Below are 576716 nucleotides of genomic sequence, written 5' to 3' on the forward strand. Positions count from 1 at the left end.
CTAGAATACAGCAAATATTAAATTCTTTTTAATACACCATCCACCCTGTCAAATTGAAGCCAACGCCTATTCCGAATTAGGTATTCTTCCTCAATTTTCCATAGGTGATGTATCTATCTCAGCTGTTGGTACATAAATATAAAATAATTCCATACAGAAATTTTTATATGGCAATATTATTTTATAGGTAAGCGAGACAACTTAATCTGCATCAGACAAAGACATTAAAAATCAAATTGCATTGTTACAAAATATTGAAAAAGTCGACCAGACAAAGACACGGTATATTTCCTATGGAATATTTATTAAATCATACACCTCAAGTAAAATTAATGTACAATAGAATATAATCACTTTTAAAATCTCTCTAAATATTGCATTTATTACTATTGTTATTACTCACCAAGTCTAAATGTTGTTAGAAAAAGTATTGCCTCTATGAAAGATTTTCCATTAGATCTACTTATTGGTATCTATTTAAATAAATAACAAACTTAAACCAATAGTTGATATTAAACTCAACAAAGTAAATGAAACATTTTAAGTACTATTTAATAAATAGTTGTTCAATCGAATTAAAACAAATGACTAAGAGAACTTAGAAAGTCGCAAAGAGAGCCACCAAATCGTACCACTTGTTTATACATGTGCAATAGTCGGAGGTAGGACAAAGTGCTGTAATTTCTAATTCCATAAGTCGATTAAGACGAAGCTCCTATAATAATGTATTAATATTATCCCAATTCGCATTAAGTTTTCCAAGACAATTCTAATATTTCATAAAATTTAGTTACAACTTTTTGCTTTTAAATTTATGCTTGCCCTATTGCACGAAACACATATGCTATAAATATCTACTCGATTTATATTTTTTTTTTCTTTACAATACCTACCACATAATTAAATACAACATCCAGAACAATATGTTAATAATTACAAAATTCAACCGTGCAAACAATTACAAGTCAATACACAAGAAACGACTAACCAAGAGAATCAATGAGAAATTTATTTATACCTTTTATTATAAATTTGTTCGGTCTTATCACATTGTATTTTGCGGAATATTTGCGAACTTCGAACCGCAGATGATCAGGCATTACTAATGTAGCCCGTGTACCTTACATGTGAACCTATTTACAACTTTAAACTCAATATCCACATAAACAATGATTACTTTGCTGAAAATTATCTATTTACAATAAAAAAGTGTTTGATCGTTAATTAATGTCAGGAGATCGATAAATAAACATTTGTATAAGGCATAATAATATTCAAGTAATTGTTTCGCTAACACCCATAACTATAAATCTGATTATTTTATATAGTAATTCCATGAGCGTAACTGGAGTAACAGTTCATTGTATATATTGCTAATATAACACTACAATTAGAAGTGTGGCACTGTTATAAACATTAAAAAAGGGTTTGATCTTAGATCATTAACTGGAAAATAGCAAAATTATTATTTTCTCACTTTTACTTTGAATGCAACAAAACTCCACTTCACAAAGTGCATTAATTGTCCGCACGTCGATATAGCACAGTTATATTTGTGGCACGACCCTACCAGGGAGTACTCCAGCTCCGATAAACGTGCTAGGGGGAGACGTGCGACGCCCGAGCCGAGTGGCGCAGCGCGAATATTTCATTGCTCTGGTTTACACGGCTTTATTTAAACATTTGAAAAAGACTCTAAATGTATATTCTTCTAAATGTATAAACTTCGACTGATTGCGATTACGTACTTAAATTTTAACGCGTAACTCACAACGACCACTTTGAGCTGACAGATATTTAATTGAAAACTATAATATCGAACGCTGTTCGTAAGAATGAACACATCGCAGGGCTTATGGTTAAATCAAAATCACTGATGTCACCTATACTCGTGCCACACGGGTCGTCACGCGGACGTCGTCAATAGATGACGATCATAACAAAGAGTTAATGATAGTATGTATGAATACGCGATTGATAAAATCGCATTTAGTCGGTTTGATTAATTGTAAATTTCGCACTTATTAACAATATATCGAAATTATGCAAAATTACGTTGATTAAAGCCATATAAACCTTGCAGCTCTAGAACTACTTATACTACTCGCGCTGACGCTACACGGCTTGTTCGGAGCGTATATAAGAAGCACTACTTGATGAGTTGCGCGGCGCTCTTGGAGCGTCGGAACATTTTGGCCCGCGGGGGCGCGGGCGGCTCGTGCTAGTTGCCGCCATTGTGCGGCCGCGACAAAGGGCCGACGACTTCCTTGGAGCCGTCCGTGCCGTAGATCTTGCCCGCCTTACGCGCCATTGACGCGAGCAGCTCCTGTGAGCATTTGTGCGCAGAACGCAGCGACAGCGCCCACTCCTTCAGACCGATTTCATCCTGCACAATAGATTTTGTATTAATGATCTAAATAATGCATAGACATACTACTTACTCCTCGAATTACTTTTTTAAATGCTAAATACTAATTTATATTAATGAATATCTTAAAATGTTATAATGAAAACGTCGACAAGGCAATACACTTATCAGAATTACATTTTTAAATCAAATACATCTCTGGACCTTATTCACAAGCAAAATCGGTCTAAAGCTTGTTGATAGAAGGGCTAAGCTTAGGATTTCTCTACAATATCGAATCAGAATTGAGGAGATCTGTGAACATTAATTGATAAGTTGAAGAGATATTGGGCAGTTCAAGTAGCGCGCAATTTGATTCCGCTGGAGTCTTAATGTTTTGGGGTGGAGACCACGGACCGACTGCCGCAGCGTAGAAAGGTGAACGAACCGATGTCTCCGTTAAAGGCGTCGGAAGACAATAGATGCAGGCCGGTTTAAACTGATCCTATTGAATCTGCTTATATCCACTCTAACCACACAAATAAAATCACATATATTATTTTATGTAAAACATGTCAAATATGGTGATAATAAAAGATAATTAATAGTCCAAATGTGTTATGCCCAGTGGTGTACAAATTTTATGTAGGTGTGTATAAAAAAAAGGAAAAAAAAGAATGTCAGTTATTTGTACAAATTTAAATTTACATTCACAGTAGTCATTATTTTAAAATTTAAAATGTCAAAATCGAATTAATTAAACATGTATTGTTTCGTAAAAATCTTGATGCTGCTAGCCCCAAGTCTTTTTAATTTTAGCGGCTTTAACTCATGTTCGATGTAGCTATACTACATTGAGCATGAGTTTACTGAACAGAAAGGTCCGTAAACTAAATTAATTATCTTAATAATAGTAATACACAATCTAAATAAAAAATTATCATTTAAAAATTCGTCTACGGTGTATTGCTTTACCGACCAAGTGTGTGCAGGTCACGGTTGGAATGAACAGTCGATTCGAACTCGCGAAGCGCGCGGGGCAATATGTTATATACTCGCACAGACATAACGAGTATATTTTGGAAAATGGTTGTTTTAGATTTTGTATAACTAAGTTTTATTATTTTCAGCTGACCAGAAAGACATTGATGCAAGTGTATATTAGCCTTCGTGAACACAGAAGTCGCGCAGATGTACAAAAACGTACGGCAACATAACCTTAAATTTCATTTTTCAATAAAAAATACTTACAGTGTTAGTGAGCACAATCTTGGTATCATTTCTGGTACGGAGCACAATACACTGCTCTCCTTTGATAGACACAAGGTCAGAGGAAACCTCCTCTACCGTGTCTAGAAGAATCATCTCTGGTTTTGCACTGTTCTCGAGATGCAATTCCAGTCGATTCGGATATAACTTTGCGTAACGCGTTTGCCATGCACTGGCAAACGGACCTCCCAATTTCTTAATATATCCATGCAGAATACAATCTGATTCTGTAAAAATAATTATTGTTTATAAAAATACGAATTCTACTGTTTAACTTACATTCAATGAATTTACTTCACTTCTAGATCTAGATAACAACTCGAAACAAGGCTCCTAAGAGAGCTAGGTCCTTTAATAAATAAAATGCGTGTGCTTTATCAAGAAACTGTTTCTTGCCAGCGATAAATGTATTTCGACTTGACTACATCATTGTGAACATGGCACATGACAAATTTAGGGTGTACGAAAAAAAATATTTATGTAATATATTTATATTTTCGACGGTTATTTCATAACAACTAACCAAAACGTATGATTTTAATGATTTTATATATCACAAAAATATGTATACAGAAAGAAAATTTAGTGTAGTAAGATCCTGAAGTATTTCTTGGGGCAAATAAGTTAAACTTTCAATTGTCTACAATATGATACATTTTACTCTCAAAGCGCATCTCTATAGTATCGTATATATGCAATAAATAAACTTTAGTGTCAACTTAACCCAACCTTTCTCATCAGCATCAAACTTCTGTTTCTGCTTGGATTTCTTTTTGAGCTCCATCTTATCGGCTTCCTGATTGATTGTTTCAAACACGGTCTCCGCCACTTCAGCTTGCCAACGTTCAGAGATTACCAACGGGAAATCCTTGTATTGCATTTGATCGGCTTCTGTTAACTGTCATTAAATTAGATTACTTAATCTGTTACACCTATACTAGCTTACAGGAACAATTATAAGATGTGTTATACTTCTCATCTAGATGAGGTTTATTAATTCTATCACTATGCACTTGGGATTATTTACAGAGGACCCAATTTGAAAGAAACTAAGATCTTAGATGAGCCCTCAACAAGGTCTGCTTTTTATAATCACTTTTACAAAATCATTTAATTAATCAGTTGTAGAGCAATTTATTGCCAAACTTTATTATCACTTAAAAAATCTCTCACACAATTATGGGATGTCTGGTTTTATAAATTTCTTAAATTTATTACATGATAATTTGGAGATATTACATGGGAGTTTTTTGTAAAACTGTATACAGTTGCCGACAAAAGAATTACTAATTTTAAAGCTTAAAAGATATAACAAGTTTATTTGAATTTCTAGTTTGCACAATGACAAAGCATCCAAGAAAAAAATGTGTTTTGAAAGTAACTTACTTTTATACCCTTAGTGTCTTCTTCATCGAAGCTTCCGATATCAAATGCGTCTGCTGCGTTAACCTCCCCACGTGGTGGTATTAGAGGTGGTGTATATTTCTGGTGGTACACTTGCTGCCAGTCTATGCCCGCGAAGAACACGTGCTCTTTTAACTCGTCCGCACTGAAACAAATGCAAAACAAATATTAAAACAAATCAACATGATATTAAATAGGGATTTCTTGGCTGTAGACAGCCATTTCTTTAATATTCCACAAATACAATGAATATAATGCGATAATGTTAGTTGAAATCTATATAAAGGAATCACCAAATGTTTCTAACTTTAAAATTTTATTACATGTACAGACTTATTTTCTTTTCTGTTAAAGAAAAAAATGGTAAAGTACTCTTACACTAACAACAGAGTAAATTAACACGCCTATTCTATTGTTTACCATTAAGCATTACAATGAAAATTTTATTACATCATTATCATCAAGTATTACATCCTATGAAGTGGAAAAATTATATTTTGTAAATAATCGCCTTTTTATTAAATAATAAATATTAAAAAAATATTAAATAAAATAATAAAAAATATTAAATAATGAATTTATCTGAATTATGTTTTATTTATCATTTTGTTTTATTAGACTGCAATAATAAGCTAATAACTTTTGACATAAGGATGTCTGCCGAGACAATTAGTAGTGTAACAAAAAGTTAGTACAATTTACTTACCCCCTGCCCTTACATCCAAGACGCTTGTTGATATCCCTCTGCAACAGCCCCTCCAACAGACTTTTAAGACTCGGGCTGAACGACTCGGGCAGCTCCACGTTCTGAAACATGTTGTAATTCTATTGCAGGAATAATTCAATCTTTAGAAACAACATTATATCATATAATTAACAAATGAATTATTATTAAATAATCATTTTTTAATACTGATACCAGCCGTTTAGACAAAAGAGTAAGTTTTCGTCTTATGCTTTTAGTGGTTAACTCCTGTCTCAGTCTCTATAATTAAATTAATACAGTGGAAAAAAATAATATTTACTGTATATGTAATAATATTCACTGTACATGTTATGTCTATGATTTTATTAGAACAATCATTTTCTCTCAACTTTCGATTACTACTAACTAGCTATTTTAAAAAGTTCATATATTAAAATAATATATACTCTAGATCTTTTTATTAATTATAGTTAATTATTGTTAATGAGGTCAATGAAATTGTAAAATTAACTCTAATTAATTTAATTAAGCAAATATTCTAGGTATGAATAATATAAAAAACTGTTCTTATACTTGTTGTCACAAAAAACATTCAACTTCATAATATTTAAGTTTTGGATAGACATAATACTATTTGAGATTGTTTGTTTAAAACTTGTACTTTTTATTTAACAAGTTATAATGATCATTCAATTGATGTAATTATGTTACATTAAACAAAGATCATTTTTGGATTTATTTGTTATGTGGTTTCTAGTATGTGAGACATATTTGGTTATTTTGAACGAGCAAAATTTAGTATTGAAAAGGTGGTGTCAGCACATAGCGAAGCAACATGAATCTAGATATTTACCATTGTTAGCGTCATCCTGTCGATCTCGTGTTTGTCCTTAGTCTTGTGTTGTCGGAAGGGTGAGTGTCCTTTGAGCAGCTTGTAGAGCATGCAGCCGAAGCTAAACCAATCTGCTGATGAATCGTAACCTGTGCCTTTTGAAAGCACCTCCGGCGCCATATATCCATGAGTGCCCCTGAAAATGAAAAACAGTATAAACTATCACGACCTGTTCAGGCGTTCACGATGGAAATAAATAATTCTCCTTGGAGATTTAGTATTTCAGTATATAAGACAAATAAACTACCACCGGCCAAGCTTGAGTTTTTTTGTTAGAAGAGAACGCGGGCCGTGAACCAAAGAAAGTGTAGCTTATTCTCACATCTTATTGAGTCTTATTAGATTGGGTAAATAGACCTTTTTGCCCAAGATCTTATCTATATCTATTTGTTAGCAGACATGATAGTCTAAAACCAACGTAACAATACTTAACTTGTATTTTTTTTTATTTCTCACCCAACTTTTTAAATACAGATCAATATGCCCTAAGAAATAAAAGTGACATAATCATCTTCATCGTTTCAACTGAAGGACGTTCAATGCTGACCTTCCCCAAACATTTCCAAAAACATCTGTTGGAAACAGTCTGCGTCCAAACTCTCCCAGCTACAGCTGGCCAGCTCAACAATGTCGCAGGTCCACCTTATTGGCTAAATATCCTTCGCGAGGCTTGGCGGGTCCACGATTTTCATCACGAACCTTAAGGTTCCAGCTGCCATTAGTTTTGAGCGGTACATGGCCTCCCCATTGTCACTTGAACTTGTTAATTAGCAGGTCTATGAAATTACTTTCGTTTCGCTCCGGAACTCTCGATTCGATTTCATAAAGAAATCTCGTAGAGCGTAGCCTTCTCATCGATAAGCGACCGTGAGCATGCCAATGGTTGCCAGAGTGACAGACCATGTTTCAGCGTAAGTAACCACTGGTAATACACACAGTGATGTAATATAATTTACAAAATACTTAAATGTCTGTCCATAAAATAAAAACTTAAAAAGATTGTAAATAAGACTTACACACTGGCGTGTGGTTTCTTTTTAGAGAAGTCGCAGGCGAGCCCCAGGTCCGATATTCGCACGTGACCGTGTTCGTCTAACAATATGTTCGCTGGCTTCAAGTCTCTATATACTATATGACGTTTGTGCATATGTTCCAAACCTGTACAAATAAATAATATTATAATTATTGAATATTTTGTTCTATGTGTAAAAACCATATTCTTTATTTTGTAAAGGGTTGTAATAATGGACAGAGATTATTACTACCTTTTCTTTACAATAATAAGCCTTTTTCCTCGTTTCCCACTATGCCGCGTTTTTATAAGGCACGGTATAACGGTTTTGACAGAACTACACCAGAACCAAATTTTCATATAAAAAGTCAGCTATGTGACAACGCGTAAGCTTTCTACAATTAACTACAGTGATGTACGTACGAAAAATTACTGGAGATCGTTTAAAAACGATCCGATCCGAAGATTGAAACTTTCTGCTTTGAATAAATTCAATACCACATTTCTTTCTTTCTTTTTTTGGATTGGACTGCCACTGTTGCTCAAATGGCATTTAGAGATCCTGTAGGTTCGAGGCGGCAGGGCGCCGATGGCTCCTGGCCTAAGACCTTTTTAAAGTAGCGTAGCTCGAGGGATCCCGGAGGACCCTCAGTTCGGGCTATATACTACTATTTAACCGGATTTGGAGGTTGCCAAACTCTTATTGACGAGGTGACTCAAGCCGAAGGCCGCTCGTAAGGGTCCTTTACCTTACGAGCGGCCTTCAGCTTGGGATGTCTGTCACTCTTCGATAATAACAGTTTAGTATTACGACACAAGGCTGCCCGGGAGAACCGATGGTCTGTTACTATTGCCTTTTAGTGTGGTAGTAGTCGTTATTTTTACTAGCTAAAGCTTTAAATTAATGCAAATTCATCGTAACACACGCGGCGATTTCATGACATTAGATCAGTTGTAAAAGCACATACCTCATGAAGTAAACATCAGATTCAAACAATACGACGGAGGAGAAAAATAATTTTTACGCTGGCAGCTTTATGACTACATTATTTCACAATGTCAAATCGTAGCTCGAACGCCGAAACGAAGTGTCAGAAAAAAATGAGATGCCTTCGCCTTACAGTTATTAATTGTCGATATTGTAAAATAACTTTATTCATAACAATCTGATTAGCTGTTACACTGTCTATAAATTATGATATATAGCAAATAATAATGTTAAACGATATTATAAAAAAATTAACTTCACAGTATGCAAATTATAGTTACGAAAAGTTTTTACGTTTCTTTAAATTTTATGACCTTCGTGAAACATATTTCCGACTATAAAATAAGACTAATTAAAATGAGCTTCTAAATCCATGTATCTCCATTTTTCTATTTATAGAAAAATAAAAACGAATCATAAGATTTGTCCATCCATGTTCCATTCCGGACAAAAGACGAAACACAGTAATTCCGTTTGGAAACAATAAAAAAACTAATGCATATCTTTCAGTCATTGGTACTAGATCACAGAAATAGTCCGTGCTATATACAGTTAATATATTATGCTCACCTAAAATAACTTCTGCCGCGTAAAATTTCATTTCCGCCTCGTTGAAGACTCCGTGCTGAGACAGGTGATAGTGGAGGTCACCACCGTTCATCAGGTCGAGGATGAAGCAGAGTTTATCGGGGGTATGAAAAGCGTACGTCATACAAACGATGAATGGACAGTCAACCTGTGAAATTTACAATTTTATAAATAATATATCTTAAAATGATAACCAACGTTATTATTACAGCCGTATAACATTCATAGCTGGACATTGGCCCATCTCTCAGGTATCCAACACGACCGGGTTGGATTCCTGCATCCGACACGACCTTAACAAGGTCATCTGTCCACCTTAAATTTGTCTAACGACAGGGAGTGTTCGTGTTATGTTCAAACACTTTTAACACAAGCTATTCCTATTTTAGTTCCAGAGAAAATTACACTCCGAAAAGTACTTTAGTGTTTTCAAGAACTTTGCAGGAGTATATCATATCAATCAACTCCGACGCAAAATGAGCGCAGAGTCGCTCGGTTGCGGACACCAGCCCGCAAAGACAAGACGTGACAAGATATCATTTCAACATCCGTTATCATGATACGTGGATCGAATTGATTGCCCATAAGATTCCGGAACTAAAAATTAAAATTCCGGAAACTCGTTACTGGTTGAAGCTGATCGGTGATCATCTATGATGGCTCCGATATAATACAATTTTTCGATGTTTCCTGACATCAAAAACATAGTCATATGTAATGATTTCACGGCATTACAATCAAAAATCTTTATGTATTTCGATCACTGTTCATTACAATATATTATTATTGAACATTATAGCTGCAGAACCTATTCGATTGTTAAGAACTTGCAATGAAAATAGTGTTGTCGAAACCGTTGTACCGCACCTTGGGGATATCGGCCGCTCCGTTCTATCACTCCGGCCTCTTACTGACCGCGCTTTCCCAAGGCACCTTAAAGTGGTTTCGGTAGTATTATAATACAACAAGTTTATTCAGTAATATTGGCTTTAGACAATCATATTAAACTAGCCGTAGCGAGTCTTGCGCACGCTCCCGAGCCGAACGCACCGGTCCGTAACGCTTTAACGCACAAATAATCAGTTTAAATTCGTTTTGAGTGGGTTCTAGTGTGAAAAATTCAATAAATCATATATCAAAAAATCCGCCTATAAACACCGAACATATATCAGTGAAAATTATAAAAATCGGAATTAAATTGGATTTTTAATAACCAAAAGTTCGAATTAAGTGCGGAACAGTGATAAAACAAAAAGGACCCGCCGCGCGAGAATAAGCGCTGTAACACCATTTTCCTGAACTGCTATCTTGTGCGCGCTCGCGTAAGCTTTGCGAGCATATAAACCAAAAAATTTTTGGACAAAAACCCAAAAAGTTATTGAAGAAGTAACGAATTTCAATTGGAAATTTTCCAATTGGAAACACTCGACGACGCCGGACACCCACTGCTAAGCGAGGCAGAGGGTTTGAGGGTTGCTGCCGGGAGCCGGGAGTGCTGGACATAGTATAAGTAAGGTAGCCGCCGAGTATTACAAGAAATTACAAAGAGTTTTATAAAATAAAAAAGTGGTGGGTAGACATTTTTCTTTTCCGCCCACCACAGAGGTTAAATTCCTCCAGTAAATAAACATAGGTCTGGCATAATTATTAGGAATAAAAATACTCGGCGGCTGCCACTGGGAGTGAGGTCTTTTTGACCTATCCCATAGTTTTAAGAATTAGTATAAATAGCAATAGAATAGTGGCCCTATTGCCTTAGGTTAAGAGCCTTTTTGCACTAGAGTTAAGTTGACTAAATTATATTTTATTTAAAAATTGACACATAGAGTTAAACAAATTTTATATATTGACATATCTATAAATTATATATTGACATATTGATTCTACAAGAGTACACAAATTATATATAACTTTATACAAATAGTATAATAAGACAAGCAAGCGTATACTTATATACGAATTTTAAGTTACAGACGACTACCCCTAAAATGTACCGGACCCCCACAAAGACCACCGACGCGGGCGAGGTGAGCCAGGCAGGCGCCAGCCAGGCGTGCAGGGTGAGCACCTCGCCCATTAGAAGCGTCCGGAAGAGTGTGGGGGAGTGGGAAGGGCAGGTAAAAAAGCCCAGGACCTCTCCCCGTGTCGTCGTGCCGGCCGTGAAGGTAAGGGCGCGTACGTTGCCGAAAGCGGTAGAGCCGACACCTGCTCCCGCGGCGGCCGGGCAATCCCCGAAAGGGGACAAACCGGCTTCCGCGGACCGGATGAAGGAGGCGCGAGCGTGCCTAACAAAGGCGAAATTGCACCTGGGCAGCTCGCGCAACCTAAAAACGGAAATAAAGGAGCAGGTGATAATAGCCATTAATCGGCTCTACGAACTGTTTAAGGAGGCGGAGCTCGCACATAGAGAGAGAACCCAGGACCCAAAAGGGGGTCCAGTAGAGCAGCCGGCGAGCGGGGCGAAACGGGTGGAAGCAGTAGTGAAGGATCCACCCGCAAACCCCCTGCCGGCGAGCCAGTGCGAGCTCCTTAAGAAATTAGACAGCCACGCGAGACTCCTTGAAGCCAATACCAAAGAATTGGAGGGCTTGAGGGAGTCTCTCGTGGCTGCAAAAGTACAAGAAAAAGTGAAGCCTCCCGGCACGTACGCGAGCGTGGCGGCCGGCCCGGCAAAAAGACCGCCACCGGGGTGCGAACCTAAGCACTCGGTGGCGGTCTCGTCGGGGACCGACACGGGCGAGCAGGTCCTGGGAAAAATACGGAAAGCTCTAAACGCCACCCAGACCGGCATAAGGGTCGACCGGATCCGCAGGGTGCGGGACGGTCGGGTCATCCTGGGCTGCGGCTCAGAGGTCGAGCTGGAGAGGGTGCGTGAGGGGCTGAGGAGGGCAGGCAGGGACCTGAACCTTGCAGAGGTCAAAAACAAGGACCCACTGGTTCTGCTCAGAGACGTAATGGCCTATAATACTAACGAAGAAATAGTAAAGGCCATTAAGACCCAAAATAAACACCTGCTGGTCGACGTCTCTGAGGAGGATCAGAGGGCGGAGGTAAGGTTCAGGAGGAGGGCGCGAAATGTGCAGACGATCCATGTGGTCATGCGCGTGTCGCCTGCGCTCTGGGGACGGCTGACGGCTGCGGGCTACATGCACGTGGACCTCCAGCGAGTGCGGGTGCATGATCACTCCCCGCTAGTCCAGTGCACTCGGTGCCTAGGTTACGGCCACACCAAACGGCATTGCGCGGAGAGCGAAGACCGCTGCAGCCATTGTGGTGGCCGGCACCTACGCGCCGAGTGTCCGGATCGGCAAGCCGGGAAACCTCCCGCCTGCCGGAACTGCCGACTAGCTAAGGCAGACCGGTGGGACCACGGCGCATTTGACGAAGACTGTCCTGTGCGGAGAAAGTGGGACACCATAGCACGGGCGTCCGTAGCGTATTGCTAAGGGCACCCAGGTGACTCACCGCACTCTCCGCGCAGGGCACCACCAGTACCGCGTGGCGCAGCTAAACCTGCAAAGGTCCAAGCTCGCTACTGCCGAGCTGATATGTGAAGCGCCGAAGAGAGGCTGGGCGTTCGCATTGGTCCAGGAGCCGTATATCGGCGCTATTGGCGAGATGAGGCACTACCCAGGGACAAGGGTGGTACAATGTGTCGCGCGAGGCAACGGGGAGGTTGTCAAGGCGGCCATTGTGCTATTCGACGACACTATCGATATCACTCAATGTCCCCAACTCACGTCTGGCAACGTTGCTGCGGCCAGGCTGAGGACTGGGGCTTGGGAGATAGGGGTGGTGTCCGTCTACCTGGAGCCTAATACGCCCGTCGGACCATACCTGGACCGGATCGGCTCGGCCGTGGAGGGCTTGGGGACAGCCAACGTGGTACTGGGTGGCGACGTCAATGCGCATAACACCTGGTGGGGTAGCCGGTCCACGGACCGAAGGGGGGAGGAGGTCGCAGCCGCCCTCGACCAACTGGGAGTGCACGTGTTGAACCAGGGGTCTGAGCCGACGTTTGATACGTATCGGGGCGGTAAGCATTACTCCAGTCGCGTCGACATTACTGCTTGCTCGACCACCCTGCTCGACCGAGCGGTGGGCTGGAGCCTCGTGGACGACATATCCTCGTCGGACCACAGGGCAATTGTGTTCAATCTGAAGTTTGAGAGGTCCCAAGGCACGGACGTCAAGCGGACCACACGGCAGTACACTACCCGTAGGGCAGACTGGGGCGAGTTCCATCGAACTGTCGCTCGGCTGCTATCGGATCGCTGTCTGACGCCTACCGAGGTGAATCAGATCACCGAAAAGGGGGCGTTGGACAGCACGGTCGGTCGGTATGTGGAAACCGTGAGGGACGCTTGCGAGTTGGTCCTGCCGAAGGTCTCCAAGCGGAAGAGAACGGAATTGCCCTGGTGGTCCGAACAGCTCTCTCTCCTCAAGGCAGATGTCTTGAGGAAGAAGAGAAGGATCAGGGCCGCGAGGCCGGCTCGTAAGGAGCTGGTCTGGCGCGAGTACTGCGACGCGAAGGAGGCATACCGCCTTGAGGCGAGGCGCGCTCAGACCCATAGCTGGAAGCGTTTCTGTGAGAGACAGGATCGCGAGACCATGTGGGGCGGGATCCACCGTGTGATGCGTCGCACGGAGGTGAGGCGAGAGGACGTCCCCCTCGTCCAGTCAGGTAAAGTGCTGGACGCAGCGGGATCAGCCAGGTTGCTGGCGGAGGTTTTCTTCCCGGAGGACGACCCCGGGAAGGACAATGCGGACCACAGAACTGTAAGAGCTAAAGCCGATGAAGTCAATTCGGGGGACCATGATGGAACATGCGACCCCCCGTTTACGATGGAGGAGCTCCGATGGTCCGTATCGACCTTCAACGCCAAGAAGGCACCTGGCTCTGACGGACTCACCGCGGACATCTGCCGTGCGGCCGTCGCCGTGGACCCCGTTCTGTACCTCGCGCTCTCCAACCGGTGTCTCGCGCTTTCCCACTTCCCCACGAGATGGAAGGAGGCAGTGGTCGTAGCGTTGCGGAAGCCGGACAAGGAGGACTACACGCACCCGAAATCCTACAGGCCCATCGGACTCTTGCCGATTCTCGGCAAGGTCCTTGAGAAAATGATGGTCCGTAGGATCCGGTGGTACACTGCACCGTATATCAGTAGCCACCAATACGGCTTCATGCCGCAGAGGTGTACCGAAGACTCCCTGTATGACCTGATCCAGCATCTGCGAACCCGGCTGAAGGAGAAGGAGATCGCAGTGCTGGTATCATTGGACATAGAGGGAGCCTTCGATAACGCCTGGTGGCCTGCTATACGGTGCAGACTGGCAGAGACTCGCTGCCCCGCGAATCTGCGGCGTCTTGTTGACAGCTATTTTAGCGATCGCAAGGTGTCCGTACGGTACGCGGGGGCAGAGTGGGCCAGAGAGACCACCAAGGGGTGCGTGCAGGGATCCGTAGGCGGCCCAACCTTCTGGACCCTCCTCATCAACCCTCTCCTGGAGGAGGTGGCAAAGACCGGGACACACTGCCAGGCGTTCGCAGATGACGTCGTGCTGGTCTTCTCGGGGCAGAAGGCCCAGGACATCTCGAGTCGGGCCAACGCCGTTCTCGCCCATGTTCATGAGTGGGGGGTCAGGAATAAGCTGAGGTTCGCACCACACAAAACCAAGGTGATGGTGCTAACCAACAAGCTAAAGTTCGACTACCCATTACTGAGCATGGGAGGTGAGCCGCTTGGACGGACTGGGGAGGTCCGGATACTAGGCCTCACAGTTGACGATAGGCTCACGTTCAACAGTCACGTGAAGAACGTGAGCAAGAAGGCACAGGGCCTCTATCGTCAGCTGTGCAGGGCTGCGAAGGTATCTTGGGGTCTGAACTCGGAGGTGATCAGAACGATGTATCTGGCGGTGCTGGAGCCGACGATTTTGTATGCAGCGAGTGCATGGGCGCCGGCGGCTAGGAAGCTGCTGGTCCGCAGGCAGTTGGGCGCGGTCCAGCGGGGCTTCGCGCAGAAGATCGCGAGGACCCACAGGACCGCGTCCCTGCACTCGGCCCTTATACTTGCCGGGTTGCTTCCCCTGGACCTTCGGGTCCAAGAAGCAGCCCGCTTATTTGAAATAAGAAAGGGTCATTCCCGGCAGGTGGTAAAGGACCGAGACCTGGAGGTACCGGTCAGCTACCTGAGACTACCACACCCGTCTGGTCAAGTTGGTGTGGAGTTCTCCTGTCTGGGGGAAAGTGCGGAGGAAGTCCGACTTGCCACCGCGGCTGCCGATCTGGTAATTTATACCGACGGCAGCCGCATAGAGGATAAGGTGGGTGCGGCGTTCTGCGTCAAGCGGGGCGCCGTAGAGTCATACACAAAGAAACTCAAGTTGGGCAACTTCTGCACCGTATACCAGGCAGAGCTGCTGGCTCTAGCTGAGGCAACAGGGTACGCGGCCGGCGAGTCGGCGCAAGTCTGTGCCGTACTGAGCGACTCGCGGTCCGCTCTCGAAACTGTCGCAAGATCGGACACCCTCCATCCCTTAGCGTTAAGAGTGAAGGAGAATGTAATGAAAGCGAGAGAGAAAGGGAAGGATGTAAGGTTGTTCTGGGTGAAAGCGCACGCGGGGATGGAGGGGAACGAGAGGGCGGACCAGCTGGCCAAGGAAGCGGCCCTGAAGAGTAAAAGACGACCAGAGTACGAGAGATGCCCTGTTTCATTCGTCAAGCGGCAACTGAGACTGGAGTCGCTCGACGAATGGAACAGGAGGTATGTGGAAGGAACGACGGCTTCGGTAACGAGGATGTTTTTCCCGGACGCCGTCTCAGCCTACCGCGTGCTCCGCAGCATCGAGGTGGACGCGGTCTCGGCCCAGCTCTTCACGGGGCACGGGGGGTTCTCTGAGTACCTTCATAGGTTCAAGCTCAAGGAGGACCCCTCGTGCTTCTGTGAACCGGGCGTGGACCAGACCGTGATCCACCTTGTGGCCCGGTGTCCCGCATTCGGGGGACTCCGGTTCGGCTTCGAGTGCCGGTCTGGGGTTCAAATCAGGGAGGAGTCAATAGCCTCCCTGATAGGCGGAGAATACCAGCAAGATTTCATAACCCTCTGCAAAGAAATAGTTAAAAGAACAATAGAAATAAATAAAAGACAAACATAAGTAAGTAACAAAGCGACAATAAAATGGGAAAAAATTAAGAAATAAGACTGTGATAAATAAAAAATAATTATAAAATAAGAAATCCAAATGTAAATAAAAAGATAAAAATGTAATTATTAATAAGAAAAGAGGGAAGAATGAAAGCTGAATAGGGCGAATGAGAAAGAAAGATGAATTGTGGAATGAAAGATAGAAAATAGAATGAAAGAAATGACATTATAAGGAAAGAAAGAAGAGAAAGAAAATAATAAGAAATGTGAAAAATTATATTGATACAAAAGACCCTGTCCCAAACTAGATAGGGGTACGAATATAAAAAAAAAAAAAAAAAAAAAAAAAAAAAAAAAAAAAAAAAAAAAACTAGCCGTAGCAAGTCAAACGATTTACCTTAGAAATTTAAGTCAATAAATTCATATTATAATATATTTAAAAAAAAACAATGAATATTTTAACATACTGTGGTTAGTTAATTATTTCCTAGTTTTTTTGTTAAACATGTGTTTTGTAGTCTGTGAGAAAAATTGATAAAACATTCTCACGCTTTTAATTACATATATTTTTTAAGTATTCTCACATAAAAAAATATACCCAGTTCTTAAGTCCACGCAGCTCGGAACGTGTACGAATTAACTTGATAAGCAAACAAACGCGCGGAGATTCCAATCTTACGAAACGTTAATTCGTAATCAATTCTGAAAAGTGACGTAAATTAAAATGAATCAAGAATGCAAAGCGACGAATATAGTCCAAACGGACGTCCAGTAACGAATTGCAAAATAGCAATAAACCGTCGGAATAGCGCCGCGTCACGCCGAGCGGAAATATTAACCGTGCGTATGATGAACGCAACGCCTTTGTTTACCCAACTGCCGTGTGATGAGAACGAACAAATGAATCATACGCGAATCGGTTACAATGTCGTCCCCTGCCGGAAAATGTGACGTCAGCCGCACAACGTACGCTATACAACTCGGAAAAGTAGGTTTTTAAATTCGAATAAAACCAATAGGTTCATTATTTTAGATTGTCTCTTTGATTAACTTTTCAGATTGTTTAGCTATAGATGTAAAAGCTCTAAAGGAGTGAATGTATAACTCATTTAGCGTCAAGTATATTGACACACTCTCTCCAGACGCGGCATGGGTATGCTCTCCATTAGGTGGATCAACGACATAGTGAAAGACCGTGGGAAGTAGCCGGATGCGGGCAGCGCAAGATCAGTCATCGGGGCGATCTTTGGGTAAGGCCTCTACTTTGCAGCGGGTGTTTATCGGCTGATATAATGATGATAACACCTAGTCCAAAAATCAATAGATTTAAAAAATAATAAATAACGTGATAATAATATAGTAAAAAAAAGCATTTATAAAATTCATATTACTACATATTAAAGTTAATTATGGTTTAGCATCTGACTCTGCAGGTTTTGTAGGCTTTTGCCATTGTTTACCACAACCTATTTGGTTTTGTCGCATTCCAATAGAAAAAAAATTACATTCTCTTTTTACAGGTGACTAGAAATAGACGCAAAACCCTTTAAAACTTTTACAATTTTTGTGTATAATACAAAACTGTATTCAAATTAAACAGAATTCCTTGACCGCTAAATCTTGAACTTGTATTCTATTTATAATTAAATCATTACGTAACAGGCAAGTAGAAGCAATAATTACTATATCTTTAAAGAAGTAAGGATACTTTCGAGGCATAAAATGTGGTGTAATTATCATTCTTATTAAACTTTTATGTTCAAAAATATATGGTGTTTCGCTAAGTCATGATTTTTATTTTGAAATAACTTTTTATATCGACGTATAAATTCGTACGATTTTTACTCATTTCATTCCTTGTTCTAGATAAAAATTCCTGATTTTAACAATTTACCGTAAAAACTATTTAATTGTTATATTAATAATAAATAATAATGAAGTTTAGATGAAGATATCGTCGATTTTAATATTGAATTGTCGTTGCGTTACATTCAGAAACATCGAGCTATGTGAAAAAGTTGAATTATTCATGAACCATTTGACGTCGATGTCTTCTTGGTATTAATAGGGTTAGTAGGTGTAAAAGCTTTAAAGGGGGCAAATAGCTCATTTGCCGCCAACTATTGGATCGAACACGCTATTCAAAAATCATTGGTTTCAGTTCAATAATACTGTAATGATGACACAGTAAGAAAAAGAGATTCCAAAATTTGGATATGCAGTATATAATGCAGTATAATAAAATTGTTTAATTATCGTTTATTATGTGTCACAAAAGGCTTCCAACTAGAAATCAACGCGACATATTTGAGACTATTTACACAGGATGATTAACAACAGATGTAAACGATTTAAAGCTTTTTGATGACAAATGAGATCTATTTTCACCCCTTTAAGACTTTTACACCTATAACTAATCAACTTGTATATTGTCGTAATAAGCAAAGCTATTAAATTTCCAATTTTATAACGTTTAATCTAATCAGTCATCTATTTTACTGTAAAATATTTTAATATTTGAAGACTGTATAACCCTTACGCAAACTTAATATTTACAAGGCAAAAACTATTGGAATAGGTATGGAGAGGTCACACAGCGTCTGTTACGCTATCGACTGGACTTTATTGTGGTAAGAGGTTAGACTCAATGGCGCCGATCTCCCGTCTGATCATAAAAACATGCCATTGAAACATCTGCGTTATTTTCACAAGTAATCATTGCTGTAATAAATATGCGATATACGATTCAGCATATTTATTATTCAACTGTTAACACGGCGTAAATAACGTATGTGTCTATGGTTAGCAAAGGTTAATAAAAAGTAGAGGAGCTACACGATAAAAAAAAACCTTTAGAATGAACATTTACACTCATTTTATATGTTAATATGACCACGGACTGTAAATCATCGACTCACAAGGTAGACACTTGTTACGGTCGTCGAAAAATCCTACTATAAACGGTCCTATTGGAAATCTCAGGGTGACACCTACGATCGGCAATGGACGTTTCTAGACGAAATAATGATGAGATTTCTCTTTAAATTTAATAAAAGCACGTTACATTTCGATACAACTGTGAATATGTTAAAAAAGCTTCCATATGTTCATTTAACTATATCAATTGTTCCTGTATATTAATTAATATAGTATATTTTCTTCAAAACGAAACAAAATGTTAAAAGTCGTAAAATAAAAGTTTGATATAAACCCATACACAAAAGTATATACACGGTTGTATATAATTTTGTGTATAGTTTTAATGGCTTATTCTATAGATGTTACGCGGAATTTATTAAGTAAACCTGAGAGCAATAGGAGGAAAGACAGACACGTGATCGTTATTTGTAATAAAAAGAAACCCCGATTATTACTCACTCTCACGTCCGTTTACCGGGTAATTGCTCTTCTCAAAACTTTTGGCTTGGCCCGCTTTAAAAACATTTGAATAAACCGTCAGATACACGCAAAACGAAATCTATTGCTCCTACACGCTCTCATTTCGTTTAAAAATAGTCTAAACGTTTATTAAATAAATGGGATCGTCTTATCGATTAAATAAACGTTTAAACTAAAGCGCGTTATTGAATTGAAATTAGCTTTTAAAAACCACATTCATCACGTCGGTATTTTTTGCTACCATGGTAGAGTAGTGTAGCGCATCATATGAATATCCCACGTTAGGCTTTTATTGTTAAACCCAAGGAAATTTGCTTTTGAAAATTTAAGCTTTTAACACAGGGTTCATTGGTTTTAGGTGTAAAAACTTGGAACAGTTGAATGTTTTCAATTTTTGCTGCCCTATCCAAAAAAAAGTTTTTGAAAAAAAAAACGCAATGTGAAAATGTTTTGAAGTTTCTGATTATTTCATATTATAAATAATATACTGTACATCATTGTAGACTACATTGTCAGAAGTTATTGGTCTGTCGCATTCCAACAGTTTATATACATGATAATATATGATCGGAAAAAGTTGGAAAAGCTTTAAAGCTCTTTGCTTTTAAATTTTTAACACCTATAAACAAACATCCTATACATCTAGAAATCTAGGGCTAATTACGCATTCGTGTATTTAAGGGAATTACACGTATAAGAATAGATTCCCACTGCTATAGATCAAAGACGTGGAAAGTGTATTCCTTTTCAGCGATGAATTACGTTTTGGTATAGATCAGAGGCGGACGGTCACCTTTCTTCAAAGTAAGCGTGCAATAAAAAAATATATCGCTGATGGCCCTTGTTGTTTTTAATTATAGATGGTAAATAAAATAATGTAATAACATTATTATAGTCATTATAACATTATGTGGCAATTTGTAAAAATAATAATGTAGAATAATTTTAAAAACTAAAGATATTTAGAAAACCTTTCATTGAGCACATTACAAATCAAACGTGGGCGCACTGGCACCGTGGGCACGGGAATAGACAACCTGTTCACAATATTTCTTAAATTTTAAGAGATGAGTAAGATTTATAAAAAAAAGTTTTTGATCGAATAACATGCGACCTGGAAGTGTTAAAAATATAATTTGTCTAAAATTAAAGAGCATATATTTTCTATAAAGGTATTTTAGTTGATAATAAAAACTATGTCATTAAGTACAAAATAAGTAATTATATATTACCATAATTCAAAGAATCTAATACGAAGAATTTTTACAAGATAGATTTGTTTTTCATCATTTAGTGAAGCTACTCTCGACGTTATATGGAAATATTAAAATTTATATTCGTTGTAAAAAATAAATTTTTAGATCTATATTGTTTTTTGATGGACGGACAACGGGTAATCCCCAGTCAGTAGTAGCAACTGAGACTTCTTATTCCAACAACATGCGTGGTTGTAATACAAAGTCACAAAGAAATATTAATAAAGAAGTCCCCGATATACATAAAAGTTGAAGCAAACTCGAAACAGTTTTGGGCAGTGCAAAATTCGCAAAGGAACGGCCTTCAGAAGTTTCAGGAGACGCTTTATATTATTCAGAAATCGAATTGTCAGATGTTACTACCATCGCGTTTTATTTCTACTTCGGTCCATTTCTTTTGACGAAAATAAACCATATTTTTCGTGTACATTACATTCGGTAAACAAATTTGAAAGTGTTGTTCGCAAAATTTTAAATATAAAAATACCGTTCATTTAAGTGTATTATAGTGGCCGCTTACATCTAAACACCAATTCCACATTTCGGCAATAATAAAAAATTACATGTTATAATCTCAATAATATAATATTCGCTTAATTAATTAAAGATGATTATCATAACGGACGGTACTGATCACAAGGTTAAAAAAATATGGACGCGCTTGATTGTACAATTTTTTTCTAAAGTTGTCGCTTATATCAAATATCCAAACAGATTTCACTCTGGCGCTCGAGTAAAAGTGAAAAAAAAAATTCAACTTATAAAAAAATAATCACGAAATACCCTATAGGTGCTAAGCTCAAAATTCAACGACTCGACTTATTCGCCTTTTTCGTTTTTTTATTATGGTGCGAAGAAGGTTTTCACGTAGAGAAAATTTGAAAAAATTGAGAGGAAAATTTAAAATACTACTTTTCTTTTCTCATACATTCAGAGTAAAATACAGAATATTTGACAGTAATCAAAAAAGCCATGTATGGATGTATTTAATTAAAAAATATGGTGTACCATAAACATGACAATGAAAATATTCTGACTAAAGTTTTACGGTGTGCCAAATTAGACAAGTAACTTTTTGTGGATAAAGTATTCTTTTATATTTAAACCGTAATTCAATGAACTATAAATATGTTTTATTTCGTTTATATTTTCTATTGGATTGCGACAGACCAATAACATTTGAGAGTACGAAGTCAGTCGGAACAACTTATGTAATAAAAAAAGTATTGGCGTGGGCAAAATGAAAAACACAAACACAAACCCAATCACTCATTCGAAATAAAGTGCAGCGGAGGCGGATTGAGCTGCGACGACAAATTGAGGGCGAACCAATTCGTCTCAATCCAACTGGCTGGCTGTCATTTAAATCCCGATGCTGTATCGGTTTATAAACATATCTCACACGTATAGTATCACATTATTTTAATAATTACTTTATCCACTCATTACATCGTGTAGTAAATTTGTTACATATAACAATCTTTAAGCTTTCAATTTAACACGTCCCGTGCTACAACAGTTTTCGATGATTTTCTATTCAAGCCGTGTGGGACGTATACGACCCACACTGTAAAAATAAAAAAGTCGTTTAAGAAGTACGCTTTACTGTTTCAATACTGCAAAGCTATATTATTAGCGTGAAAAGGTTATTAATTTTAATATGCATTACGTACACGCATGCGTGTTATGTAGTTATCTATATTCGACCCTGCAATTCATTTTTTAAGAATCCTTTGTTTTTCCATGAGAACTGTAAATGGCCTGAACGGAAAGTGCAACGAGGGTCACATATGCCCCACATGGCATGGAATGTGTGTGAATAATAAATGCCATTGCACTCGGTGCTGTAACTTAAAATTTACATTATTAGTGAAATAAATTCAGAAATTTTATTAAAATTTATAAAAGAAGTCAGCCAGTAAAAGAATAGAATTCAATAAAGAGCCAATAAGAAAAGGCCCACGGCCAACAGACGTGACTCACTCTTTCAACTGTCGACTGGAGGGTTACAATAAACTGCCCATTGATTGAGAACAAAGCTTACTTAATTGAAATAACCTATGTCTGATAGCTACATTGAAACCTACGTGTGTACCTATACATGCATATGCTTTTTTTGCTCATCAGTGTTAAACTAAGATACAGCAAAAAAAAAATAATAAAAAAATATTTTAAAAAATGTAACATCATTTCAGCAGTAGGACGTCCATTACAAAGAACTGTATATAAATATTTACACCGCAATTGTCCAAATGTAAAACCGTGTCTAGTATTTGTGACAACTAAGACAAGATTCCCTGTGAAATTAAAATGTATAATAAAACTATATTAAATAATTATGTTTACAAACAACCAATAGAATAATCATCATCATGACAGCTGATGGACAGCCATTGTAAAGAATAAGTCTCCTCTAAATATTACCATATAATATTGATATATTTATGTATGTATCTATATATATGTATATATTGTATTCAGCAATTTTTTTTTGGTTTAGACTAATGGACGTAGCGTAGAACGTCCCCCATGCTGCAGACCTTGTTAAACTCGTCCGAAGATGATGGATGCAGCTCTTTTCTTAAAGGTCCTCTTAGAAAACTGGAAAGGGGACCATGTCCAGTGGTGGACGTACTACGGTTGAAATGATAATAATGATGATGAAAGACTAATGAAATTTCAAAAGAGAACAGGGTTTTTACTAAATTTGACAGCTTACTTTGACAGCAATTGAAGACACTTTTTGGTATCGAAATATTAGCAAGGTTTCATTCAAACTATTAACAAAGCTTTGTTCAGCAACACATAGCAGACGTTCCATGCTTTTATTAAAAATCTAATAATATTTTAACTATTATATTAATTATGTTGAAATAGTTATTTTTATACTATAATTGTTTAATATATTAATTAAAATATGTCAAGATTTGACATGACTTACGACGACTATAAACATAAATTTTTATACATAATTGCATTTTTCGACAAAAAAATTATTTTTTGTATATACTTGTGACAATAATGTATAAATAAATCAAGAAACTTCTAACAATGTTTCCGCAACTTGAAATTTCCTAAAAAAACTGTTAGAACACGGTTTAAAAACTTCTTTGCTTTGTGGATAAAAGTAAAGACTCATTTTGTGATCAAGTGCCCAATATCAGGGAAACTATATTCAAATAAGTAAGAGAAGGACCAATATTTAGCCACTTCCGCACATGCAGTGGTTGTCGTGTCCGCCAGCCCGCTAACAATGCGAATTACACAACTGCCACCGTTAAATCACTCAACACGTATTTCCCCTCCACGGGGCATCTTCCGGAGTTATGTTACACCGATTAGTGCCAAACGCAAAGTGAGCACAGTCCGTCGCCGCTTTGTTATTTATATGCCACCTCCTCCCTCACTACATTACATGTAGTGGCTAAATATTGGTCCTTTTCTTACTTAGGATGGACTTCCGCAAATTAACGCCTGTTTCCATTAAATATATTCAAATAAGTTTACTTATAGCCAAAGTTGGTCACCGTTCAACCTTTCCGTTCAGTCAGTCCGTCGGCAAATTTCGCGTCGCGGTACAGCGGTTACGATTACGATAAAAATATCATTGGCAAATACGCAGTAGTCAGTAGTAATCGTTATTAGCGGAATATCGGTAACCTATATAAGCGGTTGAAATTTATATTCATCGCATTAAATCGGAAGATCGTCAAGATTTTAGGCTGCTTGGACGAAAGAGCTTAAAAACAAACAAACACAAAAGGTAACTTGAACCGCGTGATTGACTTTTGTAATTCAATCAGGTTATTGCAAAAATATCTGTAGCTAAGGTTATTACCATTTCAGAGAATATTAGTGCTGGAAAAAGCGCCAAAGGAAATTTGCGTAAAACTTCTGCTAATGGGTTCAAGTACAAAAACTGCTTAGTGTTTGGCATTATTTCTAATTAGTAGTACATTGTACTAGTATGTATATATTGCTGTATAAATTATGCTTAAGTCTGTATATTTTTAGTCATAACAAAACTGATGTTTGCACCTTTCGTCGTTATTTCAGCCTCTAGACTGCAAGGAAAGGGTCTCTTCCGAAGATATCTACGGAATATACCATAAGAACCGGAGTTGGCAGGCGGGTAGACGATTAGATGTTGTGGTATTATGATACGCAGAGAACGCCGCTGTCTATCCTCTGGAAATTTGTTTTTAAACAATTTCGATCCTATATAATTAATGCATGAATTATATAAGATTGCATCCCGACAATCGAACCCGCGACCAACGATCGCAACTATCGGTGCTATACCACTGGGCTACCACCGCTCTACAATATTACTTTTTTTTAAAATAGAAACTAAAACTTGCGTCATTTTATTAATGATGTTATACGTAAGTGTATTACGGAAGCAAACGCCGCGAGAAGCGTCTTTAATAAATCTTTATCAGTTATAATGGCAAACATTAATATCACTTACCCCGGTACTGACTAGAGACAGCATGATCCTTTCATTCAGCGCGAGCGTTTCGCCCTGCTTCATTTTGATGCGTTTCTTATCGAGGCACTTCATTGCGTACATCTTGCCCGTGTCCGCTTTTCGGCATCCGTAAACCTGACAATGAAAAACGACTTCCATGATTTAAGTGAGGACGAAGAAAAATCTGGTAAATTCAGGGCATCAAAGTTTCAACCAATTTCAATGAACCATACTATTTGTGGGTCCACCCGACCAGACAAATTTTAAAAATGTTCTACGTGTTACAGAATTACCAATCATCATCATCATTTAAGCCGAAGTCTAAGACCAAATTGAGTCACTCCTCGACATAGGCTTTCTATAAGAGTTTCCCAAAAAGACCGGTAGGATGCGGTCCGTCATGTAGGTGGATGCCTTGCGCTATTCTAGTATAATTACTAAACATACTTTGATCATAATTCATAATAGAAATTTAATCAATTTGCATTGCATATAAATAACATAATAAAAATACAAAATAAACATATTTGACACACTAACCTCTCCAAAACCCCCTCGTCCTATAATCCGGTGGACACTGAAGTCATTCATTGTTAGTTGTATATTTAATTCCAAATTTTTCCACTGGCAAAATCTCGTGTATTTGTCGCTATAAAAATATACACATTTAGAAATAAAAATAATTTAGAAATAAAGAATATAATTAGATGGAACTTAAATTTGCTAAATAATGTTTAATTCTAATTGATTATTTTTGGTTCAGTCAATAGTATTGTATTCAATAATGTATAGACGTCATTAAGTAAGCTTGTAACCTAAATATAATGTGTAATAGATATAAAATTAACAATTGTTCGGTATTTTGATACATTAGCTGTACGCCATATGACAGTATAAAAATTACCTTTCTAAAAAGTTTTTAAATGGCTCTCCTCTTAAATGTTGAAATATTTCTTCGATATATGGCTGAAAGAGAAATTGTTTTAATATGTAAAAAAGATTAATTTCATCAATTATGCTCTCATAAAGGAACTTCCAATTGGAAACAGCTTTTCAGAAAATTGGTCTTGTTTCAAAAGTCCACGGTCACAATTTTAGCAGCATTTTAAATTCTTTAAAGTTGGCAATCTGCATATTTTCTTCCATTTAAAATTCTATTTCTTAAAGTACAAGCAACACTAACCGACGCAAATTTTTCCAGTTACGTTTGACATATTGTAAAATATATGTATACAGTAAATATATTAAAAAATCGTAAAATTTTTTTTGTAAAATATTTCAAGTTATTAATAAAAAAAATTATAAAAAACATGTCGTAATATTAAGTAATATGACAAGTTTATATTTTACGCTTTATTTAATAACAGCAAATACTAGAACTTGTAACAATAATCAATAAATTTAAAAAATATTCAAGTATAGACCATGACGTGTCTTTCCATTAGTCGTACAAAATTAAGTGTTTCTATTTCAAAAATCTAAATTAAAAATATTGACAAGGTTCTTGTTTTTGTAATAGTTATATATCTACTTAACATTTCAAGGACACATAAAAAAAAAATAAAAAAATACCTCAAACAAATTCGGTGGAACTTCGTGCTTCATTAAATATTTTTGTACGTGCGCAACACACTCTTTAGAATAATCCTGCAAACAAACAGGGTAAACTTGGTTTATCAACACATCAATGAACGAGACATTTTATTTCATTTAACAAATTTACTACGCAATTGTACGATTTCGTTGTTTTTCGATATTATTTGATTTGATGCGGAATTTATTTTGGCACACCGAACATAAGAGTAAGACTTACAAAGATTGGTTAGACTGGGTTCTATTTAGTAGAGAATTGTGCTCCGCCCATCGATTATGTTTATAAAATATATAAATAAAGAAACTATCGTGTCAAGTCTTATTTTGTGTACTCTACTGCATTATGTCATTTGAAACTATAACTTTTTATATATTCATGTAATATAATTTACGAAAGTTTACCTGTCGAAATATTAACCAGATACAAGAGACACGAATGCTTTTGATGTCACCGCTTTCCGACAAGAATGCATCTCGTTAGGTTATTAATATCAATTAGCCACAATTAGTTGAAACCTAAGCACTGTTGCTTGTCATATAACTATTTGTACATTCTCCTTTACGTAGCAAAATATATGAAATATACCAGTATCCCACTGGTGTTTCTGCTTTTACAAATATATTCGATTAATCAGCTATAACCCAAAATTAGTTATTATAATAATAATTAAAACACTATAGTAATAAAGTGATATTTTCCCCGTGTGCAATGAAGTGATTTTTTTAGCTAAACATGATAAGATGATCTACGGTCTCATAAAGAAATGTAAAATAAATGTACAATAGTTATAAATGTATGTTTGGTCCGGGTAACATATCATTAACAACATTATTTCAGCCGTAGGATGTTGCCGTTGGACATCAGACCTGCGTTTTCCGATGATTTTGTTAACCCTTAAATGCATGACTTTTATACTTTAATAAAATATATATCTTGTTGATAAATACACTACTATGCAGGGAAAAATACCTAATATCATTTATTACACATTTATTAAAAGCTTATGTCTTAGATGTGCACTACTATGTATTTACTTTTAAGTGTAGTATATTTTACGTTTAAGTGGTATGTTACAGTTTTTCATCATTATGCATTTATGGGTTAAGAAGGACTTTCTGCGTTGAGCTTGCTGGACCGCGACGTCCACTCCAGAACTATAAGGCCCGAATGATAATCAGTACTGTTCTAATTCGCTAAGCTTTGTCGATTAATTTCGTGCATCTATGGAATCTCTTCGTTCTCGACTCGATCTCTAAAAATGATCATCCCAGTCGTTCAACGAGCCATGGAGGTAGCCGTTTCGTTGAGCTACTGTGAGCGTGTATCAATAAGGTATATTGTGTATAAATAAGAGAAAGAGATTACGTTTCAGTGCCTTAGGTCATCATATCTACATTTCTTGAATAACAATTATTTACCTTAACGTGGAACAAAAAAAAACCGCTCTGAGCGATTTCTCCCACAAAGAGATTTTTAACTTTCAACAGCTTGGTCGTGCAAGCGGGTTATATCAATAAAAATATCGGTTATTCTCGATTTATCCTCCGAAATATTTTAAGCAAATAAACATTTGGACAGAATAAAGCATAACTCTCGTGTTTTGTTTATATAATTTTAACAGATTTGAAAAACGCAGAAGGCCCATATTTATTACATTATTTCTGTGAATGTATCGACATTTTGGGTATGTAATTTCTTTTTTATTATTTATTTGGTTAAATATTTACACTTTTACAAGTTGGACAGACCACCTTGTAAAAGGTCGCCAAAAGACGGTGAATGTTGGCGCCCCTTCTAATCTATCTTTTTGGAAATATATGAGAGAGAAATATTTCCAGCAGCGGACATCTTATCACTGAAATGATGACAATGATATCTTTACTTAGTAGAATACGCTTTCGGAGGTATTGTTTAATAACCATGCATTGAAATTTTTTTACCTTTTTAACCCTATCTCGTTTCATATATTTTTAATTGGTTGGTAGACAAAATTTTTATTTTAATTTCTAAATAGAGCACAAGGAGAATTACTCTGAAAGTAACATTTATATTCAAGAATTCAGCCTTTTGTGTAAACGTTTAAGTTATCTTATATAGTTTAGATGAAGAATGTGCTAAAACACAATCGCTTTCAGTTCCACAGAGCGTTATAAAAAGAAATCAACTTTCCTATAACTTGCAAGATAAATAAATAACAAATAGTTTCCTGTAATAGTTATTAATTAAAACATTGGTTTAATATTTAAAGGATCACTTCTTAACGATTTATTAACGAGTTAATAATGTTTTGTAATTCATTCGCCATTAAAATTCGATTGTGAATACGAGTCCAATGCGCAAGCGCTATCGGGCAACGTGCCAGCGTCGTCATTTTAATAAGGATCATTATAAAGACAAATTTCATAAAAATACGTCGAAGATTAATTATCCTATTGTCTAACCGGTTAATAACCGACGGGCTGGAATAAAAACGCGATACTTTGAAATTCAAGGATTTCACACAAGACGTTTCATTAAACTTTTGTGTAACTTATTATTCAAAGACTAATTTTACAGGGACATCCAAAACTTTGGTAACTACATGTTATATACTAAAATACTACATACATGTCCCCCAATCATGATCTGATACAATTATCATAAGGTGAGCGAAATGATTTTGTCGTTTAATGAGAAAAAAACTATTAAACATATTCGTTTTAGTTTAGGATAGCTGTAGCGTACTAAAGTTGACCATGAATCAAATTTATATTACACTAAAATGATTCAGTCCTTCGAAAAAATATTAAAACGAAGTGGTACTCACATGGGAATGCGCCAATAATTCCTTCATAATAAAATTGTCGTAAATGTCCCTCGCGATCCGCCGCCTTTCTTCTACGCATTCTTGTTTCTCATATAACTTTATCTATTTATAAAAAATGTAAACACATTACGTTTGACTTTGATACAACACAGTAAAAAAATATAAATGTAAGGATATTTTTGGTACTCCCTTACCTCTTCGTAAAATTTTAATTGTGGTACTGGCTCTTCTGACGTCTGTTCACAGAATTCTTTAAATAGTAAATAACCTGAAACAATTAAAAACATTTGTTAAAAGATGTTATTTAAAAAATCTGCATTATACGATAGAAATTTATAAATCAAACTCAATTTTGATTATTTTCCATAATAATCAAGTCTTTTCGTCAATATACACCGCTAGCTCAAAGTTAACCATAAGCTTACACACGCGGTCTAGCCCTTTCCATCAACATATAAAAATTAAAGCTGAATATACAAAGCAACGGGTTTAATTATTGTTATATTGGATAAATTGCAATAAAATATTGGGAAAAAAATAGAAACTCTTGTTTACAAAAATACATAAATCAAGAAGAAATGAAAAAATCAAGAAAAACAATCATTCATGTTAAAACGCAGTTCATATTTAAAAAAAAAATTATAAAGCTATTATTTTTTATATGAAATATATTTTTGGTAATAATGTTCAGCTTCCTCATAAAGCCAGCCAGTAGTTCTTTTTGCAAGGATGGACTACAAAAACTCAATCGCTTTGAAATTAAAGCTCTAGAGAGGCAACATCATTTAAGACTCCTGCTCCTTTATTATAGGCCAAATATTAACAGTTTAAAATAATTCCACATTCAGTTATTCTATCGAATATAATCGCATCAAATTCGGCACGGAACAAGCAAAACTACTAAAATATTTAGAAAAGGCATTGTCTATGGGTTGTTAAAATTTAGTAAGATAGCCAGTACCAAGACCGATTGACCAAATTGATTAGTTCACATCGTTTCTTACAAACGCAATCTCGCAATACTAAAAAAGGAAATATAAAGTAATTTTTCTTTCGTGATAATATTGCATCTCAGCGATAGAACCGGTTTAAGGCACTGTGGAAAATTCTACCCTATACACTTGACTCGCATAGCTAGATTTATTTAACACGTTTTCGGCAATAGATTTGTAGTGCTTTGATTTATAACGAGGAGGTGAAAAAATGGCATTTACAATGTTTTACCAAAGACGAATATATTTAGAGTGCTAAATGCCACACTAGAAGTTCAACTGGAGCCTAAATTCAATACTATGATTTTAATTTTTGTTGTGTAATTTGTATTTATTTTTTGGAATTGTTGATATATTAGTAATTGGCATTTTATGTTAAATTTTATGTATATAATCATATGCATAATGGTTTGCTATGGTGAATTAATTATGGTAATTATTGACAACTATACTTTTCTTATCTAATATTGTCCTAAAAATGGTAAAAACCTTTTTAAATATATCTTTAGCTAATTTATAGTATTTTATGAACTTATTTATAACTATGAGGAATTATTACATGCAAAATAAGCTCATAAGAAAGGTTTGCAAACATGTTAAAAATGTAAATAATATATTTTTATTTGTTGTTCATTTGAATGTGTTTATAATGTTGACATATATAATAAATAAACAATAAGGTAGAAATTGATTTAATATTAATTTGTATCGTAATATATTTTCCACACTCTGCGCTAAATCGATTATTAATTAACAATATTGACAACAATCATTCCACATGTTGTGTTAATACCACCTATCGCAAAAGCGTATAAACTACTTCGTCACGATTGTTTGTGTTATTTCTTTATCGATTAACGTTTAATAATATTGAACAAATTTAGGTTGTTCGAGATATTTAAAAGATAAGAAGCAACGATTTATGTTCAATTCCAATTGGTAAATGTAAACCTTTTTGTTGTGGAACAAATTTAGTTACATCTTGTAGACTTTATGGAATTCACTTTGCAGTTAAGAATATATATCCAAAAGTATCGCTTTCGAACATAACTTTTGTTGAGTTCAGACAGACATCAATTTTATAATTCAATGAAGACGGTCAGTGTATGGCCACATAAAGATAATCAATACGTGCATAATCATTTCTTATATATACATTACCGTCCTAAATTTGGAAGCAGCGAGATAAAATCAAATAAAACAAAATTTGACGATCTTCAATTACCAATATTATTTTTTTTAACAAAAGTAACTTAGACCAAAGAGAAAATTAACAAATAATGGGAAACGTAATCAAATTATAGCTTCATTAATGTAACCACCTTTTACTTTAATGATTTCAGCACAAATTTTAAGCATTCTATCGTTTAAAGTTCGTCTAACTTCTTCCATTCACTCTCTAATAACTGCCATAAATGTTCTGAACTAGTAAGAGAGCAATTTTTCACTCTCCTATCGAGTTCATCCCTGACAAGTTCTATTGGAGACAGATCAGGTGACTGCGATGGCCATTTCATGATTTTTAAAACCTTGTCATCGGTTTTCTTGTTTAAAAATTTTTGGCACAATTTGAACGATTCCTTAGGATCATTGTCTTACTGAAATGTAAACTGGACAAGCTTCGGAAGCTCTTTCTTCTTTTGATCGGCATACTATTGGATCCGAAAATTTCGATTCATCACTCCATAAAACATTTTCCCATTGAACTGTAGTCCAACTTTTATGTGTCTTTGGCCATTCTAGTTTAGTATTTGTCTTGTGGCAAATTGTTAATTTGGGCTTCTTAGCAGCAACACATTCTCTGAGACCCACAGCCAGAAGTCGTCGTTTGCCAGTTGAGCAACGAGAAACGGTACAGTAACAACTGAGATGAGCGTTTCTCGCGTGCTATTCACTGTTGCAGTAATTTGTGATGTTGCTTAATGTCGATTCCGTTTAGACAGAACTCTGATGAAGTTATCTCCTTGAGTAATTGTGCCAGACCTGCCAGGCCTTTTTCTGTCTGCGTTTGTCCCCGTTTCTTGTTTACATGCAAGAGTATAGTGAACACCTTTGCAAGAAGTTCTAAGCCTTACTGCAATTTGACGTTCATTGTATCCTTCCTCTCGAAGCATAGAAATAGCACTTTGCTGTTCAAGCGTAATTTTCTTGCGTTCTGCCATTCTCAGAAGAAAACATGCGGAATAGCTGTAGTCAATAATTTCCGAATACAGATAATGTTAGTGACACAACTTGCGCATGCAAATACTCAAGTGCGAATAAACAGGACCCGAATAAGTTAAATATAAAAAATAACACGGACAAGAACACTTGAAACCACAAAAGAATGCAATCGTAGTATTTCATTTTGCCAATAACAGGTGTGCAAATTATGAACGGTAATATACATGTAATTTAGGGGGATGGGAAAGTAATGTCGTTTCTGTCCGCTCCGGCATTGAAAATTTGTATATTTGATGGCAAAAGATTGTTAAAAACGAAGGTGAATATATTGTTGATTATAAATGAAAATTTCTCAAAAATGTAGTCGCGTGAATTAAAATTAAGAAAGCGATTTTACTTTCCGGCCTCCTTTTAATATATATGTATATATACTAATGCTAGTATTTTTTAACAGAACCTAGACATAACAATAAACGAAGAAAAGCGACATAAAAACCGTAAAGCAATTTATTTTCGTAAAAGAAATCAAGTTAAAAATTGTTTTGCTTATTCTAAACCTGATTGTCTATTCTACATAAATAATTTTCCATACTTGAAAGCGTGAAAAGTAAATGTTATATAAAACCAACGTAAATGCCTTAATAAAAACAACTTGTTACTAGTCGTAAATACGACTCATATTTTATAAATACCAATTTTTATATGTAATATCTGGCTATAAAGTTATCGCTATAAAAATAATTTAAAAATGTCATTTTTCAGGTAGCATTGTTTTCGTAATACGTAATGTTAAATATGTAATAAGTAATAGCCCCGAACTTTTTACTTCATAAATTTTTATAGCGTTTTCACAACTTTTCAAGTCAGCTCTTAAAGAGAGGAAATAACGTATACGACAATAAAAAAGTTTTACATTTATCTTTTGCAGACTACACGAATTAATGGGTTACTGAGAGCTCTTCTTTACATAATATATAAACCACATTACTGTTGACAATTACAAGACTCAAGAAACATCAGACAACTTACAACTGATGACATGGAGTTAAAATTATTTAATAGTTATTGTTTTAACATATAGGCAATTCTGTAATTTTAATGTGCAGCTTCCAAATAATTCATAAGCATTAAATGATCAAACATAAAAGTCGTAATTTTTTAAATTTAAATAGATAATATTTAATATGCCAATAATCCCTTAGAACATTAATAATTACTGATTGGTATGTATTAGCGAGATCCATATTTACGTAATTGTAACGTAAGGCTTAAGATATCTTAATACACGTTCAATCACATTAAACTCTTGACATTAATGTGCAAATAAATACATAAATCAGCAATGCTGTAACTGGCAAAGTTATAAGTAGTTCTAATGTATCACAATCCTTTACATTAATATTCGGGTTAGTCATTGACTATGATGGTGTTGAAGATTAAAAAAGTTATATGCATTTATAAAAAGAAACGTATTGCAGTTTTTAAAGCTTATGAGAATAAAAACCTTGCTGATCTTGTAAAAAGAAGACATTTAATTGAATCAAGACAAGCGCTGTCTTTTCGCAAATTTCGTGAAAAACATTTAATTTTATTTAGCATAAATAAAAAAATTTAGTCTGAATATCTCTCATCTAACGTATCTAATGTCACCTCTGTCTGTCTAATCATTATCTCGACTGGTAAAGAACACATATAGAGCATTACGTCCGCCTTCGCCACAATGTGTAATGAGAATAAATAAATGAATAGGAGTACATCTACAATATTTTGTAGATTTACTCCCATTTATTTTTTTATCGTTTTAAAAAAATGTTAAGTGAAATAGACTTTTCATTGTTCATTCAAGCATCTCTAACTATTCCAAACTACTTAAAGTCTGAAAATAAGGAAACTTTAATAAAATACTTTTAAAACTTGAAGAATACTGATGCATTACGTTAACAATATTAGTATGCCATGCAATATGTTTGGAGCATATTCATGGCTAGAAGTCGCTGGATGCGGGAGGCTTCGATTCGTCCGAGACGTGATCTCTCGGGAAGGGCTACGTCTTACAGTGGGCGTATCACCTGGCGTACATGACGATGATGATGATGATTATGAAGTATTATAATGGTAGTTGTTTTCGAATCACATGACTTATGACATACTAAAATCTCTGTAATCTCTGTAAGCTCGTGCTAATGTTGTAATATCAAAAATAAGGTTGTCTATTAATAGTGATACGCGTATTTAATGTTGCCAGCGTGGATTCTTGATTTCATTAGTGTTGCCAAGGGCAGCGAACAGGAACTTTGTAGAGCATTACAACTGTTTTGTGTCGAACATAAAACTGTTTTGTTAACAATCGACCGTGTTTGTGTCTCATCTGCCTTGAAAGGTTACGATCAAAGAGGAGAGAAAGTGGAGAGCAAACAAACTGTTTGATGTTAAGCAAATATAGAATGCTAAACGTACATTAAGCTTATAATATACCATTTCGATAGTTATTAGTTTCAAGAACAATAATTCCCATCATCAAAGACCAAATATATTCTCATCATAAAACAAAGTATATTATTCTTTATTTCGTCTACCCAAGTTTCTTCAAACTACAATACATGTTACATTTCTGTTATTTACATGTTATAAAATAGCTATTTTATATTCCACTTGATAAAATTATAACATGAGTTGTCGAGATTACTTATTACTATTAAAAATTAGTGCAAATTCTTACGCAAGTAGCTTTCATTTAAAAATTCTTAAATGGTTATGCAGTAGGAAAAGCGACAAGATAAAAAAATCTGTTATGCCCGAAAGTAAAATGAACCTAAATTTTAGTAGAATATGCTTTATAAATTATAATTCTTCTCGTCGCCTGTTGTTATTTAAAATATGGAAAAAATATGAATTTCAGATTGTAGAAATGTCTGCGTAAGAATACGATTAGCATTTTAATTGTTATTTATGTTACGGTTATACAACTATTTTCGTTATTTACCTAATCTTATTAACCATGTCTTATACAAATATTTTTATTTTACAGTATAAAATTGACTATAAATATTATACATTACATATATAGCGAGTAATTTGTGAAGATAAACGAAGAATTTAGCAACGAATTTTGTGGAGCGAAATGCAAATGAATTTAAAACAGAGACATTTAAAACTCTTTCCTTTTCAGTGAACCTCCGAGAATCATCTGCGCTTCTTAAGTCGTTAAAGAATTCCTAATAGAAAATGTAATTATTCAGTAAGAGGGTATTATATTTTACCCAGAATGTTTAAAGTTTAATACTGTCCAAAAATTTGCACGAATGTACATAGTATTTTTAACTTTCTTCAATCATAGCATTTCATTCGATGTTAAAAATGTTGATTATACCCAAATTATTTTTACTTATATTTGGTAGAAGAGGGCTTTTTTAATATAAAAAACGAGTAGTTAAAAGTGAATAAACAAATATTAAATAATAATAATACAATAATGAAAAAAATTACGGTAACGGTACTCTAGTCCTTAAAAATACAAGTCAAGTGTTGAAACTTCAATACGGGACCAGTGACAAACATTAGTATGATAAATTGAGTCATTTGTCTAGGATCTTAAGGCGGAAAATATATTTGAATAAAAATTTACTATCTATTTTGATATTTGATCTTTTTTTTGTAAGATTTTGATGGCTATTTTTTCATTGTCTTAAAAAGCGAAACCTTTCATGCATCGCAAATTTCCAAGCCACCGGAGGATCATTTCTTATAGACAAAGGTCCATAGGTACAAAAATTTAAAACAAATATAATTCCCTAAGGAAACAATATTGTGAACCTTTATTGTCGATTACCCGCACGGAAATGACGTCATCTTTTCAAATTTTATCTTTTTTATTGACCGTTACCATACTAAAATAAATCAATTTATCAAAACTATGAAGGCGTCGCTGCAAATAACTATTTCAGTTGTCTTCGAAGTAAGAAAAAGAATAAAGTATAAATAGAGCTAATTATGAACTACACTTTATTTTCTTCATGAACCTTTAAACTTCAGATTTAACTCGCTACTCATACGAAATTAATACAAGATATGAGATGTAATAGCTTTATCATCTACGAAACCTTATTGGATCCAGTTCAATAATAATAGTGTCCAGTGTAAGTCTATACTGTTCTCGAATGCCCCCGTGTATCCGATAAAGTTATTTACTGCAAGTTGAAATGGGGCCACCGTAAATTGCGTTTCTCTCTCACTTTAAGGGTTGCTACATTTAGTGTGTTCTATCGTTTAAATACATTCAAAACAAAACCAACTTAGTTTTTCTATAAAAAAAATATATAAGGTGAAGTAGAGGCTGAACTAGTTCGAAAGGTGTATATATATCTATCTGAAATCTATTCTCAAGTATCAAAATCACCATATATTAAGAAAACTTATGTCGTCATGCTGGACACCGATAGTTAAAAATTATACATAGATTATTAAAAAAAACAATAGTTTAATGATGATCATCAAAGCTAAATAAAATCCTTCACAACACAACATCATAATGATTTTTTGAAATACAATTACAGTCTTATCTATTGTAATCAGATAATGACCGATCGAACCGTGTTTCGGCCTTCTCGGATATCCGAGAGGGCCGAAGGGCGAATCGGAATGCCAAGCACGTGTCGAGTGACATCCCAAGTCTGCTCTTACTTAGGAGGCATTATACGTTGCCACTCCATGAGTATTCATTTTTGAAACTAAAACCGTAGCGGCCGCCCAACCCATTGGAATATGAAATGGAACGGCCCCAGCCGAGGCCTTTGAAGGAGCCCTCGGAACAGTTACTTTAAAGAGATTTAAGTTAACCCCTTGGCGTACTGCCTTCTCAAATCCAGTAGAAAACCCCAACGGACAACTGCAGTTATCAAAAATCATAAGGTAAACTCGATGCAGCATCGTGCCTATCATCTCCAAGTAAACCATATATTACATCATTCGCTTAGTGACTTCACTAGACGTAGTCTTAGAATTAGACATTTATTAACTGCAATTTATAATTTATTTATTTTATTGTGTTATAAGTTACATATAAGTGTTACATTTAGTGAAATAAGTAGTTTGGTATTAACCTTAGATTTCTATGACCCTATAGATCCATACTAAAAACTATTTACACTTTTTTTAAAAAAAAAAACCTAAATAGTTAAGCGAACATTAATTTCATAAAAATAAATGATATTTCCGTTTAAACTAATTCTCAAATAAAAATAATGGGACATCGGCTTCCCATAAATTTTTATTGCAAAAAAAGTATTTATATATAAATATTCTTTAGGACAGTGATTGGTAATATATGAAATTAAAAGAACGAGAAATTTTTGCATTATTACGAGGTCACAAAAATAATAGCACCAGTGCAGACGAAACGAAGTCAATAGTGACGTTAAATAAAACATTTTACAGCCCTAATCGACAACACCGTAGCAATATCACGCCGTTACAAATAGTCTATTATCGGTTCTGATATTGTTTCCAAGCATTTTTCTATCATGTTCTTTATAACTTAAATCATATTAAGTTAACATTTAATACAGCAACAAGCATTCATAAATTTAATACATTTTCTTTTTCATTTTCTTTTCAGTGTAAGACTAGACAGACAGGCAGGACGTTGACCTGATAGAAAGTGATACGGTATGCTCATAACATCGTAGTGTTAGTTTTGTGATACAATATCCAGCGTGACATCAGGCTTCATTCGTTTGAGACATTATGTGATATATTTCATGATCCCTTTAATGTGTATATATATATATACATATTAGATCTAAATCCTAACTACTTTATACCTTAGTAGATATTTACATACACTAAAGCTAGCAGAAGGACAACATGCCAAAGGCTATAATATAAATGCTTTTTAGGTTTTATAGCTTTACTATTTAACTGCGACATTTTGTTATAGCATTTAAGATTATATTTATAAATTCCAATTCCTCTGATTTAACAACTGTCTAAAGGATTTATCATAAAACTTGTCGCAACATTTTAAGTTTTCATACATGATAACAAAAAAAAGTGTAAATATAATGAAAAGGCATAAAGAAATTAATAACTATCTCTAATTGTTAGTTGTACCGGAAACAAAAAAATTGTAATTCAAAAACAAAACTCCCGATACTTGAGTTCAAAAAAGTTAGTAATATATTTATCATCATAAGTATAACAAAAAACCCATTTACACGCAGCGAGTTACTAACCTGCCTACGTATACAAAAATTGTACTCGCATGCCTGTGCCAGTTGGTATAATATAAATAAATATTATAGAAAAATGTTAATGACCGTTATTTAAACTGTCTCCAAGTTTTCAAAATGTTTGCACTGAAATCGAAGGTGGTATAAAAAAGAAGGAAGAGAAAGGTTTGGATGAGAATTCGGATGCACAAAATGCAAAATGGACAGAATTTTTAAAGAACTATTTCATGAAGACTTGAAAATATCAAGCTGTGTTAAAAGTGTCGCCTACACAAGATGAAATTTTCTTAAATTAAATAGCACCAAAAATTTGGATATAAAAATTTCCAATATTTGTTCCATTTATGTAAATTACTTTAAAAAGTATTGTACAAAATCACAAGAAAAAAAAGATTAACAAAATCAAAAAATTATGTTTAATCAGCACTGGCATACGAGCTACTGGAACTGCACAAATTCAAGCAAATAGTCGTCCGAGCGGAGGGCGAGTGGTTGGAAGGAGTAGGCGAGTTGCGGTAGCAACAAAAAAGTTAAAAGTAACTGGCATGCCAGTAGCTGACCCACTCGCATGTCCGAGTTTCTGGTATGATAAGTTAAGCCGAGGCGAGTAACTGCAGGCGAGTCACTCGCCCCTCGTTAATGGGTCATAAGAATTTTAAATTACTCATAAATATCTTACAATAAAAGACAATAGTAGACAAGTTCTCTGATTGATAAAAAAACACGTTAATTAAAATGTAAAATAGGTTAAATATTACGTAACGCCGAGATATTAATTTGTCGCGATTTCAGACTGAAATGAACATTTCTACTAGCACCAAGAAAAATGTTTTGAATCCGTTTTCATTTACCCTGTTATCAGTGCAATAATAGACCGTATTAACCATGGCTAGATTATCACCACTAATTATAAAATTAAACAACGCAGCATTTTAATTTGTTTTAACAAGTTATTATCATCGGTGGTGCTATTTGCGCAGTAACATCGATTTATCAGTTAATTTGCTTAATTAGACGTTTAAATGCCTAAAGTTTAAAACTGATTAATCTGTTCATTCAAGTTATTAGAAATGAACAATAAGAAATTTTGAAAATTTCAGGGAGTTTTTCGTCAATGTTTATTTTTAAAAACATTACAATTGTAATTGCCCGAATACACGGAGTGAACAATTCCAATAATTAAATGTGACATTAGAGAAACGAACGTTATAGGTGTAAAAGTTTTAAATGCTTGAATATAGAGCTCATTCGTCAGAAAAAAGCGTTAAAGCTTTTACATCTATTTCCAATCAACCTGAAAAGTGATCACTTTGAAATATGTAACATTAATTTATATTTTGTGACAAATGCGACTGGCTAGTAACTTCTGGCAATAAAGTAGGCCCCATAGTAAACAATTTATAATTTTGATACGTAGTGAACCGAATTTTGCACCGTTTTTCTTACTGCATTATCATTACGTTATATATAATTCCTGAAACCATTGATTTGTTGTCAAAGTGAGCAATATAAAAATTTTAAATTTCCGACTGTCCTTAACGAACAATTTACCTTTTTTCAATCAGATAAAGCCTATTATCATTCTTTTTCGCGTACAATTGTAGACCTTCGATGAATGATGTGATTGTACGGTGTCGTTATTATTTGACGTTGTTTGTATGACGTATAACTAGCTTAACAGTCATAGACTTGATTGACTAACCAACGTGCCAATACAGACGGCGAATACCACTGGCGAAAAATAAAGTAATATGAATTGCAAAATGAAGAGCAAATTTACATATTAATTATGAATCCAACGTGGATAATGCCGTAGGAAAATTTGCAAGCGCGCACTTTGAAAGCGTGTACAGCTCTTAACTTTTTTTCTGTAGTGCACTACAAACTATGGTGTTGCGTTACGCCACAGTGTTTTAAAGCATAAAATAATTTTTATTTGTATATTTTGGATGTTTATTTCAAGCATTTCAAATATGGTTAATTTAAATTAAGTATTTAAGATTTTTTTGTAAATTCTTAGTTTAATAAATATTCTTAGTTGTTTTTTATCCAGGCTTACACTGTTGCCCCAGTGGCATTTGATTTCGCGGTTTGGGGACAAGGGCGCAGAGCTAAGCACCAGCTTAAATCCTCTGTTAAAGCATGGGAGCCCCGACTCCGGGCCGTTACATACTACATCACCGGGTTGAAAGGCCGCAAAGCTCGATCGCTTAGGCGGAGTACCTAGGCTCAGGGCCTCGGCTTGAGCTGTCACTTATCGATAATACCCTTAAATATTTAATGGAATCAGGCGTTACCTCGCAGAAGTCCATCCTAAGTAAGAAAAGGACAAATATTTAGCCACTTCCGCACATGCAGTGGTAGTCGTGCAATGAAATCTCTGTGAAAAGGCTCTGTGTTTGGCACTAATCGGTGTAACATAACTCCTGAAGATGCCCCGTGGAGGGGTGAAACACGTGTTGAGTAATTTGGTGGTGGCGGTTGTGTGATTCGCATTGTTTGCCGCATACGCATTTATCAGCGGGCTGGCGGGCGGTGCATTTCATTGCACGACTACCACTGCATGTGCGGAAGTGGCTAAATATTTGTCCTTTTCTTACGATAATACCCTTTTAAATTCTTTACATTCACAAAGACAATGATGATACATAGCAAACATAATGTTCACAACCATTAATCAAGTTAAACCTACATCTGTTAGAAATTATTATAATGATTCCGTAAAACGTTCTGTATGAGTGTCTATGAAAAGAAATGTGTTAGAAGTGAAGGCATTATTAGAAATTGTGGGTAATCTTATAGTGTAGTCGTAGAGATACCGTTTAACATTAGTCGTTGTGAGGCTCGCGCTGCAATAGTATATGTGCAAGGTTCATTATAGATAAGTGATTTTCTTATACGAAACTGACTATTTGTTATATGACTGTGGAAGTATAAATTACAAAAAGCATCAAATCTTTAATTTCCAAAAGAGTTTTTTTTTTAAACTAGGAAAAAAATCCGTAAATAAAGGAAAATCTGTTTTAAAAACTTAAAAGAGACAAACTAAAATCAAATGGAACCACACGAGTTCTATCACTACATTCAATAATAATTTTGACAAGTAAAGAAAACAAAACGCCGGGTTCGAAATATAAACAAGAGTATTTGTAGATTCTTAAATAATTTTGGTAACAATAACTTGTCTTCGTCGTGAAGTCATGTACAATAACAATTTTATTGACGTTCGTACCGGATCATCATTACCTACGAATGGTCGCCAAACTAATAGAGTTAAACGACGTTATTGCCGCTCATTAAAGCAATTACTCCTAAAAACGTTACTTCCAACTGCGAAGAATTTGCCTTACGATGGATCAAGCAAAGACACAAATAATCGTCCTGGTATAAATAGCTTAACATTATGATAACAAACGATTGTAATTATAAGAATATACTGCGTGCAGAATTTTTATATGATCCACGGCACGTATGTCTTGGACCCGCGGTGGAGAGAGCTTATTCTGTTCGCGTCTTTATGACAACAGGTGTGGTGCTACACAGCTATAGTCTAAATTGTTGAGGAACTAACCCAACACGACACGTAATATGCTATCGAAAGCGTTTCTTCAGTTCCTACAGTTTTGACAGGAGTCCGGCTTAACCCTTTCTTTCATTTCTTTCTTAATATTCGATTTTGGTTTGAAAAAAAATTGATGGAACATCATCCGAAACTAAATGATAGTATACAAAGCAAATTTATTGCGGACTTCTCTGAGTAAATACTCGCAACCGGTCGGATGCATTAAGGACACCGTCACTGATAACTAAAAGATAATTGTTTATTATATAAATAGTTTACGTAAAAAAATTCAGCTTTTAATTTGTACAGCATAAAATTTGTTTAATAATACAAGTAGGGAAGCAGTAAGTTGATGGTAAGTACTGGAGAATGCCCATAACGACTCTTTTTTATTAAAACCAAATGTATCTGTACCTTTTGTAGGGTTAGCACCAGGTTTGTGGCCATAAAAACATAATATAGAAATTTGTAATACAATACCCTATGCTACTGTATCTGCGTTTATATCTTTAGGGCATATTCCGTCCCACTAGCGATTTCATTACCTACGGTGCCCTCACGCCGGAATAAAATTATGCTTAGGTTAGGTTTCTCCCTGGTACATATTTAAAGGATTTCAACAAACACATTACACCAATATAAACTAAAAACATTTGTTTACTATTTAAATACTCAGTACAACTTTATGTAAAAATAGACTAGATTAAAAATTATCGATATTCTTAACGATAATGATACCAACCGTATCATTTAATTAGATTGTATTACTTAATTATTTGTGTACAGACAGTGATAACTTTCTGCATTGAAACGTAGCCTCACTTCGCGCTCCAATGGCAAGCTCACATTCCTTAACGAGCCCTGGGGCGGGCCATACTCAGGGTTTCTCTACGTAATAGACTCAGGAATGATTAAATCCGTAGACAATTGATGTAACCGACATAGCCTAGTGCATTCACAAGTTCAAGTGACAATGTGCTGGCCATTTACCACAGAACAGATGGCTGCTGAAGTCTTAAAGTTCTGGCGTGGAGACTACGGACCGGTAAACGTAACGAAGGATGCCTACCCACAATGTGGCCTTGAATGCAGATAGCTTACAACCTGTCTTATTACAGAGTATGTGTAGGAGGCCTATTAAAAAACTCTTTTTTGTGGAAGAATAATTTCTTTAATATACTTTAGTTGTGCTAACAAGAATCAGGCAAACCCTTATTAATTACAACGCAACAAATCCTACTCTGTTACCAGCACGTATTATGATTATTTATAATATAATACAGGGGTGGCCAACCTGCAGCTCGCGAGCCACACACAGCTCTTTGAACGATTAGTTTTGGCTCCAATTGATTGTAGATCCAATTGATTGTTTATTTCAATATTTACATTTACATTGCGTATATCATAGTTCTTGGCTAATTGAAACAAAATTTCAATAATTTTATTCTAAATATTATTAAAATCCAAATACCAAACAAAATTAACTGTCCGTCATTTGAAATAATTACGGTGTGCTATCGCCATCATTCTGTCAATGTCAATTTCTAAATCTAAATTCAATTCTTATTCTGCACTTTAGTCAACATATTTTTAGTAGGTAATTTAGGTTCTGTAAAAAATTATACCCTTTTGCATCTTTTAAATGCGTATTTAATTGCGGTCTGCGATAATTTTCAATTTCGAAAAATTGCTGCAACTATCAAAAAACTTGGCCACTTGATACATAATAATAGATATTTCACTGGATTGTCAGACCGTCAAGATTTTGATGATTTTGGCGGGCGCTCTATCACTCCAGTCACTACGATTTGGCTGTATTTACCCCCGAGAGAGGGCTTCGCCTGGGCTGTCACTAATAGTTACATTCCGATTCGAAGAAGCCCTAAAGAGCCGAACTTTGGCTACGGGTAGCTATAATGGCACTAAGAAAAATAGCAACTAGTTCAACTGATTAAAACCGAACTACTGACACATTTCTTTAATCTCTTATTGTGGCATCATCAACTCAATCATATCATATATAATATTTATTAGAGCGTAACAAAAATGATGTATAACTGTGCCCTCAAACACATGACGCGTTTGATATTTAAAACCGCGATAAATGAAAACAAATGACAGATACCATACCGGGAAACTCATGATCAAGTGTTATTTACGTGATATACAATGCAACCAATAGCGAGAATTGGTTCATTTAAAATTCATTATTTAAAGAATTGTAATTTGTTTTTAAGCTTACACTGCTTTGTATATTCGTCTACAGATTTTAATGTACTAACAATCTTTTATGACTTTTTAATGTTAAATTATTTATGATGTAAAATTATTTATTGTCTGACTATATATTTTTGCATGATTATCATTATTCCAAATCGCAAGATAATCATTTTTTTTATTCTAGCCAACCTATCTAAACATAGCCGACGTAGTGGCCTAAAAGTATAAATAGTTTACCATGGCTGCGAATTGTGTTATGAGTTTGAAATTTGGATATGACAACAAGTACCGACATTGCTCGCCTAAACCTTTACCATATTCCATGCCATGGTGTTAACTACACCACCTAAACTCAAGAATGTAGTGATAATAATAGACTTGATACTTAAAATACTTGAATGCAGCCATTTCATAGAGAAATGCCACAGAGCTTTCCTTTTAATTAAAAAAAAAAATATATATATTTGTTGTTAAACTTACCTAGAACTTGATTGAATATTTTGTCAAAATTTACTTCGTTCTTTTTCTCCATGTATTTGTGCATGACACTCCGTACGCTGCAACAATAAGAACATTTAAGACGATTATTAAACGAAATCTTAACAGCAAATTTTCGATGAAACTTAGTAGGCGATAGGTGAGTGCTAATTAATGCCAGCCAAGTAAAATTTCTTAATAAATCAGAAATTAAAAAGTCGTCGTCCTGTTTGTAAGTGACAAACACCGAGACCTTTTTACATTTTAATTTTAAAATCTGAGGCATTATTATATATAGACATATTCCTGTCCATCGTGGTACCAATACGCATATATATATCATCAACATAATGTTAATATAATAAATAAAAATTAAAAGACTTTAAGATAAGAGAAAAAAAAAAAGATAATAGTACTCAAAACATACAAAAATTATTACAATTTTTAGAAGAGGTTTTTTTAGCACTTAGTCTATTTAACTTTCTTTTTTATTGATCAAGTGTATTAAATGCACACCTGCTTTCGGTTCAAGTCGACGCTGTTGGATTTGTAGGGCTGTTCATAGTTGCGTTTCATCGGTATCAGATTTGTAGCAACAGCTTTAAATCCAAAATACCCAAGCTAAATTTAAATGCACAACGATATGCATGATTATAAAAAAAAAACTAAACACATCAGAATGTATTAAGTAATCTATTAAGCCACCCAATAAAGGAAACAGATGACGTTGGTGAAGTCACCAGAAGACAAATATGACCAACCCCTTAGACTTTATACTGTACTAGCCGGAAGTATATGGGGGAGGCCTATGACCATAATGGAAAGTCCGTCGGTTAAAATGGCGATGATGATGAATAAGCTTCTTGATTTAAACTATATTATGAGGAGTTTATAGTTTTCTGACGAAACCTTTACAAACAGGAAACAAAGGAAACATTCGCAACGCAAACATTCAGCCGCATCAAGATCACATATATACAACATTCTCCCAACCGTTACTGATAAATTGTAAAATAACATAAGAAATCACTAAAAAAAATCACTATAACTAACGAAGAATCACTAATGAACTTCAAAAAGATTTTCAAAGAACGTTTACGTGCCATAGGCTGCTACACTGTAAATGTCTACATGGGTGATACCTTGAAAATAATGCTTTCGCCTTCAGGCTAGTTCAATATTTATTAAATACATGTAATTTTATTATATTTAAAAAAACTTCAAATCTCGCCGAGTTTCTTTAGTCAGTTCTTCTTAGGTCTGAGAAAAACAGACATGTCATTTATCATCCGAACAGGTGGTAAACTTGACTTGACGTCAATAAAAGATGTAATCCATCGTAAATTTAATGAAGATTGTATATAGGATATAAAGAAATATATACAGGAAACAGATTTAAACTCGTTCATATCATTTATGAGTGTAAATAATATACCGTACACCGTAAATTATTTTAAGAACTTAGACGACACATACATTATCAGCAAACAATCTTTCAGAAAATGTATTCTACAACAAACGCGTTTATAACGTAGAGTTTAACAACACAAAGAACGTAAAGAGTTAATTAATGTTTTAAAGTGTTTGAAAGTATAGAAAGCTTACTTTTCTCTGCAAAAAAATATGCAGTTCCAGTGTTAATTATAACATTCTTTATTAAAACTCCGAACAAGTAAATAGATGATGTTTTTAAAAACAGCAATAACGATAAACCTAAGTTTTTTAACGTTCCCAACGAAACTAAATTCCAACCTTATTCTTACATTTATTAGATAATGAAAACGAAAAAGTTTGATTCAGTTCTTAGGACTCAATGATAAGCTTACCTACTTATTATAACTATATTGGTATGATATGAATTTTTTCCTCGAACGGAAACAGAATCTGCAATAAATATAAATATATTTCCGTAATTCAAAATACTTTGACATGACTGTGATCAATTGACGCACCTAACCTCTATGGTCATAGTAAGCATTAACTTTTGAACACTTGAGGTACGTCTGTACGTGGTGTGTTCAAAAAATAAAGTATGAATTCTACACCAGGAACTACTACATCTACGTCCATTTGTAATAAGTATGTTCGATACTCTGATTCATTGAGCTAGTCTGTAGCAAAGTTGAACAAGTTGCGTGTTGTGTATCAGCTTCCACAGATAGAAGAATGGGGTCATATTCGCTGTATTTTTCGCTCACGATGAATTTTGAACGACGACTTAAAATTTAGTTTTAAGATAATGTAGTGATTTTGAAGACTATTTACAAGTGGTATGATCGAATCAAAAGCGGGAATGAATCGGTTGAGGATGCGCAAATGTCGGGGTGTTCTTCAACCTCAAAAACAGACGAAAACGCGCAGCAAAATTGTTCGATCCAATATGCCATTGACGATTCGAGAGCTTGCCAAGGAACTGAACATCCCTCTTGGTTCCGTACAAATCATTTTAACCGATGAACTGCGCGAATTGAGAGTAAGAAATTAGTTCCTAATCTTTGAATTTGACTTTGAATGACAAGCAGAAGAAAAATCCTATGTCAGTTTTTGCTCGGGGGTTAAAATTATAGCTGGTGATGAAAGTTAGGTGAATGGCTATTAGCCTGAAACAAAAATACTGAGTTCCCAATGGAAGGCGAATGTGTCTTTTCAGAACCGTTTCTTCCTCGATTAAGCCGATGACAATGCACTGTGTTATCATATCGCCACCGATTCGCGAGTTTTTGGCAAAAAATAATGACTGTACCCCGTCTTACTCTCCGGATTTAGCACCATACGATTTCTGGCTCTCCCCAAAAATAAAAACCGCGCAGAGAAGAAATCGTTTTGACACAATTTCCGACATTAAGACTTAGGACAGAGCAGCTGAAGGGCCTTTCGAAGAAAGCATTTCAGAAGTACTTCCAATCGTGGAATCAACGTTGGGATAAGTGCATCATTGGCCAAGGGGAGTACATTGAATTAAATTAATGTAAATTGGATGAAAGCTTAATACTTTGTTCGCAATGAAATTAGTCACGGCATTTTAATCATACCGCGCACGTAAAACTATCGGTAGAAATACAGTTCGTTTAATGTTATAAAACTTAGAGCACTTAGGGCTAATAAGTACGCGAAGTTTAAGTGTTTACGTGTATATGTATATGTAGTTACGTCAGTAGGGAATATAATTTTAAACCTTTTATAAATAAATTATAAAAGCCTTGTAAATAATGTTGGCAAAAGTCAGCAATGTTAGCAGATGAGGTAAAAGCGGCTATGGAAGACAAAGGCGTTTAATTTGAATACAATGTCTTTGAAACTCGGAAGCCATTTAAATTCCATACACTTGCACCTTTTATCTTGTGTTTATACACTTCCTGAACACTGTCAAAGATTATTTTTAAAATATCGTGATTCGCTTCAATTGTAATGTTTTTATTTAATATTAATTGAAACAAATATTTTACTTTACTAAGTAACCAATGACAATTTTTGAATGCTAAAAATCTCTTGCAATAAATATTTTGACAGAAATCTTATTTATCTATACATATTATAATTCCACTTGGGATCTTATTCAATGATCACTTGGGTAGGTCAGCAGAAGAATATTAGGAAAACCCGGTTTGAGAAAAACTAGAAACAAATTTACCCTATCATAATGGTATTATTCAACTTAAGCCTCCGAGGGTTTCAAACGCACCTTAATTTGAGAGCTCACAACGAACTGAGACTTTTTTTGTGTGATCACTTTTACAACTTCCTTAAGAACGTAGTTAGAGAAATTAATTGCCAAGTTTATTGTTACTTATAAATCTAATACATTTTTTTACAAATTTTTCAATCTATTAAATGATAATTCGAAGTCAATAGGCGTGAGTATATTGTAAAACTGTAGACAAGTTATGACGCTTTTATTAACATTTTTAGACAAAGCAAAATCTGAAACGAGATTTTTAAATATGTGTATTCAGCACTTTTAACGTCACGGTTATAAAAATTAAAAGTTGCAATATTACAAGTTATAAATCAATCACAATGTCATTAAAGTCACTATATCGTAAGTCAATTGACTATACGTACGCGTCGTTACATATTATAAGTCGACATTACATATTATAGGTACAAGTTTCAAAGATATTAGTGAAACAACATAGATCTTAGACGTGAATGCATGTATTACATGTATACGTTACAAAGGCTAAGAAACAAGCTTTCCGGACACAAAGAAACTGCATCGTAATGCAAGAGCACTATAATCTAGTGTACGTTATAGGTTATAACATCGCTGTAATCGTGGTTTGCGTCAAAATAAATTTAAGATGACACGCGTCAACTCATGTTATTCTTCGTACGAATTGAATATTCTTTGTGAATCGATTGCTTTAAATTCAAGGGACGCATTGGTAAGAAAAATGAGTTTTACAAGTGAGATTCACATTGCATATAAATGTCTTATTGAACCACATTGGTGGAGTGAATATTTGATAAGTTTTCTGTAAGCAAATTTCAGAGTGCATATCTTAAAGCAACCGACTTCATAAATTTTATAAATGAATGATCACCTTCTATTTATCACTAATATCAATAAATCTACGGTGTCCTATTAATTAGCCGAGGTCCCCCTAACCATGTTTCGGACCTTCAAATCTTAAGGATAGTCTTCCGATTTTCAACAGAAAGTCGTACCCAAAAGTCGTATCTTCGCCTTGATTTTCGGTGATTTACAAGATTTTTTTCTTATGTTTATACTAACATATCGTCTAAAATTCGCTCGACTCGCATTATATTCGCTCTATGTTTAATTGCTAAAGAGAATCTGTGCCACGAAGGTAAAATTTAGAAAGCGCAGAGGCATATTGTAATAAATTATAAAAAAAATATTATTACGAATTTAATTACACTGTCTACACATTGTCTAATGGGGAATTCAATAAACATAATTTTACATTTCTTAAAATCATTTACAGAGTGCCGTTCATTAAGACAATTTCTATTTTTGATAAAAAGGAAACCGTTGCAGGTATAACAACCAAGATACTCTTTTATTGAACTGCACATAGCTCAGCTAGATAGCTCATAGATAAAACTGGTAAACTATGCTTAAAACCTTAAGCATTTTTTCAAGAGAAAAACAAGCTGGTTTTCTTCATCATTTAATAACGTAATATAGGATAATACTCGTAAGTCCAAAATAACATTTATCTGCAGCGTAAACTTTTCTCAATCTTATTTGTTTGTAACATAAATAAACATAACTGGACTGGATACTTTTGATAGCGCTGTCCCAGTTTGGTAAACTTTGGTTATAGTTCGGTAAGTTCGAAAACTGATATCAAACGAATATTACCCTAATTACTTACGAAACTAAAGATATTAAAATATACGTCTAATGTGGAATTTAGAAACAAAATAGTGTGGCCAAGCATACCGGTTCCTACCTTTCGACGAGATATGATTCAAAATTATTTTATTAGTTATAGTCAATAAATCATTCTAAATTTCGAAATTTGTAAAAAAGATATCCCAAGAAAATGGTTAAAATTTGGATTTACATCGAATACATATTTCCTAATTAGTTCAATTTTCCTTTCTTTACATCAATACGTGTAATACATGAAACGTTTCTGAATAATTGCAATTTATTTTATATTTGTAACGTTCGTGAGTAAATAACAAAACAGTGGCCTAACGGTTAAGGACGGTAAGTAACAATTGAAGTTCGTAGGTTTGCATTTCTACAAATGCCATAATCATAAAGTAACATTTACACTATACAGTTTTTCACCAAAAGAAATTTCCGCAATAGTCGCATCATGTCTATTGATGATTCTGAAAATCGTAACAATAAAATTATATCTCATTTTTAATCATCAATAACTAAAAAGACATTTATACTTTCTTATCTAATATTCATCGTGTCGTGATTATAACATTTACGTTCATGACAATTAAATTATATTAATCATTTCTTTAATAACCATAATGTACCCTATGATGGACAAAGGTTCTTTTTTTACAAGCTTTATCGCTCCTGCACATGATCTTGGCAACTTTCCAGAAACATTGAATGGGAAGTCTTCTTTTTAATATTGGATAAAGCTCAATCCCCCCCGCCTAATGCTATCTCTTGCGAGTTAAATATATTAATTCGCTTTCATTATTCACTTCAAATTAATTTCCACATTACACTATTGCTGAATTAAGAGATCTAGGATCGTCTACATTTATAAGTGGTTCTACAAATAAAAATCCGCAGACATGCAAACACGTTATTGTTAGCAAAATATATTTACAATTCCCCGTTGATGGAGATCGTTATAAATCATTTCCAGCTGTTAATTTCTAACGTATTATTCAATAGCAACTTTGCATCTTTGACATGTTTATATGTTCCATATTGGTCCAAGGCCGGGCATTGTGGCGTCCCGCTGACGTTAGATGCCTAATCTCTATTCACAATCGATCCAAAGATTTTTCTTTTTCAATCCATTAATATTGAATGAAACGTAATACAAATTTATCGGTATTAAAAGGGTTCTATACGACAGTAGCAAACAAAGACGTGAGTTTTAAAAAGATAAATTGTTTTTTGTTTTCTAAAACAAACGTCATTAATTTATTACAGTTTTTAAGAAATAAGCCCTTCCAGTTCATCATAAACGTCTCTCCCATAGATTTCCATGGACTTAAAGGCTCGACCATTTGTTCTGTGCGCTATGTGGAAATCCCAAGCATAGCCCCTCTTCGTGTCTTGGGTTATTCATAAACTTGACGAGAAATTTGAATACAAAAACATACTAATAAAAAGTGAAGTACGGAATTTAAAAAAAAATTATGAGCCTTTCTACTCAAACTTTTGTTTAATTATATTTATTATTAAAACACACAGATCTAATAAAAATCTAATAAAAATCAGAGATAAAGTTTATTGCAAAAATTTCAAGGGAACAAATAACTAAAAAATGTTACAGGCGTATGTAGGCTAGGTTCGTGGTAATTAATTTATTTAGTAGTAAAATACATAATGGCATCGTTTATTTATTCAGCTTTTGATGGATACGAAAAAGTTTGGATAAAAATAATAGGTATTAAAAAACAGACGATATTACGCAAATGGTATTGAATTAGAAATGTATTATTCCGGTGCATCGTTATATATATCGGATATAGGCCTTCCTCGTAAGTTTAGAGTAGGACCAGTTAGAAGAGTCCAGCACCTTTCCATGACCGTAACAAGGTTATCTGTCCACCTTGTAGGTGGATGACCTATGCTGCGCTTGTCGGTTTTCGCGACCTCCACCCCAGAACCATAATACCCCATCGGTTATCTGTTCCACGGCACGTATTTGTAATTAAACAGTTTAACAGCTCTTTTGGCTTTTTAAAATAACAATCGTTAATAAAAAAAACTATCCTTACGCGTATTGTTATTAAATTAGTATTTCAAATAGCAACAAGCATAGTAACAATTTCCCACGAATGAAAGAATATTCCCTAAGGACGAGAGTCGCTGCGTGAAACATGCTCCCACTGCGTTCAACGCGGCGATAACGCCGGAAACGGAAACTAAACAATATTCAATGGTTGTTAACTGCATCTATTATATTGGTGCGATTTATCGCGCGCGAAAATACCAACCAAATAAGGTTTAATTTTGTTTTTATCAACACAACTGAATTAAAAGATAAAAAATAAAAAATATAGATTATCTATAGACAATATAGAATTAATTTCATCTTATCATTTTTAATAGTGTACAATAATATTATTGGTTGTATTAAAATAACTAACATTTTAAAACATTTTTAGGTAATGTTACCATTACCTTGATACCTTGCCATAGTTTTTACTTTAAAAAAAAAAAACAATACTTATTAGACAATAGGAATGAGTTAATTTTGGTTTAAGTGTACTATTTTATCATTTATTTGATGCCATTAAGACATGTGTTGCTAGTACAAAAATGTGAAATAAATAATTGTCTTTTTAAATGTATAATAAATCTGTAATTATAAAAAATAATCATAAGAAATCTGCAATTTTAAATTAGAATTGTTGTATTGTATTATGTTGTTGTATCTATGGGGATGGCCTTTGTCCAGCTGGTGGAAGTCTTGTGACTTATATAATGATGATGATTTTTGATGTCTATAATTCATTGTTTACTACTAACTTTTCTCGTTTGTTACTTTGATTTTGACAAAAAAGTGTTTATAATAGCTTTAATTGCATGTTTGTGATAAATACTTGATTTCATAATCAAGTTTTAGTTATCACAACTACTTAGTTTCTTCAATTCTGTTTTTGGTTATTTGTCTACTATATAGCCACAAAAAATATTTGTAAAAAAATATTATCAAACTGTAATAAATAAATTATAAGACAATCAATTGTGCTATATCAACATAAATTAGATATAAAAGACTATGTCTAATCTATGACTAATTTAATGTTATGTTTAATACAAAATTTACAGCAATATTTGAGGTATTGATAAATTTTTAATTTAATTTGTCATATTATAGGGGTATTATCTATGTTTAACAGGTAATTACTATGTTTGTCTTAGAATGATAACAATTAAATTTAAATAAACAATTTTTATAAATAGCCTATGGATGGCTGAAATAATGTCAATAAATTGGAGGGGGAGATGTTGATATCTATAAAAATATATATTTAGTACAATTTAAGGGTAGATAAAGAGAGAGAATAGTATTTCATTGGAATATAATGTGCTAATAATACTTATGGACTAAAATTTTTATCTTATAATGTTTTAATTACTATTAAAACGTTTATTATTCAGTACCGAAATAATTATTACAACAACTAGAAAAAAACATTTGACAATTATTCAATAACATTGCAAGTAAATGTGCAACCCCATATTTGAAATATAATAATAAATATAAATATGATTACTTTACTTTTCTTTACAAGATTCTTTTTTAATTATGTTATCCTTCGTTATTACTTTTCAATAAACGTTTTGATAATTAGATATTGATAGCGCTTTTGCTTTTCGAAAATATTCTTTAACTGAAAATAAGTATTCTGTAACAGGATAGGTGTAAACTCACTATTTATACTGTAATACGTTAAAGTCAAATAAGTTAATGGATATTGTAAACAAGGTAGGTAACATTCTACAGTAAACATTACATTTTATTTTATATCTCACTTAACTAGGTCTCATGCTAAGGTCGCATACTGATAAGGGGTATTACCTTGGATCAGGCAATACGATCTTTTTACTAGCTCGTGCAGCAGGGGTGCATTTCGACTTCTCCATTGCCATCAAGTAGCTGACGTCGGCCAGCACTGCTTCGAGGTCCGCCATTTTGATACTGAATTTATCTTCTTTACCAGACAAAAGCGCAACACTCGCTCACAACACAAACACTATATTAACATTGACTTATTTCTCAACTAAGAGTCATAACCTTATTCACATGACGACTGCTCACTGCTTCATTACACCATTTGTTGATGGGGACTGACACATATCCATTCTCATAATAACGTAAATGGTACATAGAGGCACACAAAGGAAATCTTAACGAGAGTCATTTGATTTAATTACGAAATATTACTACACCATTTTCATAATACTACATATATGTTAGAAAATCCGATCATCAAAACGGCTGTGCAAATCCGCCATCACCCGTCTGCAATCCGTCACTACATTCGTTTCACACAGTCACACTTCTACTAACACTAAACTGCTCAAGTATATTATATTAATTCAACATACAACACTCAAAAATACAGATTAAAAATTTGACATTTTAAAAAATCAGTTACTTGGAGAGGATTAACTTCAAAATCATTGCTTTTGAAACGAATTCAAATGTTTTTAATTCTTAAATGTGTTGGTAAGATTTCTTTAAAATAATTTTACCGAGTGTTTTAATGTTAAAAAAGGAAACATGTAAGTGCGCACATTTATTACGCTTTTTGTGGTCCAGTATAAAAGTTATGAGTATGAAATTACTAAAAACCCAAAGTTTTACCTGTTAATTTTATTATTGTTATTTATTTTACATTGTTGTTCCAAATACCAGAATTAAGATGAAAAAAAGTAATTGGAGAGATACATTAGTTTGAAACTCCATATGAAAATTGTTATGGGAAAAAATGTCCTTCATTTTGTCTCTATAATTTTGCAAGAAATAAAAAATAATCATAGAATTTGCGGTTTACTGTTTTATGCATTCTGCCCGACAACGGATGACACTTTGCCGAAAGCTCATTGACAGATTTAAAATGTCAATGTTAAATGTCAATCTAGGGTTAAATCGTGATTAGGGTATTTTGATAAGTTCTTTATGTGTTTCATTAATTATCAAACGTGTCAGTTGTGTAATGTAGTTATAATACGTGCAGCGTAATTAAGTGCTTTGTTCTACGATAATTTACGATGCGTAAGGATCTTTTATTATTTTTAAGGGATCACCTTGAAGACAAAGCCGCTTCAAAAATTACTCTATAGTTTTTAATATATAATTTTACTTTCAATATGCATAAGGTAATAACATAATACTAAACATTTTTTTTAGATTTTCAGATGGAGTACTGTCCACCAAACGTGACTTTGTCGGAGATATGGGTAGACCATGGAATTTCACAATGTTTCATGGAAACAATTTCTGCAATTTTTATTGGAGGATTCTTACTAATGTTTGGATTATTTCAAATAGTAATGTATAAGAGGTCAGTTGTTACTAACATTAATGAAATGTATTTTATAAGTAAGTTCTTTTAGGAAGAAATGTTTACAGGTTTTAAGAAGTTCAAGTTTTATAATTATATTGTTTATTATTTTTTCAAGGTCTCTTAGATATTATTAATATACTTTTTACACAAGCAAAGGTTGATGGATGGATGGATATGTCTTTTAATACATTTACATAAATAATAGGATTATAGAAAACAAGTTAAAGCCTGAATTGCTTGAATTTTTATGGTATACCAGTAGTAATGGTATGGATAACTACAATTTTGTTATTAAAGTAATGCCTCATTGAGAAAGATATGAATGGGCAATTTTTTATACATTGGGAGTGAATGAAAAGATAATGTCTTTAGATAAGATGCGGGATTGTCATGAACATCAAAACTTCTATTATTCTTCATTGTCAGAATTCACCTCTGGACACCTTTGTTTATTAAGAATTACATAAAAGCTTCTATAGATTAATAAAGAAATTCATTATTGTCTGTAATAATAATGAGATTAGATTGTTGTGACAACTACTAAAACATAAAATATAACCTCACAGTACATTTGTAAGAAATGCACTAATTAAACATATTAAAAAATGCATATCATTGACAATGTATTCAGATTTGGTATGTGCAATATGATAGTGTTGTTAAGTATTCTGTCACAAGCTTTATTTTAGTTCTGTGTAATGAAATATAATCTTGTGACATGTGGTTTTGTAATAAAAATAAAATAATGTGATTTAATATCATTGTTTACATTGAAGCATTATGCACTGATATGAAATGTAAACCGATAACTAATGTTAGTGTTTAAAATTCTGATGATGGGAAAGGTTCTGACTCACACCAATTAATTTAAAAATCTTTGTCTCACACTTTTAAGTAATCATTTTAAAAAACTTCTTCCACTCTTTTCAGTAGTCCCATGTGTTTATACTAAAAATTTGATTATTGGAGTATAAATTTTTGTCTCAAGAGAAAAGAAATTTATATTCATAATGGCGACTTACTTGGCATATTCCTTGTAATATGTAAGAAACACATGGTACCAAAAAACTATGTACTTTTTTGAATAGCAATACTTTTAATAATAATGACATATTAAAACAAATTATTTAGTAAAATGGGGTCAGCTATTTCTTGTCTATCACTTGATATTATTTTATTGAAGGATAAAATTCTCCTGTGGATATTTATAGTAGATAGAAATATACATATGCATAGTACATATCTATATGTGTGTGTGTATATACATGTAACATGTAGTTTGATATAAATTTGTTTAATTAAAACAAAATTGCATAGTAAATACAATGACAAAATTATAATACAATAACATGAACTGCATTACTTGCTTGTGTTTCTTTTGACTTACAAAATTAAATAAAAAACAGTGAAAGTAAAATATTTACAATAGTCATATAAAATTTTAAGGAATTGTAATAATGCATAGCAAATGTGATATTTTATTCAAGTATCTGATGTTGGCCTAATGATGAATATTATGTCTTTCAGATATGCCACTGAAATAATTGATGCTAGATCATCAAGATGGTTTGCAGTGCAGTTATTTTTCACTTTGTTTGTACCTGTCTTAGCTGTGATAAGGTTCTTGTTACAGGCATTCATTTTTAAAGGAGGACATATCTATGGTTACATGGTATGTTGTACACATAATATGCTCAAATAAGGAGTGCCCTAACTAAACATGATAAATCCACTTCTCATAAAAGAATATAGCAATGAAATTCAACAGAATACCATCAAATTATTTCACTTGTTAGGCTGGTATAGTTTAAATTGTGTTTATTCCTGTTGTAAATAGCATCTGAAGTTGGAAGTTTAATGCAAATCATGATATCCATATTCAAAATATTAAAAAACAAGATTGGAACAAATTATGATATATTTCATACATTTCTGGTATTCAGTAGTTTTGCAAAATATGATATATCCTAACAATTTGTTAAAAATTATGATATTTCGTCAGATCTGATCAGGACTTATTACTATTTTTATATAAGAATATATATGCAATTGGAAGTAAAAAAAATATTTAAAATTTATTTAATAAGCTTTAGTTTTAATGAGCCATAGTAGTTGCAGGTCATTAACTTTTTGTGTGAACATTGAATTATCATGTTTCATTATGTCACTCCTCAAATAAACATTTAAATTTCATAATTTAACTTAAATTGGATTTTTATTTTTTTTTAATGAAAGGGCTTCATGATTTAATTAATACAAATAATGGTAAATAATAAAACTAAGATTAAACGTTAAAGTTATCTGTTGGTTTCAGATTTTAGCTTTAGTGGTCACCTTGGTTGTGTTTCCATTGTCGGCATATTTAGCAGTGTTAGAAAAACGTTACTTATTACCTTCTGTACCTCCTAGAGGACATGGATTTGTGCTTCTTGTATTTTGGGCCATGATATTCGTGTCAGAAAATTTGTCATTTTTGAATCTTAACAAAGAAGGATGGTGGTGGCATCTGCGGAAGTATGTATTATTTCCTTTCTAGATATAAATATTATCAAGTTATTCTTTTATATAAAGTGTTAAGAAATGTTAAATTACAATGTACTCATATGGTAAGGTATCACAGTCTATCATCTAATATTGTTATTGCCAAAATTAGGTGAACCAAACTTCAACCAAAGGTGAAACAAACATCCATACAGATGGGATAAGCTATTCCTAGCATTGATTACTGCATCACCAAAAAACTGCCAATTCTCATCACCAAAAGATATTGTTCATTCAACAAACACATATGTGTTATAAAGTTTAAAGTCTTCATTGGACATCCTGTAGCTGCAGTGCCAAGAAAGTGATTATGCCAGACCTCTACTAGCTACAACTATAACTAAACCATTTTTCTTTTGATAACCTGTTAAAACACGAATGGTTTTATATTATTAGTTTTATAATTTTTATGTACATACATTAAATTGACGTACATGTATTGTGAGATCGAATAAATATAACAAATTTTTAAAACACTAAAAATAATCGTTTTTTCAGTCTTCAAGATCGCCTAGAAATGTCCCTATTCGTAGGACGATATGTTTCTTGTATGATTATGTTTATCCTCGGAATGAAGGCACCAGGTATTATGCACCAATTAGAATATTTAGAGAATGACGATGGCATTCGGCGCAATGTACCACCAAGGGTATGTCTATAATTTTTTTTCTTTAACATTATACAGATAAATATTAAAAAAAAACATGTTTGACCTGTTACCCTTGCAGCTTATTTATACATGTTTATCGGTTATAGTATCGATTCGTTAAAAATGCAAACAGACGGATAATCAAATGTATATTTACATAAATTAATATAGCTAACAAAGTATGAAAACGACTTTAATAAGTTACCTTAGTGCTTTCGAAACCGCTGTAACTAACTATACACTATATTAACTGCTTGACGAAATAGATGGAATACGATAGATTGTCATTTGGAATAATACAAATGAAACGACACATTGATAAACAATATATCGGAATTAATGATCTAATAATTGTTATTAATAGAAAAGGTTTACACAGTGGTTTAAATATTTTCTTAAAGACTGTAAATGTTTACTAATGTTGCTGAACATGTATCTTCCTCATAGTTACCAACAATCGTTTTGTTCAATGGCCGCATTTTTGATGCCTCTCGTTCAACCCCTATCATAGATGGACTTGATCTCTATGTACATTATAATTTTTCATTTAATTTTAATTAATTTCCATACTATTCTTTCGTCCTTCTCAATTACTTTCATTCTTTCCTCTAATTTCCTATAAATTTCATTCCTTTCTATACATCGGCTCACTTCCTTCACCTTCCGTCCTGAGTTCTAAAATTTTTACGTTTATTATCTTTATCATTTAACAATTTATTCATTCTTTATTCCGGTTTATTTTCTTACTGTCTATATCACACTTAATTTACATATCTTATATAACAGCGATTCTATCGCTCTTGTTCAAAAAGACCGGTTGAATACGGCCTCTATCCAGCGTCTCCTGATGACCTTAGGGTCATCTGTACACCGTGTGAGTGAATGTTCTACATACTGGCTACATTGCTAATGAAACCGTAGATATTACGACCCCCATTTCCTTTCGCGGTATAGTGGTTACGGCAGCAGTATAGATGAGTTAGCAAAAGGAACCATTGTCGAAGTTTATGTAGTTTGTCTCACTTTTACAAGCCGCTATTATAGCTAACTGTCTCACGCTCATCTTCAAGTAACAAGCGAACACTATGTCTAGTTAAAAACAGTTCTATATCTAGAGATTAACTTTTATATTTTATGTGTTGTATGCTTCTATATTATTTGTAATAGTTTTTGGGTATTTAGATTTAAAGAGTAGCATATTAAAAAAAGAAACATGACAAACGTAAAAAATAATACTCTGTAGTAGTAGACATAATCGGATTGTGACGTACTAATTTAATTGCTATCAGCAATGTACCGTCGATATTTAAACTCCTTGGTTAATTAAGTCGAAATCAAAGAAGAAAAAAGTAACAGATATTTTATCATAAGTTATAGGCTAAGATGTCATGTCCTTATCAAAATTATTTAATTGTACTACCGAGTGAGAAAGATATAAAGAAGGTATTATTGTGTTATCGAAATGTAGAGCATCATTCATTAAATGATTTATTTTCCATACTCGCAGGATGACAACAGATCGACGTTTCGCAATGTTTTTGGTAAACTGCGGACGCTCCTGCCTTTCCTCTGGCCGCGTAAGAGCCTGCAACTGCAAATCTATGTGTTTATTTGCATCTTGGCATTGTTGGCTGGGCGGGCGATCAATCTATACGTGCAAATTTATAATAAGGAAATAGGTAACGTATATTTATAAGTATTTTAATTTAACTTAGATTGTTGAAGATCGCTACCTATTGGAAATGACTTTTAAGTATATATAACAGTGTAAAAATTAGTGTAGTACCTAGTAATGTGTGAAAACATTATAAAATATTTAAAAAATGGAAACAATGTGCCTCTTTCTCCAAAAAAGTTATTATTCGTTTTAAATTTATAATCCAAAAATATATATTTTTGGAGGGAATTTTTGGTTATAAGAGAACTATAGAATGTTACGTTACGAAACTAAAAAAGTATTGAAAAATTGTTTATTAAACAAATGCTGTAAGAATTATTGATAAATTTACGAAAAACGTTTGTAAATACAAAATTGAACTCATTTCAAATACATATTATGAAAATAAAGAATAATTCTCCGTCATCATCGTGATTATCATTACAGACGTTAGATATACACTGCTGGGCATAGGCCTCCCAAAATGGTCAAATATCATTCTCCGATGACCTTACCAAGTCGTTAGGTCATCTTGTGGGCTGATGATGAATGTACGATAAATTAAACTTAGATGATTTCTATTGCAATCAGTCTGTACACTTGTTAGTATTTAAAAAAAATCATAAAATATATTTAGGTTTAATATTTTATACAGGTTGCTAAAGATAGTTTAGCCAGCTTTGAGATTATTTAATCGATGCTATTTCCTGAAAAGTTGATTGAACCTCAATACGCTGTGTAAATTTATTTATAAAAGAATTTGTTCAATTTTTAAGTTTCAAAATCTTTCACATTCAAATTAGCACCAATTTTCTATGGCTGTCTTTTTTTTAATCGATGTTCAGCAATATTGTAGTTTAAAAATATTTAATTTAGGTTTTCTTTTTCAGTGAATAGTTTATCTGTACCTCACGTGTTTCGATGGGACCTGGTCATTATTTACGTACTATTCAAGTTCTTACAAGGCGGTGGTACAGGTAGTATGGGATTTTTGAACAACCTTCGATCATTCCTTTGGATTAAAGTACAACAGTATACTACCAGGGAGCTTCAGGTAAGCTTAGTTTATTAGATTAGTTTTTAAAATCTCATTCTTATTATACATGTATGTTCCTATTGAATTGTCCCAAACAACCCTTTTGTTAATGAGTTTCTGGAGTTTCTTCAACAATTCGTTCTCAGACGTCTTAACAATGTTGTAGACGTTTCTTTCGAGAATACTTTATCATAAAACTCATTTTTAATCTATGTGTAGTGCCAGTAAGTGATATTGGAATCCAAGACGTTGTTGCTTAACATGGGCTTCATAAGAAGGCACAAGTTAACCCAGAGAGCGATGGTAAGAGATGCTCGGAATTTCGCTGCGAGATCGAATTAGAAATGAGATCCGCAGAAGAACCAAAGTCACAGACGTAGCCAGAAAAATGGCTCGTCTAAAGTGGCAGGGGCACATCGCTCATCATTTTTTTTTTGTTATTACCAATGTACAATATTATAGTGGTAAAATCATTAATTACCACACGTGTATTGATTACTATTTCTGTAATTTAAATTTATTACACTTTATTTTAATTAATCGATGCATTCTAACGATAGCAGTTTTAAATTTATGCAGATAGGTATTGATACATTTCAAATTGAGATAACGTGTAACATGTGTAAACAAATGATATCGTTGTAATGTAAACACGTTAAGGCTCGTTGATCATAACTTTAGTGTTTATCTTTCTCCTCGACATTATCACCGTGTGCGGTAATCAAATCCTAAAGCATTGAAAAAACGTAAAAGTAAAAAGTACATTATTTAGAATTATTAACATTCTATTGATATAAACAAATGTCCGTTTTATTGTGAGGCGGCATTTCCAGAACGCAGACTTAGAGCGGCGCTCCGCTTCTACCGGCTATCATTGGCCTCCCTTCTGTTCAAATGTTTTGGAAAAAGCTTCGTGTCTTTCATATTATGATAAACATAAAATTTATTTATTCAATATTGGAACTTTTAACAGAACTCTTTTTATATTGTCTCATTTTCCTGCTTAGCATGGTCAAGGTTTAGGTTATAGTTGTGGGGTATTGTTGAGAAGCAGGATGAAACACATCTTTTGAACAAAAGTTGATGTGAGATATTTCTTTTCGACTGTTGTTTAACTGAGACGTAATTTCTCAGCATTAAATGGATTCGCCGTACTGGTGAGTCCAAAGCTTTGTCAGAACACTGGCAGGGTACGGACTGACGAACCGCGTAGCAGATTTAAGAGGGCCTCCTACCTATACACAAGGCATCTCTTTCTACCTAACGAAACGTTCAGGATCGTACCAATGCTGTTTTGCAAGCTCGTTCCAAAAAATTTGCCCATGTTCACACTTGACTGGCCTAAACCCTTTAACAGGTTATAGAGACACTGTCATACCTTTTGCAATTCCACCGATATTCACGACCATACGTGACATGCTTTGTAACTGTTGTTCTATCTTCCAATGTTGACAATGGTAATTTTTTTCCACTATTTATTTTTTTGACATTAGATCTGCTGGCAAACTGTTTTATAGTACATGCAATATATATACGCATAGCACCTTGTAAGCAAGTACAAAAATCAAATAAACTTGGAAGAGTTCCTTTTTACAAACAGTTGTCTACGTATAGGTTTATCTATGGCGGTTCTTCCAAAAATGTTTTGCGTCTATAAAAGAATTTGTATTTCAGAACCCTCGGTAGCACCATATTATACAGATCACGACGTATCACTTTCAATTACAACTTTTCTATTTGAGTTTTAATGTCCCATAAATTAACGCCGAGTATAAATAAAGTTATAAGATAGGTAGTGGTGGCTAAACACTAGATAGTTAATAATAGTTATCTATCTCAGGTATTTATGAAATAAATTCTGTGTTTTTTGTATATTTAAAATTTTTAAACGGTATTTATAACCAAAATAAAAATTATGTTGCTTCCCCACAAGCAAGCCGCTGAGTTTTACTATAGTAAGATATTAGAAAGTGCAATATAATATAATGAATGACATGTGATCTCTTCACATTATCTATAAAATAGTTTAACGCGTCAATTACAATGTTGAATATAATCAGAGTAATTTGTGGCCAATTAATATCTCATGTATATTGTATGCAGTTTATTATGTTGTTATTATTAAAACTAATCTGTATGTTGTTATGAGACTACAATTAATTGCGCTTGTTAGATCTTGTTATGTTTCACATCATTTAAAACCAATAATAAACAATTTTCTTCGTTTTTATTTATAACCCTTGGTGAGTCCTGGCCTCCTTCGCGATCCTCGCTTTATCCTTCGACGCTCTTTGCCAAAGTGTCTTCTTCGTTTCGATACTCCTAAGATCTTCTATATAGTCCAGCCACCTCTTCCTTGGGACTTCTTCTAGGTCATTTTGTTACAGGATCCACTCGTAAATGGTCTTATCAGCTCTGGTCTTCTTTATTATTAACTTTTTTTTCCCATTACTTCTAATAGTATCCGTTGGTCGGGAATTTCCTTAATTTCAAATTAATAGAAGCGAACCGACGTTTTTAATAGGCTCTACCTAAATCTGTAATCGTTTTAGAGTGAATATTATGTGCTATGAAAGTTTCGTGTTATACGGAGAGGTACTTTTTGGGAATGAGGTCTACATTTTATAATGAATAAAACACTTTTATGAACATCTAATTTTAGTCATCTATCAAATAAATCATCATCATAATCCACGTCCACTGCTGGTCATAAGCCTCCCCCTTAAAAAGGTTGCCTGCCTGGATGGATGTTCCATTCTGCGCTTGCTGGTTCAGGGTCATTACAGATTAATAAGGCTTCAGCGGCAATCTGTTCTGCGTGCTATGGTCTATGGTCTGTTCACTTGCACTTTAACTTGCCAATACGCATGTTTAATACGGTTACTTTCACTCGTCTCCATGTTTCTTATTCTACTTATAGATTAAAATATTAAAAGCGCTTATGTATGTCAAAAATTATATTTGTTTTTGTAATTTTTTTAATATTTTTTTTAGCTAGAGCTGTTTAGGCATCTCCATGATCTGCCCCTCAAGTGGCATCTGTCCCGTAAGACAGGCGAAGTGCTCAGAGTGATGGATCGAGGCACGGACTCTATAGACAATCTTCTGTCCTATATACTGTTTTCGATTGCCCCGACACTAGTGGACATTTTGGTAGCAGTAGTTTACTTTGTGTCGCAGTTCAATGCCTGGTTCGGGCTTATCGTTTTCTGCACTATGATGCTGTATATTGGTAAGTATTATATTTTAAATTTCCTAGTTGTTTCATCTCCGAAGCTATCGGTTTTTTTTAATGGTGTCTATTTTTCTATTTATTTCTTTAAGAACGTTTTTCGTGGCCTAAAAAATAATTGGAAAGAAAAATAACTATGGCCATATGCAATCGTAGAAAATATATAAACATTAAAAATGTAATTTTTCTACTAGTTGCCACCATTATGGTGACGGAGTGGCGGACGACATATCAGAGACGTATGAACCAAGCCGACAACGAGCAGAAGGCGCGATCCGTTGACTCTTTGTTGAACTATGAAACTGTTAAATACTATGGCGCTGAAGGGTATGAAGTAGTCTCTTATAGAGAGGCAATAGTCAATTTCCAAGTAAGTTTATCTGATAAATATAAATTCCTGGGCCATTTCTACTTTGCATTTAATGTACTCTTGTCACAATACCTCTGAAACTACAACGCTTATTGATTTGAAACTTTATAGAGTTAAAATTAACTTATTCAGTGTTGGAATTTTTTTTATAAGAACCATTAAGAAACTTCACAAAAAACAAATCTTTTAAACAAAAGTTTAACAATATTGATTTATTTATATACATTTTCTGACAGATATAGGTTAAATAAAAACAAAATAATCAACCGACTTCATTGCCAATGATTCTTGTCATATAAAAATTTGTTTATTGTAATAGGCTTTGTTTAGAAATTAATTTTTAATATGTTTTGAATTAAGTTTTTGGAAATTAAATAATGTTTTACGGAATTTCATTAAAAAATCGGATTCAGCTTATTAGAAATGAGTAGTTTTGCAGAGTAGACATTAGCCAAGAACGGATGTTGAGAGAGCGTTCATAAAAAATGAATTATTTAAATCTGTCACTTTTGCTGTTACGAAACTTGATCTGAATATAATATAAGCATGTTAAAGATTTATGTTTACGTTAGTTCATAACGCGTCACTTACTGAAAAGGACTAACTACAAACTCAGGATGATTTTTATTTTTTTTTGTTTATTTAACACAACATTTTTTCCTTAAAATTAGAATAATTCATTTCCAAACAACTTTATTGTGAACATAGTCCGAGTTTAAGAAACTTCTTAAAATAACGAGAGAAATTTACTGCGTCGGTTGGCAGTTTTTTTATAAAATCGTATACATTGTCCTACAAATGAATGAGACACTTTATGAAGTCTAATAGCGGTTATAGTAAGTTTATTTTATAAGCTTGTAAGGGTGGTATATGCCCTTTTATACTAAAATTACACTGTCTATCAAAACTTAAATCAAATTTTTACATTTACCAATTGAAGTTGAAAGAATGAACTTACCGTTTTTTTCCATGCGTCGTGGTACCTGACCTTTTTAAAAGTTATTAATCAGCCTCAGTAATATAGTTAATACGTGTAAAAAATGTTGCAATTTTATGGACTTTGAGAGTTTTCAAACAATTACTATGAAATTTTCTGTTGTGTTACAATAACCTCTCGTAATAATTGTATAACAGATAGTCATTTTTCACTATTGTTATTTTACCATATACGTGTTAAACGTATTAAGAGTCTCTTTGGGTCTTAAGTTAGAAGCCTGGTGAGGACCTATTTTCACGGATTCTAAGTTAGGACTAAAACAATCATCATCCGATATCCCTCGAGTTGTTAACTTATTCTCGGATACGACTTTGGATGTTTACACTTTATACAGGTTACTTACTAAATCGTACTGAACGGTATACAGGTTATGTTTTGCTAAGCTTGTGCATTGGTCTCCAATAAGCCATCTATCGTGTTAATAACTAGGTATATAACTTATTTTTCTAAAATAATTAGAATTTTTGTATGCGTTAAAAAAACTTGGAGACCTCAGATTTGATAATTCGTTTTTAAATTTTAATTTATTAATTTTCTTTTATATATAATAAATAAGTTTATTAAAACAAAGTTAACATTTTGTTAAACATTACATACATATTACATACAGTCTTTCGCGTTAAAAATGCAGTAAATTATGTCCGTGGTTCTCCACTTAGCTGTTGCGTTCGAAACTTTTCACTTGCAGTGGTTATAGAGGGGTATGGCGCTTAGTCTAAAACCTCTTATGGTAGCGAAGCACGAGAGTTTCTTGAGAAGATTCGGCTTAGGCTGTCTATGCGTACAAAGTATAATTTCACCGCATTATTTTGAAAGTGTCTTTAACTAGTCACTGTGCAATTACTTTTCTAATTATGAACAATTTGGACATGGTTCTTCCTCGTATTCTGATCGTGAATGGACAGCAGTCTCGCCGAATATTAATAACGGTTATTTAAAAGAGAACTTACGTATCTAAAGCAATTTTTTTGTTAAAACCCAGATTTTTGAGACGATAATTATTAGACAAATTCGTGCAAATTATTTTCTTTCCCTAAAAGTTAAAATGCATTTCATCTTAATGAGACGAATTTAAATTTATTTTTAGAAAGAAGAATTCAAATCTCTTATTACGCTCAACATGCTGAATACTCTACAAAACGTTATAATCTGTGGAGGTAAATCTTTTTTATATAATTACATTTATATGATCATATCACACATCATACGTAATTATCATTATTTTCATTACCAACATACACTTTAACATACAATGTCTGACTAAATAATCCATCGATTGTAATTTTGTAATAAAACCTTTTTTACTAAATAAATTGTGTTTTGTACTTCTGTGTGATTAAACGAATAAAACCACGCAAGATAACGTTTACGGTTTCCGTTGCACGATGCAGTTCCAAATTCAATTCAGATTTAAAATACCTTTACTCAAGTACGCATTATTTAAACACACTTTTGGGTCGTTAATTATTTTAATTATAAATAGCAAACTAACAGTCTCTGAATACGGACCTGCTGAGAAGAGCACAAAACTAGACAGTTTCTCTTTGTAAATAAAATTTAACAATGTTTAATGTATACATAATAATAACAGCCCTGTTAATGAGTAGACTAACCAAATCCCACAAATTTTTATCAACTAAAACTATAATGCTGTTATATATATATTTAATTTTGGACATAAAAGTAGGAAAAAGAAAGTCTAGAAGCTTACTGAAATATTTTGTAGTACTTTGTTATACTTATGTGTACCGCTTTATAAGTTTATTTTAATTTATTTTATTTATCGGAAGTCGGTCACTATAATATATAAGCATTTAATTTTTTTAACAATATATACAAATGCAAATGCATTAGAAGTGTTCATGTGTGGTAGTTTTATTGTTTGACGTTTGCAATATACGGGCCGAGTTGAACTGCTAATCCGATGAAACTGGTGTATACCTTCGTTTCCGCATGACCATTCGAGGAACCTTTACATCTAAAGAATTATTTTGTTTCGTTTGGGCAATCATCCTGCGAACATAAAAAACTATTTTTTTTTTCATTTCTCATACAAAATTCTAAGCGAGCTTTTTAGATATGTTTTCTTGTGATGTTACCACAGTTTGGACATAAAACCTAAGAAGGCGGTATAAAATATTGGAAGATAAGTAGTCCACTAAAAATTCCTGCCCAATTAAGTCCTGGGTTATGCAAGATTCGATCAATATGTTTTTTACCTTTTGTGAGCAATGACGATTATGATCAAACGCTGGAACTACACGAATTCCTGCTCAATTTCTAGACACTATCATCATCATTTCAGTTTATCTTCTATATATCCTCCAGTTGAAAGCGGCTTGCATCCAAAGTCTTCCGATGATCATAACAATGTCGTCTGAAATAACACAGACTAAAAATTAATTTTAATCTTTTAACAGAAATATACCCTATCTATTTTTTAATCTGTAGGACTCCTGGCGGGCTCCCTGCTGGCCGTGTACATGGTGGTTAGAACGTACGAGCTGACCGTCGGCGACTATGTACTCTTTACGTCGTATATCGTCCAGCTATATGTGCCGCTTAACTGGTTCGGCACGTATTACAGGTACGTATCTAAGCGTGACATACTAAATAGATTATCTAAATTTCGTCTTTTGATTCACACTGGAAGAAAAATGTCCTATATTTGCCCCAAACTAACTAAAAAAAAACTTTAAATTCTAATGTTAATTTAAATACGCTTAACTCTTTTTTTATCGTAGATACGTTCCTTAATAAATTATGCAAATAATGATATATATGAAAAGAAATGGTTTTAACAATTTTAGGGAACTGTTATAGATGAAAAAAAAAACAGTAAAGTATTTATAAAAAAATCGATCAATTTTATTACAAAAAGAGATTAAAATTAGGGTACAGTGAAAAAAAATAAAAACAAAATACGAATTGAAATAAGAAACAAAAATAGATTTTACAAATATTCGTCGTTACTTGATAACAAGCACGCAAATGTTACCATCTGTAGATACGTCAAATATGTCTAGCACAACAGTTGGGTTAGAAGAATTTCGTAGTCGTTAGTATTTATTACCGGCCTCTGTAGGTTTTTTTTTTTTTTAACAAATACCCTTTTATTATTAGTACCTGTTTTTGAGGTTGCCTATATAAATCTTGATGTCCAGGTAAACAAAACTTAAGAATACGTTGAATTGAAATTTTAATGCATGCTCCATGCAGTATTAAAAAATTTAGGGATTCGTAGTGTATTTATTGTTAGTCGTGAACCGCATTATTTTAAAACAAAAAACATTTAAAAAAAAAGAGTTGGTGTATTACTCTTACAAGGAAAGTTATATCTTGTGTCATTTTTTTAAAGATTGGTAACACTTTTGATTGTCTGTGATAACTTACGGACCCACGACGTGGTCGCTTACAGTGGGTTTTATAAGTAGGCTCAAGATAAGCCAGGGAGCAATGGAGAGCTATGCTTGGAGTTTCGATGCAAGATCCAAGATCATCGACGTAGGTCTAAGAATTGCTCAATCTGTAGTACCAGAGAGAGGAGTAAATCGCTCATGCAACACCACCAGCCGGTGGACGCTGCGTGGTTTCTGCCCCCCCCCCCCCCCACTAGATGGATCAACGACATAGTTAAGGGCGCGAGATCGGTCATCGTAGTGACCAAAGAGGGAAGCCTAAAAAAACCTTTTAAAGAGCGTCTATACGCTGAAAAGAAGAGGAATATTTTTGAAACCATTTAAGTGTAATACAGAGTTTTTTAAATGTAATGTTCGTTCATGTAAAATATAGGCAGGCAATGTATTGTAGTAGTATGGTTGCGAGCTCGTTGCGACATGACATTTACGCCTGTTGTTATATCAATCACTTACAACCTAGAATGTTATTTTGTTTTCGTTTCATTAACTATAAATTTATTTCTGCAAATAATTAAACACCTAATTTAAATTTATCGATAAAGATTATTTAGTTACACATATAAAAACAATTCATTTATATCAATACTATAGTTCTATTTTGTAGTACCACTATAAAAATGTTTGCCCATTAAGATAAGAAATACTAGAGTTGTAATATGTAATGACTTAATAGTAATTTGTTTACACATTGTTCTTATTGTCAACGATTTGTAAACAAAACGATTACGTTCTTTACTATAGACAGTGAAAATGTACGATTGTCAAATCGTTGTCCATTTAATGTATTTAATTATTACTATTTGAGTGTTGCATTTTAATGTTATTTATCTTATTTTGATTATATATTATACATAAATTATACATCGTAATTATATTTTATTTAAGTTAGGTTTTATATCGCCAACGACTATGTTCTAGATCCATAATTCATCACTGGCAACACAATGGTTAAAGACATTAGTTTACAGACTTAACGTTTACAAGGCTTATAAGACCCGGTAAACGACACTAAAGGTTAACGATGAATTATTTATCCTATAGAGCCATTCAAAAGAATTTCGTGGACATGGAGAACATGTTCGACCTGATGCGTGTGGACTCGGACGTGTGCGACGCGCCGGGTGCACCCGAGCTAGTTGTCCGTCGCGGCGGGATTGAGTTCAAGCATGTGTCTTTCGGCTATGGCCCCGAACGTCTCGTCCTCAACAATGTCAGCTTCCGCGTTGCTCCCGGCTCCACCGTCGCACTGGTCAGTTATTACTCTATCTCTATATTACTTCAACTCTTCATCATCATCATCATTATATATATGCCCTAGGACGTTGTTGGATTGGACATGGGCCTACTCGATAGATATCTCATGTAAAGAAGTAGTATAGTTTAAATAGTGCCGAAACTACCGTACAGTGCTTTAGGATAGCGCGTGTTGGGGGATGAAGACTAACAACAGAACAGATAAATCCCTTTCTCTTCACGTTCGTACTTAAGACGCGGTACAGTGGTTGATTCGTTCAACTATTTTCCAACATTTCAGCCGTAAGGCGTTCATTGCTGGACACGACTCTACCCATAAAATTACCAAGCACTGAAATGTTAATATTCGATATGTTTACCTATTCACCAGGTGTGAAATGATCATTAAGAAAGGTATTTATTTATTTATTTCATGCATTTTTTGAATTTATTCAAGTTTGTAAAATGACCATAAGGTCATCTTACCACCTTGTGGGCGGTCGTCCTACGCTGCAGTTATCGGTCGGTGGTAAATCCTTGAGGCCCTATCTGCTATCTGTTCTGCGCGCTTTGTCGCCAGTCAACTACCACTTCAACTCACCAATCTCTGTTGTGGATCTCCTAATTTCTAATTCGATCTCGTAGAACATTCAATAAAGTTATAAACGCGGTGTCAACTTCTGTAACACAACACAATATGCTATTTAAATACGTTGGGTTCGTACAACTTGATAGATCGTGTAGTTTTTATTTGGCACGCAAGCTTCTCCTATCATCAAAAGCGATTATCTAATTAAATTTATCTGTTGCTGTACTCGAAACTGCAGGTGGGTCCTAGTGGTGCAGGCAAGTCGACGGTAATGCGACTCCTGTTCCGTTTCTACGACGTCAACGAGGGAGCGGTGCTGGTGGACGGTCAGGACGTGCGCACCGTTACGCAGGCCTCGCTTCGTTCCAATATCGGTGTGGTTCCGCAAGATACCGTACTATTTAACAACACCGTACGGTGAGTACAGATACTATCAAGATTCTCTTCATCTTGATACTTGAGACAAAATAATGTCATATTTTCATTGGGCAAATAGACCGGTTACGCCTCGGGGCATCCCCTAAATGTGAATAAAGGGGTCATTCGAGTGACAGCCACTCCCATAAAGTAACATACACTAATTGTCTAAGCATTCTAATAAATTCACGATACCAATTAACTGATTGAACGTAAACGTGTCGACCACGGCCGAAACAAATTTAATGGCCCAAGCTAAGGTTCCCGAAGTACCCTCTTTTAAAAAGGTCAAAACTAAACATCTATAAAATTTTCATTTTCGCCTCTTTTAATCATTCCGGCGTTTTGGATCCTCTTTAAAGCACCTTGTTTGCGCAGATATTACGCGGAGTATCCACTCGAATTTAGTCATTACATCAATAAATAAGTAATTTATCCATGTAGTGGTATTCTATTATTTTATGAAGTGTAACTAATTGAAATTATTAAAATCAGATGGCGTTGTATATACTTGTAAGCAAAGATCATTTAAAAAAAATTTAAGTAATATAATATTATCAGTATCGGTTGGGACCGAAATGATCACGATTGGCGCTCACGAGCCGAATGACGCTGCGTGGGTAGGTGGATCGATGGCATAGTCAAAGTTGTGGGAACCCGCAGTGCAAGACCGGTCATCGTGGTGATACTTTTGGGGAGGTCCTATGGCTAATATGATGATAATGATAATATTATCAAAAAGTCTATACGTATAATGTATATTTGATATTTGAAATATTGATAGATGTTTATAAGATAGTGTACTAATTTTTGTGTAGGTATAACATTCAATACGGGCGCCTTGACGCGCCGATCGCAGACGTTATATCAGCGGCCAAGAACGCTGATATCCACGACAGGATCCTGACGTTCCCAGACGCGTATGATACTCAGGTAAATTTATTCTGAGCACAGGCTCGGAGAAGAAAGTGTAAATTGTTAATGTATGCGGGGTAGATTATTATTTACTCTAACTGCCTTATTAAATACGATGTAGTGAAGAACACGAATGAGATTGAGATTGCATTGTGTGGATAAAAGTACTTGTTTTAAATACAGATGTAAATAAAACAAATTGACACTAAGGCAAATTATAAATGCTTAAAACTTGCATAAATTTGTCAAATTTGAACAGTGTTTTTGAAGGAAAAAGGCACATATATTTTGAAAAGATAGATAGATGTATTACATATTATTGCAATCATTATAGTTGCTCAACTCTACTACTTATAAAGGTTTATTCTTTAGCGGTCTACCAAAATTAATACATAGCCATATTTTTATAAGATTTCTATAATTTTGTTCATAGAGTAAATACTTATTTATCGTAAATGTTGTGTAGAAATAATACCTCAAGATTGTTCTGTTAAGATAAAAAAAATCTGGCTAAATGATAGTATTATATCTTTAGAAAACATTGTTGATATATATTTTAAGAAATTAAAATGTAACATGTACTGATGATATGTGATTTTTTTTCAGGTAGGAGAGAGAGGCCTGCGACTCAGTGGCGGTGAGAAACAGAGAATAGCTATCGCGAGAACTATACTCAAAGACCCGGCGATCGTGTTGTTAGACGAGGCCACTTCTGCTCTTGACACAAACACCGAAAGAAACATTCAAGTAAGCTTCTTCATAAACTTTATTTTTAAAATAAAACTCTTGTTTCTAGTTGTGAACTTGTCCATATTATTGGGGCAAACAGTCAAACTATTAATCTAACTTCAAGAAAGAGGTAGACTCGACTGGTCAGTGTTCGACTATGTAACATCAATATCCCTCATTGGTGGTGATGACTTTCAAAATTGAAAAATTGAAGAAAGCTATGAAAATCTTTAGGAGGACGCCTATAGACCTGGATATATCCAGAAGTGGACGATTCACAGCTGAAATGATGATACTTTATATCTTTGTTGTACAAGTCCTTGTGAAAATGCCATAATGTGTATTATAGTTTTTCATGCGAATTTTAACCAAATGAAGTAGCAGTGGGCTACATAGAACGCTGAATAGATGGCCACTGGGGCTTTAAGTTTCTGGAGACGAGACCTGGTACTGGTTCGTCTACAAGGTGGACAGGGTAACCTTGTTAAGATCGTCCATAAAACGCTGGACGCAGGCCGCTTCCAACTGGTTTTATTGGAAGTCTAAGTAACAGGCCTTTGTCCAACAGGAGAGGTCTTACGGCTGAAAAGATAATGATGGTGTAATGATATATTATTAATTACAGGCAGCGTTAGCTCGTGTGTGCGCGAACAGAACGACTCTTATAATCGCGCACAGGCTCTCCACCATAATACACGCCGACGAAATTCTCGTGCTCAAAGAAGGGGAAATCATCGAAAGAGGAAAGTAAGTATACCATAGTAAAATATTTTACAGTAATCACTATTAACACACTAATACTACATTTTCGTTTAGACCGGGTGATTAGAAATAGGTGTAAAATCTTCTAAGGAATATAACATTAGTCAACATTTTCATTTGAGGCAGTACAAAATCTGTAGGGGCAGATAGTAAATAATTAATTTTAATGTGTAGTAATTCGAATGTTGAAATCACTTTTTTTACATTATTACCATTACGTCATTAGGTATACTATACAATTGGCTACAAGTGAGCTATTATAACATTTTCTTTCATAAATAACAGAGGGTGATTATAAAACAACTTTATTTTACAGTCACGAAGCACTTTTAGCTCAAAATGGTGTCTACGCCTCAATGTGGCAGCAACAGCTGGAGAACCGTAACAATGGCAACAATAACCCTGAAGCGAACAATAACAGTGATGCCCGACCGACGAGCCAAGCCAACGGCTTAAGCATGTTTGGCCACGGGCACGGCCATGGCCACGGTCACTAGAAAACCTGAGGAAATTATGGGTGCACTCCGCTTGCTCAATAACATCAAATATGGACGCAAAATGTTAATGTATAAATAAATATATCATTTGTACACCAATGATTTGGTTTACACAATATTTAATATTATTCTACCAATGTTGCCTGTGTCATCTAAGAATTTTTTAAAATGTTGTCTGCTCAAAGATTTGGTCTGATGTAATTTGTTTCGTTTTAATCAGTTAAAACTTAATGAGTCAAAAAGGATATGCTAGTTATATTCGTAGAGTGATATCACATTTGTAATAGACATCAATGATAAAAGTTTTTATAAATTGAGTAGTAATTGTTTTGCGTACCCTTATGTATTTATTGAAAAAATATAAATTACAAAAATTAAAAAACGTGTATGTGTACATATATTTTACGTGAGTCTTTTTGGGAGCACGCCAATTTTCGTAAGTTGCAAGCCCTTATTTTTGGACCCGGGGGGCATCCTGGAAAACGATGTGTTGGGAAACATTTGGCCTTAAAATTCCAAATGATCTTCATAAGGATTCTGCAAAATATTTTGTTCTTAATTGTTTGGTTTCCGTTCTCTAACTTTTAATGGCAACTTTTCGATGTTTTCGAAATTTCCATTGGATCACCACGGGTCAAATAAGCATATTTATATACACATAATACATTGTGTGTATACACATATATATATATACACACACACACAAACAGGCAGCTTAAGCACAACATACATATTGTGTCCATAAAAATAGTAATCATTTTAATAAGCAAGTAGAATTAAACCCTAATAATTTGAAGGTGCTACTTGATAAATATATTGTAAATGAATCAAAAAATCGTACCACTATGCAACCGTTTCGAATTTTGATTACAAGGGAATGCAATTAGTATGTAAAAGGACACGACTGATCGGTTGTAGCCACACGTTTGGCAGGACATGTAAATATATAGCAACTCTTTTTTAGGACAAACTGAATGTAATACATAAGTTGACATTGTGATGATGTAACTATAATGTACCTAGTAGTATTAATAATTACATTGTGGAAGCAAATTTTATGTGCAATTCAGTGTTAATAAAGAATGTTTTTATTTATGTGGTATTATTCACAACCTTGATCACAAATAGGACTTGAAAACGTTGTCCTAATTGAAATGAACCACTTATGTGAAGTAAACTGCATAGCTGTACCAACAAAATGACGTAGCGAATTATGCATGCACCCAAGGGAATAGTGTTTCAATAGTCGTGCACAGATGGCGAAGTATATGGTTTACGACGTTCCAAGTATGCTATTAGAGGACTCTAGGGTTAATTAATAATTGTGCTATTTCATGTAGCTCCTAGAATGGCAGCTACAATACAACGGAAATTTATTGTGTAGTTTCAGCATAAGTTACACACAATCGCAAAACTATTAATCCGGTGGCTCTTTAGTTTCTAGATGGACAAAATGGTATCTCTGGGGAGAGTGAGTATGTGGGATGGATTCCTACCCACTAAAACTCCATTGGCAGTCTTCGGTACCTTCAAAGCCGCCAAATCTACGGATTTTGTAGGTTCCTCTCAGTGCTGTGCCAAGACACATCCCGTGGCGAAGCTAAGCCTCCCTCAGCAGCCTCGCTTGCTGCTCTTCTCGGGTTCGTATTAAGTGGACGATGAATGCTTCCGCCCCCAACACCCGTGAACCCGATGCTCTTATATTACTTTATATCTACTAAAATAGATTAATTTCAATAAAACATGCGGGCAATGAAACGATAAATTTATTACAATTATAAAAATTTCTAAGTTAAAATCGGGTTTCTTTATCAACGCGTTTTTTTACCTGAAACTGAAAAATATTGTTTATCTATCTACTGCATATTATTGCTTTTGGAATAAGGGCCTAATTACTTTTGGATAGTACTTATGCAAAAAACCGTTAAAACTGCGGCTATTTACACTTCAAAAGGCGCCACAACTTTTGTTATACGAGGAATATACATATCCACTGAGAATCATTAAAAATGATCACTTGTGTACGTCATAAGAATGCCAGAACAGAGTTTGATGGAAATTAAAATAAAATTTAGTTCCCCTGAAATGATAAATTTAAGCGTAAAGCTTTGTGAATTACAAAAGCGTCCTGTTCTCACAAAAGCACATAACAAACAAACAGGTTTTTCGGATGTTAACATATGAATGACGATATTGCTTTTTGCTTTGCTTTCTCTGTTGGTGTTAATGCTGTTAGCACTAAGGCTTTTACAGCTTCATCTGAGCTGAGTTCACGAAGCGGAACGGTCCGTGAACTTAAAACTAAAGCTGGTAGGGCGGCTACCACTTGCGCGGTTACGTCCGCACGTTGCAGAGGCTCTTCGCGAATAGAGCTTTGATCGGATGTGTTGCTAATGTGTGCTTGCGGTTTGGGACGGCAGCGTGGACCACAGGCGAGCCGAGGAGGGATCCGGAACAAACCACGGACAGGCCACGCTGTTCGAGGTTATAGAGCGGGCGGCCGCTCTCTAAAAAAGCGTGTTGTAGCGTGGTGGGTAATGTTTAACGACCTGTGTGAAGTGTTGCGGGTGCAGTTGTTGATGAGGGTGCTGTGAGGTTTGCAGCGGGTGTGGTGTGGCGAGTGTTCTGTGGGACGTTACCCCGAGGTATTTCACCGAATCCTTTCAAGGAATAGGACGATCGAAAAGGGAGACGGTGCTCCGGTCGACGAGACGCGTACGCTTGCGTGCCCGGGGGGGCTGTGATCTGCGGGAGAATATTATCGCCGGGCTATTTTCAGGATTTACGTCGATTCTCCATTTCCTATACCTAGGCTGGCTGCGGCTTGGAGGTGACGCGAAATTAATGAGCGCGCTCTACTGGAGATGAAGAGTGTTGTGACGTCCGCGAAAAGCGCGAGTTGAACTTTGCTAGCTCTTGGTATGTCGCTAGTGAATAGCGAAAAGAGTAGCGGAGAGTGGCAGAATCCCTAAGGGGCGGGGAGTGGAGAGGACGACTTCCGCTCGATAGCGGAAAGTGCGGTTCGACAAGAAGGCTTGTATGATCGTTAAGATCTAGTCTATCAACGTACTGGGTTGTGTGGGTACAGTTTATATAATAAACCTTAGCGATATCGAACAAGATAGCGCCTGTGTCTCTAGGCTTGCGTAATGCGAAGCCGGTGAGAATGGATTTCGTGAATCTATGTGCTTGATGGACGCACGAGCGGTGGTTACGGAACAGAGGTGGCTCTAGCTCGTGTAGCGCCCGTGTGCAATGGAACCCTGGCGCCCGTGTGCATTGCACACCCTGCACTATAGGTTAAACCGCCCCTGTTACGGAATCCGATGATTATATTGCTTTATTAGCAATACTTATAAATAACTATAGTAAATATTAGAGCCGTTGTTTATACGTTATTATATTTAAAGGCGCCCCTAAGAATGTCCGAATTTTTAGATGAAATAAACGTATTTTTATGATGATCGGCACAAGGTATGAATTTACCTTTTTTTGTTTCTTTTTCCGACGCCTTTTCATGAAGTAACTGATTTTTCTTTTGATACTGTGAAATAGACAGCGAAGGCCTTTTCTTCGCAAATTCAATACTGCGTATAGAATTTTCAAACTCTTCCTCTATCTGTCCTATTGTTTTTACATAATCGGAGGAAACCTTTCGAACCATTTTCTTGCCGTGTTGTATATTCATGACCCGGTCGATAGATGGCGTTTCCATTTTGAGCGAGGGTCGAACGTATTTCTGAGTATTGTCCTCACTTTTGCGAGCTAAGTAAGCCGTGAAAGTTAACAGCGGATTTCCTTGTTTCAATTCAGACAACGGTCTGAAATGTGTAAAATAATTTATGATTTTCAGTAAATATTCATATTAAAGAAAAATCATTAACTTCGCTAGTTGAATCTGGGGCGCACGATCAATACCCGTGTACGAGGTAATGAATTGTGTCGGATTCCTACCGGCTAAAACCTCATGCTCTGTAACGTTTGTTATCGGAATGACGGGAGCCCTTTCGCGCACTGGTTCTTAAGTAATAACTTTAAAATAGCGTTTGTTTGTCTATATAATAATAATACCTTATTTACCAGACAGAGTTGATACCAGAAATTGCACAGTTTGTTTCAGTCTCTTGCTTGTATTTTTGATTACATATGCAATTTTGGGATGATTTTTATTTAACCATTTTTTGTCTGTGAATTATACTATTTCTTGGACAATTTTGTACGTAATTTTACAAAATTACGTCTTCTTTCAAAGTTAAAAAAATAATCATGTAAACATATCTTTACATTTCTTCATAACTGCTGAAGCCTATTTATATTAAAAGTCAATTATCAGTTAATCGCATGCGTAGAAAGACAGTCAAAAGAGACTCATTAAAAGTCTATATTCGCCAGACAGATCTGGCGAATATAGATGCCGTTGGGGCAGAAAGGTTCTTAACAACGAGCCGGTAGACGTGGTTTCAGTAGGCCAACCACTAGGCGGACCAATGACATAGTCGAGGTCGTGAGTAGTTGTTAGATGTGGGCAGCGCAAAACTAGTCATTGTGGCGGTTTTTTTGAGAAAGCTTATGCCTTGCACTAGGCGTCTTTTGACTGACATGATGAATATAGTTTACCTATAATCCTTAAGAGTAGGTCCCGATTCGTCAACGGTAGTAAGATCATTGAGGAGTCGAGTCAGCACGGACTGACGACGCACTTCCAAGTCGGAGTCGCCGCTGTACTGCTCGGAGACCGTGCGTCGTCCTATTGCACCTTGTACCGAACGCACGTTCGGTGCTATGCGAACTTTCCTGGAATCAATGGATTGAACCGCACTAATGCAGTTCGTATTGTGTTCATTAGTCACAGTGTGGTTATGTGTGTGTTAGTGAGTTTATGGTTATGGTCTTATTTCCAAATAGTAAACTTATCAGAATTGTAACGAAAAACATTTTGAATTTGATTTCAAATAAGAATTTTAAAATAATATTCGGCAAATGCGCTTTAGATATTTGAAAGAAAAATGAAATTTTGGGTAAAACTTTAATAAATTTATTTACGACGACGTCTTCTTCTATCAGTTAACCGTTTCAGTGGTGCAGACAAAAATTAATGAAGTTTTAAGAAACAGGCAAATATTGTTAAATAGGAAAAATAAGATAAAATGTTATCTAATTCGTTAATTATGAAAGTATAAAAAATTTTTTAATCCAAAATCAACGAAACTCCTTATTTATATGAATATTTAACGTCTTAGTAGAAAGATTTTAATAATCTATTGCTTTATCATTGTAATTAATGTTTTGGTTATTGATCGTCATTTCGCCGTCAATCGTGATGGATTAAAATTAAAACAAAAAGAAAAACTAAACAAAAAACTGAATGTTACGTGGATTAATTCTCTATATATTTACGTCATAATTATTAAATTTGCATATGTTTTATTTGTAAAAATACTGCCTTCTTAGTTTCCGAAGAGCTTATTTTTATTTATTCTTTGATAATATTTCCTACTTGAAATTATTTACAGAGGTGACTTGCGACGTCATGACAAAAATGCCAGAAGATTCCAATTTGACATAAACCAGAATCAATTGAAATTACACTGTAATTGCATCATTTCACCAAAATCTAAGTGGCCAATGCACTCTGATCTGAGAATATCCTGAAGCAAAATGCTTAAAAGAGCTCTTATTTCAAAATGAAATGATTTCGATAAACACTTTCTGATGGTAATGACAAATAATATATGAATAAACACCTAGGTTCTAATAACTCTTCATCTTCTTCGCTTTCTTTGCTTTTAATTATATTTTCGAGAGTCTCTGGTCGCGGAAAGCCGGTTGGACGTCTCCTAATCTTTTCGTGAGGCTTGAGTACTTCGGGTGCAACGATCGACACTTTTCTATATAAAAAAAAACCAAATAAAATGAAAAAAATATTAGTCACGAAGAATCTTTTTTGTTGGTTGCTTTCAATGTCTATTAAAATTGTGTCTGGTCAATTTTACCTATTATGTTACAAAAGTATACATTTCAGTTTCAATATGGAAATTGCACAAATCCCTAGGTTTAGGTAGTATGTTGTATGTTTACAATTATTAGAATAAATCCAAAAAAAAGAGAACGTTCATAATGTATTTACAAGCCACTGTTACATTAACGAACCCAAAATTTCTACTGCTAAAAATCTTTAATTCATTTGTAATTATTTATTTTAATAACATTTTGCAAAATATTGTTGGACTACCATTTATAAAAATGAAAAAAACGTTAAAATATATTGTCAGAATGGTCTGGAATATTATCAAAATCCTTGGCAATGATGTCGCTTGATTATTTTGCTTACATTAAGGTTATATCTGACAGAAAGTGTATATACATAAATCGCTGTTAAATTAAAAAAAAAATCTTAACGGAGTTTCTTCTTCCTGATTTTTCTCCATAACTAAAATACCTTGCGAAGCAGAGAAGGCAAATATAAAAAAAATTGACAATTAATAAGAGTCCTGTTGAAAGTTCCAATTTTGAATAGATAAATTTTATCTTTATCTTTAACTCACATTATACTTGATAGACGAAAGTATGATATTGCCCCGTTCGAGAAAAAAAAATCATGGTTTCCTAAAAGGCAATACAATTGGCCCATTTTAATAATTTTATAAAACAGATAAACTTTTGTTCCGTGACACAAAAAAGTGTAAAAGTAGCCAATGACTAAGAATAGATTGAACTTCTTTTGCAATATAATTTAAATATAAATATAAAACACACATTCACATGTTATTATTACTGTATTTCTTGTTAGTTAATACAAGCTTTCTATGCGATTTATTTAAAGCAGGGATGAGCAACATGCGGCCCGCCACGCAGTTTTAAAATTGAATTTGGTTCATCGACTTCCCCTCGTCAATATATTGTTACAAAATTAATTATAATAAAATAGCGATATGTTCTTAGCAGAAAAAAATAATAATAAACAACGATCGAACAGTGATGCACAATTTGAGAGCTGGGTACCATATTATATGTATGGTATGCTGGTACCGAAAAAAACGGTATAATATGGCTTTTTGAAATTTTTAAATACATTGTTTATTTTTTTACATGTTTATTTTTATTTTTCATGAAAATTTGTATATTTCCTTATTCTAAAGTTTATAAAAAATAGAGTTTTGTAAGTTATTAATAAGTGCAACATTATATGTATCATATAACTTGCCCCCCTTGATTATTTAAAAGGTTGGTTACCCCTGATTTAAGTTACATATATTTAATCGTTAACAGGATACTTTGCCACGATTTTATCGTGTGTAATTAATGGGTGATTAAATAAATATTCTATTATTAATCTAAAAATGGTATATGTGTTCTCATTTAATAGACCCGTTGTCAATCATAGATAAAAAAGTTAAGCACCTAGGTTCTATTGGCTCTTCATCCTCTAGCGATATACTATCTTTGCTCTTTAGGATTTTTTCCAAGGTCTCCGGCCGTGGAAACCCTGTAGGACGCCTTTTGATTTTTTCATGTGATTTAGGTAAATCAGGTGCAATTATTGACACTTTTCTAAAAATAAATGATATAAAAAAATAAACAAAAATTATAATAAAAAAATTAATGAAGGTAAGTATTTGTTCCTTACTTGTCATCTTTTGCCCGAGTCATCGAAGAAAATCTGAAAAAATATTTCCTACGTAATGATTTTGGTACAGTATTACGACAAACACGTGTTTCTTAATCTTTTAGTAATGAAACAACTAGAGCTAATTAAAAACATTTAACGAGGATGAAGTATTTGAAGTAACCCAATTCTCTACTTAATAATGTAGGTTTGCTGATGTTGAAAAAAAATACCCGATGTAAATTATAAAGGTTTATTGGTTATCAATGTAAAAGCAAAACTTAATATATCAAAAAATCCATAATTTCATTCTAAAAATCTATGGATTTGGAAATAATATGTAAAATAAAGTAAGAAAAAGCGTTTTAAAAGTTTGGATTAGTCAAAATTAATACTATAACATCTGAACCGAAACGAAATGTTATTGGGCTGTTGAATTGTGTGGCAGTGGCAATCCTATATATATCCTATAACAATATATTGTATCTCGGGAATAGAACCCGCGATCTACGATCACCAGTCTTATTTCCCAACCGCTAGGCTATTACTGCCCGAACTTCACTTAAAATTATATTTGTCTGGATTTATTACACTATTATTTCAAACATAATAACATTAACAATCATTTACCGATGCAGTACCTTGCTTAAAATCAGTTTTTACAGGAGATCGTTTCACTAAAAACCAGGCTGGCCTTTAGTTGAAGTATAAGAAACAGTAAAATATCATGTTCCGCTTTTATATGGTTTCGGTGAAAATACTATTGTACGTCTTATAAACAGTATCGTCTTGTGTCAAGTTTGTAGTTGTCGTTGTATGTAGTCTTAATATCTGGATACTTTAAAATTAAAAGATTGCTCATATAATATCCTGGTAAAATCGAGGAAAAAATCGAAGCGAATTAGAGCAGTTAGGGCTTTTGACTCAATACTAAGCGTTTTAAAATATGTGTAGTGCTGGTTTTAAAAAATACCTTACATTATATATTTTGGTGATTATTATATTTGGTGTTAGATGGAATATAAAAATATATAATAATTAGCCGAGATAAATATTAAAGAAGTAAAATATTCTAGCTTCTTTCTAAAGTAAAAAAAATAATCATGAAAATCGCAACAAGGTTTACCTTGTCCGTTCTTTAGACCGATGATCTACCGAAGCTATCCTAAAAAAAGATTTGTACATTATTATTTATTATTCAAAAAAAAAAACAAAGTAATATTGAATAAATTTTATATTACCATATAAAAATTATATATTACCTTAATTTCCGAAGGTCTTCGTCTGTGATTAACTCGGATCTAAAACAACAGTCGAAAATATTCAATTTATTATACCCATAAAATTCTACGCCCTAAAAACATTTTTACAGTCATAATATATTGTCTCATTCTGTTTTAATTTCACCATTATTATTTAAAATAGTACTATACTATAGCGCTACCAAAATTGCTGTACCCTTACGTAAGTACGCGGTGAAGCGGGGGAGAGGGGAGAGGGCTAAGGCCTTGATGATCGCGAGCGGAGACGGACTAATAAGAGCAGCGAAGGACATCCATCTAAAAGTTGTTCATTTCGTTGGAACACGCTAGATGCAGGGTCCCACCCACGGAAAATCGGTGGGTGATTCCTATGTCATGATGAATGAATTAAAAAAGGTGTATCGTGAACTTTATATAAAAATTTAACTGTATCTTACTTTCTGGCATCTTCGAAAAGGTTCAATTTGCTAGAGCCCCTCGCAATGCTCTTTATAACATCTCCAGCGAAGCTTATACGATCTACATTTAATCTGCAAGAAAAGTTATCAGTTATATCCTCAGTTTTTATAAAATAATTTGATGACAATAGAAATTACTAAAAGATTACTTGATGTATCTTCTAATCTCCTTTTCTTCGTTTGAATCCAGTGAACTAACTGCAAATTAAAAAAAATATTTTGTAACTGTCGTCAGAACTAACTCTGTTAACGCAACATAAACTTTAAAAGTTTTTGAATTTACCATACAAATGACGAATGTCAATTTAAGCACTTTCCACTTAGCTTTATTCTTAAACTAATAGTAAAAGATCTCTCTAAAGATCTTTGTTCATTGACATTGTGTCTTTATCCATATTAATTTATTATACTTCAAATAAGGACTTGTAAGAGGAATGCTTTTATTGAGCTGAAGGGGTAAATGCTCATAATCTGTCAACAGTATGGTATGGTAGATCGTATCCGAAAATCCATTTTTTCAAAAGCATTTTCAATATTCAGATTACTATATATCAAAATTTATTACTGTATACTATCCGTACCTGCTGATTTTGTACTGCAAAAAGTTATTGGTCGCATTTTAATAAAAAAATGAAATAAAAAATGTAACATATTTTAGATTACTCAGTTTATACAAGGTGATTGACAAATTAGCTACACATTAAGCTTTTACTATAAATAACCATCCTGTATATCGGATATTCGTACTATGAATATCTAACGATCGTACCGAACAGGTGTACCGTATTTGAACGCCATTTTGCGGAAAACAGATTTCCGAGTAACGGTTTCTATAATGTTTGTGCGGAAAAAAAGAGTCACACTGCACTCGGTGGATTGACAGTCTAACTCGGTTTTTGTACCGCGAACTTCGTGTATAAACAAACACGCTGAAAACTCGCATGTAGTTCACTGATCCTTCCGCTCCGTGAACTCAGTACCGATGAAGCTGTAAAAGCCTTGGGGTTAACGGCATTAACATCTTCAGAAATAATATATGATACACACGGAGTACTGTAAACGGTCGTCATACGATTTTTTTTGTTTTAATCAACCAATACATGTATTATATTTATTCCTTCATTCATTCATGTCTGCCAATAGACGCCCACTGCAAGGCCTCTCCCCTTGATCCCCCTTGATGATCATAACAATGATCGGTCCTGCACATCCAACGCCGTCCTGCGACCTTGATTACGTCGTCGATCCACGTTATGTTCAGTACAACAAAAACGAAAGTATAAAATCTTACCTGAAATATCTTCAGATTCAAAGGATTGGTCAAATTGAAAAATTTCTGATGGATAAGACATCTTCTGATATTGGACTGTATGGTCGTGCTTGACGTCCGGTTCCGGTGGTTTTTGCACAAGGTCCGTTTCAAGACAATAATGTCCTTTTATAAACCTGTACATAATAAAATATTGTATATTGCTTTAGAATTAAAATTAATGCTAAAAGATCAACAAACCTAAAAAAATCATTTTATTGCAGAACAGTAGTTCATTATAGTATTACACTAGAGAAAGAGAAGATATTAAAAAAGAGTATGTTCATACTTTTTTAAATCATGTGTTGAATCAACTTCGCCAGGGTAGGGTACATCAGTTAATGGAAAGTAAACCCATCTGTCTGGTTTGGGTACTTCTTCCGGAGGTGGACTTAACAGGGGCACCGATTCTTCAGTTTCGTAGTCATAGGACGATTCGTAGCCTTCGACGTAGTAATCTTCGTCGATGGCTGATTCAATGTCCACTTCTGCCGTCATCGTACTTGCCTTAAACTGCTTATCTAAGTCTTCTTTTTTCCTTATAAACCTATTAAATCACAAATTTATTATGTTGCGTTTATAACCCCAAAAATCCGTAATAAAGGCCAACTGATATTGTTCATAATATTAGAAAACCCCTATAGCAAGAGGTTCTATGAATCGAATATATTTGATGAGCATTAGGAACGATACAACAAAGGCCTTACAAAGAAATTATGAAATATATCTAAAATTATAAAAAATGCATACAGAAGAAGTAACACGTATAAATCAAAAACGATGATCAAATTTCAAAAAAGTGCAACATAATACGCAGATTAATATTAGTTACAAAAATGTGCAATTATATGCTAAGTCCGCCTAAATAACGAAAAAAGCTTGCAAATACCTTTGAAAGAATTTTTTTTATCCATCCATATACGTGATCAAATTTTTTGCATTTACCTCTTTCACCTATCGCCAGGAGTAGTTGAGTTATACTTATCATCTCATCAAGTTACATGGTAGAAGCCTACGGCAAGGTATAAGCCCACTTCAAAGATCCCACTGTAACTGGTCAGATGCCGTCGAAAACCCTGTACGAGGGTGAATCAAAAAATTCTTGGAATCAATATTAAAAAATGCAAAGATTGAAATAATAATATTTTATTTATCTACATAATCTCCCTCCAATGCAATGCATTTAGAATAACGCGTTTCTAACTTCCTTATTCCTTGTGAAAAAAAATTATTTTCTTGACTCTCGAAATAGTCCTCTACGGCAGCTATAACCGCGTCATTATCGTGAAATTTTGTTCCACGAATTTCCTCTTTTAATTTTGGAAATAAGTGAAAATCACTTGGGGCTAAGTCCGGAGAATATGGTGGGTGGTCAAAGAGATTGAAGCCAGCACAGCGGATTGCGTTGAGCGTAACTTCCGATCGATGAGCAGGAGCGTTATCTTGAAGGAAAAACACGCCCAACGACAGTTTTCCACGACGTTTTTCTTTAATCGCTTCACGCACTTTCGGGATTAAATTTGCATAATAGGGTCCAGTAATCGTCTGGCCTTTTGGCATGTAATCAATAAAAAGGATTCCTTCACTATCCCAGAACACAGAGGCCATAACTTTGCCAGCGGTAGGAGCAACTCGAAATTTCTTAATGGATGGAGAGGATGGTCGTTTCCAAGACATGCTTTGTCTTTTAGTTTCAGGATCAAAATGGTGGACCCACGTTTCATCCATGGTGACAAGACGACGGCAAAAATTATCCGAATCACGCTGGAACATTTCGAGATTACGCTTGGAAATTTCCAAACGTCGCTTTTTGTTTTCGTCGGTTAACATTCGTGGCACCCATCTTGCAGACACTTCTTTGAACCCCAGTGAATCAATTAAAATGGATTGAACGCTACCAAAAGATATCTTTAGGATCTCAGCTATATGTTTTATAGTCATTCTTCTGTCTTCCAAAACCAGATTCTCAACCTTTTTGACATTTTCTTCTGTAACGGAGGTTGAAGGCCGCCCAGAACGCGGATCATCTTTACAGCCTGATGTAAAGCCTTTTAAATTCAGCCACCCAGTACGCAACCGTAGAATAGGGTACAGCATCACCCCCTAATGTCTGCTGAATGTCCAAAAAAATTTCCTTTGTAGACATTTTTTTCAAACTGAGATATTTTATCACCGCACGTAACTCACTTTTATCCATAATTTTGACTTTTTAGCAACTCGTTGCACAAAAAAATTAATTACATGCGAACGAACTGACAAAAACAAGTGACAGTCTGCATAAATATAGTGTGATAGACACTCTTTAATTTGAATATCGAACTTGATCCAAAAAGGTTTCATATATATGCACTTCTAAGAACTTTTTGATTCACCCTGGTATGTAAATAAATATCTAATACCTTTTCGTCGCCCGCACGTTCCTCCGATCTCTTTCACCACGACTTTCCTCTTCTTCTTCCTGAATTCTTGCCAGCTCTCTGGCCGTTAGTTCCGCCCACAGGTTTTCATACATTAACTTGAAACAAACACAAGTATTATCCTTTTAAATCTAAATCTTAGAAACGATCATGAAAAATATCAATTTGTAAAAAGATTTAAAATTATCAATAAATTATAAATATATTTACTTTTATTCTATAGGATACCAATATTTGAAACCAACTATTACCGAGATGAGCAAAAGAGGCACCAAACGTCTAAAGTCGCGTATACTTCTAAAGTACCAAAGGACATTACATATTTGAAATATTGTATTCAACATGCGTAAGATAATGAAGATATTATATTAGACGTCCTAACTCACTACCTATTTTTAAGATGTTTAAGAACTTATTACTTGATCTTTGATTATTTATCCGTTAATTCACTACTTTTTCTTCCTCTGTTTCTTTTTTCTCTCAGAGGCAAGTGCGATGCAAATAAGTTTGATGTTTTAATGTATTATTGTATTATATTTATAATATGTGTTATACCTTATTTATTATAAGTATATATGTAGTTATGTTTATGAATGTATGTTTGTAAAATTGTATGTTTTGTACACGTTAACTACCCATTATTTATACTTCTAGTGTTTTCATACTATGGTTGTCTGTAAGACATTGCCTTGTGTGATAAGACCGCCCATTGTACTTTTTTGTTTATTATTATGAAACTATTTTAATGTTAACTAGTGTGTACAATAAACAATATTAAATTAAAATATTTGTTTGCTGGCTACCCAAGGCTTTATCTAAAACATTCACACTGGCTCTGTAGCCAGTAATACTCATATTATAATGATATAGTGATACTCATAATATAATGGTAACTTAGTTTGTAGTTTATTATTAATTTCCAGAAACCAGAGGATAATTTTATATTTAAGGTTGACATAGCTATCTGAGCTACACTTGCGGGACGTGAATAATTCAATTACATTTAGCCATGTCATCACGTAAACTATTTTATCTAGATCAGAGGTTCCCAGATCTTTTCCTGATAAACCACTTTATATATATACCATGTATATCTACCATGTTCTAAAATTCGACAAAAATGTGAACATTAGATAATATTATGGAAATTTGCGTTGCGATGGAGTTCTAACATTCAATTAATAGTTATCGAAACAAAAAAAATGGTTTCTAAATGAATTAATTGATTATCCTGTGAGTTTCAGTCAAAAAGTTGAGTCCCTTTGCACATCTAAACATTATGGAAGGCGGCGGCGTCTTAAAACGTTATACTGAATATGGAACATTGAATATTATCAGCCTACATTGGTAAGTGAAATCATGCCAATATTTCAACTTTCGTGGACCCCTGCTTACGAATTTTGAACCCTCATTTTTTGTCACGCCAACGTAAACCTCCGTCGAGCCCCCTTGGACACCGGGGAGTCCACCTAAACCACTTTGGTAACTAAGGATCTAGACAAACTAGAATAAATTAAGAGATCTGCTATCAAATACAATGTTACATGATAATGTAAGTAACATGATTTTAAGTAGGTTACTCAATTATCCTTTAAATAGTTTTTTACTTACGTCTTTAAGAATCTCAGCCACTTCTTTCAAGTTTTCGATATGGTTATAGATATATTCAAACGTCCCTCTATTCACGACGAGGTCTTGGCAATGCAAATTCAAAATACCTGCTTCGAATATAATAATTTCGGAAGTCGGCGATTCGTAAAATGTGGGTACGTTTTCTATTCTTTGTAATGTTCGTTCCCCGTCAACAAGTTGACCAAATGCAACATATTTCTTTTCCATCCATGGTGCCGGTTGCAATAATACGAAAAATTGAGTTGAACAGTCTGTGTGTCTGTAATTTAAATAAATAGATTAAACTTATATTGTTCTTACTTAATTTCAATTCTCTATTAAACTTAATTAATTTACAGATAATATGAAAATTTATCACACTTGTAATCAAATAAATAAATAATAAATATTTAATAATACAAAATTTGTTTTGTCTTCCGACTTCTGTGCTAGGTGTAGATTTGTGTTACAGAATTGAGGGTCCTCATTCGTAAACAGTGGATAAACACAAATTTAATTTATTAATCCACCAATAATAAGAATAAAGTAAAAAAGAAAACAATATAACATTATCCGTAGAGTAAGGATATATAAAAATGTCATTGAAAACAATTTGTAGGAAATTATCAAGGGTGTTATTAAGTTCTTGCATTTACTAAATATGTTTCAACTTTCCCAACGATGTATTAAATAGAAGTTACGTCATATTATTTATGCAAAAATATCTAAGGGGCTATTTTTATAAAATTCAAATTCTCCTCTAATATACACAATGTCTTCGCATTTCCATGAAAATACTTATCGGTTAAAATAAATATAGATTCAAAATAGTTTATTGTACTCTTGTTTAGTCAGTTTGGAGAGCTATAAAAAGTCAAAGTGTCAACGGTAGTTTTATCCCTGCCCTAGAACAATAAATTCTTTTGTTTGATATAAAGGGAAATTTTAATGGCGCCAAAACTTAACTGACTTGCATTGCTGCCCAAGTGGCATTTACATATTCCGCGGGTGCGGGAGAGCGCGGTGCTCAGGGCGTTTAGCCTGAAACTTCTTAAGGTAGCGAAGGTTAATAGCGCCTTGTAAAGCCTTGGCTCGAGCCGGTACGTACTACAATTAGAATGGATGTGGGGGCCGCCGAGCGTAGGACTACTAGGCGGACGCTCCATAGAGTGACTAATCTTAAGGGCCCCCACTAGAGGACCTCTGCTTAGGCTGTCACTTGTATAACACTTGATAATACACGCTTAGCATTCCAACTCGAGGGCGACCAAGGGTCCAGACGTCGACTTAGTCGGTGGCACTTACTTAGCTACCACTTCGGAAAGCGTTAGCGCTGGTAGAAGTAGTGGAAGAAACTCCAGCAATGCTTGTGTAGAATGATTTGAAATTTGTGTAGAAAGCGGTGAACGTTTAGCTCATTTGCAACCAAAAAGCTTTATAGCTTTTTTCTCCTATTTACAAACACACTAGTAAAATTTGTTTCCTTTTGGAATGCGACAGGCCAATAACTTCTGACGAAGTCTGCAGGCATCTTATATTGTTATCCTTGTGTTGTTCATTATTTCTGTTAACCTTGAATTGTAGATACGATGTGCCAAACGTTAATTGACTGGAAATGAGCTACATTTTCACGCATTTAAAGCTTTTACACCTATAACCTAAATCCTATCACCATAAATCAATGCATTTTCATTAATTGTTATAAATCTACCAAAAACTAAAACTGGTAACAAAATAAATAATATATCACCTGCCGTCATTCGCCATACAAAGAACTCCCCGTCTGTCAGGAGGTACAATAAAGTTTTCGCAATCCAAAGGAGTTGTTTTCAATCCATAACCACCGCATTGAATCCAACCATCTTTTACTATGCGGTGAACAGGGGTACCACTGTAGCCTCCTCGTTTCTCCTTACACAGCCGCAAAAAGTTTTCACATGTCAACGGTGCTATATCGGAATATAACTAGAAATTGTTGAAAAAAATTTTGAAACGTTTTTATATTGGTTTATGTAATTAATATTAAAAATTATTATCTACCATAAATATCAATGTTCCCATAAAGTCGTCATCGCCCTCTATTGTTAAGTGCATATAAACAAATGGTCTCTGAAAATATTAAACAAATAATTAAACTTACATAAAAATAAAGATTAAATAAATATAAAGATTATACAAAACTTTTGAAAAGCTTTTAAAGCATATTTTGCATACATATATAGATAGATTTTATTATTTCCATTCACTCTGTATAAAGTGATCACTCTGAAACTTTATTGTAATGCGACATGTCTGCATTCCCAATCATTCTCTGTATACATCCTGTGCAAATTATATTTTTAACTAACTAAAACATAAATGTCACCGACTTACACCAGAATTATCGGCGAATTTTATAAACGATGTTATACCTTCGTGATAGTAATCGGGACAGATGTAATAATTATATTTTGTTTCGATCAATTCCCTTAATTCCTTTTCGCCTCCAAGAAATTGATCGTTATAAAGGATAGCCACATCACCTGATATGCAATAAGCAATCCCACCATAGTTCAATTTCAAATCTTTAAAAATTTGAGGCCATTCTACTCCTGTTAAACCTATCAAAAGAATTTATTTTTCCAATAAATATTAGTGGAGATGACAGATTAAACTAACAATTAAGTATACTACTCAATTTGATCATAATGGTGTAATAATATAAAAAGTGTATATAACAAAAACTGTAAAAACGATATTGCTACAACTGTAGTTTAATAGTAGTAAATACATTTTGTATGAATTATGTAACATCGAATCTGCTTTCAAAAACTAAAAAAAACAAGTGAGATAAAACCTGTACGAAAAATATCCAACGAAATCAAAAGTACGTGAAAAATCTTAAAGGGACGCTGCTTGCTTGGTTTTGGTTGAAGTTGATGCTGTTAGCCCGGGAGATTTTACAACTTTATCGTAACTGAGTAACTTAAGAATAAAACAAGAGCTGGACAGACGCATTCCAGTTGTACGATGTCGTTCGCACTTAGTAAATCGCTCTACCCGAGTAGAGCTGTGTTGTATGCGGCTTGGGACGGCGGCGTGGACCATCACAGGCGAGCCAAGGAGGGATCCGGTTCCAACCTTGGTTCGCCCACGCTGTTCGCGTTTAGGGAGCGGGCGGCCGCCCCATAAGAGCAACATAAATTGTATAATCAATATACTACCTCGTATGACAGGGACATCAAAATGCTTTTTTTTATATTTGTAAAGACCGGTTATTAATTTTGCACAGTAAGTAAATTCACTTGTAACCCTGTTTCCAATAACAGAAAACTTTGATCGGGTATATGTTTCTACTTGTTTCTTTGGCATGTATGGAAGGTTATATATTGAATTATGTCCATTTTTAATGTATGGTGCAAATTTGTCTTTAATGGTCGCCTCCCAAGGATGTCTTTTATGATCTTCATGTTTCTTTAACGGTTGATTTTCAAAACACATCATCATTTATATATGTTGTTGATACAAATTTTTGTTTAATATTTGAATTCTAAGAAATTTCTAAAAATTGTGACGGGAGATAGCTTTTTTATTATTACTATTAATAAAAATAAAAGATTAATTTGACATTACATTTTCAAAAAAAGGGCATTTAAAATAGGTATATTACCTATCAAAACTAATTTATAAAAATTGAGTCTAAATTTAAGAGGCTCGATAATTATTTATTTAAATTCCTTTTGAAAAAAGAGTTGTTGTTACCACTACACTCTTAATTAATTTGGTGGAAAAAGAAAGATATTATTTTTTTCATGTCCTCCGTGTAATATATAACATTTTCTTGAAATGTTATGTCGTGTAATTTCTTATTTTTCTAATACATTCAGGATCTTTTACATATACGGAATGCAACTTCTTACATAAATTGTTTAAAGAATTAAAGATTCATACGGACCAGGGAAAGAACACCGATGTACATACTTAGTTGTGGTTCAAAGCTTTTTCGTTCTGGAATTTTTAATCAAAAGCGAGCCTTTTGGACCTTCGGGAACTTATTAATAAAGAACGGAATGCCTTTGTAGGAGTAAATTTAAATTAAACCACATTAGAGTTAGCTGTAGCTTTCGATGATGATGTGAAAATCTCAGTTAACAAAGATTGAGATGCCATCTTGTGTTATTTGTTTGGCTCAATAACAGAAATCTAATTTTGTTATGATAATGGGATACGTTAATTAAAACCGCTACGCCCTGCAATTGCAAACAAACATGAATAGACTCGCCATTTCACAACCGACTCTGGTCAATGGTCGCAACCCACTGCTTCATTAGGACATCACACGATCACACTCTACACCCAACAATTACTGAACCCAAAAATATGCCACTGGAAAACTTATCATTCATTTTTTAACTAGTATCCATTTTTCCAGTCTGGCCAAATTTATGCAAAGAAATAAAGTAGTCAAAGGCTATAAAATATTTTTTACAATCACATACAATCAAGCAAAGAAATCGATAATGTTCTCAAAAAATGGCAGTAGTGTATTTTTAACGCTTATGCATACTTCAATTAAATAGTGCACAATTTACATTTTCTGTTTTCTATTATAGATTGATGTAACGATCGAATATATCTATAAAAATCTCTATTTTTTAAAGCTTTTGGCAAAATTGTAGCTACGGAGCACTGTGATACTTATTTTTAAGACGGTAGGTGTGCCTATTGCAGTCTGCTATCTACTACCATAGATAACACATTTAGTCTATATTTCACGTTGTTTTTGTGTCAGGTATACTTCTAAACGTCAATAAGTAAGAACTGCAAACGCAAGTAGCAATGGTACCGTATGGGTAAAAGATTTAAAAAGTTAAGATAAAATAATGGAATACTCTTTTTCTCAACGTTTTTCTCTGCTTTCCAAAGAGCTTTGCATTGCACTAAGAGATCTGACCCGATACTACTTACATGTAGACGAACTTTTAGACCAACTAAACGCTTTACCATATAAAACTGGAACTATTGTTGTAAAAGCGGTGAGTTTCTCCACCTTAATATTTTGTTTATTAATATTTATTATTATCCAATATGAATTTCAGACAATGTTAAGTTAACTTGTGTAAGGCGTAAATTTTGAATATTTTTTTGCTTCCATTATTCTATTTATATTATTCATTATTACCAAAATAGTTGGAAAACAGTAGTTATTATAAAATGTAAATGGAATCTCAATTAGCTGTATATGATGCCTACAAATGACCTGTTACTGTTTATCTACTTGTAATTCATAGCACTCAAGCGTTTCTTGTTCTATTTAAAATTGGTGTTAAACTCGGGGCTTTATTATGATAACAATGCAAATAATTTTCTGCTTTTAACGTAAGAATAAAACAAATCATTTTAATTGTATAATTTTTCTTTCATTGTAGATCACACTGTTTCTTTTCTTAAACAAAAAATAATAATAACATACAAGCCTTTTTTAATGCACATATTGTCCTACATGTAAATATGATCATTTAATGAAAATTGTAATCAATGGAATCTAAAAATTTGTCATGGTATCAATTTATAAGAAAAGTTAAAGTTAATAGTTAATCATAAGATATCTCCTCATGTCTGTACACTTCTAATTTTGAAATTTATTTTTTAAATTATTAGTAATATGTTCTTTATTGTATAGTAATACTTAAACAAATTATTTTTTCTATTCGAGTTAACTTTTCAGGATGCCAGTCCATTGATTGATACAATATGTCTTAAAATACAACCTACAGATCAAAATCTATCACCAAAAGCTTCACTATTACTGAAAAATCTTATTAAATACCAAAATATAGACTTTAGTGTTGATTTTTTGAGTAAAGTAATATTGTGGCTTATTGAAAGTTTTAAGACATGTCATGAATCAAATAAATACGAGATATTGGAGAATGTGCAAGATGTTTTACAAAAAAATTTTCATGTAGCAATTAAGGTAAGCTATAGTGACATTTTCATTGTTAACATTATTCTATGCTTTGGTGTATTTGACAGATATACCTAAATAAAAAATTTGATTGTGCCATTGATCTTCCAACACCAATATTAAAGTCAATTATACCAAAATAATATGATAAAAATTGTAACAGTATTTACATATATGGTGCCACACTGAATATAAGAATGTGCCAATAGTTTTTTTTTTTTTTTGTAATTGACATATGCTTTTTGCTGTTATGCATTTACAGCTCCAGAGCTTGTATTGGCTAAGTACTGAAAAAGATCAAGATATCTTTAGGATCCCTGACTTGGCCATTAAATTAAATACTTAATGGGATTTGGATGTTGAGTCCTTAGGTGCTTAGGAAGCCACTCTATAGAATAACAAAGGATATGGGCCCTTGAGAAGGCACCATAATTTAAGCTGTTGTTAATATATGGTTAGCATTTTAACCATGAACTTTCTATAACTGAGGATGAAGCATGTATCAACTATATTCTATTATGTAATTATTTACTAATAACTATACTTTTTAAATCAAACCTCCTGGGTTTTGGTATTAAATTGAAATATTGCTAATTAATTTTCAATTTTCTTATCAAGCTCAGAATTTGTCTTGAATTGGATGCCAGCTTTATTTTATATTCATTAACAGTGAATACTATCATGATATGAGTATTTGATTTGAAAAGAGATTTAAATTATGGCAAGTATGAGAAATGAAAATGCAAAACCTTTTGATTGTTCCTCGGTTTACTATGTAATTCAATTAAAACCATTTTACAAGGTCACTCTTTGAACTTGTTCTTCTGTAATATATTTCTACAAAATATCAAGAATAATATTGTGAGTTCCTTTTTTTAGATGGATTTAAAAAGCAGCAAATGATATATATAAAGATAAACATATTTGCATAATTATAAGGAAAATAACTTCAAAAAGGATTCCTGTAAAGATTTTTTAGATTCAATAGAGTGCTTTGTTATAATAATGACAGCTGTCAAACTCCTATTGCAAAGCATAGGCCTCTACCTAAGATTGCCGTGACTGGTCTTGAAATGCAGTGTACTTACAGTTGATTATTAGTATCATTGATATTCAATGGCATACTTATGTAGTGTTGTGCCCCAAATGTAAGCTTCTTCGCTAGAGAAGTGTATTAGAAGGGCGTTTTTGCATGAAAATTTTCTTATATTTTGCCATGTCTTGTAATGGCTTTGTAGCATTACTATGATCTAAGTAACATGTCTTTCCCTATATAATTTAAAGGTACATGTATTGTTTAAATTTATCATTCAATGAAGTTGAACTTCTTATGTATTAGTATATATGAATACCATAATTGTGTTCTTACTGGTAGGCAAAGACAATAGGTAAAGATTTTAATTATTATTCATTATTTTTATTATTATTATTCAATTTAATTATTATTTTATTATTCTATTACCAATACTTAATGATTTCATTGTATTTATTGTTCTTTTAACATTTGTTAAATTCTTAATTTCAGTATTCAGAATTATTCATTGGTGAACAAGGAATTTATGTTGAAATCTTGGATATAGATAAAAGTTTAGAAGGTAGTAAAAATGACTTTGAATATGGTGGACATCTGATGTACCCTCATAAATATTACGAAAATTCTTTACTTTCACTTAAGGGTATTTTGTCTCTTATAACTATAATAGAGGATCTTAAATTGAATACTCATCAGTATGCTCCAGGGTGTAAAGAAAATATCACTCAAGTAATCACTAAATTTCTCATGATGGATAAAATGATGTTGTATTATGAATTTCTCTATTGCAAAGTAAGTTTTTATTCAATGTCATATGTATAATGGGTTTATATATACTTTTAATGTGACTATTAATTGTTGATTTTGTTGGCACTAATCAGTAAATAATTTTTTACTCACTTGGCGCCGAAATAACAATAGCCATGAACGATATTTGGCCAGTCAACACAATGTAACAATTTAAAAATTATTATATCAACTTATTATCAGCAAATAATTTTATGTCTTTTGATCAAGTGATATGATATTAAATATTCTCACTTGTATGTGAAACTCCATCACTTTAGTATTCTTTATAATATGTGAAATAAAATTTTGTGTTAGCAAATAATTTTCAAATTAACTTTGTTTTTCAGGTTTTAATAGCAGCATTCAGAGTTTTATCCCATATATTTTTCCACGATTTGAGTATTTGTGGTTCTCTACCAGAATTAATAGGTATTTGTAGACATTTCATACTCTATGGTTTAACTGGTCAAATTACTAAACCGGAAAGAATTATGCCATCACAACAAACCATTGCATCAGAAATAATAAAAATTACATCCAAAGGAGGAAAGGTAATTTATCATTTTAAATTTAATGGTCAACCATTCATTGCTCTTCAAATATTTGAAAAATATTGCAATAAAAATTTTAATATTCTTTTAAACAGTTTTACAAGTTAATTTTAAAAATAATGTAACTTTTAGAAACAAAAGCTCAGAAAACCAAGAAACAAAGCCAAAGACATTTTAAAGAAGGAAATTCCAGTATCTGATCATAGTTTAATGTTAGATATTTGTGATTTTGAGAATAATTCGGCATATAAGCCGATAAGTAAAAATTTTTTGCAAGTGCATAGACAGGGAAAATCCTGGACATTAAACAGTGACTCTGAATTGTCTGATGTTGAAAATGGCGCAGAAGCTAAAATGATAGCACTCAAATCTAGAGTGCGACAAAGTGCAGCCAACTTTTTTCTTGTTTTATTAAAAGTAAGTTTTTTCATGTGTTTATTTATGTAAAGGTCCTTCACAGGTGACAGATCCATACATAGCAAAATATAAATAGTATAATATATTATATAATAGATAAACTAAGCTAATCACGAAGTCACATTGTTAATTCAAAATAATAATTATGAAAGTAGACATAAAAAAGTTGGAAAACTAATCATAGGATAATGAATTTATTGAGTGTATATGTTGAGGGTATGTGTTTGAATTAATGATGATGTATTAATTTATCTTAACATTTCATTCAAGATTTTCATGTGTTTCATTACTTCAATTTGTTTTCAAATGATCTAACATGATTTTTCATATAGAAAATGTAATATTTTCGATTAATATGATTGGTTAAGTAAACAAATTTTCCTAAAAAGAGGCTACTCTGTAGCTTTAATGCATTTACTGGAGCTCTTTGGAAAAATGTGTCGAATACATTTTTTAAAATAATTTATAATATTGTTATATAATATTAGCTTGTTATACATGATATACTCCTAATTTTCATGTAATGCTCTCTAAATGTTACTATTTTATTAGGTGTAAACAAATAATATTCGACATAGATTTAATTTAAGTTTTATGTATTTTAAGGTAAAAGAAAAGAAAGAAATCTTTGGATATTGGTGGGCGCTTCTGCCAAGTTGCCCAGATGTCGATAATTGGAATACTGATCAAAATGCTAAGATGACACTCGCATATTGTGCTGTAACGGACCTTATAGCAAACGGTCGGGTTAACGCACTAAGCATTATACTGGCATTGCTTTCTGGTTCGAAATTATATTTAGCACAGGCTGAAATATGGTAAATATCCAAAATTTTACTTTATGTTCTCTAGGCCTTCAAACCATGGCTCACAAGCCTATAGGGTCAGCAACGATTTTGTTGTCATTTTAGAGCAGTGATTCCCGAAGTGGTCTATATCGACCCCTAGGGTTCTATGACACCCTGCAAGGGGTCTACGTCAGCGAAAAACTTCTTAACACATACATTGAAAGTACCTATTTACTTACATCATACTATCCTATAATATCAAAACATTTACATTATTTATGAAAGTACCTATGAAGTAAAAAATTTATTATATTACGAAAAAAAGAAAGACTGGACATCATTAGCCGAGGAGATTTAAGATTAACCCTTACAAAATTTACGCCAAATTTTGATAATTTATTATTGAAGCATCAGGTTCATCCTTCTCACTAAAAATATTGACTTATTGCTTATGTTATTTTATTCGTAGTTTATTTTATGTTTATTAAATGTTACGTATATTTTACATAACAGATACAAAATTTTATTTTGAGTAGTTTTAATTTAAATGAAATTAATAATTATATAAATTAACATGTGCTTTTACTTTAAGTTTTTAACACTTAACTTCACTACAGTTAGAAATTTACAGGATATCAATGTCAGGTAAGTAGGGGGTCTACCCAACACGGTAAAACATGGTAAGGGCATAGGTAGAGGAACAAAGTGCTTATAAAAATTAGTTTAGAACTAATTAGGTCTTGATTAAACGTTGTAAATAAAATGTATTAATTTAGAAAATAAATTAATAAAAAGCACAAGTTATAAAATTTGATAAATGTATATTATCTTTTTTTCTCTGTGCTATGTGGCAGGTCTATTGCCACTTCAACTTGCACAGGCTGATCTATGTCGGTGGATCTATAAGTTATAAGTTTTGTTTAAAGTATTGTTGGCAGAGATCCAATATATTTAGTAAAGACAAGCAATAATTTATCTGTATCCCCAATTACTTCTTCAAAAATTGCTATAATATGTGTGTGTAACTTAAAATTTAATTTATTTAGTTTGAGGCTGTATCGCAAGGGCATAAAACTTTTAGTGTGAACCATAAATATTATAAATGTTACTAGGATACTGTAAGAATATATTTCACAATTATCACTAATTGCATATTAAAGCGACGAAGAGTCGCAGTCTATAGTCGGCTAGGGCTTTTTCCTGTTTAGGGGCACCCGTTGAGAATCTTTAAGCTTATTAACCAGGCTCCTTGACGGTTCGGTCATTGTTCGAAATTTGAAATTTTTAGCATGCAATTTTTTACTAATTTTTTTTTCAAAAATTATATTTATTGAAATTATATGCCAAAAACACAAAATATGTGTATTGAAGTTAGATATATTGGCACACGTATATGACAGCATATATATATGAGTATATATATAGATTTATATAAACCAGTAATTTATTTCGATATCCCAGGAGCAGACATAGGTTATATATATCTGAATAATTTGACAGTCAATCGGAGCCAAAAATATTTGTTCAAGAAGCCGCAATTTGGCAGCAAAGTCAGTTTTATAATAATTTCTCATTTCTCAGCTCTTTCAAAATAGTCATTGCCCCAGAAGTTTTAACATTTTTATTAATACCTTTTTAACTATCAATAATATAATTGTAATCCACAGCAAAAAAGATACGGCGTCTTTTATACCGTTTTCTGTATCTCTGGGGTATATGATAACATGCATGCACAAGATATTGATTGATATTTTAAACAACGAGCGAAATCACCCTGCTCTCTTATGTGCTTTGAAATGCTGCGCTGCTTTAGTGCAGGTGACACCATATCACAGGATGCAAGAAGGACTGATTAGTGATTTGGTGTTAACAGTAAAGAGGTTTCTGTTTAATAAAGGTGAGACCTTCAATATGCTCTTACAATTTACAAATCTTGGCTTTTTTCTTATATAATATATAAAAAATCTTTTCTTATGTTTCAATAATTTATTATGATTTATTAATATTATTTTACGTTTTATTTACAAATAATATATGCCTATTGACATGGGTTTGAGGTGTCTAAAAATACGAAATAATAACTGGTCGCTAATTTTTTTTATAAATCTATAATACATATTTGATTTATGTGTGTAGTATTTGGCGAAAATAATTAATAATTATTATGTTACTCAATAACAATTGTTTTTAATTTTGTACCTTGTTACATAGAATGTCATTAATTATAATAATTTTAATTATATTAAATTCAGCTATTTTCAGGTTTTGTTCATGTATGCTTTTAAATTCCTGTGTTTAATTTTAAAATAACAATTTTTAGATGTGTCATTTCAAGTTGGTGCATTAATAACATTTGGCTGTATTGTGTCAGTTGAACCAAAAGTAGATGAAGTGCTTATGGCTATACAATCTGATATCTTACCAGACGCAATGGCGGATTCATCAAATAGTAAAGAAGGAAAGCCCGATAATGAAGAATGTGATGATTTTGAGGAAGGTTATTCTGATGATGAAATGTCTGTAGTTGTTAATATAACACCAAAGATAGCTGAGAAATGTGTTACCGAATGGAACTCTAAATACCGAACAGGCCGTTACTTTAATTCTTGGATCCTCGACATTTGTTTCAAAAATATTGGTTGGTTGTTTAAAGGCAACGAGAGTTTTGTAAGTAAATTTTATTATTTTTCTAATTCAATTTCTTACTCCTGAAAATTGTAACGTTTGCCACAAATAACACTATCCCCCAGTAATTTAATTTTTTTTTTACAAACACAATTACATTTAGGCCGCTGTTAACCATACGATTATAAAGTAGAAAGTTGTAATATCAAGTGGAAGTATAATCTAAGTAACATTTTCTCTTAGGGAGTAAAGGTTTGAATTTCTTGTTTCAAATTAAAAATGATGTAATTCAAAACATTAAACAACTTATATTTTCTTATCACATATAATCAAAACTTGATTTAATATTCGTATTTTCTACAATTCGTATTTAATATTAACAACGTGGACGGCGAGTACATCACTCGTCTTTGGTTTGAAACCTCATATTTGTAATTTAAATAGAATCTTAAAATATATAATATTAAGTAAGAAAGGACGAATAGATAGCTACTTCTGCACATGCAGTCGAAGTCGTGCAATAAAGTGCACCGCCCGCCGGCCCGCTGTTAATGCGCATGCGGCAAACAATGCGAATTACACAACTATCACCGCTAAATCACTCAACGCGTGTTTCACCCCTCAACGGGACATCTTTACGTGTAATGTTACACCGATTCGTGCCAAACACAGAGTCCAAAGCATGTGCGGAAGTAGCTATATATTGGTCCTTTCTTACTTAGGATGGACTTCCGCAAAATAACGCCTGATTCCATTAAATATATATAATACTATTATACATTTTATAGAGATGCAACCCTGCAGCAGTTCCTGTGATGCTGGAGTCTTTGCAAGTGATATCAGCCATAGCGTATCACTATCTATCAGATTTACTGAAAGCTCATGTCATTCTTCTTGCCGATGTATTGTGTGATCTGCTGCAACAAGGGCATCATGATCTTGTTTTGCAAGCTGCAAAACTTGTCAGTGTTGTTGCTGATGGTATTCTAAAACTTGGTAAGATTTAAAGATATATTTATCTTGAATTCAAAACCGTTCATAAACATTTATATCGGACGCCTTCGGATAGAAAATAGTTCCACCGTTTTTTGTAGTAAAATATTCATTAATTTAAGTATAAAATAAATGAATTGAGCCTTTTGAACTAATTCTTATTAAGATTCAAATATTTACGTGAAAGAAGTGAACTGTTAACAAACCAAGTTATGTTATATGTATACTGTTTTTAGTGGCCCCCGCTATTGGGGATCTCCCGTTCCACCCCCTATTTTGTTGGGAACAGGGTATTGGTGGGCAATCATTTTTTTAGTTATCTTTTTATTTCACAGTTTCTTTTCTCTTCTTCTGCTCTTTAACATTTGCTCTATTACATTTTGCACATATCTTTATTCCATTTATTTGTCACCTTCTATCCTATCCTCAGTCACTACAGTCTAGGTCTATTTTATTGTTACAATGTATTACATTTTACTTAGATTATTTATATATACATGAGTTTCATTTACATTTTATTTTGTTTCCTTATTTTTATATTTATTCACATTAATATTGATTATTATTATTTACTATTGCTATATGTATATTTAGTCTTGCCATAAAAAGAGAAAAAACTTCTTTTCACTATGCGTAACATTTAATTCTATTACAATGTGTTAGTTAAATACATTAATATTAATTATTCGAAGGGGTCTCCTTTGGCTGCAATACAGTCCTTTAAATGATAAGGCCAATTATCAATAATAGTATGACAGATTCCAAAATCAAAAACACCCGCTGCAGACACTCACAACACTGCAAGCGCAAACCACACAGCGCCAGCAACCACTGCACCTGTAAAACTCTGCATAAAACATCGTGCAAACCTTAACAGAACAAAACACTACGCACCGCAGCACAAAACCTTTTCTTATGGGGGCGGCCGCCCGCTCCCTAACCGCGAACTACGTGCGCGAACACAGGTTGGAACCGGATCTCTCCTTGCCTGTGGTTGCTCTGCTGTGCTAAACTGCTTATACACAACATAAAGACTAGAGCGGCTTACTACGTACGAACGACTTCGGGCAACTGGAATTTGTCTGCTCCAGCTCTTGTTCTCCACTTTCCCTCCATGAACTTAGTTACGATGAAGCTGTAAAAGCCCCCGGGGTTAACAGCATCAACTTCAACCGAAACCAAGCAACCGAGCAAAATTTAAAAGTAATATTTTGTTTATTTTTAATTGTAAAAGTATTAATGGCAAGACTAAGTATATCTGTCAGACTTACCGATAATACGTTAGAGCAATGTCTGTATCTTAAAAAAAAATATTTCTCAGTAAAAAAAATAGAGACCAGTTATACATGATGATTGGAAATAAGTGTTATAATGTTACCAGGGTGAATGTACAGCTGTTTTGCGGTTAATTAATGTGTATTACACTCTGTTCAATATATCAAAGGTTTCAAAATTAAGAAACAGTAATATATTAAAAAAGCGTTTTTAAATCTCGGGCTACTATATATTTAAATTTAATGTTGGATACCATCTGTTTCTGCAAACTTAGTACTGCCAGAAATTATTGGCTTGTCGCATTCCTAGAGAAAAAAATGGTTAATGTAACATATTTCAGAGTGATTACTTGTTGAACGGTTCCTGGAAATAGGTGTAAAACATTTAAAGCTTATTGCAGACAAATCATCTATACATTATCATTTAAAGCTTTACAATCACCTTGTATAGGACATGAAAGAGAGTTCCTTTCTATTCATTGTATAATTAATGTTAATTTTTTTTATTGCAGAAGAAATTGACCAAGCACCGCCACTACAACAGTGTATGTATATGTGGGAGAAGCTGCTAACTCCACTCTCTACAATACTTCAGGGCCACGAGAACCCATCAGCGAAGGCAATTGCTTGTGACTGTATTGCCAACATTGGTGAAAAATCCTTCCAAGAGTTACCAGTAAATATATATTATTTTTAGTTTTTCAATTCTCCAAACAAAACAACAACAATAATTTGTGATAGATAATTTTGTATATTGTAAATATGTTATTGACTCCGCACTACCTACCAAATAGGAACTATAGTTTGGAAATTGGCATTTCTTAATGAAAACCATCATCCTACGGTTAAAATTTCGCGATATCGTATCTTCGTAGCTTTCACTTGGCGAAAGGAATTTTTCTAAATTTCAAATATATGTCTAGATTCAGAGATATCGTGCCTACATAGAAATATTTATTTTATGACTATATATAAGATTTAACAGTTACTCGCGTCATAGATATTCACTTAACAGTTTATTAAGTTATAATGCAATGTATGTTATGTTTCTATATCTTATGTAAAGAATATATGTCGAACAGATCAACCGAAGCATCATACTGTTATGGAATAATAAAAATATTAATGAATTTTGATTAAGGAATCAGATGAGCCTTGTTATACTTTCAGAGGCAGAAGCAGATGTTTTGTTGCGCGCTGTTGATGGGCTCGTGCAGCGACGAGGAACCGGTTGTCAGGGCAGCCGCTGTGCGTGCTCTTGCTATGGCTGTAATGTTTCGTACTCTAAGAGAGGTAAGTAGGATTTTCTATTCGTTATTTTGCTATTTATATATTCTTTTAACAAATTGTGTAATTGTCGACTTAATTCTACATATATATCTTTGTGTCTATGTTAGTCTATTTTTAATAAAATTACACAGCGTATCCAAGGCCTTCCGTCATAGTTTTAAATATGAAATTAAAATGCAACTTATTAAGAAAAGAGATTTTAGGTGATCGAAATCTGTGGAACTTGGTTTGTTGTCTTATTTATACGGTCTGTAAAATAATCTATACATTACATATTATTAAATGTTGCTAAGTGTCTGACCGGCTCTTAGCAGATTAAGATTCCTAACGTAACTTACTGTTTATAATGTTTAAATAGGTGATGATTCAAAAGTGCGTGTAAATGCCTTCTTGAATTGATATATTTTTAATTTAAATTTGAATTGGTATTCATTCTCTACTAGAGAACTGTGTTCAGTGGTGCAGTGATATTTCGACAAACACAAAGCACAGTTTGATGTATTATGTATTTTTAAGGATATCGGATTCGTAAGCGATTGCGGCGAGAATATTTTGCGTGCGTTGGCTGAGCCAACATTGGTCGTGCGCTTAAAGGGTGCGTGGGCACTCGGCAACCTGAGCGATGCGCTCGTTCTTAACATGTAAGTATTTTATGTCATTTGTAATAATATTACGCTTTTCAATAAAAAGAAAACAATTGAAATACTAAGTCAACTGCGCAAATCTGACCATTCGAGACGTAAACATATAAATATTTTGCGTAATCACTACGGTCGATTCATACTATTGAGGTCGTTGAAAGAAGGGTCATAACCTGCGGACTAAATAAATCCAGTAATTGCTATAAACAGATTTCCTTTATCTCTCCTTTAAAATTGTTTATTTTTTTCTTGAACAGCGTGCGAAATGTTATTGTAATCTTTATACAATTCGTAGTAAATAAGTGATTATAAATTCATTCGATTGTCATTTTTAATATATTTCTTATTTTTAATTGTTAGTGATTTACGATTTCTGTAAGATGTTTTTTGTCTTCAAGTCTAATATTTTTTTAATAATCCTATGTATGGTATTTATGTGTCAAAATTTGGTAATATCTTGCATCTACTGGACAGTATAAGTTATATGGACCTCATGTGCTCTATAATTTAATGGGAGGTATGGCGGTTCTGGATAAACTATTTATTTACGTGTCAAAAAAATTATTTAAGTATTAATATTTCATCATTATTACGACAGCCGTCACCGGTGGACACAGGCCTATCCCATAGTTTTCTACTTAGACCAGTTTAAAACAGGCCCCAGCCAATGACCTTCCAACCTCGACCGTCCAATGACCTTTCAAGTCATCTATCATCGTGTTGATAGACATTTCGCGTTTAGAGGTCCATGTTCTCCACTCCAGAACCTTAATGTCCCAGCTGCCATCTTTTCTGAACACTAAATTTCCTATAAACACGACATTTCAATGTATTTTTTGTGCAAATAAGTCGCGTCGTATTTATGTAATATCGACGTGTTTATATATCTATATTTATTACAATCCAATGCAGGGAACAACCGGAACTTGAGGTTGAGGGCATTGACGATGAACTACTGATGCGTCTACTGGAGGTCAGCGTCAAATGCTCCAGCGATAATGACAAGGTAACAAGTTCAGGATCAATAACGCTATCTCTTTCGTTTGCACAAGTTATCCAACTTAAATGAAATGGTGTTAAATACTCGAATTAAACGGATCGACAACGCACCATCATATTTGATAAAAACATTGCCAGAGTTTTTCTTCTGCTTTGTAACCCACAATTATATTTTGTTAAGTGGTTATAATTTAAAGCAGGCAGTAGCAACCGCTCTTTAGTCTTTTGCTCAACGGATATCCAATAATAGTCCAAACAGATCCAGGGGGCCTTTGTGCAAGATTACGTTACGAAGCATTAAACAATCTTAGATCTTGGCGGCCTCCCAATCAGGTTTATTTAGTTTACGTTCCAGGGAGATCCCAATATAGTAATACATATTTCGGCCCAGCTGAGGTTTTTTTTATGTTTATAGCCTGCGATAATTTCGCTCTCCCTTATCATATTTATAGGACAGGGCATTACAATCCTTTTTATAATATATAATATTCTTCATTCATATACATATTTAATTTTACATGTTATCACAATTAAACCAGCAGCATTGTAAAAGTAAGCAATAGTCAAGAGTTGATGGCTTGTCGCGATCTAATAAAAATGTCTTAATAAAATGTTACAACCTGTGCTGAATAATATGATTAATTCACTCTTTCATTAAAATGTTAATTTACTTTGTGATTTGTTTGGGGAAAGAAAGGTTTTATTTTGATTTTAAATTTTCAATTAACTTCGTAATTTTTAAATATTTTGCTTATTAAAAGGGCACATCGCTCGTGCAACCGATGGCACTTGGGGTCAAAAAATTCTAGAATGGCGACCTCGAGTCGGTAGATGAGACGTGGGAGGATCCGCCACTAGGAGCCACTAGGTGGACCGTGGTACTATGAACTATGTCGTAGCTAAAGACGCGGGTAGTCGCTGGATGCGAGCAACGGAAGACTGGTCATCCGTGATCTTTGTAGGAGGACTGCGCTTGTGCAGTGGTCGTCTATCGGCTGAAAAGTAAAAGCCTAATTTCTTGAACCGTTCTTGAGTTTTTCGCTTAGTAACTCATTGGGTAATTAATTTTTATCCATGGAGATTTGTATTATATCATAATACGTCCTTAATATTAGCAACTTTGATCTCATATCTACTTTGGTTTGGAATTTCTAATTTAAGTTTCATATTAACGCAAAAAATATAAATCTAAATAAATTGTTAATTTTTGCTTTATTTCATATTTATATACACCTAAACATTTTCTTTCGATATACAATGATATTTTCTCATTTCTGTTAGCTTTCCAGATAATGCATCTTCACTTATAGATTCTGTAAATATCTTTTATTTCTTTCACTAAACTAATCGATTACATAAACTGTAGATAAAGAAAATATAGGTATACGATTTCCCAGATATGGGCATTTTCTGTAATAAAAAGTTAAATAGGAGATACCACTAAAACTTGTTTTAGGTGAAAATGAGCGCCACCCGAGCTTTCGGTAATTTACTGCGTCTCATCAATAAGGAGATTTTACATCGGAATCCTAAGATGAAGAATCTGTGCGAGATGGCTATCAGCAAGCTTTTGCACTGCGCCTGTCAAGTGAACAATATGAAAGTTCGTTGGAACGCCTGCTACGCACTCGGCAACGCTATGAAGAACGTATACCTATTTGATTACTTTAACGAATGGAAGGTGAGTCAGCTTAACAACTTATTTAACTTCTTTTAAGTTTTTTATGTTAAATTGCAGTGTAAAAATACAAGGTTTAAATGAGTGAATGTAATTATTGGTCAGCGAAATGTTTTAAAGTTTTTATACATATTTTAATCAATCCTGCATAAAATGATCTCTGTAACATAATGTTCATCATCATATCAGCTGATAGACGCCTACTGTAAAGTACAGGCTTTCAACAAAGATTGCCGCAATGACCGATCTTGCGCTGCCCGCCCGCATCCAGCGACTTCCCACGACCTGAACTATTTCGTTGGCCCACCTATGGAGGGCCGCACTTTGTCCACCGGCTCTTGGTTGCCACACGAGAAATATGTTACATTAATTTATAGTAACTTTTCTTTTAGAACAGTTAATAATTTTCATATGTTGTCATTCACATTTTAAAAACGCTTTTGTCTCCTATATTATCATAGTCCTGTTTTTAATATTTTAAATCATTGATTTCACTTCACAACAAATGAGCTATACATTCACCCATTTAAATCTTTCAGGTTGATTGGAAATAGATGTACAAGCTTTAAATAAAGCTTTTTGCTAATTTTTATTTTTTTTATTTACACCAATAACCAATCGCGCTAGATGTGATCAAAAAATTTATTCAATAGATTAATATCTATATAATACTTTTAAATATTTTTTAAATTGGTTATATGAAAGGTTTTCCAATATTAACCGATTATAAACATTCCGTTTGGAAAAAAAAATACATTTGCCTCTTTAAAGCTTTTACATCTATAACCAATCAACGTGTATTTGTAATACATGTGTAGAACAAGGTGATTCAAAGTTTGTGTGCGGTGGCCCGAGACTGTAAGAACCTAAAAGTGCGAATAAACGCTGCCGCCGCCCTGCGCTCGTGTTCAACACGCGCAAACATTGGTAATCACATGCCGGCAATTTGGCGTGACTTGATGGCAGCCATGGACAGTGCTGCCAACCTAGATGACTTCACAGAGTATAAACACAAAGATAACTTGGTGGAACAGGTAACATTAATTTCATTTATACATATAAACAGGTATGTATGCATATGTGTGGTAAAAACAAATAATGCTAATAACTAGCAAGGCAATGTTTGACGAGTATAGTTATAATGTTACTGTTAGCGCTGTAACTCGCCTTAGAAAAACGTGATGAAATTGCAATCTATGAATAAAGAAGGTGAGTGGAGCGGTTGATACCCACCGATACAGCAGTTATGCTAATACTGTAGTACGTACTTAATAGAAATCGGTTTTAAATGGTCCAGAGTTTAAGATTTAGTTTATTATAGAAAGCAGCATTGAAAATACCTCGGGATTCGCGTGAGCAATTGAGACGGATATCTAACTAATCTATGTGTGAGAGTGAGACAATAAGCTTAGCCGCTTATTCCTACGGCGAGATTCCCATGATAAAGCCCTTTTGTTAATTTAAGTATTATTTTTTAATCGCCGCCATAATTCAATTATTATGGTAAATGTCCAATCTAGAGTGATAAAAGTTGGTAGGATGTTGACAATTCTTAGGTTGTTACATTAACAAATTTACAATGGAACTTTGTGGAATTTTATAGCATGTCCCCAACAATTTTAAAAATTAATAACAAGCTAACAATTAACATTTGAAACAATTTAAATGTTTTGCTGAGTGTGGTTAAGAATTTTTGTATTTATATGTCCGGGGCCCACCTTTTATTAATCTAATTAGTAATTTTTTAGTTAGTGGAGACTGAATGATTTGTTGATAATTATTTCCAATGTTCATGTGTTAAGTTTAATGTTGTTTATCAAAATGATAACAAAAGTGAAAATGAAAAAGTAGACAACAGCCTCGTGGCCTATTTAAATTTTTAGAATACAGGGATCAATATAATTTTTTTGTTCTATCCAAAGACGTTTTAAAATTATTTGAATTTTTCAGCTCTGCGTGACTCTCGCACATTTTTGCTGTCTCCTGGAGCCTTCCGATCTCGCCGACATTCAGGACCCGCTTATATTTCATGGGGAATGCGCTAAATCTCTATATTCTCAAGTGTACCAAAAACTCCCTCCGGAAAATGCGTCCTGCCTTAAAATACTGCAGGCTGCAAAATTCGTCACAATGGATCTCATACCGGAGAATGACACTCAGACCCAGGCTCTGGGAACCCTGCAAGATATATTCATATTAGATATGTAACTTTAAGTGTTGTATGCACTTGTCATTAATAAATAATCATTCAATGTTTTTAAACTATCCATTTACGTATTTTATTAATAAGTAATTGATGTATTCTATTTGTTATTGAACAATTTAGACCTACCGAAACCACTGTACCGCGCCTAAGGTGTGCGCTTCGCGAGACGGGAGGGAGTAAAAGCCGCTCCGTTCCGTCAATCCGCCGTATCCTAAGGCATGGTACACGTGGTTTTGGTTACACAAAATAATATCAAATGTGGAAATAAAACTAGAACAACAATTTTCATTAAGATCATATTAGTTGTTCACGTTTGTCGTAGTTTTTCTGAAATATGACTTAAAAGATTTACATAGATATAATCTCTAACGTATCAAAACATTTATATGACATATATCCAAATTTAGCCAGAATTATTATGACTGGAGTTCCATTAGGTTATCAGAAAAATGCCCTGTGAAACTCGTTCTTTTAATTTAATGGAATTTTTTTAACAGATACGATATTTATGTTTGTATCGAAAGTAAACTCAGTCTACTATCTTTTTACTTTTTAGAAAATGGTGGCAAAGTCGTTCTTCTTTTGTTGCAAGTTTATGTAATGACTAAATAGTAATTTACCAGACAGATTTAATAAAGTATATTGTAATGGGTGTCAACAATTGTAAATTTAAAGGTGCGTTTACACATTACTACTTATCAATAGATACGCAAGTAAATTTTTTTTTTTAATTTAACTCAAAAATTTATTATTGTTAGATGATTCATTCACCGTCAGTTTTTGAGTTTCATACATTAGTGTAATAATAACGTTTTTAGCCTTCATTTCCATGTTATGGACCATGCAGTCATTTTTTATTCTTTGAGCTTTACAACATGAAACTATTTTTTCATTTGGTAATTACTTTTTAAACATATTGATTCAGTCATTGTAAATTTTTTTTTCATGAGATAGCTATTATTACCTTAACCCATATTAGTTTCAGGGGAATACTGCAGAGTAGCTATTAGAATAATGTGTTTTATTATTATTGATTGGTTGTTAGTTTTTCCATTAAAAGAATTGATTAACAATATTCAGTAGTAAATACAGACTCGAGAGTTTATTTTCATGTTAGGAATGAAACTGCACTGGTAGCATTTTTTCCTTCACAGTTTCGTATAGTGATTTGAAGTAAACGCTTATAAATGATGCTATTGAAGCCATAACTTCATTATTCGTATGCACCGTGCAATCGAAAGAAACAATAATTTTGCCACCATGTAAACGTATCTTTATCTTGATATCTCTAACCAATCAGATTGTGCAATTCCCCGTGTTAAATCTGTTTGAAGAATATCGCTAAGAAACTAAAGACCGTAAGAGCACCGATGCTTTTTAAAAATTTATAAACTGTTTTATAACATACGATATATATTATTACCATTTCAGATCTAGGACTTACCCTCCTAGAAAAAGGCCCCGCCTATAGATTTTCAAATGGTCCTGTCATAGGCTGTCTGCATCTGATTTCTGTACACCTTGTAGACGTTCAAACGCACTAAATGCATGTTTGAAGCTAAGTCTGAACTCTATTCAATTTTGTATAATATAACTGCTTGTATGCTACAAATGTTGTAACGTAAACAATATTTCATAAACGTTTATGTTTTTGAAAATTCAGTATTAGAAATTGAATTTTTTAGACGTCATAACTTAATCATCAATTCATACAAGTAGATGTGTATTAAGTAATTCATGTATGTAGTGGAATATTGAATATAATAATATAGAGAAATTAGAAAACGTGGTTAGTAATGTTTTTAATTTTTTTCTGTAAGAAAATCACAGGGTTATGTTCTTATCCATATTATTAAAATATTACTTTTAAGAAAATTAAAATCTCTTAATATATATGAGATTTAAAAAACCCAAAACATATAGTAAAAACTTTTTTTATAACGCTAATGGAATTTTTATTTAAATTTCATTATAAATTAATTCTAGTTTTACTTTTACTAATTTGCAATGTTTTCAACCCTGAAATTAAAGTTGCATTTAAGTTTACGAAAACTTATTTATAATTTGTGAATAATAAGTGTATTTACTTGTTTTATATTTAAAAAATGAACGAAATAAGAGTTTATACATATATTTTTATTTGATATAAGTGTCAAGTGTTAAAAAAACATATTTAGCTTAATTTATTTATTTTAGTATAGTTTAGTTTAATTGAATCGAAAGTATGTCAATAAAATAAAATGTTTATAAATGCTGATCAAAGCCACTGAACTTTGAGCCCGTGCTTGCTGACTACGCAGCGATAATATGTCTAGAAATTTAAAGTACACTAGACTACCGTTTTATTTTCATCTTCAACGTAGGCAAGGTTATTTAAATTTTTAAACATGTGTTATGCAATTTGTTTATTGTAACAGTAAAGTTATTTATGATTAAATAAATAATATAAATGTGACCATAATAATACTTTTTTTTTATTTTGACCAGTAATAAGAACAAGCTAACGGCAAGTGCTCTTCCCAAATTATGTTTTTCCGCAGTGGTTTCCAATCAGAATCACTTCGAACTGAGACTTGATGGCACAACCCCGTTTTGACATGTTTTAGATATTACTAGCTGTCTCCCGCCTACTTCGAGTAGCGTACGTTATAGAGAAATGTATTCAATTTTGTTACCTAATTAACTAAACGCAGAAAAACGTCTAAGGTCTTATATACGAATTTGGAAACACATTTTTTTAATGAACATCTCGTCAAATGTTGGCGACTGACAGGGTCGGGTCCATTTAAAACCTCTATATTTTTATTTGTTTTTTATTTTGACAGTTTGTATCGCCATGCAATTTTTTTTGTTCGTTCTGTTATTCTATTATTGCGTATAATTTTATTGTTACCTAGTTTAGTAAAATTATAATTAAATTACTAGCATCATTTTCATTTATTTAATCCGTTTATACAGTCCACACGTTCGCCACACATTTTTACCCCATTCGATTGGATTTCGGTAGGTTCCGTTCTTAGCTAACCTCTAAGCAGCTGAACTAAATATTCCTACCAAAGTTTAAGAGATTCGTGTTCTTATGTTGGTCAGAGCGCCGAAGGCAATATAATCCTCATTTACATAGCTTAGCTTGCTAGCTCTCTGTGATATCTTAGCTCAAGCAGTTGTGTCACATATATTACCTTCTTTTAATAAACCTCGCCTCGACTTTTCAAAAATAAAATGACGATCAATGTCAGTACATATTTCCTATTTATTTCATCTAGTACTTATCGTATTTGTGATACGCTTTTAACTAGTAGAATGCTATAGTAAAATCTAAATGACCTTTGTAGTATTATGATAAAACTAAGGTTTCAGAGGCATAGGGCATTCTGGGCATATTGCATCAACGATACAGGGCCATGGGTCAAAGATGCATTTTATTTTTAATAAGAAGCGCACTCAATGAAAATCAAGACACATTTTATTGGCATTTCCCTAATTAAAAAAAAAAAACATTTTAATCTTTACGTTAAAACAAATAATTAATTTATTAAATACAGTAGCATTTATCGGTATTTTTTAAAATACAATACTAAGTTATCACAATCTTATGTTTAAAATAGACGTATTAACAGATTATACAAATAGAACGTGATGATGTTGTTGCTTTATTAGTCCAATGTAAAAAGTTATATCACGTAATGACACATAATAATATATCATAGTTATAATGATTTTTATTTTCCGTCAAATAGCACATGCAGATTTTACATTTTATCAAAAATATTCGATAAGCTGTCTTTTTAGTCTTTTCCTCATGACTGATGGTATTACTTTCTAAACATGTCAGTTACCGTAAACTTTAGTCCGGGTTTTCCTGTGCTTTTTGGTGCTGTTGCACGCTTTAGTACTAGCTATAAGCAGGGCCGGATTTAGACATGGGCCCAGGCCCAAGGAGGTCTATAAATATTAATATTTCATTAAAATTAAGAAAGATTTATGGGGAATCTTTGCTTTCACTCAGATTTATGCAGTAATTTAAAAAGTTTAAAAACAATTTTGTAATACATTAGATACGCACTTTGCTCATTTTTGAATGTTTCTGAATGGGGACCGCATAAATCTTTGGGACCACGGGTGCCAAATTCGTACATCCGTGTCTGGCTATAAGCCTCTTCATCTTTTCTGATTCCTTCCGGTCAATGTAGCCAACAAGATGTGGGTAGGAAATAAACTATTACTGCAATATAAATCTACGATTTGGACTAACGAAAAGCCTTTATATTTTCAACAGGCGAACGCCACTGAAAGGCATAGGCCTCCCCCACAGACAACAGCGAGGCGAGGGATTCCCCGCGATTTTAAGTATGTCGTCGGTCCACCTAATGGGGGGTTTACCTACACCGCCTCTATCGGCTCGCGAACCCTTAACTTGGGAACCTTTGACCCAAACAGCGGTCACAAAGTTTAGTTCTTATTAAATATTTAGAACAAACAATTGTTTTCGTATTCCGCGACGAAATTAATTAGTCTTATCAAATTAGTGCGCCGTGATAGATAGATCGTAATTTCCACTGTCTTATACAGGTCAATGACGTAAATCTCTTAAAGATTAAGAGAGGAAAAGGTCCGGCTGATTGCCACGCTTTAATGATTAGATTTAATTGGAGAGTATTTCACGTTCACTTTCTTGATAAATGTTTCACTTCTTGTTATCGTTATTAGTACTTGGTTGATGCGCAGTTACATAACAAACCTCCTAACGGATATTTGAGCAATAAAATTATTATTCAAATGGTTGCATTATAAAAATTGTATTATTTAAAACTTCAACCATACACTATATTATCATCATTTTAGCCGTAGGTGCTCTTTGCTGGATGTAGCCTTCACCATAGATTTCCAACAATACTGTTCGGAAGAAGCTTGCACCTAGCATCTTCCGACAACCTTAAGAAGGTTGTTTGGCCCTATTTTGGGTTTATGTCCTTTACTGCGGTACTCGATTCATGGTTTTTGCTCCAAAACCTTAAGCCCCCAGCGACCACCCATTTCATGCACTATGTGGCCTGCCACTTCGACTTGCCCATCCGCTGGGCCATGTCGATTCCGTTCGTACATCTATCTAATTCAATCTCGTAGAGAAATCCCGAGCACGACGCTCTCCGTGGCTTGTTGTGCGATACGTACCTTATCTTGCCAATAGGGTCCGAAATGAGAGACCACATTTTACGCAGACGCTCAATGAGCCGAAGAGCCTATGTTAGGAATTCTTTGGGATATAATTAGAAATGAGAAGTTTAGTGGGCAGGTCACAGCACACAGGTCGTGGGTGTCTTTAAGTTTTAGAGAGGACAAGGGACAAGGACCGGCAAGCGCAACGTAGAAAGTCCATGTACAAGGTGGACAAAAAATTAGATCGGTAGAAGACGCTGACAATCGTTCCAATTGGAAATCCATGTAGGAGCCTTATGTCCAGCTTTAAACATCTCTCAACTGAGATAATAACGAGAAGACAAATTACAAAACCTTATAAAGTCCAGCGTTGTTAAATATTTGGAACAACTACAGCAATCGATTTATTTTAGCTAGTGTCCGAATGCTAAACTTATTAAACGATTTAAGAGCTCGGCCGCCTACCATTTTAAAGAAAGCTCTTTAATGTAGAGACGAGATTCTCGTGGCAGCACTCAGACATAGTTATTGAAAAAGTTTAAACTAAGCGACCTCAACGCTGCGTTACCTCCAATCCGCGGAAATTGTAAATGTCAATAAAGCAAACAATGACTTTCCGTTATCAAAAAAAAAGCAACATACACAATGCCGACCCGAGTCTTCGACCTTTGTTTTGCTTTCATTTCTTTCCAAAAAAAAAATTAAAACTTTTAATGTAATATTCGCATATTGAGACAAGATTATGCCTTGTATTTTTCTATCAGTTTTCTTTTTATGTTAAAATACTTATAAAATCAACTTCCATTTGGTACAAGAGTAATACAACATATAATAACATACACGAATAATTTAGGATAGGTTTTTGGGCGACGATATCATTAAGTACTTGTAATATGTAATATATTAAAAACACATTACGCTGTCCAGGCTAGTGCTGCGATATTAACTTTAGTTTTTTTCTAACGAATATGCTATGTAAAGTAATTGTTACAATAATCTATTTGTACATGTATAAACTGTTTCGTAATGGATGTATGTTCCCGGAGTGCCCTATAGTTCAGCTATCAAGGGCACAAAAAAATATGTAAAAAAATTTTTAACCGGTACCCAAAATATAAAGTTTCGTTTTGTAAACTTACTTAACTGGACATATATTTGCAATAGCAAGTCACTTAGGTTTGATACATTTTTTTTTTCATCAAAGGCCTTAAAACTTTTTCTTTATAATTTTTAATGAAATTATGTATTAAAATTTGAAGGGTATTATCATATATATTTTTTACAAAAAATACATTAGTCCTCAAATCAAGTAATACATTTCTATTAAGAATATCTATGAGGAAAAAAATAACACAAAACGAACCAAATCTATGATTAAAAAATAGTTTTTCATTCAACATTCTTAAGTTGTTGTTAAATAGCTTAGTAACTCATTTAAAAAACAGCTAAAACGCTTCTTGCCGTTGAAACTGGGGGCTATAATCATCCGCTCAAAGTGAATCTGGGGTGAGTAGCAACTCAAAGTGGTCTTCTGTTGCTCCGGCCCGGCAAAGATGCCGAGGGAGATTTACTTTCCATTTGGGTTTCCATAGGCACGGTACTGAGAAGCGCCTAAGTTCCATAAAAGATCAACGGGGCCCCCTCAAAAAGTACAGTAGACAACCACCGAGGGGATTTTAAGAGAAGGGGAGAATTATTCTCCCTCTTTGGCTGTGTAGTGGCTGTTGCTGTTGGTGGCTTATGTTAAAGAAGGTTCCCAAGGTTGCCACATAAAGATGATAGTAAGAAATCGTGCTTAAGTTGGTGCAAGTCCGTCATAGCCTGTCCTGGCTTCGCAAGGTCAACAAAGGTTATGTAAAATAATTTCCCCCGCGTATAACCAAAACAATAGGTTTTTCACCAGAGTACATTTTGTTATTTATTAAGCAAATATCTTCAGGAGTAGTGATGGTTCTCTATTCTGAAAAAAGACACTATTGTTTGAAGTAAACCGCATGGTTCTTTCATAGGGTAGGCTTTTACGGATTGCATACATTGACAAAATTATACGACTATGTTTACATGCGGGTCTAATATCATAAAGGGCTCCGACGGTCGCACAGCGGTGTGCTGTGCTGACTTTTGTCAAAGCGGTGTCCAGTTGCTGCGCCAATACTCGAAGTACGTCGTCCATTGCGACAGTGTTCTTGAAGGCAAGTCGCTTGGCAAATATGACTGTCATTTTCTTTTCGCTCGAAGCATCGTCTGTTGTTGTTTGCGGATTAACAATTATGCGATGTATGTAGCTTTTAGTGCGGTAGCTAAAGAACTATTCTAATAAAGATAGCTACAACTTTAGCCGTAGAGGACTAAAACTTGCAATCGTATGATTGCGGATTTGCTTCCCGGGATACAATCTTGAATTATTCACACTTTATACATTAATTATATAGAATTGAAACAACTTAAAAGTTCCCAGAGGATGGGCAGCAAAGTCCACTACGTACTACAATACGACACAGCGATTGCCAAGCCGCTTGCCAAGCGTGACAATTATGATATATCTCCCCATAGAAACCTATGGGGATGGCTAATACGCAACTGCTAATACAGTTTTGAACTTGTTCAGTTCACCCTAACTTTATTGCACTTAGGATGCACGTGTACACATTGCAAAAAGGTCATCAGGCCTTAGTAACTCTTATCTTTACAGATGTTTGCCAGTAGCGAAGTGTAAATATAGTGAATAAGTAGAATTAGTCATGCAGAACCACACGCGTCAATTATTATACCATTGTGTATCTAAAAAAAAATAAGTAGCATGCGTTAGATACTTAAGTCATTTCGTACATTTCTACTAACCATTTGTATAACATACACATCGCGCGGTTTAGCAGATTTCAATACAAATCAAAATTAAAACAAAACTTGCCACATATATTTATATTACCTTAATATGTTGTGAAAAACTGCTTCAAATATCATAATTTTGATTAAACAAAAACTTGTAAAAAATCCTAATACCGTGTAAAGGTTTTTATAAGATAATAAAGCTTTAGAATGAATTGCGCTACTAATGTATTAACGGATATTTAGTGTCCATAAAAACCGTCTTATTTTAGGGTATGCTCTTCTTAGTTCATGGCACGTTTGGAATTCTCGTAGCTTTAATTGAAATACTAGCTATTATAGGGGAGCTTATACTGATTCTAGCTTCTATGAAATCGGCCATTGTTATACTTAGTCTTGCCATAAATATTGTTATAAAGAAAAGCACGATTTTTTTTTTATACGTAACATTTATTCCTTTCATAGTGAGTTAGTTTAATACATCAATATATAACTATTAAAAATATACAATGTTTATTCGAAGTGGTCTCCATTGGCTGCAATACAGTCTTTTAAACGTTGAGGCCAGTTATCAATAGCAGCACGAACTCTTTCTAGAGGAAAATTCTTCACTGCCAACCGAATGGATCGTTTTAGGGACTCCAAATTATCATGGCGTTTAGAGCAAGCCTTACTCTCTAAAACTGACCATAAATCATAATCCAATGGATTTAGGTCAGGACTTGACGACGGCCAGTTTTCAGTGCTGATAAAGTCCGGAACGTTAGTTTTCAACCAAGATTGGGTGGATCGAGCTCTATGACCCGGTGCCGAGTCTTGTTGAAAGCACCATTCTTTGTTATTGAACATGGTGTTATTTAAAGGCTTAACTACCGTCTCAAGAATGGTATTTTGATAAACTTGTGCCGACGTTTTAATACCTTTTTCACAAAAATATGGCTCAGTCACCCCTTCATAGCTAACACCCCACCAAACCATCACTGAAGTGGGATAATGCCCACGTTGTACTCTGTTTACTAATTGCGAAGCTTCTTTAGAGCTTCCAGCATAAATACGGTCATTTTGTTTATTAAAATACTGCTCAATTGTAAAAATTTTCTCATCCGTAAACAAAATTTTTTTGTGACCTCCCTTTGCGTACCGCTTAAGTAGTTGTTTGGATTTTACCACCCTATTCTTCTTTAAATTATCAGTTAAGAAGTGACCAGTACGTCTCTTATAGGCTGCAAGTCCTAAGTCATCTTTTAATATACGCGACATGGTTCTAGGAGCTATCTTCATCTCCCGAGATAAAATCTTTTGCTTACGGACAGGATTTCTTCGAATTCTTTCCCTAACTGCTTTAATCACCTTTTTCACACGAACGGTACGTGGACGGCCAGATCTTTTTCTGTCACAAACAGAGGAGGTATCATTGTACCTATCAATAGCCCGGTAAACAAACATTTGACTAATACCAAGCGGGTGGAGGGTTTTAAAAATTGCACTTTTCTCCATACCTACTTTATGTAAGGCAATCACAGCGATTCGGTTCTCTTTATCACCCCACTCCATTTTAATATAACAAAATATTTAACAATATAATGGCGCGAAAATAAGAAAACACATCAAGCAATCATATAAAAATGACAGATTCCAAATTCAAACGTAATATTTTCTTTTTTTGAATAGTAACAGTATTTATGGCCAGACTAAGTATGTACGTACAATATAATATTATGAATAAATTAATGAGTAGTAAATAGACATTAAGAAATCTGTATAATTCGAAAGAGTGTAAATTACTAATTTTGTAGAGAATTTCTTAAACATTAATTTCTACGTACAACAATTTAAATGAAATTTTATATTGCTTAAATCGAAATTGACCGCCGTGTTAAAGGTATAACCAAATTTTAAACTTTTCATATTTTATCTCCAAAATATTAGAAATTGCAATAAAATTTCTTAGTTGTCTACAAACAATTTTACTAACAGATTGTAAAATAACTTGTAATCTATTGCACAGTTCTCATTGTTACGTGGTAAGTATAAAAAATACGGAAACTTAAGAAGATAGATAAGCCCCTTACGTATCATATTTTTTTCTAGCCCGGTAACAAGCTCTTTGAAATACTCCTCAATTATAAATTAGATAGCTCGTGCTTGTATTTGATACGCATGTTAAAACAAAAACAGCTAAGAAAATTTAAAATATTGATAAATTACTCGAAAGTTATAGGTGACAAAATGTCTGATATTAAAATGAAACATATTATTGACGAACATATGTCATTGTTAACTTTGATAACAACTGAAATAAACAACGAAATTTCAACAATTATTAATATCAAATTAAATGTTTAGTAAGTAGTAAAATCAAATGTTTAGTAGAAATTTACGCAATGACTAAGTATCTAACGCATGCTACTTATTTTTTTTAGATAAACATTGGTAAAATAATTGACGCGTGTAGTTCTGCATGACTAATTCTACTTATTCACTATATTTACACTTCGCTACTGGAAAACCTACGTAAAGATAAGAGTTACTAAGGCCTGATGATCTTTTTGCAATGTATACACATGTGTACACGTGCATCCTAAGTGCAATGAAGTATGGGTGAACTGGACATCTATATGAGTGCCAATTAAAAGTAACGAATTTAAAACGGTATTAGCAGTAACGTATTGGCCTTTCCCACGGATATCTATGGGGAGATATACCATAATCGTTACGCTTGGCAAGCGGGTTGGTATCATTTTGGTATTAAAGTACGCAGTGGACTCTGTTGTCCATTCTCGTGAAATTGTGAGCTGTGGCAATTCTATTTAATTAATGCACATAGTGTAAATAATTCAAGATTGTATCCCGGGAATCGAACACGCAATAATAAGATTGCAAGTTTTAGTCCTCTACGGCTAGCTAACACTTGCTTTAATAAAAAACCTTATTTAACTTGCCTTTTTATTCTATTGTATTAGAATAGTTCTTTAGTTGCCACACTAGAAGCTATATACAATCGCATAATTGTTGCCCCGCAAACTACAATCTTCGAAGCTTCGGGTGAAAGCGTATAACAGTGTAAACATGTTTGCCAAACGACCTGCCTTCAATAATGCTGTCGCATCGGACGACGTACTTCGAGTAATGTCGCCACAACGGGACATCGCATTGACAAACGTCAGCACAGCACATCGATGTGCGACCGTCGGAACCGTTTATGATATTATACCCATGTATGAACATAGCCATGTAAATTTGTCAGTGTAAGCATTCTGTAAAAGCCTGCCCTATGGAACAGCCATGCAGTTTACTTCAAACAATAGTGTCATATTTCTGAAGGTCTATGCTTAATAAATAACAAACTGTACTCTCATCAAAAAACCTATATAATTATACGTGGGGGAAATTATTTTCCATAACCTTAGTTGCCCTTGCGAAACCAGGACGGGTTATGTCGGATTTGCACTAACTTAAGCGCGACATTTCTCTCATCTTTTTATGGCAACCTTGGGAACCTTCTTTAACATAAGCCATCAGCAGTAACAGCCACTACACATCCAACGAGGGAAAATAATTCTCCCATTCTCTTAAAATCCCCTCGATGGTTGTCTACCGTACTTTTTGATGGGGCCCGTTGATCTTCTACGGAACTTGCGGGCACTTCTCAGTACTGTGCCTATGAAAACGCAAATGGAAAGTAAATCTCCCTCGGCATCTTTGGTGAGCCGCAGCAATACAAGACCTTGAGTTGCTACTCACCCCAGATTCACTTTGAGCGGATGATTATAGCCCTCAGTTTCAACGGCAAGAAGCGTTTGATTTTTTTTTAAATGAGTTACTAAGTAATTTAACAACAACTTAAGAATGTTGCGACTAATGAATTGATTCTCATATTATTGTCACCGTTAGCCAACTTAGATAAGCTTGCTGGACTGACATCTCTGCAAACACTAGAACCCTTCCCGAAACCTTTTATTCTCCTTTTACAGGCAGGGGATATCTTAATCTTTTAATGAACCCGGGCAAAGGGAAATATCAAAGAACTTGAGGTATCAAAATAACGCCAAATATTAAAATACTTATAATAAATCATGTTAGCTTTAGGAAAAAATATATCAGTAATATTTTTCCCGTATGATGTATTGTTGAGTATACGTTTTATATTTAACACAACTCCGCGTTTGCTTACCGTATCTTTGCTTACCAAAGTGTATAAACCAAAAGGAAAGAGAAAAACAAAAGGTACAATTAAAAGCATTCTTCATAAAAACCCAGCTCGACTATCAACATTTTGTATAGTTTTCTAGCATCCTAAAGAATTCATAGGAGAATATTTATTTTAATAACCAAATAACAAAGTAATTTAGTCTTTTTACCCTAACATTTTACATTTAAATTAGATTTACTACATTCAGCCCTCTAAGAAGTTTTTGGTTTTTCTCGAGATAAAATCATTATACTTTTAAACTATCAAACAATATTTTCTTACGTTTTATACTTCCTTATACGTTTAGTACTATAACGATTTCGATAACAAAGACCAAAGTACGCAATGTGGGTTTTTTGGTCGTTGTATTAAATAGCATAAACATTACAAACATATTTAATAAATTTCAAGTTTAAACAAATTTTCCATCAATAATTATATATAACTAGGTGCTCTACGTCCTCTTTGCATGACCAGAGTTGTTTTTTGTGGTTGTAATTTCACAAAAGATTCTTGGTAATTTTAACAAACCAAAAAAATGTTGTGACCAAGCTTTTGTTTGAAAATGTCCATATGCCCTATACACCCACTGCTAGTGAAATTTCGAAAAATTCTCCTTAGTAACTAGTACTCCTTAGTACTAACTAATATTTAAAACCTCTAAGCTTTACAGTTCCAGAGATATCATATTATATACAGACTGTCCCGTAATCAACGGATTATCACGAAGTGCCTGTTAGTACAGATAACAAGGGCTCAAAAATATCATAAAAAATTTCAATCATACATAGTTTAATTATAAAGTTACTTAAAACACACACACTTTTATTGACCTTGCCGTGCGTACGCCATGATCACAAAAAATAAGGAAATTTATTTCGTTTTATGTGTTATCTTATTCCTCATAAATATTCTTAATAGAAACGCAGTAAATTATATGCGGACTTTTGTATTTTTGTAAAAAAAAATAGAAAAATTTTTAATTTAAAATTTGCAAAAAACTTTGAAGGTTTTCAGTGAAAAAAAATATAGAAATCTGATTATCTAGCATCTATTGCAAAAATATGTCCAGCTAATTAAGTTTACAAAATTGTAAAACATGTAATTATGCTTACCATAAATATGATTGCAATTAAGATGCAAGAGTAAATTTAACTGAGAAATCTTGTGAATTTTGTGAAATAAAATATTAAGTTGTGCATAAATCAATGTTTATTTTATAGTAGCTAATACAATTCACTGCATTTCTATTAAGAATGACTATGAGGAATAAGATAACACCAAAAACGTGGCTTATTTCAATAATAATTTGAGACCGTGGTGTACATTAAAGGATAGCAAGGTCAATAAAAACGTGTTCTTTAGAAAATTTTATATTTTGGGCACCGGTTGAAATTTTTTTTGCATATTTTTTTGTGCCCTCGATAGCTGAACCATAAGGCACTCCGGGAATATACGTCCATTACGAAACAGTCTGTACATAGACAAATAGATTATTGTAACAGTTTCTTTACAGTGCATATTCATTAGAAATAAACTAAAGTGAATATAGCACGCAGGTCTAGCCCAGACAGCATAATCTGTTTTTACAATATTTTTTGGATATACTCACATTACATATTACTAGTTCTTAATGCTATTATCGCTGAAAAACTATCCAACCTAAATTATTCGTGTATGTTATTATACATTGTTGTATTCTTATACAAAACGTAAGTTGAATTTATATACGTATTATAAAATAAAATTAAAACTGACAGAAGAATGCAAGACATAACTTGTGTCGATATTTGTTGCTGCGAATTTATATTAAAACTTTTTAAAAATTTGTGTCAAATGAAAGCAAAAAAGTCAAGACTCGAGTTGGCATTGTGTGTATGTTGCATTTTTTTTTGGGTAACGAAAGTCATTGTTTGCTTTATTGACATTTACAATATCCGCGGATTGAAGGTAACACAGCGCTGAGGTCGCTTAGTTTAAACTTTTTTCAATAACTATGTAAGGTTTCTCACGAGAACCTCGTCTCTACATTAAATAGCTTTCTTCAAAATGGTAAAGAGGCCGAGCTCTTAGATCGTTTAATAAGTTTAACATTTCGATTCTAGATAAAATACTTCTTTTAAACATTAAGCAATACTGGCCTTCACAAGTTCTCGTAATTTGTCTTCTCGTTATCATTTCAGTCCAAAAACATTCAACCATTACCCCACTATTTTTGTGAGTTCCTCGTCTCACCGCCGAGTACTGATACGGGTTCGGAAATTCGAATCCTGTAATTTTATATTGTGTTTATCGGAAACATATTTTATATATGTTTCCGATGTAGAAGCTGTAAAAGCCGCATGGCTAACAGCAAAAACTTCACAGGAGACAATAGACAATAGACATAAGGCTCTCCTTATAGATTTCCAAAAGGAAATGACTGTTTACCAGAACAAAATCCAATGGATTATTTAATTTAAACGACTACAAATAGTCTTACACGCTATAGTAAAGGCAGTCCTTTCGTAGCAGTATTATAGCTAAGTCATAGTTTAGTCTCTAATCAATCTTAGTATAGATTTAAAGCTAAGTGTTCTTTCTTTGCAATTAATATTACTTTGCGGATTTCATTTTCAAGACCCCTTTCTGACCTCCGAACATTACACTTGAATGACCACTGTTGTCTATACCATAATAGCGCTGTAGTCTTTACAGTGCAACAGTATTAACAAAATTATAGAAAGTAATTAAAACGATGGAAAGATACAACGCCGTTTATATGTTTTTAAATCTCACTGCATTTTAAGAAGAAAACTATTATTAATATTCAGCTCTAAAATTCCAAATTAAACGGTGATCTATTTAAGCTATTGATACGATTATTTATTTAGTTATTTAGCATATGTTTGACGTTTCTCTCTGTATGTATAAGAAATGTGTTTGTGAGTCGTTTTGTATATTCATAATTTGTAGTAGTATCTGGTTCAGTGTTGGCTTCAAAACGTATGTTTGTAGTTTACGTGACCATTTCTTCCTGTTGAAACAATGGTTTTGAGTACTTGCTGTAAAACGATTCGTTTCACCCATATTGTCGAACGTTTTGTTCCTGCTTGTATCGTACAAACCTGATATGTCATAAGAACGTGCTCAAAATCAAATTTATTTAAAAATGTCGTAGATTAGACGTGACTATCTATTTATTTACATACTTATATCTTACATACTTTACTATTGTATTTGGAATATGACTTTTCGTTGAATTGTGGTAGCGGAATTAGTAGTGATAAGTTCAAACATATTTCGACGTCATCTCGTGATAACGAATGTTAACCAAGTACACAAATAAAAACTCATTTTAGAATAAAGATAATAAAATTTAAATTTATATCATCCCGGTAGTTAAATTATTTATATATATGTTTATTATCTATAACGTAACAGCGTTTTAATACTTGTAAGGAAATTTTTGGCACTGAAATGTGATTTCTCGCTTCGGGCTTCGTTGGCAAATTCAAGTCGTAGAGCCATTGAGAGGGCTATGCTGAGGATTGCTCCAGGAGACCTAGTCATAGATGAAGAGATCCACAAAATTACAAAAGTATCTGACATAGTCTTGAGGATTGTCAAATTGAAGTGATGGTGGAGGCCACATAGCGCACAGAGCAGATGGCCGTCAATGGTCCAATGATAATGATGAAGTTAAGAAACATAAAAGATGTAATTGATCGTTTTTGTCACAGATTAGCACAGTTTGATTGTTGCCAGTTACAGCTTAACCAGTTTTTTTTGTAGTAGAGCTCTGAAAAACCTCTAAACTCTTTTGCATTAATAATAGAGGTCTTCCTCGAGAGCCTCTGCTCGTGTTGTTATATTTAATATACCCGAGAGTAAGGAACGGAGCTGCTCCTGTTCAAGCAACCTATAATATGAAAGAGAAAAGTCACTCAATACTCGGTTAGTTCGAGCGTTTACACAGAGTCACGACTCTATAAAGTTTGCTAAATACTAAAACAAATATTCAATTTTAAATTATAATAAACGAACATAAAAAATTGCACCTGGAGGTGATTGATCTTATTCTATCCGGAAATAAACTTGTAATTTATGGATACAATCACCTTGCTTTAACAGAAAAGTTGTTTATGATATTAGAGAAGGAAGTCGCTCCTGTTCCATTTATGGGGAGTTCTATAACTGCGTATATAACAAAGAAATATTAGGAAATTTCTCGAACCTTAAAATGATTTAAACTGTTTATATTTTTAATACGCTTGTTAGAACACCACTGGTACATATTTGAAAAGAAAAAAAATATTATTGACTTTTTTAAAGCGGGCATCCAACGCCAAAAACAAAAAAAAAAATGATGCCAGGGTGGTCAATCTCATTAAACGGTTTCAATGATTATTATTTTTTTCCCGTAAAGGTATTTCACTATATAATTAATAATACTTATGAATTTACTCATTAAGCTAACCCTGAAACTATAACCCTTAGAGACTTAAAATTAAGTACAAATATTCTTCGACGAATGGAAGTTAACTAAAAACAAATTTTATGAAATTCTACCCGCAAGGAGAATTGACTGGGTCGCCCGTGGGGAACAGCTAGTTTATTAAAATCGTATATTTACAAGTTATGATGATGATCCAGTACAAATTATAGTAAATTTATAGCGAAACATACTGCTTCTAATGTCACTCTTAATTTTGTAACCGTTGCTTTACTCCTAGAAATTTATAACCCCGTCAACGAAGGCCATAAGATAAATTTTCATGAAAAAATAGAGGTGAACGTCCAGCGCACCCAGATTCTAGGCCAGTTTTTCTCAGCTTAGGACTTCTACTTATTCATTCATTCATTGCCCAGATGCCAATAGAACAAGCAAGTAAAAACTAATTTTTCCGGTGTATCTAGATAATCGGTTATGGTGAATGTTTTTTTTTACCTTATACTTGTGATATTTGAGGAGCGACCCTGTCACATTTAGAAGGGAAGAGATTGTCTTCCACATTTTAAGCTTTATTAGCAAAAACATTCTTTGTTACATAATCTACAAGCATGTCTCCGAAGTAGACTCAGGAATGACTACCTTGATTGAACAATGAAAGGATTAATTAAACACAATCTTTCGTGTATCCTAACACGTGTATCCAAACGTGCTATCAAAATTTCCTTATTACGAGCTATAGAAAGTTACTGAACTGAGCATATCTATTGAACGAACGAGTCATTTTAGTTCAAGGAAACATCTGAGTAAAGATCTTCTAAGGCGCCGTTTAGGTAGATAGAGCATTGAACTTAACCTTTCAATAGAATATTGTCAGGATTTAATAAATAATCGATTTGACACAATAATAATAAATGTCATAACATTGAGACAAAATCGCGAATGTACCTACATACCGTATTTGTAATGAATAATTTTCAAGCTTTTAATACAATTATGAATAGTTATTTTCATTCCAAACTAACTGTTATCAACCATTACGACATTATTTTTAAATTTACGTAAATGGCGTTAACTGTAAATATTGATACGGAGGTATATTCTGTAAACATTATCAAAAATATAACCGAAAGCGCAACCTCGTTGGATATTGCGTTTATTAATAGAATTTAACCAGCTTGAACCAGTTATCGAAGTATTTCACCGGGACGCTGCGACAACTGCGACACTGACGCAGGTTCTAATTTTAGTTGTGGACACGCTTCAGGACTTCGATAATTTATGTTTACTAACTCCTTTACAAAACATGTTTTATATAGGTGATGGGTTAGAGAAGTAAAAGTTTTAAATTGGATAATGCATATTGCAAAAAATCTTTAAAATATTTTACAACTATTTCCAGTCACCATATATAAAAAGCGGTGACACTGAAATATGTTAGGTCGATTTATTTTTTCGATTGGAATGCGACGACCAATAATTTATGGCGATAAAGTGGGCAGGAAGAGATAGTAAACAATAATTAAATTTGATATGTTGAATAATAATTTTCAAAATGCTTTTTCTTATTATTTTAACACGGCGATCTTTATTATTTCTGAAACCATTAATTTTTAGATAGAGTTTACACCATACATTAACATACTAATAGCATATATTAATTGACTGTAAACAAGCTATAATTACACTCCTTTGAAGATTTTACACCTATAAAAAATCATTCTGTATATTATATTTAAGCAAGGTATTCGCCTATTGTTATGTAATACGCGGTATCTATTCAAAACTAGTGTTATTCAAGTTTTTTGATATAATTGCGCGTTAATAATTTTTTTTTAATTTGAAGCAAAAATTGTATTAGTAACCTAATAATGTTACTACTCCTATATCAATTGTAACTACAATTAAACCAAAGTACCGGAGTCCGAATGGACGGTTATTTATTCTTTATGTACTCGTGAAATGGTTAGCTACGTAAAGGCATTTTGAAGTGATAAACCAAGCTGAGTCAGAAACATGGCGGCCTTCAGACAGAATAGATTATTCCTCTTAACTGACAAAAAATAATTAAAACCTCTTGTCAATTAGAGAATTCGGTAGTTCATCCGATGACAAAACATACAAGCTACTCCAAGGATCAATCATTCAATATTAAACTAACAGCTTGGTAATCTTCCAATCTATAGCACTTGTACTTAATTTTTGAAAAGAGATTTAAGCTGTGTTGTAACCGCTTCGCCAATTCAAACCGAGCCAACGGGCAAACATTGTCAGTAAAAAAAACAATGATTCATTTATGTAAAAATAATTTGTTCGTTATAATTAAGAATAAGTTTATTTTTGAGGGAAGGTCGCTCGTTTGAAATTAGAATTTAAAATTTGAAAACAGAGCATGGAAAGCGCTTACCCTAGATTTCATTTTAGATAGATTCGCTCCGTGGCCGATGTACAGATGACCTCAGCATTTTATTTTCAGTGCCGGATTAGTCGAAAGAGCACTCTAGCTTGCGTTATCTCTTATCGAGTTTATTATTCAAATTTAATGCTGCACGAGACATATACTATCATTTCTAGGAAAAGAAGTGGAGGAAGTTACTCAAACAACGCTTCTGTCCACAATAATTGTGAATTGTCCTTCCCTTGTTTATGGGTCGTCCTTGCCGACGAGAACTGCTTGTTTTGACTCTCTGCGAATTGTTTTATAAATAGAATTAGATGATGGACAATAACATGCGCTTAAGGTTAAAGTTTAAAAAAAAATATTTATATTAAGGTAACGGGTATCACGGTTACCTTTGATTGGTACTAACTGTACGCTAAGTCGACAATTATGTGATTAACAATAAATAAATAAATGAGTATAATATATTTTTTTTCCGTTTATAGCGTTAATACTGTCAATGATAGGAGCATTTTATTTAAAAAAAATATATTAATGAAGCTGCTAATAATACAAAGCAGAGTACGTTTCATTACCTCTGTTTCAAATTGACTTTAAAATTAATTAAAAAGTAATTGGAAGTTTCTCATTAAGGTAAATTACCTTCTTAACAAGTTAAATGTGTTATTTAACTACAAATACTTTCTGAATAAATGTTTACCTTTGTGTCATAAGTAGACAACTATTATCAAATATTCGTTATGGTTCGTTTGCGTATCGTTTGGGAAACAAAACGTCGGTATACTGTTATCTTTTATTCGCGCCGTAAATTCTCAGACAGTGTCTACTTTTTGAAGGTTTGTTTATTAAACAACGACTTCTGGGAACACGGTTTGCTTTGGTTACATAAGCGGTTATATGGTTGCTTATGTATTTAAAGCAAAACGACACTTATCGTCTGTATTGAATGTCTGGCTGAATCTTTCAAGTGTAGAGGTTTATATCGGGTAACATATTATACAACAGGCTAGATTTAACACATCTATTGTATATATGTAAATATATATATGGTAAATTTTTAATGGAATGCGACTGGCCAGTACAAAAACAGCAGGGATAGATAGAAAACAATAAAGGTATATCGTTTATTAATTGGCTGTTTAATGAGCAATCGATTCATCTCTTTCACTCCTATAAATAATCACCTTGTATATATAGATGGTTAAAATTATTATTATTCCTTGCCGAGTTGTAAATAATCTTTGGACATGTATAAATACGGTAATCGTTACAGAAACAGACGAAATATGTGAATAAACACTTTGTTAATTTTACAGAGTATTTGCTTAGACGGTACAATACGGAGATCAAATTGTTTAAATCTTTTGTAAACAGAAATAATCTTATCATCTCGAATAGCTAATACAATAACACGTGCTAGTCGTGTGATAAATTTTATCTACAAATCTGTGGTAATTACAAATTAACGCTGAATCACTTAGGTGATAAATATATAGGTTAAGACGGTCATCACTGTAGTAATTTTCTTATTAAATTCTTCCTCGATGGTGAGGAATAAGGAAATCCATAGCTCAGCGGATTGACAATTTGAAATGGGCAGACCACAAGTCGCTTAGGAAGGATGACTGCTGGAGCTATAAACTTATGGACTAGACTCTGGACCAATGAAGACCCTGTTATGGTCTTCGGAAGACGCCGGATGCAGGCAGCTTTCAAGCCGTCCTAGTTGAAATTTACGGGGGAAGTCTGTAACAAGCAATGTATGTCCTACGGCTAAAATAATGATAATTATTATAATTTATTTGTAGGGGAGACACACAATACGAAAGAATTAATACAGTGCTTCTTAAAGACTACGCACTTTTTAGCAAATGAAGGAGACAAATAATATAAGTATTCCTTTGTACAGAAACTTGAATTTTATTTTAAAGATTTGTTAATAAAAACTTAAGTACTTTTTTGTTATCACGGTCTTCTCAATTGTCAAAATATCTCGATCTTTTCCGATAAAGGTACTAAGGCACAAATTAAATAAGAAACAATCAATAGAAAAATAATAGAGCTTGCCCGCAACGTGTTAATGACCGATACATGAAAATCTATCCTTAGATAGACATCACTAACCAATAAAATAAATTGTACATTTTCTTATATTATCTCTTCGTAAATTTTTACGACGGCAACCCCCAGTGTTAAATGAAGTTTGTTTTTATTATTTATATGAACCTGTCTGTTAGCGAAGCGGACATTTTGATTGTTTATATAACTTGTGACTGTTTATATGATTGTATATATAACTATGAGTTGTAGTCTATACATATAAAATATATATATAAGAAATTTCCATCTACGTACTGACTTATTACGATACCTCTGGGACTATAAGCCTTGGAGACTTGGATTTTCTGAAATTCCGCCCCACAAGCTGGTTGAAGGCGTGTTCATCAAGTTCACGAAGCGGAGCAGATGACAGCTAGTTATAGTATACAGGGTGATTGGTTTTAGTTACAAAAGAATTGAAGAGGTGAAAGTATTGCTCATTTCATGTCCATCAATGTCTGGTACTCCTCATCCAAAAGTCAGCGACTTCGGTAATATCGCTATGAAACTACAGTAAGAAAAGACATTTTAAAAATTTGGATTACTTCATATTAAAACTAATTACTGTTTACTAGATAGTAGCTTGCAGGGACAGATGTCCCTGTAGAGTTAGTACTACCCGAAGTTAATGGCTTGGCTTAATTATTTACAGGTTTAAACAAGGTGATGAGGAATTATTTAAAAGCTTCAATGATCTGATGAAAATGATCTGTACATTCTCCCTTTTAATGTTATTATATTTATAACGAATCATCCTGTATATAACAGAATTCCACTTATGTATCGCAATAATCTCTGAAACCATGAGGCTTACTTTTGCCGAATAAAGATTAGCTAATAACGAATTTTACCAAATTCTCTTGAAAAAGGGGGTTGTTAAGTAAGTGGGTGACAGGTAACAATTATTGATATTAACTTTCTAATTTAAACAATCTTTTCGTAATTAAAACAATCATTCTACTAATCAGGACAACAAGATGATTAAAACTTGTCAAACGTTATGCAATACAAATAGGTTCAAAGTCTACCAAAATAACAAACCCAGCGGAGCCGACTGTCGAAGGACGTTACAACCTAAAAATAGCCCATAAATGACTGCTATATTTCTTTTTAATTTTATGAATGACTATTACTACTTTCCTTTTAAATTTTTGTAAACATCATTAATTTAATATATATATTTAAGTGAACTGAACAGCAATATTAAACTGAGTACAATTTAATAAAATATCTCATATTTATGACAACAAAAATTTTAATGTCGATACACGTCAAAATGCGTTATATTATTTATTAAACTTGGATGTGTTAAACAGTGAAGTTTTTTAATTGTATACATCTATTATTTAATAATACCGAATCTAAAAATTCTTTAAAATGTTAAAAAAATCTCTTTTAATAGTAACATGACATTTAATTTATTTTGAATACCCTTGTATATTTAGCTCTGTTCAGCATCGAGTGAATTCACTGAGGAAAGTTTAATTTTAACTCTGACCGGCGACGCACCAAAATTCTTGAATCATGAATTTATTACATTTTTTTTTTCATTTTCAACATTCCAGAAAAGTAATTAAAACTTAAATTTTGTTTCGAAATAATTTTATTATTATAATAACATGCTACCGTATAAAGTTATATTGACCTTTATAAGTTTGCGTGAGTCAGTAATGGAATTTTACCGGTATTTGTTTCGCCTTGTCACTTAAAGTGAGCTTATTAAGCCACTAGACACAGGGTGTCTACTCCCTGTACAGAAAAGAGGACAGTGACGTCGGCCTCGACGTATTAAAACGTCGCGACGCATGCGTAATATCTTGTAAATGTGTGAGTGCGGCACGCGGTGGCTGCGTGCAACGACAGTATCCACGATTTAAAATTAATTTTCAAGACAATGATTTTATTAAACTTCTGAACAAATATTTATTTACACTAAACCGATTTTTACCTAGTGGTGAAAGATTAACTTTTAAAATTAAAATTTAGGTCGACGATAACAGTAGGGTATAGATCTATGAGCTGGTCTGATCAAATCGAGAACGTGCATGTCACGGAGAACCAGAAGAAATATGTTAAAAGACAAAATAATTATATGAGATCATAAGACACAGTATCGGAGAAACGTCGCAGGGAAGAACAAAAATTAACAAAAACATAATCCTATAATTTAAGGAGGAGTAAAGACGTAGAGACGGGCATAGAAAGACATGATGTGCTACTTTTACATCTAGATTTAGAATCATCTGTAATCTTTTAAATGTACCGTTCAAAGACAATTTTACGCCATTGAATGATATTTAGGAGAAAATGTAAAACCTGAACTTCCTAAGATTTACAAAGTAGTTATACATAAAATCTTTACGTAAATAAATCTATCCCATAGTTGTCTGGAAGAAATCGCAATTTTTCAGAAGACCGCTTTTTGTGATTATATTTGAATACCGTATCTTGAAGTAAAATAAACTGTTAAATTAAAACAGTTCTAATTGATTCAGTAGAACTTTGTTTTAATATCCATTGATAAGTAAGTGTGATTTTTTACTTTATCTTGACGTACATTAAACAGGCAAATGAAAAGAGTAGTGATTAAATCAAAAGTAGGATTTTATTTTTATTATCTTTCGATATTTTTTTAACTCGTGTCTATTTTATATGATTGCTATTTATCTTGACAAATAAAACAATTACATTTTTTTAAAAAGTAGTTATTGATTCAGTACAGATTAGTCTTAATATACTTTAATTAAAAAAAATATGTTCAGCTCGTATCTGTAATAAACTGTTTGATATATCTTAGGAACATTGAAATATCAATTTCAATAGAAAACTTCCTTTTATCTTGCTTGGGATAAAATAAATTAAATTTATGGACACTTTACGTGCCCTACAGCCATCTCGCTCATTTCTTATACTGTCATCCCCTTCCTGTAAGCAGTTTGCAGACGAGGAGGGCCGATTACTCAAGCTTAAAATACATTCAACGTTGTGTGATCGTTCAGTTGTGTTCGAGTTCCCCGGCAGTACGCTTGTTTCCTAGCATCATTAATTACGTCTACGAAACCGTCGCTGCACTTGTGACAACTTTTTTGTATTACAGACACACCAATAGTTATCCACTGCAACAATAAGCGCAGGCCTGTGCGGAGCATACAATATCTGATTTTTGTCGTCAAGGTAAGCCCCTTCTTAAATGGTAAAAAAGAAGTTTCCTGTAACTGCATGGTCATTTGCGTCTATAGAAATATGAAAAAAATACAGGTTAAAGTTTGATAAAATAAACTGTTTTTAATAATCAAAGAATGTTCTAGTAAGTTAACGAAGTGGTCGAAGCAAATGGCCGACATAGTTGAAATGCAAGCACGAACGCTTTCTCTCGACGTCGCGTAATATACTAGAAATAAAAACAACTTTCAATAAGTGAATCTCAATTTTTGGTTGGAATATTTTAGTTTTGAAATAAAGAAAATTCTCGTGATTGTAATTTTAATGTTTTGTAAGATATAAACTGTATGTATATGTATATATTTTTGGAAACATTATTTTAAAATTTCGAATTTTCTAATATGTAATATTTTAATATATATACCAATATTCGTATAAAATATTTATGGTGAGGTAGATTAACAATTTTAAAGGTTCATGGTAAATGTGCCTACCTGTTCGAATGCAAGGAGGGTTCATTTTTTGTGGGGGTTTACATTCGTGTCCTTTTCAAATCAGGTACAACCGTAAGACACAAAGGATTTTTTTTAAAAATTCTGAACGACTTAGGATGTTAAAACTTATTTTATCAAATAGTATGTCTTTAAAATACTATGAAATAAATAACAGTTGTGCAAACTAACATTTAATATTGCTATGACGTGGACATGCAAATAATTTCTGTTGAAATATTCGCTTTGCCGTTGTTTCGTAATTTTATGAAATTCAAAATAAATGATTATAAATTTTGTAAACACCTTAAAATATTCCTTTCAGAGTGAACATTTAAGTAAAAATGTTAAAATAATGTACTCACTTTATATACGGTTTTTAGGTCACCCTACTTCTGTAACATAGTCAAAACTGACCAATAGATATCGATTCCATTTTGTGTAGATAGTTTAGAATTTAGAAAAGATTTATTTTAGTTTTCAGAAATAAAAATGAAGCTATGAATTTAATGTGTTATTTTAACAGTATATTCACAGACATACTATTTTAACAAATATTTTATTCGAATATAATGTTAATAACATATATAACGTTATCAGTTTTTTTTATTGTTCTCCGCTTTAACGCGTTTCCGTGCCGTTTATTACTAACGGTTATACAATGAATTTCGAAATTAGTGGAAACGAAACGTGATATCTAAGTAAATAAATATTAAAACGTATAATTACTTTACGTATGTGCGTAAAATTTGTTTATTATTTATTTATATACCGGCGGTCCCACCAATTAATTCCGACTATATGTATAAGGACACGTAGTAGTTACCCTAAAAAATCAATAAAAAACTTGGGTTTTTTAAGTCGTTAAATTTCTATGTAGTATTACTGCAACCAACACAATCAAAATTAAATTATTAGACAAGTCTTTATTTTCTAAAAAATAAGGCAGTTTCAGTAGAGCTTTTCTATCGTATATTTATTCTATTGTCTACCCGATAATGACACATCCGTAAAAATAACAGGTTATATAAAATGTATTTACTTTTTTCATTGCAATAATTTTACATATAATTAGCATAGATTTTTTTAATAAACTTTCTTGAGTTCATGGGACAACATTGTGTATTTTTGCAAAATACTCAAGTTTTTGGTGCATTTATAATAATTCGATGTTTCATAATATTTTGTAAGAATAAAACCTTTACGCCCGGTATTGTTCGCGTCACCTTCAGTCTTGGTTCTGAATAATAATAATTTTAAGTAAATACATGGTTACAATATAATATATACGTACAATTTTCGCTGCCAATATTATACATTATCAGCACCAGTGTTGTTTTTGTAGCAATTAAATAATATAAAACGGTGGTTAGAGAGCTTACTTTAGACATAAAGCGTCTCTTAAAAAATAGTGGTAAGAAAAAGTCCATTCCACCATTCCCCTTTTTTTCCAAAAACATGAGTTTTCTGCGAGTTACTTTTTCATAAATGCCCAACTTCATCCGTGAGTTCGGCTATCACCGATGGTCTTATATACAATACGTTAGATTATATTGTTATATAATAGTTTAATTTCTATTAAATTAAATATTATAACCCATAAGTTGAATAATAAAAAACAATCTTTCGGCCAAATGTCGTTTTGTTTTAATTTCCTACTTAAGACATTCGAGGACATGCGGGCCAATGAGACCAACGTATGTGTTAGTAATTTCGCCACCGTCCATTCGTATTAACAATACAATGACCGCCGCCCTAGCCACTTATATATGATTAGTTCGACGAAGGACTGAGGACAATGATTCATCATCACTGCAAGGCATATGCCTCTCTGAAAGATAGCGACGGCGACTGTTCTCTTTAATGGGGAGCCTACCCGCGCCACGTCTATCGGCTCGTGGTCGCTACACGACAACCTTTCGGCCCCTACAATGATTATTCACCGTTTTCTTAACGCAAACGGACCGATGCTACGGAACTCTCAATTCAAAAAACAGTAATCCTTAGACATTACTGTTACGTCCCAGACAGGCATCGGCACGGTGACGGTTTTTACCTAGACGGTTTTTTTTAAATAGAACAGAACATCTGGAAATAAACAGACGCTATCTCTTTTTCTATCGACCTTACTGTATATCTTATTTAACCGTGTTAGCAACCGTGATAGCATCAAGTAAATAAATGGGTTGAGGAAACCATATCCCATCAATCGTAGCGAGAATGTCCTCCAAAGTGGAGAGCCTACCTGAGAGCGTCGGAAGATACTGTATGCAAGGCCGCTTCCTAGCGGTCTTTTCGAAAGTCAATGGGATAGGCCTATGTCAAGGAGAAGACGTCCTACGGCTGATGATGATGATGAAAGCAGCATGTCCAATTTACAATTCACTTATGCTAAATCCTTATGTGAATGAGCAACACAAAATTCGAATCAAAAACAAAAATACCATCTGTCGTTGACGTTTACATGTATAATTCGATTCCTAAAAATTCCTAACTGAAGTTAAATTTATACTAATTGGGTTTAAAATGTCCTTTGTCATTTCACAAGCTTTTATGATATATTTTAATATAGCTTTTTCACAATGAGTTAAGGGTTATCGGAATTTTTATGAATCTTGTCATTATTTTATTGCCTGTAGTAAAAAATCTAAGTTACAAGAATATTAAACAATTGATTTGTTAAGTATAACCGTACAAAAAATTTGAATTTAAGATATTCTGAAAAAGCTTTCTTGCCACACAAATCTAAGTTAGGTCTTTCATAACATTTGTCTTTATGTGTCGGTATTTATTAGTCATGTCTTAATAACGGCGACTTATTTACCTTTTTTATCGTTTTAAACGTTTTTACGCCATGCGTTTATGTAAGCTCTGTGATTTTTCCTCCTTTAGCACACTGGCGTCGCCATCTTATGACGAAATTTTTTTAAAACTGATAATAACTTCTTTATATTACCTATACACGATTATAATTATGGAATCGGAATAGTTACAGGATAGAGTGTGAGATCTTTTGTTAGAAAGCATTAATAAGTTTTAACCTAATGTCTTAAGTAATGGCGTTGTTGATTTCGCCATTAAAAGGCGAATCCGAAATTAATCCAGTAATTTTTCTAGGTATAGCGCTATTTAAATCGGACCTCAGTATCCAACCAGCTATATAGCTGAGGATAAAATAGCTTACGTAATTCGTTTCTTTTTATTGATATAATAGGATCGTTTACAGTGACCACTTGTGTGTGTCGCAAGACCAATGCCAGAAGAGCCCAATTTGATTTAAAAATAGAATCAAATTGAGCTTCCTTATTATGGCATCCTTCAACTTAAATCTACTAAACTACAAAGAATACCAAACGTATCCTGATTAATAAATAGCCCACAAAGAACAAAAATGGGTTTTTGCCAGGATATTTTTACAATATCCTTGATACAGTAGTAAAGAAATTCATTCCTGAGCTGTATCACCTTAAAAAAATAACTTCAACTTTACATAATTATAAGTTTTTTTTAAAGTTGTTGCTTAAGAAATTTATTATATGATGACTTAAGAGACTGTACACGGAAGTGTACAACAATACTGTATGGAGATGTCCTCAAGAGCTACCAATTTTAGTATATTAATATTAATAAATAGGTACCATCGGGTAGATATAGCGAAGAACGGAAATGTAATTCATCAGATTATACTAGTATTTTGTAATTTGTTAAGTGTTATAAAATGTATGGTTTTTAAGTTATATGTATAACGTAGTTACGCAAGAATAAAGTAGCAATTTGATAAAGATTATTTTTTATTTGGACAGCTTTCAACTAATTGAAGAAAATGTTGGCCAGCCCTGCAATGGAACTGCAAGTAGAGGAGACTCCGTTGGCTCTACGAAGATTGTGGAATCTTACTCGTGCCCGTCTAGCCGGTACCTCAACCACGCTTGACGAGCCCGCTCTGGTCGAGACTTTACCATCCGCTCAGGTAAATTATTTCCTACTGATTATCATACAGCCACGTGATAACCTCTATTAGTTACGTTTAATTTGTAACGCGATGGAAATTTTAGTAACACTTATTTTTTTTCTTTACAAGAGATTTCCACCTCATTACGAAATATCCTAGAGACTTAAAATTTGGTAAGAATTTTTCATTCGCCTTTTATAACATACTATATATATATATATATATATATATATATATATATATATATATATATATATATACTATAACATAAAACTTTTATAGATAAAAAATTTGTCAAAGAACATTCTAGTGTAGTCCTTTCGATGAATATAAAAAAAGACGTGAAACGATTTCTTTAAAAATTAACGAGGCCATTGTGACCTCGTCCCAAAATGCCTTGACGTTATTCAATGTTATAATCGTATATCAAGAATTTCTTCGGTCACAATAATCTATAGTTTTTTTTTTTCAAAGAAAAATAAATCTATTATTTATTATTTCCGTTTCGTTTATAGGTCAAGGCCCGATGTTATTAATGTTAAATATACAATAATAAGCAATTGACCTTATTTACCATATTTCTTACTGTCAATTGTTATTCATAATAAACATCAATTTCTAAGCTGATAATAAAAGACGGCATCTACGTATTTATTATTAGAGTGACACGATGTTTATACCGTTTTATTATCCATGTAAAAAAAGTTTTTAATGACTCGTAATGTGTATAGCGGGTTATATTAGATAAATAAATTTATGAAATACATAATATCTAATAGATATGAAACAATATATTATCGATATGAAGGTAGTTAAAGCTTTATAGGGGTGAAAACAGATTATTTGTCGCATTTGTCATATATAACATGATCACTCTCTCTCTCTCTCTCTCTGAATGTATTCCAATAAAAAAAAAAATTAATATTATGTTACATTAATTATTATTTTTATTGGAATGCGACGGGACAAGTAACTTCAGACAGTACACCGTCTATAGAAACAGACGGTTAATAATAATTAATTTTAATACGTAGTTATCCAAATTTTGAAAACGTTTTTTTTGCCATATTCTCATTACTTTATTTCTGGTACGAATGATTTTTGGAGAATGTACTATATATTAATTGACCTCAAATGAGCAATACGTTCATCCCTCTAAATCTGTTGCATCTATATTTTATCATCCTGTGTACGTTACCTTAATAGTAAAAGTTGATCGATGAAATTATTAATAAAAAATTAAAGAAAGATATATTTAGAATTATAACTTGCAGGAGCCTGAGGTGACATCTAAGTCATTGATCCCAGCACCAAGTGACTATGAGAGTGATGGGGAAGAAGCATTCCCGGAGTTGGACGTGCCGGTAAGTGAGATTTTTATGATTATACAAATGACAATGAATTCGGTTGACTTCGGTCCCTCCGGGTAATTGAAACCTCTCAATTGTAGAAATTATATGAACGAGTATAAAACATGAATGTCTTTAGTATTTTGATATAATGCCCGTTTTCTAACTTAACTTATATTAGGACTGCCATGTCGTTATGTATTTAATTACAAAACAGTAAATTGCATTCAAATATTACTTTTGCCTTAAAATTGTTTATCTGTTCTTCATTGTATTAACATTGTATATAATATAAATGAAATAGACGAAAAGAAAAGTACAAAAAAGCGGTCTTATCGCAACCGTTAGTTCGACTTCATTAAAAAATAAAATAGAACAGGCCGGTTGAATGATAAAAGAAATAGGAAATGTATACACATACATGTTACCGATTACTTATACTTTATTACTGCTACTGATAAGAAGTTAACATCTCAATTTGTGATAGTAGACATTTTTTTATCATCTTTTTCTATTTACGAAAAGTCAGAAAGCTTTAATTAAATTTTATTATCAGGTTAGTAGTAAATTAAAAACATAAATTAGAAAAATTGTGTAATAAAATTATAAATGAAGATGTTGACTTCCGCTTTTTTATTTTGCACAAAATAAAAATGGAACCAACGTTTTAAGTGACAAGTAGTTTTACCACTTATCACTGTAAATAAAGCTAAATATTACATATATATAAATAAAACGTTTTGGGTTTAACATACAACAACGGATAGCGATAATGAGATGCCACGCACACCGACTTGGATTGGCGACATCCTACAATGAATGGCCCTATTATATTTACTGAAGCATATGTAAGGTTTAAATGGTAGCGGTTGATTCCTATACGTACGAACATATATTAAATATCTTGAGGTTTCACTAATGGAAACGAAGCCCATGCAAATCTGGAGCAGCATCATTTCTATAAAGAATGAAAAACATATAGATGTTACAGAAATAAATTCCACATTATTTCAGTACAGTCGACTAACTACGCCGTACGCTTGTTCTACAAATAGACTTCGATCGATCTCCTGGACGGACAACGCCTCGCTTTTACAGCGCATTCGAATTAAATCAATTTGCCGCGATTGACGATTTGCGTCAGCAACGTATCACCGATTTTTAATAATTCTCTATGAAGTTTTCATTTCTTAAGGTCAACATGAATTCTTTATCTACTTTAAATGCTTTTTATCGTAAGGATATATTATTTTCTTGCCTCAGTTTTATGAAATAAAATAACTTGTTGGTTTGTTAGGGAAATCCCCCGGTTAAACAGGGAAACATAAATCGAGTCATGATTTATAAATAATTCAAACTTTAACCCTAGAAATACCTTTAACGTCAAATAGACGACTCTGTGAAGAAATGTTTGTTTTGAAGTTCGGTATTGTGTAGACATAAGTCTTAGATTTTTAATATTTGAAAGTTTTAGCTTTTATACCTACTTTCAACCACCTTTTAAAAATTACCACTCTGAAAAAAACATATTAGAATGCGACATGCCGTAAACTTGTGGCAGTATAAAGTCTAGATGGGCAGACGGTAATCAATGATTAATGTTAAAAACACTTTTTTCTTATTATATTATCATTGCGTTATCTATTATTTGTAAACTCATTGATTTTTGGAAAGCATATACCATACATTAATCGAAAACTAATGACCCATACATTCACATACTGAAGACTTATAGACCTATATCTAATCACACTTTTAATCAATGCAGGGTATTTCCTTAAATTTATGTTAGATATTTTATCGTATCACCTATTTAAATAATAAATCAATAATACATATTATTGAGAAATAAAACTAACTGGGAATGATTCTCAGATATCAAACTTTACTCAGGAGAGATATCTCCAATAGTTATGATAATGCGTTCTTGGAGAGCTAAACCAGGTTATTATTGCGTCGTTTATATTAGTACTGTACTGAGACGGTAATACTTTTTTCTTGGCAAGTAGTCTTAAATAATAATGACATATGGCTTGCACAATGAATGCCAAGGCGAGCTTTCTTTATTCCATCTCGTAGTGGCAGCGAGTGTAGTCATTATTTAGATTATTAAATATTCTAACTCCGAACATGCTAGCTGCCGTTCTATACGAAGAATGTGACATCTTTGTATGCGAAACAGTTGATGTAAGTTTTAAGTTACAGATTGATTCATACGAAGAAAAAAAATTTATTGAAATTTTTATTCGTTTATTTTTATCTTGCGATAAATATTTTTTCAAAAGAATTTGATCAAATTATATCGATTTTTTTGGTCTTTAGGAAGTGCCCGAGATCCCTTGCAAAGGTTACTGGAGTTCCAGCGTGTACGACAAAGAGGTCGTATTGGACGCGAGCACCTTGGGAGATGTTCCCGCTGTGTACCGCGTACCTCAACCCGCCCTTCATCAAATGCCTGTTATCGGTGTTTACATCGATCCAAGAGTGAGAACTGGCTTCAGATACAAAATAAGACCAATGCAGGTGAGGAAAATATTTGTTTACAACTAATTAAAACATTGACTCTCATTTCGTTGCACCTTCAAGAATTGTCGCAATTGTTTCGCTTCGCAGAAGTGTTGATGATTGCAAAGTGAAATTAACACAGTAAACGCAATCCTCCACATTTCATTAAACTTTATATAAAATCATAATTTTAAACGTAAACAAATTCTAGCGACAATTCTTCGAAAATATTTAATGTGGCTTGTTCATCGATCAGTCTGTATACGTTCAGAAAGCTTTTGTATACCATGTGAACTTTACATGTCTCGAAAAAAAAAAAAAAGAAAAACTATGAAGATCCATATAAATCAAGGGCAAAATTTTCCGACTGGACCGCGAAAGAAACGGCTACGCTTTTACAGTCTTTTCATTGAACTTGGACTTGTATATTTTTACATTTCAGTCATCTTTTAACATATGAGTGTATTTTCAACTATTTATTTCATTTAAAAATATTTTTAGCTGAAACTTAACGACTTTAAACTGACAGTGGTAAATCAAAGCTCGAAAAAACATTTTTGTATGATTCTTCTTTTCAGAAATCGAGAGGATGGTGAGTTTGTTTCCGAAATAATCATACAAAAAGGTTAATGTTATACGCGAAAATTCTGGAACTTTTAATTTCGTTACATTTAATTAATTATAAAAAGATATTTTTTATTTATTTTTTTAGAATTTTCGCTATGCTTATTATTTGACCATTGTTTGTTTAATTAATACTGTTTTGGATTCCCCCCTCAGTATAATATAAATTGGATTTTTTTTCTGAATTATTCAAGTAAGGTTGTCATCGTAAATAATAGTAATGATGTCACAAGGAATGTTTCGAAACTTCGGTTTGTTTTATTGCAAAATTATGATGCATAAATGCGCTGTCAATACGCTTGATGTTAAATGTTTGTGATATTGATGTAGGTGTTGCAAAAGTAATAAAAAAGCAATTGTAATGGCAACCTTACGAAACTGTTAAAAGATGCTGCCAAAGTAGTGATTGTAGTTGTTTATTGTTAAATTCTTATTACTATTGCGTCCAAGTTCAAGCATTGACTAGGCTAGTCGGTTTCAGCGGCCCAGTTCGATTTGGTGATTAGTGGGGAGTCAGTAAGTGAGTAGCGGTGTCCGTTGCTGAAATTTACAGAGCGACAAATCTCATCAACGACCAACACTGTTGACTTGCGTCTCTTTCGCCACTGGTTGTTTGCACTTGCCGTTGTAGGCGATGGTATGTGGATCGTCCAGTTTTTCAGAACCACGCCCAGTGCGGCGTTCGCATACAATGATTGTTCTTCAAGAAACCTCGCGGAGGACAGTGACATTTCTGGCCGCCAGCATGTTATGTCTCTAATAGGTAAACCATAAGTATCATTCATAAGGGCACCATGCCATTTTTCATGTAACTTTTGTTGTTTTTCAAAATAACTGGTCTGTAAATGGTTATTTTTCCACAACTTTATCGTTTTTCTGTGACCGAAAAATTTACAATTAAAATTGTAATCAACTCATTTAATAATTTTCATTTGTACTACTTATCAAGGTTGCATGTAAAAAAATAATCATTCTTGGGCCGTTTCTTAAGAAAAAAAGTTATTTTAAAATTTGTAACTATAACGGAAAATAAAGATTTGAGTTATCGAGGAATATTTATTAAAATTAAAATAAAATAGAGAATTCAGTAATGAGTATTGAATTTTTTTGTTGTGCAGAAAATAAATTAATTTTTAATTTTCCAGGCTTTGGATGCTCCTCCTCTGTCGGTGAAGCCGAGATATTTATTTGGAGAGAAGGCTCTGACTCTGCAATCTATCGGGCGTGGATTTGCCCGTCGTCTTACGTTTGAACCGACGGACTCTACGCTTAATGACAATACTAACTATTTCTGGACTGACTCGAGGCCTGAAGGTTTCTTGTTTGAGATTGAGGCAGTTTCTGTTGGGGACAAGTTTACCATTTATGACGCTAACCATGAACCGCAAGGCATCTTGGAAGTCGTTCAACAACAGGTAAATTTCTACTACCTTGTACAAAAAGTTATACATATTACATTTCTTATTTACAAATAAATTACGATTGCTACAGCCGAAAGTTTGGAAAAAAAAACTAACTAAGCTGTAATTATTTAAATTTCAGAAGAATCAAGTTGAGTTGGAGCAAACAATATCCAAAGAAGGCACCATAGAGAAGAAAGTTAAGATTAACACACTTTGTAAAGTGGAGTGGTATGAAAACGACGGAGCAACCAAATTAGTGCCCGTTACTGGAATTGCTCTCCTTAAGAAAACGAGTGGAAATGCCAAAGTTTTAAGAGTCATCAATGTTGCCATCGGCATCAAGCAATTGAAGAAAGGATATGAATTGAAACCTGGCATACAGTCTTCATCCCGGAGGATTACCGTCAATGGAGCTGACATTAAAGACATTCCTTGTCAGTATTGTGTTGTAGGGCTGGAGAGATATGAACTTCCAGTTATAGGTACATATATTTTTAATTTTTTTACTTTATTTAATAGTAATATATATTACCAGTGTGTCTTGCCAGTGATAATTTGCTGATCTCGAGACATAGTCCCTCACAGTGGACCTTATAAAAAGGCTCTAGGTCACACAAAGAGGAATGAAAAGAGCTTTGCTCGGTGTTTCGCTGTGGGATCGAATCAGGAATGACGAGGTCAGCGGAATAATCAAGGTTACCGACGCAGTTCCGGTGTACGATGGGGCTGAAAGATTCACGAGTGGCGACCATGTACCGGTAGACGCGGCGCGGTTAAACCTTCCAGTAGGTAGACTGTAGGAAGTCGCTGAATGCAAGCAGCCCAAGACCGGTAATCGTTTTCGGTCTTTGGGGACCTATGCGTTGCGGGCGTCTAACAGTTGAAAAGAAGTAAAAAAAATGTTGTATTTTAATTAGTTTCCAATATTTGTACGGCCAGCTCCAACACATCGCTTGATTCCCACCCGGTGTATTTTTCTTTCTAAATCAAATTTATCTAATTGTCGTCTTGAAGAAATGCGTTTTGCAATAGGTGGTTCACCAATTACGCTATTTTTTGCTTATTTAATGTGATTTCATGTCTTGTTAATATACAGTTAATAAATAAATACAACGTACAAAATTGTTCTACGGTCCAAATAAACATAGAGTAAGACGACCACCCAAAACATGGACAGGCGACCCTGTTGGAAAATGCTGGCCACTCCCAATCGGCCCTTTTGGAGGTCTATGGGGGAGGCCTAAATTCAACATTAGACGTTCTATCGACGATTATGACAAAACATTTGATATTTTTAGGTACATACGTCGATCCCCGCATAATTCCCGGTTTCTCGTATCGCGTGCGTCCGGCCTACAGTCGGCGTCATCTTTTCGAAGGCCGTAGCTTGATGCTGCAATCTGTTGGCATGGGTTACGGGAAACGCATTACCTTCAAGCCAGACTCTCTTAACGCTCCTGAAAACTACTTTTGGTCTGACTCTCATCCCGACGGTATTGGTATGGAGCCCCGTGCTGTCCATCCCGATATGAAGTTCACTATTACCGGAAATGGAGTGAGTAAATAAATATTTTTTAACATTCCATTATACATTGTTGGCTACCAACCAAATCTAATAGATTATTTTTAGATCTGGGCAAAGTCGGAATGTTTATTTGTTTACAACAGTGCAACATGGAGTGTGTTAGTATTTTTGGCCCATGTCCAATTTTAAATAGCGTTTTATAACAGATAATCTGTTTTCTTATCAGGGTTTACTCGGCGAAGCCAGTGTCTTCCGGGCTGATTTACCGCAGATCGAAGAAAAAACCGAATACATAGATGTACCAGGGAAGAAAGGCAAGGCGGTTGAGAAATACATTCAAGTAGATGTTACTTGCCATGTTAAGTTGGCAACAACGGGTGGGGGATCGGTGGATTCCGAAGTGCATCTCATGAAGGTGTCAGGAACAGCGCTTGTTCGCAAAGAGCCGGGGCAATCTTCAGCCAAATTAATAAAAGTTTTCAACGTGGGATTGGACTCTCAGTTGAATCTTCTGTTCGCTCACTCACAGACCGAGCTCACTTTCCACCCAGTTCCTTAAAGTCACTACCAACACTGAATGGTACTACAATACACGCGAGTGCGTATCTTGCGTTTCTCAAGTTGTATTGTGATATCCAAAAAACTCACTTGGCGCGACATGGGCTCCGTCACATCAAACGGTTTGGTTACGAATTTGCAACCTAGAGGTCTTTCATTGGACCCTTGCTGGTCGCAATTCCGTTGTAGATTCGTTACGACAAGGAAAGCGGAATAAATAATGAGCCTTCAAACATTTCTAAGCTCTTAAAGTCAGTGTAACGCTTTCTTTAAATGTTGTTACTATTTTATCACTAGGGGTTCAATAAATCTTTTACAATTGTCAGTATTTAATATTATTTAATTTTTACATATAAATCAAAGTTCATACTTGACATACGATGTAATTTTTTAATGGAGAGAGTAGAAAAGACTAGTGACTGACCAATGGATTAAATTGTATCTATTTCCTACATAAATGTATTGACTCGTGTATCAGAAACTGATTGATGTTCTCTTCACTTTTTGTGTTTTATCTTCAATAAACTGATATGATACTATTTGTGTTATTTTCATTTCTTTGACCCTTGTAAAAAGTAGATAGCTTTTTATTTTTCGTTTCATGTATGTATTGCATGATGATGACAGTAAATTATTACGAAAACTTTCCAAAATAATCCATTTTTTTATTCGTTTGATACTAATACTTGACAAGTTGATGAAATAATTACGATTATTGGATGTTATTATATTATACCTACATATAATGAGAGTTTTCATTTTTGTTATAATTTTCCTTCTCATTTTGATTTACATCTGTTCTGCTCCGTCCAAACGCTTAACTGGTAGAAAATGCCACCAGCATTCAATTCGTCATTATTGTAGTCGTCGATGTACACAATACACATTGTATAAGAATAAAAATTGTTTGAATAAATATATAATACTATAAACATTTTATTATTATTTTAAAGGATTTCCAATGTAAAACGTTGGCCTCTTCCACAGACTTTCAATTGGACCGGTTGGAAGCGTCGTCTAGCATCTTTCCACAAATAACAAGGCCATCTGTCTACCTAATGAGTAGACTACCTGTGTAGCGTTTGCTGATCCGTGGTCTGTTCTGCGCGTTAGACTTTACAGAATTAAACTTTAGTAAAATATGAGATTACAATTTATATATACTTTGAAAAACTATTTCACTAGAAGTTAAAAGGGTTGAATGTAGTTGTAATTAATTTTTTCCTCGTTTTACACAGAAAAACGCAAGGGCCCGAGTACGAGCCGCTATGTACTAATTTATTAATGGTTTACCGAATAACATATCTCTTAGAACTCGAACTACGGAGCACCCGTAGTGACTGTGACGACTCCAGTTTAACTGATTTCGATTTTTTTTAATTTCTTAGCTCACGGATCCGAAATCCGCGAGCTCTGAGTCCGAACAAGCTGTAAAGCTAGAACGGCTAACAGTGTCCAACACCAATCAAAACTAGCCTAGAGATGTTAAACAATATGAATCAAAGCCATCCGAGGGCGGTATCTCGACTCGGACAGTTGCCAACATTAATATCACTTCAAACCTTTATTGCTGAGCAAAGAAATTTGAGCAATTCATAATGAGAAACATACATTTCGGAATTTTATATTATTAAATATTGTATGGTATACTTATAAACAAGATGTTGGTATTAACGTTTTACATAATAACATTTTTTCGGACATCTATCGGATAATCCGTGAATTGTGATAATAATTAAATTAAATGTATGCATATAACGTACACACCTTTTGTTTTACACTACTCATGCCACAGATGGCTCTGTATTTAGATATTGTGATGTTTACTAGTACAAGGTTATGCAATATTTTTAAACTTGTGTAGTATTTAACTATATTCAAAGACGTTTGGTTCCGCTAACAACTCTTTCGAACTCGCGGATTTTGGAGGTAGAGTTTATACATTACGTTGTAACCTCTCCTATAAATTTACTAAGAACTATTAATAATAGTTCTTATAGTCGGTACGCCGATTTATTACTTTACACTGAACGACACCTTTAATTATCCTTATATTAAGCCACGATAAAACCTTCGAGAATTCAAAAGTTTTTTTTTATAAAAGATGGGTTTGCAAACTCTAAATTAAATTAATTTATAAATACATAGCAGCACCCACCGTAAATCGAAAACAGAAACTGCAAAGTTTGTCACCAGCTTAAATATATATTATTCTACGAAACAACTGTATTATAATATCTTATTTAATAATAATACAAATAGTGAGATAATTAGATTCAAGGTTACTGGTATATAGCATCGCTAGATGGCGCTTATGATTATTCTTCGTCTGATGTTTTATGAGTTCACTCGCCTCTGTCACGGGCGCTCGCGCTGTAGTGCGTAAAGTATGTAGAGTCAACAGAAACGTAACAAAACTTTACCGCGAACACAGAATACTCAGCCGGCGAGCGGCAACCGTGCTGGGGGTCTCGTTGCTAGTCGTGTTTAATTTTGTTTTATAGTTTACGAAAACCGCGATGTGCAAAAATATAACTGGTGGACAGTGATTTTGTGCAACATTATAAATTATATTACGATATAGTCACGAACATTATCATGGCTTTGAAGGTCGCGTGTTGGAATGTTTTATTTTTGTGTATTTTGCATAAAGCTGCCGGTTTTAACCTGGAGCCAAGGATTCCAGTGATAAAGCACGGGGAGACAGGTTCTTATTTTGGATTTTCAGTCGCTGAACATCTTACAATCAATAACACTAATGGTCTTAAAACAAGCTGGTAAGTTTAGAGTTATTTTCAAAACATAAGTGCTTGACATCATAGTAGTGTGAAGGTCACCGGTCTCCATGTGTTCGATAGCGTATCGCAGATATGTTTCTTTGAATTTTAATACGATGATTATTATAAATGTATATATCAACTATTAAGTAGATACTTTATATCCGATAATATGAAGATAATGTAGCATTGCTTATATATTAAATAAATGATTTATTTAAAATTTTTGAACAAGTTGTTGGAAACTTAATTTTTTTTATTTCTTGTACTAACGAAACTATGAATTATTAACTTTAAGATATGACTTCTCACAACTTCACGGAGCAACTGTGCCTGCTGCACCGCGTCTATTAGCTTAGTTTGAATGTAACTGTTTAGCTAGAGGTTACCAACATTTCAAGTTTCTTATCTGTCAAGAACTGGTGCGATAATAGTTAAGCTCTCGTTTACCGGTTTGCATCTGAAGCAGGATGTTTTGAATGGATTCGTTTGATTTATTACATTCATAATTATAGTTTAGAAAGTCGATTAATATTCGTTGATATTACTGATATACTAAAAACTAAATTAAATAACTGAAAGCACTGAAAGGTGCCAAATGCATAGCGAGCTTATTCGGGATGACTGCATCACGGGCCGCGACTTTCATAGCGCGATGACCTATATTATCCAAAAGCTTGTGTAACAGGACAAAATTTTCTTATCGTATCTTATACATACTTAGGCATACTTCAGCAATGACTTAAGTTGTATTACATGTAATGAACGCGCACTTAATTAGATTCTTTGTGATGCAACATTTTATCTTCTTCACTATAATACGTCGTCTCAATTGTCTGTACTAGTTCTTTTATTGTATTTCAATTAAGGAAAGGCACTCGATGATTGACTATTTTACCACGGTTATTGAATAGGAATGTACTGAAAAATCACTTACGACTTTATACTGTCACAAATTATTAAACAGTCTGGAATACGACTGAGAAAATAAATATATGTGACATATTTCAGAGTGGTGATTTGTGAAATCGGTTAATGTAAAATTAATTTTGTGATTGTATATTTATAGATTGCAGTTGTTAAAAATCAATATAAACTAGAAGCGCGTAAACTAACAAACGCGCATAAAAAATTTTAGCCTCGTTTTATATTATTAATATTTGCATAAAAACCTTTTGCAAAGTATTAGAAACCTGAAAAAAGATGAATGAAGGGAAATAAACATTAAACTTATAACGATTAGTTTAATGAAATTGTGCAAATGATACTTATAATTTCCGTACGTCCAATTTGTAATTAGTAAATGTTCAAATAAATCAGAAAAATAGAGAGAGTTCTTTATTTAAAAATGAGCTGAGCATTTTGTTTTAATATTTCCGGTTTCGACTTACGAAAACTTTGTGTCAAAAGAATGAGTCACACAAGAATTATAGGTAATGTTTGAGAAGGAAATATACTACCATATAACATAACTTGGATAGCTTCCAATGTACACTATTTTCCCGGCTCCCTAATCTTTGCTGCAGACATCTTTATATTCACGCGAAATAATATTGGTAATGCTGCAAGGTTCCAATTTTAAAGTAAATTATAATCAAATGACAATCAATAATTCTTTGCAAAAACATTATCACAATGATACAGCAGCAATGATTAGGATTGCTTATTTGATATTTTTAAATATTATACGTTTATTTTCATTATCCGTATGTTATCTGTGTAGGATCACATTTTTACACAATTACATTTTTATACAAGTAATGCCGTTGGCTCATGTATTTATAACTTCACAGGATATGAAGAAATAGAACGTAAGCCGAAATTTTACATTCCTTTGTTTTAAGCACACGTCAAATATTTTATATCAAAACTTCATAATTGTTACGTATTTATCGAAGTAATAAAACTTATAATTGTACAAGACATCTATTTACATTTACTTTACTTTATTATTACTTGTGTAAGTCATGAGAAGAATGTACGAAGAGTTCAATTTATTAGAAACTAGAATCAGATTGAGCTCTCCTCTAAATGCATCATTCAACTTTAATGGTTCCCGATGGAGATCTGACCTGAGAACAGCCCACAACAAACTCATGTCAATATTTCCAGTTCTGGATATTCCTTAACTGCCGAGAAAATTCTAGATGTGTTTTTATCGGTTTCTCTATTGACATTTTATCGATCTACAGAACCGTCTGTATTCCTTTAAAGTAAATATTGTCAGATTTATCAACTGTAGATACTAAGGCGTGGTATATTGTGATAAGGAAGCGATAATATCCATTGCTCTAAAATAGAATATGGATCGTTTTATTACAATCATTCAGCGAGGGACGCTATCTCATCGATAATGTAACAGGTCGAAACGCATAAACTACATTTGCTAAGTAAATCCGTTGCTGTAGCTCTTTAAAAAATAATACTCATTATGTAATAACTAATTATATAATAGAAATGTTTGGCAATAAGTAATTTTAATTAATTTATTTTACAATTATTTGAAATACATGTGGATAAAACAAAGCTATTTTAGTTACGAAAACATTTATTTTTCCAGAACACCTATAAGGATTTTTAGGATATTTAAGTTTATCGATTTTTCTTTTATTAATTTAAAAAAATCATAAAAAATTAAAATATCAATCGGCCAATATAAAATATTAAAATAAATAATTTGGTATTAAATTGTAAACCCAGACTAATTTATGGGAGGTTAGGCGAAATGAAGTTATAATATTACAGTAAATTTCCGAAATATTTTATTTAATATATATTATATATATTATAATATATATTTAATATATATTATATAAATATTTAATTAGGGCTAAAATTTTTTTTTATCCTGAAGCGAGAGACATAAGAAGAGATCAGAAATTCTGAAGCATATTTTTCGATAGAGCTGGCTTATTATGAAAAGTTATTTCTGAAAAAAAAAATCAGGTTTCGAATAAGTCAGTAATAATCGTACCTAAAATGAATGTGGACAAGATGAAGTTGATCTCTAAAGTTCATGTTAAGCTTGCTCCAGTAATTGTCGCAAGTGCTACGCTCGTAGTTGTAGACGATTTTATATATACGGGACAAATCGAACGAATAGGTAACTCCAACTTTGAAAAAGAGGTCACTCGCCATCCAAAATTCTGCAGTATCTGAAGATGTTGCTATTAGGGCCAAAAGTTTCTCAAGTGGTGACCACGAGGAGGTAGTCACTGTGTTCTCCTACTGGTTGGACCGACGACACTGTCAAGGTCGCGGGGGTCGTGGTGATGTTTAGAGGAGACCTTTGCTTTACAGCGGGTGTCTATCTGCTGAAAAGAAGAAAAATAATTGTACCTAAAATATAATAATACAATATCTTTTATAATTTACCTATTAGTTACTGATCAAAGCCGCCTCCATAACGATATGTACTTGTAATGAACTAAACAATAGTCCATTTTAAAATTCATGTTATTGCATAATTTATTCATCCATGTGTGTACGTGTATGGACTTTTCTATTTCACAATGTTTATCAACACGGCACATGAAAGCCACGTGGGAGTAACACGTTGCTTCGGACGTTTGCTCACAAATAAAGACATTTCTCATACTTTGACATGCACTCGTAAAAAGTTTGTTTACGTGAATAATTTTTTTACCGTTTTGGAAGTAATAAAAGAAACTTATGATCATCGAAAATAGCACCTACGTACAAATGCACTTGCGGCCGGGTACGTTTCACTAAAACAACGCTCTGACACTTTATTATGTGTGTAGCTCGGCTTACCGTGTTTATACGAATTCGAGGAACATGAGGTTAACTAATTAAATACCTTTACATTAAAGGTATGCATTTGAATAAGAATGACTTGTAATTTACATAAAATGTTAGTTTAAAAATGTATAATATAAATGTAATACGTTTTTGTCACCATCATGATTTCAGCCGTAAGTAATCCACTGTTGGACAAAGGCCTCCTCCAGAAATTTCAAATAGAACAAATTGGAAGCGTATCCGGCATCTTTCGTCGACTTTAACAGGGTCATCTGTTCATCTTATGGACGTCCTGAGCCTTGCTCGCCGGTTCTTGGTTTCCTGTCCAGAATCTTAAAGCCCCGGCTGCTATCTGAACTCCGACTGTTTTTTTTTTCATTTTGTTTTTTAGTTTTTTCGTAATGTAATTTTTTTTTCTTGTTAATAAGTTACGCCCAGATATTTAAAGTAATTTCCCAGGGTCTTTATTATGAAAACTGAGCAAATATCTATACTGTAGAAATCCTCGCAGCGATAATTTTTACCGTCAAACACATGTATGAAAGAATGGCGTGGTATCTCAATTAGATTATTGAGATGTATAATTTAAAGATTAAATGAAAATATTACCGCGCCGTAACTTAGATCGTTAAACGGGAACTATGAAATTAATGTTCATTGATATTTTTTTAAATATGTATTTTTAAAAAATAAACGGATGTATGAGTTTAATATATAGGTGAAAGCCATTTATTTAAAGTCTAACTCCACTTTGCCTAGAGAGTATAAGAAACTTGAAAAGTCGCACAAAGTCGTAGTAAAAATGTGGCGGCCTGAGCCAAGGCTCCCGGCCGACTTAGTTACAGCAAAGAATTTTACATTTAGCGTCTTTAGTGTCCGAGCACTTCAAATCTGACGTAGCTGTCGTAGTGAATGCTAGAAAAAAATTGACAAAGTGACATATTTATTTTTTTCGCTATAAATTGTTTTTGTACAAATATGGCAAACATTTGAGATGAACTCGACTTCGTTATTATTTCCGGTTTGATGCTTTGACGCGTGCCATTAAGTACGCAGTTTCCAATAATCCTATTTCTGTTTAGCTTAGGGTCGTCCCCCAATAGACGACTCTGTCCAATTAAAATGTTCACACGTCATGCTCAGCGGGGTGCCATAGTGACTCTCCTCTACTAGCGAATGACTCTAATAGGAGCACATTATGCGGAAGAGAATTCAATGAACAAATTCAAACGGCTTAAAGTGGTCCCTTCAAATTTGTGTTTTAATTATTATAAGGTTTACCTTCGAAAATAATACAAAATAGGGAGAAGTTAATATTGTTCTTTATTTGAATATTACATAAAGAGCATTGTTAATCAAGAACTAAATTTTTTTTATAAGCTGCTGTTATATATGTTTATAGCGGCAAAATATTAATAATAAATATACATACTTATGGACATACCAAACCACGTGAAAAAAAAACATTTTTTGCTTAAAACGATGCAAAAAACTATTTCCGTTTTAAATATAATGTATTTTAAAAATATTGTAATTTTTTTACGTGCATTTATTGTTTTTAGCAATCTTCAGCAAGAATCATATTATATTCTTTATTCTAAAGGTTGCCATAACTTCCTTGACTAACCAAGTTTTAGGATGATTGTGCTAAAATTGTCGCCAAAAACTGTTGTTGTTGGTGTTGTTTTATTTACTACAAAGTTTAAATTTTCATCATCATCATCATCAATCATGTGAAACAATATTCATAGTGTTTTATTAAAGAGATTTTTTATATTAACATTGATTTTGTTGCTGGTTAGCTTAGCTTATAGACTGATATAATTAAACATGACACACTGCTTGTGAAAATGTGTTTTTTTTGCAAAAATTGGCGCGAAAAAAAATTATCTCCATTATCAATAATAAATGCAATATATATGTTCTTTATTAGCGTTTTCAATAGCGACAACATACTTTCTGTGATATAATTTACAAAACAAACTACGTTTCGAAATGTTTTTTTGTTAAAATAGACGTCAAAATCTACCTGCGTTTGTGTTATTATATTAAAAGTTATTATTTAAAAAATTATAATTTCCTCATGTGCGTTCAATATGATAAATAACTTTTATAGCGTTTGAGTAACGACCGATAACATACTTTACGCCAACAGTTTATAGGCTGCTATAATTATGTTAGGCAAGCCTCGGGACACAGGTTAGCATACGCCCACAGTTGCGTAGGCGCTTTGAACTCAACAAGCCTGGTAACCAGTCTTAACCGTATAGCACAATGGGGCTGGATCAACTGGTAATTCAACACCAGCTATTTATTCAAATTAAGTGCGGACAGTAGCACGCATGCGCAATCAGGGCCAATGATTACAAGAGAAGGGGGCGCTGTGTAACTTAGGCCATATTCATTGCCTTAAGACGCTATTATTTTATGCTCAGCATCAATAAAAGTAGTTTACTCCAACCTGTTTTTGTGCGATGGTTAGAGACTGAATTATATAAATTGTATAAAAATGATGAAAATCCTCGCGAAATGCTATAAAATAGTTTTCGCAATACAATAAATATGTATTTTTAAGCGGTGAATAGGTGAATATAAGGCACCGTAAATAAGTCTCACTAAGAAATTAATTCAAACTCTTACAAATGTATAACCATTATCCTTAGTAGTCTAAAATTATAGTTCGCAGAGCACTCTGTTTCCGCGAACTCATTTCAGCGAAGCTGTGACAGCCCTAAAAGGGTATCAGCGTCGACGAACAGAAAGAGAGATAGAACAGTCTAACAATATGCGAACTTTTTTATAGCAAATTAGTTCAAAATCACTCTCGTCACTTGAATATACCAACTTGCACTCGTACAGATTTTTTTCAGCATAAGGTCTGATCAGTTTTTACGACGACTGTTGTTTCACTAGACGATCGTATACGTATATGTTTTGGTAGCTAAGATAAATGTGCAAGATCATATCTACTTATTTTTATTTATGGATAACTTACACAAAGCTAAACACATGCATTTAAAATCGTTTAAATAGGCCGCACAATAACAGGTTTGAGTATACATAGTTTTGTAATAAAATAAATTTATTTGGGTAGTCTTTAAACGTTTCCGACATTGGATGTAATAATAAAGATGGTCTAGACACTCGCAGTAAAACAAACGAAATTCGGTGTCTGAGCCATAATATGTTCAGTATTTTACTTCAGGTGACTTCTAGAATATTTAATCACCTACAGTCCGTTCATTTTAAGAATGCCGTGAATTAACTATGCCCGTTAGTCTACACATGATATTGTTCCTAATTAAAAAGTCTAGTTCAGTGACCAATTAAAGAAAAACGCAACGGTTAACAAGAGCGTGATTAACCCGGCGGAAAATGATGTTTAAAAAAATAGGGGACATTTATAATATATTTACAAGGCACCGTGAACAACTTGCTGTACCAAAATTTCGATTGCAAAAATCTTAATTCATTTCTAATGAACGTGAAAATTTTATGATAAAGTTCTCTATTATAAAATATTGTTAATTAAGTGTCAAAAAACACGTTAAAAATAAATTAACTAAAACGGCATATTATTCAATAAATAAGTATGTACATTAATATGACCATTTTGTTCTATTTAGGCCTCTGACAAAAAGCGTGTATATACACAAAGCGGTACTGGTAATCTTTTTCAAAACATACGTTGGTTGTAGAGTTTCTTCCTGCTTCATCTTTACAACAACAACATTGCGAAACAGAGTCAAATAGTAGATTTGTTTTAAAAAACGTTGTTAAATTAATTAATTTTATTTTATACGCTATTTGACCAAAGGAATGTTCCCTCCCATTTAAGTCAACTAAGTCTTTATGGGTCCAAAGATATCGTAATATAAAATCAACTAAATATACATTAGTGTATTGTTTGATAATTAATTAGAGTATTAATGATGTAAAAATTTCTTTTGTCAATTATCATATAAATTGTTACTTTTAGAATATTGTTTTATATTTAAGATATTGATGTTAGATAAACAATAAATAAAAACTTTTATTACGCAGTTCAAAAGGGGAAGAAGAATATATCTTTTTCTTTTTGATTGGACACTTAAAGTTAACGGAGTGTTTTATTACGATACGTTAATAAATCTCTTTTATACATATGTATTATGACTAACATAAAAGTGTGAAATAATAGAATTCAGCAAAATACGCTCGATTTATTGACTCGTTTTGTCGATTTATTAAAACTTGCGTTTTTCAGGAAATATTTTTTCGATTACATTCGAGTATACCGAAATCTTGTATAGCTAACCGAAATTTTACAGCTTATTTTGATTTTTTATTTCAGAAAGTAATAAACATAATATATATTTTTTATTGCATAGATCGATTTTGCGGGTAGTAAAAGTAACAATTTACGAAAAAAAGTCAAGACGAATTCTTCTATAACACACAAATGTAACATATGTGATGAAAAACGATATATTAAGTTTGATTAAAAGTATTTACAGTTATTTCGTTATATGGTTCAACTTAGATTTAAATTAAAGTTAGTAAAAAATATATCAAAAAACTAGTTTTTATTAATATATTCACATTATAATCCCAATAGGATCATTAACAGTGACCACTTGTATGCGTCATGAGACGGATACCAGAATTCGCCAACTTGATAGAAACTCTTTAGTTACGAGGATTCCAATCGCACTCTGATTAGTGAAGATCCCACTTTTGTAATAACTTTAATGAAATTATAGAGAAACTTATTAATTAGCTTTTATTGAATTTCTTTACAGCTTTTTGTATTACGGACTTATTTAAGCGTTAAATTATTTTCCTAATTTTTCTACAAGATAAATATAATTTAAAAACAAACTCCGACATTACTGAATTTAGATTAATTAGTCTAAATATTGCAATAATATGATTGTAGAATTATACGCGAGCAATGAAAATATCGAAGCTTTATTTTAAAGTTTCACAACGCTGCCCGGGGCACGCTTAGTGTAATCATTAATGTTAATTATGTATGATGAATCTCCATGTACACCAAACAGTCGGAAAGGGCCTTGTGTTTCACTATTTTCTACAATTAACGATAATTGGCATAATCATGCTTGCACGTGTTGGAAATTCCATTGGATACTTTCGGAGAAGGGAAATGATGAAAGTTTTCACAGAAAGCTTGGGAGTCAATGCTCAAAAATTTATAACATAATACAGACAATAAAATGACCGTTGCGTGCTTATTTTTATAACTGAAGCTGGTTGTTTAGAAGCCGTTACAGTACACGATTTAGTTTTAAAAAGTCACTTTCCATAGTATAAGTAAGCATCAATTTAATAAACATTTATGTAATGATATTCATTTTTTACCCATAGCTAAATTTTATAATGTATAATTACGTATTACATATATAATAGCGTGCATATACTTGCTTATAAGTTGTAATTCTAAACACGTACGTAAATATTAGGAACCTTAAATAATTAAAATTTTGTCTAATTACTTTCAATATGTAATATATGCAATATTACTAATTTCTGTAACAAAATTATTTTATTTTATATACCAATAATTTATTTTAGGAACTAGGTTTTGGGTAATTACTTTAAATTTCTTAAAAAGGAAAAGAAAACGATAACAAAGTTTTATCGTATTATTTTCCTCGATTCCTAATGCAGAGTTTTGTGATTATACGAAAATAAATAATGCCGCGTTTTTGTATTTTGGCAATCGCAATAACAGGTCACATCCGCCGACTCATAAGCGATATTTATATAGTAAAAAATATAAGTTACTGCTGTTAAACAGGATTTTTTTTTTATTTTAATTACATACACGAATTATTAACACGTATAGTCCAATCTACATTTGACTACTGTCAAAACATTTATTTAGTGTGAAAATATTATTAAATATACATATGCTCATTCATATCATCAGTATCTGTTAAATGTGTGCGTGTAGTGGTCTGTGAATATGTTTATCGTATCTCAGTAACCCAATTCTCGTCGCATCTGTCCCGTTTATAAAATACCAGATAACTTACATCAAATAATCTACGAATTTAATATTTTTTGCCTGATATTTATACACGTATATATAGTAGTTTCCGTCAATCTCGATGACGACAACAGATAATAATGATTCGGGTGCGAGCCCTAATGCGGCTCTACAGATAGTAATTTGTCTTAATACCACGAGTGGGTGTAGAGACGGCCTGCGAATTGTGTTTGAAAACGATTTTATTTAAAATAGTTTAATGGCACACATAACGCCTGGATATGATAGGTATTGGAGTCTTAACTTTCTGGAGTTTACGGGCCTGCAAGTGCCATATAGGATGTCCTCTCCAAAGGATGTCAGACGAGCATATTATTTAAATTAAAATGTCACCATTCAACCCGAAGCTTTCGACGGTCATCTATGTGTTATGTAGTCTGCCTATTAACCTGCCAAACCGTTTGGCTACAGTGCTTACTTGCGTTCATCTACGCATCTTTTTATTGCTGATTTGATCTCGTAGAAAAATTCCGAATATAACCCATTACATGACTCATTGCTCGACTCATGCAACTGCGAAGTGCAAAATGGCAATGACTCCCATCTTTGTATTAAAAATGTTATAAAAATAATATATAAGATGTAACCATGTGTCCAATAGGTTAACTATTTTATAGATATGTTCCCACACAGAACGTGTAAGTTTGTAAATTAAAACTAAAATAAAAAAAAACGGTTCGTCGCACTCGCGTTCCGAACATCGTTCGTCTTTTATTAGGTTTTTTTTGTGGTCTTTATGCGTAGGGTCTATTATTACTTTTTGTTGTGGCCAGCCTTGTATGGAGTGCAGCCTTCGTTAGCGAGCACAAGGTCACCCTGGTTTACATTAAGGACCAGTCTTTTACAGATAAGTTGGACAAAAACTACTACTTGTGGAATGAAAATACTATTCTTTGTTTTCTGTGGTTTATAAAGGAATGCTATTTTGAGATAAAGGAAATCGATTCGTAAACTTGTTTGATGAAACTAAATTTTTTGCGTGCATTTATCTGTAATTATTTACAAAACTTAGCATACTTTGTGATTTTAATTTAACATTTAAGGATATCTGTACTCAATGATATTCTGTTATTTAGAAAAGTATCATCTGAGACTTCTAATATTATTTATGTTAGTCATAATTATTCAAGTGTTCAACTAGTGGAGCGCTCATTGAATTGTTAATGTAATTAAAAGTAATAACAATTGCTACTTAAGCAATATTTTTACTACAAGATGGTTCGCAATTTTAAACGATTTTTTTTATTTGGGGACATAATAATTTTATGTTTTTGTTAAAAACTATCTTCCTAATCCATTTACGAATCACGAGTAGTTCGATGTATATCTTTGTCGATCTTTCATTTTAATCTTTTATTTAATTTAGATCCACTTACAACTACATCTATTTTAAGCTTTTATCTTCCAGTCCTGTTGGAAATAAGAGGCGGAAGCCTATATTCAACGGTAGGCAATAAATTTTACAATTTATTACAATATTTTTTACTATTGTCGTGGCCGGTACTAGTCCAATGGTAGATGTGAGACTTCCTATCGTAGTCCGCGGGTTCGATTCCCGTGATACAGTCTTAAATATCGTTTATATTTTGCGCATTAATTATATAGGATTGACACTGCTTACAAACAAGCTTCCAGAGGATAGGCGATAGCATCCTCTGCGTAGCGATTATGGTACATATCATATGGTACATATATATCTTTGGGGGAGGCCATGCAGTGGGCGTCTACGAGCTGAAATGGCGACTACGACGGATGTTGTTATATTATATCAAACAGTTGATTAAAGAAGTAAAAGACTGAGACGAAGTAAGAAACAGGAAAATGGGGTTTTTAAGTTGATTCCAGTGACATAATTTGCGGCTATGGTTTGACGCGACGATAAAGTTAGGTACCAGACACGTCGCCTACGTTAAAGGCTGTTATCGCGTCCATATAAATAGTGATAATCCCGGTGATATCATATTTGGCGACGCTGCTGCCCTCTGTTTGCTTAGCACTCAACGAACTATGACGCACAGGGCCCCTTGAAGTGACAATGTAAATGAAAGAGTGTGTTCGATCGCTCAAGTTATTGATTTCATGAATCTTATTAAATAACCAATATTTTTGTATAACGCTGTTTAAATTATTATGCAAGAATCATATACAGTTGTTTTTCATTTTTAATTTTTTATTACAGATATTAAAAAAACATATTCTTGGTTTTATAGCCCTGTTCTTAGTTGTGTAGTAATAGAGATTCCTTTTCGATGGTAAAAATAACACTATGAGGCCAATGTTAAATGTCACGAAATTCGGAAACTGCTCGTGGAACCAATGCATCGATACTGATGGAACTCATAGTGGACAACTTCGCCTTTCCGCTATATGCACAAACTGGATTTTAAATTTTTTGTTCACCAGGAAATACGGTGATAACTTTAAAAGAGCTTTATATGTGTGTGCTTATATTAAGTTGTTTTTGTAAGAAATTTTAAAACACCAACTGCCAAGTTACAGGGACAACGGATTCTATTGGAAAAATGAATTACCGTAACATTTTAGAGCGATCTGTTAAACGAAGATTTAAATTTGCTGCTCGTGAACTGTCAAACACGTGAAGTTCAAAGCCAGCTGTTTAAGGCGCAGTTTCGTCTTTTAATTACGAGGAATTATTCAGTTTTTTTCCGTTAGAATTTCCTAAAAAAGTATTAGAAAAGTTACAAAAAAAATGAAATGAATCAGTAAAGTCGTTCTAAAGTTGTGACTTAACCAATTGAAATAGGTATTACATTTATAAATATAGCGAAAAACAATTATTCTAGTTTAAAATTATGTATAAATTTCAATTTAATTGCTTGTCATTAATTCCGTTTTGTTTTAAGAAAGATGTATAAGTTAATATCGTATATGAATCGAACGAATGCCAAGCCATGAATTAGACGTCTGAAGTCAAATGGAGATACTATTATTAAAAGATCGATCGAAGCCGTTTCGGGTACACATAAATTTATGATTGCAACTATTGCTGTAAGCACTACATTGTTACCACTTGCTCATTTCTCTTGAGACGTCTGTAAAGTTCCATTTAAAATCGATTTAGACAGTCGAGCTGGCCGCGGTGTAATATTTTCTTCTCAAATGAGTCGGGTTCCCAAGCTATTGTCGACGCCGCCTTTTATGGTTAGCTTCGTATACAGGCATATCACAGACGTTATTTCGGTTTTAATCGCCAAACACTGGCAAGTTATCTAACGTTGTTTTCTTAATTTATAGAGTATATTTTAAACATTTATTTTAATAAAAGGAATGCTATTCACTGATGTACATACATATGCAATATATATACCAATTATTTTACAATAATCATTCCTTATTTTTGAAATAAAACTTGTTGATTTAAAAAAAATATATTACCAACATTACCTTGAATCGAACTATACTAAATAACTAGACCGTCGTATTAACGGTCAAGTGAAAAAGTTTCTAAAAGAATTACGAGTAATTGTCAAGATTGCCGTGTTATGGTTAACAAAAATTTATTGGTCCTTTACGTAAGTTAATAGTGCAGTAAAATTACTTATTCTCGTTTGGTATAAGGTGAAAATTTGTTTAAAATCTTTTGTGCTTCATTGTCGTTTAATTTTAATTAAAGTTAGGTGTTGTAAGTATTGTATCTTTAGAGGTTATAAATGAAATGCATACGGTTATAAAATACAACTACCTGTGAAGAACGACCGTCGCAGGGGCGCGCATTCCCTCTAATTGGACGTTTGCGCGGTCTGCCCACATATGGATTAGAACGACTGTCCGACACTGACCACTTTCGCCCGCTCGTACGTTGCGAAAAAGCCACAGATCTATTTTGATTTGTTAAGATTACATTCTATATAAGGCAGAACACTTTCCATAGACTTCTTAATTAATGTCTACACATCAACAATTGAAAAAAATATGATAAATTTCAAAAGCTAATTGATTTGTATATAATATGTTATCCTTTACGTCTTTCTATCTTTTTCAAACAACAAGTAATATCTGTGTACGAATATTGTAAAATGTGGATTATATTTTATTAGTTGGTTAACATAACCAATGTTTGCAATTAAAAAGACATGACTTGTTTTAGAATACCGCACTTAGACATTTTTTTAAATTAGGGTAATACCAACATCCAAGCAGCTGATATCAAATAATCACCGTTTATACTGTATATATATGATTTGTGTAAACATACTTAATTTGAACCATAATTATTCGATATACTTTTTTACAATACTGTTGTTGCGTAGCATAATTTTAGTGCGCAGGACTCATGTTTTTCTGGTTTTTGATACAAGGTTAGTGTGCAGAATTACATAATAAGACAAATTGAACCGTTTCTCGTGAATCGAACATAGGACCTCCAATTCTAAGTCACAGTTTTTAATCATAAGGCCATCACTACTTTTAAGACGTAACTTTTAAGCATTTCATGGATTCACTGTGCCAGTGCCGGGCCCTTCGCGTTGTACGGAGAAGTGCTGAGTACGGGGTTCGAGATTAACGACCCATCACTAGGTGATTTCTGAAAATCAGTGGTTGTATTCGTGGTGAGTGGTCATATATCGATTACAGCCGCTTTTGATTTTTGTCACCTCATGTATGTGTTTTTGCTGTGTCTGCGATGAATAAACTTTTCCTTTTTTATTTTTTTATTTCGTTTACAATCCTACCTGAATAGCTAGATCGAAGTTGAAATAAATTTACTTAAATTTTGTGGATGTATTTATATTATTAATGTGAATGTTTGTACTTGTGTTACCAAAGTTAATGTTTGTATGTGATCCCGTTCGAGGAACATAGCGGCATAAAGCGGGATTGTTTTTAGAAGCGAACAATACTCTCCGTTACTATTTTAAAGTGTTCGGTCACGTAGCCGGTCGCATTGATTGTCCATTGTTCGAGAATCAACGAAATGATGGATTTTAAAAACTATGGGAAAGTTCTTTTATTGTGTTACAAGAACACGCGGTTTTTTAAATTGTCATATTATGTTGAATGTTTGCAACTATTTTTTATTTGAATTACTAGTACTTAGTGTTATTTAAAGTTTTACTTCATAGGGGTGAACGTATAGCTTATGTTGTTAAATTGGTCTTTCTGAAATATGTTACATTAATTTATATCTTTCATAAGTAGGCAATTGGTCAGTAACTCCTAGCAGTACAGAATCTACAGGGACACAAATAAATTTTAATATGTAGTAATCTGAACTTTGAATACGCTTCTTATAATCTTTTTTTATTATTTCTAAACAATTGATTTTTGAATATGGTGCCACTATATATTAAATAAGAGCGAATGAGCTATACTTTATACCTTTTCTTCCGTATTTATTGCACACAATACATACAACAAAAACAATATTATTAAAAAGATGAAATTAAAAATAAAATAAAACCGACTGTACAATTATAACAATTAAACTAACCATAGAAAAAATTAACTAAGTTAGGATTATTTAAGTCGCGCAGTCATTAATTTGATTTTCATTATGAATGCAATCGTTTCGACAAACTGAAATATACCATAATTTACAGTCGTATTTTTTGAAGTTTACAAATATTATTAAATAAAAATGTGTACTACAAAATAATATTTCTATCGTTATTAACAGTTTATATTCCTTTATTCACTCATTCATCATCAGCCGATAGATTGTAAGGCACAGGCCTTCCCCAAAAGCTCTCCCTAATGACCGGTCTTACTCTACCCGCGTCATGCGACTCTTCGCGATCTTGACTGTGTTATCGTTCCACCTAGTGGCGGGCTTTGCCACGCTGCGTCTCAGTTTCGTTTCAGCTCATAGACTCCGATTACAAGACTAATCTACGGTTACTCCAAATATAACCTATTGGATATATACCATACTGTCACGCTTGGCAAGCGAGTTGGCGATCGCTTTGTGCTATTACGGTAGGCACAGGACGCTGCTGCCCAAACTTGGTGAGCAGTGGGAATTCTACATAATTTATACAAATAGGGTGAATTATATAGATTGCTTCTTGAGAATCCAACCCGCGACATACGAAAGTGTTTCTTACGTAACGTAGCCTCTCTTACGTGAGTCTCATTCCTCTATCGCTGTGTTTACACCTAGTAGGGGGTCTACACTGCCTAAAAAGACATTATATGTTTAATATTCTAAAATCATCGTTAGTGTATCTGAGATGAAAAACTCTATATGTTATTTCGACTAATCGTGGACTAGTGTTAAATTATATTACTATCTCTAGAAAATCTGTGAAAGAGTTTTTACGTTTCAAAAGTATTTCATATGTTTTGTACTTTTTTTATCACATTTACGCACCTGCCTATTTTTTATCTCTATTCCACTCTAGGTTGACTGATAAATAATGCGTATAAGGCATTAAATTCTTCGTTACAAAGTGTAATAAGACAAAATTAAATAAATCGATTTATAATTGGACATTTATGTTATGTTATAAATATATTGCAAAGCTAAGTTTCCTGAAAGATTTAACGCTCCCAAAAGTTATTGGCCAGTCAAAGTTAAACAAAAAAGTACTTCAGATTGATTAGATCACTTTTTATTTATTTAATATCTGTCTGTTTTTTTATTCAGACACTGCTAGAGCAAAATTGTAATGTAAATATATTTTCATAATAATGTTACAATGTGAGTATATTTTTTCAACATATAGTAACAATATATATCCTAACACGCCTTTTCTGATTGTGTTTAGTGACAAATTTTTGACAGGGACACAGAAAATTTTTGGTCTCCATTCATGCAATAACAAAAAGTCGAGTTTTGCGCATTTTTGTAGATTCTTTTTTATTTACATTGATAGACTATACAAATCATGTATAACAAATTAGAAATGTAGGTAATGCCATGTTCGTAAAGATAAACAAAACATTAATAAATTCAACACGGTAAACCACAACGTAATTTTATGCTGCCAAACAGGATAAAAAAGATCTTTTTAACTACGTAAAGCTGTGGGATAGAGATTTACCTGCTCAAGTAGAAGTATTGATGGCGTGCCTCTGAATAGTGCCTCGGTGTTACAACTATTTCCGAGAAACACGTCCCTTTAAGCGTTAATATAAAATAACATTGGAAATGTATATTGTCGAAACTATCCCCCTCGAATCGTTTTTATAACACCTTTTGTCGTTTGTAAATGGCGTACGTTTTGAATAGACCGCGTAGTGAAAATACGGTATATTAACAATGATAATTTACATTTAAACTCATTAATTATTATTGTGGATCAACAATATTTTTATCAAAATCTTATTTACTTTACTACTTTAAGCACAAAAATTGTTTCATTTAAATAAAAAATTTGACTGGAGGTAAAAATTAAGCAACGATAATCTTACTAATATTTCATGAAATCAAAGCACTTAACGTTCACTAAATAATATATTTTTAGCCATCAAGACATGTATTTTTGAATACGTTACCGCTAACTATAAGACGAAATTATTACCAATTTTCAAGAGAATGATTAAAGAGTATATTCTTGACATTTTATTGACTTTTAAAAGCACAATTATTAACTTCGTCTTTGCTTATTTAATGTATTTTTTTTATTATTTTTATACATCTCCAGGTATTTGTCATAAGTATATATAAATATAAGTTTGTATATATTATGTGTACTTGAGTTAATGTACTAGTCTTTTGAGTACATTATATGCTTAATATAATATAACTACCCCGTTTGATGTACACGTCAGCCCCTTTACTTCTTGTTAAGTTTCCACACAACTTTTATGTTATTATAACTGAAATTTAATGAAAAAAATAACTAAAGTATTGAAAAATCATATTTCATCTTTATGTTGTAAAAATGTTATTTTTTACATGTGCAATAGAATACAATAAACTATAAACAATCCTAAAACAGACCGAAAATTCTAAAACCTTAACAATAAATTTAGATAATTTTACAAACGCCACGCTTCAGTGAAACGCGTGATATTTTAATGGTTTGTATAACAATGTACTAACAAGTAGCGCGACTTGACGCCGCTAAGCGCTTGAAAAGCAGGCTGTAGCCTCAGGCCAAGTATTTACCATAACAAGGGAGGTCATACAATGGTCGGCCTGTGGAAGAATGGCGTAAAACCCGCTGTTTAATCTGCAGGTTTTAATACGATACGCCCTTTCTATTTTTCGAACTATATCCTTCGGTTACACGTTACAACGCTTTTGTATATGCATTTACAATATTTCTGTGGAAATAATAAGGCAATCATTGTAAAGTTATGTTGTGAAAACTGCATTGGTTAACACTGCTAGTCAAACCTAGGTAATTACAGGCAAACATTTTTTAATATCTTTATGAATATATAGCAAATATTAAGGGCGATTGCTTACTGGTGTAAGAACTTTAAAAGAGTGTATGCATAGTTCATGTGTCAGCGTAAAACTTTAAAGCTTTTACTCAGATGTCCGCTTACTCCGTGTAAAGAAAACATTTTTAAATATGTTACATTAAAATATTTTTTCTAGTGGAATTCCACAAGCCAATAATTACTGGTAATAAAAAGTATGCGGTGATGGATAGTAAGTAATAATTAGTTTTAATATGTAGTTACACGAGTTTTAAAAAGGCATTTTTCGCTATGTTACCAATAAGCTATTTTAATTTCTGAAATCGTTGATTTTTCGTTCACTTCTTAAAATATTTTATACCTAGAGCCAACCACTCTGTACAATGTTGTTGCACACATAAAAGGTTATCTTGTTTTTTTATTGAAAACAATTTACAAAGTTGTTTAACGAGACATGTATTATAAAATAAATTAAATGTCTATATATAGCTCCATCGATCAACCGTTGTCTTTTTTACACAACAAAGATATTAATAGTACATAGGAATAAGCTTAAAGCCCTGAACCTAATGAAGTTACTAATGAGGTGAGCCCACAAATAACTTGAAACTCGTAAATCGTTTAGCTTGGTTGCTAACAATGTATACGTAGGGCATGTTTAATGTTTTGTTTCCTATGTATAGATGTAAAAAATTACATGTTTATTTTTATAATAATATATTTTTAAGCGTTAATTTCATATTCTTGAAATTAATTCAATTATTAGTTTGTTTTACGTCATCGGGTGATAAAAGATAAAAAAGATAATTTTAAATTCATATGTAAACTGTCATGATAACTGTTACAAATCAGAAATAATGTAGTGGTCGGAGGGCAAAAAGGGGCCTTGAAAATGAAACCCGCACAGCGTGACAATAAATATATTATTTATTGCAAAGAAATAACACTTAGGCGAAAATCCTAACTGTAGGTAGTTAAAATATTAAATATATAATGTAATTAATATACTAGTACTCGGACTTTATATATACTGACAACAAATATCTTAGGATATATTATAATAATTAGTCAATAATAAATAAAAAACTCCATTAAACGAGTAATGACGAAGTTAATGTCTGTGTTTTTTAAATGGCAAGAAAATACTCTTTAATCATTGTAATCATTTGAAAATTGGTGATAATTTCATCTTATAGTTAGTAGTAACGCATTCCAGAATACAACAGTCTCGATGGCTAAACATTGTTTATCCACAATAAGAATTAATGAGTTTAAATGTAAATTATGCCACGTCATTTTGAATGTACCGTATTTTCACAACGCGGTCTATTCACAACACACACCATTTACAAACGACAAAAGGTGTTATAAAAACGATTCGATGGGGATAGTTTTGACAATATGCGTTTCCAATGTTATTTTATATCAACGTTTAAAGGGACGTGTTTCTCGGAAATAGTTGTAACACCGAGGCACTATTCAGAGGCACGCCATCAATACTTCTACTTGAGCAGGTAAACCTCGACCCCACACCTTTACGTAGTTGAAACAGATCTTTTTTTAATCCTTATTTTGCAGCACAAACTTACCTTCCCGTTCAATTTGAATAAATATTTTGTTTATTTTTATGAACTTTGCATTACCTATATTTATAATTTGTTATAATTAATTTATGCAATCTATTAATGTAAATATAAAGAAATCGTCAAAAGGACGCAAAGTTCTGTCTTTTTAGTTAAGGCCCAAATGGAGAGCAAAGTATGAAAATTTTCCAAAAAGGAGGAAAAAACAATTTTCTGTGGTCCTAAGCTTCTGCGAACTAAGAAATAATGTGTTAGAATGTATACTGTTACTATATTAAAAAAAATACAACTACATTATAGCTTTACTACGAAAATATATTTTTGCAATATGATTTTAGTTAAGTAGTGTGTGAAATTAAAAAAAAATTAGATCAAATCGATCTGAAGTACTTATTACATGTTTACTCTTTTTATTTTGACTGGCCAATAACTTTTAGAAGTATCTTTCAGGGAAACTAGTTTTTCACCATATTTGTAATATTATAAATTCCGGTATCAAATTGTAAACGGGTTTTTTGGTCATAACCTCAACTCTAATAACTCTTCCATAATTTTCCTTAAGACTATATAGATATTGTAAAATAAAATCTAATGCTAATGTGTTTGCTGTACCTAACCAGTAATTTTAAAACAATTTAAACGATAAAACAAAGCTTACGACCTAATATTTCGGGGCGAGAAGGTCAAATCTGATAGATGAGTCAGTACAAACTTGACGTTGATAGCACAACCCTAAAAGGTCACTCGAGGCGGACCGTCAAGCTGTTGGCGTCCAATTACTAGTAATGACCTGTCGCTGAGTGTACAGGCGTACGAATAAAACGCAAACTCACCTACAAATTCGAATTTATCAGGGAAATAGTTTAAAAATACTGTAATATATTATAAACTAAAAAATGCTAATGGCAATACGATTTAATACATGGTTTAAATATCCAACTTGAAATTCAGAATTAAAATTATTTGTTTCATCATGCAATAATTACTTAAAATAATTTTAAGTATAATCATACTTATATTAGAACCATCTGCCCTTCCTTAAACAAATGCAAAATGTCTACTTATTAAGAACATACAAACAAAATCGATTATATGTGTGTGTGTTTGTATTTGTGTATTATATTTAAATTATAACTCTCAAAAGGCATTCGATTTGTTTTAATTGCTAGCCAGGTCATGACAGCTTACATGTTTTGTGTGTCATGGAATTTAATTTTATAGCTGTAGAAATTAAATAACGTACTCAAAAAATAATAGATTGTTCTGTGTAAAATCAAAATATTTAGTTAATAAATCGAAATATTTATTTCATTGAATAATTTTTCCTTCATAACTTTGTCATCTGATATTTGAAATTGATAGATCCTCTATGATTTATATTGAATAAAATTGTTGGGCGAAAAGTTCAGGAAACATTTATATCAAGAATACATATCAATTATTTATATTGTAGCTAACTGTCATACTATTGAATCGTAAAAGCCCTTTAAAAGTTTGTTACAGATAATATATAACATAAACCCTTGGTTAGTGGAAGTAACTCATAGATTTTTTCATTTCAGCTAACTTTGATTTCCCCTCAACATTTCTCTTAACATATAGTGAAAAGCGGTGATATTGTTCATCTCATTGATGACGTCCATTTTAATTTTTTTATATATTTACATATTTAATTTTTTTGTATTGTCGTTGTCCATTTTAAATTGATATATTTATTTTAGTTTCACTACACTTAGTCACGGCGGATATAAAAGGCATTAAGCCTTATAGGTATTATTTATCAGTCAAACTAGAGTGAAATAGAGAAAAAAAAACATATGAAATACTCTTCAAACTTTAAAGCTTTTTCAGAGATTGTTTACAGATAGTATATATAACATTGACCCACGATTAGTCGAAGTAGCACGTTGAGTTTTTCATCCCAGCTAAGCTAATAATGAATTTTAAATATTTCATTGTACGATAGATATTTCACTTCATACTTCATGTTTTAAAAAGCTTTGATATTGTTCATCTCCTCCATAATGTTGTCATTTTGTATTCAACAATTTTTTACTTTGATATTTGATTGCGGTGGGCTCTGCGTTGTAGGGTGATCATCTCTCTGTGTAAAAGAAGAAGATATGGAATGCTACATACTATATGTAAATCATATCTACTAAACGATTTATCTAATTACTGATAAACACATTAAATGGGTGCACATAAAATACACATATGAATATTTAAGAACATATTTCTATAAGCAATGGTAGCTTGCTCTTAGAAATATGAATCAGCTTTAAATTTCTAGCGATGCATTTACTTTTCTAGGAAGTAAGAATTTATTTAACAGATAAAATAAAACTAGAAGTTCGATCATGCGTCATCACTATTTTATACTTCTTGTTATTGTATGAGTAGTGCGCGCGATGACTAAAATCATCGTCAATATGTTTCTATCCTTGTTTCAATATCCAATAACATTATAATATTATTTGAACGTTTTATTTATTCTTAGGTCGCTTTTAACAAATTTTAGTACATAAGCATATTTGTTCTTGTTTACAGAATAGTTAACAGAGGGTTATCTAAATGACTGCACCAATTTTTGAGATTTTATTGTTTTTAGATTAGTCTTCGTCCTGGATAGGATAATAAGTTTTAACAAAAATAATTCATTATAAATATGATATCAAAATGATTTTTTTTAAGAAATCAGTCACTTAGTTTTAACATTTTTAGCTTAGTCTGTGTTTTTTTAATTTATTTAACGTTAGAAAGGAAGAGCTGCAAATTTTTGAATGTAAATAGCACAAGAAACTTTAGTTTATATTAGTGTTAGCAGAGTTGACAGTGAGTAAAAAATAAATTAATATGTTAAACAACGGTAACAAGTGAAAACGGACAAGCCTCTGTTTGGAGGGGCACTAGGTGTCAAGATATGCATTTAAATTCGTTACTAGTTAGATTATTTAAGAATAAAGGTTATACTGTTGGTGTTAATCTCGCAATAATGTGGTTAAAAATGAGTTAGAAACGTATCCAAACTCAAATGATCGTTAAAAGTGTTTATGCAAATCATTTAATTGCTTACTAATCTTTATATACTGTAAGTGTAATGATAGTGTACTTCTTATCAAATTAATGACATACTCTCAATGCTCGTTATATCAAATCTCAAGCGTGCGTCAGCTCGCGACTCTTGTCCTGTCTCTTCATTGAATATTCTTGATACTAGAAATAAATGGTATTGAAGTAGTGAATGCATTTAAACTATAGGACAGATTCGACGAACTGATAACTGTTAGCGTAAGTAAGATGTGGGTTTAACGTTTTATACAAAAAAATAAATTACATGTTGGCAGCTATTAGCAATATTAAGTTTCATTAAAAATGTAATATGATCATAAAAATCTTGACGTAAATTATATCAATTTTTTTATACTAAAATTATGATTAGTATTTTTTATATATTCATTATAAAGTTTAAAAAGTAATGTATTTATATGTTTTTTTTTCTTGACAAAGTAAAAATATTCCTTTAAAAAAAGATTTAAAACATTTGTTAATCACTTTTAATTTATATACAATTCTGTAAAAGGTGAATAACACTTGATCATATAACATAGTTAATGCCATAATGAATTTAATTAAGTCTATATTGTGCTGTGAAAAAAATTTAAGAGATTTAATTAATATTGTTTTCGATTTTATGTTACGCTAAATTGTATATACATTTTATTTCTCCGAATTGGTATCTTCCATCTCTACGCCTGTGGCATTGACTTGCAGTTCGAAACGGCTCAATTATCTCGAACATTCGATACTATTTAAGCATATAGTCCCGCGCTGACGTTGAGTGCTTTCATTTATGTTTGCTTACATTTAGATGAAGGATTAAGTTTCTGTAATTTAAGTTATTTCTCTAAAATGGAACGTTGCTTATTTGAACACAATGGTAAATTTACAATAAATATTTTAACAGCATGTGATAAGTAATTCGAGAAATTGGAAATTAATTTAAGAAATAACTTTTTAAGTTCTTCGATAAGTTTAGAATATCGTCTATAGATAAGTTCTGAATTATATAATATTTAATTGTATAACCTTTAACATAGCTAACGTATATATTATTTAGTAGCACCATGTATGTCTTGAAGGACGAGAACGTCAAAATCGATGGACTTTGATAGACAGTGATCCCTTATTAAGTACACGTATAGTTCCAACTCAAGAAGGAAAGTGGAGGAAGCTAGATGTCCGTGATATAGCCCGGCGACTTTAAATTATTGGCCGTATTAAGGAGAACCAGTAGCTGACTTGTGGCATTGTAACTTGAGCGCATTATGTACAGTTAGGTGGCGCTAACGGTTGTCAATGCGGTCCGCATGTAGTACGGGATCATCTGTTTATGGTAGGAGATGCTGTTTGTTTGTTAGTAAAGTGAGGTGCCCAATCTTTCTCTAATATCGATTACTCTAATCTCTCGAATTATATTCATATAGGTTCATTTGTCATAATTATATTCATACGCTTCATTGTGAGATTTATTTGCGTACGACCTTTTTATTTCCTTTTACTTTGCGTACACTACGATAGCACTAAGCTCTCATTAGGTGTTTATCAATGATATCTTAATTATACATTTTTCGGATTTGAATTTATGTTAATACGAGAGAGTTTTACAGCGTCATGTGTTATAATTTAGTTTTTTAAGTTAATGAACACCTCCTGAAGCACTCTTGCGGATGCAATTTAGAAATATACGTTCGTAGTTAGCCTTTACTCGCTTAAAGAAATATTTTTACTAAATTTAAAGTATTTAGACCTTATGATCCTAGAAATATCGTGATTAGTCAGAACACAGGAGGAAATCTCTATTATCTTTATGTCAGTCTAGGCCACCCTCAAAGTTCGCCACTATGACCGATCTTTCACCCGCACATTTATTATATATAAATAATGAAATGTTACTATTTTAAATTAAATTTGTCACATTATTTTAATGAAGCTTAAGTAAGTTTTCCAAAGAATTCTTTAATTTTATCTTACAACACGTCTACTAGTTTTTCCTAGCTATTGACTGGGTCTTGGCTCGCGCCCGTTACTCGGTCAGCGTCGCAGATTGACCAGCTTCCAATGTTTTTTACTGCACGCAGAACGTTATGCGTTTTACGTAACTGTGCTTCTAATGGCTTTAAGTTTTTCCGACGATCTATGTAGCACAGCTTCATAATTGATTGTGGTTTGCGGATGACATAGATAGAGGTCGATCGTACGTGAAGATATACAGGATTTATATAATCAGGTTAAGAGAATTCTTAACTGTATATCATATCGAGTTTTAAGTTAATCACCAAATAAAATCACGGTGTTGATAATCTTTAACATATTAGGTGCATTTATAATTAACGTTCAAAGATATAAATAATGCGGTATAGTAAGAAAATATAAAGTCTTCGAGAAATTCCGACGAAATTTGAGGACTGTTAATAACAGGTAGAAGTTATTTCCGATTAGTTATTAAATAATGTTATTTAACCGTAAAACTATCGTCGCTTTTAGCGATTCGTTAGTACAGTAATAAATTACAATTAAGTAGACGCAATGGGCGTATCAAATAGTTGCTGAAGCAGGTTTAGAAGTAAGCGATACAGTCCAACAAAATTTAAAAAGTTGTTAATTGAATTGAATGCGCATGTAGTACAGTTTGTCACGAATGTAACGTTTGATAATTAATATTTTTTGACGGAATTGATTTCCATCAATCATGGCGCCTAGTAAAGAAATAATAGATGTTTTGGAATTTTTGATGAAATATCTGTCCTGAAAAATTGTTGATAATGGTTTTGCAGATAAGAATACAAGTCTGATGGATAATCAATACTGATTTAGATATACTGCTGGTGAAATTCATCATTATCTTTCAGTCGTTGTATGTCGAGTGAAGGACATTTTATCTATATTTCCAATAAGACATTAAAGATTTTAATGTCCACGTTTTTAGGGTCTCTCATTCAATCCCTGTCACCTGTCGACTGGGTTTTCATTTACATTAATTTTTCAAAGAATTTTAAATAATTTCATATTCTTTCATCCCTCTCAATGTCTTTCATTATTTCCTCTATTTTCTTTACCCATATCTTTTCGTTTCATATTTTTTATTAACTGTTTACTTATTTATAATTCCTGTTTATTTTCTTACTATCTATTTCGCACTTAACATTTCTAATATGACAGATATTTTATTACTGTTGTTAATTATTTTAATAATACTTATTATATATTTATTTATTGGTTTTCATTATTTTTCCTATTACCTTTTTTTAGAACTCCAAAATAGTCTGGTGGTACTCCAAAAAGACCGGTTGGAAGCGGTCCAAGTCCTGCGTCTTCCGGCGTCCTTATCAAAGTCGTTTATCTCCTTTGTGAGCTACGCTTCGTTTACCGTCCGTAGTCTCTAATTCAGAACCTTAAAATTCTAGCGTGCTATGTGTTCTATGGCAGGGATATGATAGCTAAGCTTGAAATGATAAAATTATTTAAGTGGTAATCGACGAACAAGCTAATGTAATTATTAATTTGTAGTGAAAATAAATGTTATAAATATTTTAGTATGAGTAATCATTTTTAGGTTCCCTAATTAGAAATGATGTCAGGCTACAGCTTAAGATTTACTACATCATCCGCTGCTGAATCATACGAAGTTCAAAAATCTCATTTCGGTCGTTATGTTATTAAGTGGAATGTTTCACGCCGAGTAGTGACTTGTTGTGTTGTTGCAATTGACGGGAATAAAAACGCGTTACACATTTTGTGAAGCTGGAATTGCAATAACTCTCTCAAAGAAATGTTGCATGAACAAAATATTATGACGGAACACAAGCGATATATGTATGACAATTTATAAACATTCTTATGCAGATAGACCGGTGTATAAGGATGTAGATAAATTAAAAAAACAATATGTACACAAGGTTAACACTGGAAATACATATACGTCTATTATACGTTTCTCTAAGTTTCGTAAAATTTATAACCCTTTTGTGGGCATCTTTGTACGGTACTACATACAATGCACTCGCATATAATGTCTCTGAATGACTTTGTAAAAAATTTAAGAAGTTCAAAAAACAAAAATTTGTAAAAAATCCTATTATAGTGTTAATGATGTTAAAAGTAATTATAGAAATAACAGAGAAATTAATTGTTGTTATGGAGCATTGTCGTGTAACAATATCACTTTTCCATGTTTTCTTGTCCAATCCTGTCGACTATGACTCATTGTTAATATTAATTTTTAAAAATTTTATTATGTAGGTAAAGCATCGGAACGGTTATGTTCTTATTTGCTTTTATATACTACAAAATAATGTATTAGTAGGGCGATAACATAACAGTTAATCATATTGCCGCATTATAAGTTATGTAAAGAGTTTTTTGCTACAATATATTTCGCCAACTCACGTGCTATAATAATCTTTGAATGAGATAATATATTCTTTACCTCATTAACTTGACCAGCTAGAATGTCTTCCGACCAAAGTACAATATTGTTTACGCACTTCTGTTCGGGGTCGCTGACCTCGTAATTATTGCACTAAAACCGCACTTGTTTACACCAAAACCTTGCTTGGTCAAATGCGTGGCGTTATATTTAAAATTGTTAGTCATCGGCCATCTGATATATTCGGACCCATATTTATTTTAATTAATTAACAATATATAAAATATGATATTAAACACAAACATTAAATCGTTTACAATAAATTACATAAATGTATAAACTAAAGTATGTACCCCGGTTATAAAACACCAAATGACATAAAAATAAATAAAAACTTTTTCAACAATAAATTTAGGACCAACCTTGATATCTACATTAAATCTTGATATCCCCCTACCCTAATTTCATTTATACATAGTCGCAAGACGAAGTGATTGGCGACCTGTTTGTGATACAGGATACAGGATGATTGATAATTGGTACAGGTGTAAATATTTTTGATCAATTCAGATTTCGTAGAGGAATACTGAGCATATTTATGGCTTACTGAACGACTGTCAGTTTGCCAAATAGAGTTTCAGTACCGTAAGATATCACACAAACATTGATCATAAATTTTGTCTTAAAGCACTTTTACTGGATGAGAGTATGTTTCGTAGTTGTTAAACTTGGTTTAAAGGTAGTAATTAGTTATTTTACGTCGAAAGTAACCACACAATCGACCGAGGTCCAGGCTAAGTGGTCGAGGAAGGCTGCCATACACGTTGAGGTGCATACTGCGCTTAGATATTAGCATATTCCATTTCAATTAACTTGCTTGTCAAGTTGACGGAAGCCGTCATTTAAATACCCACCTCACGATACTACCCTCCCCAGAATTACACTTGCTAATAACCCTCCATACATATTTTATGAAATATAACATTGGAAAGTCTGCGAATAACGTCGATTTTCTTACAAAGTTACTTTTGGAATAACATTAGGGGAGTTTCCCATTCACTGCTCTCGCAATAAAAGTTCCGACATAATATTCAGTCGGTTGCTTTTGAATGAATTATATATACTGATGTTTTTATATATGAAATGTAGATACTAGAATCAGATTGAGATCCACTATAATGGCATGTTTGAAGTAAAAACTATAATGTCTCCGAATGTCGCGACCACAGAATTTACAACAAACTTGGAAGGTTTGTTTTCTTGTGGTCACTTACTTAATCTCTTAATCTAATCTAATACATTAGTGGAGTAAACCATTCTCAAGCTTTATTATCAATAAAAATTCTTTACATCGGATAAAATTTTTATAAAGTATTTATTTTAATAAGTTGTAAATTTAATAAAATAGTAAATTAGCATTATCATAATATAATCATGGGTGTCAACATTGAAAATCATTGTATACATAAAATAATAGAAAGGAAGTGATAAAAACTATTAAAAAACTAATCATTTTTTATGGTCAATCATAGAATCATAAGTTCGGAATGCAGTGCAGAATTGGATTAAATTATATTACATATACGAGATAGAGCCTTCATCGATGGTAATAAAAACAAATCAAACAACGATCGGTCGACGAACGAACTCAAATCACATAATTTATACTGTATATGGTAGTGCTAATAGTGAATCAATTATTTTCAATGCGATATATTTATAGTAAAAGTGAAGCTTTATCTGTATAGAATAATTGAAAATAGGTGTAGCTTTAATGGGTGATAGCTCATTTGTTGTCAGTTTAGTTATGTATGGTCACCCTTCCGAAAAATCAATTAATTAAAAAATAATAAATAACATTATTTACAATGTATTAAGAAGAAACGTTTTCAAAATAGTGATTATTACATATTAAAATTAATTACCTTTTATTTAATTTTCTTTTTAGCTTCCTTCCCTACAGACTGCAGACTTCACTACCAGAAGTTATTGCATTCTGACAGAAAAATAAATCAGTGTAAAATATTTCGTAACGATCATTTTATATAGGGTATTTAGAAATAAGGGTAAACGTTTTAAAGTTTTTTTTGGTGAAAAATGAGCTCTTTAAAGATTAAATTTTATTACCAATATCCAATTAACCTGTAGATGGAATACCTTATTAAATTATTTCTGTATATGTGTTAAAAGAATAACGGATACGTAATAATACGCTATAAGAAAAGCAAGTTATAGTTATATATAAAGAGTATATAGAACTTCTTTTGAACTTTAACGATAGTGTCTTAGCGCCTTGCTCTTGCTCACATTGCAAGGAATTTGCGTGGGCTCAGGCCCGGTTGTTGACGTTGCCCTTTGTGTCTCAACGCTCGTTAGCTAGATGCAGCTGGCGCGTCTGTTGTTGATCTTCAAGGTAAATTCAGATTAAAACACTGTATATGTTCATGATGTTAAAACTAAATCTTATAAAGATAAGTTTAAAGAATATTTACATTTAGGTATATACCGGAGTGTAAATTATTATTAATAATAATAAAATGGACAATATGTTTACATACGACATTGACTATTTTAAGATATATAATCGGAAGGTCGACAAATTTGCACCCATTGTTAGAATCTGCCTGTCAAATCAATATATGGACTCTCTATTACTATTATTCTGAAGATAGAAAAGGAAAGGATGACATGGAAATAGCTTGTCATCGATTCCGTGAAGGCGTTTAAAGACGGACTCGACCTATAAAAAAATTTTAAGAAACGATGAACGAAGAGAGAAATGAGAAGACGTTAAGAATTTGCACTCGCCTTAAATAAAAACTAACAAAACTTAGAACTAATAAAAAAAACTTTGCTTGCTTTTGAAAGCATCAGTATTCATACTATATATATTGTCTTCAAAATATATGTACATAATATCTACAAAAAGTTTTGAAGATTAAATCTAGCAGTAATTTTAATCTACATAAAATATAAATATTTATAAAAACGAATGTTATGTCTGTTTGTCCTTTATCTCTATAAAGGACATACAAATCGTAAATTATGCATTTAATCATATAATAATCTTTAGCAAAGTTGCTTGGTTTTTTTAATCAATAAAATGACTCCAAAAAAAATTAAATATTTGTGTAATGTCTTACTTTCGAATTTTATTATTATTTATTTTAGTTGCTGGCGTAGCAACCCCCGCGCAAGATATAAGCTAGTTTTGCCTAAAAATTTTTTTCTTTTCTACTAATGTTAGACTAATATTAAATTCAATTATAAATATCTATTTATAATATTAATATTTATATATTAATATCAATTCATAAGAATAAAATGACTCAATAATTAAACGGACAACCACAAAACTTATAATAAGTGTTTCAATTTATATTTCATTTAAATTTTATTAAACGTAAAGAATTCAATGTTTATCGAATATTTCTGTTTATTTTTAATGTCACATCACTTTAATATTGTGGTTAAATATTCATGCATTATGTTTTAATATAATATCAGAAATGTGTAGTTCCGTTTTAATTTTGTAAATACAGATCGTAAAACATATATATTGTATTTGCTAAAATTATTCATCATGCAGGATCAATGGTAAATATAATAATAGTATATATTTAAGTTTAATGGGGGTGAAAGTATAGTTCATTTTGTGTCTATTAATGCATGGTATACCCTATCGCAATCTCTACCAATTAAAAATCACTGCTTTTTGAAATAACGTACAGATATTAACATATAATAAGAAAAAGCGTTTTTAAAATTCGGATAACTAAATATTAAAATAAATTATTGAATACAATTTGTCCCCGCAGACTTTCTATTTCCAGAACTTATTGGCCAGTCGCATTCAAATAGAAACACTAAATTAATGTCAGATATTTGAGAGTTATTACTATACACAAAGCGATAGTAAACCATACATTTATTCCTTCAACGCTTTTACACCTATATTAAATTACCTTGTGTAAAGTATACGATACATAAGTATACATTATATATTTATTACCTCATAAAAAAATATACCGGTTTTGTCACTCTTTTTGTAGAGTCTAGCATTGTTTTGTACATTCGATAAGAGAGTAAGTATTACGGCAAATATGGGGATTGGTTTTGTAGTTTGCGTTGCCTTTATCGCACAATGTAGCGATAGTTCAGTATATATATATAGGGTTGTTAAAATTGATATTAGATTCAAAAGATTATTATTTCCGACGTGCCAAACTATATGTCGGTGTTATAAGTTCATATTTATGTTATTATATAACATGAATAAATTTTTTGGTAATGTGGAGAAATTAAAATGGATTATCGATTTTAAAGCTTTTAATTACGTTCGTATTTCGAATAATTAATCTCTCTTATACAAATAACAGTGTGTCTCTTATATAGTGATAATAATGTAAAAGCTTGAATTGTGGTTTGGAAAGCTGTATTTGCTGTACCGATATGATTGAGCACGAGTGAAAGTAACCGGTGGACATAAATTGACGAGCATCTTTACTTTTATCGACATGTGCTGCGTAAGAATACATCACGCAACCGCTTGCTATGTGCGTTGTTAGTTAATCGTGCGGAAAATTATATTCCGACTAGAACCGCTATACTGCCGATTAGGTTCAGCATACGTAATGCATTTGCTTCTTGAGAAGAACGGCGATTGCTGTGTGGTATAATGGTACGCAGACGACGCTGCTGCCCATCCTATGGAAAATTGTTTTATGAGCAGTGGCAATCCTGAACAATTGATGGACAAATTGTAAATTAAATAAAATTTAATCAGTCCTCTAACGCTGGGCTACCACTGCTTTAATCCACGTCTACCAGTTCGTGGTCGCTACTCGTGAAGGGGCAAGCCGTTAGGGTCGAAAGGTTCTCGTGTAGCAATCATTATTCAGCGATCATTTTGTAATTTTTCAAAAACTTTTTTCACATTCTAAGAGACTTTCTAGCTTTTACAGCTCTTATATACTTGTAGTATAGTTTGCACAAACAGCTCTCTTCTGTAGCATAAAAATATTATCAATTTCAGTAGCTGTACCCGATAAAAGAAATCTTTAGAACATAATGCTAAAAAAGAATGAGATAAATAAATGCTTTGAAAATAATTGATATAGATTAATCGAGCTGTGCTAACATCCGTCAATAGAAGTTTTTTTATGTGTATAAGAATGTAGTTTGTTTTATAAATCATAAGTATGGGTTGTGTCAGAGATTTGCCCGAGAAAAACTGCAGCATCGAATACACTAATCACCAGGCCCGAGTCGTACATTGATGTTATTATTATTTATTACGCTTTTTCGTGTTAAACACCTCAATCAAAATATTTTTAAGGTTTTTGAAAAACTATAAACTGTAACACATAAATTCATTATACGTATTTAACTATTCAAACATTGAAACAAATGTTTGTAATCTTTTCCGAACTTTTTTTGAATAAATTTTGCACATTCGTAAAGAAAGGATATTAATATGACATACATTTAAGCATGTATTTAATTTTTTCTTCTTTTTAATATGGAGGAGGCAGTAAGGGGTACTGCAACTATGCCTTGTCCAAACGATGACTGGTATTGCGCAGCTTACATCCAGCGACACTACATATGTGTACATAGTTTTATTGATCCCAATTTCCTCCATATATTCGATTGATTTTGGGCACCTTTCTAGCTTTTAGTGTTTCGTCGAACTATATAGCGCAGAAACTCGACAGTCAAACTTTTAACATCAATTTTGTCATTTTTTCATGTTATAAATCTATTTGTCACATGAAAATCAGCGTGATGCCAGGCATGTTCGTCGTCAATATGCATATATTTAATACATTATTATATTGGTTTAAAAAAAGGCGTATTTGCAAATACTTGAGCAACGTTTACGTGTGCGTAGTGTCGTTCGACACGTTTAATTATACCGTTTAAATTAAAATGCCTAAAGCCGGCGAGCGATTTCACTTCTCAACGAAAGAAGGCTCAATCCTTTTATGGGAAACATAACGAGATGAATTCCCGCCGAGAGCGTGGCATTGTTTTTTCCGGCTGTCCGTGTTATTTCTGATCTGTAGGCCGACACAACTGCGCTGTTCCCTTACGGATACGTGAATACCTCCCTAAATTACAACGACCGACAAGGACCGGACTATTTCTGGTTTACAATGAACGCCTCCTACATAAATATGTGGCGCGCGGAGATCTTTAATTAGTCTGAAAGCTTCGATAAGGCAATCTATAGCGGTTTGTATAATGAAGTTGTGTTTAAACGCCGGTTAGAGATCAGGATTTACGTTGTTAGCATGAATGGCTGATGCGGTCGTGTTTTATTTTCATTGGAAAAAATTGACCGATCATTAAAATAATTGACTTATTGATATTCATTTTAATAATGTTATATTTAACATAATTTTTACTGATAATTATAAAAAGCAGAGCAGATGTTTATGGATTAATTATATCTACGAAACATCTTCTCATAAAATGAAAATATGGAACATGAAAGTCCTCGAACTGTGTGGAAGGAGCTGTGCTCACGATTTATCCACCAGTTTGAATCAGTGATAAGGTGATCCGAAGACGAATGAATGTAACCGACATAGCGCAGTGGATTTACAAGTTGAAGTAGCAGAAGAAGCCTCCATATTCCGTGCAAAAAAGACTGCCGTGAAAAATGCAAACGTCCACCTTCGAAGAAGACTGACAACCTTGTCAAGGTCGTCGAAAGAGGTTGAATTCAGACAGCTTCCAACCGGTTCTGTTGGAAACCTATGAGAAAGACTTATGTGCGGCGGTAGGCGTCATACAGCTAATTTTATGATGATGATCAATTATAGTTTTTATTTAAATCCGAAGGTTTTATTGGTACTACTTTTGGAATACTGGGAGCCATTTAACTGGTTTATAAATATAAAAAATAAATTATAGGCGTTTCGTGCCATGAAAGGCAACAAATTTGACAATTATTAACTCTTCAAAGATCGCATACACGGCGTTTACAGTTTTACGGTTATCTCTTTCTGGTTCGCTAGTTGTGCATCCGACCTTGGGGCCGGCAAAGACTACGTTAACACATTGGGTATTATATCCAGTATATCTTACGTGGTTAAAAACTGCAACGTAAGCCGTGGAGAAATGTCGACCATCAACAATGAGTCGGAGCGAACGGAAGGATTACGTTTTATGACCGAAAAAAGTATTTACTGAATTTATGGCACTGAGCCAAAAATATGTAAGTGTTATATCTATGAATCACAAGTAAATCGGTGGTTTTACGTTTTTATTTCGAGATCTAAGTAAACAACATTAAGGTTTATTGCAAAAGTTCTTCTCCAATGAGTCTTGTTTCCAAAGGGTCGACTTCTAAAGTCGAAACTACTGAACAAAGAGCTCATTAAGCTTAAATCTCCCCAGTTCGTTTCCCCTAGTCGCATTTGACTGGCGTGAAGTAGAATACAATAGCTTTTCAGAGTGGTCACCGAACATAAATTGTCAGGATAAGAGCGACGGACTGTCAGCCAATACTTTTAATTACTTTTACTTATGCTCCCCCAGTGCCGCAAAGTAAACAGGGTAGCGATGCTCACGTAAACAATTTACCCAATTGTTTCCCAACAATGGACACTTAATAAATTTACTAAGTTAATTGTTTTTCTTTGTTACAGGTAAGTGTTATCGTCGAGAAGCAACTGCCGGTAAACTGCTTATGGATTTATATAAATAAAATTAAATATTATAATAGGTTAGTGATTAAATTTGAATGACAAATTTGCATTCGTGTTGTATATTCTCTGGCATATATTTTTAAAACTTCCACTTTAGTAATTTACCCGTTATAATCTAAAGTTTGTCATTATATTACATGTAATGGTTTCCAAAAGGAAAGATCTCTAATTTCTTTATGTTATTAAGTATTTCTTTGATTATGTTTAATTAATAAAACTCTTTATTACAATTGCTATAATAATTTCGTACGGAATTTTAAAAATTTATTTGAAATGAATACACACGGGATTTGGAACGATTTTGTCATTTCCCAACTCTACTTTTCATGTGAAATCAAATTATTCATGTTTTAGTATTCATAACCTCGTCTACTTAAATACGTTCAGCGTCGGTGTTTTGGTGCGGGTGGTGTGTATGAGTGTTATATTCATGCGGATATTGAGTGGAACAAACTTAGCTTTGTTCCGCTTTGTTCAGTTCGTGAAACACTACTCGCTTTGTTCCAATTTGTCGGCAACGCGCAGCACCTGGCCCTCTAAATTAAAAGCATCAGTCGTTATTTGCACGGTTTTAATTTATTTGGAATTAGATGTACCTTTTTCCTTGCATATATGATGCAGAGTTAAATCATGAAATTTGTATTAATATCACAACAATATTATATAATCTACATTTGTGTTACACTATCGAAAGTGTATATACAAAAACTTAGGGTACATAAATGACTTTGTATGTGAGATCATCGACCTTTTAATGTCTGACATTTTACCCAAAAAGGATTATTAATAGCCATTGCAGGTAGCGCCTTATAAAAAATGCCCATATTGCACTAGACAAAGCCAACTTTCCCCGACCCCGATATTCATATGCACAAAAGTAAATATAATAATGTTTAGACGTGATGAAATACGCGCGCTAATTATTCGTGTTGCATTCAGACATTTTTTAAAAATCATCATATTCTACACTACAACTATATCCTTTGTTTTTACTAGCTGACTCGACAGATCATTTAAAGGGAGTCTAGAGTCGCCTGTCGCAGAGTAACAAAGAAAAGTAATCACTTTCTTATCATTTAATTTTTAATGACCTACTAAAATTTACATATTTCTTTTCTGGATACTTTATACGCTAAAATCTTTAAGTTAATATTACTAAAGTATTATTATATTAGTATTAGTAGATTTTACCATAATTGTAGTGCCTGGCACAATATTTTTGAGATTTGAGTATATCCTTTCTGCTTCAAATTGAAGTTATGACAGCTATGGATAGGTAGGTCAATTTACTCTGCAGTTTATATACAAAAATAACCGATTTGTTTTTTCTATTTTCCATACAATAAATTTCATGTCTTCTTCATGTAAGTTCTTTGAAGAAAACACGAAAATTGTTTGAATCGTCTGAGCTGTTCTCTTAATATTCGCGTTTTGCAATATATATTTGACAATTCATTTTCATTTGTAGACTAAGTAATTAATTATATTTTTACTTATGTTTTTTTTTCTTAGGCTAATTTTACCACATGTAGCATATATGAAAATAATAACTGCTGTAAAGCTGTTAGGATATACAGAAACAGTAATTAATAGTTTTTATCTCAAGTGTTTTATCTATAGTATTGAGCACTTTATAACATTATCCTCTTATGTTGTGATTCGTGGGCACTTTTATTACGGCCCACTTTCTGCAACACTGAGCATGTATCGAGGGCAAGCGGCAGGCGTTCAGATTTATTTAGCTGCGTGCCGGACACTGCGCTTCTCAAATTGATGATCGAAAGCGAAGTAATAATAGCCGGCGGTACCATGAACTAAAATAGCATTCATTTATTCATATTTTATCAACAGCTGTTCTTTAGAGATGCTTTGCTTTCTGTATAACAGCTGGTAAACTTTGTTTACATCCATATATTATAAAATAATTTTAAAACTACTTTTAATAAACGTTCCATTTTTATAATTTATTGCCTATTTGACATATATTCATTATAATCAAAATAGTCTCTAAAATATTACAAAATTATTTTTCAGGAATTATTTATAAGGAGAAATAGAGTTAATTAAATAGTATAACATCTTAAATAAAAAGTTTACATGCCGGGTCGTTATTTTGTTGAACACGATTTCTTACGGGCTGAGCCGCAGGTAAAACGTGTTTTGTTCTTTTTGGTTAAGGTTCAGCTTACTTAGTAATCGATTGAGATAAATAAATTTATCATGATTAAAGCGCCGAATTCGTTTTACCGAAACATTATAATATATTAGGCATTAAATATTGAAGTATGATATATATCTTAGTGGTTTTAACATAAAACAAAAATAACAAAAAAATTACAATACTAAAAATAAAAATTTGAATTTGTTATTTATTATTAAAGAATTAATTAATTTACTATCCAATTATTATCATAATGTTGTCCACTGCTGGACATACTCCTTCTCTTTAGATTTCCATTAGGACCGGTTGGAAGCGATCTATGTTTAACCTTTGCCTAAGGCCTTAACCTGTACGTCTGTTCCCTTAGTTTAGTTCCCGTCGGTACCGGTCTTTCGCCTTCACTCCAGAACCGGACGTCGGTTCTGCTGTGGCTAGCCCATTACCACCTGAACTTGCCAATGCGCTGGGCTTACTTATTAGGCATCGGTAAATATCGCTCCTCTACGGATCTTCTAAATACTGATTGATAAAGATTTCATAGAAAAATGCCCGGAATAGCTATATGGCTCTTTTTAAAGAGCCATATAGCTATTCCGGGCATTTTTTATTTCTTTTAAGAGTGAGTATGTTATATTGCCGTATGTCATCACTGGTAACTGGCACTTTTGACGAGAAGATATACAACAGGATATTTTATAGCATTTAGTGTGTAACTTTGTGAATCGCTAACGTTTATTTCCATTTCGCAAGAAAAAAATTGTTAAAACGAAGCGTTTTTCTTCGCTTTCCGTGGCTCATTCATTTTATCGATGTTTACGAACGTTTCGAGCCTGATACGTAAATTGACTGCGTTGAGATATTGCCTGAGCCACTCGCGCCGGAATGTTTATATTTGAATAGCAATTTGTTTTGTTTCCACAGAGGAATATCAAGTACTTGAGCGATTTTTATGTTACGAAACTTTGAGTATAACAAACAATGTTGATTAATGTAATCGACCATTGAATCTTTAATGAAACAATGATTAAATAATATTTTGTTTGCAGTAAATAATTACATATGATATAAAATATAGCTGGTAACATTGGTTTATTTTAAGTTTATTTATGTCCTAATTTTCGATTCGGGATGATTTGCTTACATAATAATTATTGTTATTTAATTTTTTTTAACATATATTGTTTTATAAACGGTTTTTGTTTTATTTTTTTTTTCATATAATGGGTTTTTGATTTAACAACCACGATATACAATGCATTTTGGTTTGTTTTTCTTTACAATTGTTCGTAAAACTGTTATACTCTTTTCAATGTAACGCGTTTGAGTGGGTAAAAGTAATCACACTCCCTCGTCTATAAACGTGATAGTGATGGAAACGTTGATAAATTAATTAAGATGACTTTGCTCGACGGGTGGCCTAAATTTACAATTCTAGTAGCATGTTTATATTTGATATTGTATTACTTTTCCGACTTTATATAATAAAAGCTTCTGGACTTCTGTCTTCATAGATAAGCTCAACGAGCCACGGAGAGGGCTATGCTAGAGATTTCTCTAAGATTTCGAATTATAAATGCGGCAATCTGTAGACGAATAGAAGTAACTGATGTTGCCCTGCGGATTAGCAAGTTGAAGTAGTGGTGGGCACGACACACCGAGCAGATGGCAGCCGAGACCTTAAAATTCTGAAGTGCAGACCACGTACCGGCAGGCGGAGCATTATACGTTTATCCACAAGCTGGACAGATGACTTTTTTGTGGACGTCGAAAAGCGAGGAGGGAGTTAAACCTAACAATGGACGTCGTATGACAGAAATTGACTCTAAAAATACGCTTTATTATTACTGAATTTTATAATGCTGAATTAAATGGGCCTAAGATTCTATACCTTTGTATCTAAAATCATCACCATAATATTATGAAGTAAGTTTTTACTGCTAAGGTAACGGGCAACCAATTAAGATTGTACCATTGTTACATTTATTATTATGTTAATTATGGATTAATATGTAAATGTTATAAATAGCACGGGGAACAGACAGCCGCCGAGACCTTCAAGTTCTGGAGTGTAAAAGTCCGGCAAGCGTTTTTTATTTACAATGTGGACAGACGACCATGTTAAGTTCTTCGGAAGACGCCTGGTGCAGGTCTGTTTCCAACTGGTCCAATAGAAATCTTTAGGAGAGGCCTATATCTAGCAGTACACATTTTGTAGATGAAATTACGATAATGGTACGCACTACTAAACATAAAAGTTGCAAAATATTCTAAGTAATGTTCTATTGTTTTTGGCCACACATCACTTTGTCTATTCATTCAAAAATCTGCTTTACTGTGAGCGTGTTAGTGTCTATTTAAGGTTGTTTGAAAATGAACGAATATATAATAGCGTAAACGAAGTTGGTAAGCGATTGGGCGGCGCAGACGGCCCCGGGGCTACCGTGTCAGCGATATCGGAGTCCGTTGCATTTCCGCGGCGTCACCGTGCCGTATTTAATTTCACTTACCGATCGCCTCTTGTCATTCTGTCCTAGATACAAGGAAAGCGGGTCCCGGCCTATCATCTACGATCCCGCTACTTTGTTTATAACGAGCTTTGATTTTATTGAATACTAAGTAATAACTATTTGACAAGATTATTTAATGATATAATTTTACAGAATATTGACGAAACGGTTCTAAATTTTGTAGCCAACCCATGAAACAATATTTTAATTTACGTAAAGCTATTAGAAATAAAGTATATCACAAAGAAATATCACAACCTATTTAAAAACTTTTTTTTAAAGAAAAAAAATTTTGGCACCAAAGTGGATCATCGATCATCGTTTCAGCTCATAGATGCCCACTGCAAGGCATAGGCTTTTACCAAATTTATCTATGGGGGATATACCATAATCGCCACGCTTGGCAGGCGGGTTGGCGATAGCAGTGTAGTATAAGATGCCGCTGTCCATTCTTGGGAAACTTGTGAGCAGCGGCAATTTTGAATAATCAATGCACAAAGTGTTAATTATATAAAATTGTATCCCGGGAATCGAACTCGCGACCTACGATCGCAAGTCTCAGTCCTCTATCCTCTATCACTGCTCAATGAAGCATATATCGGTGTATATAATAAAGAAAGAGATATAGAAGATATCAAGCCTGATGTGAGGGCAATTACTAATTCTGCTAAAGATATTACAAATTATTTAATCATAATCATGCAGGTCGTATACTGGTAGACATAAGCCACCTCGGTAGATTTCCAATATATTCGATATATGGGAAAATGGAAATAGCCTTCAGCGTTTTCCGACTAACTTAACAAGGTCACCTGCCTACCTTGTAGTTGGCCGTCTTTCGCCGAGCTTTTCAGTCCGTGGTCTCTACTACTACAGTATCTTAAGGCTTCAGCGGTCATCTTTTTACGCGCTATGTGGCCTGCCTTCGTAACTTTTTATTACGTTATGCATTTAAGCTGAATTAATTCACGTAATTTTTTGTAAAAAAAGATCGAAAAAATTTCATGCCATAGTCTTAAAACTGTTCTAGAAATTCTCGTACAAAACATTGTTTTAATAATATATACAAATAAAAACAAGATTGAAATAAATTGTTGTCATAATAAATCGTGTTAATATCACGTATTAAGTACAGAAATATGGATATCTGAGCTATTAAAAACAAATAACATATGTGTCACTTCCCAAATTCGGCTATCTCGTGACAACAATGATGCTGCTTGTCTCACCGCATGGTACCAACCATTAGGCTCGTATAGGATAAACAACTTAAAGGATAAACGCCGTTTAATAACATATTGTCTTCCATAACCGACAGATTATGCTTTTGTACTTCAAAGGTTCAAGTAAATAAATAAAAGTAAATAAGATTTAGACGTCAATCTTGGTACATAACAGAAAATGTTCGTACCTAGAACTTTAAAGAATATGAATAATAAATGCTGTCTGAAAAAATTAAGAAGTTTGATAGTACAGCGGAAAATTCAGGTCGGCAACTTTTTTATATTTCATCGACTAACCACACGTTATCATGGATTACGAATTGTGGTCTGTTTTGAGTTCTTTTTTTATTTGGAACTACTAACTACTACAATGTATATGTATTTAATATGTATCTTTTACATTATTCCCTACTTTTAACCCTTTATTGGAACTTTGAAATGGATCTTGTGTGTTATAATTTGATTACAAAATTAAATGTTTAATATCCAATAAGACACCAAGAGTGACATCATCAAATCTTGTCTACATTTAGGTAAGTACCCACGCCCATAAAACGCAGACACATTAGCTTGTAAAAACTAAGTATTGAGAATAAATTAATTTTTGAATAAACTATAATTTATAATCATTCTGCATCATTTGTCAATATGATATAGAGTATTTTTCACAATAAGCCGATAGTGCCGGTGTGGTTAACATTCATTGTGTCGTTTAAACGCAACGAGAATAAGCTATAGAACCTAGTGCGGAAACGTTGCTATGGCGCGGATTTTACGACTTCGGTAGCAGGGCTGTTGAGAAATAGACAAAAAAAAAATCATGACACAATAAATTTAAATGTTAAGTAAAAAGTGATCCTCCTTTAAACTATTGTGTAATGCGAAAAGTGGAATGAATTCAGACAAAACGTTTATAAATAAACGTTTTTCGGATTCAGTGATGATAGGTAATTTTTCTATTTAAAAAAGATAGCGTATTAATATACTATTAATTATAATTATTAATATATTATTAATATAGTATTAAAATACTAAGACTCACAAACATGTTTCCAGTGGATAGGTAGCAGCTTTCTCTGCGTACCATAATACCACATCGCCATCCCACTTGCTAATAGTGACGATTATAGTATATCCCCCATAGATATTTTTGGGAGAGGACCTTGCAACAGGCCTCAGTCGGCTGAAAGAACCACGGCGACGACTACTTTGAGGAGAAAAGTACAGTATTTTGTTAAACATTGACAAATTTACGTCTTAATAGTGTAAGCAACTAGCTTACATTTACCACTTGTACGATGTACGGACACTGGTTTAAAGTAATTTGGTTAGTAGCTAATCATCATTAAATGTTTCCAAAATATCAACATTATTAGTAGTATAGGACTTCTTTTTATTTATTATAAGGTTCTTCAACTGATTATACATTATAGGTGTGGTAAAATAAATTGTCATATTATGGTATGATATGCTCATGCGATTAAATCAGTAGACCACATTTATAAAAGTTATCCACACAAAAATCTTAGTACCACAAAAAACAACAAAATAAATAAAATAAAAATTTCAATATTACAAGAAATTTAGTAAAATTTGAGAAGACATTGTTATCTTTGGAATTCTTTTTTGTTATATTAACTTATTAAATATTGCATTTTCGTTTTCGTATAACATTTGTTCAGTCGGTATTAATAAATTCCACTAAATATGATAGATTAAGTTAACGAAGAATGTGTAAGTTTTTCGGCAGCCCTGTATAAAACCGGGAACACTTCCCGGTCGATATTTAGGAGCGGCAGTAAACTAAACAACAATGCATCGTACTACTTAATGCTGTTTCAGACCACCGCAGACTTCATAGCTTATGGAACAATTTCGGACGCCTTGCTATATAAATGCTGTATTATCAAGGACACATTATTCTATTACCTTACGAAGTCATCTCAATAAATACTGTGACGTATTTGAAGCTTGATATTTTGCAGTATATTCGTAATAATTAATTAAATTTATTAATTTATTAAACATAGCAACTTGATAAATCGATATTTATCAAGTTGCTATGAAACATTTATAATATATAAAGATAAAATACATGCATAATGTATGAAAAAGAAACAATATCAAACATAACTATCAAACAGTGTGCAACTGCCTTTTCAGACATATTTACAAAGCATAACATATTTATAGGCTTTGTTACATTCGTTGTACGTACCTGTAACTATAAACAGATTGTAATAAAAATTACATGATTTTAAAGGTAACGAATTATGGTACACGAAGGGATCATCACGTAATCAGACAGACCCCAAAAAAGATGCCTCTACTACTGTTCTTGCGTTTCCCGCTTCCAGCGACTTCTTGCGACCACAAAATTCTTTTTTCCTTGCAGCTCTGATAAATTTTCTCTCCACAAGTACTTTTCTTGTGATTTAATTTAACCTAAAAATATGGATAAGTTCTCGATTCACTAGCGACTTATTTGGTGATTTATTTTTATTTTCAAATATGTCGTTGAAATATTCTTAGAAGTGTTTTTAAAAGACAGATTTGCAAACATCACTAAATTAATTTGTGTGATTATTCTTCTTTTTAGTATAATGTTTTTATAAGACGATTATTGGAAATTCTTACGGTACAGTTTCTTTTAGATTCACGATACGTAATTCGCTGTCATTGAGTGACAATTATATTACCAAAGCAGCCCCATCTCATTAACATTCACGGCAACCATCGACATCCGACCACCGCCTCATTGATTGACGTTTGCGATATTTGCCGTCAATATTATACCATAAAATTGTAAAAGCTTTAACGGGGTGAATTTGTAGCTTCTTTGACAGCAAAAAGTTATTGAATCTTTTACACTTATTTGAAATCATTCTGTATAAACACGCTACGCTTACGCTGAAATATGTTACATAATTTTTTTTCCTTAGAATACAAGAAGCCAATAACTTTTTGATGTACAAATTCTGCATAGGATAGATAGTAAATAATCAGGATTTTGAAGTTTTTTCTTACATAATTATAACTAAGTTATAATATGTGTAAAACCATTGAATTTTGGATAAGGTTTTAATTTACATTAAAATACATTATGTTAGAAAATGAACTATATTTTCATCCATATAAAGCGTTTAATCTTATAACCCAGTCACCCTGTATGTACGGCTTATTGAGCATCTTTTAGGTGCAATTTTTAGCGAATCAACATAATTTCAAGCAACACAACTTACTTCGTACGGACACGTCTTTCGCATGTATGATCGTCGTCTATCCAAATATGTCTTCTCCTCTGAGATGATAGAGTGTAAGCGATAACATAGTGATTACCATTCTCGATGTGAGGATATATCCAAACGATTTTTGAATGCTTGCGCTATATTTTAACGCTGAAAGGAACAAGGTTCCCGAAGTTTATATTGCATATACACTATTTTAACGAGACAATTATGAAAAGATGCTTACCAACATACAACTATGCGAGCCAACTCTATCCAAAACACGTACGTAGAGTATATTAGACAGTTCGTTTCGGCGGGCTACATTAAAACCAATGATAAAATATTCATTTCTGGTATATGCGTTATCAATTATTTGATGGTTGTAGATTTTACTTTTGGTCTTACATAATACAAATACTTTTTAAAAACCGCTTATAAGAAACCAGATTACTAAAACAATCTTTTTCATAGGACTTATACAGCACTTGTCACACAGTAAATTGATTTTAATAATTAAATCCCAAATTGTAATTGTGTCGTTAGCGTATTACTTTAAGGATGATGTCAAATTAAAAACTTGAGAGCATAAATACAAAGAAATATCTTTTTTAAAATGAAACATTAAAAAACTTGTTTTAAAAAATAAAAAAAATCGTCACAGATGTGGCGTTTGCGTCATTTATGCCGCATGTGTTTAATACTATTGCCTAATCTATATGGCTTTATAAGTCTCGACTCTTGACTGATTTATTGAATGACGCATCTCGATCTTCCGGACTGTGTGATCATGCTTTGAATAACTTAATTCCAGTTGCAAATAGATTTGATAACATTGTGTGTAGCGTTGTATCATCAAGGAAAACTAATGGTCACAGTAACATATTAAATAAATTATATAAATTACAGTAAACATGTTTGGTAAACATTACGGAAACAAAATGTGGTGTGTTTTAGGACTGTTAACTTTTAAAAATATACTTAATTACGTAATCAAAACAGAACAATTTTATAACTTGTTTAATTAAACAGTAGCCCTTTGTCTTTAAGCAGTAATTTACTTTGCAATTTATCCTTGAAAAGTGCACTTGTGGCATGTCCCACGCCATGTTCCACAGCTATATTAATTAAGAGCTCTATTCGGGTCAGATGGTAATTATGGGCTACGCTAATGTCAGCCGCTAAAACGGATATTAAGTGTATCGTAGAACAGGTTACGTGGACTCCGTTACAAGAAGCCGTATTTTCAATTCTAAAATTAATTTAGCGAACCCACGCAGTTATTTAAAGACATTACTGGGTAGGCCGCTGACAAGCGGCTGTAAAACAATCGTAAAGAACCTTTTAGTGGTACTAAATTAAACTATTCCAAAAAACTTTTTTGTTATGTTCTTAAAAATGGAACTATGATTAATTGAACTTTACTTATGTATTGTTATATTTTTAAAAAAATATTAGGAGTAGTTGTTAGTTTAATGAAACAAATTATATTCGATCGGTTCAATCTGCTGATAGAACCGTCTGGGAATGTAGACACCAAGCCTCACCGGCAAGCTCTCAGTCGCTATACGAGCCACGGAAAGGGTTATTCTCGGAACTTCTCTTTGAGATCCAATTAGGCTTTTAGGTTTTGTAGACCATGAACCGACACAGCACAGAACATTCACCCACAAGGTAGACAAATGACCTTTTTAAAGCTGTCGGAAAGCGCTGGATATAGGCTGCTTGCAGTCCGCTTATTCGAAATCCAGAAAGAAGCTATAAACCCAGCAATGGACGTCCTATGGCAGAAATGACGAAGTATTGTAGACCATATCACTATTGTATTACCGATTTTCAAGTATCTAGTGTGTTACATATATACACTTGTGATTTTTCTGTTCTTCATTAAGTTAACAAAAGTTAACTTAATTACCGTCAAAAGTACACAGTGTAAAAACTATAAATCATCGAGTCTATTTTTCTCATTTTGTAATAAACGAGAAATATAATGTAAAATGTGAATTAATTGTAATTTAACGTTCTCTACTTCTGTTTTATGATCTCATAATCCACTATTTATTTAAATAAAGATCGTAAATGTGACACTGTTAAACACTAAAAATTTTTAACGTCACTCTAGAAAGATTAACTAATGTATTAAGCGATAGGAGGTTACACTTTTATTACAACTGGCCTGATTATTTTATTCAAATTTTAATAGGAAGTTTTATGTTTGAAACAGGTCACAGGTATGATCCGTGGTAAACTAGCTTTGAAAGTTAAACGTATTACTTATTAACACTTTGTCCTCACTACCAGAGAATTGTGAAAACTTTTTGAGAGACGATATTGTTTATTTGTCTAATATTTTGTATCTTTTTTTTATTTAAGGATAAAGCGAAAGGCCTCACTTTCTACGTTGGGGCGGTGGGCGTATGTAGACCACTTTGGTTCGAATGTAGTGTTTAGATTACGTGGACTGTGTTTTTATTTAGGTATAGATATTAGCGATTATGGCGTAGTGGTGTAAAGAAAGCAGTAACGGATCACTAAGATTGAACTTCAACTGAATTACAAATAAACATAAATTTACTTGAAATCGCTGTTCTGCTTATCCAGCCTCTTCTTCCTGATCTTGTTGTGGCACAAACATTGTAGCGGGTTCTTTAATGGTTCATCACTTCTTTTCTATTATTGACATGTATATATATATATTAATACGACTAATTTGCGGACAATAGCGGTTAACGCGTAACACGTGTAGCGTACTGTATTGACCAATCACTAGTCGTTTTCTTCTCAGTACATGTTTAAAAGGAAGGATGTTCTTAAGATTTGTACCTACGCATTTCATTGAAAGTAGAAATTGAAACCAAACATCACCCAATCTTTAAAAGATCTAGATCTTTCAACACAATCACAAAAAAGTAAGAGAGAAAGGGTTTGGCGGATGGCCATACAAAGATCTTAAAGAATAGCAATTAGCGAATGACCAAATAACAGTCTTAAAGAAAATAAAATAAAATAAACCCAATTAAAACTAAAACTAAGTCCAAAAATAGAACAAATATCAATATAATATGTTTTTACTGAGATGGTGTACCATCCGATTTGATATCTGGGCGAATATAACTCTTTTTCTTGGTTTAACTTCGGCGACACGAATCACGCACTCATCACCTAGCATTATTTTCTTTATAATTCCAAGTAGCGTTTTGATAAATCCTATTTATTTATTTATCTATTTATTTACACTTTATGTCAATAAAGGGATATTTGACAATAGAGGGAAAAAAGGAAACCATTCCTATGGTACAAGAGGCGGTCTTATCGCTCGTGGCAGTCTACTAGACAACCTTTGAATGGAGATGAGAGACATGAATTGTACCTACAGTTATAGGGGATGTAGGAGTATTTCATTTTTCTAGCATTTGTAATGTATGTCATACACATACATCATACTCGATCCGACATCTTCAGGACATCCAGGGGATACAGGCCCCTCAATATAGCGCACAGCTGGATCTCAAAGACGGTGCAGTCATTCTCAAGCTTGAATTTTCTTCCATGGACCTCCAGGCCATCTCGCCAGACACCGGCGCCGACACTGCACTGGATATTGCTTCCATGAATGAAGATCTGGAGCTCCCTACCCTCCCGATCTATTCTCCCAACCATTTCTGGAAGAAACACTGGCACCTGCACTTCAATATGGATATCTTAACAAACGACGCATTGCTCCCCGTAAAACCAGCGGCAATGCTATTGACGAGGGGCAATATCACCATACTTTCATATAGGGGCGAGGCGAGGGAAGTCTTGGTTAAACTATAAAACATATTCTGTCTGACCATCGACAACCGACTATCATTCAGACCACACGTGTTAAAAGTATGTCGCGAGGCCACTAACATATATGCAGGTTGGCGTAAGTACTATATGCGGCAAACGTTTGGGTTCCAGCTGCGAAATTATTATTACTGTTATTCCCTGAGCGCCTTGCAAAAGGGATTGGCTCGCAAGATTGTCAAGTCCTACCACACGGTCAGTCTCAATGCGGCGATGATCCTGGCGGTGATACTGCCAATGGACCTGAGAGCCCTTCAGTTTACCAAGTTATAAGTTAAAGTTATACTGATAAAGAAGGAGTTACATGATTGACGGCATGGGTGAGGAAGTTCGAGAAATAAGTGAGCTGCCTTAAAATGTCTCGCCCTACCATGGTGGAGATTGAAGACCTTGAGAATTCAGAAATGACTAGGATGGTAGATCGGTAAGGTGAGGGACTTCAGATATACACAAATGGAAGCAAGATCCAGGTCTGGGTCGATGCCGGTGTCTCAAACTGGCGGGATGGCCTGGAGGTCAGTGCCAGAAAAATTAAGCTTGAGGATTACGCACCGTCTTCCAGGCCGAGATGTTAGCTATTTTTGGAGCAGTGAAGGGCAATTGGGGACGTCGTGAAGATACCGGATAGGGCAATCGAGATCTTTAGGGACTCGAGATCATAGCTTGAGGTGTTGAGGGATCGGACTTCGTGTCAGCCGATTGCGTGTTTGAAACAAATTTTTCTCTAATTTTGGTTATCATTTTAAGTTTAAGAATAAATATGGCGGCCTTCTCAAACTTAAAACTTCGACGTAAGCGTAAAAAATACAATTTTAGCGGAGTTATATTTCCCAGCTTGTACAAAATATGTAGAAAATTTACGTTCAAATAAAAATAGCGGTTTGCGAGCATAATTATGAAAAACATAATTAGGGATTTCAGAAATGAATAGCGGAATTATAGCGAAATTAAGTAATATATGTGCTCAGATTATGTAGGTTTAATAGGACCACAATAATGCGATTTAGCTCGAAGGACAAAAAACGATGGCGAATAAAGCAAAATGCTTCATTCTCCACTTTGGCACGGTGGTGCGTACGTTGACCACTTTGGTTCGAATTTGTGTTTAGGTTATGTGGACTGTATTTTATATTTAGGTAAAGATATTTGCGTTGATTGCGTAGCGTGGGTAATATGAACTGCAGTGCGGGAGCACAAAGATTGAACCACTGCCGATTAAATGACAAATTAACATGCGCACTTACTTGATATCGCTTTTCTGCTTACCTTACATCTTCTTCCGGATTTGTGTTGATTATGTGACACTAACACTGTAGCGTGTTCTTTAATTATAAATGACTACTTTCTTACTTTTGCGATGTTAAGTGACGTTTCAAATCAGTGTTCGGTTAATTCGTGACGCGCACTGTATTGACCAATCGCGAGCAGTATGCTTCTTAGTATATTAAGAAAAGGAAGGATGTAGTTAGGATTATGACTTACGCATTTCATTCAACGCAGAAATTGAAACCTAACAAAATTAAAAAAAAAACTTATTTTCATTGGTTGATGCTTTAAATATACCTTTATTTAAATCACTATAATAATAACTAAGAGACTAGAGATTATTTCTTGGTAATTGGTGGTTTAATTGTAACATGTCTAGCAGTGAAATTCATCTAACTGAAAAAATTATGACGTTAAGATAAAAATAATTACTGCTTTTTTAAATATGTTTTAGTAATATATTTTTGTTCCCTTATATATTATTATAGTCCTTATAATATATGTTATACAGGCGAATGGTGAAACTTATGTTAAAAATGTAAATTAACATAACGTGTAATAATAAACCTTTAATGTAAGCATCCATTACCGCGATGATTGTCCTTTTTAAAGGCATCACTTGGGTGTGACTTTAAGGTTCGGTTGTGGCTTAACACGCAACCTGCCGACTGGTGGCGTCGTGAATACTCGCGATCGACACAATAAATGCATTTTAAAGTGCATTGCACTATTAATAAGAGACACGCCCTTGCTGTTGGTATAAAGTATGCTTTCTATGTTTTTTTATTATTTCTATATAAGTTCACAAGTATATATTATGAAGAAAAATTTGAAATATTTTAGTTAGTTTTGTACTGTAGCTGATAATTTTTAAATATCTGATTGATAAATATTAAAATGTTATCTAATTCAGACGTTAAAAAAATGTTCTCTCTGATACAAAATGCGTGTATGTAAACAATTGTTTTGCGCTTTATTAATGTTATGATAGCATTGTATAAAAATTACATTAAAAATTAGGAAGCATGCTCAAATTGAAATTGTTGTTTTGTCACCGTGGTATAATAATGATAAAGTTCGTGTGTTTATTTTTTGTCTGTGCAGACATAAAATTATAACTAACTTATAATATAAATGCTTGTGCTTCCAGAGACAATAAATTACTTTTTTTATGTATAAAGCAATAAAATAATGTAAATAATGTCTGTTGTGGCGCTTTTAAACCGGAACATGACAATGCTTTCTAACTACTGTTTGGCAATAAAAATGCCGTAATGATATATAAGATGTGGACTAGACGATCTACTGTAAAAGAGTTCAACATTTTTTTTTTTTACTTTTAAAGTTATGATATTATTCCACTTTTCAATATTATGGATTTGTTTTATTTAATATCGATATTTGTGTAATTACCATAGACAAATTAGGAAGTAAAAACGAATACACGTCTATTATTAATATGTGATGTCCAATATGGGGAATTGTAATATAAAATATATTAAAAAATATTCATATTCAATTATTTAATTATTTTTGATTGGCTACAAAACTTTCAATTGTAAATGTATAAACCGATACAGGACAGTTTTAAGTTGCGAAATTGATAGATAACCACAACAAGACACAACACAAAATAAAATAAATAATAATACAAAGTAAAAAAATACAAAAAGTGAATTTTTGTTAAAGATAAAAAATATTCAATAATTTAGTAATTACGAAATAAACCTTACTCTACAACAAACCATTTCTTCATAATTTATTTATTAGAGTTATTAAAAATTATATAGAAATATTGATTTATCATTATTACGTCGTAATTTTTTTCCTTAAAAGAAGACAAGGCATCATCATAAATATCTAAATTATTTATTTTCATGGCAACTTTTAACTTAATACATAAAATAACTAATCTTTTTTTTAAAAAAAAAATGTGATGACAAGCATAAAAGTAGAAAATAATTTAAATTCGACAATTTTTTTATATTTACTTCGATGTCAATCAAAGCCAAAAAGTGATGTATATCGTTTACCAATAAGTATTAAACTCTTTCAGAGTGTGAAATATATATATAATTTATTTTTGAATTTTTTTTACTTACGGAAATTATGTATTGTTCAGACATCAAATCAAATATATATATATATTTATATATATATATATATATATTTAAATTTATATATATATATATGTATATATATATATATATATATATATATATATATATAAATTGATCAATCTAAACTTTATCTAGTATTTTTCTCTGTATATAACTGACAGATCAATTAGGTTTGACAGTAAGAGTTATGTCGCGGTCTCTTTTTATAAATATAACTTAAGTCTTATATTTTAATCATAAAAACCTTTCTAATATTTTTGACGATCACTCCCTCGTCTTAAGTACTGGATCAACGGGCTTGTAATTCCCAACCCTTTGTTTGGCTTGTCGAAGAGATTTAGTCAAGGTTGTCAAAGGTTTTTATGGCTTCACAAGAAGGATATGCGTGGTATTTAAAACAGGCGGTAGGTATGTTAAGGTTCCTTGAACAAAATTATGTATAACGTACATTTTTAAGTTATAATAATGTCATAGATTGCTAATTTTATATTCGATAAAATTACCAATAAAATGTGATTTTACGGATTATACGCAATGATTACCATCCTATGAACATAATGTTGTCTTTGATTTATTTTTTAATCATTTCAATGTCAAATGAATGCAAACATAAAATAATAGTATTTTGAATGTTCTATTTGTGAAACTACCAACTCCTTTTCTTTAATACGTGTTTAATGTTACCGTAACCGTTGAACCGCGTCTTAGAATAACACAGCGAGCTGGGGTCTAAAGAAAAGAACGGAGCGACTCAAACTCTTCCTCGTCTCCCCCCCCCCGCACGTAACTATGGCGCGGGTCAACGGTTTCGGTAGCATTATAGAAGAATAATAAAAAAAGCCTCTTGTATTAAAAGGTATTTATTTAGTAGCATCAAATATTTTTCCATTTATTTTATTTGGTGAACATTATAATACAATGTTCATGCAATTTATAAACACAAGACTAAGCTATAAGGGATAAAAAATTAAACTTTGAAGCTGATACAACGATTATGTTCCCTAAATAAGTTCTTAAAACAGTCAAAAAAACTTGAACGACGCGAATACTACATTTAAACGTAAAAGACATAGCATATTTTATTTTTCAAATTGTTAGTCGCGATAAATTTTACACGCATGGTGTTAAAATTTGTTTAGAAATTCCAGATCAATAAGACGTCTCAAATTCTTACATCCGGCGAGGTACAAAAATAAACTGACGCGATAGAAACGTAGACATTTTACTTCCGTAATGATAAGATAACGCTTCTATAAATATTTTAAGGCGACGTCGTTCTAATTTCTTTTATAAATAAACTAAAATTAGTTTGTTATTATTATTTACGGTTGTGAAGTAAATGGTCTTTCTTAATACAAAAAGGTGTAATTTCATTTATATTTATTTGAATTAATATACTGGAATTAACTTTTAAAGTTAAGTTTTTTGTCAGTTGTTATTTAAAGAAATGTGAAATTTATTAGACTGGTAGACATATTCGAATTATCGACATTTATAAATACATCGATTATAAGTACACCTGTTCTAATTTATTACTGTCGTGCGGTAATGTAGATTTGTGAGATTATCTGTCTGAAAAAAATTGGATTAAACTGACATCTAGTACATCTGTTAGGTTAGAGAAAAAGTCACGGATGTTCTAGTTATTTGATGTAATACGACTTATAATGTTAACGTTCAGTATAACAGGATACAGCTGTCTTCAACGCGAGAGACCTGTTACTAATGAAATAAACATTTTAGTGCTTTGCGGCCTCGCACTGGCTGCGAACTTGGTGCATCAAACTTTTAAATACAGTTTCTTCTGAAAGGGATTCTCAAATGTCATTTCTTTTTCTTTTAATAAATGACTTTCGTGAATGGCTCGAGTTTCCGTTTCGTGCACGTTATATTTTTCAAACCGAAATATTTTTTATTATGAGCTGTAAAAGTTTCGCATCGGATGAATAATATAAAACTGCAGATAAATTATTTTTCTCGGCACAAATTACGTTAATTTTTAAAAGCCGGTTAAATAAATGAATATCAGTAATATTAATACATTTGAGTTTACCTCACCTATAAACTTAAAAACACTATTGTTTTATATATTTGAGACAAATGATTACATTTAAAGCCTTTGAACTAAAAACCGTGCACCCGATGCAGAGATTTTAAGACGATATCTTTAAGATGACATTGGAGGCCAAAACAGGTTTTATGATGAACGAGAAAAAGACCGAGCATGTTTTTTTCGAGCGACTTTGGCCTCTGTTGTATAACATTGCATAATACTTGTACATTATTATTTACATTAGCAAACAGTTAAATCGAAACTAAATTAATCTGTTCTTCTATTCATTAAATGTCGTAGATAGTCATGAATCTGCTTAGCGTCAACATTTGCGATTTAGATATAATTCATTGTGATATCGTGGTTGGTTTAAGCGAACATGTGTTGTACATCATCCAAACGGGTACAATGAACCTTTATTATAATTGCCTGCTAGATACGTATTTGAGAAGATACCGTATAAACATTTAGTTATGCTACTTGCATAATAATTCTTCTTCTTTACGAGAACACAGTTAAGACAATTATAACTGTTTTTTTTTTTAAAAATAAAAATGTTGAAGAATTATATTTAGAATGCCTTATAAGTGATCGATTGCTATGTTTTTGGGTTTGACTCTCTTTAGTTGATATTTCTATATTAAAAACAATTCTATTTTAAAAAAAATTCTTTACTAATAGTTCGTATGTACATTTATTATATGATTCTGTCAAATTGGTAACAAATTAAATATTGTGTTTCAGAGTTATTATCGATTTGTGACTTGACATTTTGCGTAATATAATTGTATGCATAATGTTGTACTCTAAAAATGGGAGGGACAGTAGGGGGGAGAGGGCTTGAGAACAAAGTTCAAGAAGTGGAGTTCCATCTTCAACAGGACATGCTTCAGCGTTTACGGCTAAACAATCGAATTCAGTTGTCGAATTGTTAATTCCGTGATTAAGCCTTATCTTTTATATAGCGATATATAACTTGTTGTGTGTAATACACAACAAATTAAATTATTAATGTGACTGGACATTCTCAAAACCTTAGTATATCTATAACTTTCGCCCTTTTTTAATTCATAAGGTAATTAATAACTGGCATAATTATTTTAATTACATGTAATACTTCTTATTGTACACACTAGTAGTAAGTAATTAGTGGGAATAATATAAGAAATAATTCAGATCTCAGTAGTTATTCACATTAGTTTATCTATACATTTTACGTAATTGGTTTAGATTGCTATGCAGGTGTTCAAACATCGTCTAGACAGCGTTTGTGTCATTTAAGCTATTGTTTTGTATAATGAGGCGATTTAATTGAAATTAACAATGGTATGGAACTTTACTTTAAAAAATTGTGTTCAAATATAAAAATAATGTTTTCAAATGTTTTCTATCTCTTACATTTCCATATGATTTAATAATTAAATGTATTAAGTAATATTACTGCAGTTATTTTTGTAGTTGTCATTAGATTTTGAATAGTAATATTATACAAATCGAACAGAGAACTACAAATTAACGTCTACAAATCAAAAAGACACCTTGGTCACATATGCTATGATCTAATTTTATCTAACGCGTAAACACTTTTTTAACAATGATGTCTACGAGAGGACTTCACATGGTAACGTTATAATTTGGATATCAGTCCAGACGTAACGGAGAGAACTTACACTATACACCACAAGAATGTGAAAATTATATTTTTTTGCAACGTTCATAAGAAATAATAGATATTTAACCCTTAAATGCATAATGTTGAAAAACTGCAACATACCACTTAAACGTAAAATGAGTATTACACTTAAAGGTAAATGTATAGTGTTGTATATCTGCAACTCAGGCTTTTAATATTAAAAAAAAAATCAATAATTATAAATATATATATATAATAAAAAATAATAAAAATCAATAATTATAAATATATATATTTTTTTAAAGTATAAATAAAAGTCGTGCATTTAAGGGTTTAAAAAACTATACATCACATGTTACTTTCGCTAAAGAAATCGGGAATGTCCTTCGTGCGTTTATTTTATTTGTCATTTAATTCCAGTTCAGAAAAGAGTACGAGTGTCTTTATAAATGTTCGTTGTTTTAAGCTTGTCTATGATATTCACGTGGATAAAATTTACATAATAGCTACAACGTATATACGAAGTCTTTTGTTTATAATTACGAATAAAAAGTGATCCTTCATTTACCTGTTAAAATAAATCCTCATCCCTACAAGTTTTTGCTCAAATATAAACTCTTTTTGGTTATTTAAATTTTATTATTAAAGAATATTAGAGAAATATTTAGTTAAAACTACAAAACGTTTTTGTTAAAACAAAGTTAAAACTAAAAATGTGTAAAATGATAAAACACAGTCCTATCTCCTTGCTCCTTGTTCTTTGAAATTCTGAGAGTCGTGACTTCCTCTCCTTGGCAAAAAGTGAGAGGAGTATTATTGGAAAAATGATATCGGTGGGCACCCACTTCCTTATAGATCCTGTTTTATGAGGAGAGTCCTCACGGCCATTGGGTAACCTTTAATAGGGGTGGCTATGGTTTCAGATTATTTCCCGTCGCTTGAGGTTGAGCGATGACTTTTTACGGTAGGTATGCTTCCTCGTGCCTGACCCTCCGCATCCGGGATCAACTGAAAAAATTCAACCAGGCATCGCTTGAATTAAAACACACTAACATTCCACCATTATTTTAACTATGTTATGATTAAAAGAAATAAATACGTGAACATAGATTAGTCATTGTTCTTATAATAAATAAGGTTTAAGTTGTTACTTTCAACAATAAACATGTGAAAAATTAAAAGGTCAATGGGAATTTGTATATATAATGGGTTTCAAAGGCAAACAGTAATTATTGGGTGCAGCGAACTGGGAAATGGGATACGATTGCGTTGGCGGATGGCGACTTGCACTATAAAGTACAGTCAGATGCGATGACGTTACTCTAAATGTAAATCGTTTGATTTGAGCTGTTTTCCATAAAAGTGTAACATCGATTATTGTTTTAATATTTTAAATATAAATTAATCAAGATATTTTTTAATTAGAACATTTTGCATACACCTTTGTATTAATTATTATTCAGTTAACGATCAGATAGTTTAACTAAGAAAATATAGAGGTGGTTTGTAATAACTTACTCATACATGTATCCACGACGAATTAGTTTTTCCTTGTCTCCTGCCGAGAACAAATACATGTAGATTGCCCTCTTATTCGCACAAGCAAAAATTTGTATCATTCGCTCTCTCGCAAAATGCATTTCAAATGCACTTCTATACTAAGCTATAACTTTAACATTTGGTTAATATGAATTAAATAAAAGCTTTTTGCCAGCATAATATAATATTAGTCGTAGTCCATCCACTGCTAGAGATATCAATAGATCCATGAAGATCGGTTGAAAGGATCTTGTCATTTTAGTTGAATTTAAAATAGTGGACATAAGAATACATCACATGTTTAACTTTGTTATTTGTCCAGTTAGTCATGATTGTATGTATAAAAGTTTGTCGGTGATTGTACGCTACGCACGACTACCCATGGATCTTTAAACGAAAAACGTAACAAAACTAACAAAAACGCTTCGTTCGTTTTGTTCGATACGAAAATTAATTATTACATTCTGTTAGTCACATTTAATGTATTTTTAAAAATAAAACTGCTGTACTTGCCTTTTGTTCTAATTCTATATCGAATATTTTTACTTTGATAATATTATTCGTGTAGCTTTTGTTCAAATGTGCAAAAGAAATTTAACTTGGAAAGGTATTTTTTTAATTTTGAATTACATCTCGTATTAAGCATGTTATCAGGGATATCGGGAATCCATTATTGTATTCTACGAATGTACATAGTTTATTATTGTTCTATATATCATATATCGTATGAAGAATTAACATATTATGAGTGTAAATTATTGTACTGAGAGATTTAAGTTGATTGAATTTGCAACACTGCCTCATCTTTACCTTGCAATAGAAAGTACATAGAGTTACACTTATATACGACTTTTCCCAAAACATATTTGTATGGAATTTTTAAGTCCTTATCACGAATATTTATTGTTAAATTGAATTAAAAACATGTTATAGATGTGTGTAGTGTAGTGTATTACATATATAAATGATATTTTTCACCATTTAAACTACAGTTTTATTAAAAATTAAATTATGTATTTTAACTCTTCAATCCCTCTTTCTTTTTGATAATAATACGAAAATTAATATAGCATTTTATACCCGATTAACATTAAATATTATGATGTTAAATTATTATATTAAACGCTAAACGTTGACTTAAAATCCTTGCTCTCAGTATTCATCAAGCGTTAGTCACAGAGTGCCTTATCTTTAACAAGTTTTAAGGCGCCTCTTGTTTGAAGGTATTAAAATGAAAAAGCCAGGACTTTTGGGACTGACAAATGCAATACCGCAATACAGCACAAAATTTGGTTTTTATTTCAGAGAAACTAGAGCTTTATTGTTAACAAAATTCGGTCCATTTTGCTTTTATTTGAAATTGCTCCGTTGCTTGTTTTGACTGCGAATTTCACCGATCGTAAGTTTTACGAGAGATCCCAGGTCATCGCCCTCGTGACGTCACCTTCTGAAACTACACGAAATAATTCGACTTTGGATCAGTTATTCATCTGAAATAGCATATTTTATCTTTATTATTATTTGTGAAACTGTTTAACAAAGACGGATTACGTTTTGATTTTATTCGATGATTAAACATATAGGTATTTGTCGACCAAAAATTGCGTAATAACTCTCAGTAAAAATGTTCTAATCGTTGTAAAAGTTAACGAAATATGAGGTATTTAACAAATTTTGCAATAAAAGACTAACTACTAGGAAGAAGAAAATACCTTGTTACGTGCAGGTTCCCTTCAATTGGTCCTGTCGAGAATTTCTGGGCAAAGCCCATGTCTAGCAATGTGCGTCTTACAGTTGATATGATGATGACGAGGAAACTAATAAAAATACCCATAATCTTAAATTTATCTCATAAATTTGTTTATCATTTAAAGTTATTTATTATAAAATCTTAGCATATCTAGAAGTATTTATTGAGACATTTATTTCATATTTTTCACACATGTATCTGCCATGTTATTTTATAAATATTTATAACACATCTTTCCCCTAATACGTTAGCTGATCATTTGTAACTCTACACTGGGTCCCTTATAAACATCGTCTTTCATCCTGCCTGCCTTATTACCACGTAGATTATACTACGAGCGTTGCAATAAAAAATAAACAGGGCGCCGGTAACCCAACGTACATTTAGGTAGCTTTGTGGTACATTTATGGAAGATGCTACTGAAATTAAACACCGGTTAGTTTGGCTTTGTAATATAATTGAAACCTTCGTAAAAAGATTTTTATGCATTGTAACCGTTGTCTATGGACAATGTAACGGATTCAAATTTCAAATTAGAATTCAATTTTTTACTAGTTTTCGTAGTTTAATATATAATTCTTATATGAGTTCCAAAATTCTGACCATTATGGTAAATAGCTCAGAAAACGTGGCATTTTTTTAATACCATGTCATAAATTGAGCACAAATATTTTACATATTCTCCGCGAGATCTGAAATAACAAGAAATTTTCAAAATTTACCACAATGTTGAAAAACTGAATGACTAAAAAAAAAAAAAAACAAAAATGTAAACATACATAAAAATGATCCCCCAAAATACAATGATTTTAATTAATTTATGCATTATTCAACACGTCGCATTTGCCTTACATGCCTTAGATAGAAATCGTAAAGCCAGTCGTTTTAAAGACACGCTTGATTTCAAGAGGCGACGCTCGGACAACAAAGGAGTTTTAAAAACAATTTACTTTCGAGGCACGCCGTAACAATGTTTACTTGGCGGCGGCTATCCTATGGTATCGCGTCATAACCTACAATTATTATATTTAAATCAATTACTGTAATTATGTTCGTAGAGCTATCGGGCGCACGTAGGCGTCTCATCTCGGTTCACTATAATTAATGCTGGCATGATAAGCGGTAAAACACTTTTAAGCAGAAGGGCTTATTATTTTAACGGACCAGTTCTTTATTTAAAAGCGTTAGTCAATCAACTGTCATAATGAAGTTTATTTAGATTTCACTTTACAAAGCATACAAGCGTACAAGCGTCTCCACGTGCTATTATTTGTAACTTTGGATTTTTTAAGTAAATACTTGTATCGGTGTAAAAGTTTCATTGTTTTATAAAGCTGAGAATTTTGCAGCGCATGAGCTCAACAACAATTTGTTTTAGGTAGCAATATCTGCCTATGAAGTTTGGTTGATAGTGGTTGATTTTGCAGGTAACATGTACCAAAGGTGAAAAAAAAATTTTAATTCGTACCAAATTTTAAAAATCACGTTATCTTGTAAGATACTTAACGAAATTGGTCCTTGCCAGACATCTACACTTTTATGAAATGCAATAAAAATAATGTTAATTTACGTTATAGCATAGAAAATGAAATTTCATGTTACTTGTTTAAACCGTAAGACATTGGCTCAATAGTTGTTACAGGTTGATCATTTACAACCCATTTTTATGTCTTGTCTCGTGGGCAAATCCTATACGGGAATTTCTGTGGCGAGAACGACGAAAAGGTTATGACGGATTAAAATCGACATTACCGGGTACGCTTTCGCTTTGTATTGCAGTTTCAACAGCATTGGCTTAGTGCATCAACGTTTTATGGTGGAGCTTAAGCTCCTTATTCATTATCAAAAAGACGTGAGCAAAATTACCTCGCACCCCACCACATGCAAAGACTTACAGACAGACCGAAACCGCCAACGCTTTGTTATGGGGTTAAGGTGTAGTAAGGACCGGCTATGTAGCCTCCTTTAACAACATTATTACAGTTACAACCTTTTTGCCTTACCTTATTCCAAGTTGATTTCCTAAACCATCAAGAGTCAAATTTTATGGTCGACCTGATTGGAAACATGCGCAACAGAAATCCTAAGCTTATATAAAATAAAACAAGGTCCGGTGCCTACGAGCTTCTGCGCTATAAGTACACAAGTTTATTTTCGTATGAATGAAAAGAAATTACAATTAGTTTATTAGTAAATTAGAGCGGAAATCAATGATTGATTGACTGTACTCAATTACTTAAAGACAAAACTCTATTTGTAGAGATGTGCTCCACATTCATTTTAATTTATTACTCCTTTATATCAAAGCAATAATAAACGTTATTTGTGTTCTATAATTAATGTTAAGACAGTACAGGAGGCGGTTGATATCGTAGTTCAAAAGAAACAAGAGACGCTCGGGTGGAGTCCTGCTGCGTACGTCATGTTACTCTCGAGTAGCATTTATCTGTTGAATGGACAGATATACACTGGCGTTCTAGGAAATTTTGTGTGAACCATTGTTTATTATGTAATCATTATCGTTAATAATATCAAAACATGTTGCCTTCATTCAAATTATCAGTTTACTAGTTTTTGGTATTCATAAAACAATTCCTTTATATATTTTCAATAGTGAAGTCCTTTACTTTATGATTTTTAAAAACGTTTATTATACACGTATCGAAAACGAAATACAAAGATTTATAATAACTTAAAAATTATAATGAGCGGTTTTAGGTCAAGACAATTTCTTACGGACTAGAAAAAGGACAAGTAGCACGTGGCCTTCTTCATACAAGCAAATATACACTTACCTTTAACATACATTTATTTATTTATACTAATAATAAATAAATTCGAATATATAATTATAAATACAACAATAAATAAAATCATCTGAGAGAAAAAAAAAATAAAACGGAAAGGTATTAAGATAAATAATTAATAAATTATCACTTGACAAGAATATATTTTTTTATATTTTTTTAAATAGATGTCGATTTCGCGCATTTTTTATTTACCGGTAACGCATTCCATAATCGAAGAACCTAATTATAATGCGATTTGTCATTGAAATAGGTAGTATTCCACTAAAATTTTTATCGTGGTAGGTCACTCTTACTACGCGGCATCGAAACCAACAACCAAAGATTACTGAGTAAGCATTTCTATGTTCTTATATAGTTGTGCCGAAGATAATGAAATTGGTGATGAAAATTATTGATTTGTACAGGATCGTATTTATTACAAACAAATAATTCTGGCTGTTATTTATACTTCTTAGAATAAAAAAATAAAATTACATTAAAACTAAAAGTTCCGTCACTCTATGTCAAAGAAATCTTGGCTGAGTAGATAAATTATTCTCAGAAACCAGAAGAAAAAAGCGGAAAAGTAATAAATAAAACATGTTATAGAAGTCACTTAAAGGTATATACAATATTATAAATCATTGTTCGTATATCAATTAATATGTACATTGTATTAATATATATGTATATGTATATTATGATATATTTATATGAGTAACTATAGTGTATATCAAGTGACGTAAACTTTTTATAATAAAACTTTCTTTGTATGAAACATACACGTATTTAAGCTATAATTCGTGGTTCATTATACTGTGACATTTCGAAGATAGTAATCTGCATTAAGTTCGCGAACAGAGGATTACGACAAGACCCTTAGAAAGAAGGCTTGTGTCCTAATAGTAGGTAGGTACACTAAAAAGCTAAAATGCTAAAATTAAATTTGATACAAGTAGTCTAAATGTTTCTGCTCTCTACGCAGTACAGTTTATGCTTTGCTATTTTAATGACATTAATACTTTTACGCGAGGTATTTTTGTTTCAAGTGGCAAGATCAAATAAATTTAAGCAACGGATATTAAATCTATTTAAGGTATTACGGTTATCTCGAGTGGGTGTTTTAAAGTGGCAGACCGCTACCACAGTTTGAGCACTTCCTTTAAAGAACTTGTGTGGTATTACTAATGCATATTTCTAGCTCTATACAAAATGAAATCGTCTTTTTTATATCATTACATTTTTATTGCGTGCGAAACTCGCATAAGGAAATCAGCACTCCAATTGCTTCCTGTCAATGTCGTAAGTGAATTTTTGTTACGAATAGGCTTACCCCATATGTGCCGTAAATAAAATTTATACTCCCTGTGGTGTAGATATTTGTAACGATTTTTCTTGCTCTATCCCTATTTTGTTGAGAGAATTAATTGTAATACATAGACTAAATAGTATAAATAGCTATAAAAACTAATGTTAGTGGTTAGATATAACATGATCGACTACGCGGATGCACATGGATATATGTAGTTGCTACAACGGTAAATCGAATTCGCTAAAAGAAAGTAAATTTTAGTAATCCGTGAAGCTAAAGAACGTCACCGAGTAATATTATAAAAGGAACAATAGCATAATGAACATTAAAAAAGTCATCGATACTTTAATATCAGATAAAAATTATAAATATTTTTAAAATTTTTAAATTGTTTTTTTTTTACAATAAATAAAAAGTTTCATAATCTTATCCACTGTACACGACTGTACAAAAGCTTAAAGTAAGTGAAGACACTGTCTCTGTGCGATGTAAATAGACGCCGTTTTACCTAAAACGTTGTATTTCGTCAGATAATCCGAGGGGTGATGGTTATCGACCACCCACTTCGATATCTAGACAGTTTTCACGTTCGTTGATGAAATAAACAAATTCATTGTGTACTGTTGTGATTAGTAACGTCTATTTGTTTTACACGAAGTATACTTGTCTGCTTACGTTGTACGTGAATCATGTTTTCTTTGTAAGTTGCAATCTATAATTTTTTTATATAGTTGCAAAATATAATTTGAGAAGGTATATTAAATTACGTTGAATATTTTAACAAAAGTTTACAATGTTTTTTAATATTTAAAATGTAATTTCAATCAAAGTATTTATAAATTATTAATTTGATGTTAAAAACAATATTAGAACTCAAAACAAAATATATATAATATAAAATATCCGCCACTTTTTATAAATGTTGGTGTTTTAATAGATCGGTTAATTTTAGCACCGTCATGTAAAAACAATATTCAAAAATCGAATGCGTACAAATAAAAATTCCGATTTTTTTAAATACGTGGTGTCGTGCCAGTGCAACTATTTAAGGATCGACTGCATACATTTATACTTTTATAAAATATAATTACTATAAACTACTAAAGGAATTCTGAATTGATAGAGTTTGTGAATATTTACTTTATAGCAAAGATTTTCGCCACCATATTGATGCATATTTACTTCGTTAGTATTAACCAAATTTCCTGGTATTAATTATGTCTGGATAATTTACTATGAATAAAAAATGTTAAAAAAGATAACCCGTTATTGAGTATGGGAGTGGAGCTGCTTAGCCAAACGAGGAAGGTCAAGATACTAGGGCTCACAATTGATAATATGCTCACATTCAACAGCTACGTTAAGAACGTGAGTAAGAAGGCATAGGGCTTCTATCGTCGGCTGTGCCGGGCCGCGAAGGTATCTTGGGGTCTGAACCCGGAGGTGATCAAGACGATGTACGTTGATGTACGTTGCTGTTGCTAATGATGGTATATGTTTTGAGAGCATGGGCACCGGCGGCCACGAAGCTGCTGGTACGCAAGCAGTTTGGCGCGATCCAGCGGGACTTCGCGCAAACATTTACGAAGACCCACAGGACCGCGTTTCTACACTCGGCCCCTATTCTTGTCGAGCTGCTTCCTCTGGTCTTTTCTCTGTAACTCGAACGTAGACCGGACCGTGGTGAACGTTATCACCAGCTGTTCCTCTTCAGATTATTAAGAAGAGAATGCCATTTTCGGCCAGCAGAGAGTAAAGGAAGACCAAATCGCCTCTTTGGTAAGCAACAAGGAGCATCGCCATATGTTTCTCAATTTCTGTGAAATGGTTATAAGAACATTAATAAAAGGTAATCACTAATAAAAACAAATCAAAAATCGGCGATAAATTTTTAAAATAGTGAATACCGCCAGTAGGAAATAGAACAAGAAATAAAAATTAACCAAAATAAATAAATATTAAACCAAAGAACAAAAGTAATAAAATGAATAAACGTAAATGTAGAATCCAGGAGAGAATGTGATGAAAGTGAGTAGATGTGTCATATATATGGAAAAGAATAGGAAGGAATGAAAGATAATGTAAAGAAAAGAGAACCAAATATCTACATATTAAGAAGAATGTAAGATGAGAATGATAATAAAATATTACATAAACAAATTATTATTGTATAAAATACTTGGTCACACATGGTGCTCCAGACCCGAGATAAAAAATGTTTAGAATTTATTTATTAGACTTTTGTATAGTAAAAAATATATTGTATAGTATTTCTTATTTTATTATACTAGTAGTAATTATAATATCAATAATCAGATAACAATATACTTAAATAATTTATGATTGTTTTATCTTAATACCTATTCCCGTTTATTAATGTTATAGCTTTAAAGTTAGATAAATCTTGTTACAGATAAGTGAAAAACATTTATAAGTAGTAAAGTCTAAAAATAGGCATGCGCTTGGAGTTAAAACACAAAGTATGCTATAAATCAACATCAGCACTTCTAACGGACATCACTCATTCCACCATTGATGTGGTGTCCATTAATGCGGTTGATGCTAACGTCACCAAACTCCTTGAGAATACAAAACTAAGCCGTGTCACAGACAAGGTCGCCACGCAGTTGTGAATTTTACGGACAATCCTTATAAAAATAGCCTAATCGTGACCAAATTATATTGAAGACGCCTATACTAAGATGTAATGAACCTTAACCAATTTACGCGTAAGGAATAAATATATGTTAAAACTACAATTTTATTCCCAAGCTTTAATATCGATTATAATTCTAATACAATAATACGATCTTTATCTAAGTTTTTATATGATAAAGTTAAAAAATTAGTTATATTAAGTAATAAAGTTACTAATTTTATGAAGCCTATAGAAAGGTATTAACAACATTATCTTAATTTCTAGCGATGATCTATGTACTATCTCTTTTTCATAATTACCAATTTTCTTATGCAACAAGGCCAGATTATAAAATATACAATGTACCATTGTATTTTATTTTCACTAATCTTCTCGAAGAAAGTCATAAAAGTAAACCCTAGGACGATAACCTTATTGATAAGTAAAACATATGACCGCCATATGCAGTTGGTATATAATAAACGTTTTGATTAAAAAATTAATTCATGTTACGCCTCTTCAATGATTATCATTATTGCTATCGAATTTTAACAATACATTGAACACGTCGCCTGTCATTGTTATTAGCCGTGATATGCTAAATAGGTTTTGAAATATGCTTACTTCTTAATTTAAATATTCTACGACTATTTGTTGAAATTATTTTGTTAGATATTTTTATTTTTAAATAATTGTCTCTCATACAGAAACCGTGGTATTATAGGTATGAGTATATAGTGGTGTCCTATATTTCCGAAGTAAAGTCTGGCAATCCTTGTACATACAACGTACGGACCCCATGTGACGTGCCGCTTCCTTTTGTGTGACTCATGCGCGGTAGTAATGAGAGTAATTGCTTCTTTTCTCACATCGTGATTCAGTTATTGATGCAACAAGGAGAGAGCCGCACTTCACTTTATTTATGCTCCCTTAAATGATCTGAATCAACAAAATGATTGTTTTTATGCTCGTACATTCCAGTGACTTGTGGTTCGTTATAACATTTAAAGATTTCATTTCCAATAAAAACGTTTATTAATAAGGTATTTTTATTCATTTTCATCCCATATGAAATGAAAAGAAATTAGTTGAAGTATATAACGGGCGTTCTTATCGAAATCGGCGATTTGTTCCAGACAACCTTTAGATGGACTCGATTAAGGAAATATAGATCAGGCCGTAATCAAGTTATAGAAGGTGGAAATGGATGCACATACAATAGATTACTTATAATACAAAATAATAACAATACATAAATGTACAAAATAAGTACATACTATAGGTTACATTCAATTTCCTTTTTATAATTGTAATATTAAAAAAATTGTTGCGTAAGTGTTTTAAAATAAATGTCTTAATAAATGACTGTACTTAAATAAATAAAGTATTTAGTTAAAATGAAATATATATATTTGAAATAGTGACTTACAGAAACTGCACTAACCTTTTGAAAACAATGTTCGCAACGATAAATTATGTATGTTCTCTGTAATCGGGGATAAATATTTTTTCGGTCGATAATTTTCTCAAAAGATTTTTTTTGTAAATATCAAAACTTAAGCTGTTAACGACTTAAAAAAAACCTTATTTTCACTTTGTGACATTTATAATAATATTCATATCTGTACATATTTTATAGATTACATAGCACCAGGCAAACTATATTAGAAATGAAGAAACGACATAAATATGTCAACAATGTAGAACTCATACAATTAATACGATATAAACAAGATTTGTTTGCGTTTGTCGATCACGTCTCTGCGATGTACATAGCGCCAGTGGTTGATTGATACTTGATGTACAAGGCCACTTACCTCTTCGTATAGCAGTGATTCAGACGAGAGATTGTAATGCGATTCACAGAAGTTCGTTGCAAATATTAAACAATTATTTTGTATTTATAATGGAGTGCTTAATATTCTTAGTAATCTTCGGGTCGCATGGGTAAGTTCACAGTTACTCAACGAGCCTGAGAGATCTCTATGTTAGTCATCTATGTTCGGGATTTTTCTTTAATACTGAATCAGGAATAAGGTAAACTAACAAAAAATAACCGGTGCAGGGTTTCAGATTCCCAAGTTGCAGGCCGTCGGGATCTTAATGCTCTGCCCACAAGGTAGACATGTAATCTTAAAGTCTTCAGAAATCGCTGGACGTAGGCATTTTTCGCCCAGTATTAACGGCTTCCAACGATCGAGGACCAGCTGTTTACATTTCAACAATAAGATCTTTTTGATTCCGATATGGAACAGATATAATTACAATTAAAAACTTCGTCGATGTAGCGTTTATTTTGCCGTTAAGAGTGGAGCGGTGAGATTAACATCTGTAAATGATGGTAATATGGCTAGTTGACTGTGACCGTAGGTTCGGGTCGCAGGTCGAATTGGGACCAACGCTGCCGTACGCCGAGCGCCGTCTCGCTTCTAACCGACAATAGTTAGTGATGTACTATGCGGTAAAAATACAGTTTTTATACTTTCTAAATATTAATTGGCACAATGTATTTGGACCTTATAACAAATGACACTGAAAGACAGCTTAAAAATATATTGGAGCAACTGAACTATACATATATACTACATACTATTAAAATTGTGTTATTTATTTGGTTAAGTAAGGTGAAGGCGGTTGATGGTCGTTGTCTCGAATCATTGTGATAGTACCACCGGGGTTTCAAGAGAATGCAAAAAAAAATCCTAATGAAATTTCCGGAGTCCATCAAAGAGACGAGGCGATCACCAATTTAGAGTACGAACCTACATAGTTTTGTCCTCCCCTTAGATAATAACAATCTCCTAAACATCCAGAAAACCTTTCCCCCACGAATCAAAAAAGGGTTAGGTTAGGTTAAAATGTACGACATTTCCTTTTTTTCTCTTTATCTTTTGTATAAAAAACTTTTCATCACATATGTAGTATATTTTGATTGATTAAAGGAAGAAATTGAAAAAAATGTATTAAGCTTAGTAGTTTAATTGGAACATCCCTACTTACCTGTTTTAAAATTCGAATGAAAATGATTTCGTTGAGAGGCTCGAATGAACATGTGATTATATCATTAGTCGTTAATTTCGATAAGGATTTTATCAAACCATCTGATAAAGTCACTAAAACAATTAAATTTACCATATAATTACAACACGTGTTAATTATTAGGAAATATGAATTAAAACATCGTAGTTTTTACATGTAAAATGTAATTTATATAATTATACATTAAGCTTAAATATATTTGATAAATTATTTAACAGGAATTTCTAAAGAACTTCTCGGACTGCTTCAGGTAACCGAGCATTTAAAAAATAATGCTTTTTTGTATTCATCTTCAGTGATGTTCTGTGATGACATTCTTTACAGCTTTACGTTAAATTAAAAGTATAGTATAATAGTAAAATCTTTTTTTTTTCTACTAAAAGGTGATGTAGAATTTCAAACATTGCGTTCATTTTGCAGCGGTAATATAAAGTTGAGATAAATATTATTTTTGATGAACATCTCTGGCTTAAATTTAATGTAATTAGAAAATATGGTTTACGATACTTTATGGATTATTGGCCATATGGAGCGTTCACGATGTACACTGATTTTTTATATTCCGGTTCTTTCTTACTAGATGAACGTTGTACCCATCTTGTCGCTTAATATCAAATAGGCTAAATAGTACTAGCGTATACTTTAATTCGTTATAGCTCTAGCGCGAAATATCTACGTTTTATTAACGTGACCGATTGAATCATCTAACGCCGCCATATCCATTGATGAGTCCGGTACGTGTCATTTCAAGCTAAATATTAACCAGGCAAGGCGACACAATTGTATGCAAATAATGTTACAATTTATTTTCGCATTCATATTTTAATGCTTGCCAATTTAAGTGTCATTACGATTTGAATTGATGTGATATACGCGTTTCCCAATATTAATGGCAAATTAAATCTATTTATTTATATATGATCGGTTATAGGTGCAAATACTTTTAAGAGGTGTATGTGTAGCTCATTTTCCGTCAATTAAAATATAGAATACCTACCCGAAAAATTAATGGTTTTAAAAATAATAACATAACAATAAAAGAGTTAGCATTTTTAAAATTAGGATTACTTCATAATAAAATTAATATTTTTATTATCTGTCCCTACAGACGGTACTGCCAGAAGTAATTGATCTATAGCATTAAAATATACAGATATAATTATTGTAACTTATTTCCTAATAATTATTTCATACGGTTTATATGGTTGATTGGAAATAGGTGCCTCTTTTGTTACTCCTATAACCAATCATCCTGTATGTTATATATATTTATTGTGCTCTTTAATAATTCTATCAATAATAACGCTAAACTTGCTAAACAGGTTGCTGTATGGATCTTTAATTATCAGTTCATCGTTCCGCAAATTTTAACAAATTATTGGTTTAATTAATGATGCTGTTGGATAGTTTATAAGACTAATATTTTTTCATCGTTTTAAGTAATAACGTCAGTCATATCAATCTATATCTTTGTAGATATGTTAAGTAATATTTTTAGGCGCTGCAACTACAAACAAAAACACTTTGAACTTTGCTAAAACTACACGAGTTTTGTAATTTACTGTCTTTTTAATTTATTTTTCACTTTACGATTAAGTAAGCTGGTCATCTTTTCTGCAGTATTCCGATTCCTTAGCGTACACCAACTGGATCTTTGTTACGAAACGCGTTCGCCCACGTCCAAATATCGAATCGACTTCGCTATCGAAAAATAGAAAGTCACGATTTGAGAAGGGCCCGCTTTCCAGCCGTTATCTAGGTTAACGCAATCTTTCGAAGATACTTAGCTGTAAATATACATGTTCAAACATTGCTGAGTTTACGACCGAGATATGGTGAAAATGTTGGTTTTCTAACCAATTTATTAATAGAAAATTTTAATGGTCTGACAACGATTCTGTGTGCCAATTGAAATTGGGACGCATTGATAGAAGGTGAACATTTACGATTCCAAGTGTGTGGCAATCGACCTATAAATTGAAGCAACATATGTTGTGCAGTGATTTCGATGCAGTAAAACTGTACGTACTCTACTTTACGTTTGGCTACTATTCTTTCATAATCTATATACAAAAGATTGTCACCTACATAGTTAGCCATTAGGACATCTCTAGAACCATAAGGCAAAGGTAATTTGAAATTAAGGCCCTATATTTCTCCTGTCGAATAAAGTGTAGCTAGGATACAAATTTAAGAATTTACACTCGTAAGGAGATTGTGGGGGCGTTCATTAAAATGCATGTACTTTACATACTGAAGATCTTACAGGTATAAAACTTGTTCAGAATATTTATTTTGGCATGTTAGTAATTACCAAGCGTAATTTTTATGAAATACACAAAATTATTTTTGTACAGCTAGTAATAAATAATATACGTTATAATATTTGTAAAATAAATAGTTCAATGGTAATTGATCATGATCGAGGTCTTACTTATTATTGACAGGTATTGGCGCTAACGAATGTTTTTTATTTGAAAGCCTCTTTCAAGTATTATGCAAGGCGTAGACTATTTTATTATGTATTATATCATTTATTGGCTGTAAAGAGGTTTAACATATGTTTATCATTGTTCCGAGTTCGTTTCCCAACAAAAGTAAATCTTATAAATTATCTAATATATCTACTATTACGAAAACTTAATTTTAAAAGGGCGATAACAAAAGTATACACATGCGAAACTATCATAAGTTAGATTACATAATGAAAATAAAAGTGTAAAATTCAGGTAAGTATTACGCAAATTAATGTTTCTTTTTTTAAATTTTATTGACTGATTTACCTGATTGATATTATTATAATACATGTTCATATGTATATATGAATGTACATAAAAAAGATTAAATTTAATTTAAAAGATCTGTTTGAGTTTCTGGCTGGCTCTCCTCAACAGATCAGCGTTACGACGAATCGACGATTCAAATGCCCACTAGAAAAAAAATGGAAAATGAATTTCAAGGTTACTAGATTACCTCACGTAACGCAAATAAACGAGCGCTTATTGTTTTCAGTGAAGTGAAAGCATCAGCAACAATTGATTTTGTCCATTCAACTGTCACAGCACAAGAACCTTTGTTTTATAAGAGTTAAAAGTTTCGCTTTGCATGTCCCCCAAGACAGGTAGACGCGATAGGAAACTATGCATTTTAACACATGGCAGCGTTGGCAGGTAAAACAAACAAAGGTTGTACAACAACGCAAAACTTTTAACTTCAAATATATCTTCGGACTTCCGAAGTAACGTTATTACTTAAGTCAATAAATATAAGTGTACTACGTTCTGTTTTCTTTTGTGTCTTGTTATTTTTCCAAAATTATCTTAAGGACTGTGAAAAAAAAGTAATATGCAAGACGATAAGATGGCAATAAATATGACAAAAAGGTCTTATCCTAAAAGAAAAAAAAAAGATTTACAGAGAAGTCTCGGATTCTTATTATTCTACATATGTTTTGTGAATTCAAATAAAGGGAATTAAAAAAATTGTAAATAGGTTATTTTATGTAAAAGGTTCAATGTCTAAATAATAAGATAATTCTACAGTAAAATAAATAAAATATAAATTGCAATGCGTTAATTACTAATAAATTAATACTATAAATAAGGCTCTTTTTTTCTTCATAAATTTGGTTAAAATATATTGATTTTGTATTTCTCAGATTTTTTTAAAACAACTTTTTTAACGCAAGATTTAATAAGAATATTAGAAATATATGTATATATGTACATATATGGTCAGTAATATTTTATATAATATTAGATAAGTATTGATCAAAACAGAATCTAGTAGGAAGTAAACACAGCTAATGCATGAACTATATTAGATAGCTTTGATGTTTCGTTATGTTACAACTCGTCTTTAACAATGTTAGTAACATTCTTTGATGAAACTTTTATCTTGAATTTTCCTGTGGTCTAATCGTTTTAGGGTACAGTATTGTTTTTTTATTTAATAAAATTGAAACTTTTTTCGGCAAGAAAAAATGAAAAAAACAAAGAATAACAAAAAACGAAAAGTTTCTTACGAATTTATACTCGAGGTTTCAATTACTTCAGATTTTAACAGCATCTCACGATGGTTGCCGCATATCGGGCGAGGTGTAAGTCTCACGTCTTCTACTTATCATAACAATAGCAGGTACCAGTACACGAGACACGGACGAAGCTATCCTCTATAATTTATGGTAATAACTGCGAACAAAAACACATGACAAAGGTGTCTACTCAAAATTAAATAGATGGGTCGAGATTTGTTCACCATTGTCTAACCATTGACTTTTCTAATCGTAAATATGAACCACACTCGCGCCGCTATTGTGATGAAATACAATACGTCTTATATTGACCGTGGCTTGAGAATTGAAAAAATCGAGTTTAAGCGCTCATTGATAGTTTTAGTAATCAATTAACTTTGACCAATAAAATTAATATTACATACTTACTGTATTGTATTCCAAAGATAATGCTAGAGAATAGACAATTTATTGGAAAATCATAATGACGTAAAATTGTATTAACATCAGTGAAAAATTGTCAGTTTAGCCGAGGGTATAAACAAATCGTGTTGCTTTTTTTACTTATTAATAATGTAAAATATAACGAATAATTATTTATAAAAAATCCATTCTTGCACTCTCTCTATAAACGGGTACATGTAAACACATTCTTAAATAAAATTAGAATCGTTGACGTCCATTGCCACTATCTGTCTACAAGCTAAATGTAGTATAGAAGTTGAGAAAGAATAACATTTTTAGACTGGTTTCTTTTAAGGAATCCCAGAAGAATTTTATCAGTTTACGAAAAAGATTTCTTCAACTCCTCTATGAATGGTTTTTAAAGATTGTTACGCTGTCGAAAATTATTAAAAAAAAACTGAAATGCTTATTTACTTCAGTTTTCTTTACATCAAGATGAGATAAAAGCCTTCACAAATTTCTAGAATAATAAATACGAGTATTAATATTTAGCGCAAATAATGGAATCCTGTAACTAAAAAGTTAGAACACATTTATCATTCGTTATTAAGAAAACTTGATACATATCTATGACTTGTGCACACGCTCGTTATAAGGCCGTGGCGGTTTCAGTTAAGAGCCGGACTTGGCTCTGTCGTATGATACACCGCCTGCTAATTGGTCACAATTCATTCTTCGGCCTTCGGAAACCGCTAGCTTCTTTGTTTATCCGAAATATTTATGTCGACCACACAGTTCGTAGAGACTTGTACGAGGGCCAAACTGAAAGTTTTTAGAACTGGCAACTTAAAAGCATTATGTTAAAAAAATAAGTTTAAATTTTGAAAATAGAACTCTTTACCAATAATATTGAGTATACATTTGATTCATTTGTCATTTGTTTTACGATTTGGCGGCAAATTGAAAATTGTCTGTGCACGTCAGAATGAATTTAAGCCGAGGAAATTTTCGTGCAATGATTTTTTATGACTTTCGATGTCTTATAAGTCAACAAGAAAGTTATGATAGACTTCGATTGGCTTTTCACAATGAAGCCCCATCTCGTGCCACAGTTTACAACTGGTTTAATGAATTCAAACGTGGTCGAACTAATCTCACCGATGATTTGCGTGAGGGACGGCCTTCTACAGCGACGACTGAAGACAATATCAGTGTTGTGCGGCGTATGATAGAGACTGACAAAAGAGTGACCTATCAGCAGATTCGGACAAGTCTAGGCATAGGTATGAGTCAAGTGCACAAAATCCTCCATGAACATTTAGCGGTTAGGTAGCTTTGTGCCCGCTGGATACCGCATAATTTGACCGAGGCTCAAAAACTCCGCCGTGTTGATTGGTGCCGAGAAATGATCCAAAAATTTAACGGAGGTGACTCAAATGCTGTGTTCGACATACTAACGGGTGACGAAAGCTGGATTTACTGTTATGATCCGGAAACCAAAAGACAGTCTGCTCAGTGGGTGTTTCCTTCCGAAGAGTTGCCAACTAAAGTGAAGAGAGGTCGAAGTGTTGGAAAAAAGATGGTGGCCTCGTTCTTCGGAAAGACAGGTCATTACGCGACAGTTGTCTTAGAGGATTAGAAAACGGTTAATGCAGAGTGGTACACTAACAACTGTTTGCCACTCGTCTTGGAAAAAGTTCGAGAGAAACGACCTCGCAGCAGGATCCTCCTTTATCACGACAATTCCTCGTCGCACACCGCCAGGCAAACGATCGACTATTTGGCGACCTCAGACGTGGAATTACTGGGTCACCCGCCTTATAGCCCCGACCTCGCACCCTGCGATTTTTATTTATTCCCGAAAATAAAAGAAAAACTTCGAGGAAAACATTTTATGGACGCCGAAGATGCAGTGGCTGCGTTTCAAAACGCCGTCTAAGAGACCCCTAAGGCCGAGTGGGCAAGGTGCTTTTCTCAATGGTTCCATCGAATGCAGCGATGTATTGATGTAAATGGACGCTATTTTGAAAAGTTATAATAAAACTAATAACTTGCTAGAATGCTTAGTTTTTGATTTTCTAAGAACTTTCAGTTTGACCCTCGTATCATGGCGTGCAATAGAACTTATAGGTCTAACATCCAGTAAAAATAAACCATTATCACATTTATGACAATAAATGTAAAACTAAATTCGCTGAAGCACAACCGCAACCTGCTTATTATCTGTTCGTTCGTGCATCGAATAATTAGTTAAAGTCGGCTCATTGTTGTACTTAAACAACTTTACAAGACCTTATTGTACTTCTTTAGAATTTTAACAGAGCTTAAACGAGCCGCTAGCAGCACATACTTTCGTTAATGAGCATCCGTATATGGATGTAATTAAAGAAGGAAAGTACTTAAGGGTTAATATTCCTCCAGTTTTATTCGAAGCAGGTATTGTTACGTCGCCTGCGCTTCCAATCAGTTTCAATTTCACCATATAAGGACTACTTGAGTTCAGTGCGGTGTTATTAAGGATCATTCCGATTGCCTTCTAAAAAGGGATGTTATAAAATTTGCATTTTTGATTTATGTTCAACGGTTTTAGTATAGATTTAATAATTATAAGCCATATGGTTTTAATAATTCTTATGTTTTTTATAAAATTAAAATGAACGAATAAATAAACCATAATAATATATATATATATATACATATATATATAAGCTGCTGGGCTATTCTATATTTTCTTTCTTAGTCTTTTCGTCTTGTTAATAATATTTTAAAACATCTTTACATACTTTTACAGGCTAATGAACTCGTGGAACTAATTTTAACAACTTTGTCCCTGGAGTTTTGATATGTATATATACTTTTTAAACATCATTTCATTACAACAAAACCAAATTAACCAAATACTCCACACTGGCCACAGCCTGTCTCGTAGAGTGAATTAGATGGAATAAACATTTTTGATTGGTGTTCAGTGTTAGACAGTACTGAAGAAACTTAGGTAAAGGTGAAAATCTATGTACAGTAGATTAATAACAATGCATATACTAAAAAGACAGATTCAATATTTAATAAAAATATTCTAGATTGACAATACCAGTACATGTTCGTAAGTTACTATAAATAGCATACATTAATCAAACCGGTGAGATTAAGCGTATTATTTTTGCTTATATTTGCAAATATGATTATTTTTAATTAACATAACGCATATAGCGTACTCGGGAAGTGCACACAACAGGGCATTATGGTCGCGGAGAAAGAATGTGGTAGGTGTAAATTTTCATGTCAAACAAATTCACCTGAATATGTCAGCCAGGGTTGATCTTCTAAATAACTTGTAGACAAAGGTCGTTGTCACGGTACAGTGACCTATTTCTCACGTGATGAGGCCATTGAACGGTCTACAGTCGGCAGTTGACTGCTACTTGATTCAATTGCCTCTTCCTGTTAGCAACATTGCGGCTAGTCAAGGTTAGCTATATACGAATGTGTGGCTTACGGTGTATTATTTGTATTGAATTAAAAAGCTGATTTAAATCGACATCGAAAAAATATTTTACAGTCTGAGTTTTTGTACAAAGGTTTAAACAGATGCTGATCGAAGTGATCTTTTCACTGTTAGTGATTGTACGATTCAATGGTGAAAAATATATATCAGTCTGACATGTTAAAATTTGTTATTTTTTTATTACAAGAGATATTTTTAACTAATTTCTAATAAACATTGTCAACGTGAACAGGACAAAAATGCGTAAGACGTATATAGATGTGTGCACGTATGGAAATAATCATTAATTAAAATTAATTTATTTAGAAGTGTGTGCTGATCCAAAGTGCATATCAGGAATTGTATTACACATAACTCAGCACTAGTTGACCTGAATCCTGTATCCCAAGAGAAGTTCTAAAATAGACATCCGACACCGAGGGTCGTTGCTTTTGTGTATTTTTGTCACTACGTTCCGGCTCACGCTGGGTCCAATTTATGTTTATTAGAATTAATGTATACATTTCCAATGCAGACGAATATTTATTTAAGTCATTGATTTATTCTACTTATTAAATCTTTGAATAGATAATTAATTAGCAGGACAGGGATTTTAGAGTAAGTTTTTTAATTAAATTACTAATAAATATTTATTAGTAAAATTAATCTTTGGCAAATTTTCATAAATTAAGATTTAATAGAAGAATTATCCGAGATATCGAAAGGGTAATTGGTTACATTTATAAAAGCTTTAAAACTCAATTGCTATCAGTTAAACTATGGTACGCCCTATCTTAAAATTGAAGGTTTCAGAAGGAATAAATACCGTAATGATAATTGGAGCAAGAAAGACCATTTCATTGATTCGGATAGCTACATAAAATGATTTATTCTTTACTATCACTCCTTACATATTTAGTAGTTTTGTCAGAATTTATTAGCCAGTCGTTTTCCATTAGAAAAAAAAATAATACAATATGTTTCGGGGCTGGCATCTTATTAGAGGTAATAGGTGTAAAAACTGAGGAGCTTTTTGCTGACAATTGAGCTATGCGTTCACCTCTTTATAGCTCTCAACTCTTTAAAACTAGCAACTATTTCCTATGATTGTCTAAAAATATTTTGGTCAATTATCTTCAATTTTAAACTTGAGTCATGAATTCCTATTCCAGAATTCATCACTTAAGTTATTAAGTTAAATTGCCACAATAAACAGTGCTCCGGCATATTGACACTCACTGATCGCAACTGCTAGCGGCGTGAGAAAGGGTCGACTTACGTCAATATTGGCTCTGGTGAGCGCATATTTCGACTTCTAGCACGGAAAAATTTTTAGGCTACGTAGTAAGTAAGATATGTAGTTAAACTTTAAACATCCTTTCAAAATTGTACCTGCAAATACCTAGACCATAATAGACTATTGTATTTGGCTAAATGAGAGCAGTGTCAAATAAAAGTAAGTAAGTAACTTAGAGGACGAAACCAAAACCTGTTGATCTTAATGATTTATTTTATTTAATTGGTGAAAGACATTTTTTTTTATTTTTGCTTTAGCTATTATGTAATGATAATGAGTATAAGCATTTAAACAAATGTGGGTGGCAAAAACTTCGTTTTTTTAAAAAATTTAATTAACTTCTGCCTATTACTTAGTTCCTGATAATGTAGATAGCTTATTTTGGTTTTTCCTTTTTTATTGCCTTTATTTTTTATTTTTATTGTTTTTAGTAATAATTGGAATAAAGTCTTGTTGCACCAAATTGAAATGAAACTTTTGTATGCTTGTTGTAGAGGTGTCTAATTAAATATAAAAAAGTATTTTTTTCGATGTTTATACATAAGGTTGAGATGTTTCTTACTTTGTACGTTATTAGTATTGTATTTCTTATTGCAGCGAGACAGTTTATAGGTCCGGTGTAAGGTTTTGTCGCCCACACAACGGGGGTCTATATCTGACTAATGCATACCAGCCATTATTTAGTTGGAGCCCGCAGAACAGGTTTGCGATAATCTGCAAGGGCCTCGTCCCTCGCTGCGTGCAGAGCTTACGTACATTGCGTTTGATTTATATTTTTGCGTATCTCGTGAATCGTAGATTTATAGAGGCTATTTGTTACACAGCCTACTTGCATTCTACTCTTGAAGGATAAAGCTGATTGTGATACTTGCCGGTTAACAATTTTAGAGAGTTATGCAATGTACGTCGACAGTAAGGAACTTCATATGACAGTAGTTGAATATTTATATACATTGTTATAATTTGACGCCCTCTTAACCCTTGCAGGTGAAATTACGTAAAATTTCGTAAGATAAATATTTTGCTGATTAAAGATCGGCCAAATTTCAAGTTTTTTAACATTATAAACCCCGAGATATCGTTATGAGTCAATACAAAGCTGAAAATGCCTTATACATATGTACAGAGTGATACGTTATAAGAGTAATAGTTTTTAAGTGATGAATATACAGCACATTTGTCAGCAAATCTATGAAGCTTTAACGACTAATACTATCCAGTCACCCGGTACAAAGTGATTGCACCGAAATATATAACATTTATTAATTTTTTCTATTCGAATTACTTCCATTCCAATAACTTTGGACAGTACATATACAGGACAGGTAAGCAATAATTAATTTTAATGTAAAAAATTATAATTTTGAAAATTCTTTTCAGTTCAGATAACGTTATTTTTACATTGTTAAACAGATACAGTAACCAATCATGCAATATTATTTATACATACATGCATGTGTATGTATATATATATATATATATATATACATATATATAAGGAAAAGGATAAAAGGTAAAATGTTCCTTTGAATTCCAAAGGGTTTTCAATTGCTGATAAAGTAAGAGTTAAACATACTTTGTAAGAAAAGCATTTTTCAAACACCGAAGCAATCTATGTAATGAATGCTTCTCTTTTTGTTTCAACTGTTAATTAATGCAATGAGAAAAAACGGAGCTACTACTATTAATTGGCTGCGTGTGAAATCTGCTTAACGAAGCGAATGCCGCAGCTAAGCTCAATCTTGGGCTTTTTTTATTGATATAAGTTTCTCCGAATACCTTAATTAGTATCATCCTTTAAAGGGAAGACAAATATCTTTGTTCAAATTATTTTATCATGTTTATGAATGTAATGAGTTTATAGAGAGATGATGCTAAGTAAGCCAAAATTTATTTTACTTTCTTTACTATAAGTCATTGTAGATTATTGTTAACGACATTTTGCATATTAAAACAAATTGATTCTAATATCTGTATATTCAGAATCAGTTTGATAGAGCAGTGTTAGCCTGGCGGTAGAGGACTGACACTAGCGATCGTACTTTGCGGGTTCCATTTGATAACTAAATATATTTAGTTTCACAGTAGTTCCCATAAAATGGGTTGCAGCGATCTCTGCGTAACATAATACCATACTATGATCACCTCTCCGCCTGACAAGCGTGGCGATTGGGAGATATCCCCTCGATTGTCATATATACCCTATTATACTGGGTGGTTGGAAATTGGTGACTGTTTGCTGTTAAATAAACTATACATTCACCTCTTCGAGTCTTTTACATCTATAACTTAATCAACCCTTATATTTTAAAGTTGAAAGTGAATTTCGTTATTATTAGGGATGCTTTAAAAAACTTATTTAAAAAATGGCTACCACTGTCGTCGATAAAGTGAAAACTATTACGTAGCACTAGTAATACAATTAATAATGACTTTTAAATTAATCGAAGTTCAATGTTGCAAAGAATGATGAAAATCAATTTACATAAATATTGTCGTCGTCGTTTCAGCCCATAGTTGTCCACTGCAAAGTGTAGGCCTGTCCCAAAATGGGTATTATGTAAGGTTGTAACCCGGGAATCGAATCCGCGATCTATGATCGCATGTCCCAGTACTCTACCGCTTTGCCTATGATTTATGATTATGATGAAATTTATATATATATCATCATTTTTTATGTTTTCAAAATTAGACCTGAAGTTAAGATGTTGCTACATCTTAACTGCTTCTATTGATGTATTATGCTTTGCTACAAATCTTTTTCTATTACGTTGCCCTACAAGATATGCACTTTTAAGTCAAAACGCTTTGCTATTAAGTAGTAAACTGTGTTCAAACAATCGCGGCGAGTCGAAAGCCACGACCTCGGGTCTCTCTTGAAAGTGGGTTTATCATTGGAAGATTCTCGGCGGTAACTAGTTGGTAATATTACTCAGACGAGATAACTTGACGCTAACTACTAAGTGGAATATTCACTAAGTAGTTGGCACCAGTTGTAACCATTTGTATTATTTTTGATTTCTCTTTCTGATGCTTTTACAAACTTAACTCTTACAAACAATTTTGTTTTTCGCTGATTTTTTGATCAAGGAAAAGCTGTCATTAATTCTCTACCGTTTTTTTTTAATTCTTGATTTAAAACTTCCCAAGTTGTAATGATGTTAGTTAATAATAATACATGGCACAAATTTTTGTCTAAAATCGTTGTGGTTATTATATTATTAGAAAAATAGTTTTGCTTAAAATAAACAAAAGAAACAAGATGCGTGAGAGAAGAGAAAATAAAGTTTTTCGTCTCAGTTTTCATTTACAGGCATTATAATTCATGGTAATAAATATATTTTCAAATTATATAAAAATATTTCATAGGATGTATTATTATATTTTTTATTGACGTCAATGACTCTGCCAGTTCTTCGAGAGATAAACGTCTCCTACCTGACTCATGTATTTTAGTCAAATACTTCAAAAAATGCTGTGTGATATATATTATTAACATTGAAATAGTTTGGAAGCAAATATATTATTCCCAAGGTGTAAATTTTATATAGTCATTTACATAGAAGTAACTCTTAAAACTATTTTTTAATTTAACAATAGGAGATTTTTAGCATATCTTTAATCTTTTCACAAAAGCATACACATTGCCTGTAGAATAATTCACCAATCGATGAAGACAAATACAGAGTTTGTGTTTGTACACCGAAGACTTGAATTTATTGAGAATAAAATTTTGGGTGTATAAGAAGTATGTTCTTGGCAAGATCAGTAATGTTTTTGTGGACACACAATAATTACATTTTCATGCAAATATTGAGAAGCGGCAGTCCATATTTTAATTCCTTTACAAATGTAATGTTCATGGACAATTGCGTGTGTTATTTCGTATGTATGGTCGTTGAAGCGGCCGTTTGTAAAACATGATTGTAACAAAAGGGCGAGTAGCATTGTAGAGGCCCACAAGCAAGTCACGAACTGACCACTATCTCGGGACACCGCTAATGAGCGATCGCGTCGTTTGATACGCAGGGCTGCCAGTTTTTTACTGATTAACTTGTAATCCTTTGTACTTTCTTCATATTTTGTACGATATTTGATTGCACTTGGTTCTTAAAAAAAATTCTGGTCTTATTTCTTTGGCTTATTATCTTGCTCTTTATTTTTAAGTAGCGATTATAATTAAGAAATACAACGATAATCGATAGATGAATACCAAACTAATGAATTGATGATATTTTATCGACCTCGAAAACGAGATCAAAATACAACAGGAATCAGAGTTAATTATAGTTTCTGTAATATTTAAACCATAATATTTATTTAAAATTTAGTTTGTGAAATCTATTAGAAATTAAGAGGTATAAATAATTATTATAACTAACAATTCACGTTAAAATATTTCTTTTGTTATTGTTACAAATTTTATAATCTTTATTAACAGAGGTGCAAGCATCTTTTTATCATTTTTATTATTTATTTTTGTACGTAATGAAGGACGTAATAAGTCTTAATTTGTAAGTTTTAACAGCGATGAAATAAAATTTTTTGAGTTTAACAAATGAAATATGCCGGTATAAATAATATAATTCTTATTGTATTAATATAGAAAGCCTTCGATAAGTACGCAATACTGATTTTATGAAAAAGGTCAGTGACTCCTTTGTTGTTTTTATAGATTTTACTTCATTAACTGTTTCAATATTTGCTGGCTTAATCCCTTCATTCTTTTATTTTTACTTCTTTTATACTACGCTTTAATGTATAATATCATAATTGTGTATTATTATAGTTTATTAATGATACATATTTCATAGTCATGTATTATTAATGTTACATATTTTTTCTTCTCTCTATATTTTTTTCTTTGGTAATACATACTTTTCACCTAGCTTCATTACATTATCTCTGCACCAAATCATTACCTCTTATCAAAAAGTTGACGCGTATAATATGCTTTTGGCATTTAGTTTGTCATCATATTTTTATATTAAGTGTTAAAGTAAATAAAGGAAAGTTGAGAAATTGTAATATATGGATCAGTCTTTTCTATTAAATTTTTTGTCTGCTAACTATTAAAAGAAAAAAACATCTTGTTTATTGCGAATAAGCGTCATTACTATGTTCTAGACTTGCAAAAGTCAACAATTATTGAGTTTACAAACTTAAATTGGCTATTGCTTCCAAAACATTCATTATAGGTGTGCGGTTTCGTCATTTATTCCGGGCCATGTAACTACACACCCACTCCATCACTCCGACACCGGTAATAAATTCTAAATGTCACAGAAAATGATGCGTTTTGAATTCATTACCTTTAAGCTTTTCCGATGCAACATTGAATTATCAACACTTATTGTTTTGTATTACGATGTATTTTCGGTTGGAATATAAACTGGATTCCCATTATCTTGATGTACTTAAAACAAAACCTCTGGTGACAGGAGAATTTGCCCGGGGTCACCGTTTCTTTATGTAATTGTGTATAGTAATTGTGGCACTGTTTAGTAAAACATTCTATCTCCTCTCTCTATTTAATGATTTTGACATAATTTTTCTTGAGAGAAATGCGTTCTCGTACCCGTCCTTGCGGGGGGAGGACGAGTTACGACGGATTTGCACCAACTAAAACACTGATGATTTTCCTCCATTTCTGCTATATTTCAGGACTCCGGGAACACTTTTCAGCAGCACCCACGTAGCCTTCAACCAAGGGAGAAAATTTCGCTTTTCCTTCCAAATGAAAAACTTGCCGGGACCTTTTGTAGCTTACTGCTCGGCATCTTTACGAAACGCGGGCAAAAGAATTCCTAGAGTCAGTACTCATAAGCATAGATTCTTTTCAGCCACCTGCGGCAGATTTCATCTTAGGCTTCTTCGCCAGCCATGCTCGTAATTCGGTGGTAGAATATTGTTGTCCCCCTGAATCCCATCGTCGCCGCATCCGAGGTTATTCCACTTAGATGCGAAGGATAGGAAGGGCGTAGTGCACTCTCGCTGGAAGCAGAGGTAGGGAAGGTCGACTCGACTCTGCAGCCTTCCTACTCACCTCTGAAATGGGTACATCTATCACTCTTAGAGCAGCCTCAGGCCAGCCCTAGTCAACAAGCTGCTCTAGTAGCTACCTGTTAAATATGACATTTTGAGTTCCATAACTTGGTTAAGAACTGCCATAGTTTTTAATTATTTTTTATGCGTTTTTATTTTTTGTGTTATGCCGGGTACTGGTGAATAATTTTTATTTGATTCTTTTTTATTATTTTAAGTCTCTTTCAATCTAATTTTCAGTTATTATATTATAACGATTCTGAATTGGTATATCATTGTATTTGTTAATTTAAAAGTTTAATTGACTTCATATTTTATTTTCTTTTAATCAGATTTAAGTTATTATTATTATTATGTATAAATTAATGTAACGCTATACATACTCTTAGTACTTGTCTTGGTCTCGTGTTTTATATTTGACAGTCTATAATATATTTGCGAACTGTGGATCTTAATGAAATAATATTTACTGATAGCATAAATTTTCTTTGTATTATCATACTTAAAGATAAATAGATAGACATTTTAAGGGCAAGGAAAAATTTTACGGATTCAAGATCGATTCAATAATTTATTTATGAAAACTTAAACCATATTTTCATTGAACATGATATTTGCATGGAGAAGAAAGCTTATTTCCATACAATTTGCGCCACACACGATGCGGTGTCGTCTTTCTGGGAAAAGCTCGTATGAAATTGCAATTCCAATTCCGACATGCTCGTTCCACTGTCCAGCAACAATATAAACTGATTTACTGCAGCACTTTTATTATTAAATTAACGAGTGGAAGAAAAATATTGCTATCAAATTATTTTTATTCGTTTCTTACCAAAAGAGACGATAACAAAAATGTTTATAATCATTTTGAAAGTACAAAACTCTTTAATTTTCAATTAGCCAACGTACTTTGTTTTCGGACGGAGCTGTTTTTTGAATAGTTTCCTCGTCAGTCTTAATTTTATTGGCAATAAAAAGCTTAAAATTTGTTTAACTTTAATTATTTTTGTGCACAAAATAGACTATAAAAGTTGCCAAAAACGTCTCACACGAACAGGAAACACGTAATATGTAGTAATTGTAATTTATTAGCAAATTTCATTTGGTAATTTTAATTCTGGTGAAATATCAAAAGTAGTTTGACGATTAATTTATGAATATTAAGTTGAATCCAAAATTGAATTTTAATATTTAGCAGAGCGCGTCATATGGCTGAAACCATGATAATAAATAAATATATACAAAAATATACAAAATGGAAAAGTAATTAATTTACTAAAGCTTTACGTTTGTATTAAAGTTCTGTTTTATATTATACGCCTTTAGCTGTTATCGACGCATTCAAAGACTTGGTAATATCCGTAAGTGGTTTTTTATTTTTTTTGTTCTTCAAGGATGCTTTTATGGGCATTTACAATAAAATTTGAACAATGGCCGGTAACTGTTCGCGGTGGACCACCGGGCAAGAAAGAACCTTCTTTCCACTCGTAATTTCTTATGTCGTAACATTTGTATTTACGGCGACGACATAAATTGGGGGAGGTTTTATGTTAGTTAAACTTAAATGTTAATATTAGAATTTAACTTGTTATGTCAACAACAAGTAAGAATTATTGATAAAAATTTTCATTGTTCAGGCTGTTTATTAAAATTAACAAAAAAGACAGCAAAAACAAATAGATGCATAAATATTAACCATCACAATTTATTTAATTTTTGAAAGGATATTATTAAAATTGTCTCCGTATATCGCATTAACCACATTCCTCGATGGCAACTTGCTTTCTTAAAATATTGTTTGTTATTTTTCATTAATTGAAATGACGATATTTTATATGTACTTATAATCTGAGACCAGTAAAACTAATGGAGCCGCAGTTTGACTCACTCCGGTGCTCTCGGATCGTGAAACTAACATTCTGTTGTCTCCTTCCCTTGGGTCGTCACTGCGCGGAACGTCCTCTTTATCTACCCAAAAAGTCTGTCCTTTGGAGCATCTAAAATCTTAACAGCATCGGACCGAGTTGCACCGTAAACGTATCGTAAATTGTTGATAAACCATTTAAGTCGGTATAGTTCATTATACCTATCACCGCACGCCGCTTCCTATTATACTGTAAACACACGTACACTGTATATGCGTAGGAATCCCATTCATTGCTATCTTGATCTCGGTGTAGCCCGCACGTTCGGCTGACGCTTTGATCTTTTAAATTCACTTTACGCAATAATGAGTTCAATAGACTACTGATTATGACAAACTAAACGACTTTATCAACGATTTGCTTCTTCTTTACGGCTAATACATAGATTTAATAAATTAGCTTATTACAAATTAAACAATCTTGCTTAATTTTGGAATGCCTTATTATTAACTATGTATTTATCCTTTAAATTAGACACGTTATATACTCTCGAATTTAATTGGTTTTGGAAATCCTGGATACTTGATTTTTGTAGCTGTGTTCCTGCAATATCCTTTCTTGTGTCCTGGACAAGGATAAATATTTGTGGATTAAATTTTTAGTTTTGGTTCTCTAGGACACAATTTAATTTTGGAATTTTTTTTAAACATAATTTAATGACTTCAATTAAAAATAATTCGTTTACTAAGCTTTGAATGTAAATGCTATAGATGCAGAAATCACTTAATATTTATTTATTAACAGTTTTTATAATACCTACTGTTAAATTAAATAATAGAACGGAACATGAAAATGATGAACATAGGAGGCCATTTACAAGTTAAAAACTAAGGTATCGATATTATTAGTATACAATTTTGCAATCTACGTATCTTCCCGACGCAAAATGAGTGACAGTGCTGCTTGGTTGCGGAAAATCAGTCTGCAGTAATAAATCTATGTATTATTTTAAAAAGGAACTTAGGTTGATTTGCCAATAATCAGAAATAAAAAAAAAACATACATCAAACCAGTAAAACAGAATTTACAATTATTAAAATAATTTTATACATATATATTCTTATAATTTGTTCTTTTATCCAGAAACATAAAACAATTGAAAATGAAAGCAATATCTTGTAAGTTATTATTATTATATAAGTTATTTGAAATTATTTAATTTAAAAGGAAGTAAAAGTTTTATAGATGTGTGCTTATAAATATTATAGCGTGATGTTGAGCTGTGTGAATACGTACCTGAAAAAGAGTGATAGGAAAGAAAAAGGGAATTTGTTAGTCTCCGTTAAACATAAAATAAATCAGCGGGCTTCGGATTCTGCCAAAGGTTAGCACTTACAAAACGGATAAAACTTGGGGTAACGTTGGATGAAATGCATTTTTATTGTAAATGTTATCTAAATGGTTGTGCAATGTAGTCACGGTATCGCCCGGTGTATGGAGAGTGATAAATTTATGGGAATTTATTAGTTTAGGAGGCGCGTCCAAGGATGGGACGCGGCGGGATGGGTGCGCCGACTGCCGATAGATGTTTGCATTTCGCCGCTTACCTAATGGAGGGATCCAGTTTCATTTCGCAAAGAAATTACGTAAAATTGTCTTTCATATAGTTAAAATGAACTAACCCATTTACTTTACATATCAGGTATATCTTTATTACCGGGAGAAATAAACAGTAGGCTAGGTAAAAACTTAAATATTTATATGCAAATTAACATATAAAAATATTAGTTCTCATGTGGTAACATTACTATTATTATTATCTTGTCTTTTTTGTTTTGTTATTGTATCCAGCTACTTGCACTGCTATCTTTAAATATATTACAAATGAATTAAATATTTAATAAACTTTAAACGAGTTTCATGATCTATTCCTTCATGTTTAGCTATGTAATGTCCGTAAAGAAGCGCGTAGGCGCACACCAAGTAACCCCAATGAGGGCAAGATCGATACGTACGATGTGGGCGTTACACCGTTGCACTTTAACGAACCCTTTGTATCGTAAATTGGTCATGAGGGCCTGACCGATTGCCTTTTGCATTTATAAAAATTAAGTCCACACCCACGCGACAGTTCACTTTGATTAAGATATTTCAACTATCGATTGTTTAATAGTTTCAAACGGTGTTTATTGTAATTTACTGTATTTACTCAGAAAACATTATTAACAATATTAATATTTATCTGTCTTCCCTTTATGAGTTTTAAAAACTTTTACTTTTAACCACTTTTACTTATGAAACAGCAGACGACATGCGTCATTTAGATATAAGCTAGCATAATTATAGCCAGGGCGGTGTACGCCTACAATAGGCAAACATTTAGTTTTATACTTTGTTAAATGAAACTGATGTAAACTTGTAATATGTATTGGCGTAAGAAATAAATAAAAAATAAACAAAGGAGTGAATGTCATCATTTATTAGTTATTTTAATTCCTTAAAAGGTAGTAAATAAATAAGTATTATCTTTTAGGAAAAATCTTTCTTCATTTTATTTAACTCTTTGAATCAATCATCACTTACGTATGGAGGGGAGCCCAATTTGACAACCTTAAAATGACTAAAACAGTGACAACCCTTAACCTAAAATAATCTACGGGTACTCGAAGTGTCGTGATTTAAAGAACCCGTAACAAGCTCGGTTTGTTATTTTGTGACCATTTTCACAGATGTTCTTTACGGAACAGTTATGAGATTTTACACCCAACCTTTATTATCATTTAGAATTTACGTATTCGATTTGGGTGGGGCAAGCGGTACACAACGATGTCTGTTTTGCAATTAAACAACATTGCAGAAGCGTTTTAATACTTCTGATGGCAAGGCTATTTTACTTTACAATATACATAATGAAACGTGCGATCTCTTGATAAGATAAAGAAAGCAGACCGTTTTGTCCCGCAGGCAATATATTTTAAAATAATACATAGCACTGTTTTCAGCTATACCTGTATCAGCATCTTTCATCATTTTACCCACAGAACGTCCACTGATGGTAGACCGGTGTCCATCAGTGGACGTTCTGGATTCCTTAGACCCCATAGATTTCAAATAGCACTGGTTGGTAGCGGTGCAATTAGCGTCACCACCGTGTTGCACTTTGTGAGTGGACGTCCTGCGTTGTGTTTGCCGGTTCATGGTCACCACTTCAGAATCTTAAAGCTTCAGCGCCCTACCCACTGTCCCTTGCTAGCCCACCTAGTCTGTCGGTTACTTTATTTGATCGCCTCATTTCTAACTCGATCTCGTAAAGAAGTGCCGGGCATATTTCCATAGCCCGTTGAACGATTTTGAGCTTGCTAATACAGTCCGAAGCTTATAATTGTCTGGTATAATAAATAAGAAAAAGAATTTGAACTGAAATTACAAGAACAGGCATTAATTCTAGCTAATATTACCAAATTAATATTTTTTATACTTATTTTTTTATTTCCTTGTTATTTTATAAACCTGGCTTGAACCGCGTGTATATTTCGGTAGATTCCGGTCGGACTATGGTATTGCAGTATAACAATAGTGTACTCAAGTTTTAGAAGTAAAGCCCCTGTCCGAGGCAAGACAAAATAAAAATACAAAAAATTATCATACATACGAAGTACCTACGTTCTTTTAAGTACGAACTGCTTCCTACGATACTCTTTACGTAACATTAAGATAAGACAATGTCGCAACACCAAGCAAAACAATAAGTTCTTAATTATATCTCCCTTCATGCTTTCTTTATTGTTATTGTAAAGGTTCGGCGACCTTTACGTGTGGGCGCAGTTGGTTACCGAAAGAGCCGTCTACATTTCAAAAAACAAAACTTGTTATAAGATAATCATGAAGAAAATACTTGTATATCTGTATTACAGTTCTATAAATTCCATCAAATTCATAAAAAGAAAAAAAATTGTTTTAAGCACATTCTCTCACCCCTTTGAGTGTTTTTTATGTTCTCTAGTATACAAATTTCTTTTAAAATCATTTACGAATCGAATAATTTATTTCATTTACATGAAAAAAATAATCCCTATTTCTCTTTATAATACATAATCGACCATAACATGAGAATAATTTTAACGATTTCATTAATCTTATTTTCTTCTACTCAGTCATTGCTTTATTTGTGAAGATCGTGTCCGTCGTGAACTAGGAATCGGTGACAAACTCTTTCGGCACCATATTTTTTATAAGTTACTTAATACTTGGCAGAAGGGTTTCTTTCACGATTTATTACAATGTCAACAAATAAATCGTGAAGGCACTCGCTGAGTATTTGTTATAACAGCCTAATTATTTTGTGAAATTTTCAATTGTATTTTTGGTTTTTGTTTTCCTAATCAATAACCAAATATGTTACGAAATATTAAAGACATAATTTTGAAAGCTAAATAAATCAAATAAGATAATCAAACCGGAATGAAACATATCTCCCCTCAGTTGACAACAATTATACTATTAATGAACATGTTGTATTTTGGATAAGACTTTTAAATTGCCTAGTATCCACCGTACAAGTATCCACAAGTATCCACCGATTGGCTTGATGGCAATATCATAAATGACACGAGTCTGATAATTTATTTTCGTTATAATAAATAAATTGGTTTGCCGTTAACTACAATAAAGAGAACAAAGCCGTCCGATTGAATATAAATATTGCATGCATTGGTAAAACATTTTCTGTAAATCGAATGATATCTTCCAGCACCTTCAAAAACTTTCTAAATAATAAATAGTCTTTTATTGTTAGACTATAACGTAGTATAATTTAAATTTTGTTCTTTAATAACATATTTTATACTACTCTAATAACATCAAGAATCTCTTAATCGGTGAAGATTAAATGTTTAGTCACTAATTGAAATTCTTCACGTAATTCTAGTTCATTCGCTACGGACTAAACATAAAACACTTTATGAATAGCTTAACATTAGGTAACCACTGTGCTTATTTTATATCTAAACGTGTAAATAGATATATTTTGTCGTTCTTAACCTAGCTGTTGAATCATTAATGTAAGGAATTATAGAAACGAATTCAGCTTTGCTTTGTAGACAACTTTGCTATGTTTGAAAACAACGCATGATTATAATAATTATTAATAAGACATTTAAATTCATTATATTATTATTGCAGTCTCGCAGACTATAAGTTAAATAAATATATCGTACGACATTATAATAAATCCTTCCAACACTCTGGAATGTTTTATTAACATGATGTTTATTTTAGAGCACGGAAATAACAAAATATGGAAATAAAATGAGACAGAAGAAACTTGTATAAATAAAAGCTTCTTAAGATGATACAATTATGTGATTTTTTTTTGTAATAAATCCTTAACGTTGATTTATATCAGTAAATGTATATTACTATTGTTAATTAACGCCAAAAATAAATTTAGTCGATTTCGCCGAGTCAGTTGCGTCGAATTCGTTTACGGGTAAATACCTCGGATTAACTTTTATAACGATGTCGAGTTTGATTATATTTGCTGATATTAAACGTAAATCTTATCTAACTGCTGCTAACGTTTAACACACGTTTCCAAGAAACGATTAATTGCATCATTTTGATCTAAGTCGTTAAACGACCCCCATGCAATTAAGCTCGCTCTGTTTTTGGTGGAAATACCCACACGATCACAAAGCTATTTTGTCCTGCATATTAACATAAAACATGTTTTAATTTCATTAACTTCATTACTGTTTTACCTTGTTATCAACTAATTAAATTAATGGAGCGAAAAGCTTTTGGCGGTTTATTGGTTCTGAATTTATTAAAAATGCGAAAGCGTACATTCTTTATGTGAAATTATTTACTATAAAATTATAATCTTGAGGAAATTTATTATATTAGTGTTTTAATATATTTATTAACAGTATAAATAAAAAAATCATGTATTATTTATTCGTCTTTTTGGGTATATTATAAGTTTAATATTCTAAACTATCTCGGGAAATACATATCTACCTGCCACTTTGGCCGCAGAACGGCGACTACTGGATATAGGCCTATATATTTTCAATAAAAACGATTAGAAGCGGCCTGCATTTAGATTAACACGCTGGATGTCGTCCGCTTATGTCCTGAGATAAAATCATGGTCTTTACTCATTGGGACCTCGGTGATGTTCAGTTATGCGCACTATACGGTCTGTCAACTGCTACTTCAACATGTGAATCCGCTGATCTATGTCGATTTCTTGCTTTTGTCTACGCATCTCATTATTTCATTTCTCTTCTTATATACATAAAATCAGATAGGAAAACAAAGTGATTTTTTTTCTGAAGTTACATATACAATTAAGAGTATTAATTTTTTTTATAAATTAAGCGCAAAGCTTTATGTTGGTCGTGATGTAGATACTTTCTCATTTCACTCACAAAACTACCATGACTAGTTGGTTGGACAAATTCATTTAATAAATATCATGGCAACAAGCGGGCCAGTTCTTCCACAATGAGCTGTAATGAGGCGGATATCGTTATGGCGGGCGCTTCATTATATCGTAATGCCAGACTATAATGATAATGTAGGGGTACATCAAACTAATCTACTTCGCTTATTCAAGCAATTTTCGTTGAGAACGAGATTAAGTAGATCACGTAATGACATTTTTTGTTCTGAGTGAAGCTAAATATTACATTATTCTAACATAATGATTATGCTATAACGATTTATTTTAATAATAGTGTCCTATATACAGTAGATTAATTAATGTGGCAATGGTACCCCAATTGCAGAGGACATTTGCGATCGTAGGTCATGGAAACTATTCCTGGGATACATTTCTTTATAATTCACATTTTGTGCATTAATTGTATAGGATTGCTACTGCCCAAAATCAAAGTTTCCAGAGGATGGACAACAGCGTTCTCTGCGTATCATAATACGAAATAATACGATACTTCGATAGCCGACCCTCCTGTCAAGCGTTGTGACTATATTATATCTCCGATAGATATCTTTGAGGGAAGTTTATGCTTTGCAATAAGCTTCTATGTCTTAAAACGAGAAATTATATACATGTAAATAACACGTTACATGAATTAATAAGCAAGCAGCAAAAAGAGAAATGATGGATTTGCAATTTATTGTAAGTGCTTAGCAAGAAAAGTAATTAAGTTAAACAAATTTGATTTAAGTTCAGTTAATTGATGTAAGTTCTGAGACGTAAAATATACATAAATTATGGTTATATATAATATATATAATAAGAGAATATATAATAAGAATATAGTATATATATTAAGAGCTGGCTTTTATAACCTAGTTCTACAAGTAATTACAGTTAAATAATTTGTTTACGAATAGAAATAAATGAATGTAATAATGTCTCTGAATGTCTACATCCGGGGAAGATGATATAAAAATTATGTAAAAAACACAACGATCTTCATCTTCCTTGTCTATACATATAAACATTATTCTGAAGTTATTGAGTCGTAAGAATTATAATTAACATGTTTACATTAATTACCACTATCGCTGCTTTTACAAATACAATTTCATTATCAATAAAGAGACAATTGGTGGTAATATCTACTAAAGCACATTTAAAAAGCTTGTTCAACAATTTAAATTTTTCCGAGTTTGCCTTTCTCAAGTTTTTTGATTGTGGTACAAACGATATACAATATTACATAGAAGCAGGCTCGGGGCGGAATATTCGTTAGCGCCTAGGTAATCTCTGCTAAGCGAATAGACACAAAGTACACCAGGCCATGTTGTTTTCTCATTAATTCGGTAAGGAGCGTGAATTAGCTGGGCATATCGCGCCCCATCTCAGTTTAACGTGGATTAGTCATACTTTAGAACGAAATGATGTTTCCTTAAAGACGCCCACATCTTAAACGAACGGAAACGCCGACTCATACACATTACTCCTGAGATTTACTGTAAGCGTCATCGTGTGTTAATATAGAGTTTAATTTTATAAACGTTTAATACATTAATATGTTCAATATGTTAATATGCACATCGTTCATGCAACTGACGGCTGTTGAGGCCTAAAGTTTCTTGAGTAGCGAACACAAGGCAGTAGACATGGCGTCGGTAGCCCACCATCAATAGGTAGACCGACAACGTCACAGGAAATTCTTCAATGCGGGTAGCAAAGGGCCGGTCATTGTGTCGACTTTTGGGGGTGTCTATCAGATGATATGTTGACGATGTTGATTTTAATGTAATAATGTTAAGACTCCATCCAGTTACGAAATAGTTTAATAGGCAATTTATACACTTTTACAATAATCCCAAATAATTTTCAGAAGGTTGTGCTTAGGGTACGAACACCAAATTTTCGGAATGTTGTATTAGTCAACAGGCTATTTCAATGTTTATTAAAGAAAGGAAATTTATAATTAAAAAAAACCATACGTATTCCTCTCACTCTCATTTGTTCTTCTCAAATCTGAAGCATTATTAATAAATTAAATTTTTCACATGTTGATTAAAGAGTTTTTGAATTTGAATTCAAATATGATTCACACCAGACTTAAATTTTCAGGTTATTAGTTGGTGCGCCTTTGGGTCAGAACCTTCAACCAAATACAACGAGGTCAGGGGCATTGTGGAAGTGTCGCCTGTCCCCTGCTGTTAGAGACTGCGAGCAAATCATCACAGATGGAAAGAGTGAGTAATATATTGTTAGAGGAGTTTTAAGGTCAGTGATTATAAGACATGAGTCGGCGTCAATAAATCGCTGAAAATATTTTGTGAAAAGTACGTCATCATATATCATTTTGAAAAGCCCCATTTCAATTCATGTCATTAACATTTGATCTTAGCTGATAACGACAACTATATTATCAAAAATTATAATAAATGTAAATATTTAAATTACATTTATGAATTGTTCTATCAGTTTATTAGAATTGTATTTAGAATCTCACGTCTGTAACTTACATGTTAAGTTTAAGTTAGTTTTAGATGAATTAGGATGTAGCCTTCACAACATTATATATTATATGAATAGAAGTGTTAGACTTGAATCACATGTGTGTACACATAGACTAAATCACGATGTTACTAAACATATGTAGCCACAAATTAGATAGCTTATATACACGATTGTAGGTTAGAAACCTAAAACGTAATGTATTAAAATTTGATTTATTATAGTAGTTTGTTATAAGTTTTAATTAAAATGTTGTCTTTTGTCGGTGGTGCCCCAAACAGCGAAGTACGGCAAGATAGACAAGAGTAAGTGAGCTGTGGTCTCAATCCCTTTTGTATTTAATCATTTTGCTCCTCGACTAATAACGACTAATCGCTGTTTTTATTTTTTTATTTTACTAATAGCCCAACTATGACTGCCCAGTTCCAGTTGAACTCTCATTACGTAATATTCAACGCATGCAAATATATCACTAACTATTTTTACACGTATAGAAACATCACATCATCAACACTAGCATTCATGATTCATTTCCCTAAAATGAAGTCAGTCCCAAGCACTGCAATTCGTATATTAATTTAATAGTAATAATTATTTAAATTACACTGGTAGTTTACTAGAAATGAATCTTGAATACAGCTGTATGAACCAACACTAACCGCTTGCAAAAACACCCTCACAGGCTTAAGCTAAGCAAAAATGTTGTTTAAATAATAAACATATTAAGAATTTATGCATTTTAGATTTGAATAAAAAAATAAATTTGCTTAAAAAGTGTCTTTAAACATTGGCATGTTTTGCCGAAATCCCCGTTTCAGTTAGTGCTTTTCAAGACAGGCGCCATTAGTAAATTATATTAAATAGTACATAGCATAGGATCAGTTCGTTAAATAGCTTATATAAAATTACTTTAGAAAATTTTAACACAAGTCGAAATTATACGTGGTGACTGGATTTTTTAACGAATAACAGTTTAACAAGCAAGCAAAATTAAATTATTAAAACTAAAAATTTTACACTTATGAACAGTTGAGACAAGACCAACATATATCTGGTGTCGTGTCTCTAATCTCGTCTAACAATTAGTGAATCGGAAACTAAAGAGTAACGCTGGGCCGATTAACATGATCAGTAACAATTAGCCATACTTACCGTAAATTGAAAATAATCATTTGGTGTTTATTTGGTGAATTAACGGTTCGGCCATTGATTAATTTGTATCAGTATCAATTCGAAATTAACATCTGTAGTATACTTCGATAACGATTAACCTGAGACCACACTTGAGTAATTACACTTTGTTTTCTTAATCATCGTTTTCAGGATGCGGATAAATGTCACCACTTTATTTTTTTAGTCACCCACTGTAAAAACAAAACGCTCATACGTAAATGTGTTCTGCATGTATACTATATAAGAGACAGTAGTTAAGTTACATTCGCACGGTGTTTGCGTATATGAAACTGGAGTTTTTGATCACTTTGCAAGAATTTATTACTTTCGCTATGCCAACGAATCATATATATCTTGCATCATCCACGCCTTTTGCAGTGCTTTGCATTTGCCGAGGTACCACCAAATACGTTTGTATGGGAATGAATTTATTGAAAAATATGGGTACAATCGGTATTCATATCATATCGTTATTTGCTTGGTAATTAAAACTAGACTCCAACGCGACTACTTAGAGTCTTTGCTATACTCGTTCTTAAAAAATGTATCAAATAATTGGGTTAAATTTTATTTATGTAATTATAACTTATTTGTGTCTAATTTGGAGCTCAAAAAGCTTTTAAATAATTATGTCAATAAAAAACAAAATTTTTTATGTTAAATTAAACGGTTTTATATTTTAATTCAATATTTATGCTTAAATACGTTGATGACTTAACAAAACATGAGACGCTTGTATGAATGATGCTATGTCTGGTTTTGTGTAACCATAAACTAATTAACTTTATGATATTTAGCTTTGGATTCGTACACACTCACTGCCCCGTATGAGGATGAAATTAAAGACGGACAGTGGCTTGGGGTCTCCGTCCGGAGCCAGGGTCCTGGCAGAAAAGCTGTAGTATGCGCCCACAGGTAATTTATGACAGATCGTTTATATTGCTATCTTTAGAATTATCTTTCTGTTGAGAATTTTTTTGAGAAATTTACAAACTGCATTAAATATATACTATGATTTGATTTCGACGTATTAAATGTTTACAATGTCACTATATTAAATACACGACACGAATATTTTTCTGAATATCTATTAAAACTTTATTAAATATATCCATCTTCGATAATGTGGAAAAGCCCATGTCATTGATTTACTGGTCGTTCTGGTATCTTGCCAGAGGCAGACAAGCTAGTTACCACGAGTTCGTCTTTATGTGACCAAAAAACTTTCGTTTGCGGCCAGGCAACTAGTAAAGAGATTGGATTAATACGTCGAACTACATATGTACGAGTACACAATATCCTTGTGTCTATACTTTTTTTTTAATTTAACGTACACAACAATGTTTCTCAGGGTAAGAAACTGAAAATTTGTCTTGATCTGTGCACAATTCTGTGTTTGGATAAGGTAAACTTTTTCATAGTTCTATATTAATATTATTATATCATGGACAGTGTGATTAAAATTAAAAATTTACCGATACAAATCAAACGGCCTAAAATTTGCGCACACTCACTCATAATATATGAGAGTAATGATATAAAATAGTGTTTGTTTATAAAATGATATCTAATATTAAGTGTGTAAAAATACTAAAACTAAAATATCACAATATCACTAATTACATTGCATATAATAAGTAAATCTATTGTACGCGAAAGAATTATAAAAAGAATGCCGAGTTATTACAAATATTGTATCGGATCGTAATCCAATTAATATAAATATCTTTTGACCCACTTAGATAGCACAAGGAGAACTGTCTATATTTTAATATATTTATAAGGTTTCAGAATGTATGGAGCAGGTTAAGCTCGGAAAAAATTTGTTGCTAAGAAAATTGTTTTTGGAATTGTATTGTTTTTTTCATTTCTAGGTATATCCGCAAGTCCGGCGAATCCCAGTTTGGGCAAGGACTCTGCTACACCTTGAGCAACGATCTTCAACTTCTCGATTCGTGGGAGCCATGTCGAGGGAGATCTGTAATCAAGTAAGTTTTTGGTGCTTGTTGTTTATTTCATCTAATATATTAATTTTTGTCATTTAACAAACATAAAATTAATTGTAATTTAATTGTTTTTAAGAGAACACGAAGAGTTCGGCTTTTGCCAGGTGGGAACGAGTAGCTCCCTTTTAGACGACGACACTCTTCTCATAGGAAGTCCAGGCCCCTACACCTGGAGAGGAACAATCTTCACCCACGACACTAACGATGATCTGCTAGAGAGAGATATGTCTTTCTACATGGCACCGGTTGAAGACGGCTTGAGCCCAGTAGAAAAATACAGTTACCTCGGTAAGGTGTAACAACATCAAACTTTGTTCCGCATTATGCTGTTTTTGAACGCGAAACGTTTGAAAAACCTATGTGTTAAACTCAGTCGTAGAATAACTAACTCTAAACATAGAAATCATAGTCCGTCCACATTATAATGCAGTTATAATCATTGTAAATGGAACAACTTTTTACGCCCTTTTTACTTAAATGTAAATATTAATAAAAAAAACTTTGATGTAATCTAATTACGATTTTGAATATATATTTTCGTTTTGAATTCTATTATTGTATTTATACAAAATTAAAAAAAAATAGTTAATTTTAAAAAGTTAAAGAAATACTGCCATCTCTTATTCATCTCGGTTCATGTCATTGTGTGAACATGACCCATAACCGACGTAGTGTAGTCTAGATAATATTGTTTTATCTGTTTGTCGTCAACGTTTCCTTTTACTCTACCACCATCTCTCCGCGCTTTCTTTTATCAATCTACAGTGCTTTGGGTAGCAGTATATTAATTTTTTTACGCCTTATTACAGGTATGTCAGTAACAGGCGCAGGTTTCTTCAACTCGGTGCCTTCATACGCCGCGGGTGCACCACGGTCTCGCGGCACCGGCCAAGTGGTAATCTTCAGCAAACGGGTGATAAAAGACTGGGGCAGAACAGACATCGACATACTCGAACACAGTTTAACATTAAACGGAGAACAGTTCGGTTCCAGTTTTGGTTATGAAGTCGCCTCAGCGGATGTTAATGGAGACGGGTCAGTTTTTATACTGTCGTTTTTAGCTGCATTTTAATATCGTTCGGCTACAAATAGACTACTAAATTATAACAGATGTTAATCTATTTTTTCCGGTGGTAATGTTTAGCAAACTTTGCTAAATAATTACACCGAAAGTATATTTTTAGAATTTCAATTATAATTGAAAATAACACAAGCGTATACGAACAACACCAAGATGTAATTGCTTATAAATTTCCTCAAGATAATATTGAATCATTTCTGATATTGTTTCATACAGTGTGATATTTTTTAATAATATATCAGTGTATACATTCTTTCATACTAACATTTATAGCAGACTGATATTTTGCCACCATAAAACGCATTCTTATTTTTTTATCACAAGTCTATTTTAGAATATAACGTTCCGACGAATTTTGTATTGTACATTTCACAAACAAGGGTTGATTTATTACGTAAACTCAGAAGGGAACGCAGACAAGCGATATTCCATCAGGGTTAAAACATCTTGCAAAAAGTAAGACTGATGTTTAATGTTTTTATATTGCAGTCTACCAGATCTACTAGTGGGTGCCCCATTTTACTTCTCAAGAGACGCAGGTGGAGCTGTGTATTTATACTTAAACGTCAAAAACAGTCTACGTACGGACTACGACGTGAAGTTAACTGGAAAGTCTGAATCACAATTCGGTATTGCTATAGCTAATACTGGTGATTTGAATAAAGATGGCTGCGAAGATGTTGCGATAGGCAGCCCGTACGAAGGCAATGGCGTTGTCTACATACATTTAGGCGATAGAAAAAAAGGCTTACAGGCGAAGCCCGATCAAGTGATAAGAGCAGAGTCGCTTCCGAGAGTTATGAAGACCTTCGGATATTCTCTCTCTGGTGGTATGGACTTGGATTCGAACGGATATCCTGATTTACTCGTCGGCGCTTACGAAAATGTAAGACACTATTACATTATATACTATACTGTTGTATTAATGAATAATATTTTTAGTCGTTATTTTTGAGATAATTTAAAAAATTAGAATGAAATTACTAGCAGTAATTTTTAAAAAGAAATATCTTTTTGACAATTATGAGCATGCACAATTTTATTCGTCGATTATAAGATATAATAAAGAATATGTGCGAAATATGTATAACACATGTATACATGTATGGTTAATTTATATATTTACTACAGCACCTATTTATGTGTGTATACGTGATTACCTTAAAAGTATAATACTATTCACTATATACACGTAGTATATGTTCATATAACTAATTAACTCTAATGTAACATTTAAACATCTGTCTTCCTCTGTACCATCTTGAGTTGACTGTTAGAGAATGTTTTAAAGCATTAAGTCTACCATTACACAAATTGTAGAAGCAGTAAATAAATAAATAATCGTGTGTTCGATTTTGTATAGCGTTATTTTATCCTACATTGCTCGAACAACTTATTGATTACGATAGACAAAAAAATGTCATCAAGGTAAGCATCAATGTGACCCCTGTCAGACGCCAAACAGTTAAACAACGTATACTTTTGAGGGGGCCGTAGCTGGTGCAATTATTGGCCTAATGAGGCATATTGTTTCACGACCTAAGGTCACGAGTGATGTGATATTATGTAGGATTATGTAATACTAAATTTTGCATTCAAAATTTTTCGATGCCAGCATTATTATGAAAATAAAATAAAAAAAATTGACAAGACATAAGAATTAGAGACAAATAGTGAGCTACAATGCCAGCTATTTATTGTAAATATAGGGCAAGTACACATTGTTCATATAGATGAATAGAATAAGAGCATAATTTAAGATAAGCATAAAATACGAATGAATATTATAGTTGAGGAAGTGAGTAGAAAAATAGTATGTATAATTTGATTAACATTTAGCAATAATCAATGCAGGAGTATAATAAGGAAGTAATAATTACGTGTCGGTCATAATGACAAATATTAAAAAAGGATTAGCAGTAAGATAAAAAAATGTAAAAAGTAGATAATAGATGTAAACAAATAAAAGATCTCTGTCAATTGGCGGCAGGGAATTACAAGTGGCTTTAAAAATATTATGAAGGACCATATTACTCTCTATTGAAAAGTCGAGAGTCTTTTCGGGAGGACGACACGCGGTAAGCCGTGCATAACGGAAGGTAGCTCAAACTCTGTGCGTCGTTTTCTTTGGGGCCTATTAAATGGAACTATGTTGATTATTTAAAAAAATATGTTATTGTAATGAGGGCCGCTATTTATATTTGAATTTAAATTTTCTTTCAGAGCAGCGTCGCATTACTTCGAACAAGACCAATTATTGATATTAAAACGTCAATAAAACCATCGAATACAATAATAAACGTTGACCCATCGAAACAAGGATGCGTAAAAGATCCAACATCCAACTACACCTGCTTCCACTTCGAAGCGTGTTGTATTATAAAATCTTTAGTAAAATCCACTCAAACGAATAGGCACGAATTGAGTTACGTCATCGAAGCAGAGACTTTCCCCGGCGGGAGGAAATATTCTCGTGTGCTGTTGGATTCCGAGAAAACTAATATTGTAAATAAGACATTGCGGCTAGACAAAGATGTCGAAGTTTGTAGGCAGCACATTGTGTACTTAAAGAATAATACGAGAGACATTCAAACACCTATTAAGGTAAGTAAACATTGTATCGTCGTGTTAATGCTAAAATTATAAAATCTTAAAGTTTTAATATAAATATTGATTAAAGGTTAAGAATAAGGTAAAGATAAATAATTCGTACAGCGATGTAAATGTATTTTTATTTGTAAGATATAATTCAAACTGCAAATCGCACATTTATCTTAGCATTATCTTTAAAACATTTTTTATATTTTAAAGATAATAATGTAATGTGTTATTAAAAATTTGTTATATTTACCTACAAACAAAAATTTGATTGTATACAGGTTTTAGATTCATCAAATGATTTCTGAAACAATCGTTTCTTTGAAAACCTTTTTGAAAAATGGTTACTCAAAAGTTTTAAATCTAATAACTCAAAATAAAATAACAAAATTATATTTTTCAGTTTATGGTAACCTACAAATTAGTTAACGTGGAACCAGAGTATTCGACAGTAAAACCTTTACCGAACATCGACGAATACCCGGTGCTGAACGCGACTGCCGTTACGGCATTCAGTGCCAATTTCCTCAACGATTGCGGTACTGATGGAATTTGCGTCAGCGACTTACAAGTTGAACCTGTTCTTTTGCTGCCAAAAAGTAAGTTCCAAATGCTACCGAAACCGCTGTACCGTGTGTGAGGAACGCGCGCAGTAAAAAGGGGAAAGGTATCAAGTTTCCTCAGTACGGTGTTAACGCTCGCGGCAACGCGCTTTTTTAGAAAAGCTTATTTTCTTCTAAAAGTTTTTGAATTTGTTATTTTAATATATAGTATCTGTAACATTGAGGAGCTATTCTATTATTGCATTAACATCACTCATATAGAAATACTATTGTTTATATACTTTTGTTTATTGGAAGAGAGTTAATTACTTTGAATGTCAATTAATTACATTAAAATGTAATAAAAATGAGGTGAAATTTATTCTAAGAAAACATAAAAATTTGTATATAATTATTTTTAAAATAAATCGAAATACTTTTAGACGTAGTATTTAAAACCATACAACAATAATATAAACAATAAATAACAATAATATGAGTATTTATGAAAAAGGAAGTTAAATTGATAACGTTTAAATTTTTGAAACAGGAAACAATCCATTCAATCCTATAAAAATTATAATATTTTCTGATCCGAACCTATAATATAACTAATGAATCCTAAAATTTAGAGTTATTAGTTCCTTATGATATGCGAAATTGTTTATAACTAAATAACAATATTAGGAAAAGTCCGATATTTAAGTTAACTATATTGTATTTTATTAAAGCGGAAGACGGCAAGTCGTACACTCTGACTCTGGGCCAAGAGGAGGAAATAAAGTTGTCAATATCTGTTGACAATCTAGGAGAGTCAGCATACGAAGGGCAACTGTTTGTGCAACATCACATGAACTTACATTACATTGCAGCTAATATCAGCGTGAGTGTGTTTTATTTTATCTGTTATTTTTATTTACATATTTATTTTCATCTTTTCGTTTTTCGGTATATTGAAGATGTTAATTGCTTATACGTTTTATTTTACTTTTTGCTAGTATAAAAAAACGTAAACCTTATGAAATTTTATGCACTTAAAAACCTTTTTAATTTTTATATCACAATAAAAAATACTCTTTAATAAAAAATTCTTAAGCCTCATTTTAAATAATTTCTAAGTATGGTTCAATTGACCAAATCATTTTAATAGAAAAGTGCTTCGCTATAATTAATGAAGTACATTTCTTTTAAATCTTTTCTATTTATACCTATGTAATTATACTTCATAGGCACTCTACGAGTGTGTTGCAGAGATAATTAGAAAGTGTGAGTTTGTGTTAAAAAATAATAATACAAAACATCTAGATACTATAACACATTATAAATACTATATGTATAATATAAATTGTACTTATAATGTAAACAAATAGATAAGAGAATATAATTGAGATACACATAAAACATTAATTATATACTATGTGTTCTTTACTCGGTGATTTTACTCCAGTTCCTTTAAAAACATGAATTATCAATATATAAAAGGGAGATCAACTGTCATAATAGTCCGCGACATTTTTCAAAATTTGTGTTTCTTCGCGACTCGCAATCATAAACGTATATAAAATTAGACAAATTGTAATATTGAAAAAAAAAATGAATTTTAAATATTAACAAATAAATTGATTTTACTTCTGTAGGTAAATATTTAAGATTCACTTAATCGGTGACAGCATTAATTCTTTTAGATATAAGCTAGTTAATGCTGATCCATGTTAAAAAAAATGAAAAGGGGACTCTAATACGTGCTTTAAAAAGCCGCATGTGGCTCGCGATTCGCAAGTTGGCCTCCCTTGATATAAAGTATGTTTGTTACAGTGTTAACTGTATTCCATAAAACAATACTACACGTAGAGTCGCATATAAGTATCTTAAACATTTAATGCATCCGTAATATTTTGGTACTTTTGTATTCTTTATTTATTGTAGTTTTATTCATTTGTATTAGTATAATTTAAAATTTCTTTGTGATGTAATATCGTATAGTATATCAAATAATGAATTAAAAATCTTTAAATTTCAGGACAAACACATGATATGCTCAAGTGTAAATAAGACAATTGTGTCGTGTTTACTTGAGAATCCATTCAAGAAGCAGCTAGACAGCGCCATTCCCATCGTGATGAGATTCGACGCGAGAGCCCTAGAGGACAATGAGGCTTCGGTTACGTTCACAGTGTGGGCTAATTCAACTTCCAAGGAACGGTATCCAGGAAAGAAGCCAGCTAAAGTGGAAGCTTTGATTATAAAGAATGCTGAACTTATGATCAAGGGGTAAGTGTGGCTTTTTTCTTGTCACTATCTAATTAGTCAATATGGTGAAAGTTATTACAAATTAACTTAATGTTTTATAAACATTGAAATCTTAATCATCATCACTTCACCGTAATACGTCGTGCTGGGTAACAGCTTTCTCCTTAGATTATCAAGGGGATCCTTTGGATGCGGCTAGCATCCAGTTTCTTCCGATGGTCCTAACAAAGTGGTCTATCCACCTCATGTCCACGCTGCTACAATATTAAATCATAATCTTTTTTAACTGTATTTCCTGTGTTCAAGAATTGAATGCAAAGATAATTTATTCATTTTAAAATTTTATTACTTATTAAGTCTTCTATTAACGATTTAGTTATAAAATTATAATATTTCAATCTAATTGTGTTATAAAAATGTTAAAATAGGATCAAAAACATAAAACTTAAATTTCATAGTAACTATACTACGAATATAGTTATTTACGTCGGACCGTCCTAAGACGGAAACATGCTTTAAATATTCCAGATGACTCGACGACAACAAGACAAGCAAAATATAAAATTGTTCGCAGCCACTCAATGTATCCGATGGCCGTGAAGGACCCCGGGAAGAGCCTTGCTACCAAAACCTTGGTTTAGGCTTGTTTTACTTGGCCCTGTCATCTTCAAACCCGAGAAATCTGTAAATGGCATTAGAGCAATAATAACTTCATAATGTTCATTCTACTGAATAATGAATCTACTATATTTCATTTATAAAAAAAAAAACAAATATTTTTATCGTTAGTTTACATCTTAACGTGATATTAAATATCTTGTATCATTAACCGCAATATATATATTTATATATATATATATATATATATAAGAAATGTATAGGTAAAAACAAATAATCGTTATGGGGCAAAGTAATAATCAATCAAATTATTATTGATTGCAGCGCTGCAAGGCCAGAACAGGTGTTCTACGGCGGCGAAGTGAAGGGAGAATCTGCCATGACTTACTTCGACGATATCGGCACACGTGTCGTGCACACGTATCAGGTATACGTTAATGACACCTCGTTGTATCATATAAAAATTAATATCGTTATAAATACCGATACGACATTTATTTCATCTTAATTATACATTGAACCGAATATAATGATAAGTCGGAAAATCAAACTTTTCAGAAGAAACGAAAAACGAAATTTAGGTTATATAAAGCAGTGAAAATATTTATAAGAATATAATTGTATTTATCCTTATCATGCTAAATAAGAGTAGTTTATACTTATATCGTATAACCTTTTTACACTTGTTTGTACTTTACTTTGTTTATTTAGAGACAAAAAGACAAATTTATCTAACTAAATTTTTAGCCAGAAAATTATGTAAAAAATTGACAAAGTGTATTAGAACTCGTAAATTTCAAATACCCATAAACTCGATAAAAATAATAACGGAGATTGTCATTTTATTCGGTGGGGGCAGCGAAAACTATTTGAGATTTTAAATCAATGTTTTATAAACTTAATCAAAAAAAAATCTTCTCATATATTCGTTACTTGGATTACAATTTTTACTGTTAGAACTATAGCCTATATGCGATGAAAGAAGGCAGTATAATTCTTTATGGGAATCTTAATACATTTTCTGTAGGCGATCAACAATTTACGTAATATATCACACAAAATGTGCCATATTAGGAATCGAACCGCTTACGTATCCTATTAGTTAAAGTATTAACCAGAGTATATATTTATATTTTATATTTTCTTTATTACAGATATTTAACGAAGGTCCACTTCGGGTTTCGTCGTTACAAGTTGTAATTACGTGGCCCCATCAAGTAGCTTCAGAGAGTCAGCAGGGCAAGTGGTTGTTATATCCCGAAGATCTACCCACCGTTGATGGAGAAGCTGGTAATCTAATTTATTAAGAATTGATTTAAAAAAAAAATTATAAACGGCGTTACTTCTGTTTGGCAATTGAATTAAAGAATACTTGCGGTTAATTTTACCGACTAACGACCAGAATGGCGGTAATTCGTGTATATTGTAATATAAAATTTAATTAATAAATTAAAAATTGTGATGTAATTCTGTGTCAATTTTTTAAAGTAATACACAAGTGATTTAATTATACTTGGTTTTCAGATCAAAACAACGGAGAATGTTTCTTATCCGATGGAAAGATAAATCCATTAAATCTTACGATACGACCTGGTATAATGGAACCATTATTAGAGAATTTGGAAATGGATCCTTTTCTTACTACAGGAAAACTTAGCGTTAGTTCAAACGAAAAAACATTTAATAGAACGAAAAAGATTGTTGAATACTCTACGGCAGTAGAGAACAAAGTGAGAAGAAAGAGAGATAATGATGTGGTCAAGGCGGAAGCGTATACGGATAAGGACGGACAAAGAAAGCATGTTGTTAATATGGCAAGTGTTTTAAATATTTAATATTTAAGATATCTAAGTATTACATACATTTTTATCGGTTACTATCGAGATTCGAAATTGTGTGACGAATTATTATTGGTTTTTAATTGATTTTCATTTATTTTTTATTATATCGTATTACTTTTATTTGGGACGATATATGGTGTAATAAAATGCGTGTAATAAAGCTTGTGATAAGTTTTCTAGAGTGAACTTCATTCGTAAAGCCATTTCGCACTCAAAAACATACTATTATAACAGCATAATTTATTAAATATTTATATTTTTAAATTTATTCGGTCTAATATGTAATTTGATATTTTATATTCAGTAATCTACACACTATAAATGAAATATTTAACACGATTAAGAAAGCTGCAATTTTTGTATAATTATTATTATTACTATATTTTATATATATTACTGTTATTTTCTTTGACAAAAATAAATTAGGTTTATACTTGTTCTTTCAAAACATAAAACTGTATAATAACATAAAACTTTAAGGAAAATGTTTTAAAAGTGAAATCAAAAGTGGGTAGTACTTAAAGGTGGTCCCAATCAATAATTGTCAATGGGTTCCGATATATATATATAAAGTGGTACAGCGTCAATACAAATTTTAAATATTTTTGTTACCAACTATAGAGTCGTAACGAACACGTTCATAATATAAGTATGCTATTTAATATTCTAGAAAATCGAGAATCAAGTCGAAGCATGTTCCTTCGGAATAGTGTTAAACAAGCTTTAACTACAAAAATATTACTAATATATTAACATACTTTTACATGATCGGATTAATTATTAATATACTTTTACATGATCGGTTGTTTTTGTCGGGCTTAAAAGAATTTCGTAATTACTTTGTAGAGTAAAAACATATAATTTTTTTTTTATTTTCAGAGCTGTCAAAAGAAAACAGCGAAATGCATCCAATTTCACTGCATTATATACGGGCTGCGTCGTATGCAAGCGAGCACCATAACGATCCGTGCGCGTCTATGGAACGCCACGCTGGTGGAGGACTATCCTCGAGTCAGCCACGTCAACATTGCTTCGACGGCCGCCATTCGCATTCCCGACAACTACAATATACATCAAAACAAACACCACGATGATATTGCTACGGTAATTATCTTTTTGATTATACAGATACACACACACACTGATGGTTTAGATGTAACAACTTTATACAGCACATTTGTCAGGAAAAGCTTTAAAGCTTTCATATCTATTTCCTATCATCCTGTTTACAGTGATCATTCTACAGCAATACGACAGAATTATAAATTCTGGCAGGAAAAAATCTGTAGGGACAGATAATAAACAATTCAAATTGATAATAACATTAGTTATCAAAACTCATTTTTGTATTGTTATCATTACGTTACATATTATTTGTGTGTCTATTGATTTTTCCACAGACATCAAAATCAAATGAGCTATATATTCACTTCTTTAAAACCGTTACACGTCTAACCAATTATCATGTATATCGATTGATTCATAATTATTTATAAACAATACAAACTTTTTTGATAACTCCTTTAAAAACATTTCCCCTAATAGAATGTTATATTGATTTCAGGTTGAAACAGTAGCGTATCCTGATCTGAAGATTAGCGAACCTACAGAGGTACCCTTGTGGGTCATCATAGTCTCCGTAATCGTAGGGCTCATAGTGCTGATACTTTTAATAATAGCCTTGTGGAAACTTGGGTTCTTCAAGAGAAGTCGACCAGACCCCACGCTTTCTGGCAACCTCGAGAAGAATAATCACGAGTCGAGTCCATTCATAGGAAGGGACAGAAACAACATTCGATAGCTGAGCGGTTGTGTACTTGGGACTTTAAAATCCAAACGTGGAACTAAAGTATAAGTACAATTGTTTTGTTTAAAACAGTGTACATATGGTAGACGTGTTCGTCGTTGTCTCTATTTATATGAAGTGTATGTAAGTTATAATTTATAAATATCATTTGACTGTGATGTCTTCGTAGAGGAAAAATTGCGTGTTTGTGATGTTGAAGTCACAGATGTTGTTTTGTTGATGTTTGAACGAACACTAAAATATAAAAAAAATCGTTTGTTTATTGCAACTGCATTTCTTTAGTATTTAATGTTAATATTAACTGTCTATATATTCGAATGAATATATATTCTTCTGTAAATAATTACTTGCCTTGACTTATTTATGAAGTAGAATTAGTGTACGTAAAGTCGACTAGATTTATTTACTAGTCAAAGAATTGTTATATCCTTAAATAAGATTTATTTTGCGATGAGTTAAAATGAAAGGAATAATGGACACAATCGAAAAGTATATTGTTTTTAATTTAATGACAAACTGAACTACTTAAAAATATTATCTACTCTCTTTTTGCGTACTTAATGTTAGTGATATACAAAATACTTCAATGTTTACGTTACACGTGGCACTTAGAGAACTATAGATATTTAATACAATGTATAACATCTTGACCCCTAAGTAGGCAAGAATATGTTAAGGAATGTAAATATTATTAATGAGGTTACTTAAGGTTTTATACTGTAATTGTGTTTGTTGAAGACATTATATACCACATATGGCTTCCACATTTTTATACATGACTTAATTGTAATCATCGCCAATATTGGACTATTGTTACATTATTTCGTAGTTTAAATTTAACCACCAATTAATAAAACTGGTTGTGACTAGTTTACATCCTGTCTCTCTTTTACCGTAACGTATTAGTTGATACGTTACCGTACTATCAGTTTATGGAAATAATAAAAAGGTGCCATTTATATATTGTTTGATTTATTAGCTAAATCTATTTCTGTACCTCGTCATCATCATCAACCGTAAGATATTAACTGATTGACAAGCCTCCCTCATTCCTGTGCCTATCCATATGTAATATACAAACTGATTGACTTCGGCGGTGTTTATCAACTTATTAGACTTTTAAATAATTTGCTAAAACTGAGTTTACTTTTCAAAAATATTCTGGCAAAAGTGAACAACAAAAATAAAATTAATTAAATTAGTACCTTTGAAATGAGAAGATAAAGTAGGTGCTTTTGTGATCTTTCACAAATATCCTCAAAATAATCTTTACACTGTAATAAGACTACTACTCTTTTTTAATAAAAATTATAATCTATGGTGTGATATTTTTCCACTGATAATTCTCTACATTTGGAACATTATAATAATACTGGAATTGTTTGCAATAACAAAAGGAATGTATTTTACCAAATAATGTCATTGCTTGGAGTTATGACCATTGCCCCCAGAACTAGGATGATTACAAAAATCTTCTATTTGTATGTTTCATAATTCAGAATAGTTAATTTAGTTTTGTAAATATGAACATGCATCAGGATGTTACAAAAATTTATAGTGAATTTCTTAACGTTGTCAAATCCGATATTTAAATTTTGGAAAAATTACAAGGTATCATAGGTTCACGAATAAGATGTAATAACCATTTTACCATTCCATAAATTTTAAACATACAAGTGTTAAAAACTTGTTTAAAAAGACAAATAGTTTTGGTAATACAGAACCTTGGTCTAAGCGTTAGTTGTTTGATTCGTGTGATTGATGATGCCTTTCCATACAGATAATGATCTGTTTTCATTTTAGTCCATAGACACCCATTGCAAGACCTTATGCCTTTAATGTTATCACGGAATATTATAAATAATGTGTGTATATTGTTGTAATATGGTATTTTGCCGACTTATTAGAATTCTGCAAAATAATTCTTCTAATTGAATAATTTTTATAATAAGATTAAATCTTTTCTGTGTATAATTAGTTTGTTCAGAAAATTTAGTAGGAAAACAGTTTTTGAAATGATCTTGAATAAATTTGTATACATATAAATCTATTTACCACCTAAAAATCTCTTTTCTAAAGTGTTTTATTGCTTGCGAGATTTTATGTAAATTACCTTTGGCAAAATTTAATTAATTATATTAATTAAACTTTGCTTTGCAGATTTAATACAGAACTAAATGTTACGTACAATGAATAAATGTGTTTATATATTTTTAACAAGCACAAGTTAATATTGAAAGCTAAATTAACACGAATGTTCTCGTCCCGAGACCTCGTGATATCACCAGCACTGGATCTTATCTGTTCACACGGAAACACTACAAGTGTTACGTGTCACTATAAATAAGAAAAGTGTATAAGCAACTTAAGTTCAAAAACATTTAAGTTCAATGTCATTTAATAATCTCTCGGCAATCTAATGAAAAAAAAATTAAAAGCAATTTTGTTTTCTTTAAATTATTCTTTTGTAATAAAGGTTAGATATCGTGATTTATTAAGTAATTTATTTGCATTTTTTCTTTCTTATACATACTCGTACATATTAATACATCAAAATTTAATATCTACATAAAAATCTAAAATAAATTTACTATCTCTATTTATTTTTAATTTATAAAACATCCATTAGAAATTTATATAAATACGCAAGTTGAATTTATATAATGATATAATTGTTTTAATTGTGACAAAAAAACCAGAAAACGATTTTTAAATAAATCAAATTCATGCTATTTCGTTCTCGAAAGTACATAAACGTACATTTATATAAATAAATATTTTTTTACAAAAAATCAGTATCATCAGATTTAACTGTTTGTTATATTATAAAATACGCGATGCGAAGCATAAAGCTTTTTGTGGACTAGGAACAGAATATTAAATGTCGCAAACCTCTTCAATACGGTTTGTCGTAGCCGTTGCGTGATTGGTTCGGCTTCTGGTGACAAATTTAATTTATTAAAATTTATCGATATTTTCTTCAAAAAAAAAACGCTCACTGCAAGGCAAAGGTCTCCCACAAAGATACGCCACGATAATCAGTCTTTTATTGCCTGCATCCAGCAATGTTTTACATATTTTGATATTTTATTATGTAATCTAAAATAATTATATTTTTCTTAAAACAAAGTTTTTTAATTATTGAAGGTCCTTAAACGCCTTAAAAGAAACAATGACCAGCTTTTTCCACACAATTTTATCCTTTGCTTTACTTATGATAGTAGTAACACGGTCTCCAGTTATTAAATTAACTTCATCAGATTAGCTAACAGGTGTTAATTCCACGTGGACTTTTACCGTCTGCTTTTCTTATGACCAGTAGTTGGTTGATGTTATCTGATTGTGTGCTGGCTATATGGCCAATATAACTAATGACTCTTTAATAATATCTTGACCTTGAGTTCGTGAGTCGTTGTCGAGAATGGATTTAATGGTAGGTCTTGATATCCATGGTATATGTAACATTTCGCATATTTTAAAGGCCCGTCCTGCTCTAGTCTGCTGCACGAATTAACTTTGTTTCACAGCCTTATAGGAATATCTCGAACACCAGCGTTTGCACGTGTATCATTTTGCTTGCAGAGGAGACGTTTCTGTCTTGCCTGGTTCGAAATTTTGATCTTAGCAACCTTTTTCGTTTTCGTATACCTCTAAATTTCCTTTAAGCAGTTTCCCTACAACCGATGGTCGTTGGAGTCGAACGATTTTCAATTGGCGACCACGAGCCAGTAGACGCGGCGTGGGTAGGCGCCCCACTAGGTGGACCGACGACTTAATTAAGGTGCGGGCAGCGCGAGATCGGTCTGCGTGACGATCTTTGGGGAAGGCCCATGCTTTGCAGTGGGCGTCCATCGGCCGAAAAGAAGAAAGAAGTAGTTTCCTTACTCGCTGATCATTGAAGTCTGGTACAAAAAATATTAATTGCGTGTTTATTCTAAATTACAATATATTAATTATTTTCGCCATTTTATCTTTATAACAAACTCCTACTTATATTAGTAATGACTTAAAAACGGAAGTGAATTTTAAAATAATTTTTCAAATCCTTGTTTCGCAAAGTCAAGGTTATTTTAAAGATGTTTTGAAGTGATAGTAAATGTTATTCGCCCACACGCCTTCGTGTAATGTGGCAAAGTATTGTCGTGTAGAATATTTTTTAATATAATTTTATCCTAGCAACAGCAAATAATACGTGACTGTGTTATTTAATCAGGGATGCACATCACTATCTCTTATCAAGTCTCGTCGATATTAAATTCGGTCACGATTGACAGCTCGAGCAGAACTCGCCTCAAGGATTGCTAGATACCGTTCTGTTACTTTATAGATCGTGCGTTTAAGGTACCTGAAAGTTTGGCGATGTTTTGATAAAATAAACCGAATTCTCGAGCTTAGCCGTTGCAAATAGGTATAGAGTAGCCCCTAATAGCGTGCTATCGCCTTGCTAATTAAACTGTAAATGCCATTGAAGAATATAGAGATCCGAAACAACTAACAAGAAACTGTTCATGTCGATCTTGGATGACATTTTAAATATACTCTTAGGTAATCAGGTTATGTGTTACAACGTTGGAAATTTTTTTTTCAAAGAGGTTTTATCAAAAAAATAATCACCTCTTTCTTAACCGTAGACCAGCAAAAGGTGCACAGCGATGTGTTCTTACAATTAACATTTTTTTGAAGGCAAGGTTGGTCCATTTCACCTGTAACAATGAACAATTGACAATCTTGGTAAAACTACTATATCTTGTCATAAATAATACATAATAACGAATTAAAAATAAATTAATTATTGAGACTATTTTAGATTATTTGAGCAAATTAATAACGTACACTATGACTTATATTAATTATGTATTGACGTTGCCGTCCGATTGCTGCATCAATCTTTATAATGCAGCATGAGCTTTCAGTTTCTTTAAACGTTTTCTGTGTCATACTTGTAATTTACGAACCAATATCACTGTAGATGCTTGAGTAAAAATTAATATAATTCTAACTTGAAGAATAGCGTTTTCTTAGCGAACGCTAGCGAACGCTTATGTCTTAGTACCATCTACATTGTTATCACACTATCACTATTGTAGGAAATATATATGATAGCCCCGTCCAACAATAGCAGTCCTATGGCTAAACTGATAATGACGATGATTGTAGTAAGTCTACATTTCCCAACAGCTGGTCTTTTGCCCTCCTGAATTCCTTCCAGCCTGTGCTTCTTGTTTGTTACGCGCTACCTACTTTCAACAAGTAAAAGAATGGGGCTATGCAAATTTTAGAGTCAGAGCCATACAAGTCATCGTATCTTATTCTACATTTCATTAATATAATCGCTGTATATATCTATTCCGTATGTTTTAACAGTAAAATGTTTAGTTAGTACCTGTATAAAGTTGGTTGTCGAGGTGCGTGATGTAGCTGCCGGCCAGTCTGAGGATCTCGATCTTGCTAAGCTTGCGATCAGGCGGTTCCGTCGGGATTAGCAGCCGCAGTGCATTGAAGGCCATATTGACGCTGCTTAGAAACCATACGGATATTTTGATAAAAATTTTAATCACACAAATATTCTACTGAAAACGAACAAAAAAAAATAATTTTTAGCTTTTCTTAAAGAAAGAAATTACAAAAAACGAAATACAGAATTTATGAAAGGTCTATTTTTTAATTCCTTTAAATCTTTATTTCTTTATTAATCAGTTAATTAGTAGGCGGGAGTATAATACATATTTAAAAAAAAAAATTTCACCTCTTATCACCAAACATATGTAAAAACCGTGGTTTTTCCGCACAAGGGTCATCAGAATACAATAATAAGTGTTATCCACAGTTTGGACACATTTTACAATTACTACTACTATTACTACTATATAAACCTTACAGATTTGCAAGTCTGCTCTTCGCATAACATGCAAGAAGCTTTTTAATGGTATATAACCAGATCTGAGATGAGACTCACTCAAGATGATAATTGAATAATTTCTACAGAGTGATATAATACCGGGTAGTGAATGTTCGGCGATGCAATTTAATAATGTAGAACAATCGTAAAATATTATTTATACTTTTACTAACACGTACTGCTAAACAAGTCAGTGGTATAGGATATTAAATATATATATTTTTATTTCCTATTTTGCTATAAAATTTTTATTCAAATATAGACTTATGTCTACATTATATCCCAGTAATTCAGATCATCATTATTGTTATCACATCAACCAACCACCGCAAAGTATATAGGACTATTCTAAAGATCACCTCGATGACGGATTTTACGCAGTTCGTTTTAAATTGAAACACGGGTATTGTAGTAATCTCCAGAGGTTAAAAGTCCTCCGAGCGTAATAATGGTGCCAAGAGACAATTTAAGTGGAAGGAAGAGTTATTTATCAGGACTACCTTTTCTTTGTGGGAAGTATAAATATTTTAACATAACACATTAATGTCTACCAATGTAGTGCGCAGTGATATTTACGTCGGAGAAAGACTTCATTTACCATAAAACATGTGACAAGATCATGTTATCTGCCTCTTTAGGCTAGCTTTGATCAGTGAGTTCTACCATTATTAAAAATAAAAAGTCAAACTTTACCGCACTGTACACAAACAAGCCTTAAACAAAGATATGCCATAATAAATATTAATTGAGATAAAAAAAAGTCGTTGGTGATGTTGCCAGCCAGTGCTCGTAACTGTTTTTAAGTAAAAATTGTTACTTTATTTATGAAGCAATCGATGTGATAGTGACGATAACAGGTATTGAATTTAAGACTTATTAAAGATTCACATAATTAAAATAATATTTACTAACTTTTGCGTCCTGTCGCGTTCACGAGCATTCGCTTGACACCTTTGCTTTGTGTTTGGCACTGACTGTAAGGCATTTGAAAATGGAACTGCATGCACTACATTCTTATCCCAACTGTCTTCGTTGTACTGGCAGTTAAAATAATTATCCATTTAAAATTCACTGCTACTTTTTTATTTGTGGACTCCAGTCAGCGTGGAAGTGTAAAGCGTACTAATCCGAGTGCGTGTTGTAGGTCCACTAATAAGTGTCCCGATGAACATCGCTCATGAAGGAGTCATTTAGGAAGAACAGCGCGCGCCACAGACCCGGCTCTTAACCGATAATTGTATAAACAGATGGCTCTCGCTTCAGTTCGTTCGGGTCCGAATTTATGTTACATAAAATAGTTTTAAAGTTTTTTTTTTTACTTTATTTGTAGCAGGCTGATACTCTGGTTTTTTATTTGTATGTTTCCGAGTCTTTTGTATTTGAGTTATTGATTTTTAATTTTAGAATAAAAAGAGTGTATATATAAAATAAACACATTAGAATATGATCTAATAATAAACAAGAAACACAAACATACTGTTGCTAAAATTTATTTTGTTAATTCATTTGTATTCTTAAGTTAATTTAATTAAAATTAAAGCTTCAACTTATAGAGTAGATTAAATTATTTTAGATAAAGTATTGTAGCGTATATGTAACATACATGTTAAAACATTTTGTAGCTTAAAAGTTGTTAAAATGTCTAATTGTTAATTAGAGATAATAGACTAGATCATCTTAGATCATCATTATTATCGTTATTTGAACCATACCAGTCCACTGCTGGGCCAATGTCTACCGGAAGGTTTCAACAGTACCAGTTGAAAGCGGCCTGCATTCAGCGTCTCTTCAATAAGATCATTTGTCTACCTTGTGGGTGGACGTTCTACGCTGCCATTGCGGTTTAAAATCTTAAGTTTCCATTAGTTCTGCATGCTATGTGACCTGCGCACTGTTACTTTGATTTGATTATCCACTGGGCTATGTCGGTTGCTCTCATTCCTGATTTGTTCTCGTAAAAAAATCCTGAGGACAACCCTTTTGTGGCTCATTGAGTGACATCTCAGATATACATACGATAATTCATTAAGCAAAATAATGTGTTCAAAGTGTAAATATAAAAATTTCATTAAATATTTATTACATTATTATTCAGCCTTTAAGAAAATTTAACTCGAAAAATTGTTAGAATATTTAAAGTAAAACGTTTCATGGTAGAATTTGAATAATAAAAATATTCGGGTCGGTAATCCGGCCCTGTCATGGCGAATGACTAAGTTGTCATCAAGAATGTAAAACGCGGATTGCTCCCCAGTGCCTTGTCTCTGTTAGTTTAAGCTAACTACGACAATAAATATTTTTAATTACCTCAATGATTTCTGAACGACTTGACTCACAAATTTCTTCAGATGAACATTTATGTTCTAAACAACTAGGCGTTGTATAATAACCAGCTTCGGCTGTTTAAACATTAACTATTGACTATTAACTACATGTATAAATATATTTTTATATACATAGCATATACATATAGTGCATTTATATATATATATATAAATAAATGCACTATATGTAAATATATATATATATATATATATATATATATATATATATATATATAAACATTTTATCAAAACAACAAAATATGTGTAAATCTTTCTCTTTTCTGTGTATACAATTTTATTTTTCGAGTTATCGTACAAGAGCAGTGATTACCCAGCGGTAAAGAATTAGGATCGACCATCGCGGGATCGATTTTCGGGGTGCAATCTCATGTAATTCGCAATTCATTAATTACAAGGGATTTCCAATGCTTACAAAAAGCTTTCAGAAGATGGGCAGCGGCATGATACAACAATGTGATCGCCAACTAGCCCGTCATGCGCGGTGACTATGGTATACCCCCCATATATATCTTTGGAGGAGGCCTATCTTCAGCAGTGGGCGTTTATCAGCTGAATAGATATAACAAAGCCCTCTGGAAGGCGAGGTGGAATCTTTATATGTAGTAAACGGTTTGAGTATAGTATGAGTTTAATGTTATCATTAATATATCGTTTAAGTGGCGACGAGCTAGTCATGTAGCACCCACAGCAGATGGCCACAGGTGCCTTAAGTATTGAAGAATAGACAACGGATCAGTAAGCGCAGGGTAGGAGGTGGAGCCATAAGGTGGACAGACGATTTAGTTGAGGTCGACGGAAGATGCTGCATGTATACCGCTTTCAACCGGTTATTTTAGACATCTATGAAAGGGGCCTATGAACCTTTTGTGGCTGAAATTATGATGATGATGATTTACATCTTTTTCTATGAAATTATAGGTTACTAGTTTGATTTTATTGTAATGATCTTATATGTAAATCTACTTTAACTTTTAATTTGAATTTATTTCGAGGTCTGTTTTATATTTTATTAAATAAAGTAAAAAAAAAAATTAAATTCCGAAAGGTATGGTTGTACATAAAATACGATTGCCCTCCATCGTTCTTCCTCTCTAGGGATATATTTCGTGGGAATCTGGTTTAATTAGTTGAATTGTACGAGCGGCACTTCCAACGCAGACATTTGTTTTCATTTACAACGTTAACGAGGTTTCGCAACAAAAAAATATCATGTGAGACAGTGATTAACATCTCTGTTTACATTACTATTTTAATAATGAATGTAATACACATGATGTTTCGAGTGTAAATTACATTAAGGAAGATTCTTTATTTTTAGTATATATATACTCTTCGAATTTCGTCAGCTTTTCTCATCAGCGGTTCTTTAACGAGCTATGAGCCCTCTTAATTGCTCAACACCAAATCAGGTGATGAGTTTCGTAGATAAACAAAAGTAGTCGAAATAGCCCAGCGAAGTAAGTTGTGGTGAATGCCGCTGAGGTTTTAAATTTCTAAAGCGGAGACCACGTAGCGGCGGGGTAAGGTCGTTAGAAGACGGTGCCCAGCTGTGAACGTCATATGACCAAAATGATGATGATAACATGAAACAAAATTATTTCAAAAATATTGTCTGTTAAATCTATTAACGAACCAAGCCCCAAAGGGGTCTAAACCTAGAATTTTTTACTTAATATTATATTTTATAATAATTAATCTTAAATTGAGTTAACGGATTTTGTGATTAAATTACCGTAGTTTTTTTTTCATATAAGTAATCACCTTTCTTAAACATTTTGATATGTGTATTTTTCTGTACGAACAATAATATTATAACCCTATTTAATATAAATACGACAAGACAAGGCAAGACGTTTTTTTAGATTTTAAAAATAAATACTATATTAATTTAGGTTTACGTGGTTTTCCACGCTCATATTTACTTAAACCTTAATTTAAATATTTAACTAACGCACACATTAAATTAGAAATGAAGTAGATATCAATGTAAATGCAAAAATATTAAAAGCGAATAATTTCGAATGTAGCATAAATTCAAAGATACTGTAAATTAAGATGTAAATGGAGAACACGACCACACGTAGGTAACAGTGCCCGATGGTCAAAATCGCGAAGATGCTCAAGCATGTGTTGATTTTGCAAGCGACGTCACCTCCCCCCTACAGCGCCGCGTCCAACCCGCACGGTCGCTCCACGGCCGAGACTTTCTCCTCCACGCTAGAGAAACGATCGAGTCGCGAACGAAAACCCGCGCCAGACGATCGCATTTAGCGACAACTAAACCAAATATCGTGATACTTCCGCCTTCGAAGTACACCGCTTTCGCTCCGTATACACACGCGAACGTTTCGTGTTTTCAAACACTTAATTCAACATCCTCCGGTCAAATAATCAGTGCGTGTGTTGGTGGGAGCCCGAAGAATGCCTAATTATTAATTAGAGGTAAGTAAGATCGCCTTTCTACTTCCCAGTGCTTGAGACGATGACATTCGATGATAAGGTGGGCGAAGAACTCTAGTGAATGCAAGGACGGCTCAATTCACACCATCGGACATAATGGACGAGCACTTGTCCACTAACGCATGCTTTACAGCAAGTTTAAGATATCCCAATCCATACGCAAAAATCTTTGCTTTTAAATTTTCTCGTAGTTTTGTTATATTATTTACAATACTTCTGAAATTTTTAATTCAATTATATAATTTGAAATTGTATTTCATTATGTTTTTTTCATGTCCACGTTAAAAGAATAAAACTCTGATTACCTAAGTAACTCAAGTTTGGAGGCAAAAAGTATCTAAAGTTATAAAAATATTATTTGATTTATCGATTTATAAAATTTGTAAATGAGTGTAGTATCTTCTTTCCAACAAAACTATTTATTGAAATCTGTTCTATGTACAATGAAATTAAACTTGTATTGTATTGTCAATACATTTCTTAAGCCTTCTACTATATTTATATTTTAATCTCAACAGTTGTCTTGGAGGGTATTGCTTATTGCTATTTATCGAACACCCACCTTGGCGCTGCTCTCATGGATAATGCTAACCAACTATGTAACATTATATGTTCATTGGTTAAGCTGTTGACCGAGCACATGGAGCAATTCATGAATTTTAGTTATTTATTTGCCAAAAAACAAATAAAATCTTAGTACGATCTTGTTGGAAATTAATTAATCATTGCTGTACTTTATTAGCAGTTAGCAAGAATCAAAAAATTTAAAATCCTTGTATATCTAAGCTTTCTTAGGCATTACCATGTGGCAAAACTTGATATCAATGAATCGGGTGTTGTTTAAATAAATTTTGTCTAAATCTTCATCTTAATTACAATTTTAATTACTCTTAAAAAAATTACTTAATCTTAACCACTTCTGATTTATAGTAAAAGCTTATTAATACTCCCATCCGTCAATAAGAAATCCAATAAGCAAGAATTCTTCAGCAATCTACAAGTCACTTGAGTTTTATATGATATAATGGCTTTCCAAAAAATTCTGTCTGTGCAACTGGTAATATTAAATTTATTTATTGCCCTTAATTGTGAACGTATCACGAGAAATGAAATCATAGAGTTATCATACCATAGAAAATTACATTGAGCGGTCTTATCACTCGAGGCAATTCATTAAAAGCATAAATTAGAAACAGAATACGGACAAGCAGTGGGTAGTCGATGTGTACGTTATGAGATTCGAAAGAACATAATTGTGTATCGTTAAACAAAAAGATTTTGATGTGACATTATAAATGTAAAGAAAAATGTGTCGCAAAATGTATTGCTAAATATAAAACTTGAGAAAAGCTTGATTACTTCGGCTTTTTTCCATAACTTTAGGAAGGTTGAAGAAAAATTAAACTATTATAACTATTATTGCTAATGGTTTCTTTTCAGAGACAAACAGCAGAATAAACTAAAATACTTTTCACTAACTGTCAAACATTTGACGCCAATCAAAATCAAAAGAGGAGTGTTAGGATCCCATTAACCAAAAAATATTATATATTATAAAAGCATTAAAATATGATGATGTTCTGTCTAAATTCTTTACACTATACGTGATAAAAAATATTTTATTTAGTAATCTTGTTTATTAATAAGACATTCAACAAACAAATAAATTAATAACTCTGGATTACGTTTTATGACAATAATCATTTTTTTTATTACGACAGGTCAGTAATTTTTGACAGTACGAAGTATTTCGGGGCAGCTCATAGAGTAAATATATTATTTAAATCCAGGATTTTTATATTTAAAAGAGTTAAATGCGAGATGATGAGGCATTTATATTTTTTTATATTTTATAATATCTAATGCATTTAGGACGCAAATGTTGAATTCTTGAGCTCTGAGTTTGAAGCTGTTATAGCTAAAAAGTTAACAACCTCGAAAATCATAGAATATAAATTAAATATACGAGATTACCAAACCTTTTGCCATTGGATTGACATTAATTGCTTCTGTCTTGTAATTTTACTAACGCAAAACAGAATATTTTTATTTTATTATTATAGTTTTCAGAGTAATAATCTTATAAATACTGTATCTTAAGTAAAAATAATCAGGTAATTGCAATGTTTCAAACATATTTTAAACACATTTGCATTAAGAATAGCTTTGGGCATGCATAACATGACAGGAATTATTATCTTTTAAAAACAGAAAAATTATTAACTTATTTTACGTCTCAAGACTAAACTACTCGTGCAGAAAAAGTCTATAGCTAAATTAGAGGGAAGATCATAGAATTTAAAATGACGTATCATTTAGACACAACCCATACATCAAAACTACCATTAGTTTTGCGCCTTAAGCTAGTTAAAGGACATTTTAAATTGATCAGGCATTCATCTCTCTCCTGAGTACTTACATATTTACTGCTCTATCCGATATTTCTCATAAGAACTTGTATAATTACCCCTCTCTCTATTTATTGTTTTTGTATATACGACAATTTTCATCCTTCATTAGACTATTTTAATGACAAAAATGTCGTTATAATTCTAACTGATGATTTACACATTTAGTATCAGTCTTGCAAAAAAGATTAAAAATTAAAGACAAGGAACTAATGCGCGCTGCTCATGTACCTTATGGAAATACGTGTGATTCATCGAGGATCTCCGTTGACATCCTGCCAATGACCTATTACAATGACTTGGTGCTGTAAAACGGACTTATGATACACACAACCCGCGGCACCGTTATTTCAAACCGTATTTGATAGCGAGTTATTTTACTGACGTCATAATAAGCTCATTGTTATATATTTCCAGATTTTTTACATTACTGATTGTAAAGTTGATAATTAAGATTTAATACCTCGTAAAACAACGTGCTTTTATATCTTGTAAAATATATGATATAAGAATTTGAGAAAAAAAATCTTGAATGGATAATGGATATTAATAAAAAACAAACAAAACCTATTCGCATTAGCATACTGGGTCAATAAAGTTCCAATTAAGTTTAATCGACAACTTTGCCCTCAATATAAACACATGTATAGTAATTATCAAAGTGATATATATTGAATTTCATAAGGCAATTACTGTCCAATAGTATTTTGTCTATTAATTTTTACCTAGTATGTGTTATTTTAAATACAAATTAAAATTTATTATAAAAGATAGCACAAGAAACCTTCCAGATTTATATTTGTACCAACAAAGTTTACATTAAATTAACAATGTTTAATTAATGAACAATATCCAAAAATGGTTTCAGAAATAATAAGTAGCGTAAACATAATATAGTAAGGAAATCTTTTTCAATATTCGTATTACTACATGTTAAAATTAGTTAATATTTGTACTCCCATAAAAAATTCGCCTGCCGTATTCCAATATAAAAAATACATATTTAGAGTGATCACTTTATACAGGCTGATTGGAAATAGACGTAAAAGATTTTTGCTGGTAAATGTTACATTTGCCTCTTTAAAGCTATTTTATATATAACCAATCAACCTGTATATTCCGTTTTACTTTATAAAAAGGTACATTTACCAACTACAGGAGAAACTTAAGAAAATTAGAAATTTTTATATAAAACTTTGGCTAATTTCTTTGCTGATTAAACGAATTCATTGAACGATGATTCATAAGACCATTCACATGACCCATTGTCACAAATTTCTTTTTTTTTTAACTTCTGCAACACAGATTTCAAATTTTAAGCCATCTTTTAACCAGTTTAATCAGCCATCAAATCTAGTTTCCAACGAATTTCTTATTCGTCTTTTGGTTGGAAAAAGCACGTGACTGTGACGTATTCGTATATCATCCCACATAAAGAATTCGTTAACATTCTACAAGATATTTATTAGGTTTATTTAATTTAACAAGTAATTATTTCTGTTACATCTTGATATTAACTTGTAAAATAGTCGTTAATCGTAGGTCTAGCATGTCAATTATAAATAGCTTAAACGTATCGAAAAATTGGCACAGAGCGGCGGAAAAGTATGCTGAGAATGTAACTAAGTAATAGCAACGTTCCACTGTATTCATTAATAGCGTTATTAATAAACATTAACAGGATTTAAGGTATATAATTTAGATCTGTTTAATATCGATTGTTATTATCAACTTTACCCACTAATCCAGGAGTGTTGGAAAAAGAACACAGATGGGCCTCTTGTCAAAAATACGTGACGGAGGTCGTAAGCAGTTGACGTTGCGATTTCAGCGGGTAGTTTAAAATTTATAAAAGTGACATAGTTCATACATTTCTTATTTACATACATGTCATAAGATGTGGCAACAAAACAATATGGTTAATATTTTATATATTGGTTACGTTTCACAATCCCATTGAAAACATTTTACGTCGATATATTTGCTGTTTACCGATTAAAAGGATTTGAACTGAAGGTTGTTTACTTTTGTTATTATTTCATACACCATAATAAGCGAGGATCCATATGTTTTTGCGTGTTCTACTAATGCTGATATAGCATCAGCATTAGTAGTAGTACTATACATTTCATACATGTTATTTTACTATTTTTTTGGTATTTTTGATCCTTTTGTTATGCTCATTTAATATAAAATTTAGATTATACATTTTTAAGCAAAATTAAAATTTAAAACATTTTGAAATTTATCATTCATTATGTATCTTGTTTTACGTTGGGGCCGAAAAGTTCTCGGTGGCGACCATACTAAGTAGACCAATGACATAATTAAAGTCACGTGAAGTGGCTGGATGCGCGCAGCGAAGGACCGGTCATCATGGCGATATTAGGGGTGGGCCTATGCCTCGCAGTGGGCGTCCATCGGCTGAAAACAAGAGTATATGTACATAATTTGAATGTATAGAATCAATGACAATTTTATCATTACTTGCAACTACAACACATATCTTTAAACCTATTTTATAATGAAGAATATAATATTTCCATACATTTTGTAGACTATTTTTAAAAGTTTAATGTTTAGTGACCTATATTTGCCACCGTAAGCCAAGAGAAATTACATCTTTTAATAAATGAGCAAATAAAATCTTTTGTTAAGCATTTATTGATCATTAGCCAAGCTTTCGGATTAATCCGAAAGCGGTAAGCCAGAAATGAGAGGCTCATATCAGACACAATCTATCAGCGTACTAATCCGTTAAAATTGCATGTAACGTAACTGCCCGAGCTACGGTTACCAAGGAGGCGCACGAGCTAGTTACGTAAACGAGGTGTAGGCTTTGTGCCTTCAGCGCTCAGCTCCTCAAGCCCGCGGAATTTGTAAACGTTAATATGGCAAAAGTGTAAATTCAGACAAAAAAAAATTCACATGTATTGTATTTCACATGTATTGTATTTGAATCTGTTTGCGCGAATGTGTCCGAAACGCATCGTAATCAGTTACTCGATGATCTTTTTATGTTAGTCACTAAATCGTGAGTTTAGGGGATCATGGATTCGGATTGTTTTATATTATATGCCCTTTGAGCACAACCGCTCCGGCGATGTGAACAATGTATAATGCTCGTTGTTTCTTCAAATAACACACAATAACATAAAACAATCAATCTTAAATCTGATGGGTCTTCGACTGACTTGTACTTCGACATTCATTCGAAGACACAAGTTTGGTAAGAAGGCCTTGTTAGATGATTTTATGGGTCATAAGCACGCACCTCTTACTAAATGCAATTATATGTTACCTGTAATTTTTTAATCTTATGTTTTGGTCGCTTATCGGCCCCATCATGAGAAATTTACAGAACCGTTTGTTTCATAGATTGTATTTACAAGAACGCTCAATGGTATAGATATTATAACAACGTACAGATGTCGTATTAAATATTTATGATATTCAATTTTACATGTTAAAAAACATTTTTTTAATTACTATGCGTATAAATAAATGAAGGTATTGCTCAACTTCCCTTCTTTAGAGATCTTTACGAATTGTAAGAAAGATAAGACATTCTATAAAGTAAATGTACGTTTTTGCCACGCACTGTTTACGATATATGCATTTTCATAAACAACTCAACTGTCTTAATTCTCAGGTGAAACAGTCACTTGACCTGATTGCTGTGTTATTGGACTGAATTAAATTTAGCTTTTAATTAGCATATAAAGCTGCATAAATATAACGAACTTTTGTAGCTTAATAATTGGTGATTTAAAAACAATTCTTGTACGAAATTATTTTAATATGGTTTTTTCTAGAAACCATAATATATTAAGGGTGAGGTTCATTTTATAACTTTTAAAACGTCTGTATCGAAATTATGTGGCGATGTTACTTCAAAAACTAACAATGGCAATTATTGTTTAAGTGTTAGCGTTAGGGGTTTCAGAGATTTTGGGTTCAACAGGGGAATTATAAGTGTAACAATAAACCAAAATCTTTTTTATACTGTTTACAAAAAGAATATCAACTCATCATGTACAACAAAAGACATGTGTGTTTGTTTTGTGCCTACGAGTATTGCGTTGCACAACATTACATATGTCGGCCAAGAATTTCGATAGAACATCTTTTCGCCAGTTTGATGCCCTTGATCGTATCTGTAGTTATAAAAAACATGCTATGCAAAATTGTCGCATATCGGTTTTCATACAAAATTAGTGTAATTATCAAAGAGGACTTAAATTATTTCAACAGGTGTGTACCAATTAGAAAAAACACTTAATAGTATAGTAAGTTATACTACAGTTTTTTTATATTTTTAATTTATTTGTTATTGTTAATTCAAAAAAAGTGCTGTGAACTCTTTCCAGATTAAGGCACTCTAGGAACTTTTGTAGTTTTAGGTTAAAGGATGCTATTACAGGGGAGCTCGATGTGTTTCAAATTGAGCTCTTCTGGCACTTCTCTTATACGTTTATAAATGGTCACTGTACTTGATGATAAATAAAATGTTCAAGCTTTTCTTTGCACTAAAATAAAGACATTAACCTACTTTATTCGATAAAATATAAATAACAATAAAATAAACATAAAATCTAGATATTCATAATGTATAGTTTATAAAGTGTCTATAAAACAAATTGTTACCTTATACGTATACAGTGACCTAGATCTCCGTGGACTTACTTGAATGGAAACACGTACAATCGAAATTTATCAAGCTATTTTATTTAAAACAATACAATACACAACAGCAATTGTTTTATTATTGCGGGTTTATATATATGCTAAATCTGTTATATCGAATAATAATCTAAATTACAAATAAATATACACAAGACAGAACTTAATATTAAAATGTTTATTGATGTTTAATTTAGACATTTTGAATTTTCGAAACATTTTAGTTGGTTATATTAAAACTTTTATTGCTGTTTCTATTTTGTTATCTTCAATAGTTTCTGAACCGAACAAAGAGCTCGGTTAGCTATTTATAAGACATGAAAAAACAAGAAAACTACATTCTGATTTTTTTATTATTCTGACCATATACTTTCTGTTTTCAGATTTCCAATGCACCTGACATAGTAATTAAATGTAATATTTTTTTAAGGATATACAGACAAATGCACGGATCAGAAGTAAAGGACTAAGACTTGCGATCGTACGTCACGGGTTCGATTCCCAGGATACAGTCTTATATAATTTACATTTAGTACATTAATAATATAGGATTGCCACTATTCACAAACAAATTTTCAGAATATGGGCAGCAGACTCCTCTGCATACCACACTGCCAACATGCCGCATCGCCAACCCAGCTGCCAAACGTTGCGATTTTGTTATATGTCCCCACAGATATCTTTGAAGGAGGCCTATGCCTTGTAGTGGGCGTCTATGGGCGGTATCGACGACGCCGATGATACAAACAAAACAATTAATGTATTTAGTTTAACACAGTATAAATATTGATTTTATTTTAATTTAAAAATTCATGACTGAGAGAACTAGTAAGTGTAGCAAATACGTAAACATATATTAGTTATTTTTAACACAGATATTAACTTTATTCAATCTGTAGACTTTATATATCTTAGTCCTCTTACATAAAACATGAGGTTGTAGCAAAAACTTTTACAATATGTATATTTTGAACAAAGAATGGGCAGGTCTCATCAGGTAGTAAATAAGTCACATGTAAAAAAAGTAAATGTAAATTCGAGAATTTCATTTATTCATGAGATGTCTGTAAAACATCTTTATTTGTTTCTTATATTCCAATAATCCTCTGGCCTGCGAATGTATTATTCATGTTAACATTTGTATTTATTCAGCACATTTGCACATTATTTTCCTTCTCGGTATTGCATTTCAGTCCCAAACCTGGGCGAATACTTTTGGAGTACAGTACATTCTCAGGGTATATTTACATTGAATAAAATCCTAATATCATGTTCTAATCGATGACAAACTAATCAAAACAGATTTATTAATAATTAGTATGTTCAATATGCAAATTTATTAACTTTTACGAAAAAAAATTACTAATCATAATTTAAATTTTAACAAAATACCAATAAATAACCGAAAGCTGTTCATTGCCTGGTCTTTACAGAAAATTTGAAAAAAAAAATGTTTGTAGAATATGTCGAAAAGTAGTTCAATATTTGTAATAGAATAATCAAACTAAACGGATTGAAAATGAAAGTGTCTCAGGCGGATTTGTTATAAGCGGTATTTACCAAAAGTCATGGCCTAGTGATACTTTGTAGCAATCGAAGAGTCGATTGTAAAATATACGCGAGTAACCTCAAACACTTGTAGGTACGAAGGTCTAGATAGTTACAAGTTGACATAATTCGCGTAAGGCTCGCTTCGACGAATATGGCACGATCTTCTAGTTCGATGTTTGAACGTGTTATTGATATGTTTATACATAAGCATAAGCATATATCTGCATAGATAAACGTCTTTAGTATCTACATATTTATGCATCTACAAAGTAGATATTAAATCTACAAATTTAGTATCTTCATATCTAAGCTAAGCGAGCACATTTTAGATAACTTAAAAGCTAAATGTTCCCTGAGAAATGTTTTTAAAGAAATTGGTATTCTTACTGTTGCTTTGAAATACATTTTCAATGATATATTGTTTATGAGTCATAATTTAAAATTTTTATGAAAAATAATGACAGATATATGATAAATAAAAGTAAACCCGTAACGCCTAAATTTCGTTTTTTAAAAAATAACAAATCTTTTATGGGTCTGGGTATACTCATATAATAATAAAGCTCCACAGAAATATTAGCCCTTCGGTTATTTAGTCTTAAACCAAATTAAAAGATTATTCCTAAATCCTATTATAGCAAATATATTTTCAACTATAACATGAATTTCTTTTCTTATACTTAATTAATTACTGATTACATTATTTCTTTCTTGTTATATTATTTCAGTCCTATCGGAAATCTATGGAGGAGACCGAGGTTAAACAATGAACGTCCTACGTCCTGAAATGATGATAATGTTGATGATGATACCATTTCCCAGTGCCCAAGCCAGTAAAACCTCCCTTTTCAAAATAATCTTATACAGTTAAGAAGGCCTAATAAAACTTGTCTATTCTTTTATTACAGGGCTGTAAAACATCAAGATGCACTCCGTTCTAATATGGAGCTGTTGGTTCAAGTCGCAAGCTATCATAGTGCTCCTCGCCGTTGCTCTGTGCTTTTCTGATCCAGGTACGTAAAACTTACGCGTTAATTGATTTATAATATACGTGCCTTTATTACACTTTAACCTCAGTTATAGGTCGATTATATACAAGACAGAAGAAGGCGGGTTATTATGTGCAAACAGAATTAAAATTTCCATCTTTTATTCTTTCAGTGAAGGCAATAGTTTATTTCAAGCAACTCTAGAATTGATTCAATAACATTTAATAGATAATTCTATAGAAATTTTGTTAGATATTTGCCAAATAAATAATATCACACAGTATTAAAAGCTCTCGACACGGATGCATCGTTGGACTTTGTGTTTATATTTACAAGGATGTAAATTGTTTAAGAGGACGTGTCATTGTCACCTGAGTACAACAGTCCTCTTTGTCACGAATAACACCTTCAATAATGCTTTATTAAGCTATGTATCAGTTGTTGACTTATTAATCTTTGTAAATAACTGTTTTCTAAGTACATCCGCCTATTGGTGTACTTACTTGTTACTACAATGTATAAACAAAATATATATTTATTATTGTCCTCTAAAAATTTTGTACTTGTATTAATGTTTGTAATCTTGTATTAATGTTTATTATAGCATAATGTATCATTAAATATTATACTATTTACAAAACTGTTTTTGCAGTTTTACCAGCCTCTTTAACTTTATGTCATTTATATCTATTTTTTTGTTTTAATAAAAATACAATTTTTTGCGTGTTTAGTGATTTTAAAACTAACTAAAAAATGTTAAAAGTAGTTAATTAAATAACAGAAGTAGCTAATAATAATAGCTTTTGGCAATTATAGACCAGCCCTGTGTAATTTCACATATTTTTTTACATTATCACAATTTCTCACGCTGGACTTTACCGAAAAATTTATTTTAAACGTCAATTTTTTTCTATATTCATCTAAAGAGCAACATAATCTTGTTACAAAAGAATTCTGTTGCAAATAAAGTGTATATACATAGCAACCATTAAAGTGAAGCTTTAGCATTAACGGGAATCGAAATTCCAAACGCCTTTTAATTGAATCTTTAGGTCTCTGAAACCAAGAATACCCTATACTTTTTAACCATCCTCGTCGGTGAGGCGAAACAGAAGGGTTACTGGAGTTTCTTCCACCACTTCTCCGCTAACGCTTTCCGAAGTCTTGTTAGCTAGGCCATAACAACTGACCAAGTTGACGTTCAATATTCTTGGGCACCCCTGAGTCGAAGTGCTAAATGTGTATTGTCATTGAACATGTCAAAATTCCCTCTCAGAGTCCCTTGCGCTGGATTACTCCATAGGGCATCAGCCGGAGAAATCTAAGAGCTCGACCGTCTCTTAATATAAATAAGCAATAAGAGTCGCTACACTGAAAGTAAACATCATCAAGTTTTATTGGTAACTTCTTATTATTCTTATCCACAAATATTAAAATTGTGCTACTTGCAAATTGTATTTGAAAACAATTGCGTGTTTTGTAATAAATCATATACACTGTGTAATAATTGTTTCAAAGGCGACTGAAGCTGTAAATATTAAAGAACTAAGATTAAAAAGTTATTTTAATAGTGTCATATAGTAGTTCATGTTAAAGTTTTTTTCGTTAACACTTGATCTCGATAACGTAACCTCAAGATCGTGACATTTTAGGCGCGTGTGCAGTGTAACAGAGTCACGAAATGCGCTAAGGAACATTTCTTCGCGACCTTCACGCTATTTCCGCTTCCGGAAGGTCAAGGCAAAATCAAATGGTGATTAAGAAATTCTTTATTAATTATTTTCATTATCTACTTATTCTTTAAATGCAAATGATGATATTCGATATGTTATAAGAGCGATGTAGAAACATTATTGTTGCATGACTCAATGATGAGCAAAACCAAATTACACATAGTTACGAGTATAACTTGAATTCTATCATAGTTGTTTAAATAACGCCTCTATATATATCCATCTAGCGGAAGTAATTATGTTTTTTGTAACAAACATGATATAAAATTAATTTACCAAAGTAAGATCATCAGAAAATAATTTAATACCAATCGCATCGCTGCAAACGTTATTGCCATTTTTTAGAAGGCCGCATATCGGCGAGATCTAAAGGAAGGGATTAATTATCAATTACTGGTTAGTGTGGAGGTTGAATAGCGCGAGATTGAAAATTCGCTAAGGCTAGGATCGCCCTACATACGAAAAGTGTTTATCCAATGATGTATGTAATGTTATATATACTTCATGTTTTAACACCCTGAGAGATAGATTATAATTCGTTAAATCATATAAAGCTTAGTTGGGTTATTAAATATTATTCTTAAATATTTTTTTTAGTTTTTTGTATACTTAACGCCCAGAATATATGGCCGCTGGGACTTACCGTAAGATCGGTCCTGGAGTGGATGCCACGGATTGGCAAGTGCAGCGTAGAACGTCCCATAAAGTGAACAGATTATCTCGTCAAGGTTGTTGAAAAACGCTAAAAGCTCACTGCTTCTTATTGAATATATGGAGGACCAACGGATAAAATTATGATGATATGAATACGTCGTTCATAGCACTAAATTAGAAGTAGATTTTTATTTTTATAATAAATATAGTTAACCGCTAGCAAACTCTTGTATCCGGGACATTTTTGACATTTATATGACATTTGTAAGTGACATTTTAAACACAACTAACTTCCTCAAATCACAACCTAGAACACGCTTCCTACTTAAAAAAAATACGTAATCTTAATTTGTCATTGCTTTCTTGCAACCCAAAATAATTTTGATATTAAATTCTAAGACATATAAGAAATTGTATGTATAAAATTTTATAACTAAAAAATAAGTTATAAATTAACGTAATTGCCAAGTTCAATTAAAAAACGTAGCATTTTTGCAGACCACATAATAGCCTCTAGTGTTAACATTTACACTATTGTTCATAAATATGTTTATGACACGTCAATAAACAGATATTTCTATAAGAACATATCAAAAATTGATAACGACTATAAGCTCCAAATATATGGATATTGTAATAGCGTTATTCCTTATTTAAATTTTTATTATCATATTTACTGAGAAGTTGGGATTTTATGTAACCTATCTTGTTAACTTTAAATTTATATTTGATTTATATTAGCTGTTTGTTTTTTTAAATTTATATTAGTCGTTAAAATTTAAAGGGGTGAATGTTTTATTGCTCATTGGTCACAGTAAGCTTTAAAGTTTTACACTTATTTCAAATCACCTGTATGAAGTGATCACTTTGAAATATGTTACATTAACTTATTTTTTCTATTGAAATTCGTCATGTCAATAAATAAATTTAAATCAATAAATAAATTTCTAACAGTACAAAGCATGCGGGGACAAGTAGTAAACAGAAATTAATTTTAATATAATGTAACCCGAATTTTAAAACCATTTCTCTTAGTTTTGGATAGTGTTCATACGTTCATTACAACAGCAAATGAGTTATACGTTCATTACTTTATTTTTTACACCTATAACCAATAAATCTGAATATTGACACTCATTGGTGTCGCTTCTTGTATCTAGGTTGTCTCTGATTCTCTAAACGCGCTGCCTGGTAATGACTGTCGTTGATCCGTATATGTCGAGGCTTACGACGTCCGTAATGCGTGCCGTGTCCACTGCACATGTCGCCAGAGAAAGCCGACCAAGGTCGCGGTGTCGCCCCCGCAAACAATGTAGATATTTAGACGATGACTCTTGTCGACAATTGATTTTATTTAAACAGATTTTGTTTTGTTCAAATTAAAGCGAAAAACTTTATTGATATCTGTACTCTCAATTAACATAATATGCTTTTGGTCATGGCCGCTTTAGGGTATAGATATATATATGTAACATATTATATATTTAATCTTGCATTACTAGTTTGAATAGTCTAACCTAGAATCTTCAAGTTATTGTTAAGTTTCTATATTAAGTGGAATTAATCACGATCCACAACTAGAGTAATAGGTAGAGAACGAAAGTTATTTCTGTAAAGATCCATAACCATAATATAAAGTAGCTTCATTTAACTTAGGATTTATGTTTTTTTTTTTAATTTTCTTATAGAAATTACTCATTAATATCTTTTATGTTTAACAGTAAAGTTTATCCTCGAAGTTTTTCATTCTTCAAATTTCTTATTTCAATATTGGGAGTGTCTCGATCAAACACCTTTTTTAATTTCACTTTTTAGTGAAAACTGGTTATACAAAAATCCAAAGCATTCCAATATTAAAATGTAGGAACTGATAAAGACGTATACAACTGTTTTAATTGGATGTTAGATAAAAGTTATCGTTTGAGAAATATACTAAGCTACTTGGGAAACGTGTTTTCAATTCAAAGTCTTTACATTTATGATTCAATGAAGGAAGTCGCGTCGTAGGAACAGTGTGTTATAAGACAAGATAGGTTGTTGGAATTATACATTATGTAACACAATTACTAGTTAGTAAGTTAAGTTTTATTTAATATTCCGAAAAACATGTTTTTAGAATAAATTCAACAGCTACTGCATAACTAAATAAACATGAAATATTACCTTCTTTCAGAAAACGATAAAAAAATAGAATAGAAGAGAAAAAAATATTTTGACATAATTGTATTGTGTTTAAAACAAATTTAGAAACTTGTGGTATGACGAAACGTGACTTTCCTTATTTTATTTAAATGGCATAATAATAATAATAAAAGATAAATTCAATATAAAAAAACTAAAAATGTTAAAGTCATAAATCCAAAATTCTTATGGACATCAAGAACACTTTCTTTTGAAATTAAATGAAACTTCCGGCCTATTTTTCAACCCCAGTCTATTTAGAAATACTAAATACCGAATACAAATTATTGGGCCTCTTGGCGTTTTCGAATATATCAAAAATAAGATTCGCAATAGCCTATGTTCACTACGACACATAACAAACCAGAATACAATATTAATTTAACGCCATTGTCTTCCGGCAGTAGTATATAAACGATTTGCAATCGAGATCTATAGACTGCTTATCAAGAAAACCATTAAAGATTATAAGATTTATCTCCACATTTAATTGGTCTTCTAGAATTAACATTATATGTTTAATAGAATGTATGTCAAAATAATAAAAATCGCGAAGGAATTACTACCTGAACGTATTAAATTTACCAGATGCTTACGCGAATTCTCTCGAGAGAATGTGTCATACCTTCGTGTTTTCATTAACTCAAATAATTAACACTTCGTCGAGTAAATAATTATTCGTCTGACTTCAAGTTCAAGTGATTCTTCCGTGTCAAGACTTGTACTCTCATAATCATGTGAGCCGATAGACGCCCTCTCTTTGTTGTTACTTATCTTGTTAAGTACATTTAACTAAGGTATCATTTTTTTTTACTTTTTAGCCTTTCTCAACAGTAAAACTTTAGTGTAAGACTTTTTCATTTCTCTCCACTTTTGCCTATCTTGGGTAGTAAGGGTCCTTTGGCTACTCACCACCTTCATAAAGTCACTTTACATCGCATGGGTGGCCTTTTCCTTGGCTTTTTCTGGACCCAAGTCTAGAATATAGACTTTGAATCCAGACGCAGGCGTTTACATCATGAATCTTATATTCAGTCAATATTGCCGATTTGTACACTCCCGCTTATAACAGCTATGATTTTTCAATAAGCCTATAGAAATTGGATTCTGAAGCTTCTTTCTACCTCATTTTCATTGAACGTTTCACTACTTGTCGTACTTGTTCAGAACTATGTTTTTTTACTATTTTTATCTTAAATAGCTTCCTTCACTTTGCGCTGTCTTGGAGTTTGTAGGTGATCGAAATATTGAGTTCTATTATGGTTCTTACCTAGTCGGACCAGAAGGGAACAACCTCGTATTAAAGTCAGTTTATCCAGATTGTTCAAATAATATGACAAGAGTATATTATGGACGTCTTTGTATCATTTAATCGAAAGCTTCGGCAATGATCGGTCTGTCAGGGTTTTTTTTGTTTTAAAATTTCTCTCGAAAAATACCCCATCTTGTTTTCGGGACGTGAATGTACACCCTCCTACTTTCACCTTACCTCTTTCATACTTCACAATTTCCCTCTTAATTCCCTCTTTCATCCTTCATATTTTTTATTATTTAGCATACATTCAACGTAGAGAATTAATCCACATTGCATTTACGCATCGCCTCCAATCCAACGCCGCACTTCCTGTTACAAGGTTTTATTATACTATTGGTTTGGTATTGGGAGTTGTACTATTGATTTGTGCACGGTATCCGTAACATCTTTATTTTCGATCCACGTTCTTTATTACACTTTTACTGGGCATGTTCAAATTTTTTTGTAATTATTTATTCTACTTGCTAGTAATTTCTAGTTACAATCAATAGAGTATTATTAATTATATATGAAATATATTTAAGCAAGTTTTTGCTACTTTATGTCAAGTATTTGAAAAAAAAAGAAAGTAACTATACTTAGTTTCATGAATCCACAGTCACTTCAGCCCATTGTACTAACAAGCGGACTCTATGGGTTCCGTCAATAAGTACGAAAACAAATCAACCCGTTTAGAATCCACGTAGAGCACACGTATATTATAAATACTAAAAGCTCATACGAATCTTGTATTAACACAGTGTTAAACAACAGGTTCCTGTTTAAAATTTTCATTTAAAGTGAAGACTCGATTATTTTTAACGAAGAGTACACATGTACAGTTATTACAGTACAGTACATAATGCACAGTTTTCTTGTATTATTTGAATTTATCATAAAAATAAATGTACGGACTACTAAACAATCAAGTGTATTGTATATTATATGTACAACTTCATCAATATCAAGAACACAGAAATAAAGCAGTGTGACAAAAAAATGGCATCATCCAATTAAGCATTCGCTAATTTTTTGTGGTCGTGATCTCATTTGCCGTAAGAACACAAATTGCAACAAAAAGTCATTTCTTATTCTTAGCAACTGAAGAGCCCTGCACACCATACCGGATTCATATTCACACGCGGATCCGGTACTGTTTTTGCCTCTTATCCATTTATAGTATACGTCAATTGATTGTTCTCATTAAAAAAAAACCTAATTATCGTTTTTGTGACGTAAAGTGTTACAATTAGCAAAGGTTTAGAGTGATTACAGTGTTTAGCACATCACGTCTTCTGTTTTCTTATCCTTCAACTTATGTGAAGGGCACTTAATTCTAACGAGTTAAATCTTTTTTACTTCTCATTCGTGAGTGTTAAATCAGAGCTGTCGGTTATTATATTACTTTTATAGTAAAATGTCTTATAGCAAACATGCTTCTTCTAATTTTTAATCTTTAAAAGAGTAGTAACAAATACCAATTTCGTGCAAACTTTTGTTCGCTTATATGTAGTATCTTTCTGTGTAGTAAATATTTGCTATTATTATTGTATATTAATATTTATATATTATTTTTAATTAAAAAATCTCATGGACATGCTTCTTCTAATCTCTTTATTTAAGGGTAGAAACAAATAATAGTTTCGGGAACTTTTGTTCACTTCTATGTAGTAATCTGATCTCTATGTTGCAAATATTTATTTAATTAATTACACGAAGATTATACAGAAATCTTTCTTTACGTAGCCGTAATTCACAGCTGGACATAGGTATCCCTCATATATTTCAAATAGGACCGTTTGGAAAAGGCGTGCATTCAGCGTCTTCCAACGACCTTAACCAGATCGTCTGCGTATCTTGTGAGTTGACATTCTACGCCACGCTTGCCGATCCGTGATCTTCAATCAAAAACCTTAAGGTTCTTCTTCTTCGGGCCTTCTGTTCTTCGCGCTGTGTGAACTGCACAATGTGAATGAATGAATGAAATGAATCCGCTGAGCTGTGTGGATTCCTTTCGTTTTACGTTTATAACTTGTTTACTTTAATAACGTAGATATTTTCAATTTATAAAAAATAATCAAAAACTTTATTTAATTTCATGTAAAAGTTTTTTTTAATTTGAGGATCGAGCTGCGTTTATGACTTTCTCTCATACATCACAAATATTTAATATGCAAAAAAATATTTTTTTACTATCGAAGTTATTTAAAATTATATAACACATACAAATACATTTACATATGTGTTGCCTTTTTAATCTACTTACGAAGTATTAATTAGTCTTAAATTGTTGTCAGATTAATGATGTTACTTAGAAAAATATTGTTTACATCTTGATAGTCTTCTTATTCGTTTTTATCTTAGGATCCGATAGACGTCCACTGCAAGGATTTAAGCCTTCCCAAAGATGACCACAAAGATCGGTATTTCACTTGAAAATCAATTATCATTTAACTGAGGTTTATTCTAACTAAATGAATCGTAACAAATAAAGACAATATAAAAATGTAAAATACACACAGTTGCATAGAACAATCGCCACTAAACAAAACACAGTGCAGGCATATTTTTGTTTCATTATCCCTTAATCTTAACAATTTACCTACTTACGCAACCATGCAATACACGAACGTCGTATAAATAATCCACAAACAAATATAGGCAATATAGCTTGAATCACTTACGGTCATGAAAAAAATATGAATTTATTTATTAAAACAATCATCGCAATGGTAATATTATTTAAATACATTCCAAATAAATGTTTATACTCCAAACAGTAACCTAAAAGTCACCAGTGAACTTAGGTAAAGTTTATACGTAAGAATAGTTTTAGTTTCTTCTATATCAATCAAGAATTGACGATAACTAGACAATAAGAAGAGACAAAATTGAGTCATTTTAAAGTATAATTTGTATATTGGTCTAGAGTTCAATTCTTTAATGATTCTTTATTTAATTTCAAATCGTTATAAGAAATCTAAAATGATATGAGTTATAAAAAGACTAAACCTTCTGGACATTCATCATATTGAAAGAACATGTCTACCATGCACTTCTTATTTAGACAAATAAAATTGTACGTTTGTAATCTACAGAATTAAAGTGACTACAGCGCTTATTTAACCAAAATACATTAAACCTTGACAAAACAATATCAATTGTTTCATATCATAAATATCTACTTAAAAAGTTAATTGGTTTAGAGGCATTATATATGGTCTTGTTACTTATTAAAAGTAATATTATTAAATATTTTACTACTATTCATTTAGAAATATTGTTTCATCAAAAGATAAAACATATGTCAATTAATAAATACAGTAAATTACAACGTAAATACGTGAACACGCTAAATATCATGTACGTATTAATTACCTGTAAAAACTTTTACTCCCTAGCTTTTAAGAAACTTTTATAATAAGTTTCTTAAAAGTAAGCAATACTACGTACAACGTAATGAATATATTTTTAAATGTACCCAAAAATCTATTAAGCTGTCAGTACTCATATATCTATTTATTATATCAATCGACAAATCGATAACTGCAGAAGCTACAATATCGATTTCTAGTTGCGAAAGTGGAGCGCGTCGGATGTACAATGTAGCAGCAGCCTGTCACTGTCACACCCACTGTCTATCAGGCATTGACCTATTGACAGCTGTATGTAATATTGACAGCATGTACTTTGCAAACGATATAAATCGATATCTTGATCGTACGTCAAAATGTAGACTGTCAATTTATTTTAATTACTGGCCAGCATTACATATAAAATTGAACAAACGTGTCCAACGAAAGAAATATAATAAACACATGATAACCCCTTGAGGCATTATTTCAAAATAATCATTATGTAGGTTCAAACATTTTCGAATGTAATCTGTATAATATATTATTTACACCTAACATAATTAACACCCAAGTACGGACTCATCACAATATCTCTGAAACCATAAGGCTTGGAAACTTGGTATTTTCAGAGAATATTACTTTTGCCAAGTGCTGATACATAGAGATATAGACTGCTATGTCTCTGTGTATCAGCACTTGGCGATATAGATATACACTGCTATAAATGAATTTTCAATGTTAAAACAAGTATGCTTTGTTTTCCATGTATCATCAAACGTTAAATAAAAACTTGCGGTTACACATGTTGACATAAATTACAATTTAAAACATATTTACATTTTTTTATGAAGTAAGTATTAATTTACTACAAATTAAACACTGTTACTGTGTCAACAATTCTTATTATACTTTATATATATAACTTTAACACTTGAGGAAATTTGACTAAGCTGAAGTAATTTAAAAAAAAAATAGAAATTAGTGAGAGTAATTGTGGGATTTAATACCTTCGCGTATATTATCATCGACATGATAATTAGGTGTGGCAAAACAAAAACTCGTGCTGATATATTTTCGATATTTAGCGTATGAGTGAAGGGCACTGAATTGCTCATGAAACATACATGATGCCGAGATAATATCTGCAGGTGCACGCGATGCAAAGCCACTTATAATTGCACGTTTTTCTTTCATAACCGTTGCCTTGTAAATATTTTATTTTACTTTATAGTCTTGTATGTTTATATTGACCTGAATAATCAGTATACTGAGAATACATTGCGCGTGAGCTTTCAAATAAATATAAACCGAACATGAATAGAATGTTGTATGTAACAATATAAAGCCTAGGTAAAACTAATAATGTGAGTTCAAGAAACAGTGATTTAATAGAATTAATTAATATTCTCAAAGATCGACCTTATTTAGAGCCTGCAAGTGCCAATGATATGTCTATGTCATGTTCTATTTATGATGTTAGTTTTTAATATTATACTTTATTTGTAATATTGAATTTTTAATCGATCTTCTTACACATGTGATTTGTAATTGTACCTATAGTACTTCAACACAGTAATAAATTCATTTAAGCCGAAATGTTTTGTGCGAATTGGAATAAAATCCTACGTTAAATATTTCTTATATTATTTACAATTTTTTTGTTTAGTGAGCATTATAACTTTAACTGATGATCAATTATTTTTAATTTGTGAAAACCATTTACGATATTACATTAATTTAAAAAAAAACAAACTAATTAATTTGCGTGCATTTTTTTATAAACAATATCATTAAGTTTAATAAAATGTTGATATTTAAATCTTTTCATAATTTATTGACATTCAGTTTTACATCTTTAACATGATGTGTTAGTTGTGCCTACGTTCTAAAAATCAAATGATTCACATAGTTACCTAGTTAGCTGGTTAGCATGTTAGTAAATAATAAATAAATACTTCGCTATTGATGGTTACTGAACAAGCGGCTAATTACGGATTCGTGTCGTCTAGATCAACTGCAGACTTGTACAAAAAGTACTCACGACAATAAACGTTCCTTCGTTTGCATCTCACGTAATAAGTTAATTGTATACGTTAAGGAATGTAGTTCGGGCAATTTTGTGAATAAATTGTCGAGGGCCATAAGTAGTTAGTTGATTTTTACAAAAAATTAGTTGACTAGAAGAGAATGTGTGCATTAAATCCATTAGATACATAAAGAATAAAAAAAATGTTGTCTACCTGTTATTTTTTTTTGTTTATAGAATTGTATATCGTAGTCGTAATGTCAGATATTAAAATTAACTTTAACAGTAGGATAAAGTTTAACATGTAACGATAACTTACTTGATAAATTTATCATTCTATTAATGATCGATTACTCGTTAACAAATTATATTACCTATAATTAAATAATATTAATGCCAACTATAATATTATAATTACAAAGAACGCTAAAGTTAGGAATCGAGGCAAAAAGCTTGAGATCAATTTATAACAACATAAATATGAGTTTAAAAAAAGGCGTATAAAATGAATATAATTAACCTTACTTAAAATTACTGTATGCTATTTCAACTGTTATTAATGACTATTTTTATTGTTCTAGAAATATACTATGAAAAACAACGTTATGATGGCTGGTACAACAATAGAGCCTACCCTGATTGGGGATCTGTCGGTAAGTATTTTTACTTCTTATGTATAACGAATGCTCAATTTTTATTTTCAGTATAACCATATTTCGTATTAACAAGCCATTTTATTAATATAAATGAAGTTAATAAATCAAATAATATAACAACGGCTTTAATAACGCACGGAGTTATTAAAAATACCCTGTACAACGCATGACACAACAGACAACTGGTTAATGTTTTTATCTGTTCCTATTGTCTTTACTGTTGGTATTTAGGCCAATCTTTGAAATGAATTTCATACATCTCTCTGACCTCCGCGAAACGGATCAGCTGAGTTTCCTCTAAAGAAACTTAGTTCACTTTCTGAGAGAGCATTTGTAATTCTGATTTATATTTCTTTTATATATTGATAATGCTTAGTCAAACTTTAAAACAAAATAATAGCAAATTTACTCTATCACTTTCGATAATTAGTGAATGTGATTCATGTTGATAAATATTTTATCCATCCTCAAAATATATATGATGAAGAATAATTGAATTTAATGTGCTTATGTGTAGACTAAAGCTCGGTACGTGAAATAATTCTGTTTTGCGAATTCCACAATTTTGCCGTAAAGTTTTTACATGTTTTTAGTGTATAATATATTTTTACTATATTTAATACACTTGTAAATTTAGGATCATAATTATTATGTCTTGTCGTTGTGTTAATATATAAAACCAACATGCGGTAAATAAGTGATTGTTAAATGACAATAATGAAATTTAATGTAAGACAATTGTTATATTAGAAGAATATGATTTTATTTATGTTTTAAAACTTAATAATAATGTACATATATATTAATATTCTATATATACATTATACATTCATTCATTTATCATTATATACATTATACATAGGCCTCACAGGAAATGCTAGTGGAATATTTTTAATGAGACTCATCTGTATATAAATAATCATGCGAATGAATTTAATTATCAAGCCACTAAGCTGCATTCAAACAAGATTAAATATTGTCGTTTAAAATATATATAAATGTTTAAATGATTGTTTTTTGTAGATAATGTATTTTAAACATAACAGATACAGTAAGGATAATGTTTCTTTTTGCTGATTTAATAATACTTATAAATTGATTTTAATTTTTAACAGTAATTTTACTTTTCTACAATAATTTTATAGCTGACACCTGCGTGATCTAACCCATCTCTTCGGAAACAAAATCGGATCGTATATCATAAGGAATGCCAACCCTTCGTTTATACTAGACAGAACTGTTGCTGGAGTTTCTCCTGTTACTTCTGCCAGCGCTAACGTTTTCCGAAGTGAGATTATACAAACAATAGCAACCGGCCAAGCTGAGGTATGTCCCTCTCGGCCGCCCTTACGTAGGAATGCTTAGCAGGTATTATCAATGAGTGACAGCCCAAACGGAGATCCGCTAGTGGGAGCCCATGAGCATAGTCACTCCATGGAGCGTTCACCGAAGCGATCTGAGATTTCGACGGCCTGCCAATCCGGTTAAATATTCATACGTAGCGTACCGAGCCGAGGCTACTTCGGCAACCTTCGAGCTTCGACACTTTAAAAAAGGCTACTTAGGCTTCATACCTGCGGAATCTGCAAATGCCATTTGGGCAGCAGTCAGACCCCACTAAAAAAAACCCCGCGTGGACTTGTACATTAAAAGAACCAATGTACAAAATTTCAAACGATAAATCAAATCTGAATTTTAAAAATTACTGATCACGATTATATAGAAATGACAAGTTACTTAACAACCACTGTTACTATAATCTCAACAAAGCTTAACAAAAATGTCTATGGAAAAGACTTCAACGTAGATCACATATTTACATTTTAATCACAATTATACATACAGGTTAGTTTTTGATAAGGATATAAAAGTTTATTTACGGTTTTATGTTTAAAACACAATAACAATATTTATACAATAATTATTTATTAAAAAAAAACAGATGGTAAACAATAATTAACTTTATTATTATGCAGTAATCCGAATTTGAAAAACACTTTTTATGCATTATGGTATTTATTATATATAAAACCATTGATTTTTGATACAATAATTTTTAGCTTTCAAGACAACCTATACCTACAACCAAGCAGCCTGTATAATATACTAAAGTATATTCTGATTGCGAAATATGATTAATTAGATAAGTACGTGACCCAGATATTACGTGAAATCATAAGTCGCACAAAAACGAATCGCTGCTGATATATCTATTGGAAAGCCCGCTTGATTACTCAAAGGTTACGTCACGGCCGATGGAGAACCTAATGTACCTAGATAAAGGCTAATTTAATTTGTCATTCGTATTGTGTAACTGATGGCTATCAAGGTAAATAGACACATTGGCATGTTCTGTACCAACGTAGGATAATACAGCAAGTGACGTGCGGACAAAAACTAATTGATGTGTTCGCGTGAACTATTGCTTGTAATGATACACGGTCACGTTTATTCGCTTGGTAACCATTATTGATTTTTATAGTTAAGTACATTCTGATCTTAAGAATAAATGATTTATTACTTACTATTTACTACATGTATCGCAATTCAAATAACCATTATACAATTTATTACTACTTAGTTCTTTTACAATATGAATAAGAGAACTTTGCATTCTTATTAAAGTAATATCTATTGAAGAAGTATGTTAAAAGAGAAAAATAAAAAAAACTTCTAATAAGAGCCCTAAACAAATTGAACAGGAGTAACAATATTTTATTGAAATAAATTACATCTCCTTAAATACAGGATTATTAATAAGCAAAAAGTTTTAAAGCTTTTACATCTATTTCCAATCAACCTACGCGATCACTTTGTAACTCTATAGGCATTCCAATAGAGTTGCCGTTAGGTAGGCCAATAACTTCTGGCAAAACAAAGTCTGCAGGGAGACAGAGTGTAAGCAATAATTCATTTTAATATTTAGTAATCAAAATTAATTTTAAAAACGCTTTTTGTTGCTATATGAGTCATTTATTATTTCTGAAGCTACATATTTTTGGATAGGATATACTATACATTAATTGATATTTCAAAGCTTTTGCAGCTTTAACCAACCACCCTGTATAATATGAATTTGATTCACGAGATAACCAAAACTTTTTCTCTAGTGATCAAATAATATAACATGTGTAAATTGTGTTAATAGAAATTACAAATACATTATTTGGTAAACAGGGCCATGGTATCTAATGTAAAAAAAATCGACATAATATAATTTACATTTATAATTTTGTCGATGTATGTGGGATTTAATTTCTAGCAGTCGTGACAAACAACCGTACAATAACACGTAAAACTTGTACGCAGTATAATATCTGTTGGTTGATAATTATAGTAATAAGAGATACGATACCATGCTTGCTATACAAAATTTACTTTCTACTAATTCACAGTAAGAATGATTTAATGCTAAGAAAACAATAACTGCAACGTTTTATGTCTCGAGATTACATGTCATTGGATATAACTTTTTATTTATGCATTATTTCGCGAACAGACGTAAATTTAAAAAAATTAATTTAAATTATTTTTTAATATTTTCCTACGTATTTAAAAAATTTTTATTCGACTTGAATGGATTACATCTCTTAATAACATCTCGATGAATTTACTGTCTGTTCGAATAATTAATGCCTCAGCCTAAATAAGAACAAGCGGGATTAGATATTTTTTGAAGAACATTAAATTACGAGTATATGTTTTTTTAATGAAATAGCCTAATTGGGCGGTGGTAACCCAGCGTTAGAGTAATGACACTTACTTGTTGCGGGTACGATTTTCGGAATACAGTCCTATGTACAATTCTCACTTTGTGCATTAATTATGTAGGATTGCCACTGCTCACAAACAAGTTTCAATCCGCCTGCCACGCATGGCAATTATTTAATTTATAAACGATAAATAAATAACCCTTATATATACCCTCATAAATATCCTATGTCCAGGCCTACTCCTTGCCATGGGCGTCTGTGGACTAAAATAATGACGATAGCCTGAAGTAGCCTGTCGGTAGATACCTAATTCTCAAGGTGTGCTTTTTTCTTATTTTCTTCCTTGGAGTTATTGGATAGCAATGACTCTTTGTCATCTTTTTTAAATTCAAGCAATAGAAGCTTTCACTCGCAGAAAGATTTACAACTCGATGAAGTCCAGTTTCAGGTATACAGAATTAGTTTTTGCTGCTGGTATTTACAATTTTTATATTACTTCCAGGGAAAATCGGTAGTTCCTGCGCTTTTTCTTATACGTATTTAGAAAAAACGGTCTTTGTTATATTTTTAACATTTTCGTCTTTAAAACAATACGACTATGCAAACTCTCAGACTCACTATGAGACTCTTTATTATTTGTACAATTAAAAAGATCGTATTACTCATAATATTTCTTACTTCTTACATGAAAAAAAGTTTTCTATCGTGCACCAATTACTATGTACTTTTTTAATATTTGATTTGGTTATAGATTTTTTTTATATTCTCCGTGTGTTAGCATTAATTAAACTATTAGCAAAGTGGTTAACGATTTCTATTTTTAGTTTGATCCCCGACAAATTAAAGATACCTCACTGATAAACACTCACAAATAATATTTAGCGAAGAAAAATACCAAGAAACCATTAGTTCTGGGTTCAAAATTCAAAAGAATAGAAACGACATATCAACATCGAATAACTTCGTGCACTTTTCCAATCTATGTACCCTTTCCATAGTAATACTCATTACCCGCCGTTAAGATTTTATAAGACTTAGTAGTAACATTGAAATCGCCCCCCGTGTCTACTTTACCTTCAACTGCGATAAGTAAACGTAAATCAATGCGATGATCTATCTATAATAAAATTTTTAACATACACAAACAAACAACTTAAAGTAATTTCAAGCATCACTATGTTTACTTAATTATTAAATGAATACGCCTTCCGTCGCTTCAAAGAATTTATCGTTTTCGCGACGTCAAAACTTTTATCGATTTATTTAGTTTATTTAAGAATGGCTATAGACTCTAGATCATAATTTCATATGACTATAGATTAAATGTAATGTAGAATAAATATTATTAAGACAATTAATAAAATGACTACATTTTGCGTAATAAATATCTCATGATAAATAGACCATGCCAACCAAATGCTTGCGTATATTTCTTTTCACAGCTGTCTGATAACCTTAAAATTCCTTTTTTGTGCTTATGGTAGGATCTCAAATACTGTCACCTCACAGTATACATAAGCTTTTATAGGTTTTCGCGGCTCTTTTCATTTATTTCCTTTCATTTTGTGGAGTTACAGGAAACAAAAAGTAAATTAAATATATATATAAACAACTTTTAGTTTACGGAAACATGGGATTTTGGACAGCGTTCCGAAGGCTATACCAATCTAAAGATAGAGGTCTGTGGTGTGTTGCCGGTGATGACCTACGTATCCGAAACGTGCTTGTTTACGGTGAGCATTTTAAGTAGTCTCAAGGTCACCCAGAGAACAGTGGAGAGAGCTATGGTCGGAGTTTCGTAGCGAAAACGAATCAGAAATGAGTAGATCCGCAGAAGAACCAAGGTCACCGACGTAGCACGAAGAATTGCTTATCTGAAGTGACAGTAAGCGGAGCTCATTGCTCGTGCACCGATAGCTGAAAGGAGTTCCCACTACGAGCCGATAGAAGCGACGTAGGCAAGCCCCTCACTAGGTAGACCGAAAACATAGTAAAGATCGCGAGAAGTCGCTGAACGCGGGCAACTTAAGACTGGTCATTGTAGCGATCTTTGAGAAGAGAAAAGATGGATTTTTTTATCTTACTTACAAAAGTAACTTAACTTCGAGGTTATTCAAGTCTCTGAGTGAAAGTTAAAGATAAAAATCTGTTTGAAGATAAAAGTCCAAAAAAAATTACTGGTTAGGAGTAAGATGTTTTCTGTAGACTGGACTTGCAGCCAAAACAGTGTCTGCTCTCTAATAGTTTGCAAATAGAAATATAATCTGCGAGAAAAGTCATATTAATAAAAGTAATGAGGAAATAAATTTTACGTCAGAAAAATATGCTTATATTGATAATATTGTACATAACATTACGGCACTTAATTATTAGCTTGTTTATTTACGATAATTTATTTTTAATTAATTCTAATCACAAATTTACAAATTATAAACAAATATTGCCTTAGGCAAAATTTATTCACTGACAAGCTAATTCATTAAGCGAGACATGACTTTATAATTTCTGATTGGGTTGATTTTTAATTTGATAACGATTTATTTATGCACTCTGTACTGTTAACTACTATTATTTATACATACAGGTTCCTATAAAAATATAAAAACTGAAGCGACTGCAGAACTTCTGTGTTTAATTCGATGGTTTAAATATCATGTTTCAGAATTCCGATTAAAATTAAGTGTGTTTCAGTAAACTTCGATCGTAATACTCGAATCCTTTGTTTGCTTTTTAACTCTCCATATTCAATTAAAAGAGCTTTTTCAATTTTTGCATAACACACATTCACTATATACTATCATCCGAAAATCTCGAGTTAGAAATTTTCAATCATACCATACAGTTTCCAAGCTAGTCATTTTTTTACAAACTACTCGTCTGTGGAATGATTTCCTGGTATTTATAAGATTTTATAAAGGTTGCACAAGCCTATTTCCTTTCTTGTAATACTTTTGCATCTTTTTGTGTTTTTTATGTATAAACATTTTTAGCGTATGTATTGTACACAAAATTTTTAATAAAATAAAATACGTAATTATTGGACATCGTTTTAGCGCATATATACAGTACTCTGCTGCCCATACTCTAGAAACTTGTTTGCAATCCTATATAGTTAATTTACGAAGCGTGAATTATATAAGATTGTGTCACGGGGGTCGAACCGGCGACCTTACGATCGCATTGCTCGAATAATAGAACACACCAGAAAATAGTAAAAAAAAATTAAATATTTGAAAATTATGTGTGAGTTTTATCATTAATTACGTTATAGGTATAATTTAACTTTGCCTTTTACTTTATTCTTCATACATTACATATTACATCTATTTTTGTAACATTCACTATTCCTTTATTAAAATAATAATACTTTTCAAATCGAGTGAGAGCGATAAGCCTGACAATTTACTTACTGCATTTTTAATTAATGTCTCTATATTACGTTCATAAAATGTACAGTAAAGTAATAACTAAATGACAAAAAAATTTAGAGGAATTTAATGATTATAAATGCAATATTAAATAGTCTACTGACGTATAGACCTTCTATTTCGTATAGTTTAAAGTAAAAAAATTTAGACCCATTTTTAGAAATAATATTATATAACGTTTGATTACTTTGTGTATCTAGAAAAGGAGATAATCCTCCATGCCACTATTAGATTTGTTATGTAAAAAATATGTACACGATTGGTTTTGTTCACAGACAGTAGACTAACACGGAAAACACCTGCGTCATACGCCGATGGTGTGTACATGATGGCAGGCGCGGATAGACCAGGAGCCAGAACACTTTCGAAACTGTTTATGCGCGGTCAAGATGGATTGCCTTCTCTATCTAACAGAACGTCCATGTTAGCTTTCTTTGGTGAGCACAAAAATAAAGCGACTCTTAAAACTGTTAATATTTTTTTATTTATAAATATTGTTAATTTATAATTTTACATTTATGACTACTCTTAGTCAGTTATGACTTACTAATTTATTATAATATTCATCCCATATAAATAGAATAATATTAAACTCTCCTTCATTTAATTAGTAAAACTCTTTTTTTTTTTTGAACAACAACACAGTTTGTAATTATCAATTATGTAAAAGTGAAGAAATCGACAATAACATTAATTAAGACTTGTATTTAAAAAAAAAGACTTGTATATGTATATAATCTGCCAAAAAACCATATCTCATACATGATCGTTTAAATTTTATCCACAGGTCAAGTAGTAACAGGGGAAATAGTAATGGCTTCCGAATCTGGCTGTCCAATCGAACACCATCGTATTCCAGTCGATAAATGCGATCATATGTACGACCCAGAATGTCAAGGCGCGAAGCATATGCCTTTCCTGAGGGCTGCTTACGACCGGGCAACAGGACAAAGCCCAAACAGTCCTCGGGAACAAGTAAGATAAAGTCTTTAATATTTTTCCATACATTATCATTTATTTATTTATCATATCATTATAATCATTGATTTATCTTAAAACATTTGAACTAAAATGTTGTAAAATTATAGATGCATGACCAATCTAAAAGCTGTGAACCAATCTAAATTCTATAAATATCTAGACTGAGAAAACACCTCAAAGAATTTAAATAGCTTTGATCCAGTTTCTTTTATAACAACATACATTGATCAGTGTTCTAATAATTAATCACCAATAGTAGATAATTTATACGATTATTTCAAATTAAGGCACATAGATTGCTGTTGCTATTTGTCAAAGATAAATTAAATATATTAATACATATTATGCAATAAAGATTTATGTCTACATTTAACCCATGTTCAATCTCGATTAATTTCGGATTCTTCTTTCATTAATGTAAACTATCTCGATGTTTTTTTATTTCTTGTTCAAATAAAAAAAATAGGAAATTCTTTTTTTTTGTTACGTATACTTAGATTTAATATAATGTTTTAATATTAATGTCACATTTATTCGTTCTTTATAATAAATCAACATAGGTAATAAAAATAAATCAGATGTAATAGTCAAAAGATGTAATTCACAAAGATCGGTCTCAACATAACCACAGTTTCTTCTAGAAACATTGAGAATCATATCTATTCAATATAGAGTAATTGGTTATATGTGCAAAAGCTTTAAACGGATGAATGTGTGAATATGAAACCGTTTGGTTTATTTGCTACCGGAAAGCTGAAAACTTTTCCTTCTGTATAAACGTGGGCGTCTACCGGCTCATGTATTAGTAATGATGATGAAAATGATCGTTCTGAAATACTTAACATTAGTTTATTTTTCCTAATGGAATGGAACATGCCAATAACTTTTGGAAAAAGTTCTTGTACAAAATCTGCAGGGAATGATAGTAAGCCATAATTGATTTTGATATTTAGTAATCTTAATTTCAAAAACGCTTTTTCTTACTCTATTATCGTTACATTTTTTATTATTCCTGAAACCATTTACAAGTCGATATGCTATCCCGTATATTAATTGACAACAAATGATAGTATAGCTATACATTGACCCTTTTACATCTATAACCATGCTCTTTGTATAAAGACAAGTTCTTTACTATGGGTGCAAACGTTATTTTTTGTTTCAGATCAATCAGATAACATCGTGGATCGACGGAAGTTTTGTCTACAGCACAAGCGAGGCTTGGGTGAATGCAATGAGGTCGTTTCAGGTGCCACCCCGCAGCCACGCCTGCCTCTTTATGTACATTTCTATACGAATAAGTACCCTATCAGCACTTGCGTGAAACAAAGATATTTGCCTTTTCTTTCTCTTTTTAACTTTGTTATGCGACTTAAAAAGCTACTTAAAACTTTGCGAGATCCTCAACGTCAAAATACATTAGATATAAATTTAAGCAATATTACTTAAGTAACTTACCGAACGATGAATTCATTGCTATAATTTTGCTTAAAATTTATTTAAAATGTAATATTTGTGCTCAAAACAGGGTGGTTTACTATGCTATAATACCAAAATTGTAATTCTCATTAATAATGATAAAAAAAACTTAATTTACATTTATATTTAGAGCAGCAGAATTTATGAACGTTATTAACAATTAAAAAACGATAAACACGATTCGCATTTAATATTAAATGTTTAATTATTCAAATATTACACATACATTGTCTTATCTTCGTATGCTAATGTGTTTTTTAAGTTGCAAAATGAATAAAATTACTCTTTCAGAACGGAAGTTTAGCGAGCGAAGGGGGGATGCCCCTGCGGAACACAAAGAGAGTTCCGCTCTTTAATAATCCTGTACCTCATTATATGAGGATGCTTAGCCCTGAGAGACTTTTTTGTAAGTTACCAATTATGATTTTTTTTATATTTTGTTTTAACTTTCGATAATATATTTACTTAGGTGAAAATTTATTATAACAATACAGGTAACGAACCAATACGGCGTATATTATAGAGTCTCCATTTTGATTGAACAAATGTTTAATTTAAAATATTATCACATCACAATAAGCATTGAAAAATGTAGGCCATTAGTTAAAAGGATATATTTAACTGTTATGTAATATAAGTTTCTTGTTAAGTTAACATACTTCCTAAACTTAATAAAATATTTAATTAGCTTTAGATCGTCAAACCCTAATTATTAATTATTGAAATGTCGATAAATATGATTCTTGCGATTATTTATACGTTTCCAAATGGCGAAGTAAAATAATCTTTTTTCAAACTTTTATAAGACTAATACGAGCAAAAATAATAATTTTTGAAAAAAAAAATAACGTGTATCTAAAGCGTATTTAGAACAATAATTTTAAACAAATTACCTGTGGAATCTAAATCAACAATTTTCGGGCATATTTTTAAATGAACTTAGCATTAACTATTATATTAGCATTCATTCGCAAACTAACATGTCAATAGGTCATGTTTTTAGTTTAAAAACTAAAAATTCAATTCATTCTGTTAAAGTCATGGAAGAATAATAAGTTTAATTTACTACTTATCATACTATGTAATACAAAAGTTCAGTAATAGCTGCATTAGTTCGCAACTGTGTTGCAGATACTTATATTAAAGCCCACCTTCGTAGTTTAAAGGCAAAAGTATTCATTATTTGATATAAAAAACGTTAAACGAAATTAAAAAGGTAGTATTTTTAGTGGCATAGTTTTTAATAGTAAAACAAAATAAGACTTTTTTACACAACTTTTTGATACACTGTAATAATCAATTCTGTTTGTTTCTAATATATACATAAATAATAATTCTTTAGCTATGTAGTGCTACGAAAGTTGTTAAATATAAATAATATGGTTTTTACAACGTTTGTGAAATTGACGCCTTCCAAAAGTACTGTATAATACGAATACTGTGTAGTATCCGATTCAAGGTACGCATGTACTGCCTCTCTGTAAAAGCGACTTGCCAATAAGTTATTTATCAGATTAAAACTATTTTTATGCTCGAAGTATTGGGAGATCCGAGGACTAATCAAAATCCTGCGTTGGTTACCTTCGGTATATTGTTACTGAGATGGCATAACGTGGTCGCCGCCCGCATCCACCGCCAGCATCCGGACTGGGACGATGAGCAACTGTTTCAAAGGGCACGTCGCATTGTTATCGCCAGCTTGCAGGTACTTTTTAATCAAATAAGATTATCTTAGGTTTTATTTAAACTTTCATTTTGTATTTGCTACCGTTATTGTATTTATATTTTAGACTAATTATATTTGAAGACCTACTAAAGTTCGTTCCACAGACAAACAAAAGTTAAACAAAAGGTCATTTTGCAGAACATTATCTTCTATGAATATGTGCCAGCTTTCCTTGGTATACCGCTGCCCTCATACGAGGGTTATAGAGCAGAGATTGCTCCAGGTGTAACACATGCATTTGCGGTGGCCGCTTTTCGTTTCGGACACACTCTAGTACCGCCCGCCATTTTGTTACGAGACAGAAATTGCAGATATGGTAGAGCACCTGGAGGTCATGACGCCATCAGGTTATGCCAAACTTGGTGGGACGGAAACGTAAGTACATTGTAATAATATGACTTAGGTGCAGAGAATATCAACACGACGGTAATTTTAATCCGCAATTGATCACCGATTAACAAACAGAAAATTGAATCTCTCAAAGCGTTTTTCCTTGATCAAAAACTTGTCAAAAAGTTAATTAATAACTACTTGTGTATTTGGACGTTTATTACTTTTTTTAATTTAAAATTCAAAAGTTTCGTTTTAAAATCATAATCGTTCCTTCTATTAGGTTGTTTGGAAAGTAATATCGTTTTTCCATACATAAGATTTTATAGTATTTGTTTGGACCCAGTTGATTTCGGCTTTGTTCGATACTTAAGTCGCATAATCATTATATGTTTTTAGAACTGAAATAGCATAGCTTGTGTGTTAAAAAGTTCAATTTTTCTATTGTACCTAATACTTTTTGGGTGGTTCTCTTTTAAATATGGAGGCCAATGAACAGCATTTTGGTCATATTTTATTTTTGATTGTTTACTTTTTAATTACTGTGGATGAAAGTTTTTTTACGTACTCTTCGAAGTTTTCCGAGATTTACGCAACAAAAAATATTCGTTAATCTAAAATTAAACCAAAATATGAAAGACTCAGATAAAAAGAGTTTAGCAAAAATTTTTTGATCAAATCTTTTAGAAACCCAGAGTAGCGGAAGTTTAACAGCTGATAGATAAGTGATTGCTATATTAATTGCCCTTTTGGAAACTTTGAAGCAGAGAAATGTTAAAGTATTTTAACTTAAAAAAATGGTAATTTCAGTTATATCAATTAAAAAAACTAATTAAAGTCAAACAAAATAATTTTTAGTACAACATAAAAAGACGTTAAAATATTATCTTCTAATTCACAACCAACCTACATAGATAGTACGAAATTGTTTTAGGATGTAATGTCGCAAGTGCCTGTGGAGGAAGTTCTAATGGGTATGGCAACGCAGATATCTGAAAGAGAGGATGCACTATTATGTTCTGACGTAAGAGATAATCTCTTTGGTCCAATGGAATTCTCTAGACGCGACCTTGGTGCCTTAAACATTATGAGAGGAAGGGACAATGGGTTACCTGATTATAACACTGCAAGGTATTTAAATTCTCCATGTATATGTATTCATTTAATAATTTATTCATATATTCATTGACTTAGGATCATTTAAACTGACCACTTACGTACGTCAGAAGTATGGTAGAAGAGGCTAATTTAGTTATAATGGTTCCAAGCGAGCCTTGATCTGACAAGAGCCCACAATAAATACAGACGAGTTTTTGGGGGTCACTTTCACATATCATTAATACAGTACAAGAGCAATTCTAGCTTATTCCTTCACACTTTAACGTAGTTTTGATCAAGTTTTTGTTTAGTGAACTTTTTAATAAAATTAAATTCTTAATTTATTACGTGACAATTAAGGGAATATCCCGTCTACATAAAAGTGTATAATAATTTTGAACAGTTTTTATTATTTAAATATGTTACAGATAAATAAGTACAGTTTTTTTTTCCAGAACCTATTTCGGTCTTCCAAAAATAAAAACTTTCAATGAACTCAATCCGGATTTATTTGAAAACAATCCCGAGCTACTTCAAAGATTAGTTCAAGCTTACGACGGGAAGCTTGACAACATTGACGTTTACATTGGTATGTTTGCCTGCATAATAATTCACATCCTGTAACCTTAATCACATAAACCTACTCAATATCCGTCTTAGCTAATATTAGAATAAATCGATAATTTTTAATTAAAACAACTTATATTCCGTTTGCATTTATCTGTGCAAATATCGTACTTTATCACACTTATTTTTTCCTTTATGACGAAGCTTATTATACCTTGTAATAGCTAATGTAGATTTTAGTTCCTTATCTTTTATGATTCTCGATCGTAAAGATTGATGCTCATTTTATTGCCTGTTTATCAAGAGCTATTGTTTGGTATAGCTCTTAATGTTCTTAGTGGATATCTTATCATGAATGTAAAAAATAAAAAAATTTCCAAACTTTCTTTTAACTTTTTAGGAGGCATGCTTGAATCAACTGGACATCCCGGAGAACTATTCAGAGCCATAATAATTGATCAGTTTACTAGAATAAGAGATGGTGATAGATTTTGGTTTGAAAATGACAAGAATGGGTAAGAATATATTCAGACAAATGTCCTAAATTGTGATTTAGCCATCACAAAATTAACAAAAAGCAAAGATAAAATTATGAGTACATTAATGTAATAACAATTTAATTTATCTACTATTTAAAAATAAATACGTGTATGTATTTACTTTATTATATCAATATATCATTATTAATAAATTATGATCTAGTTGTCGACTTTAAAGTCTTTGTTTACGTAAATAATTTATTGTTACTGTAGATCCATGCACTAGGCTCGCAAGGATGTATCGCAAAGATCAAGGCGGTTATAATTACGTTGTTGTATGATTTTATTTGTTTCACTTAATTTACAAAAAACATCTTTTGCCAAAGAGTATGTATCTGTGCTGAAACTCAGTGTATCTACGTATTCCAGCGACTGTGTGTAAAGTGTAAACACCATACAAGTTTGGCTTTCAGTTTCGTCATAATGCAGTTTATAATTTAAATTTTAAGGATTTTTACTCGCGATGAAATAGAAGAGATTCGCCGAATTACATTGTGGGATATAATAGTGAACAGCACAGCAGTCGGTCCTAACGACATACAACGCGACGTCTTCCATTGGAACAAGGGTGACCCTTGCCCACAGCCCTACCAGCTAAATGCTTCCAAATTACCACCGTGCAAATATTTAAAAGGATACGATTATTTCGAGGTACGTTACGTAAAATACCCATTATGCTCCTACGTAGTTTTTTTTTTTTATTTATACGTGATTTTACTAAACGACTATAACTTACCTTAAATATTGGCTGTTAAAGCAAATTATCAAGTCTCTCGCTAGATAATTGCCTTATATAAATGATCGCACAGTTGTAAAATTCAAACGTACCTCATCTATCTCTTGCATTATTAAAAATTCCATATTCGGGCGCAATCGTGCTAGAATGCTAATAAATTGCGCATTTACTGTTGACTTTTATAGTTATTCTAAGAACTGTCAATGAGTCATATATTAAATTAAATCAGGGCAACGAATTCGCTTACATCTACACCTGCCTCGCGTTGGCATTTGTGCCAATTCTTTGCGCCGGCGCTGGTTACGGAGTGGTCAAACTACAGAACAGTCGACGGCGTCGCCTTAAAATACAACAAGAACATCTGAAGAATGCACAGTATAAAGGTTATCTTTTTTATATTAAATAAAATATATGAAACTAACTACACTTTAATTATTTTGTTTACTTATTTAATTTACAGGAGTTATAACAATAACTCTCTTCCCATAAAATTTATGTGGAAACTTGTGAAAGATATGTATTATTTTTAAAATAATAGTAGTTATTTTTCAAAACAGTGTATATATATAAATCCTGACCTGCTTAAAAAAATTTGCTTAGCTAAATGCTACTTGGTTGAACCATGATTTATATAGATATGATATATATGATTTATATAGATATGTGAAAGCTATAACATCCATCAATATATTAATAATTTTTAAAAATCATTGTTTTGTAGTCCATTTATAGCAAAAATTATGAAAAACTTATGAAACAAATATGAGTAACATGAAAAATTTTAATGTCAATATCAGTTAGATTAAAGAGTTCTAATGGTTCTAAATAAAAATATTCTTTTCTAGGTTCAGTGGACAAAATGGTTTGTCGAGAATGGATGCATGCCTCACACAAGCGCCTGGTGAAATTGCGACTCGGCCCCGAACCCTCAATAAACGTAACCGATCGTAAAGGTGACAAATTACGAACAGTTCCGCTCGAAAATACCGATCAATTGACCGTCCTCGAGAGCCAGGTTTGTGTATGTTATTTAAGAACCGATTTCACACAAACATAAATCTTCAAATTTGGGTAAAATGAAAAAAATGTGCTAATCCTCACCATGCTAGGCAATCCTTAGTGGAGGCCTTTGTACAGCAGTGCACGTCCTACGGCTGAAATAATATTGTTAAACATCAAGCCTTTTATTATAATAACAATACTGTTTCTTATAAGAGATTACTAATTCACCATGTTTAAAGTTTTATGATAGTGAAAAGAACTTATAACATTACCATTGCATTATTATCTATCAACGAGTAAGGAAGGTTCACATCTTCATCATTTCAGCCGGAGGATGTCAACTGCTAAGCATTGGCTTCCCCCGCAGATTTCCAATACGTCCGGTTGGAAGTGCCCTTCATCGAGCGTATTCCAACGACCCTTATACAGTCTTCTGTCCATCTTATGACTTGACGTCCAACGCTGCGCTTAATCTCCGCTCTAGAAACTAAAAGCCGCCATCTATTCTGCGCGCCTGCGTGCGTTGCCTACCCAATACCACTTCCAATTACTAACCCACTGAGCAATGACAATTACTGCTCACACATGTCCACACATATCACCACTATTTTATTCTGATAATGGGAGATCGCCGAGCTTTTAGATCATTTAAGCAAAAAACATCGTGGATAATGAGTTGAAGGTGATCCTGTAGGTTGCTTCGGATGATTAAGAAGACGGGCATTCATAATTTTGTTGTTAATGCTCGCTTTCTGTTGTTGTAGATATTACAGGGCTATTATTATATAAATAACGCAGTCGGCATCAAAACTTAACATCGGACATAATCGCAAATGAGCATACTTTTCGTTAAGTAATATTACTTACAGGAAACCCGAAACAACAAGCGTCCGCTGGTGCTCATCCGAGCTCCTCGAGAACATGACCTGGTACTAGAAATGGACTCGATGGCTTCTCGGCGCAAGTTTCTCGTTAAATTGGACACTTTCCTTGCGCAACACAAGAAAGCTATGAACCTTACACAAGTAAGCAAACGGCTATTTGTTGGTTAAATTTTACGTATTTTTAAGCTTGTCACTAGTTATTAAGGATAACAAAATAAAAAAAAGCCTTTACAAACTCCGTTTTAACTGACCTGGGTTTTTACCTTTTGAGCTGATTTATTAAATAAAAGCAATTAAAACGATCGAGATGTTAAAGTTACAATTTTTCGAATTCATTGAATTCATAATTGTTTCTGATAAAGTTAATGTTGTTATCCCAAAGGCTTTTACAGCTTCATCTGGCATGAGTTCACGAAACAGAAAGGTCCGTGAACTAAACCAAATTTAACATAGTTCAGATTTTACGATTACTTTTGCACGAAGGTAAGGGAAGCTTACTTCGTCGTGGGAGTGTATTTATATCGAATTCACTTTTTGTTGATTTATACGCAACGAAAAAGTCACAGTAATATATTTCGGAATAATTTTATTACGAGTAATAGAGTGTTGTAGTAGCAATTAATTTTCGAAGTAAAAGCTTTAAAGGGGTGAATGTATAGCTCATTTGCTGTCAAGCAATGTATGAAAAATCAAAAAATCCTATCAAAAATCAACGGTTTAAAAAGTAATAAATAACGTTATAAAATTTAAGTAAAAAAAATATTTACAAAATTGGTATAATACTTATCAAAATTAACTATTTTTTATTAATATAGACTTGCACTGCCAAAATTGTTTAGCTTATAGCATTCGAATACAAAAAACTTATTCATTTGTTTTTTGTATTTTTCAGAATGACCACTGTATATAGGTGATTAGAAATAGGTGTAAAAGCTTCAAAGCTTTTTGCCGACTATCTCCTTGTATAAGAACACCTCTATATGTAATTTCATATATGATTGTTTGTTTATATTTCATTTAAGCTCGTTTTCAGGGTCATAGAGATCAAATATTGGCATCTGCTGAAACTAGAGAAAGAAGGCAACGCAAATTGGAACATTTCTTCAGGGAAGCCTATGCGATTACTTTTGGCCTGGCTCCAGGCGAGAAGAGACGGCGTTCAGAAGATGCTGATCCTGAAGTACAAACAATTTTTATTTTATTTATGTACTATGCTATTAACTTAGTTATTCAAACTTTGAGGACGAAACACTTCTCTGCGACAATGTACTATGGTTTTTTAACAAGCAAGTCCAGTGTTACTAGAAGCACGCCACATACATTTCTGGATTTAGATCTAGAGTTTATAGATTTTCTTTTGTAGTTATTATAAGCAGTGTACGAGTATTTCATGCAACTTGCATACTCGTATTATGGCATACATAGAGATAAACATGCCTGTGATTAATATTAGCATGATACTAATCTTTCACATAACAAACAGAAGATTCATAAGAAGAAAAAAATTAATAGTGAAATTGGCCTCAACAGAACGACTATAAAATTTCTTTCTTAATTATTCTCAATAAAATCATCATTCCGAACATGATAGTACATAAAGAAATTTAGGAATAACAATAACATGTATAAATGTATATTTAAATGTACGTTATATCTATATCTTCACTTTTAAGAAGTGCTTAACAAAACATTTTTTTTATTGTTTATAATAATTTTAAGCCCTTTGTTTATAAAAATTCACCTCCTAAAATGACATAGAAGTTAATACTTGTGTTACTATAGTGCTACCGAAATCGCTATACTGCGGCGCCCTAGGTATGGGCGCGGCGAGACGGAATATCGTCCATTCCATTCCTTTATTCCGCTGTTAATGCTCGCGGCAACTTCGTGCTTACTTTCCTCGGGTCCCATCTTACGGCGTTTTCCTAGGTTTTGGTAGCGCTATAAGAAGAATTTATATGAAGCATAACAATTTTTTTTTCTATATTGTTATAGTCCATAGTAATGAGGACATCTCTGTCAAAAAGTGAATTTGCGAGCGCTCTTGGGATGAAATCAGACGCAGTTTTCGTGAAGAAGATGTTTAACATTGTGGATAAAGATGGCGACGGTCGAATATCGTTTCAGGTATAAATAACTACTTCATTATTAAAAAAAAAACTTTTTATTTCATACTTTATTCATCATTTTACTTTTATTGACAGGAATTTCTTGACACCGTAGTATTATTCTCTCGAGGGGCAACAGAGGATAAATTGCGAATAATATTTGACATGTGTGACAACGATCGCAACGGTGTAATCGACAAGGGTGAACTCAGCGAGATGCTGCGTTCGTTAGTTGAGATAGCGAGAACCACATCTTTACGAGACGAACACGTGACAGAACTCATTGATGGAATGTTTTCCGTGAGTATTAAAATACATTAATATCATATCAGCCGATAGACGCCCACTGCAAGAGATAGGCCTGCTCAAAAATCGCCTGTCCTCATTCACCGACTTTCCGCGATCCATATTTTGTCGACCGTATACCCAGTGGGGGGCCTCGAGAACCTTCGACCTTTCGACCCCAAGTAACCCAAAAGCATTTAATTAATAATAATATACTACGTAATACTTACAACATTAATTTTAAATTACTTTTTGTTAAAAACACGATGTGTTATTTATTTATTTACTTGGGACCTTTACAGGCTGCAAAATACACATGATTATATTTCAATTATCTTATTTTGACTATATCTCCTATTATAAATGGACACCGTGACACAGAGACTTGACCATGCACATATCATAAAATAAGTTTAAATTGATTTAAAATAATAATGTAATGAAATAGTAATTTTTAAATAAAGCTAACCTTTACAGATATTTAGAGTGTAAATAATAATTCACAATTATTTTCATGAATATGGTTAAAATACTTTCTGATTCTATACACGAAGAAAAATGCTATGTATCTTTACAGCATTTTTTCAAATCAGAGGCCATTATATTCGTCACTTTTGACCTGACAACAAAAATGAGATGATGTTCAAACTTTTATATCTAATTGTAAAATCACAATCTACATAACTTTTAATGTTTCATTTTAGGATGCAGGCCTTCAACATAAAGATCATCTTACTTATTCAGATTTTAAATTAATGATGAAAGAGTACAAAGGAGAATTTGTTGCAATTGGTCTGGATTGTAAAGGAGCGAAGCAAAACTTTTTAGATACTTCTACCAATGTCGCAAGAATGACTAGCTTTCACATCGAGCCATCTATGGAACAGTCAAGGTACTACAAACTGCACTGGAATTGTACAATGAAAAATGTATTTCCAAAAAATTATAATAAAAATAGAACAAACTTTCTACTTATTTGATTTTTTAATCGATTAATCGATCTTTTTTCCGTATATTTTCAGGCATTGGTTGCTCTTAAAATGGGACTACATGACAACCTTCTTAGAGGAGAACAGACAAAACATTTTTTATCTATTCATATTCTACGTAGTCACGATTGGTCTATTCGTAGAAAGATTTGCTCACTATTCCTTCATGTCCGAACATTTGGATTTGAGACACATCATGGGCGTTGGCATCGCAATAACGAGAGGTTCCGCAGCATCTTTGTCATTCTGCTACAGTCTCTTACTTCTAACCATGTCCAGGAATCTCTTGACTAAATTAAAGGCACGTATGAAAAGTAAATAATTATTTATTTTTATATTATATATTATTTTTCTTTTAGTTTAAGTTTTTATATTTGAACGAACCATAATTAAGCACTGTCACCTTTATATAGGTAGTATATTACGTAGCCACATAGTCTTAAACAAACGCAGGTATTACTAAACATTTTTATTATGCAGTACAAAAGTTCGCTAAAAAATCCGAAAAATCACATATAGAACTATTATGGACTATAAATGATCAAATAGTGATCGTAGTCTTTACAAGACCTCAGGTGTCACGTCTGACGTAAGTTTTTTGGTAATTTATTAGATCGTGAATTCCGGATTCGTGAGCCGTGAAACTTGATTTTCAAATACGATGTCTAAATTATTCACGAATGAAATGTTAATTTAAAACAATAACAACGTAAAAAAATTTTAATGAAAAAATCTCGTATTTTAGGAATTCAGCATACAACAGTACATTCCACTGGACTCAAGTATTCAATTTCACAAGATCGTAGCTTGTACAGCATTGTTCTTCTCCTTACTTCACACAGCTGGTCATATGGTCAACTTCTACCATGTTTCCACTCAGCCTATAGAAAATCTTAAATGTCTGACCAAAGAAGTGCATTTCACATCTGATTTTCGACCTGGAATCACTTATTGGGTGTTTCAAACAATTACAGGTTAGTACTATCTTCTTTGTCTACTATATGCCAATTTAATTATCTAACGTTTCATTAAAAAAAGTTTAGATATATAACAGTCCTTAATAGATTAGTTATCCTAGTACGTAGGTACAAGAAAACAAAAAAAAAACACTTCTGAATAGTATTACATTAATTCTAAGTATATGTAAAAAAATTACTAAGTCAAGAACTATAATGAAATAAAGTCCGTCTTGTTTGCCTCTTGACAATAAACTAAAGTAATAGCAAGAGTGTGAATGGCGAAATTAAGAGTTTGCAACAAATGCCAAGCGTGGTGCATACGCATGGTAAAGAATTGTATTATAAAATATTTCACGAATCGTTATAACTACTTTTCCTACTGTAATCGCGTTATTTTAGTTGTATCGAACATAAAACAGATAAATAAATGGTTCATTAAAATATATTTTTGTTATACCAGGTACAACCGGCGTGCTGCTTTTTATAATAATGTGCATAATCTTCGTTTTTGCCCACCCGGTCATCCGCAAGAGGGCGTACCCATGGTTTTGGCGGGCGCACTCGCTATACGTGTTATTGTATGCACTATGTCTAGTCCATGGACTTGCGCGTCTCACCGGTGCTCCACGCTTCTGGATTTTCTTTCTCGGACCCGCCATTGTTTATACTTTGGATAAGGTGAATAATAAATTACCTTTATTATTTAATCATTTAAATTTGATATTATTTAGAAGAAAAAAGGGCTTTCTAAAAAATTTCGTTTAGACACTAATGACAACAGAAGTTAGTACTTCTGTGATATTTATAAGACTGTAATGAAGGTCCTCTGACCTCCTAAAGGAGCTCTACGATCAGTAGAACTGAAGAAACTATGGTACTTTTCATTCTGCCAAAACTTCTAAAGTATTTGCGAACGGGACTTGCAGGTTAACAGTTGTACGATAGGTGTGAAACTTCTAGTGTAGAAGCTGCAGTATGTTCACTGAACTGAGTTGATAAAAACTCCTTCTCACCTGTGTTTTTGTAAGCAAATAAAATGGACAGCAGACGTCAACAATTCTATGAGAATTTAGGGATCCGATTACACGTATCTACTTTTTAAAATGAATACAAGTAACAATTAATTAAATTCTTGATTAGTCGAAGCCTGATTTACTCTGTTTTTTTTTTACAATTGTTTTAACAATTATTTTTCTTAACAGGGGCTACATTTTATTTAAGGCCATATTGATTTTATTGGATTAGTGTTGTACAGTTATTTTAAATGGTCCAATTTACATGACATTAATTACTGTTTCTAGGAGGTCAAGAACATTATAATCAAAAGACAAATATAAATCAGTTTCAAAATATGACAAATCTTAATGTTAGCAGAAATAATCAACATAAGAGCAAAGAATGCATGAATTACGCTGTGGAGACGATAATCTGATAATTTTTGGCCGTGTAAATGCAGCTTTATCTCGTTAGTCGTCACCAACATGGTGCATTTTCTTCTATTAATTCTGTCCAATAAATATAATAAAATCGCAAAGAATTCTATAGGATAATTTTTCAATATCATGTTGTGTTTTAATTTTGTATACGTTTTCAGGTTGTTTCACTGCGTACGGAATATTTGGCATTAGACGTTCTGGAAACTGAAATGTTACCTTCGGATGTCATCAAAATAAAATTCTACAGGCCGCCTAATCTTAAATATTTGTCAGGTACAAATTTATTTGTATAAACTAACTTACTTATATTCAATTACTAGTTACTAATGTAATGCAGTTATAGACTTTTGATCATAAGTCGCGGGTTCGATACCTACTGATGGCATACTTATGTGAAGTCATAACTACGAAGACAAATATTCTTAAAGGACTGAAATATAATTAATTTATTATTTATTTAAAATTACATGTCTTTTAATTCTAGAATGTCGTCAGCATCCTTCTCCTTTAGAAGCGAAATAATTAATTGATACATTCAAACGTACCACATGCATAAAAAATTTAAAGTCAATTTAATAATATACTACCATATACGCCACTAATATTTATTTCTACGTCAATAAGTTTTTATGTATGTGTGCAATTTATTTGTGTTTTAAGTGTATAAAAAGTTGCACAACATTTTGCCAATGTCATTGTAATTTTCTTTTGGAGACCTTTTTTAACTCTGCTAATAATTATACTAATAAAACAAACTAAAGCATTTTTACACGTCAATGCCATTAAATACATATTTTTTTTATTTTTATAAATCAAAATCATAACCCTCCATTCCTAAGAAGTTAAGCATTGTACTCCTTATCATTAAACGATGCAAAGATTTGATTTGCTGGTATAAATGACGCATCTAGATGTCTATTTACATAATTGTTTATTAATATTGATTACTCCGAATTGTTATTGAAAACTCTTCCAAACGGCCATCATGTGTATAATTTATCAAGCATATTTTTTGTTTGCCTATTATCTACAATACTTAAGTAAAATAGACTTCACCTGTAACACCATAACTTGCTTAAGCAAATATCTGTTTACATGTTTATAGGTCAATGGGTACGACTCTCTTGCACCGCTTTCAAAAAAGAAGAATATCACTCTTTCACTCTTACATCTGCGCCTCATGAAAACTTCTTATCGTGTCATATTAAAGCTCAAGGACCTTGGACTTGGAAGCTTAGAAATTACTTTGACCCTTGTAACTATAATCCTGAAACTCGACCTAAAATAAGGTAAGTGATTCTTTCTCAAAACTTCGTTCTTTTTTTATCTACCCGAAAAACAAAAACATCACTGGTGATTACTGTGCCGAGTAACGAACGGATCCTAATACCTTTATAACAGTGTACTTTACGTATTATGCATTTGTTTCTATAATTTTTGAATTACGAGTCGTAACCTGAAAAATTGAAGTGGCAATGGGCGGGGCAGATCGTTAAAGCAAACGACGGCCAAAAGGTTTTCGCGTAGCGACTACGAGTCGATAGACTCGACATGGGTCGCCCCGCAATGGGTGGAACCGACGATCTTTAGATTAGGCCAATAGCTTGCAATGGACGTTTATCGGCTGAAATGGTTTTGAAGATATATCATTTGTATTTTATGTTATAAATAATCTGTAATGACTTACGTTTTCACCATAGATGGTAGACAATAGATCGTTTCATGTCTAATTTTCCTTATTGCTCCTTATTAACCAATCGTATTCTGGATAAAAAATTGTTTTTTACGATAAAACCGCCGATAAACTTATTGTTTTGCCTGTTACATGAGATTTCCTTTTATAGGGTATAAAATTGTACAATAAAGAGTTAATAAATAAATGACATTAATAATAATTTAAACGTAACAAGAAGTCTTTCTTTTCATACTACTTCAATTAGTTCCGAATACAGCCGTTATCTATAACGTTATGTTGCTAGAATCCAGGGGCCGTTCGGCGGTGGCAATCAAGATTGGTATAAGTTTGAAGTGGCGGTAATGGTAGGGGGTGGTATTGGTGTTACACCATATGCGTCCATACTGAATGACCTGGTCTTCGGAACATCGACCAACAGATACTCAGGAGTTGCCTGCAAGAAGGTGAGTACCTAAATAGAAAGCTGTAATAAAATGGTATAATTTTTTACCAAAGTTGTAGCAGAATTGCATACAATGTTGGATATGGTAAATTTTATGATGGTATCCTATATCATAACATCATATTACTAATATACGATCTATTTGTTTCATTATGATTATTGCTTGAATTAAAAGATACAGTACTCTAACAACGGTAATTAAAAATATTAATATGACATTACTCTGCTCGTTTCTCTATGAGATCCACTCAGACACGAGTAGTTCCGTGGACGACCTTCCGTCATAATCAAAATAGATCAGAGGATTAGCGAGTTGATAGCAGACAGACCACCAAGTAAAAGTGAATATTGTATAGCAATTTCAATCATCTACAGGTATACTTCTTGTGGATTTGTCCATCGCATAAACACTTCGAATGGTTCATCGACGTGTTGCGTGACGTTGAACGGAAGGATGTCACCAATGTGCTAGAAATACACATATTTATTACTCAATTCTTTCACAAGTTTGATCTACGGACTACTATGCTGGTAAGGCATTCTTTCATAAAATTTTATTTAATTTTTGTAACACTACAATTATACGCCACAGACCAAAAGGTGCAGCGTAGAATGTTTAACCACAAGGTGAATAGACGACGTCGGAACGCGGGCCGTATTCAACCGGTTCTATTGGAAATCTATGAGGAGGCCCATATACAGTGAACATCCTACGGCTGAAATGATGATGACGATAGTGTTAAACTTAGGAGGATTATTTTGTCTCTAATGTTATAGTTTCCACACTTTAAACAGGTCGATAAAGAATTTATTTAAATGGAAGTACAATAATTCCAGAAACACTTTTTTATCGAGAATAATAAATGTTTACGATCATTTTATCAGGCATTAAAAATATAACTACACAGTAAAAGTCTTTCCTTCTGCGCATTTTTTAGAATATTGTTCAAATTCCTCTGCTTGGACTTTATAATTGACTTTCGATGACGTCGTTTCGATCATGTTTGTAAAATTCATTTGTTGCAGTACATCTGCGAGAACCACTTCCAGCGACTGTCTCGCACCTCCATGTTCACGGGACTGAAGGCTGTCAATCACTTCGGCAGGCCCGATATGTCTTCTTTCCTCAAATTCGTCCAGAAAAAACATAGTTATGTAAGTTACTTCAGTAATCACTAATAATTTATGAATATTTTTTTTTGATTAATTAAATTAGATCTCATCAAAGTCACTTTATTTTGCCTATTAGCGTCATTAAAAGAAATCATATTTTCAAAGTTTAAATAAATAAGTATTATTTCTAGTTGACTGTAATTAGTTTTTAACAAAGAAATAATAATGTGTCATAGAATAAATAACTAAAAATATTAAAATTAGACTGTAGAACTTAAAAGTAAAAACAGTTATTTCTTTATTCACTTTAACTGCTAACAGTACAGATATGATACGACAATTTCCAGTGTCGTCGTAATATAATATCCAACAAAGCGAAGAAATATTTAAGTGACAGAATAAATTATTGAAAAACATTTAAAAAATGTCTACTAAATAAAAACACATTAAAATAATAATGCAAACATTTACCATAAACTTAAAAAAAAACTCTTACAATATCTTTTCAATGCAGGTTTCAAAAATCGGCGTGTTCTCTTGCGGGCCACGGCCGCTCACGAAGTCAATTATGTCCGCTTGTGAACAAGTTAACCGCACGCGCCGTTTGCCATACTTCATACATCACTTCGAAAATTTTGGATAACAAAGTAAATAACTTACATTGGTCATTGCCAGACTAGACCAAACGAAGATCATATTAATAGAGAGCATAAGATTTTCAATCTGATCTTTTCTTCAAAAAAGTTTGAAACGAATTTGAAAACTGGTTTCTAAATTAAATTTCTTCAAATATTAAGAAATAAAACGATGGAACTGTTAAAAATCTTATGTTAATGACAAATAAGCTAAGTCAAACTGCCTTAAAGTAAATTTTATACTTAATTTATTTTTTATGACGAGATGTAATAGACGTAAGTTTTTTTATTATCACAATGTAGTTAATTTATTTATTCTATTGCAATTGTAAACTTTTATTAACATTTTGCAATGATTTAGTACAAATATTAATTATGCATTTGAATGTACAAAAACAAATTTTTCTTTAAGATTTAAATAAATTTTCGATCAAAATTCATATGTTATTAATTAAAATGCTATGTAAATATTGTATGTATATGAAAATAGGAATTCTAGGAAATCGGCTATTAAATAGATGAACAATTTTTACAAGTATTTAATTAACATGTAAATAGATTTAATTTTAATACATATTGTTTCCAAAACTTGTGCATTTTTATTAACTCGTTATTCAGGTGTTTTTTTTTTATGAGTTCAGGAAACGATGACCGAGAAATACATGACAAAACACATTACTGCATTATTTCCAGGACAATTTATGTATTTTGGGTTCTTTTTTTAACTTTTCTTAAAGAATTATATAACATATTTAATTTTATTTCTTCTTTTAATAATTACGTAATCTCCAGGGGTCATAATACTCCTATTGCCTTTAGTATGTTGGTGACCCTGAAAATTTTTAGAAGCTGCAAGTTTAAATTTTTTTAATTTGAAAATACTTTGACTTACTATTAGAATCTTAGTAATAGAATGTTTTCCTTTATGTAGAATTAATTTGTCATTTGTTTTATCAAATAGGCGGCAACTTAAAAAATACGACGATTTTTTGTAATTACATGTGTTTGTAAATTAGAAAAAAAGTTCAACAACAACCTTCACGTACCAGAGTCCTTTTTCATTGACCACACGTCAGCGCTTGTCAGCTGATTCCTAATTTATTATAAAGTATTTGAGTCATGGCATTGCAGGTGTGGAATATTATGTAATTCTTTCGTTTTTCTCATTTATTGCCAAAAATAAAGGAAAAACAGTGTAGAATTAATATTATTCAGTGATACTAAAAAGATGGCTACATAAAAAAACGTAAAATTAAAAAATGAATCTGTCAGAGAGGAATGGGTCCTCTGCTTTCTCACAGTACCTTTATAGAATGCAACACGCACATGTTGTTAGGGGAACTATTTAGGAAAAGTGATAGACAATTTATACGCTAATACTTTGTTTTATTTTTGGTATTAACGTTCAATGCAAGCTCTCATATCTTCTTTTTATTTCAAAAACACAGATTTTTAATACAATACTGAGTAAAGATTTTCATATCCAATAATAAGAATTGAAGATGAGTTGAAAAGCGTATTAATAAAAGAATCGTCAATCAACCCAAAAACATTAATAATTTAGTTTTCAGTATTCCAAATGTTTTAAGGATTTTTGCTTTTATCATTAAATTTATTTACTCAAGGAACTGTCAAAATTTCTAACGACCAGTCTAGACCATTTTTGTACATATACGTCCAAGTGTTACATTCACAAGTTCTTAAAATAAAATAATATAATGAGCAGAGGTTAGGTAAATTGCTACATAATAATACTTTACAATAGCTCTCAAACCTTCGGATTTATACTTGAATTATTAATGGTCGGTGATTTGAGACTAGCGCATAATTCAACGTAAGAGGCAGCAATTAGCCTTGCTGTGGCTAAGTGATGTTTCGACTCGTGCACACGATAAACAAACTTAACTAGCTTTGTTTACTTCTTAAATATTATCGAGACGTTTTACGACCAAGTAAACCACAGCTTCAACTAAATACAAAAATAAATAAACAAGATATTTATATTTTGTACTTAATATCGCAGTAGCTCAGAATAAAATTTTATCTGTAAAAATATTATGTACGTAATATGCAGTGGCAAAAAAAGTACATGAAAATTGTCACGTTTTTTTTTTAAATGAATGCTTTTTAAAATGAATGTTGCTAACAGAGAGTGAGTAGTAAATTTCATTAACTAGTTAAACAAATTTCTAATACAATCTAATTAGTAATTTTTTTATATATATATATATATATATATATATATATATATATAAATATATATAAATATACATATATATGTATGTACATATACGTAAATATATATAAGCACTCTCCTAACTGAAGTGCTATACTTAATTTTGAATAAGATTTAAAAACTATCTGGTGAATAGCACACTCGTCCTACAAATAATGTAAGTTTTGTAAGAAAATATTCATGGAAAAATCTAGTTCCAATACCCGCGTGTCAACAAAAATAGAATGTTATACATGGGGTATAATTAAAATATTATTGATGTTGCATATTGAATGGCAGGCCTCAAAGAAATGGGATGTAATTGCTCCGTATATACTTTGCTATACTTGTAGATTAAACATTTTAAATTTCTATATAATAACACTATAAATCTCTTCAGTTGATCTATCAAACAATAACAACTTTAAAGAAACTGGCAATCCAGTTTATGTCCTACCTTTAAAACTTTTATTCAACCAGTAGGGTATATATGGATATACACACTTCAATGTTGTAATATTGAATAAACTAGACAGGACCATGAAATAGAAGTAAAATAAGCTATATGTTAATATCCAATCCTATTTGTTGATATCCATACCCCGATATTATTATGATTACTTTTTATAATACAATTTATTAATATAATTATTAAACAAACTTAAATATTGGGAAACTGTTTTTTTTTCATTAATTATTAAGGTAAAAAAATTAAACATTTTACATTTGTTTTAAATTAAACATTACAAATGATTACTAAGTTCAATATACCAGTTCTTATTACAAAATATGCAAATCTTGAGATAAAAAAAACCTTTCAATATTTAATTAGAAGAATAATATTTATTTATATTACAATACTTCAGATCATTTCTATTCGTTATTAGAAGAATGCCAGAAGAGCTCAATTTGAAGAAAACTATAATCTAATCTCTTGTAATAGCATCATTAAACATAATATGAAGTTATGAGCGTTCCAAATAAATCCTGATAATTTCAACCTTTAAGCAGGTTCATAAAACAACAATTAATTTTCATAAAGTTTGGAATACTATATATAATTATAGTGAATATTTTTATATTACCGGACTGCTTTTATTTCAATTTATCAACTTCAATTTAACATGTTTAAAGCACTAGCTTTAATGTTTGACATTACTAAAGATTAAATAATAGTTTTGCCATGATAAAAACAAGTGACCCAATGGCAGTCAATTGTACAAACAATGTGCTCTCCTAGCTGGATTTTCTCATTTTTAGTTCAATCTTGTAGCAAAACTCAAAGTCTAGCTCTCTTTTCAGGAATGTTATAGTTACTATAAGATAGTTAAATCCATTTACTTCTGTTTTTACATGATTTGTATTAATCAATCAATATTCAAATATTATTACTTATATTAGAATTTAATCACTTGGAATTCTTATTTATATTCAGGTCACTTAATTAGGACTTCTCCGTGCTGCTGTTACTTCTTGAGCTTCAACTGGAGTTCATGAAGCTTTAGAACTCAGAGATAATGTAAAACGTGAATACCATGGGAAGGGTGTTCTTACAGCAATTAAAAATATCAATGACATCATTGCACCTGAACTGTTGAAGAAAAAATTTGATGTTACGCAGCAAAAAGAGGTAAGTTTTAATACCGATAAATATAATTACCTTAGAACTTTTAATGTTATCCACATTGTAATATTGTAATTACATTAGTACATTGGTAAAAGTTAAATTGTTACGAGTGGGTATATGGTTGGGACGTCGTATGTATACCCTCAATTTGTCAGATTCTTTAGGGCTATAATTTTTTGCGTACGCGCGATCATCAGACGTTAAACACTTTGTCTGTCTTAATAAGATCCCTAAAATCCGTAAATTTCAATGACTTCATGCTACTCTATAATGATACCATTCGACGACTGGTAAAGTTGTACGAACTCTTATTGATGTACGGCTCGGATACAATTTCCACGAATAAGAAATCATCATTAAAACGACACATTGATGACGATGAAGATGATACAGTTGCTGCTGATAATGCCAAAAAACCTTGCACATCGTCAATTGAAAAGGGTGAAAAATTTATCGAAGACGAAGACAACAAAGAGAAGTACGAAGACGATAGCGAGGATGATGAAAATGAAGCGGACGTTTAAATGTGTAATATGTGCTAGTATCGTTTAATGAAACCCACCAAAAATGTATAAAAAAATACATTAATTATCTATTTCATTGTCGTCGTCGTCGTCTTCGGCGCCGCTATATTCACGGCTTATTGAAAAATGAATGTGTCGTATCCACGCCTCTATCTACATTGAATAAATTGATACGTAGACAACTCCTGGCAAGGGGTGCAATGCCAGATGAAAAATTTGGTATACAAACCATTGCACCTGCAATACCACACGATTATTATCCACAATGAATGTGTATGATATTTCGAAGTTCAATAGACATAGAAATATCAACACTACCATTAAACATTAAAGCATCGGTTTGGTTGTGGCATAGAGATTTTGAAAAATTTGTCTAAATATTTGTTTAATTGTTTTTTTTAGTGATGAACAATTTTGCTGATGTAATGGTATGCACAAACTATCTGTGGTCCGATGTGGTTGTCGATGATGATTTGTTGACAGACTTGTGGGATGCCATAGAGTCAGAGTTTGGTTTGAAAACTAACACATTTATAACACCCAGAAATAAGACATCTTTTCTAGAGACTACCGGCTGGCTTAAAGTCACTCATTTTACAGATAAATGCGTAGAGGCAGATAATTTTACATGTCAAAATGAAACATGTTTAAATGATTTGCAAAAATTTTACTTAATTTATGAAAATGACACAATACACACTAATGATCCAATTTTATAGTTTTTCATAAAAAATATTTTGAACACTTATCATTATATGGATGGAGAACACAAAATGACCTTATTATATTATTTACCGCAAATATTCGAAAATTGCATAAATTGTATGCGTAACCATTGACGACAAGAAAATAAGCAACATCAGTCGTAACAAATAATTATTTAACACTCTTTTTCAATTACAATTGTCAGTGTAATAATTGTGCCAAAAATTATATATCTCTTGGATGTACATAATTCATGTTGTACAAATTCACACTATACATTAGACTCGTCGAACTAGTTGAATGATCTAAACCCAACACATGACCTAATTCATGCAACAAAACAACATACAAATTGACACCGTTCAAATGCACATTATTGAGGTCCATCAAATGGGCGGCGTGATCCAATGTAAAACCGTACCTAAATTCTGGACCGCTTCTCGTGTTGTACAATACCTAGTTGGGATTTCTCGAACCCGCCATATACCTATAGTGATTGACATTGATGTGAACAAAATTTTGATTGGCATGAGCCAAAGTGTTGGGGCTATCAAAGGACTCGCCTTTGTGATAATAATCATCGAATGATATTGTTATCGAACCGGGTGTGCCGTATTCCACTTGTTGTACATATAAATTTTCACTTTCGTCGATGGTCCATTCGAAAAAAGCATTATCGATGGCCAGTTTCATAGATTCACAAATTTGATCGGGACTTAAGTTGATAAATTTCCATTCACCCGTATACGCATCTAGAGACAAATGCTTAAACTCATTCTGTTTCAGCTTGTATACAGAACTGCAATCGAAACCCCATCTCATAATGTTTTCTTGTCTCCATCGATGATGTAACGGTGAATTTCTCAAAAATCTACCGTATTCGTCGACGGTATTCAGCGGATTCACATAGTCACTTTCGTTGCCATGATTGAAAAACTCGTCGTTGTACACATGAACAATTTCGTCGTAGAGCGTATAATTTTTGTTATAATAATCGGTGTTATCAATATCTTCGAAAATATCGTTCATCTCATTGGTAATATTGTACCACAAAGACATTGCTTCCACAAAGACAAATACAACCGGACACACTGTTAAAACTCTTATGAAATGCATCTTGCCTGTTTTGGTTATGCAAACGGAATGTAAAAATAAGATGTCCACCCAATACTTATACGCTGTACCCAAAGTGATTCACAATAGATAAAAATAATAGATTTCTTAATGATGTTTTAAAAGGTTTGCCATTACAAATGAGATGATTTGTCCTCATAAGGATGCGGATATTAACTGGTCCTCGTTAATACCGGTATACACCTTAGCAAAATGTCTTTATACTGGTTTACCATCTTCATTTGCTCGTCGAGTCTAGTTAACAATGCATTCGGACACGGTTACATGCTGCAACCGACGCAACGCAGTAGTTTGTGGCGTTTCAATGTTAAAGCTTTAAAAAATTACAACGACAACGGGCTCAATTGTGGATTCGTACATTCAAGTCAGGACAACATCATTTGCGGTGTGTGCGGAGATGCATCGGGACCGTCGATTTTACAAGCAAACTCTATACATGGAAAATATGGAAAACAGCGTCATTTGAGTATTAAGAGAAAAGGCGACCTGAACGTTTTTAATACCACCGAAATTCATGTGTACGTGGTTTTGACGGCCAATCATGTGGGTCATTTTGATATACAACTATGCAATAAAACAATCAAAAATGACCACTGTTTTGAAACCATCAAAACTGTCAAAGTTTTACCACATCTAAACAAATACGTAATACCTGTATCGGTTAAAGGGAAAAATTACCATAAAGAACCTTTTTGTATTATGAGATGGCAATATGTAACCGCTTCAAATCGGGGCTGCGACAATCGAATTGCGTAATGGGTAAGAAATCTTTAGAAATTGTGCTGATCTTCGTGTAATTCAATATAAATATTGTACATGTGTATTGGAATAAAATTATTATAAAAAAAATATTGTTTTATAAATATTTTTATTTTTTTTACTATGTTAGTAAAGGCGTCCTCATAGGTTCTTTACTCGTACTCAACTTTTTATACAAAAACACAGAGAACATTACACCAAACAATATAGCCACTGCTTACTGGCCGATGTATCCCAAGCGGCGCACTCCGGCATCTTGTTGTCATTAAACAATCTGGCCCTTTAACAAAAATTTAGTATATTTTTCGGGCCATCATAATCGTTGGAATAGTAGTATTGATTTAATTTTTGTGTAAATAAATTTATTTGTAAATGTGCAGCATTTTCTAAAATTGTTTTAAAATTGTCCATACTGATACTTGTGCCGAGAAGTTCTTCAATTTTAGCTTTATTCGTACCGTTTTCGTTGATAGCAAATAGTAAATATAACGCTATATTATCCAATTCCATTTTACCTTTAAAAGCTAAAACCCCCCTTAGGAACCACCGAATTGGCGCAAGATCTTCCAGTTACTTTGAACGATTCCGTGACACCGTTTTGTCGCATCAATATATAGACTCCGTTTCGAGCCTTGGTTGCTTTTATCAAATTGTCATACATGTCTGCGCCCACTGCAATGGCGGCTATAACGCCTGCCACAACACCTGTATTGGTTGCATACTTTTTCAAATTGTCCTGAGCTGTGGAAAGACGACTATTTTGTTTCGGTGTCAATTAAGCCTTCAATTCGTGGGGTGTTAATGATTCCACTACCTTTATATCAAATTCAGGATACAAAACTTTGGCACGATGTATATTTAAATCCATATCCATTTATCGATCCGTCTGAACAAATCCAAGAGATCGTCTCTACGCAATAACCGGTCCAATGAGTGTAACGGTACACCATTTGCACTTATCAAACTGTTTACGGAACTGATGTTGAGTTATGAAAACGCCTTGTCCAAAGAGCTCAATCCGGTATTCGGAAATTTGAACATACTCACCACCGAGTCCGGCACCACTTTTGAGGGCTTCAGTGCCTTTATAAAGTCTGCGATAAATTTTATGGTCATTTTAAAACTATACAACTACATTTAGCGACGATGTCGTTTACGAGTTATTATTTTTGTCATTCACATTTTTATAACTATATTTTATATGGAGACTTCACTTGGTGTTTCTATTTGCGCCAATTATTGCTCCTCTCCGGCTTTTTGTTCCAAAAACTAATCTTTTTGTGGTATTCATTGTATGTAGTGTCGCGTCTGAACGTTTGCGTTTGTGCATCTTTGGTGGCCGAAGACGATGAAGAGCACATGTGACTGGAGCCTCCTACTTTAGAATTGTAATTGCCTCCTCCGTTCCAACAATTGCACTTTTTGTTGGCAGTACAGCAAGAACAAGATTTGTTACAGTTTGACATGATAACTCGTTAGGACGAATTTGCAAAATACACTTTCTAATAGCACCACCAACTATTTATACCAATACGCCTTGAAGATTTAATTACCGTACGCACGTACACAATAATCTACGTTTAATGTCGTTATCTATCGAACAATAAATTATTAAACAATTATGGAAACATTTATACTTAAATATAGAAACTACTTAACTCTGTTGCGTTTTAATAAACCCATGTGCGACCTTTTCGGTCTTGCTCAAACATTTGATGTTTGCAAACTACTTGAATCGAATGAATCAAAACAAAATTCGGAGGACAATTAATGTGCTCAACTCGAGTATATCTTGTTACCAATTTGATATCTCAAAGTCGCGACATTTTTGACCGATAAAAAATTGCAATGCATTTTTCTCAGAACCCTCATACCTAAACGCAGTGTGTATCGATGGATTGTCGAGTGTTGATAAAACCACTTATGGTATAAGGTATGCAATTGAAATGATAAAGCCAATGAGTGGTTTACATTTTGTTGCAAGAAACACGCATCCCAGTAATTGTTTAGGTTATTTATTTAAATTTATTCACAAAATGTGCTCCAACTTAAACAGATTCGTTGTGTACAATCGCATGCCCATAAACACTTTAATGTGGAACAATATATGAAACATGATGGGTTTGTTGCACCGACAAGTGGAGGAGCAAAAGTTGGACATTTCAAAACCAAAACTATCCTTCAGAGACAAATTTAGATTGTTTCATTATACCAAATGTATGGACGATTTAATAATGGACGACTATTGTAGACTGGGTAAGAATATCATTGTTTTTGATAGTAATTTGGAGCGTGCAGCGAAACGTTTGCATGATCGCAACGAAGGCTCGGATAGGGAAAGTTCGGGATGGTTGTTTTATATTTATTTCGCATACAAAATGCTTCAATTTAGATGGCCTCATTTGTTTTACATTATCGATTTGTACGATTTGAATGGATATCTTGATTTGTTACATTCAGAACTGCACAGACTGGTGAAACGTTTACAAATAAATATGCCGATTGTATAGAATCCCTTTAAATTTGAACCGCTCACTCTGGATCACACAGGCTGAGAGAAAACGGCCCTATTACGAGGACAGAGTCTATTTAAATTTACACAAATCATCCTCGACTACCACCAAAACCAAACCAAAAGAAATCCGTATCTGTTTTATTACACTCAAATGTTATGATTAATAGCAAAAAACAATAAAGAATTGCTTTTTAATAAAACAACTATTGAAAACTTTTTCATTAAAGTAGATTATTATCATTAGACAAGGACTGGACACTTATAACGGACACGTATGACATTATAGAATTTCTAAGGATATGACGGTGACCATCATAAATGCCAACCATACCACCACGAACACCAACTCACCGTTCTCTAAAAACAAATATACCACAATCACATACAACTGAGGTGAACAAGTACAATTATTAAGTCAAACAAGTAACTAGATATAAATTCAAAGAAATTTTGTTTGTGGTGGATATAAGAGCGATAGGTATTAGAACGATATCTCTACATACGCAGGACATAAAGAGATTTTGCTCTTGTGAAAACTTGAAAAGTCGTTAAAAATGCCAGTGAAAATGGCAGCAATTAGCCTTGCTGTGGCTAAATGATGTTTCGACTCGTGCACACGATGAACAAACTTAACTATCTTTGTTTACTTCTTAAATATTATCGAGACGTTTTACGACCAAGTAAACCACAGCTTCAACTAAATACAAATATAATTATACAAGATATTTATATGTTGTACTTAATGACGTAGTAGCCCAGAATTAAATTTTATCTGTAAAAATATTGCGTAAGTGTAGTGGCAAAAAATGACATGACAATTAAGTAAGAAAAGAACCAATATTGAGCCACTTTCGCACATGCAGTGGTAGCCGTGCAACAAAGTGTACCGCCCGCCAGCCCGCCGATAAATGCGTATGCGGCAAACAATGCAAACTACACAACTGCCACCGTTAAAGTACTCAACACGAGTTTCACCCTTCCACGGGGCATCTTCAGGAGTTATGTTACACCGATTAGTGCCAAACACAGAGTCTAACAATCTAAGCCTCCCTGTATATATACATATATATGTATATATATATATATATATGTTTATTTATATATATATATAATTAATGATTATATATACATGTGTACATATATTTAAATATATATATATATATATACATATATATATGTACATATATTTACATCAATTGCTGGCAGTTAATGTATGATATAACCTATCCAAAAATATTTAATCAATCAATTAATTTATACCAAAATTAAGCTAACTAAGGTTTTAAACCTACAACTAATAATCCTGTACAAAGATTAATGTTTTTAAGGTTCCTACATGTAGGGGCGGCCTAGGCTCTTTGAGTTTTAATTAAACTCAAAAATGACGCATGACGCGGTAACTTAATAGTAATGTCACCGCTTTCCCATAAGAAGGCAGAATATTTTTAATAAATAAGAAGTTACGTACTCTTAAGTCAGTAATTTTACTAGTTAAGCTATTTTGCAAACTTAGTTGCTTTATCATTATACATATCTATTTGACAAAGCGATAATAGTTCTCAACCATCGCTTTTTGAAATAAACCTATCATTTTAAAAACAAAGTTTACCTTCCTCCTTATTAACAAGACCTCTCATCTACCACCCACGGTGCCCATTATCTACATATATAGGATACACGAGCACTTAAAAACTGATATACACTTTAGATAACCTAAAAGAATCATTGTCAAGATTATTTTTGTATAAATTATATGTATTCTGTGAATATTGTGAAACCTCTGATACTATTAATACGATAGAGCAGAATCTGCAATTAGTGTCCTTTGACAATACGAAAAAAATGCGCTGTACAGTTACATAATACTGGTCATTAAACTATATCTACACGCATAAAACCATGAAGAATGGCTTAAGATAAAAACAATGTCTTCTCCAAAGATTGGAAGATCCTTGGACAGATGTGACCTGCATCAAACGTCTTCTGACGACGTTAACAAAGTTGTCTGTCAATGTTATATGTGGATGTGTTACGCTGCGCTTACCAGTCCGTGATCTTTATAACCTTAGGGCCCGGCAGCCATCTGTTCTGCGCGGCACATGGACAGTCCAACGCTAATCGAACTTGTTTATCAGCTGGGCTGTTGTTTACTTTCCTTTGTCTATTGATCTTGTCATTACATTGTGATCTTATCGCGCATTAGATAAACATTTAATTGAACAGGCCCTTGACAAAAATTGTGAGAATATTTTAGTGTTATAGAAACTAATAAATATAGGCTAATATCTATTTGTATTATATTATTACTCTGAAAAGTGAAAATGATTGTAACAGAATATTGACACAGAATTGAGTTTAATTTTTTTTTTCTTAGCATGTTCGACCAGACAAATTATCATAACATAAAATAAAATGATCTTCTATTTGAAATCATAGTATAATTATCCTACTATTACATCTTGTATATCAAATTGAACCATGGTAAATTTATTTTTAATTATAAAAATAATATATAAAATACCATTAAATTAAATGTCGTTTTGTGAGCGACTGTCTGTGCAGCGTGGTGAACGTGATCGGCGAATCATTCGTCTGGTAATTAAGGCCGCAGACAACGCGAAGTGCATTTAATGTTATCATATTGCAGTTACCTATAAATCGCTGCTCTCGTTTTGAGCTCGAGCTTGCAACATACTGCAGTACGATGCGGGCTCTGACCTTCTTTCTATTCTCCTATTCGCTTATATTTACCAAACCAAATCAGATATTTTAGTCGTCGTAGATATTTAGTCACTTCTCGTGGCCCGTACAGCTTTTTGAGGATGAAATTTTATTAACACCTTTCCTTGTAATTTTTAACGAACCAAATTATTATTCTGACCATTGACAGTTTTACGCACAGAGGAGCAAAAACAAAAGAGATCTGAGAATTTGTATCTTTTAAGAACACCTTTTCAACCAGTGTTGCGGACAGTCTCTGTAAAATTTAATATATCTGACCTCTACTTAACGAAAGGACCATTCTTATCTAATTTCCAGAATCTAAGCCCTATGTTTACAGAGATATTGTGATGGGTGATTATATAAGTGAAAATCTCTTAAGTACATTGATAAGTTAAAATTGTAGAAAGGTTTTAAACCTTTTTAGAGTATAACTTTATGATAAATGGCGCAGCGCGATATAATGCGTTGCTACGGAAAGATTTCCATTAAACGAAACACTAAAATTGAAAGCACCGCAATAATTTTACTAGCTGCTAGAATTGTCGAACCAAAATATATTGACGCTAACAAACTTCTATATGGTACTAGAAATGGACACTGCGGTGCATCCAACTAGCATCTAGGAAGTGACCTACCGTGAATAATAATAATGTTATTTATTTTATGCATACTGCTTACGCTAAATTACAACACTTGCACTTGTCTAGCCCCGATAAAACTACAGTACTATACGAAGGTATTGTCCTTTTGACAAAAAACGTTAAAGAAAATAGTAGGTATTTTATCGGTAGAGGTCCGGCGCAACCATTTCGTTGCCTCTACAACAAAAGTAGAAGTGTCATAGAGAGGATTGCCCTGCGACCTGAGAATTTATAAAATTAGTTTTTACTTAACCTGACAAATTACGTTCTGTCAAAAGTTACAGGAATTCAAATAATAAAATATAAAAAACCTATCTCTGAGTGATAGCTTTTTTATTGATTTAATATTTCGAAAATAATTGATCATCACTTTTCTAATTGGCTCACTGCAAAACTTAAGTAATATTGCGCCCGCTAAGCGTGGCAATTAAGGTATATCCCCATTGATATCTTCGGGAAAGGCCAATGCCTTGCTGTGGGCGTCTATGAGCTGAAACGTATGTGGTTTGTGTTAAAAAGTGTCATTATTATCATTTTCCTCAATTGAACATACAAACTAAAACTAAAACAAAAAAATTTTTTTGAAACATTTTCCTCGTGCCGTATCAAAAAATTAGACAAATTGTGTTTTGCCAAGTTTTGCATTAAACGACACATTTGGCAATTATTTTGTTTTAATGTATTTATGCATACAACGGCACTATAAATTTTATTTCATAAATAGCATCAGAAAGTGATCTTCATGAGAATCCTTGTACTGATACTATTTTCACCAATAACTGTTGTATTATATTATTTTTTTTTACTTTCGAAATGTATTCTTAGCGAGTTAGGCAAAACATCAAGTAACTTTGAAAGCCTATGACAGCAGATAGACAGTTCTGACAGAATCAAATAATGCTTGTTTTGTATTCGCATTCTAGAACTTGACCCTTAACATTAAAGAAATTAGCTACATTGTACTCGTATTGGTAGAAAAAAATTACAAATTTGATTTCATTGATATTGTCAATCTTAACGTAACAGTCTATTGCGAACTATGTATTATTGTACTATGACAGAATGATGTTATTTATTAGTTTTAAAATTATTTTATAGTCAACACATTCCACTTTTAATTTGATAATGGAAGATACTTCTCTTATCAAATATATTTATGATTCAATTAATTTTATTAATTAAAGTAGTCTTTTCAATGCAGTGCGATATTTGAAGATAATTTTTATGATCAATTTCATTTTCCGGTACCTTCATTGAGTTCTTAATACAAAGTTACCACACTAACACGGAATGTGCCGATGGCAAATGTGCGACTTTTCATACGTACGTACGTACGTACATTCGCTAATCTTTAGACAACATCGATAATTGTATGAAACATGTAGGCGTTAGTTTTGACACTATTACCTAGTGACATTAGAAAATCAGATTAGTTTAGTGTAAGCTAGTAAGTTTATATAGTGTTCATCAAAAGAGAATGGCGCTACATTCTAGATTAGAAAGTCTCATTTTTTTAACGTAAGTTAATAATAACAAAGCAGTATTTTATAATTGAACTTTACATAAATGATAGTATTTTTTTAAATTATTTTCTTGTTTATTATTACACATAGCATTACATATAATAAAATTTTAATACTAGATTCTTAAAAATTCTTAAAAGTGAAACATACACTACATTCACCACGAACAATAAAATAAACTAACCATTCGGTCATAATATTGCAAATTAACAAACTAATTCAGTTGTAATATAACGCTATTCCATATAAATTTCGTTACATTGTTACTACAGAATTCACTCCGATAGGCTAGATTTATTAATATACCATTAGAATTAATAATCGTAATGATCCTTCTCCCGCCCATTTATTACCTTGTTTTTGATTTATGGTTGAGCTATTTACAATTTGTGTTCGTTTATAACTGGTCGTGAAACTTATTATAAAATAATGTTGACACATTAAAAAAATTATGCTTTATATACTAGTAAGCTTTCACAGCTTTCAGCGAACCTAATTTAAAAAAAAACGCCTGAAGACAATATAAAAAACCTCTTCAGTAACTTTTTAAAAATTAACTTAAGATAATTTGATTTTTATGAATAAATACAGTGGTTATATGAAACTGTGAGCGTAACCCCGTTCCTGCATTGTCATGGAGATTGCAAGCCTTGACCTGGTCACCCGAGAAAAGAAATTATAGTCGGCAGCAGAGCCTAACTGTGCGCATCGTAAAGTGCTGTATAGACTTATGCTTTCAATTATTCAATGTAGTAACAATGGCTTAAAAACAGCAGTTGCTATTTGCTAATTTTTAAAAGAGTTTTCACGTGGCATTGCTCACGCTTTATCATATTTAGCTTAATTTTAAGTTAACTTTTTAATAATTATTTTTACATATAAATCACACTTTAACATAATGTTTCATATTTTCATTAAATTTTAAATAAAATGTCTTACATCAGATAACAAAATTGATATAATTGCTACCTTGGTGCATCTATTACATCAGTTTTAAGCTTTATGTATTTACGGTGACAAATAATGTGATATTTAATTTTCATATAGGTAAATTATCTTATGTTTATTACGCTCAAATGTTATGATTAATAGCAAAAAACAGAATAAAGAATTGCTTTTAAATAAAACAACTAATAGAAACGTTCTCATTAAACTAGATTGTTTTCATAAAACAAGGACTGGACACTTATAACGGATTCGTATGACATTTTAGAATTTCTGAGGATATGACGGTGACCATCATAAATACCAGCCATACCACCACGAATACCAACTCATCGTTCTCTGAAAACAAATATACCACAATCACATACAACTAAGGTAAACAAGTACAATGATTTAGTCAAACAAGTAACTAGATATACATTCAAAGAAATTTTGTTTGGGGTGGATATAACAGCGATAGGTATTAGAACGAAATCTCTACATACGCAGGACGTAGAGAGATTTTGCTATTTAGGTCTATCAAGAGCTCATTTATGGAACGGTTTTCCAAGCAGCACTAGTTTATTTTTTATGATATTTGAAATAAAAAAATGTTTCGAATTTGGCTAGGTAATGAGCGGATTCGGGCCTTCCTAGACCTGTTAAGGGTCTTGTCTCCGAGCACTGTACACAGCCTCTTTTACTGCAATGCGATTGACCTGGCACCCTCAAGCATAGAATGCCGATGAGTTAAGCTTTTCTTATATCACATAAGATGAAAGTAATATTTGTAAAAAGATTACATGAATATTTAACCGCTAAATTTACTGTGTAGACGGTGGAGAAATGGAAGAAATGTAAAGAATATAGTATTGTATACAATAAAAAATAATAAGGTATAAACAGCCTACTTTTCGCTTTTAATTAACATTGTCTACAAATCTATTTACGTCACTTTTATACCTCTGACTTAATCATTTGCATATTACAGCAGATTTAAGACCATAACTTAAATCATTAACGATCCGTGGAGCATTGTCAAATTTAATGCTCTGTTTACTTCATGTTAGATAATACAATTTTTTTATGCAATAATAAGACCTAAGACTATTTTTTTAGTTTTTTAAAATTTGATAATAACAGTACCTATCAACATAAAATTTTAAAAATACACTTTTACATGGATCTTTTTTATAATCCGAGTGATGTGCTTTTGATTAAATTATATTATATATTTATAATATATATATATATATATATATATTTAGAATTATAAAAAAAAACTTACTATATCTAATATATCTCTCTTATTCATAGATCAACGTATACTTTTTTTTTTTTAAAGTACCAAACGACGCGGTTAATTCATTAATTTGTAAGGAAAAAAATATTAAAACAATATTTTAAGAACAAACACACAAAAAAAAATATTACAAACCCCACTAAGTTCTTCTGAGTTCTTTTTAGTTCTTCGCGTATGTAACGCATTACAAACTAACGGAAATTTAAATATGAGCTGACAATTAAACGTGATTGTTATGATAAATAAAGAAATTTCGTTACAATTAATAAATGTGCCTGTACGTCAGAGCAGGTAAAAAAACATCTATAAGACTTTTCTTTCATTAATTAAAAACCATATTTGTTCGATGGTTTTATAAATTAAATGGACGCTAACAGTAAGGCACTTTAAAAGTATAGTAAACATTAGGAAAATAGATAAACTATTTACATTGTAGATAGATAATCTTGATACTTTACAAGGCAGTATTCTGCAATAGAATCAAAGCCTTTTCTCATAAAAAATACTTTATAAATTACACGAAAAAAAAATTAAAACTTGAAAAGACGTTGAAAAATGCCAATGAAAATAAACATAGCCGCCGGAGGAAATCAAACATTTATCTGAATATTAATGTAAAACATTGAATCGTAATTACCTTACTGTGCGTAAAGAAAATCGGAGAATGTGTGTAATTTCACACTTCCATTCTCTTGCCTTTTTAGTATCTAATGTTCGCAAACATAAACATTATCTTGGAACCAATCGCTAACATTACGTTGTAATGGGGTCAATCTTGGCTGCAATAACTTAGTAAATAATGTATACGTGAAACTAAATTTAAAATACAGGTAAAAGCAACACATTATTAGATGGTCTCTTCTGCAACTCGCTGTACAAGTAGGTAATTAAGCCCATAAACTGTAATGTGCAACTGTTACTGTATTACAGTTTGAATTGCTTCCTTATGAAAGTTTCATCTTATCGCTATCTTGTGAACGTGAATGCAATGTTCTATATGATGTTTTATTTCAAATGTCTGGAAAACGCTTCACTTGAATAAACAAGACATTGTTTGCCAACTTACTAGTTAATGGCATACAATGTCATGTCATGTCTACTGACAAGGCTTCTTCGATCAGATACTTTATTATATCAAATTTTATTAAAACTATCTATTGAAAATCAATAAAAAAATGTTGATGCTGATATATCATCTGAGATGGTCGATTGTTATTTTCCGAAAGGATTAAACACGGCACCTACAGAGAATAAAATCCCGCTCAGAAACTACACCACACAATTCAGAGTCACGATTATTTACAGTAAGGATCCTAGGCTCTCTACTAGCTTCAGCAAATCGATACAGATGGATGATATATCGTCATGGTCTAGTTTTATTGTGATAGCGCAATTCAAGTACTGGCAGTAGCGTGATCGACGTTTATTGACTTTGTTAATAAAGGGATAAGTAAGTAACATATTTATTGCTATTAGTTTAATAAGGTTGTAATTGTAGAGACTACTTTTTAGAGAAATGCTTCAGGCCGGCCATATTAACGACGCATGTTCAGTGCAAATAAGCTTGAAAGATAAATTTATATTTAGTCCTCCCCATAATCCGATAATATGGTATGGACGTTTTATCCCCTTGTCATCAAATCGGAATGCTTAAGTCGTTTCAAATGACGGAGTCTTGTACTTGCACGCAATAAAGCTTTCGCCTAAACGGCCCAAGAGCTAAAACTAATTTGTGTGAATTTTTTGGCAGGCTAAAATTACGTATTTACTCAAGAGTCGAAATGTCTAATTTTTTTTTAAACTATTTTTGTACTTATATATTAAAATTAGATTTGATAGTTAGTTTTATTTATACAACATAGTTGATTTGTAGAAAATATACAGCATCGCACCTATACATAGCATCAAACCCAGTTGCGACAATGGCATGTCCATACCTTAACCCGGTAAAACTATATATGTTATCGAGAATGCCTCATTTGCCAATGAAAAAAATTATTGGATTTATAGAGTACAACTTAAGCACCGTATAACTATAAAAATCTAATGCCTAACAATATTTTTGAATGACACAAAATTCAATTATAACAACGTAATTTATTAATCGTACATCTTATGAATATTACAAAAAGCCTAAGACTGTCGCCAAGTAAGAGCCCAATGACAGGCCCCTTCGTGGAAACCCTTGAAAAAAGCCATGGAGCGAACGTCTGTCTCCAGTAAACAGTAGTAGTGTCAACAGTAAACCGTCACCGTATATATACTATATGTGTATATATACACAACTTTCAAGTTAATTGAAAAAGATTTGTATTTTATTATTGCATTTAAAAAAACGATTAAAACAAAAAAAATTATGTATACAATATATGTATAAAGAGATTGTCCATCATTACCTGTATTTAAAAAGCGAGTCAAAGAGCACTATTTATCGCTAGTTGTCTGGTATATATAATATTTTTAGTTATATATGTTATATATGTATTTATGCTTATATTATGTATATATATTATTTATTATGCTTATTTATGTAAGTATATAATATGTAAGTATACATTTATGTTCATGTTAAGTATGTAATTATGGTCAAAAGTCGTATCTATTGTAAATATTTCAATTTAATTATTGTGCACGTTGTGTCTGCCTTACTTTTTATGAATCTCGTTCCGTAGGCCTACTGGAAGAAATTTCTGGTTAGAAATAAGTAGTGCCTGTTGTGTCAGTTATATTTGTATTGTTACTTTAGTGTTTTTATTGTGTACAATAAACTGTTAAATAAAAATAAATAAATAGACATTGATGTATTTTAACTCACAAAGTAAAAAATACTAAATAATATACTAAAGTACATATCAAACATATACATTTTTAATTGAAACTTATATTAAACAGACAAATTTAACATCATGTCTACTAAGCCTTTATGTCATAATACACACTTCTCATTAAAATATCAGTGTAATATTAAAATTTAATATTCATCATTAAAACTGTAATAAAAGTTTTAAAGTGTTATACAATACGAGCGGTAACCGCAGAATATTAAAAGTAATATAAATTCTAAATAGTTAACAACATGCAGATCATGCCTACAATCGCTTTTGGAAAGACAGTAAATTATATAACAGTCCATCAATTTAGAAATTGTGGGCCGAATAACATAAAACTCCGTGAGACTTGATAACCAACTTCCTCAATGCTTCACGTCTCCCTGTTACCAACATTCGAATGTTATTGTAATCAAAGTGTAAACCCGCCCGCTGTGCAATTGTGTGGGAATGGGTACAATTGTGACTTAGAAGCTAGATGACCGCGAATTTTTTCATATTAATATTCCTACATACCTTTCACTACATTGTAGACAAGTCTATTCTCTTTATTTTTTTGTAAAAAGCTATCAATCTTTTGATTATAATAATACAAGTTGTATATGTGCGCGTTATGTGTTATGTGTTACGCATCTAATAAAAAATCTAAACCAACAAAAAGTAATATTTATAAAACAGCGCTGGGAATGTACCTGTATATGTATATGCTGTTAAGATTCAAAAACAAATTTCTCATTGTTATTTTTATTTTATAAGGTGAAAACCATAAACGTTAAATATTTGTGCATATCTGTCAAGTATTTACAATTCCTAATTTGTTTGTTACAGAATGAAATGTCAATAAATTTAAAAGATTTAATGAAGTTAATTAATAGCTAATTTACCGTCAATTAACCATGGTTTCAGAAATAATAAATAACTTCAATGCTTTATGTAGTGAAATGAGCTATGCATTCGTTCCTTTAAATCCTCACCTATAATTCGACATTCTGTGTATATTTCAAACTATAATATGAGTATGCCGTATCTTGTGATATATAAGCAAAGTAAACGATAGAAAAAATATTGCAATGTACCGGAAGCCACAGCGAGTATGCTACAAACTTCCTGAATATTATTACATGCTGCCTGACAAGGAAATGCTGTTTAACGATTTCTATTGTTCCTATTTTTAATTAGACATTCGTTTTATTTATTTTAGTGAATAAAATTAACAACACGACTTTTACTACATTATGAAGAGAAGTAAAAGTTTATGAAGCATACCGATGAGGATAATCATTCTTAGCGGTATTTTTACATTTAGTAGCAACGAAATTATAGTCATTTTAAATTAGGAACATAACTGGCATAAAATAACAAACCAGGGAATCTTGGTACTAATCGACTATTTTAAAATACATTATAGATAGCACTTAAAATATTCCTCATTTAAAAAATTACGTTGCATTTTTTCTCTGATAACCGTTTCTACTTAATTTTTTAACGTCTAGACATGTTTATGCTATTCGCCATTTTATAAATATTGTAAAATACTTTGAAAGTATAATATTTTTGCAAGCATAATTCATAATTCGGGGAAAAGTTCGGAAAACTATTTAGCATCTTTTAAAATGAAGCATGCAATTAATTAACAGCGTTTTTAATTAAGTTTTGATACTCTTATTGATAATTCTCACAGATCTGATAATAATGTTCATAATTGTCAATAAATTAATCCAATCAAAGTGAGCTATCACAGATGAACTGAATTTAAATAAAAACTATATTTATCTACAATTGATTGACAATAAAGCTGTTTTCGCTTCACGAGTGAAAGAAAGAAATGACCGGTCGTCCCTTTCTAGCACGCTTTCGTTCTGAGAAGGTTCAGAGTGCGATGTAAGTTGAACGAGGTTAGTTTGCAGTTAACGCGCGACCGCCGCGCTCTCTGCCGGCGACCTCCGCAGTTTCGTAATATCGTTTCCTTGTGATTGTGTTGTGTTGTTCACTCTATTGGTCCTACGTAGGAGTCAAGGGCTTAATTAACAATCTCTGCAGGTGAATAAATTTAATTAATGTTCCCTACTGTATGTATTTACCTAGAAAGAGGTGAGGTATTCAAATTGACAATTTTTTAAATAGTAATGAATTAAACATTGTTAAGTTTATTAAAGCTTGATGTATATCGAGATAAGACTTTGACTTTTGTTAACGAGTATAAGTTCATTGTAAACGCGTTGATGTCTTCTGTTCGTGAACATACAAATATAAAAACTTTATTTTACTTTATTTTTATTTTACATAAAAATTACTAGGCATTTTATGATTCTAAACTCCATTTTTAATGTACATACGTAATATTTAACTTCGTCAATGCATGATGTCGGTATCTATGACATCACGCTATGTAATTAGAAAAGCGTTGAGACTTCGTGCAATCGTCGTACATCAACATACAATTATGTACTTTATGAAAATACAAAAACACTTCATAATATTTCCGAAGTGAAACGAAGCTGTCAATTCTCAAAAATAAAGATTAATAAAATAAACCAGAGGCTATGAAACAACTTGTTACTGGTGTCAATTTTCGTAACACTCTTTATTGTATAAATAAAATAAACCAAAAAAAAATTCTGATTTATCAATGGATATTATGTTTAACTCGTTATTCGTTATTGTTGTTATCAGTCAACAAAGAAAACTTGTTGAAATAATACACAAAAAACATTAGCATGGCGATTATTACAAATGTGTGAATACCACTAGTCTACCGAGAAATACAAAACGAAAGTCACACATACTTGGCTTATAATAATAATTACAATCTCAATTCTCCTTTAAGTAATCCCTTATCAAAAACTTATCAGTTTTTACCAAAAATTTATTTACATTTTAGAATATTAACTTTATGATTTTCCTATCATAAAACTAATACAATATTTACAGGGATTAAATAACCAACCTGTAGTACAATAACGTATAATACAGACGATTGTCATTAAAAACATCATAATAATTAAATTTTATTATAAAAAAATATTAAATGCTAAAACTAAAATAACACAAGAAATCATACGTTCGATTTTTATAGGATTAGTCATGATAGAACTATTATATTATATATATGTATTTTTATGCATAATAATATGCCCTGAAAATAAATTAACAAAATCAAAACTTAGATAGTTTGTGAGCTATTTATTTTATGCCTTTTTTATAAAACAACATTTTAAGTAATTAATATGAATCGCACACTTTATAATTATTATCACTATTTGACATCGACCATCTTAAGCAAAAGAGTTACAACAGAAATTATTAGCAACCATTGCTAATGTACCGATCGATTCGCTAGACTTATTTCAGTTGAGTTTCGCTACTATGGACTGGTTTATAGAACCTTATGCAAATGGTTCAAAAACGCAATTACATTTCCCATTTCAACTTGTAATTTATCGGTTGTCAAAATGATATAACCAGATTTATTACAGTACGACTTCGATACAAGTAAAGCTTTACCCGTTAAATCTATTTTAAATCTTGATGACTCATTTATCGTGAAAAATATAAGACTAAAGACGAATGAAATGATAGCGAAAGTCGGAATTCGGAGAGTGATAAAGTCAATTAAAAAGTAGATGAAAATTTATCCTATTTATATAAGTTAATATGATATTTCAATTAAATGTTTTAAAATATTTGAATTCAATAATATTTCTAGATGCCTAAACTTTTTGTTGCTTTTGTTGTCGATGGTGTTAAATCCTCTAAATACTATTTAAATCTTTACTATTTCTCTTTCATAATAAATATAAAGTTTAAGTGAAAAAAAGGCAAGTGGTAGTCCAGTGGTAGAAGACGGACACTTGAAATCACATGTCACGGGTTCGATTCCCGGGACACAATCTTGTATAATTCCAACTTTGGGCATAAATTACTTCTGCCACGGCTCACTAACCAGTTTCCAGAAGATGGGTAGAGCGTCTTCTGCGTACCATACTTCGATTGCTCACCCGCCTGCCAATTGTGGCGAATATGCTATATCCCTCCATGGATACCTTTGGTGGAGGTCGACGCCTTGCAGTAAGATCTTTAGCAGCATCTCTATATTTACCTGAAACTTTGCCAATATTTGAGCTAACAGAGAAATTTTCGACTAACAGAATGTTGACGTAAACATATGTACATTAACATTACGAAAGCATCCATATATATTTAATTTTTATTAACTGGTCGATGTTTTGCATCAACGAATACATAATAAAGGAATACACGAAATTGCAATACTTGACTCTTTACTAGTGTTACTATCACTGTCTTCAATTAGTCGAATGCTTATTTATGTTTAATCATAAATAATAAACCTTAATTTCGATTTTTTAATTGAGATTGATTATATGTTAATCTCTCAATGGAACCCTGCACTCGGCATATCAGGTTCATCCAGCTCAGTCCAAACTTCTCTATACTTCGGTTTGATATTAAATGTTTAGACGATATATAAAATACATAATATGTAAATATATATACTTATATTACTCTTAAAAAGCAATCATCATTTCTCTATAAACATTAAATATAAGAGTAATCTGCAGATGCCATAATAACTGAGTATATTGATGCTGAAAGAAAAATATCGTCAGCGTACTAAAAATTGTTAATTATTATACTGCTCGCAAAAGTAAACTTTTATAAAAATTATGTCAAAAAATAATAATTTTCCAACGGTAGAAACTGCTTGCTGTAAAATAAATGTTAAATATGTGTATAATAAACGCATTAATATAAATGTATTATATTATTGTTAATTATGTTAGTAAATTTATATTCATAGTTAACGATTAATGTAAAAAAAACATAATGTTTAAAAAATTGTATTAATATAATGCGAGTAGAAATATCAGCCATTTTTTGATTAGAACTGACATGAACAAATTGCATTTGCTCTCCATATTTATCTATATTAATATTAAACTTAAACCCGTGACCTTTATTTCCGATTATTTTTTAATCAGAAAAATAGTGGTTTCCCACAATATATTTCTCTAAAAAAAGTCTAAATTTCAATTTTTTGTTCACATTACATGCTCTTAACAGAAAACAAAATTTAAAGGTAATTAGAAGGGTTTAAATAATAATATTAAAATTAACTATTGCCTTAATCATTACTCTCATAAATTCAGTAATTTCACTGCAAAAATAATGAAGTCATTTTTGTTCAATGAGTGTTATAATCATGACTTTAGGAATCTGTCTATGTGGCGACCACTGCTGCACCTATTGCTGCTGTAAAGTAGTAATAAGCAAGTAATGTTTGTTTGTGTTACGGTTTGAAAGGCCTCGTGTCTATTGAAAACACTGCCTTGACGAGACATGCCTTCAACTCAAGGTGACGTGCACAATAAACATGACCCCATAATTAATATGACAGTTTAAACTTCGTCAAACGTTATAAGGTTCATCATCATTAATTAGAGAAAATACTTGCTAATGGCTAGCATTTAGCAATAGATTCGGAAACATTGTTCCAACTTCAAACTAGCAGCGTGACAAGCGTTGCGACACTGTCGCAGCTGCGCCTACGATCTTGACATTTGCATAAAATGCCCACCTGATATCCTTATCATTAAACTTACTCAAATTATTTTCTCATTTGTAGCTTTGACAAAAGCAATATATTAGCAACAAAGTAAATAAAAGAAAGCTAATATAATTCAACCACAAAGATTTTATAGTATTTTAACACATAATTAAAAAATAAAAACATTCAATTTACGACCTAATTAAATAAGAATTCCATAGTGTTCAAACACAAAAACCAATCAATAAACAAAAGAAGTTACGTCATGATCACACAAATTAATCTACAACCCAATAAACTTGTCTCGATTGGAAATCTTAATTAATTTTATTTGAGCCATTGTTCGTGATTAGATTCGTGAGCAAAAGCTGCGTGTTCGTGCAATATAATCTTTCTAACCCACATCGCGAACTTTTAAACACAATGTCTAACTGTTTCTCACGTACCCTAAATATCGTCGCTGATGACATGATATATACAGTATAGTCAAAATTCGTACACTATATTAAATGCAAATCTTTATATAAGTGCGGTTAACAGTTTAAAAATAAATACATTGCATAACAACACTAAGGTGTCTACAGTAAAATAATTAATAAGCTAAATATTTATCGATATATTTACAAAAACACATCCGACGAACGTGATGAAAAAACGTCATCGAGCTATTATACAAACTTCTGTTCGTGTCAACTATTATTCATCTAACTTCAAGATTAAATAAAAAACATTAAAATATAAATTAAACTTCGCCGAAAAATCTTTAATGTAAAAAAGCGCACAACTGGAATTTCAAATTCTTGTATTTTTAAAAATATTTATGTTATAAATTATAGGTATTAACGAAAACAAAAACTATAAGAAACTTTAAGTTCGAATAAAAGATTACTTAAATCCCCTAATACTTTAGATTCAAAACTATTGACTGCTGCCGCGTCTATGAAGACAGCACTAATGTTGGTAATGTTGGAAGCCGGGAGAGGAATTTCGGGCAAGGCCGTCAGTGATCGATGTTTGTCCGAATCTTGCGCAAATTACTTGTTTGCTTACTACGTTGTTACTGAGACCTGCTGCAGACGTCGCCATTACCTCGTTCGCCATGTGATTTTCCTTATGTTTACATTTTATATTGTATTATCTATAACGATTTTAGTTCAACTGGTTTACTAATCACGCTATTAGCCATGCAAAAAAATACTTAAATAATTTTTTTAGTAATATTTTATGTTAAAATTTATGTCAATGACCATATGTATAAGACGTATGTTTAATAATAAAAACCATAATACACACGCTATTCGCATTTAAATTTAATTCACTTTATGTACTAAATTAATCACTTTGGGCCTCTTTAGCACGCTCATAAACGGTGAACGACCCACTTTGTTAAGGTCGCCGTGAAAAGCTAGAAACAGGCCGCTTTCAGTCGGTCCTATTGCAAATTGGAGGCCTAAATCGTATGAACCTGTTATGAAGCCAAAAATCCAAATTTACAATAATATTATTTATAATGACAAAAAAATAAAAATGATAAAATTTGCAATAATTTTATGACGTATACGTACAGCTTTTTAAATGTCATGAAATGTAGGCGTTCACAACTACAAAGTTATATATTTATGTAATATTACTCCACATCTAAGTGATCAGTAAAAAGGTAATTCCGAAACTGTGTAACATGTTACAATACACTCCATCTAAATTAATTTGTAATAAACTTAAGAAATTCATTAACCGCAAAATCGAAAAATCTTATAATAAAGTAAGAAATATCTTTAAATAATGCTCTGTTAGGGATATTGTAAAGATGATTACAAAAAATATCCGTCTAAGTTTGTTGTGGTCTCTTCTCGTATAAGAGCGCCTTTGGAATTCATTAGATCCTAGTTTATAATGAATTTGGGCTCTTCTACCATTCTTCTCATGACGTTCTCATGTGATAAATGATCTAATGTGGACGATAACATAAATAAGTAAAGTGAGTTGGAGGTAACAATAATTGCATATTGGTTGTAGATCGTCCAGCATCATTAAAAACTATTGCGGGGGTTGCCGATCAGGTGATTGTGTTCGTTGCGCGTGCATATGGCGCCTTAGGTCCTGTCGGCCTAAAGATGAAGGTCGTTTTGCAATTGATAACTGACCTCAGGCATCGAACATATTATATGTATGACTTAATACCTCTTTGAAATTCAAATTTAATACAAACAACAAGATATTCCGAATAGGTAGTCATTAAACCTGTCTACTTTGCAAACTTTAATAGATTTAAGCTACTGCAAACGATGTAATGTCACACGAGTCTCTTTGAAGTGTCTATTGGAATATTGATGTGTCGTTTTAAATTTAAACGTGATTGTCTTAAGAAATCGATGTGATCATGCTAAGTTAGTTTTATCTAATGCAAGCTTTTACTCGTGACTTGGTCGCTCGTGACTACATTTGCATAAATATGCGACTATTTCGTACCTTTCCGAGTAATTTTCATTTTTAAATTAGAACTTTTTAGTAGAACGATGAGTTTTTTTTTGTTATATTAGGAAAACTTATAGCTAGGTTATATAATAATAGGAGAACGTATATACTATAGGGCTGTTTTTAATTTTACACAAATACAAAAACCCATAAAAAAACCAATGTAAAAAATGCTATTGGTATCATTAACATAAAACTTTGCTATTTACATATTTCTCAAATTTTTATTAACGCTGACTCGCCAATCCTTAATGAAAAGAAAAGAAAAAAGGACAAGACAAGACAAGAGCAATTTAATTAGATTTTTATAAATTAGTAGTAGTCGATAGACTACTTCGTTGCTACTGCCAGGCGAACTTACATTTGAAACTGAATTTATAATGAATACTGAAACAGATATTTAGTACAACTACTATTGTAGACACATTTTAAAAGATTAAAAGAAGTCTCCTAGTTGCTAGATTACAGTTTTGTTTTGTCAAGACGAAAAATATATTTATCGTATTGTATTGTATAGTAATTATTGTTTTTCGTCAATTTAAATTTTATGAAATTTGCTATAGATCCGATATTTTATTTTTAAACTAGAGTACTCCACTACATGGACGCTGCTGTAATATTAGCAAATTAAAATATTTAACATTATTAAAATCGAAAAACATTGAAGCATTTCTTGTTATAATTAAAATATACTAATATATTTTACCATAGTTTTAAGTATAACTTCACATCACAATGGAAACTAATCGATAACAGGAAGAAAATTTTGTTATTTTTATTCATTAATATTTTATTTTATTAATCTAAATATATTTAAAAGTAATTTGTTCCATTACTTTACGTTTTAATTCAGTATAAGAGAATGTAAACTTATGTTATAAAACAACGACAGCTCGTTAAAGCGATCCTGTCTAAATGAAGTTATCGTGTTAAAAAAATTCGGTATATCATTGCTATGATATTGCATTGCACATGCCATTCGAAATCTACAGAGCATCGGATTCCTTCGTATTGAATACACGTACAACCTCTTGGCAACTGCAACACATTCGCAACTTCTCACGACTTTGCGCGACAACACGAACGACGTATAATAAAATGCTTCTAGAATATTCCACGACATCGGTGTGCTTTCGATGTCGAAAGGTGCGAAACTAAAGCGAAGAATATCCAAAAAGTTTTTATGATTTATTTCTAAGGAATAAAACAGAACTACAAAATATAGATTACATATATTATATAAAGTGTTTTAGTATACACATATAATTATTTATATACTTATTATTACATGTAACATTTGATTACTTAATAAAAATTTAATAATCAACTATTTAATTATGTAAATGACATTAAAAATATAATTGGTGTCTACAATTTCATAGACAAACGCTTATTATTTCTTTTATGTAGCTGTTACACACTTAAACTTAATAACTTTGATTTACTTATCTGCTAGGCTATCGGTTTCTTAAGCTATCTATCAGTTTTGGTTACGAAAAGCTTTATATTACAACACGCTTGGATAAAAGCGAGAGCAGCTGGATTGTGCGCTTACCGCGGTACTGAGAGCGCCTTCACAATATACTTAATAAGAGCGAATATTAACCCTACAACTGTACATTATTATTTTATAACAAAATTAATATAAAATTTAATTGTAATTATGCTAAATAAGCACACTTCATACTTATATATATTATACATTGTATAAAAGTTTCTGGTAATGAGAAGATTTTGGTGCAATTTTTTAAATTGTTATATAAATTATATGAAAGTCCAATGTTTTAGTAGTATTAAAAGTGCTGTCGGCGAAGGTTCCACTTCTTAATAGCATATATATAGACATACAGACATATTATTTATGACATGTGTATTTTACATATCTCAAAGTTATTTAATAGGCATCAAGATAATATCTTTAATCCTACATCATCGCAACAAATATTTTCATAATTTAACTTTTAACTTAAGATTTGCTCGCGTTGCGTCCAACTGTAATTAAAAGTAAAATGAATCTGTAGCGATTGCGTATTCAAATAAACTTATTTTTATTTTATATTACCTGAATTAATCATTTGCTTTGAACTATTACAAAGTAAAACATTCAAAATTTTACAGAGTCCTTACTACGACAGAAATAGGTTACCTTATTACAGTAACTATTTACGGTACTTACTTATTGTAAACATTAAAATTAATGCGCTATAACAAATGTAACCACAGAATAAAGATTAAATCGTGAATATATTAGTGAAGTTTTAAATATATATGCCATGTATAAAATCAATTTCCGCTAAATTATTATGTTCAAAAATCTTTATATTCTTTATTGTAAAGTATTGAGCGCTCTATAAATTGTAATGAAATTTATAAGAAGGACAATTTTTTAAAAAAAATTAAAAGTACAAAAATACATATTCTTTCCATTATATACAAATATCTATACTTGTTTTAATATAAAAGTTTCGGCGTGAGTATAGCGTTTATCTGTTAGTAAGTGATACATGAATATACGCTATTTGACCATCTATTAAAATGTAATTATAGATCCTTATAGTTCTTATACATGTTATAATATTAAAAATCAAAATTGACAAAAAATCTTTTAGTTAAGATGTCAAGACTGTGTACATATGCATTTATATCAGTGTATTCTCATTAACAATACCGATTCTTATTGCTATTTATGAGTAATTTTTCATAAGTAGAGAAGCAAATTAGCGACGATAAACACACTCTTATAGACTATCCAGATACATCTTGTTTACTTTACAACATTAAAAAGGGATTGTTATTTCTAAAGCGTTCTAAGTGCGATATTATTGGATAAACAAATGTATTCCTTACTTTAATAGTTATTAAACTATCATTTAATAATACAGAACATTAATATTTATAAACGAAATATACAGTATTTATTTAAACCGTAGTAAAGATAAAAAAATTAAGTAATAATTACTATTACATCTGTAGTAAATAGAAAGTATGATTATTATTCTCTGCTTAACAACAGAATGGTTTTTTGCGAAAAAAAAATCCCGTTCAGAGCTGTTGAAAATTTTAATAAGACTTTCTAATTAAAATATATTTATTTAAATAAAGAATAAATTAGGATTTAATTTGTTGCAGTCTGCAGGGCTCCCGGAGCGTGAAGGTGGCAGTGAAACTAAAAGTGATTTCAACAACGTTACCTACTGTATCGAGAGACCATGTGTGTGCGTTGTGAAATGAACAGTGAAACGTTACTGCTCTAACCAAACGCCTGGAGATGAAAAGAGAAAAGTACAAGATCTCCGCAGAAATCCGGTTTGTACAATATTTTTAATTGTCTTACTATTTTTATGACGCAGTATATTGTATTCTTTTTATGGCAATAAAACAATTAACCCCGGATTTTTTATAACGTAACATTGTGATCAAAAACTACGGTTAATGGGTTTTTATAAAATGTAAATTCTTTATTTATTCTTCCAAATCAATTTCATTACACAGTAATCCCAGTCCGATAAAACGCACTTTTGCCATCCAGTCCTCAAAACAGTCGGAATAATCTTATTCCGATATAAGCTTCAAGATCCTTTTCGATTCGGTTTTTATCCCTACGATCGTGTCAAAACGGCCTCACCGCATTGGTCCTTTGAATTTACTGAATAGCTAGAAGTCGCACGGAGCGAGATCAGGCGAATACGGTGGTTGCGGAACAACAAGAGTAGAGTTTTTAATGCTTTTTATTTCCAAAAAATTGAGCGTGTTCATCACCAATCGAGACGACGTATTTGAGACACAAAATATCCTTCAAAATGGTTTGGGCTGAGCCAAACGACATTCTAGCTTTTAACAAACACTTTACCTGCCTTCCTAGTGCTATAGTGTTTTACATGCTAATTTCATTTTACTTTTTTGATCACAGATTAATATCAAGTATTTGATGAATAAAAAACTATTCATTTTTTATGACTTGCTTTGATATGTCAGGGACACGTACAGAATATATAACATGTTTTGAATTAAATTTTACTGCAGAACTAGGTTACAGAACCTACCTCCGTGGTTAAATCTTATTTTTAAAAGTAAACCCATCTTAATTAACCTAGTAAATATAAGTAAATTAGATTTATGATTGCTTACTTAAAATTACTTATTTTACATTACATATTTTTGAATTACATAGTTAAGTATAACCAGAATTTTATAAATCTATGTCTATACTCTCTTTATTGATAATCAGTTTTTGAACATTTGATCTCTGTTTTTAATTCTATATCTTTATTATTTCTTATTCTATTGTACAGAGGACATTGATAATTACATATATTATACTTTGGCTCACCTCCGGGTCACAGGCGGACGCCGGACTCTCCATACATTTGAACTTATATACCTGAATGAGCACTGTCAAACTCCAGTGCTTTTACTACAGGATAGCCAAATACAGGATAGGTAATCGCGTCCGGGAAGAATGTCTTAATAGTCTTAATCACCTGTCCTCCGCTGTAACGGCTTTTCCACTGAAGTAACTCCGTACGAATTTTTCGCTTAATAAAAGAATCTGGAAACTTATCATCACAGTGTGATTTTTTTTTCATTTTAAGACTGCTTCATTAGCTATATTCTATTATATGTATGGATAAAGGATTATAATCATTAGAAGATCAACACAATCGAAATATGTTTTACTAAAATAAATATTGTATAAAATTAAATGATTGCAAGTAGTAGTTTTGTAAATTACATCACAAAACGTCGTCAAAATTTCACAAGACCATTGGACAGAAAAAAACACTTCGCTTAAGAATTTCCGCAAATAACCTCACCACAATGTAAGGAAACCGCTTAAACAACTGTTGTACAGCTATTGAAAAGCAAATTTAACATCACAATAGACATGTGAGAGTAAACACTTTGCCGACGGATACATACATGTAAGCATTTTATAACTGAACATAGTTAGTAAGGCATAACTGTCTGTCTACATCCGTTTTGCAAATTAGTCATTTTCTATCATTATGTATCAGTTAATACTACTTAGTCGGTTAAGTCATAATAAAAGGATTTCAAACGAGCGTAGTGATCCAGGACCAAGTAAACCAAATCACCTAGTGCGATACTAATTGTTAAAAAATACCTCCTAAACAGAACCATGTCGCAACCAAACTCGTTAAATTTATTGACCGTTTCATAAGGAAAATTTACGAGTATGTTATTTGAATGAATTGATTAAATTTTGAATGAAAGGTAGAGAATGGCATGTCACCATAATTATTTAAAAAATTTAAGAAAATTTTAGTAACTTACCGAGTAATAAAAATAATAAGTATTTGAAGTAAAGTAAGTTTAATTTATATGGACATGTACAATCGGGTAGACCATATAGTACAAGAAACAGATATACTCGGTCTTCCTAACGTTCTGGAGAGGAGTCCACGCGATGGCAAGCGTAGCATAGTATGTCCTCTCATAAGGTGATCATACGAGTTTTTTTAATGTAGTGAGGAAACACTGGACGCGGGCTACTTCCAACCAATTCTTTTTAAAATATACGGACTTCTCCTATCCTGCACTGAACATCCTTCGGCTGCATATAGTGATTATGATGATGAGCCATGTACCTACAAAAATATCAATTTATTATCAATAAATATTTATAATTAATCAAACGTTATTAGCCATTGCATTATTTGTTATTATTTGCTTTTGTTTTTATATTATACACAATCATGGAGTTCATTATTATAAAACCTACACATACGTTCGGTTTCAGTGATAAACACTGACTGTACGTAAGAGCTGAAGGTTCTACACTGTTCATAAATATTTACTTTATTTATTCTCTTTTGCTAATTATATCTAAAATAGATACAAGGTCAAACACAGCTTCGATTCGATTTAGAAACTTCCGCAAACGTAAAAAGAATCAAATAACTAAATTACGATAATACTTAGTGAATTCTACAAACGGATGACGTAAGGAGAGATTGACCTACAAGAGTAAAAGTTATGACTAATTGGTCGATCGCAGGGCTATTGTGCCACTTACTGGCGACCATTCCATCGTTATGCCTTTGCATTACGACGTTATGCCATTACGCAAAGTTCAGTAAGCAAGCAAGTGCAGAGAAAGTCTAAATAACAACATTCTTGAACTCATAGTAAACTATCACCCACTCTGATATGCGTAGACGAAAAACATTGTTTACGTTTTTACTTAAAAGCTAGATCGACACTATAACGATTGAAACAAACAAAATTCAATTTACAAACGTTTGCCCAGTTTGTTTATACCCGATTAAAAAGAAGATATGTTTTTTATTCATCTAAAAAAATTGTATTTCTAGTCAAATTTATAATCGAACACCATATTAGATTTAAATTTTAAATGAAATGTAAATTAACAATGACATAACTTTACGATAAACTTTAAGGTCAAAGGATCAGTGGAGACGACCATGTGATCTATTGTTATAAACTAACTCATAAACTCAACTTTTTTTGTTAATATTTTAACTTAGTTGGAGGGACAATTTCATGAAAATTTCGTTCCGAAACGTCAAGTCATGTGTAAACGTAATTTAAATAAGCGACATCTAACAGAGTAGTTGCAATGTCCGATTAAGAAACGCCGCGACGATAAAGCCTCTATAATTTGACATTTAAAAAACTACGTCGGTCATCCGTCGCCGCGCCCTTAGCACGCAGCCGGGTGCTTGCGACACGGTGATAAAGAAAGTCTACTTTCTACAAGACTTTTCCCTAGACAACCATACTATCCTTTTGAATTATGATTTCCTTAAGTCGCAAAAAATGTTTATTTTTTTAGCTACGTGTCGGCCAAGATCATGACCGTAACATGTTATGATTTAGTTGACTTTAGCTCCAAGGTTTATGGAAATTAATTCTTATATTTTTACAAAGCCAGGTCACATCTAGAATTTTCGTAATGTATTCTAGCAGGTTTTTCTAAAAAAACACCAGTGTATTTTTTAAAATAAGCGAATCATCTTTTTGGCGCGCATGTGCGAATTAATAGACAGAGACGTAAGCAAAAATCATCTACAATAAATTATATTTTTAAGTAAATTGTATGTTAATATGGTTAACTGGCTATATAGGAATCTAACTCGCGACGTACGGCCGCAAGTCTCAGTCCTCTACCGCTGAGCTACCACCACTCAATCATCTATTTTTGTTTATACTATTTGCTTTCTATGTTTGCCTATGGTGTTGCAACTTGTTTTAAATAAATACATATTTATTCTGCCTGTAACAAGACAGTAGATAATGACATCAGTAAGCAGATCTTTTATTACATATCTAATTTAATAAAATATAATATGAAATATATATGGTTTACTTTTACTGTACAAATCACTTTGAAACTAAGATCTATTCGTATTACAACTATTTGTTATAATACAGCGAAATTTATCAAACATTGAAATGCAATCAGAACAAAATTAAAAATTTAAATACAGTTGTCTGTTGTAACAAAGGTATGTTCATTGTATGGTTACACAATAGGCGATATTTTTCAAAGAAAGTTATGTGTTAACATGTCACCAATGCGGGCGCATAACAATATGACATACGAATGCTGTTGCCGACACAAATTGACGAGATAACACTGTCATTCGCGTTCCTGTCAGTGCCTAATGCAACGCCATCAATCGACGATTCACCATACAATAAATAACTGTGTGAAATACGCCATTACTATTAATGGCCTCCGTGGCTTTTTTAATATTATGAATACGTAACATAACTTATTTCTTGTATATACGAGGATAACTAACTACAGATTTACTTCTTTAATAAAAATTGTGCTCGAAAATCGATTGTGTATTTAATTTATTGTTTATATTATTATCCACATAGGATCATTAATAATTATGAACGTCATGAATGCCAGTAAAGCCTTATTTGATTTTAACTAAAATCAGATTGAAGTCCCCTCTAATGGCATCTCTCAATTTAAAGCTACGAAACATACAAATTCAAGTCTAAAAAGAGCCCACAACAATCTCAAATGGGTTTTTATTATAATCACTTTACCAATATCCTTTCTAATGTACATACATTACTACTTCTACATAAAAGAGCAATTCATTACTAAACTTTATAATAACTAAAAAAGACGTTTGTTAAATAAACTATAATAAAAACAATAGCAAAGGTACTCGTACTGTTATTCAAATTACAACATCTACAAAACTAAAATAAAGATTCCTATTCAATGTCATTGATACTAGAGAGAAATTTCGAAATTCGGAAATTTTCAAATTTTATGTCTAGGTCAAAGCGTACACGCGATTGTTGTAGTACAGTATAGCAGTAAAATAGCATTGCTTGATTTCTATTAATTATTGAACTGACGACGCGAAGCAAATTTTACTACGTTCTTTATTTTATGAAATAACATACTAGCAATAAGAAATATTTTTAGCTAGCTTTTATTGCTCCCTAACAATAAAAATACACGAGTTTGCAAATCAAGCATTGTTACATAATTCAAAGGCCAGTCACATAATTCACGCATTACACAATCGGTTAAGAACAATGTTTCTAAAAATTCGTGTGTTCGAACCATGCGAGACATGAAACAAAAAGTAGAGATCCCACCTCTGACGCAGTCATTGACACAAACTTTTTTGGTATAGAGGTCACTGGCGGAAGTAATTTTAATTAGTCACACACGTACAATGTGTGACCTTGTATTATAATATTATTTATGAGCATGAAGAGCGTGGAAAGATTACACAAATTAAAATTTAAATATTACTGAATTTTCACTTAAGAGTTGGCTTTACCCTTTAAAAAATATTTGTAAAGTAAACAATGGCGTTGAGTACGAAAAATAAAAATAAAAATTAGACAGTAACTTAAAAATTTATAACGCACGAAAACGATTCTCCTGAACACAGTAGACGGATTCTCCAAATTACCGAGACATCGATTTCCACATTTTGGCTAAACGCGAACAGGGAGAAACTTATCTTACGTAACATCACCTTAGCACATGCGATTGTTACTTGCACTTTCTTTGGTTATTCGCATGACTTAACTTCAGTCAGTCGGCGTTACGGCGACAAAAAATCTTTCCGTTTATTCAATCAATTACTTTAATATCAAATTACAGTAACAAAATTCTAGCTATAAATACAAACTTAATATTTGTAGTGTAATTTATAACATATTCACGAACATAAATAATACGAGCTATTTTACGATTATAAAAAATAATCACTCTTATAATTTCTCTAATAATTTTCATTAATCTTTTTACTGTAAACGTTTCGTTAATAGAATATTATATTCATCAATTTATTTTTAATTTTTTTTTTAAATTAAATAAAAACTATACATAGTTCTATTATCGGTATCATAAATATACATTTCTGTTATCTACCTACATATCTTTTAAAAAAATTCCATCGATCAATATCTATCATTAATGTGTATAATATAAAATTCACTATAGTAAATGGAACGGAATAAAAAATATATCCTGTGAAAAAAAATAGGAACCGACGCGAACGTGGCAAATCGTGTCGAGGTGACGTCACTACGCGTGACTGACACCTCACTGAGAGATGCACGTCGCTATCGACAATCAACGCTCTATTAGCAATTATAAAAAGCTGGCCACACATGTACATTGCTTAGTATCGGACATCACGTCTTTAAATAGAAATATAAGTTTTATATTGTTTTTAGTAAATATGTAGAGTATTATTTTAAATCCACTATAGAACGAACAGTGTATGTCGTGTACGCGTACGCTGGTCTCCTGAGATATACGAGCGACAGGGGAAAGATTTCGTTTTATCAATCGCGCCTTTCTTTGTGTCTCTGCTCACATACCTTTGCCGACAACTAGTACTTTCGCATACACTATCCTACCACTCAAAGTGCAAGTCTTGCACGACCTTGTCCGCAGAAGTCATTCGCTTAGCTATTACAGCTAGGACTAAAAATTCTGCGTCATACGCCATAATCACCAGAAGTCGCACAGATTTACTTCTACTTTTCTTTTAAATTTAGGAATATTCTTGGCAGCAAAAACTTCAATATTAGTGAAGCAGCTTCAATAAATTACCACTGTGCTAGAAGTGCACAAACATGAATATGGAATAAAAATGAATACAATTTGATTATACTTACTTACTTCTTGTATTCTGATCGGCAATTTTATAGGTAAAGACCTAATAAAGGATGTACCATATTCAAGTTATTCTAAACGTAATTGTATTAAAACTTTCATTTTTTTTCCTAACAAAATATGTAACTAAGCTAATATTGAGTTATAGAAAATCTTCAATATTATTTTATACTTTCACTAGTAGTAAACTTTTCTGCGGTACCATCAATATTTTATTTAAAATAGCCTACGACAATTACACAAATAAACTATCAACAATTTACCTATATCACGAGAGTTAATCTAAATTACTCGGATTTGCGGAAGCGTTTGATTTTCCTGTCCGTAATGATGGCATGCAAAGGCCACTGTGAGGTCACTCGGGTACCGACTGCCTCAAGGCGAACCTTTAGGATCACCTAATGTCAGTTACTTGTTCCGCTGTATGACATTGTTCATGTACTCTGTGCTACAAATCTTAAGAGGAAATTAATTCCATTAGTCATTCCGACATTAACAGGTAAGAGTTATTTACGATCGCTGACCATGATCCTTTATAATAATATATACACTATCGTTTGTAATTTGCCTCGCTGATAAATTAGTTTCAAAATTTAACCAACTGTTTAAACTTAAATATATTTTCTATGTTACGCTCTTGAATTACTCAAGAAAAAAATAATCGCCGAGCGTTGTTTCCACGGGTAAGTACATATGTTTATTTGTATCGTTCAAACGTGGTTAAAAATTTATACACAAAATTTATTTTTGCATGAAGATATGTTATTAAGTATACTTTAAACCTATATTTATATAACATATGTAGCAATGTTGACGAAAAAATGTTATACCATTCTCTAAGTTTTACAAAATTAGTAACTTTTCAAATTAAGCAAGCGAAGCATTATTAATGTTCTCCTAAATTATTATGTAATAAATGTAAAAAGCTTATAGTTTACTTGTGAACAAATCCTGTTATAGTGTAAAAGATTTTTATGTGATAATATAAACATGTATTTTACTTTCTCCATGATCACAAAAAAGGTGTAAGCTAAGGGTTCTTCTTAGAGCGCGGTGCATTTGGATCCTTCGTAGGTTTATATTAACGGAGCCATTTTATGAGAACTCATCTTGATTTTATCAAATTAAACTCTTCTAGCTATGTTTTTCATGAAATTCACAAGTAATCAGTATATCAAATGATTCTAAATTCTTAATGGATAATTATAAAAATAAAGAAATTAAAACTAATACGAATAACATTCATGTGCAAAGATAATTGCAATAAAACTTTAGCTACGAGTATTTCAGAAAAGTATATTTGGCAAATCATACTCCAGACAAAGAGTAATATAAACATAAATTTTACTTCAGTGAAGAAAAAAGTGAATAAAGTACATGTACCTATTAAATAACCAATTCTTACCATCAATCTAACATCCATCACAAGCATAAATACATCAAACGACTTCACTTTCTGTTATTAAAAATTCGACTTTTACATATAGTGTTTATTTTCCATTACATAATGAGTAAAACCGATCGTAAAAAATGGGCGTAATTGGATCACACGGATGCCGATTGCGTAAAAAATTATATTAAATTATGAGAGCAATTAATATTGCTGTAATAAAATCAGGTTAAGATCCTTACAAACAAACCAGCGTGGAAACAAAACAAGTTTTTAAATATTGGGTCAAGTATTAAGAAGTCTGACAAATATTGAATTATGTCTTCTTGGATAATATTGAAGTATTATCATTCTACTGGCCTTGATTTCGTTTATTCAAAAAAACACATATACATTACATGATCATTAAGTCGTGAAACAACTTGAATACTCGAGTTATAAAAACAGATTATGAAAAATTAATGTTTAACATTATTTTATATCACTAACATTTCTTCCTAAAGCCATATATATGCATAATATTCCTGTGGCTACATGACATCATTAGAACGTAAGAACCTTCAAGCTGCCCTGTAATTATTTAACAATTTCATAAACATTTGACGTTATAAAGGTAACATAAATTTTAATAGTACTTGAGACGCAAGGTGAATGAATTTATGTACATTTGGAGAAGGTATTATTTAGCTTGACTTCATACACAAATGGCAGACATTTTTTTATACAATTGCCTAAAAAGTAAAGCAACATTATCAAACAGCGATCGTTTGAACTCAGTTAACCCAGTGACAGAGGATTGGGACTTGCGATCTTAGGCCACGGGTTCGATTCCAAGGATACCATTTTGTGTTATTTACACATTTTAACAAACAAGTTTTCAGAGTTCCAGCGGCGTCCTCTGCGTATAGTACCATACTACGATCGCCGACTCGCCTGCCAAGCGTGACAATTACGATATATCCCCCACAAATTTCTTTGGGTGACGGCTATGCCTGTCAGTGGACGTCAATGGGATGAAACAACGACATCGACGATCGTTCGATAATATAAATATCGATTTTTTTAAATCTTTGAATTAAATAATTTTGACCAAGGTCGTCTATTAGTCGCATATCTAATAAGATATGAAGTTACCGCATCGGTTACCTTGTATACTCATATTGCTGACTTAATACATAATATAAAGTCGTGTAATGTGTGTATATATATATATATATATATATATATATATACACACATAGTGTTGAGGCCACAATAAATTTTAATTGCCATGAAAAGATTATCACTTCATTGATTTGAAAGTTTTGTTTCATTACCTAAGAATAAATATAGCGTAAGACTTCCACCCACAAGGTGACTGACGACCTTGTTGAGATCGTCGGAAGACATTGGATGCAGACCGCTTCCAACTCGTCTTACTAGTAATCAATGAAAGAGGTCTATGTCCAGCTGCGCACGTCTTACTGCTGAAATATTTATAACAAATTGCTACTTCTAGAAATACTATCAATAATGGTTTTAGTTTAAATTATCTGCTCATTAAAATTACAGAACTTCTGAATAATCAAAACATTAAAAACTAAATTTAAAAGACCCTTTTGACGCTACTTAAAACAGTTTAATGGCTGCCTTATCTTAATTATAATACAATATGTCGAAAATAATTATGAAGGTGTTGACCGAAGACTAGTAATATTTTAGAATATAACAGATTTACATCACTTCGACTATGTATTTTTCTAAAATAGAACAAAAAAGTAACAGAAGCCTTTCGAAATTATTTAGAGCGTAATTATTCATTTAAATGAACGTGAATACTTATTATAATTTTACGACTGAAGAGAAAATTGGTAATTAAAACCACATTTTATTGCTTGGTTTCACACTGAAGGCAACACACACGTATTTAGTTCAATGTCGTTTCTGTGATAGTTACAAGGGAATTGGGCGTTGATTTCAAACCTTTTCGAGAAATATTTATCGATTAAGACAACTAGACAACTGACATATGTCGGTGTCAGACGTATTTAATTACCTCAATTATTTGTATTTTATATTTATATAGTAAAGACACACTGTATGCAAGTACATAGAAGGTTCAAATAAAGAATCATTAACAAAGAATTAAGACAACGTAAATGTAAAATTAAATAATTCCACGTACAAGAAGGAAATTGATATTTCTATTTCCAATTAAATAGCTATGCTTCTAGAAGATTCGGGGTTAAACAACAGTAGCCAACATAGCCCGACGGATTAAAATTTGAAGTAACAGAGAGCAAACTATGTAGTGCGCAGAACTAATGGCCCCGCGTAGCCGGTGTGGCTTTCTAGAGTGAAGACCACGGACCGGTAAGCGCAGTATAGGATATCCACCTGTAAGGTGGACAGACAAGACTTCGTTAAAAACGGCTGGATGTAAGCCCTTGCAACCGGTCCTATTGGAAATGGAAGAGAGAGCCTATATCCAGCGTGGACGTCCTGCGGGTATTAATATTCTAATGATATTACTAGGAATACTACCGTTAATAATTAGAAATCAAATACCAATTAATTAAAAATGATGAGATATCTAAATAATCGAAATATTAATACATGAATTTAATATCCTTTTCAATCCAATAAAACGATTTAATGGCTGCCGTATCTTATCAATTAGTAACGTTACTTTCTATAAGAGTGTAATATTTTATATACGTAGACTGAATTATTTATATTGAATATTATTAATAACAATCTTTTAATTTGTTCTAGTCAAATTTAAGACTTTAAAGATTTTAAAGATTTAAGATTAAAAAAATTAGAATTTTATAACAGGATGTGTCGAGACAAACAAGACGTTCGTTTGTTCGTCTCGAGCCATGTATAATTATATAAAGGCTTATAAGTTAAAATTACACGTTCCGACATTGTAAAGTTGCTGGATGTTGGCAGCACAAAACCGGACATTGAAGTGATCTTTGGGGGTGGCCTGTGCCTAGTCTTGTGGACGTTTTTTTTAATGGTACTTCCTCTGTTCTGGGTAACAGTTACAATCTTTATTTACTTAAATTTCTTACTTCCAAACTCTTCTTTCTTTTGTTAGACACAAATTTTCGCGTTACATTTCATTCTTTGTCTCTCTTATACACATCGCCTCACTTAGCCTTTTGTGCCCTTCCCTAAACAAATAACTGTGGGTGCTACTATTCGTTCCTATATATTATTTTTTATTTTACTTGTGGGTTATCGGCTGACATGAAGATAATTAGTAAAAAAAATATAAAATCACAGTATAATTACATAAGTATCAAAGATAACCTAAATTGCATTTAATCCTGAGTTACATACATACATACATATAGATGTGTGTGATTATATCACCAGAATCGAAAAGCAAAAAATATTATACCGACATTAAAAGTTGCAGTTTGAAAACATGATGACATCTTTTGGAGTTTCCATACGTCAGTTTTATACTGCCAGCGAGTACTGCCGGTATCATTAAACAAAGAGTCTTTTATGTGCTCACTCGAGCTACATTCATTGGAAATCCCATTACGTATTCTTCTTCGACATCATAAATATTATTTTAAATACTGTAAAAACCCTTTCAAACTGTATATCACATCTTTTTGATTTTATTTTATAATGTGCATCAAATCCATAAACATAAATGTAAAAGAAAAACGTGACAACAAATCATCTAATCAACTAATATGAAATAAATGCATACGTTAATGTCAGATGTGCACAACATCTTCGTTTAAATTCGGTGCAACCAAATATCATACAATGAAACTATGGGGAAAACAATAATAAGTCATTAAAGCAATAAGATAATAACACAATAATAAAGGCAAAATAAACATCAGAAACTATGTAACAGTCAAAAGATTTTTTTATGAATGATCTGTTCGGTGATAAACATATGGCTAAATAATCTATGAAAGATTCAGTAAATTATTATTTTACTTTTACATATTTTCGAGAAATGTTTTTATAAACGCGGATCAGAACACATAATATTTAAATACAGAATCACAAATGGTAGCGGTCGATCGATATTATGGGTTTACGAGCAGCTGTTATTTGAAATTTCTAGAAACATTATGATGGAACCGAAAGTTTTTTTACGTAAGTAAACGTTTCTGTCGACATATTTTACAGAAAAACGTTTGATTTTTACCGCTTCGGCATTGAAAATTTGTATACTAGATGGCAAAAGGTTGTTGATAATGAAGTTGAATATATTGTTGTTTAGAAATAAAAACTTGTAAGAAACATAGTCGTGGGATTTAACTTAAGAAAGCGACATTACTTTTATGTTCCCCTAATATAATAATTTCAAATAAATAGCTCCAGAATAGTACAAACACATAATAAATTTAATTCCAATAATACTGATCGAGCAAGGCACCGTCGAATCGAATGCTAAACACGTTTCGAGTGTCAGCCCAAGACGAGGTCCCCTCTCGAGTTCTTTGCCCTGTACGGAGAACTTGGTCGCCTGTTAATCCCTTGAAATAATATCGCCGCCTAAACCGTAGCTCTCGGGAAAGCCATTACGTTAAGTTACAGTAAACAACGCTGGGATAATAACATGTTGAGTGCTCTACCAACTTAACTATATATGCTTACAAGCTATAAACGCAAACTTATTAATGACATTAATTATTATATATCAAAATCATTAATTATATATCAAAAAATACCATATAGGAATACAGGTAAAAATTACTAATTTGATAGATATCCAGTTCAATTAACTAACACTTTCTGAGAAGTCGGCATTACATGACTTATTTCAGTAGGACCTAGGAGGTTCACTGTTGGATATAACCCCCTCTCACAAATTTTCAATGGGACAGTCAGGAAATGGACTACGGCCGACCTTTACATGGTCGTCTGCCTACACTGTCCCTTCAACTTGTCAATCCTCTGGACTAAGTCGATTCACATCATTCGTCTACGGATCACCTCGTACCTGATTCGGTCTCATTAAAAGGCTAATAACAAAAATTCTGTCAAGGCCACAATAAATAAACAATCTTCAATGCTTGTGGTAATAAAGTCCTTTTTATATCAGCTGCGAGTGATCGCAGGAGGCCGTCTTACCGTGGGAACTTATTCCTTCTTATTATTCATAATTCGATGTACCAGTCAATATCTCTGCGCTTAACAAATGCCGCTACTTTGTGAGTTTATGAACAACATGAATTAACTATATGCATAACGGAGAAAAATTCATAAAGCCAATTTAGTGATAGTTGATGACTATCTTTATTCGGTAGAATTAGCCTGTTATTTACTTTCTAAACATCGCACGCGATTGCTAAGTAATATCTTTTTTCTCCATAATTTTTTTATACTTTATTGGTGTTTAAAAACCAGAATTAGTGGCATCTTTACTAAAACATAGCTAATACATTCAGTACACATCATTAAGGTCAAATTGAGCTGACTACAGACCAGCTACATTACGTGTAGATAGGGGCTGGATCTTAAAGGTCTCCCACCCTTCTACTATCCTAATAATTTAGACACGGCTTAGGATGTCCATCCACAAGGTGTACAGATGACTGTGTTAAGGTAATTTAAAAGACGCTAGAAATATGCCGCTTACCGGTCCCATTGACAGCCCATAGGGGAGGCCCAAGTCGGACAGTGAACGTCCTACGGCTGAAATAATGATGATTAATGTATATTTTAAGAGTTTTATCAATGGCTAATGCTGTTTGTCCGTTCGCGTATATACTAAGTTTACCGTGTTTGAGATTGGCAAAGCGCTAAAGATGTTAGACTAGACTTATTTTTAGTATCTAAGCTAATCGATTCCGTCAAATGCTTCGAATTGTTATAGACCTGTATTTGAGCTGCCACTCGAAATGCGTTTGGAATAGAGAGTCCTGAAACTCGGCTTGATGGGCTAATATTGGATTATTGGATGTCTATGGAGTGAAATCAGGAGTATATATATAAGTATAATTTGAAAGTTTATAACGTTCAACGATGTTTTCTTTACATTTATTTTGTATTAAGTTTTTGTCTGTTTGACTGCATTAAAAATCGCGTAATTCTTGAAAATTCATTATTGTAGAGTAGACTACAGTAACAAATTTTTAAGAAAACAACAAATAACGTATTATATAAACACCTGATTGTAAAAATATTAATTGTCGAGTGTTGAAGAAGTATTTGTAAATTTTGTTAGTAGATATAAAAGTTGGTAATAGTCGCTTTAAACGCGTTCAAATCTTTCAACGCGTTTAAAGCGACTATTTAACATTTTTTGTGCTGGGAGTAGAATATCAGAAGATTATCCAAAACTACGTGATTCACACATCTTTAAAAACACCACAGATGCTATTTTACTTACATACTTAATATTCACTCTTTAAAAATATAATAGCCATACTTAACATTTATTACCATTGTGCATATTTAAGGTCACGGCTAGTAATTAGATGTGCGCGAGTTGTTTTGAAGCTTTCAATGTACAAAATGACCTTTCAATGATATTCAACGCATGTAATTGTAAATTTTATAAAGACTTAATTCTTTAATTTGAGAAGTAATAACAATTCAAGCGATAACATGTTAAGAGCCATTGATTAATGATACATACATAACATAATTATTTAAATAATTTTATAATTATTCTATATGCATAAATATAAGTTAATCGTATTTTTAAACGCAAATGTCATGAACGTCAATCAATTTGGCAATTATATTTCATATTTTCTTGTAGCCACATAGAAAATTCCAAATTACATTTGTGTCATTCACGTAATAGCGGATAGTAAAGTTCAAATTTTTTTAACAAAATGGCGCAAAAACTCTTTCGACTACCATTAACAAAATTTAAACGGCATATTAAAAATAAATTGACGGAAAAAGCTTACTATTAAATAAACTAATGTTTAAAGTGAAAAGTATTTAAAGTGATGACCCCTTTTTATTTTGATTTCATTTAGGCTATATAGTATAAAGTATATATGTATAAAAATGGGTTAAACTTTATTAAAAGATGTGTCACAACTATAATACCTTACGAAGCAGAGAAGAGTTAAAAACAAAATAGATTAAAAAATAAATACACGATAAGTTGAAAATCAATGAAAGTTCATTTAAAGGTTCCAATGTTGATTAAACGAATTTTATCTTTATCTTTGTACCACATTGACAGAAAATGAATTCAATTGTTTTTAACAATTTTAGAACAGTACAAAAAATATTCTAGGAAGTTATCAACAAATTGAGAACTCAGAAAGCGATGTCAATTTCTCTATATACCATGTACATTCGAAACTTATAGCAATCCGCTCGTATATCATTTTTCAAGCGGATTAAAGGATAAATTATATGGACGTTAGAATGCTCAATCGATTTTACCATCGCCAGATTATTAATATTTTAAAATAGAAAAATGAAAAAAAATTTTTTTTTTAAATTTTGCCTTGTTTTATTTATTGTACTTGAAATCTGATAATCAAGTATTTTAATTTATATTTATATAACAATATGTTAACATTTAATGCCTTTGTTAAAAATACTCATTTATTAAAAGATCTTAAAAGGAGTAATTATTAAGAAATTTTTAAAACATGACAAAGCAATTAAAAGCATTTAAAATATGGGAAAATTTTTAAGAAACTTTAAGGTTTTTTAGAACTTAGGAACTTAAGATGGCATTAAAACTTAAACATAAGCATTTTCAATCCAATTTACAATAAATAAAGGTAAGTAGAAAATTGTAATAACTTTAGTAATTATGTAATTTAAATAGGTCTTTTTATAATATATTTATATTATACATCTTAGTATACATAGCTAGCAAGATAAGCATAAGCTAGCAAGAACATCAGGTAATAAGACACTTTTTGAGGAAAAGATTCAAACAACTGTTCGTAATGTTGGAAGCACAGAGGTCAAATGATTGCTACAAAGAAATTTCCAGAGCATAGATAGCGTCTTTTGCGTACCTTAATACCATATGAGCGTCAACCCGTCTGCCAAGCGTGCTGATTATGATATATCCCTTTAAAGACATTTTTGTGTAAGACTTACTATGCCTTGCATTTGGCGTTTACAGGTTGAAACGATTAATAAACTGTTATATCTGAATTTGTTTAGTTAGTCTTTAGTTACTTAATATTTTCTTTGCTTTTGAGAAAGCATTAATTTATTCAACAAAAAAATTCCAATCCAATATACGCTTTACGACAACACACCTATAATTAAAAATGTAACACAAATTGCAACTAAATATTATTCGGAATAATTACGATAAAGTTTGAATGAGTACAAATAGCTAATGTAGCAGTGTATGTAATTTGTATTGTAATTTTTAGCAATAAACTTAAAATAATTATAAATTCTTTATTACAGTTTATTGTTGAGCATCCAATGAGCTGGAGTTATAAATATGTGAATTACGTAAAAATTTAAAAGTACTGAAATAATCATTTATAATAAATTTCACAAATTTTGTGCTGGTTACTTAATAAAAATAATAAATAGTTTTTAATGTTATGTGATAAGTAAACTTATAAATATATTACATAAATGAAAAATATTACGCGATGATCGATTGTTCTCACGTTAATACTGATAAGAAAAATGTCAGATGACAATCAAGTTAATAGCTCATTGGGTCATTCAACTCCAATCCTCGTATTTATCAGTTATTGATGGACGTTAAGCACCGCCCTAATGTCATGCTTAAGGCTAGCTTTTAATGTTGGTTTAAGATATCTCCAATAGATGAGTATACTATCACGCGTACCTAATTATGTCAGCCATGAGTATTTAATTCGCAGAATCTTACCTAATTAAGCAAGAGATTTTGAAACTCGTTTACAAGGCACACAAAATGAGAACTGTGTACACACTCTTGACAGTATTAGGCATCTTAAAAACTTTATTAATCGAGTCTAAACCAAAAAGAAACCCTACTTGCACCTATGTATACATAATCCTCGTTATAACAAAATTGGTAATACATAATTAACGTCATTTTAACTATACGTTTAATGTAACGTCTATTGCTGGACTACGCAATATATCGACACCCATCAGGGTACGCGGCCAGCGGGTCCGCGTAGTCTTGCGCCATAATGAGCGACTCGCGGTCCGCCCTCGAAACTATCGCAAGATCGGACACCCTCCATCCTTTGGCGTTAAGAGTGAAAGAGAATATTATGAAAGTGAGAGAAAATGGGAAAGATAAAAGACTATATTGGGTGAAAGCGCACGCGGGGATGGAGGGTAATGAGAGGACGGATCAGTTGGCCAAGGACGCGGCCCTAAAGAGCAAACATAAACCTGAATATGAGAGATGGCTTGTTTCATTCGTCAAGCGACAACTGAGACCGAAGTTGCTCGACGAATGAAATAAGAGGTATATGGAGGGTACTACGGCTTCAGTGACAAGGATATTTTTCCCGAACGCCACGCAGGCCTACCGCGTGCTCCGCAGTGTCGAGATGGATGCGATCTTGGCCCAGCTCTTCACGGGTCACGGGGGGTTCTCTGAGTACCTTCACAGGTTCAAGCTCAAGGAAGACCCCTCGTGAACAGGGCGTGGGCCAGACTATGGTCCACCTTGTGGCCCACTGTCCGGCGTTCCAAAAACTGCGCGCAGATTCCGAATGCCGGATGGGCAAAAAGATAGAGGAAGGGTATATCTCGGCCATCATGCAAGAAGAAGGGGAGAGAGAATCCTTCCTCAGCTACTGCAGGAAGGTGGCCTATAAATGCCATAAGTAAAAATGAAACACAATATTAGATTCAAAAAGTATTAGAATATGTACAGTATATAGTACTTGAATATGAATAAAAAAGAAAAGCAAACACTAAAATAAAGAAGGAAAATAAATAAAGTAGTACCAAAAACAGTGCAATAAACAATATAGTATAATATGATAATTATAAAGAAAATATGCGTTAAATGTATGAACAATAAATGTAATGTTGCAAAAAAAATGTAAAATGTGATATAAATAAAATTGTAAGGAAACCTAGAATGTAGTGGTAGAGGATGGATGTATGGCTAATGGAATGAAAGAGAAAGACTGGGAAAATTGTAGAACGAAAGAAACAGTACGATAGATATTAAGATACATGAAAGAGGAAAAAGATAATAATAAAAAATTATATGAATAAATTATTAGAAATAAAAAGTACCTGTCCCATACAAGATAGAGGAACGAGAGGTCCCCAACAGCGGAGACCATTAAAAAAATATATCGACACCCATTCCGAAGACAACACAAAATTTAAAATTATATTCATCGCTGAATGGTAACGACCACTTATTGTATTAAATTAAAATTTTCGAATCTTACATCGAGCAAATTCACTCAGTACGACGACGTAGTCAAGGAAATTGCTAATTATTAATTTAATAAGGAAAAGTAATGCCAATTAATTAGAGAATTTATGTATTTATTTAATTGTTATTGTACATCGACACAGGCATGAAACAGGCAAAAGACGAATTACTGTGGGTGCTCATATCTCAACGGCTATATCTTCCAGACGACCATTAGATGGTCTTGGTTAATAAAGAGAAATAGGACAGGCGGTACAACAGATTATATATAAAACAAATCACACAGAATATATATTATAGAGTATACTGATAATACATATACTCATAAATTACTACATACTAATATAATAGATAAACTACACAAACGTAGATATGTATTTATAAAACCTGTGTACTCGTAGCACAGAAGTATTAGTAGGACGTAAGTAGCTTAAAGCTATACTCGTTTAATAGATTTAATAAAAAAAATATTTAAAACTTCCAATGATGTATTATTACTTACTATTAGAAAATATCTTTTACCCGAGAAGGTTATTTTAAAATGTGCGACGTTAAGTAACAATATGTCATTTATTAAAGTCACATTTTAATATTAGTGTCATCTGCATGTTATTAGCCAGGCGGAAGTAATTTAGGTATTTAAATAGGCAAGTGGTTGTGGTGAGCTTTGAGATTTATAAAAACAATTAAATTTGAATTCTAAAGAAGCATTTACATGTGGTTATTTTTATACATGAATTGCAAGTAATATTTTTCCATTCCATTTTTTATTAGAGTTTACCCATGAATTTAATTTAATTACTTCATAACATAATTATACGCGAAACACACCAAGTCACAGTTTAAATAAAAAACAATGTGAAGAAACGCTAAATCACAAGTTAAACAGGAATGAGTCTAAAAACATGTCAAGTAAATAGGAACAATAACGTATCGTACCTATGTAACGAACTAGTTTACACTATGTAAGCGACAGATACATGAAAATGTCATTTTAGCACGATATTACTAATTAATGACGTAAAAACTATATTTTCCAGTGTTAACTCTGTCTAACAAATACAGTATAATAATTGCTAAATAGATTTTCAATAAAAACAACACTAATTATTGGTGCTAGTCGCTTAAGTCGGTACAAATAGGACATGATTATTATCTCAGAATACCTACGCGTAAAACAAGAATATCTACGCGATCGTTTCCACGACTGGTCAATTATTCGACGATCTTAGAACGGCCTTCTAAATAAAAGGAAGTGACTGCAGATTAATGTTATACGCTCAGCTCTGACTGAATGCAATAACTTTAAATAGAGAGGTCATCGAGATACGTCGTACTTCCGTCGTATTATTTTTATTTTCATGTTAAACAAATAAGATTTCATTATGATTTCGAAAGTACTAAACAATATATGATTTTTCAGATGGTATAAAAGATTAATTTTGATCATTTTAGCCTTAAGAAGTCCACTGCGGAACACGGGCCTCCCCGATACATTTTTTATAAAACCAAATGGAAGTGACGTACATCCAGCGTGTTCCGACGATCTTAACAAGATCTTATGTCCATCTCGCGGATGGACGTCCTTAGCTGCGCTTGCGGTTCCCTGGTCTCCACTTCAGAACCTTAAGGCCACTACCAATACAACTTGCTAATCCATAGGACTATGTCAATTATCTAATTAAAATTATAAAAAGCTTTTTAATATTTCTAAAACTTTTAAATTAACATAAATTTAAACTTTTGTATCTCATAGACCTATGAGAAACCAATCACTTCCCCGGGCAATTTAATTAAAGGAAGTAGCAATGTATTTATCCTTAGCTCGCTTATAGTAGAAAGGTCGTCGAGATAAATTCTGTAATGTCCGACTTGTTCATGTCATACATATCAACGCAATTAGCAACGGAGCTTTAACATTAATAATTTTATGAAAATACTTATTAGTTAACCTTGATGTTACAAATATTATTTAGCTTTTATTCTATTTTACAATATGTCATATAAGGGTCCAGCTTCTTTATTTAACATTAGAGAGCTTTTAACCATTACGAAAATCAGAAACAGTGCTCTTTCTATGGGTACTTTGTCAAGGCGAGTTTTTTTTCCCGCAACAAAATAAACAGAAAAGTTTTTTTACACGTAAATTTAATAAAAACATATAAAGTTATATTTAAACATCACACGAAAGATATATTGAAATAATTAAAACTTATAAGTATGTAAAGGCGAAGCTTAAAATAAAATTTAGTTTGAAGGAAGCACACAACGCATAGAACTTAGCACGTATGCTATATCTTTGTTCATAAAAGGTGAAATGAATTGAGATTTTTAGTTGTTTATTTAGCGTCGGAAATGATTATTTTTTTTTCACTTAAACAAAAAAACAATGATTAAGTTCTAACAAACCGTGTAAAAATTATCAAATACGTCCGATTTTTATTTTCATTTTATGAATTAAATACACTAGATGACAACCAAATTAATACTGTTAATAGAAAACCTGTTGTGTAGAAGACTATAACGTAACATACTGACCTTGACTTTCACACATTCTCCATTTTTTTCCATGACAAAAACCTTTTTAGAGGAATAGTATCCTTTCGGAAGAAAACATTGAATGCAATTTATTTATATATTAATTTTTGAATTCTGTACGATTTTATTTCCTGCTCTATTTATATACTAGAATTAATAAAGAATGTTTTGTTAGTTCTGGCTTTATTAGATGTTCCACCGCATTACTATAACTTAAGATTAACTGTAAAATAAAATGTGGGTTGGGTGTATGATATTTGAATTATTTTTTGCTCCTAGCTATTTTTCTTTCATTGGTACAATATTAATAATAAAAGTTGAGGACACATTTTAATTTCCCATTGTTCGCTATTTCGTCGAGTCCTGGGTGTCACATTGGATTATACAACAATACCATGTGAATTTTGTTAATTTATTTAAGACACAATTTTAAAATCATCTTTTAAAAATGTTTTATAGCATTTTTGCATTCAATTTCGAAAACTTTTTGTGTGCGGAAAGCCAAAACGCTTAATCGATTAAGTTTTTTAAATCATTGTCAGTGTACTAATTTTTAAAAGCATAGAAACAATTCAATCAATCAGCCAAGCCCCTTATGGTTTTTTTAAAAAGAATCCTTGTGATGCAAAAAGTAATCAAGGAAAATCCCATTTGGCATCACATCATCTCTACGCCCAAATTTATCACTCAGGTTTTTGTAGGCATTTCATATATCCGCTTGTTTTTGCAATAGAATCCATTGGCGTTTTTTTAAAGTTAAGAATACAGTAAAAAAATAAATATTTAATCGCTTATTAACTATCCCAGATTTCTTTCAAGTTAATAAATATATTAAAAAATCGTAAAAATTGCGGAAAAAGATTATGGTGATTAATCCCATTATCATCAGCTCTATATTTCAGATAGGGCTGATTGGAAACAGCATGCAAGGTCGACTGCCCTTAGTGTACATGCTATGCGCAATCGCTTTTATACTTTAAATATATACGTATTAGGCCATTTCGTTGGCTTATAGTAGGAAATCTCAAAATAAAATTTATATTTTCATGGTCATCTCGTCACCTTGCGGGCATACGGCCTACGTAAGTAATAACATATTAAAATGAAATTCTTATGTTTTTACTACCTACAACGAGAAGGATTTACTCGACTTCGTTAATCATGTGTAAGTCATAGAGTTTCATCACAGTGAAACGACTGATGCGCATGCGTCATCCATACGTGTTTCGTGTACTACCGCACGCGCACCTCACGCGGCAATGGCAACACTGTATGTTTTAAAAACATCGTTTCGTACATCCACTCGCATAACATTAATATTGAAGTTTTACATTGATATTACTTCAATCATCGTTTTTCACTTGAACATTTTATTTCTTGACTTATTAACAACACGAATACATGACATTGATTCAAAACAACTGTAAAAAGTACAAACATTCATGATTATATTTATGTAAGCTGTTTAATAAACTAATGCCACCATTTAAAATGTAATGAATAATTAAAACATACACTCTATTATTAATTAAAGATAAATTATATATAGATAGATACACAGTAATGACTAAAGCTTGTACTCATATTTTTGTTTGCGTAAATGCGTTAATAGAAATAACAGGTTAGTTGGAATTTTCTATTTTATTTTTTATTTTAATGCGTTACAGTTTTTAATAGTAGAAAGCGAAATAAAATACCCTAGTTTATATATTTTATTTTCTTTAAAATTTATAACATTAAATTAAATAATTTAGAATTAACGTTAAACTATTGAAATGAATAATGCAGTACAAGTGTATATTTGTGAGTGTACACACTCACATATATACATATATATACATATAGATGTATATATATATATATATATGTATATATGTGTGTGTGAGTGTGTGTGTGTGTAAAAGTATATATTATGAGTGTAACGGCCCGCTGTTTCGGAAATAAAAAGAAACGTAAACAAGAACAAACGTTTTCAAAATTGAGATTACTTCATATTAAAAAATTAATTACTGGTTACTTTGTCCTGACAGACGTTACTGCCCTGTTGCAATCCACTAGACAAGAAATTAAAATAATTCATAGTGGTACTTGATACGGGATGATTGAAAACTGGTGTAAAAGTTCAAAAACTTTTTGCTTATATATGATTTATTATAATGAGCTATGTATTTACGATTTTAAAGTTTTTTCGTCTATAACCAATTACCCTGTACACGTATTGCCGATAGAGATAGTCTTCATTTATTTTCAGAGTATATTCGAAATATGCATAGGTACACCATTAAAATAATCATTACTATGGTATTTTCTCTTTATCGTGGAACTTTTTCTATGGAAATTAAAGTAAATGATATAATAAGTTATATTCTACTAGTCAAAAAGTTTTGGTTAAAACCACTTGAATAAGCGGTGACGGAGACGAGGCGAACAAGCGGAGCTAGTCGTGAACGACAAAGGCAACGGCAGATAAGCCTCGGTACGTGAGTCGCCGCGGCCGACGAAACCTTGAGTACAGCCGCGCTCCTTCCCTCGATATAATAATAAAGCGCTCAGTCCGGGCCGAGCCTTTAACGACACAGCACGACCGATTGCGACAACCCTTCGTCCCGAATCATCAGTCGAACAATGATTCCCGAATGAGCGAACCAAGATATTCCCAGTGCCGACGCGAAATGCAGTGACACAAACAAATTACTATAGTGTGTGTGATGTACTGTGCCATATTAAGAGTTAATTACTACTAAAATTAAAAGGTAGGTTAATAAAAATTCTTTACTAATATTAAAAGAATATAATAATTTCTTGTTGCATACCAATAAACAAGTTTGATAGAATAGTAAACACATTTACATTTTTGCTTAAAGGTATACAAGGTATAATTTAAAACTACTCGCAGTGGTAAATGCATAATGTCTGCATATTAAGCCTAAATTTTATATTACATCATGCTTTACTTGACCTGACGTACACTAGAAAAGTACTTAATATTAATGGATAAAGTAAATATATTTAAAAAATAGACATTTTTAATAAATTTTATTTTTTTAGGTATCATAAGCTCGATACAGAAAATTGTAGTAAATTGGAGATTATTTATTTATTACATAAGATTCTTATTTAAAATATAAATCAATTGGACATTATTAATTACACACAGTGTAAATTATATAAATAAGAGAATGTAAACTAAAAATGCAAACAATATTTACGAAAGTGTACAGATTTCAAAATTACCGTCACCGTTACATGCTTTATTTGTTATTATATATACAATAGAAATTTAAAGTTAATTATTGGTTAATAATAAAAATTCTCAACGTTCCTCGTTTCTATTACGACACGCTTGTCATATTTATTGATGCGCTGTTTCCTCACATCGTAGAAACATGGTCCAACTGCCGGGTACAACGTTCGCCGCCGGAAATCAAATATTTTCAATGTCAATCGATTTAGAATAGAACCTTCGATCACAAATAAACTTAGTTGAGACGGTTTTTATTAAATAACAAAAATACATAAAATTTTGTCACCATATTATTAGTTTTTTACGAGTTTAAACATTCGTGATTTAAAATATTTTATAATAATGATGTCCATGTGTAACATTTAATGATCTCAATACAAAATGAATGTATTACAATTGGCTACAGAACGGTCAGTTATATTACCATGTTCTTACTAAATTGACAACACATTATTAAAATTAGCTAAGCGTTATAATTTCATAATACGTACGTGTTCTTTTACTACCTTACAATATAATAGTAAAGGTTTCTAATTGATTGCATCATTTACTAGACGTTAATATTTATTTATACAATATTATAGGGAATTTTGTTAACGATCTAAACTAAAATCAATTTAAAAGTATATAGCAATAGCACGAATATTATCAATGTTCTTGTATAATTTTTTATTTAAATAGGTCTTGCATTTGTTACAATTTGTAATATCAACAATACATTAGTTTAGTTTATTTTCATTATTAATTAATTAAAATTAAATATATAATTTTTTTCGTAATTCCGTTAATTTAATGGGTAATAATGTATACGACACTACAGTATCGGCCGGACAGAATTAATACCAGAAAACGGTAAATTTATCTCAATTGTGATATACAATGGATATCCTTGTTCATATCCAGCCAACGACTTAGCGAGTTTCAAACTGATTTCTATACGAGGAACTTCAAAATGTTAAGGAGAACGTAAAACCAATAATAAGTTGATTATACGAAAGCAATTGAAAATGTTAATATTAAAGGTAGAAGTATTCGGCAGTCAAGAGATAATGATGAAGTTTTGAAAAATGGTATAAAAATTTTAATTGGCTTTTCGAACTTTTCGAAAAAATGGCCATATGTAATCATATCTATACGTTGTTAACACCCTCAAAACTGTTCTTATAAAAATCCGTTTAAATAATAATTATATTAATTCTACGACTATATGGCGAACATTGTACATAAGACTAATACGAATGATATAACTAAAATTGTAGATTTACATTTACTCATATATTCTGATAAATTATTATTCATTTGAATTGAAAAGCTCTGTAAATTTAAAGGATTAAAATAAGCCTAACATTAATATAGAAAATTATTTCCAACTTGTTTGTAACAGTACAAACTATTGCAATGCAGCGAGATACATTAATAATATTTATAATTCGAATTCAAATATAATAATTCAAAAACCAAGCATCGGTATAGAACTGAGACTTGCGGATGTAGGTCGCGGAATCGGTTCCTGGGATGCAATCTGATATAATTCACACTTAGTACATTAGTTATAAAGGATTTCCACTGCTCATAGAGAAGGTTCCAGAGAACCACATTGCGATCGCCTACCAGCCTGCCAATCGAGGCGATTATGGTATATCCTCCATAAATACATTAGGGAAGGCCTGAGCCTTACCGTGAGCGTTCATGGACTGAAACGACTATTTAAAAAGAATCTTGAATTATTATGTACAGATTTAAAACTTTCGATAAAACAAGATATCTTTTAAATTTATTACAAGCTTACTCGCAAGAAAATTAGAATATTTAAGCATTCGATACGTACCACTTTGAAATGGCATCATAGTGGTCCCGAGTTCAACATATTAAATTAAAAAAACAGAGACGATATCACTAAAATATTCACATTTTTTTTAGTTTCATCACATTGCGAGGCGTTAAAACATCCCATCCAGAACAAAATTGAGCAATTCATCTTTTAATTTCAGGAAAGATGATACATTTCATTAGTAATTTCGACGGCTCATTTTAAATTAAAAACACATAAGTAATGTTTGCACACTATTTTTATAAGTGGGTAACATAGCAACACCTTATTTTTGTGTGTTACAATGATATAACCTAGACGGCATTTAATTTCTTATAACATCTCCATTTCTAAAAATAAATGTTTAAATTTCAGATCGTCATTTATTTTAAGACGACTTTAACCTCAATTCACCTTATAATGCGGTTAAAATTTTATTATTTGAATCTCTTTCATAATATCACAATTGTTTTAATAAATTATCAAATGGTCAAAGCTCGATTTCTATACCACCTTTAACTTTTATACTATATTTACTATGTACCATGTTCTGTATGCCGTATATCTATTATATTAATAACAATACTATTTTATTGATCAAACACGTACTCCCCACACACTCAAGATACACGCTCCGTACACATTTTCATAATACCTATCACTTGTTTAGTTTTTTAAAATAATTATGTCTATTGTCCTAATTTAAAAAAAGTATTAATACAGTAGTGTTAATGTTAATATTCCATTATATATGAATTATAGTACGCTGAGGATCCTGTTGTCCTTCCTCTGGAAACTTCTTTGTGAGCTGTAGCAATCCTATATAATTAATGCAAAAAGTGTGAATTGCATAAGATATGGTCTCCCAGGAATCGAGCCCACGACATACAATCGCAAGTCATTGTGCAATAAGAACCATATTACCACAATGCAATCGCCAAACTGCCTGTCAAACGTGGCGATTATGGTGTATCCCCATAGACATCTTTATAGAGGCCCATAGGGCTAAATCGACAATATATGAAATGTCAGTAATAAAGGACCACCAAATAAATTTCTTAATTCTACTTTCCATGCTCGTACTATTACCTTTATTCCGATATTGTATTACCTAGTTTTTTTTTTAATATTCAATAAATTTCAAACAAATATACTATGGCGAAGTGGCTTTGATTTGAGATGAGCGTAATGGAAAATAAAATGTCAGAAAAATAATAATTAAAGAAATAGACACTGAATAATTACTTTTAGAATACGTCCTCAATTACAAATTCACTATTTGTAGACACTGAACTTTAATGTTAAGCCAAAACAATATTTCGTATCGATTAGTCACCTTATTTACATTTAGATGCATCGCAAAGTTTACATATTACGTATTTATGAATACATACAAAACTCCAACGACTTTTTTTAATTTGAATTCAAATTTACATTATGTCGTATACGATGCATCTCATTAAAACTCTAATATAGGTTGTATCCGATTAACGAAAAAAAGAAAAACGTATCATGAGCTATTTGCATCATATTATATATTTGTACCAAAGACCTGTACGAAAATGTTATCAATCCTATTTTCGTAGTTAACCAAATGCTCTTTTTATTCAATATTAGACAAATGTAATTACACACGTGGTGTATTATGTAGCATGTACTCCTGACGAAAAATATAATAAATTGTTTATTAAACGGTTGTTTCATTTAATTTAAGATTAGAACTTTTCCAAGAAAATTTTTTTTACGTTCGATAATTAAATTTAAACACAAAACTAATGACATCAACATCATCGATGCAAAGTTTTCAATAAACCTTTTTTGGCGACGTTCGTAGTAGGTACCTCTGTTTAAAACACCAGATTCGTTACACTTCATCAGTCTGTCCTATGTAATAATATTTCAAGTATTAACAAACTGTGTTTCATTTCTCAACCGAACTCTTTAACGAACTATGATCTAATTATGCAATGTTAATTCACAAAACACAATAACAATGCTGGAGTAGTTCCTCTTGTCATTACTTAACCATAACAAGTGGATCATAGTTAGCAATAAAACTATTGTAATTAACGTTGTCAGGTAGCCACGCCATATTTTGTAATAAATAAACCGATAGTTATACATTAGCTAGTGTTAAAACTAAAACTAACAGCTAGATAGTCTAACACGCTTTTTAATCTTTAATTTAAAATAACATGCACATGTGTATCGGTCGGTTAATCAACAGACTTTAAATTACGTGTTTGTTTAACGACTAATAACATGTAACGATGCATATATTTTTAACTCGTGTTAGCACTATAATAACTTGTCCCTTTTTACTTATTCTCAATATAATCACTAACATTCTTTTCCACCTATCGATTCTGATAGCATAAATGTAAGTAGAATATGCTATCTAATTTAATTAAAACTCTTTTAAGACTTTTAAATAATAAATATTGCAGTTATTTTATTTTTATAACTTTCTATACATTTTTAAATTATATTTGGGTGCTTCTCGAGCTACTGTTGCATTTTATCCCACCATAGACGGACCTTCTTATAACAATTTCCAATGTTTAATTACCGTAATCGTCATCCGGTGCCATAAATACACACAGCTAAGATTTTTTTTATATTTACATTGAGTTTTTCAAAATTTATTAAGAATATGATTTATTCTGCATTATTTCGAAGTTAGTTTCTCTGCACCTAAATTAATATGGGCAATTGCAAGGTTCAATCGGCAGAGACTGCACTCGCCAAACTACCTGCCAAGCTTGGCTATTATAGTGTATTCCTCATAGATATATTTTGAAGACGGCTTATGCTCTGCAATGACCGTGTATAAGCTGAAACCTTAAATAGCAGATTGCCGAACTATGGTCTCCCATGTCAAAGAATTGCTCGTGTGAAGTGGTTATAAGCGGGGTACATCGCTCAAGCAATCGACGACCTTTGGGATCGAAAAGTTCTATGTGGCGCCTACAGCCTGGTAAACGCGGCATAACTAGGCACTAGGTAAACCGACGACATAATTAAGGTAGCGGTAAGCCGCTAGTTACAGACAGCGCAAGACCGGTCATAATGGTGAGCTTTGTGAGAAGCCTATACCTTGTACTGGGCTATGGGCTAAAACGATGATGATGATAACAGATTGAAGTAAAGTATCAACAGAAATCTATATTTCACTGCACTTAGCGCTCCAAATGGAAACAACTGTACAATAAGTAATTTTGCTTTCAACATTCCTCTACCAAATGGCTTCTAATTCGATCAAGTTGCCTACGCTATTTAGTAATTGAATAAATATTAGGAGTTTTATTTTACATTTTTAAATGTCACCATGATCAAGTTCAAGTTGATCTCCATATCTTTTGAACTTTCTATATGCGCATAATATTTACATCACGATTTCGCCGTATAGGCATAGACATACACACATGTAAAAAAACGCTTGCTAAAATTTTCTATGTTAAATATTATAAAACATTCATACTTAATACATAAATTAAGTTAAAACGTTTCTTTGACAATTCGTATATCGTGAAATTGTTCTTACAAAGAAATATTTTTTTACGCGAACATGGCAGAATATGCGACAGAATTTAATAGTTAAGAATATTAAAATGAATGTGACAATATTTGATTTACAGATTCAATAAATCAATAATTTTTTATTGGATAATAGAGGGATTTTTTATTCACATAATCATACTATTATTCACTTAGAATCCAATCTAAGAATAAAAGAGATACTAGAATCAGATTGAGCTCTCTTATGATGGCGTCCTTCGGTTTAAATGTAAGACAGTTTCTCAACTCTCCCGGATCTGAGAAAAGCCCGCAATAAACTGAGAGGGTTTTTTGTGGTTGCTTTTACAATATCGTATATAATATATAATATATAATTAGAAGGAGAGCAATGTATTTCCAAACTTCATTATCATTTAAAAGTCCTTTACGTTGTATTTTACATGCTTATGTTTCATAAAATTCGAAGAGTTTATTTAAATTTATTACGTGGTAATTCTGTATACAAAGAGAAATTACATAAAGCCTTTGGAAAGCTTAGAATAATTAAATTAAAAAACGATAAATGTTAAGAACTTCTATAATTAACAAATATGTCCATATTTAATTTACAAATTTACTATTTATGCTATGCATTAAAAATACCTTTTAAACGTTCTTACATATGATATTCAAAGATAATACTTCCTAAAAGTCAACGTTGAATTAAAAAGAGTCTATAATCATTCTTCATTTTATATCCTTCATAGCACGTGTTTATTGTGGCCGATTTAACATTACCGATATTTCACCATTTACACTAAACCTGTTTAAGTTTAGTTGTAGAATGACGAAAGCATAAACAGAAATACAAATTCAACATCAGAAGGGATATATCTACTTCTGTATTACAATTTATAAGACTTTAAAGTACACTTGAATAATAAACATGTACATTGCTTTTAAAATTATAATTAGATAGATAACAAAGAGAAACAGATCTCTACACGATGAGCCGGCGACTAAAGGTCTTTTTGCGACCTCGTCAATGTACTCAACTACCGCAATTGAACACACAATCGCATACTAATACACACAGACATAAGCAAGTATGTCTAACACTTGCAGTCACTTTCCTAAGAATATTTTAATGTATTATATTTTACTTTAAAACCTTACAAATAACATCATGCCAATTATTGCATAACTGACGGTTATTTCTGAAAATAATGTATATACCGAATAGAACTATAAATATAAAATTAAATAGTAAATAAAATCTATTCTTTGTGACTTATCGACTAAAAAATTGCAAAGTTAATCAACAAAATTTTTTTTTAACTGTGTTAAATTCCCACTGTTGATACTAGAGCCTTTTTTTAGAAAGTGATTTGTGTGTGTCGGCCATCTTGCGAATGTTTGATCTCACCATATCTCAATAACAAAGTAATCTACAGTACAAATGCGTCATATAGTCATTTAATTTAAAAGTTTATGTCCAGTGTGTCAGTGTTATGATTATACAGAATATTTACTTGTGGGTGTAAATTTCATTTATCAGATATAGCTTTAAAACAAAACTATTTACAATCACTCTGCATAATCACTTATAAATATTTTTATCATAATTCAATTTTAGTTATTGGAATGCGACAGGCCAATAACTTCTGGCAGGGCAGGGTCTGCAAGGACAGATAGTAAACCATAATTAATATTATTACGTAGTTTAACAGATACGTTTAATTTTAATACGTACGCTCACTGTACTATTGTTACTTTATTTATTATTTCTGAAAACAATTTGAATGGGGTGTACCGTACATTAACTGACTGCTAATACATATACCTTTTTAACGCTTTTACACCTATAACCAATCATATTATGTGCCAACGTAAATACTCTGTTAAAATTCAAAAGTAAGTAAAAATAATATTTGTTATTTTCTTCTATGCGATATGTAAAAATTGAAGCACTTATGAAGATTGATAATATCCGTAGGTAGTGAAATTTTATAAGTTCATTTCTAAATTCAATTCATACTTGCGTAAAGGATTTAAATTTATCCAATAAAATAATTACTTTGATATAAGGTATCGTTTATTCATCACTGTTATGACGCCTACCCCTTTACTCATAAATACAAAAGGAAACCACAAGAAGTACTCGGTCCGTACACACAGTACATGAGCCTAATTTAAATTAAATCTGAAAAGCCGTTCATGAATTTATATTTAAAAACTATATATTCATCGAAGGGAAGATAACCATAACGATTTTTCACATAAGTTTGACATTTATGATGTCACGTTACTAATTAGTATTTTTATTATTAAATTTAGTTATAACCACGCAAAACCTAGAAAATTTTGCCACAGATTAAATAAAAATAAAATGTAAAATATAACCTTTAATAATTTACCAGTTTACAGTAGGTATTTGAAAGTAACTGAAATATGAAAAATTAACTTTTGACTATAGAAGCAAACTATTAGTACTGACAAAACAGGCAAGCAAGTGAGATCATAATATTAATTACACGTTATCTGTTCGAGCGGAGCACAATTCTCTTGATTCTCAATGCACCTATCTAATCGGAATATCTCATTACTGGGCCTTGGCTCGAATACCGTCGGTCCGTTGTTTTTATGCCGAGCTGTCATTTGAGAAGGTTGTACTGAAACACATTCAATGCAAACTAGTTACGGTAGAGTTGTTAAAACCTAATGACACCAGTTGTTCCAAAAATAGCCAAGTTAGAGTTACAAATGATCCTTTTTAATACCACAATGATACACATATGTACACGTATTTTTGACTCAACCCTTATACAAATATCTGTTTTTATTTCAGTACGTAAGTTCAGTAAGTAAGTTTGATTTAATTATGGTGCTATTCAAAATGATTATTTGTAAATTTTATGAAATAAAAAAGATATATTAAATTTTTCACCTTTTGTAGTGAAATTTTACATATACTTTTAATTTTTCTTATTTTACGTAACGGAATGACATCAATTAATAATATACATATACATATATTCCATTTCGGAGTTTGTGCAATAGTGCATTCGTTTAACCTTGAAGCAAAGTGGTCAAGAATTTTTTGTAGTTGTAGTGCTTCTAAACCGGAATTATTAAAAATAATATCTTAGTCATATCACATTGATGCTTGATTGTAAAAATCGACACCGCATTGACATCACAACCATTTATTAGGAACATACCGTTTTTAAGATTACACCACTAATACACGCATTATTTCACTAATAGTCCTAAAGAACTCTGGATAGATCCGGACATTCATATTCGCAACTAAACGTCTATTTTACACATTTTATTGTTAAAAATATTTTAAAATTTTCTTTGACATGATAAAGGTAGAGATAAATTATTATGTTAGCGTGTTTTTAATCTAAAAAAATAAAACGCATTATAAATTTACTTTCTCTGTGAAGCAAAATACCAAGGACACTGGCTGCGAAATTATTTCATAATTTATCTGCCAGGAAAGAACCCGACAACTCTTAACTACACAAAATTCGTTTATATTTATACACAGTGATTGATTTTAGATGTAAAGGCTTCAAAAGGACAAAATTTATGGCTCATTCACTGCTAATTAATATATGGGTACACCCTATCCAAAAATCAATGGTTTCAGAAGTAATTAATAACATAAAGATAGCAAGAAGAAGCATTTTTAATATTCAGATTACTACACCTTAAAATTAATTATTGTTCACTATTTTTCACTGCAGACTTTGTACTACCAGAAGTTATTAACCTGCTGTATTCCTATAGAAAAATAAATTAATGTAAAATATTCCAGAGTAATCACTTTATACAGCGTGATTGGTTTTATTGAAATCCGTGAAAAAGCTTTACCGGTTTCAGCTGACAAATAAGCTAATGTATAGCCCCTTACAGCCTTTACTTCTATAACCAATCAGTATGTATATTTCATAAGTTTCAAGAGAAAAACTATATTTAATGAGAAATAAATTTGGTTGTATTACAATTATGACAATGAAACGTGATGTGATAATAATTTGAATTAGAAATAATCATTTCAAAATCAAGTTTGAATACGACTTCGAAATGTAAAAACTAAGACTTTAAATTTTTTTAGTAAAAAGATGATACGTAAAGAATGTTTAGCCAACGCAAACGTGTTCCCTGATCAGATGATGTTGTCGAACTATTAACAAGGTCAAGTTCCGAGTAGTCGATCGGAACTCGCGAGTCACTTACATAACGCCCAGCCCACATCAAGTGCAGCGCTATAAATAGTCCCTTGGTAATAATTAAACTCCATATAGCGTTAAACGAGGTCATTAACTTGTTACAAATATAGACACGCCTTCCTATTTTTTTTTTTTTATATTATAGAAGAAGAATATTTGCAATTTGAAACGTAAAATTTCATTCGAAACACATCCCACAACAAAGACATTTGTCTCTAACATACTTATTATAAATTGGTAATACAAAAATAATTCCGTAATCATGATTAAAAAGACTTCCATTTTCACTACTGTTCATCTTCTTGTCATATTGTTTTAAAGTTTTTTCCATATATTCCAAATTTAAAGTCATAATGTCATGGTCATCATTAATAATGCTATAATTATTATATATAAATTTAAATTCAACAACTTCCAATTGAAAGAAAGCTTAAATGTCCCTTTGTATTTACAAAAACGCATTGAACCGAAACAAAGCTAACTTTAATATAGTACCAAATGTCTAAATTCGCTTGGTTATTAACACCTAAGAATTTCTAATGAAATTGACGTTGTTTATTTAGTGAAGCATTTGTGTTTATTTTATTTGTGGATATCGAGTAATATCATCTCCTTAATAAAGGTGACAATAATCATTTATAAGTTGCAATGCAACTTAAAATAATGTGTGGTCATTTGCCAAAGACTTTTCTAATAATTAAAACACACATTAAACCAAAAAAATAATTATCATTTCTTGCCACTATAGAATACACGAGTAAGAAAACTTAACAATGGCCTCATCCCTTTATTTTGCAACATAGGGTATAAATGCTATTTATATATTTACTAGACATATTATAATTCCATCGCGTAAATATATTTCATTAGTTCTCAGCAAACATATATTGTTATTTAAACTAACATTGCAATGTTAAATGAAGGTTGTTTGCTTATTGTGACACTGTTAACTAATATTTTTTACGAAAACTTAACTATTTTAATTAAGAAGTGTCTGTAAAATTGCATAACACTAATAATGATATACGTACGCAGTTAATGTGAACTGAAACTTGGCGAGACTTGCAAAGGTTACTTACTATTGTTACGCTAACTTCCTAATCCTTTAGAAAATGAACAAGGACGAATATCATTCAAACGACTCGAATAACACGAAGTAGTTTTAATAATGACCACAGTTTATATAATTTTTTTTTTTGTGAAACCTTGCATGCACGTACTATATATATATATAAATATATATATATGTATATATGTAACATCTGACTTATAACGTTACGTCATATTTTTTTATTATTATTATTAAAAATATTACATTGACAGCTACAGAAATAAATCTGAAAGTAAAAAAAGATTCGCATTTAAACATTTCATCACCATAATCATGTCAACACACAGACGCCAAGTGCAAGCCATAAGACTCCCCCAAAAATCGCCACGTGATAGGTCTTAAGCCGCCCATGTCTATCGACTTCCCACGACCTTTACTAGGTCTTTGGTGTAATATATTTATTCAAATAAATCTATTTCAATTACTCGCACTTTTTTAACAATGATATACTTAATCAGATACATAAAAGTAAAGTATTTTTCCACTAGACTTTAACTATGGATAAGTGCGCAGCTAATGCCTTCTCCTTTTTCTTTCTACGACTCTTGCCAGCCATACATTTACGGATACACTTTGATGGTCTACAGTACGTCGTTGTACCAACTTCACATAAAATGGACTCGCACCATCACATAGATGTCTCTCCGGGACCACGCGTTCATTGGTCAAATCAAATAGCGCGCTTCTTCGGGTTTCTTTAACACATTTTCTTCTTTTTTCACGAAATCACATCCTGGAAAAACAAGCAGCAAGAGCAAAAGCATTACATATCAATAAGTTGTAACAATGCGTTCAATCACTATACAGCGTGATTGGTTATAGATGTAAAAACTTTAAAGATGTACAGTACCTGGCGATAAATATTGCACATCGATATGCAATATTTATCACCGGGTAATGTAAGTGTATAGCTCAGTTGTGTGCACAAAGGTTTAAAGTTTTTACACATAGTGCGCATCATTTTTTCTATTCGAGTTCGACAGTCCAGAAACTTCTTGCAATACAAAGTCGATAATACAATAATTAATTTTAATGTAGTAAATAATAGTAATTTATTATTTCTAAAATCATATACTTATTTAATAGTTTTTACACTTATCACCTATCAACCTATGTATTATTGAGTAATCGTGTTCATCAAGAAATCAAATATACCTTTAAGTATAAATTATCGTTCCTCATAATTTTAATGAATTTTTAAATAAACGACGATAATTACGAGGTCATTATGTAGAGGATGTACAGATCTTTAAACTAGAGGTAACTGACGTTGTCCGTCGACGTTGGCAGCTCACGTCACGTACCTTCATTTTATGTATTTTGATGAAATTAACAAACTGCTCAACATGATACTCAAATGTTACCAATCATTAAAATTATGTAGTAAAATGTACTAAACGAAATTTAGTGTTTTTATTGTTATGAGAGTATTATAGTAGTCGATTTTTGGAAATAGTTTATCTACCCTCTCTTGAAAAACGGTAATGGGAACATCGCTTACAATAAACGTGGGAACGTGACGTAGGAACATCGTTCAACGAGTCGTTGTAATACCGGTGCTGCTATAGAATATTATTCTTTTAAGGATGATTTTTATATTGAATGTATATTGAGTTTTATCAAAAACGTAAGTTTCAAATAATTAGAATCTTACGTAAGAAAATACCTTCTTTTACAATTCATTTAGAAATCATTTTGTAACGGAATCTAGCCTTCTGTTTATACATTAAAATTACCACTATTTCATACAAAATATACCCATTAAGGCTGTCTGGGTATCTTTGAATCGTAATACTATTTTTTTTAATGATAGTCCAAACCAAGAACTCTCTCCTTTGCACGTCACTGCAAGGATCGATGCCCTCCCTCTTAGTTACTAGAATATAACTCTTAGCACTAAATGTTCTAAGCACAATAGGACCTTAAATACTAGATAATTGTAAACTTCCTGAGGCGAATAGACTCTCTGAATTTGAAGGTATGTGAGGCGTATCAACCTTACTGTTCTCAACCTTAAAGTATGAGTAACCTTAAAGAAAAAAGAAGACTACTTGTTGACGTAGTATAAAATGAATATAGAATAAAGATAGTAATAAATGAAGATATTACTGAAGTACCAATAATGGGGATTGTTAGCCATTATAGCCCAGAGGTCCATAATAGGTATAGGACTGAGGCTTGCGATCGTAGGTCGCTGGTTCAATTCCTGGTCTCTTTAAATGTGTAGGAATGCTCACAAACTAGTTTCCAGAGTATGCGCATCAGCGCCTTCTGCGTACTATAATACCACACAGTGATCACCAAACTTTTCAATGGGCATCCGTGAGCTAAAACGACGTCGGCCAATAATGAGAACCCTTACTCAGCCACGAACTCAGTACGGCCCAATATATACTATAGCGCTATTTTTCAATAATAATTCCATAGAAAACAAAAATTTTAGAGTTTTTAAAACTTAAATTTACAGTAATAACTTTTTAGCACAGGGCTGTAAACTCTTTTCGAGTAGACTCCTAAATAACACGCACAACTTTCTAAAAATGCTGACAATTTTTTTTTTAATATTTATCACAATAAACTCCTCAACAAAATCTATTTACTATTCTGAATTCTAGTTATATAATCTAAAACATTAATTAACTCAGTTCTCGAAAATCCGACCAATTCACTTAAATGAGTAGGAACGTAAACTAGTGCGATCTAAACAACTTGTCAAAAACTATTTTTGGTAAATACTGAATGGCTTGACTAAACCAATAAAGCATGGCTCCATCCTTACAACAGAAGGCCGTTAAACATCAATTTCTCGCCACCATGTTTATTGTAATTACTATAGACTAGGTAGTTACAACTTTAGACAACGAATCTGGATGTAAGAAGGAAAAAATCTCCAGTGTTCTTTTATTTACCACATACAAAACAATATCACCTAATTTAATTGGTACTTAATAGGCCATTTAATCTCAATTTATACTTTTTAATAAAAAAAATTGTAATTGTATTTAAAATTTAAATCACAAGAATCCACTAGTTTACCTTCGCCCATAGTCTGCATGTATAAGAATAACGCTAGGTCATATTCTTGATATCAAAAATGCTAAAAATAAATCTATAACTTGCGCTTTAATAATAATGGTTTTATTCCATATAAAAATATTCAGATAAATATATGACATAAAATTAAAAAATTATTATGAGTAGTATTATGCAATATTATTATCTTTTAAAACCTGCACTAAGCCAGTTGGCCTGTTAACCTTAATTTGAATCCACAAATAACTAATAAATAACATTATAGATATAATATAAAAGTATAACTCGTTGCTGTGATTAATAACTGGTTTCGGAATCCAGCTTTGTCACGTGATTTGTCACATGCCATATAACACGCTCTTTTATTAATTTTTAAAGCAAATTAAAATTATATATTTATACGTTTATACGTAATTATATATATATATATATATATATATATATATATATATATACGCACATAGTTTCTACATACAATATGTTTCAGAAGAAAATTAGTAGCCGTGTAGCTGTGTATAGTGTGGTTGCTTACAAGTAAAAGTGAATCTATAGCTCATTTGCTATCAAATAAAGTATATTACACATGTATACAAAAATCAACGCCTTCAGAAATAATATATTACGTAATGATAATAATACTGTAAAAAAAGAAAGTGTTTTCAAAATTCTAACACATTTTCAAACAAATTATCTGTCTGTCTATCAGACTTTATGTTGCCAGAAGTTATAGGTCTGTCGTATTCCTACAAAGTTTACAGTAACCACTTTATACTGAGTAATTGGAAATAGATTTCAAGGCTTTAAGATTTTTGCCGGCGAAAGTGTTATAGATTTACCCCAAGAAAGCCCTGTAAACAATCGATCTTTATAATTCAATATCTCTGGCTAAAAACATTAATTAATAACAGGCTTTAAGCTTCTTTCCTATCTTTACCTTTCTGAACAAATAGTTTTAATAGTATAACCGTTCCATAGCTAAACTATCTTGTGTTGCAAGATGTAAAACAATGTAATTTTTTTTGAATAATTTACAACCGTTAAGTATGAAAATTTCTTTCGATATGGTTTTGTAAACTAAACGTTAAGAAATACCTAGACCTGATGGTTGCTCCAAACAATAAACCCAAATATAACATTTTCTCTCTTCTCTCATCTTCCACTAGAGAAAATTGTTTTAAAAGTAACATTTAACACTTTTTGTGCAAAGGTTACCAGTTTATTTCGTGAACATAATTCATATCAAATAAAATGGCACAGCATCAGCAATAATCTTATCAACAATATATCGAAACAACGATTAAACTGCTGCATGCTAGTAAATCAAGTCAAGAAAGATGAAATATAAAGCGAAAATAAAATCTATTAAAAAATAATAGAAATATAGAACGTATAAGTTATTGTTCTATATTTCATTTAAGAAACTGATTTCTTAATAAAATTATGAGGATTATGAATCAACTATAACGTTACCTAAACTGGTATACCACGCCTTAGGTATGCACGCGGCAAGACGGGGGAAGTATGAGGTGGTATTTATCAGTTGCAGTGGCGTACTTGTTTTATTTTTTTTAAGCCCTCGCTTTTCTAAAACTCGGTACAACGGTTACAGAAATACTATGTCCGATGAAGCTGTAAAAGCCAAAACAGCTAACAGCGCGCATCAACATCGGAATACAGCCAACTATGAAGTAAAATAGAATATCGAATAGTTAGCAGGTTATTACAACATACAAAACCTAACTAGAGTATGTAAACTAAGCAAATAATAGAAACGTGAGGTGGCAGTAGGTGACGCAAGATAAACATTAAAGATAGTAATGAAAGATGTGAAATGATATTGAAGTATACAATCTTAAACCCTCTCCAGTTGTAACAGGAAACTCGCTTTAACACAACGCACTCGGTAGCAATTAAGATGACTTGAGATTTAAAATGTTATTCTTTATCCTGTTTATTATCCATAACGGCCATGGCATCTATACCCGCCCTTGCTATCACCAGTAATGGAAACTGAAGGCCAACGAGCCTCGCCTTTAAAGCATTTGTTCCTTCTCCGATGATGCCCGACCTTTTCAGTCAATTCATCGAATTGCTTTCCGGGTGAATATAATCAAAGGAATTTTAAATAGATTCTTAAGCCTTTTTAAAAGTTATATTCTCTAACAAGCATTTAACAAAAAGTAAAGACATTAATAAGAATCATATCATTCATATTATCTTCTTGGTTCAGTATATTTAAAGGTAAGGAAAAATAAAATAAATTTTGTCATCCAGTGTCAAAGAATAAGCATTGTGGACAATAATACACGAACAATACAATGTGTAAGTTAATAATAATTTGTAAATTAATAAATAATGATTAATATGATTTTTTTATATTTTTAACCTGTACACAAAATAGCAATATAAATAAGGTTAGCATTAGAAATAAAGAAAAGTTTAGTTTAGTTTTATTAGTAACTCTTTGTGGGGGATTGTGTAAAACACAGTCCCGTGTCCATGCCTGAATTATCATACAAAAAATTAAAAAGTTTATTAAACTAAATAACCCTATCACAATGATTTTTAAGTGATAATAAAGCTTGGTAGTGAATTACTCTACTACTGTAGTAAGGATATTGTAAAAGTGTCACAAAAAAGCCGTTTGAGATTGTAGTGTGACTCAGATCATGACACGTTTGGGATTCTCATAGCTTGATCGTTAAAGTATGATCGGCATTATGATCCTAATGAAAAATATAATAAACAACCAATGCCACATGAGAAGAATGCTAGAAGTGTGACTAAATACACAGATAATTCATTGCGTTGTTCAGAGGAAAATGTAGATTTGTTAATAACATTTTCCTGTAGGGACAGTAAAGTTAAAAAAAAAAGTTTAAAGTAATTACTGTCTGCTCAAATTTACATTTATAAGACATTACTATTCCGATTGCTAAACATTTCGTTGCAACTTTTAAGTATTTCCGGATAAATCTAACCATGAAAAATAACTTCATTTTCCTTAATTTATTTGGTTTTTGACCGTCGTAACACTCGTCAATATTTCCTATATCGCACTAAGTGTTTCAGTTTCCTCAATCTTTTAGCTTTTTTTGCATTGTTATTATATATATTATATATATATATATTAATTTTTGTTCCTAAATAAACTACCTACAAAATGAAACTAATTATTAAACAAAAAAAAATATTTCGATATTCGATAATTAATTATATGAATTTTTTTTACTATTAATGTAGAATCACGAATGTTCAATAAATTTCTAACTAATTATAAACTTCTTTTTACGATATCAACGCCCATACAAATAACAAATTATATAAAAATTACTAAAATTAAATTTCCAATTTGTCTAGACATTTCATTATTGTGAAATTTACGACTTCATAACAAACATTTGTTGATTACTCTCTTTCAAAGGAACCTTATATCCTAGGAAAGGCAACATTATAAATCGTATATGTAATGTATAGGATTTATATCATCAGAAATTAATACACATAAAATAATGAGAATAAATCTATAATAAATGTAGTATAAACCGCGAGTCCAGACAACCAAGTTCGGTGACGCACTCTTGAACTCGTTGTGACATATCTGCCGAGGTTATTTGAGGTAATTCATCTTATGCGGTTCGACCAGCACATGCCAAAAAGCCTTTGGAAGCTTAAACTAAACGGTTTAAAACACTAAACGTTTTTTATTTTGTAAAATTTTCTTATATCTTATTCTTATAAACCAATTTTATACCTTAAGAATTTAATTCATAAGAATTTTTTTTTGTTAATGTTATTTTGACTGAGTTAAAGAAAGAGCTTTTTGTAGTAATAAATATATTTATAACATAGAACGGTATACTATAATAAGTTTGATACATCGAGTAGCCTATTGCTGGCATAAAAACATAATAATATGAAAAACATACAATTAATAACATATATCATATTTAATTACGACAGTCGTTGTACTTTTGCAGAATTGTTGACGTACACATGTAAATTTAACGAAATATACGAAGTAAATAACAGTAATTCAGTTATATAACTACATTAAATATATTTATAATATTTTTAACAACTACTCTAAACCTATTATTACTAGAAATCGTGATGAAATTATATATCAGCTCCTTAAAATAAATATATTAACTCACGTCTTATGAAGGTCAGCTTACTGTGTTATAGACACTGCTCATTCTGTATTGCAAAATGAAAGAAAAACACAATTAGGCAAGCGTTACTTATATTTACAATACAAGGGCTCGGTTTAGATAAATCTTTGTTTAAAATTTAACGCCGATTGCAAAAAAATAAGCCAATTTGCTGTTAAGGAAATTTTCGCATTAAATCGCAACGACAAAAGCATTTCTTTACGTAATTACTACATGTTTCATTAAAATTAACATATTGAAGCATTTATAATCCTTGTCCGTAGAATAACGAAGTAAATTTGTGTTCTTTTTTTTATATATAACGTAGAAATTAATATAATGGCCCATACGAAAAAATTCTAAACAAGATGTTAAAAACGTGCCACAAGCGAGTCTGAATTATTTATAATTTATTTTAGGGAATATTTCTCCGTCACGTAACTTTTTAGAATTAGTCGGTGTTGGTTTTTTTTATGGTCCCCGCTGGGGACCTCTCGTACCCCTATCTTTGGGAAGGAAAGGGTCGTTTTATTTTATTTAATAATTTTTTAACAGTGCTTTATTTTCCGCGGTCTTCTTGCATTTTTATTATAATCTCTCGTACTTTATCTTTCTTTCCTCATTTCTTCTACCTGTCTTTTTCATTCGATCTTATTCATCCTACACTTCATTCCTCAGTTTTACCTTTCTTTATTTTAATTTTGTTTTATTTGCTATTTAAATTAAAAATATAAGTATTGGTTACAGCATATTAGCTGTTTTATACACATATGTACCATGTAGTATCACAGGTAACCATTTATCCATTAAGTATTTTTTCTCAAAGTTGTCAATATATAGTCACAGAATATTGACATGGTTCCGACTTCCGTTCAAGAGATAAAACCTTTAACTATGAAAGTAAAGGTCAGTTGTTTTTAAAACATAAATAACAAATGGTGTTTATATTTAGTATTTTCTATTTAAAGATCAGGTTTTTTTTTTAAATAAAAACAACATTTATATATTTTTATTTTACCACTATTTAATTTCTTAAACCAAAAGGTCTTTGTTGGTATCAAATTTATTTTTATAATTTATTGTTTAACTTGCTTGCGTTTAATATAGATATGTAGAAACTCCCAATTTGTTGCAATATTTTATTTTGTCTTAAATATATAGAGATAAATTGCAATACATATCTAATTAGACAACTCCGTAACTTTTAAATCAGAATTTGAAGCCAGTGGATTCATCTTGATGCATTAAGACAAAACAGTCTGAAAATTGCGCACTACGATTAATGTATCCACTAGATGCTTTATATTTCGCATTGTGCACAATCTCAGCATCGAGAACGCAATTTAATATGCTTTAATTATCTGTTAGCGAGCCCCATAGAGCGGCAAATTCTACATCCGTTTCCCGAAGGCGAATGCAACTGGGCCATTTCGTAAGCGCAAAACATTCCGCCACGTCGCACTCCTCTCGGCTATTCGGTTAAAACATATACAACTTATCACATTATTATTCTTTTCGAAATAACAACTAATTATAGAATAGGGAATAGTTTGCTTATGGCATATTAAAAATAAATGTAAAGCTTTTTTGCTTTATTACGTCACTTTACAGAAGGTCATTATAAAACCAACACAATAGTTAAAATTTCCACAAAACAGTATTGTGCTAGAATATGAACTACTAGATGTCTCGCCGGCGTGGCTCGCAACATTTTTTATGGATGTAATTTCATAAAATCCAATCTTGGTAATTTTTAAGACGCTAAAAAGAATATTCTGGCATATTTGATACCTAAAGGAGCTATAGTTTGAAAATATATATTTTTAATGAATTCAGCTCATTTGCGGGTAGAATTTTGTGAAATTCATTCTTAGACGACTTTTACTTTACAAAAAAATTTTTCTACAAGATTTCAAGTCTTTAAGCCTTATGGTTTCTGAGATATCGTGATGAGTTAGACGAAACAAGACGCAATAAAAGAAGTAACATCGATCGCGTTCAAATAACCAACACCTTTTAAGACACATTAGCATTTTTTTTTCGATTTCTTAAAATTTCTGACAAAGAGTTTCATTAGGTAATTTCTTCAAATCGTCATTGTTGTATTAGTAACAATTTAATGGTCTACATTCTAAGACCCCGCCTGATTGAAATAGAAAAATTCAAATATTATGCAGTCTATAATTTTTTAAGTAAATGTGTTTCAAAATTTCACATGGTTAGAGTCGCGAGAAGGCGCTGGATGCACAAAGCGCAAGTACGATCATTGTGGAGATCTCTTTCTGGCTTGCAGTGAATGTCTATCGGCTGACATCATAATGAAATGTTTTTCGGATATAACAAAACTTGTTTGTGGTTTTCTTGTTGTTTATTTATTACTAGTATACTTAATATTTTATTACACTTACTGACCATAACATATGAAATTTTCAGGCAGGGCGAGCGATGAAGGGGTGGTTCGATGCTTTCCGCGAGGAAGGCGGACCGACCCTATATGCATACCACAACCGTACGGCGGTGGCGGCCGATATACCGGCTCTGGCACTTCTGCTTGCCGCACTTACGCTCTACCTGGCATTTCTCGCGGTCTTCCCTGGGATTAGAAAAGAGGTAAACTTAATTGTATTTTATTTGAACAACTTTTGCAGTTTTTCACATACATTATTGATTTTTCTCCTAATTTTAAAGTCGACATCGCTGTATTATATAATACAGAGATAAATAATATTCATTGACGTATTTTTTATGTATTTATTTGAATAAATAACAAATACGTTACATTGTTATACTAACAACAACAACCTTGACTTATTATACTTTTACCCATTATATTTGATTTTATTTATAGGCCTAACACATTTACATAAAAACCTGAAGTTTTATTGAAAACATTTGCTTGTTATGTCATATACCAAAATATTTAATAATATAAAAAACTCATTTTTTTTACGCAACCCAAAGCAAATTACGTGAATTTAACAGCAAATCATTGCTGAATGACACCTGCCCTTTTTTCTTTATTATTCAAATGCATGGTTGTCAGTAATCACCGTTGGGATAAGACCATTCTTTGTACTTCACATTTATATTCTTTTATACTGATCCATCTCTTTTGATGGCCTGTTGATGTACAATAACAATTCAACAAATATATATCATTAGAACGAAATCGCTGCTATGATCGACCTTGTAAAAGAATGTAAGTTAAATAACATCCGGTAAAACCTACATTCTTTTAAAAGACCTATTTATTTTTAAAGGCAACCTAACCTCTGTGAAACAAATCACTATATTTTTCTCAAAAGCAGTCATACAATTTTAAGACACAAATATACTTATACAAATCGTAGTAACATTTCATAACAGAAACGTCTTCATTACTCAAGGGTCGTCTGAATCATTCATTCATATTTTGACTACAAGGTCAAGATTGTGTGAATAACACAATTTAATATTAACAACGAACCAAACATACGCCGCCATTTGTATTTGATTCAGCGTCCATGTTAGTGGGAAGGGAAATTGACGTATACAATATCAATAAAAATGTACTCAAAATTTAGCAATTGATTTTTAAATAGATAATTTTTACACATTTGTAAATCAAGTACAAGTGTATTGTTTTGTAATATAAGTGGTATTCTTATTTCGATGCCAGTCTAGATGGTAGATGGTAATGGAAAATAGGTGTAAAAGCTGTAAAGTGGTGATAGTCACGTTTGGCAGAAAAAAGTTTTAAAACTTTTAAACCTATCCGGTCACCAGTTTAAAGGAGACACTAGAAAACATAATACATTAATTAATTATTATTTTTAAATGCATCAGCCTATAATTTACGGCCACACGTCTGCTGGAACGTGTATTAACAATAATTAATTATAATACATAGTAAACCGAATTTTAAAAAATCTTTTACTTAATATGTTATCAATAAGTTATTTATTATTTTGGCAAAAATCGATTTTGGGATAAGGTGGACCATATATTAATTGACAGTAGATTAGCCGTACATCCATCCCAAGCTTTTACATCTATTTCCAATCACATACGAATAATAGAAGATCGACCAGATTAGTCTTTGAAAATAGTTTATTTTGATTTTACTGTGTGTTGCAGAGAATAACTTAATGTAAAACAGATTAAAAATTCAAATAATAACTTCACCGTAGGCGTTATATAAGGCACATAAGACAATTAGATTGAATATAAATACATTTATTATACTATTTCCTTATCATTTTTCGCTTACCATTAGAACACAAGCATAAGGTATTTACTAACAAAAATCAAAATAAAAACCAGACATGGACGCTAATTGTAAACCAGTAACTAAGTCTGTGATGACAAAGTTATGTGATAGTTAAAACAAATCTGTCATATGAGAATGCAGGAGAGGGATGTAAGAGGAAGTCTGAACGAAATGCAAAGAATGTATAGAGTGACAGATATTTCGAAGAACGAAAGAAGAAAATAAAATAAAAATCGAAATTGATAAAATCGTTTACCCTTGTGAACTAAGTTCCTATCCCACATGTGGTGTGAATGAGAGGTCCATGAAAACGGGGGCCATTAAAAAAACACTACCATAACCTGTTTTAGTCTAAAGGACGCGATTATTTCGAAATATTTTGTTACTACACGAAATATTATATCTTACATCTGAACTTAGCGAATACAAATGCACAAACCCGAATGACTTTATGTTCAAACTGCGATAGTGACTGTTTATGTACAAATAGAATTGCAGTTTTACCACTCAATATTCAACCTGTTTGTCTTATGGGTTCTCAAAGGTTTAACATTTCAATAATAATATGTATAATTATACAAATTATTCAAAAATTCTTGTGAATCCTTTATACGAAAGAATTCTGGAGTAGAGACCACGAAGCGAATGAACGGATGAACAGACGATTTCGTCAGTGTCATTGCGAGATGCTGAATACAGGCCACTTTAAATCGGTTTTATTGGAAATATTGGGGAGAAGCGTATGTCCAGCAGTGGACGTTTTGCGGTTGAATTAATAATGATGATTATCTTTTACAATCATTTGATTCGATTCCTTGACATTACACAGACGGAATCTTGCTGGCAGACAGTGGAGCGAAATGACATTTTGTTGACTTTATAAAGAATGAAGTTTACTTTCATTCGTCTATGTATCTCCACATTCTTATGGTAATTGCTATTTCAAAGAAATGTTATCTTACGTGTATATACTTATATGTATGTATATATCTTATACAAAAAAAAACGCCGTAAATAAGTAAACGCTCTCACTCGCCAAACACCGAGTTACATGGCCACTCATAACGAGAGCAGCGGGGGCACTAAAACCGAACAAGACATGACCACGACCATTCTAACAAGAGTTCACGAAGATATGTATATATATAAATGTAGTGTGCTTGTGTGTGTGTATATATATATATATATATATATATGTATATATATATATGTATATATATATGTATATATATATATATAATATATATATATAACTGTAATAATATATATATATATATACCATTTGATAGTTCTGCATATACAAGACAGTTTTTACCTAATTCTTCTAAAATAATTTGAAATTTCTTATTTTGTTTCAGAAATTCTCAACGTTTACAATAGTGACGCTCAGTCTTTTCGTAGGCACAGTGATTCTTGGTAAGTAGTTTTGTTTTAAAGACATAACAACAACAATTTTTATAGAACCATTTAATGTCACCTCAGTAGGTTATCGTTAAGATGCTCACAGTAACGAAAAATAGGTTTCCAAAAACAATTGTTTCAAATACATTGATACAATAAGCGATACTGAAACCGCTGCACCGCGCCATGGGTAAATGCGCGGCGAGACGTGGGGGAAGTATCGGCCGCGCTGTTCCGTCAAGCCAACATCAACGCTCGCGGCGGCAGCACTTATACTTGATTTTCGTTGGTACCCAACTCGTCGCGCAGGACTCAGGAGTGGTACATCAATTATGATAGAATTATAGTAATACAACGTGCTATTGCCCGAAATGAATTTGTTTTATATCTATCAATAGTTTTAACTATCCTTCTATAAAACCATTTGGGTGGAAATTGATTTTCATGTAAGATAAGTTATTAGTTAACTTGTTGTTGTTTGTTCAGTATAAGATTTTATATTACTTTGGTAAACTTTTTTTCATTTTAAGATAAATAAGCAAATAAAAGTTATATATTTTGTATACTTTTCATTTTTATTCATTATTATAGTATATTGGAAACTGAATTTATGTGGCATTTTAACCTGTTTCTCCATAATTAATTTTCTGTTTATTTCCCAAAAATTAAAAAAATTGAAAGGAAGGGTAATATTCAACAGTACGATGCCTATAAATTATAAAATCATTAAATTTTTTGCAGAACCTATAGCACGAGTACGTATTTTTGTTCGGTGAATACCATTTTGTGTCTTATTCCTTAACTAAAATCATATCGCAATCTTTTTAAGTTATAATTAATTAATTTAGATCATAATTTATTTAAACATATACTACATTTTTGACAAAATGATTATGATTAATGGCCACGAAGAACTGGTGGCGATCTTTGGTACTAAATCTGTGCTACTTTTTAATTATTTTGCTATGAAAATTAAAAATACGGTGTTAGTAAGTCCGTACCATATTGGTACTATAATTAAGTTACATTGTAAAGTAAATAAACTAAATTTAATTAAACAATTTTACCGTTGGCTTAAATACTTATCACGTGTTATTACAATAAGTGTTATACTGTTTATATATATTATATACATCTATAACAAAATATAACGTTTCAGTGTGCAAGCACGGCTCGTCATGGCACGTGGCTGGTGCTCGAGTGGCCCGCGCAGCCTATCGCGCCTTCTCTGCCGACCGCCTCGACTGCTGGCTGGCAGTTCACGTCGGTCTGGGACACGTAAATGTTACTCTCACCGGTACTTTAATTTTTTATTCATAAAAAATTTAAACGACAACCTCATACAATCAGTACCACCTAAATCGACCGCTTTGACGGCTTTATAAATATTAATAGAACATAAAATCATGAATTATAAATAACCTCGTGGCTTAATAGATCAATTGAACTCGATTAACTTAGGAAGATCCTTTGTTACTACAATTATGTCTTTTAATTTTTGATTGGATTTTTAACATGGTGTGTCCACCAAAACTTAGACAAAAAAGTTTGTGAAACGAAAGTAACCTACAGTAGTGCCTCTTGGGCGGTATGGTTTTAGTGTTGACCACTAACTGGCACGGGTAGCATAGGACGTCCACTCGCAAGATGAATAGACGAACTCGTCAAGGTTGTTAGAAGGTGCTAGATGAAAGTCGCTTCCTATCGTCACTAATGGAAGTCTATGGAAGAAGCAGTGGGCGTCTTACGGCTAAAATGATGATGATGTTACGATTTCAATGTATAACTCATTAAACTAACCAAGTATGAACTGTAATATAATAAAATTCCAGCTTTATCATGGGGTAATAGCACAACAGGGGACCCAGGCGTGGACTATAATGAACAGTTTCGCTGGGAAGAAGCTGGCGCTATCCAAGAATGGTATCGTAAAGGACTAGTTCGCGGCTTACCATATCCTCTACTATCAGTAGCAGAACATTTCGCAGCAGAACACGAGGGATTTGAATGGGGGGCAAAGTATCGTGCGGCTGGTTACACGACGTCAACGTTACTCTGGTAATAAAGGATGTTGATAATACGTTTGTTAAGAGAGAACAAGATGCAATAACCTAATTAGTTGTTTGTATACAGGACGGCGTTGGCACTGTGGCTCCTTATGAATCTACTGTTGGTGGTAGTCCCGAGATACGGTGCCTACGCTATGACCTCGGTCGGTGTCACCTTATGCGCTGCAGCAGGAGGCTATTGGGCTTCTTTACCTCATGTGCCCCTGGTCGTTAGACTCGATGGCTCTATGCTATTCTTCTCCCTAGGCTGGTGTTTCTACTTAGTGCTCGTTGCAGGTACGTTTGATAATGAATCACAAGCTCTAATTAATTTAGAAATAAAAAAAGATACCGATTCTCGACCAGATTCCGAATTCTATATAATATAATATTCAAAAATCTTCTTATTAGGCCGACGCTGGGTACATACCGCTTTCTACCGATCCTTTCAGATATCTTTCGGAAGAGGCACATGTCCAGTAGTGGACCACTGGAATTATGATGGATATTCCTACGACTATAAATCATCAAAAACTTTTTAGAGACCCCTAAATTATACATTTTGTACTATTAAACATTTATATGGCATGGTGACGATTGGCAAATAGAATAGATTAAAAACAAAATTTTTTACCTTCATCTCGTTAATAATGTTCAACACTATGTTTTTATTCAATTTATAATATTTTATCTTTTTCACAGGTTGTTTATGCTTAGTAGTAGGTCTTGTGATAGCCGCATTGGACCTGATGTGGCCGCATCGATTCTCAACAGTGCTAGAAGTGGATTACGACACTCCGTATGATCGGCACGTGTTAATCGTAGACAGTCGACAGAGAGCCCGTCCCCAAGGGCAAAGCTCACTGCCAAGCAGAATTCTTAGGTAGCTGTCTATTTTGTCTATCTTGAAAATTCATAGTCACTCTTTTACATCACAATGCGTGGTTTTTTTTTAAGAAATGGTGCGTCGATACAAAAAATCATAATATTTTTAAATATTTGTTTTTTTTTTTTCCGAAACAACACATTTAACAGAAAATTTTGACAGTTCCGGACATAAAAAAAACTGTGTATCTGTAGTCTAAATATGTACTACATTCATTCGCACAATAATTATTAAATATTACGTTTTAGTATCTCTATTATAAAAACAATGAATTTCACCAAAATTGTAGCTTTTTATATATTTTACTCAGCATGTTTACGAATTGAAATTACAGGAGACTTTCTTCGAAAACACGTGACGCGGAGCGCACTGTATCAATGTCGATAGTAAATGAGAATAGCGAGCGTGGGCGTGACAATCCAGCGTACCAACACGAACCGAGGAAACCAAACTCACCGTGGAGGTATCCACTCTTTAGAAGACAAATTGACAGGTATTACTTTTTTAAATCGATACAAGAATTTTGTTTCGTCTAATTTTTTTTTTCAATGGGATTTTCACATAAAAATCTTCATCAGCCGTAAAAATACTTAATTTTTTTTTAGGGTCGATTCTGCATCAAGTATGGGATCGAGTATTAATGGCAATACTTCTGGCATCAAAATGTCACCACTGCCCGGAAACCCCTCTTCTAAATCGCTTGCCATTTCTCCACACAGGTATAAAGTATAAAGTATATTCTTATTACAAGTTTAAATATTATACATTTTATTTTTACCATAATTTATAACAGTGGGCGGGGCAAATTGCTAGTGCAATCGATGACCGCTGAGGCCAAAAAGGTCTCAAGTGGCGTCTACCGGTCGGTACGCGGCGTGGGTTACCCTCCACAGAGTGGACCAACGACATCGCGAGAAGTCGCTGAATGCGGGCAGAGCAAGACCAATTATCGTGGCGATCTTCGAGGGAGGCCTATGCCATATAGTAGTCATCTACCGGATGAAAATAAGAAGAAACGTTCATAACAATTATAAGCTCTTTTATAACCAGCGCTCTTATAAATCTTATAGTATTTAACGCAATAGTTAGAGCAATTTATTTCAAAGTCTTTAGTGTAGTATAAAAGTATAAAAACTTATTACATTGGAATTGTAAATTGTTATTGAAAATCTATGAATGGGGTGCTATGTCCAGGTTCTGTTGGAAATGTTTTAGATCTTTTTTTTTAACTTCAGGCAAGATTTTTGTAATAATACACGTATAATACATATAAATAACATGTATTCTCTACCTACTACTACTATTTACAACTAAATTATTAAAATACGCTTGTAAAACATTGTAACTTCATATTCCAGGTATCGCCCTCAACTGCCGGCAGCTGAACGAATCAAAGACATGTGGTGATATAGACAATACATTGACAATGTGATTACGATGTCTACAAAATTATTTGTGAGACCGCATGAAGAAATTCATGACGAGAAATGTATATGTAATATTAATTGCTACTGTAAATATGTAAATTGTTAGATAATATTCTAAATTATAATGAACGTATCCAGTGTAAGATACGCCAGGCTTTGCCTAGCTTATATTATATAAATAGCGAATTTATAGCTGACAACGACTAAGGAGTGAATACTTCGTGCCATGAATAAAAACAATAATATTGATCCTGCGTAAGTCGCAAATTGACGCAATGTGATCTAATCGCCTGAGTCGTTATATGATTTTCTTTATCGACACATTCAAATGATGTAAACAATTGCTCAAGAATTTAGAGTAAATTAACTATATTTAAAACCCTGTATTTCTTTTGACTGTTGCTATTTTAGCGACTTGATGAAACAGTTATATTTCCATCAAATTAATGTTTATTGAAATTTATATATAATTTGAAATTATATACAATATTCCGTATGCCTTTTTAAAAGCATACCGTAGTAACTTTCATATTAAAAATTAAATAAGATAATTCCATCCTACACATATATCCTTAGATATAATAATGTATGCATTATTTTAAATACATAATAAAATATGACTCAAGAGACCTTGAAAATTATGAAATATCACGTATTAATTAGCGAAAGGAAAATTACCTTTTCTTAGAATCTTTGGGTAAAACTGTGATCGTATAATATTTATCTGCTTTATTTAAAGATGAAGTCATTTAGGTATATTAATTAGCTAAGTTATTTATTCTTCATTTTTTGAAATAAAATATGAATGTGTACAGCCTTAATTCGACAACAGTAATGAACAGATGTTAAATGTGAAAACAGACAACCATATAAGAAACAGCGGCATTTGTTTTGAATTGTTATTGTTGGATAATATTTTTTCTAAAATAAATCATATGGCTAATTAAAATAAGGCAATTGTAAATTGTACAATACTTTAAAAACATTGTGAATAAAACAGAAAAAGATTTAAATATCGTTACAGTATTTTAATTTAGCAGAGATGTTTTTGTAATAACGATTTCAATGTGTACATATTGGTAAAGAGTAATGATATTTATTGTGATGAAATAGAATGAAAATAACATATCCTGCCTTTTATTAACCATTTATTAAGGGTTACATGACAAAAGCATTAAAAAATCTCGTACAGCTAAATTTAGTAACAATAATATTCAAAGAAGATATTGTAACCGTTAGTGGTATCGTATCTCAAAATCTTAAGATTTAACGACGTGTTCCAAATTTAATTGACAGAGAAAAGCGTTCCAGTTTACGAAGCCTTCCTTAATAATAGCTTCTTGTTCAGACCAGAATTTACACTGAAATTTAAAATAAATACATACATAACTAAAATCAGTTTCGTACCTAGTAAAAATATGTATGAATACAAATTTTGTAGCACATAGGTAAAAATAAATAAATAACAGAAACAAATTCTGTAATTTTTAATATTTTCAGAGAACATAACTTGAAACAATTTTAAACACTAAATTAAAGAATACATGTCGGGCACCTAAATAGAAGTGTTTTTAACGACAAACACAACGCATGCCTTACCACGATAAAAAAAAATTATGTACTTGCAAAATTTAAAGGAAGTTGCTTAAAAGGATAGCATCGAAAAATAAATTAGAATCTTTTATGTTTGAATTTGATCAAAACAATTCACTATAGAAAAGATTATAAAGACATTCTCACCTCTACGTCTTTCAATGGCGGTGCGTGTCGAACAATTTTAGTGTAGTCAGCGTCGCTTAAATTGACAACCGGTCGAGTTTGAAAATCGAGAAAATCCATCAAGTCTTGGTAATAAATATTACAATTTTCATCTTTACGTAGTCTGTCAAACATAATTGGCATAATGGTATTAGGTGACGACTTATTTGCATTAAAAAAAATTGAGAAGATATTTGAGCTGATCGACACAGTGATAGTCACGGTCGCGGGAAATCGCTGCATGCGCGCAGAGAAAGACCGTCGCGATCTTTGGGGGAGGCCTGTCTTGTAGGCGTTTTACAGCTGACATGAATGAATAAATAAATAAATAACAGATAATGCTCACATTCCCAACATGCAGTCCATTAGATCCGTATTGATAGGTAACCGATGAGCAAGAAGGATCTGTCGCAAACGAGGAACAGGCAATGTTCCAAGTCCTGTTTCATCAGCATGCAATAAACCTTCACGCAGTCTATCTCGATTGTCCCACAAGCCTCTAGTTAATTCTGTGAATACCAGGGACCTACAAAATAGTTGTAAATATATATGAATGAATGAATTATTATAAGTGTCAAAGCTTCAAAGGGGTGAATTTATAGCTCATTGCTGTCAATTAAATTATAGTCACAACTTGTCTAAAAATAAATAGTTTTATAAATATGAAATAACAACTACTTATATAATAATAAAAAAAAAACTTTTTATATTTCAGATTACTACATGTTAAAATTAATTATTGTTTACAAGCTGTACCAGCAGACTGTAATTCCAGAAGTTATTGGCCTGTCTGAATTAGATTTTACAGCTTTTATCCTTATAACCAATCATCTTGTTTAATGTGACAGGTTATTTTGTTTCTATTTTATTGCGATAACCTTAAATTCAGTTCGTTTATATTGCAGTTACCTTATCATCTCTCGTCGCGGACTTTTTTCCTTCCCGGGATCACCACGGAAATGTCTTATTATAGTGAGAAATTCATGTTCCGTCATTTTTTCACACATTATTTCTTTTAGCGCTTGTCTGTAACAATATGAGCTCTGAAAGCGTTAAGTTTTATTTGACCCGCATAACCGTCATAATATTTATTTGCTATTTTATTTTTTAAATTCTAATAAAAACCGCTTAAGAAAATCTAATATCAATTTTATACACTTGCTTTAATGATATCAGTAACTGGAAAAGACTTCTTTTAATTTATAGCACTGATAAAACAGAAAAATAGAAATCAACCAAACGTTTAAACTTTGATCTGGACGGTCATCAGCGTCGTCATTATTTCTACCATAGGACGCCCACCGCTGGACACAGGCCTCTCCTCTAGATTTTCTATAAAACCGGTTGGAAGCGGCTTGCGTTCAGCGTTTTACGATTAGAAGGAAGTCTGTACACATCATGGCTGAACGTTCTACGCTACGCTTGCCGGTCCATGTTCTCAAACCGAAAATTTTAACCAGAAGACTATGTGAATCTTTTCTGGGCACTATATAAAGTGCCCATTGCGACTTCAACTTGCTAACAGCTTGCTACTTTCGTTCGTCTATGGATCTCCACATTCCAATAGAAAAATCCCGAGCATAGTCTTCGCTATTGTTCGCAAAGTTTGCAATAAAAACATTTTCATGTACACTTGTTTTTAAGAATATATATAAGAAACCGTGTAATTAAAGTTCCCAAAAATATTACATAACCCTTACTTAAAGCATTTGATAGACATTAGCTCCTTTTTATCCGGTACGACAGCTTCCATGTATTTAGCGACAAAGTTCTTATACCCATTTTCTTCCATTACTAACGTTCGTCTTATTTTATCCATTATTAGAGCTATATTAGCCATAGGATACTGAAAAAAAAATTTAGAAATAGATCGGAGTAAAAATGTATGTTGTTGTACAAAATGAAATGTCTACCTCATTAGCATTAAGTTCCATGTAGCGAAGAGCATACTCGTCAGCAGCGATAAGTCGAAACCGATGTTTATTGATTACTAGTTCATTTCCAACCCACATGTCCTTATCAGTGTAAGCTGGGGGCTCTTTGGGTACGAAGAAATTTACGTCGGGCAAGTACATTTTGTCACGACGAAAGAATTTACCTCCCTAGAAACAATATTTTAAATTAAGAAAATTATGAGCAAAACGTATATTCAAAATTTAAATAAAAATAAATTGAGTTTTATATTTTAAAATATTACGAACAATTTGGAATGTTACATTTAAAAAAACATTTGTAGTTTCTAGAAAAACCCATGCAATAAGCTTTGCAAAAAATCGTCGAGTAATATTTTATTCGTATAGTATGCAACTGGAAGTCGGTTAAACTGTATTAGATATTTAAATACATATTAAATAGCTAGATTAATTATAGCCAAGATTAGATTCGACGTTACACCCTGGTGGTTAAATGGGCAAAGTATAGGATACCAACATTAAAAGCAATTTTTCGCAATAATGTTACACATGTGATATGCATAAGGATTGTGACACCGTACGTGAACTTATACACAATTGAAATAGGTAGTAATAATCACTTATTGTTATTTAAAGAACATGATTTTCATAAATAAGATACAAGAAGAATATATATGTTTGTAAAATCTTATTATTTTGGATGTGATACTTAATACAAATAGTAAAAACATTTCTAAATTTCCCACCAAAAATCCAGAATTTCTTTCACCCAATTCATATACACCGATAGTATCGTCGCACAGATAATATAGAACAATAAAATATCTTTCAACATCTTCAGGATTGTCGTTGATGAGCCGTGCAGCAAAACGTAAGATATGGGAATCAAAGCCAATTCTGCAAAAAAATATATTTTTATTTATTAAAATAAACTCTCCTAAAAGAGAGAGTCAAATTTCATTCAAATTTCAGTTTTACGTCACTAATTAAAGCCCTTATTGAGTATTACGACATTAATTACTGTACTGAAATTATTATTATTTTATCCTAGACGTCAACATTTTGTACTATATAATCATTCGGCTATTAATTACAATACGTCATTACTGATATAACATAGCATTACAGGATTGAAAAATATGGTCCGAAAAACTGTCGTTAAGAGGTTTGGCACTCTCTGGCAATCTCGAACCAGAATGTTATACGTGTTTCTAATGTTAAAACAAAGGTCGATTTTCGGCTTCTCTTACACCCGGTACTCGACGGAGCGTCTGATTTACATAAAGTCACTACACACAGTTCTACGTCATAAGGAAGTCGCAAGATAAATTATACATACTAATTAAATTTACTGCAGCTCTGCATATCATAATAAAGTATGATGTTTATTTGTCATCATTACAGCCGTAGGACGCCTACGGATGGGCATCAGCTCCCCTCTCTCATAGATTTCCAAAATAATATGTATAGTTGTAAAAATAATTAACAAAATATTACATTTAAGGGAATTTGATGTAGTCATGTACATTAATTTTAAATCCATTATACAAAATACTGTTACGCAAAAATACCTGTCCTTGTGTAAAAATTTTATGAAGTCTCGATGCGGTGGTTTTAGCTCTACAGTTCTACAATTTTCCGCGGAATCTTCGTAAGAACCATAACCGTTCCAAGGAGGCAACTCTCGATTCGCCATGTCAGTATTTATTGATTCTGTATGCTCATTTGGTGTGGGTAGAGGATCGAAATTATCTAAAAGAATCACGTTTTGTATTACTTTCAAATAATAATCCGTTAACTTCACAATTACCAGTACATACGTAATATAATAGGAACTCCTTGGAACTAACAAAACATAAATATAGTAAATAAAATGTGTTAGTTTATATAGTATAAAACTAAAATAAGAATTATTATTCAATTTTAAACACATTTTAACTAAATTAAAAATAATATTGTCAGCGTTCGGTTGACAACATGTATAAATTCTTTCACGTCTATATTAGCTTTCAAAAAATAAAAAGAGCCTTTTCTACTAACCAAAACCATATGTCACTCGATAATATTCTTTAGTATAAGGATCGCAATCGGTTAGAACCACTTTTCTTCCATATACGTTGAGGACCGCTCCTATACTTAGATCAGCTGGAGCGTACGATTCGATCTTAGGCCCTCCAGTCATTTCTACGCGGGATGGTATTTTCTAGAAAATTTACTTTCATATCATTGAAATAAAACTGCTGTCACTATTCTGGCGAACAAAAAACCATAGATTCCCAATAAAAGCGGTCGGAAGCGTCCAATATACAGCATCTTCTTACCTTCTCACCAAAATAAAAAAAAAAACAAAATGGGTAACAAAATACATTTAAAATCTTTTTATTTTCATTATGGATAATAAATATAAATTTGAATAAAAATGTGTTAATTTCTAAGTTAAATTACTGTAAAGTTACAGAATTTATAACTTTTAAGTACAATTACTCACACACGATGTAATACACTCGATGACCTGAATTCTTGCTATGTTGTGAATATATTTCGAATACGCAGTTATTCGGTAACAATATTTAAGCTAGGTTAATGTTCTTTAAATACGTATCGCCATTATTAAATAGATAAGGTCTTTTTGTTATAACCATAAAATGTTATAAGTAATATAAAAATAAATATAAAGAAAATTAAAAAAAACATCATTTCAACTGTAAGACCACTACAAGGCATAGCCCTGAAACCCATTACAAGATTTCTCATAGGACCAGTTTGAAGCAGCCTGGATCCAACGTCTTCCGACAAACTTAACAAGATTATCTTGCGAGTGAATGAACTACTCTGCGCTAGCGCTGCGTGGTCTCCGCTCCAGAACTCTAAGACCCATCGACCATCGGTTGTTTGCATTATGGCCTGCCTACTGCTACTTCCCACTTAGCTGGGCTACGTCGCATATATTACTTAACAGTTTTGGTTAAAAAAAAATCATACTCTGGGCAAACGCATTCTCTTTAAAAACATTGGGCCAGCTTCGACACCAGAATTAGGAGGAAGTTTCTCTTTTATCTCAATTGTATCGTCAGCTAAAAAATAATGGATTTCTAGATGATGTATTGTACCAAATTGTGTAGGTCTATCGTCCCAGTATCCAAAGAATCTATAGAAAAACAAACAACTCATTATTATCTTTAAAATTGAGATAAACGTGATTTAATTAGGCTTAGAATAAATCTTACCGTAACACCTGTCTATCATGGTCTAAAAATTGTCTAAATGGTCTGTGTTTTGGCGGTTTACCAGAGTCAGGAGCCCTCTGAAAATACATTTTAAAATTATTGGTTCATTATCTTATTTTCCCTATTATTTAAAATAATTATCATTATCATCATCATGTCGGCCGACAGACACCCACTGCGAGGCATAGGCCTCCCCCAAAGATCGTCCTGAGACTTCTGGCGACCTTGACTATGTGACTGGTCCACCCAGCAGGTGTCTTATCGACGCTGCATCAGCCAGCTCGAGACCGTCACACGAGAAACTTTCGGGTCCAAACAGCCGTCGGTTGCAGACGTCGTACGATGTGCTTCACCTACTGCCACTTTAAACGAGAAATTCTCCAGGCTACGTTGAAGGCCTTGGTTCTTCTTCAGATTTCAGCAATCTCAGTGACCTTTAGCCTTCTTAGAAAGCCATTAGTAAACGAGCGTTTGAATCCATAAGTAATCACCGGCAACACATACTGGTTAAAGACTTTCGTCTTCTGACATTACAGCATTCTGAACGGAAGATGTTACTTTAAATATCAAACCATAAACTCTTACCTCAATGGCGTCAGGCCACGGTATTGGATCTGGCACATTTATACCCAGCCGATTCAAATATACTCTGGTAAAGTTATCGCAATTGATGATCTATAAATGAAATCGATGCAATAAAAAACTTTTTGTTAACTATACAATGTTGTGATAACTAACTATATTTCATAGTGAAATTAACAAAATATAATTTACATAGTTATTTAACCAGAGATATATCACAAAGTAAATAAAGTTTTTCCGTAAATCTACTTCGATCGTTAATAATTGTCAGTTTCTTACATAACAAAGTTATTAATAGTAAACGAAGTAAAATAATTTTAGGTAGAAACCCGCATAAATGTTTTTCCAGTACTTAATATAATTTGTTAGAACTGTAAAAACAGCCATTTGACTGTTTTATCTGATTTCAAAAGAGGCTGCCTTTGAAATTCGGAAGATGTTGAGCTACATACAGCTATATATACATATATATACAAAATAATATATATTCAAATCCCAACAGCCACACTGTTGTGTACGAGCTGTTTTTCTTACCATCTTTTAAGTCCAGTTTATCTTATATCTTTTTACATATAAATATAACCTTCTACCATGTTTTATTGTGTATATATCAAGTTTACGACAAACCAGTCTTTTTCTCAAAAATCGTAAATAGGATGATGGAATCTTTGTATACCTACCTTAAATACTTTGCCATGAAATGTTACTTCTCTTCCAATATTTAAATCAAGAACATCATAATACATATCGTAGCTATGGGGAAGTCGTATTCTTTGTCGAGTAATTAACGTTCCTGTAAATTATAACTTTTTGGAGGTATAGTAACGACAATTTGAAGAACATACAGCATGATTAGTACTAAGTGTAAAAGCTTCAAAGGGTATAAATAAACGTATAGTTAATTTGCTGTAAATTGATAAATGCTTGTGTAGATACCAGCTATACACAAAATAAACTTTTCGTTTATATGTACACAGAGTTGGTTATAAGTATAGAAGCGTTAAAGGAACAAATGTACTTTTTCGATATTACTCTTTTAATTAAATTGCTGAAATGATCTTTGTAACGATTATTTTTCATTTTTTTTTTCACCTTGAGATAATCCACTGTTTTCCGTTCTAGGTTCCATTACTTTTATAGTACCGTCTTCAAGAAAAAAGTATATTTCGACTTTGCGAAGTATGTGAGACGCAGAACGCATTTCTTGAAGAGTTTGTTGGAAATAACCTTGAAAATGTAATATCTAAAAAGTATAATATAAAGTTTTAATGTTTCTTCTTTAGTTTGTATCAATGAAAACTTGATTATCAACCTTATTTCGATTAAATATCAATAATGTATGTTTTTATATTTCATCTCGAAATTAACCTAAAGTAAGTACTTAAGTGACATCCTTCACTTTGTTTAACTGTGACGGCAACGTATTACTAACTAAGGTCGGAGTTAAAATTATTTAAAAAATATATGTTCCTTGGCCAGGAAGTGAAATTTATAAACAGCTAACGAATATAGGTAATAATAAGACTAGGTAGGACAATATTCTCAAAATTCGGGTTTTTCTTCAAGGAAACCAATGCGCACTATCATATAGAGCAGATACTTGGACTTTACAAAGTTATAAGTAAGTTGTGTGTGAAATAACAACTAGAACCTGGTTGCTTAAGACAGGGAAATGCAGACAGAGATGAAGGTTGCTTGCACTAAATTTTTAGATGAGGAACGCTGAAAAAGAAATCTTTAAAAAAATGTTTATTATGCTTGGCCGTTTCTTATTTAAAGTTGTATAGAAGTAACAATATCAAAATCAACGTAACGATGTAATGATTTTAAATTTTATAATCTCTGTCACATCCCATAGTAAAAAATCATGTACATTGTTTGTGTCCTGGTGTAATTCTTACAACAGCAATAGTCGTTGCATTTATAATTATTATTATATAATTAAACAATCAACGATTTTCTATAACAAATTTGAATTAATTCGGTAATTTCAGTATGATATCCAAAAACGTTTTTAATTATATAAATAAGGACCTCATGTAGATCTCACTATTAACAGGGAATATATTTCCAAAATATTTTTCCCCAAAATCTCAAGCCGTTAAACAAATCAAAAGGTTTTTTTTTTTAAATAAAAAGCTTAAACAATGAAACGAAAGGAAACAATCTTACGAACATGTTTGTCATACATTATCCACGTGGGTAGCTCAGGAGCTTGTTTTCTGGCATAAAGCGAAGGCACTCGATTTGTTCCCTCTGATTTATCTACTAACATGTTAACTTTATCAATAGATGTAAATACCGGGCGTACGCCAAAATTTGTTTTTCCAATCTAAAAGTTAAATAGCATCATTAGTTGAAATAAAATTGTTGTAATTTTAACCCTTATTTTTTTTCTATTAGAACAAAAAGACATTGAATATTCCTTGACATTAAGTAACAAAAATCAAGTTCAACAATCTCTATACACAAATGAATCTTTCTTGTTCTTTAGATCTAAAGATTACCATTCAGTGAACTTCGTTCGGGGAATTTGAAATTAATATAATTTTTAGTTTATCTAAGTGAAATATTTGTAAGTCTTTAGTATAAAATCACAATTGGTTTGAACATATTTGTAATGATAAATAATTCTCACAAGCGTATTCGTTCCATAGCCAGGTAACAAAGGCAGCCGAGGATTTCGTATAGACATTATTAAATCTCTCAAAAAGACTTAACACCACAATACAATATCAAAAAGCTTAGTATAAATAAGAAAATTTCAATTACAATACAAAATCAACAAAATTGAATTGTTTCTATGGCAACGTAATATAATTTGATTATCAAGATTCCGACTATTATAACTATACTACATATACATATACTGTACTACAGACTGAACAAATATCAAAATTATGTTTTTGACTTTTGGAATTGTTTAGTGAGTAGTTTATTTTTTTCCGTGTTTATCTACAATTAGTCTCAAACTATAAGCAGAATTCTTCCTATTCCTGCTGTATACTGGAGTACAGCTTCCTCTCCTCAAAGTAAATGTGACATGTACGGATTTAATTGCGCTGGTTTTGATTCTCCATTCCTGAATCCATTCAGTACAGTATCATGACTTTGTTGCAACACTGCTTATGCAGCGATAGTCCTATCGCTTGCAAGTATTGCAGTTTTGATTCATAAGGGTTTTCCACTCTCTGATAGCTTTATTAAGTGCAGTCTTTTCACTTTTATAGCTAGTTAGGCCATATCCCTCGTAATCTACTTTTCTCTAGTATTTTTAACTTTATCTCGAGTGATATGTTTCCAACCGCCTGACTATTTGTTTCTTTTTGTACAAGTATAAGAATTCCAGCAAGCTATATGTATCAGATTAGTAATGTATTGAGTTGCTTCATCTATCACCTCAGGTGTTTTTAGAGAGACTTTCAACTCTATGCTTTCCTCAATATTCACTAAAGCCTTCTCAATCTGTATGATTATTGTACAAAGTGTCGGGCCTTTCATAGCTAATTATGGACATGATAATAGTTAGTCGTGCATGAATGTAGTCGGAACTACTATATAGACACTACTCCGCCTTAAAATAATTTGTCGAATATCCTTTTATAATAAAAAATCCAGCAAATCTGGTTATTTACTTGGATTTGTAGACGTGGGTTGGTTCTCTGCATGGAACACAGCTAAGTTTGTTTTCATCGTAACTTAAATTTAATTGTCTGCCTCTGGTTTTTGTTAGCCTTTTTGACATTTCACATACCACCAACCACAAATTCCACCCAATATTCAGAAGTATTCTGTGAAATGTGCTGCAATTCGCATGTCTCGTTGTACAGTATACCTCAGACAAGTTAAGCTGCCCGGTGCTACTTTCCACTACTATGGTCGCAATATGACCTGTTTTAAATTTTGTAAATATTTGGTAAATTTAAATATGAATAAGTTAATATGTTATTGATTTTATGTAACATTTCCGTATGGTATCAAGAATTTTGCCTTTTTAATATAATAAATCAAGAGGCGTCATCTGTCAATCTGACAACCTTGTTTTTAATTTTATGTTTACTATTTAGTCCTAAAAGTTAAAAAACAATCGCTATAATGCTAGACGTGAATAACGAAATAAGCTCATTCTTCATATTTAATTCAACTTTTGGTCCTAAAGAAGGAGAAGTAAGTAGTAACTGTAATTATTTATGTAAGATTATTCTTATATTCTAAAACATTTTCTAACTTTGTAGAACTTTCGAAATAATGTTAGGTACTTTTACGTTTTAGGAATTAAAAAGAATATTATTTTTTCATCCAAGCCATATCACTGCAGATGCAAGAAAAATTCAAGTTGGATTATGTGAAGCTGTAGTAAAGTTTATGTCGTGAGTGTAACACCTATAATTCTCAAGCGTTCGCTTTTATTCAAATTATGTTTTTATTTAAATTATTACCGATTATGTTTATTACAGGACTTTCTCAAAGGAACCATGTGAAGCACTGCAAACTCAAACAAGAAGATATATATTTTTTCAACCAGAGAAAAATTATTGGATGGTTCTGGTAAAATGCTTTCTAAATATCACATTGTTTGTAAAAAAAAATGAGTATTATAGTTTTTACAATTTTCAGGTAGTAAAGATTCCATATGCAACTAAAGCACTAACATCAATAGGAGAAAAAAGAGGGGATATGGTAAGATTTATTGTTAAATAAGTATTTGAAACAAAAACATAATATCTGAGTATACTGAAAGATTATTTATATTTTAGATCCAACCTTCAATAATGCAAAATTTACTTGTGACTGCCTACAAAATGTTTAGAATGTTTGTAGGTTTATTTGCTGATATTTCATCAGAAGATATCTATACAAAATGTCAGCAGTTTTTTACACCAGTAAGTTTTATACAATATAGATTTACATATATTAATAGTTATTCATTGGGAATAAAGAATAATATTTTTTTCAGTATATACTGTCAAGAAGTATCTCAAATGATGTTACTAATGTGATACAAGGCATTAACTACCTACCACTTGAAAAAAAATCTTTTTTTAAAGTAGTTTGCTTTATTGATTTATTAGAAATCAATTTCCCAGACTTCAGATGTGTGGGATTTATATACAATGAACAACTTATCTGGTATGTCATTTAAAATTTATACAAACAACTTATTTATATAAGTCTCAAATAATTACACAAATCATATTTACATTTAGAGTATGTCTCTTTTAAAACACGGTTATTTGATTAATTAACAAACCACCAGATTATAATAAAGGAAAATATTGACTAAAGATAACATAAATAAATTAAAAAGAATTGTTCCAAAATTTTTTGGTCATCCAGAAAAGAAACATTCCATGTTTTCTACCATCTTTAAGTGATGTGTAAACAGAAATAATATTGCTTCAAAACTGGATTGTATTTGATTTTGGTTGATATTGGTAAAAGCATTAAAGGGGTGAATGGTGCTCAACAACCTTGCTGACACAAATTTTAGAGCTTTTACACTTATTTATGATTACCCTGTATACAGTAATCACTCTGGAATATGTTACTTCTTCAATTTACTTCTTCAGTTGAAATGTGACATACCAATAACTTTTAGCAGTACAAAGTCTTAGTAATAGATAATAAACACTTATTATTTTTAATATGTTGTAATCTGAACTTTAAAAAAAGCTTTTTACTCATTACATCATTTATTATTTCTGAAACTTATTGATTGATTTTGAATCGGGTGTACTTTACATTAATTGGTATAAAATAAGCTACACATATTTATCTTGTTCAAACCTATAATCAATTAACCTGCTTAAACATTAAGAGATTTGTTATTTATCTATTTTGAAACTGTTTTAGGAATGGTCTTGCAATAGATGACATGTTAATTTTGTACCAATATTTAGTACAAAGTTTACTTCCTAAACAAGTAGAAAAAGAAATACAAGGAGGTGCAGTCACTGCTGCGCAAAGACATGGTCGTTTTATAACTCCATCTGATGGTATTCATACAAATGATGATATTGAAAGACTAATAAAAGTGTACCTGAAACTAGAGGATGATATAGAAGCAAAACAGTACAATTTAGTAATATACAGAACTTTGAGTGCAACTATATGCCTTGCTGTTGAAGGTGATTTTTATCATATTTTATGCATGTTCAATATCATAATATTATTTATTAGGTACCTATAAATGTAGATTATTATTATAGTAGGATCATTTAATAAGCCATGGAAAGGGCTATGCTTGGGATTTCATTAAAAAATCAAATCAGGAATGATAAGATCCATACACAAACTATAATAACCGACATAGCCCAGCAGATTGGCAAAATGAAGTGGTAGTGGGCAGGCTAGATAACTCAAAGAACAAATAACTACCTTAAGATTTGGAGACCATAGATTAGCCGGCTGCGCATAGGACACACACCCTCAACGTGGACTAACATCCTTATTAAGATCATTAGATGACACTGGATGCAGGCCAAATCCAACCAAACATTTCCTATTAGAAATCTATAGGCTAGGCCTTGTCCAGCTGTGAACATTGTATGGATAAAATGATGACAATGATGGAAGTAAGCTTGTTAAGATGGTTCTGCAGACAAACTACAATATAAAGTAATAGTAGGTAGTATTGTAGGGTATTATACTAGGTTATGAAGATATTACAATCTATCTCCTCCTCATTACTAGTATACATAGTGAAACACTGTTTTTGTTATTGTGGTTTTCTTCTCAGCAATAAGTTTCACTCATTGTGAGGTGCAATACTTTGGGAGGCTTAGCTCAGGTGGCAAAATTAATTATTTAAGACCAAAAGGCAGATCAGTTCTTAGGCTGCATGGAATATTTGCGTGCTAGCGCAGTTGGAAAGAAGGAATGCTATTACAACTGTAAAATCCAGTCTACCAGATCTATCAGATCAGATTCTCTGTGCTATTAACTTGTTAAGTTTTTACATTATTTAGCAGATCTTTATTAACAATGTTAAAACAATGATAATATCAATAGTTCTGATAACTTAATTTGTTTTTAGCCAACAACATGTTAGAATTGGAAATGTTCAAGTCTCTTGATGCTTTTATTGGACCGAAATTATCTTCTATAGCGTCAACTATCAGTGAACAATGTACAGCACATGCCTTGCAAAATGCCCACCTTGCTAACACTGATAACAAATTTTTATATTTCAATAGACTTAATTTAGCTTTTAAAACATCAGTAAGTATTATAATTTATCATCTTTATTCTGGTTTAAATACTAACGAGTACTACTATTTAACCAATTTCAATAATAGTTTACTGTTTTATTAATATTACAACTAAAGCAAGATGAAATTTCATCAAGTTGGCTTGCAAAAATCTTATCATCATTATTAAAACATTGTTTACTAAAACTCCCCTACAGGCAAAGATATTTACAGCCGTGGATGTTAAGCTGTCATTATTTGTGCCAATCAAGCGATCCATAGACAAACAAATATAACCAACATAACCCAATGACTACTGGTACCTTATGACTTAGCAGTAGAGACTATGGACCAGTAAGCACTACATAGTCCACTTGTTAAGTAGACAGACCTTAAGGTCGTCGGAACACATTGGATACAGCACACATCACACCAGTCTTATTGAGAATCTATGGAGAAAACCTGTGATGGGGCATCCTACAATTGAAATGATGATCATGAGCCAGCTACTGTATTGTTTCATTTTTCTGTAAGAGACATAACATCTGTTTGATTATTTTAGGCACCTGTAAATACTTTAACTCCATCAACAGCAATCAAACCTGAAGTGTTAAATATAATAGCAGGAATACATTCAGACAAGAAAAGGTATACCCAAAATATTTAATATATGTTAAGATTTCCTCTGTAACCAAGGCTAAAAAGTAGTAGTTAATTAATCAATTCATTTTTTTTCCAGCCTTGGTAATTATGGTGAAATTATTATCAAAACTCTAGATGAATATTGGATCACTGGAAAATCATCAAATGATAGGGAATTTTACATTGTTATACAAAAAAAGAATGCAAATATCATCGAAATTGCAGGTAAATAAAATAATTATACCAAAAATTATTTTATGCATAAATTGTACTAATTTAACTATTTATTATTACAGAAGAAGTAAAACAAATATGTGAAGCCCAAATGAAAGGAATTTTCTTTTATCCTATGTGAAATATAGTAACAATTATAGAAAAAAAATAATTCAATCATTGTAAAATATTTTTATTTATTGATACATTTTATATTGTTACATCTGCTTGGATATTGAGAAATATAATATTTGAAAGTTGATAATATGTCTTACATGTCCATCATTTTGTCCTTTTACTAATCAATTGATGTTTTACTGTCTTTATTTTTAAATTTTTTTAATGAATTAATAATAAGATCTCTATTTTCATAACACCATGAAAATACAACAAACAAAAAATTAACACCACCAACTGTTATATGTATTAACATAGAATCTGGCAAAATTCTGTATTCAGAGATTTTACAAATAACACCAGCAATACATAATGACAACAAGAAAAATTTACCTACGTAAAGACCTTTTAAAGGTTTGTAACTTGTATTTTTATATTTTTTATTTATAAAATGAATACTATGTATAATTCTAGAAAACATGTTGATACAGTTAGATATAATAAAACCAACAGGTCCCAAAAAAAAAGTTAACACATATGATAAGACAAGGAAACTAATAGAAAAAAATACCATCAAGTAATTATAACTATTTAGTTGTATACTTGTCATTGTTGCAAAACAATAACATTCTGTAATACCATTAACAGCTAACAAGACTATAGCTAGACAATGACTTTTTAAAAGTTGAACTGGCAACTCACTCTCAACAAACACTTCTCCACCATACAAGAACAATAATGTTTTTGAATAACTCTGCCCAAATACAAGAACAACCAGTCCAATAGAAATAACAATTTTACACACTTGAGATAGAACAGTACATGACTCCTGGATCTTGTATTGGTCTTGTTTTTGAATTGGCAGCTCACGTTTAACCATTTGTGTAAAGTAAAAATAGCTACTATCCTCTATTGGTCTAAAGATAAATCTTGCTGCTAGACTACCGAGATTATTAACCACATCATAAGTAGCTTGTTGCTTAAATGTCATCACGGGACTCACAGACATTACATATTTCTCTCCCTCTGTTAATAATTGTTTTACTACACCTTGCTTGGCAAAGCTAACTGTTAAAGTGCTTAACTTTTTATTAAACAATGAATTTATTGATCTTGAGTATTTGGGTAAAAAATCACTCAGAGATGTAAAAGTAAAATCATCCATATTATTAAACAACTTATCCATGACTGAAATTGGAATTAATTTACTTTTAAGTGCTCCCTTAGTATATAAAGGTTTACTCTTTACATACCAATAAAAAAATATGTAATAACTTAAAACTATAACTCCAATACTGCCAACCTGTGCTATTGAGAAAGCAGTTAGTGCTAAAGATCTATCATATAAGATAATAGAGACAAACAATAAAGTTCTAACAAAAATATGTAAGGAATCTAAAATTACTCTTAGTTTGACAAAACAAAACAATTGTGCTATAAGAGCCATATTAGCTGAAGAAAGTTCCAAAATACAAGAAAATGCTACCGATACACATCCAAATGCATATTGTGATGCATATTCTGGATGACCTAAAGGTAATATGTTGATCCATATATAAACAAATATTACAGACAGAACGCAACTAATAGGTACAGACAACCAAATTTGATTCATTATGTGGCTCCAGCTTACTTCATCTTTCTGCCCTAAACAAGCTCTGTGAAACGGCTCCCTACTGAGAAATAAAATGGTACTTTCCAGAAGCAGCAATCTAACATTCATTATTCCTAGCACTTCATGGCCTACATTTCTGATAACCCATGCATTAGTTATAAAAGTGACACATCGAAACAAAATTTGGAGCACTATATTAAAAGACGCATTTTCTAAACTGCTCATCAATAAATTTCGCCCCATGTTAACAATTATTTTTTCTTCTTCAAACAGCAATAGCGTTTCCTTCTGTGGTAATATTCTGAATACTCCGCTTAACTACATATATTTTTTTGTTTGAAATACATATCACGTACCAGTGGTCATCATATGTTATGGATATTTTTTTAAAATTCTCATTCGGCCCAAACGCCAATGGGTCGACTCTAAAACAAAATATTATATTATATTATAAATATATTATTTTATATTATAAACAGGTACGTTTTCGACTTACGTGTTCGACAGACTGATAAGATCAATTATTATCGTCGCAATACGCTCATCATTTTCTAGTTCCCCACCAGATTCAAGGACAGCGCCGTCTTCAGTTAATATTAAATAACCAATCTGGTCTGGAATTTTTTCCATTATAACTGAAATGTGCATACAAAGCAGGACAATAACAAGCGAAATCACAAACTATATAGTTTTTGATGAAATATATGTTTCGGTATACGCACTTTTGTTCTCATAGTTCTGCTGATTTGTCAAAATCAAACATTCAGAATGTCACAAAACATGACAGATAAATACAATTTGCAAAATATGTTTGAGCTATATAATTTCATCATAAACATTGACAACAACTTCCTTTGATTTTGAAAATCGTTAGAATTTCTTTCGCGACTTCTCTCAACGCTTATTCTTTCCCAAGCAGTAATAAAGATTACTACAGAAACTTTTGCGATAATCTAATTAACTAGCAACTGATTGAGTCGAATTTTGACTCTTTCGGGCACCTTCGAATAACACAATCTTATTGACAGGCCCAATCTAGATCCTTTTTTGGAAACCCTTGCGCTTAATGACTTCATAAAGTGTGTTTGAGAAAGTGGCAGAGGAGTTTAGCTACTACCAGCTCCAATTTCGAAAATTAATATTGTATTGTAAACCGTTGTTTTTATACATATTATAGAAATATGAGTTAATTTATTAAATTGAAAAAATAAAATAAATTAAATAGAAAAATATATATGCTTCACGCTTACGGACGGTTATTTTAATCTATACCTTTTTTATAATTAGTCTGTGGTAATTATTATAATGCAGTAATATTCTAATTCGTATAGGCTGTGATTATTCCTCCATCGTATATCATAGTGATTTCTCATTCATTGGTTAGTTGCATGTCAGTATTTTTTTGTGATATTTGGTAGAATTGGATTAATCTTCAATGTGCTAAAGTTATAAAAAATAAACAATTGACTGTATACACAGGTATTGACGTAGTCTTATTATTATTTAATACTTTTGTTTATACTATAAGCAATTGATTGCACAATACGCCGAGTTTTCTATAATATTTAGTTCAACCAGACGACCATAAATATTTTCTCTTCAATAAGAGCTTAAATATATTCAATAGCGAAATACAATGCTCTTGATGTATAGACATACAGCTTCTGTCATTTACATTTTATCAGAAATACACATACCTAATACAGCAAAGGTTGTATAAATTGACATAAACATATGCCTTATCTTCTTTTAAGATGGCAATTCCTTTTCACAACTTATTCGATATTTGATGTCTTGTTATTATTATATTTATTAACGATTTTAAGTCAAGTATTTAATAAAAATTACTTCGTTTTATTTTAAATATCCATTATTATTATTGTTCAATTTGTTAATATCATATAGACACTCAACAATAAAGTTTGTTCTTAACTGTTTTTAGTATAATACTAAGTTTCCATTATCCATAATGTTTATAAGTTTACATTTTTTTTGCTTAACCAATGCATTGTTATACATGCTTTTATTAGTATGATCCATAAGCAACAGTTATCTTGTTTGGGAAAATAACCTATTTAGCTGACCAAGTATTTCATATTGTATTTTAACATTATATATATCTGTGTATGTACATATAATTCAAATTTTTTTTAACATTATAGAACAAGGAACAATGCTGAGGCTGCGTCCCAAGATAGTATCTGATCGCAGCAGTGAATGGCGCTGTTGCTTTTGTCTTCATGTACGCACTGGTACAATTCTGCTTGGCACATGGCATATGGTAAGATATACTTGGCCAAAGCATATGTTATTACATGTAAATTTGAAGTGGACCCCTGTGGAGATGTGAGTTGGTTAGAGGTGGCTGTCTCAAATAGCTTTCTTAGTGGGCTTGACAAGCCCACTTCACAAGTGAGCAGATCATCTGAAGCATTGACAAAATAATAGTTATTGACCACAGCCTCTCTGTGGGTATTTTTTATCCTCTATGATCAAATTATAACTGAGTCCGAAGCCAAAGACAACACTCATTAAATGCAGGCACTGAGAAAGGTCATGGTGCAGCAGATGACTGATGTCCCTCTGAGGGGAAGGGAACCTCATTAAATTAAATGCTAGGAAAATTAAGGCCTGTCTTTTCCTTCTATCTACACTCTTTCAAAGTGTTCCTGTACCTTTCATAGACAACCTAGAGCTCCTGAAGTTGACTCTTATCCTAACCCTCAACTATATAAACTACTTTAAGCCTAAGGCTAAATTAGCTGATAAGAAGCAGGGGGTCTTGAATAATGTCAGATGGTTTTTCACACTGGAACAGTTTTGACTAAGTAATAATGCATTAATTTATAAAAAAAAAATTCTCAGCCTTGAACACCACCGGCAAGTAGCAAGACAAGATAATTTTTTTACAGGATTCTTTTCAGGGAATATGGTAGAGAACTTCACAATCTTTTCCCACCTTCACTGTTTCTTCATAGGTTGTGTACGAAGTTGGCCTACCACCACTCTTACACTATGGAGTTTCCTTGGAGACATACCAATCATTTAAACTCAATGTTTCTGATTCACATAGTCTGAGTAACGAATAAGAAAGTGTTTAAAAAATTATAAATAGATTCACTGCAAGACAATTGGGCAATTTTTGCTGTATTGACAATATTTGCTGTAGCCCATAGTAGGTGTAAAGCCTAAAGAAATAAGTAAGTTACTGTTTCACCTATCCTCAGGAAGACGAGAGATATTTCTTTCCTTAACAGGGCTATCTAGGACAAAGTCACTGCTAAGATTTTAGATGTGTGAAGGCATTTCCGGAAATTTGTTGTACAGAGATTATTGTCTTTTTACCTTCCTGTAGACCAATAATAAAAGAAGATCAATGAAATTTTAATCAGTACAAATGCAGCATAATCAGTTCTCGTCTCTGCAGTCCACAAACACTTTTCAACAGGAATAATCGAAAAAATGCTCTGAAAATTATATCAAATGCTGTAAAATATGAATTAAATTGAAAACAGCTAGTTTAATACACTACTGTGCTATAAGGATGTATGTATCACTGTCCATCAGCCAAATCTAACCATTTTTTCATATAAAAACAACAATGTTGAGAATGCCTCTAAGGCATTAAGTATGCATTATATAATACATGTGTGACAAGAGTAAAAACATTTATATTTATATTAAATGATAACTTAGAAATAATTATTATGGGATAAAAATGTTTTTGATCACATATATTAAGGAGTCGAGAATTCAAAAGAATGACTGTAATGCTTATTTTGTGTAAAATTTAGTGTTGAATCTTTACCTTTCCTCTATAATAAAACATTCCATTATGTTACATATAATCATTGACACATCAATGCTCAATGTCTACCAAAGTATTCTTTACTTAACATCCCTTTTTTCTACCTGAGAGTGTAACTGGATGACTCTAATGCTAATTTAAATGGTTAATGAAACATTAATGAAGCAAGTCACAAATATTTTCCGACTTTTAGACCTTTGTCTCCATCAGTACTCTGATAGCAAAAGTGATAAGACTGCTAAAAAAGTTGTAGCTTTTCATTTTGTGACCTGTATTTTTAAATTTGTACAGAATTTAATTTGATATGATTGCTATCACTAAAGAATAGAATTCATAGAGTAGTACTCATAAAAATAGGCAATGAAACAGATGATGACTTACAAAGAGCATCTTGGTACTTTAGTTTTTTAAAACCTTGTCCCAAATTAATTGTATAATTATTTTTTATTAAAGATGTTGCACCTAATCGCTTTGGGATTCTTGGCGGCGATTGTGCGTGATCCTCGTCTGCTCGAGGAGTTGGAACGAGATTCCGCTCCAGCAGACTGGAACTTGGGTGCTGCAATGCCGACCCCGCTGTCAAACATTGAGCCTCCACCAAGTCCTTACCCGCAACATGGCAACCAGCCTCGCGATCATAGTCTTGTCTACCGTAAGTAGCCATTATGTATTTTTTAAGAATCTTTAAAAAATACAAGTGAATTTAACTCATATACTGTTCTACTTGATTTATAATACATCATTTGTTCCATGCATTTTTGATTTATTTTATTTCTACTTGAACTACTTCTATTAATATTCATCTAATTTTTTATCAATAAATCATAAAATTTAATGTTTTACTTTCTATCAGACAATAAATTACAAGGAAAATATAGACAAACAAATGTTATTGCCAATCTGAAACACTGTCAAGATTTCTATCAAGAAATCAGTTAACTAATAATATATGTGCGTTAGACGATGTGGATGTCGGCGCACTGGTTACAATATGTACGTTGGCCATCACACTCATGCTGATTTATGGAGCCGCAAGAGGGAAACCTGCTCATCTGCTTCCCTTCTTTTGCCTCCAGATATTCGACTTTGCTATTACTGTGTAAGTTGTTATAACTTTGATGATATTATAAAGTTTATCTTAAAACCCTTTTTACTATTTGTAATATTAATGGAATGTATGAATAACTTTTTAATTGTATTCCAATAGCAATTTAATATATGCTATTTATTATCCTATAAGTCATACCCTAGATAATTTCAAATACATTCATGCAGTACAATTCAATTGTTCAACAGATTTAACGTTTGTAATTTGATTAATTTTTCATTTTAAATTCACTCTGACTATTAGGCTTATACCATTTTAATGTCGTCAATTTTCACTTAATTAATTTTTTTTAATGCTTTGTTTAGCATGACTGCAACTGGATACCTGTGTCACTTGCGGTCTATTCACCACTTGGTTGCTGAGACAAAGAGAGTCCCGTGGCGTGCCCAGTTGCTTCAAATGCCAACTCCGACTCTGACTCTCATTGTTTTCGGCGCCATCTTGCTAGCTATTTTAATAAAGGTAATATAACATGGATAACAGTTGTAACACGTTTAACAGTAAAGTTCTATAACTTCAATATGAAAACTGTTTGCAATGTCTTTTTTTAAATTAGTTTGTAAAATTATTAGATGTTCAATATAATTATATTGTGAAATTCGTTTTTGTGTTTAATGATGTCCAAGGAAAGATATAATATTAGGTAAGATTCTTTTTAACACAAAATTTTTGAGTAAATTAAAGGAGCTGATTCTCGTTATTATATTTAATAATTCGTTTTATAAATGAAAAAAAAAAACACTGGTCTGTGTCACAGTTTCATATTAAATCCTAGGCAAGAATTTACGTAGTTGAAACAAATGAAGTTTAAGTATCTAATCGCTATAATCCATTAAATATTAAAGTAAGCAAAATATGAAAGTTATTGAAAGATATCTCAGAATAATTTGGTGATGGGATGTGGAAAATTTTAATGGCCTATATTATAAGCCAGTTTATTGTCATCAGCTGTACTGCTTGCGAATGGTGTGGCGTTGCTACAAGTTCCTAACAATGGTGGTAGTGCCGCCGCTCACTCCGTTCGTGATCTCTAGCGAGGTGACCACCCCCGGACCGGTGCCCTACGCCGCTATGCCCGCACCGGACTACTCAAGCTTGCTACCCGACTACGAAGAGGCGGTCAAACAGACACCGCCCCCCTCCTACCGCGCCGCAACCTTAATGACCGATGTCGAACCCATAGCGCCCACGGTTCGTTGCCTAACTGGTTTTGCAGCTGTATAATAAATAAACTATATATCCTTATTTATAATATAAAATTATCATCTCATATAACATAAAGTGATCCTAATTCCAAAGATGAAAGGCAAAATTTACAAATTTTTAATAAGCAATTTTATCTACACTATAATTTAAATAGTTTATTCTGTGTTAGCTGTGGACCTATGTTACAGAAGTCAAGGTCCGCATTAATAAATAGGAATTGAATGTAGGATTAGCAGATGTAATGAAAACGAAAATTCATAAATGGATGCTTTTGATAGGGGCTGCATACTTGTGAGTACATACTTATAATCTTTAATGTTTTGTACATACTTTTGTAGTTTCTGCCATGTTGGTAAATACATGTGTGTGATCCAGTATTTTCTTGTTAAAATTCAACATCCTATATTAAGGCAAATTTATTCGCTTGTTGTGGAACATCTGTTTAACCAGATTAGTTGTTAACAGCTGCCTCATCTAATTCTACCTATCTAATCTGTAAAACTTGGGTCGTTTTATAATTCAGGTCTGTCGATTTGCGCCGTCAACACTGCTGGGTCTAAGATCTTTTACTTTATTTCTCTATAATAGACAATGATTATTTACAAAAAAATGTATTTCATATACGACATGACTAATAATCATGTGATTTTTTTCATAATCATGCTTTTTGTATTAGTTTCCATGGACGTTAAATGTTTGTCAGCCAAAACTGGTCTTTTAATTTAATCTGGTTTTAGGATAAAGAAAAAAGTGTTACACATTTACATCTGAATTTTTTCATAAGAATCTCTCTCTTCTTTATCTCCTCCTTCATACTTTAGCTACAATCTTATACAATATAGTCTAGTTGGTAGAGCCGAGTTTTAAAATTTTGCGCTAAAAACTACTTAGTAATTCATAATTACTTATGCTAATGACTTTTATAATTTGCTTAAATTTGATTCACATTATACAATCTGCATATATCTACTTTTACACTTAACAAATTTGTTTAATTTTTATAATATTATTAACAGATAATTACACCTGAGTTATAAGCGCAAGCAAACTTCATATTTAGCAGTTTGTATAAAACATCATTCAAAGATGTGCAACTTGGTACATGGATGGTATTTTGTGATGTGAATTAGGTCGTAAAAGCTCTTTATAGAACATTTGCTATCATTCAATGTATGGTACATCCTATCCAAAAATCAAGTTATAGCGATATCCAAGATTGTTTTTTTTTTAACGACAATCCCTGTTTACAAAAAACTTCCTTATATAAATGTTAGAAATTTAAACTTTTTCTTCAAAGTTTAAACCAAATTGTAATACACTGCAAATAGTAAATTGACATGTGGTTTAAAAAATTTGCAATCATTCATTACAATTATGTTATAAACACAAAACTAATGAATTACATTTAAAATTGTATTATCCTTATTAAATGTAAATCTAATTTTAATTTCTATTAAATTGTGTGCTTCTGGCATTCTTATCACGACGTATGCTAGAGGTCATAACGTAAAATGACAATCCCAATGTAAACAGTTCTATGTAGATAGTAATGCGATTAAAATCACATTATTTTCTATTGACAGATGGAGAGTGTGGTGGAAGAGCCGTCCGCTGCCCAGCCTAGGTCTCCAGTAGCAGCGTCAACGGACACCATGGTGATGTTGCCTCAACAGGGCACCCAGGCGCGCGTCTGAATCTCTTCGTACTCTATAACTACACGGCTAATGCCTCTTACTAAACTTTAGAATAGAAAAAAAACCTAGAGCATATTCCACATCTTTTTCTTAATTTATTAATTTTGTATTAAATAACACATTCTAAATCAATTTATGTTCTAATATTTAAGTGGCAACACCTTGTTTATCTAACATAGATAAAGTTTGTTTCGTCTATCTTTGTTTAAATTTTTGTTTTTTTTTTAATATTTTGTGTTTAGTGATTATAAAAATTAAGCAAAAGATAGTCTCTTCATAGGAATGATTATTGTTTTAGTTAATTTTCAAGTTTATATTGAATGTATTAAATAAAAATTGTTTATTTATAATTCGCTCGGACTATAACCACAGTGCCATTTCTGTTTTAAATGTTTAGGCTTAACTAACATGTCAATTGCTTTTAATGGTAACATTCCAATGAAAATAGCCCTCTTGCCGTTTTTCTTGATTTATAGCGATATCCGTCCGATTCCTTTTGAAATCTGGTGTCATTTTAATATATGACTATAAATAACATGACCAAAATTTGAAGTGATTATAGACTTTTGTAAAGTACATAATGAGGCCCTAGTACTTTCATATACCAGAGAAGTAAGAAATAATTATTGTTATGTTGGTCTTTCTGGAAATTTTCAATAAACTAGCTCTCTAACAAGCACTTTTTTTTTCAATTGTTTAAAATATTAATTTCATTGCAATACTTTTCTTAGAGATTTTGTTTTATTTTAATAGAAAGCCAGTATCAATTTATTTATATCTGTTATCAAAGATTATTTAGCTTGCACATCGTAAGTACTATATACTTTTTGCTAACCAAAATATTTAGGCCTTATTTTCGACTTACATCAAATCCAACAAGTTATTTAAATTACATTAAAATAAATATAACTAAAAAATGTATGATCAAAATTTAAACTACGAATTCAAGTCATTTTTCGCTTCGCCATATTTCTAAATTTAGCTGTAATTTTTTATTTTTAGACATATTAAGGGAACAATCATGATAAGCGTTGTCATTTAGCTATATTAACGAAATTTTGCTACACTTTTTGACGTTATCATGGTGCCATTTCAATCGACGAAAAATTAAGTGGCCTAAATCGTATAGGATTTAAATTTTTTTTATGTACTTACATTGTTATATTAGATTAAAAAGTGTTTCGGTGTTTTATATCGTTTGGATTATTTCATACCGAGCATACAATTAATATTATTAGTAATGAGCAGTATAATAGTATGATAGATAATGTCAAGCACTACTAGTTGAACCATGTATTAAATTATTAATGCCAACTTAAGACACTTCGATCGAAAAATAAATAATAATACACAATTTGATTTTATTTTATCCTCAACGCGACGATTTTTCCTAATAAAGGATTGTTAAGAAAAAAAATTAAGCATTGTTTTCAATATTCTGAAAAGCTTACAACTCTTAAACAAAACATATGTAATTCTTCAAACAAAACAGAATATATGTCTTCTTTTGAAAAGGTCCCAACGATGACCGGCCTAGTGCATCCTGATGGATGGTCCATCCATCCAGTCCAGATCGTGTGATGGATGGTGATCCATCCATCTGGACTGTATCTTGTCCACCCAGAACCAACCGAAGTAAGGTCCTACGCCTATACCAGCTGGCCGTTGTTACTCCTTATGACCTCACCTTTCCTTTCGACCTCAACGGCCATCGATTGCACAAGCGATGTGCCCAGGCTACTGTCACTTCACATGTGCAATTTTTCGAACTACGTCGATGGCCTTTGTACTTCTGGGGTTCGCTTAATTTTTGATTCGATCTCACAGGAAAACTGCGAGTGTAGTCCTTTCCATTGCTCTCTGGTTGATCTTGAACCTTCTTATAAGGTATGTCGTAAATGACCACAACCAGATACATATGTTATCACCAGTAACACAATGATCAAAGACCTCCGTTTTGGACATGATGTTTTAAGCAAAAATAATGTCTTTAGTTTTGGTAGGCCAATCTTTGTCTCTGCCTAAGGCACCCTGTCCTCTGGGGTAATGTTATTTGGTATTCCTGTCCACTAAAACCATGACCACGTTGATTTAACATGCGCTTGAATCGTTAATAAATATATTGAGAGTAAAATAAAAAAATGAATAATATTATATTTACTTAAAGATGAAAAACATTGTCAAAAAAGTTTGGTAACTTTCAACAAAAGCAAATTGCGCGTTAAAACTAAATAAATCCTACTTAAAACATTTCATGAGACAAAACAAAGATTTGTTATACAACTTCAATATAGATATTTTAAACCCATTATTTGTTTTACATGCGTACTTCTTATCAAATCGTATTATTCTTAATAATACTAAGATTTAGTTTAAATCACGTCTGTTACCGAGTTGTTATTAGTGTACGTTCAACCTTTCATCAAAGCGGATACGTCGCTCCAATCAGTTTTAAAGAGTATTTGAGTTTCGAAGAAATGGTAAGTTCTTTTATTCGTTGATTTATTACAACATATAATAATAAGTACTTTTTAAAAATGTACGATCTCTAGTAAAAAGTTATTAATGAAAAATTATAAGGAAATAATTTGTATAGTTGACAATTCAGAACAGCGCTAACTGCATTGTTCTGAATCACCAGAGTGCAGCAGACGCGTATGTGATCATGTGTTTATCGGTTGAATAGGGACTCGCGCCGGTGATTTGCGCGCGCTTTCTATTTATATCGACTCCTCTCCGCGCCCCCCAGCCTGCACAGGCGCAATGTAACTGAAAACGTAGAAAGTGAAAATTGCACATCATGGTTTTGTCATCCACTGTTCATCGTATTCAGTTATTAGAGAGTTAATTATCACCAGTATACTTACAACGGACTTGGCGGCGATAAGTGCGCCGCTATGGGTTATGCCTATACGGCGCTTGTCGGCTTTGCGGTAACACTGCGACAGAAATCAGCTGAGCCGGCACGGGAGCCGCAATCGTGACGCTTTACTCGAATAGTGCAAAGTTCACCAGAAGGATGGCATCTACAATGCAACTTGAATTTACTCAGGCGATGACTGATTTCAAGACCATGTTTCCCGATATGGATGACGACGTTATAGAAGCTGTACTCCGATCTAACCAAGGAGCAGTAGATGCGACTATTGACCAGCTGCTGGCAATGAGCACAGACAACCAGAACGAACGGCTTCGACTGGAGATGGAGCGAGTTGATTGCAACTCACCTCGCCGAAAAGACCGGCGACAAGCGACTCGAGTTTTTGAAAATACTTTGGATCAAGCACCCGCAAATTACATGTAAGTTATTTTTTTAGTCATTTAATTATTTACCATTATTTAAACGTAAAAATATAACGATTTTTGATAAATCTCCTTGAAATTTCCGTAGTTGTGGTATAAGATTTAAAAATTAATACGTTGAAACCTTACAAATCGGATACTACACTACTTCATTGATAAATAATAATAAACACAAATAAAACTGTGAATGTTGATGTTAAAAGTTTTTGTAAGAATTTTTTGGTAAGGATAATACAGACGATTACAATTAGTATTTTTTGGTAAATTAATTAGTGTAATTTTTTAATAAATATAAATATACTTTCTTACGTAATATGAAAAAGCTTAACGTTTAAATTATACTTATATATTATATTCTATATAAAAAAAAACTTTATTAAGTTTGTCTAATATTATTAACAGTTTCAAATAAATTTTTAATCGATGAAAATGTACTTCATGTCAATTGGGCCCGAAGGATGTATGGAACGGCGTCATATTACTTGAAACCCGAACTAATAGGACTGCAAACAAAACATCGATCGTGTTGACTAAGTTCAAGTAGTCCGATGACGTCACGTCTAGCTTACTAATGTATATTTACGACGGTAAGCAAGACGACACGGGACATATAATTATACAAACTATGCATACTAAGAATGCAGACACTCGATGCCACTTGAAGTTATGAAGACTTCATTAGTACTTTTAACTTTTAAAAGTAACTTTTAAAACTACTATAAACCTATAAATGATTTTAATTTCTGCAGTAATGCTTTATTGTTTTTAATTATTGCAATTTAGCTTTTACGATAACTGATAATTGGTATCCATAATTTACTAACAAAATTCTGCAGCACTCCCCAAAGAGTTCAAATATTGTCATCATTCTCACTTTCAACTTTTACTCCCTTTGAAGAAATATTTAATTAGAAAAATATCTCCAATTTCATTAATTGCCGCCGCCATTTACTTTAGCCATTTATTTAATAGCTCCATGGACACATACAGAGTGATTGATTATAGGTGTAAATGCTTTAAAAAAGAATATGTATAGCTCACTGTCAATTAATGTGTGGCACACCCTATCCAAAAATTATTGATTTCCGAAATAATAAATAACATCATAATGATTTTTAAAAGTTGGATTACTAATATTAATACTAATAATAAAATTAATTATAATTTGTCCTTACAGAATTAACAAAAATCATACATCCTAGCATTAAAAGAACTCACTTTGCTCCAATCATGAACAGGATTATTGCTAAAAATTATCCACCACTTGTTCTCTCACACTTATACTTCTGAAGTGCATGGCTTGATTTTGGTTAAAGTTGATGTTGTAAACCCGGGGGCTTTTACAGCTCCATCGAAACTGAATTCACGGAGCGGAAGGATTTGTGAACTTAAAAATAAAACAGAAGCTGGACAGACGCTTTCCAGTTTGATTCCAATGCGTTGATGTTCGCAAATGTAAACCGCTCTACCCGAGTAGAGCTGTGTAGTATTGATGTTTTTGAAGTAGTAGTAATGTTAGTGCCATAATAGCAACCGATCGAGGGTCGGGTGCACCTTCGATAAGGAATACTAATCCCTTATTTAACAGATCGGTATTTCCCCATTCCCGTTATGCGGCCTCCTACTGTTACGCTATCGCAGAGGTGGACTAGCGGTGCCTATCTGCTTTTTTTCGCCAATGCAACCGCTATTGTTAACAGAAAACAGGAAGGTCTTGTCCAATTTCCTAGACCATCCTCCACTTGAAATCTATATAACCTTTCCCAGTGTACCTAAATTTGCTTACTCTGATTATTATATATATTATTATATGATATATTTAACGAAACCAATTCATTGTAGCAGTTACTTTATGGAATAAATGTTACAGCACTAACAAAGTCCACTTTTCTTTCATGCATATTGTTAACGATTTTTCGGTTGTGCCCGGCTAACTGAAAAATACAAAATAAAGACAAAAATTTCTTACATTGTCAATCAATTCGTATGTTTGTAAAAAGGTTACATCGCCGCTGTCCATCCATAAAGCAATCGGTGCTAGTAACAAAACATGAATTCGACAATTTATTTATTTTTAAATTTTAAGGTATACTGGCTGATTAGTTATAGCTGTAACTTTAGACTCATTCAACTCATTTGTTAGAAAAAACGATTCAAAACTTATACATTTATTTCAAATCAGCCTGTACAGAGTGATTATTCTGAAAATTATTTTTTTATTGGAATGTGTAGTAATCCGAATTTTGTAAATGCGATATCATTATTTATTGTTTCTGAAACCACTGAATTTTGCATACAACGTACCAAACATTGAAAATAAATAAATAAAATAGCCTTTGTTGCTGCCTTTTTTACACAATAAGCCTACTTAGAATATATTTCTTAATAATAATAAGGTAATACAAATAGCGGCAAATGGTCGTTAAATCGTTTCAACTTGTCTGACCAAGGCTCCCTTTAAAGCTTTTCATTCATACATTAATTTATAGCAAATGAGAAAAACATTTACCATTTTAAAGGTTTTACATTTAAACCAATCAGTTTGTTTAAGCTGTTAACCTTTTGTCGTACATCATAATTTTTATAATTAACGTTAAATAAATAACAACCGAAGACACTACACGAAGCACTTTCCAGTTATTAAAATTTTTAATTTAACGTGTTACTTAAAAAAATATGATACATATGTAGTGTAAATAAAATACAATTTGACGAATAAGAAGAAGATCGTTTATGCGGGAGAAATACTCATTTAATGTTACCAGCATAGTAAACATTAGGCATTCGTATAATAATAAAACATTTATACATATATTACCTCTCTCCTGGCGAGGTTCCAAAAGCAGCTGAGAAAGATACTCTAAGTCTTCTAAAGTGCTCTTATTCTATTTACGGAAACTATATCTCGGAGCACAAATATGTAATTTATACCTGTTGCAATGTAAGCATTTATTTAAAGTTATACCTACACATTAAGATCGTTCTTTATTGTATCCTCTTAGGAATTTATATACAAAAACCAATCTTAATGTTAAATAATATTTCTCACGTGTTTGCTTACAAAAGTGGTTAATCACCGACTACCAAATAATAATTTTAGAAACTTATTACTAATGACACCTTAAGGTTTTGCCTTATTCCAATATTTTAGAAACGAACTACAAACCTGTATTAAAATATATATTTTTTTATAAAACTGCCTAAACTTTAAATCCATACAATTTTATGTGTAATTTAATTTTTTTTTGCTGCGAAGACTAGATAGAATAATTGGATAGCAAGTCACGCTAGCTACGGTTTTGAAATACAAAACCTTGCTTAGCACAGCGTTTGCGTATTCAAAGTGGTATAAAAATATTTATTATTATTATCATGAATTCAATAATTTATAAGATTTTTCTTTAAAGGCACCAATTTGGTCGACCTATTGAAAAAGTGATTTACCACAAGTCTATTATTACTATAAATATAAATAACAAAAACGCCGCCTAAAACGTTTGCACCGCGTACAGTCTTGTATACCAGTCCAAATAAGAATTAGATATCAGTAAATACGAGTGGACAATATGCTAATTTTAGTGTATTTTCTTGAAAGACATTATGTATTCTCTAGTTATAGTAATACATATCACCAAAATTGTCTATATATATTTACCTATTTTTGTCTCTTGAAGAGACAATACAAATATGGTTTACACGAAGTAATAAGCGAGAGTGTGTTGGGTGTGATGTTGCACAGGATATTTCGATCGTGTTACTGCACCAGGCTTTCATTTAATCCTAACCAAGTTTGCCTAAAAACAAATATTAACAAAAAACTCAGAAAGATCGCGGGATAATACCGTTTCTTTGTCTCCTGTTATAATAAAATCGTACATGGGATGCCCTTCTCCTTCCGACTAAAACCAGTCTACTTTGACTCTTTTTTAAAACTACTGGTACACCTTCGCATACTAACGTTGTTTTAAAGGCGTTGGCTTAGGGCCTCGACTTCTTATTACATTGGATCTGCAGCTCTCCACCCGCTATCATACACATGCGAGAAGAATTACGTCACGAGGCTAGGACATCCGTAAGGAGAATCGCCCGAGTTCGCTGCTGCTAAAGCCTTGTGAAGGGCAGGCGAGCTCTCATTAAGTGTTACCTTCGTATAAAAACACATTCTTTCTGAATTTTTCATAAAATAATAATAATATAAATATAATAAAAAACATTAACTTAGTGCTATCATATCACCGATTCACAAAACTTATGTACAATATGATAATTACTTAGCTGACATGCTTAATTATTTTTACAATTACTGCCCTCAACTCTTTGTGAATATTACTTGCGTATTGCGTTATTTACTTGTTTTTTTTTTAATAATACGTCATACAGTTCTTCTCAACTTTAGTAGTAGTCTGTGTATAGATTACTATAAATAATTTCCCCATAATTTCATCTATTTACTTTTTTACATTTTTATAGCAATTGACATGTACATTTTGATATAGGTGTTATTTACAGAGATGTTAATGACCTTACCCTACCGCTTGCTATACGAAGAAGATGGATCCCAAGGATGCTTAGACCACTTCCACCGATGTTCCTTCGCATAGCGCCGGGAACGGATGCGAGGGTTGACCTCAGTTTAGATATGGATGACGACAAGATTGCCGCTTTTTTACAAAACGAGGAATTTATGGCCGAACTGCGATGGAATCAAGAGTTTATGGCAGCATTAGACAGTGAACAAGGACATAAAACTAAAAGTCACGATGACGAAGCGGCATTCAAAGAAAGACTGAAGAATATGGGAAAAAGTAAGTAATGTTGTTAAACTATAACCCGAATACCTACGACCTTGTGCTCATTAAATTGCTTTCCTTTTTTTATTTCTACAGCAAGTGTGTTCGTTCAACAAACATAAAGTTATGCGTTGTATGAAATCATTTTACTAAAAGTACGAAGACAACCTGGCTGTATTTAAGTTTATTAGCTGAGCTTAAGAAAATTAAATAAAAACCTCCCTAAAATCGTGTCATTAATTTATGCCTATATTGATGGTTGGTGATAGGTGTAAAAGCTTTTACATCTATTTCAAAGGTAAAAAGTGATCGATCTAAAATATGTTACATTACTTTATCCTTTTTTTTTGTAATGCGAAAGGCTAATAACTTTTAACAGGCAAGTCTGTAGAGAAAGATAATAAATAATAACTAATTTTAATAAGTATAAATCCGAATTTTGACAACGCTTTTTCATACTTTATTATGATTACGTTATTTATTATTACTAAAACCATTGAGTTTTAAGTAGGGTGTGTGTACATTTATTAAACATTTATGGACAGAAACAAGCTATATATTCATTTTTCTAAAGCTTTAACACAACCCATCGCCCTGTACTTTTAAGTTACGAGTAACATAAATTGTTTCCGTATTATATCAATTGATGATATTACGTCTCATAAGTTGTCTTTTTTTAATATTATTAGAACATATGTGTTGGTTTATTCATTCCAATGTTATCTGAACATCTTATAAAGTAAACCAATTAGTCTGCATCTATAGCTATTTCACGAAATCATTAAGAAAGAAAAATTACAAAGCTTACATGAGGTCATTTTTCCTTCTAAGTAAAATGGTATAACTTTATTGCGTAAGGAAACAATTTCAGAGACATGCACAAACATAATGAAGCTCATACGTTTCACATGCTTCGTCTGCCGAGCCAACAGTGTGTAAACAAACGCAACGATGTAAACACACCCCGGTCGAGAATGCTATTCATCACGCTTTAATGAAATCTGAAAAAAATACTCTACAGTTACTGGTGATCATACAATAAGATACGCATCTTGGTACCAGTATAGTTTGTAAAGAAGTTAAATTATATTATTATACCACCCGCATCTTTAATTAAAGTAAAAAGATTAGATGCAGAAACATTACATAAAGAAAAAGCTTTGTTTGAATGGATAAATGTTGTAACTTATCGTTATTAGTTTATAAAAATCCGCACTCTGGGCATACGATATAACAGGAGAAGACTATGCTCGGAGCTCTGCAGAAGAACCAAGATAGCTCGAAGAATTGCTAGTCTGAAATGACAGTGGGCGTGGTACATCGCGCGTTCTACCGACGGCTGTTGGGGCCGTAAAATTATCGAGTGGCGAGCATCGTCTCTATCGAGACGCGCCGCGAGTAGGCCACCATTAGGTGGAACAACGATACAGCCAGCTGCGGGAAGTCGCCGGATTCGAGGAGTGTAAGATCAGTCATTGTAACGATCTTTGGGGGAGACCGATGCCTTGCAGTTGGCGTCTATTGGCTGACATGATGATGACATATTGCTTGCTCTACATTTTTACCGCTCATCGACAATAATGGTTTTAATGAATATTTCCGGCAAACCACGACTAATATTATTTATTTTCGAAATTTAGTGTCGCGCAAGAAATTCGCCCAGCTGTCGAGAATGTTCACTCGTGGCGGTCCGCGACGCAGCGGCAGTTCTCGTGCAATTCCTCGGGGCCCACCAGACTCACTACTGCTGCAGGAAGAACACAGCGATGACGAAGACCGTCCTCAAAACAAAATATAAACTGAAATTAGACTGATTAGAAGTGAATTTAATATAATAAACTTTAAAAACTTCCTTACAATCTTCGAAAAGCTTGTTATAAAGAATCACATCTCTCAAAATCCCAAAATGTTTTTTGTTGACCAATCTGAACTTAATTACGTAACTATCCTTTTACGTAATAATTAAAAATTACTGTACCAAAATTGTTTTTTTTTTTGTTATAAACTCCAGGTGGCAACAATTAAATTTATCAAATAACGTTATTATAAACTTAAATACTAATTCTGCTATGCTGACATCAAACATTTTTTTAACTTATGTGTGCCCAAATTATATTGTCTTTAATATTAAATATTGTTGCCTTTAATACAAAAAATTGTTAATAGGAAAAATATGTATAAAATTTTTCTTTTCAATATTCAATATTTACCAAAGTTTTAATATTAATAATTTCCTAAAAAATACTCAAATTGTTTATTATTTCATCATTATTACTATATATATTGTTGTATAAAATATGTTTTAAATATTATCTGAAATGCATAGGGCTGGATTAACAAAGAGCACAAGCTACGTACATTGCTCGCTTTTAAATCTGCAGCTTGTCGATAAAGCATAAACAATGGGCAATTACGTACATAGTTCAGCAGTTTTTTGTTAAGCTCTTAAAAAATTAATATCAAAGTTTAATTGTAAAGTAAATTTTTGTGGTTGTTCTGTATGACGGCAAAAACTACTATAATCTTGTATGTATTTGTGTTGATACTTTTTCAAGGAAACTTATTAAAGTTGTAGTTATAGATTTCATCATTTGATAAACATCAAAACAATGGGTCTTTCTAAAGATTTCTCAAGGTAAAAGAGTCTGTTATACGCTTCAGTCACTGCAATGTGATTGTTAAAAAAATGTGGGATTTTTTTTGTATGTGTATAGGCCTTAAATGCGCTGCTTTGTAACAAACAAACTGTCGTATGGTTTCATAAAATGAATATAGTGTAGTTTATTAAATAGAACATTGAGAATTATACAAAAAAAATGTTTATTTTAAGCCGTTACGATACTTTTACGGGCTAATGCGACATTTATTTCTCAGGTCATTTTCTGTGTGTGATTGAAATGGTAATATTTTTTGCTGCTAATGCTGTGTATTTATTAAACTTATTTACATATAGTAAATCAAGTTAAAATATCATTCTTTTATTGACATGTCTTAGAGTAGAAACATTTCACCGCCGATCGAAAACCAATCGGCCTCGTCGGAATCGAGGTCGGCTCGTGTATCACAGGGGTCGCCAACCCCTGATCATTCTTATAGATTAAAGCGTTGCTAGAGTTTCTCGCCATTTATTCTTACAGCGCTAAAACCTTTCGAAGTGGTGGTAATGCTAAAAAATAGCCAGGTAATAGCAACAGACCTAGTCGCGTTACGGACCTCTCGGGCGCCTTTGAGTCAAAATGCTAAACGGGTGTTATCGCCGAGTGAAAACTCAAACTGAGATACCCTCGTGAAAGCACTCCATGGAGCGTCCGCCGAAGCGATCTAAAAGCTCAGCAGCTTTCCGATCCGATAAAGTAGAAGTATGTAGTGGCCTCGGCCGACATTCCCCAGGGAGGCTACAAGCTTCGCTGCTTTAAAAGAGGTTTTAGGCTAAAAGCCCTCGCTCCCAAGAAATCTGCAAATCCTACATAGCAGCAGTACAAGTGGTCAAAAAAATCTTGGGATACTCTAAATGACAGCCTTATTATATTTTTCATTGGCATCTACACATTTATTATACCTTGGTTGGTGAATGAAAACACTACATAAATATTTAACACATTATCTTTGAGATGCTAATGATAAAATATTAAATAGCATAGAAACGTAAACAAATAACTTTTTCTAAAATGCAGAGAAAATTCAATTTTTTTAAACCGTTTGTTTTTCAGTGGAAATAGATTGTTTTCATTAATGATAGAAGGACGCCGGTCTACGATCCCTTCTAATTTGAATTTAAAAGTGATGGTTAACTTCGACAGTAAAAAAAATAGTCTAATTGCACCAATGGCTTTCATTGCAAAAAAAAATTCAATTATCAATCTCATCAAGAAAGAGGAGATCCTTAGACGAACGAAAGTAAGTAGTAGTGGGCAGGCCGCATAGCACTAAGAACTAATGGCCGCTGGGGTATTAATGCGGAGTGGACACCAAGGACCGGCACGGTAAAAGGTGTACAGTAATAATTAATTAAATATTTTAAAATAAAAACTAAACAAGACAATGAAAACGCGTTTTTCGACCTTATTTGTATGAACTATAAATAAAAAGATTTAAAATAAAAAAGACATAATCTTGTAAAATAAACCACTCATAAACTTTTATCAAGTTTAATTAGATGAATTTACATAAAATACCGATTATTTTGATCTTAAAAAGTCTATAAAATATATAGATTGGTTATGATATTTATTCTAATATCCTCTACAGTAGAAAATGTATGTATGTAAATAAACATAAAAAATTCATGATACAAAGACCTTAAAAAATTTAAACATATTAAAACCAAAAGTAAGGGATCGCTATATCGACATGCCTTAATAATATTAAGAAATTATCAGGACGCGGTAAGCACTCAATTGGCGCATAAACAGCAATACGCTCTTCAACAAAGACCACGTTCCGGAACGGGAAAGTTGCATAAATAAGGAATGCATTAATTTAATACATCATTATCATATTTCTTCTTCTCATATCTAGTTTATACATTTCTGAAGGTCGTATCAGTCTTCAAACGTCTTGACGGACTCGATGACAGGATTCTCTGCATTCCTCAGTGCAGTTGTAGTGGAGAGTCCAGTTATTGATATGACTCGACCAGACCGGGGGAAAGTGATCGACCATGTCGTATTATATCGTTCACTTTCCGTACAACCTGTAGTTTGTCAAAGTTATCTGGATATTTACGGGCGATGTCTATACAATAATTTAGGACTCGTTGGTAGCATATATGTGGAGAACTTAGCGTTAATCTTGAGTTGTTCTTGGATGGATTCATCAATGCGTCATCAATCGTGATATCCATGGTATTCGCATCATTTTAATATTATACAAGTTAATTGTTAGTAATCCCTCTAGGTCGACAAACAGACAACAGGCTAAAAACATTACATATGTATGCTTTATTGAAATAATACGGAACCTAGAAAAAATGCAGAATTATTAATTTATAACAAATAGTTAATTTATACATTAAATTTGTAAAATATAACCCAATAACTATACATAACGAATAAATATTATAAATGTAAGTGTGTACAAGTATCTACATGATCATTAATAATTTCAAATAAAAAATATTATAAATTGTCATTTAGGGCGGTAAAAATATGCTTATAAAAGTGTGTTGTCATTTTTAGAAACGTGTCTGGTCTGTTTACTACATAATTAAATAACGATCTATTAAAACAGCCTTTTTAAAAAGCCTTTGTTCAGATGAAGATACTTTTAACAGTAAGAGAATATCTTCTACTGCTGGACATAGGCTGCCCTATAGATTTCCAATAGAGCCGGCTGAACCAAAATGCACTGGCTGATCATAGCGCTAAGTCGCCTGCACACTGCCACTACTTTCGTTCATCCACAGATCTTCTCATTTTTGAAGACGTAAATTTAAATACTAATTATATCACCAATTAACAATTACCTTGTGATGTAAGCACTGAGCTTATTTAATTTGTGTATTTTTATTTGTATTATTCCATTTTTAGACGATTCAATTGAACCGGAAATTAAAATAATATTAAATGAACCTTAACGTCATACGATCTAAATGTTTTACAGAAAGAAGGAGAAGAAATAAAGTTTGCATTTTTCTTCTTCTTTTCAGTCGACTGATGCCTAGATAGGTCTCCCCCAAAGATCACAACGATGACCGGATGTTGGATAGTCATCTATAGGGGGATATAACATAATCGCTTGGAAGGCGGATTGGTGATTGCAGTGTGGTGTTATGGTACGCAGAGGACGCTGCTGTCCATCCTCTGGAAACTGGGCCCTCGGTTGCCTCGTACTGCACCCACAGGAGGAAATAGAGGGTGCCAGTACTACGCCAAGCCCACAAGGCCAAGCTTGCATTAAATTTAAGTAAATAAAAAAATATTGTAAGGATCGTCAGAAAACGCTGGATGCAAACCGCTTGCAACCAGTTCTATTGGAAATCCATGGGGGAGTGAAATGTCCATCTGTGGATTTCCTGCGGCTAAAATGATAATGATGACGATTATTGTGTCATGCAACTCATGGAATATACGAGTAACATAATTTTGTTTTTTGCTAAGTTTATGAAAAAAAGGATAATATAATGGAAGATATTTAATATTTTATAAATTTTATTTCAGTGACATTCATCGTTATCTGTAATGAAGTACATATATTAGATAATATATATTATGCAAATATTACATTACCTTACGTTACGTTTATGAAATAAGACAGCGGAGTAAAAGCGAGCGTGGTATTTTTAACTAAAACTAGTTATAAAAGCTGCAGGCTATATGATGACGATCCTTTGAAAAAAAAAACAACGTAGCAACGTTTAAACTATAAATTAGCTACTAAACTAAAACTTAAAAGAACTGAAAATTGTAAATGCAGTACAGTGCTTCGTTCATTTAAATAGTCTTATAACGCGAAAAGCATTCATAGTTTTGAAAGTAGTATGTAGCGGCCTGATCCGTGCCTCCCCCGGGGGCCTTTGTGACCTTAAAAGAGGTTTTAGTTTAGGCGCCTTCTGCAGCTTGCTTCTGCCCGCAGAATCTGCTGAAATGAAACTTGGGCAGCAGTGAAGTTGAGTTAAAAAAAGTATTGAAATACCAAATAGTGAGCTGCTCCCATTTTAGCTAATGAAAAGATATGTTTCATCAGCCAGTAATGTCTTATGCACTGTTGCTTTTAGCAATAAAAGTAGATGATACAGTAGTGCCTAGGCTGCCTTGAAAGCCAACAATGTTGAATTTTAGGTACTTCATTCCTTTTTTTATTTAAATAAGAAATTAATTAATTTTTATTACAAGGAGATATTTTTACCTGCTGTTCACAGAACATCGTGTTATTAATGCGTCGTGAACTGTAAAGTATAAATATTTAAACTTGCTATATACACTTGTGAAATAAAGTTTACTACCGTATCTTACTTTGATGATGCAACTTGCAGCCTATTATCTAATTGTCTGACGTTAGCGGAGCTTTGAACTTGCAAACTTTAGGGTTTGTGGCAACTATCTACATTTAACCTTAAATAACCATAAAGAGATATAGTGGATTACTATCGTTTATGTGCAACTAATGGAATTAATCACAACTTATCTTATGTATTTATGTAACATTTTTTTGATAATGACACTTCGCGTGGTTTATACTGACTTTTGTGGTTGTAATTTCATAAGATCCAGTCAAGGTAATTTATAATATGCGAAATCCATATTTTCGTGGTTTATTACATGTTTAGTTTATTACAGTAGTTAAAAATATGCAAATTTTTAATTAATTCTCCTCACCTGCTATTATGAGATCTTTTACATAAATGTAATGTTTTCTTAGATGACGCTATATTTGAAAACATTTGTCTACATTTTGTATTATTCCCAATAACTATTTTTTTTTAAATTGACGTAGAATGCAATTAAAATTTTAAAAATATTTATTTCACTAAAAGGGCTACAAAAATATTTTTTTTCAAAGCATGACTATTTTAAAATATGTAATAATTAAATAATTTAAAAAAAAATTTTGAAGAGGCAACTGATCGATCTTGTGCTGGTGTCCTAAGCGTGCAAAATGGAGATGCGCTTGCGCTTCAGGCACGTGCAGTTGTCACGCATCACGGATACCAAGATATTCACTTAGTTTGTCGTCCGACATCGCGCCATTCGCACGCATGGAGGCCCGTCATTTCGCGATCAGTGATTAAAATTATTTATCAATTAATGTTTACGCTTCACGTATAGTGTTGTATTAAATCAACTTTAGGGGTTCCCGGGTAATCGATTCGTGAGTATCGATTTTTTAAATAAACGTGTAAGGGCTTTGACCTACGGTTGTCGTGACTCTTGTCTCTCGTCGCGGGCTGAGTCCACCCCGATCGGAGCTTAAGCCGTTGTTCACCTTGTTTGTCAAGCTTGCCGATCTTAAAAGTTACATGACTGCAATTTTTTACTTAGCTTCTACATAATTATAAAATGGTTTTACTATAAATTGGTATATATATCTTTAATGATCTCTAAAAATATTGAAATGAAGTAAGAATGAAGGTTTGCCTGTACCTATTTGAAGTTTTATACGCTGGTGTATATAAATTTTTGTAGCCATAAGCTAAAAATATTTAATTAAGAAATGGCTTAACTTCATTTAATATAAATATCATAAATACATACTGTAAATTTATACGTATGTTTAGATTACGATTTAAGATAGAAAATAATACTCTTTTACACTTTCATTATATAGTTTTTAGGGTATACCAATATCCAAGTAGACCACTATTATTAGAGAAAATTACGTTTACACTAAAATAAGGCAAAATGAGATCATTAGACAATTTATAGCAAGTAAGTAGAATTCATATGTTTCGCATTTTAAAATATTACTGCGTAGAAATGACTGATAATAATTAAATAATTGTATAATTGGTTTTGTTTACCTTAGATTATATAGTTAAAACTTGAATTCTTCAGTAATTAAGAATATAGTAACAAATTATCACTATGATTATTATCAGTAAAAATATTTTAAAGGCGTCAATGTATAACTCAATTCTCAGCAAAAAAAACTTTTACGCCTATTTCTAATCATCATGTATACAGTGATATTACTCTGAAATATGTTGCATTGATTGTTTTTTTTATTGAAATGCCACAGGCTAGTTACTTCTAGCAGTACAAAGTTTGTATAGATAGTAAATAATTATAAATTTTAAGTGTAAGCACTCTAAATTTTTAAAATTTTTTATCTTACTACAATATCATTAGGTTCTTTTTTATCTCTGAAACTACTGTACATTCTCTCTTTTACACCTGTATTTCATAGGTTTGTCCCTAAATTGTCGCATGTATAGACAGTTTATAACAACTGCCATAATGAAGTAAATGTTTTCCGTAAAGTAATATCGTTGAGAATTACAGCTATTGCGCTTAAAATATTTATTTATTTAAATAGAATTTAAAATTTAATGGCTATTTGTTTAGAATATTGTTAAAGTCAAAGCTAAGGGAGTGGCATACAAAATTTTAATTGTATTATAGTTGTCGGGTTCAGGTGTGGCTATTTAATTGCTAAATCGCCAAATATAAACTTGTCGGCTCTACTTACAGGGCAAACTGAATCAACAGCAATTTTATATAAAATTAAAAATTTCTATGATTCATCATGATCAAAAGCCAAGAAGAAAGTGTTTTTAGAATTTTTAATAAGGCGTTCGTTTCGTATCCGTTTTCGTACCAAAGCCACGATTACAATCTTATCAGTTTAAATTTGCATTACATAATATCTACTCATGTCATATTTGATAGCAATCCGTCAAGTTATTCATTGTGATACATTTAGATTGAATAACTTGGCGGATTGCCACCGAAATATGACAGCATTTTCTTTTAAATAAGCATAAATATTTAAGAAAAAGTTCCACAAATAACACTCTCTGTAAGATACAGAGAGTATTATTTCTCGAACTTTTGTAAACAAATAATTCTAATTCGAATAGTTTAGAATTAAATATTATCATGGAATATGATAGTATACAAAAAAAAGTCGCTTAATGGATGTTGTGAGATCGAACGGCTATCCCCAAAGTTCGTTATCTTTGGGTATTCATCATCAGGTATCATCGCCTATAAGGTCGCCGATGGCCTGTACATTGAAGTGGGTGTCTATCGGGTAATATGATAATGATGGTGCAGTATCTATATACTCTATAACAGAGGTGGCCAAACTCCTTTCTAGTTCGAGTCATTGTTCGAAATTTGAAAATTTTCGCGAGACGCAATTTAATACGCATTTAAAACACGCAAAGGAATATTTTTTAATTTTTACAAAACATATTTCAATTGAAATTATTATCTTTTTGAAGACGAAATTTAGGCGTTACGAGTTTATTTTTATTTCTTGTGTTTATCATTTGTCTATCAAATTCAAAAATCGTAAAAGATTTTAAATTATGATGTATGAATAATATGTTATTAATTTTCAGTGTTATTATAAAGCAACCGTTAGAATATAATGGGTAAAAGAGGTTTGACCTCAAATATCGGATGACATCAGTATTTTCAAGACCCTTAGTTTTTATTTGATATGTCATGTTTGTAATTTTGTACGAAAAAAAATTGTACAGCATAGAATGGATTACACCTGTTATTAGCGACAAGTTAAGTCTAGTTCATATGATAAATGCCTCAGACTTGAGAAGAAAGAAACTCAGTGGCACTATATATTAATTTATATTACATATTAATATTTTACTTATGACTATATACCATATATTTTTTAACTACCTGCGCCCGCGACTTCGTCCGCGTGAAATAATTTTTTTTTATTTTTCATTTAGGTTATTTAGTTTTCTTTGGTTAAAGATTTTTTATAAAATTAGTTACTCATTACATCTTCGACCCGCCAATATATCCGCCAGTACCGTCAAAATCGGTCCAGCCATTTCAGAAATTAGCTGGAATAAATAGACAGACAAAAATATAATAAATGTAACTTTTGTATACGTACCGAATATATATTCATGTGCGTTTAGTAAAAATAGACTATTTTAACATTACACACACACTCCAATTTTGTTTATTTGTATAGATTTAAGATAACACAAAATGACGTTTTTAATAAATAATTTATATAAGAACACAAGTGTACTATCTTCTATAAAGTCATTTAAATTGCTGTTAGCCCAAATCGTTGATAAAGCATTTTTTTAAAATATAAGTATACATTACCTATAGAAAGAATTAAAAAATGCAATGATATAATGTCTTAGGAACACAAAATTTATATTTTCATTTCTGGTATTTGCAAACCTTTGGTATTTACTTGTCGATATACGTAATATATGCTTTCTGGGAAAATTATCAGTTTTCCTTAAGTACATCTTCCTCTGTCCTTAAGAAGCAACAGTAAATAGAAACATTAACATTAATTAAGGTATTATATATAGTTAGCTATGTTGCAGTCACTTTAAAGAAATTTTATATATTAATAATGTATGAGTAATACCGATTATTAGCCTACTTAAACTAAGCCCTTCTAATGAAGTTTCCGGTTGTAACAGCGCTGTAGATTAGGATCGCACTATAAGTTAGATTTGTCACTTAAACCTGTTTTTTGTTACCTGTTTTTAATGTGTTGAATTCCCATATTAAAAGAATGTATGGCAGATGTCGTCTCAGCGCAATCAGTTCAGCCGAGTTTCACCTGGAGTATTCGCGCTGTTACTTTTACAACGCGCGGCCGCACACGAACAACGCTCTGTTTCCCGGAGTCTCATTGTCTCTGGTATAACACGCGTTTTAATGTATTACTTTGGCTTTCCACTATACCAACTTATAATGGTATATATAAATAACATATCCTTAATCGTATTCTTCATCACTGAAGGTCGTGAACGTTTTGAAATGCCTTGGCGGAAACGGTGTCGACCTTTTTCCACGCCATTCTGTCATTTGGTTTCCTCAGGACAGTGTTACTACTGGGATCCCATTATAGTCATAATCTGATTAGTCTACATGATCTTTTGCCATCAACAAACAAACAACCAGACAAAACAAACAAACAAACAGTCGTTTTATAGTTGTCAAAATTATCTGATTGTCTGCAGAGTATGTAGCCACAATAACTTAATACTAATTGGTATGTAGCATTTCGTGAAGTGCCTTGTCTCAATCTTCAATTGGGTAAGGATGGATTTGTTAATGCGATTTTCTGTATAATATGCGTAACATTTGTACCACTGCGTTAAATATACTATCACTTAATATATTTTTTCCCATTAATTACAAACGTGGTATAGAATAACGTAATAAAAACCTATAATATGGGTGGGGTTGGAAGAAACGTGATTGTCGGTGCATATTCTGTTCCCAGAGCTCTCAACCGTTTGGTTATACCTATAGATACAGTACATCTGTCAAACGCAGCTAAAATTCTAGGGTAATAGTTCCGGAAATAAAAAATTAAATTAATCCCTCCAAAAACATGGCAACGCTCTTTTCTAAACGTTACCGCTTGCCTCTATCAGCTCTATTCATATACATGGACAGTCCAATGCCATGGGTGACTCAAACCACTTTCAATGCGCACATCGAAACAGTGCGAAAAATGACAGCCTCCGTGCTTCTATCAATCGCTAAACAGCGGGAGTAAAATATCACTGTTGAATAAAGAAAGACTCTTTAAAGCTGTTATCAGACTCGTCCTAGCATACGGAATCCTGTGCTTCGCACACGCTCTTCCGTGCATCGTTCACAAATTACAGGCCGTACTGAACAGTTTTAAGCGTCGGGCCACGGGCGCGCTGTGATACGTATGCAGTGGAGACCTGTATGTCGATCTACCTGCCAATGATCGCCTAGTACCTATATCGGGCAACAATTCATTACTTTGACTCTGCTGCTCAACAAACAAATACAGACTGTAGGGACCGCCACCTACAATACAATCACATCCACATTGTGCATTCAATCGCCGCACCGTTTTCAAACCGAGACAAGTACTCAATTTTCCGGGCAATGCGACGACAATAAGACAAGCCTTGTACACTCCATTTCTTCTTACCAGCGCTAACACTCTCCGAAGAGGTAGTAGTGATGTTAGCCAGGCAATAGCAACCGGTTGAGCAGAGGTTCGGTCCTGTCGCACGCTCTTGGATCGGAACGCTCAGCGTATATTATCGACCATGAGTGACAGCCATACCGAAGTCGAGGGGACTGGGGGTGAGGACACTCCATTGAACGTCCGGTCCGAAAAATATGTCACATTTAAGAAATGTTTTTAAAATATGTAGTCGATTCATTTAACAAATAAACAACCCTCCTGTAACTAGACACACGCATTAATTTCTCAATGGCCTAATTTTGAAAGAAAATATCACTTTATTTTAAACTTCTATTTTTAGACAAAGGACTTCGCATATTTTTTCAATATGAGCAGTTGCGTCCTGCCTCTTGTAACATAGACAAAATTAAAAGGTTATATCAAATTTTCTATTACATCCCGTACAAAGTTTTTTATTACGTTCCTAGGGTAAGCCCAATACCCGTCCTGTCATCCGATTTTGGCTGAAGATGTTTATTTTTACACTTATTTAGACATTTTGTATTACATACATATTGTTTATATAGTAAACGCAAGCACGCAGAAAATGTTACCTACTTGTGGTCCAAGTATCCCTATCTGTTAGTTTATAAGGTTACACGATTTAAAAAAAATATTTGTTAACATCTATATGAGTAGTAGCAGATCACACCTTTATTACATAGTCATAGTCGCTTGCGTGCATTGAAAAATTATTACTACGGACGGAAACGGTTTTGCGTGTTCTGAGCTTAAACTGTTTTATTGGCCGTTTATGGAGTAAGATTACAAAATACATATGTAATGTTCCCATATAATATTTTCTTGCCTTGCTACGTAACGGAAACATTTAAAAATATGTCTGTCTTATTTGAACTTGTCACGGATGGAATATATTTAAAATAGGTAAAGAAGTAATAAGTAAATTTAATCTTTAGCACGAAGTTATGTTCTTGCTATACACCAGTATGCGCAATGTACGGTATACTACATCTTTTCTTGTTACAAAAAGTGTTATAAGCCTAAATACCCAAATAAAGTGATTACATTTCTTATAAGAGAAAAAATTCTTACAAATTTGATTCTCATCTGTACTCTGCTAACAATTTAAAATATTATGTTGATCAATGATATCTCGTTTAATTTATCAAACCTTTTTCAAGTTTCATTGTTTAAAACAGGCAAACAAAAAATGACGATAAAAAATAGATCTCTAACGATTTATATTTAGATAATACTACACTATACCGTTTTTGTTCCGTCTATATGCCCGTCGGCTTGTCGATTCGGTTCTCCCCGAGAGGTTCACGAAATTGGTTCCCGTTATTTAAGCTCCAAATCACATACATGCAGTGCTCGGTTTAAGTTCAAAGTCACGAACCGACTTCATAAACTATTATACAATATATTTTCTTATCTGCTTCTCCTTATACAGGCACAAATTCGCGAGTAATAGCCTTCCTATACCTTTTCTGGGACTTTGCGGAAACTTCGTGCTTGCCAAATTTGGACAAACTCAATTAAGCTAGCCAGGGAATATAAAGTGAGAAATCGTTCAAAGATATTAATGGGCCCTTCTGTAAAGATAAATGAGGCCCCGTTTCGCAAAAACGTTCTAGAAGTTTAACACGTGGATATAGCCGTCTAATCTTTATATAGTTTTTAATACTAAATTAAATTTAAAAACACTTAGTGTCTCTCTAAATTTAATCATAGATTTTGTTTGTTATAAATGAATGCCTTTATTTTTGCCATTTTCGCGTACTTTAAACACCTAAAATATGAGATAATTCATTATGGAGTGGATCGATGATGACTCTTCTTTAGCATAGTGGATTATTTCCTTATAAAAAATCAGATTCTACTCTTAATATATTATATATGTATACCTCACCTAATAGCGCGCTTTTCAAATACAAAATACTGAATAGTGCTAGTTTTTCTCTCATTCTTTAAGGATATGAAATGAAACATTCTTCGGCGACGTTTTCATCAGAAAAGTACAAAAATATAGCAGATTTGTTAGTTAAAAACAAATAGAAACTTTTAGCTGCCCCAAGCGGGGTTTGGTGAACCAAATATTTTTAATACTATTCGCTTACCGGCTATTAGTTGAAATCTTATATTCTTTGTATATTTCCTTAGATTTAATTATTAAAAAAAAGGTTCATGTCATAGAACAAAGACTTCGCTCTTTTAGACCTAAAAATAAAAATAAGTCAAGACATTTCCAACCATGTTGTTCCTCTTCTCCCTCACATGCATAGAGGCATTGCTGATGTTTCTTCCGCCACTTCACCCAATGCTAACACTTACCGAAGTGGTAATAATGTTAACTCATCAATAGGGGTGGGTTCTGCCAGTCCGGGATCTGTATATGCCAATAGGACAACAATAGCCGAGTCAGGTAGAAATCCGTGTAGTGTAATTTGATTAATTATCTTTGGTCTCAACAATATTTCTCGGACGCACAGTTAATTAATATCCAAAGATAGATTTTGCAGAAATCGTCCAAGCTTAAAAGCCATAGTAATGAATTTCTTAATTAATAGATCTCTCCGAAAATATAATCACAACACGAATCATATCGTGCTTACGCCTTTTAATATACTGTTTAAGTGGTCCGCATCATGATCAGAATACAACAAGTCTTATTCAGCCTGCTGAATAAGACTTGTATGCATATTGCCTGCTGAATAAGGCCAGGGCCTAAAATTATGGAGTGAAGAATAAATTTCAAAATCTAATCCAATCCAATAGCTATCAAAGTCATTGGTACTTCAAAGTATAATCAAAACAGAAAATTTGCTTTAAAGAATGTCAGTAAGTTACTAATGAAAAATCGATCGATGTTCAATAAGTTTTTCCGTACATCTGCCTTCAGGGGATGTGAATTAATAGGTTCGTTGCTCCTATCCGGTCTGACGTCGCGCTGTAATGTCGCGACAGACATCTCTAGGGCTACCATATTTGCTACACACGTTCGCATCATCATAGTTTTTTTAACATTTTTGTTTTTATTTAATATTCATTAAAAATTGCTAGTGAGACAATTTTAGTTTAAAACTTAAATTAGTTTGTCTTAATTAAGTATTAATTATAGCGCAATGATTCTTGCCGGTAAAAGTAGTTAAATCTTGATTGCGTTTTACGAATTTGGCTTAAATAATATTATTGGTAAAGACTCCCAATTACCGTATCTTTTACAGCAATAAATAATTTATGTATCTTCTATAACTTGTTAATAGGTTTCGCTTTTCTTGCTAAGTTTGATATTTGCTAAAAGCTTCATATTTACAATCTATCCGTTTAGGGCCTCAGAGTGAAGAGCCCACTGGAAACGATGTAGACTAAAATAAAACAAAAATAACCGAATCGGCAAAGTTAAGGTCCCTAGAGGTGCAAGACGTCAAACCGGTTTAACCGGGAGATTCTTTGTTTGGTTATCTCAAAGTCGAGACGGTGCGATCGGACGCCGGGCATTTGGCGCGAGACTGACAGGGCGTTTTGTATCACAGGAGTCACACATTGAGCGCGGATGTGTCTCCGGCGGAGGTCGGGCAGCTGAGGCCGGGGTGGCCTGATGGCGATAGCAGCAGTCCGCGCACTGCTGTTCACGGCAGCGCTGGCCAACCTGGCGGAGGCCGGCGCGGCCCGCTTCGGCGACCGCCTCGCTCCGCGAGTATCGTCGTATTCCCCACGGCCTGCACCATCAGCACATCCCTACGCTGAAAATGATTACGAAGAATATGTGCAAGATTACAACGAAAACAATCATTTCGCAGAAGTTGAAAAAGTTGTTCCCGAGACGGAACCGCCCCTACGTCGGCCAGCTCGCACCGAAGCCCATCGATTAGAAATGAGCACAGAATTCTTTATTATTCCGGAGCGTTCTTCCCCGAAACCTCCAGTGACTACCTCACGAGCCGTCATAATTTCTAAATTACCATTCCCGAATAATAACACGTCAATACCTATTCTAAAAACATCGTCTGTAGGCGCGTTGAGGACAGAACCTTGGGCGGTGCCAGTACTTGCGATAGCATGTGTTAGTATGTTGACTTTAAGTGGATTCGAAATTTTCATAGTGTGGGGTGCTAGCCGTAAGGCACCGAGTCATCGTCATTTATTGCTAGGTCAAACATTATTATTTGGACTATTTTCTAGCGCCGCTACTGCAGCGGTTTACACCTCAACGCCAAACACTTTTACATGCGGTGCAGTTCGTTTCGGAACTGGTGTTGCTTATGTAATTGTTTTCGCATCGCTACTGGTTAAATGTGTCTTCTTGTTGAGTTTAAATGGCGGAGTTTATTTACCGGCGGCATATCAAGGACTACTTCTATTCTTTGCGGTTATGATACAAGTTGCAATCGGAGCTCAATGGCTCGGCAGCTCTCCGCCGAGGGTGTCCTCTGACGGTACGCGATGTGAATCTGCACTATCAGACCTACTGCTGTCATTGTGCTATGCTGCATTTCTAATAGCAGTAGTATGCGGAGTAGCTCTACGATCACGCGGCATACGAGATAACTACCGAGAAGCAACACATATTGCTGGAGCAAGCGGAGCGACCGCCGCCGTATGGGTGTGCTGGGTAGCGGCCGCTTTAGGTGCACCGGAACAGCATCGAGATGTGTGTGTGGCAGCGGGATTATTAGCTACATGTGTGGTTGTGTTCGCATTAATGTTTGCTCCTAAAGGTCGAAGGTTAGCAGCATTAGGCCGAGAGGGCCGGTGGGACGCAGACCGAGAAGAAGGGCTGAGCTCCTTAGGCGCTGGTGGCTCGGGGTATTCACCTTCGTTTTTCCACTTCAAGCCGGTGAAATATGGGATGGTATCGGCAGCGTCGCCTGCAGCCGCACCGCCTCCTATCCTCGACCGTAAAGAGCCTCCTGCTCAGCATGCCGGTTAGTTAAGTATCTAAAACGCGCTAACAAGTAAGAACTAGCGCTTTTAAGCACCAGAATTTGATCGCAGCTCACCGCATTATGATTACAGATTCATACGGCGCCATGTTCCCGAGCTCACATCTGCACGCACGCCCCTTGTGCTCACCGCCGCACTACCCCTTGCACCCTCTAATGCACTATCAATTTAATTACCCGCCCTATAATTATCTACTTCCACCAGGTAAAATTTTAAACCCAGCTTTCTAAAATTCAATACTTAACAATTATATTAAAGCTAATTAAATGGTTATATATTCACCAATCAAAAACATCAGAAGTCAATGTAATTACAGTAATTTAGTAAAACTCTTAACTAATACTTTGTAGTGACTTAATAATTTATAGAAGTAAAATAAAGGTAGCATATTGTCGAAAAAAATCCATAAAAATGAAGCCACAACTAAGATTAATTTTTGTTGTGGGGTATACGTTTTATTTAAATGTGATGAAAGATACTTAATGCCCATTTAGGTCACTATAACCACCTCGACACACTCATACCGAGCGACTGAACCAGTTTGCTTTGCGGAAAAAAAATTGTATTTACATTGTTAATTACTAATTGTGACTATTCTTAATACAGGCGTGATGATGCGACCAGAGGAGGGCAATGTGTACACGACCGTAGAGCCCACCTTTAGTAGCAACCCCAACGTCTTTTTCCAACGCACAGAACCACTGCACGTCGGCATGATGTACTGAGCCTCTGACAAACCAACGTTCCAAACGAGAACAGTGAGATTTGACAGTGCAACCGCCTGCCACCTACTTGTTAAAATAAGAAAGTGGACATTTAAAATTTAAGCAAATAGGTTAAAGAAACGTCAAAAAATTCATGAATATATGTAAAATCATAACACTACTATTACTCAAAATAAATTTAGAAATGAGTGTGAAATTAAACTAAAGACTAAAAATTGTGTTCAAAAGACAGTATTTTCATAAAATGAAAACTTTTTTATAGAGACAATTAGTAAAAGTGTATCGAAAATTCTTTTATTGAATTTGCCTTACAGAACCCACCCTAACAAGTTTGTAAAACACCTATCATTTTTGTGTTAGTAAAATAGATTAAGTTTATATTGTGGATTTGTAAATAAAACTAGAGATTGTTCAAATTTTTTTTTATTTCTTAACCATATCATTTAAAATTAATTCTATTAACAAAATGTATCTGTAAAAAGCACATACTTTAAATAACTTAAAACTGAGTATAGACTCTCTGTTGTGTTGTGCCTCAAGATTTGTGCGCATCAAGCGTCTTAAGCACATCACTTGGTCATCAGTTGCTCCCTCTTCATTTAGATCCTGTAGACAGCAATGCTAAGAATCCAGAAGCTGCCGTTAAAGACACAATATAGTTTCTGTAGATTAATGTTAAGGAAATATATTGTCAGATAGTGTAGTGTACTTCTAATCTGCTTTTTTTTGACTGGACATCCTATGGCTGAAATGATGATGATAGATAAATGAATTTAATATTTAAAAACTACAATGTAAACAATGTGTTTAAGACTAAAATATAAAATTTCGAAGGCATAACTGTACATGTTTATTAAAATCATGTCCAGTTACTTCTCAAGATATTTATGACCTATAGATAAAAAATGAATTATGTAATGGTGATCATTTTTGATTTTCTTTTGTGTAAATTCACCTATAGTAAGTTAAATGCCTAAAGAAAATATAGTTAACCATCAAATCTAACATTTTAAAAATTTTGAAATAAATGTTCATAGGCAACTAAAAATAATAACATTAACATTGTTGAGTCCCTATCATCTTAAGATTGTAAGTCTCATTTACGTATAATATTTACTTACAATGATGATACTTATGCTACTGTTCATGGAAATAAAAGCCATGGTCACCAGTAGACAGCCTTCTGCAAAAGATTATCCACTAGCTGTTGTGATCATTAACAAAGTAATTTTGTTCCCTTTAGTAATGGACCATTATTGACATACCACTTTACTTGAATGTAATTGTTGTGTATGTCTTGAAGTAAAATTCTCTAATAGCCATTAGAACAAAGATTACTCATCTCTTTCTCCCAAGCTAAGTAAATGTAAGCTTAAAGGAATTATAATCAAGAGAATATACAAGGGCCAAAGATGATGTTTAAAAGCCACTAGATTCAGTGAGGATAGGCCCTACTCGGTGGACTGAGGACATAGTCAAGGTATATAAAAGTCTATCAGTCGTCGGGTATGAAGTCACTGAATATGGACAATGCAAGATCAGTCATCATAGCAAATTTTGGGAGTGGTGCAGTAGGCATCTATCTGCTGACACGATGATGAATATATAAAACCTGTCTATAGAAAAATTGTTAATACTATTAAGTCATTCACTCAATATTTTTGAATAATTTTGAGATAGACATAGAATAATTGAAAAGGATACACAGTTGGTGTGAACGAACGCAGTAGGTAAAAACTGCTCAGGATCACAATTGTTAAGAACAAGGCGTTGTTGTAGAAGATAGAAAAAGTAGTAGCCTCATAATCTGCCACTTCATTCTTCTTCCATAAAATCCTGAAATTTGATTATATTAAAGTATGAATACAATGATCACTAATTTACCTTATAATAAATTAGAGTTTATTAAACAAAAGCTTGTAAAAAAACCTATCAAGGTGTAATCTTCAAGTTAAAAATGAAACAGGAATGAATTGCTCTACTACTTTAACAAGGAAATTGTGAAAGTGACCACAATAAAAATCCATTTGAGTCTGTTGCAGCCTCTTCAGATTAGGGCACATTTAGAACCCTTTTTGCTTTAATTTGAAAAATGCCTTTGTAGGGGACCTAACTCAGATTCTAGTTTCTATCAAACTGGATTCTTGGCATTCTTCTAATGACACACACAAGTAGTCACTATGAATGATACTATGTGGATAATAATGTGAGTTATTGAATTATTCAATTCACAAGCTGAGCCACTAATAATCTGTTCTAATTTTACTTAACCTTTCATCTTTCTCCTTTCGACTCATCTTCTTGTCATCAGCCAATTTCCTAGTCATCTCCCTTGCGACGGCATCCTCTCTACGTACAGCTACGCGATGCTTCAGTTGGAACTTAGTGTTACGGTATGCTAAAGCTAGTAGCCAAGTACTGGCAGCTGTTACTACTGCAAACCAGGCAAGTGAAGGGCTAACTTCTAAGGCATGAACTCTCCAAAATAACCCTGAAATTTTAGATATTCGTTATTATTACTGCATCTTTCGAAAATTAAAGACTCAACTTTCACCTGACTTGATTTTAGTAACTGAATTTATGCAAAAAACTTTTGATTATGTTGAAGAATATGATGAGATATAGTTAGTAAATATACCATTAGTACTTACAAATGGGAATTGCAGACACGATAAAGGCATTTCCATAGAAAAGCGCTGATGATTTAGTCGACACATTTCTGCTGAAATCTTGAAGAAGAAGCTCTTCTTCTTTTGTGAAAGCTTTATTACCTTTTCCGGACATTATACTAGTTAAATTTTGTGTTAAGAAAAACACCCGATTTGCCAAAAAGAAAACTAATACCAATTAATAAGTATAACGCGTACCCAACTAGCAGCCGACAAGACAGAATAAGAACCTCAACAGTATAATGTAGATGACGTTAGCATTACATGTCAGTTGACGTTTCAATAACTACAAACGACGTGTCAAAAATTTGCCAACACAAAAATTTCTTCCATTTACCAAACATTTCCTTATATTATATTATATGTATTCCTTATATAATATTACATTATCTATAACTTATAACTAATATTTTTCGCAAAAGAAATATTACTTAACAGAATCATTTATTAAATAACGTAAAATCATAATTTTTGTACATTAATTTTAAGATTTAAGTATGTACATGTGTATTACAATATAAGTATTCGTCGTGTGATTACGAGTCAAGAATGTGTTTATATGAAACAAAATGTTAGTTTAAGAAAAATATCTATAACTATATTCAGCTAAAACAACAGTTTCACGAAAACTGCTTTGAAGAATATTGGTTATGTATTGTTTTTTAAAAACTTGCCACCTTACCAAACATGTCATTAAATTTATTTACAATTGTAGACTTCCTCAACAATTATTTGCTCCTTCTAGTAGCTAAATAAAGTGCGATTTATAAAACAATTTTAGTAAAATAAATATTATGTATTTTTACTACACTGCCTACAAGATTAAAAATTTTAGATAGAAATCGCGTATTAATAGTTTTTTTCGTACTTACTGTCACTGATTTATTAATAGCAACACTAAATTCAAATTTTGTTTATTAACGACTATTGAAAAATAGTGTAGTTGTTGATTTTAAATTAATGGAAAAATGGTTATAGATTTTTGTATACCTTTACAAAAGGACGAGCTTTTAGAATCCTCTGCAGGTCGTTATCATGTTGAGGATGTGGTACAGCCGAGATTACTGTTATCTAAACTACAAGGTAAGTTTTGTAGTAAACAATGGGTAAGTCATAATATTATTAATATTCTTTAGCATTTAATCGTCAAAATCGAATATATTATTTAAAAAATTTAAAGATGCTGCGCGGACTTATAACACTGATGGAGTGGGGTACATCTTGGAACATTTTGATACCTACTTTTCGATAATTATACATGGTACTAAACTAGAATGGAATATGATCAATAAAGGTAAATCATTATAACTTTTTATCCTGATATTTTTTTTTATTAAACAGTATTTTATACTCGCAGTACATTATATGCAAACAATTTATTATGCTACCTTTACTTTTACAATGTAACAGTGCTAATGTTTTTTCTACTTATTATATTCCATAAAAAGTTGAACAGCTTATAACTTTGCGAATTGATTGTATATGGCTAATAACATAATGCATATAGAATTTTTATCAATATTAAGTTTTGAACATATTTATAATACTAAATTAAACTATGTAATATAACATAATCCAGTTTTGTAGGAATATTATTCAAAAATGCCAATTAAACATATGTTGTTGCAGGATTTGACCATATTCTTAGAGCTGTTAAATGCCTTTGTAACCAATTGGAAACAATTTTTCAAAATCAAGATATTGATACAGAAGTACGATGTAAATATCTAAATATAGTTAAAATGGTTATGTACCTTTTTACACAAGTAATGAAAACTAAGAATGCAAAGTTAGCAGCTGAAGTAAGTATGTCTCAAATTTGGCTATTTGTTATTAAGGCTCTCACTCCATCAAACACCGAGCTACATAGCGATGCTTAGCAAGAGCAGCAGGGGCACCTGAACCGACCGGTGTATGACCACAACCACTCTGTCAAGAGTGCATGAATGAGAGAAAGTATTAATGATCACTACAAAGTGGGAGTAGATGTGAAGCTATAAATGTATTGCTCATTTATGGACAAAAAGCTCTAAAACTTTTAAACCTATTTTCAATCACCCATTGTAAAGTCATCACATTGAAATATATTACATTACTTTTTTTTGTTTTTGTATGTGACAGGTCAATAACTTAATTTATTTTTCAACAACACATTAATTGAACTATTCACACCATTAAAGCATTTATGTCTATTTCATGCAATATGCAGTATACAATAAGTTTGCTTTTTATTTCTTATACATGTTTGACCAAAATATTTAGTAAATGCTATGAATAATATATATAACTTGGATAGTGAACTGTAAAGTAACAATAAAAAGTTTGTTGTAGAATTCTACTAAGTTAACATTAGGTAAAAAAGGTAAGAAAAACAATGATGAAGAATTATGTAATTGGACAGAGTCTGAAAAACTTGAAGCCTTAGTGGCTATGCACATGTTGCTTCAACAACCACTCTCTCGACTTTGGGATCCTCCACTTGCAGAGGATAATTTTGTTGTGTGAGTTTTTATTTTCTTATTTTATAGAAATACTGAAACAACTCATTGGTGCAACTGTAGAGTATCTGACTCCAGGTAGAAATACTGAATCTAATGGTTAACATACACCTTAATTAATATATTTGTTTTCAATTTTTTTTTGTTAAAGTGAAAAAAGGTATTCTAACTTTGCTAATATTAATGTGTTATATGTATTTATGTTCTATGAATTTTTTACGGCTATGGTCTTTGTTTGACCACTACCTCACCTGGTGGAAAGTAACATTGTGGTCAGAGACGATGCTTGCAGACTTGTAGGTAACTATTCACTCTGACAGTGAAGAGACCTGGGATGTATATATGCATGTTACAATGTATTTCTGTATGTAGTACAGTGCTATTGAGACTGCTGTACTGCAACACACAGTCTCTGCACATGAGAGGAGGAAAGGGACTAATGGCCTGATAGCCATTACTGTTGACACACACAATGTTACAATGTTGTGTACCAATACCGAGGTTTCAATAGCACTATAGCTACTATATCCGGCGATAAATATTGCACATCGACCTTTGGAAAGAGACAATCAGCTAATTCTGGCTTCGTAGAGCGGTATCTCTATCGCACGAAATACAAACGACTGATAAAACGTCACATAGGTAATGTGGGACAGAGATAATGCTCTACAAATCCGAAATTAGCCGATTGTCTCTTTTCAAAGGTTGATGGACAATATTTATCACTGGGTACTGTACAAAAATTTTCAGAAAAAACTAAGGCTTTCTTTTATTTTCTGTATATCACAATAACTACATTCCTAAACAGGACATTTATATTCATGAAGAGCATTTAGAGTTTCCTATAGAAACCTCTTCTCAGTAAAAGTATGACACCATTGTTTTGAAAGGTGTGCTTTACTCAAAATGCTTAAAATGAACAAACTTTTTGAAAAACTTGTCTGACTGTCTATTATCCTGTCTAAATGTAGCGCTTTTAAGCCCTCATGGTTTAAGTTAAAATTGCAGAAGCTGCATTGAGTCAGCCTTTTGCCAAAAGCTTAGCGTGGAGGTTTGTCTTGGCTTGTCAATACTGTCAAAATAATATCCCACACCTTTATAGCCATCATGCTCATGGTGTGATTACATGTATGCTACTAGAACTTTGCTGTGATACCACTGGAAACGACATAAAAAATTACCATGCTTCACTTTCAATGTGCATGATTAACTTACTAGCACTGGCCAACCATGTGTCCTCGCATCTTTTTGAATTTGATGCTAAAACATTGTTTATCGTTTCAGCATGGTTGCGGAACCGTGTTATAAGGCGTTGGAAGAACAAATTATAAAAACAAAGACTGTAAGAGAAACTGTCTTTCAAGTTCTAGGAGTATTAATAAAGAAATACAACCATGGTACATCATGCCTTATCAAATTAGTTCAGGTACAATGTATGACTCAAAATATTTTTTATGTATGGTATAATATTGTTACAACTGGCATAGATTGATCGAGAGAATATATATCACCCATGTTAAAAAATTTCTATCAAACTTATCGAAACACAACCTTATATCTTTTGTAAAGAAATCCAATCAATGTATTAGGAGGAGCGGAAAGTAATATCGCTTTCTTAAAGTAAATTCACACGACTACATTTTTAACAAGTTTTTATTTCTAATCAACAATATATTCACCTTCATTATCAACGTTATCATCTTCATTTAGTATACAAATTTTCAAGGCCGGCGCGGTAAAAATCCATATGTTTTTCTGTAAAATATGTTGACAGAAACGACATTACTTTCTGTTCCCCCTAATTTAATAATTGCACTTTTTTTCAGATTTTGGAAACTGCAGAACATGCTGTTATGCCGATTTGTGCAGGCGTAGTACAATTGACAAAAGAATTTGGACTTGGCACTTTTGGTCCACAAATGGTAAATTGTTTTATCGAAATCAAATCAATATTGGCTATTTACATTTAGCTTAAGATTTTGATATTTAGCCTACATAATGAAACTATTACTAAAATACGAAACCATTGTACCACGCGGTATATGCGCGGCGAGACGGGGCAATGGGCGGGTATTAGTCGTTCCACGATATCAGCTCGCCATCATGCGCTATAAATCTATTTCGATAGCAATATAGCCGAATTTTCGTAATATTTACCTTTATGCTTTTATTTAAAAGTATAAACAACGTTCCTAAATAAAACTATTTATTATTTGAATACTTTTAATAATTGAAATATAAACAGTTGAAAGTTGAATAATACTTAAATAGAGGTCAGAATTTATAAACTCCTTTCAAACTATAACTACGCTTTTGTTGAATCCAGCGTTTGCATAATTTGCTTCCAGGTTCGGGAAATAGAAGTAGCATTAGCCTCTTCTGAAGAAGAGTCAGGTGGTGCGGGAGCAGAACAAGGTGCTGCTAAAAACTGTGGCACATTTTTATTAGAATTGACTAAAGAACTTCCGAAAGAAATGACAAATGCTATTTCGACATTGCAACCATATTTAGAAACTGATGAGGTAGAACCTATATAATAATAGTAATATTTATCCTATAAATGTGTGTAGAAATAAATTACTATCCAATTAATTTTTTACCATACGGTAATCTATAAAAAAGAGTTAATAACATGAAATGGAATATTTCTCATTCGCCAGTAATAATGAGTTTACGTGCCGGCAAATAGGAGTTCTGGAATAATTTTGATATAACCCGGTGTTTCTCAACCTTGTTTTACCATGCCCCACCAAAGCCTTTCGGAAACTCTTACGTCCCCCCTATGTTACATACGTTTTTTTATATTAAAGCGAAAGGGTTAAACTTGTGTTGTCTATTTTCGAATTGCCCCCTGTGGGGCGTGGACCTCGCGTTGAAAAACAGTGATATAACTTGTGATTGAAACATGGTTTGGATGTTGTAGAATTTATATGAATAGAATGAACCATTGGTATTTATTTATATTGTAAATAATTATATCACAAAGAAAAGTCACTACTTTTATGTATTAATATTAATTAAATTTATTCTCAAAAAAGTAGCAAGTAGTGCATTTTCAAATATCTATGCAATTGTTAACTCCCTTTTGCAATACACATCCCTTCCACTTGCTTGAAGTGCAGCTGTAAGAAGAGATACATTAAGTATGCTGAAAGAATAAAGCATAATTCTATTTTAATAAACGATTATTTACAGAGTTACACATTGCGCATAACTGTATTGGGCATGATGTGTGAAGTTGTAAGCGTGGAGCTACGCGGGGAGGGGCTGACGGACAAACAACGATCGCAACGCGACGAATTTCTTGACGAACTCTTTGAGCACATGCATGATCTCTCCGCTTATGTCCGCCACAAGGTATCTATAGAAACTTCTAGATTAAAAAAGGATCACACTCGCAGGCCTTCACCAGATTTTAAGCTCTAGGTATTTGTAAAAGAACAAAGTTATCAATATTTATTGCTATTTGGGCATCTGCAAACATCAGCCGTTAAAATTTCTGTCCTTATATAAATACCAATGATATGCCTATGTCTATAATTATGCTACTTAAACTGTATTAATAATATTTAAGAAATTCACGAGTTGCATTATTTATAAAAAGTTATCAAAATATCACATCATCATAATAGGGTATCTTAAAATTACTAGATCAAATTCATAACAGTTTTCATCTTCAAGTTCGTAATGTTACCACCAAAGCACAGTAGAGATTCTCATTCTGGGTAGCCTAAAACTATTGAGACAGTCTTGGGTCTTTAAGTTTATGGAAACGGGGCCATAGACTGACGCAGCATATGGAGTGTAAACCCATTTAATATCTTCATGAGACCCTGGATTCAAATCTCTCCCATCTCTTGGTATATACAGCACTAGAATTCCTTCAATGGAAATGTAGATGATGATTGATTTTGTATATAAACAACTTTCGATTCATTGACTCTCTCTCCATTTTTCTGTCTTTTGTTTTTTTATCTATGTTAGTTTAACGAATATTTTTAGGTACTTCAGTTCTGGTCTCGGTTACAAAAAGAGAATAGCGTACCAGTTAGCAAGCAACATTCTGTTTTAGAGAGAGCAATCGGCCGCTTAAAGGATAAAGCAGCTTTGGTTCGGAAAGCAGCAATACAACTTCTTAAGGTAGATTGTAATACTTATGTAATTAATAATATGTTCTACTATTTTTCATTGTGAATCAATAATGTATAAAATTTTTACAGATCTTCCTTGAATGCAACCCATTCTCTGCACAATTAAAACTAGATGTCCTAGAAGAACAGTTAACAAGTGAACAGAAAATATTAGAAGATCTTCAAAAGAAACTCAATCCAGGACCGGACCCAAAACTTGCAAAAAAATGGGAGCAAATTGAAGAAGATGTTATATGTACTATTAAGGAAAAGATAGACACTCTCACGCAGGACGAACCTGAGTTGTCGCAGTCAACATTAGACAATTTATATGACGCAATACGCAACAGTTTGAAAGAAAAGAATTATTATAAAGCTTATTTAATTGTTAAACATACTGAGAGGCAATATCCAGATGCAAAATTATTAAGATGTGATATGCCTAAAAGTGATCAGGTAAAATCTCTTAAGTAAAATCAATAATGTTTTACTATTTCAATATAAAAATTTTTACATTAGATTTTATGAACAAAATTTATCTGTTTTGTCGTAAATCACTATAACCATTATGTTTCCCATTAAAATACAGTCGTTAAATATATTTTATTCAAAAGTTGAATTTTTTTTTTTCGATTTAAAATAATTATTAAAAGATTGAAAAAATGTTTGCCAACAAAAGTTATAAATTTCAATATTTAGTTTAATTTAGGACCACTATTTTACAGTAATGTTTTTAAATATATTCATATTTAAATAATTTTTTTTTTCCAGATTGATTACTTTGTTGCTCTATTACGAAATGTTTTCATAACGCCTGCCAGGAGGCAATCCGTGACTTTGACACAACAATGCGAAAACGAATTAGCACTCTACAAGAGGGTGGAAGAAAAAGAAAGTATTGTGGCTTTTCTTCAAGAGTCTGTTAATTTTTGCAGAATGATATCAGAGGCAGTGCCTCTAGTGAACTCTCTGCTCATGTCGAAACAGGCCGGTGATGTAAATGAAGCGATTGACTTTTTTACGACAGCACATCACTTTAATATCGAGTCTGCGAAAATGGGTGTCGCTAATATGCTGTTACTCGTCTGGTCACCTGATCAAGTATGCTCATTTTGTTTAATTGATATTTGGGCTTTTATATGTATATGTGTATGTATGTGTGTGTGTGTGTGTATATATATATATATATATATTTATATATATTTATATATATTTATATATATATATATATATATATATATATATATATATACGACGGGGCGTGCATTAAGCTGCAATGGGAGTCTATCACTCACAATAATTTCTTAAAGAGAACCATTGTTTAGAAACTTTAGAAGGATAAGAGTAGTTCAGCGTTTGATAATCAATATAGTAATATAAAAGAGCTATGTGCATACGTTTCTTTATAACTAATAAACACATTAATATATAAATAAAAAAACATCAAATCAACTTCTATAAAATCAACACTTGCCAGAGAGAGAGAAAAGAAGAAAAATTATTTCATAAATAAATCAATAAAGTATCTAGAAACCACTATATTAACCATTTTATTATTAATAAAATCTTTTATATAACATATTTGGCATACCGCACACTAAGTTAAAATTTCTTTATGCAAATTATGAATATCAGGATGTGTTGGATAAATTTCGAGAATAACATATTTCAATTTTTGTTAGTATCTAGTTGAGCATATTTCTAAGGTTTCCAAAATGTAAGTTGTAACATTTAGTCATTTCTTTTATAGGACAAACGAGAATCTGTAGAAAGAGCTTATAGGGAAATGTATTTAGAGTGTGATAATAAAGCTGAACGCGCCCGAGCTTTTACGATCGCTAAAAACCTCGTCAATCTCCTGACTCGTGTGGACTATGGGAGTGCACTGGCGCTCGAACATCTGATAGCCAAATGGATTACTAAGGGTGATATCACTCCTTCTATTATACAGGTGAAGTGAAACAAAGTAAAACATTTAAATTCATTAATACAAAAATAACATACAAATTGTTATTCAATTTAAGGTGTTCTGGGAGATGTTTTTAAAGAAAATCGACGGGACTACGGACGTGGACAGCTATGCCGCTCTGTCTCTGCTCGCGATGATAGCCAAGGCCAAGCCGCAAGTTGCGCAAGCAAACCTCGAAGTCATTCAAAACCATGGATTCACTGCAGATTATGACACTAGAAACACATGCGCGCGCTTGTTGCTCTCCCTATCAAAAAAAGATCAGAGATATCCTGCCGACCACACCATATTTAATTCCCTTCACGACAGTTTAATGGAAACCTTTAACAAATTTCAAAATTTTTATTCTTTTGCTTCGAATGTCATTGATCTAGTTTACGCCGTATGTGACACTCCCGACATATTCTGTGCTAAATTATTAACAGAAATGTATAAAAATATAGAGACGGTTACGGTTAAAGATAAAGATAACGAGGAAGATATAGAGGTCCCTGTGGAGCTGCTATCTCGATTCGTTTTCGTGTTGGGACATGTTGCCTTGCAGCAGCTGATTTATCTTGACATAAGTGTTTATAGCGAACTAAGGAGACGTAACCAGGTGAGCATTTAGATATATCTTTAATCGAGAATTATAAAAAAAGAGAAGACTGTAGAGATAATTTGATAAGTGATAACGCCGACACAACTGAACCTTTAGGGTGCATATCCACTAGAGTTGCTCAAGGATGCAGTGCAGCTGTGTTAGCGAGGCTAAGTAAACATCTCTGGTGAAACGCAGGCTTATGCGGGCGAGTAAATATTTTATCAAGGAACGTGTTAGCCTGCCCCTTAAAAATTAATTTCATTTGATTAAAAGCTAAGATACAGATCCAATATTTCAATCCTTCTTATTTCAAAAGTTGTAGCAAAATCTTTAGCCCAAGTTTTAAAATTGTATTAAATTGTAGTTTATTAATTTGCTTAAATTTAACAGCGGGTGACTTATGAACTCATATTGCCTAAAGACGAAAGTTTACGCCTGATATGTGTTACCAGTGATGACTTGGCATTGAAACATGGTCTCGCCTTCGGTCTCGCTAGCAAGCTCACAGTCACTCAATGGCCCATGGGGTAAGATGACCACCGAGGCTTTAAGCTTCTGGATACAGCAGACCAGCAAACGCAGCGTAGCACGGACGTTTAACATTAAGATCGTCGGACACAGGATGCAACTGATTCTGTTACTTATTTCCGACAATGCATGTCCTGTGGCCGAAATGATGATTATAACAAAATAACATTGGTATCAAATTTGTTAATTTTATTTTAGGTACGCGAGGAAAGAAAGGCTGAAGAGAAACGTAAAAATAAAGTAGGAACGTTCGCGACGCCAGCCCGCCGCGGTCGCGTCGACGACTTGCGTCGACAGACGCTCATGAATGCAAGCAACGCTAGTGCGTCTAGTCGCGCACAACGCTCCGCCAGTGTTACTTCTAATAAAAATGCTTCGGTAGGTTCGATAGGTTTTTAATACTCCTATAGTTGCACCCTTAAAAGTCACGTGAATGCTGGCTATAATATCCGTCAACATCTCCAATCTGATCATATTTCACCAAAAACTCCTCATTTAAGGAAATGGTTTTTGCTTCTGATATTTATATGACGTATACAATCGTCCCAGTTCCTTGGAAAATCAATGTTTTTGTGAATATAAATTTTCATACAAGTAACGATTAAAAAGGGAGTATGAAAATTACGTACTTGAATAGAGTTATTTAGAATTTGAATTGTTTGAATGTGAATTTTTATCAATGTGTACAATTTGACGTCATTAGAGAAACACAACAATGACAGAAGAAGAAGCAGGTCTTGAAGGCGCCGTCGCTGACGACGCTGACGCAGAATACGTGCGATCTGTGTGCGAGCGCGACGTGGTGGGCGCGGGAACGGTGCTCGCCCGTTACGTGCCGCTGCTGCGATGGCTGCTGACCAACCCGACGAAAACCTGCGTCGCCATACAAACAGCCGCTGCCATTGCCTTCACGAGGTGCACTACTCTGTTAAACTTATTCAGTGGCTTCACAGAGCTGTCTTTACAGATCCATACCAGGTCCCTAGGCTTTTAGATTTTAGGACATTTCATTCGTCTATCGTAATAATAGGCGAACTCAAGATCTTGGGTTATTCACACTACACTGAACAACTAATCTCTGTCTAGGTCTTTTTTTTTCGGTCTAAGTATGACAGAATTCGATTAAAAATTAAAAAACAGCATAGACATTTTAAAAAATCACAATGTTAGTATTTATATTTAAAAATTAGGTTTTAAACACAGAGCGCCAAAGATATTCATAAAGGTGGTTTCATAGTTCTGTACATATAGCTGACTAAGTTTTAAAGACTCCTTCTTTTTTAATGATTCTAAGGACTAGATAGGACACTCGGGCGGCAATTATAAGCGGCCATGGCATGCATAAGAATAATAGAAACACATAGTTGAAAAAAATATAAGACATTGTTAAAAAAGAACTAATAACATTTTTTTATGATGAGCCTAACATTAACAGCTACTTAATACTTTTTCCATTCTTTTTCCAGTATAATAAACTTAAACTGCAATAAACTAGTAGAATAAAACACAATATATTCGCGGTTCTTAAAAAAATATTTATTGTTAAGTGTAAGACTCGAATTAACATGCTACTGGTACTCAAAAGATGAGTGATTTTAACATAACAATGAACAAATAATCATTTATTCGCATACAATTTCATACCTACACGAACACTGAAGACCGGTAATGTGCCGACTAAAGCTTTGTTATCGATATCGCTGACGAGACGTGGAAGGATAATCTCCCGTCCTACCTCGAGATCCACCCATAAATGCTGTCGGCAGGACTATACTTTATTTAATCTTAATAAAGATACAATTAAGCGAGGGACGCACAATAGAGCTCGCGTAACTTTCTTGACTTATTTGAACGATCGTCACAATGTTTGTTTTAGTAATCCACAACTGCCTTCGACGTTTACAACCAATTTATATTTCAGGTTCATGCTGGTATCGAGCACAGTCTGCGAAGAAGGACTCCAGCTGATGGTGACTATTCTGAAGAAGTCTAAGAATGTATCCTTGAGAACTAATTTGACAATCGCCTTCGCTGATCTTACGTTGCGTTTCCCTAATCTCACGCAGCCGTGGACTTGTCACATTTATGATATGTAAGTTTTTTATTCTTTGTATACTCTTCAATCTAGTAAGCTCGTGTTTTTTAACGTTTCATTATATGTGTATCGTAGTGCTAGGTTGAACAAGCCTAAATTTAATAAACTCAATGTTACAATTTGCCCTTTACAATTTACTGTTTCACCAGATTTGAGCTGGGGCAGCATTAAATATGATTACACCAGACCTTATCTTATTTGTTCACTCATTTGAGAAGCTAGCCAGTTCCTGAAATACGTCTCCTCCCTGAAAATGCTACGCCACAAAAACTGGACATCGCCTCCCCTTCTGAAAATAATGGATAATCACACAATTTTTAAAAAAAAATTATAATATAAAATAATGTGAGAAAAAGTCATCCCAGTGATTCATATTTCTTGAATAAAGCTTTTATGAAAGGCCCCCATAGAGTCCCCGAGAAAGGGTAACTCTGCTTGCATCGCTCGAAACATTTGATATTAAAATTCAAATGTGCACAAAAGAGTCCAACCACAGCCCAAACAGTGACTATTGTGAAATTTGTGTTATGTATATCTCTTTAATGTGGATTTTGTATACTAAAACTTTTTTTCTAAATTACATTATAATTTTATATAAAATATAAAAAAGTCTCTCCATTTATATACATTTATGATAATAACTCTATTTCCCTAAATTATGTGTTTATTGACCATCTATAATTATTTTTAAAAATTATAAAAATTCTTTTAGTTTAAGTGACGAGGTACTAGAGGTCCGTCAATGCGCCGTTAAAATGCTGTCATTCTTGGTTCTCCATGAAATGGTGCGCGTAAAGGGACAAATAGCAGACATGGCGTTGTGTTGCGCTGACAAGGATGCACGGGTGGCGAACATGACGCGATTGTTCTTTAAGCAACTTTCACAGAAGGGAAACGCGCTGTACAACGTAATGCCTGATATTATATCGCGGCTAAGTGACCCTGAACTCAATGTACAAGAGGAGCAATACCGGTTTATTATGAAGTAAGTGCTTTTAAATTAAAATAACTACCAAGGAAGAGTAGATTGATAGTTACGATGGTAATGTATTTTGTTCATCACCAAATCACTAAATAAATCTAGCACATGTGTCAATATAAAATATTGCACATAACAGCGATTCCTTCCCACGCCTTGTGTCATTTTACATTGTGATTGGTTATATGTGTAAAACCCTAATAAATTAGTAAATTCTCATTCTAGTTTATTGGCAAAAAGTTTTACACCTTAACATATTTTCAAACATCTTTTATATACATTTGTAATCCCAATCGAATGTTGCAGTATAAATGCAGCCTATAATATATAATTTTGATTTTGAAATTAGACAAACAATCAACTTAAGTTGCCTACATTATTTTCCTGTAGAGAAGTATGAACATAGAACTTACTCTTGAACACACTGTATGCTTTGTTAATAAATAATATAACTTTACAGATATATAACATCTCTCATACAAAAGGACAGACAAATGGAAGCATTAGTGGAGAAACTATGTCAACGGTTCAAATTATCTACAGAGGAGAGACAGTGGCGGGACCTTGCTTACTGCCTTTCCTTGTTTACTTACAATGAACGCTCGCTCAGAAAGCTTATAGAAAATATGGATTGCTACAAAGATAAATTACATTGTTCCGGTGTCATGGAATCTTTTACCACACTTATGAATAATACATCAAAGTTAGCTAAAAACGAAATTAAGGCAAGTGGTTTATAATTTATAAGTCAGAGTCAGTCATCGTCATCATTTCAGCCATAGGATGGGTGTCCACAGTTAGAATTACTTATTGACACTTTCAGATTTGTCGCAGTTGTCTGGTTTCAGTATTGCTTGTAGTTAAAGCATGAATGTCTGTAGTGAAGTAATGAAAAAATAAAAAGTATGTCTGTATGAAGGTCATTTATGATAATTTATTTAACATCAACTTAATATTGCTTAACCACTGGCAATGTGACTTATATTGAGATTCTCTCACTGTATTGTCACATATAACCAAATTAGATCAGCTTAGCTAGTCAACTTACGTAAGACACTGAGAACATATATAAACAGATATAACCTCCCAACAGATATCCAAGGGAATCAGTTGGCCTGCGTGCAGTGTCTTCCAACAACTTTAAAAGAGTTTTCTGTCCACTTTGTGGGTGAGAAGATATGTGGTAAAGAAATAGTAAAAAACGTTTGACTAAATAGTTTTCCTTAACATCTCTAGAATATCAGACACCGGCAACTCACTTGTTTAAACATTGAATTTTAACATGTTATAAATCAAAATATCAATCTTTTCACTTATTGCAGGCATTAGTCACGGAATTAGGTGATAAGATCGAGGAATGTTTCGCTGTCTGTGACAGAGAAGAAGATGATAGTAAAGAAGAGAGCGGCGACAATGTCGAGAAACGAAACGATGCTCCCAAGCCCACACCCAGAAAGACTGTGACCAGAAGAGGGAGGAGACGTTCGTCTTCCAGTCCCGATGAGGTAGGATAAATTTACTTCTTACCTAAATCATGTTCCCGTGTTTAGCAATAACTATTACAAAAAAATGTTTAATAATAGAAAATTATCAAAATACAAATTTATTTTCATTTTAGAATGAACCACCTCCAAATAAACCATTAGATACACCACAGTCAATAAGAAAATCACAGAGAAAAGTCCCTGTAAGGAACAAAAATATGGGAAATGATTCAGAAGACTCTGGTATGAAAACTTAAAATATTATAATTTTAATCTACTCCTTTGCCTTTTATAACGAAAAACATTTTTCTTTTACAGACGAGGAGGAATTTCAAAAAAAATCCGATGTTTACGTTTTTAAGAAACCTGCCTCACGAAAAGGAACACGTAGAAAAAATTGAGCCTTTGTAAATATTTTTACTAAGAAATAAACACAATTAGCATTAAATTACTTTCTGTATTTTTATATTTTCATTTTATTATTTCCTATTATCGGAGACAAAGTATAAAGCATTCATGTTTTACAACTGCCATATTAAGGTTAAACCAAGGAAGGTTCCATATACTTACATGGATGGACCTGATAATGTGCACAATCGCGTAGCTGTGTCCCTTGATATAAACATTATAGATCACCGTGAAAAACCTACTTTTCCTGCTGGTTGCCATTAGGAAATTATGCAAGCTACCTCGTTAGCACTTTTAATTATGCCTTACGACGGACCGACGACTGACGGTAACATATTTACTGTAATGTGAACATCGCGACTTGACCTGAAAAAAAAAATCTCTCGTAAGAAGTAGAGATGATGGCTTGTAACATAGTGGGCGTTTTTACGTCATATACGCCCCAGAGAAATCTGACATATGGAAAAATCAAAATGGCGGCCGCGCTAGGAGTGCCGACTTATTTCTATTTCCCGTTTCTTCGGTACCGGTCTCGTTTTCATTCAATTAAATCCTCGATATGGGGTTAGCAAATGTGTCCCCTACATGTGTATAACGTTATTATACACAGGGAGAGATATATAATCATTCTTATAACAGACGAAGATATCCTGGGGTTTGAAGTGGTCGGGATGTTGTATCTGACGGTGCTGAAGCCTACTATATTGTATGCAGCATGGTGCATAGTGTCTGTCGGTAGAAAGCTGCTGCTCTGTAGGCAGTTAAGCGCGGCCTAACAAAGCTTCGGACAGAAAATCGCGAAGACTCACAGGACTGCGTCGCAGCTCTCTGATTCCGCTGGACATATTTGAAATAAAACGTGGCTATTCCAGAGAGGCGGTAAGGGTTCGTCAACAAGTCTGCGCAATGTTACGCCATACTCAGCGACTTCACGATCCGCCCTCTAAAATGTCGTAAGATCTGACACTCCATCCCTGACATTAAGAGTAAAAGAACATATTATGAGAGCAATCGAGAAAGAGAAGAATGTTAAATTATATTGGGTGAAAGCGCAGGGCGGGGATAGAGGGCAAAAAGGGTGAACCAGTTGGCCAAGGACGTGGCCTTGGAGAGCAAAAGCTAAGGCACGCTTTACCAGTGGAATAAGAGGCATGCGGAAGAAATGACGGCAACTCGAATATTCTTACCAGACCGGGTCGATCTCCAGCGAACTCCGCCACATAGAGCTTAATACGGTTCTAGTCCAAATGTTCACGTGGCACCGGGGATTCTCTGAGTACCTTCACAGGTTTAAGCTAAAGGAGAGCCTCTCGTACATCTGTGAACCAGGAGTAGACCAAACCGTGATGCATATGAAACTTGCTGTCTTGTATTTGCACGGCAACGGACAAATGTGAAGTTAGGCTAAAAAGAAATACTGAATCTGATAGCATTGCATCATTGGTAAGGGAAGACTGATGTCGCCAAAAGCCTCTTGAATACTTGCGCAAGGCCGCTGAAAATGTAATAAGAAGTAACAAAAAATAAAATGAATACAAAGTTATAAATAGAATTAGTCTTAATTAAATCTAAAAAAATAAATCAAATATAGATACAGAAATATGAATAATAAACTGAAAAAATCGTACAAATGCGCCAACTCAAAATTTAGTCATAGAGTGGATTAAAGAAAAAAATGTACCTGTAATATTTTGGGAAACGTGGAGAGGAATATTGAAATATTAGATAATGTAAAGTACGATGGACGAATGAAAGAGAGATCATATGAATAATAAAATAGAAATATAAAAATAAAACATGTCACTTGCATATTTCCGACAAAAGCGCTACGTTAGCTCATTATGCACATGTAGTATACAAACAGAAAGCAGTTACGTTCAAAAAAGAACAAATTTCTGGACTCCTACTCACTTATTTCACCAGAGCAACGTGAATTTTGCTGGGGCTTGATTTTTTTATAGGAATCCATTACAAGGAAACGCCTTTGCCACACCGAATGGCCCGCTCACACTGGCGTCGATGTTGTTAGGAATGTCTGAGGCGACTTGCTGTTGGCGTTCACAGTCTTATCAATGACTACTTTGGGGTCAAAAATAACTAAAATATGTTAGCTTATTAAATTTACTATTTAATAAAGAAAGTAGTTCTCACAACAAAATTTGGTGTGAATGAATTAAAATTCCTTTGTAAGCTTAATTTAATTGACAAGTTAGCTTAATCTTTAAAATAAGGCAAGTCACGTAGGTATAGATGTAAAAAAGCCGATTTAAAACGTTTAAAACTAAAAGTGGCGGTTTAAAACCCCAAATAAATCTTTTTAAACGGTTTAAAACTCGCCTACTAAAATATAAGAACAGTGTTTTTACACATCATTATCGACAATACTTGGTCTTGTGTTAGTTACCTATGCAGTTTATACCTATGTAGGTAAATATATTACATATAAAGTACTATAATTATAAAGAAACAATATTACATACAATAGATTAAAATATGTACCTAAAACATAAAGAAATTGTGGATAGGAGTTTTGACCTTTATTTCCAAGTAGTTAAGGTCTACTCAAAGGTCCACTCCTCAATTTCTGTTCAAAGAGTTTGCCGACAGAGAGCCACCGCCGACTGCTATGCACACACACAGTCTGTCAAGAAAGTCATGAAAAGAAATAAAGTGGTGCCATATTTAATTTTAGGACAGAAATGTCAGTCAGTTTTACAAAGATAGTGGCGCCTCATAAATTTTCATGACTTTCTTGACAATGAAGATCATCATGTTGTCGAGTGGACTGTGTAAGATTAGTCAGTTTTTTTATTACTTTCTAGAAAAAGTCGGGTACCTAATAATCTAATTTTATAACAGCTTATTACATTTTAGTTATTTAGTATCTCAATCCAAATTTGTACATTTTTTTACAATACTGGCAACACTGAAATGTCCGCACGCAACACGCTATGTATGTGTGTGTGTGGTGTGGAGTAGGCGAGCTGGCAACGTTGCATCTTGACGTCTCTCCGCGTGAGAAGTGCAAGTTTGGTTTTAAACCGAATGAAACTGATTGATAAATCTTTTCAAAATAACCAATATAGTTAACTAGGTAATAGTTTTTCAACTTAGCTAGGTAATGTCTACGCTTGGAATAGATTATGTGTTTATATTTAAGAAAAACATAGTCATCAACACTAAACGTTTAAAATCGAAAAAAATGTTTTTTTTCGGTTTTAAACGGTTTTTTTCGTTTTAAACCGATTGGTTTAATTCGTTTTAAACCGGCCTTATATCTATAGTAGGCCCGTCGTCCTACGGCCGGATCACTGATCCGGAAGGGTCCTCCACACTCACCCCTGCCACAACCACCATCATCTCAACACGGTCTTTAATCTATCTCTCGATATACATCATCTCATAATACAAATCAATCTACCAATGGTTTGTGCAACTTACCCGGGCGAAGGGTAAGTACTAACCAACCGTCGTCGTGCAAGAATCTTACCACGTGAGACCTGTGACCGTTTTACCAATCAGTCACAGGCCGTAGGTGACCTCAGAGCTGCTGGGTGGCGGTGCCACTCTAGTCACCGTCTCGCTCCTCGATCTCTTTCTGTGTCGGTGCTTCGTGTGGATGTAAAGCGTAGCGCGGCGTATTTAAAAAATCGATGTTTTAGATTTATTTATTAGATTAAAGGCTATTTACAAATTAATCGGTTTTTACATTAGACCCATGTAATAAACTTTCAAAAAACCTAATAATATTGCATAAATTGCAATATTTTTACTGAAAGAAGAACTTAAATTATATTATCTTACTTTCCATTAAAAACTAACTTCAAAAAAATTTGGTTAATATTGACATAAAAATTATCCACTGAACAAGGTAAAAAATAAGATATTGATAATTAAAACGTAGTGATATTTATAAAAAATAATTAAAATTAGTAAAGTATATATTAATATGTTTAGAATTTCAACTTGAATAATGAAACGCTATGTTGTTTTGCGTGAAGTATGTGGTCTGCAACATTCATGTTTGACAAACCATGAGCGGTAATTATTAGTAAAAGTAATAGCATCACACAACACATTAATGTTGGTAATCCGATAAGTGAATTGTTTAAGTATGTACCCAATTTAAACACTATAAAGCAATGAAATCGTAATGCGTCGCTGATATCGTCTCTATTATTTTTTAAAAAATTGTATTTAAATGTACACCTTTATTTTATTCTGTTCCATTTTTTTTCTGTAACTGAAGTGGAACCAGAATTGATTATGATTTGTCGACATGTAAAAGCGCGCTGCGGAATTTATCCTCGATCAACAATCCAGAGATTTCCGGTACCCGATGAAAAAGTTAGTTGGGCTGTTGAATACAAGGAATATAATCCAGTTAATTATACATCAACTTCAGTTCACGGCAAACCTTGGGCTGATCCAGATATAGGTATATAATGTATATGTCTATAATAACTAATTGTTTTGATTCTATTCTTGTAATAAATTTATTCAATTTCAGCATCCATTATAACTAGAAGAATCATTGAGTTAACATAAAAAGTGTATTGTTATACAATATAATTTTTTTTAAACTATTATTAATTAACATTTTTCAATTGTTTTAAAAAGCAATTCAATTGTTTTCTTTCTTTTAGTTGACCATAATTTCAATCCAAAGTGGAATAGTTTAGATGGAAATGTAAATAGAAAAAGTCATTTAGGCTCATATGCAATTGTAAATGATTTACCTATAAACCCAATTGGAAGAACAGGCATTTGTGGCCGAGGAGTGTTAGGACGTTGGGGTCCTAATCATGCAGCAGATCCAATTGTTACACGATGGAAACTACATATAAATGGTACTAAAGAAACTGACAGAATAAATAATAGGCAAGCTCATTTTCAGTTCTGTAATTAAATTGACACATAGTTTTTGTAAAACAAATCATTTACTTACTAAAACCACATTGTATTTGCAAGTACCTTTTTACTTACATGTTATCATTAAATGTTTTAAAATTTGATAGAATTCATATTGATATTTTACTATTAATCCATTTGCAATTAAATAATTTCCGTCTACCTGCATTCAGTGACTTCCCTCAACCTTGACCATGTTGTTAGTCAACTTAGTGGTGATCATTAGGCAAGGCCTATGCTTTGCAGTTGGGGTCTCACATTGGTTAACATGATGATGATGAGTTTTCTCCTATAAATATTTAAACTACTAGTTTTTTTGTAGTGAATAACTACAAATTATAGTATTTCAGATTTGTTTAATGGGATTAGACAGGATTGATCTTGTTGAGATTTTTCTGACAATAAACATTTTGTACAGCATGATTAAGATTTTGTTTTGTGTAAGTATGATCGAATGATCATTAAAATAATATATGTTCACCACCATGTAGCAGTTGTTACTGAAGATAATTATTAAAATTGTGCCAAAAGTCTAAAATAAAATGTAACCTAACCATTTTAATAGTGTTTAGAAACAGCTATGAGATTTATAAAACTAAATGGTTAAGTTAATTTTATTACTATATTATTGTTACAAAATTCATATAATTGTTGAATGAATATGTGAACAAGATTGTTTTAATAGTTATACCTGCAAATTTTTACAACAAATATTCCTACATTTTTTAGCAAAAGTATTAATAAACTTATAAAAAATGGAATACCCTTGACTGTATTCAATTCAAATCATCATCATTGTATCAGTTGATAGATGCACACTGCGATGTATAAGCTTCCCCAAAAGGTTGCCACAATAAAAGGACTTGCAATACCTGTATCCAGTGACTTCCTGTTTGATTATATTGTAAATCTGTATATGGGCTACCCACGCCGCCTCTACCGGCTCGTGGTCAACACTCGAGCACCTTCCAGCCTTAACGGCCATTGTTTATATGAGCAATGTGCCCCGCCTATTGCCACTTTGAACTACATTGGCAATCTTATTTCTGATTCAATCTTATAGCACAGCTCTCTGTTGCTCTCTGGGTAACAAACTGGGTTCTGTTTTGTATTCAAAGGCAGTCATATATTAGACTTTTCTTTCAAAATATTGGATAAACAAATATTGTAGCTTGTCTATTTTAAATAAACTTTTTCAGACCCATCCTTCAATTCATAGCAATAAAGCGAAGTGACACTGGAGAGTGGGCATTGCCAGGCGGAATGGTTGAGCCTGGTGAAAATGTTGCTATTACAGCTGTCAGAGAATTTCAAGAAGAAGCTTTGAATTCCTTATCTGCTTCTGAAGGTTTATATTTTAACTTGACACATAAGAATATTCTTTTTATTGTTATTAAAGTTCTTTATCCAAAAAGTTATGTGCTAACTGATTTAAGTAGATAGTTAATGATATTTTCTAAAAAGATAATGATACACAAATTTTTCTATTACTAAATTCTTCCTATTGACACATTGTCATAGCGAATTGACTAAAGACATAAAAAGATGTTTTTGCAGCCTTGGTTTCTACTACTTAACAGAAACAAAGTTAAGCTTACTTAATGTAGGTGTAAATGCTTATTAAAAAGTATATATATTAAGTCGTTATGAGTGGCTCTTTTGCACTATTGTTATTCAGGAAAATGTTTGTTACAAATTTTTAATCCATTGTTACTGACATTTTCAGAAGAAAAATTACAATGGAAACAAAAGTTTGAAGAGTTCTTCAGTAGAGGTGTTAAAGTATACAGTGGTTATGTAGATGATCCAAGAAATACTGATAATTCTTGGATGGAAACTGTTGCATACAATTTTCATGATGAAGATGGTACAAAAGTGGGTGCACTGAAACTGAATGCAGGAGATGATGCAGTCGGTGTTCAATGGGTTGATATCACACCTGATATAAAACTATATGCAAGTCACAAAGACATTGTATCAGAAGTATATAAAAGATTGATTAAATAAATATTTGTTAATGCATAAAATAATGTGTAATGTAATTTAGATTATTTTGAAGTAATTCAAACGAAATAATAAAAGCTTAATCAACATATTTTTTTTATTTAACAGTTTAGGTGCTGGTTAAACAACCATACATACAACATACATACTATTAATCATAATGTATGACTAACTAAAAAATTAACTAAGCCCAATTCTTAATAAAATATTGATGTCATAACCCGTTGTACCATGTGAGTGACAGTTATGAATATTATAAGAATTTAATTGAGATCCAATGAAGTGTTGGTCCCTTATCAGTTTTTTCTGACATATGACAGTTTTTTAACAATTTTTGTTTATATTAGATGAACACAAAACACAAATAGGTTGATTTTCCAGTTTTAATTAAATTCTATATTAATATCCTCCCGCCAAATAATTTAAATAATTACAGACCAGTTTTATTAAGAAAAATATAGGGATGTACCCTAATTAAAAATGACTAGTTCTTATATTGATCCAAAATTTTGAATTGGCTTTGAATTTATCAAATGGATTACAAGTATTTCAAATCAATACCTTAACTATTTTATTTTATATAATATTTATTATTCCACTCAAGATAAATTGTTTTACCTACAACTATACTATTTACTGTGCCAGGCGTACAAACAACATACCACATATTATTCTTATGGTACCTGATGGGTAGTACTATCCCATTGTGGGCTTTTGAGCTTTTCATGAGGCCATTCTAAGACAAAACCAACAAAGTACTTTAAAAAAAAAACATTTTTATCTAGATAGTATATTGCAGGAGGGAGTGTTGGAATTATTTTTTATAAAGTGGTGGCTTCATAAAAAGTTGGGCACTAATGACATATAAACAATAAAAAAATACATGTTTAATGAATGTCTAATAATCTACTAATAAAAATAAGTTTCATAATAGTCTTAAATTCGACTCCAACATTCGACACGTCACGAACATTCTTGAAGCACTAGCATGTGTGTAGTTACAGGGAATGTTATTAATGTTGGTACAGTTATTTTAATTCTTTTTATTTGAAAAGTTCAATCTGGGTTCGCATTCTTTTGTTCTTACATAATAATACATATGAATGTTTTAAAATCAATTTATCAATTAAATTTTCTTATTTTTCAAATAAAACTTACATATTTCAGGACATTTGTGATTCAAAATAGGTGAAACATTTACATAGATATTTGATATTGAATGTCAAAACATTTATGTAAATTTAATTGCACTTTGATTTAAAGATATTTAACAAATGATATATATTTTTACATTGATATACAAGAAAATTAACCCAAAATTCTCCAATGTTACAGTACAAATTGTTTCACCAAAATTAAACAATCATATCTGTGGAGGCCAGTGATTGGTATGTCCGATAACAATTCACATCATTCATTAAACGTTGTATATTCTGTGTAAATGATGGCAGGTCCTGTAACAGAAGAATAATATACAGGTCTTTAAAAAAAATCATCACCAAATTTCTTGTCAAGCTCGAAACTCGAATAAGAAAGTTGAGAAAGAGAGGATTATATCCTTGCATAGCCCCCATTGCTATCTGGCGAGTAATAATAATTAATAATTTAAAAAGCTTATATATGTGTAATACATACAGTGTCAGGTGGAAATTGTTGTAAATGTGGGGCATGGTGCGGTTCGAAGCCAGGTAGGGCATTCAGGAAGCTGGGTAGGAAGGCCAGTCGGAAGGCAGGGAAGTCTACGCAGGCCATCGCGTGCGCCGCTACCAGCGCCTCATCTCGCAGCAACGCGCGCGCACCACCGCCCGCCAGCCCCGACAGCAGCACCGACAGGAACTCGCACAGGAACTCCGACCGGAATATTGTCTGCCACAAATACATAATACATAAGACAACTTGAAAGCAAAAATGTCATGAAGCATCCTGATGCACATCATTCAGTTCTGGTGCTTTTTTTGCTGCAAGAGCCTCTCAGTGAATAAGGAATTGAGTACAAGCTATATGACCATAATGAGCTGCTTGAAAAAATGATTTAATACCAACATTTTTGCCAGTCATCACTGTTGCAATATCTATGCATATTCAACAGCAATTTTTCCATTCTAAACCTTCGGCTTTTCTAAATTTGTCAACTTTATAATTTATGTCTTTTCTTGCAGCATGGTTTTTCATTATACGACAAAATAAAAAGTCTTCTTCTACGCTTTCTTTATTAATGTACCTGACATACTAACAACTGAGCCTATTTAGTTAAATCAGTTGTTTCATCCAACTGAATTGAAAATTTTGGGTTGTCTCTAATATCATAAATTCATTGGAAGCTGACAGGAATGTCACACAGGAATTTTGGAATATCATCGCTACATTTTTTTCCATGTAGTATTTCTACCATTTTAATAGCAGTAGGTAATACAAGATCTCCAATGGTGAATCACTTTTTATTAAAGTATGAGACGTCATATGACGCTAGTAAATATTTTTTATTAACGGTTATAGAATTTTTTAACTTTATTTAAAGATTTATAGTCTCTAAAAAAATTATTTTGGTTTATTACGGCATACAAAACATCCTTTGATTCAAGATATATTTTTAATTTTGATAGTTTCATATTCTCCAAAGCCAATAATTCAGTGTATATTATTATAAATTATTACATAAAGCCAAATTGAAGAAAAAACTCATGGTATTTCCCTTTTTGGACATTAGATGCCTGTTATACAATACATTATCCTGGCCGAGAAGAGTTTATAGCATTATCATCTGCGTCACTACCACTCTTATTTCAGTTCAACCATGGCCAAACATTATTTTAATCCTAAAATATAAAAATAACGTATTGCATAAAAAAATATTTATTAATTACCAAATAAACAAAAAAAACTAAAACCTCGTTACGGCGGAATACTGACATTTGACTATATTAAAAGAGCGTTAATACTATTAATGTACAGTTCACATTGCAGTTGTGCTATTGAATCATGTCTAATGTCTATGCTAATGTCTCGCCGCACGTGTACGCGCGAGTACATTCCTCCCTTAACTTGTGTGATGTTATAAAATCTTGTATTTAAAAATTTGTCATTAAAAACTCGCGATCGTAGAATTTTGCCACGCTACCCATTGTTAAAGAAGCCCTGCTCTAGGGGTATTTGATAATTCGAAAACGTTGCAGCGCAAATTTCCATAGTTGCATCATATTTTTATCGAATTTTGGGAATACGGTAAAATGGAATTAGCAAAATTTTGCTCAAGTATTTTATGAATAGTCCTTAATTCACGTTATACATTTGAGTGTTTACCTTATGATAGAGCTTCCATTTAGAGTTGAGGAGTTCGAGAGCGGTCAGCGCAGTACGCAGCAGCTCGATGTCGTCAGTCAGCAACGCGCGGCCGAGGGCCGACAGCGCCCCTCGCAGCTCGTCGCTCCGCCGCGCGCCCTCCGTGCCCTCGCATTTGTGAGGAAAGAAGTACCGCCAGCGGTGCAGCAGCACGCTGCCACAAAGTTACGCATGAACACTGCTTATTCGACCAAACACATGCGAGCTGTACAGCTCAGCACATTAATTGACCATTAATGGAAGAACAGCGCTTCTTCCGTTCGGAATAAGTAAGGAATATTAATTAATTCCTCCTTTTTTAATGAGTAGTTATTTGTCTGCTTTAATTGGTTAAATAATTATAAATGAACACGCATCTCATTTATACCATTATTACTTTCATCAGTCATAGGAAGTCGTCAGCTCGCAAAGCTCTAAGCCATGAAGAGCACTATGTCCGAGAGATCGAATCAACAATATGGAGATGTGTAGACGAACGAAAGTAAACGACATAGCCTAGCTAACAAGTAAGATGAAGTTTACAGTCTATACAGTATGCAGACCAGATAGCCTCTGGTGTTTCAAGGTTCTGTGATATCATCCTTCCTTCCAAAGTAGACGGAAGATTTTACTGAAGTCATCGGAATACACTAGGTGCAAGCCGCCTTCAACAAACTCTATTAAATAGCTCTGGAGGAGAACTTTGTCCAACAGTGGACGCGTTTCGGTTGAAATATTATGATTCATTTCGCTGGGTAGATACTGTTAAAGTCGTCACTTCTTTTCGATTCTCTTGGAAATTTCTGTAAAATCTATATCCAGCAAAAGACGTCTTACTGCAATAATAATAATTCCTCTCTTTGTGTAGAGGTCTTTGAGAGAGGCTTGTGCCCTACAGTGGATGTCTATTGGTTAATGTGATGGTCATGCGATTCGACTACAATGTGCTTGTAAAAAGTTTTCTTATAATTTGATAGTGAAATAAGTGCCCGACTGTACCTGGCGAGGAGACGGTAGGCTGCGCGGGCAAGCGCAGGGGCATTCGGGCCGGCGCGCGGCAACACGTGCTCGTGCAGTAGCGCCAGCACAGCGCGAACGCGCACGCCACCGCCGCCAGCCTCCACGCCCAGGCGCACACACTCCACCAACCTCTCCAAGCTCGCCTCGCTGTCGCCTCTGCCGACATAATACACTCCTTATATAACATATGTACTGTTAAACTTATATAATTATTTAATTTTATATATATTTATATATACTTAAACATCGAAATTGTTACTTTGGTCGGCACTAGTAGTAGATTGCCTCAGATTATCGTTTAACACTGGTTGTCAAATATATAAGGGCCCCGCTTTGTGTTGTGACAGAAGTGATAACTGAGCGATGACTCTAACCGATCCTCTCCCAACTCCGATATCGATTCAGCTAAAATTTCTCCGAAAACCGAGTAGATAACAATTAATCAATACAATACCTCAGGCGACGCATCTGTCGTTGATTTTATTAAATTTATTAGCTCGCAGATTTCAGATGCGCGAGCCCTGAGTCTAAAGAAGTTGTAAAAGCCAGAACTGCTAACAGCGTCCAGCACCAATCGAAAATAGCCCACTGTCAAAACTAACTTAAATAAGTGGTCAGAAGCGACAACAGTAAATATCACCTAGTCAAGAAAATTTGTCAGGCTTCACATTGGATATAGGTTGAGTTTTTTATGTTTCATTGTGTTGCTTTGGGTTAATTATTTTCCTATTGTATAATATAGCCAGGAGTAACTTTACTAATTATGGAAAGGGAATTTTACAACGAGAACGAATCGGAAATTAGGAGATCTGTAGACGAAAGAAAGTAAATAAACATCATAGCTTTGAGGCTTTGCAAGTTAAATGACAAATAACAGGCGAAAATGCGCGCAGAACCAACAGCCACGGAGGCTTTGCTGATTCAGGTTGTTGGAAGTGGCTGGATGCAGGCCGCTTCTAACCATTCCTATTGGCCCATATCCGTGGACGTCCTATGGTTAAAATGTTAGCCGAAAGACACCCCGCTACAAATTAAGCGCTAAATGCATCCAGCGACTTCCCGCGACCTTGATTTGATGATTGTATAATAATATAGAATCCATTCATAAATGATTTGGCTTTCATTAATCACTACCGAAACCTCAAATATATTAATTGTTCGCGAGAAGTTTATGTGAACTGACAATACATTTTAGGGAAAGCCTATATTTATTAATTTAAATATGAAATTTAATTTTACTTTTGTGCGACCTCCAGGAAAACATCTATCGCTGTGTAGGCGAAGTTTCCTAGCTGTTGCAAAAGAGCCGTGAACAGTGCAAGGAAAAAGTCTGTGATCTCGGGCTCCGCGGTGGCGTACGTTGCATCGCACAGCATGCGAAGAGCTGTTTCTGCAGCTCCTTGGATTCCCTCTGCTAGTATCTGCGAAGATTTAGTTCCTAGTCTATTAATAACATAATGTCTCTTTAAAACAAGCATGAAATAATTTCAAGTTAAAAAAGCATATATATAGGTGTCAAAGCTTTACAACGGTAAAATTACAGCTCATTTGTGACAAAAAGCTTTAAAGTTTTTGCACCTATTTCCAATCAACTTAAATAAAGTGATCACTCTGAAACATGTTGCATTGATTTATTTTTTCTATCCGAATGCGACAGGCAAGTAACCTCCGTCAGTACAAAGTCTGCAGTAATACACAGTAAACAATAATTAATTTGTATGTGGTAATCCGAATGTTGAAAACATTTTTTACGCATTGTTATTTATCATTTTTTTAACTATTGATTTTTGGATATGGTGCACCATAGATTAATTTTTCGCAAATGAGATACACATTCCCCCTATAAAGCGCCTATAACTAATCGTTCTGTATACAATTATTATTATTTTTTTACTTTCACAAACTATCAGCGATGTGAAATGACTTTATCTTGATATAAATTAAAAAAGTATTTTTTTCTCTTTATAAATAATCATAATGTTATGCATAGTTTATTTATAATACCGTTGCGTATTCTTATTGTCTCCCCATTTTAGATTAAAATAATTGAAAGAAGAAGTCAACTTCTTGTTAGGGTTCAATTTTGTCGAGTGGTTAATAATTGTTTTTTGGCAATTTATGGAGTGTGTAATCTGGTACTTTATTTTTAAGCAAGAATACAGAACCAACTTACTTATATACACTACTCCTACACTTACATCTAACTTTTATACATTACTTTGGGATAAAACAGTTTTCCAATGTAATAAAAAAACTTTTCATTAATTTATGTGTCTCATACGAAACCATACATAATTTTATTAATTATAATTTTATCAGAGTTTACACAAACTTATCTAGAGGAATAAAGTACAATTGTGAAAATACCACGTTCTTCAAAGCCAACAATTGTAGTAGACTGTACTGACTGAATATCTGACCTATCTAATGATAAATGTGCACCATAATTATGAAGTAGCAATAAATGGTCACAAAATTGATGTTTATTTTTCAATGTCAATTTGTCAAAATATTAACTTATTTTTGTACGTATAGATTGAGTTTTGAGTGTAAACAAATTAAATACTTTCATTTTATAAATACTTGTACATTATGGTTTTTATTATTATTTATTTGGCACGTTTTATTGAGGAAAAAATATAGGTTTTTCATATTACACGATATTCTAAAATTGGAACGTATCCCTAAATTCACAACATGTTACATGTATTTAATAAGTTTTTTTCACGCTTTTCTAAAAAAAAGGTATCCCCTGTATAAAAAACAGTGGGGTATATATTTAACATACTTTCTTAGGCTGCGTGGGAGCGGCTGCAAACGCGTGCAGAAGGTCGGTAAGTGGGGGTAGAGCGGCAGCCGGTCCGGTATGCAGCAGGGCTCCGGCCCACGCGGAGAGCAGCGCACGCGCGGCTTCACCGCCTGCGCCCGATGACCCTGTGGGAACGCCCATTCCCGTCGCAGCGCCTCCTACACCCGCAGACGGCCCTCGCGACAACGCCAGCGACAGCAAGGCCTCGCGTACAACTCCTGCTGTCTACCAAACCAATTGAAATTTACTCTTTCTACCCAAATTACACTTAACCTAAACACAAATGTATACGAAAACATTACAGCAAATCTTAAAACTAGTAGTGCTTAGGAAGCGTTTAAAAAGCGTATGCACGTATTACCACACGTATAAAGTTATTCGCCTGACGCATTCCAGTGGAAAAAATAGATTAATTCCAGAGTGATCACTTTATAAAAGTTGATTGGAAATAGCTGTAAAAACAGACGTGCGATTTACTCATAATAATTCGTCCACAAGAAATATTCACAACATTCTCCAAAGCGCGCCAGACGAACAATTCTCTCTCCTTTTGCACTGCCATAAATATCCCTTGTCATTGGTCGCCGCCATCTTGATCGTAATATCGACACTGCTGAGATACTATATTTCTTTTAATGAACCTCAGATAGCTCAGAGAGTAGTCAATTAAAAATGTAATCATAGTTATTTATCGTGCTACCGAAACTTATGCACCGTGCCTTAGGAAAGCACGGCGAAGTGGTGACCGGGAATAAACGCGCTGAACGGAGATTGCGAATTTCGGAAAGGACTCCCCCTTTTTCGCGCTCCTAGGTAAGGCGCGGTACAGTGGTTTCGGTAACACTATAGTCTACAAAGCAAACGTCGGTGTTTACGAATCAGTTATTTTTATAGCGCTTTAAAACATTTTCTATTTAACATCGACTTTGACACGACGTATAATTTTGTCATTTACTCTTATTTCTTATTCACTTTGTACTTATTTAATAAAATACCTTAGGCTCCAAGTAATCCAGAGAACGTTGCGCGTGGTTGTACAGATCGCCCACCAGCATTATGGGGTCCGTTGAGAACTTTACGTTTTTGGAAAGACTTAACAAGAGATGTGCCGCGGCGTGACATAGTAGTGGGGGCTCCTAAAAATATAAAAATAAGCTGTTTTCATAAAGAATATATTGATGTTTAAACAAAAGTGCTGATAATCAATATAACCTAAAGTAAGTTCTTTTGTCAAATGCTGTTTGTCAGCTCAAAAATTGTCTCAATAAAACTTATGTAGAGCATTGAGGGCGGTTGGTTCATAACTTTAGTAAGGTTTTTTTTCAGTCTGGACATCTGCTACCTTATTAGCATTTGCTTATACCACGGGCTTGAGTGTAGAGCGCTGAAGGCGCTACGGCTAAACCTAGTTTAAGTGCTTAGATGGAAGGATTAACCCTTAGAAACCTTTGCTCGGGCTGTTATATCACAATATTACCGGATTAAGACTCGCCGAGCTGTCTAGATCGTTTAGACAATCGCTTCATGTATTGAACTGGTTCAAAGTGAAAGTGTTTCGGTTTACATTGTAACTCATTTTGGGGTTTAACATTGCGACTCGAGCGCACGAGAGGGTCGAATCTGAACTTGATCGGTTGCTATAATTTACTAACAAGACTAGCGCTAAGAAAGCGTTAGCGCTAGGATAAGTGGAGGAAAAATTCCAGTAAGGCTTCTATTTAGGATGATAGGGGGGTTGTCTACACGCTGTTAATCATTCTTCCTGGAAAGGAAGGCTCGTTTTTGATAGTCGAGAGCATGTCTCGGCCTTGGAACAACGCGACTCATCTTCATGCGTTGCGTTAGTAAAATAAGCTTGAGAAAGCATAAAATATTCTATGCCATATGGAAGCTGTTAATCAGACCTGTGACTCGAGTTATATAGGTTCAAGAGTGTACTTTGGTACAGTTTGCAATTATTCAAGTAGTTTATATATGTATAGAAAAAAAATCATAGGCCTATTGCAAAGCTAAGGCCTCTCCAAAAGATCGACAATGACCACAAGTGACCCAACAACATAGTCAAGGTCGCGGGAAGTCAGTGGATGCGTGCAGCGCAAGATCGGTCATTGCAACGATTCTTTTTCTTTTAACGCTAATGGATACACTGATGTTATTCGATCCTATTAAAGAGTATATCTGTTAGTGAATAAATAAGAACAAACTTACAGCCATTTCATGTGGTATTAAGAAGGGGACTGCAGAATTAAAAAGGCCTTCCATTGTCTGTATGGGCACGCTGCATTCGCTTGCGTAACAACACCATGCGCCCATACATGCGAACATTTCCGCATGACTAGAAGTATGAAACAAGAAATATTTAAATTATTATATTATCGATAAAGACTTCCTTATTGAAAAGTATGGTGAATTAAATGTTAACTTTAAGAAAAACAATGACGGTAGGATTAAAAATACAAGCTAGATTGGTATACCGTTTTATAGGTTATACTAGTTTTTATTTTTAAATAAAATTAAAATGTAGCCATTTTATGGGCTAACAAAGTTCCCAGAGTTTTTTCCACTTTCAAAATTTAACTGGTTACAGTTTCACCCTGCATCTACATATTAATCATATCCTTTATGAAACTCTAGAGTTTTTGGAAAAACTAAAAATTAGATCTAACTATGTTAATTAGTATTGTGGTTCAGTTCCAACCACGAAATGATTGTTAAATAGAATAGTAGCTGAGTTTCTTAAAATATTACCTGCCTACATTGATAGGTGAAGTCGCACCGACATTTTAATTCTTCACTATTGAAAGCAGATAAATTTTCAGAGTCCACGAAAATTTATCTGCTACGAATTGTACACCCAATGCTTTTTTACGCCAATGTATAACGTACTAGCTAGATCACTTTGGGAACTAAAGGGCTAACAGATGATGAGTAACGGCTGTTAAGTTTGTTCAGAAAGGAAACCATTTACCTCGCTGCGATCAGATTGCCAGTACCTACCCTTACCTACCTTTCCGGGTATGTTGCTTAATTTAAAATGCTACGCATCAAAGTATGTTTTGTATCTATTGTAAAATTTTGTCAATTTGATTAATTCAGTCTTGTGTTTTCTCTCTGTTGACTTCATCTCGATGATGTTGAATTAATAAACTAAACCCAGATGCTTAACTTTAGCTATTTATAAGCAAACTTCTCTTTTTCGTCTCCTTTCTTCGCTTTTTTTTTATTGAAACGAGGGGTTACAAAAGTAAATTTGCGTATACGTACACTTGTACAAAAGCGTGTGCGTGTACGTGGGTATTCGCATGCGCACGATGCGGCCGAGTTAGGGCTGCGCCCGCCAACGCTGCGGCTGCGCGCTCCATCAACGCAGCCCCCGCCGCCGAGCCTCGCCCTCCCTCCGCCTCTGCACAATGACGATTAATGACTGACTGACAAGAAGGCACGGTTTGCGAGTAATTCTCATATGTGTTCGATCGGTCTATGACTAATGTATATTGCCAGTGATGACTTACGGGTAAAAAAATAATTTATGACAAATAACACCACAATGACACACACAATTTCAGGTACAAAACAATTACAAAAATATAAAACTAATGACAAAAACCTACATTAAAACAGAATAAAATGAAATAAATAATTAGAATCAATGAAAACGGTAATGAAACGAGCCGTGGAGAAGACTCGGGATTTCTCTACAGAGCAATAAGGAATGGTGACATCCTTAGACAACCGAAAGTGACTGACGGCCTACCGGATTGGCATAGAGCGCAGAACAGATAGCCACGTTAGTTATAAAGTTTTGGAGTGCACCACGGACCGGTAAGCGAAGCGTATGACGTCTATCCACAAAAATGACGGACAGATGATTTTTTATGATGACCTTCTGATTTATATGATTACTAAGGAAGGGACTAATATATATCTACTTCCGCTATGTAGCAGTAGTCGTGCAATGAAGTGCACCGCTCGCCAGCCCGCTGATAAATGCGCGTGCGGTAAACAATGCGGTCGTATGATGACACTGGATGCAGGTCGCTTCGAGAAGGCTCTATTGGAAATTTATGCAGAAGGTTTAGTTCCCAGTGGACGTCCAATGGATGGGGGTCCAAAATTAATGTGATGGTCTTGTTAACGGCCTACAATCGTAACTCTTTCTACCTTATATTGACCAACGAGAAGATCAAAGGAATTAGGAAAGGCCGGGTCGAGTTACCAGAATTTTGAGAGATATGCCTTCTTAAACATTTATGTAATGGTTTATAAATTCGGAGAATTTTTTAAAAAAAATTATGAAAAACATGGACACGTCATGAATTTTCTGGGTCGTGGGCTGCTTTCAACTGACTCAGTGGATCCTACGGCTGAAATGATGATGTGATCAGACTAACCGGCTAAAAGTGCGGGTGCTAGACGTCCCAATAAGCGAGTGAGAGTGGCGAGGTCTAGCAAGGCAGCGAGTAACCGCTCGGGCTCCCCTCCGGTAGCGCCACCTGCCGAAGACCGACTCGCGGCGCGAGCGTACACTCCCGCTAAGCACTGCCAGCGTTCCAGCTAAAATATAATCATGCATAACATGGTGGATAATAATAAAGAAATTTTTAATTAAAAAGTAATGTATATATTTAAAGATATTATAAATCTACAGACAAAAAATGTTTTATTTAAGAGCAATAACTGTTGAGTTTCTGAACGGCTCAACTTAGAAGATAAACAATCTAAGTAGGTAGTAGCTTACTGCCTATAATATTAAAATAATTGACGATTCAAAAGTGCGTATAAATGCCTCCTTGAATATGGATATTTTGTTTTTTTTTTTTACAATACTCTTTCGTATTAAACCATCTCGCAATTCTGTGGGTAGTTTGATTTTCAGTCGCTGTAAAGGAAGGAGGCAGTCGCCGTATGTATTATTAGAACGGGACATCTCTAATTTTTAAGCAATAGCTCGCGTGTACATACGGTATATTAAATCTTTATTTTTAGTTCCGATTTTGGGAAAGTGTTTTACGAGCAAAGTTTATATGAACGTTAATGTGAAGAGGTTTGCAAGAAATGAAATAGAGGACTTCTACTTCAAAATTATTTTTCTTTATTCACATCTATAGCGCTCCCAAAATCTCCGTACCGCGCTCTAGGTATGCGCGCGGTGAGACAGGGGGAGTATTAACAGTTTCGTCCGTTAGTCTGAAGTCGACTCCTTGCGGCACTTTTCTGAGACACGGTACAGCAGTGTCGATAGCATTAAAATTTAATAATTGGCCATAAAGAAATATTTATAAAATTATTTTCATTCCTGAATTTTATTTAAACATAAATGATTAGTTTTGATTGTATAACAATATAATTCTTGCGGTTTATCAAGGCATCGTATAGCGGTTTTGCTATATATCCTATATAAACCAATTCATTATCAGATATATATTAGAGGGACTGGAAAGTAATGTCGCTTTCTTAAGTTAAATTCACACGACTATATTTTTAACAAGTTTTTATTTTCAATCAAAAATATGTTCACTTTCGTTATCAACAACCTTTTGCCATCTAGTATACAAATTTTTAATACCGGAAAAATCAATAGGTTTTTTTGTAAAATATGTCTACAGGACCGACATTACTTTCCGGTCCCCCTAATATTTTGACATAAGTAACTGGCCATCTCAAAACAACACGTAAGTGTATTAGCCCCTTCCAATATTAAACACAATAATTAAAATATTAACATACCACAGATGTGAAAACTTCTAATGGAGCCAGATCTGCCACCCGTGCAATACACTCAATGCAATGCTTTAGGAATGTTTGCCACTCGGTTTCGCCCTAAAAAAATATAGAATTACTACAGTACTTCCCATATTAAACACTAAAACATTATGTACTACTGTTACTTACGTCATCGTCGCATACGTCGTTATCTAAGTGCTGTAATTGTGCTTTATTGTGCTGGAATTGTATTTTATTCAGCACGCCATTTACTAGAGCTTGTAATGCTTCCCAATATCTACACAAAATATAACAAGTTACATTATTTTCTTAATGAAACTTTATTATTATTTTTCAATCTATTTAAAGCTATTAACAATATTTGTTTTGGTTTGAAAATTACAGGCATTTATTTTTGAAATTAGCTTTCAACATAAAGAATACTTACTTAGCCGTATCTTCCGGCTTTAAAATGTCCATAAATTGAATCCATATGTCTAGGCAACTTACAAAAATAGGACACGTAGGAACCTGGAAGATTAATCTTTTGTTTAATTTTTGTAATTTTGTATTTTCAGGTAACCCTCCTATGGCACGGTAGTTATGTGCCTTGAAAATGCCGTGTTGTATGAGACCCAGAGTTACTACAAAAATGGTGGTTTATGAGTGGTTCCATTTCAAAATCTTATAGAAAGATTTTTTTAAAATTCAACTTAAACAATTTAATTTTTATTAAAAATATGAACGTGTACAACAATAAAAAAACAATGTTATAATCTAACGCAACCCTAATTTAATGAATCTATTCGTCGTCACTGCTCTTTTTGCATTATTTAAAGTTTTTGTATGTTTTCCCCTCTTACAAATTTTGTTCTTAGTAGGTCGTTGAAAATTTCGCGGTATGAAGCTTAACAATTTTGCAGCACTCTTGAATTTTCGACTTCTTTCCTTGAAATGATTCAAGAAAAATGATTCGGGATTTTCCGCTAAGCGTAAGCCTTATAATGAATAACTTAGGTAAATCCAAACAGAAAACAGGCAGCTTAAACTAGAACTATTGTAGGCATTGCCTAGTTATTAAGCGGCATTTAGGTGTTCCCATCCTTACTAGGCGTATCCTCATGTCCTACGAGGGATACAGGCCACGATAAGAGAAACGATGTGTTCCAGTAATTTGGAAGTAACAGTGCAAGTGGTTCGCAATGCCAAGTAAACCACTTGATTGGATCGTAAATTAGTTTAAGGCCAAGACCGCGGGGAAAACTCTAGTAACTAAAAAGTCTTCGTTCATTAAGTACACGGACTGCTCCGCCCCATTAAGTCAGCTCCGATGAAGCTGTAAAAGCAATCGGGCTAAGAGCAACAACATCAAAATAGAATAAGTAGTCTTCATTAGAGACCATCTCAAGTGCCGGTTCATGCCTTGGGATACCTAATACCTATCAGAGGCCTATCGCCTCGTGTGTGCCTATTTAAAACTTTCACTACAAGTATGGTTAAATACCTATATACTTTTCTACAACGCTGTATCTTTAGAACAGCAAGCGTCACCGCGGCTGCAGAAGTACATACACTTTTGTAAGTACAAAAGATTTGGAGTTTTCTCATCAATTTATAGCGAATGCGTGTTATAGCGTGGCGTGTTGTACGAGGGTTCCCTCAATTTTCAAATCGTGTTATAACGAGATATTATTATATGAGAGCTACCTGTAATTATGTCAATAAAAAATTCATACCTGGAATGTATACTGGAATAAATAAGATAAAAATTCAATAGCATCAAACTCCGGTTCAGCCTCTAGTCTTTTAAAATGCAGAGATACAAAGAGTTTCAAGAACTCGGCCAGTTTATTTAAGTAACTGAAAAATGAAGCAAATATTAAACAATTTTAAAAATGAAATTTATTTTTGTAGCGATTTATAACAAATTAATTTTTTTATAGATCTTATCGTTATTATAATTTCAGCCGTAAGACTCATTAAATTTCCAACAAGATCTACCGAATCGATTTGATGTGATAACCTTTATAACATCGTCTATCCATCTCGTGGATGGACGTACTTCACTGCGCTTCCCAGTCTGTGGTTCAGAAACTTAAGGACCCTGCGACCACATTTTCTGCGCGCTGTGGCCTGTACAACTACAACTTGATAATCCACTGTGCTATATTGGTTACTTACGTTCGTCTGAGAATCTCTTCATTCCTAATTGGATCTCGTAGATAAATAACGAGTACAGCCAGAGGCCTATACTACTGTGGCTCTCCATAGGTCATTGGAACAACAGCGAGCTTGCTAATGATGCCCAGAGCGAGAAACCATATTTTAAATCCCTAATTCATCACAAACATACATTGGTTTCGGGACGAGAAGATTTTTCGTGTTTTATTACCGAGCGCTGCCTAGTAGAATTGGATCGATTGACCTCTTTCTTGAAGTTGACTTAACAGTTAATAGTTTGACTGTTTGCCCTAGGTACAATACTTTTGTTTTACTATGGATCCCCTTGTTGCCGATTCCGTCTCGTAGATAAATCCTACAAATGTCTGTCCAAGTGTCAATGCCGTAAGTCAACACTGATGACACACATTACATTACGTCTGAAAGCACTGAGGGATATTTCATAGATGTTGGTGTTGATGTTTAGATTGAAATAGACTGCTGAAGTGTTAACAACTTAGAGAAAAATATGGTTAAATATTTGATAAGTAATACATACTCGTGATGCGTGTGGTAAATGGTGTGTTGAGAGGCATGAGTGAGATGGCGCAAAAGACGCAGTGAGCAATGGTGAAGCCGCAGTGCAGTCGCCGCAGAAGACGGAGGAGCGTACCGACGGTACAATAACTCGCACACACCGCCCAAACCAGCCAGTGCCGCCTCCGTACTCTAAACAAAAAAATAGCACGTCATTACAGTCTGTTCGCTTTCAGAATACAAATAATAATTGTTCGTCACATCTCTGGCGTCGGATCAGCTACGCCCACAGTATGGTGAACAAGAGTAGGCATTCTTTACTTGAAAAGTAAAATTTTAAATTCAAATTTTAAATAACTTTATTCAAGTAAGCATTTACACGCACTTAAAGCGTCAATTATTTTTACATTATACAGTAGTATGTAGTACTTGCTCGAAATACTAATCTGCTGAGAAGAGCAAAAACTCAACAGTTATTCTTTTTAAAGCAAACTTAAAAATGCTAAATCTATAAATAAAACGGTTGATACCGAGTAAAAGAATCGACAAACCAAATTCCACACATTTCGATCTGCCACTATATTTTTTCGAAATTTAAGATGCCTAATGGACTTTAGTTACATAAAAAAATTGTTAAGGACTGTTCTCCATAGGCTTTGGAAGAGTTTAGTTTAAGTTTTATATGATATTTGATGTAACACTCATTTTTTGTATGCTGGACGCTAAGTTGATGTTCCGCAACAGTTCCTAATTGTGCTTGCAATACTTTAAAGTAGTGTCTCAACCTTGTCACCGTAAAATTGACTTCATAATTATAATCAAATTTATCAAATAAACTTGAATACATAGATCCAAAACAACGATCCATAATAGTAATTTGCTTACGTGCACTAATTGTTTTAAAATAAAATTTAACCTTATTGAAACTATAAACAAAAATTCACACTTGTACCTGTGTCTGTGTTGCTATACTGCCCCAATAAAACACAGTTGTTACCAGTGAAGGAGGCACATGTGATGATAAAGGGAGCCATGAGAAAAGGTGTTGCAGTGTTGATAAACATTTTATAACTATTTCCATATTTAAAACTCTGAAAACAAACAATCAAGCAATCATTTCATTAATCAGTAATGTTTTACCAAACTATTGAAAAAGATACACAAAAATTTTAACATTGAAAAATTGTTTTGTAAAGTGTTACCAAAGCTGCTGTACAGTGCCTTAGGTATGTGGGCATCTAGACGGGTGTTCCAGTCCGTCAATGACAATGTTCATGCTCTTTATTCATGGCATTTATTCACCAAGTACATTCTTCGATAAACCATAAAGATGCAGTTCATAGTTTACAAAAATTATTAATCGTGCAATTAAAGTAAAAAATAACAATCATAAATAAAAACTGACTTATCTGACGCACACACATCATGTGCATTTGCCAATAAATCAGGGAGAGCTGATGTTTGTGGAAACCCACTGGTAGGTGATGGAGGTGGATTTGATTGTCCTTCTTTCTGTGCATTTTTTTCCAAAATGTCTGCAAAGAAAAAAAATTACGAGAGCCCTTTTCTAAAAATTTACTTTCAAGTTTCAAAAATGATATTGATAGTGTTAAAAACAAATTATGGGAATGGCAGCCATTATTTTTTTTTTAGGAAACATTAGTCTTCTATCTCACACAAGGTATATATTATCTCTCTTCTATTTACATCCCTACATTTTTTGATACAAAGATGACTTTCTTAATAATCAAATATTATTAGGTAATTATGACTCTGAATATCAGATCCCTTATTATATATAAAATAATATTTATTCAAATAATTATTATGTATTCATACAGAAACTTGATATACAATGATTGGCGTAAAAGCTTTATAGGGGTGAATGAACAGCTCATTAGTCAATAAAAAGTTTTAAAGCTTTTACACCTATCTCTAATCACCATATTTAAAGCTATCACACTAAAAAACATTACATTAATTTTTTCTCTATTGGAAAGCCACAGACCTGTTACCACTGGTAGTATAAATCTGCATGGATAGATAGTAAAAACTAATTTAGTTTATTATATATATTATATTTTATAATGTGGATTTCTTGAAATCATTCTAGTCTAGGAATGGACATCTATAGTGCCTAATCATCATTTTTTCTCTTTTTATCTATCGGAAACTGTGTGAATGACATGTTACTAATTAATTTTTAATTCAAGCAAGTTAAGTTTTCTGTTTTGTCATTAACTTCAACTGTTATTGTACAAAATAAAAGTTTTACACAGAACCAGTATTTGTAAGGATGTTCATAAATAAAAAATAACCTAAAATCCTACTTTTTGTGATGTTAGCAATTAATTAGTATTTGGTAACAACATCAGGTATATTTTACCACTAAGAGCTGAAAGCATCTGCGGCATCCCTTTTAACATAAGTCGTTCAAGTTGCGTCCTGCGTGCTGATGGCAACAAAACACCTGTATCTCGAGCTGCCCCTAGCTCTTCACTTGCTGCCTGTGCTAAGATCAAACCCAAAATGCAGCGTTGCCCATCACTTTTAATAAGCTAAAATGGTATAACTCTATGTCAATTTTTTGCATATTACTAGAAAGATGGAAAAGGTTTAGGAACAATAAATCAATAATTGGGTATGACTTAACTGGCGCTTGGTGTAAATTAATAGCAAAATATAATAATTATTCTAGCAGTTAATTTTATAAACTATCTCAAAGATGGAATTTTTTTGTTTTTTAAATCAATTATTACAAAAAAAGTACAAATTTATTGAACTATGTACAAAAGGCTTCTTATTAGCATAAAAAAAGGCATTGTCATAACATTTAAAAAATTGTTGTTCACCTCAACAGTATTGCTAAAGAAATCTGGATATTCATGTGGCCAATCATAGCGGGCTATCGCCACCATGAGAGAAGCGAGCTTATTCCTGATGAAATATTGCATAACTTCATGCTTTGTCATTAATTCATTCCATAAGGTAAGCCTTATCTCTGCCCTCTCATTCTGTGATAAACTGATCCACAGCTTATTGATGATATTCTGAAAAACATTTGGAAGCATTTTCACAGAACAATAATGTATAGAAAATGACATTCTTTTAATGAACATGTCTCATTTAATTTTTATATTCAACCTTTACAATAAAATTAAATTCAAATATTAGTATATGTATGTACTTTATGTATAATTATTTGTAAACAAAAATATTGAAAATGATAGCTGGATTTGAGTAAATTATAGGCATTAGAGCATTTTGTTAATCATATAAGATATTAAAAAATTATATTTCCTTTTTTTTTAATTAATAACTACTATTGATGAATTTTAACATTAAATGTTCTTACCATTACCAATTTAACTAAAACCATTAAGACTGTTTTAAGAAAATAAAGTAAGTACCACAAGATTCTATGTATTTAATTTATTTACTACATATAGTTTTATAGGTACCACATCCAATGTATTTCTTGCAGCATATTATTAGTAAAAATTTACATAGTAACACTAAAAATTATACAAGTATACAATTACAAATGTCTAAGTTTTGAAAATAGTTGACGAACATTAATGCATATAAACATACCTCCAGAGTAGTCAAAATAAACATTAAAACATATTGGTTTTGAGATTTCTGAAGAAACACTAAACAATGTTTCCATGATCCTCTGCCGTTGGAAAAATTTTCAAGCATACCCTCTATTTCTCTTTTTCTAAAGTTATTTGTAGAAGATGCAAAAAATTCAGACATCAACATTTCCAATGAGGCTAATGCCTCATTAACACTAAAGTCACCCTGAAAAAAATTACACTAGATCATTTAAACATCGGAGGTAATAATTACACTCTTAAACAACAATTATAATAAATAAAATTAAAACATTCACACTTTAACATATAATTTCCGTACCATGTTTGTAAAGGTGTGTCAATAACATTAATTACATATTTGAAAAAATAACATAACACTTATTTAGTTTATCGCCAATTCCTATTTACATAAAGTCCACATAAATGCAATTGAAAAATCAAATGCAAACCGTATAACCTGACAGAATTATAACATATGAATTATGACAGATTAAGGGTTGTCTAATTATGACAATACACCTAGTGTAATTTTAAAATGTATAATTGTAACTAATAATAAGATTTTTTATTTAGTATCTTCTCCACGTTGGTATTAACTAACCTAACCCTTAAATAAACTATATTTAATAATTTGTACACTTAATATATTTTAAAATGCAATGCATTGACTTTTTATTCATTGTTTCTGTTGTAATTCCTATAGTTTGCAAAAGACTACAATTTTCGTTACAGAATTCGTAACTCCTTTAAAATTTAATCAACGATATACCATGTATGTTATAAGCTAAACATATAATCATAATTATTTCAGTCGTACGATGTCCACGTCTGGACATGGGCCTCCTACAACAATTTCCAATAAGATTGGTAGGAAGCGGCTTGCATCGAGCGTCTTCCGACGACTGTAGCAACCGTGTAACAACTTTAGAATTATGACTATACTTTGGCTAATTCGTTGTCGAATTAAACTAATGTTTTTTTTATTAAGTTGCAACCTGAGATATTATTAATTATGTTTTATCATATCTATTAAATCCTATATGGTTTCATAACATCTCGATCGTATATTTGCTATGAACATGATTAAACAAATAGAAAGATGCCATAATATTATAATACAAAAAATTATTCGCCTTACGAAACTCTTGAAACTTCAAGTTTTTTTTCTATCAAAATTATGACTCCCCCGGCACTTTTATTGCACCGAATGAGTGCCGGTGTGTGTACATTTTTGAAATTAAAATAATACACAAACATTACAATTAATTTGATTTGGAAAATACCAGCCATACCATATATTATCTATGTCACGCTAAATTGTAAACGTTATTTGTCAAACATCCACCGAATCCAGTGAGCAACAGTGACATTAAATTGTATAAACATTACAAAAAGCAAAAGCAAACTAATAAAAAATCATGGACTTAGAGCAGCCACAGTCTTCAGAACTACAAATAAACAAAGTTGAAGATACATCTGCAAATGGCAATGACCAAGACGGATCTAATGCTATTAATTTGCCGAACAATGACAATGAGTCTGAAAGTGGAATACAAGCAATAGCTACGAAAGATTTACAAAAGCCATCTCCGAAAAAGCCCAAAAAACGGAAACCTAAAGTTCCACGTGATGTTACAGCTCCAAGGCAACCCCTCACAGGTCAGTAACTACTTTTATTGGATTTTAATTGTATATTACATATTTATAATAATAAATATTTTTGGAAATTAATAGCCAATTTTGTTGTTTAAATAATACATATAAAAGTAACTTTGGAAAGAGACAATCAGCTAATTTCAGCTTCGTAGTATTGTGTTTCATATTGAAACCTAAGTTTGTATTAAAAGAAATAAATGATACTTTGAATTTATTGGCATTTTATAAAAATAGGGCATAATTTAATAGATTTTTTAAATTAATTCTATTTATGTATTGCAATTTGATATTTCTCCTATATATGGTTTGTTTCACTACTACTAACTTTCCAGGTTATGTGAGATTTTTAAATGAGCGAAGAGACCAATTACGAGCAGAACAACCTGAGCTAGGTTTTGCAGAGCTTACGCGTCAGTTAGCTAGTGAGTGGAGTAAACTACCAGCTGAGGAAAAGCAACAGTATTTAGATGCTGCTGATCAAGACAAAGAGAGGTATTATATCAATAATAGTAGTAATGTAGTAATGTTCCTAGTAGTAAGTATAAATGTTGATTGAATGAAATAATATGAATTTCTTTTATAATATTTTTAATTTAATTGTGGTGGAAAATTAGTTCTAATTATCTTCAAGTGAGCTGTATGTAGTGATTGGTTATAAGTTTAAAAACTTTAAAGAGCTGACCATGTAGCTCATTTTCTGTCAATTAATCTATGCTACACCCATTCCAAATATCAATGATATAATTGAGGATAAAAATAAGTACATTATGGAATAAATTGCCCAGTAATTACTTTGATTCTTGGTGACAAACATTGTTAGTATGTATGAATACACTAAATTGTTAAAGACAACCATTAAAATTAAACAAAACTGATTTTAAACAAATTATACATTTTACATTGCAATTGGTGAAGCTTTAAAGGGGTAAATAAATAGCTGTTTCCTGTCAATTAATATATGGTACACTCTATCCAAATAACAATAGCTTTAGAAATAATAAACAAAGTAATATAATAATAAAAATCATTAGAATTGCATCATGTTAGGATTATTTTTATTATCTATCATTGCAGACTGAATTGCCAAAAGTTATTGGCCTATTGAATTCCAATAGAAAAAATTAATTTATGTAACATATTCCACAGTAATCACTCTACACAGGGTAATTAAAAAGTTGTAAAAGCTTTAAATTGTTTTACTTATAAATAAGCTTACGTTCTCTGCTTCAAAGCCTTTATACTTATCACCAATGAACTTGTTTGAATGTGGTCTAGACATGCTACGAAAATGTTTTCAAATCTGTTACTTTTCCAGGTATATTAAAGAGTGGGCTGAATACAAAAAGACAGATGCATATAAAGAATTTAGAAAACAGCAAATGGAGCAAAAAGATTCAGTGAGTGCAAGCAAAAAAGTAAAACATAATATACCTCCTGAAACTTGTAGCCAAAATGTGGCAGCTGGTAATAACCATTGTATTTAAATCTGCTATTTGATATAATAAATAGAAAGGCTTTGTTAATGGAGTTTATATTCTTTAAAAGGTGCAGCCCAGCAATCTGAACACAATGTTATAACTCAAAGTACTCCTGTTGTAACGAGACAGCCAACACCGCCTCGGCCAAGACCTTGCATCACTCCAGCTTTAGTAAGGTTCCACTTTCAAAATTACACAGAACAGGACTGAGTTTTATGAAATATTACAGAACTGCTTTGAATTTGATGCTTTAAAATAGATAAATTGTTACAGTAACTTATTGTCACAATATATTTGAATACAATCTTCAGCATGCCTATCAAACTTAATATCTATGGCATTTACCTGTGACATTTTTGTGACAAAGACTCGTGTTAAAATTTATATGGAATAACACAATTCTATAAGTTATGTATTCTGAACTTAACCTAGGTTGAAGTTTGAAGAGCTTTCATTTTTAAAGCAAAAAAAAATGGTACTGATAATTACATAGTAAAACAAATCTAATGGTAAGATGTAGTTCATAGTGATTTTTTATAACAAATAATGGAAGATTGCAACTAGGTAGTAAAATAACAATCTAGGGACTATGTTAGTTGATCAAACAGGAATATAAAAGCTGTCCCCATTTATCTATTTATTTATTTTTATTTTAAAAGCAATTTATTACTGGAATATCTCTTAATATCACATATTTACAATATCATTTCTTTCAGGGTGATGATTTGATTGGTGGTGACACAGATATTCCTATTTTCACTGATCAATTTCTGCAACACAATAAATTGAGGGAATCAGAGCTGCGACAGTTAAGAAAAGCCAATTCTGATTATGAGCAACAGGTAAGTGTGCAATTAAGTTTCATCTTATTTTCAAAACTGATTTTGTACTCAGGTTCTTTTTTATGGCCCCGTTATTAGGGGCCTTTCATACCTCCAGCAGCTTTATGGGTTAGGTACTTTTATTTCCTTTTAATTAATTTTTTCTCTAATTATTTTATTTTAGCGCTCTTCTTCCATGCATCTCAAGATCTTTCATTCTATTCTTTGCTTTCTACATTTCGTCAGTCTTACCCTTTCTTTCCATTTTCCCTTCTTTTCCAATACCTTTCATCCATCGCCTTGTTCCCAGTTTTTACAATATTGATTTTTATTTTATTTTACTTTATATCATTTATGTACGTATTTCTATTCCTTACATTTTTTAATTTTATTTACAATTTTGTTACTTTTAACTTTTATTCTTATTTATTATATGTGCAGCAATTCTCTTACAAAACCTAAGGAATTCAGGACGTGTCTCTTCCTCCCTGATAAGCGAGGCCATTGAGTCCTCGCCTATCAGGGACCTAACCTTAATGCTTAATGGGCATTCGTAGTCCACACGGAGTCCTCCGAACGCGAAACAGTGTGTGGGCTACAAGGTGGACAACGGTCTGGTTCACGCCCGGTTCGCACAGACGCACGAGGGGCCCTCCTTGAGCTTGTGAAGGTACTGAGAGAACCCCTCGTGCCCCGTGAATCGCTGGACCAAGACCCCGTCTACCTCGACACTGCGGAGCACGCGGTAGGCTGAGATGGCGTCCAAGAAAAACTTCCGCGTTGTCGACGCCGTTGTGCCTTCCTTATACCTCCTATTCCATTCTTCAAGCATTCCCAGCCTAAGCTATCATACACAGCTGACACAGTCATGAGAATCCGCTGGGTGTTGGTAGCGCAAGACCGACCAACGTCGCCATATTTGGGGGAGCCTTACAGCTATAGATTGTCGTGATGATTTTAATGCACATATAAGATTCCAAAGTAAAACAGTAAAATATTATCACATTATTTCAGAATGCAATACTTCAACGACACGCCGAAGAGGTGAGTGCGGCGACGACCCGTCTACGCGCCGAAACTACAGCGGCTGCGGAACGCACGGCTTCACTAGTCGCACATCGACGTGCCCTCGTTGCAACCCTCGTACAAGCTTTGCAGCAACTTGCTCTGCCCTTGCCTGGTACTTTTCAACTTAAGAATTGTATATATACCACATAATATGCACTACTATCTACACAATATCTCTCTGTAAATGTTCTCTTAATCATTTAATTAATTGATATCTGCAATTACTTTCTTCTTATATGATCTATGGTATTGGCATTACATGTTATAGGCCTATGCCTAATTTTTTACCTATGTTCCGTTGAACATATGGGTAAACAAAATTGGCAAATCAGTTTCACATAACAAAATTGGCGATGAAGTTACAATTAGTAGATTAGAAATTGTTTAGAGAACTAAATTTATGTATTATTTCCCTGAGCAAGAACAAATTTTCTCAATAGGTTCTATTTTAATTTTTTCCTAATGAATGAGTATCATGATTTATATAATTAAACATATTTCAGGTGGAACCAGTGGTGCAACGGAAGCAAATATAGATGAATATATGGATAAATTGCAATCACTGGCTACAGAAAACAAAAACAATAATATTGTAAAACAAGCACGCGATATATTAAACAGAGTGGATCTGCCGATTACATAAAACAAGTTAATAAATAATTTCCATTATTTCCGTTCTCTTTTATTACATAGTAATTAGTAATAGGGCCCACCAAAAAATTATTACTTTTTTCTTATATTATTTTTTATTAACTATGTGCCAGAATCGACGACTTTTAATTTACAATATTATTAATCTTTTTCCATTTAAAGCAGAAGAATATTTTTTTAATAATTACAATAGATATATATATATATATATATATATTTGATTTATGAGGATATATGAGTAAAAGATGTGATGATTATAAATAATACATCTTGTATTATTTATAATACTTTGCGACTTTTATAAGCAGAGTCGGAGGGGCCGACGCGTACATGTTGGTGCTGACATATTCTTTTTAAAACTCCATCAAGTGGCTTTGTTTGCTTTGCCTTATAGTTTCTTTAATACAATTTGAATTTAAAAAATTTACACAAGGACTTTCAATCTGTCTATTGAGCTGCTATACATATGCATACATATATATACGATACTATTCAGACTAGAACAAGGCAATATATCGGAGTGCTACAGCCATAGGTATCGTCATTAAGCCATAGTCATAGGTTTACAGTTTGGTTGCATAGTTTTTAAGGTCTATTTTTACAACAGGTCTCCTAAAATACTTGCCATTCCATTATTCTTGTCCACTCGCTCCAGGTTACCAAATCAAACAAAATCTGTACTAGGTTCAAGCTGAAACTTATTGAAGTTTTGAACACAGGCATGAGTAGATCATAGCATAGACATCACAATGATTATCAATATGTACCCATAACTCGCATTGCATCTCAAAAAAATCTATACCTGTTTTGAAGTTTTACTCGTTACATTTCAACTTCATCATACAATATGGACAAAACACAGTATAATGAGTTAAAAAAGTGCCTCAAACATAAGCTATGAACTTAACTCTGCAAGTCAGGATACATTTAGAACTCATAGCTGTAAAGCATGTTTGCACAGACTTATTAAGACTGGGGGCCACTCGGGCAAATCATGAATTGATGGCGGGCCGACCGCCAGAAGTATAGGTAATTAAAGACAATAAAAAATTGATAATAATTCGAATTAAATATTTTTCGAATGTACGAGAGTATTATTTTTGCCATCGGCGGGCCACCAATATTCGACCGGCGGGCCGCGGTCTGTGCATCCATGCTTTAAAGTTTAATCAAATTAGACTCTTCTATGTTAAAATTACTTATCACTAATCAAGCCCTTATATTCCAATATTTATATTTTGAAAATTAGTGTTTTCTTAGGGGGTTTAGAATAGGAAATGAAACTATAGTTAGTGATTTTTTTTGTATTCTGTAGTCATTTGGATACCTATCAAACAATTGCCTGTACAACAGGTATATTCACATGTAAAATAGATATCATGCATGTTTATACTACAGGATAAAATACTCTTAAATCTAAGATTATTTGTCTAGGTAGAGTCATAAAATTGTCATTACCAAGACATACAAAATGAAGGTAGTATTAATTAATCTAACTTGTGTCCGAATCATAATCAGATTCTATTAAATTAGTTTTGGGTTTTGTCTTGCAGTCAATGTTTGTGTTTGGATCATAATGATGGAGCTTAATCCTCCATAATTTAATTTGTGCATCCCATGATCTACGGCTATATTTACAATATTTATCCGGGGTTTTAGGATCTTCTTTAGTACGCTTATCCCTGTAAAAATTTGAAAAATAGTCTCAATAATAATACTGAACACTGTAAATACAAAAATTATACAATGGAATAACATAATAATCAGCAATAACAATGTTTTTATAATACTAACATAGGCACTTCTTTAGTATAATTGTGATACCCAACAGTATTTTTCCCATAGTCAATTTGTTTTTGACGTCTCTGCAATATCGTCGGATCTGTTTCAACTTCAGCAATTTTTCCAGGTTTACTAAAACAATAAATTAATGTATATCATATAAGTATATTATATTAAAAGGCATTCTTAATAATTAGCTTTATTAAAACTTCAGAGACAACAATGAAAAAGTATTACTAACAGCCCCAAAATATTGACAAGAAAATTAAATGAAATTTGATGATAAAGTAATGTTTCTAACAAGGGTCAGGAGGTAGACTATGTAATTCACAAGCATCAGAGTGGAATATTGCCATTAACATGGTATTTTTTAATAAATTAAAACAAACATACCTGGGTTTGGTTTCCTCGCTTTTATTATTTGGTTTAGACCGTTTTCTGCTACTTGAATTTTCTCTGCTATCCGCTTTTATTTTTCCTTTCGTAGCTTTTCGAACTGAAAGTCGATAAAAATATTTCATATCAAACTGGTTAATTTAAACATTATCACATTTATACTTACCAAAAGTATTAGGTTCAAAATTATCCTCTCGATCGTTATCAGAGCTCATTTTGATGAATCAAGTAAAGTAATTTAAAAACCCCTTTTGTTTTTAAAACATGTTTAGATTTGATTCATTCTATCTAAGTTTTTTTAGTAAATAAACGGCATTCTACGTCTATATTGAAAAAGATTAATAAAAATAAATAAGCTATGTCATAGCTAGACAAAATGCAATATTATATTCTTGAAGAAGTATCTCAAAACATGAACAATAACTTCAAACAAAATTTGATGAAATGCGGTCCCTACAAAACGACAACGCGCGTAATTTTGACAATATGACATTGACAAACTGAAGTATTGCCATAAGATACGTTTTTTGAAAAGAATTTAATTGTCTTATGTTTTGTAGGCAAAATTGCTTGTGTAATTCTACCACCATGAGATATTTTTTGTACTAACAATTCTATAACGTAATCCTAAATATTTACCCTGTAAGATATTTTTAGTGTATAATAAATACACAAGCGATAAAATTCTTGAAAAAAAGTGTTAATCTTTTCTGAATGAAGCTAAAATTAAGTTTTGAATATTAATTTCCAAAATGTAAACTTGAATAATTGCAATCATTTCTATAAAATAAATAATTAGAGTAGCGAAAATACAAACCATTTAGCCGCCTCAGTTTTTTTATTTTTAATCAATGCTCTGGAAACTAGTTTTCATGGCAAATTTTTGCGAGCTTCCTTAAATTAATAGCCCACCGCGGATGTGACGGACATTAGTCAGAATAAGTTTAAGACTGCTTTTGAGACAAAACATTGGAATAGAAAACTGGAGACTTTAAGCTGAGTCTTTAACCAAAGAACATAGCGAGTAATTAAGAGTTATGACTGGAGAAAAACAACTACATCTCTCTCGCTTACTACTCCTAAGGATTATTCTACAGTGAGGTACACGACGCCCTTCTTCTTCATGGACTTATTATGTCAGCGCAGTATCCAGGAGAGGGTGGATGAGTAGTGCAGAGTGAACAACGAATGGTAAAAGTTCTGCCAAGCAGTTTAATGAAAGTCTATTGCTTTTAGGTCTATGGTTGCCCAAATAAGATCTAAATACACATAAAACACCACCAATTCCATGATGTAATAAAATCTTTTAACAAAAAATTCTCATTTGAAATTACTTCGCATTTTCTGGTCCCTTACAATATTATCAATTGGCTTGAATGATCTGTTAGCTCTATTTGAAGAATATACTCTACTGCTTCATTGATGTAACTATACTACGGTCAGCGTCCAACTTCAGTCTGCGGGCGCGGGCTAATTAGGTTCTAGAAAAAAGAATCGCTTGGCTTTTATCAAAATTGACGTCTATTATCTATTTCCTAAACCACTCGTCTAGGTTGGTGGCTGCAAATTAAAGTTGATTTGAGAGGAGGGACAGGCAGGACTAACCGATATGTAGATCGAATTCGAGTGTCGGTCTGGCGTTAAAATCAGGAAGGAGTCAATAGCCTCCCTGATAGGCGGAAAGGATACTGGGGAAGAATTCTTCTCATACTGCAAGGAAATAATTAAAAAAGTGATACAAAAAAATAAAAATTAAAAAAAAATAAGAAAAATTTTAAATAGACGATAAGAAAAAATGTGATAAAATGAATTTTGAGTTAAAAATGTGATAAAAATGTAAACGAAAAGAAATAAAGATAAAATGTAACATGTAATGAGGGAGGAATGAAAGGTCACAGAGTAAAAGGGAAAGATAGCAGAAATGTGGCATGAAAGAATGAATTGAAAGAATATGTGAAGAACGAAAGGAGAGAATGGAAATAATAAATAATTATGTGAAAAAATAAATTGCCCGTAAAGTCCCTGTCCCACCAAAGATAGGGGGTACGAGAAAAAAAAAACCGATATGTAGAGTACGGAATCATGCGCAAAGAGGACTAAATTAACCTCGGGATCATTTCAGGGCACTTATTGCGTATGATAGACGAAGAAGTTGACCGAAACAAATCAGAGGAAGCAGCGATAGTCACGAAAAAGGACGCGGACGAAACGTGCGATTACCACTGAATATCAGAGCCAAGTCTGCCTATTGTGACTATGAAATATAAGTTCTATATCATTTAATTAAAACAATCATATATTTCCAATTATTTTTAATGTATTGTAATATTTGATGAATACCATCTTTACCAGCACTACCGTCCAGATATTCCATTTCAAGAATTAATTTATTTTGTTTTTTGTAAATTTTAATAATTCCTTGAATAATTGGCTTTCCACCATTTACTAAGGCACTGTGTTCATTACCATTGTCACTTTTAGTTTCACACAATAAATTAGATTTTTCTTCAGTTTGTGTCTGACTAACTTCAGAAGTTCTTTCATTACCATCTTGATATTCTAATTTTTGCTTTTTTATTTCAGGTTCCGCTAATCTTTTTAAAAGTCTCCGTTTACGTCTTTGATTAGACCATGTGTTATTTAATCCTACAAAATTAATTATCACTTCATTTCTTTTTTTAGTCATCTGATCATAATCAATATTAAGGCAACTAAAGATGGTTTTTATCTTTTCAGTTACATTTTCTACTTCATAACTTTGATCCTGTACTGTAGGCAAGACACATGTTATTGGTACATGTTTTTTCTTATCTTTGTGTCTTGGTGGAACTGAAAGAGATTTCAAATGTTGAATTAAGAATATTTTTGCAATATTATACATAATGAAATGGTGTCAGTGTATAACACATGTAAACATGTAACATTTAAGGCATATAAGTATTTTAAATAAAATTTCTCACCTAAACTATGTAAGTCATATTCTTGGTATGTCCATGCTAAGCCCCAACGAGTGACTCTACCTTGACAGAATTCTGTAGTAGTATATTTAATACCTTTTGCTTTAAGATCAAGCACAAGTTCCTTCATATTATACTTGTGTCCAATCATTGTTGTGAAAATGCTTTAAAAATAAAAAGAATGATTTAGTAATATTTCTTAAAAATAAAAAAACGAAATAATTTCTAAGTCATAATCAGGTTTAGGTGATAAAACATATGTATCCAAGAGGTTCATCATCATTTCATTTATAGAACATTCAGTGCTGGTTATAAATCTCCCCCATAGATCCAATAACACCAGTTGGAAGCAGCCTGCATCCAGCATTTTCAGACCTCTCCATTTTCAGATCCTTAAAAATATCATATGTTTATGTTTTGGGTGGATATCCTATACTGCTAAGAAGTAAAATGAGCAATAACTCTTGGCAGTATTATGTTAATGTAATGTGCAGTATTCATTTATAATAGTTAATGTGGTTATATTGTATTCATAACCTAGTTAAATGACAATTTAATTTGACTTAAAGTTCTATTGAACAATTTTTTTAAATCAATGGTCAGATTACTTACCTAATGCTATTTCTGTAATTTTCACTTTCATTAATAAGCCTCCTGCAAAATTCTAGCTCTCCGCCTTCTGTTATGAGCTCTTGAGGTGCTCCTGTAAACCCATTTTTCGGAGGAGGCCTTGAAACATAATAGTGATATTTTTTGCTTAAATAGAATAGAATTAATCATTTGTTTCTAGTTTTCTGTTTACAGGGGTGTAAATATTCATTGAAGTGGTTCACAAAATCACTGGCGGTCTTCAACAACAATTAACAATCAATTCCAAAGAAAAAATTACTAACATTGTTGGCTGCCTACATTAAGGAGTTGAATTACTTAGAAGTGAAGTCTTCTCTACAGCTTTATAAATAAGAGAAAACACTAAAGTATTCTATTCCTGCCAATAAAGAGTTTTTAAGCTATTTCTAAATCATTAAAATATACACATACAATAACAGATAACATATGCCCTAAATTAAATATTACTATAAATGATTGGTTATAGGTGAAGCTTTAAAGGGATGAATGAATCTCATTTGTCAGGAAAAAGCTTAATTGCTTTTAGACAAATTTCAATCACTGTGAAATAAGTCGTATTAATTTTTTTTTTTCTTTAGGAATGCAAGACTAATTCTGACAGAATAAAGTTTGAAAGAATAGATGGTAAACAATAATTAATTTTAACAGTTTAGAATATGAATTTAAATTTGGTTTTTGTAATTATGTTATCATTAATTATTTATTAATTATATGTTGTTGTATACCAGATGAGCTGTACGTTCACATTTTTATAACATTTATTATCATATAAGTTAAGATAATTAAAGGTTTTTCAGTTTACCAAGTATAAATAATGATTTTAGTAATTAAAAGTAAATTACCTTGCAGGGCTGCGTGATTCCCATAAATCTTGAATATTACTGTAAAATGGTGGATTGCACATGCAAAAATCAAATTTAAGATCAGTTTCGGCCAAAAACAAATGTTCTATAAGTGATGAAGTAGTATTCTTTTGCACTGTAATCATTGATGTAAATATTTATATTTTTACCTATTTTCTTAATAATGTGCCATGATTTAATATTATATATTTAAGTAAATTTTAAGTTTGGACGTCTATTGCATGTAGGTCTATCCATTAGATTTCTAATAGGAAATGTTGGATACAGCCCCTGATGCCACTCCATAGATTCTTCCCTAAGGTTTGCCACAATGACTGGTCTTATGCTGCTCGCATACAGTGACATCCTGTGACTTTGACTATGTCATCAGTTCACCTATTAGTTGGACCTACCCAATTCACATCTACCAGCTTATGGTCTTTATTGGACAACAACCTTTTTGGTCAAACATACATGAATGAGAGGAATTACTATGCTTGTTTGCCTCCAAAAGAAATCCTTCAATTAATTTAGTTCCAATGTGTACATCAGTAATTAATTAGTCACTTTTACAACTTATAGGCAAAGAAATAAGTTTAGAGCAAAACAGAACTGATAATCCACACTATTACTATTTAATTACCTTATTTGCTCTGATAATGTTTAAAGTAAGAAATAAAAAAGTTGTTAACACTGGTTATTCTTTACGATAAAATTTAGCAAAGTAAAAATAATAGACATTGACGGAGATATTTTTCAATTTTTAAATAATTGTTCTTTATGTTATATTTATAAAAATTAAAAGGAATATGAAATAAAAACTCAGAAGCTTTTCAAAGCATATTACTAACCTTTTATAAGGTCTTTAAGACTATTTATTTCTACATTTTCCCTAGCTTTTTCCAGGCTTTCATCATCCTTTTCTGTTGCAACCATAGACCATTTATTTTTTGTGGCAATTAATAAAGGATATATTGCACATGCTCCAGTACCTAAAATTTTACATTCATACAATTATAACTATAGTAATAAATCAGGACAATAAGTGATAATACCAAGGCAATTAACTATAAAAGAAGTTTTTTCTAAAAGTTGCATTGACATAATTTCTTGACAGATTTTATGAAACAATTTCCTCCACACATATTACAAATACAACTGAGAATGTATAGGCAGTCATAACGTCATAATGTCATTATTAAGTATTGCAAATGTTTTAAGCTTCCTTGTAAGAAATATTTGGTAGATTATCTTTAACAGCCATTAGGGTCCAAATGTTCTCAAGAGGCACTAAAATCAAATTGAGCTCCCTTTTAAAAGGGAAACATTATAAAAATTCAACCTGAGAGGTATGAGGGACCCCAAGCCCCATGGTCTGAGAAAAACCCAACATAAACTCAGATGGGTTTTTCTGTGGTCATTTTTACCTTAATGCTGTAGCTGACTATTTTTTTCCCTGGCTTTATTATTACTTTAGAAAATCTTTACAATATAACAGGACTTTTTTACAAGTTTTTCATTAATGATCTTAAATTTATAATATGATTATTTAGATTGATAAATGACTCGTAGTATTGACATCTAATTGCTAAATATTTAAATTTTAATTCATACAGCAAATAATTGATAATTCCCGGCATTTTAGTTATATCTGAAGTAGTAAAATAAATACCTACCAATATCTAATCCAGTAATGTTTGTTTTTTGAATAGACATCATTAAGTCTTCAATCCACAATACATAATTAAGTCGTAATGGTAGCGTAGGTACTAATCTATTTTCTGGTATCACGACATTCAAGCCAAAATCTGATTTTAATAAGCACTTAGTCAAAATTCTTAGAGCACGTGTATCCTTAAAGTCGATAGTTATTTTTCCAGTGATATCCTAAAATTAAATTAATATATTTTATAAGTCTTTAGAAAAAGCGTTTAACAAAAATTATTAAATAAAATATCAACTAACCATTTTGGCAATACTTGAAAATTCTTCATATGTTTTGTATAACTTTGAAAAATCTGGCGGCGTTTTATAAATATTGCGAGGGTGCATGAACTTATTTAAAGCCATTTTCAATTAATAACATCAAATATGACAAAAACTAGTTCAATTCTATACCTAATTTGGATACGCTTTTTGACAGTCGGAGAACGACAATAATACAATCATGTTTCAAGATTTGACATTAACAAATCATAATTTGTCCTCTTAATTATGTTTACATTATTTAGTATTTTTAAACATAATCAAATTTGGCATAATAATACAAAAAATAGTTTCAGAAACATTTTGCTAATTTGCATTTGTTCTTTTTTAGTCATTATTTTAAAAGATTTATATTATATGATGATAAAAAAAGCTTTTGTATCAATCCTAGGCTAAAGTTATTTTTTGGATTTATTTTTTATTTGTATGATTTTATCTACTTATTTGGGCTAAAAAAAACAACATTAGGAAGGTGGCAAAAACAAACTTATCGAATATGAACAATTTTTTCGTAATATGTCTCTATTATTTAATTTATAAATAATTGTAATAAATTTTGTGGTTATGCAGAACTCTGAAAATCATGTAATAACATTCAAGTCAATTTATAAGATTAACTTTTATCGATTACTTACGTTATTTACGTACGTATCGTACGAACAGGCATAGACGTAAAAAGCGTTGTCTATGCATTAGCATTAGGCACATCATTTACCCCAGCTCCATCTTTACTTTGAGAAAGATTAAGCGTGCATACGTTTCTTTGTTTTATAAATCACATTAATAAGGATTGAAAGCAGTAATTATTTCTTAGTTGTATACTTATTTAAAAGAATTAAAAATGGTTGATAGAATTGACATGGCGTTGGACGACATAATAAAATCCAGTAAAAAAGGTAGAGGAGGTGGCGGTGCAGGCAGAAAATTTGAAGTGAAACGACCAGTTCGTGGTGGAGGAGGTTTCCGAAATAATCGTGGTGGTGGTGTGTTACGTGGAAGAAATCGCGGAGGAGTATCCAAACCAGCTAATTACACAAGGGTAAATCAAAATACTAGATGATCTTACAATTGCAAATGGCCGACAAAAATGGATTATGACGCGTGAAATGCAATCGCATATTTTTTTCTGCAACGCTGTTATTGGAGTCTTGTGAAAAACATAAAGTTCTCCACAATATTGTTTTAACGAGTACCAATTATTGTTTACCAAAACTATTCCTTCAATTTAACCCTTACTGCAGTAATTACATTTTATTAGCATGCAAATCCTAGGACACCTTGGATCTTGCAGCACAATGTAACAATGGATATTACGTTATCTCAGTGTAATTTCAATATGAATTTATATTTGGAGACAACAAGCTACTTTTACTTTTATGGATATGAGATGGAAAACAACTGCATAAAATTGGGGCGATTTCCAATATTTGAAGCTCATTGTTTTAAGCTACAACCGTCATGGACCAGAAATAATAAGTGGGATTGTGTATTCGCGTGTGGGACTTAATGGTGCTCAGAGAATAGTTATTTCAGAGTGTTGTGTGAAAGTGATAAAATTCTTACAATTCAACTAACTTCTCCATTATTTTGTAACAAATGTGCCCGATGTATTCACTATTGTTATGCTGTATTTATGTAACTATATATTGATTAGAACATGTACAATTGCCATGTAATTTGAGTTTGTATGCTCAGAGGCAACAGGTGGTCAGTTGGCATGATCTATGAAGGAAAAACTATTTCAGGGTGATGTTAACAGCACTTGGAAACATGATATGTTCAATGACTTCAACGACAGGAAGATTCAGAGAAGTGCCCCTTTGACGACTGGCCCTACAAAACTATTAGTTTCAAATTTGGATTTTGGAGTTTCAGACTCTGACATACAAGAACTTTTTTCAGAATTTGGCATTCTTAAGAGTGCCGCTGTACACTATGACAGATCTGGCAGATCCTTAGGTAAGAACTTATCATTTTGTATTATTAGAGTAGGGTACCAAATTTTTGATAAAGCAGATTGCTGCAGCAGTTAATGCCTTGTTAACAGATGTTTGCTTTAAACTTATAATAAGTATAACTTGTTTTAAGTAGAAAATGAAGTTCTTATCTTCAAGTTAATGATTAAATAAAACATTGCAGGGACTGCTGATGTGGTTTTTGAAAGAAGGGCTGATGCTTTAAAAGCTATGAAACAGTACAATGGTGTTCCTTTGGACGGGCGTGCAATGAACATACAATTAGCAACATCGGAAATTAGTACCATAAGAAATGAAGACAGAAGTCGGCCATTAGGGGGTAATGCACCTAGAAGAAATATCAGTAGAGGTTAGTAATTCTTTTAACATACATTTATAAAAGGTGGCATAAGTTGAAAAGTTATTAATAGCATCTAGTTCAGAAAAACATATTATATTAGTTTAATGTCAAAAGTTCTAAGATTCCTGCGTAGTCCATAATTTATATTAGTTATTAATTAAATTTGAAGCTGTAAATAATAATAATGAAGATTTTTGAAACTTTTTTTGAGATTTTACATAGTATAAAATAATAACTAATAAAAAGTATAAAAATAAAAGTATAAAAATTTGATTTTTAAGGTGGAAGTACAAATAAAGGTCAAGGCATTGGACAGCGAGGAGGAGGAGGGAGGCGTGGAGGTCGAGGTGGCGGTGCACCACGTGGCAAGAAGCCAGTACCAACAGCTGAACAATTAGATGCAGAGTTGGATGCTTATGTTAAAGAAATTAAGTGACATAGGCTTTGGATACAAAAAGATATTTTGTAAAATAAAAATATTAACATTTAGACCTAACTTTCAATTGACTGTAACGAATTTAACAATTGTAAAAATAACTTCTCAACTCGAGTGAAAGAAATGTAGAAAATTATCATCAGTAATAAAGTACTGATAGTAAAACCATTTTATTTTTTTTACATCTCTGTCTATAAAATTATAATGTGATTGCTTAATATTTAAATTAAATGATATGAACTTTTCAAAAAAGACTGGGTAGTATTAAGTGTTGTCATTTTTTATTTCCAAAAAATTAGTTTATGATAATGCAGTGTTTGTAGGCAAAAGATCAGATGGCGTGAACTGCATTCAATTTGTAAATTAAATCATTTAAATAATGTAGCTTTCTTGAGTTGATCTAGATAAGCTAAGAAACATACATCTAATGATGCCTTAGAAGCTGGACTGTCATGGAGCAGGCCTGTTAATAATAACAGCCACAAGTTTGGATGGGATTAGGAACATGCCTAATCATTAACAAAGATAAATGTGGTAGGAAAATAAAATTAAATAAAAAAAATATACAAAACACCAGAAGCTGTCACTTTTTTCTATTTTTTTAAACAGTTTCTCAATTTGTGTAACCAAGGCTGCTAAAAACCTGATGATATGACCATGGGTATGCATGATTGTCTCTTCAGATTTTATAAGTATTATCATTGGTTTTGTAATGCCAGTATGAGTTTTTCTACCCACAGCAGCATAGACGTTGTGTTTTGAGCAGCTTTTTAATTTTAGAAATGGTAGGTAACTTCAATTTTTTCTTTCAGTTTTGGTACCAAACAAGTACAAAAATCGTCAAGAAAATCTTGAATTTTCGACTTTGGAATGAGGACGTAGGTTCGAAGACTTGGATCATCAAGCATCTGGTAGGATAGGCTTCAGCCGGCATCTGCAAGCTTCACAAATTTACTAGATATCAAAAAGTTCTGTAACAAGGTTGAGAAAGACATTATTATATTTTGAAGCTAATGTTACATCAAATTTACTCATTAATTTAATGAATAATTAATACAGGGTCTTAAATTTATTTTTGTTACGAAATTTATAACATTACGCTGTTTATTTTTATGAGTGTTCGTTTTTTTTAATTACTGTACTACAATTCTGTACTTTATGTTTTAACATGTTGATTGATTTTTTTTTTCATTCAAGTCTGACCTTGTCATGACCAGATGACATATTAATGACACAGAATGTATGTTGATTTTATTAGATCTAGTTCGAACCCTAAGAATCGGGGTTTCCCTAATTGGGGCTCTCTCTTTAAACTCGTTTAAAATTTTGATACAAGAATCTTTCAAAGGATGGAAGCACGCATTGATCGATTGCTATTATCGGCTCAAGGAAAATTTTCTACAAATAACATTTTTACTTCAGACAGATGCGACTGCTTCGCAATTTACGGAAAGATTAATAGAATAACTCAACCATATTATTTGATTACTGAGAACTAAAAAAATATTTGCAAAATGATATTTCGGATTTGTAAGCATCTAGCGACTCCTACAAAGTCAATATTAATTTTAAAAGAGTACATAATTTCTTTTCTTTTACTACTCTTTCATTGGTTACCCAGTAAAAACTTTACCTATAAAGAGCAAATTCTATCTGCAATCGCATTGCTTTGAAAAAGCAGCGCAAAGAAAAACTTTATATTATGGGAGAAAATCGATAAAGACCCATGTTCACACAATAAAATAGTAAAATTTCATTTGGTTTTAAACCTCGATTGGACAGATGTCAAAATGCTGAAATTATTTACTTATTTCTGAATTCGATTAAATACCTACCTTGCTAACATTTTATATAAAAAAATTTATTTATTCAAACCTTTGACGCGACTATTCACACAACCAAGTATAAGGTTACCATTACTTTATTATAATTTTATTGTGCAGGTACAATAAATGTTATTCCTACAGCAAAAAATAATGTTGTTCAGTTCAGAGAAGAGGGTCCGTTGGTCTTCAAATATAATAATCAATTAAAAGAATTTGTTAAACACAAAACCAAAGGGTACCACATGACCATTGTGGTACCCTTTGGTTTTGTTTTTAAAAGTAACATATAGAACAATAATGTACGTAAAAAAACCCTACGCCCCATGTTTTGTTTTGATTTTATAGCATAAACGTCTGAACTCTTGATGTTTTTTCACAAAACTTTGTTTTCGTATAAACAAAATTGTGATATTTTGAGTAGAAGAAATTTGCCTTAGTCTACTCGTTGTGAATTTAACATAATAATAAAAAATAATTATTATGTTATTACTGTACAAATAACACTGAAATCATTAGTTCTTGTAGTCTGTGGCGTAAATTGTCTATGTTCGCTGTGTCCCCCTTAATAATTATGATTCTATATAAATAAAAATATTAATGTGGTATTAAGCCTATTAGTAATATAATATTTGATTTACTATAAAATAATTCATTGTAGTTGAACTCTTTGTTCATACAGCGGAATTGATAATGAATTCTGGTAAGTGCGTAGTGAAAAACTTATTTACCAAACACGATTTTGTTATCGTTACTATCCAAAACACCACTTAAAGTTAATGATTTTTACATAATAGTTGATACCAATCCAATTCTTTATTTATATTCTTGCACCAAATAAATTTTATTACAATAATTGAAAAGAGAATATCATTTTATTAGCAAAAGCCAACAAGAAAACGGCTAAAAATTGGCATATCTTGAAAATAATGTGTGTTGACAAATAATTACAAATTATTTGCTCTTAGTAAAAAAATGTTTGAAGTTTGATTTATTCATTTTAATTAAAATAGGGCGAAGTTAGAAGATTATTGGTAATACGGTTCGGTTATTTTGCCTTTGGACTTTAACTGAAATTCTAATTTACGGCATTCATAGCTTTAGGCCCTAATTGTAGAAGTTACTTACCATAACAGTTATTATACTTCTTGTAATATTAAATCCTTATAATAGTAATATATTAAAAGAAATTTACTGCTGTTTTATTACTGTGCTTACTGTAGAAGTTGATATTTAAAAATAAATATGATATTTTGGTATGTATATAAAAAACTAATGTGTGTTATATATCCATAATTTTAAACCAGATCCTACATCAGATGATGATTCCAGTAGTGATGTCAGTTCAGTTCCAGCAAAACGAGCAAGAGGTGATACTTATCGAGCATCATCAACCACATCTCATGGATCAGGTTATCTGTCAATAATTTAAAAATGAAAGAAATAGGTTAAAAGAACTGTTATAAGATAGCCAATAGGGCTATATATATATTATAACAGTTTGTTGTAATCTTTTGACGTTTAAAATTATGGGATGAGCATTCAATCACATATAACTTAGGATCAATATAATGTAGTTTATGGAATAATACACTTTAATGATTGAAAACAGAAAATTAAGTTTTATGGACTGTAAAACTTGTAAAGACTTCTTTAAAATAATGCATAAAATATTTTGTTATTATTTACTTATGAATATAATTATTAATTTTTTCTAACATAAGGCATGTGGATATTAAAAGTAAAATCAGATTAAATCTGTTATTCAACTAAAGCTTTTAATATGCAGTTTCTATGTTTAGTTATTTTCATAAATTCTAATATTTGTATTGTATTACAGTTTTGGCAGATTCCGATGATGATGAAACTCCTGACACTTATGATAGCATACAGACAACTCAAACTTCTCGTCCAAAAAAGGATTTAAATTATTCAGAACAGAGTCCAGAAAGCAATAGACTTAGCAGGAGTAGTTTGAGTGAAAATTGTTCATCTCCCAATGACCAGTATGATGATTATAGAACAAGCATTGATGACGCTGATGGAGAAAATGATGACATTTTAAGACCAAGTTTTAAAAGAACAAATGATACAGAGAGACACACTGGGTTGGTCGATGATCATGGTGGTCAATATTCAGAAAAATCTAAACGTATGATGAGTAATATGGGTTTTAAACCTGGAAGAGGTTTGGGTAAATTTGAACATGGACGAGTGGAACCTGTCGAAGCATCTACACAAAAAGGCAAAAGAGGTTTGGGATTCCAAGCTTCTATTGTAGGAGAAGCACCTAAAGATTTCAAATGGACACCAGACAGTTCTCCTCCTTCAGCCGTAGAAGAAGTAGTAGGTAACTGTATTTTAATGTATTGGATTGAAAGTTAAAGTTAATTTAAAGCCTTAAATTATTACAGGCTTGGATGCCAACTCCACCTCCAGAGCCGCCCTCTGGTGTAGTTTTACACGAATGGCTTGAAAAAGGATCAAAGAAACTAACTATTGATGATGAAACTAATTTTGTTGAACCTCGCATACTTCAAGGAATTCTTAAGTCTAAGGTAAAATAAAACAAGTACCACCTAGATTAAAATTAAAGGTCATTTTTGTTGCAGCGCAGAAGAAAATCTTTGGCAATGTGTCAATAAACTTACTATAAAAAATAAAACTCAGATCAGGTGGTAAATCACTTACTTAGAGTCACATTCAAGCATAAGCTTTGAATGTGACTCCCAGCAATACATATACTGCAGGTATTACTGTTTCTGTACACAGGGTGCTAATATAATTCTTGAGTTAATGTAATGTACCATGGAAAGCCTATGTGGATAGCAGTTGTGTGCAAGTTTAAAAAAATTCCATGACAATTGAATATGAAATTATTTATTTTATAAGGAGTTTGTGTTTATAGAATTCATTATTACAAATCCCCTAAATGAATTTATGTAATGATGGTTTTTTTTGACAGTCCATTTTTGACACATTGGACGATGAAGACATGAGGCATGCACGTTTTCGAAGTAATCCTTATGAAACCATTGGAGCTGTAATCTTTCTAAATCGAGCTGCTGTTAAAATGGCTAACATAGATGCTGTATTTGATTTTATGTTCACTAAACCAAAGAAACCGACTGGTGAACTGGCAGTTGACACTAAAAATATTTTATACTTTGCTGATGTCTGTGCTGGACCTGGGGGTTTTTCTGAATATGTTTTGTATCGGAAAGGCTGGAGAGCTAAAGGTATTTCATATTTTATTGTTTTGTCAAGCGTATGAACATTTACTGAATTAAAATTTGTAGTGACATATTTAAACAATTTTAAAGCCAACAAGTTTCTGATTATTGTTTAATGAATGCCAGGACTTCATATACACATTTAATTTTAGATTAATGTTAGATATGAATTAAATTTTACAACATGACTAAAAGATAAAATCAAAGCATTTTTGAGTAAATGTTTGTGTTTGAGTAAAAATTGAGAAAGTGTTAATAAACATACATATTGTACTTTCTGCTAAGGTCCATGGTATCAGAGATGGGCACACCACGGTTAACATCACAATGTCTTAAGGTTATGTATTTCCAATGTTCAACATTGTACAACAGTTTAGATTCGTTTGTGCATCAACTAGTTATGGTATCATTGGTACTTAATTGTTAATTTTGTAAGAAATCAGAATTGTTCACCTTTGCTGCTATTTGATATTATTATGTATAAAAATTTTATTCAACTAGATAGCTTTTTTACTTGTGAAATTATTATTTTCAATCATATTGATATTTGGATAAGAAAAAAAGGCATTAGGATTCAATCAATAAACATGTTCTAGTTTAATACAATCACAAAACAAATTTTGCTTTTGTTCAGCCTTTTGCAACAAATTTCAATGTACAGAGCATGTCAAAAACAAAATACAAGTTGTTTATTGTGTGTATGGGCGTCTTTCAAAAACAAGTTTTATGTATAGTCAATTAATCGAAATTGAAATGGTTGTACCTTTGAGCCATAATGCAAAATGTCCTTTTTGATTAATCTTCATTAATTTCCTTATGGAAAATATTGTTTGAAATTAAATGAAATTAAATCATGTTATGAGACAACATCATGCAATATTACATTACTTATTTACATAAAATATTGAAAATTTTGCCCACATAACCATCGCACAACTGACACTCCATATACTATTGACGCTGTAATTGTGAACAGTTGGCACATAACCAATTTCTTTTACATGTTATGTACATTAACCATATTTTAGCAAGGTTTATATAGTAACTGGTATCATTTGTAGATATTGTTAAATATATACTATAATATTACTTTTTATATTACTACCACTTGACAATTCTTCACCTACCTCTAGGTTTTGGATTTACTTTAAAAGGAGCAAATGATTTTAAATTGTCTGATTTTTATGCCGGCACTCCGGAAACCTTCAATCCTTTTTATGGAGTGAAAGAGGATGGTAATGTTTTTGATCCCGCTAATCTTACATCCCTTAAAGATTTTGTGCTAAAACAGACGGATGATCAAGGCGTTCACTTTTTAATGGCAGACGGAGTGAGTATGTTTTTAAGTTATTTTAAAATTAATACAGAGTACTAAGAAAAATTGGTTTTAGTTATATGAGGCATGGATATCACAAAAATAAATTACTGGTTGAAAACTAAATAAGTTTTACAGAAATAATACAATTTCTGTGTCTTAGTATTGAGTAGGCATTAGTGTTTCAAATTAGCGGTAATGCTAATGGAGTTGTTAGTTATATAATTTTATGCCACAATATGATGAAACAGAGTGAATGTTATTAGCTTAACAAGCTAAGAAGACTTGGTTAGATTTTTTTGTTATCAGTTAAAAGTCACCGAAGAAATTTAATAATTTTTCATTTCAAACGTAATTGCATAAACATTTACAAAAATACGTAATGTTTGTGATTTCTAGCAATAAAAACACAGTGAATAACACCTTTTTTAATTAGAAATCATTTCGATATAATTTTAACAGAAGTTCATATTAACTATAAAAATATTTTTTTGCAGGGCTTTTCTGTGGAAGGTCAAGAAAATATACAAGAAATCCTTTCAAAGCAACTTTACCTGTGCCAATGTCTTGCAGCATTAATGCTCGTTCGCACTGGTGGACATTTTGTTGTAAAATTGTTTGACATTTTTACGCTTTTTAGCGTAAGTCTTATTTACATCATGTACCGTTGTTTCGAACAAGGTAATCATCTTAAACCTAATATATGTTTAATCAAATCTTGATAAATATGTTTGTGTTATTTTTCGTTTCTATCCAGTTTTTTAAAATGTGCATGTTCCAGTTTCTATTCATAAACCGGTAACATCAAGACCAGCAAATTCCGAAAGATACTTAGTATGTAAATGGAAGAAATTGGGTACAGAATCAGCAGAACAACACTTATTTTCGGTGAATTCTATGCTATGGAGTGGATTAGACCGTGATGAGGACATTACAGCATTGGTGCCATTGAGTGTTATTCAAGAGGATACTGCATTCTTTGATTATGTATACAAAAGCAATTGCATGTCCGTACTTATTACCACAAGTAACTCATTCTCTTTTTAGATACATTAGTAGTTATTTTTAAAAAAAACTTACAAATCTACACAGGGTCTGCATGATGTAATATGGCCTCAATTTTTGTATTTGAAACTTAGTATGTATATATATACACAGATATGTATGTGTAAATGTTTAAAAATATAATAATAGCAATCCTTTTTTAATCTCCTGCCTCGATTTTCATTCTTTTCAGTTGTGTTTAAGTCAATAGCTGTTTCAACTTTTTGTTTACAGACTCGGAGAGAAACAAATACTAAACTTATTAAAGATAGCTGCTTTTAGTAAAGACAAAAATTTAATGGAGTCAAGTCAAGCGACTATTAGAACGGAGTGCTTGAAATTATGGCAGGTATGTTTGAAATTGACATAGAATTTACTTTAATAAAATGTATAATATATGTGTTATAAAAATAAATATGTACTAGTTTTTAGTAATAATAGTCACTTATCAACTAACATACTTCATAGATGACCATGCTAAATAAGAAAATGGGGTCATTATTTTTTTATAAATGTTTATTCATTAAAACTATATTAAAATTATAAATCGCTGCATAGGATATTACTTTATTTCAGTTACCAGATAAAGTAAGAACTCCGCCAGAAAGTACTCATGCTGATGAGACCATGAAGAGAATCTTAAGCAGTATGGAAAGGAAATCATTAGATTCACATGTAATATTCACTAAACAACCAACATATCTAGAAAAGATTTCTGACTTGGAAATACTAAAGAATGTCTATGACTGGCATTTCACATTCTTAAGTAATGGAAAAAATAGTCCACAATTGAAAATATTTATAGGTAATATGTATTTGTTATCTATATATATATATATATATTGTTTTCAGACACTGTAAATAGACATTGTTAAACATTACTTGTGCTATTTATATATACATGATTCAAAGATCCTCCATTAATGGTTTCTTTTACTAGGAGCTATATAATCTACCAATTGACAGTAATATGTGTTATTGGGTTCTTGGCTCTAGGGTACCACATCAAATAAAAAAACTGGATTGTTTGGCTAAAATATATGTACATAATATGATGTTTCAAAACAAAGGTTAAAGAGTAAATAATAATAAAAACCATTATTTCAAATGAAATTATTTAGTGATAAATTTAGACTAATTGCTAGTTTCACTTTCTACCTCCTCTTTGTGCCACATCCAGGCAAAGGTCTTCACCAACTGTTGCTATGTTTGTCTGTCCCCTGCGAGACAAACAAAGATGTAGTGTTAATGTGATGCTTCCCAGAATTGTTAAGTTCAAAACCATAACTTGTAACATATTGTTATGAACAGGGTGTATAATTTACTATCAGATGAAACTTAAGCCCGCCTATCTTTTTCAATTTGGGATGTAAAAAATATCTTGATGTGTACCAATTCAAATTTTTTAAGGTTGTGGAGGTAAAAAAGTCTTTCAAAGGGAAACTAATGGGTGGAAAAATCTAGTAGATGTTCACATAACTCTTCCAGCAAAAACATTGTTTTATGGAGAGGTAAAACTTATAATATATTTAGTTTTTGTACTTATTTTTCAAAAAAGTTTTTGTTGTTTTGGTAATAATGAAATTAATTAAAAGCATTAAGTATATTTTAGGTTGTAAGGGAGTATTGTGGACAAGGACTTAATCAGTTGCATAATAAAGTGATTCATGTTATTGATGCTTTAATGTTAGGCGGTATTGATATATCATACATGCCATTAACAGAGAGGTTTGTATGACTATACATTATATACATAAAAAAATGTCTGGTATTTGTTCAAATTATGTTAGCATGATATTTAAAATTTCAGAATAAATCAATGCAATTTATTTTGCACTGCTTTGGAAAAGCAATCGGGCGACCTTGCAATGCATTGCAAGAGGTTCTTTAACATGGAAAATTTTTCAATGGCAGTGGGTAATTTGGAATACAAGACTTTGAAAAGAGGAAATAAAGTTGTTGCTATCCAAGTGCCAAGGAGAAATAGTGGAAAGGAGATGTACCATGTTGTGGGATCTGTGTTGTTCTTAAAAGAAATTAGAGGTGATCAGTAATATATATTACCTGTATTATTTTTCGGATACCTCAAGTATTAAGCTGATTGAAATAAAATTTATATATTTATATTAAATGTTGTAAAGATAATATCAATCAATATACAAGTAAGAAAAATGCTCACGGTATTCAGACTTCGTGAATTTATAAATGTCAGCACAAGGTCTTTGGTACTAGTATTGGTGATTGTAGTCATGATAATAACTAAAATATAATTTTTTTCAGAGCCCTGGATTGCACAAATATCGAAAAAAACCGGGTTTAAATATTATTTTAAAATAGGAAAGGATAGAAAACCAAGAAGTGAATATTTTCTATTAGAAGAAGCACAATTAGACATGCTATCTGCATATTCCAGTCGTGTTTTGTGGCCTTGGGAAGACTCTGCTATTGCAATCTTTGAAGGGCAACCACGAGTGGGAATTTCGAGAGTTGATATGGAAGAATACATAACACAAAATATGACGAGATAAATCTTATGATCTAATTTATGAAATAAAATTTTAAATGAAATGTTTTTTTAAAGAAATAAAAAAGGGAATTTGGAAGTCTAAAATAAAGCATAATGCCTTTATTTCATCCTCAAAATAATTCAGTTAGTTACCTCAACATGTCAACACCTTTAATAAAAAAACACTAATGTTTTGTTTGATTTTACCTCAATATGAAGCAGATTAGGTCAATTTAAGGCAGATTAATTTCAAATCATTGCTTACAATTTATTGAAAAAACTTGTAAGTAGTCTTTAACCCTAGAAAGATAACCTACGTCGCAGAGGCGCCTGCGAAATAATGTTTACTATCTCTTTGTATTAGGCGCACGTATTAACTTGTCTTTCTCAGTCAACTCAGTCATCGGTCTACCCTGTCGTGGGATGATTGTGTCTATGCTACAAGTAGCATAGTTCAGCGGCTATGACCAGTTGATGCGCTCGCGAGGCGTATGGTTATCTTTTATGTTGTTTTTTATAGTTATTTTTTTATTTTTCCTCTCCTCTCCTCTCGCGACTTCTCGTGAAATCACTTCTTCAGGCACCGTACAGACTGAACCTTGTTGGCCCTATAAGATCTAATAAACGCAAGATCCCTGAAGAGTTAAAAACACCCGATCTCGACCAATAGGCACATCAATGTTCTGTTACGATGAATGTTTGACACTAGTGTCATACAAGCCGAAGCCCTCGAAGATGGTTTATCTGTCATCATCGTGTAATGAAGAAGGTATCATTAATCCAAAAACCGGCAATCCCGAAATAATGTATTACAATCAGCCTAAGGGTGGCGTTGACACATTTGATCAAATGTGCTCAACATCGTCCTGTTCGAGAAAAACGAATAAATGGCCAATGACCATGTTTTATGGCATACTAAATATAGCATTTATCAATTCATATGTCATTTACTGTCAAAATGTTCTAACAAAACATGATAAGCCTTTAAAACGGAGAGAATTCATGAAAGAACTCAGTACTCAACTGATTGCACCGTGGATGACGCAAAGACGGCAAGCACCCACTTTGCCAAGGCATGTGCGAAGCAACATTGAAAATATTCTTCCAAAATCTACTGTACAGGCTTCCACAGATGATGCAGAAGAACCCTCAGCCAAAAAAAAAAGTATTATTGCAGTCTTTGCACGACTAAAAAGAAATAATTGCAAAGATGACCTGTGCCAAATGCAAAAAGACAGTTTGTTGTGAACACAAGAAAGACTTTTGTCTTGACTGTCTCTAAAGAAATTTTTCATGATATTAGAGTTTTTTTTTAACTGTTTATATTATAGTCAACTATTTTGTAAGGATAAATAACTATTTATTGTGATATTTTACTGGATTTGTTCCCATAAACCGATGACTGTTGGTTTTTGTTAATTTTTCATAGAGGTCTTGTGATTTAAGTTTAAAATTACTTAAAATTGAAAAAAATATCATATAAATGCATTTCATTTTTACAATAATGCCAAACCTATAAAATGACTAGATTAACTTAAATAAATATCCATTGTTATTATAAAATTGACGCCTTAGAAAAGCATGCGCCTCTGAAGCGTATGGTTATCTTTTACGTACGTTGTCATGTGGTTATCTTTCTAGGGTTAAAAAAGTTGTAGATCAAGTCCTAGTAACAAGGGTATAAACGCGTTGTACTGTTTCTAATTTAAATATTTTTATTACAATGTAATAAACATGAGAGTGAAAACATGAGAGTAATAAACATTCAACAAAAACCACAGAAGTTGTCTAGGCGGATTTTTCCGAACGTCTTTATTCTAATAAAATTTCCTAACTGCAATTGTGATTTATATTAATAGTAAAAAATTTTTTTTTATATTTTTAAAAAATTAAAATTATTTCTATAAAATTTATTTTTATAAACAAATATCAATAAAAGATAAAATAAGCTGTTGCAGAGATATGTGGTAGCGAATGTTGTGCCTCTTCTAATCAGGAAATATTTTGGGAAACCAGACAACGTAGTCGCAGATAAGTGCGATAGAATTCTACCGACTTTGCAATTAATATATGAAGTATTGGTTAAATATAAAAGTCGGTAAATTGATAAATGATAATAAATTGTATGTAAAAAAGAAGCAAATGAATGATTAAATAAATTATTAAAATATAGATGTACTCCGGCAAAGGCTTTTGAATTCTGCAATAACAATTTCCAAACTTACAAAATGTCATTCATTGCAAGATATTTAAAAGTTCAACTGTCAAATATTAAATTGTATGGTTATGTTTGGCGCGAAGATAAATTAAAAAATTGTTATCGAGACCTTTGTTTTATATTTTAGGATAAATTACAAACAAAAGATTGAAAAATGACAGTGGGGGCAGTAAACCAGAATTTGCCATGGTAATTAATGTAATGTTGATAAGTGAAATTTTATGTATTACCGAATTAATTTTATTGTCTTATTTGTTTAATAGGGTAGAAAAATACAGACCCTCGAAATTAGAAGACTTGGTGTCACATGAAGATATAATCAAAACAAGTGAGTATTACATTTGTTAAACATTGTTAGTTTTATAGTGTTTAATTATTGTTGTTTGCTTCATTTCAGTTGGTCAGTTTATAAAAGAGAATCAGTTGCCTCATCTACTATTTTACGGCCCCCCCGGTACAGGAAAAACTTCAACGATTTTAGCCTGTGCTAAGCAAATGTATACACAACAACAGTTTAATTCCATGGTAAGTGTTAATTTTCTAATTGACTGTGTTAGAAATTTATTTATCTATTTACTGATTACCAAAAGCTTCAGTTATTGTTTTGAAAATCATGGTGTTTTATTACCGATCCTTTAAACGTGATTTTTGTAATTGCAATGATTAATTTTTGTTTATATAAGTTTTATGTGTCCCAGTAAACTAGTATTTTGGGTTTATTAATTTTAGGTGCTGGAATTAAATGCATCTGATGACAGAGGAATTGGTATTGTAAGGGGACAAATCCTTAGTTTTGCTTCAACTCGTACAATATTCAAGGCTGGCCCAAAGTTAATTATTTTAGATGAAGCTGATGCAATGACAAATGATGCTCAAAATGCACTTCGGAGAAGTAAGTTCTTTTTATGATTCTTATTAAACAATACATTTATTTGGTAAGAAACCATTCCACTTATTCCATAAGTTGCAATTTTACTTCTGCATTTGGTATTTATTCACATTAAATCAAACACCCTTAAAAATATAATAATAAATGGTGATGTTTTAAATTATGTAAACTCTGATTTCCTATATCTCAATTGATTCTAAACTTCAATGGCGGCATCACATTGTCTCTTGCGATCAGGCTTAGTGCTGCAGCTTTTGCTCTTAGGAAAATAAAATGTTACTCTGATTACCACAAGGATAGTGTCCTTTAGTTTTTACCACAGCATTGTGACCTATGGATTGATGCTTTTGGGTACAGATGTGGATATTAAAAATATATTTATTTTGCAAAAGAGAGCCATTCAAGCTATTTTACATATTAAAAGTGAATTGATGGAAAAAAAAAAACTATTATAGTGAGTAATAATTTTTGTCTGTTCTGTATTGATAAACTTTATTAAAGGATGTGTTATTGTGGAGTTTATTCCTGTTTCTTCTCCGCAATTACAACAACAAAAGCTTGTGAAACAGAATAGTCAAAAATAAAATAGACTAAAAAAATAATAGGTTGATGATCAATACGAGTTCTGTTAAAAGTTCCAATGTTGAATAAATCAATTTTATATTTATTTTTACCAATATTCAAATTTCTAATGTTATACTGAGTACTTACTTTACTACCCTACTGGGCTAAAGACAATTTATAATAATTTTTATTAACTTTTGACAAATTATATAATTAGATGAATGTGAAGGTAATAAATTCATCAATAAATATGCTGTAGTTCGCGTCTCACATGCACAAGTCGAAATTGGATAGTTATCAGACTAGCATTAGCCAAAAAATACTGTTAATAGTACAATTTTTTAGTTAAAAAAGTGTCTGATAAATGTCTGATCTTATATGAAAATGTGAATCCGCAAATCCGTTCTCTGATGATGGCCAATTTTTTTTTAGGAAAATTTTATATTTTAATTTCATGATATGACTGTTGATCTGATGATCTGGATCTGGGGTACCCATGTCCAGATTTGGATGTCTTATTGTCGAAATGATAATGATACAAGACTAACTAGTCTTATAATGTTATGTATGTTCTCTCTGTTATTAAAGAGAACTTAATATTGTCTATTTCTTTTTTTCTTTGTTTATAAAACTTGTGCCTGGCGGTTGCTATGGTGATTGAAATTTTATGTTAATTTGAGTTTATAACTTACGTTTCGGCCTGAACAAGTTACATTTTAACTGATTATAAAATGATATTACACTGAATATGCCACTTTTTAGTAATTAAAATACAATACGCGTGCATTAAGTTTTTTATATAACTGTCACGTAAGCTACTTCATGTTATTTTACTAAATAAATATTTTCGTATTTATATAAACTTAAGTGTTTGGTGTTCAAAATGTCTGATACTGAGGACGAAGAATCTGGAAATAGAGAGGTTAAGATTACCATCCTTGGTGAACCTTTTACGGGAAAGGTAAGTAAAATAATAATAAATTTAATGATCACATTTAAAACAATAAACATGTTGTTTTTTTGTTTCCAGACAAGTTTATGTCATAAATATTTCGGGACGAATGGTGTCGTACAGGGCGGTAGTACTTGGGGAGCAGAAGTCATGGCTGGGCAGTGCCTAGGACTTCGCCCTCCGGTCACGTTATATTTATGTGACGTCGCAGGCAATAGCCTTTCTACTTGCATGCTCAGGAACTATTTGTATACTTCTGATGTTAGCATTTCATCCGTTTTGATTAAATATTTTAAGTATAATTGTTGAAATACATTAAATTAATTGCTTTAGTTAGAATTGCAGCTTGAAGTGTTTGCCATGCAATTTGTGTATCATAGACTTTTTAAAAAGATTTAAAGTTATTAAATAACTTTTTTAAGTTAAGGTTTAATGGAAATACATTTTCAGATAGTGATATTCGTTTACGATTTGACTAATTTGCAAAGTTTCGAAAAATTAAACGAATGGATAAGAGCAGTTGATAAAATTGTCGAGCGAGAACCAAAAAAACCATTACTTGCGTTATTTGGAAATAAATCTGATTTGGAACATCAGCGGGCCGTTCGACTATCTTGTGTTAAAAATTTTGCATCGGAACATTTATTAGAAAATTTCAAAGGATCTGCCAGGACTGGTGAGATGGTAATTTTCTTTTTGATTTTGAATGAAAATTAATAAATTGACTACGTTAAATTATGTACATCGTGGTCATTTCTTTGTGGTCAAAATCAACATAACTTTATGATAAAAGATCATTACTATCATCTATAATTTTCAGCTTAAAATTTAGTTTACTTTGGTTCGTGAAGCGCCACCTTTTGAGAAGAACTAACAAGAAACTTAGTCTGGTTTATATATTTTTGGCGATTATATTATATATGTATATATATAGGTATTAACAAAATTTTATTTCTTTAAAATTAGAACAATTCACTATCAAACATTTTTATCATGAACATGCTATGTAAAGAACAATATGCTTTTTGAAAGAGCCGCCTATGCTAAATAAATTTCCCTTGATAGTTTGTAAATAGAATCTTATACAATGACTTAAATAAGGTCACGCTAATTCTTGGAAGTCCAGTTTTTTTTATCGCCGCTATCCTTTTGCTTGTATTTTAAGAAAAAAAGAAAATAGTTTTTTAATACATTCCATGCGTGGGGTGTATACGACCCCCGCTGCACTTTCCGTTCAAGCCATTTGCAGTTCTCACTGAAAAACAAAGAATTATTAAAAAAGGAATTGCAGGGTCGAATATTATATAAGAATATAATATAAATAACTTCACATCAGGTATGCGCGTATGTAACACATATTAAAATTGATAACTTTTTCTCGCTAATTATAGCTTTGCAGTATTGTGTAAAGCATATGTCTTAAACTTTTTTTAATTTTTAAAATGTGTGTCGTATACGCCCCACGCGGCCTGAATGGAAAATCTTCAAAAATTACCGAGGCGCGGAACGTGTTGATAGTTGAAAAATACATTATCTCTGGGAATAAACGTAAACTTATAATTAGATGTGTTTTAAAGTAGTCTTCAAAATTTAACGAAAATCTTATCATAAATCGTGGTGGAATTATGATTGCAAAGAATACATGTTATTTTTTTTATTTTTTAATGCAATTTTCGATATCTTAAAAAATCATTTAGGTGCACTAACGTGTTCGCACGAATGAGCTACAGCGTACATGTCATTATTGTATATTTTCAGGTAAATTATTTATTCTCGAACCTCATCGGTAGGTTATTGAATTATGAAAGTCAGCAAATCACACCACCTGCAGCCGCATACCCAAAACCGATTATAAACGAAATAGAAGAACAGTCTAATGGTCCAACACAAAACGTTGACGCAGTACCAACGTCACCTTTAATAATGAATAGAAAAACTCTGAGGAAAATACAAAGAAAAGCTTCTTCATCAGTTTGCTGTGTCCAATGATAATAAAATATATAATTTTTATTTGTGTTATTTCATTTCAAATACATTCTATTTCAGTTTTTAAAATCAATGTCTCCTTGAAGTAAAACAAAATAAATCTAAAATGTTCACACCTACAATACCCGACGATAAATATTGCACATCGACCTTTGGAAAGAGACAATGTGCTAATTTCGGCTTCGTAGAGCGTTATCTCTGTCGCACGACTGCCAAAACATCACATAGGTAGTATGATGAGAGATAATTCTCTACGAAGCCCAAATTAGCCGATTGTCTCTTTCCAAAGGTCGATGTGCAATATTTATCGCCGGATACTGTACGATGTTTCCGTGTTTGGGCTCAAAAATTATATAAAATGAAATGTAATGTTGCCTGTAAGAAATCGTGGAATGTATTAACCTGTCTATTATACTTCTGTATTGTTATTGGGCTTCTTTTTTATGTTACTGTCTTTATTATGATAGTAAAGTACTTTTTATATCTATTAACTAGTAAAACTGTAATACGTGCTTTGGTCTTGAATCCATAACTCGGAAAATATCAAAATATACTTTTTACATCTTTTTATTAATTTATTAACTGTATATGTTGCGTGTTGGCGATTTTGTTTAGAAACAAAAGTGGTTTCTATAATAATCGAACAATTCATCTTGATTTATGTATTTAAGCATCTGTATAACTCTTCTTCTTCCTTCCCTTTTCTCTTTATTTGGGGTCGAGTCTCCTTATCAATTTGCGCCAGGCCACTTTATCCTGGGTTGTCTTTGCATCAAGTTGAAGGGTTTCCAGTTCCTTTCTGATATTTAGCCACCACGTAGCTTTTGGACGCCCTCTCCCTCTTGGGAATTCTGGGAGGCTTAAGGCAGTTTTTACCACGTGGTCATCTGGTTTTCGTTGAATGTGGTCATACCATCGCAATCTATTTTCCTGTAATTTGCTGGGGATCGGAGCTACTTTAAACGAACCTCTGATATATTTGTTCAGTATTTTCTCTATTCTAGTAACGCCACCCGACCATCTAAGCATCTTCATCTCATTGACATGAAGTGTTTGCTCGTGTCTCTGACTTACAGTCCAGCATTCCGAGCCGTAGAGCATAGTTGGTCTACGGCTGACAACGGCTTTGTAGACTTTACCCTTGGTTTTAATGGGCATACGGTTATCACTTAGAACGCCTGTCACTTCCCTCTACTTCATCCATGCGGTTTGTACCCTGTTCTTGACATCAGCGATTGAGTCTGCATCGGTACTTAAGGTCGACCCTAGGTACCTGAACTCAGTGACGGATGGTATATCATTATCGTCTGTGTTTTCCTCTGTCTATAGAAATTATCTCTCGCTTTCTGTCTTTTTCTCTAGCTTTATGCCTTTAGGTCCTCGTCGCTTTCCGAATCTTGCTAAGCCTTCAAATGCTCTTTTTTGTTTCGCACTGCTGCTTTCACCGTATCGTTCCACCGCTACACACACTAATGTCTTTATCTGGAATTATGCCTTTTGACTCTCCTAGTCAAGTTTTTGCTGCCGAGACCGTTAGATCCTCGAATTTGGACCACATTTCATTTACATTTTGGTACTCGTTGTCCAAGTCAGATTTTAAATGGTTTGTAATACATTCTAATAAGCGGTTTCCTTCTGGTCCGTTCAGTTTAGCCCATTTGATTTTCGGTGTTTTATCTTTGACATGTCTCAGTGGTTTCCGCAATTTGAATTTCGTAACAAGTATTCGATGTTGGCTTGTTAATGCTTCCCCTGGGATAACCTTACAGTCCTTGAATCTAGATATTAAGCTTTTCTCTCCCAGTATATAATCAACCTGCGTCTTTTTACCTCCACTTTTGTAAGTTATAAGGTGCTCTTCCTTTTTCTCAAAGCATGTGTTAATGATCATTAAATTGTGTCTACTTGAAAAATCTAAAATACTATGTCCTTCTTGGTTTAGCTTGCCATAGCCAAAACCGCCATGGTGTTCACTGCCATTTGGAGTTTTATGGCCAACGTGCCCATTAAGGTCACCGCTGATTAGTTTTAATTCACTAACTCCTATAGAGGCTATCACATCATCAAAGTCCTCCCAGAAATCTTGTTTTTCCTCCTTAGAGCATCCAACTTGAGGAGCGTATACTGATATGATGTTTAGTGGTGGCTGATTGTCAAGCGCTAGTTTTATGGCTAGGAGCCGGTCAGATTTCCTATTTATGCTAATGATTCTATCTTTTAGATAAGAGATAAAAGCTATGGCTACACCATTTCGGTGCGTTAATGTTCTATTATATATTAGTTTAAATCCTAGTCCAATATCACGAGACTTGGAACCCTTTCACTTGATTTCCTGTAAGCAACATGCATCAATGTTTCTTCGTTTGAGGACTTCACTTAGTTCGCTGGTGCGACCGGTAAGGGAACCTAAGTTCCACGTAGCGAATCTCAGAGTGTCAATTACCTCGCTTGCGGGGGACGCCCTAGTGTTGTCTTCTTTTGTCGCTCTTTTATTCGCATCTAAAGTATTTGCGTCGCAGTATGATCTCGTCTATTATTTCTTGTAACTTTCATGATAAGGAGAATTTGTTTTGGCAATTGGGTTTTTACAACCGGCTGCCGCCTGACGCTAAGGTAGTAACTCTCTTGGAGAGCTATGGGTGCTTCTGCCGACCGCGGTCTTCATCACCAACCCTACTACACCACGCCACCTGGTAGCGTAGCTCCAGAGCAACCTGTGACCCCAATATGTGAGGGCAGCTTGCGACTGGGGTATTTGCCTCTTCCGCCTGCTCTACCGTACCAATGGACTCCATCTCCGCCTTTGTAGCCGTTAACGTCTTCACACGTAACCCTGAGCAAGGGGCCGCGCTATACCCCGCGGTACTAGGTCCCTATCCGAACTCTGCCACCAATTTCAAGTGATTGAAAATAGGTGTAAAAGTTTCAACACTGCTTCACAGCTTTAACACCTATAACCAATTATTTGTTTTGAGCCGTTTAAAGCCTTAGCACTCACGAGTAATGACCCTATATATTCAGGAGCGATTCCTTTACCTTATTATTTCCTTCCTTTATTAGTAATAAAGACAAAACAACACGATAATTATTACATCTTTTGAATGATTGCAACTGTAACGTTTTTAATATTTTTTTCCAGTAATAGAAAAGTATACTGACAACGTGCGGTTCTGTATTATTTGTAATTACTTGGGCAAGATCATACCGGCCCTTCAGTCAAGGTGCACGCGTTTTCGATTCGCTCCTCTACAGCAGGACCAGATTGTGCCGCGTCTCAAGGAAATCGTTGTTAAGGAAAAGTAAGTTAATAAATTCAAATTACCTTTATTCAAATAAATATATACACACACACTTTTGAATCGTCAATTATTTTAACATATAGTAAGCTACCACCAGCTCGGAATGTTCATCGACTGAGAAGTGCCTGCCAGATTCTCAAAATTATGTAAATGAGCCAACAAACCAAGTTACACACATTTTGTTTTATTTAATGATATACTTTTAATTTTAGATGAACAATTATTAGACAGGTCTAAGATATCTTGTGAAATAATATATTTTGTTTGTTGCTTAACAATTCTATCTTTAGAAAAAAAAACTGGAGTTTCATTTTATTTTTCTCTAACGTCGACTATAGGCGATGTATTTAAATGCCGTACGCTTAGAGACACTACGCCAAGAGCGGTTTACTGCTTTGGATTCCCTCGATATAAACTATTGTAACAATGATTTTATTACACTTTTTTTTGCAGTGTAAAAATATCTGAGGATGGTATTAACGCCCTATTGGCATTGTCTGGTGGCGACATGCGAAAGGTACTCAACACTTTGCAGAGCACTTGGTTGGCATACCGTGACGTCACAGAAGACAACGTATACACCTGCGTGGGCCATCCTCTGCGCTCAGATATAGACAGAATTCTGAACTGGTTGATGAACGAAAACGATTTTTCCACCTGCTTTCAAAGTATCCTTTTTTACAGGCATTAAAAGATTTAGTATAGTTTTCTGGGAAATAAACACCAGTTTTACGGCTCATTATATATCATAACAACAATTTTGCCGTGTGTATAAAAACAGTTTATATTCTATAGTGCTACCAAAACATATGTACCGCGCCTTAGGATCGCGCAGAGAGTGAATGAGAAAAGAAGGGCATTAGCTCCTCCGTCGCAAGAGTTGTCGGAGGACTGGCTGAACGCAGCGGCTGATATTCTTTGCCGTTCCGCTTCACGGTACTGCGGTTTCGGTAGCACTAAAACAAAACAAGACCAAATTTATAACTAATGAAATTTAATCTGTGTCAAAAAGAGTGGAGCTACTACCTACCAAATGTTTGAGATTTGGTAAAAAAGAAAAAAAAAACGACTCCTTTAGGAGTGACAGAACAAAGCGTGATGACTCCATGAAGTCTAACTTCACAAAAGGTCAAAAAACGGCAACTCCGACTTTGCGCAATTTAAAAAAACGGGTTCTAATGCATTATAGATAACTTAAAGCTTTTATTTTCAAATTCTGTTTCTATTCTTGTAAAAAGAGGCGTATTATGTTTTGATCTGGATCTGACGAAAATAGCATCATTGGTACCAGATTGTTTGGAAACTTGTTAAACTTTTAATCTCCGTATCAAAAATTAATAATTTTTGTTAACATTATGTTTATAAATATTTTTGATTTTCTTTTTTTATTGATTCTGTTTATTGTTATTTTTAAAATGGAAATGTCATGATTTACATCAAACTACTTTCGAGGATATTTATTACGGGAATAAGCATGATTTCAACCACATCAGCCTAACGGGCGACGTAATTTTATATTTTGTCGAATTTTGGTATTTTTTTTAGAAAAAGTTGAATTATCATTTTTTGTTCTGTTACTCTTCATTTGATAATATAACTTATATCACACGAGTCATAATGTGCACATTTAATTTTTATACAGCCGATAACATGAAACTGCGGCCATTTTTTTCTTAATTTTCCTTAAGGATACTTACAGATATACAAGAATTGAAAATTTTGAAAGGTTTAGCACTTTGCGATATCTTAACGGAAGTACATACAAAAATTCAGAGAGGTATGTTTTCTTTAAAACTACATTTCGAGGTTATTTATGCTAAGTACAAAATATATTATAAACGCAATAAGGCCGAGTACAATAAAGCCGAGTACAATTTTGTGTCTAGTCTACAACGTTTGATGTCATTGCTAGGACGAAAGGGTAAAACCGTAGAGTTTAATAATGTCGTAATTGACACATTGATCGAAATTGTGTATTCAAAAAAAATTGTTGTCCTTAAATTTACATATAATACTCGTATATATATTTATTACCTTTATCTATCAATTATTATTAATTTAAAAAAAAATTTTTCTTTTCCACTCTCTAACCGTGCTTAACATGATCGTGACTGTGTCGAGATTATTCATTAATTGAAAATAAAAAGACAATAAAAACTAATACAGACAAAGACCACACAAAGTTTGAGCATTATGCATATACTACAATTAATCAATTATTTTATAAGTTTATTTTATCTATATATGTATATATCCCACATTAGCGTCTGTTCCTTTATTTTTATTTTACATTTTCTTTTCTTTTTTTTTGCTCTTGTGCCTGTTAAGTTATTCGGGTCTCTTCTCAAACTAGTTCCTAAATTAAACAAAGCAAATCTATTATTGTTTTGGTATTTTTTAATTATTTTATATATTATCATAGTCTTGATTTTTTTTATTACAACGCCCTACCGATAGTTATGTTAATGACGTTTATTTACGACGTATTATTAGGATAAATACTTCACACATTTCCCACTGGACCCGCTACCGTCTACATGAAAAGTTTTAGAGTCTATTACAGGATGTTACTGCTTCTCTTCATATCATTTTAGCTGCTGAACGTAGGCTTTTTTAGAGATTTCCAATAGGACTGGAAGAAAATGGCTTACATCTAGAGTTTTTCGATGACATGAATAAAGTCTTCACCCACAAGGTGGACTACCCTGCGCTTGCAGGTCTATGTTCTTGGGAAACGATGGCCATGTAACCGACAAGTGCTCAATTAAGAGGTAAAATAATAGACTAGATTCTATTAATGTTTATTGTTTGCAGTAAAATTCCCACCAGAGGTGCTAATATCGTTAATAATCAAAATGGCGGATTCAGAAGCAAGGGTAGCGAGCGGCTGCAGCGAACGCATCGAACTGTCAGCTCTGATCGCTGCATTCCAGGTTGCAAGAGAACAAATCGATGTGGCTTTACAGGATTCTTGATCATACTGTCTTAAATTTATTAAATTAATATGTATAACGGATTTTGTGTGTTTCTTTTTTACTCTGTTTCCACGTTTCAATATCATTAAAAATGTAGCAACTACATAAAAATAGAAAATACATAATGAGTATGCAAGGTCAACTTCCATTAAAGATGTTACTGTTTGATTAGTCTTAATAGTACTCATGAAGGATTTAATTAGTAGGTAAAAAATTTTTTTCTGGATCAGGTAAAATAATAAGAATGAAGTTTAAGATAAAAACAAACAATGTGCTTATTTTCAAGGAACGACTTTAAGGGATAAAACAATATTTAAAGTCAAGTACACGCATTTAAAAAAATAAATATGGTTTTCGTCTGACATTTAAGATAAAAGGAAGTCCATATTAAAATAAATCTTTTCTTGAAAAAAACGTATTGCTCTACGCTTCCTGTCTAAACTATTTTGTGTGTAATAATTTTGAGGATATATATTTTTGTTTAATAAATAGTAATCAGAATTTGTATTACTTTGTAACAAGCTTCCTTTCAGGCCAAAGAATTTTGGGTAGATGTCACATAGCTATGGATTTTTAGTCCTAGGACATGTTTTTCTCGCGATGTTTTCCCTAACAGTTTCTAAACAGTGGCGATGTTATATTTTAAGTCGGAGACTAGTGATAACCAGATACTTTGCAATATTTTTTTTGTATTAGGCACGATTCGATAAACTACAGTTTGAAATTAAAAACATATTTTTCGTTTTATCATCAAATATTTATTTAAATTATATATACACGTTGTAGTTCATCATCTCTTTCCATTTGTTCCTTAATTTGTTTGTAAACCCAATAGATCTTAATAGTGATACTCTGTTTTCTCTATAAATCAAAAAAATGTCTGATGAGCAACAGATCAAAATTCAATATTATTAACGACGTAAAAGGATAATTTAACATTATGTGAAGTACTATCACTGAAAAATTGTCAAATACTTACCAAGTTCAAAGTCTATTCAAAATAAGATTTCTTTAAACTTCATATGCTCGATAAATGCGATTTGTTGATTACTTCTTGGATAAGTACAAAAATTGGAACTATCTGTTATTAAGAAAAAACAATACATCTATTTTGAACTATTTAATATTTATTTAAAAATTCTTACTACGGTATAATCTTATACTCCAATTTACCTCCTTTATTTAAAAAATTATTATATTCCTTGTATACATTAGTCCAAAATTTAAGTCTTTTTTTAATTGGTTCAAAAATTTGTATAACCGATGGTTCATCACTCAAAAGAGCCATTTTTCGCTCCGTTCCGTATTCAGGCCATATAAAATTAGAATAATTTTTCGGTGTTGGGTTCCTGTAATAAAACAGTTTTAATGAATTTTTAAGACATAGCGCGGCTAGGATGTAAGGCTTTTTTTTGGAGTTTGATTTTTCAGTACTTTTATTTAGAAGAGAAATGAATGGCGATATAACATTTTATATGACATAAGCATCTTACTCAGCTGGTCGCCTCTACAAATTTATGTCGTTATTAAAACGCTTAAAATACTCTGTAATAAAATTTCTTTATACAATTTTTTATACAACTGAGAAGTACAAAAGTATTTTTGGTATTTTAATTTATTTTAAATAATTAGATAAATCCATAACATCATCAATGGTTACTAGTTGGACATAGACCTTCCCCATAGATTCCAAAACGACCGCTTGGAAGCGGGTTCCAAAGATCTTAACAAGGTCGTCTGTCCACATTACCTCGTCAAACTTGCGCATCCCGCGGTGTTCGTTCTAAAAGATACGCCCATCTGTTCTAGGGTCCGAATGTTTAGATGTTAATCAATCCAGCTCCGCTGAATTAAATTGGGTACCAGTAAGAACAACAAGAGAATATAATCATATAAACAATCCGTAGGTTGAATTGATCTTAAATAAGTTAGTTAAAGTGAGTCTTATCTTCTAATCGTGCCAAGTCTGATAGTGTTTTATGGGTTCTGCGCGCAATGTGGCCCGCCTACTGCCACATCAACTTACCAATTTGCTGGATTATGTAGGTTTCGTTCGACTATTGATGCCAGGAATTAGGAGATCTCATTACTGATCCAACCTCGTAGAAGAAATACTGAACATAGCCCTTTGAAAATTTCCAAAAAATCCTTACCCATATTTTACGAAATTGGACAGTAGAGTTGTCATTAAATTTACTGTACGTAAACTCCTTTCGTCTGCATGTTTAAATTTTAGTTTAGTTGCATTGGTTAGAAATAAATATCCCAAATCGTCGGCGTGACTTGTACCAGGATATGTTATATTATAATATATTTTACACCAATTAAAATTTCCATCAAAATCAAAAATGTAATAGTAAACAGCACTGCTATCTTTTTTTTCTTTGTGTAAATTAATCCACGTATCAATGCCAAACACGTAATGCGTATCCGAAATATAATCATACGCATTATTCAATGTCCAGTTCGAAAAGTTTTCATCGCCGAAGTAAAATTTCACGATTGAATTCGCTAAAGTCGTTGATTGTTTTAAACCAAGAGGATATTCAATATTCGATGGTATTGTCAATTCAATGTTCTTACGCAAATTATTTAACACTACATTTGGATACCTAAAACTTAGTGATGTCATGTAAATTCCTTCGTTGCCATTGAAACCTGCAAAAATAGGAACATTCTGCTGTTCATGCAATTCTAATATTTCTTTCGGATCTTTAGTTATGACTGCATGAGTAAAATTGTTTTCAACGCTTGGTAGAAATGGTGTAAAGGGCCTCAGTATGTTATTATTCTTGTTTTTCAATTTAATACGTGCTTTTATTATGTCAAATACATCTGCTTCCCTCAAACATTTCAATATTAAGTAGACATCGTCCGTTACTGAACAAAGTTCCTTAGCTAATTCCAGAGTATTTTCAATAGGGTGTTTTGATAGAGCCCTATAGCTCAAAGCACTACCACTTAATAATATTGCTCTTTGAAAAAGACCGGATGAATGTTTTGTCAATAATAAATAATTGACTATAGTTGCGCCGGAACTATTGCCGCCCAGTGATATGTTATTACTGTCGCCGCCAAATTGTTTAATGTTGTTTTTTATCCACCTTAAAGCTAGTATTATATCCTTTAATCCGGCGTTACCCGAAGCTTCTTCGATTCCTAATGACATAAATCCCAATGGTCCTAACCTAAAATTATTGATATTCATAATTTATAAAAATCCTATTAATTGACTGCATAAAATTTCTATACGTAAATATATTTTTACTAGATTTTTGTGGTTACCTGTAGTTTATTGTAATAATAATAATCCCCTGTCGCAGTAAAAGTTGAGGCCCGTAAATTATATCAGTATTTCCAGAAATAAATTCAAATGCACCACCGTGTATGAAAACCAGCACTGGTAGAGATGAATTTAAATTTTCGGGTACGAAGATATTTAATCTTAAACAATCTTCATCCATTTGTTCCTTTTTGTATTTCACCTCTATTTGGGGACACACGGGGGGTTCCCGTGTTGCGTTGAAAATATTAGTCCATGGCTGTCTCATTACTGGAGGCTGTCAGATAAGAATTGCATAAGAGATATAATTGAACTTTTATTTTTCTTTTTAACTTATATTTTTAATTAAACGAAACAAAATTATCGCCAAAAAACGTGTTATTGATTTCGCGGAGAAAATGTTATTTCCGATAATTACTATAAAATAAACCCACGCACACATTTTAAATTATAAGTAAAATTACCCGAAATCTGAGGGCTCCTGTAGGACATTCCGCATAAGGTATTCCTTGATAGGAATAATAAAAAATTTCCTCATATCGTTGCAACGCACCTCGCACAGGACCACTATTAGTTCTAATTATGCTTTGACTATTTAAAGTTAGTGACAGATGATAGATCAAGAAAATATAATGAATTAACACTACCACAAAACACATTGTCCCTTTTGAATTAATATTCAAGAAATATGGCCAACAAGTCGCTTTAATGAAATGCTGCAAAACATAAAACGTATTTGCTTAGGTTGTACAAAAGTAGGTTCTTCAAATTTACACAAGTGAAGTCACGGTAAAATCGCACATTTATTTAAAATACATTTGATTGAGTTGTAAAGCATGTATAAAGGTTTTCTATTTTTTTATACATGAGTGCATCGAACCTTTCTGAATACAGGTGTACAATGCACACAAAAACGATGCCCATACACATCGTGTTTTTAATCTATTTTAAATTACCTAAACGTGATTGTCGTCACGCTTCAGTTCAATACAATTGTTTGCATGATATCTATTTAGATAAAACATTTTACGTGTATTTTGCGTTCCTTTAATAAACCCATTTAATTGTTTTATAGATGGAAAACATTGCAGTGATAGAATGATTAAAAACGATGAACTTAATAAGACATATGTCCAGGTCGAACCATCGCTAGCAGTGAGAATTAATGCAGTTATTTTTTCTACGTGCAATTTTAAATTCAATCGAGACAGATCTTATTTTTACCTCTCTCAATCAAAACTTGAGAAAAAAATTATGTGTTAAAATAATAAATTAATAACCAGAACGACGGATTTAGTGACAATAATAATTTCCCGATAAATAATTTAAAAGTTTATCACAGATATATTTGTTTTTCGCTTGCTATAGGAATTAATGGTACCGAATTAATCTTATACCACTTTACAATATACACAAAACTGTGATGCGGTTAAGTTAAGGTAATATTTGTGGTACGCGAGACCAAGTCCGACTGGCAATCGAATGCGGATATATCTGTTAAATGAAATACACAAGGCGTCCTACAAAATTTATTTTCTAAAAATATTTTACAATCCCTTCAAGGTATGCATTTCTTTTCCAATTTCCCTCCGCTTTTAATATAGTTATAATACTTTTCGTAAACATCGTCCCAAAATTTCAGTCTATCAACGAGTTGATTTGAAAGGGTTCCTTTGACTGGTTTTTCTCGAATGTATAGCAACGTGCCATCTTTGTTATATTTTTCCCATTTAAAGTCACTTGTAAATCCCGCCGGTGTGGGATTGCTAAAATAAAATTTAAACATTAAATAGCTAAACTAAACACGAATATTTTAAAACAATACAGGAAACATCGCTTAAATATAACTTCCGGTAGCATAGACTTTGCAAAATTGAATAACGGAATTCCGAAAATCAAAGCAGCTACTAGGCTACTGCGGTTGTGTTATAGATAACGGAATAATTAACAACCACAGAAAATATATACACGTCCCGCCATGTCTAAAAAATAAATGAAAATCAATTATTACTGAACAGGAATTGACTTAAAAAAATGTACATATATATATATATTTACATTGCAATGAAATTTCACTCTAAAAAATTGTGACTTTCTTCTTCTATGTTCTCAGTTATAAAAAAACTTAAAAAAATCACAAAAGTAAGTACATAATAGCATAAAGTTATGTTTAAACTATTGGTAAACCACCTTTGGCACTTTTTTATAAACAGAGCGTCTTCGACTAACACGAAAATTAACCTAGCATAGTTTACCCAAATTTAATTTTAATTTTTAGGCTGCATTAATAATTTTTAAAAACTAATCTATTTTAATATGTATTTGATTAGCCAAATATCAAAACAACTTTAGGTTTTTATTTAATGCAATGAAAAAAATCAACCGTATTTCACTTTTCTCATCTAACAGTGAAGTACCAGAACTGAATGATAGATAAGATACATTACTCACCCATACTTTATGAAGTTGGAAAATAATGTCAACAGCATATTCATCACCAAATTGCTTTTATGGTCGACATGATTTAACAGAGGTGCAGTGTTTCTGGTGACAAACACGTAACCTAGTTCATCTGCATGAGCCGTGCCTGGGAAATCTATCTTGTAATATAACTTTGCCCAATTAAGGCCTCCATCAAAATCGAAGATATAATAATACAAGTCATTACTGTTATTCATTTGCTTAAGTTTCTTAACCCATGAATCTATACCATAAATGTACTGTGAATCTGATGCTAAATCTATGATATTATTTAGGGTAAAATTTGATAAGTTAGTATTAAAATATTTTTCACCAATCGATTTAGCTAAATCTAAAGAAATTTTAGATTTAAGTGGATATTCTATATTAGATGGTATAGCAAGCTCCATCTCCTTGTTTAACTTTTTTAATTTTGCTGTATTATTTATTTTAGGAATCAAAAATATTCCTTCCCTGTAATTAAAACCTGTTAAAATTTTTATGTTCTGTAGTAATTCTAATTCACGAGGTTCTGAAGTAATAATCGCATGAGAAGATTCTATTTCTACGGTCGGAGTGAACATAGAGAAAGGCCGCAGTATCACCTCGTCGTATTTTGTCAAATTCGTTTCAGCGTCGATTATGTCAAACACATTTATTTCTCTTAATTTGTTTAATAAAATGTTTACATCGTTTATTGGTAAACCAAGCTCCTTAGCCAATGTTAAGGCGTTTTCTTTAGCATGTCTAGAGAGTGATCTTGGATTATCTGCATTACCACTGATCAAAATAACTTGATTAAATAGATTAATCGAATGCTTCGACACTGCTAAGCAATGAATTATTGCAGCACCTGAACTGTGTCCACCTAATGTAATTTTATTTGGATCACCACCAAATCGTTCAATGTTTTCCTTTACCCATTTTAAAGCAAGTAGTATGTCTTTAATGGCTGCATTACCAGATGCTTCGTCTATATCAAGTGACAGGAAGCCTAAAGCTCCCAACCTGAAATGAAGATGTATAATTTATAGATAGGAATTTAAATACATGGAGTATTAATATAAATTTTTCAAATAATAGATGCGTTTCACACCTGAAGTTCATAGAAACAAAGATTACACCATGCTGTATAAATAATTGTGGTCCATACAAAACATCACTATTGCCAGAATGGAGACGAAATGCACCTCCGTGTACAAAAACTAATACCGGCAATTTATGTACATTCTGATTTACATTTACCGGCACATGTATGTTAATGAACAAACAATCTTCGTTCATTTTTTCTCTTTCGTACTTTCCACTTTCTTGAGGGCATAGATGTTTTTCACGGGTTGCGTCAAGAATTCGTGTCCACGGTTTTATAGGAACAGGAGGCTTAAAATGAATTGTAAATATAGCAAAGAAAAGACAAAAAAAGCAATTAATAATATGATTCGAGTTAATTAATTTTTTGTATCGACTATAGATAAAGCATTTGACCTTTGGCTCGTCTGATGTTAACGAGGTCTATAATGTTACATGCTTGCCTAGAAGAAACCTTTTCGCTCTTGACTTTAAGACACCCAAGTTTGAAGACGGTTCATAGCATCAACACTTGATGATTGTTGATGTTAATGATTGAATATGTTGTTTTAACCTTATAAAAATGTTAATATCTATCCTTATTTCAATAAAACAATTTCTTCATTGCGAGTGCTATAATTTCATGTTTGCTTTCTATCACATTACGTAAAAAAAAAGTTTATATCAATTTAAGCTTTGAATTTTATAATCAACGAATTTCTACCATTTAGTAATTACAGGGTTTAATACAATTTGTATTAAAGATTTTTTTTAATTAAAGTTCCCATAGATATCGTATTATATACAATACATAATAATGCAGTAAATATACATAATAATACAGTAAAAGATTTGAGAGATTAAGAGCTTTTTTAAAGCTTTAGATTAGATTGCATGCTTTCTTTCCAATTTTTACTTATAGATTTAGATTTTTACCATAAATCGCAATGAGCCGGTGGGACTTTCAGCATATGGAATACCCATATACGAATAATAGTTTAAACTTCCCCATTGTCTCAGTAATCCTCTGATTGGTCCTCCGGTTGTTTTTATTATTTTGGCATCAGCTTTTGTAACTATTGCAATTGTAAGAATTGTGAGGAAAAGTTGAGACAGAATTTTCAATATCATTTGTGTGGTTATTCTTAAGACAGCATCTAAAAAAAGTTAGTTTTTGTACACCGTAGCTGTTATTAATTAAAAAGTTATTAATTTACTTTCGTGTCAATTACATTTACTACTAGGGCTTACTACAGCATTAAACATGTTAGGGGTTAAGTGATTTTAAATTCATGATCAACATTTAGTTAATGCTACAGATTTTTTCAACGAATTTTACCTACTTACCTTACAATTTAATGTATTGCAGCTTTATGGTGTTAACATTTAGTATGGTAAGGCAAACAAATTTTTAGGTAGCGTAAAAATACGTTTGTAATTGTTATACAATATTTTGAATAATTACAATATTTTTAATCTATTGTAAAATGTTTTTTGTTACGTACCTAAATATAAATATCACAACACTGTCTTGCAAAACAAGTTTATTTAAAAACAATGTACAGAATTCATTTTACGATAAAAATAATTTATAAACAAAAATTATATTCTGTCTTATAGAATAACGATCTGATTGAAAGTAGAAATAATAATGAAGTTCGAGTATAACGATTTTAATCATTAAAGCACTTTATATCGTTTTGACTTCGGTACTTACTAATGAATATCATTATCATTGGTAAATACGCTACGTTTTTATAGACGTAGGGAACAAAATTAATTCGTCTAAAACGGAATCTGGGTTTTTTTACCTCGCTTATTTGAAAAATTAATTTAAATTTAGAATAAAATCGTGAATAAAAGCGTTATTAATTACATAAAGATGATCGAATATTGATATTTATTCAGCGTTATATATTATATTAAGCGTTCGATAAATATAGTTCATAAAGTAAATGTTGTTGTGTCAACTCAAGAACTTGTATCGTTTTATCATCTTTTTACGATAAACTATATTAATAATAATTATACCTTTTTTATTCGATAGGTGTGTATGTCAATTGTCCTTCAACAAGAAGAGATTTAGGTGTTTTAGGTATAATTCTATATTAAGGGTTGGTTAAAATGAAACTAATATTTTAAAATTTTTATTTAACTATGCCCATTTTTCTATCGAGTACTATGCCCATTTTTCTAACGAGTATATCGACGTCAACTTGATCATCGCTGTCATTTCAACCGTAAGACGCTATTGTTAGATGTTGGCCTCTTCTATGGATTTCCAATAAGAGCACTTTATCCATTATCAACTAATAAATCACTTACTGTTTTTCAAATCGTCCCGTAGACATTGTTGAATCCTGTATAATCGAGGTTATGACGGTTATGACGAAGGAAATTGGTGCAATGGATGTTTTTAGTTTCAATTTAGCTAATCTTCCACTTAGATGTATATTAGGGTGGAAATGTTTTTGTTTTAAAATTTCATTTTTTGCTGCGTGTTCAAAAATTATTCAAATTAATTTTGTAGTCTTTTGGTTGAGAATGTTCCTCAAAAGTGTGGCTAAAACATCCACTAGTCTATAAGATTAAAGGAAACATTTTTACAATTAATTTATTTATTATTGTTTTTTAATTAAATAAACTTAAACATAATATTTACAAATTACACTTATAGTAACTCGACGCAGGTAATATACAAAATGATTGTGTACGGGTAAGATAATGTGAATTTCATTTATATTTTCATTCGATTAGAACATTTGTGACTTTGATATTAATTCCGTAAACTACGTACGTAAAAACTCCGTAAAAACGTAACCGTAACTATAATATATTGCAACAAATACATTACACTTAATCATTTTTAAATATTGCCTGTTATAAAAGAATCTAAAAGGAACTATAAGGGTAAAATATTTACATAATTTTTCTATAACAAAACTTATTTAAGATTATTATTAATAACGGATTAGTGAGAAATATAATAAGAATATTATATAAGACTACGTTTAAACTAGTTGTGCCCCAAATTTATGAACTTGATAATTAAATTAAAATCGTATTCAGAAGTTCTTAACATTAGTGTAATTTCATTAAACGACCAATGTTATTATTTATAATATTGCAATATAAATAATAAAATTGGTCACAAAAAATCATATCCTTAGCTATACTAGACAATCTTTTACTCATAACAGAAGTTTAAACTGACATTTTATTTATTTTATTTTATATAATATTAACTTCATCATCATTAAGGAATCGGTGTGTATTTATAATTATGATCTCACGTGTCATCCACTATTTTCGTAATTTCAAATTAATGTTTAAATACTTGTGCAATTTTTTTGCAACAGTAGCAGTCATAACTCTTTTTTTACACGAATTTTGTTCTAGCATGATACTACAATTGGGGGAATACGAAATTCTTGAAACCTAACCGTTACGCTAAACATCTGCAGTCTGACGTATCTACAAATGATAGCAGTTTTAGTCCACGTCGTAAAAAACGTATCAAATACCAATGAATAGTTACAAAATTGATTTTTATTTATAATTTCAATTTGTGTTTTAATATGTTTTTGACTGTTTACAAAGTTTAATCTTTTCATAATAAAAATAAATTGTTTTCGTTTCTCATATATTTCATTCTTAATTCTTTTGCATGGTTTTTTGATGAAGTTGCACATTTTTTCATGTTATATGATTTTTAAAGTGTTCCACTGCTTTAAAAATTTGTACGATTTTTAAAGCGGTGGACCATGTCCCTTAATTACGCCGTACGACAAAAGTATTATTTTACATATTTTTTACTCCCTTTTGTAAGGAACCAATCATCTGTGTAAAAAAAGAGTTGGGTGTACATACGTTAATTTATAATCATGTAAAATTTGTTTAATTTAAGTAAAACGTAGATGAAAAGTTGGTTTAATTTAAAATTATCCGACGAAGTTGTTAACGATGTTCTGGAAGGAATTGGTGATGGATGCGAGAAAGCCTGGCGCGGCCGGAGGTGGTGGCCGCGGCACCAACGGTCGGTAATAAGGCCCACTGTCGATACGCTGCAAAATCATTCAAAATGTATATGAAAATTTATGTAACCACTAACTTTAGATAAGATAAAACATTTAATTGTAGAAATGATTTTGATTTCAATTATTTGAATACTTAATTATTGAAATAATTAACAACATCGTTAGTAACTTTTTGATTTTTGATGTGTTTTTATATTGAAAGAAATCTACATTTCATTCGGTTAATCCAAATTCGGTCCAAAAAACCGGTGAAAAACCAATTTACATTTTTTAAATTTTATTATTTTATTTTGGCATCTATTATGTTTTTAAAAATATTTCCGTAAGGCGTGTTTTTAAAAGATCTAATAGGAATAACGTAACTAAGTAACGTAAACGAAAAATCTAACATGTTTTTTCTTCTATTTGATTTAAAGTTTAAAACTTTACTTTTTAAATATTGCCAAATTTTTATGACAACGCGGCAAGTTTGAGAATTAGTGTCCTCATTAGCATTAGTGTCCTCAGAACTATATTTATCTCATGCATTACTTTAAACATGCGTATGCTAGGTAACTAAATCAAAACATTGTAATAATAATGAAAAAATGGATGTGCTAAGATTATCATCATTCATTTGCAGCTCATCTGCATGAAGCTATTAAAAGCATTCGCACCAATGTTAATAAGTGTATAAAGTAGATGTTTTACAGTTCTATAACTTGTTTGATGAACAAAGTCATTGTGCCGCATTTCGACATTTACTCAGACACAGATTGTTTATCAAATGAAGTCTATTTTTGTCGTAATGTAAATATCAAAGACAAGAAGCAGAAACCATCACCCAATGAGATTGAATAAATATTGCAATTTCCAGGCAATTTTCCAGGCACTGCATTCAATTAACATTAATAATACATAATGTTGGATACATATTGATTACATATTGTTGTTAAGACTGATAAACAGATATAAACTTTCTTTTCCGATACCCTTGTTTTGTAAATTATATGTTATTATAAACTTATCTCCTATTATAAACTTTTCGTTCCAAAAAAAAAACGTCGCGAATGAAATCAACGCAACGTGAATTAAGATTTTCTATAGCAAACCATGTAAAGATCGAAGAAAAGTTCTAGGGTTGCGAAAATACTACTTTTAAAAAGAAAATTAAATAAAGTAAACAATGATAAAAAAAAAACAAAAATAATTTAACTCTGCCAATAAATAAATTGAATAAAATTTACGTTTTTTGTAATCTGTAACAACACGTAAAAATTTATATAAGTTAAATATTCTCTATTTGAAAAGCATAACACACTACGTAATTGAAACTAAAATTTGCGAAACGAAATCAAAATATAACTTATAATTGAGTTGATTTTTAGTTAGAAAGGTAATCCCCGAGTTTTGATGGCATGGCGCAATTAGAAACAAAAGTGTTGAAACCTTTTAGAAAAAAAGGAAATTACAAAAAAAAATGAAAAACACGAACACCAAAACTTCAAAAATCTATCTACGCACAGTCAAAATTAGAACAGCAGCGACGCAACTTCCAAAAAAAAGCGCAAAACGAAACGACGACAAGCGAGGTATTGGTGTATACGAATTTATATAAATTGAATGAAGAATTTTAGGAAAGAATTAAGAAGTAAAAAATTAAACAAACTATGAGCAACTCACTGTAAGGGTTAGGGAACCCAAAAGCAATAAGCAGAATTATAAATCAGCTTTAATTGGTTTGACAAAAGTTACAGGTGAGATAAATGAGTTTACTTTTCACTGCCAGTATTTGTGTAAAGCAACAGCGGCGGGTAACGGCCATATGAAGTGTCTACCGATGTTATGAGATGAATTATATGTTTGAATGTCGAATGAGCTTCGAAGTGCCCATGATCTCGTAAATTTACCAAATGATTATTATTTCGGGAAGGACCAAGTAGTGTTGCGTTTGTTGACCGACGCAGGTAAGGATGAAGTTTCCTGCTTCGGAATTGAAGATCGGCTCCCCTCCAACTAATATTTGACCACACAAACCACCATATTGTTTTAATTACGTAATTTAAATATAAAACTATTTTGTTAGTGACATTAGATTTAAAAGATAAAATGTTTCTTATTATTATTTTTTTTTTAAATAAAATACGTTTTAACTATGCCAGAAAGAGATTTTACAGGGTAGTGTAAATCAAAGTTAGGTTATTAAATAAAACCAGACAAATTAATGTAATATTGTTGACGAGTAAAGTAGGTACATGTGTAAACTCACTTTTAATAATAAACCTCATCGAAAAGCTTAAGTTTTTTCAATTAATTTTTTAGCGAAAATAAATAAAAGTGCATTTTTATGTGTTTATTATCTACAGTATCATAAGTTCAAATTAGATTAGAATGAATAGATAGAAAAATATTTACAAGGTAATGTACATGTATTTTACAATTATTTAATACTATTACTCACTTTGGCGGAATGAAGAGTGACATTTAAAAGCGTTGGGTGACTTTCGATTACGATGAATTCTACTTGTTGGGGTAAGTAGCCTTCTGCCGACACCTGTAAACAAAACGAATATTCCTGTAATTTGAACAATATGCAACTGATTGATAGCATGTAATTTTATCACCAGGTCGTTGCACAGATAGGCATCCGACAAGATAGACCGACGAAGCATAGTGAAGTCTTCTAGGTTCATAAAGTTAAATTTGAGGGGAAGGGTCTCAGATATTTTATGAACGGCCCCAAAGAAGACATCGTCAGCCAGAACAATGTGATTACCTTCAAATCTCTACCAAACCAGGTCAAGCTGTAAATGTTAATGAAAAAAAAAGGATCCTCGTTTTCCCTCGTCGCTATAAAATTCTGTATTAATTTAGAAAAAAAATAGCCAGAACTTATTTTTTCTTGATATTACCGTTTAAATTTTTATTTATGTATAAATTTAGGGTCATTATCTCAAAACAATATTCTAAAAAAAATTGAGAAAATAGTTGAGAGCGAAATTCAAAAGAGAACTCACTTTTTAACCGTTCTACCCGTAATACTAATGCGATAGATTGCCAGTCAACAAAATCAATATTAATACCTTAAATGTCTTTCAATTAAATGAAATAACAATATTTTAATATTTTTTTTACATTGACTTAGCGTTGGAAGATAATTTAATAAATCTACTTAGTTACTACTAATTAGTTAATTCTAATAATATATTTTACATAAAAAGGTCAGAGATACAGCTATTGTTTTAATAACTGTATTACTGGTATATTCAATATAAAAAGTTAATTAAGTGCTCTTTCAATAGCATATATTCATAAGCAAGCAAGCAAATTTAAAGATACGTTTACACATGGCGACTTTTTTAAAAGGTGTTTAAGTACTTTAATTCATAAAGTATATTTTGTAAATATTATAACACAATTTACACAGAAAGACTATGGTTATTCTACTTAATCATTGTAGTTAACCATACTATCAAGAAATGCATAAATATAAAAAAACAAGAAATCATACTCACGTCTAGGCGATAGGTTCCCGGTAGTAGTATGCGCCAGAATTCTCCATACTTCGTGGTGTGGTAGGCGACGTCACGTCCCTTCACTTTGATGGTAGCCCGCTCCACAGGGTTACCGTTCTCGTCCATCACAAATCCATGCGCGCCCCGATGGGCCTCGGCCAGGTATTTGATCAGCGACTAATGCAAAATTCTTAATCTAGTTAAACTTTGTAATTGAAAATAAATTTACAAAAATTCTGATGATATAATTAGGAATAAAAATAATGTGTCAGTGGGGAGGGCACTTCCAACAGAGAAGCAACTGCACAAAGTAGAGAGTTTTGTCGCTTAAACCACCAGAGCGTTCGGATTTCTCAAGGCGTTATTACTTTGTTAGTCGAGTAAAAGATGGTTCTCCGAAACTGTGTTTTATTTGGAACTGTTTTTATAATCATCAAAATTATGTTGGTGTTGAAAACTGTCATCACTCTCTAGTAAGAACATATTGTTGGTCACTCCTCCGACATATATGTACTGGGATTTATTTAAAAAAAAAACTTTGTAAATGTAAATTTTGAAGCATCTGATAATAAGTATATATAAAAATGTTCTACTAGATATCTTAGATTAGACTTCAGTTCTTAGTTTTATAAATAACATTAAAAGTATATTATTAAATAAATCTAATTAAAGCATTCGGGGATTTTTATGATTCAAAATTTGTGGAACTTGGTTCGTTCATCCATTTACATTGTTGATTTTACAACGTATAGATTAAACATTATTCCATATAATTTTAAAAAGCAACAGTAGAGTTTCTGGCCAGATCTTCTCAGCAAATCAGAATTCCGGGCCGGTGGTATCTAAGTATTGTGTTTTTGTTTTAACAACTGAAGATTCAAAAATACGTGCAAATGCTTATTTGTGTAAAGACATTTTCAATTCAATTAATTAAATTTTATTTATACGCTATTCTTTTTTGTCAAATGACTATCCAAAAAATTTTGCTAATATTTTATCATGTGGTGATAAGATAATTAAAAGGTATGCGGACAAGGTAGTCTGATAAGACGTACATAATTTTTCCGGTAAGCTAATATAGAATATTAAATGAATTGCAAAATTTGCATCGAGATCGATGTTTTTTGATATATAAGGGAAATTATAAGGAGTTTTCCCAACTAGTGACAGTTTTTTTTATATCTTGTTTTCATGATATTTGGACGTTATACAAGGCTTCATTAGCAAATTCACAGTCGGTGAACGAGCCACGGAGGAGGCTATTTTCGTGATTTCTCTATGAGATTGAATCCGGAATAAGGAGACGGTTGGTCACATATCGCGAAGAACTGATGGTCGCAGAGACCTCAAGGTTTGGTAGTCAATGGATCAGTAGCAAAATGTAGGACGTAAATCCACAAGATGGACAGACTGGTTAAAGTTATCGAAAGGCGTTGAATACAGCGTGCTTTCTACCGGTCCTATTAGAAGTCTATGGGCGAGGCCTATATCTATGATATAATCATGAATAAACATAAAAATAATAAAAATTTCAAAAAAATCTGAAAATTTCATACCAAATTTTTTATGATCATAAAATTATTTTTTACATCGTCATCAAATAATCATTATGTTAGTGTTGTTATCAATGACTTACAAGACTTTAAATGAATTAATACAGCGCGTATCTAATCTGTTAAAAGGTATAAGACCGCGACGCCTCTATTTTTTTAAGTTTTGAAGTCATACGTTACATTAAAATAGTTCTTTCATCGTCAAGTTTTAAAATATTGCAGTATGTTTACAAGGCTGTTTGCTTGTTTGATTATATATTGTGGAGTGGTAGAAATACGCAGCGAGACAAGAATTGCAATCGCGCACCTCGTATCACAAAACGTTACAGGCAGTGTTATGTTCACGGAGATAGATGGTGGTATCCACGTCACCGGTTTTTTGATTGGGCTAGACGCTGGTAATTACGGTTTCCATGTGCACGAATTGGGTGATACAAGCACATGTGATGCAACTGGCGCGCATTTTGATCCCGACGACAACACACATGGTGGCAGAAATCACACTGTTCGACACGTTGGAGATTTAGGCAATGTAAAATTCGTGGGTAACGAGAATGCTGTTGCTGTTATTAATTTCACAGACAGTGTGATTTCACTCCGAGGCCGAAACAATATTATAGGACGAGCTTTAGTGCTGCACGAGCAAGAAGACGACCTCGGTTTAGGCGAAAACCCGGGCTCCCTCAACACTGGCAATGCCGGACCAAGGGTTGCCTGTGGAGTCATAGGAATACGTTCACCGTCGGATCCGTGGAACTCTTCTATTACTGTTCTTCCTTCCTTAGTTTTACTCATTCTAGCAGTAGTTTTTGTGAAAACTTTGTAGATCAAACTGATTTATTTGTAATTTTTAGTACTTAGTTAATCTTATTATACACTTAAATACTACGTTAGTTAAAATTTTAAGCAAAATTTTTTTTTATATACTCCGCAATGATTGTTTGAAAGAAATCGCCGTTTTGCAATTATACCGTCCTTCTACTTCACGCTTTGCCTATTTTGCTTATAACGGTTTATTTTATTGTGTTGCTGAGTAAATAATTAATTTTTGAATTGTTTTGACATTGCATTTTGTTGATACCGACCTGTTTGTTATCCATCCAATACTTGGGCAGTTCATGAGTCGGCGGGTACTTGCAACAAGAAATCTCCAGTGTAATTTCCATGCACCCGTGCCACAAGTAGTTATAGTCCTGCATTCCACCTAAAAGTATCGAAAGTATTACATATAAAGTCATAAGAAATTGCAAGAGTAAGGTAATGGATTACATAAAAATGTTACTGAGGTACCACTCTATAAATATATCATATTTTTTACTCAACTTTACATGCCATTTAAATATTTAATTTTAATTAATACTACGATCAACATCTCTGTAAAGAAAGAACAGTTAAGATCTGCAACTTAAATTCTAAGGTTTAAAACGTTAACAATGTTGTTAGGTATTTGCGAAATCAGAAGCAGGACCTTATGGAATATCTGGAGATGGCCTAAAGGGTCCAAATTATAAGAGGATATTACTAATACTATTATTAAGGTAACATTACTTAACACTACTTGAAACATTTCAAATGTATTTTTTTAATTTAGGAAATATTTGGCTTCCAATCCTATTACTATTATATTTTTTAATTACATTCATTAAGAGCCATATTCAAACTAATCGATGTTAACCGTATTACGCTATTAAAGTAATGTAAAAAAATTAAGTTCTGTATATATTGTTTTACACACTCACCAGTTAGCGGATACCAAGCTGCACCGTTAGTAATACCGTTTTTAAAACTCGGTGAGTTGGACCTGCAAGAGACTCCTTTTGACATCTTCGCGTGATTGTTTGAGTACACCAGTGCCAAATGACGGAACACGTCGTCATCTGGCGAGATTGACGGATTGTACGCGTAGCTTTGGAACACTGCGTTTAGGGGATATGCGGGGAAAAAGAATTATAAGTATACGATTGTTAATATAAAATAAATTGTGAACAATAAAGTAATACGTCACCGGAGCATAAAACTGACGATCTGCATATTCCTTTTTGCAGCAGAAAATTTTTAACATTGATTAAGATTATATGTTCGAAATTATATATGTATATTTTATCTTAAATTTTACTTTTAATCATATTATATAATTTTATCAGTAATAAAATATTTACAATATTAAAATTTGAATGAAATGTGATTTAAAAATACGCCTAATCCTGTAATTGTGATCATAGTTTTGAAACCAATACTTCAAATGGTCTTCTTTATTTTTCTTGTTTATTTTACTGCAAAACAGCATCATCATCATGATCATTTCAGTTGAACGATGCCCACTGCTGGACTTAACTCTCCTCATAAATTTCCAACTTTACCGGTTGGGAGCGGCATACATATAGCGTTTTTGGGGCATATGCATTATAGAAGATAACGGCCACTAAAAACCTTGCTTCATACTAGCATTTCCAAAACTGAATGGATTCACAAAGTGCAAATTTATAACAAATGTCGCAGCTTCCTCTGACAAAGAAACTCGTATAGACGGATATAGGAAGTGACACATCATACAAATTTAAAATGTTACATGATCTAGTATTTAAATAGTAAATTAAAAAATAGATATTTACTAGCACTGGGCGTGTTATCGAAAGGATAAGAGGCGACCAAGGCGCCCCCGTGCAGCGAGCCGGAAAGCACAAATTGAATTTTGCTTATCCATTCTTTTACAGCTTCAGTCTCCGGTTGCGGTTGTTTAGTGTTTGGCTTGAAGAAGTCCGGAAAGTTTCTGTTCAGATCGTATTTTCGTGCATTTTGTCTGTAGAAAAAATATCAGAATACTGCAATTTATTTCAAACAACAAGTAATGTCTGTATTTCCTAAAAATTACTAAAGTTTTCTTAAAGATTACCCGAGTTATTGGCATAAATGCATTAAAAATTTTAATTAAATTGATGATTTTGAATTAAGTGCGAAGACAACTGGTTTTCTTAACTCCACTTCACAATACAAAATATTATTTAAAATAAAAGAATAAATATTGACTAATTCGAACAGTAATATGTGGTTCATATTGTTAAATCAATGTTTTCGGCTTTTCCTGACGATCTTTATAACCTATTCACATTTAAAGATATAATTAAAGATGATGACAAAATTGGCGTGATTTACAGCAGCTAAGAGCCATAGCAACAAAGGCGCCATCACCCCAAATAGGTTAAATTATTTTTAACCGAAAAGAAGAAAAGAGGTTGTTAAAGTCGTAAACCTTATAATATAGCTGTCAGTGATTATAATCATTAGCGCTATTTTTTTGCAATAGTTGGCATTTATACGTCAAGGTAAATTTTTAACCACTGGTCAATAATAGAGATAATTTGCGTAACGTTACGTTCTAGTTGTTCACATGTATAGAAATGACCATTGAAAATTGTACAAAATGTTCGTTGAAAGCATAATTTTATGTTTTTAATTTGTTATCTGAATATAATACATACGAGTTGTCATGTAACTATATTGTGCTCTCAGTACCATAACCTATTAGCTGTGTACTAAAAAACGAAATTCGTGAAATTAATAATGGTAATAAGCATGATTATTCCTTTTACACTATGTGTGTCAAATTTGCTATAACATTTGATTCTCATAGGGGAAAAAATTTAGAAATTCATAAACAGTTCACATATAAGTTGTGCCATAAATCAATTTAAGCCGAAATTGGATAATAGGACAAGTATTGGCTGTCACTAAGAAAATTAATTAGAAACTATGTCACCCTCTTTTTTAAATCCAAAAAGTAATGATATTGTATGCACACTGCGATGTTCTTTAAATTACTATGACAACAAATATGTACTTATTTTCTATTTTTTAAACCCCATGTTTCCCAAAATGCCCAATGTGCAAAAAGGAAGGTCGAATAAGTTTAACTCCTACCCTGCATCGGTTAATGCTAAGTATAAAAAATACATACATTAATAATGCACGAGCGGTCACAACATTTATTGGTAAAAACAATTATAAAGTTAAGTTTTTTTTATGAAGGTTTCAATTTGATAGGTATTTTGATAGAAAAACTGGTTCTTAAGTGACATAAATAATTACCTGCCATGTACCAAGTTGCAATCACCCTCATTGGAAATAGCAAAGCCATCAGGATTCATGGAGGGCATCAAATGAATTCTTGTATTGTCCAGAAGCCATTTTATATATGAATCAGTTTCGTATGACGTCACCAAGTACTGGAAATTACGTTCGACAATGTTAATGAACCTATATATTTATTATCGAAAAGGTCATAATAATATTTTGAACAGCGTTTTCCTTGTTACCCTGCTGTAATAGATAACGTGTCAGTCGAAGTCAATACGTTGACTTTTGTACGTGAGTTTTTATTAAACCCCCTCATTTAACACTAACTCAAAATTGAAGAAGGTACGATCTGGTAATTTGTGTTTCTCAACATCGATATATAATAAACCTACAAACCTGTATGAGATGAAGCAGCAATTCTCGACCGACTACCTCGTTTCCATGAATGTTGGCCACGTACTTGACATCAGGTTTTCCAATCATGTGCTCGTACGGAGATGCGGACACAACCATCACCCATAAATCTCGACCTTAAATAATATTAATAAATCGTAGTGCATTTTCATTCCACAAATACCACCAATCTGCCACTATATTCATTTTATTCTAGAAAAAGACAAGAGAAGCAACGCTTTACATACATCCGATGTAAGGATTTGTAATTAAATGTCCCGAAGCAACAATACATTTCCGCTTGTCATTTTAAGAATTCAGGTACAAAGGCACATTTTAACAAAAAATGTTCTTTTTGATAAATATAGCCGAAGATATATAAAATTATTGTCGTTTATTTTATAATTTAATTAAAAATTATACACAATTAATGATTATTTATTCACATTATTTACAATCGTAAAATACAATGCGGTTGAATATTTACAGCGAATAAAATAACAAGAGGTACGCGATGACACGAATAAAATTCGTCTTAATTAAACCACTATTGTTTTTTTACACTTTCCTGGTGTAATTTCATAAAGGTATGGCGGCCTACTGGCTAGGGATTAGTACTTACGATTGTAGATCGATTCTCGTGAGGCGCTCATTTTGTTGGCATTCGTTCATATGGTTATTGCGATAAATAATTTGAAACCTATGTGTCATCCACAAATCCACAATAGTGCATTACGACCAGTGACCTCTCTGAGTAGAGGCTTGTATTTGCAATTGAAGCGTAATAAGTGTAATAAAATACAAATTGATTCAAAAGACCGTGTTCTAAATTACCGTTAAACCCGTTCTTAGATGAAGTTTGCTTCTTAACAGAAGATGCATTTAGTATAAATTCGAATAAAAATTTTAAAAGATTTTATCTTGCAAACGTCAAGTTCATAATCTGTATCACTAGTTTTTTATCCTTTTAATGTACAAAAATACAAAAATAAAACTATAATGTTGTTTTGATTTATTTGTACATTTATTAAGAAATAGTTGATGTTCTTACAGCATGACGCTAGTAGTAAGAAACCTCGTCATAATCTGGTTAACTTGAGTGAACCTATTATTAAAGAGACAAATAAAATAAAGATTTTTTTGCTTCTTTAAAACAAAGCAATACATTTTAGAAAGGTCTATTGCTCGGTCGTTTTCCTGCCGCAAATTTTGAATATTAATACAATATTAATGGCTTTTTTATATACTATTACATAGCATTCATATTTATTAAAAGTTTAGTCTATTTAATGGACTATTTTTTTTTAAATAAATAAAGAGAGTGTACTAACCTTCAACCGATTTGCCTATTGAATAGAGAGCTGTGAGTGATGGATATTTCGCGGATACGGCTCTTAGATACCTCGTCATCTCTTCATGGTTGTGATAACGAAATTCTAAATCTGGACTATTTTGCCTAGATTCAATTTCGCTTATATTTGGGTCGACATCTGTAAAAATAATAAAATCAAATACATAAAAAGTAGAACAAGAAATTCGTAATCTGTGCTAGACGTGAATAAGTTGACAAAACGAAAATGCACACTAATCAGACCGGCTGTTTTTATGTTTTGTTTGTAGATTCTGGATTTATATTATTACATCGAATTATACCTAAAAATATGAATTTGTTAGGAACTTGCAGTTAAGAACATTTAATGTATTTTAATTTTCAGTAGTCATTATCAACAATATGATGTCATTTTTTCATTGTCATCAATTTTGCTGTACATTTACAGCTGGGTACAGACTTGATTTACAGATTACAAATGAGACCTGTTATAAGTGCATCGTAGTAAGCTCTTTCCGACGACATTAACAAGATCGTCGGTCCACCTGGTTGTTGGATGGTCTGTGCTGCGTTTGTCTAACTAATTGATTTCGTACAGAATATATGATGCATAGCTCTTTTCCATGGGTCCTTGGGCTAGTGTAAGCTTGTCAACAAGGCCCGAAATAAGAGACATCGCTTTAATCCAAAAAAACTGTAAAGGATTTATTTTTCGTAAATAATTATTTATAGGTAAAGGTATAGGTATTTTTGGAATAACCTGAATCAGGAAGAACATTTCCGTGAACTGTTATCAGCAAACCAAGCGCCAGGAAACTTATTAGCGAGGACATCGCCATCTGTGGTAAAAACATCACATATCATTCAACTTAACTTAATTATATTAAGGTTTTGATTATTATTGATGAATACTTATAATATAATAACTAGAGTTTTAAAAGAGAACTGAATAAAAAGGGATCTGAAATATTTTGGCTGTTGGTATAATTTTACGGACTTTTATTATTTTTTTATATGTGAAGGTACAAGTAACAAGCACTTGTTTTATAATGTGAAATAAATCTCATATATTACATATACTAACGGACATATAAATAACGGATTTCTTTTAGTTAGCAAATAAAATGTTTCATCTTCGTAATAACAAGATGTATTGTCCTCTTTTGTAAAGTTAGAAAGTAAAATCCGTTGATGTGTAATTCCGTTGCACGAACAAGAATGTTGCGCGCGGTGACATAAATTATCACAATGATCCTACTGTCTTTCACTTTTTATAGCTATTAGGTATTACAAATAGTAGTGAAATGTTAAAAGTTTGCAGGAATAAAATTCAAAGCTTGTTTTTTACGTACCATTTGATGGACCAGGAATATTATTAAAATAATATAATATTAAAGTCAAATCGCATAACCTCATTTATAAACGAATACATTAAAATTAGTCCCGTTATCCGACTTTCTTAGCCATGTCGTTTGTTATGTGCTTTTAATATTCCGACAAAGGTCATTTATATGTAGACCATCACGTGGGGATGATAAACATTGCTTTCTTTTAATGTTATGATGATTGGAAACGAAGCGATGGTTCCAATGAAAAACCGGTCCGGATCTGAAGGTCACTCGGTCACTAGACTCCGTTGAGACGGAGCAAGTTTCAAAATTACACGCTTATCATGAACCAGCGTTGAGATTTCTAATTATTTGTAACTAAATATATTATCATAGTTAACGCTATGTTTACATGATAGCAAAATCGGTACAACGGTCACCAGTTTAAAATCATCAATCCACTGTTTTCTAGAATCATATCCTTGTAAGCATAGGTATAAATGAAACGGTTACAATAATAATAAAAGATTTTGTATACAAAAAAATCGTTTTATAATAAAATTTGTTTTCGATTTGATAACTTCGTTTTCAATTACGATCAAAAAATAAATATATAATATTCTTTAATATTTAAGGTACGGTATTAGAATCAAATCAAAAACATTAAAATATCATACAAAGAAAATATTAAATATAAATTATATTTTTTTAACATTTTGTTTTTATGCGATTTTAACCAATGAATGAAGTTATATTTTCCTCTAAGCCACACAAAAGAAATACCCATATAATGAACAAGTGTTTAAGGAAGGGTTTTTTTGCTTTTAAATCCAAATGCGCACTACACCAACGTTCTACAATCGATATAGGAAGAAATATTAAAACAATGAATTCTGAGATTAGTCTTCTTAAATTCAATATTAATTTGGATCAGTGGTTTTTGCGAAAACGCACATAAAACTTTTAGCTAAAACAAGTTATCGTTGCAACTTAAACCACAGTGGCGTATATTTTTATTAAAAAAAACATATTTGCAATACGTCATTTGTTATAATTAAATTGCCACTTTAAAAAGTGTCATAACAAACTTAAAGTGTGGATATATTACGATATCCATGACATCCAGAGACTAGACGCTCGATGGTGAACAAGGAGTGTCTCCCGCCGGGGAGACCCCTTTCAAAGCTATAACCACTCAACAAATCCGCTTATAGTCCTGGGACTAATCGCAGATGAAATGAGGAACACAAAAAAAATATTACGATATAATGAATTTCATTTTTTGTGTCGGATGCAATCTAGACTATCTTGTTATTTTAAAAAGTCAAATTTTTTGTTTCAGGCTTAGGATTGCTAGTTATAAAAACCAAAAATATAAACTGTGTATAAAACACGGTTTATATTTTTGTATGATGATAATAGATACATTATTAATTATCCAAAAAATTACTAGAAAAATCGTACAAAAATAAACAAAAATACAATATTGACATCATTTGAGAAGTTTACTTGCCTCTTTTGAGTTTTAGTTACGTATGTTTTTACAATATATCTTTCAAAAACACAAGAAAACTTGCGCCGAAAATTTTGTTACTTTTATTTCTTCCGTTTTATAGTCTAGGTTTTTGAAATAAATTTGTTACAAAAAAAGAAAATAAAAAGGAAATAAACAATTTTAATAACTAATTGTATTAAGAGCATTGTTATTTTTATTCATGAAGTGACGAAAATAAATGTTCACCCAATGGTTGATAAAACGGAGTGCTCAAAATAATGCTGTTCTATATTATTCCGTAATATATGGTCGTTTAGTAGCCCCAAAGTTTCACTAGCCACGCTATTTTCAAATCGGAACCATCTCTTGATCTCGATACCAACCATTATTTTGATTATACCCTTTTATACCGGACGTATATCCACCTAAATTTTTAATACAATTAAGGAAGAGGAAAATAAATTGTTTTTAGAATAAGTTTGCATTTTGGAAGAGGTTTTCCCCTCCAGATAGTTCTTATTAAACAATGTTAATAAACATTGAATTTCACGAAATCTATTATAGTGTATTATGCAAACTATTAATTAATATGAAAGAAATACGGGAAGGGCTTGCAAACTTGAACTTCGTAGAAACGAACTTAAAAGAATAGAATTGTAGAAGATGATGGACATCATGGGGCTTGGTAAAATAAATGAGTTCATGGCTAACGTAAACAGCATGAAGAACGAACTTTATGAAATCGGAATAATTTTAAATACTTCTACGTGAATATGTTTATATGCAACGGCAGATTCGAATTGACCTTATTATCAACTATACTACTGCGATCAACTAACGGTACTAATTTTTACTTTTGATATTAGTATCATATAACTTGAATAAAAACATTGAACAAAAACGTGAACTCGTATTTGAATAAATATGTAGAACATAACAACGATGAAAAGTGAAGATAAAGACTACTCGTGGGCATAATTCACGTCACGGCCAATGCCAATGGTAACTCGTACTTTTTCTTCTGTGAAAGTTTTAGTCAGGCGTGCAGTGAATGCGTATACAATTTTTTAATTAAATGGTAATATAATATGTTCATTAATGAAAGAAATAGTTATAAATAAAATTATCGTCATTAATGACTGGTATTTAAAATGCATAAATCATTTCATAAAATTTCGATTTAATTTTAATTGAAATTAATTGAACATATTCGTCGCAGTAATCATAAGTTTAAAGTGGCATTTAAGACTAACGATTTACCTTGAAATTAATTAGCTGTTAAGACCAATATATCTTTTACCCAATTAACATTAAAAAAAAACCTTAAAACGTAGGCTTACCTTGAAACGAAAAATCAAATCCAGTTGCCTAAAATATAATATTTTTTCATTGAAGTTATTCACGTATTTATTTATAACATTTAATTATAGTTTCACGTCTATATCGCTGTAAACTTCGAACGGAACGAAGAAGCACTACGGTCGTCGAGAATAGACGGACAAACGTCGACTGACTTCTGGCAGAATGAATTGTACTGAGGAGAACTAATGCTGCCAGCCATGAGCGTGGTATCTGCGTCATCCGTGCTCGCGCGACTTTGGTGCTTTCTCTCATATTAACACCTATAAAACCGCTCATAAGTCCCTGTAATAAGGTTCAATTTATCAAGAGTTAAAAAGATATTAATGTATATTGAATTTTCTTCTCTACACAACAAGCGTATAGGGACAAGTTTCGAAACACACGGGTTTTTCGCGCTATGACGTAGCCTCCACGCCATTCATCCCATGTGGCACTTTTCCCGCGGATTCAATTTCTTGTTAATACACCCGGTATTAAATATGAGAAAATTCTCAGTGAAACTTAATAGCACATGTTGACTTAAACCCACTGATACTTCCTACTATACTATGCAATACGTAAAATGATTGTTTCGTACGTTTATGCCATTTTGCATTTTATAGTCAGATTCTAATAAAAAGGTTAATAAAAAAATGAATTTGAGTAGTTATTAGCTGCTGTTTTGTTTATCTCTAAATAAATTCTGTTTTTATTTCTTAAATTAGATAAAACGACTGTTCAATTTTTGAAACAGTCTATTAGGGTCAAAAAACGATTTCTTCTGTAACGATTTCTTCTTTTGTAATTAAATTTTTACATTTATGCTGCGTACCTATTTACTATGACTAATATACTCTTTAAACCTCATTAAGAGTTTTCGAGAGGCTCTGTCCCTTTTTCATTGGGGAATAATAACTGGAACAGTTAAAAAAGAGTAAATAAATTTAACAGTCGGCGTTTGATTTCAATCCTTTAACATTAACTTTTCTAAAGATTTGAACGCGTGATTGTGACTGGAAAGGTTTTTGTCTTTACGCATGCAATTATCTACGAATTATACGCGTATAGGTATCAGTGATAGTGGAAAATTGCTTGATTACAGTTACAACAGAAAACTTCATTCCTGCGGAGTACAGACGAGCTTAAATAATGTACTATTAAAAAAACGCAATTTTGATTTATGATTTTTGTCTTAAAAATACCTCTCATCACTGAATAGAATGCTTTGAAATGAGGGAAACAGGTTGCTATTCCTAACCATAAGGAAATTAATCTTGGTAATAACATCTTTGTCGAAAAACTTGTCAAGCGAGATGTTTTTTCACCGACACCTTAATTTCTTCAGGTCTTACCCTGCATGTTTAGCTTACCTTGCATTTTAAAATTTCGCGGTGTGTGGGAGGTTTCGAGATCTCCATTATGTTTCTTTTTATTCTCTCAATCCCTCGCGTTGTGTTATTCTGGATACCCTGTCCGAGGATGAAATCAGAAATACGGAGGTCGGTAGAAGCTCGAAGAACTGTTCGACTAAAGAGGCATTGGATGGGATACATCGGTCGTGCAACTGATGGCCGTTGGGGATAAAAGGTTCTCGAGTGGCAACCACGAGACGGTGGATTCGGGGTATGTCAGTGTACCGACAACATAGGGATCGCGGGAAGTCGCTTGGTGCGGCCAGCGAGACCGGACATTATGGCGATTCTTCAGGGAGGCATATGTCTCGCAGCGGACGTCTATTGGTTGATATGATGATGATGATGTCCCAGGGCATTGTTTACTATACTGTGAAACCCGTGTCGCTATTACTATTGCTAGAGACCGCATCGATCCATTATCGGCCTCAGAGCCGCTGAAGCTTGAAGGAGTTTAGGCTCCCACACTAAATACACGCGATTAACTAAACCAATACAACAACTTTAGATAAAATTGCAAACGAAAAAGGTTTCTCTGATGATCTTTTTTTAATAAATACAATTCTTATGCTTTTTCATTTAAACCAATTAAGTCACTATATTATACACAAAAAACTTAATAAAACGTAACAGCATACTGATGGGCGCTATTGTTTGCGATCCTTTTACTGCACAGAAATGACATAAGCTTAAACATAAGTCGAAAAACAAATTCTCTCTTCAAAGAATTAAGAAAAAAGAATCTAAATGAGTTAGAAAGAAATTGTTCTGAGCGACTTGACTTAAAGACTGGTTACTAAAATTTGCTTACTTTTTGTAAGGATGTTCTTATATAGAGGATTAGCTGGTGGTTTTGAAAGCTGATTATATTATTGTTGTTGATCATGTCATGAACTAATTGATGGAACTTTATTTGTAGATACAAATAAAGTTCCATCAGTTAGTTGAACTGCATCTGCAAGAGTTAGTGTCTACAGAGTATGCAATTTATAATAACAATTTGACCGTTCCTCGTTACACCGTCATCTTTCTGTTTAAAAGGATTTGTTATAATCATGTCAGACTGTTTGTTCGTTTGGAGAGGAAATACATTCGCGCAGTAATTCTGATTTTTAAATAGTAAGTTAGTCGATTTCACTATCGACTGGTTCAAATATCGTTGCTTAATAAGGAATTGTAATATTTAATGTATGTGTTACTTGTTACTTTAATAAGAAAAGGATTAGGCCTGTGCACAACAGCTATTATATGCTTATAAATATTTCGACGTTTTACATATATAATTATATGTAATAATATATAATTGTATGTATACAAATACACGACGGCGATATCGCCTATAATGCTGTTGGGGATACTAGAGTGATGCTTGGAGTTCATAACCTGGAGTTTAGACTCGAGGCTACGCCAATTGATGCTAATTTTGGTCATAAGAGTGTTTCGATGTTCTGGCCTTGGAATGATACGTTATAAAAGAGGAATAAGTCAATAGTTGACCCCCTGTGAGGGAGAGCGTAACGCGGGTAACGGTTGAAAATAAGAGGAGCTTTGGTGACTAGATATGTTATAGAGTTTACTGCTATTGTTGTTCGAACTAGAGTGATTCCAGCTTTCGTGTTTGCTGTTCAAATTATCAGCAATCAAGACAGTCGGACCTAAGGAGGTGAGCGTCCCAATGTCCAAGAGGAGTATTTCTTTTTTACCGGGACGGTAGGCAGTAATTAGATTAAGTGCAGGTTGTCCAGTGAGGAATATTTTACACGCAGAGATTTCCAAGTTGGGATATGATAATTCACGCTTTTGGGTCGCACTTACAGGGTTTGAGGTGGGAAATCTCAATGAGATTGATTTTTGCTGTGCTTTCTGAGAAACCGGCCAACTCATCTTTTTTATTGACGAGACCGTCGATGTTGATCGCTTGAATTGGCAGTGGACGAGACATATCACTCCTGCAACCGACTGCCGTTCTCGAGAGGCGACTACAGTGTATAGGCCTCCACTACTCACGCCGCACCTATTTGCTGGACAGACGACAATGTTGAAGTTGCGTAAAGTCGCTGAATGCGGGCAGCGTAAGAGCTGGTTGTTGTGACGTGGGAGGCCTGAACTTCACAGTGAACGTCTATCTGCTGACATGATGATGTGTAATGACACCCCTAGTCGTCCGAAGATACGAAACGTAAATAAAAAACCAAGACAAGTTTGGATTGGTTATCACTTTATTTTCATGTTTCGATTTCCACGGTTTGACGCTTCCTGGTTAGGTTTACAATAGTGATTTATCGATTTTAACTTTCACTGCGTGATCTTTACTTGAGCTTTAAGAGACCTAACGTAACAATGAAAGTTTTCTTTATATTTATACAGGAATTACCTTTATTTACAATATCATTGAATATTAACATAGAAAAATAAAAATAAGAGTATATAAAAATTACACTAAATTTTTCCGAGTTTATTATGTTTATTTACCACGTGATTCAGCAGAAGTATGTTTTATATATAACAACCACAGAAAGTTTAAAAAAAATTATTGTAGCTCTTACTATTAATCCTTCCGATTTAAATTAATTTGAGAGTTATTATATTACTGACAAAAGTTAGAGAGTTAAAGTACTCAAAATATTTTTTAAATTGTTAGAAACATTTCGCAAATACTCAAAAATTTTAAAAGGCAAACTTATAACCGAATTTAAATTTAAAAAATAAGTCGTTAACGGCTGTGACTCTATGATTGCCAGAAAAACTATTTCTATAATTACCCAGACAAATACAATCTGTTCCATATACTCATAAATATGATAAAAATACAGTGCAATGTTTATAATGCTAAATAATAAATTTGAGTTAAAATTAACATTGTATAAACGTTTACCGTAAAACTATCACAACGGAAGATAATGGCCTGTCTAATAATCATCATTTCTACTTCATAATAGCTACGAAAAGGCTATAGGGCTTCGTTAAATATAAAACCTATCTTTATTCCCTACAGGCGGTAGTTACAAAAGAACATTGATTAATTTTAAATTATTGATTTCGTATATTCAACGGTACGTAATGAAATGGTTTGTGAAATGGACATTTACAAACCGTAGATTCACTGTACTTACAAGGTGAAAAAATACCTTTGAATCGACCGAGTTCCATTCTTCAAAAATCAAACAATCCACAGCGTGTGAAAATTGATTTCAATTCACACGATTATAGTTTGGCGTTACGAAAATCGTAGCAACTTTTATCATTTCAACGACATAATAACATTAATTGAGCATGCCATCGACGCAAGGAGACATGAAGACAGATGACATTACCGTGTGCAGAAAAAAATATGCAAGATAATGACAACCATTCATTGGGAGGGGAGCCAAGGTTATATAATTAAACCTTTATAATAATCAAAATTCTTGTTGGCAAGTTTCTTTGTTTATCATCATCATAACCATCACAGCTGTAAGAAGTGCTCAGCTGAAAATAGACCTCTACCAAAAGATTTCTTATTACATTGGCTTTTACAACTTTATAGGAAATTGGTTCACGGAGCGGAAGGGTCCGTGAACTAAAAAAGTTACATGGGTCATGATAAAAAACTTACCATATTTTGTTTAAGACATAAGTTTCTTATAATTATATACATATTTACTTATAGTATATTTTTTAGATATTTCAATCCATTTCGTTCAAAATATGACTAACTTTATTGTCGAATAAAGCCAAAAAGGGTATTTTTTATGTTAGTTTATAATGAATTTCTTAGTTTATTTAGCTAAAGTTCCTTGTGAATCAGGCATAAGTAATAATATGTACATACGAAGTACTTCATTGCTAATATTAATATATCTGTTAACAATCGTTTTTACGCGTATTTGCTATTTAATTAAAATAGGTAGGAATCATTTCACATGTCTTATCATATTACTATATGAGGATAATATATAAATATTCTATTTACAATAAAAAAACGCTAAAATGGATCTGATGGAAAAAATTAGTTTAAAAAATTAGTTAGTTCGTAGCATTTATTACACAGAAGTGATATTATTGACGTCTTTACAAGATTATAATTACAATATTTGACCCGTGATTGTTTTACATAATATTAAATAAATTATTAATAATAATATACACAAAAAACATTTATTATTACGTACTAAAACTACATAGCATGCGATAACAGTTACAATAACGCTTAAACTGTTTACGTACAATTTTGCTTCAAGGTTTTTGATTTCATTATTTCTTGGGATACGTAATATTCATAATTCATCCGTATTATGCCTCTATTCTACAATAAATTAATTGGAATCTAAATTCTAATATGTACGTTTTAAGAGCATACTTTTTTCTACTATAACAACACCTCTAAAATGGAAAAAATTAAACAAGTTTGAATGTAACCACCAGAAACCATTAAGCGATTGCCACCTAAGAGTCGCTACTGTAAAAACAAATTAACTTCAAGTTTCTCTGGAATTTTAGTAGTCTAAATTTTTATTCTAGGTAGTCTTAGCCTATATATTATATTAATAATTATCGTTATTTGTTATATCATTGAGGCTGTTGACTTTTTTTGTCAGCGTCTTTGTTAAGTTAATTATAATATAAATAGCAATAACGGCCAACAGCCAACCAACAGTAAGCATTCGTCACAAAAAAAGCGTGACGTATTTAACCAGATTGTTTTGTTGGTTTTTCGTTTTTCTTTAGAACCTTCAAGACCCCTGCTTTCCCATAGCAAATCGCCATCGATACAGTCTTAAAATTGTGTGAATCTTTTTGATAAATTTGCGTATGGCCTGGTTATCGTTCTCCGTGTAATGTACGCAGTCGACAGCCTGTCGGGAAATGGGGATACGACCTGATGAACGCTGAAACTTCTTCAATTTTTTCTTTTTTCTTATTATTCGGACGCGGTTGTTGTACGCAAAAGGACAAACGCCTTGACCCGAATGGTAACGATTACTTGCCAGTCAGAGCTTCTTTTTCCGCATAGGTGTGCTAAAAACTGCGTGTTTCGTTGGTTGTGGGGAATGACAACGCGTCATCCAAATATTATCAGTTGCTTTGATTCTAATATGGCCAAGAACATTCCATAGTGTATTTCGCCTAAGTTAAATGTTATGTTTGAAAGATCCACCAAGGTAAACCTAGATCTGGAATAGATTTTTTCTGTCAAGGTTAGGCAGATGATCAAATCAGCTGGTCTGTCATCGAACCCGACCCTTGCCACTCCGGCCGGATTGTCATCATTAAGTCATCGCCAAGTTCGTCTACGTTCCGACGCTGGTACCACGGATTACAAAGTTTTTTACAGACTCTTTACGAGTAATTGTACTACAACGTGCTCGATGTTAAGGATTAAAATAATCCCGGCGAAATGCTGCTTCTATCTGATTTTTTGCGCCTTGTAATTTTCATTTGTCAAATCAAAATAGGAGGATTTAAATGACGGGAGAACTGATCTCTAGAATTTTCGACAATTTAGAAGTACATGCCACACCGTTTTCATGTTTTTTTGTTGCATTGCCACTACCTTTTTAGTACTAATCTGTACAGATTGCCCGCTGTTCCGTCGTGTCCCGTAAAAACAGTAATGTTAACAATTAATCTAATTTTATAAAATTATCATAACTCTCCCTATATATGAACACTGAACGAATTACTTATTGAGCACGCATAATAAATTACTTCACCGTGCCCCGACAGTACGAACGTCAGAAAGCTGTAACTAAAGCTTGACAGTAATCATTAAGAAAGCATATAAACATATTTTACGGTTTATTAAATATACAACTTTTGTACTTTATCATTTATAATACTCGTAAATCAATTAATGGTTTATTGTTTGAAAAATGTAATTGAATATGTATATTATATTGTTTAAAACGCAAATTTGGTTAAAGAGTAGTACATCATAGAAGTTCCTGTTTTTTATAGTTTAAAATACAGGTTTGATTTACATAATGATTTAATATCACTTAATGTTCCTAATAAAGGTTTTTATAGGGGTCGATTTCAATTAAAGAAAATACCAAAATCGGTTTGTGTCTAGAATTTTGAATATATACTTCTTAATTCTAATTTCTTTCTTGCCGATTATTAAAACTATTTAAAATAAGCAAAGTACGTAACGCACGTACGTACGTACGTAAAATACAAACATTATTATAATAATACTCGTTATAATACTCGTTATTAATGTTTGTATTTAACGTTCTTTTAAAATAATTGTATTCATGATATAAACAACAATATCTCAGACTCTTTCCACGAATAGATCTGCATCGTTAACCTATATTGTAAACAAGAAGTACCACAAAAACAAAGTCACGTCATTAGGCGCTTTTATTTTCGCCCGAAGAGCCTTCCAGGGACCCTTGGGTTTTAAATAGATACCGTATTGACCTTGAATGTTGTTAATGACGATTGGTGCTTCTAGGCCATCGACGGAGATGGGTAAGAAGAGAAGTTGTTTCGAAGCGAGGACAAGGCCGAGGGCGGAAGAGGGTGAAGCGCATGCGCGGTGGATGGTAATGTATCGACTATTTGTGTCCCTAGTTGGGGGCATGCGCGATTTCCGGGACAACAGCGACGCGCAGCCGCGGGGCTGGGGTCTGAACCGGAGCCCTGAGCTGTACCCGGGACCCCATTACGTAACTAACACGCACAGAAGGGCGCACAAACAATGTGATTTAACTTATTTTACCATTTTTTTACATATTTTAAATTATACAACTTTAGGATAGGTGTCGCGTGACGATATATTCTTTTTTTTTGTTGTTTTTTATGTGTACCAGTGTAAAAATTTAGGCTTTATCTTACTTTAACAGCGCACTTCATGAACTCTAAATATTATGAATACGCATATGCAATAATTTACTTTCAAAATTCTAAAATAGTAACATGAATTTTCATACTATTGTGACCACAGGAAAGGTGTTGAAGATTTTCCAAGTTAATTGTTAAATTTCGCGAATTCGATCGATTGGTTCACAAATTTCCTACGCAAATGCAGTAGATATTCATCAACGCAGTTAAAATGTTCAAGTTTTGTGTAATTTATTCAATGTTTTTAAGAAAGAATAAATTATTATGAAAATTTGATAAAAATTTTCCGTAATCGCGTAATCAAATTTCTAGAAGCGTATTTGTGTTCCTACAGTCATGACGATGGGTAAGTAAAACATGTTACTCATATATCTTTTTATAACATTACTAAATAATAATAATTGATTATTAAAAAGTTATTATTAATGCTGAACAGAATGAGTAAGTTGCTTGTTGGTGCAAAAGGGAAGGGATGTTTCTCGGTAACCTCTAAAGGCATCATGGCGATCTTTGGAGGAGGCCTGAGTCTTGCCTTGAGCGTTTATCGATTGATATAATAATGACGATAATGATGTATCTCCGAAGGAGCTGTAATATTTAATTTGTAAAGATAAAAGACTTATTGACAACGGTCAGTAAATCTTTTATTTCTCTCTTTATCTGCAAAAGATTTTACTGTGTATTAATTGGTCCATTGCAAACAAGTACTTTTAGCTATACTTATCTTGACATATTTTTTTAAAAAAAGAACATTTTTATAGTACGTAACATTTATTAATATTTTAGTGTGTAATTTTAATACATTAATATAAAACCATTATAAATATATACATCTTATTCGAAGTAGTCTCCATTGGCTTCAATACAGTCTTTGAAAATTTTTACTGCTAATCGAACGAATTGCTTTGGGGACTCCAAATTATAAAACGCTTTGAATAAATTTTCAAAAACTGACCACTAATAATAATTCAGAGGATTAGGTGCTGGACTGGATGACGGCCAGTCTTCAGCTCTGAAGTGCGGAAAGTTCATTTCTAACCAAGAATGGGCGAGTCTTGTTAAAGGGACCATAATTCATTCATTGATCATGATCGTATTAAGATTAAAAAATGGTGTTTTTAATAGTTCAATAACCAGGAATGGATAATAAAGGACGTAATCACCTTACCAAGAAAGGCATCTTGATATACTTATATCGATGTCTTGATGACTTTTTTACAAAAATATGGCTCAGTCGTAGTGACTTTATAGCTAACACCTCACCAAACCATCACTGAATTCAGATAATGCTCACGAGCTTTCAGCATTAATACGGTAATTTTGTTTGTTAAGATATTGCTTAATTGTAAAAATTTTCTCATCCATAAAAAAAATTTTGTAAGACGTCACTTTGCGTACCGCTTAAGCAGTTATTTTGATTTTAACACCCTATTTTTGAAGAAGTGTGCTGTTTGTATACTATTTTTGTAGGTCCAAAGTCAAATTAAATTACGCGTTAGGATTCTAGGTGCATCTTCATCTTTTGAGATAAAATCGATTTTGGACGAAGGGCTAAGATTTCGGACAGGATTTCTTCGAATTCCTTCCCTGCCTTACTGCTTTGATCGCTTTTTTTATACGAACAGTACGTGGACGGACAGTTCTTTTTCTGTCACAAACACCTTTGTTTTCAAACAGAGGCGGTTTCACTGTACCTATCAATAGCCAGTCTCTATATAAATACACTAATATTTGACTAATACTAAGCATATGGATGATTTTAAAAATTGTATTTGGCACCATACCTACTTTATATAATGTAATCAAAGCGACTCGATTCTCCTGATCACCATACTCAATTTTTATATCACAAAATATTTTAGAATATATCGGCGCGAAAATAAGAAAATAAAATGAACAACCATGTAAAAATGTTAGATTGCAAATTCAAAAGTAATATTTTCTAAATTTTAATTATGACAATATTTACGGCCAGGCTATATACATATGTATATAGTGACACTGATGGAATTTATTGTCACTGGAATTCATGTAATACAGTATGGATTGGTATTTAATTAGCAATATTAATTGTATTATTAAATAAATATTTACGCACCTATTTTGAAACCAATTTTATTCTCACAATAAAAAAATCTGTATTCGTTTTTATTACATCTTATAGTAGTAAACTGTATCTGTACTGGTCATAATAATCAAATAGATAAAGATAATGGCTAAGATTTGAAGGTCGTTGTTCCCATCTTTATTACGAGAATTTTAAAACACAAATCCAACGTGAGTCATATGAAAATAACACGCAATTAGTTGTATTTACATGCAGTACTTTTGTAATTCTATAAAATATTTTGTTTTAATGAACTTTAATAAATATATGTAATGTTTAACTTTAATAAATATTAGCAAGGCATTTTTTATTATAACAAATGGTATAATTAATAAATATATTTATCATTATTGCCGTAAAATTTTACAAATTTATATATTGAACTATTGATGAAAAACTGTTAATAAAATAAGTCTTATATAATTTTTACCAGATATTGGTTATACACTAAAATTAAAAGAGGTAAAAAAGATTGAATATGATGACAATGTGCTAAGTTAACCTAATTTAAATTACAGGTCACATAATAGGCCTAGTATTTAATTTGGTTGGCATTAATGAATGACGTAATAAAGAATTCAAATGGAAACGAGGTATCATGTCAGTCGCGCGCGCAGTTCTAAATTGTGCTTTGTACCAGCATATCGCGTAGTCGGTCTCGCGACGCACCTTGTTCCGCCGCCTTCTACGTATACTGTAACGTTTCCATCGGTTTTTACTAATCGGAACTACTACTGGCATCCTGCATTACGCTAAATACGCAACTCGTTGCAGAATTTCCCGCCTTTTTCCATTTTCATTGCCTACTTTCAAGACATGAGTTGCCTGTCATCATCGTACATATAATTTTTAATACAAAAACAAAACGATTATAAATAAACGATAAGTTTTGAGAATATTATTATGGAAGACAGTGATACCTACGCTATCGTAGATATAAGCATTAATGATAAAGACATAAATATAATTAATACCGAATCTGATAGTGAAAACATCAAGAATGAAAATCAAAAGAAAAAATCACCGTTGACCACTGTGATAAAAATACGTAAGTTGAAAGTGTTGTTTAAAGCGAGTATCTATAAAACATTGAAAGCGTTTTAAAAATTGGGATCCCGCTACATTTCTGCAATAGACAATTTTTTCGTTATTTATGTCAGCATAGATCATAGATATTTTGACTATTAATTTTAACTTATAGCTGGTAAATTTTATTAAAGATAACATACTTAGAAGGTTACAATAATGTAATAAAAGACTGTAGATTGTAAAGTTAGATATCGTTAATATGACATTATATAGTAAGAAAAGTTTTTATTTCTTTTTTAATAATTTTGTTTAATGATTGTCCGTCCTCGTCAGCGTTCAATTATCATGGATGGGTATGTCCGTTCCCTTAAACCGTGTACTACTAATTAACAACAGTATGTAACAGAGTTAGCAGTTTTGATGGGCACGTATGACGCTTCCGCTGGTTGTCCCCGATGTAAAGCGGGCACGCACTGAACAATGTCCCTGGCTTCAAAGTAAACCAGTATTTTCACACTCCGCTGCTTACACTGCAGTGATCAGGCTCGCGGTGCACAAACCCTAACGAAAACGCAGCGTAATCTTCCGTCCATGCAAATTGTTCGTAATACTGTGCGCTTTCTACGTCCTATAGATGCGACACTTACGGGCAAAGGAAGTGATTACGCCGCCGCAATTGAGTAGTTTAGACAACAGGAAGTAACTACATAGATTCTCCGCGTATTCTTGCATTGTTATCAATTTCATCCTACGTACGTTATAATGAATTTTTCTGTTATGTGTCAGCTACCATTATTTCTACTCCTTCACGGCTTTATCCCTGCTAATTTTCTTGCCAATATCAGAAAATATGTAATATCTCTCTAAGGTGCAAATGAGTTAGATAATACGTTTCGTCCGCATCCCACTCCATTTTACGTAAATGTCTAAAGTTAGTTTACAACATATTGAGCTCTACCATGAAACGAATACGTTGTTTAGAATGTAACACCTTAAAATTATTATGAAAATATAATGTGTCTGAATTTACAAGTTAAAGTAATGAATTTAATTTCATCTGGTTTATAGTTACATTTCATATTTTAACTAACCTACCATTGTATTTTTTCTTTTTCATAATAATGTCATACTTACCAAAAACGTCAAAGGTTTCGTAACAAAATCAGTCTGTAGAATCTAAAAAACGTTAATTTCAACAACTTTCGTCAATAAAAATTGACATTTATCAAAAATTAATTAACACCTCTTTCCATCTTTAATTTTTCAAATGTATAAATAAAAATTTAAAAAAAAACCTAAAATAAAAAAGGCATCTAGACATTACTCTTTTTTTAAACACGAATATAAATAAATTGATCAGTCAGTACTTTTGTCGCGAAAAGTACCTTTAAGACTGAATGGTTATAATTAGATTAGTAGATTTTACAAAATAAAAAAACATTGCAGTCCCAGGTGAAATAGATATTATAATAGGTAGATTTAAGTACAAAAGTATATATAAATAAAAGGTAATGAATTTGATGTTATCTATTCCAATGGTTAAAACTAAGTATAGGTACGAGGATCGCTTGTGCAATATCAACGTCTCAAGAGCAGCGGACGTCTTACGAATGATAATATCTGTTACATTTGATAGCGATTGATGTTGACAGTTAAATAAATAAAAATACTTTTAAATTAAATTTTAGAGTTCTTTATTGCTAATATGCATTATTCCGCCTACTGTTCATGTTTAAAATGCAAAATAATGTTATAATCTTAACCAACTAAATACGATGTTGTGCTTATATATAACATAGATAATTTTTAGACATTCATTTTAGAAAAATAGGAAAAGCCAACAATACGTAACTGGTGTATTGTTATAAATACGAGTAACAATGAGCATTATGAAACATATGTTTTGAATTCCAATTAGAGCATAAATATTTGTCCGTGTTTTAGTTTAGTGGTGGGTTAGTTATAAACAGAGTGGAATATACACACACACACACACACACACACACACATATATATATATATATATATAGTTCTATGAAATGAAAACATTATTTACCATATTCAAATACAGAAATTGTTTTTTCTTTAATTATTTGTTTATTGCCTTCAGAAAGAGATCGGGGTGAGCGAGATTACATCGGATTCGCAACGTTGCCCGAGCAAGTCCATCGAAAGTCGGTGAAGAGAGGATTCGATTTCACACTCATGGTGGTTGGCGAGTCCGGCCTCGGGAAGTCAACCCTCATCAACAGTCTGTTCTTGGGTGACCTTTATAAAAATAGAAAAATACCAGATGTACACGGTTAGTTGCTTAAAATTCTTTAAAATCTATTTAGTTCTCAAGAGAATCCGCGCGTTTATACTGGTTACTGCGTTCATCAATACTTTTTAGAGTTTAATTATAATTGAGCGATTATTTAAACGAGCCTGCAGCCAGTTAAGCACCATTTTTTTTATTTTGGTGGTCCATCGTGATTAAAAACAATCCCTGTTAAATACACCACATAGATCACAACTGGCTTTCATTTTCCTTGCCTACAAAAAAAGAAGAAATCCGTATACGGGAGTTTCCTCCGTGTGTAATAATTTTAATACATAATAATTTCACGTTCGGGATTTTCTTCGATATACTCTAATAGTTATACAAAATATATTTTTCATGTGTGTTTGAACGTATTTATTATTTTAATTAAAACATCAGATAGAATAGAGAAAACAACGACTATCGAAAAGAAAACTATGGAAATCGAAGAGCGCGGGGTAAAGCTAAGATTGACGATTGTGGACACTCCGGGCTTCGGCGACGCCATCAACTGCGAGGAGTCATGGCGCGTTTGTTCAGCCTACGTGGACGAACAATTCCGGCAGTACTTCACCGACGAGAGCGGACTCAACCGAAGGCACATGCAGGACAATAGAGTGCATTGCTGCCTTTATTTCGTCCCGCCTTGGGCTCATAGGTAGGCGAAACGCTACAGCGTTTATGAACGATGCTTTTTAAATCATACTGTAGTGACATTTTGATCGAATTTTTATGTTTATGAATTGCAATTGTAGATTAAATGAGAATAAGTTATTAAAGGACTAATTATCATCATCATTTCAGCCACAAGACCTCCACTGCTTGATACAGTACTCGCCCATTTATTATCCTTCGATGATTTTAATCGATCGTCTGTCCACTTTTTGGGTGGACGTCGTACGTTGCAGTCTATTTTTTCCACTACAGAACAAGTCATCTATTCTCCACGCTATGTGGCCTCTCCTCAATGACTTCAACATGCCAGTCTGCTGGACGATGTCAGCTACTTCGTCTACGGAACTCTCATGTGCGATTCGACGTCGTAGAGATTTTCCGTGACTTTCTATAGCTTGTTGAGCGACTATGATGTAAGCTTTCTAGTGAGGCCCGACGTGAGAGACAACATTGCACTGCTGCAATTATAGTAATAAACTAACCTAAGTTTTGTAAATATTTTCGGTAAAAATGGCGTTCTACCAGTAATCCTTCATTAATGATATTGTCGTTTCCATTCTTTGCATTAGGAAGTTTTAAATGTTACTTTATTTATTTAATGTATTAATATAATAGATTTTTATACAATTTATCCTATAAGCAGTGCTTTATCTGTCGTATTATATGTGTATATTTTTTATAGAGAGCGTTGACTCTGAGAGTATTTTAGTTAATTATATGTTCAAATAATAAATGATATATGTCTAAATGAATGGATTATTATTATTTATTATATTTATTGTATAGAAGTGCTAGTTTTTTCTACAAATAGGTTTGTATTTTAAATGACTGAAGAAATTAATGTCACAAACGGAAAAAAATAAAATAAATTTATGTAGGCCCTTCTATATTTTTAAAAGTGATATTAAATGTTTTGTTTTTATTTTCGACGTATCAAGATAAATACAATGGGTCAAAGTTGATCATGGCCGTTGATAGCTTCGATTATTGCGGAAGCACACGTACCCGCATATAGAGAACAATTATTATAGTGTCATTGACTTCCAAGAAATATTTGAAGATATTTTTTATAATTAAAACATTTGATCATATCGCAACTGTTTCTAAGAAAGAAGTTGCAATTGTGTATAAAATTTTAATACCTAAAAATATATTAAGAACTCTGTAATTAATAACAAGCTAATTTTCAAAACGCAATAATATTATTATTAGTTAGGATATTGAAAATCTTTCGCTTGTATTATTCTGCAAAGTTACCAAAATAGAACTATTATTAAAAAGTTTGTTAAAATCCTGAAAAACCTATTACAGTTTTAGTAACCGAAGTTATGTACTCCCAACGAGAAAGGCATTGATCAGGGCTTTTATGCCAGCTTTCACTTTAACTTCGACATGATAGACAGCACGTAAAAAAATTAACAACCGATTCTTTTGATTATGGATTGGTGGTAATATTTTTCATATCCGGATTTAATATTGACGGAAATTTGGACGACAAACAAGATCATAATGACATTATGGCAATAGGCAACAAATTGAGTAGTTTTTTAACGCAAATATTTAGTTATGGTTGTGTAGTTATAATATTAATCAACCATTACTTCATTAAGTGTTGTTATATTCAAAGTCCTGTAAATGATAGATGTTAATCATTATTTATAAAATGCGCGAATATAGCGCATGTAGTGATTATAGACCAAATATTCTGGAATGTGACGGCAAACTGTCTGTCGTTATAATCTCAGGCTATCGATTTTCCCGTTTTATGAAATCTATTACTTCAAATCATATAACATTGGATGAATAATGCTTTGGGGACATGAACTAGTACAACTGAAATGCAGACAATTATGGTGTGGAAATGATGATTGATAAGTAATGAAATTATTTAAAATATCTAACCAAAGCATATTTGTTTTTGGATAGCTTGACATTTATATTTTTCCTAGTTTT

At 32.4% G+C, this 576716-nt stretch overlaps 33 protein-coding genes across 46 annotated transcripts in view; 20 read left to right on the top strand and 13 right to left on the bottom strand.

The window, feature by feature from the left end:
* Positions 1-1716: 1716 nt before the first annotated feature.
* Positions 1717-55200, bottom strand: Gprk1 (G protein-coupled receptor kinase 1). 2 transcript variants are annotated; one of them, XM_068777632.1, is made up of 16 exons: positions 54734-55200; positions 45525-45601; positions 30075-30148; positions 29881-29982; positions 27053-27127; positions 26385-26446; positions 26021-26129; positions 25481-25615; positions 9189-9354; positions 7635-7776; positions 6580-6754; positions 5727-5827; positions 5003-5165; positions 4346-4514; positions 3599-3843; positions 1717-2386 (listed from the first exon to the last, which is right to left on the bottom strand). In XM_068777632.1, exons 1-16 carry the CDS (start codon positions 54844-54846, stop codon positions 2222-2224), a joined length of 2073 nt encoding a protein of 690 aa, XP_068633733.1. In that variant the 5' UTR covers positions 54847-55200; the 3' UTR covers positions 1717-2221. The 2 variants fall into 2 exon arrangements, with proteins under 2 accessions (XP_068633733.1, XP_068633732.1); XM_068777631.1 differs by having other exon boundaries at positions 5727-5845.
* A 580-nt stretch (positions 55201-55780) lies between these two features.
* Hmt-1 (ABC transporter ATP-binding protein/permease Hmt-1) lies at positions 55781-76340 on the top strand. The gene is made up of 17 exons (XM_068777116.1): positions 55781-55933; positions 56069-56222; positions 57753-57897; positions 58540-58739; positions 59265-59415; positions 60923-61094; positions 61963-62126; positions 65103-65340; positions 65535-65710; positions 67795-67864; positions 69159-69294; positions 71168-71375; positions 72187-72365; positions 73184-73298; positions 73887-74027; positions 74635-74756; positions 75088-76340. The coding sequence occupies exons 1-17, from the start codon at positions 55930-55932 to the stop codon at positions 75266-75268; spliced, it is 2556 nt and encodes an 851-aa protein (XP_068633217.1). The 5' UTR covers positions 55781-55929; the 3' UTR covers positions 75269-76340.
* Positions 76341-77809: 1469 nt separating this feature from the next.
* LOC137933480 (uncharacterized) lies at positions 77810-92480 on the bottom strand. Its single transcript, XM_068777439.1, has 17 exons — positions 92454-92480; positions 91682-91896; positions 89932-90211; positions 88303-88418; positions 86193-86450; positions 85886-86040; positions 84744-84792; positions 84574-84666; positions 84137-84175; positions 84001-84039; positions 82896-82928; positions 82670-82819; positions 81013-81156; positions 79886-80086; positions 78755-79089; positions 78371-78531; positions 77810-78013 (listed from the first exon to the last, which is right to left on the bottom strand). The coding sequence occupies exons 1-17, from the start codon at positions 92478-92480 to the stop codon at positions 77810-77812; spliced, it is 2499 nt and encodes an 832-aa protein (XP_068633540.1).
* A 2250-nt stretch (positions 92481-94730) lies between these two features.
* LOC137933349 (HEAT repeat-containing protein 6) lies at positions 94731-111853 on the top strand. Its single transcript, XM_068777277.1, has 16 exons — positions 94731-94946; positions 95639-95887; positions 97404-97703; positions 98048-98251; positions 98384-98668; positions 99275-99486; positions 101124-101353; positions 101777-102123; positions 102870-103077; positions 104861-105024; positions 105519-105641; positions 106155-106279; positions 107192-107285; positions 108735-108959; positions 109775-109990; positions 110907-111853. Exons 1-16 carry the CDS (start codon positions 94794-94796, stop codon positions 111162-111164), a joined length of 3393 nt encoding a protein of 1130 aa, XP_068633378.1. The 5' UTR covers positions 94731-94793; the 3' UTR covers positions 111165-111853.
* A 23414-nt stretch (positions 111854-135267) lies between these two features.
* Positions 135268-148384, top strand: LOC137933207 (uncharacterized). The gene is made up of 8 exons (XM_068777052.1): positions 135268-135450; positions 139733-139899; positions 141156-141245; positions 143553-143753; positions 145505-145774; positions 145902-146244; positions 147061-147317; positions 147514-148384. Exons 2-8 carry the CDS (start codon positions 139753-139755, stop codon positions 147844-147846), a joined length of 1641 nt encoding a protein of 546 aa, XP_068633153.1. The 5' UTR covers positions 135268-135450; positions 139733-139752; the 3' UTR covers positions 147847-148384.
* Positions 148385-150233: 1849 nt separating this feature from the next.
* On the top strand, positions 150234-259518 carry LOC137933222 (integrin alpha-PS1-like). Of its 2 annotated transcripts, XM_068777077.1 has the most exons (17): positions 150234-150622; positions 244254-244378; positions 244925-244948; positions 246614-246731; positions 247691-247804; positions 247899-248110; positions 248632-248857; positions 249393-249789; positions 251127-251507; positions 251905-252100; positions 252775-252926; positions 254064-254314; positions 255236-255338; positions 256066-256201; positions 256436-256725; positions 257632-257856; positions 258317-259518. In XM_068777077.1, the coding sequence occupies exons 1-17, from the start codon at positions 150444-150446 to the stop codon at positions 258551-258553; spliced, it is 3366 nt and encodes a 1121-aa protein (XP_068633178.1). In that variant the 5' UTR covers positions 150234-150443; the 3' UTR covers positions 258554-259518. The 2 variants fall into 2 exon arrangements, with proteins under 2 accessions (XP_068633178.1, XP_068633179.1); XM_068777078.1 differs by lacking the exon at positions 244925-244948.
* A 1803-nt stretch (positions 259519-261321) lies between these two features.
* Positions 261322-265547, bottom strand: LOC137933584 (transcription factor 15). Its single transcript, XM_068777589.1, has 4 exons — positions 265371-265547; positions 263943-264076; positions 263174-263262; positions 261322-261497 (listed from the first exon to the last, which is right to left on the bottom strand). The coding sequence occupies exons 1-4, from the start codon at positions 265517-265519 to the stop codon at positions 261456-261458; spliced, it is 414 nt and encodes a 137-aa protein (XP_068633690.1). The 5' UTR covers positions 265520-265547; the 3' UTR covers positions 261322-261455.
* A 3543-nt stretch (positions 265548-269090) lies between these two features.
* Duox (dual oxidase) lies at positions 269091-317159 on the top strand. Its single transcript, XM_068777639.1, has 29 exons — positions 269091-269245; positions 278814-278918; positions 290720-290791; positions 298211-298372; positions 298723-298910; positions 300082-300165; positions 300687-300801; positions 301934-302100; positions 302260-302496; positions 303386-303582; positions 304005-304138; positions 304517-304631; positions 305105-305306; positions 305621-305774; positions 306237-306406; positions 307263-307418; positions 308311-308457; positions 309273-309404; positions 309482-309685; positions 310375-310562; positions 310693-310960; positions 311405-311633; positions 312079-312296; positions 313213-313327; positions 314160-314343; positions 315034-315193; positions 315568-315723; positions 316219-316347; positions 316820-317159. The coding sequence occupies exons 2-29, from the start codon at positions 278831-278833 to the stop codon at positions 316946-316948; spliced, it is 4500 nt and encodes a 1499-aa protein (XP_068633740.1). The 5' UTR covers positions 269091-269245; positions 278814-278830; the 3' UTR covers positions 316949-317159.
* A 6178-nt stretch (positions 317160-323337) lies between these two features.
* Positions 323338-323901, top strand: LOC137933482 (uncharacterized). The gene has a single exon (XM_068777440.1). It carries the CDS (start codon positions 323338-323340, stop codon positions 323899-323901), a length of 564 nt encoding a protein of 187 aa, XP_068633541.1.
* A 14410-nt stretch (positions 323902-338311) lies between these two features.
* Positions 338312-400339, top strand: mol (dual oxidase maturation factor 1 mol). 2 transcript variants are annotated; one of them, XM_068777194.1, is made up of 11 exons: positions 338312-338402; positions 347533-347709; positions 392330-392506; positions 395504-395561; positions 396706-396843; positions 397379-397604; positions 397680-397891; positions 398297-398477; positions 398815-398973; positions 399086-399199; positions 399839-400339. In XM_068777194.1, exons 3-11 carry the CDS (start codon positions 392342-392344, stop codon positions 399885-399887), a joined length of 1302 nt encoding a protein of 433 aa, XP_068633295.1. In that variant the 5' UTR covers positions 338312-338402; positions 347533-347709; positions 392330-392341; the 3' UTR covers positions 399888-400339. The 2 variants fall into 2 exon arrangements, with proteins under 2 accessions (XP_068633295.1, XP_068633294.1); XM_068777193.1 differs by lacking the exons at positions 338312-338402; positions 347533-347709 and adding an exon at positions 371372-371558.
* An 827-nt stretch (positions 400340-401166) lies between these two features.
* On the bottom strand, positions 401167-410082 carry LOC137933518 (EF-hand domain-containing family member C2-like). Its single transcript, XM_068777476.1, has 16 exons — positions 410026-410082; positions 409564-409719; positions 408480-408630; positions 408068-408180; positions 407391-407480; positions 406806-406882; positions 406561-406726; positions 405619-405781; positions 405150-405330; positions 404325-404475; positions 403579-403767; positions 403366-403511; positions 402575-402691; positions 402012-402191; positions 401648-401789; positions 401167-401268 (listed from the first exon to the last, which is right to left on the bottom strand). Exons 1-16 carry the CDS (start codon positions 410080-410082, stop codon positions 401167-401169), a joined length of 2181 nt encoding a protein of 726 aa, XP_068633577.1.
* Positions 410083-411435: 1353 nt separating this feature from the next.
* Positions 411436-415685, top strand: Ccz1 (vacuolar fusion protein CCZ1). Its single transcript, XM_068776942.1, has 11 exons — positions 411436-411554; positions 411660-411757; positions 411845-411935; positions 412005-412067; positions 412145-412270; positions 412345-412517; positions 413241-413515; positions 414424-414608; positions 415140-415225; positions 415317-415444; positions 415516-415685. Exons 1-11 carry the CDS (start codon positions 411483-411485, stop codon positions 415572-415574), a joined length of 1356 nt encoding a protein of 451 aa, XP_068633043.1. The 5' UTR covers positions 411436-411482; the 3' UTR covers positions 415575-415685.
* On the bottom strand, positions 415646-417407 carry LOC137933139 (man(5)GlcNAc(2)-PP-dolichol translocation protein RFT1). Its single transcript, XM_068776941.1, has one exon. It carries the CDS (start codon positions 417405-417407, stop codon positions 415731-415733), a length of 1677 nt encoding a protein of 558 aa, XP_068633042.1. The 3' UTR covers positions 415646-415730.
* A 22-nt stretch (positions 417408-417429) lies between these two features.
* Lamtor4 (Late endosomal/lysosomal adaptor, MAPK and MTOR activator 4) lies at positions 417430-418046 on the bottom strand. 2 transcript variants are annotated; one of them, XM_068776944.1, is made up of 3 exons: positions 417887-418046; positions 417661-417799; positions 417430-417589 (listed from the first exon to the last, which is right to left on the bottom strand). In XM_068776944.1, exons 2-3 carry the CDS (start codon positions 417792-417794, stop codon positions 417430-417432), a joined length of 294 nt encoding a protein of 97 aa, XP_068633045.1. In that variant the 5' UTR covers positions 417795-417799; positions 417887-418046. The 2 variants fall into 2 exon arrangements, with proteins under 2 accessions (XP_068633045.1, XP_068633044.1); XM_068776943.1 differs by lacking the exon at positions 417887-418046 and having other exon boundaries at positions 417661-417876.
* Positions 418047-418499: 453 nt separating this feature from the next.
* Positions 418500-426312, top strand: LOC137933231 (lysosomal-associated transmembrane protein 4A). 2 transcript variants are annotated; one of them, XM_068777092.1, is made up of 7 exons: positions 418500-418643; positions 419327-419445; positions 421426-421624; positions 421933-422071; positions 422386-422542; positions 423029-423271; positions 424870-426312. In XM_068777092.1, the coding sequence occupies exons 2-7, from the start codon at positions 419338-419340 to the stop codon at positions 424978-424980; spliced, it is 957 nt and encodes a 318-aa protein (XP_068633193.1). In that variant the 5' UTR covers positions 418500-418643; positions 419327-419337; the 3' UTR covers positions 424981-426312. The 2 variants fall into 2 exon arrangements, with proteins under 2 accessions (XP_068633193.1, XP_068633194.1); XM_068777093.1 differs by having other exon boundaries at positions 418502-418543.
* Positions 426313-427392: 1080 nt separating this feature from the next.
* LOC137933384 (CUE domain-containing protein 1) lies at positions 427393-435056 on the top strand. Of its 3 annotated transcripts, none has more exons than XM_068777330.1 (4): positions 427393-427460; positions 428085-428280; positions 432793-433088; positions 434714-435056. In XM_068777330.1, the coding sequence occupies exons 2-4, from the start codon at positions 428144-428146 to the stop codon at positions 434869-434871; spliced, it is 591 nt and encodes a 196-aa protein (XP_068633431.1). In that variant the 5' UTR covers positions 427393-427460; positions 428085-428143; the 3' UTR covers positions 434872-435056. The 3 variants fall into 3 exon arrangements, with proteins under 3 accessions (XP_068633431.1, XP_068633430.1, XP_068633429.1); XM_068777329.1 differs by having other exon boundaries at positions 427423-427460; positions 427667-428280; XM_068777328.1 differs by lacking the exon at positions 427393-427460 and having other exon boundaries at positions 427632-428280.
* A 5705-nt stretch (positions 435057-440761) lies between these two features.
* Positions 440762-451657, top strand: LOC137933127 (extracellular calcium-sensing receptor). The gene is made up of 4 exons (XM_068776910.1): positions 440762-440882; positions 449192-450583; positions 450675-450806; positions 451209-451657. The coding sequence occupies exons 2-4, from the start codon at positions 449257-449259 to the stop codon at positions 451325-451327; spliced, it is 1578 nt and encodes a 525-aa protein (XP_068633011.1). The 5' UTR covers positions 440762-440882; positions 449192-449256; the 3' UTR covers positions 451328-451657.
* Positions 451658-451740: 83 nt separating this feature from the next.
* LOC137933128 (translocon-associated protein subunit gamma) lies at positions 451741-454245 on the bottom strand. Its single transcript, XM_068776911.1, has 4 exons — positions 453979-454245; positions 453599-453818; positions 453032-453163; positions 451741-451989 (listed from the first exon to the last, which is right to left on the bottom strand). Exons 1-4 carry the CDS (start codon positions 454109-454111, stop codon positions 451923-451925), a joined length of 552 nt encoding a protein of 183 aa, XP_068633012.1. The 5' UTR covers positions 454112-454245; the 3' UTR covers positions 451741-451922.
* A 687-nt stretch (positions 454246-454932) lies between these two features.
* Cap-D2 (CAP-D2 condensin subunit) lies at positions 454933-468696 on the top strand. Its single transcript, XM_068777042.1, has 21 exons — positions 454933-455079; positions 455177-455290; positions 455626-455798; positions 456328-456497; positions 457779-457920; positions 458321-458416; positions 458843-459016; positions 459690-459851; positions 460497-460634; positions 460715-461080; positions 461396-461725; positions 462375-462575; positions 462649-463191; positions 463903-464082; positions 464408-464619; positions 465626-465796; positions 466512-466784; positions 467239-467503; positions 468101-468283; positions 468397-468505; positions 468581-468696. Exons 1-21 carry the CDS (start codon positions 454965-454967, stop codon positions 468661-468663), a joined length of 4200 nt encoding a protein of 1399 aa, XP_068633143.1. The 5' UTR covers positions 454933-454964; the 3' UTR covers positions 468664-468696.
* Positions 468697-472697: 4001 nt separating this feature from the next.
* Positions 472698-475692, top strand: LOC137933624 (ADP-ribose pyrophosphatase, mitochondrial). The gene is made up of 4 exons (XM_068777652.1): positions 472698-473108; positions 473317-473551; positions 474781-474929; positions 475308-475692. Exons 1-4 carry the CDS (start codon positions 472937-472939, stop codon positions 475586-475588), a joined length of 837 nt encoding a protein of 278 aa, XP_068633753.1. The 5' UTR covers positions 472698-472936; the 3' UTR covers positions 475589-475692.
* Positions 475693-475698: 6 nt separating this feature from the next.
* ebo (ellipsoid body open) lies at positions 475699-495924 on the bottom strand. 2 transcript variants are annotated; one of them, XM_068777650.1, is made up of 21 exons: positions 495870-495924; positions 494727-494936; positions 493985-494182; positions 493519-493690; positions 492538-492667; positions 492085-492223; positions 491155-491324; positions 490172-490295; positions 488884-488966; positions 488625-488733; positions 488460-488552; positions 487124-487286; positions 485997-486135; positions 484941-485067; positions 483728-483868; positions 482712-482957; positions 481163-481344; positions 479903-480079; positions 478886-479078; positions 477221-477451; positions 475699-477039 (listed from the first exon to the last, which is right to left on the bottom strand). In XM_068777650.1, exons 2-21 carry the CDS (start codon positions 494895-494897, stop codon positions 476941-476943), a joined length of 3087 nt encoding a protein of 1028 aa, XP_068633751.1. In that variant the 5' UTR covers positions 494898-494936; positions 495870-495924; the 3' UTR covers positions 475699-476940. The 2 variants fall into 2 exon arrangements, with proteins under 2 accessions (XP_068633751.1, XP_068633750.1); XM_068777649.1 differs by lacking the exon at positions 495870-495924 and adding an exon at positions 495051-495165.
* An 8-nt stretch (positions 495925-495932) lies between these two features.
* Hmg-2 (High mobility group protein 2) lies at positions 495933-500411 on the top strand. Its single transcript, XM_068777651.1, has 7 exons — positions 495933-496390; positions 496720-496879; positions 497703-497851; positions 497933-498036; positions 498582-498707; positions 499701-499866; positions 500258-500411. Exons 1-7 carry the CDS (start codon positions 496150-496152, stop codon positions 500395-500397), a joined length of 1086 nt encoding a protein of 361 aa, XP_068633752.1. The 5' UTR covers positions 495933-496149; the 3' UTR covers positions 500398-500411.
* Positions 500412-501759: 1348 nt separating this feature from the next.
* Slbp (Stem-loop binding protein) lies at positions 501760-503013 on the bottom strand. Its single transcript, XM_068777501.1, has 4 exons — positions 502750-503013; positions 502581-502683; positions 502200-502319; positions 501760-502087 (listed from the first exon to the last, which is right to left on the bottom strand). Exons 1-4 carry the CDS (start codon positions 502796-502798, stop codon positions 501898-501900), a joined length of 462 nt encoding a protein of 153 aa, XP_068633602.1. The 5' UTR covers positions 502799-503013; the 3' UTR covers positions 501760-501897.
* Positions 503014-504858: 1845 nt separating this feature from the next.
* Positions 504859-509153, bottom strand: LOC137933484 (U6 small nuclear RNA (adenine-(43)-N(6))-methyltransferase). The gene is made up of 7 exons (XM_068777442.1): positions 508978-509153; positions 508689-508899; positions 507864-508004; positions 507013-507148; positions 506153-506269; positions 505544-505704; positions 504859-505412 (listed from the first exon to the last, which is right to left on the bottom strand). The coding sequence occupies exons 1-7, from the start codon at positions 509080-509082 to the stop codon at positions 504859-504861; spliced, it is 1425 nt and encodes a 474-aa protein (XP_068633543.1). The 5' UTR covers positions 509083-509153.
* Positions 509154-509698: 545 nt separating this feature from the next.
* Positions 509699-511951, top strand: Ref1 (RNA and export factor binding protein 1). Of its 2 annotated transcripts, none has more exons than XM_068777127.1 (4): positions 509699-510037; positions 510729-510957; positions 511138-511323; positions 511596-511951. In XM_068777127.1, the coding sequence occupies exons 1-4, from the start codon at positions 509840-509842 to the stop codon at positions 511748-511750; spliced, it is 768 nt and encodes a 255-aa protein (XP_068633228.1). In that variant the 5' UTR covers positions 509699-509839; the 3' UTR covers positions 511751-511951. The 2 variants fall into 2 exon arrangements, with proteins under 2 accessions (XP_068633228.1, XP_068633229.1); XM_068777128.1 differs by having other exon boundaries at positions 509818-510037; positions 510744-510957; positions 511596-511946.
* A 2181-nt stretch (positions 511952-514132) lies between these two features.
* Cmtr1 (Cap methyltransferase 1) lies at positions 514133-521786 on the top strand. The gene is made up of 14 exons (XM_068776986.1): positions 514133-514276; positions 514881-514985; positions 515414-515919; positions 515988-516131; positions 516539-516812; positions 517940-518136; positions 518619-518802; positions 518903-519128; positions 519400-519514; positions 519742-519970; positions 520576-520676; positions 520778-520893; positions 520976-521208; positions 521446-521786. The coding sequence occupies exons 1-14, from the start codon at positions 514267-514269 to the stop codon at positions 521691-521693; spliced, it is 2688 nt and encodes an 895-aa protein (XP_068633087.1). The 5' UTR covers positions 514133-514266; the 3' UTR covers positions 521694-521786.
* Positions 521787-523927: 2141 nt separating this feature from the next.
* Positions 523928-534589, top strand: RfC3 (replication factor C subunit RfC3). The gene is made up of 8 exons (XM_068776918.1): positions 523928-524078; positions 524153-524217; positions 524287-524414; positions 524619-524781; positions 531420-531579; positions 532033-532247; positions 533279-533356; positions 534394-534589. Exons 1-8 carry the CDS (start codon positions 524044-524046, stop codon positions 534552-534554), a joined length of 1005 nt encoding a protein of 334 aa, XP_068633019.1. The 5' UTR covers positions 523928-524043; the 3' UTR covers positions 534555-534589.
* LOC137933133 (ras-related protein Rab-28-like) lies at positions 526226-528283 on the top strand. Its single transcript, XM_068776919.1, has 4 exons — positions 526226-526303; positions 526373-526555; positions 526745-526978; positions 528053-528283. Exons 1-4 carry the CDS (start codon positions 526226-526228, stop codon positions 528281-528283), a joined length of 726 nt encoding a protein of 241 aa, XP_068633020.1.
* Positions 534590-535698: 1109 nt separating the features above from the next.
* Positions 535699-538496, bottom strand: LOC137933485 (juvenile hormone esterase-like). The gene is made up of 4 exons (XM_068777444.1): positions 538302-538496; positions 537840-538114; positions 536708-537742; positions 535699-535903 (listed from the first exon to the last, which is right to left on the bottom strand). Exons 1-4 carry the CDS (start codon positions 538494-538496, stop codon positions 535699-535701), a joined length of 1710 nt encoding a protein of 569 aa, XP_068633545.1.
* An 862-nt stretch (positions 538497-539358) lies between these two features.
* On the bottom strand, positions 539359-542928 carry LOC137933356 (juvenile hormone esterase-like). Of its 2 annotated transcripts, XM_068777284.1 has the most exons (5): positions 542871-542928; positions 542302-542522; positions 541394-541677; positions 540289-541305; positions 539359-539603 (listed from the first exon to the last, which is right to left on the bottom strand). In XM_068777284.1, the coding sequence occupies exons 2-5, from the start codon at positions 542494-542496 to the stop codon at positions 539396-539398; spliced, it is 1704 nt and encodes a 567-aa protein (XP_068633385.1). In that variant the 5' UTR covers positions 542497-542522; positions 542871-542928; the 3' UTR covers positions 539359-539395. The 2 variants fall into 2 exon arrangements, with proteins under 2 accessions (XP_068633385.1, XP_068633386.1); XM_068777285.1 differs by lacking the exons at positions 542302-542522; positions 542871-542928 and having other exon boundaries at positions 541543-541612.
* Positions 542929-544397: 1469 nt separating this feature from the next.
* On the bottom strand, positions 544398-560560 carry LOC137933606 (carboxypeptidase D). 3 transcript variants are annotated; one of them, XM_068777628.1, is made up of 12 exons: positions 560410-560560; positions 557007-557085; positions 556248-556406; positions 554920-555053; positions 554536-554672; positions 553062-553249; positions 552189-552380; positions 551535-551653; positions 548897-549073; positions 547843-547935; positions 547292-547397; positions 545341-545429 (listed from the first exon to the last, which is right to left on the bottom strand). In XM_068777628.1, the coding sequence occupies exons 2-11, from the start codon at positions 557083-557085 to the stop codon at positions 547302-547304; spliced, it is 1374 nt and encodes a 457-aa protein (XP_068633729.1). In that variant the 5' UTR covers positions 560410-560560; the 3' UTR covers positions 545341-545429; positions 547292-547301. The 3 variants fall into 3 exon arrangements, with proteins under 3 accessions (XP_068633728.1, XP_068633727.1, XP_068633729.1); XM_068777627.1 differs by lacking the exon at positions 547292-547397 and having other exon boundaries at positions 544398-545429; positions 552189-552365; XM_068777626.1 differs by lacking the exon at positions 547292-547397 and having other exon boundaries at positions 544398-545429.
* Positions 550599-552472, top strand: LOC137933277 (superoxide dismutase [Cu-Zn]-like). Its single transcript, XM_068777158.1, has one exon. It carries the CDS (start codon positions 550673-550675, stop codon positions 551273-551275), a length of 603 nt encoding a protein of 200 aa, XP_068633259.1. The 5' UTR covers positions 550599-550672; the 3' UTR covers positions 551276-552472.
* Positions 560561-571408: 10848 nt separating the features above from the next.
* The window catches only part of Septin4 (septin 4), a 9370-nt gene continuing 4062 nt past the window's right edge, over positions 571409-576716 (top strand). The window contains exons 1-3 of one of the 2 annotated variants that reach the window (XM_068776915.1): positions 571409-571805; positions 573897-574088; positions 574488-574746. In XM_068776915.1, the coding sequence (XP_068633016.1) occupies positions 571661-571805; positions 573897-574088; positions 574488-574746 (596 nt within the window). In that variant the 5' untranslated portion in view covers positions 571409-571660. Of the gene's footprint in view, positions 571806-572200; positions 572284-573896; positions 574089-574487; positions 574747-576716 lie in introns of those variants that run through there. The other variant, XM_068776917.1, reaches the window with a different exon arrangement.

Source organism: Battus philenor, unplaced genomic scaffold (assembly GCF_028537555.1).
Source record: "Battus philenor isolate CCGP_79_NKW_IND1 unplaced genomic scaffold, ilBatPhil1.0.hap1 SCAF_13, whole genome shotgun sequence".
Taxonomy (NCBI): domain Eukaryota; kingdom Metazoa; phylum Arthropoda; class Insecta; order Lepidoptera; family Papilionidae; genus Battus; species Battus philenor.

Excerpts from the sequence above, each read along its gene's own strand:
- ebo (XM_068777649.1), bottom strand. Across the intron at positions 482,958-483,727 it reads TGGATTACTTGGAGCCTAAG|ACAGCAGGAGTTGTACGCGA; the intron begins GTATTTTATTAA and ends TTGGTTTGGTAG. Across the intron at positions 477,040-477,220 it reads AACAATTTCCACCTGACACT|GACCTGCCATCATTTACACA; the intron begins GTATGTATTACA and ends CTTCTGTTACAG.
- LOC137933482 (XM_068777440.1), top strand. The coding sequence starts at position 323,338 with ATGTCTTTATACTGGTTTACCATCTTCATTTGCTCGTCGAGTCTAGTT.
- RfC3 (XM_068776918.1), top strand. The coding sequence starts at position 524,044 with ATGACAGTGGGGGCAGTAAACCAGAATTTGCCATG. Across the intron at positions 524,415-524,618 it reads AACAACAGTTTAATTCCATG|GTGCTGGAATTAAATGCATC; the intron begins GTAAGTGTTAAT and ends TATTAATTTTAG. Across the intron at positions 531,580-532,032 it reads GAAATCGTTGTTAAGGAAAA|TGTAAAAATATCTGAGGATG; the intron begins GTAAGTTAATAA and ends TTTTTTTTGCAG.
- Ccz1 (XM_068776942.1), top strand. The coding sequence starts at position 411,483 with ATGCTAGACGTGAATAACGAAATAAGCTCATTCTTCATATTTAATTCA. Across the intron at positions 415,226-415,316 it reads ATACATTCAGACAAGAAAAG|CCTTGGTAATTATGGTGAAA; the intron begins GTATACCCAAAA and ends TTTTTTTTCCAG. Across the intron at positions 415,445-415,515 it reads AAATATCATCGAAATTGCAG|AAGAAGTAAAACAAATATGT; the intron begins GTAAATAAAATA and ends TTATTATTACAG.
- LOC137933128 (XM_068776911.1), bottom strand. The coding sequence starts at position 454,111 with ATGTCCGGAAAAGGTAATAAAGCTTTCACAAAAGAAGAAGAGCTTCTT. Across the intron at positions 453,819-453,978 it reads CGTGTCTGCAATTCCCATTT|GGTTATTTTGGAGAGTTCAT; the intron begins GTAAGTACTAAT and ends CTAAAATTTCAG. Across the intron at positions 451,990-453,031 it reads CGTTCGTTCACACCAACTGT|AAACTATATTGTGTCTTTAA; the intron begins GTATCCTTTTCA and ends ATTAATCTACAG.
- LOC137933624 (XM_068777652.1), top strand. The coding sequence starts at position 472,937 with ATGATTTGTCGACATGTAAAAGCGCGCTGCGGAATTTATCCTCGATCA. Across the intron at positions 473,109-473,316 it reads TTGGGCTGATCCAGATATAG|TTGACCATAATTTCAATCCA; the intron begins GTATATAATGTA and ends TCTTTCTTTTAG. Across the intron at positions 473,552-474,780 it reads ACTGACAGAATAAATAATAG|ACCCATCCTTCAATTCATAG; the intron begins GCAAGCTCATTT and ends AAACTTTTTCAG.
- LOC137933606 (XM_068777626.1), bottom strand. The coding sequence starts at position 557,085 with ATGGCGATGTCCTCGCTAATAAGTTTCCTGGCGCTTGGTTTGCTGATA. Across the intron at positions 555,054-556,247 it reads AATAGGCAAATCGGTTGAAG|GTCGAGATTTATGGGTGATG; the intron begins GTTAGTACACTC and ends ATATTATTTAAG. Across the intron at positions 545,430-547,842 it reads TCACTCTTCATTCCGCCAAA|CGTATCGACAGTGGGCCTTA; the intron begins GTGAGTAATAGT and ends ATGATTTTGCAG.
- Hmt-1 (XM_068777116.1), top strand. Across the intron at positions 56,223-57,752 it reads CAAATAGTAATGTATAAGAG|ATATGCCACTGAAATAATTG; the intron begins GTCAGTTGTTAC and ends TATGTCTTTCAG. Across the intron at positions 69,295-71,167 it reads TGGTTCGGCACGTATTACAG|AGCCATTCAAAAGAATTTCG; the intron begins GTACGTATCTAA and ends TTTATCCTATAG.
- Gprk1 (XM_068777631.1), bottom strand. The coding sequence starts at position 54,846 with ATGGCGGACCTCGAAGCAGTGCTGGCCGACGTCAGCTACTTGATGGCA. Across the intron at positions 29,983-30,074 it reads AATTAAAATTTTACGAAGAG|ATAAAGTTATATGAGAAACA; the intron begins GTAAGGGAGTAC and ends TTTTATAAATAG. Across the intron at positions 26,130-26,384 it reads TTTAAAAACTTTTTAGAAAG|CGACAAATACACGAGATTTT; the intron begins GTAATTTTTATA and ends ATATTTTTATAG.
- LOC137933207 (XM_068777052.1), top strand. The coding sequence starts at position 139,753 with ATGTTGGCCAGCCCTGCAATGGAACTGCAAGTAGAGGAGACTCCGTTG. Across the intron at positions 139,900-141,155 it reads AGACTTTACCATCCGCTCAG|GAGCCTGAGGTGACATCTAA; the intron begins GTAAATTATTTC and ends TATAACTTGCAG. Across the intron at positions 143,754-145,504 it reads ACAAAATAAGACCAATGCAG|GCTTTGGATGCTCCTCCTCT; the intron begins GTGAGGAAAATA and ends TTAATTTTCCAG.
- LOC137933384 (XM_068777329.1), top strand. The coding sequence starts at position 428,000 with ATGGCATCTACAATGCAACTTGAATTTACTCAGGCGATGACTGATTTC. Across the intron at positions 428,281-432,792 it reads CAAGCACCCGCAAATTACAT|AGATGTTAATGACCTTACCC; the intron begins GTAAGTTATTTT and ends TGTTATTTACAG. Across the intron at positions 433,089-434,713 it reads ACTGAAGAATATGGGAAAAA|TGTCGCGCAAGAAATTCGCC; the intron begins GTAAGTAATGTT and ends TTCGAAATTTAG.
- Duox (XM_068777639.1), top strand. The coding sequence starts at position 278,831 with ATGCACTCCGTTCTAATATGGAGCTGTTGGTTCAAGTCGCAAGCTATC. Across the intron at positions 309,686-310,374 it reads TCATTGATGGAATGTTTTCC|GATGCAGGCCTTCAACATAA; the intron begins GTGAGTATTAAA and ends GTTTCATTTTAG. Across the intron at positions 310,563-310,692 it reads CCATCTATGGAACAGTCAAG|GCATTGGTTGCTCTTAAAAT; the intron begins GTACTACAAACT and ends GTATATTTTCAG.
- LOC137933356 (XM_068777284.1), bottom strand. The coding sequence starts at position 542,496 with ATGATATTGAAAATTCTGTCTCAACTTTTCCTCACAATTCTTACAATT. Across the intron at positions 541,306-541,393 it reads TTTGTTTCTATGAACTTCAG|GTTGGGAGCTTTAGGCTTCC; the intron begins GTGTGAAACGCA and ends TCTTCATTTCAG. Across the intron at positions 539,604-540,288 it reads TCCAACTTCATAAAGTATGG|CAATCCCACACCGGCGGGAT; the intron begins GTGAGTAATGTA and ends ATTTTATTTTAG.
- LOC137933349 (XM_068777277.1), top strand. The coding sequence starts at position 94,794 with ATGGAATACTCTTTTTCTCAACGTTTTTCTCTGCTTTCCAAAGAGCTT. Across the intron at positions 94,947-95,638 it reads GAACTATTGTTGTAAAAGCG|GATGCCAGTCCATTGATTGA; the intron begins GTGAGTTTCTCC and ends TTAACTTTTCAG. Across the intron at positions 97,704-98,047 it reads ATGAATTTCTCTATTGCAAA|GTTTTAATAGCAGCATTCAG; the intron begins GTAAGTTTTTAT and ends TTTGTTTTTCAG.
- LOC137933133 (XM_068776919.1), top strand. The coding sequence starts at position 526,226 with ATGTCTGATACTGAGGACGAAGAATCTGGAAATAGAGAGGTTAAGATT. Across the intron at positions 526,304-526,372 it reads GTGAACCTTTTACGGGAAAG|ACAAGTTTATGTCATAAATA; the intron begins GTAAGTAAAATA and ends TTTTGTTTCCAG. Across the intron at positions 526,979-528,052 it reads CTGCCAGGACTGGTGAGATG|GTAAATTATTTATTCTCGAA; the intron begins GTAATTTTCTTT and ends GTATATTTTCAG.
- LOC137933127 (XM_068776910.1), top strand. The coding sequence starts at position 449,257 with ATGGCGATAGCAGCAGTCCGCGCACTGCTGTTCACGGCAGCGCTGGCC. Across the intron at positions 450,584-450,674 it reads GCCTCCTGCTCAGCATGCCG|ATTCATACGGCGCCATGTTC; the intron begins GTTAGTTAAGTA and ends TTATGATTACAG. Across the intron at positions 450,807-451,208 it reads TAATTATCTACTTCCACCAG|GCGTGATGATGCGACCAGAG; the intron begins GTAAAATTTTAA and ends TTCTTAATACAG.
- LOC137933485 (XM_068777444.1), bottom strand. The coding sequence starts at position 538,496 with ATGTGTTTTGTGGTAGTGTTAATTCATTATATTTTCTTGATCTATCAT. Across the intron at positions 538,115-538,301 it reads CAGGAGCCCTCAGATTTCGG|CCTCCAGTAATGAGACAGCC; the intron begins GTAATTTTACTT and ends CTTATCTGACAG. Across the intron at positions 537,743-537,839 it reads ATTATTACAATAAACTACAG|GTTAGGACCATTGGGATTTA; the intron begins GTAACCACAAAA and ends CAATAATTTTAG.
- Slbp (XM_068777501.1), bottom strand. The coding sequence starts at position 502,798 with ATGAGCTCTGATAACGATCGAGAGGATAATTTTGAACCTAATACTTTT. Across the intron at positions 502,320-502,580 it reads AGCGAGGAAACCAAACCCAG|TAAACCTGGAAAAATTGCTG; the intron begins GTATGTTTGTTT and ends TTATTGTTTTAG. Across the intron at positions 502,088-502,199 it reads TATACTAAAGAAGTGCCTAT|GGATAAGCGTACTAAAGAAG; the intron begins GTTAGTATTATA and ends AAATTTTTACAG.
- Ref1 (XM_068777127.1), top strand. The coding sequence starts at position 509,840 with ATGGTTGATAGAATTGACATGGCGTTGGACGACATAATAAAATCCAGT. Across the intron at positions 510,038-510,728 it reads AACCAGCTAATTACACAAGG|GAAAAACTATTTCAGGGTGA; the intron begins GTAAATCAAAAT and ends TGATCTATGAAG. Across the intron at positions 510,958-511,137 it reads CAGATCTGGCAGATCCTTAG|GGACTGCTGATGTGGTTTTT; the intron begins GTAAGAACTTAT and ends AAAACATTGCAG.
- Cmtr1 (XM_068776986.1), top strand. Across the intron at positions 519,515-519,741 it reads AGTGCTTGAAATTATGGCAG|TTACCAGATAAAGTAAGAAC; the intron begins GTATGTTTGAAA and ends ACTTTATTTCAG. Across the intron at positions 519,971-520,575 it reads ACAATTGAAAATATTTATAG|GTTGTGGAGGTAAAAAAGTC; the intron begins GTAATATGTATT and ends AAATTTTTTAAG.
- LOC137933222 (XM_068777077.1), top strand. The coding sequence starts at position 150,444 with ATGGCTTTGAAGGTCGCGTGTTGGAATGTTTTATTTTTGTGTATTTTG. Across the intron at positions 248,111-248,631 it reads AGAAAAATACAGTTACCTCG|GTATGTCAGTAACAGGCGCA; the intron begins GTAAGGTGTAAC and ends GCCTTATTACAG. Across the intron at positions 256,202-256,435 it reads CACCGTTGATGGAGAAGCTG|ATCAAAACAACGGAGAATGT; the intron begins GTAATCTAATTT and ends CTTGGTTTTCAG.
- LOC137933484 (XM_068777442.1), bottom strand. The coding sequence starts at position 509,082 with ATGGCTTTAAATAAGTTCATGCACCCTCGCAATATTTATAAAACGCCG. Across the intron at positions 507,149-507,863 it reads TCTTAAAGACCTTATAAAAG|TGCAAAAGAATACTACTTCA; the intron begins GTTAGTAATATG and ends CAATGATTACAG. Across the intron at positions 506,270-507,012 it reads GAATCACGCAGCCCTGCAAG|GCCTCCTCCGAAAAATGGGT; the intron begins GTAATTTACTTT and ends TTATGTTTCAAG.
- LOC137933231 (XM_068777092.1), top strand. The coding sequence starts at position 419,338 with ATGCTGAGGCTGCGTCCCAAGATAGTATCTGATCGCAGCAGTGAATGG. Across the intron at positions 422,072-422,385 it reads TTCGACTTTGCTATTACTGT|CATGACTGCAACTGGATACC; the intron begins GTAAGTTGTTAT and ends TGCTTTGTTTAG. Across the intron at positions 422,543-423,028 it reads TGCTAGCTATTTTAATAAAG|CTGTACTGCTTGCGAATGGT; the intron begins GTAATATAACAT and ends TATTGTCATCAG.
- Cap-D2 (XM_068777042.1), top strand. The coding sequence starts at position 454,965 with ATGGTTATAGATTTTTGTATACCTTTACAAAAGGACGAGCTTTTAGAA. Across the intron at positions 455,291-455,625 it reads ATGGAATATGATCAATAAAG|GATTTGACCATATTCTTAGA; the intron begins GTAAATCATTAT and ends ATGTTGTTGCAG. Across the intron at positions 462,576-462,648 it reads TCACTCCTTCTATTATACAG|GTGTTCTGGGAGATGTTTTT; the intron begins GTGAAGTGAAAC and ends ATTCAATTTAAG.
- LOC137933584 (XM_068777589.1), bottom strand. The coding sequence starts at position 265,519 with ATGGATAATTATTTTAACTGCCAGTACAACGAAGACAGTTGGGATAAG. Across the intron at positions 264,077-265,370 it reads GAACGCGACAGGACGCAAAA|CAGCGTCAATATGGCCTTCA; the intron begins GTTAGTAAATAT and ends ATGGTTTCTAAG. Across the intron at positions 261,498-263,173 it reads GGTCTACGGTTAAGAAAGAG|AAGCCGAACCAATCACGCAA; the intron begins GTGATTATTTTT and ends ATTTGTCACCAG.
- LOC137933480 (XM_068777439.1), bottom strand. The coding sequence starts at position 92,480 with ATGGTGGGATTGCTTATTGCATATCAG. Across the intron at positions 90,212-91,681 it reads TGTATGGCGAATGACGGCAG|ACACACAGACTGTTCAACTC; the intron begins GTGATATATTAT and ends TTTAAATTACAG. Across the intron at positions 84,793-85,885 it reads TGAATCTGAAGATATTTCAG|TTAGTTCACTGGATTCAAAC; the intron begins GTAAGATTTTAT and ends TTTAATTTGCAG.
- LOC137933518 (XM_068777476.1), bottom strand. The coding sequence starts at position 410,082 with ATGTCTATACGAAATCCTCGGCTGCCTTTGTTACCTGGCTATGGAACG. Across the intron at positions 408,181-408,479 it reads AAACAGTGGATTATCTCAAG|GAACGTTAATTACTCGACAA; the intron begins GTGAAAAAAAAA and ends TATAATTTACAG. Across the intron at positions 401,790-402,011 it reads ATGGACTGCATGTTGGGAAT|ACTACGTAAAGATGAAAATT; the intron begins GTGAGCATTATC and ends TATGTTTGACAG.
- LOC137933139 (XM_068776941.1), bottom strand. The coding sequence starts at position 417,407 with ATGGGGCGAAATTTATTGATGAGCAGTTTAGAAAATGCGTCTTTTAAT.
- Hmg-2 (XM_068777651.1), top strand. The coding sequence starts at position 496,150 with ATGGACTTAGAGCAGCCACAGTCTTCAGAACTACAAATAAACAAAGTT. Across the intron at positions 498,037-498,581 it reads CTTGCATCACTCCAGCTTTA|GGTGATGATTTGATTGGTGG; the intron begins GTAAGGTTCCAC and ends CATTTCTTTCAG. Across the intron at positions 498,708-499,700 it reads ATTCTGATTATGAGCAACAG|AATGCAATACTTCAACGACA; the intron begins GTAAGTGTGCAA and ends ACATTATTTCAG.
- LOC137933277 (XM_068777158.1), top strand. The coding sequence starts at position 550,673 with ATGTTTACAAGGCTGTTTGCTTGTTTGATTATATATTGTGGAGTGGTA.
- mol (XM_068777194.1), top strand. The coding sequence starts at position 392,342 with ATGAAGGGGTGGTTCGATGCTTTCCGCGAGGAAGGCGGACCGACCCTA. Across the intron at positions 395,562-396,705 it reads CGTAGGCACAGTGATTCTTG|TGTGCAAGCACGGCTCGTCA; the intron begins GTAAGTAGTTTT and ends ATAACGTTTCAG. Across the intron at positions 396,844-397,378 it reads CGTAAATGTTACTCTCACCG|CTTTATCATGGGGTAATAGC; the intron begins GTACTTTAATTT and ends ATAAAATTCCAG.
- Lamtor4 (XM_068776943.1), bottom strand. The coding sequence starts at position 417,812 with ATGCACATTTCAGTTATAATGGAAAAAATTCCAGACCAGATTGGTTAT. Across the intron at positions 417,590-417,660 it reads CTTATCAGTCTGTCGAACAC|AGTCGACCCATTGGCGTTTG; the intron begins GTAAGTCGAAAA and ends ATTTTGTTTTAG.